Consider the following 463,810-nt stretch of genomic DNA (forward strand, 5'->3'; position numbering starts at 1 on the left):
TGTCAGGTGGGGTCTTGCCTGGGATCTAACTTCTTTTAACTTTATTGCTACACTTTCCCTGTTTGTTTTTGTTTGCTTTTTATCTATTTCAAATTGTTTCTGGAATTTGGGGCAGTGGAGTACCTTTTCACTGTGAGGCTTGGCAGTCAGCTCCTCTGGGGGACTCAACATATTTTGCTCCTAGCTTGTGAGCATGTTCTTGGCTATGAGAGGGTCACCATCTTCCTAGCTGCTCTGTGACTCCACTTCTGAGTGGAAAAGGACAGCCTCAAAACTAACTACAGAAAGAGTAGAAGTGAGACAAGTATCTAGATTTTGCTAGAGCATGGGGAAGTTTCCTGCTCACTAACACTCCAGATTTGAGGTTTGCAGTGAACTGTTTTGATAGAATGGTGCGATAATGTCTTCAAATGTGGAGAGTTTAATCAGACTCATTCTGTGTGTGTATTAGAGCATTCCACTAAGGAGCAGCTTCTGAAAGTTTCAGAGTATTTAATGACTGTAAGTATCTGGCAGGAAGTCTTAAAGTTTGCTAAATTATTTCAAGCACAATCTGTTAGAGGTTAGAGTGCTTTGTGGACAGCAACAGAAGAAAGCACTGGAGTTATAGCTAGAATTTAGAATAGCTGAGGCATAAAAAAAATAGGCATTATTTGAAACAATGCAAGTAAGCAGAGAAAACAATACAGTAGTATTACTTGGAGCAAGTAAAATGGGCAAGCAGGCTAGAGTTTGAGAGATGAAGAAAGAGCAGGTGCCAGAGGACGTGGACAGGTTAGTCTGTTCAACAGTCTTCATTTATTTCCTAAGCTTTGAGCAAAAAAAATCTAAATGAATGTCAAAAAATATTTCAAGGTAACAAGAAGCACGATTCCTTTACTTTCAGTCCACATTTACTTTGTTATATGTGACTTAAAACAAATAATAATAATAAAATTTTTATGTGTATTTTTTAATAGTGAATCAACACAAAACAGAGCATCTAACGTAGACAGATATATCTGGCATATGTACAGTGAAGCAAGCTTTACACCAGTGCATCCACCATGTGGGAATTCGACATTTTGCTTCTGTAAGAGATAAATGTAAAGTTGTCTTTTATGAGTAAAATAAATAAATGAAGAAGAGAGTAGCAGCTCATTGCTACAATGGTTAGCACCTTCTGGCTCACCCCTACAGGACTGACTGGGGCCATCCTCTGTGATGTTTGTATGTTTCCCCTGTTGCTGTGTCGGTACTCCAGTTTCCTCCTAAATATGCATGTTAGGTTAAGTGGTTAAGTGGTAATTCTAAATTGGCTGCAAGTGTGAATGTGAGCATGAATCATAGTCTGTCTCTAGCCTTGCCAGGGTGTACCCCCACCTTTTGCCCAGTGAGAGCTGGAATAATTGAGTAATGTTTAGTTATTTGACAGCATTTTGCTACAACCTATGACAAACATTAATAACTGGAACCAAAGCTGAAAAAGTCCCTGAAGACTATTGATACTTAAGTATTACTTTTTATAATATTCCTCTTATCTTAAATCATTAAATACAAGCAGACATCAAGACCAAAGGACTCAAAGGCAGTTGGCAAAAAGTAGAAAGTAAAAATATGATCATATATAGCAGAAGTGTATTTTGTTTTTTCCTGACCCCTCACATGGCTCAAGCACTCCCCAGACAGAGAACCACTACAACCGGAAGAAAATGGATGGATGGCTGGTAAACATGATCACATTATCAGATATTATTTTTAAAAAAATGCAGTTGTGTTTAGCCCTAGAACATGTATGATGCCATCCATTTAAAAAAATCTATTAAAAAAACTAAACAAAATAACTGAACTTTTGAAAACAAGATATGTCCTCATGTAAAACTTAATACAGTAAAACAGACCGAGCATCATTTAATTGCAGTAAACTGGAACACATCAGTATCTCAGAGGCTGAACAGTATTTTCCAGATGCGTATCTGTAAGAGTACTGTATTGCAAAGATACTCAAGTACACAAGTACAATAAAAAAAAAGTAGAAGTAGGGAAGTATCACAATAACAATTACTTTCAGAAACAAAAGCAATCCAGCATAATTATTATATTGTTAATGTATTTTCCTCTGTGAATTAGAAGTATGAAGTATAACAACATAGAAATACTCAAGTAAAGTACTAATCCATTTCAGTACTTAAGTAAATGTAGTTTTAGAGCTAATATGATCTGATGTTGGCAGATTTAATGTTGGAAGTGAGAATGGAATGGTAAGAGGCAGGGTAGGTACATCATCTGGGTCATCAGGTGGGAGCGACCCTTCTTTGATGCTTTGCTGATAAGCCCAGGACATGTTAAGAGGGATCAGCTGTGGTTCCTGGCATTCCTGGTGCACCTCCCTCAGTTCCATACCCTGTGATTTTCACCTTTTCTTTTAATCCAAATAAAATTGCTTCTAATGGCAAGGGCTCGATTGCTTGCTGGAGGAAGTGACCCCCTTACCCACATAACACAGAAGTGACACGCAACAAAATCCCCGCATCCCCACATCTACACTGAAAACTTTGGTCCACAATTCCAGTTTTCCATCCCTGTGCAGTCCAACAGGATTGAAGCACTGTGTGAGTTCAAGCCACTGCTTCACCAGTGTGCTGATCAGTCTTTCCAGCTGTTGCACTTCCTCATAGGTGATTTAATGTTAAACTGAAAGTACAACAGTTTGGGTTTTTCTAGCAACAACGTGGCAAACTATGCATGTGATTCTATTCTTTTTGAGCTCTTCAAACAGTACACATTTTTTATACTATATTTTGTACTCTTGCCTAATATAGATTGTAGTCCATCCATCCATCCATTCACTTCCGCTTTTCCTGTTCAGGGTCGCGGGGGGGGGGGGGGGGGGGGGGGGCTGGAGCCTATCCCAGTTGTCATAGGGCGAGAGGCAGGGTACACCCTGTACAGGTCGCCAACCTGTCGCAGGGCTAACACAGAGAGACAGACAAATCCACACTCACATTCACGCTCTCATCCACACCTATGGGCAATTTAGAGTGACCAATTAACCTAACCCCAGTAATTGCATGTCTTTGGACTGTGGGAGGAAACCGGAGTACCCGGAGAAAACCCACGCAGACACGGGGAGAACATGCAAACTCCACACAGACAGAGAGAGAGAGAGAGAGAGAGAGAGAGAGCGAGATGCCCGGGCAAAGGTGGAATCGAACCCAGGCCTCCCTGATGGTATTCAAGCTGTGAGGCAGCAGTGTTAACCACCGCCACCGTGCTGCCCCGTGCTGCCCCAGATTGTGTAGATTGTAGTGATAAATTAAAAAATATGTTTATTCCGAAGTGCCTGAATCTGTGTAAATGCATTCATGTTCATAATGTTGATTAGGTCAGAATTTTACTGTCCTCAAAATATTCATGTACAATCATAGCTGGGCCTCCTTTAATCTATAACATATACAAACTTTTATTTTCAGTTCTTGGGTCATTGGAGTTTACTATCTATAAACACCGTGGCCGCTAGATGGCGCAATAGCACACGTTATGATTTCGGAAACCCTCTCACTCCCGTCATGAAAGAAATATAACCAAAGGGTGAATTTCATTCCTTGGATGGAGAAAGCCTTTGAACCGCTAGGGGTCGTGTTTCCCTGAAAAACACAATGCTTTGCTTTTTGGAACCCCACGACTACGTTACTTTGAAGCTGTCGATTGGCTGCAGCAGTGTGGCTGCCCCTAGTGGCATCATATTGGCTTCGTCTTGTGACGCCATACCCCAGTATTTACTCAAAGGCTGTGTGGCAGGATCCAGCATGATCAAACATCATCATTCTTTCGAGCATATGGATTTTTAAACGTCTACAAAATAACTCCTGAAATTTCATGAGAATGTGAAGTGACAGGATAAATGATAAGGGGTGGAATAAAGGGTTATTATTAATTAGTGACCTCCTGTAGTTCACAGTTGAAAGCTGAAAGGAAGAAAAGACTCATGGGGTTCTCAGGACTTGACGTTTGACGTGAAATGGTGAAGCACACACATACAGCCCACTTTTTCTTTATGTTTTTTTTTCTGTCCTTCTACTTTAGCCTGTTTCCGGATAGAAGATAAATGAGGTGTAGACTAGTTATGGAAGAAAACAAAAGTTAGAGTAAGTTTTGAAAGAATAAAAGCATTCAGGGGAGCCAGAGACTGCAGGAGCAGGAGCAGGCAGTTATTACACCTCTAATCTGGCCACTTTAATAAAGCTAGAGTCAGCAGGGATTACCGGTTAGTGTTTTGGCACAAGACCACTGTTGATATTTAACAACGATAAATTTGCAACGTGGCCTGAACGCTATGCTGGTTTTGAATATACATCGCCCTAATTAAAGAACATGGAAGCTACAATTTATCATCTTAGATGTACTTAATAAATTCGTACAAATGCGAGTGCGGATGTTTTGCAAATAATTTGTGCAGTCCGGTATATTCATGTAAAATTTATATTGAGGTACATTTAATATTTTCTTATTGTCCTGGAGACCTTGAAAAAACAAAAGGGGGTATAAAATTTTTAATAACAACAGTAACTTTATTTTTTACTTTTTATTGCGCGCATTTTTATTTTTCACGTCTGAAGTTGCTCTGTTGATTATATCATACACCAATCAGTTCATAACTAACAACGTGAAGCCTCGGTAACAAAGGCTCGGTAGCCTCATACCCGGCACTTCAAAGTGTCCTCATTATGGTGAGGAATTAGTCGGAACATTTGAACTAATTGCCACTAATTGGCCGTAATAACCGTGTGCCAGAACAGGAAAAAGTACTGATTTAGATGATTAAGAATGTCTTGCGAAATTCCGTAATTAAGGAATGCATAAGCAAGATTTACCTTGGATGCAGAAAGATGCTGTAATTTTAATTGCCTCCGATTATGCATCCGCACCTCGGCTATCATCCGAACAATTTATTTTAGCTGTAACATTTAGTCTTGGACTATTTGACAATATTGCTTCATTAAAAATTGGATTGGATTGTTTTGATGTGTATATTGTGAGGGTTCTTTAAATTGGACTAGTGGGCTGTAAATAGAGCAGATTATCCTGCAAGGACATGCAGGCAGCCGTGAAATATTCAGAAGCCAGAAAAATAATAGAACTGGTGATTCCTGTGACAAACAGGCACTGATCTGTATGCCACTGCAGGCTCCACACTCAAGGTGCTGACCCTAGCTCCCGTTTGGCAAGTCTTTGCCTCGCGTGCACCATTATTGCTGTGAGAAAACAAGTAAATAATGGTTATTTAATGCAAAAAAAAAAAAAAAAAGAGAGAAAATTTAGAATCACAACGGAGTGAAGCAGATCACAGCGCTACAACCAAGCAGGGCTGCCACCAGAAGACGCTGTGTTTCCTTAATTCCTATAGGTCATATGGGTTGCATCTGCAGGCACAGACTTCTGCGGCATCTGGCACCTGACGTTAGACCGCCCCGCAAGACCTCAGCACTTATTCGCTATTTTATCTATTTTAATGTTTTCACAGGGTCGAGGCGTCCACAGATTGTGTAAGTAGAAGTTACTGCATCGATTTTTATTTGTCACTGCTTATTTATTTATTTATTTTTATACAGCCTGTAATTTTGTGAAATTACTAAAAAAAAAAGAAGAAGAAGAAAAAAACAGGACAGGACAGGATAAATTCGTAGGAGTTGTAGCTGCTTTATACTAAAATATTCCTCAATTATGATAGATAGATAGATAGATAGATAGATAGATAGATAGATAGATAGATAGATAGATAGATAGATAGATAGATAGATAGATAGATAGATGTGTGTGTGTGTGTGTGTGTGTGTGTGTGTGTGTGTGTGTGTGTGTGTGTGTGTGTGTGTGTGTGTGTGTGTGTGTGTGTGTGTGTGTGTGTGTGTGTGTGTGTGTGTGTTAAGGCCTGTTGTAGGTTTATTGATGATATGATTTCCAAGGGGCACAACAGAAACTGAAGGCAGATAATCAACTCTTTTTACTTTCAGATAGTAAAAAGAGTCTCATTTGTGAGGAGGAGAATCCGACCTAAAAAGTGAACACAAAAGCCCCAAAGGCTATGGAAAAATATTTTCTCGTGCTCCTGCGCAAACTTTTACAAATGAGATATGATTGGGTTAAACTGCGATGTCTCCTTAAGCATTACGGCAAGATGCTACTGAGGGCTACCTGGCGTTGTGCTGCAGAAGAGTAGCTATTTGAACGCCGTTAACTTCGCATGAGAGCCTCTCCTACTCCAGACTCTATTTTTTTTTCCACTGGGTCTCTTAGACGAGTGTGTGCATCTGAATTTAGGTAATGCGCTCCTTGCGTCCAATGATATCAAAAGAAAAAAAACGAGGGGGGTTAATCATTTACGCAGCCACTTAACACGCGGATGTGTATTTATTTACTTATCAGTATCAGTCATTTTCCCTCCCCGCAAGTGCACTTTTGCATGTCTGAGTACGATAAGGCATAACACAAACAATCCTGCAATCACTGGAGGCCTCTCATGGCCATTAAAAGTCAGTAGTTCAACTGAGGAGTGGTTCTCCAACTCTCAAGTCCATATAGGCCTCCTTTCATCAAGAGGCCCTCGTAAACATCACTACAGTTAATAAAGTGTATTGTGGTCACTGCAATCTCAAGGTGCAGCCACGTGTTCATCAGCAACATCAACAAGTCCTAAACTCCAAATGCAGCAGCTGCAGCGTGCTCGGCCACCGCCTGCAGCCTCCGGGATGAACATTTATGATCATGTACGACGCTTATGTTATTGTTTGAGGGAGGGGAGCACATGTCTTGTAAATGAAATTACGCTCGACGAAAGGAGGCTAGAGCTGTTTTGTATTGTTGGCGATGCCCCGCCTCTGATGGTAGCCTTAAACCTGGCACCCAGCTAAAACAAACCAAAGCCAGCACCGAGCTCCCACTCAATCCAATTAAGGCGGACTTGAGGCGCTCTCTTACGTGTTCATCTACCAGGATCGACGTTGAGACAACAGGAAGCAGAGGGGCTTTGGCCAAAAAAAAAAAAAAAAAAAAAAAAAAAAAAAAAAGGGAGAAGGAGAGATTGCCTTGCCTTCTAATTTCTCCCTCTCCAGCCCCAGAACAATGTCGATGAGCCCTAAGCATACGACTCCTTTTTCTGTTTCCGATATCTTGAGTCCCCTTGAGGAGAGCTATAAGAAAGTAAGTATGGAGAATAACAACTTGGGGGCACCTCTCACTTCTTACCGGCAGCCGCAAGTCTCACAGGCGGCGATGCAGCAACACCACATGGGCCATAATGGGACTGTGTCTGCGGCTTACCACATGACTGCGGCAGGTGTTTCTCAGCTGTCACACACGGCCATGGGGGGCTACTGTAACGGCAACCTGGGCAACATGGGCGACCTGCCGTCTTACCAAGATGGCATGAGGGGCAGCGCCACGGCCACCGGCTGGTATGGAGCCAACCCAGATCCGCGTTTTTCCACCAGTGAGTATCCTGCACCTGTCTTTTCATTCCAGCTTGGAGTTATCACAGTCAGCACAGAGCTGAAATCCAGATTTTTTTATTTTTTTTTGTGCATGTTCCGCGATGCTGCATTTTAGAAGTTGCTGTACAGTTTCTACAATATTTGCGGGTGTCCCCCCCCCTTTTTTTCCTTTTCGCACAAATCAGGCACTCTTTTAAGTTTCCGTACTTTATATGTTATCATTAAGGAGGACAAAAAATCACGCAAATTCTCAAGTTTTTAATCTACCGAACTGCAAAATTTGTGAAGATTCTCACGGCAGCAAACTACTCGAACAGATTTCTTTTGCATCCAGCAGTCATAGCTTTGCTGTCATTTATGAGCGGGTCCTTAAATCTAGTCGATATAGTTTGGCAGTTTATGAATATGTTTTGACTTTGACACGTTTTGAGCATTTGTTTTTGCAAATAAAGTCTCCGCTTCTTTGAGACTTATCGTGATACCTAATCAGATCTTACCATGATAATTGGGTAACATTTATTTTTATTTTCATGAACAAATATGATTAGCAGTTGGATTGATAAAACGATAAATTAACGTACAGCCAAGAGCTATGATTATATCTTACATAGTGTGGATTCAATTTCAGGAGTCCACGCTAATTTTGCAATTTTCCCTCCATATAATTGTTTGTCACTATGTAACACCTGTGAATTAAACCAGCGTTTAATTTGAATTATTTTATGTTTTCTCAGTTTCCCGCTTTATGGGCTCATCGTCGGGGATGAACATGGGCAGCATGGGCAGTCTCAGCTCCCTGGCAGACGTGGGTAAAAGCATGGGCTCTTTGTCAACCACCCCGAGGAGAAAGCGACGAGTGCTGTTCTCCCAGGCGCAGGTGTACGAGCTGGAGCGACGTTTCAAGCAGCAAAAATACCTGTCGGCGCCGGAGAGAGAACACCTGGCAAGTATGATCCACCTCACCCCTACCCAGGTGAAAATCTGGTTCCAGAATCACCGGTATAAGATGAAGAGGCAGGCAAAAGACAAAGCCTCTCAGCAGCAGATGCAGCAGGACAGCGGCTCCTGCCAGCAACAGCAGCAGCAGTCCCCTCGGAGAGTAGCTGTGCCGGTGCTGGTAAAGGATGGGAAGCCGTGCCAAGGCAGCGGCCACACGCCCACATCCTCCGCACAGACACACCACCAGCAAGGGGGCAATGTCATGATTATGTCCAACAACACGTCCGGCCTCGGTCAGCATCAGAGCCAGCAGGTGGGAAGCACAGGTCACTCTCCAGACTTGGCGCAGCACTCCTCCAGTCCGCCCTCACTTCAGAGCCAAGTGGCCGGCCTCTCCCACCTCAACTCCCCCGGCGCAGAGTACGGCTCGGCCCTGCAGTGTTCAGCCCTGTTATACGGCAGGACATGGTGACAAGAGGCGCCGGCTATGATTTAAATCTAATTTAATAAAGAAAGAAAAGACATTTTTATGTTAAGGCTCGGAAAGTTTCACTGTAAATGTGCGCACGTGAACAAGAATCGAGTGAACTCGAGCTCTTCTTGATTTTTTCCCCCCCATTTTGAAAGGAAGTGTGACTTTTGTGGAAGAACCACTTGTTCACAAACTGCGGATGTAAAAGTCTTGGGATTTATTTATGTAAATTATATTGACACAAAAGAAGAATCAGCAGTCAAATAGGCCCCATAGTTGGGAAAACTGAACCCGAACAGGGACGCAGATAGACTACAGGACTGCTGGGTGCTGTTAAATTTCCGTCCTCGAACACAAATGTGATGACTCTGATTTATAATAGAATTTAATGTAAGCCGTAGATCTAGCTTGTATATTTCAGTAAAAGGTTTGAATTTTAGCTATTTGTTGTACAAAGTTTTTGACGCTATTGCCGGTTTGTTGTCGTTTCATTGGTATTTGTACGTTTTATTTCTTTGTAACTTATATAGATATTTGACTTACAACAAAACAGTCCTATTAATAAATTATGGAAAGCAAACAGTTAAACTTTGTTGTGAAACTAAATGGCAGAAATTAATATTTAGATAAAGAAAGCAAAACAAAACGAAAAAGCTCATTATTATTATTATTATTATTATTATTATTATTATTATTATTATTATTATTATTATTATTATTATAAGGCATTCTATTAGTACGTTTTCCCCTTTCTTGAATGGAGAATTATTTTTTGTTTGTTTTTGTTTTTGTTTTGTTTTGGTTTGGTTTGTTTTGTTTTGTTTTTTACAGATTATTGGGTAAATTTGTAACATTACTAAAAAGGAAAGAACGAACAAGTCACTTCACTTTTGCGAAGCAAGTTCAGATTTGACAAAGTGAAAAAACTAAATGCTACATCAAGGGTCGGGCTCTTGTTCTGACATGACAGTAAATACTGGGCCCTATTTTCTTTCTTTTATTTCCTGACAAATCACACACCGCGCGGGCTTATCGTTTCAGGCTGCAGCCCACACAAGCATGCCCTGCAGAGTAAACTGAGCCTTTATGTGCTTTTTTTTCTTTTCTCTTTCTGTGCGCGTGTTTTCTCTCGGCGTGAGTCAGAAAGGTAAGGTCCCTCGGCTCCCAACATCAAACACAAGCGCTGCTCAAAGGGCAGCTTATCGATGAAATCCCTCACCAAACAGCGCCGTATTCTTCTCAAAGGACTGGTGAGGCAAACTGTCGGCGCGGGGCTATCTGCTGGTTTATCAATAATCAATCCGGGAATTGAAAGGAAACGGCGAAAGTTTGTTTGTGTCGGGCATCAATAACAAACTGCCTCCACAAGTTTATTTTTTATTATTATTTTATAAGATTACACTGTAGATTTTTTTTAATCCTCTGCGATTTTTGACACTTGGAGATATCTTTCTTTCTGAAATAAAGAACGCACCCTGTAATTTATTTTCCTTTAGTTGTAGGGTTCGGTAAATAAAAGGTATAATAATGATTAGAGACTATTCTCCTGCCACCTAACAGAGCTATAGGTCTTAAACAGTAAACAATGTGGTAGCTAAGCGACAGGGCTAGTGATGGGCGATTTTCGTTTATGGCTTGAACAGGGTAAGTTGTCAAATCAGCGCTGTCGTGTGTCATAAAGCTATAATTTCAGAGCCTTTCAGTCTGGATACCTACTGAAAATTATTTATCGCAAAGGCTTTTATTTTTTATCCTTTAGCCTCTTCTTGGTTTCTACTGCCTTTCATTTCTGACGCTGCCACGATTTAAGTGAAGTTTTAAAGCAGATTCTTTAATAAAACTTTTTCTGGATGTTTATCCGTTAACTTGAGATAAATGATCATTTCTGCGCGTGGTCCAACTGAAGTAAACCCTTTTTCCACTTGTAGGCGGTCTGGCCTTTGCGATCCTGCTCCACCTGTATTTCCAGCAATTCAATTGATTCGTGTTTTGGAAACTTCTTAAATTCTGGACCAACATGAGTTTAATCAGCCAGCCCACACGCTCGCTATTAAACCTTCCAAAAAAGGAAGTTACACTGTTACTGTTTAAAGCCACACAGCTATGCTGGCCTAGTTTGTATTTGACCCCTGTTTTATTGTATTGTCTATTTTCGTTCTATCCTCCCTCTTTAGAGTAAATTTACAGTATGCACTGTTAGCCACAGTATATGCAGCTCATGTTGTACAGTCACGGGTCTTAGTCCGCAATTAGACCACAAGTTGTCTATTTTTGTGTCATAGTCCCATTTTACTACAAATTCTGCAAATCCCTGACGACTTGGGTGCAGCAGTGCGTTTTGGTTCATTGAGGCTCCTGTTAATATCAATGCAAGAACATAATAAATAGATTTTCCACAATTTTTAACATCCAAAATTATTTGTATTTAGTCAACAGCTATCATCATATAAAAATGTGTTGTTCACAAAATTAGGCACTAAACTCACGCCTTTCGACTCACGCAGTGTGTCTGTCCCTTGAAGCCAGAGAAAGATACAGTTTAAGGCCACTAGGCAACCCCTAGAAAAGCAATTTCGGGGACTTTATGTGAAATCTTACCAGCATCAGAAACTATCTTCTATTAGGTATTTTGTAGAGCAGGTTTTGTTCGGGAGAGAAGTGAGAACTTTGGGATTACATTAACATGTCTTTGGCGCGGTGTGTGGTCTTTGTGTGCAGCTTGTAGCTGTTGAGAATGACTTGTTGGAAGCGTGTGTGCTCTCATCGCTCTCTTTTGTAGAAAACCACAGTGCAACTTCTCAAGTCCTCCTGGCTTTATTGTGGGGTGTCTTCATGAACCCCAAGCAATTAGTCTCTAATCTCAAGGTAATCATATTTGAGTTAGAGACTAGCTGGTGAATTTCATTCGCCTGTGTGACCCCCAGGAACCAGTGTGTGCGTAGTCAATACTCAATTTAAAGTTGAAGAGGACATCATATGCATGTATGTCTTAAAACTGGCGTTGCATTTCTTACACGGGAGACTAAAGCTGATTTAAATTATTATAATATTTTTAATTGCGTCGAAAGTGGAACAGAAGCAAAAGGTGTCGTTTTTAGGAATTTCATTTATATATATATATATCTATATATATATATCTATCTATCTATATATATATATATATATATATATATATATATATATATATATAGAGAGAGAGAGAGAGAGAGAGAGAGAGAGAGAGAGAGAGAGAGAGAGAGAATTTTAAGGGGGAAACAATCACGAATGTGTGAACAAACATATTTTCAGCTTTCTCTTAAAATTTATAAATTGTGTTATTTTCAGAAAACATTTACCGTTTTACTGGAAAAATTCTAAAGAGCCATTAAATATCGACGTTGCAGTGAAGATACCTAATAGTTAAATTGCATGTCCCCAAGATACAGTTTCCCCTTGCAAGACAGTTATCAGGATCTTGTTACAGCATTTGCTCCAAAACGAAACATTCACAGCTTTGACGATTAAACTTGTAAAACTCCCTTCAAAACTTGTTTATATTACAGAAAATTCAAAAACGAGTAATGCCCATTTAGATTAGCTATTAATATTAACAGACCTGCAGCCAATAAACAAAAACACGAGTCTTTGGTGATTTTGTTCATTGGTGTGTGATTCCTGACATAGACTCGAGCTGCTGAATATGTGAAGATGGAGCAGACTAAATCTTCTCGGCAGTAACACTTCTCTATTAATTGTTCGTAATAAACATTTTTTTTCAAAGCCCATAATAATAACGTGTGTGTGTGTGTGTGTGTGTGTGTGTGTGTGTGTGTGTGTGTGTGTGTGTGTGTGTGTGTGTGTGTGTGTGTGTGTGTGTGTGAAATAAGTATTGGTGCATTTTACTGTTTTTGTTCTAATGGAGATGCTAGGGGATGACATGGGTGCTGTCCACGGTGCTGAAGAGAATACGTCAACAGAAAAAGAGGACAAAGTCTGGATTTATTAAATAAAATAGGCTCATAAATGAATTTCCATAATAGTAGTTTTATAATCTTATATTAAAAATACACGTTCTTCTTTACAATACAGCCAACCTTGTTCTTCTGTCTTAAGTTCCTAAACATTTCATTGCAGCAGGCCCAAGCATTCATGAGGATTACAAATAGGACAATTACACAGCAAATGCAATCACCCCCCTTGGTAAATGTTATTGTGAGCTAGCAGCAAAAATCTTTAATTGTGCTACGTTTATCTGCTTCTTCGAGCCATTGTGCAAAGAGCGTAAACGAGGGTCATTTGTGAACTGAAATACTTTGCATGCAAAGCGGAACACAAGATGCTGTAATACTTGACCTTTCAGCATAATTGTTGAAGGCATGAAATGCGGCATTCAGAGCTCGCTGAGTGGAGTCTTTTCTTTATCCCTCCCTCTGATGAACAAAGCGCATTTTATACATCTTCGGTGTTCACTTGGCTTTGTTTCTTTTGAGGAAAATTTCTCTGAGACTGGCTGCAATTTAATCTTCATTTTAATAATACTGCTTAGGTGAAAAATGGCACAAATCACACGACTTTTCAATTCAGTACTTAATGGACTTCATACTCATCCGAAAAACCGAGGAAACTTGTAAATAGATGCTCTTGTATTTTTTGCATGAGTCAAAAAAAAAGTCTGTAAATTAATGATGTTGGACAGCTGGGGTTCAACAAATTCCTCAAAGGCACGCAGGTAAGGCAGAGACTTTCGCAGTGCCTCTCACGTTGGAAGTTGTTATGAACCCCACTAGGGCCACTGTAAAATTTCAAGAAGTTCCCTGGTACAAAATTCACAAAGCAATAAATAAAAATTCTCCAGATTTTCATTATTTAAATTATTCATTTATGTAAAATCATTATGACCACAATTATGTAAAACTCTCCCCTAAATTGATCAATCTATAATTATGACCTGCTTTAGAATATTTAAGGTAAGTAAAAGGAAAGCAATAAGAAAGGGTCCCAGGTATATTATGCTATTAACAGATTATAAGGAGAGTGTCATCTGCATAGACTTTAAAGTCACAGTGAAACAGGTGTATCAGATTTTTTTTTTAGCATCAGTAATGCATTTTGTTTTTTGTTATTAGTGTTGTTTTGTTTTTGTTTTGTTTTCTAAATGAAACATGAGGACGGGATCTCTAGTAAGTGGGTGCAGATTAGCAATCACCTTATGATAAACATGTCCTGAAGAGGCGTGTTGGCCTCTGTATCCACTTCCATTGCCTGAGTTAGCTCAGTAGAACAAGAGGTTAACAAAGTAGATCCCAACCACATTTTTTTTCCTTTTTCTTTCTTTCTTTCTTTCTTTCTTTCTTTCTTTCTTTCTTTCTTTCTTTCTTTCTTTCTTTCTTTCTTTCTTTCTTTCTTTCTTTCTTTCTTTCTTTCTTTTAAGCAATGTAAGCAAGATTTTGGCTACTTAAAATCTTTGGGTTGACCAGCTTTGTCATCATTTAAAATCACACTTGATATCCCTGATTTTAAATGATAGTAATGGTTGACACAAATCGCATTTGATTAAATTATTGTATTAACACACTGAATTTGTTGTTGTTTTATGTAAAGACGTAATAAAAAGAAGGACACGCAATAGAATGTAGAAAAATGTAACTACTTCAGATTTCTGGGCTTACGCAGACTCTCTGGGCTCACACTAAAACTGGTGACAAAAGGGAAACTGTGATATTGTATGTATTTATTTGTAGCAAAGTTGACTTATATCAACCAGTTTTTCAGCCCAACAAATTCTGAATGCAGAACCTAAATAATGTTAAATGAAGATTTCTAATAAAGCTACAAATGCATATTTAATAGAAGATGCATTTTTAATTTGGCCTGATTAGATAAATAAAGGGAAAGCAAATATAATCAATCACCAAAATAAATTTGGTCATTTTTCTTGAAAATATTTGAAATCAAATCTAGCCTCTGTGTTTTTATTATTTTTAACCTGGTGTATTGGTGTTTAAACATGAGTACTTACCACAACTTATTTATGTAGATTCACATTGAGTACATACTACAAACCAAACCAAAGAGAAACAGAAATCTGTTACAAAAAATTTATACATTAGTTATGTACAATAACATGTATGTACAATAACACGTATGTACACAACAATATCTGCTCTTTGAGGGCAGGCAATGAGGGCATCACACTTTAACCAGAGGCTCGCTTCTTCCAAACTAATGAAATAATTTCCTGCCTGTGTCCTTAGAAGACCCAGTTTGGGTTAAGTTCAAGATACATTTAGGAGTGCTTAATGTGAGTAGCATTATAATTAGAGTGGGCCTGTGGTAGGATGATAGTTAATAGGCTAGTGGTTTCAAGCTGTAGAAACTGGCTTTATGACTAGCACTGGGCACACAGATCTAGTAAATCTTGGATTTAACTTAAATAAAGAACATTGCACCTTATGTTCAATGACCATGTTCACCAGCGGTGTCACCTAACTTCCATTCAGTTATAACTTGATGACACATCATGTAAACCTGGATAATCTAGAAATCCCTAAATTTTTATAAAATATATTGATGAAATAAACATTTTTGTTTGTTGTCATTTTGTTGAGACTTTTAATTGACTGGAACTGTTTTTAGTTTAGTTTATTTATTCTGTGTCTTAACTTGAATTTATATAGCTAGTAAAGCTCTTTATAAATAAACTTTACTTACTTACTTACTTACTTTCTATTGTACAAACTGAGGAAAGAAACACTCAAAACACATTTTTAAATATGTGCACTCAAGACTTTTAAAAACAAAAGGGTAATGTTTTGGTCCGTATACAGTATAAAAAAAGACTGTCAATTTCCTTTCAACTTTCAACTTTTTCTTTTTTTTTTATACATCCCCCACCTCTCCACCCTCCAAAAAATATCTCTTTACAAGCATTGGTAAAAATCCTCCAAATAATATTTCAGCCATGGTCCATTAGTTTTTCTGTCCTTCAGAATAGTCACTAGCCTGCTTTAATGAATCTGTATGAGCTTATTTCAGAAGAGGCATCTATAAACACTGCAGGGCTACTCTGCCACCCTTAGTGACCTGAGTGGGTATAAACTTTTTATTCATTAAAAAGACAACTTCATTCATTTTCTTAATATTCCAAAAATACATATTAACCTCACACATAAGTATCATAACCCAACACAGTTTTGTATGTCACAAAACATAGATCTTTTCTCCAACTCTCGATCCTTTCAAAACTGCTCTTCTTTTGTGTTTACTGAAACTTTAAAACAGGAATGTGTCTGTTTTGTGCACTCACTAGAAATGTATCATACTTTCTCGCATGCTTTTCCACATAAATTCTAACAAACGTTTTGATATTTGATCAGAATAAGGCTGGATTAAGGCTTAAGCCTCTGCAAGGAACTGTGTGGAAGGTCCTCATCGGGATAGAAATTCAAGTAAACGTGTGAGTTGGTGCGCGCACCCACGCTGTGTGTGCTCCCGTTAAACATGCCAATTAAATGAGACCAGACTAAAGCAGAGTTGTCATGTCTGTGTACAGTAGCAGCAGGAGTCCTTTAGAAACCAACGAGCCATCACTAACCCCGTTAACACCAGACCCTCCAGACCGACCCGGGTGCCGCTGCTCGCTCTATAGGCCAGCAGCAATAACTTCTCAATTTAATGAAGGTTTCAATAGTCCAAGGCTATCCTTTTCAAATGGTGAGACCTAAAGTGAATTTAAATTGATTTGCATGCTATAAATAAGAGAGCACTTATAAATTTTAGGCTATAATAACATTTTTTAGAGGAATTAACACCAAAAAAGTGTGTTTAGATTTAAAAAGGATGTTAGGCAATATTAAGAGGCGTACTGGAAAGTAACCAAGTGCATTTACTCAATACAAGTACAAACTTAAAGATACTTGGGCTCACTCGGCGCTCTGGTTTTTATTACTTAGCTAAATTGATTTGAAAGCTAGACCACTTTGCAAATTAAGATTTTAGACATAAAACATATTTTATTTAGGAGACTACTCATCTTTAAAGTTACCATTATTTCCACCTTGACTACCTAAAACATTTAGGAGTACTTTATGCAACTAAATACTAATGATACTAATTCACAGCCGATAAGGATATTGAGCCTATGTACTTTTAACCACGCTTTATTTTTTACTATTTTAACTCATCCTAGGCTTGTTTTGAGTGTGATATTGTTATATATGGCATTGATATGAACACTTCTTCCAGAGCTCCATTTTCAGATAAGAAACCTTAAAAGTCTAAATCAGTAGTTACCCTATTTCTCTGTCTCTCTCTCTCTCTCTCTCTCTCTCTCTCTCTCTCGCTCTCTCTCTCTCTCTCTGTGTGTGTGTGTGTGTGTAAGAGTGTGCTTTTTTGTGGGGGGGAGTTCGGCTTAGTAAGTACCAAAGGCATCCTGCAAGTGCTTACGATAAAAACTTATTACATAAAATAAATAAAAACTTCCCATATGTTCTCAGGAAAAAGGGAAAACTTGATTAAACCGTACTGAATCCATGGATAGTCCTCCAGTCAGTCCATTCTGTGCGTGAATGAATGGTGGAGTAGGCTGCGTCTCTTTGCAGACTAAAAAAAAAAAAAAAAAAAAAAAAAAAAAAAAGACGAAGAAGAAAGAAAGAAATTCCTTGAATGTTGCTACACAATAAGCAATCAAGATCCCAAAGCCTGGACATTTGACAGCTTAATGAGTTCAGGCTGCAATCACTTTAAGAAAAGCCATGGTCCATTTTAACCAGAGCACAGTCTATATGAGCCGAGCTGAGAAAAGGCACGGCGTGTCCATTTAACTCACAGTAAAGACGTACATAACTACAGGTTAATAAAAACACGGGGTGGAGGTGGATGTAAATAGGTCCTGTATATTAGGACCTGTTGAGACTTGCATGTTTTGTTCGGCTACAGGAGGAGGGGTGATATTTGCCCCCCTAATGAAATATGTCATTACGAGGAATTCATGTGACACAAAAGGGGCGACAGTCAAAAATTGCCCCACTGCTGTTCAGTAATTATATAGTTTGCCCTGGCAGCGCCTTCAGGCAGGTGGCTGGTCCATCATGCAAATGGCTTGGCTGTGCCGACATAATTAGCCACTGCGAGCCGCTTAAATTAACAATTAGCTAACATGCAATTCTGTTCACAACGCGGTAGTTCTCCTTTTTGGCCAATTGTCACTGTATGTTATTCCGGTGGCTGAATTGCTCAGTAGGATATAGCCTATGTGGTTTCTTACTTGGTCAATTTACAGGCTAAATGAACGGAAATCGACAGAATAGGGGCTTATATCCTAATCCCCAAAGAGAAGCTGCATGGCAGCCCATTTGTGTTAAACACTTGGTCAAAAAAAGCCTATAACACACATTTCATGGATGTCAGACTGACAGGCAGCTCAATATAGGAGTGTCAGGTGTTGATAGTCAAATGGCAGTTTAACAGAAAACAGCAGTGTAAGTGAGAGTGAATCAGACTCAGAGGCCACATGCTGCGCTTCAGCCAGCCCTAAAGGTTCTGCTTTTTTAACCTCTCCACTGATCCCCTTGCAGCCGGCGTCCAAAACACTATTGCCTTACTGCAGGCCAATCACGGCCCACCCACTCTCTCATTATTCTCCCTGCCCTCCGACATGACACGGGAACAAAGTAGACATTAAGCAACATTAAACCCAGGGATGGGAGTAATCAGGAACCCGTTATCTCTTAATGAAGGAAAACACATGCGGAGCGATACACATAGCGGGTAATCAATAGAAAGGCCTGACAAAAGGAATCGGAGCGCCCAAAAAGGGAAAATGCAAATCAATTAGAATCGTTGTTTGCTTTGAAACCGTTCAGTCTATTTCCATTAATTACATGTTCATTAAAAGTAATTCGTCCAGGCTATACAGCAACAACAGTTGTCTCTCTCGTTCTCCCTTTTTTTAAGGAGTGATGGACAAGCCAATGGCTTGGGTCCAGCTCCTTTTTTAGTTAATCTCACTCAGGCTGGGACTTTTTTTTTTGTTTTTGTTTTGTTTTGTTTTTTTGTTTTTTTGTTTGTTTTTTTTTGGGGGGGGGGGGGGGTGAAGCTGCCCCAATAAGTCCATCTGCTAAACTATTTATACTGAGCTAAATTATATGAAAGTCATGCTTGAGTTCAATTTAAACAACTTACAACCTTCACGTTCATCATATTCATCAAAAAGCAATTTGCGCAACACTTATTTTCACACTCATTTAGTTTAGCCGGCCTATTTGCTTGGAAAACAGTGTTTTTTGTTTTGTTTTTTTAAACAGAGTATTATGTGGAAATGTCATGTTTCACTCTCACAATCAGTATGCTATCTTATCTCCTTTTTTTTCTCCACAATCTGAGTTGCTTTTACCAAAGGCCCACAGCCTCTTGTTGGTTGCTATAGCATTTTCAAGCACCATTCTGCTAAATCCCAACCCCCACATAGACCTGCTCTGCACACTTGTAATAAATTATCCTCAAGTGAAACGACTAAAAATGAGCTGGACCAAAGCTGGACAGGGCCACTTTACTGAATCACACCTCATAAACATTTTCATTTTTGTGTGACTTGACCCCCAAAGCTTTTATACAGTCAATGCATGTGTCTGGGTCTTTCATCACACATGGTCTAAACCTTGCCAACTCTATGGGGCTACTGTTATTGAAGCTCTTATCTGCCTGCTGATGACTGATGTTATGCAATCACATTTTGCAACCGCAGTAGACAAAACCTGTAGGCGGCTGGATGCATCTCTTGCGGAGCGTCCTCTTCATCCTACAGTGTGAAGTGCAAACATATGGGCCTGGAACGCTAGTGAGGAGAGTCCTGATTTGTTGATTAATTAAATATGCTCCCCCAAAAATGCCCCCTAAAATCACACATTCACAATGCTGTACCACCAAGTTCAGTGGTGAACAAGTGGAAATCTGAATCAGCCTCTTTATTCCATGAGCCCCATCTTTGCCAAATTGAATGCAGATTGAAAATAATTTTTCAGCTCTTGACTTCAGCTATTCACCACTCTGAATTGGTTTTGCTACTGTCACATTGCCACACAAATGTAAATAAACACATTTTAGTCTTCAAATGATTGTTCAGCTGTCATTTCAGAGATAATGTCTAATGTGCAGAAATGACTGTGCTAAGTTACTGTAAATATACTGTAATATTGATTAAATCCTCAAATTCCTGATTCATTTTCAGTTTTTCAGGAATCTATGTGATGTTTCAACATTATTTTTTATATGCATTAACATAACTGTTAATAAATGGAAGTGCACCTCCAGCCGTGCAAAAAAATGTGGCAGTTATAAGGATTTTATTAAAGGAATTGCTTAATATGCTTAATGCTTAATATATGTACATATAAATGTCTGCAACAACATCTTTAGCACTCACCTCTTCTTGTGGTTTCCCAGTACAGGACCAGTGCCTGCTGTGTTTTGGCAGGAAATCAATACAGGGGAAAATCTGTTCTAATCATCTGTACATTTACCATCACAATCAACAATCAAAGCCAAGACCTGAATCTTTATTTGTAGGCCTGAACTGAACAATTTTCCCACTGTGAAAGGCAAGCTAAATTAGAACCCTTGGTTCCTGTTAGTAGCTCTTAATGGCTCTGATTTGTGAACTGCTAAATGAGGTTATGTAAATTGATCCTGAATGTAGGCAGAGGCCCCCAGGTGACAGGTGCAGTCAGCTGAAGGTGGGGGCAGGGATGGTGTCATGCAATGGGGAATGAGGGGGTAATGTGGTAGGATGTATTTGCATGGCCACAGGGAGACAGATTCACAGGCTGAGATTAGCTAGATTACCTGGAAAAGTAACAAAAAAAAATTAGTTAAGTTTATTTTCAGTGTTACAATATTTTTTTCTCAAAGCTCTTCAGAGTCTCAGCAGGATACATCCAAACAAATAATAGCAATGGAAAGAAGCAAATATATTTGTTTAATCAAAAGTTTGGTACTTGTTTACTTTTCCATGTCTATTTCACTGCATTTTAGAGGCATTTTATTATTTCTTTTGGACCAATATTTAACATTTATAGATCAAAACACACAAAAAAATGTGCCTTATTTTAAACCAGTATATGGACCTTAGGTACCATTTCATGCATTTGTAAATACCTTTGAGCTTTCTTTGAAGCATCCATTACAGCATACAACATATGAACAGTTACAAAATAGCATTAACTATAATTCAGTAGAGGGCGAGCTACTTTATTGTTACATCTTGCAGGATGTATCGAGTTGGACCCCCTTTTGCCTTCAGAACTGCTTTAATTCTTCATGGCACAAATTCATCAAGGTGTTAGAAACATTCCCCAGAGATTTTGTCCCATATTGATGTGATAGCATCACACAGCTGCTGCACATCCATGATGCAAATCTCCCATTCCACCACATCCTAAAGATGTTTGCTGGATTGAGATCTGGTGACTGTGGAGGCCATTTGAGTACAGTGAACTCAATGTAGTGTTCAAGAAACCAGTTTGACATGATTTTGGGACATAGTGCGTTAAAGGGTTGGACATGGGCACTGACAACACTCAGGTAGGCTGTGGTGCTTAAACAATGTTCAGTTGGTACTAAGGGGCCCAAAGGGTGCCAAGAAAATATCTCCCACATCATTACATTACTACCAGCAGCCTGAACTGTCACTGATACTGAAAGCAGGATGGATCCATGCTTTCCTGTTGTTTTTTAAAACCCTGCCATCCAAATGTTGCATCAGTCAAAACTCATCAGACCAGGCTGCATTTTTCCAGACTTCTATTGTTCACTTTTGGTGAACCTGTGTGAATTTGCAGCCTCAGTTTCCTGTTCTTAGCTGAGAGGAGTGGCACTCGGTGTGCTCTTCTGCTGCTGTAGCCCATCTGCTTCAAAGTTAGACATGTGCATTCAGAGATGCTCTTCTGCATACCCTGGTTGGTTGCGCAACAGCTTGTTTGAGTTACTGTTCCCTTCCTATCAATGTGAAGTAGTCTGGCCATTCTCCTCTCACCCCTGACATCAACAAGGCATGTTCTCCTAGAGAACTGCTACTCACTGGATATTTTCTCCCTAGAGATGTCTGTGTGGTTAAATCCCAGTAGATCAGCAGTTTCTGAAATACTTAGACCAGCCTGTCTGGCATGAACAACCCATGCCACCTTCAAAGTCACTTAAATCATCTTTCTTCTCCATTTTGATGCTTGGATTGAACCTCAGCTGGTCATCTTGACCATGTCTACATCTAGTGAGTTGCTGCCATGTGATTGGCTGATTAGATATTTGGTTTAACAAGCAGTTGAACAGGTATACCTAACAAAGAGGCTAGTGAGTTTATATCAATCATATCTTCACATCAGAAATTCTTATTGTTGAAAATGCTGTACCTTAAGAAACACACCTATCTTATCTACATTTATGATTGGGCAGTTAGACTAATCAACTTAAAAAAAAAAAAAAAAAAGACATATTTGAACAAATCTTTATCCAACAGAGTAAAAACTCATAAAAATTAGCTCCACCTCAGTCAGTTAAAACATTAAAATGCTTAAACTGACTAAGTAAAGCAATAATGTATTAAAAAAATATTCCAAATTAATAATGCATAGTGACAAGAGTTATTCTGCTGCATAGTGACTCCTTTTAAATATGGCACTGTATGTATATATATATATATATACATATATGTATATATATATATATATACATATATGTATATATATATGTATATATATATATATTTTTTTTTTTGAATAAAATAGGTTTACAATGTTTTACTTCAGAACTGAAATACTTTCTCCACCAGCTGTACATTAACAGCTTCAACTAAAACTGCCAGGGATGCTCAGAAACATTTTGCATCCCCACTACATCACTTTTATTTATGCTTTCTTTATCATTATTCATGACAGATATCTCATGTTAAGTATTAAGGCACAGACAAACACGATTCAGACAGGTTTCCATAGCTGTAACTGAAGATGTAATAGCAAGTGAACTATCAACATACAGCCTCTCAGGGAAAGACTGCAGAGTGATTGAAGCACTCTGACTCACCACTCTTCACTTCAGCCATATAGGCTCTGCTGACTACTGTCTCAGCTGCATGAAGGACAATGTAGGTGGACTAAGTTGTCACTGGTGACTTGGCCATACTTTTATAAGTATGAAAGCTGACCAGTAGTGAAATGTAACTGGCTTCATTTACTTAAGTACAGTAGTTGTGCAATTTTATATTACACTACATTCATTTCATGGCGATAGTCATAGCTGTAGCTTTCACTCTGGCTGTAATAGTTCCAGTTTTCTTGTTACGATTACAATATATATATTCTCCAGTTTTACCTGTTTAGAAACTGCTACTGCAGTTACAGTTCTATGTAGGTTCATGACTAAAAATAACTAAATATAATTCAGCAGTTAAATGAAGGAAAGAAATGCTCTTCACTAAAGAAACATCTCTTGGGTGCCTATAGTTGCTCAAGACCCACCTAAACTTAAAGTAATTTAAAGCCAAAGTGGAAAACACAAACTGGGTTGTGTATCATCCTCCAGCCCTGTAGTCTGGTTTTTATTTGAAACACTAGTGCTTAGCATACATAAATTTTAGTTGGTGACTTTAACATTTGTGCAGATGACTCAGTTGGATTCATTCAAAATGTGAATAATCTCTCTCAGTTTTATGGATAATCTTAATTTTTTTCTGACATTTGAGTTGCATAGATTCCAGTTTGTAAAAGATAGTCAGAGTTCCACAGGAATCTGTACTAGAGCCAATACTTTTCACATTACACAAGGTCCATTAGGCATTTTTTTTTATCTATAAACACTGCATAAAACTTTATTGCCAAGCTGTCTTTATCTTATATGAATCCAGACAAAAAAAAATCCATTAAACCACAAGCACATTGTACAGACATAAAGTCCTAAATGACCTGTCATTTTATACTTATAAATCCAGATGTTTTTGGCCTTAAACTCTTGGAAACAGTTACTCTGGAAGGCATTACCATGGCCTCTGTCTCTATTGTGAGGAACCTAGGAGCCATTTGGCAGCCGAATATGTCCGTTAAATTGATTATTTAAAAATGTTTGCAGTTTGCAATACTGAAAAGTAATACTTTGCAGTATTGTCAAAATTAGGAACATCCTCTCTCAGAGTGATGCTGAAAAACTAGTCCATGCAAGTATTATTTGTAGGCTTTGTTATTCTAATTCCTTATCAGGATTTCTCGATTACTCCCTGCCACTGATCCAAAATCAGTATTGGTGGAAACCAGAAAAAGAGATCACATTCATCCTACAGAATATAAAAATAGACTTCAAATATGTTCTTTTTTCATACAAAAGCCTTAATGACCATCTTTAAACTCATCTCCTGTGGAACCAACCCCAGGTTCAATTCAGGAGTCAGAAACCTGCTTTTAAAGCAAAGTTTAGAGTTAGGGCTGGCAAAGAGCTCCATGATCCACTGAGCACTGCTGCTTCATTTAATTAATGTTATATTCTCTCTCTCCTGATGTTTGTGCTTATTTTCCCTCTTTGTTCTTACTCTCTCTGTGCCTTTCTAACTCTGCCTCTTTATCTGAATATTTCTGAGCTTACTGGTCCACCAAACAGCTTAGTGCTTGTTGTCTGTTTTCAATACTCATCTTTTCTCCTCTCATCCCATTGATTAGAGGGAAATAGTAGCCCTCCCTGTGTTTGGTTGTGCCACAGGTCTTGTTAAAGGAGTTCTTCCTCTGCACTGTCACCAAGTGCTTGCTCAGCTGGAATCACTGGATTTCATTTGATAAAGTGCCATGAAATAACTTAAGTTGATTTGGTGGTGTTTTAAAAACTGGATTAAAAATGAGTAATGGAACCATGTGAACATTGATCAAACACCAGACCTCTTGAATTGCCTCATGCATTCAAATGAACCTGTATTAAGCTGATTAAGCAAATGCACAAGGTAAGGGCTCGAGTGCTAGTATAGACTTGCATCTTCCTCTTGTGATTGTAGACTAAATGTGGCAGAAACAGCAGTGTGCAGCAGTAAAAGCCAGTTAATAACTTTATGAGGATCCTTAACACTTTGTCCATATTATTAATGCTCTTCACAGTCAGAAGTGCCTTAAAAAAATAACCTACCTGCCTACCCCTTGTGGCTAAGTTTCAGTTGAGCCTGCATTGCACATTAATTCCACAAGCGTTAGGAAGAGATGGATTTTCCTTAGTATAAGCAGAAAAAAAGAAGACTAAAGATATTTTTTGTATGTTTGGCTATGATTAGTGCTTATCCATTGTAGCAGCAATACAGCATTTTACTTAATATTGTAAAATCTTGTCTACTATCATGGCCTGTAAAGGACAAAATCTTTCTCAAAGAACACTACTGGAAATTGTGATTCTTTCCTGACTCCTTCACTGTTGGTTTGGAATTATCAGCAGAACAATTTTTGTTTTTCCAATACTCAGTTCCTGTGGGCAAACTAATGACACTCCAAATACCATACTCAGCTTTGTTTTTCATGCATGGTGAAGCTGGAGGACGTTCTGCTCTGCTGACCTCTGCCTTTGCCACCGTTGACCATCACATTATGCTTGACAGGCTGAGATACAGGGTGGGTGTATTGGGGTCTATTTTGGAGTGGTTCTCATCATATCCGTCCAAATGATCCTTTTCTGTGGCTGCTTTTAAGTATAGCTCCTCTCCCACTTCTCTTGCCTATTATGTGCCCCAAGGTACTGTTTTGGGGCTTTCACTGGTTCTGTTACATCTGCTCCCTCTTCAGCACATTTTGAGCACTTTTAAGGACATTTCTTATCACTGCTACGCAGATGACATTCACTTGTATATCTCTTTTAAGCCTCAAGACGTTTCTAAGTTACAGATCTAAGCTGGATGGCTGACAATTTTCTAGGAGAAAACAGAAGTCCTTGTTTGTACCCTTAACACATTTGTGTCTAAGGTAATGGAAATGTAATGTTCCTTTGCCACTTTCATCAGGAACCCTGGGGTGACCATTGATTCAGCTTTCACTCTGGATTCTCACATTATATCTCTGGTTCACTCTTGCTTTTATCACTTAAGAAATATTGCCAAGTTGAGTTCCACTGTGTCGTACTCTGAACTGGAGATTGTTATTCACCATTGCTAATTCAGTTGCACTGACTGTTAACTTGAGGGTCCACTTTAAATTTCTGGTTTTGACTTTTAGAGCCCTGTATGGACAAGCACCAGCATACATCGGTGAACCTTTACATCCATACATCCCCAGCAGGTCCCTGAGGTCATGTGATCAGGACCTGTTGGCTGTACAGCATACAAGGCTGAGAACTAAAGGGGGCAGAGCTTTTGCAACCGTCAACTCATTCCCTCTGAGCCTGAGATATGTGGACTCAATCTGTTTTACAGAGCAGCTGAAAACTCACCTTTTTAAGCTTGCTTTGCGTAACTGTTTGTTTTTATATTTTAGCATTTTCATGAGTTTTCAAATAAATCCAATTTTACTTACTTAATTTGGATTTATTACTAAGTAGTTTGTGTAATGTTAGGAAGCAAGCACAGAAAACTAGTAAAATCTGTGACTTACATCCTAAACTGTGACCATGAGCATAACCTTAAATCTGCTAAACGTATTACTATTGTCAGTGGTTAATATTTAATCATCCAACTCAGGGTCCCAGGGTGAGGGGGAGGAGAGGCAGGGAACATCCTGGGCAGGTCACTACTCCATCACAAGGCCAGCACAGACAGAGACAGACAACCACACACATTCTCACAGCCACACCAATTAACAGGTATATCTTTGGACTGTGGGAGGACTCCTAAGCACCCAAAAGCATAGGCAGATGACTAAGTGCAATTGTCTACAGTTAAAAAAAAAAATGGTTGTATATGTCTGTGTTATAAATAAAAATGTTTCTATCAACTGAATAGTTTTATTCTCCAAAATATCACAGCATTATTTCATTCTATAAGTCAAGTAGAAGTCAGTCTAATCTTATACAGATATAGATTTACAACAATTTTTGAACATGGAGGAGCCTGTTCAGACAAACCTTTTACTTGGGCAAAAACCTGTGCATGGTATATTAACAGGGGTAAGGATATGTGGCAGTGTAACAAGAAGAAGACAACAGCATATAAAAAGGGAATTGCAGGGGATGGTTCTGTCAAACAAAGCAGTTCTTCCTGTTATACTGCATAGGAGAGGGTTAGGTGCTCAATGAGAATCTTTGGCCAAGTGGACAAAAGTGGCAGTCCAGTGATTTCCAGCGCTGTTTTCTTTCTGTAATATATAGTTCCACATAAAAGACAACAGTTTTTAGAAAGCAATTTTTTTGTGTACACTTGTGTACTGTACTGTGTACTGTTTTCTGTAGTTATACACATATAAATGCTGATTGTTGTTTACATGCATCTTTAGAACTGAGAATTCCAAAAGTGTTGCAAGAAATGGACCAAAGCAGTTGAGAAAAATTGCGAAATGCTTTTGAAATCATTCTTGCAAACTCAGTAGCATGGCTATAGTCTTTTTTAAGTAAAAATTTCCATATAAACAAAAACATTTTTGCACACTTTTGCACATTTTTATTATTTAAAAGCGGCAATTCCACATAATGAGCTGATCTGTGGGAAGCTTGGTCCCAAACTCACAAGAAAGGAATACATTTAATTATTCCTCTCTCAGGAAAACGAGACAAAACCTTCTCACTGCAACCCACTTCGCTCTTTACATTGTGCTGCCTCTTTCTCCTGATCCTCATGTCTGGCCTTTACTCTGTCTCATGCTCTGTCAACATAATCTGCCACCGTGCAGCAGACAGGCTCAAAAGCGAACCTTTTTACTTTCCTGCAGGTGGCTGATGTGACTGAGGCAAGAGGCAGCAACAATCCCTCTTCACTCACTTCCCTCTAACACTAGGACCACCTTATTTCCTGTATAGCACAAATTCCCTCTGCCTGCCAAGAACACATTCTTGTAAACCAAAGAAAAAAATCTTATTAAATTGCACAAAGAAGGTATCCTCGTAACACTCTCCAGCAATTCTTGGTAATGGTTTTTAGTATTTGCAAGCAGTGCATAAATACTTCATGAATTGTTATAAATTGTCATTTTGTATGCTGAATCTACAATTAATATGATTTAATAATACCAAAAGAAAAAGAGGTGAAAATATTCTCTGGAAGCAAATTGCAGCATATAGATCAGGTTAACTCACCTTACTTTTAACCAATTACATAAATAAAGTTATGTTGCACTTATGTGGATGCATCAGTAATAATGACCCCACAATGTAAGAGAATGGTGACTAGGGCCAATTTGCATGCATGCTTTTACTGCAATTTTGAAAGTGAAACTTTTATTTGTAATGGAATATTTTTAGGTTTTACTGCTGATGTTTAACTTTTGGTTAATGATATAAATAGTTCTTCTACCACCGATCTTTTAATCATCAAAATTGTTGTAAAACTGTAAGAACATATTAGAATATAAAGTGACAGTCAAAGACTGTAAATATCTGTAATACTTAGTTTTGGTTTTAAAATGTCAATATAGCTAAATGCAAAACATTCAATTCAAGCAGGCTATCATGTTTTTTGGTTTTGGTTTTTTAATAGCTCATATAAATGCCTTAAATCACAACTCCTCCTAGTTAAAAGAATAAATGACTCTTTGGTCTGAAGCCAGAAAAATTAAATGAGCAGTTTTTCAATTTCTGAGCTCCTTGCTGTGTGGGAACATTCAGCAACAGCTCAGCATGTCAAACCATGTCAAGTGTTACAGTTCCTTCCTGTTTTGGAGGGGGGGAAATATCACCCCAGAGATGAATTAAAGTAAAAAGGCTTGTCTTCAGACCCCTTCCTAAAATGATTAACCCTCCTAAAGAGCATTATTGAGTTCTGAGTGGTTGTGGCTTCTCTTTGCCTGTAATTGTTCTTTTTCTGTTGTTTCCTTCATCAGTCTCTCTGCTCATTATATGAAAGAAGAGAAAAATGTCTGAATAGAGGAGGGAGATTTTCCCACAGTCACTCAACACAGAAAAATACGCCATTGTAACCAGGTTCCCATCCCAATGCCCTGCTGCACAGTCCACTGCGGTCAGAGGGACAATATCCTTATAATTGAGTGACCATTCTTTCTCCTGTTTGAAAAGTAAGTGACTGAGAATACAGTTAACTGTACATTTGAGTCAGTTCAGTAAACAGGGAGCCGTGTGTGTGTGTGTGTGTGTGTGTGTGTATACACACGCACAGGGGCATTCTGAACATAAATTGAAAATTAGAACAACATGGGTTTCAGCAGCTACACTGCTTTATCAGTTTATGTGTTAAACAGATAAATATGACATAAGACAAAAGAGAAAAAATAATTTTAAACATACTTTAAAAGGTGTCAAAAGGCAGAAGTGAGAGGCATTTGATCATATGTTCCAGGTGTGCCACTACTTACAAACTACTTTACAGGTAAGGAATACATGCAAGTCATAAAATTATTTCATTAAATGTGATTATTGCTTGTTAATGGAACTACTTACCTGTATATGAAGTTATATTAGCTTAACAAGTTGCAACAATAAAATGCTGCTTGTCTGCTAATAGATTACTGTATAAAAGCACAGGGTCTATAATGCATAAAGAGGGTTATTATGTTTGATGATAATCATTAATAGGCATATATGATTCATTACTGCACCAGGTTTGGATTTCAAAGGAAAGGACTGAAGAGGAGTAGAAACAGCTGGGTCAAAATCTCAAATAAATATAAATCTAAAATATTCATTCACTGTTTAGGGGGGTTTTACATATAGACAATCGTACCCACCCTGTCAAAGTACAGTTCATTTACTTCGAAATCTCACATTATTAGTAGTATTATTTGTTTGTTTGTTTGTTTGTTTGTTTTGGTTTATTTCTTTTTTTTTTTTTTTTCTTCTGACGCGCTAACAACGAGTCTCTGGTAATATTTAAAAGTTCTCTGCTTCCCTTAACTCCTGTTGTATTATTGCGATGTTTTATATTCATAAGTGTAGATTTTAATAAAAGTTGCTCCAACTTTTCTTGCATTTAAAAAAGTTGTAAACAATTTATTTCATTCGGATAAAAGATTGAAAAAGAGAAATGTCCTAAAGCTTTCAAAAGCATTTGCAGTAGATATGGGAAAAGGCCCAGTAAAAAAAGTAGTAATTAGTAGTTAATTAGTTCATTTGAGGTACTTATTTCATTCATTCATGAAACATACATTTGTTATGATTTTTTTATTTTTATTTTTTATTTAAAAATCCGGTGTTGTGTGTGTGTGTGTGTGTGTGTGTGTGTGTGTGTGTGCGCGCGCGCGCGCGTGCGTGCGTGCGTGCGTGCCCGCATGCGTGTGTGCAGCCTCGTCAAGCGCATACACAGATGACTGCACTCGAACCAATCAGTGTACAGTATTCTGCAGCTCGTCGAACAGCAATGGCGGAAACAATGAAGCTAAGTAAAAATCATGCTCCTCCCAGTGCTTCCAGTAAAATGTCCAGCTACAGAGACTGCATGGACACGTTACTGCAGCTGTTAGCAGTCTTCGGAAAAGAGGTTTGTTTGGGTTGTTCAAACTGCCTGGTTCCGGATATCGGTCCTTTAAGTCCGGGTTGTTAGCTGGCTGCATGCTAATGTTTTTAGCAATGTGGTGCGTTAGCAGGGCGGCTTAGCCGACCCACACTTCATTCATTGTCACTCACCCAGCGTTCAGACGACAATCAGGTTGTAGCAAAGTAACGATGTTTGCGGTTCTGCTAGCTTTAAATTGTTAAATGTTATTTTTAAACACTTGTGTTTTAATTAGACATCAGTTTAAGCAAAATCTTAGTTTTGCGTCGTTATCCCCCGCCCTGGCTCTTTTCTAGCTCATGTTGTATTGAATAAAACTCTAAATAAACCTCTCTATTATTCCATACATGTAGTAAGGGATCTCGGGTGCTGGCGTTTGTGTGGTAAAGCAGAAATCAAATATGCAATGGGTAAAAAAAGTAAAAACATCGTGAGCATTAGCACTGTTCATACCGTAACATGGATATATCTCAGCAATAAGTTAGTTATTTTTCATAGGCTGGGATTATCTTATTTTTACTTAACACCATTGCAAAACAGCTGAAAACTAGGGGGGAAATTATACTTAATACTACATTAAAATGAAGCTGGTACCAGTAAAGGGTTTTTCCTGAACCATAACTAATCAAATTTGCCTTTGTTAATTATGTAAATAGCTGATATATTTTCATGTCATTGACTAATCAATAGTAACATACATATATGTGATAAATCTGTATATTCTTTTGATAGCATGCGATTGTATGTTAAATGTTGATTTATGCTAATGTTCACACTTTGTCTTGAAATTAAGCTGAAATTAGGGGATGCTGCTTTGAAAATAGATGTCAACCCCAGCGCTGTGAATCTTCCATCATCTCCACCTACTCATGTTTACAGCTGTTTAAAAGGACATATCACTAAACTACAGGTAAATACAACAGAGGCTTTTCAAGAGTTTATATAATACTGACATTGGTTATAAGGCACCTTTTAATTGTGTTATTGTTAAAAGTAAAAAAGGGGTTAGAATTAATTACATGAATTTTAAATTGTGATAGTGCATCATAAACCATGTTTTTCTTTTTGATTATCATGAGCTTTAAATAATTGCATTTAATATTCTTCTTTCTGGCCCACTGTTTAAATAGGCTCTTTCAGAAAGCCTACAGGCATTGGTGGATGCTGAGGGTGATAGATCCTCTTTAAAGAACACATCAGAAGATGTTGTCACGTCATCTTCAGGCAGAACACAAGCGGCTACACAGTCTGAGCACCATTCACACAGCTCGGGGGCTGCGGAGAGCAAGACGGCGGCTGATGACGTCATGATTCAGATCAGAGCCGGGAAGTCAGAGGTTGGTCTCTGTCAGCAGATCTGTCAGCTGTTCTGGCAGTGAAATTTTAGAGCCCTCTTTACACTCTGTCAAGCAAATGAATAATCATAAGTAATTGCTCCAGAGAATGTGCACATGACGTGCCGCAGCAAAGCAAATGCTTCATGGAGAACTGATAAGCTGGGTTCGGCAGAGAATAAGGGGTCCTTTAGTGCTGCGGTGGGGTAGAACAGACCACATTGCTGGAGGGTTTTGAGAGAGGGCCAGGTCCTTGATGGATTATGAAGTGGATGCTCATTACTCTGAGATTGCATGTGGATGAAGGACAAGAGGCCCCATTCTGTTGTGCATTTATTTTGGTAGCCAAGCAAACAGTATTCATATTTCATCATGTGATGGTGGCAAGCAGTTCAACTTTTTTGGCTACCTGGAATTTTATGAAATGTAAATTGCCGCACCCTATTTATCCCAGATCATTACCATTAAATAGGCAAAAACATAGCATTCTTGACACCTCATCAGTCCATTGTATCTTATTATGTTGTCTTCATTGTAACCCTAGATTGAGCGAAGAATATCTGCATTTATGGAACGCAAGCAGATGGAGATCAATGAAAACAATGTACGCGAGTTTTGCAACGTGATCGACTGCAATCAGGGTGAGAATGGGAGAGAGGTGGGGGGCAGGGTGGAGAGGGTGCCTGCACACAGATTGCCAATGTTTGGGAGAGAGCTGATTTCCACAGGCGAGAGGTCAGGCTGAACTGCTCCAAGAGTGGGGCTGAAGTAGCTAACACACTCGGCCTCAAAACACAACCCGCTTAGTCCAGAAAAACACGAGACAGAAGAACCTTTTTTAAATTCAAAGCCTGTGTGAGACAGCAGTAACAGAAATCAGGAGTAGTTGTTATTCAGGTGTGATATACATATACAGCTTTTGGTAATCATGTTTAATTGCATTTGGTAATTCTAATTGCAATTTATATTAAATGTGATCATCTGTAGAAAACAGCTGTGCCAGAACAGATGCAGTATTCACTCCGTACCCAGGATTTAAAAGCCACGTAAAAGGTAAGAAAATGTCACAATTCTTAACAGCTTAATTTTTTAACCATCATTTGTGTAATTAACAAAAACACGTTGTTTACTAGACTCTGGTTAAAACCAAGTTGTGTCTTCTGTCTTTGTTCCTTGGCTGGGCAGTCACACGGGTGGTAAACACTTACGGACCACAGACCCGTAGTGGGGGAGACCAAGGAGAGGCTGGGGAGCAACAGAGGGGGCTAGTGATGAGAGACTGTGGAAATGCAGCCATAGAGGAACGACTTAACAACATCGAGGCTCACCTGAAACTTCCAGCAGGTGAGAGACAGGAAGTTCTTGCAATATTCAAATACTTTTTTGTCTTGTATGTAACTTTATATATTATATGTAACTCAGAAATTAAATGATACCTCTTATTGGCGTTGTATTGTTTACTTATGTAAGCCTTTGGTAGATTCTTTGTTTTAGCTACGTGACACATGATTTATTTTCTCTAAACCAGTATTTATTATCAATCCTTCTTCTTTTGTTTAACTTGTTTTCTTTTAATCTCCCCACTCTAAATTTGAAGTTTTGTGCAATTATAAATTTTCAAACTGTTCAACAAGTGTTTCGCTCGTCAGTGGGTCCAGTCCCATTGAGTGTCTACCACAGACTCAAGAAGCTGGAGGATCGAATCCTCGAGTTGGAGGGACTCTCGCCTGAGTACTTTCAATCCTCAGTAAGTCCTTTGGCTTAAAAATACAAACACAGATATACAAAATGTGATAATAATTATTTATTACACAGGTCGTACATGTTTGGAAAAGGAACTTTAATTTTTTTTTAAGGTGCTGATTGTATTCAACGAGCAATGTTTGCATTTCACAACATTTTTATGTTTTCCTTCTGAGTTATTTAAGCATTTCTTCAGTCGAGCAGGTTTCTCCAGAATCTGCTCTGCATTATACTGTTGTTACCACACATCTTAGAAATACTATAAGTTTCTGCGTGATTCCTGCCTCTCTGTTTTAGCCAGTTCATTTCCAGCTATTGGCGATTGCCAGCCTGTCTCCTCCAATTCAAACAGTAAGCAGGTGCTGCATTTCACCTGAGGAGTTTGACTGAAAGAAACTAAACACATACCTCCCTGTTCACACAAAAGCCTCTCTGGACCCTCGTGAGCCTGAAGTTTACAAGCATGTTAATGTGGCGCATATAATTCGTGTATCCTGCTCTGATTCCATGTTTTTTGTTTTTGTTTTGTTTGGTTTGGGTTGTTATGTGTTGTCAGTGTTTTTTGTTCTTTTTTTTTTTCCAAATCATAATAATCATAAAGAATTTGGAAATTGCTGAACATGACAGTCGGCTCCTTCTCCATCTTCTTTTGAAGTGCTTTTATGTTGTCGAGTTGTAACTGAAAACAACTTTGCTTCTATTTCCAAATGGAATTGCAACTAGTTTGCACTTCTTAATGACTTTTGAGTATTGAGGCTCTGGATGTTATCAGGATGCTAGTTTGAGGTTCAGTTCACAACCGATGGCACGCTTTTTTGTATCAGAGAAAGACAAAGATACACACTGTATTGGTGAGAAGGCTTTCAAGAGTATTTTTAGTTTGTCCATCTCACACACTGTCAGCTCAGATGTGTATGATGCCTAAATTGGCATGGAGAGTATTGGTTTGCTGTAGGAAAAATCATTTCAGAGTGAAATCTACTTACTGAAAGGAGTTGTGGGTTATGAGAATGAAATTTCCTCTGGTATGCCTTGATACTTCAACACGTTTCACTCCTCAAGTAACACTTAAGCTGATTTAAATCAGAAATGCATTGCCTTTGGTTAGAATTACGTTAATGTTTAGTTGAGGGCGGATGACAAATTTCAGAATTGACAACTTTTCATTGCTTTTAAGAGAAGTGCTGACTCAAAAGATGACAGTAGGTAATTTAGTGGACTTCCTATTCAACCTGTCAGACATCAGCAGAATCACACAGACTTTGATTTCCCAAGCTGAAGGAGTCTGTCCAGTGTGTTAGTTATCTAAGTGTACTTGAGATGCTGCATGTCTCTTCATCCTGGTATTTCTCAGCACAGCATGCTGCTTCTGTGAGTATGCTGCTCTCCATCTGCTTTTGACTCACTGCATGTTTGTGTGAGCCGAGCAAGAGATGTTGAGTGTCTTTGAATAAACTGATGAGGATGGGGGTCTTTTATATTCGAAGTTCGCCCCCACTCCTCCACCCCAGACCTTTTTTATTTTTTCTTTCTGAAAAGCTGTACACAGTTGGACCACGATTTCAGGAACAGCATTTTAATACTTAACATTTATGGAGGCTTGTTAACAAAATTAGAGAGCAACTTGAAAATAAACAATTCGACCATGTTTTAAAGTTAAATTTGAAGGTACAGCAGCTCACAAAGTCTTACACACATGAAGTCTTCTATTCAGTTTTGATCAAGGTTACCGCCTTTATCTGTCTCCCCATGTTTTCTGTCTAACTATTGTCAAAACGTCCAATAAAGTCACAAAAAAGGGTTTTAGATTAAAATTGAGTTTTTCCTAATCTTCAGCTTTGTGCATTCCTCTTTTCTGCTGCACTGTATCCCTATCAGGATAATACTTGAGAGAGTAAAGTAGGAAGGAGAACAGATGAGCACCTCAGTATGCTTCTCAATGCTCAAGCCATGTTTAAAAATTGCCCTAATTAAGAAGGTCTTATGTGTACTCATGTGCTTGTTTTGTAGAGTCACCTGCACAAGCGACAAAAGACATCCCCTGCTCAGTCCTGCAGCCTGACAGAGCTGGATGAGAAGATAAGCGCAGTGAAAGCGGCTCTGCTGAAGAGGGCGACTGAGTTTGGGCCTGGATATGGAACAGATTGTTCATTGTGATACATACATAAGCACAAATAGTCCCAATTCATCTGCTCAAGCATTCACCTTGTATCATCATTCTTTTTCTCCAGCTCTCAGCAACGTTTTAGCATCATTTTCACATTATTACAAGAATCTCCCAAAAAAATATACTACTGTAAACTGTTTTCAGGTTAAATGAAATATTATTCTTCTGTAAATAAAGCTATATTTTACTCCATGAAAACTTTGACTTGTCCTTTAATCATGACTTTAATATATTAATTTTTAAATGTAATGTACTGTATAATCTAAATGCAATTAGTCACTTTAATTGGTAGAAATTAATAGTGCTGATAGATTTTTTCTGTTAATCATTTGGTTTATAAAATGTAAGCAAATGTCCAAATCCTTTCAAATATCCTGTTTCATCTGATCAGCGTAGTATCAAGCCTTAAAAGACTTTACATAAAAAGCTGCAGTCAGTGCGTATTTTTTTATAATTTAATGAATTATCAGTAGTTTCAAATTTCAGCTCAAATAGATAACACAACAAACTGAACCACTCCTTTAAATTCAACTTTGTATAATACATTTATATTGGATCTTTGACATTTTCATTTTCACACCCTAATGACAGGAAGGCAAGTGTGTGCGTTTGTTTATGTCAGTGTGTGTGTGTGTAGCGGAGATGAATCAGAGAGAGGAGGGAGAGTGCACCTGATTTATCTGCCTGACTGCTGTGTGACGATGATCACCCCTAATGGTTGTCATTATAACAAATGACCTGATTACTGCATCTCTGTTTGGGAAACATATTGGAGACCCAACAAACCAGCATTAAATGGGGCGCTGCTGCGTTTGACACTGTGACATGTTCATAAAAGGCTTTTGCATAGAGCTTTAACTTGGCGAGTGAGTGAAGCTGTAATTATGATTTTTTTTCCCCCCAGTTATGAGTAAATCTGAAGGGCTGTTGCTTTATCGTGAGACTGCTTCAGTAGAAAAGAATGTATATAAAAGCTTAAGTAAAAATACTAACACAGGATTTCTAAAATACTTTGTTACACACAAGTTCTGCATTTGCAAATGTACCCCAAGGAAAACTTCCTTAAATTCCCCCCATCCCTATGTAATTATTAGTAGATATTAAAAAATGACGCATTTGCTAACACATTATGATCATAGTTGGTGGAGATGATTTTTCTGATGTCATGTTGAATATTTTTCTGATGTCATGTTGAATATTTGTAGGGATAATGTGACTTGTGGCAAACTTGTAACAATTCATGGATACTTGTGCCAAAAACATTAGAAATTATTGATTTAATAGAGTTTAACCATATATATATATATATATATATATATATATATATATATATATATATATATATATATATATATATATGGTTATATATATATATGGCCGTACCTTTTGGAGCCACAGGACAGAAGTTCTGTAGCAATGTCATTTTCAAAATAATTTTTGTAGCAGGTGTGACAAACTCACGAGTCCAGAAAAATACAACTTTCTCACGTCTTGGGAAATTACTGTAACTCCCCTTCCTTTTATCTTCGGTTGCTCTTTGTACATCTTGTCAAGATTTATTTCAGAGTTGATTGATGGAGTGACCTGAATACAACAGGACACGTTGCTTTGTGTTTTTCGGAAGATATTTCATTCTAACGCAGAAATGGGGAAATTTCTTTTCACCCCTTCTTTCAGGTGAACCCTGCTTGTTGAGGTCTGTCCATCTCTTGCTCATAGACTGGAACCTTCTAGGCAACAAGGGGCCACAATGTGCTGGGAAGGGGAGCACTTGAGCTGTGGCGATGTGGATGTGGGGAGGCCGGGGGTATTCTCATTGTTCCCCAGGAGCTTTTGTCTCAAACACAGTCCCCTTATAAGGGTTAATGAGGACAAATTGGTCTGAGTGTAACAAATGGATTATTGAGTTGGACAAAAGCTTGTATTTTGTGGGCTGCTTTTGCTGGGATCCACCCATCATCTGCCCATTGAGCTGAATGTGCTATCTAGCGTCTGCGTGAAGTGGCTTCCTAAATATCTCATTATCTTTATCCTGTCTGATTTATTCATTGGCATATTATGCATGCAGCTACCTACAGTGGATTTAACAAAAATGTAAAGTTTATATTACAATAATGCAGTTTGCATGGCAATTACTTCACTTCTTTCCTATTGCTTATGTCAAGAACATAAAGTCAATATGTCAACATTAGTGTCAGTGGTTGGTGCTCTATGGCTATGTGGGCATAGTGTACCTGTACCCTTCCAAATGAACAAAGAGCCACTTCCTTTTTGACTCTATGTAATTCCTGGCTGTCAATCAGTCCTTCCTCTGCCAGCTGTCTTGAAATGTCCTTGGGAACCTCAGTAAAAAGACACAGAGGTGTTCCTTGTCTTCCGTGGGTCCAGTATTTTTTGTGGGGTCGAAGGAGAGGATTCATATCCATTCATATCTCACAAACTCCTAATGGGCTCCAAGCCCTCCAAAAAGAAAGCTCTTTCCTGTGACTAGTCAGCTCCAGTCTTTATTCATCTGTGGCTCAGTGTCAAAAAAGACTGTTGCTCGTTTGTGCCCTGAACAATGAGGAACAAGGCTGAATCTCTAGCTGGGAACAAAAGACAGAAAACAGGCTTTTCACTCTGCAGAACATTAGATTCTGACACATTTTGCCATGGCAGTTTTTTCCCCATCCTGAGTGCTGTGGCTCTGGTCTTTTAAAGAGACCACCTGTTGGCAACAAGCCTGTTCTTCATTACAGACAGGCCTATTATCACAGGATGAGGAGCGCCACAGGCTAACTTTTTTAAGTTAACCCTGCTGCAGTTTCCAAAGCAGATTACGTATTACCACTGGAAAATCTATTTTTTCTTGTAATTTTGTATGTTGTGTTTGAATATGGGCTTTTGTCGACATAAGGGGGAAGTACTTTATCCAGTGTCACAAAAGGGGCTCAAATGTTGGCAACTTCAGTGTTCTATAACTACAGATTTGCAGCCAAATTCAAATGCATTTTAGGAGGAAACCCAAATGCACTTTAATGTAACACCGTTGACAGTGGTCTGCTTTTTTCATTTCACTGTTTCTGACATCTGAAGGGGTTTCTTGTAAAGGGAGATTTGAGTGATTTTCAACCCACAAAACATTAGCATAACTACAGTATGCAGCTTCACAACTGTGTGTAAAATAAAAATATTGTGGGTGGCAATATGAAGCAATCAAGTGTATACTTTGGTTTCGAATTGGACATGATAAACACGGGCTGACAGGAACAGGGAGTGTTATTTTCCCTGGTTTGATTGTGTGGAAATTTTAAAGATAATGTTAAATAATTTATGGTTTTCATGGCTCTGAAAACACATGGATAAACCACTGAATTGTAAAGACAACTTCAAATTTCATGACTAGTTTTTGCTGCAGGCACACATTTTGCATGGACTGGAGAAGTGTTTGGTGGCCCCGGGACAGCTAGGGGCAAATTTTCATTCTCCTTAAGCAACATAAAAAACAGCAAATACCATCACTCTCAGGGTATATCAAATCCAGCCACATTTGTTTCATGTTCATAAACATCCCGATAAAGGGAGAGCATGCACCTGTGACCCTCCCCCACAAAGCAGACAGCACAAGAGAGGATCCCCCTGCAGCCCACAGGCTTCAACAAGAGGCAGTCAGCTGCTCTCTGTGGCCCTGCTGCACAGTCCCCAGGCTCTCTGGAGTTAAATGTGCCTGTGATATTGCCAGGAGGGAGCAGCGGGAGTTGAATTCAGGCAATTACAATCAAGTCAGGGCATAGTTAGTGCGTGGGTCCTGGCAGCACCTGAGCTGGATGCTGATGAGACACTTAGCCACAAACCCTCATGCATTGGCCCAGGCACTGCATAGAGCAAGCCCTCCTCCCCCCACCTTCCCGCTCTTCCCACAGCAGCAGACCCCCTACTGGACACTTCCACTTCCCTTTGCCCCATTTAGGCCTCTAGAGCTCTCTCACACTCTCTCTCTCTGGCCCTCACATTGCAATACTTCTGCTTTATATAGGTGGCGTGGAGTACTGCACTCAATCACTCTTCATTCATTCACACTGTACAATAATAGACTACTACTCCGATATTGTCCTTCAAGCACCTGTGCATAGCAGAGCTTTAAACCTGAGATGTGTCATGCCAAGTTCTTGAGAAATGTGTGAAGAGTTATTTCTCTTAAATGCACAAAAAAAAAAACACCACACAGATAAGTGTGGATAAGACGCTTTTGATCATTTCTGTTGCACCATAATGTGCAGAAGAAAGCACTTTCAGAAGAGTCTTCCAGCCTGTCCCCATCTTTATTAAACATGAAACCATCATGCTCAAGCCCCGTCGCACTGCCATCTCTGCACAGACATTCATTTGCAGGTGGCTGAGTATAGGACTACATGTCCTGACTGATGTGCTATGGCAAAAGGAAGAGAGAATGGAAAGGGAGGAGTGGTTCTTGAATATCTATGACCCAAGAATATGGAGTCAGGCATCACAACAACAACACTCTTAGCCCCTTTTCCCAATAAGATGCTCTCAGCTCTTTCTGAGGGAAAGCCTCCCGGCTCCCGCCCTCTCTCAGCCACCACACTTTGCTGAAGTGTCATTAGGATTGTAAAGGGCAGGTTGCCATAGAACTCAGATTGCTGCAGATGTATGGACTCAAAGATAAAACCACCATATTTTAAATATAAAGATCTGAGTGTGGTATCTAATGTAAGGGGCCATACTGCAGGCTACACTTGCTGCTTCTTCATCTGTAGTCTCTGTACATGCATTTTTCATGTGTCGCTTTAGTGCTGTGTTTTGTGAGATTGCTAGCTTTGCGCTTCAATCCACTTTCATTGTCTATCTGTAGCTGTGCTTGTTAGTTAGAGCTGGGCATAGTATTTGGCAGAACCAAGGAGAAAGGTGGGACACCTCTTTCACAGTTTTTGCCATAATGGTTGTCTTTTGATTTTTCCTGGGCTTTGGAGACTACCAAGGATTGTCTCTTTGAAATTATTCCATTTTGGCCGTGAAAAAGAAAATGGATTGTGCTGATCCTGTTTTGTTCCTGGGGGGACGGCTGCAGTATTATCCTGGGCTGACACCGGTGGCGAAGAGGCAATCACTGTGGCCCTCGCTCTGACAAAAACACTCCATCTGCAAGAAGAGGAGGAAATCACACCACAATGATGTCTGACTCTTCTGCCTCACTCTGGCAGCTGGGCCCTGGAACCTATGAACTGCTACACAACCGCTACCTCAACGGCTTCTATACAAACGCACAAACACCACACTACAAATCAGCAGCTGTAACACACAAAGGCAATGCACCTGCCATCACACAACGACAAGAACAGGGCCAGTTTGTTCAAAAAGTTTCTTTGGCTCCTCAAGGCTATTTAGGATACTCTCTGTTTTATTTCATTTGTGCTTATATTATTTTTACTACCATATACCTAATGCCACTATTAGAATTAATAATGTAGGTCGTACTATCTGTCACTTAAAAATCCTATTTTATTGTTTCTGTTTCTCTTGTTTTTTTCATGTTGGTGTGGTTCATATGAAACAAGTTCATATTTCAACCTTTACACCCACTAATCCCTTTGCAAACCACATACCATTAGGACATCAAACACACACGCTCACACATGCATTAGACAAAACATAAGCAGGCGTGTAGCACAACCTGTTAGTATTCAGTAGTGTCATCTCCTTCCCTCTGTGTCCCATACCTGGGGATCAAACGCACCTCTTTGTGAGTGAGGCCTGACCCCCTGCTATTAGCAAACAGAAGAGAGCCCAGCTGACACCACTCTTGAGATGTGCCATGTAGACGGAGGCCTGTGATTACAGCACAATCCTGAAGAGACAACCCTCCACCTTGCTCCAGCCCCAACCTCCTGCAACTCCCCACTCACACACAATCCGCCTGCGACTACCCCCACCCCCACCCACCTCTCCTCCACTACAAATTCACCTATCTCTGAAATAGATGTTAATCTCTCACCCAACTGGCTTCCTCTGAGACCTCGTTGACACATTTATAGCCATCCCTGAACCATGAATAATCAATAGGGCACTATTTTCCTGATCATATGTACAAGAACAGGTCATTTCTCATGACTATTACTATAGAAGATTAGAATCAGAGATTGGACTTTCACATTTGTCATGCAGGTGTGTGTGTGTGTGTATGTTTTTGTCCTACGTGTGTGTTCATGTGTATGGATGGAGAAGCTCTTTCTAGAATACACTGTAACACAGAGGGATATGTTCTGTCTAGTGCCTTCATAGCGCCACATGAAAACCAATGAAGGTAACGCAAGAGGGGGGGATTAATTTGTTGTGTGAGAGGTAGAGGCTCAAGTGGGTCTTCCAATAGCAAATTAGCAAACCCTCATTTCAAAAACCCTCATACATACTGAAGAGAGAGTAATGCACAAACACACACAACATGCACATGCACCCAGTATATTCACGCAAGGCTGCAGTCTAAAAGATCCAGGCTTTCTCTTAAAAAAAAAAAATCTTTCCTGCTCTTATTTTTCTTTTTTCAGTCTCCATCCCTCGTTGACACATGCGCACACACACGCACATGTGCTCATGTGCACACACATGAAGAAAACTTCAATTTTATCTGCAGGGGCAGAAATCAATCTCACATCTCTTTAGTTAATCCGCAATGACTCTCTACAGATCCAGACACTAATAAGGTATTGAGCAGGTGAGGCCAGGGGCTGAGGAGGAGAACAGAGAGAGAGGAGAGGCCTGCAGTCTGGGGCCTGACTGGCGGCTGGCACCGTTCCAGTGCAATTATGGGGCTTGTGTATGGGAGAGAAGGGTGGAGGAAAGAAGCAGCAGAGATAGAAGGGCGAGAGAGAGCGAGCAAGGCAACAAGACAGAGAGAGAGAGAGGGAGGCATAGAGAAAGGGTGAGATAGAGGGGGTGGAGGAGGGAAAAAATCGATCCCATCTGTGGTATGATGGTTAATTAAAGCAGCTCTTGAGCAGCCCAAGGATGAGAGGCTTGGCTGGGCTCCTGGAGGCACAGCTCTGATTACTCACACAGAATGGATGGTTTCTTAGCAATGAAAGGAGGAGGCCAAGAGCTGCCTGGTGGGGTGCACAGACAACGTCAAGGAGGAGAGACATGTGCATGCTGCACACTTACACATGTGCATGCACACATGTGCAAATGGGCTCGCATATGCTTGCATGTATACATTTACATATGTAAACACCTGTTCACACCCATAGACATCACGAACAAACATCCCTAAATTAATTGAAAATAAATATAGCAGGACACTAATCAAATACAGTGTGATTCCATGAAAATGAAAATTTTTCAAATAAGATGGGCTCAAGAGGTTAATAACAACTTAATTTACTCTAATCAGCTCTGCGCATACTATGTCACATGATGGTTACAATTCACATGTAGCACTTGCTATTTATAGTCCTGCATGACATTTCGCAGGATGAAAGCTCTACTTTTTTTAGCATTACAAGTTAATACTGAACACTATGATTATTCTGTCCTAACACACTCATCTCCATCATATGCCTGAATAAGAAAACACTGAATCTGCCTCCTGGTTTCTGATAGTTATTAAAATGTCATATTATGAATCTAACCATTACATTTAGATAACCCTGAAACCAATTACACCCTCCCTTTTGACATTCATGGCTCTCTCATTTTGAGAGGGCATGGGTGACAGCACTAGGACTTTGGTATGACCCCACCCCCCTATGGTGAGATTTGGTATTGCATAACATATCCAGACAAAATATTATTTTTAAGAGCACACACATTAACATTTGCTGTCACTAGTGTGTAATAACCAGTGATGCAGAAATTACAAAAATGACTTCATATAACAACATGTAACTCAATGCAAAATGATAGCATGGAGATGGAAGAGAAAGACAGCCCTTTTCTCCTATTTTTATAAAGTTGAAGCTGACGTATAATCATACCCTCAGAGTAAAAGAGGGGTTATAATAAACCTCTAAATCTGAGGTGTATGAATTATGTATATAGCAATGATTTGATGGCTGCAAAATAGAAAAGAGGGTGCAAGTGGCTGATTGAGGCGCGCCACGTGGTGCGTTGTTGAGCGCCATGTCTCCTGGTACAGACATCCGAGGTCAGGGCCCTGTGCTAATTGGTGTCGGGCCAAACGCTTGTGAGCTAAATGAGAAAATTACACGTTCGGGGAGGAATCAGCTGCAGTTGTTGTGGTGCTTTTTACAGTAAGGCTGCAGACGTATCTGGGTGGAAGAGACAGCCGTCTGGCTCTGTTTGTTTCAGAGGAAGCAAATTAGACAGTAAAGTTCAGTGCTTTAATGGTGTGGGAACTTCAGTTAACCTTTACAGCCAAACCTTTTAGATATACATACACTGCTTCAACATGTGGCTCAAATTAGGAATGTTTTTAATCAATCACTGAGATTGGGCATCAAGCAAAAAATAGTTGGTTGTTTTTTTTTTGTTTGATTGTTAATTTCATTTTCCTTGCATGCACATTTCCTCTGAAACACCTGTGAAGTTTAAAGTCATATAGTGATTATTTTTGTGTATGGAAATGCCTACATTTTTGGCTAGGCCTTTTGTTTGGTTTGTTTTTTGCAGCAACACAACTATTTTCTGCAATGTTTTGCAATGTTCAGCTGTATGAAGGTACTGAGTAGCTTACAGATGGACAATTTGTTACCAGTCCCCAAATAGAACTGGTTCTTGATTCCCAACACTAGTTTTAACATACTAAAATTTAGTATGACTCCACAGGAATGCCACTGTTACCTTCTCACTGTGTAAATGAGTAACAGTTTTGCTATAAAAGTCTTCATAGCTTATGTAGATGTCCATGTTGTGTTTAAAACTTGTTTCCAAGAGAGGACACAAAAAAATTCTGCATTAGCACATTTAAAAGTTTTTTTTTTTTTGGGGGGGGGGGGGGGTTACATTCACCTTACCTCTATAAATACATGTTTGTCTGTCTATTCAGTCTGTGATTTTTTTTTTTTTTTTTTTTTTTAGTGAACTGACCCCGCAGAAGGGGGCATAGATTATTTAAGTATGATGTTTAGGCTCTGGAAAAACAAGTCTACCTAAAGTAACATAATTTTTCTGTTATTTACTCTCAGCCCAAGACTTCAACCGATGTTTGTTCTCTGAATGCAATCAGCATGTTCCAAGTAAGTATTCTCTGGTTTCACATTGATTTATTTCATTACATGATGAGTGATACTGTTTGAGAAATTTTCATTCTACTTAAATTATGATTTATTCATGAAATGCTTTTATCACATGCTTTTGTGTGTAGTCAGAGTTGTGCCTGGGCCTGGGCAAATTATTCACTTCTAAACACTGCATTCCTCCACTCCTCTGGCACACCCAACAAACAGACAATGTAGGCTAAATGACTGAAGCATTGAATTGCCTTCCTTTTGTTTTTTCACATATTTCTCTTTTCTGCTGGTTCTTTCTCTTTCCAAGACAGACTTCTTTGGTGGTGAGCCCCGTGTAATCTTGAGTAAACGTCATTAACTGTTTGCTCATATCGCTCACAGAAAGTATGCTGCAGCCTCCTTTGTCTCACTATCAGTTGTTTAAAAAGCTTTGTGCTGTAATGGCGTGGTCTGTCAGTGCCAGGGACTTTGAAGCGCCGTCTCGACTGGAGAATTAACGTCACCAGTTACTGAAAGCTGACCCTAAAGTTGCATTTTCAGGTCACATGGCAAAACAGCTCGTGAAACCCCTTTTTTTTTTTTTCAGTGTACACAGTCTCTACAGCTTTCTAATAGGGCATCCTTTTCAAAGCAATCACTTAATGGATGTTAATAAGTAATTTGCTAATGCTTTGATTTTATTCCCAGCTACCATAGGGCAAGAGGCAGGGTGTTGCACAGCTAACACAGAAAGACAGACAACCATTCACACTTATGGACAGTTTAGAATCACCAGTTAACCTAACCCCACTAACTGCATGTCTTTGGACTGTGGCCACGCAAACTACAAGGTGGATTTGAACCCAGGACCTTCTTGTTGTGAGGCAGCAGCGCTAACCACTATGCCAGTTAATTAAAAATGCACCTCCAAAAGTACTGTAGTCTCAAGCAAAGTAGACAGACGAAAAACATGCCACCATGCATTAATATCTATATTAGCATAAATTTTAGTTTTTTAAAGCAACTATAACCTATATTTTTGTTGTAATAATATAACAATTGATAGAATTAACTGAAAACAATGTAAAGGTTTATTGTGAAAGTGAACCCACAAAAACGTGTCAACTAAATCTGTCCTTTCAGTTCTACAGTGTTCCTGATTCAAACCTGCTAGTCAGCTGGGAGCTCTCTGAGGTGTATGAATTATGTATACGGCAATGATTTGAAAACCCAGACAACATGCAAACTGTGTGTGGAGTTGGCATGTTCTCTCTGTGTTCTTTGGGTTCTATAGTTTCCTCCCACAGACCAAAGAAATCTAAATTAGGTTAACTGGTGATTCTAAATTGGATGTGGGTCTGAATGTGAATGATTGTCTGTCTCTTTGTGGGGCTCCTTGGATGGACTGGCAGCCTGTCCACATTGTACCCCACCTCTCACCTTATGACAGCTGGAATAGGTTCCAACCCCTGTGACCCTAAGTTATAGGCAGTTTTTGGTTGGATGGATGGATGAAAACATGTATAACTACAAATATTATGGCTTATTAAAACTGCTTATTAAACCTGTTACTTACTTTATTGTATTCACTTGATTTTTTATGAACATTGACATTATGAATATTAACTTTCACAGACTAAAATAAAAAAGAGTTTTGTTTTTTAAAAACTTCAGTTAACAAGATGTAAAAAGTTGTTTAGAAATAATGATAGGTTTACAAAATATGATATTTTTATGAATAGCTCACATTTAGAACTGTATAGCTATTAGGGTTTGGGCTTCTCACACAGTGACAAAGGTTGAGAGGTTGTTTCAATATGATAATCCATCTAGTACAGACTGTAGATTGTAAATAAATTCCACGGGCAGCAATGTTTTGCTGGAAATCATCAGTTTGCCCTATATTATCCAATGAGTAACTGAGGTCATAAAAAGACAAACCAAGTTGAGCTGGTTGCTCATATACACCAACAGTAGTAGAGAGTACACCTGTTAAGCACTTTAAATTATTAATTTCATTTTTTTTGCCCCAATTCATAAAGAGTGTTTACATAAATGGATGCAAAATATAATCAAAAATCATTTTGTATTATTCAGACACCTACTCCATCACTAAAAGAAAAATTCAATGAAGATTTTCACAAGCAAAAGGTTTTAATTTAGAAAGAAATTTAATCTGTCAGGTAGCTCAGCTATTATTTATTAAGCTTTGTGTTTCCTTATTGTCTTCCATACACTGACTGACCACTTCACTGGGTACACCTGTTCAACTGTTCAACCACTTCTTACAACCAAGGTATGCAGAAGAGTATCTCTGAATTTTCTTTTTATTATTGTTATTAATATCCATCACCACATATTCAAAAATTACAAATATACACATACAGAAAGAGAAACCCGTTGAACTTTGAAGCAGATGGTCTTCAGCAGCAGAAGACCACACTGGATGCCTCTCCTCTCAGCTAAGAACAGGAAACCAAGGCTACAGTTCACACAGGTTTAACAAAATTGGACAACAGAAGGCTGGACAAATATTGTCTGGACTTATCAGTCTCATTTTCTGCTGCAGCATTTAGATGGTGGAGTGAGAATTTGATATAAACAACATAAAAGCATGGCTCCAGCCTGCGTTGTATCAGCAATTCAGGCACCAACGGTGGTGGTGGTGGTATAATGGTGTGGGGAGTATTTTCTTGGTGCACTTAGTACCAACTGAGCATCATTAAAACACCACAACCTACCTGAGTATTGTTGCTGACCATCTCCATCCATTTATGTCCATGGTGTACCCGTCTTCTGATGTCTGATTTCTGCATGATAATGTGCCATGTCACAAAGCTCAAATATCTCAAACTGGTTTCTTAAATATCACAATGAGTTCACTTTACTCAGACGGCCTTCATCAGATCACCAGATCTCCATCCAATAGAGCATCTCTGGGATGTGGAGGGGGATGTGGAACAGAAGATTTGCATCATGGATACACAGCTGGCACCAACTGTGTGATGCCATCATCTTTCCAGCACCATGATGAATCTATAAATTAATGCAGTTCTGAGGGCAAAAAGGGTCCAACCTAACCTGACGTCTTAGACACGTTGCCTCTGATCTGTTGAATTTTTGGCTTGTGGGGAATAGCCAATCAGAAGAAAGTTGCCTGATTAAAGTGACAGGGAACCATCTAAAACAGCTTGCAACAAACAGTGGGTAAATTGAGGGGCTGTGCAGCAGTCCAAAAGTAACAAATAATAAAATTGTGTGTAGCTGAAAATTAGCACAGTAGATCAACTTTACAGAGGAAATACTATAATATGTATTAAAAAACTGAAAAACTTTCTATGTCACTCCTTTTATTTTACTCGAACTTTGAGCTTCTCCTCACATGCAAAATCTTGAATGATCAGGCTCTGTCATATCTTAAAGACATCAAGGTACCTTATTGGCCTAGCAGAGCATTTCACTCTCAGATGGCAGGCTTGCTTGTGGTTCCTGGGGTATTTAAAATTGGAATGGGAGGCAGAGCTATCAGGCCCCTCTGCTATAGAACCAAGTCCCAGTTTGGATTTGGGAGACAGACACCCTCTCTACTTTTAAGATTAGGCTTAAAACTTTCCTTTTTGATAAAGCTTATAGTTAGGGCTAGATCAGGTGGAGTTTCTTTCTAATGTTGTTTGGTCTTTGCCTTAGAATATAAAGCACCTTGAGGTAATTGTTGTTCTGAATTGGTGCTATATAAATAAATTTGAATTGAATTGAATTGAATTGATCCCTTTAATTTAATATTTCTGTATCATAGTGTTGTTATTTCTGATATGGTACACCAATCCCATTTAATTTTATTTATACAGCACCAAATCACAACAAACAGTTGCCTCAAGGTGCTTTATATTGTAAGGTAAAGACCCTACAATAATTACTCCCCAGCAGGGTGCAACCAGGAAATTTGTCTAAGTATTAATAAAAATTGTATTAACCATTAAATATCTATTTATCAAAACTGAAGGATGTCCTTTTAAGAAGGTTTGATGTCCATTTTCTTAAAATAGCACTAACTTAGTGCTTTATCAGACCCATTATCAGAGAGATTTTGGCACTGGCAGGACCTGGGTGAGTAATGGCAGCAGTGCATTAGGAAAGAGAGGGAGAGAGATGTGTGATAGCCTGAGTTGTGAGTCAACATCAGAGGCCGCAGGCTGACCCCACAGGGGATTACACACTCTGATTTAAGAGCATCTCTCCAGCTCCCCTCCTCTCCTCTCTGTACCACTCGGGTCCTTGGTGCATACAACACCCACATGATGCAACATAATGTCCAGAAATACAGACACAAGCTCACATGCACGCTCATACACACACATTTGTATGCGGGATCATTCTCGTTATGCCCTTATTCTTAGCCCTGCTCCATCTTCTGTTATAGGGTTGGGGCAGAGTAGAATCATATCAGGGATTGTATCCAGAGAAAGAGGGAGAGAGAGATCTGAGCCCCTGCAGTGGTAAGTAAATACAGCCTAATGGCCTCTGATTAATTCTGCATTGCTCTCATCGGGCCAGTAAAAAGAGATGTAATGACCTGCATCTCTCTCCCTCTCTTTCCTTCTCTCTTGCTCCCTCCCACCCCACAGTCTTTCTCAATTTCTCCCTCATTTGCTCAGATTTTGATTATGAATTAAAAGGGATTGCAAATGGTATGCTGTTGGTTGGGTCCCTGATTGCCATATTTGATTAAGAAATGTCAGCGTGCATGTTTCACATGTCTGTCTTTTCTTAGCCTCTCGGTTCACGGTAACATTCTCACATCCACGAGGAACACAATGGTGAACTTGAGCTTGAGCAAACTTGCGCTAATCAAACACATTCTTCCATCTCCCCTTTCTCTTTTTCTCAGCCTCTTTTCTCATTTTTTGCCTTTTCAAGGCTCTGTGGGGTTTTGTATCTGCAGCAAGACACACCAACAAGAGAGAAATCACAGACAATTAAAGAGCATTGAAAAGACAGGTAAAAGCTGAGAATAAAGGCAGAACAAGTGATGGAGATGCGTGTTCTCTTGTGGGGAATGAAATCAGAGGAGACAGGACTAGTCTTCTTTCTGCAGACAGACAGATCAAGATTAAAATGAAAGGTGAACCTTTTTCTCCCCCAGTGCATTTAATGTAAATTGTGATAATGCAACACAGTAGAGTTACCATTTACTTGAAGTGAAGGACTACAGTACAGCCAATACTGTATACTCATTCACATTTCCTAGCCAGAAAGTTACTTGCATACTGAAGTTGTCAGCAGTTGCCTGCACTTGTGGATGGCATAACGAACTGTGTTCACAGAGAATTATTTCTAGAAGTGTTCCTGAGCCCGTGCAGTGATTTCCATGACACAATCTTGCCTGGTTTTAATGCAGTGCCAGCTGAGGGCCCAAAGATCATGGATATCCAGTTCTGATTTTCATCCTTGTCCCTTGCGCACAGAGATTTCTCCTCATTCCCAGAAACTTTTGATGATATTATGAACTGTAGATGATGACATATTCAAATTCTTCACAATTTTACACTGAAGACCATTATTCTTAAATTGTTCTACAATTTGTAGATGCTGTTTTTTTTAGAGATTGGTGAACCTCTACCCATCTTTACATCTCAGAAACTCTCTAAGCCTCTCTAAGCTGCTCTTTTTACACCTAATAATGTTACTGACCAATTAACCTAATTAGTTGCAAAATGCTCCTTTAGCTGTTTCATTTAAGTACTTACTCGTGCAGCCTCTTGGTGCTTCCATACCATTTTTTTCATCCTCACTGAAAACTTTTATGAAAAAAAATATTTCTTGGATATTTGCAAACCAACTAATATGTGTTTTCCAGGAAGGTACAATGTCATAATAATTATCAAATGTTTCCTTCTAACATATCCTTTCTGTGTTTTTATGGACACAAGTGTGCTGATTGATCAGTGATTAAGCTTGTTAGAAATTCATTAACAAAAGTCAAAGAAACAGGTGTGACATTTTAACCTCCAAGGACTAAAGTTGGGATAGCAGGCAATGACTGTGTAAAGCAACAGTAAGGGACTTTTAGCCACTTCACAGATAGCCCAGTAGTCCAGTATTGACCACTGGAGGTGTCTTCCTTCCACAGCATCCTTCAAAACACCTCTGCACTCAGTGTTAGCTCAGAACTAACACTGCCTTTGTTTACATTGTGTAAAGACTGACAGAAGCTTATAAAGCTAATGCACAAACATGATCTCTACAGGGAGAATTCAGTGTAGACAACATCCACCCCACTGGCGATCACTAAAATATCCATCAATTGTATTTTTTTACATACTTACAGTTTGATATGTTGTCCAATGAAATGGAACTGGAGTAACAATCCACCACTTAGTAACCATTAGTCCAAGCCAGCCAGCTGCCATATGGTAGTTGCTGAATCTGAGTGAAATCCAGAGACTAGGACAAAAAAAATTAATCATATGCACTAGTGTCAGTTGTTTCCTTCCTTCCTTCCACCACAGCAACAACAGAAATACTTTCTCATGTTCTTATGGACCATGCATCAGTGGTTTTGTAGTTCCTGACTTGTAAAGCATACCCAAGTTGGATTTGAAATGCCCTACAAGCAGTATAATTTTTTTATTTAAACAAATTACATGACCGCACAGTGTGTTGTCTTTATCTGCTGCTTTGCTTGGGTTTATGGAGCTAAATAGTTGTTTAGCTCCTTGTTTAGTTGTCCTGCCTGTAATTTTACTGTTTTTTTGGTTCTCTCTCTGTTCTCATAGCATAATTTTGCCTCCATTTGGCAGCTGTTTTCAGCAATATGTTTTAAAAAACAAAAGCTCTAAAAACCTGTTGTGCTCTATTTTTTTCAGCACAATCAAGTAGAAAACAATCTGTTGAGCACTGTTAAAACCCAGAATTTGGTGTTTTGCAAGATGAGCAGCTTTTTTTTTACACTAAAAAGTGATGATATGTCAATGTTTTGTTCACAACTTGTTCCCTGCTAAAGTAACTGGTCATAAAATCATTAGTGTTGCAATATTTTTTTTATATTGCTACACCCAGCTATCAACCAGCTGCACATTTACCTGCAGCTGGTTGGTGCCCATAAATAACCTCAAATTTTAGCTTTGGTGAAATCAGACTCATCTCATTTTTCTTCACAATTTATCTTCAGTTTTGAACATTTCTGCCTTGTGACCTCTTCAACCCTTTCAGTGCTCCTGTCAAAGCCATTAGTTTGTGCTCAGCACCACATACCTGATGAATTCTCAATCACAGGCAGCCTTTACCGGTATTCTCTGCACATCATCTCAAAGGCCACACTCACCAAGACTATGTGAGTCTGTATGTGTCTGAGGTTGTTTGCATGCAAGTGGCATGTATACTCGGTGCAGCATGTCAATGAATCCATACTTGTGTGAATGTGGACATGCGTCTGCATGCATGGACATGTGAACAAATGCCCTTTTTGTAAGTGTCCATGAGTGTGTGCTTGCACTTGTATGTGATAATGGGCTGCGTCCATCAGCACACAGAACACGAGCCCTCTGTATCAGGCAGAAGACACACTTAATGCCTGTCACAGGGTCAGATCAAGTGTGTACAAAGGAGAATTGATTCCTTTGAAAAACAGAATCCAACCAAGGACAGTTTTCCCATTTGCCAAGGAGTAAGAATGAGAGAGGTGTATAGAACGAAAGGAGAGGGAGAAAATGGGAGAGAGAAATGGTGTAGGTGCCTGCAGGAGAGAAATGTGTTGATCTTTTGAGATGAAAAGCCCTACTCTCATAGGCTGCAAAATGGAATGGTGGGCTTCAGGGCCAAGGCTATAAGAAGAGGAGTTTCTTTCCCCTCTAGGTTCTTTTGTTATTCGCCCATCAGCCCATCACAGAAGAGGTGGAAGTATAGTGTTCGGGGCTGGGAGGAGGTGACTGTGTCAACTCTCTGCCGAACTAGCAAGAAATGGGCTCCCTCCCTGGCCCTCAGGGGGGTAGATACACAAGCTACCTTACACTGGAGATGAAGATAGGCGCAAAGAAGGAGGTGTGATTGAAGTTTGAAGCGGGCACAGAGCAGAGGAGGCTGTTAATGAGGGGACAGCACAAGTAGAAAAGGTTCCACTGGGCTCTTTTTTAGAAGTTGGCCCCTCTCGCATTATATTCTTGACTCCCCTCCAGGAGGGCCTAATGACACTCTCCCAGGATGGTGGAAGAGGGGTGTGGGGGTGGGGGTTGGGCAGCTGACACACTGGGAAGAAGCACCCAGAACGCCACAGAGGAGGTAGCCAAGAAAGGGGAGAGAGAATGGTGTCCCCACTAGAGAGACGAATGAGAAGGAGCTCTTTTCTTCAAGACTCTTCATGTGCCCATCTTCCTCTCATTTCAACCTCTCTCTTCTTCTCCAGCTCACCTCTCCACCTCCACCATCATCCCTTTTCTTGCTGCTCTGTCCTCATGAGCAGGTTGGTAATTGTCTTCACAGAGCATCACTACTTTCCATTTACTTAAGCGTGTACAAGGAGCTAATGTCTAACTGAGCTAAATGTGGGCTTCATTGTGATTTCAAGCTCCATCACAGGCAGAAGGACCAACCATGGCGTACACTTTAATATATAACATTTTCTGAGAATTTCTCATCTTTCTTAATGTTTTTTTTTCTTGCAATTTTAGAAACAAATTTATAACTCACACCCATCCACCCACAACCCCTTCTTTTCCCCAAGAATGTCAGAGTATCCATAAACAAAATCAGAGGGTACAGTAAGGTCTCTAATCAAGGCAATCAGTACTGTTTTCAGAGGTGTACAGCACAGCAGCAGCGCTGGTCTCATCTTTGTCTGTGCTTTAATTACTTGCTTTTGCATTTTGATGGAGGGGGTGATGGGGGTGATTGTGCCTTATCACCTATCTCCAAGGATAAAAGACAACCCAATTACTTTGTTTGGATGCTAATGATTGCATTTCATTAGTAGCCGCTCTTAGCCCTCCTCACCCAGTAAATGAATGAATATGCCGTAATTTCAATTATTGGAATTATGAAAATTGCTTTTAAAAAGACGGCACGCGTATCATCAGCTTTCCACTGTGACATAATGCCATTTTAATTTCTATAATAGTTTTAATTGTCAGTGGCCCCGCTGTGCATTAATCATTTAATTGTATTGTCTTTTTCCTGCTGCAAACACCTACACCCCCTTAACACCCACCCACACGCTTTCCCGCCCCAGCTTTGAAAATACAAATCACAATCAGCACTATCATCTTGAGAGTGATGAGACACGATGAAAACAAAACCAAGTTAGAGGCATGATTCAAAGTTCTGAGATAGAGGGAGACTGTTTTTCTTGGAGATTTTTATAGAGTACATGCACAACATGTGACCTTGGATTTAGCCAATATTTTAGTTGGGTTATTAGTCAAAAAAAAAAATGGAAACAGACTGAAGTTGGAAACATAACTTTATTTTAGTTCTACACTGAAGGTTTTAATAGTATTAAGGTTTCATGCCACTGAATTTCAGCTGAAATTATGCAGTCCTTAATAAAACAAATGATAATATTAAGACATACTTTTTCATAATCTGCTCTAATCTAATCTAATTTGTCATAACTTTGCTATATTTTAAAATCCTGCATGTTTTTTGCAAATATATGCAAAGGTCAAAAGCCGGGGACATCACACAGCCACCCAATGACAAGAACAATGTCTTTGCTGCAAGAGTGACTTCCAATAACTCCACCACCCCAACCCACCCAAAAGAAGGAAACCCATGATCCTGAACTTTCTGTGTTGTTTTGTACACTGAGGAAAGTGTACAGCAAAGTGAACTTTGCAAAGAACTGAGGCATGTTATATTATACTTAAGAAACAGCTATAAAGAGCAGATCAGTTAATCAAAATTTCATAATGTTCCATTGCCTGTTTTATAATCCATTATTTGTGCGAGTGTCTAAATGTTTTTTATTAAAATTGGAGACATTTCACATCACTTCCCAGGACCTACAAAGGCTATAAGATATTTAAAAAGGTTAAAACCACAAATAATTCTCATATTTAAACACAACAAGCCAAAAAGGCAGTAATTTGTTGAAAAATAGGTGTAACGTCAAACACTCAACGTGACAATTTATTCGCTGCGTTTTCATTGTGGAGGTGTGAGCTGAGACATACAGCAGCAGCCACACCACGAGAGGATAAAGTCTGACTGACAGCCCTGAGAAGCTCTCCACTGTCTCCTCCATTGCTCCTCGAGAGGGAGGAGGTCAAGTGCACCCCCTCAAACAAACACACTCGGATGCCCATGTAGAATACCTTGCCAAGCCTTTTAGCCGCAGCTATTTTTCTTAAACTCCTGTCATCAGGAGTACCAGGAGGCATCTCTCAGGCTTGAACTTCAGGTTGTGCGAAGTGGGCCAACGAACGGCCAGGAAAATACAGGAGGAGTGTGAGTAGGATCAGAAAGTGTGCTCCCCTGTGAATACATTCAATGCCTCTGCCTCCAAATGTTTTCTTTCTATAGTGTTTTGAAAATAAAATAAAAAAAATTCTGCAAGGATACCGTGTACATGTGCAGTTGCATTCAACTTAGTTTGAAGTGCTGCGCAAGCTTTCTTTTTCTATTATATCTTTGAAAATATTTAAAAAGTCATGTAACATCATGCAAGAAAGTCATAAAGAGTTAATGCATGAACTAATCCAAAGGGGTATCATTCATTCTTTGGATTGCGATTAGGGAACGATCAAGACTTTGTAACTTTACACATTGATGAACACTTGATGGATAGCAAGTGAATCAATTTTAACTCACAGTTATTTCAAATATTCTGTTATATACCACCATATCAGAAAGATAAGAGCACTTCAGAACCTCTTAAAATCAGACGTGTTCAAAGCAGGAGCATTCCCATTGAATGCTCACTGCAAATATCTACAAGTAGCTGTATTGCTTTGTTTCCATCCATCAAAATTACATGCAAAGGCTTATTATATAAATTTTGCTCTCTTTTTTAGCTATCATTCAAAAAAAGAGGCCTGTACCATAAAACACACTGGTGCACAGAAACCTGATTTATGTATATATCCCCAGTGGCCACTTTATTAGTTATATCTGCACAATCTAATACAGTCCAATACAACAAACCTGCCTTAAAATATCTCTTTGCAAAGCTCATAATGTTAAGTTCTCTATCAATAAGTTTAATCATATGTTTATTATTCATAGGTAATAGTTCACAGTGGTGGTCTACTGGGCATTTTATTGAAAGACAATTTTTATGGTCATAATAGCAGAAAGACTTCTAAATATAAATAATTTAAACAATTTCTCTCTGGGATTAATAAAGTATTCTTATTCTGATAATGTCGTCCAGTAGAACACAATGACCTCAATGTAAAAAGATTTTATAAAATTAACAACGTTATGATAGTATCAACTAAATTGAACATTATGTGAAGCATGAACATAGACTTTATGGCAGGGCACTTGTGTAGAATTGTAGTAGACTCTGCATGCGTAATAAAGTGAACACTGAGTGCGTGTCCAACATTTGAACTGTGTTAAGTAGACAATACTTTTGGCGTGGATGACTGAATTATGCACTAGCATGTAGATTTTGCATTTTACATTTGAGCAGTTTGTTTAAAATAGCTTTGTGTTTCTATGAGAACTGGTCTGAAATCATTAGGAATTAACTAATAGCATAAATCCAACTCTCTTCTTCATGTTATTTATTTAAAAAGTAAGATTTGTACATTATTGTACCCTTATTTAAAAATAAATAAATAAGGTAAGTAAGTCAAGTTCATAACAGAGTTATTTTTCTGTTTTTGGTTGTGTACTGATTCAGATCAGTCCTGTTATGTCATTAAATGTTTAATGTTTAATATCCCATGAAATTTCAGTAAAACTGCTCATTCTTAAAGTTTTTGAAGCGTTATGCTTGTTAAGATGAAGAAATCCAAAATGTAGCCTTCTTGGTGGAGGTCATAATTAATGTGCACATCTTCTCAAAGTAGGATGATGCTGAATGTATTTTAAAGACATTTCTGCCAATGTCTTTAAAATTCCAAAATTTAAGGATAAAAAAGCCTTGGCATAAAATTCCTGTGGCTCAGAAATCTTTTCACATAAAACAGAAGTTTTACCTTCGATGAGGATATCGAACTTCTTCTTTTTTTGACACTTAAGAATTTTCAAGTGCTGTTCTTTTTATAAAGGTTAGGTTGCTATCTTCTTGAATTGTTTTGATCCAGCGATTATCCCATAAGCTGCAGAACTCCGGGAACCAGTGAGTCTGTTTCTGCTGGTGTTTTATTCCAGCTAAAATTGACAGCCATTAAAATTGTTGAGGACCAGACACTGTCACTCAAGAGAAGGACAGAGACAGAGGAAAAAACACTATAGTGTGTGTGTGTGTGTGTGTGTGTGTGTGTGTGTGTGAGAGAGAGAGAGAGAGAGAGAGAGAGAGAGAGAGAGAGAGAGAGAGACAGAGCGTGGAGAGAGAATTTAAAAAAAGTGAGAGAGTGAGCAGAAGACAGGAAAGTACACTCGACTAAGGGGAGGATTTACAAAAGACTTGCCCTTGGTGGGTTTGAATTATATGATTCTGTGGAAAGGCTACATACTCTTCATCTGATGCTTTCTTTTCACCCAACTTTTTTTTTTTTTTTGCAAAAGAGAAAGACCGTGACATTTTGGCAACTTGTTAACACTGTCTTCAGGGCAAAGGGTCAAGAGTTCTCTTATCATACAGTGAACAAAGATAGAGATACTGTTTTCTATGACTGTCTAAGGAACAAGACCTCGGTGACAGGCTTTTTATATTGCATCAATGGCACTATGATGAATGCCAAGCTTGTGACCAGTTCCTACACAATTGTGCCACCTTCTGGAATAAATGGGAAAATCTATGAAGGACATGGAGGAATTCAACAGGGACTGAGTTCAAGAATAATCTTTTTGGGTACAGTAAAACATGGGAAAACTACATACTACGGTATGTATATATTTCTTTAGCTCTGGTTCTGTGCCTTTCCTGCATCTCTGAGAGGCTGCTTTATTTCTGCTTCTTGTGAGTTTAACAACTCACTGAATTCCAACAAAATACTACAATCACTTTCATTGCTAAGTCAGAGAAACTTTATTTAACTTCAAAGGTCAGAACAGTTATTAAAAGTGCTTTAAATACATGTACTTATTTTAAATGAACTTCTCAAGTTTTTACATTGAACATGAGTTGCTGCACACTGTGAAAAAAATACATTTTATTTTTTGAGGCAAGAATGCATTTCAGCATGAATTTCCAACTCTAATTAGCAACACACTGGAAGGTTCTTTTTAAGAAACTTACTTTAATAACAAATTAGTTGAAATTCATCTATATGGAAATAAATCATCTACAATAAATTCAACAGTAAGTAGCAGAAATATCAATCTGTTTTAGACCATCTAAATTGAATTTTATAGATTAAGGTGGACACACTGTATCTCTATTTTATATTTCTATGTCATCAGATTTAGGGGTTGTAGAGCTGTCAGACAGGCTCGGGGAGGATGGGGTTGCAGGGACACTCATGAAAGCATGGGTGTATGGATGTGTATTTGGGGTGTGGGGGCCAGGGGATGAAAAGAGAAGATTGGGGAGTGATTCAATCGCTACACAAATGGATTTGGCTAATAGAACGAGCCTCTGATCCTGACTGGTACACAGCTGGAGCTCCCCTAATTGGAGAGGGTGAAGAGTGGAGAAGAGAGTGGAGAGAAAAGAGAAAGAGAGAATATGGCCCCCAGAGAAAATGCACCTCTGCTGTAACAGTACTGACTCGACATGGACCATGACAAATGTTAATACTGGCGGAAAATGACCTATACCTGGAAAACAGGTCATGTGGAAGCACATCGTACCTCGGTGTTCATATTCTCAACTTGAATAGCAGCTTTGTGTAATCATTTCCAGTGTTTTTAATATCTGATGAAGTGTGCCATTGGAGCAAAAAGTGGACCACTTTATATCAGCAAGTACCATTAGAGAAATATCTTGTTCTGATAGGTGAAAACAGGAGCCTCATAACCATGCAGCAGTACTAAGTACTCCCCACTTTTTGTGAATGGCAAGACAAAGCCTGGGATTCACTAGTATTGATGACCTTTGTTATTAGCTCTGCCTCTGAAATAGCTGAAAGCAACAAATGTTAGGCTAGTATGAAATGATTTTGCTCTTAAATTCCCGAATAGATTAAAATAAGTGAAAATCACTTCAAGGTACATTTCCAATTTGCTATTGCCTTTGTGAAAGTCTGAATAGTTGAGAGTGTGTGCAAAACATCCAAAAAGGAGCAAGGCTCATCATTTTGACAGCAGTAGCCCAGCAATGGCAGATTATATGAGCCCATTATCCTTTAATATTCCAACCACCAGGCTATAGATAATAGAAAAATGGAGGAAAACTAAGAAGAATTTCTGTATTTTTTTTTATATCTAAGCAAAAATGAAGACATGCAGTGTGCATAAACCTTGTTTACTAGCTCATCCATTATCACCACAGCACACAGGTCCAAAAGGTGCACAATACATTCGTTTTGAAGAGAAATGAGATATAACTCTTATTTTGTAAGTTAAAGCTGTGGTAGTCAACATATTTGAGACAACAACAACAACAACAACAAAATCCATGACCATTTTTGGCCAATTACAGGTCAATTTCAGAGATCTTCAGCTGGCTCGTATAAAGAGTAAAAAAGCCCGCATGAGAAGTGAAAGTGCTGGTTCAGCAGATTAAGCAGAGGACTTTCACCTGGGCGAGCAGAGTTTAACCTTCACTGTGAAGCCATGAGTAGACACTGACTTATTTTTAGCTTGTACTTGTCTTGCAGGAGGGGCTTAGAACAATGATGGAACAGGGGAGAGCTGGAGAAGGAGGGCTGCCTATTTTAAATCCTTTTACATATTTATTTACATTTATATTTCCAGATTCCTTTCTGCACTTTTAAGTCAAGTAAACAAATTTAGCTTTTTCTTTGCTTTTTTTAAATGTACACTGGGGGTAAATGGCTGTAGTTGCTGTCGTTTTGTCATTTTATCATAAGAAGGAAGTGATACTACTGTTTTTCTTGAAAGCTCTCCCAACATCTCAACCTACAGCCAGAAGTTTGGAGCATTAGGACTAGAATATGAGCTATTGCTGGAAATGTGTGTGTGTGTGTGTGTGTGTGTGTGTGTGTGTGTGTGTGTGTGTGTGTGTGTGTGTGTGTGTGTGTGTGTGTGTGTGTGTGTGTGTGTGTGTGTGTGTGTGTGAGAGAGAGCGCGTGCATCCCTGAAGCACAGAGAGAAGCAGAGTGGGAGAGCTCTTGTGTGCATTCTAAAAGAAGGGGGTTCTTCCCAATCACCAAAAATACAAAGAGCTGCTGAGCATGAACTCACCAGGGGGGCTCTTAGGAAACCCATCAGCTCACATAAGGGCAGAGGAAAGGCTGACATATAGGAAACATGCTCAAAAGGAGGAGCACACAAAAACGTTTGTACTTTCATCTCTGTGAGGACCCTCAGAGACATAGCAACTTCTTAACTCTTGAGCTGAACCAGAGTATTAACCCTAGACTACACATTTGAACGTCTGTAGCACAGTGAGAAAAAGCCAAAGTTCCCCAAATTTCCCAACACCTAAGACTTAAATCTGAAGTAGTTCCCCACAAAGATAGAAATACAAGTAGACACATTGTCTCAAATCCTGTCTGATGTTCCAATTCATGACACAGAAGTAGGAGAAAGACCGATGCGTCTGCTAAGCACACCTTTACATATCACTGTTAAAAATGAAGAAAATATTTGTACAGCATGTGTCAAAACTGCAAAGCAAAAGCATGTGTCCCCTTCTCTTCCAAGAAGGTAAACTTTTTGGGCTACTTGAAGGGGTGGTCCTACAACACAAATTACCCATTTGATAATCCACAATCAAGATCAACATATTAATGAACAAACACAGACATAGTGACAGATATTGCGGGAACCCGTACACACAGAGGCAGTCCGGCCAACCCTCCCACCGTGTTTCTTTTGTAGCAGCCATTGTAACAGTTTTGTCTGAGCCATATGGGCTGATTTAGGGATGTGGACCCCCGGCAGCTGAGGCTTTGTCCCCATGTCACAAAGGTCGCTGGGATTGTGTTCCCAGCTAATTCCCTCTTTCAGGGACTGCAGATCAGAGTCTATAATGATCTGGGCGGCCTAGAACAGGGATTACTGCTACTGCCTGACATCAACAGGCTTGTGTGTGTGTGTGTGTGTGTGTGTGTGTGTGTGTGTGTGTGTGTGTGTGTGTGTGTGTGTGTGTGTGTGTGTGTGTGTGTGTGTGAGCAAGGGAGATGGAAAGAGATGGCATCTTAGGATGAAACATTGTTGCTACTCCTTTGGCAGGAATCAATTGATTCCCTCCTCACAGCAAAACCACCCCCACACAGAAATAGATCCACCCCCACCTCCCAAACACACACACACACACAAGCACGCTCCAAGTTTTCCACCTCATTTCCCTCAATCCTGCTTAGGCAAACATTATTAGCAGAAAAAGTGAAGGCAGTGGAGGAAAAGTAATAGCTTCTTGTGTTTTGACTTTCCTCCACTGTTATCATGTGGTCCATAAATTAAAGACTACTGTTTGGCTACTTTGGTAAAATCTTACACTTCTAATGTAGCTCCTTCAGAATAACTAATTAGTGCAGTATGCATTGTGAGATATTTTATGTAACAGTTGTAATAAAAAAATAAGCTGCCTTTACCCAGTTCAGCTAAAACGAATGTAGTCTAATACAAGAGTCCCACAACCTTAATTAAGATTGTTAACTTTAGAGTTTCTTGAAAGTGCTTTTATGGAGGTATTGATTCAACTGTATAAATGTTTTAGAGGACATCGTTATGGTGGTGCTGAAAGTCTGACTGACACAAATAAGATGGATACAGCATTAATCCTAAATATAACCTTCATGAAGCATGGATTTATTGTTTTAGACTGCATTAGCTCTGGCTGGGTATACCTAACACACTAAACAGCTGTTTCCAGAATCCTCCAAATACATGGATAAACTCATGAAACTCATGAAAAGTTTTTGGATCAGAGCTCTTCTTATAGTATCTTATATCAGAGCAGAAAATCATTATAGGCAAGAAATCAATTAACTGATCACAATCATTTTTTTTTTCATTTCAATAAATACATTTTTAAGCAAAAATGTCTTAATAAGGCCATACCTGAGTGTACGCTATGGATTTGTTTTGATATATATATGTTTTTGGTTGTACTTTCTATTACAGGTCAGTACTAATGTGGTAATAGTGGGGTAATAAAGTTGAAACATGAAGGTAATATATGAAACTAGCATGTTAAGCATAATATTTACGCTGTTACCTTCAACCAAGAATGCTGGTAACATACGGTAGTGTTAATTCTAGCATTAAAATATGATAATACCATCCTAATTTGTTAATGCATCAACCAATATTTCTTTATTATTATAATATGGTTAAAGTCAGAATATAAACATTCTAATGCATAGATGTTGCTATTTTATTTTATTAATATATTACTACACTTTAACTAATTGGTTTTGCCTCATAGACATACTTTTGCGTCCACATTATTGCCCCAATTTACCAAATTACATAAATTTCAGTGTAATATTGCTCAGCTAAAACCATTGTTGATAAACATATTACTTGATTATTACTTTGGTAATTAAGTTGTAATAATTTTCCATTGCCATATTTCTACCTTCCTGTTTCTACCCTATTACCCCACTATTACCAAATTATTACAATTTGTATTAGAAAGTGCTACCTTGACTTCTTTTTCTTTTTACTGTCAGAAAAATATATCATATACCATTAACTGTCACTATTCTTTTTGATGTAAACTGGTGACACTGTATCTAAATTACATCTTGGTATGACACAGAATGGTTATGTACTGTACTTGTTGAAATATTTTTAGCGTGCAAGTGGCATTACATCCAAGTTTTTTCAGTGACGTGTACTACTTATACTTTGTGACTTTTCATCCCTGGTTACCTGTAACTTCAGTGATATTTGTTGAGTATGTTTTTCCTTTTTTTAACAAAAGTAATTATGTAAACACAAAGAAAATAAAAGTCAGTTAAACTATGGCTCCACCACAAGCTGGAACTGTCAGGTACATCACAAACAGGAAATACAGGGTTTAAATGAAAGGCCCATTGCTACAAGTGCATTTCAATTACTCCCCCAAAAAATACAATGCTGTTGTTGCTGTATTATACTGTTGTAAGCAATCCTGGCCAGACAGACTTTCAGGAAATAAAAAAAAACAACCTGACTAATCAGATATATGTGTTCTCAAGAAAAGACACATCTACATACTGAATGAAGAGCCCTCACACGCATACATGCTCAGGATGACGCACCTTACTTTTATGAAACCTTCCATTGTTTAATGGAGAGTACTTTCAACAAGGTAGCTGAAAATAAAACTTGTTTGCTTTCCTTCAGGCCTCTTTTAATTTTCTGCTCTCAATTGTTTCTCTCGGCATTTTTCCAGTATTTTATTCTCTTTCTTCTTACCCCCAATGAAAAGAGGCTTTCATTGAAATTCATTCTCTCAAGGACCGGCACCCATGCAAGGCCAGAAGATAATAGGCCAACCTATTTATCCAGCAGTTTTATTTATCTTTTTTTTTTCTTCCTTCCCCCCACCTTTTCCCCCTGGCTTTGGATTGATCATGGTGGCAGCAAGATGACAGCTGTCTCCTGCACATTAGCAATGCAAATGAATCTGAAGAAAAAGAAGTGGGGCTTCTGTGTGCTGGGCCACAGGCCTGCAGTCTGGGCTGAGACAGAGTAGATCAGCATCCTGACCAGGTGCTACCAGGACTCTGTGGGGCAAGGAGCAGCTAATAGTAGGTCATTGAGATCGTAATGACACGGTTTTCTTTAACGTCTCATATTATTCTTAATGAAAAATGGCTGCGTAGAAGTTTATATTTTGCTTTTTGTCCTTTTTCTCTCCATTATTTTGGTACTGTGGGCAGCAGATTGGGGGAATGGGGAAGTCAGGGGTGCTGTGTATGTATATTGGGTCTGTAACAGCAATAGAAATACAGTAGTGATGCAAATGGGTACAGTCATTGTTTATAAGTTTTCTTTATGCACCATAACCTAAATTTGGTTGCAATTAAAGGTCATATAAAGGCTTAGGTTCACATTTGTTCTACTACCTTCTATTAGTTGGAGCGATTTCTCATGTATTGTTTCTTTTTATGAAAAAAATAAACATTACTTTCCATATTGTATCATATAAATCATAATTTATATGATACACAGCAATTACTGTGTCATTGTAGTAAATGATACATGACTTGGTTTTTCCACGTTCGTAAGAATTCACCAGCAAGCTTTCCAAGAGTCCTTTGTACCATTATAGCTATAATCTCTTAAGTCTAACAACTTCTAGCTCTTCTTTCTGGCTTTTATTTCTGGAATTTATTTGCAAACATCTACATCTTGTGTTAAGTGGTGTCTGCTAAAAGCCACCAACAGCATCTGAAATATTTGATCATTTTTAAAAACAATACCTGAGTATGAGGAGTGTGCTGCTCAGTATGAGAAGCAGGCCTGTGTGATTACATAACACTGTAGTTACATATTATAGTCCTTACATGCTGTAGTCTGCATGCTTTTTTGACATGCATGTTAACTTGCTTACATCCATTTTCATAAAATGAATGTAACAAAGTCTTTTCCACTTTTTGCAGCCCTGAATGCTTTATGTCCTCCTACAAATCTTTTAGCTAGTCTTTAAGATCATATGTCTGCTAACATTTATGACTTAATCAAAAGGGGGTTCATTACAAGGCTCTAAAGAAGCACTGCAAAACAGAATTTAAAAAAAAGATCGTTTACAAGTAGAAAGACATAGCGTAGTGCTTAAGAGAGGCTGTTCTCAAAAGCTGGGAATGAATGGAGTATCATATTTCTGCAATAGAACTGAAGCTTTGGTGGGTTAACCAGCTTTGGTAACTAGTTGAGGTAAAATTTTAAAGAATATAAAAAAACAAATATGACAGTGGGATAGGCTGCAGTTCCCACCACAACCCTGAATTGGATACAATCTAAAGACCAAAAAGTAAAATCTGTGTCATTTAAGTTTTCACATATGATCACAAATTGGTGATTCTCAATATTTAAAAATGTCTGTTTCATTGTATCACAATTATGAGATTTTTCTCCCGTGGTCATCAAGACATTTTTAGTTCACAGTTTTTTAGGGACAACATACATAGCACTTCTTTTACCCAGCATTTTGTTAGCTTCAGGGCCAATCAATGCAGGATTATTGATTTTATTAATATAAATTAACAGTTACAAGGATGTTGTACATACTGTGTTGAAAGAGTAGAGGTAATAAGCATTTACTTTGAACATGTAATGAATGGACCTTTGTGAAGCCAGAATCGATGAACAGTTTATTCATACACTCATGTATGTTGGGATGGAAGGACAACACATATTAATATCATTTGTACATTGAAGAAATACAAGCAATACAGGTAGGTGATTGTTCCAAACCTTTATAAAGAAGTATTGTCATGGTAACCAGTAGGCAGTAGACTTCATGTATCCTTGTGACTAAGAACTGGAAAGCACACATGCACATAAATAAGCATAAATAAATCAGAGAGAAACAAGTAAAGATGTTGTTGTGAAACCTGCTTAAAAAATGGATGTTTATAATTTGTTGCATACATAATTTGTTCCCATTCCTTTAAAATGCAGAGAAAAAAAAGCACAGTTTGACAGGCATAAAATAGTACTTTTGCTCCAACGAGGTGATTCCCAAAGAGCTATTAGCTGAAACTTGGTATATCTCAACATAATGTGTCCTAAAAAACTGGAGGAAAAGTGGAGGACACAAGAAGAATTAGCAGGCCTAATAAACTACTTCTACATCTATATCAGATGATCAACATCTGAAGAAATAGGAAAAAACATTTGGGCCTTCAGTGGATCCATCTACTTTTAACTGACATCTCATCAGAAATGGTCTAAGTGGAAGGGTGGCTGTCAAGAAACCATTCTTAAGGAAGGGAAACAGGGGAAAAGGCTGAGGTATGCCAAATTATACTAGAACTGGACTGAAAATCAGTAATAACAGGTCTGATGGAGTGATGAGGATGTCTGGAGAGAGGTACAACAGTGAGTGTCAACAGCCATCTGTAAAACACAGTGGAGTCTCTGTCATGGGTTGTGGATGCATTTCAGCCAGTGGTGTTGGAGATCTTGTCAAATCTGATGGAACTATGAACACAGAAAAGTACCATTAGATTTTGATACACCATGCAATACCATCTGGAAAGTGTCTGATTGGCAACAGCTTCATTTTTCAGTCTTACAATGATCCCAAACATATCAGCATACCTGGACAGATAAACACACAGTGGAACACTATCCGTCACGGATTGGCCTCCCCGGAGCCTGGACCTCAACATTACTGAAGCGGTGTGGGATCATCTTAACAGAGAGTTCAGGCTGTGTTATTTTGTATGACCATAAAGATGGTCATACAAAATATTGGCTTTCAAGCTCATTCGAACTGTATAACTGTTCTGTTTTTGCCTTATATGCTGTATGTCCATTTGTGTTTGCACATGTTTCATTAAATTGCAACAATTTCCCATTTTACTAGCAAATATAAAGAAATGAGGGGTTGGTTAGTCAAGACTTTTACACAGTATTATACTACACTCCTAATCCACTACATTTTTTAAACTCCATTACATCGATTGTCTGTAAGACTTTGCCTTTTTACTTCTGACATTGAAATTTTACATACGAAAAAGAGCTTATCAAAGCACAACTCTCCCCTTGTGCAGCATTCATCTAGACTGTTGTTTCCAGAGTTTGACACTATTGTCATATTCATCTATGCTCACCTTGTCTTGGTAGTTTTGCAAATGTAAAAGCAAAGTTTTCTTACATCACAACTGATTAAAAAGCAAATTTTGGACCCGGAAAGCCAAAGGTCTTAATTTGTCAGTGGGTCCACAATCTTTTTGCACAGTTGGCCCCCAAAAAGTTGCATTTAATTGGATTTCTTGTCAACTTTCATGTGTTTGATTTGGATGCTACAATACTTCTATGGCAAGAGAGGTAAAATAATAAAATATTTTTCAAAAAGGATTTTTTATGCTTTTCTTTGCCCAGTCACTTCACAAAACCAATTCTTTCAGGGCTTGTACTCTTACGCTGCCATAAAGGAACTCACCTCAGTAAATGTATGCGTTCCATCACTGTTAATAAGAGTTACCTGAGAAAGATCATCTGCTTGAGCCCCCTCAGGTTTCATGGGGCCAAAGAGAGGCACAGAGGATGGACAGGCAAACTGCCCGAGTCCTTTACAAACTTAGAGTGTCCATCCTCCTACTGTCAGTCCTCACACAGGGCCACAATTAAATTCTTCGCCCACTTATTCTTCTCCTCTCTTTTTGTCTCTTGAGAAGACACCTCACTTGAAAAACCACTGAGGCTGCTTTTTAAAGGTCCCTGTGTGGCAGGGTGACAGAGGACACCACTCTCTGCCTTTTCTCTAATTTGGAAAGACCGGGTGAAATTGAAAGGGGGGTTCTCAGCTCCCTCCCCACAGACCCTCTCTACTCCTGCCCCCAGCCCAACACTACCCCCACATCCCCAGCATGGCCTGGGTGGACTCCCCTGGTCGGTTCTCAGACCTCCCCTGTCTGTGTGATACCAGCGGTATTGTGAAAGACTGACAAAGAACAGGAAGCCCGGGGGTCGGCAGGGCAGGCCTGAAGGTCAGCTCAATCAGTCTCTGCATGATGGATGCAGCATGGGGGCCAGGTCACCTGAAAATGCACCAAGCAAGATGGCTAAATGCACACTCTGCCCTGTTCATTTTGCCTGTCCAACTTTATCTCTTTCCACAATATGTGTGGAAATGTGTGCTTTCCACACATCTACTGTACAAGACTCTTGAAAAATAAATTCCACTTCAGACATTGTGATAGGTTGAGCAGATCTAACAAATTTTTGTGCCCAAACTTTTTAAAATTAAAACAAAAAAGTTCTATTGCACTTTATTAATGCAACACATTTTTTAAGTATTGTCACAAACCTCAAAACAAGGGCTTTTGGACTTTACAGTACAGTACTTAGTAAAACAGACCAAATAATGTACTTAAAGATTAATTAATAATTGTGATTTATTGAATTTCATCATGCACATCTTTGACTGCACTTCAAAGCATCAGCTCAGTAACAAATATGGATTGAATGTATCCATTTATTTTTACATTTAATGAATCCAAAATGACGTGTGTGTGTGTGTGTGTGTGTGTGTGTGTGAGAGAGAGAGAGAGAGAGAGAGAGAGAGAGAGTGGTCCACCGTTGTCATGGAGACCTCTGACTGTGGGAAGCAGTCCAAACATGACAGGGCTGAGTTTACTGACTCAAGGTGACTGGGCCGAGGGCACAACAGCACACAACGTGGGGACAATGGCCACTCCATTAGTGCTAATGGGGGACACATGTAACAGAATTAGGGTGAGAACACCTGGAGGGAGACCACATGGGGAGATGGTACACCCCCAGCCCCCAAAACAGCCCCTCCCCGTTCTGTCCCACTCCATCAAACTTGCACAAAAACACAAGTCCGCTGCCAAAGGGTCACTGCCTGCCTGCGATGATGTTTGACATTTTTCAACATATTAGCATCAACAGAAAACTGTGGCTATACTCAGATTTATGATGTAACTTGTTAAACAAATTTAAAAGTTAAGCCAAACAAGTTTTCACCTGATATCTTGTTGAATAGTTATAGTTATATGTAGAACCCTCATTTAAAGAGTAATTAGTCAAGTCAAATGTAAAATAAAATGATGAGTAGAAGTACAGTAGTATGAAATGGAACTGGTAATGTTTCTTCCTCTTTTTTTTAAGAAGAAAAACGTGTTATTTTGTCAAAATAACTCGCAGAACAGTCACCTCCACATTGCCACCTCTCTCGCCCTCCTAGCAGCAGTGTAAATCAAATGGAAATAAATCTCAGACAGAGGTCAATGAATCTCCACTGGTGGACTATGAATCTTCCCCAGTCAACCTGCCCCTCCATCAATCCCCCTTCTGCAAATTCCTGCACTCTGCCCAAGACGCCCAGTCAATTAATAAGACATTGTCTCCACCCCTTGGAGCCTGTGCACAAGAGGCCACCCAGGAGCGAGCAGGCCTTCCCTCTAAAAGCTGCTTCACTGGTGGCCCCCAGGAATGCCAGTCGCTTTGGGAACAGGCAGAGCAGGGTAGGGTGGGGGGGGGTGAGATGGAGGGAAGGGTCTGGGAAGCTGGATAATAGGAACAGCCCCATCATGCTCAAATGCTGGGGCAAGCCAGTCAAAAATTGGAGGGCAACAAAAGGAAATGCGCTCCACTCCCAAGGATCGAAGGCACTTCACCTCTCAGCGGTCCAGCTTAAACCCCACCCTGTGGAGCACAAACGCACACACTCACTGAAACACACGCATTATTTTGCCCATACTCGAGAGAGCAGTGCCTGGGCTTACATTTACTTTTTTCCAAACTTCATCTTATTATGATTTTAAATCTAAATCGGTGAATCTGGTGTTATAATGGAGCTACACACATGGATTCTGGCATTATTTGACAAATTTTGACCAATGGCACACCCACTCCCCAGGGCTGTCCATTTCACTGCAACATCTCCCAGTGTGAGTCAGCGAGGAAGCACTCAGCTCTCTCAAAAACCTTAATAAAAAAGAACTGGTTGTGCAAAACTATCTCACATATTCACATCAAAACCACACTCCAAGTTCAAACTCCTCCCTCATGTTCTGCCCCATTTTGCATTCATCTCTCAAACTCACCCCCCCCCCCCCCCCCCCCCCCCCCCCCCCCCCACGCCCCCGTCCCCCTTTTGAGGACATGCCTGTAAGGAGCTGCAACTAAATCTGAACCTGTTCAAAACCTTTTGCACTTCCTGGTATATTTTATTTTTATCTTAACTTATGCAGTTAAAATATGTTTGACATTTATAGGGTGTAGCTTGTGTTATGTATTTATAATAACTCTCTGTGCTATTGCTTTTAAAAGCAGCTTTTCTGTTATTTCTTCTTGATTATGATTATTTTTAATTAATCTGTTTTGCCATTTGGTCTATAAAACCTCTACTCAAACTGCAAAAGATGTGCGGAAATCAGACTGTTCATTGTACTGTGACAGTGGGGCCCACAGCCAAGAGGTGTGAGAAATAATTTCCTACAAATTATAAAATTGCAATGTAATGTTGTAAAGTGAAGTGCTAAATGACTATTAAGGACACAACAAAACAATAATATTACATCCATAACTCCCCACTCACATTCATTTTTGGACAGTAGACATTCTAGTACACACATCATGCCACTGAAGCATTTAGGGGAAAAAGTTTGAGCTCACAAATAGTTCTAATGGCATCAAAAATGGTGGTAAAATTGTTGTTTATTGTGGTTAATTTAAGAGGTTGACTTTTTAACATTTGGAACAGTTTCTCCAGGTCCCTGGCTCCAAAAATTTTGAAAACCTTTCTTCTGAGATCAAGTAAAACAACACATTTTCTCATTTTAAAAATCAAAGGCCTGGAACTATTAAATATTTTGCATTTCTCCTTAAATTGCTGACTAATTGATAAACTGGAAAATTATAGCAACTTTTTCTTGTAGGAATTATTACCCATTTAGTCTTGTTAAATTTTATTTGGAATTTTGAGTAGTTTGTTCCTAATCTGACAAATTATTTCAGCATGCCAATCCATAAAATAAGCCACGAGCCTAACTGCATCAATCATCTAAAATGTCTGTAATTGTTTTAGCATTTGTATCTCCAACACTTCATCTCCAGCTAGCATTTAAACATTTTGTGTAGTGCTCAGTACTGGCAGATGAGGAGAGACAAAACATGGACACAGACAAAAGTAACATTGTTTCAGGTTGTGCGCTTTGATGGTGAACAAAAAAGGCTTTGCATAAATTGTGCTGTATCACACAACGGTTCGCATTGGTTTCACTTTACTACAGTTACTTGAATTCCTGGTGCTTTGCATTTTAATCACTGTGCCATTGCATATCTACTATAAACCATGATTATAAGATGTTTTGCTTTCTGTTTGTTTTTGTTTTTTTTTTTTTTTCCTATTTTTCTTTTTTTCTTTTTTTTTTTTTGGTGTATTGGCAAATAGTTCTCAGTTATGGGTTTTAGAGCACAGATCTTCCATATGAATACTTACCCACTGTATACCACGCATTGTTTAGTAATGGATAGCATGTTAGTGGAGAGAGAGATTTCAAAGAAAAGAGATATCACATTCATGCACACACACAGAGATGCACACACAGATGCACACACACTGTATAATGAGTTTCTCCTGCAGAGCGTCCATGTTGCAAAATTAGCCAGGCAAAAGTGCTCTGTAAGTGCACCATCTGTATTGTTGCATATAGTAGCAAGTGGGGTGAAACCACAATAAGTGGATTGAAAGCCATGAATAGGAAAAAATCTGCTTTGTTTTTTAAATATTATGCAGGAGTACTGTATCAGTCTGTGTCCTGCAGATACCAGCTTACACTCAAAAACATGACCCGCCTGCTGGCTTATATTAAAATGGCATTTGATTTGGTGGTGGAAAAAGTGGAAGTAAAAAAAGGGGAGACTATCTTTTAAATCCCTGCAAACTAAACATTAAAAAAAAAAAAAAAACTTTTCCTGTAGAATTTCTGCTGCCATGCTCTTCTAAAAACAATTCTAAAGCTTTAACATATTTTATCATAATATGTATTATATATATTTACTGTATACATTTTGTATTTTGTTTTATACTGATGTAAAAAAAAATTTGCAGTTTGTTTTGTATGTTCCTTTGTTCCTCTGTTTTATGTTTTTATATATGTATGTGTTTATACTCCTTTACTTTTCTGGGACTTTTTCAGAAGATGTAGATGAATTAGACTGGAGTGTACGTCCTGCTGACTGAGAAATAAAGAGCATCCTCTCCTGGTGACACGTGATACTACACAGTTCAATAACCTCTGGCTTCACACTTTTTAAACCAATAGCAAACTGGCAGAAAACAGTTTCAAAACCTATTTTAATATTCATACTTCAGTGATTCACTAAACACAAACAGTATTCATTTTGTCATTGCTTTATAAATAATCTGTAAGAACCCTTTTTACAAATATTTCCAGATGTTTAAATTGCTATATTTATCATACATCTTTAAATATCACCCTGCTTGAGGCTTAATGTAACTATTTAAATGAAGACAAAAATATATATATAACTTGCATTGGAGTATTTACGAAGACAATAGTCTTAGTTTGGACATATGGTGCTTAATAAATTTATTAGACTACCACTCATAAAAGCAAGAAAACACAAATACTTTAGAACTCTGTCAGAATTTTGTTTAAAACTAAAATGATAAATTTTTATCCCCAAATTTGACCTGGCACAATGGACTTCTCTGAGAAGTTAATATCTGTAATTTGATCTTAATCAAAAAAATAACAAGCTTGACTATTTTTATGCTTTTTTTTTTTTTTGTAAAACAGTAGATTTGAAATTTCATGAAGAACAAAAATAATTATATTTTAGCATTATAAATATCATTTTGATTAAAGAGAGTCCACATACTGGTGGATTAACCATTACAGAAACATACAAATTGAAGTTAGTAATACTGTTAATTTAGGGCAGCTGTGGAATAAACCTTACACTGGGTGGTGGTCTGTTAAATCTGCTAAGCACTGTAAGTACTGATTTACTCTACCTGGTATATATAAATGTATTTCTAGTCCTGGTAAGCACCATTAAAAATTATAGTAATTCATTTTTTAAAAATATACTAACCATAACCTTCTATTTGACTCGTTTGGATAATTACTGAACAGTAAACTTTTCTTCTGGTTAAACTTTATTAAACACTGCCATCTAGAGGCCACCCTCTGACATATTCTTAAAACCCTTTTCAACATGACATGTTCATACCTAATTTATTAGTCAAAATCACCAAATGAACAGGAAATCTTACGATTATTGTCCTTCTGACAATTCATACACACAAATCCTGGTATCACAAAATATCTTCATTAATGATGTAAACACTTAAAAATACAATGAAGCAAGAGGATCTATTAAAAGACTTGTTACTGCTTTCAGGTTATCAAATGTACACAAGTATTCAGCTAGCAGGTAAAGCATTTATTGAAGCAAATCGGTTTTTTTTTTTTTCCTCACACTATCAATGGTGTGCCCAAAGTCCTGAAGGATGATTTTCACAGTGCCTTAAGAAGCAGGTATGCACATGGTGTCTCCTTGCCATATCTAAAAAGTACTACTGTTGAGGTTTATTTTATCTTAGGATTATCTGACAACAACCATCAAGAGAAATACAAAGACAAGAAACATTTAAACCTGCACAAAGGTAAAGAGGACATTTTTCCTGCAACATATGCATGACTAAATCAACACGTAAGTGCAAAGTTTTGCCCTTAAAGCTTGATTGCGTGTTTTAAAACAGTTTAGTATTGACCAATTTCAAAGGGATCACTGCTACAGTACGTTTGGACAAGTTTTGGTGACAACAGAAAGACTGATGGGAATCAAGCAGCATCAGCACATGCATGATGGCTGCACTGGTGATGATGATGATGATGATGACAATATTGACAATGATGATGCCTTACATGCCTTACAACCTGCATTTGCAGAAGCATTAAAATCTGTCACCAACTTTACTTAGAGCAACACTGGACCAAGTCAAACAAATTAACACAAGAGAACGCGTGCCCATGCTGGCAGGTATCTAAACTGCTGAAGTGTTGTAAAGGCAAGAGTACCATACAAATCTGTTGACATATTTTATTGGCTGGCTAAGATGAATCTGGATGTTATGTAATACTATTAACTATATAAATGTGTATAATTTGTACTCAAAGTGGAAATTTTATGCTAACTTCCAGCTCAGTACTTCTATTTGTGGACTAGAGCTTTGCATGATTCACAATTCAAAATAATCTTTTTTTTTAACTTATACTGAGCCCTCAGTTCATCCACTAGGTGAAGCAAGCTTTTCTCCCTTCCCTCTATCTGTAAGCCAACTTTCTTTTGATTGGCTGCCCCTTCCAAATAGGTTTGAACACCAGGTGGGTGGGGCTGTTATGCTCACAGCCAGAGTTCTGTGCTAGGGATGGCCATATTTGGGATATCTGCACTCACTGACATCATACAAAATCAGGATTAAAAAGATTAAAAAGAAAAAAAAAAAGTCTGAAATCAAGTATTTGGAGCAGTCTGAAGTCTGAGTTCTTGCCTTACAGAGAGGACATGTTCAGACACTGAACTAATTATTTGAGACTTTGATATTAAACAGTCACAACTGTAACAAAAAAACATAATAATGTCCCAAAAGCTGAACACTCACTCTTTTTCCTCGTGCTTGATCAAAGCAGTTCCACAACGGACTCATGACTGATGAAAGTGCCACCTTATTTGGAGATCACTCTAAATTGTATCAATAGATAAACTTAACATTAGCCCTAGTGGGGGGTTTTTTTGTTTGTTTTTTAAGCACATATTCTTTTTTTTTTCCAGATTAGTTGAGCCACCTAACATTCAAGTACTCTTGGTTGGGGGATTGCTTCTTTAAAGTATCACACTGTTACAGGTCTTTGAAATAACTGATAGTTTGAGCACTTCAGCACCTTGGACAGCTCCGCATATACAGTCCTGTCCAAAAATCTTGAGTCTCTTATTTCTTATTTCTCCCTTATTTCTTTATATTTTGCTTCCAGGGAGCCAGACTTTCTTATAATTTTTAAACTTGTCATGAGCAATAGTTCTCTAATCTTTCTGAAGGTCTTTCAAAGTTTGTCTTTGAACATTGGCTGCTTCTTCATTCATTTCAATACAGTCCTTTTTACCTGACCATTTTCAGAGGAATTTTTTTTGCTTGTTGAATCGCTTCACACTGACTTATGACTCATTTAAAAATAACAAAGGCAAAAAACTCAAGGGATGAACCAGTATTGTGTCTACACATAACACACAACTTCTCAAGGAAACAATTTTGAATTGTATCTTTAGGCACTTCGTTACTAGCACCCTGTTGCAAAAGCACATCATCTGCTCCCGTATCTTTAGTTGAGTCTGTGAAAAATCCCAATGATAACACAGCTTGACAGGAATAAAATAGTAATTTTGTAGTAATGAGGTGATTTTCAAAGAGCTATTAACTGAAAATTTGGCATATCTTGGCACAGTGTGCAGTGTGTTGAAGAAAGTGGACAAGTTGAGGACAGGAAATAAGAAAAAAATCCAGCAAAGATGTGACAATAGGACCTGAGAGATGCATCTGGCCCTTTAGTTGATCATCAGAAATGGTCTCAGTAGAAGGATGGGTGTCAAGAAGGCATTCTTAAGGAAGGGAAACAGGGAGAGAAGGCTGACATATGCCGAATTACACAAGAAGTGGACTGAAAATCAGTGGCAACAGGACTTATGTGGTGATGAATTCAAATTTGAAAATTTTGGTCGGTCAGGTTAAGAGAAAGGTATAAGAGAGAGCCTCTACAGCCATCTGTAAAAGACAGATGGCTGTAGAGGCTCTGTTATGACTTGGGGCTGCATTTCAGCCAGTGGTGTTGGGAATCTTGTCAAAACTGATGGATTTAAGAATTCAGAAATGTAGCATCAGATTTTGATCTACCAAGCAATAGCATCTGAAAGAGTCTGATTTGCAGGGGCTTCATTTTTCAGCAATTATTTACACTGTGAGATTTTCTGTGTAAGCCTAGACCAAAAAAACACAGTGTGGGATCATCTTGTGGGATCAAAGAAGAACTCTGAATGTCCTTCAAGAAGCCTGGAGAACTATTCCTGAAATTACAAGAAAGCTTGCCTAAGAGAGTTCTGGCTGTAAAAAATAATACAAACAGAATACCAAATATTGACCTTGAAACTTGTTAGAAATGCATAAACTCTGTTTTTGCCTTACATACTGTGTTATATACTGTAAGACTGCAGATATCTCAATAAATCACTGCACCTATTTCCCATTTTCCTGGCAAAATATTTTTACAAATGAAGGCTGATGAAAGACTTTTGCACAGTATTGTACCCATCCTAAATGCTGACAAAAAGGAACCACACTAGCTGCAATATCTGTCCAAAATGTTTGAGTTTCACAAACAACACATGCACATAAGCACCATACTAAGAAGCAGTACAAGATGTCACTCAATTTCACTTTGTGTCCGTCTCTTAATCCCATGCATGACGGGAGCACAGAAACACACCACAACATCCTAAACCAATTTCATTGACTAAAATGTACAACAACAGTCACTGTTTTTTACAAAATAATTCAAACTACCAGTACCAGCTCTCTAATTAATGTTTCAAAATGGTAAAAAGGTTTAGCTTATTAGGTGCAATGCTTTCAGCCTTAGAAAAACAGGAAGCGCTGAAGGCAGAAAAGGAACTTTCATTGAAATTTCAGGGAACCAACAACAAAATGTATCAAAGACAACAGGGCCTAAAATAAGAACCGACCTCCCTGTGTCTTTCTTCCTTATGGTGGCACAATGAACAAGATGTTTATCAAAGGGAGGAAAGCCTAGTTTGGAAATCAGCCCCAAGAGACACTGATAATAAACCAACCCTTTCCTATGGTGGTTATTTTCCCTACAAAGAAAGTGAGCTGGGTCCCACAGAGGCAGTGAGTAGAGTATGGTATTTTCTTTGGAACAAACAGCACTGCAGCACATCAGCTAATAGAGCCTGGCTCCCAGAGGGGAACTCAATATAGGACACTCTTCCTCTTCCTCCACTTGAGCTATTAATACACCCAAACAAAAGAAAAGAGGCTTAATGAGGCAGCAACGGGGAACTCATGCGAACTAAGTTAGACAAGAGCTTTGTAGTGCTTAGCTCCAAGGATTCCATCTTTTTTATGCAGGGAATTGATCATACTTTCCATTTCTACAGTGGCTGATGCTATGGGAGTAAAAGTACAGTACACACCGATCAGCCAGAACATTAAAACCACTCTATATAATGTTCTGCTGGGAAACCTTGGAACCTGCCATTCATGACACTCACTTCCCCCCAGAATAGCTGCTTCCCCCAGTAGGACTGCACTCTGCCACAACCAGAAAAATTGCACAGAAACACGACAAAGAGCCCAAGGCATTAATCTGGCTGATCCCAGTCCAGCCCCCCTGTACCAGACACCACCAACATCTTATATCTATTCTCCAACATCAGAGCTGTTTTTGCTGGCCCAAGGTGGACCTAACACAATATTAGGCAGGCGCTTTTAGTGTTGTGGCCGATCAATGTATGAGCATTTTGTTACACCCTTTTAAGTACTGTGTTTAACCCATTCAATGAGGTCTCTGTGAAATGGCAAAAGAAGCAACACAAAAGTGCAAAAGAGATGCATAGATTTAAGCATGATAATGTGCTGGGTATTGATATTATTGATTCCATAAAGAATCTCTGAAGAAAACATATTGTTTGCTGTTACAAAATCATCTGTGCTAAAAAAATATCTGTGCAAGCACATTTCACTAAATGGACTAATAAACAAACAAACAGAAAATGTGATATATGAAGCATTTCTTTGCATATTTGCATGAAAGGTAATGTCTCATGCAGCTTAAAGCAGCTACCTTGAAGTTAATGCTTTGGTTCTGATTCAGAGTGCATTAAAATGGAAGAGGATGATGGAGTGTGTTTAAATGCACACAGTAGTCCAACTGAAAACCTGTAGGATCTGTTTCTAGGCAGCTTCACATAGTGATCACCAAGTACCCCTGTACACAACAGCAAAACACAGTATTTCAATTACAATGGAAACAAAGACATAATTTAAAAAAAAAAAACTGTTAACAAAGCATGGCATTTTTCCCCTAACTATCCCAACTAACACCAGAATTGTAACACTGGGATATTACAATATTTAGGCTATTGTAACAAGGGATTTTGGTACACCCATCGTAATTTTAAACAGCAAAAGTCCCGAATTGAAAATCGGGGATATTCAGTTAAGCAAGTAAACAAACTCACATTGAATCAAGTAAGAATCTGCCCACAAAGCCCACAAAGGCAAATAAATAAGTGGTTGATGTTTCAGGTCATGTCATGCACTGGGGACCTAATACTAACAGGATGTCTGCCTCAAAGTGAGAGTGCTGTCACACAGTGCAAAGATCACCTTTTCATGCAGTACAATATGGTAAACAGATCAAGGACGGCATCAATAGTAAAAAGAAGCTTGTAGTAGGGATGCACCAATTGTTAAATTCTGGACCAACAAGATGTTTTGGGGTTTTTTCCATACTTATTCCTTTTTTCTACTTTCCAGGGAAGTAAAGATATCTTCACTATAAACAAAATAAGTAAAAACAATTTTCAATTCTTCATCAATATTTGATTTTCACTGGTATATGATTCACACATCAGACATTTTTATTTCCCACACTCAGTCAACAAGGCCTTTAACAGCCAATACTGACATTTTGCTGATATATCAGTGCATCCCTAGTTTACACTCAACAATTGTGTTTATGGAGGGTGGGTATTTTGCAGTAGTTTTAAGACTAAAGATAAAAATGGGCAACTTTTTGCACTATATTGCCTCCAAATGTCCTAGTGTCTGACCATTTTTAAACTCAAATGTCTCACTCAAATGCAGTTTTGGCACATATCCCTTCCTAATTAATTATATTGTAACTAAAAAAAGGGGTCACTTGAAACTGTCCACAGACATCCTGGATCCAAGAAGACTCAAATCTCAAACTACTTGACGCATTCAACCCTTACGCTAAGCTGATCTTCATTTTCCATTTGGAACATTCTGCTCAATCCAATTGGTCGTCGTGATAATGAGACAATTAGGTCTCCAATGCTGGGCTAAACACATTTAGCCCAGCAGTGCTGATTTAGCGCTGATTTCAGGATCAAACCACATGGAACAGCAGCAGTGCTAAGTCTGGAAGTAGCCACACTCCCACATCAGAGACAAAAATAAGTCTAAATATAGCTGTTCTAGTCAGGTCGCACTGCTTCAGGCAGCAGTAGTCGCCACACAATAATAAAATGACAGCTATGGCTGCACATACTACATCCTAATTTGGTTAATACAAAAAGATGCTCACACATTTTCTTCTTTTATCAATGTGAATCAGGAAATGTATCTTTTTTAAGCCACTAAATAAATATCAATCTCTTAAAATAATTTGAAATACCTATAAAGCACTCTGGTTTCATGAATTTGACTCTTACAATGTATACAAAACAAACTAAAACTGACCTACTAGACTCTTTGATGTGTTTAACTACAAAGAGATATGAAAGACTATCTGACTATATGGAAAGTTTTTTGAGCTGATAGGGAAACACACAAATACACACACACACACAATATCTTTTTTAGACTCACTGTGTCCGTTATTTCTTTTCAGATCATAATGAACCATAAATAAGTTAACAATATAGCTTATCATAAATAAATTTCAGTCTGCAAAATTCACATATAAATAAGCTGCTCCATATAGCAGAGACTTCCCAGAAAAGAGAAGTGGACCCACATGTTATCCTGCAGTACGTTGCCCTTTGTTTCTCTCTCCATTTGACAGAAATTGCAAAGTATCCATGGTGTAAACACTGACTTTCCCTTTAAATCTCAGAAAACAGGGACAAAGACAGAAATGGGAGGACAGAGATTGTGATTTGATGAGGAGACTGAATATATCTCTCCACTGTCTGGACCGGGGGCAGTAGGGCAGCCCTTTTCTTTTAGGACATTGGTGACACTTCTTCCTGGTCCAGTCCCTGATTGACAGAGTCTGTATGTGAAAGTCAGAAAGAAAGGATAGGCTATTGCTAGTGATGATTGATTGACTGACTGATTGATATAGAGGTGACAGTGCTGCTCCTGCTGCATGCTTGGTTCTGGAGACGTGCTGACATCCATGCAATTGAGCCAGAGGCAGAGAGAAAGAAGAAGGATGTCTCGATGCTGGTCCAAGCCATCCTTCGGTTAACTAAACTGTCCGAATCAGGATTCTCCTCACTGTCCTTCTGAGAAGGGAAAGGCTGGAGGTGCTGGTTGGTGCCCAGAATCTGTTCCGGAGGGCACCGGTGTGTTGACAGGGGTGGTGACAGGAGTGATGTTGGAGTGCTGTGGATTGGGGTCTCCCTCTTGAAAAGTCTTCTCCTGTGACTGATAGGAGGAGGAGGAGGAATGGGTGCTCTCGCTGGAACTGCTGCGGGTCTCTGTGCTGGTACTTGTTTTTTTCATCTTCCTCCTCTTGGCTAGTGGTGCCTTGTCCACTGTTTGGAGGCGGAAACCTTCCCGCTTACATTTGTTAAATGCCTGTTATTAAAAAAAAAAAAAAGTTTGGTTAGAGTTTCTGTAGATTGTAGTTTCCAAAAAAATCCACTCATCTCATCTCTTTCCTTCACATCCTTCATATACTGCTGTGAGAGTGAAAACTGTACGAATGAAAAAAATGACACAAAAGTTTAGTTTCAGGCCACTTCAGTATTTGGCCAATACCCAGTTAATATAATTATGTCATTATTCACATTAATATCATTCACATCTTTTCTGCACTATTACATCCTAATAACCACACAAATCTAACCTCAAATAAGACAAAAACTAGAAAATCTTTAATTACTAACACTTTTAGCTGTAGCTTGAACTAACCCACAGTACAGTTAATATAATGTGGTCTTCATCTCTATTAATAGGAGCCGGTTCACAGTTTGAGCAGAAGCTACACAACCCAAATTTTACACTAGGTTGGTACATTCTGACCTACTATCTAACATTAGCATGCGTCTGATCATTTCATACATTAAAAGTAGCTTTGACACAAGTGTGGACAGAGGCAGTGGAGGAGCCGAGAATGTCTGGGGTCATGAGTGGGTTGGAGGACAGCTGGCTGTCGTCCTGGAGCCAGGCGTTGTAACGGAGGCCACACATCTTAATCCTCTTGTTAGGGTCGACCGTCAGCAGCTCTGCAGGGACAAGATGCAGATAATTACCTTTAACGCTCTTAATACAGGTGAGAAAAGGTGAGCCACAGACAGGAAGTGATTTCCTCTTTAGGAAACTTGATCTCTGAAAGCTACTTTGTGTCTAGAAGGTTCATCCAAAACATTATTGGATTTTTGACACACCACAACTTACTGCCATTGCGCTAATATATCTGGAGAGCTGCTTTTGCATTTGTGTCTCATGCTATTTCTCCTTCCACATTCTACCAGTTCCCTCAAAACATGGTTCAGAATGTTTGCATATGTCTCATTTTATTTATTTAACTCATTTATAATGTCCCAAAAACACTCAGCCTTTATGCTTTGCACTTGCTACTACTTTATTTGGAAAACCAATGCCTTATTTTGAAAGTCTGACCTGAAACAACAAGAGACTGGCACATGCTTGCAGATGTATCACCAAAAGACTGAGGGAGGAATTTGTGACATTCATCTTGCAGATGTGTTGTGATGCACTCAAACACTAGAAAATGCTTGACTTCTGTGCTGCTTTTCAGTGTTGTAACAACATATATACAAATCCTAACAGGCGACAAGAAAGAGGCATGTGTAAAGCAAATTTCCGTAAGTAAGCCAAACTATAACATATATAATTAGTCCTGTTATTGGCTCAGTTAGCCTTACACTACACACTACACACTCAAAGCACATTACGGGCTTGTGCCACACCCTCACTTTTATGGCCATATTCTAAATATTGTAGTACTATTTAAGTGACATTTTATAAATTTAGTGCACTACACTGCAAACTGCAACGTGACTTAGATCTTTACAACAGCCTGTGAGCAAAATGAAGCAACATGTAATCTTGTATTTTCTAAGGGGTTAAAAAAAAACAATCAAATCTCAAGTAAATTTTTGTTCTCACCTTGTATGAGGTCCTTAGCCTGCTGGGACACATTTCTCCAGGCCTCTCCTTCAAAAGAGAAGTCTCCCTGTTTGATTTTCCGCATAATCTCTTCAGCACTGGTGTGGGTCAGGGTCTTCTCCTGACATTGAAAAGGCACCTGGCCAGACAGCATGGTGTACTGAAAACAAAGGAAGAGCGTGTAATCTGCTATAAAAAAGATTATTTAATGATGTTGTCATTGCAATTTTTACAGTACGGTCACGTTTAGACTCGCTTTCCAGATTATAGCCGCTCTCTCCCCTAAGAGACTTTCACTTTTTTCACTCGTTGTGGCTTGCTAAACTAAGTTAACTACAGCTACTTCTCTTACACACTACAAAAAAAAAGTAATTCTCACAACAACCCCACTAAGTCTGCGTTTCTTAGTGAGGTGCAGTTAGGTTGTTGTTACACTGTTGAGAGAACTCAGAGTATTTACCCCCCTTCCTAATTTTTTCCTCTCTTTTTTTGTATCTCTGTCACACTTACAGGTTTCAGATCATCAAACTATTTTTTTAAGCTTGTCTTGTCTGGCAGGTTTTGCAATCAGAATTATGATCTGAATGCACTGTTGTGCCAAACATATTTGCTCTTCCAAGATGAGCTCCATAAATTGTCAATAGGCTCCTCTTCTTAGTGTTTTTCCTTTTATTTTATTTATTTAATTATGTTATTTTTCACATAAATGTATATGTATTGTATCAGTGCCAGAGTTGACAGGCAGGGAAAAAAGCAAGAAAGAAAAAAGAAAAAGGGGGGAGAAAATAGGAAGGAAAACATAAGAAAACAGAGAGGACAGAGCACAAGTAGAAAACCACAATGGTTCACCAACTGCTGCACCTGTTAAAAAAGAAGAAAAAAATACAAAAAACAAACAGCACGAGGAAAAAAATATATACATATGAAAAAAAAAAAAACATGGCTACACAAACCAACAATCTTGCTGTGTTTGTGTGTCTGTGTCTCTGTCACTAAATGTACTTAATAATGTATCTAATAATGAGGGTGGAAAACCGCAACAATGTAATAAGGACAGTTTTCTTAGCGATGCATTAGGCGGTAAGAACTATGTGATATGTTTGCCTCATAACTAATTCACTGACGTCACCTACTGTACAATGCACAGTCTGGGTGAAGGAACAACTAATCAACTGATGGAGAACTCAAGCTCCCATTTTGCAATTGGGAGGGAAATTGAACCATCAATTTTTAATAATAATTTATGCCATTTTGATAACAATTTAGGGGTACAGAGATTTACAAATTCTGCTACCCCTGTAGGTATTCCTAAATTCAGTTGATTGAGGTTAAATCTTTATTGCAGGATGGACTTCAATTGCTGATATTCAAGAAATTTACTGTTGCTGATTCCATATTTTGGTACAAGTTCTTGGAATGTAATAAAGTTTCCATCTTGAATAACATGTTCTAGATTTTTTTATACTATTATTATGCTATGATGGAAAATTCAGTATTTTCTTTTTCTGACAAATATCTGGATTATTCCAAATGCTGGGATGCTGTGTCAAATGTTATAAAACCAGAATGTAATGATCAAATAAAGCCTATATTAAACTGAAAAGACAATGCGTATATCAAATGTTGAAAGAGAAATGTGATTGTTGTTGGGAAAATATCTGCATATTTTTATTACAGTCAGCAACATGTTTTAAAAAAAATGGGAAAGTCGAGAAAAGTGTTATACTAAAAATCCCTGGTGGAGCAGGTTTAAATAGTAACATATCTAGGAATTAAAAGAGCATGCCTAAAAGGGGTAAGCTTCAGTTCTCTGTGAAAAACTGCATGAGCAAAAATTTAAAGAATTTAAGAGTAATGTTTTTTAATGTAACAATGCAATGAATTTGGGGATTTCATCATCTATGGTGCATAATTCACTGGTCCTTAGTTCAATTAAGACTAGAGGGAAAATTAAATCTGTCCTGCTGTCTGATCAAAATAATGGATGCTGTGTCCCATGGATTAAAGAATAAAGGGAATATCTAGTTTGTTATTAGCATACAGACCAGTATTCATGATGATGGAGACCATTAGTACATGCGATATTAGTTCCTGATTACATATAGTTTTAGAAGCAACGTACGCTGCCATCAAGAAAACGCCTTTTTCAGGGAAGATCTTGCTTATTTTAGCAATACAGCACCAAACCCCATTCTGCATAGAACAGCATGACTCTCTAGTAAAAGATTCCAGGATCGTTAAAAGTGTTACTGACATTAAATTAAAAATCAACATTTTTTTTAAAAATCTATTTTAATTTCTGTTTTTTATTTATATGTGCTTTAAATATTTTGTTACTAACTTGATTATGTTTTTAACTTCTAATTTCTAAAGCATCACAACATTTTGGAAACAGCTGTACTGACAGTATAGACATATGATTACAGGAATGGTTGTATCTTTTTACGCCATTAAAATCGGTATCTGCTTGTTTTGGTCAGCGCCACACTGCCTTCAATAAGCTGGTTAAGTAACTAGGCATAAGTGTTTAAACACATCTACTGTTAAAATAACATGTTTTAAAAAGCGCCCTTGACCGATCATGGCTGTCCACATTTTTCCATTGTTATGCTGCAAGTTGTTGACCGTGGCTGAACTAGCACTCAAGAGAAGAGTGGTTTGTGCTTAGCTCAATGAACAGGATTCTCTCACCTTGGCCTGCATGCATCTGCCCTCATATTTCTCATTAAAATGACAGCAGTTGGGAACAACCCTTTTGGCAGCAGAGGCTCTGTTGTGTTGTGATCTCTCTCTCTTTCTCTCTCTCTCTCTCTCTCTCTCTCTCCCTTTATATCTCAACTCAGTTGGCTTCCAGGGCATTGTGCACAAAGCATGTCAGTAGCCATTTCATCAGAACTCCAAGAGGCACAGTACTCCCATATCCCCCCAGGGGGCGACGGTGGAAAGCAGCACTCAAACATAGAGCCCTGACTCTGTACGGATGACTGGCCAAGTACAAATCTCCCTCTCAACTATCTGCCCCCTGTGTGTCCTCTCCTTATCCTCTCTACCTCTCCTTTTATTTTTCCTCCTCTATGCAGAAAGTTGAATGGGGATGACATATCCGCTGCCATGGAGCAACATCTCATTTCACCACAGCCTATACCAGGTCTCAGAGTGAGGCAGGTTGCTCTTCTTTCCATGGTAAGCACTAAACTGTGTCAGTTCACCACAGGATGCTGAAGTTTGTAGCACTGAACAAGAGATGAATATCATGCAAAACAGATTAGCCTAAACTACTACCAAAATCAGTTAAAATAACAGTTGATTGCTTAGTGGCCTGCATCAAATGTTTAATCCTTAAACTGGATAAGACGTACAAATCAAGAGTATATGGAGCTTCTGATTAAACGTTTATTTAGTTATAGAAACACTTCAGTCAAAAGCATTTTGAAACAAGCTTTAAAGTGGGGACTGGAGCTGTGGATTCTGAAAAGATCTGTATAAATTATAAATTTATATAATCAGGTCACTTTCCTGGAGTATTGTGGAAAGTGATGGAGTTAAGTCACAAAGAAGGATGCTCCTGAATAGGGCTAATCAATGATCTGTTATTTAGTTATATTACAACCTGTGAGAGGCATGAGAGTCATCAAAAAAATCTATGTTTCATGTAGAGCATAACACTCTCATAGTATCTTTGACTTTACTAGACTGCTATATGAAATTTTGCTTCCCGAGGATTTAATTTATTTTTAATTATTATATTTTTGGACAAGCAAACTGATTTGGCCACCCTACTAACATTTCATTCACAAATACACTCTATTATTAACGTTTTTATGAAAAATCACAATGCCTATGAATAGCCAACCATGCTTTGGAGAATAGCCACTACTGATGATTAAAGGTTTGGCATGGATCTTTTGAAGTGGAAGTGCATGAGGAACTGATCCATGACAGACACCCCCCCAGCACGCAAGCTATGCAATGTCATGCTCTTGACAAGGCCATTAAAATGTACCATGACCTAAAAAAAAAGCCCATTGATTTATTAATTAATTAATTAAAAAACTATTAGTTCTGTATTTGTAATACTTGCAGTGCTAACCTAAACCACCTGGATTATTAAGTCCAAATTAAAGTGTTAGGTTTAAGTAGCGTAAAGATCCAATACCCTTCAATTCCCAGCCAACACACCTCCACCAGCAATGCAACAAGTTCGCACTCACTACATGGACATTAATAACTCAGTGTCTCTTAATGCACTGCAATCTATTATTTTAACATAAATTGTTTTTTTCACTTTATTTACAATTTGACTAAACTGTTGCTGTTCAGTCTTTTTTCTTAAGACTGTGTGGTGTTGTAATATATTTAAATTTTATTGTTCTGTTGCTGATATGCATATCTACGGAACCAATAACAATTCTGAACTTGAACTTTTGTTCAAATAACTTACTTTTCAACTAATAATGTGAGATGAATTTGGATCATCTATTTCCTCTGATTGAAAAATCTTTCCTGTTATTGTGTATAAAGATATTTGTTCAAATACCTTTAAAAATATGCAATATTTAAACGCATTAGAAAACTGAGATAATGGTTTGCTAGTTTTTCTCACCCTGACTGATGAATAATCAATGATCCTCAGTAAAATTAATAGTGCTTTGATTTAACCTGAGCGTGGCTCCTCCACTCACCAGAATGACCCCTAGACTCCACAGGTCACAGGACTCATCATAGCCATCATATTTGAGTATCTCTGGTGCAGCATACTGCAGGGTGAAGCAGGGAGTCTTCAGGAGCTGATTGTCTGGTGGTTTCAGACGAGCAAAGCCAAAGTCTATGATTTTTATCTCAGAGTTCTCGTTCTCATCTGTGAAGAGCAGGTTCTACAAAGCAATTTGAGACACGTACAGCAATCATTTTTCTCTGCTCAGCAAAACTGGTCCACTTAAGAGAGCAGTAAATTGTACATCATGACTGACCAGGTACTTCTGACCCACGTTAGGGTCAAACAATTTTACTCTTGTTTTGTAGAAAATAGCACATTCAGAATGACAGAAAGACAGACCATACAAAGTTCAGAAAAACACAGCAATTCTGTTTTAAAAGCATACGATCCAGTCACCCTGCATTCATCACAAAGACACATACAGAAAGAAATCTCTAGCAGTAGCTCTGCTGAGCAGATGTCCAATACCTCCGGTTTAAGATCCCTGTGCACAACTCCAACATCATGCATGTGACTGACAGCAGACACCAGTTTGCGCATGATCCGGCTAGCCTCTGTTTCACTGAAATGTTGCTTCCGGCGGATTCTCTCCAGCAACTCCCCTCCACCAAGCAGCTCCAGAACCACGTACGTATGGAGCTACAGCAAACACATATAGAATGAATTTACATCTGCAACACCCATTCTTAACCTGTATTCTTTGACAACCTTCACATATATTGAAAAGTTTGTCTTTCCTAAAGTATCAACATCAATATCATGAACACGAGGTGAAAACAACTGAATGCTGATGTGCGAAATATTAAACAGTAATTTTTCTGTTGCGTAACAAACAAAAAAACTAAAAAAAAAAAAAAACAGCTCATCCTTGCTCTCATGATGGTGACATTAAACCACATTGGTATTAAGTAAAAATGAAAGGGGCCAAACAAAGTGGGAAGAGAATGATGTGACTGAGCAGTGGGGTTGAGTTTCTCATTAGCGCTGGATCTAGGGAACAAAGGCAGGGCTCAGTTGAGGCGGATGAGGCAGCGCTGCTTTGATCTGGGTCACAGACCTGTGAGGTACAGTAATAACCCCACTGAGCTCATCAGCACTAAAGTGGTGCTCCTGGGCATGAAGGACCGGGGCTAATGAACCTGTGCACAGTCACACACAAGGTCACACCTTCCATATAACTGAGGTAAGCTACATTTAGAACATATGCGCACACACTTTGGGTTAAGTGTGCCGCTCGATTAGCAAAACAAGTGAATCTAGGTTGTTACTATTCAGTGAAAATGGGTGTTTGTGCAGCTGCAGTTTAGAAATAAATCTGAGGTGAAATATTGAGCACACTGTGAAATGTTCATGGGACAATATGCAAAGAGATAAAGAAACACCCAGAGGGCTACCAGCATCCCCATTAATCTCCCTTGTTCCATTTCCTGGACTTAATAAGGCTGCAGTCCCCACAGGCTCCATAGAGAGCTATGGAAAACAGAATTTATGGAGGCAAATGTAACAGCCACAATTAACTTTACCTGATCGTGATAAATTTCATGTAACTTGACAATGTTAGGGTGACCATCGCAGAGCTTCAAGGCTGCGATTTCCCGCTGAGTCTGGGCCTCCATCCTACAGCAAAGAAAGTCACAAAATACAACATAAATAGCGGGGCTTGAAATTTTACTGAATTATGAACAGGTGCCTTTGCATTACATGTTTGTCAGCACAATATGCCAAGATTTTCTTTAAACAAAAACTAGCTTTAGAAATGAAGACACGACATTTGGACACGCTCTATGATTCTTTTGACAGTGCTGTTTTGTTGTACTGTGTTAGCATTTTGTTATGATAAGCACTACACAGTATAAAAGAAGCTTCATTTTATAACTCAAGAGCATACTAGAAAGAATCACTGAGCATATCACCACAAATCACTAACAGCAGACTACACTGAATCAGGTTTCAATTTTTGTTTTTGTTTTTTACTTTAGGGGAATTTCCACAATATTTTTAAGCCAGTTTTGCTCTCAACTCCACTCCGATTACATTTAACAGTAAGCTCACCAATGAAGCTAGACAACACTGGGTGTGATAAATAAAGGGTGGTGTACACTGATCCAAACTGAACACTGACATGGGTTTGCCTTGCAAATGTCAATGTCACTATTGTGAGAACTGTAACATTTGGTGCCATATTGTGGAGGAGCGCAGTGTAAAACAGCTGTCAACACACATGAGATTTTGTAGGACTCACTAGTCCTACAAAGTGAGCAGAGATGTATTTATTTAACCTGCATTTGTGATAGGGAAAATCAGAAAAATATGTAATCAGGTTGAATTATGACATAATTTCACCTTCATCAGTTTAATATAATCCTAATTTATTAGTCTTATAAGATTTAGTTTAGAGATGGCCAAGCAGGGGAGTGGAGGAGGGTGGCTGTCTGACTTATGCAGTGAATCTATAAACATCACACAGAGCCAAAGCATCTGAGTTAACAAACACATCCGAGCAGCCTGTGAGCTTGTACCTCTTGCTAACAATCTTGACTGCATATTTCTGTCCAGTCTTCTTGTGTGTGCACCGTCTGCAGATGGAGAAGCTACCCTCCCCCAGAGCACTTTCCTTTAGGTCCATCTCATAACTCATATAGAAAGGTGAGTCCTGCAAATACAAATAATATCTGAGAATCATCACAAAAAGTAAAAATGATATGTATATTTTAGTATCACTCAAATAAAATTGACTTAAATATTTTAGTGTGATATATGCTGGTTATTGGTAATAAGAAAGTACAGATTTTACAAGTTCCTATATTGCTTATGATCAAACTGATTTGCCAATTATCTGAGTATGATCTCAGGGCCTTGGTTGCTTTCATTTTTCTACAGAGAATATTTTGCCAGTCATTTGGTGCACTTGACATTCTTTCTGCCTTTTATTCAAGTCTGGAAGCCTGATTCAATTACCACACACAAAAGCCAGAATCCCTAAAGCTACCCCTCTTTGCACACATAACAATAATAATAATAATACTCTCATTCTAGTTTTATGCTTACAAAGAATTGTTTTTAAGTATATGACTATACAGTTAGATATAAATGAAAAAAAAATTAAGGAACCCTGCAAACTTCACATGTAGAATTGAAAAGAAGAAACACAAAAGTGACAAAGGTACATAAAAAAAACTTGACAGAAAGTCTCAACTGTAGATCTGGACTAAAATAGTAAAGATCGCCACATGATAAGACAAAAATACTTTTAACTGGATTCCTCTTTGCTAGAGAAACTAGTCTAAAATCTATAAAGTACACAGAGTAGAAACTTTAGAAAGGAAAAGCCAAGTAGTTACACCAGCAATTTCCTTCATTGTTTACATACAAGTCAAAACATCCAGTTTCTTTTTTTCACAGCCTTTTCGTTGGATTATTGAAACAGCAAACTGAAAAGTATTGAGATAAATCATCACAGTAGCTTTTACCATTATGACTAATCTCATAATAAATAGAAAATGCTAAGGTTTGCAAAACAGCTCAGCTTCCCGGATGTTGATGAGAAAGCTTTAAACTAAACGAGTGCACAAAAAGTAATGCACTGCTACCTTTTCAAAAAGCATTATGTTGCAGAGACATGCAAGTGTATTCATGAACAAACACCATTAAATAAACAGGATTAAACCTGAAACTGAGTGCGAGTGCAGTAAAACAAGCACAGTACAAAAATAAAGTTCAAGTGGAACGGAACGGAAAGGAAGGAAAAAAAAATCTCATCTGTCTGTGACAGCAGCCATTAGCTTAAGTGTGTTTGTGCTGGGGGAACCAAGTCCATTCATTTTACCTTCATCATGGCGCTGCGGGCCACCGCAGCTGAGCCTGGCTTTTCAGAACCCCCACACAGCTGGACAGGGTCATCCATCACCACATTCCTCTTGAACAGGATGGAGGGGGCCATGAAAGAGTATCCCTGCACACAAAAACACAAGAGTTCAAGGTGTTTAGATTTTACTAAGACATAAAGCGAGGGATTACTGAGACAGAAGAACAGGAAATTTCCTTCACTGCCTGAGAAAAAAAAAACTGTTGTGTAGTTTTCTGTAAATGTATCAAACCAGCCTGTCAGCTCAACAATAAGCCCAATTCTGTTCATGTGTGACTGACAGTGGCTGTCCAGCTGTTCCTATTGTTAGGCCTGTCATTGTGGAGCGCTGCCTGCTTAATTCCAGCTGTGGGGAGCCCAGAGCTTTGAGCTGGCATTAATCTCTCCCTCTCTCTTTTTCACCGGCACACACACAGCTGTGTGGTATGTAGTGACAGCAATGGATGGACGGAAGGATGGGTGTTGAATGAATGAGATGCCCTAAATTGCCGGGCTTGAATATTTGATTGCTCTGCTGTGAAATTACATCTTGGCGCTCTTAATGCAATTTTAATTTTGTTTTGTGCGGCACGGCGGGGGAGCAAGTGCACAGTTTAAAACTGGGATTGCTGTCGTTATCTCAGAGATTGCTAGGCTTGCAAATTATAAAGACCACAAAATTTCAGACTACATGAATGGCAGCTGAGAGCGAAAAAAGCCAAGATGAAGTTGGCAATCAAAGACTGAAGGCGTAACCGAGACAGACGTGGTGATGCTCTCAAAGTGTAACCTTTTATTCCATGAGAGAAGCCCGTTAATGGATCTATTGATCTACCATGCTCAAGGATCCAGAAGGCAATCAGAGTTGAAATTTCATGCAATACATCAGACAGCCATCAGCTGGCATGGAGTTGTGGGCCATATTATGGTTCAAAGCTACATCAAAAATAGTCATTCACATCTGTTACTTCAATAAGAGCTGCATATGGCAGCAATTACTTCAATAAAAGACCCTTTAGTCAATTTGAATACCAATGCACACAGACAGACTCATGTTGACTTACAGCAACCTTTTGAGGACATTCAAAACTTCACTTGATTACTTCAATTGCTGTGAAGTATGTCAAATATAGTCACAGACAAAAAGTGGATAATGTATAATGCGATTTTTCATCCGTGTCAACATTTCACACTGCCTGCAACCAAAGCCCAGACAAATATGAGCACTAAACAAATGCAGATAAACGGTGTCCTGTGCAATGACCTGCAAGGAGCACAAAGAAATATTCCTGTCTGCAAACAACAGCAGCATGAGTCACAACAAAACACAGTCTGGTTGTCTAAGATGCCTTCCTTCCCTCCCACCTGGAAGATGCGGTCACAGTTCTGAGGCAGAGCTGCAGGAGAGTAGGTGGGGTCCATCTCTGTGAACTCATCTGCAAAGTTGCTGACGTCCAGCTCGTCCCGAATCACTGGCTTGAACGGTGCAGGCACCTTCTTAGCTGCCAAATCCTCCCAGTTAATTTTCTAATGTAAGTTCAAAGAAAAATACATATAAATACTCAATCCAATACAGTAACATCTTACTCCATTAGTTTTTATAAATATTGTGAATATTTCGAGAGAGGCAATGACATCCACCTGGTAAAATGGGTGTTTCTTTACATTCTCTGCTCCACTGGGTCCTGACCCTAATCTCTTCTTTGGATCTTTGATGAGGAGTCGCTGAATTAGGTCTTTGGCCAGTGGTCCCATGTCTTTAGGGAAAGGAGGATCCTTTTTGGCAATTCTCCTGTGACGTGCAAGACAGATAATGGTCAGCATTATAGAGTGAATATAACTGAAATACAGTTAAAAACTGAGGCTGATGATCAGGGAGAATCCATACTTGGCAATGTCTGTGTGTGAGTTCTCATCTCCATCAACAGTGAAGGGTGAGCCACCAGTCAAAAGCTCATACATCAACACACCGAGGCTCCACCAGTCCACCGCCTGGAATGCATGAAAGCACCTAACAATGACTTCTCACTAGAGTGTGCAACTTGATTTGATGAAACAGGTGATGACATTACCTTGTCATGCCCAGACTCTCCTCCTTCCACTATTTCCGGAGCCATATATTCAATGGTGCCACAGACAGAGAAAGCCCTTTCAACCTGTTTTAAAAAACAAATGCAAATATTCCAGGAGGCAAGTATGACACAGACACTGCATCCTAATATTTATTAGGATTAGTTATTTCTCTACATTGATGACAAAATCAAAAATGTCTCTAATGTGAAATGCCAAAACCCATTGTAACAAATCTGATTTCACAGTTAGGTTTTTTTGAGGGCATTAAAGGAAAAGCAAAATACGTTTTTTGTTCTTATTACCTAAAATATAATATGAGAACAGACAATGGTTTGACAGGTTTAAACACATCATTAAGACAAACTGTACCTGATCAAATTCTTTACTAAGGCCGAAATCTGTGAGAACTATATGACCATTTGAATCTAGTAGAATATTCTCAAGTTTCAGGTCCCGATAGACAATCCCAAGCTGCAACAAGAAAATGAAACATGGGTAAAACATAAAGCACATAAGAAGAACTGCTACTTGATTGCGCTAAATATGGGGGTTACCTTGTGTAGATGTTCTAGTGCCAAGACAATCTCTCCACTATACAGAGCTACTTCTTGCTCCTTAAACCGCACCCTTTGCACCAAGTGTGTGAAGAGCTCCCCACCATTTACATAATCTACAATGGAAGACATCATGTTTGCCATGTAAGTTGTTTAATGTCCCTACAAGGAAAGACAAATTTTTAACCTCTGTTCACACTAATACACTTAGCTGGTGAAAACTAGGTTCTTCCACTGGGTTAAGACAGTCACCATAAGCCCTAAAATTTACATGTAACAACATGAAATTTTAAATCTCCAGAAAATGAAAAACTTTCATATCAAATATCCTCACCAAGAATGAGGTGCAGCTTGGTTTCTGTCTGGAAGGCATAGTGAAGTGTGACAAGAAATGGAGACTGGCGGATGTGCTCCAACACCTGCCGCTCTGTGCGTGTGTGTTCTGCAGTCTTTGCCTTCTGTACAATAGTGGCCTTCTTCAAAACCTTCATGGCATACAGCTTCCCAGCATCGTGGCCGCTGACTTTTCTCACAAGGAACACCTTTCCATATGCTGGCAGTAAAATATCACAGACAGAGGCCAAGGTTCAGTGCAGGTGCATATACAGAAAAGACTAGTACAACATGCTTAGCATTCCACACTCTTGTCAGATGAAAGACTGGCATGCAAATGTTTTTCTGAATGTTTAGTTTCGTAACAGGGGAAATTAACAGTGCACTTACCTCCAGTGCCCAGCACCTTTAACAACTCGAAGTTTTCAATCCCCACCCTCTCTACATGGCCCGTCAGGTTGGCTGAAGACAAAGTTAAAAATTAAAAAAAAAATAAAAATTTTAGTAAATATTTGAAATAATAAAGATGGCTTGATTGTCAATATATACATACACTTTAAAACATATTCAGATTGTATATTTGGCCTTACAAATTTCTGTGTGAAATTATATATTTTTACATTACTGCAAAACAATTCAATCACTGATAATCACAAAAGTCTGTATTCTACATTAGGTACCGTGTATTACCACTGAAAGACCAACTTAGGATTACTAGAAGAAAAAGGGATATATCAAGGGATGCTCTGAAATTCTGGGCAAAAAGCCTAAGTGGATTTTTTTTCTTTTTTTTTATTATTTATTCTCTATGTTTTAGGGAAACAAAGAAATATTTATTGTAAAAAAAATGTTCCTGCTCTTCAGCCAGTGCAAGATTGAACACGTAAATATCGGCACTGATACATGAAATTTACTAACATGCCAATGCCAATTAACAAGCCAATGTTCAGCTAACGTATCACTACTTCCATAGTGCATTCCTGTTTATAGTTACTACACTCACAGCCTGACTATATGCAGAAACTCTCACCTGGCATTTTCTAGTACCTAGGAACAACTAATAATGGCTAAGCACTACGTACTAAAACAAGATACCCAAGGTTCAAGGAAGCATAAGATCTGGACACAGATTATAATAAATCTTTAAATCTAACCTTTAGACTACTGCCCTTGGTAGAGCTGTTCCCACTCTTAAACAATAAAGGCTAAAGATAGTAAGCCCATAAGCAGAAATTTTGGTGATCAAATAAATAGCTGTGAGCTACTCTTCAATACTGTTAATAAATAAAGCCAAGCTGTAAAAAGAATATTGAGACCGATAAGCCATTTTAACTATTGTTGAGTTGTGAACATTGCATGGCTACCAGACAGCATTTCTATGGTACGTTTGTTTTGTAAATAGAGGTCAAGTTTTGAATAATGTATTCTTGTATTTTGATGCACTGTACTATGTGACTTAACAGAGACTCAATGAAAGGCTAAAAGACTGGAGAAGTGAGCTTTAAAATGAAGACTCAGCAACTTAAAACAAGTGACAACAAAAAGCCCGCATTGTTTTGGTGATTTCACTTCACCATTACAGTTCTAAAAATGCAAAAAACAAACAAACAAAAAAAAAAACACAGATAACGCATGCATGATTACTAAACTTCCTCCAGTAAACAAGTGTTGCAAAAACAAATTTGCGCTTCCCAAACGTCTCTTAAATATGCAACACTACAAAATAATCCTCCCTGCCAGTGCAAGCAAACTCGCTACATTAACCAGCAAAAGGTCATTATCTTCCATTAAAGATCTTCAGTGAATTCTACACACACTGTCTGTGACTTCCCCTGTCTCTCTAAATCACAGTCTCCCAGTACAGCTGACTGAGCATAGCACGCTCTTAGACATGCATGTCCATTGTAGTGAACACATTCCTTCTGTCTCACACTCTGAAAATAGGGTACTGAGCAATTAAACGGCTGATTTAATCTTTTCCTCTGCTTCTCCAGTTACACACGAGATGAAATGCTGCAACTGTTAGGCAATTTGAGTGCATAGTGTATCATTTCAAACAACAAAGCTGTCCTTCAAATTTAAGGTCAGAGATTCAGGTTGCATAACACCCTTGTCAGGCTTACCCTGCCAAGGCCCAGTCTGATTTTGGTGTTTATTAATAGACTAACAGAGGTGTCCTAGGAACCTCTTTACTTTATTGGAGGGAAATGATGTTTCCTTAAAATGATATGTTAAATTTTGTGTTTGGTTGTTTCCTGAGTGATTGTAGTTAAAGACCCAACATCTGATAAAAACTGAATTTCAACAGATCATTAGCTCCTGACAAGAAAGGGCATTCTTGTATTGTGCAAGCGCCAGCAAAAGCATGATTAAGATTACTCACTTTATGAAAATACAGCCAGTTCAGCATGTTTAGCACGATCCTGCCTCCATCTCCAATGAAAGGGGGGGGGGGGGGGGGGGGGGGGGGGGGGTTACAATGATAAATTGTGCACTGATATTTTTTTTTTTTTATTTAGCACACTAAGTCTTGTCTCAACTAAATGGGCCTGGAGAACAGTGTGGTTGTTTTGAACAAATGTGTCTCCATGGAAAATGCTACAGCATGGATGCAAAGTAACAGAAAGTTAATACAACATCTATAACTGTGTGAAATGAAACACACACACACACACACGCACACGCACGCACAGACACACACACACACACACACACACACACAAATTAAAATCCAATGACAACTAGACAGACTGCATATTTAGGGCAGGGCAGAAATGGGGGTGCAGCATAGTCATGTTGCAGCCTGAAAAGCAGCAGTGTGTCATTATAAACTAGTTGCCCAGTGTCCAATTTCACTAGGCAGCCTTCTGCACCGAGACCCTCTATTGAACACTAACACTAAAATCTAAGTCATATATATTTGTGAATCCTGCCTAGATTTACTGTAGCTTCTTAGTGAACTCACCCTATACTGTCCTTCAGTAAAATGAGGCTTGGGGTGTAAAGTTAACCAGGCTGGGCAGGAGATGAATATATTTCATTACCTGTACTGTTAGAAGGACCAGCTGTACCTAAGGTTACAGGTAATCTAAACTGCTGTGCAATATGCAGAATAAATTAGGCTAACATTAGCATTTAGGACTTGACATCACTGCAGCTGACTCTCCTTTCCTTTGACAGAGGAGAAGTTAGCTGTGACAGCAATAACAGTGACATAGAGGCAATGACAGGAAATCCCAGCAAAATAAGTTAAGGTGTTGATAACGGCATGAACTTAATGAAATCTTCGTCGATGCACTGTTTTAACATAGTTACACGTTAACAACTAGCTTAAGCTAATGTTATTATCCGGGTTGAGCTCGGTTAATAAGAGACGTTAGCCGCTAGCTCACCGTAATAACGTGATTAGATAACATTAGTTTGTGTGAGTTAGCGGTGACGTTAAAAGTAGTAATGACAGTCGGATGTTAGCCTTCCTCTGCCATGTTTGAACTTGAGTAACGTTGATGTTAGCGCGTACAATCACTGACAGTGACAGTTGGCACCTCTAAGCTAGCCCAGCTAATATTTTTACCACTCCGACACGTGTCTCCAAAAGATAAATCCAAATGAAATGCACAGCACTGAGTTTCACCGGATACCAGCTAACTTACCGTTTTTCAGCTCGTGTTTCACAGTAAACAGGTCACCTTCTCTGGAAGATCCCTCCATCGGGGATGGCATCGTAATTTCGTGTCCTTATTATGCTCAAATATGCTTTTCAAAGATTTAGATCCACCTCCCAAGGCAGTTTTGCTAAATTAACATGCAGAAACCAAATAATGCATAACAAAAGCATCAAACGCACGTAAGTTCGGCGCCTAACTTAACAGATATACGGGAAAAATGTTGTTACTAAACCTTGCAGCAAGCAAGCCCAGAGGAAACACTTGCTTCTTCCAGTACACCACCACGACCACTACCTTCGCAACCAGCCAGTCCCTATTCGCTGATTGGAGTTACTATGTGAAAAGCTGGCCACTGATTGGATCCTTTCGTGGCAGCGACACATAATCCCGCCTCCTTCAAAAGATTGGTGCTGCCTTCAAATGTCCCTGTTAACACACCGGTGTCAAAGGTCAGAAGTATAATAAATATTCTATATCAGTTTAGGCAGACTATACATATACACAAAAATAATCTACATGTCTTAATGTAATGAATTTTTATAGGCCTACAATGTTAGGTGCCAATTAGTACTTCAGTTTTGTGATTAAACCTCTTCAGTCCTATCCTACTTATTATCACTAAGATAATAGAATGAAGACCATTTTTTTCAGAATTAACAATATGACCATGATATAGAATATGATGCGTTTAAGAGTTTATTATACTAACCCAGTAATAAAGCTGATATGACACTTTTGCCTAAAGATAGTAATACTTCATTCTTTCATTGTTATTCGCAGAATACATATCTAGAATTAATTGTACTTATTTGACTTTTAGATTTCCTTTTATCCCCCATCTCATTTTGCCACCAAACAGCATATCATGAAAGTGATCAGTTCCTGTTAATTGAGGTGGAGCAGTTCCTCAGCAGCACAAACCACCTTATCTAAACTGATCACACTTCTGAAAGTTAATCTCTCTAAAATGGATTCATCAAAAAAGTGAACATTATAACCATAATAAAGATGGAATTATAATAGCAAACCTGTTCGACTAGTATGTTAACTTTACTTACATGGATGTAATTTCCTGAAAAGATATCAATCTGATGTAGTTCAGTTAACTGTACACAGGGTGTCGTTCTTGTGCTGTTACTGCATATGTCTACTCTAGAGCAGTGGTTCCCAAAATGTGGGCCGGGGCCCCCTGGTGGGCCGCCAAGGTACTGCAGGGGGCCGCAGTAATAACAGAATTTCAGTTTGAAATTACTCACAAGCATACATAGTTACATATTTATATAAATGTATTTATTTATATAAAAAGTTAATTCAAACTGGTAATAGAAGGTAGTTTGTGATATTACTGATTACTCTGACCTAAATTTACTGCTCTTGTATTGAAGTTTTTATCCCAGTGGCAAGTGGGTCACATATTTGCATTAGCACTTTACATATGATTGGGTAGCATTAGCAATTTATGGCCAACAGCCTGTGTTGTTTTTGTTTTTTTTAATCAAATTTTAAAGGAAATACGTCAATTTCTCTTGTATTTTGATGAGAGTGAAAACAGGCTTCTAGGCAAGAAAATTTCATAGGCTGGCACAATTGGACAACTGGGGGCCCCATGGGATTCTCTGGTTTTTAAGTGGGCCGCAGCAGTCTTGACTTTGGGGACCACTGCTCTAGAGGATTCCATCTTGTGCAGTGACAATTAATACTCCAAAAATATGTATATAGTGATGGTAACTCTTTGTTTTGGAGATATCCCATATGTCAGCTGATTTACAGGCATATTTTCAATTTGCAATAAATAATATCTTGCATGCAAATGTTTCTTAATCTAAAAATATATTTTTCTTAGAGCAAATGTGCACTGATCATTCATGTAGGCTATCACAAAACTGTCAACCACCTGAAGAAATGTGCTTATTTTATTTCAAAAATGATCAATACTAAGATTTCAGTTGTGCGCTAAAACTTTTTAGCACACAACTGAAAAAAATATTTTACTATGGAGCAATCAAAATGTTTTTAAAGATTAATTTCAGTGCTCCTAAACCAGTAATTGTGCCTTGCAATCAGAATGTATGCAATGATTCATTACAAGCAACAGGACCAAATTTTACACTTTGGCAAACAACAGGTATTGTTAACCTCTGGGAGAATGGTAAATTTAAAACATTTGATTCACTGAAAGCTCACTTTGCTCATATGTGTAATAGTTAATGATGGGAGGGATGAGATTTTGCTATTGCTTACTGCAGGTTTCAGCAGTCAACGTCTATGTCTGGGTCTGAGATAATCCTGTTTCTATTTACATGTGGAACTCTCTGATCTCAGAGCTTGTGAATATGGAAAATCTTGGACACTGTTAATGGAATCTGACTGTGATACGCAGTCATCCAGGTCATGGTAGTTTCAAGAGCTTGAAAAAAAGGTGACTGGACTAGAATTCTTGCTCTTGAGACTGTATTAATGGAAATGGGGGAGCTTCTGGAGTTGATTACATGGACAGTTGCCACATTTTTGGGCTAAATCACATGGATTGGATTCATATATTACATGCTGGATTTCACCATATTAAAAAAATATTGTGCAAGTGCAAATGCAGGATATTTTCTCACTACTTTACTGATGTCACAAACTTTTTTTGTCTTACATACCAGTCTACCATTTTGTTTGTTAATGTATCTTTAAAACAATCAGTAAACAGAATTTAATTTTAAAAAATAATCTTTTCAAACTTGTTTTCTATATGACTCTTATTGCCTTGCAACTATTTGTCTACCAAATGTAAAGGATCTTCAAACAGCATCTTAGAATAACATGTTTATAGTTTGTGGCATACAACTAACATGAGTTACAAGGACCTAATATACATGTGCAATTATTGCAAGTAAAAGCCATCTAGTTTTACATTAAATGTGCATAATTTGACTCAGTTTTATTGACTTTTAAATAAATTTACTCAATAAATAGCCTTTTTTTTAATGGCCCGGTTTAGTGTTAACATTACTTGCTAGGAGATAACAGCCACATCTAATAATCACATGTCCTATAATCTGCGAATGAACATTGTGACCATTGATTATTGTGGCCACACACTCACAATAATCAACGTTTAAACGCAATATAAGTTAAATAAGTATCGCACAGATATGATGACTAAATTGTACATTTGAACAGTCCAGAAACTCTGCCTATACTCAGTAACATCACAGTTTTGAAATCAACTAAGTGTGCAGGCAAAAGATACAGAACACTAGAAGAGTGCAAGTAAAATGATCTTTGTGTGTCTTAATTTAAAGCAATGTGTTAAAGATTAAAAGAAAGCTGCCAGCACTTCTCCAAAATCTGCGGCTAAATGACATATCATTCATATGCATAAATGCATTTACATACGTAAGTACAGTATCAGTCAAAGTTTGACCACGCGTGTGTGTCCAGACTTTTGACTGGTACTGTATGTCAGTAAATTACCCAGTGATTATAAACAGTCAGACTGTGTTTGTATACACTGATTTCTGCCTCTACCTTGTGGTAGCATGCTGCGATTGCATTCTGATGAGTGCAGTCTGACTGTTAGCTTTAATATTGAACATTTTGAACATTTTCACTGTGTACAAAATAGCAATAACAATAGTAGTAACAGTTGTTTGGAGAAAAAAAGAGTGATAAATGAATTAAAAAAAAAAAAAGTTTATCTGGATGACAGTGTGAATGAAATCCAGCCCTAAATTAAGAGGCGGTTTCTAGTCTTTGGGCGTCCAATTAGCTGCGAGTTCACAGAGTCAACCAATGCTGTGGGAGCTTGTTCAAAGACAACCAATCAGCATCTTGTCCGATTGATCACTTTCAGGAAGTAGCACAAGTCTTGCATTTCACTTCACGCCACCGCAGACTGACCTACGCTCCCAAGATGGCTGGTGTACGAGCAGTTGGTGTTCTTTCCAGGCTAACATCAAGAAGATACGCTGTTTTCACGGGTAGAATATATACGTGTTTCATTTGGACATTTTAAGGAAAGCCTGAACGGAGAATGCTAGTGAGATTCTGGAGGCTGTTAAGTGTCGTAAAAGTCTAATTAGCATACGACTAGCAGTGATCGCTAATGAATGCCCTGCAGAAAAGGGTGGTAGTGCACCTTAAATGATAATAATTTTGTTTCATCAAAAAAGATTTCTCAGTTAAAGTTTAACCAGAATTTCAACGTGTGTGGAGCTCCTAAATTTTTCTTTGTGTAGTGAGCAAGCTTTCAAGTGCTTGCTAGCCTACTGCAACAGTGTGCCATAAGTCAAAGTGGGGAGTGGATTGAAATTACAGTTGTTAATCGATTTGTTTCCGTTTTAGGCTTTAGGTTTTCCCGGTTAAGATAGTTTAGACTGATATTTGAAGGCTTTTGCAGTTTATTCACCATTGTGATGGCCGCGGTTTCTGTCCTGCTGGTGAGCAGAGAATGTAGGTGAAAGGTCGCTGTGCACTGAGGTCACGGGAATGTTGTGTGGATGCCCCATATCGTTAGCCTAATAGCATAATTGCCTAAGTCATATTTGAACATTTTCGGAAAACAAGAAAAAAAACTATTTATTTACTATTTAACTATATTAAAAAACTACAGTGATTTTAGACTTTAACAAGCGGTCTGATAGGCTGAGGACATAGGGAATAAGGCAGGGTGACGCAGCAGTGGTAGAACAGTAAAGTTAGGCAGAAATCACAATTTGGCCAAAAAATGACTTAGGCAATTATGCTGTTATTATGCATTTCATGTATTTAAGTATGTGGACGTTTGGTTGGCACAGTTTAACGATGATATTAAATCTTAAAACTTTACCAAAGCTAATTAAAAAATAAATAAATAAAACATTTAAAAGATGGCTTTCAAACTGGTTCATTCCATTTGAGATCATCACATTTTTAGAACTTTTTTTTGCTCTGATTTGATTTAAGATTTTATGGATGGAAAGTTTGGACAAGTACATATATACAATGATTGCTGCAAAATTATTATATGAAATACATCTCGAAATGGGAGGTAGAGTAGGCATAAAATATAAAAAAATATTTACCAAAATATTTTTTTCAGTGCCGTCTGGAAACTCCAGAATGTTGCTCTACTCAGATATTTTTGTGGTACAACTTGTCATATTTGCTCAATCTAGCATGAAAGTTAAATGACACATGGCACATTTTTCACTTTTGTGACTAAAAATTTGAAGTTAAAAAGTATTCTGTGTTTTATTTTGGATTATTGTGAAATATAACTATATTCCATTCAGAAATTGTCACTAGTGGGCTTCTATGGTGTGAAGTTTTTTTTATTAGTGAGTTCTGAAATGTGTGACTTTACAGGACTGCTTGAATTTATTTTCATAGAGAGGCTAGTAAAAACCTAAGACTTGTATCTTTAATAGTTTTTGAGCTAGATGTGTTTAAACAAGGTCAAAAAAAAAAAAAAAAAGACCTGAAAGTGGGTACATGGGCCTTTTTTGGGGGGGGGGGGGGGGGGGGGGGTGTTTATTTTAAAACAAAACAAATATATCTTGAAAATTATTTGTTATGAACCTAAAGTTTCCCAGAAATCATTATATATCCTAACTTTGGCCCAATAAACATTTACGCAACTCAGAGATGATTGAACAGAAAGCCCACAGTGATTTGAGATGGAATGACCTAATAGAAATAAATTAGTGAGACAGATAAACTGTAATAATGTACTTTAATATTTTTCACCTTGGTTTTTACAGGCACCACTTTTCGTTCCTTCTCAGTATCTTCAGCTATGCTAGGTAATTTCAAAATAACCAAATATGTATAAAACAAATATGTCTATGGACCTAATTACACTCTTTTCTTTCTGAATTTGTAGCCCGAACACATGTGAACTATGAAGTCAACGGAGATGTTGCTGTTATACGGATCAATGACCCAAACTCAAAGGTGAGCTCAGAAGTAACAAATGGCTAGTTTAATTTGCACTCTTGGATTGTGCAGATTAAATTTGACTATAATCATAATGTCTCCCTCCAGGTCAACACGCTGTCACTTCAAATGCAAAAAGAGATGAAAGAGGTGATGAACGAAGTATGGGAAGACAATACTGTTAAAAGTGCTGTCCTTATCTCATCAAAACCGGGGTGTTTCATTGCAGGAGCTGATATCAAGTAAGCACAAACTGCTTAAATGCATTCCTCATGTGATACTTAAGTCACAAAGTGGGACTCTGGAATAAAATTTTCCACTGTCTCTGAATGAGTCCAAGTGGCTTGTCATATCCTGGGTCTTGTCATTTTATTTAAAATACTATGCATCTGATTCAGTATGATCCAGGGCTGCAAAACCGCAGAAGATGTTACCAGACTTTCTCAGGAAGGACAGAAAATGTTTGAGCAGATTGAAAAATCTCCAAAGCCCATTGTCGCTGCCATCAATGGCTCTTGCTTAGGAGGAGGCTTAGAGGTAAATAAGTGTTATTTTTAGCAGCTAGCTGTGTTTAACAGAGGTATGACAATAATGTGTTCTCCACACTGCTCTTTTTGTTGTATTTCAGTTTGCTGTTGCCTGCCAATACAGAGTTGCAACAAAAAGCAAAAAAACAGTCCTGGGTACTCCTGAAGTAATGCTGGGTCTTCTACCTGGAGCTGGTGGTACGCAGAGACTCCCCAAAATGGTTGGTGTTGAATTAAATTCCCTACATTCTCTTTGATTTGCTTGAACTTTATTCATATAAAAAATAAAAAAAAAAGTAACATAAAGTCAGATGCTTGTGAAATAGTAACTGCAGTATAGCATCTTGGCTCGGCTCTAATGCTAAATAGTCAGGCTAATTCTTGTAATAGGTTTAAGCTGTTTGAGCCCTGGCAGACAGATTATCACCCCAGCCCATCATTTCATGTTTTCTAGTGTGTTTTTACAAACACGGGACCACATTATTACCTCTATAAAAATTTTATAAGTGTATCTTTTTCTCTCAACACATACACACATTAAATAGTAATGATTATTCAGTGTGCAAATGTCTCTTTTCATTACCTGTAGGTTGGTCTTCCCAGTGCCTTTGACATGATGCTGACAGGACGAAATATCCGAGCAGATAAAGCCAAGAAGATGGGGCTTGTTGACCAACTCGTAGACCCTCTAGGTAAAGTTATCCTTACCCAAATATGATTGAAAATAGTGAACTGTTTCATATTGGCAATTTAATCTGTGCAGTTTGCTAAGTATTTGAGAGTGCATTGTTCAATCTGAGGATGTATTTCTGCTTGTATTATAGGACCTGGACTGAAGAGTCCAGAGGAAAGAACTATAGACTACCTTGAGGAAGTTGCCATTGAATGTGCCAGAGGGATCGCCGATAAAAAGATTTCTCTTCGCAAAGAAAAAGGCACAATGCAGAGTAAGATGTTTTGCATTTTTTTATCGTTTGATTCTGAAGTCTCTTGTACTTGATTTTTCACAAGTAAAATTTGTGTTCTCTTTTTCCAAAGAAATTCAAGACTATGTTATGAGCTTCCCTTTTGTACGGAATCAGATTTACAAAACGGTTCATGGCAAAGTTATGAAGCAGAGCAAAGGGCTTTACCCAGCACCCCTGAAAATTATTGAAGTAAGTAAAGGCTCATTCTAAACAGTAAGCTTTAGCAAATCTAATAAAAGGGACGGTATAGAGAAGTCGAAGTCACAGGATCACTTTTTGGGTAAATTTCTGTAACAGTGTGAACCTTTGGATCTCTATCGTGGGAAATTTTAAGAAAATAACAATGTTGCTATTAAAAAAGGAAGATGTTCCGTGTTGTGTGTCCAAAACCTCATATGTAATAGTTTAGAGAGTTTTGTACAAGGCTAGCAGTCTCTTTGCTGAGTAAGTTTTTTAATTATTTTTATTCTTTCCTCCTCTGAGTCTGTGAAAACTGGAATTGAACAAGGACCTGCTGCTGGATACCTGGCAGAGTCTCAGGTAAGGTTTATTTGCTAACATTATTGGCGCCTTAAATATTTACAGGAACAAATTTTGTTAATAAACATCATCCATATCCATGTTTATCACAGAATTTTGGTCAGTTGGCTAAAACCGCAGAATCGGCAGCCCTGATTGGGCTGTACCATGGTCAGGTTGCATGCAAGAAGAATCGCTTTGGAACTCCTGAAAGAGAAGTGAAGTAAGTGTAATGCTGATGGGGAGCAGGCAGTTAACATTTGGCCATCGGGCATTTAAAATTTTACTTACTTTTAAATTAAACATTTGCCCTCGTGTCAACCGGCAGATTGACATCTAGATTGTCTTTCTTGTTTACAACCAGGACTCTTGCCATCTTGGGAGCTGGTCTTATGGGGGCAGGTATCGCCCAGGTGAGTGTGGACAAAGGTATCCATACAATCCTGAAAGACACCACAGTGGAAGGACTGGCCAGAGGCGAACAGCAGGTTTACAAAGGGTGAGTCGATTTCCATGTTAGACAGCATTGAATCCACCTTCAGGTGACCTGTGGTAATTTTATAACTTAATTACTGATTCATGTGAGTACACTTTTTTTTTTTTTTTTTTTTAAACAAGGCTCAATGACAAGACAAAAAAGAAGCGTATTACGTCGTTTGAGAGAGACTCCATACTGTCCAACTTAACTGGCCAGTTAGACTATACAGGCTTTGAAAAGACAGACATGGTTATCGAAGCTGTGTTTGAAGACATCAACATCAAGCATAAAGTATTGAAGGAAATGGAGGCTGTGAGTATGAACAAATGGCACAGAAGACTTTTTTTATACTTGTCTTGTAAGCATTTGAAGCACTGAATCCAGGACGGTATTGCTGTGAAATGGTTACTTTGAGCTTTGTTCTTGCATTTGTCCTCAGGTGATCCCCCCTCACTGCATATTTGCCAGCAACACATCTGGCCTGCCCATAAAGGACATCGCTGCTGCCAGCAAAAGACCAGACAAGGTCTGTACTCTCAGCTGTTCTTGAGAACAACTGAGACCCCTAACCTTTCAAATTATGCTTCATACATTAATTTTGGTCTGCTGGCTAGTTCTTCTGTTATGGCCAAAAAACAAACAAATCCATAAAAAGGGGTGGATATTGACCTAACCTGAACCCAAGAATGCAATTATGTTTTTTTTTTTTTCCATTTATAGGTGATTGGAATGCACTACTTCTCCCCTGTGGACAAGATGCAGCTCCTCGAGATTATAACCACTGATAAGACATCAAAGGACACTACTGCCTCTGCTGTGGCAGTTGGCCTGAAACAAGGCAAAATCATCATAGTTGTTGGGGTGAGATCTGGTGTTGCGTGCGTCCTCTCTCCCCTTGTATAGCAGAAATGTTTAAACCTTTAACTAAAATGGTTTAACTTAAACACTTCTTTGCAGGATGGACCAGGATTCTACACAACAAGGTGTCTGAGTACCATGTTGTATGAGGCAGTTCGAATACTTCAGGTTAGTAATGTTACAATAACAAATTCCAGCTCTGAATTAAGTGATAATTGCTGTAAATACTGTAACGGTCATTGTTTCATAGAAAACCTATTCATTTATTCTTGCATGTTTACAGGAAGGTGTTGATCCAAAGAAGCTGGATGGATTAACCACAAGTATTGGGTTCCCTGTGGGTTTGGCCACACTGGCTGATGAAGTTGGCATTGACGTTGCAGTCCATGTGGCCACTGACCTCCAAAATGCTTTTGGCTCCCGCTTCAGTGGTGGAAATGTGGACCTGTTGAAGACCATGGTGAACATGGGATTCAAGGGTATGCGCAGTCATAATGAAATATGGTACCCAGTTTGAATGAACTAAGTACTTCAGTTTTAATTTATCTGAATCTCAAGTGTATTAGTGTTTTTTATTATTATCAAGGCCGCAAATCAGGGAAGGGTTGCTACGTCTACCAGCCAGGACGTGAAGTCAAAGACGTGAACCCAGAGATTGGAGACCTCCTTGAGAAATATAAGCTGACACCAAACCCTGCTGTGTAAGTTGACAGTAGTAGAAGTAGTGAAAAGGCAATTCAGATCATCCTTTTCTAAAAATAAATAAATGAATGAAATTAATGCTGTCATTGCAAGTCTAAAAGTTCATACTAGCCTCTTAAAGCTGATGTAGCAGCTCTGAATCGGTCGCTAATGAGACGAGGACACTTGCTCTGGTCACCACAGCTTTTATTTGAATCCCCCCTTTAAAATGGGGAACGAGGGGCATTAGTTTGGTGTACACAGCCAGGCTACACTCTCATCACAAGCTGCTTGTCTCCTCTGAGCGAGAAACGCAGCAGCCAACAGTGTACATAGAAAAACAAAACATGGGTAGTCCAATAAAAATATATACACTCAAAGAGAATTGACAACATAAAATTACTGAGTGACCAAATATGTTACAAAAATAAAATGAATAAAACAGATAATCAAAACGCACCTTTAAAATGGGGAACGAGGGGCATTAGTTTGGTGTACACAGCCAGGCTACACTCTCTGTAAGACGTGGATGAAAGAAACACAGATGATTTAAAATCTATTATTTCACAGGCTGGAAACAGATACAACCCTATTAACATCATCTTTATAATGCTTATTGCAGTAATTACATATTTTCAAAGTCTATTAACACAGTCTTTTCAGCTGCTAGCTTAGTTTACCAGCAGTGAGTGGAGGAACACATCTTACCATCACAAGCTGCTTGTCTCCTCTGAGCGAGACAGGGCAGCTGTGAAACATGTAGCTGGGGTGTGTCACGCCATTTAATGTCCCCAAGCAACAGGTGGCGATAAGGAACCACAATAAGGAACCACAGTAAAAAGCCAAGACAACATTAACGGCTTGATACAAAGAAATATATTTACTTAAAAAAAACATATATATATATATATATATAAACATGAACTGACTTTCACTGTGGAGTTTTGAGAACGTTCATCTAAATTAACTTGCTACACTGACACGATTAACCATGCCATTCTTTCTTTAAAAAAATGTTTTTACAGCTCATCCGACTCTGATATGCAGTACAGACTTGTCTCTCGATTTGTCAACGAATCTGCGATGTGTTTGCAAGAAGGTATTTTGAACAGCCCCTTGGAAGGAGACATAGGAGCTGTGTTTGGTTTGGGATTCCCCCCGTACCTTGGAGGTCAGATTTCAGCCTGTGTACCTTGTCTTGCATTTACAGAGTGGCTCCTCATGGACCACTTTTCTTTAATGTTTATATTACTAACATTTCTAACATATCTTGCTGCTTCCAGGACCATTCCGTTATTTGGACAACTTCGGTGCTGACAAACTGGTGGACAAGATGAGACGATACGAGGCCGTCTATGGGAATAATTTCACACCATGCCAACTTCTACTGGATCATGCAAAAGATTCCAGCAAGAAATTTTACAAGTGACTGATCCACCATGCGTGCCAGTAGCTGATAGTAAAACTCCAGCCTGCCATTTGAATGTGCCTAACGTTTGTATCGGGTATAGGTGGATAATAAACTGAGTATACGCCTTGACCTAACCTTAAGTAATGCTGTTTGATGTAATAGTTCTACTGTAAATTCTGCCTTCATGAAACTTGTAATGTTCTGCTTTTATTGGTGCTGTTTTAAAGTGGTGTAGATTTAACTTGATTATTTCATAGGATGCATTCCGAGGTGTGTTAAATCATTTACCCACTGTTTTTTTTTAATCAAATTGAATCTCCACTTTCTGGTTTAAAAAAAAAAAAGTGTGCACAAAAGCATCGAAAATTATGTTGAATCAATACTTCTGAAACTGTGTCAACAAAAGTGGAACATTTCCATCTTCATGGAGCTCAGACTGCATTGGTTTTTGTTAGGTCTACCAAATAAACTGGCGATGGGCGATTTTAAATGGAAGCTTTTTTTTTTATGTTAACTTAGGCTTTATTGACCGGATGTATAGGTGTGTGGAGGTTAATCATTTACACAATACATATGTAAAAACTAAACTGTAGATGTAAAAGAAAATCCAGCTGGTAACAATGAATGTCTACGAGTATGGCTCAGTGAATGCCGTTTTTTGTTTTTTTTTCCTACGTTGAAGATTTTCTGGTTTGATCTGGACAATATGATGTGAAATAAAAGCTTGACTCAATTAAACCTGCGTTTTCTTTTGCGAGGTGCGTTCACGTGCAGCTTAGATGGGGAAATGAGCACAAAATTTGCTGAAATCTAATTCGTTGCCCAGGTCACATGTCTTATTTCCATTGTCCGCAGAACAGGGTGTGTACCGGGGACGCTGTGTGGGCTGGCTGGATGGATGTTTTTTGGGTTTTTTTCCCTCTTCATCGGCATCCTCTAATATCTTGTGACATCGCCTCCTTTCTGAGAGATGCTCAGGGCGGAGGAGACGCAGCGGTCATCGGGGTAATGAAAGCGGCCCATGTGAGGTGTGTCTGACTTGTTTTGCTGCACTCACTAAATAAAATGGGAGTTGCTGCACCTGCACGGGGGAGAGAAATTGTGTGGACTCGGCGCGAGATGATGGCTTTTTTAACGTGGTGAGGAAAGGTTTCCTTTTTTTTATTTTTAATTTAAAAAAAAAATGTCTAAAACCAAACATTGTGAGGCGGTCAGGGTGGTGGTCCGCTGCCGGCCGTTCAGCAGGAGAGAAGAGATAGCGGGGTGTGAAAATATTTTAGAGATTGATGACAAACTGGGGCAGATCACCATCAGGAATCCGAAGGCACCACCTGATGAGCCAATGAAAGTATTCACGTTTGATTCTGTCTACGGCTGGAATTCAAAGCAAAGCGACATTTATGATGATGCGGTGAGACCTTTGGTGGACTCCGTGCTCCAAGGCTTCAACGGGACTATATTTGCTTACGGACAAACTGGGACAGGTAAAACGTACACCATGCAAGGGGTTTCAAACGACCCAGAAAGGAGAGGTGTCATACCTAATTCATTTCAGCACATTTTCACACAAATATCCAGAACTCAGAATCAGAAATACCTGGTGAGGTCATCATATCTCGAGATCTACCAGGAGGAAATCAGAGACCTGCTGTGTAAAGATAACAACAGGAAACTGGAACTTAAAGAAAACCCAGACACTGGTGTTTATGTTAAAGACCTGTCTTCAGTGGTGACCAAGAATGCCACTGAGATTGAACATGTGATGAACATAGGCAACCAGTCCAGGTCTGTGGGGTTCACCAACATGAATGAACGCAGCTCTAGGTCTCATGCAATTTTTGTCATCACTGTGGAGTGCAGTGAAATAGGGCCAGATGGAGAAGACCACATCCGAGTTGGGAAGCTGAACATGGTTGACCTGGCTGGCAGTGAGCGCCAGAGCAAGACAGGTGCTAAAGGGAAGCGTCTAAAGGAAGCTGCCAAAATCAACCTGTCCCTTTCAGCCCTGGGGAATGTCATTTCCGCTCTGGTGGACGGGAAGAGCACCCATGTCCCGTACAGAGACTCCAAACTGACTCGCTTGCTTCAGGACTCTCTGGGTGGCAATGCAAAGACTGTCATGATAGCAACAGTGGGGCCTTCGCACAAGAATTTTGATGAATCCCTGGCCACGATGAGATACGCCAGCAGGGCCAAGAACATAAAGAACAAACCACGGATTAATGAGGACCCCAAAGATGCCCTGCTGAGGGAGTTTCAGGAGGAGATTGCACGCTTGAAAGCTCAGCTAGAGGAGCGAGGGATGCTCGCAAAAGAGAGGAGAAGGCGGAGGAATAGCAAAAGACTGAGTAAAGGTTTGGCTGGTATGGAGGAGGATATCCTGAGAGAGAGGGATGCTGATGTGTGGAAGACTGTTGAGGAGGAACCAGATGTGAACATGAAAGAGGGAGGTGACATAACAAAGGTTCTGACTTGCCAGGGAAGCGGTGAAAAGTTAAAGCACCTGAATGAAAACAGAAGAAGTGTGGAGGATATGCAGTGGGATCAAGAGGCTGTGGAGAAGATCATAGAGAAATATAAGGTATTGTAAGTGTAAAGATAGTGTATTAATCAGTACAAGTTCTCATTAATGAGACACTGGTGGAACAAAAGAAATTGTCATTAATAATTTATTGTGTCTTTGTTCACAGGCCATGGAGAGCAAGCTGTTAGTTGGGGGAAAGACTATCATAGATCACACCAATGAACAACAAAAAATGCTTGAGCAGAAGAGACAAGAAATTGCAGAACAGGTCATTAGTAGTGTAAAAAATCAAATAATTAACAAAGAAATTATTTTATTGTTTGTATTCAGACTTGATTGTCTGATTTGCAGATAAGACAAGAGCGAGAGATCCAGCAGCAGATGATGTTTCAGGATGAGGAGACTTTAGAAATGAAAGAAACCTTCTCCTCCCTACAGCAGGAGATCGAACTGAAGACAAAGAAGCTGAAAAGAGTAAGATGACTCACCCACTAATGTGTCTCAATGGGTTTATTGCAAAACCAATTAACTGTTAGTCCTATTTACTATAAAGGATACTTTTACACAAGAGATAATAAAAGTAAGTTACTAAAAAATTGTACAGGTTAGCCACTGTATACTGTGCTTATTATTTGGTGTTTTAAATTTTGATTGTTAATGACTTTTTCTTTTTTCTATTTCATATTTACATAGACCATCACTGTTTTCAGGTAAACATTTTGCTCGTCCAGCTTTAATAACACAGGCCTTTATTTGACCCATTCTGTACAGCTGTTTGCCAAACTACAGGTGCTGAAGGGAGAGATGAGAGACATCATTGATGAGCACATCACAACCAGGCAGGAACTTGAACAGACACAAAATGAACTCACTCGAGAGCTCAAGTACAAGTAAGTATCACACACACACACACACATATATGATTTCTCTTTTTTGTGGTTTTATCTCAAAACAAAAATATAGAAAATGCAGTTAATGCGCTTTACATAACCACACATCTATTTTAAAAATTACTTCATTGTTAATTGTATATAAAACAGAGAGAGGTTTCCAAATCTTAACAAGAGTGCCATGGTAAGATAAAACTGATTATACAGTGGATGCTACAGGCCTCAGTACATTTTAGTATTTCGTGAATAATATTAGCTCATTTTGAATTTGATGTAGCAACACACTTCAGAGGTTGGAAAAATAAGTGGTACTAAAAAGAAATAGCTGGAGGAATATTTTACAACTAATTTGGTCAACTGGCAACAGGTCAGTAACATGATTGGGTATAAAGAGCATCTTGGAGAGGCAGAGTTTCTCAGAAGTAAAGAAGGACAAAGGTTAATCAATCTTCAAAAAACTGCAGCTACAAATTGTGGAACAATTTCAGAATAAGGTTTTTCACCATAAAATGGCAAAGACTTTCAATATCTTATCATCTACAGTCCTTAATATTATGAAAAGATTCTGGGAATGAGGGGAAATCTCTGTGGGGAAGGAACATGACCAAAAATCAATATTAGATGCCTGTGATCTTCAGTTCCTCAGGCAGGACCGCAGTAAAAACAGGCACGATTCTGTGATGGAAATCACTGCATGGGCTCAGGAACACTTCCACAAATCACTGTCTGTGAACACAGTTCACTGTGTCCACAAATCCCACTTAAAACCCTTTCATCCAAAGAAGAAGCCATATGTGAAAAATGATCTTGCCATCTTCTCTGGGCCAAAGCTTGTTTAAAATGGACTGAGGCAAAGTGGAAAACTGTTCTGTGGTTTGAAACTTTCAATTCTTTTTGTAAAACATGTATGCTGCATCCTCAGGATTAAAGAGGAGAGGGACCATCCAGTTTGTTATCAGCACTCGGCTCAAAAGCCTGCATCTCTGATGGTATGGGGCTGCATTAGTACTTATAGAATTGGCAGCTTGCAGATCTGGAAAGGCACCATCAATAGTGAAAGGTATATACAGGTTTTAGAGCAACATATGAGATCCTGTCTTTTTCAGGGAAGGCCTGCATATATCAGCAAGATAATTGCATACTGCATCTATTATAACAGCATGCCTCTGTAGTAGAAGAGTTCAAATGCTGTCTCTTCAAATAAATCATTCCTCTGCAGATGATCAGTTAGCTGTTCTATAACTATTTTTTCAAGAACATTTAGTTTAAAGGAAGGTTGGACTTGGCCTATAATTACCTATGACAGCTGGTCAAGTGATGGCTTTTTAAGTAATGGTTTAATAATTACTGCCACCTTGAAGGCCTGTGGAACGTAGCCTTTTAATAGAGACAGATTGATCATATTTAAGATCGAAACATTAAATAATGGTAGGACTTCTTTGAGCTGTCTTGTAGGAATGGGGTCTAATAGACATATTGATGGTTTGGAGGAAGTAACCAAGATCAATCGGAGAGAAAGATTCTAAATAAATATCAGTAGTCCTGAAAGTACCTGTACGTAATGATGTGTCTGTGATATGGTTATGAATATTTTTTTCTCTAATGGTTCAAATTTTATTTGTGAAGGAAGTCATGAAGTCATTACTAATTAAGCTTAAAAGAATATTTGGATCAACAGAGCTCTGACTCTTTGTCAGGCTGGCTACAGTGCTGGAAAGAAACCTGGGGTTGTTCTTCAATCAGTGATGAATAGGAAGCTGTCCTAGCTTTACAGAGGGCTTTTTTATAGAGCAACAAACTCTTTTTCCAGCTTAAATAAAGATCTTCTAAATTACGGAGATGCCATTTCCTCTCCAGCTTATGGGTTATCTGCTTTAAGGTGTGCTTTTGTGAGTTATATCAGGGAGTCAGACACTTCTGACATGAGGCTTTCTTTTTCAGAGGAGCAACAGTATCCAGAGTCGTATGGAGTGAGGATGTAACACTATTAACGAGATAATTGACCTTTGTGGGAGTAGAGTTTAAATAGCTGCTCTGGTGCCAGATGACACTGAAGGAAATAACAGTGGAGGAATTATATCCTTAAATTTTGTTACAGCACTTTCAGAAAGACATCTACTGTAATGAAATTTATTCCCCACCGCTGTGTAATTCATTATTGTAAATTTATCAGACAAGATTGAGACAAGTCTCTCCCAAAAGTCCACCAACTGGCCTCCTCAGTTCCCAGATGTTCACAGATTGTTGTTAAAAGAAGAGGGGATGCTACACAGTAGTAAACATGTCCCAGCTGTCCCAACTTTTTTGAGATGTCTTGATGCCATTAAATTCAAAATGACCTAATACTTTTCTTAAAATGGTACATTTTCACAATTAAAGCATTTTGTGTATTTTCTCTGTTTTTTCTTTTCAAATCATTGCATTCTGTTTTTATTTATATTTTATACAGCATCACAACTTTTTTGCAGTTGAGTTTATATCATTTTGGTTGAACTCAATTTGCACCAACTTGTCTTGCATATTACAGATATCTCTTGATTGAGAATTTTATACCTCCTGCGGAAAAGAACAAGATTATAAACAGGCTGCACTTTGACAGTGAAGAGGACCAGTGGAGACTCCGGCCAGTCATTCCATCAGAGAGGTCAGTAAATGAAACTCATACTGTATCTGTAAGTGGTACATTAAAGAACGAAAATCTCTCATAAATTGTAAATCAGCATGCAAGCGCTCTCTAGGGTGAAATCCATTGCTGAAACAGAAAAAAAAACACCAGTTACCATGTACAGTACCTGCAGTGTGTGAGGCTTTAAGTAAGGGACATGTACTTTTTTTTTTTTATGTAGCTATATTAGTTCTCTGGACCTGTACATTTTACAGCTGAAAGCAGTCACACATTTCTTTTCTATGGGTTGTCAAGCAACACACTGGGAAATGCAGAAACAGAAGCAGAAAAGTGGATGTGGCCAAAAGATACTTCAGCACTTCATATACTGGTAGAATCTTTTTCAGACACAATAATTTCAGCTACCACTGGGAGTCACCAAAGTAAAGAAATGGACAATCCTACACATAAGAATGACTCAAATCTTATGGGTTATAGATCATAATATATTATGAATTCTTATAAATATAATATTTTTGTAACAATTTGATATTTTTTCATTTTTTTATCCTGAGAAATTTGCCATGCTGAGAAATTCTGTTCTAAGTTAATCAGCCGACCATATACGGAGCACATTGTTCTCAAAAACATCTCAGCTGACATCAAACCTGAAGGTATTTAACAGCATCTAAATCCATCCTTTCCCATGTTCTTTTTTTTTTTTCCCAGTACACCCACTCAGGTCAAGAGAAGACCTCTCTCAGCTGTGGGTTACAAGAGGCCAATCAGCCAATATGCACAGATGGCTGTTGCCACAGCTACTGGGGCCCCATCTAGATACCAGGTCAGTGCTCAGAAATTTACGAGGCCAGTTGGCACAAACAGCAGAGAAAGAGAAAAGTTGTGATCTAATTTCCATTTCCATGTTCACAACCATCTTCCTTGCTGAAGGATGTGAAGATGGTTGTAGCCATGGAAACTATTCACAGATTTAACTTTTGCATCTTTAGCCAGTGAACCATCATTGTAAGAAAGCAGACAGTATAAATTTCAGAAAATTCACCCATCACTCTTATTTTTCCATGTTTTGTCAGTGTTTTAAAACTGTTAATAAGACTTGAAATAACAGTAGCTTTGCTACAGAATACTTTATTTGGAAGGGAATAGATTATGTACCTAAAACAATGGAAGGTTTTTAGTGTGCAACCCTTGCAGAGTGTTTTTGAATTGTAAGTACCAGCACAGATCTTGCCCGGGTCCAGACCTTTAACTCAGTTTACTCAATTATGTTGACTGATCTGCCTGGTATCGTGACCAACCAGCAGCATCTGAGGCCAAAGAGCAAAAGAACTGCAGTTCCTTAAATAGCCATTTGAGGCTGGCTCCAAAAACGAGTCCTGTCCCCATAGATGCCCGTGTTAAAATGTCCAGCTTTACAGCAGAAAAACAGCCTGTTGCACAAAGCACGTTTGGTCTCTTTGGCTAATTTCCTGTTCATAACCACTCTGCAGGTGTGATTAGTTTTTATAACGCACCCTTTTTCTTTTTATTAAGGTATATAGTCATGCATTATCGGGGGAAGGGCCAATTTGAGTGACAGGTACATGCTGCTAGGTATCACTTCAGCTAATTCAGACCTCTGTCTGGCCCAACATCATACTTTGCTTTTAATTGGCTCTGCTCCATTCATTACTATTATTGTTATATTATTTTCAGTGTGAATGTAGCTCAGCTTTAGACTAACCTGAGATATCTTGGTATTTTGTAATTGTTTAGGGAAAATCTTATGCCCTTCTCCTTGGAAATTGGTTAGAGTTAGAATTAATGAATTAATTAAATTAATTTGCATGTAATTGTGTTTTTAATACTGTAATCTGTTCTTACAGGCTGAGAACATCATGCTTTTGGAGTTAGACATGTCTCCACCAACCATGTTCACCTTAAATCTTGATGGCACTCACCTGGAGAGAGCCTTTACACCCAGACTAATGCACGATGCCTTGGTAAATATTCCCCTTAGAGAAAGGACTGCATCACCAAGGGTCAGGAAATCGAAGTCCTGGTAAGAAAACAGCAAGGTGAAATAGCATTCACCTTTATTTATGGCTCTGACTCAGGGTAATTCTGAACTTTGTTCCAGCAAGTTTTAGAACAATTGTTTTATTTGTCTTCAGTTTTCCCCTTCAATAAATCCTAATTCCCAAGAATGCATATATGCATTTTGTGAAATGTATCAAAGCATTATACATTGCATGTTTTGCTTTAAGTACAAGCCACTTTTTTTGTTTTGTTTTATATATCTTACCCATTAAATCTTGTGCATTTCTGTAATGTTAAAGATTAAAATATAGTAAGTTGTTTTTGCAATGGTTTGCAGGTATCAGGCACCACAAGCAGCATCTATCACATCATCTTCTTCATCCACCACTCTGACATCAGAACCTCAGAACTTCTCTCCGTCTCAGAGACCAAGACCGTCCTCTGCTGCCTATCTTCCACTGGGAAGTCCAGTTCAGACAAGCCCCTGATTTATGTCAATTACACCTGTATAGCAGGGCTGGCCTTAATTCATGCTGGCACTAGTGACATCTGGTAGAGGTGGGGGAGCTGTATATCTTGGCTTTAGATGGCTTTAATTTTTGTAACCCCTTCGGTCATGATACACAGAAATTTGGTGGAAAAAAATTCATCTTCTGCCTATATAATCTTTTTAGGTAGGAGATGTCAGAAAATGAGTATTACAATAAAATTTATAACTGCAGAAAGTGATGTACACAATTGCGTACATGGTGACCGAAGGGGTTACGCAAAGCAGTTAAGTAAGCATGTACTCAGCTTAGCCCAGAAGATATCCTTGATTGATTTAAAAAAAAAAAAAAAGCTTAACTCTTAAAAGTGATGGTTTGCTGTCTGATTTAATGAGATTTGGCTTTATTCTCTGTTGCTTAAGCCATGCCATTTTTTTTCTTGGCTTGAACTGCCCTACCAAAATAGCACAGGCAAAGGCTTCCAGGTTTCACTTATTTTTGAACTAATTGGGGTGTATTTCAATCCTGGTTTTATTTTATTTACACACACACACACACACACACACACACACACACACACACACACACACACACACACACACACACACACACACACACACACACACACACCCCAAATAGCAACACCTAAATACTTATTTCTTCCCTCTCTTTAGACTTGCATTATATCTTTGGCAAAATACTGAAGGGTGATGGAGCGGGTGGGTACTGAGGGACCACCCTGGTTTAGTCTGTATGCTTGATGAAATGTTGCTTTACTTTGTAGCCAGTGTAATTGTAAGCCAAAGCAAATATGAAGAAAGCTTGCAGTGCTCTCTAAATCAGCTGCCTTATTTTTTCATAGTTGTGAAATTGTGTAACGTCCATTTGCTTATACATGAAAATAAACAGACTGAAACAATCTTAAACTCCCTAGTGTATGTTCCCGGGAGCCGCAGTTTACGTTTCAGCCTTCTTTGTCATAATTGCAGTTGACAGATGTATAAATACATGTGGGAAAGTTGAGGACTTGGAATGACAGCTATATACAGTAAGATGACGTTTCCTTTAGAGTCACATGACTCTTTACAGTAAGTCCAACATGGCAGACGGAGTGGCTCTTACGCGGTAACTAAAGCAACATTTTAACTGAATCAGAGAAATTCAAGACTACTCTGCAACAGGACATTCACAATGAGGGAGAGACAGAAGAAGAAGAAGGGAAGGACGTGGGCGGAAGCCGCGAAAACGGTATTCTGGATGTTTTATGTAGCGTTTGTTGTGGTTGTTTTCCTTGAACGCTCCCACTTGTACAACTGTGTTTATGAGTTCATGACCTGCTGGTGAAGATGAAATGTTGCGCTCACCGCGCAAGGCCTGTGTTGACGGTTAGACATTTGGAAAGACCGCTGTCACTACTAGCCTTGTAGCTTTCATCATGTTGCACTTCAGAGCATAAATACAGCGAAATAAATGTCAGTTGTGTGCACCCAAGCATGCATCGCAACCCGCCGTGTGTGTTTTGTGGGGACAACACGGCTGACAGGTCTTGTAAGATATTAAGTCCAATGAAGTAACCGTGAAGTATCACGCCAGTGTGGCGTGCTAGCCCGGCTAGCATGGGCTAGCTCCTCCTAACGCAACTCTCTCCGTCAACAAGTTTGTTTGATATTATTTGCAAATAAAACGCTATAAAACCTCCAGTTTCCACAGCAGACTACTTTGCTCTTGGGCTATTTTAACTACAAAATCGATGACACAGTCAATCTAGCCATGCCAGCGTTTTGCGAGAGTATAGTATGCCTGTTGTTAGCATTGAGCTAGCTGTCCAGCGTAGCATGCTAATGAGTACAAAATGACCAAAACGTTCAATACAAATTGCATACTTTAAACAAATTTAATGAGCTGCAACGTATTGCGTTAGTTCCATACAGGTATTTGCAGTTAATAGTTTGCGCACAGAACGTAGTAAGCTAACTGCATGGAAAATAAATTGCCATAACGTTTCATAAAGCACTCAAAGTTATGTTGCATTGCGGTGCTCAAAGTCCTAGTTAAAGTAATGCAAGGATTTTTGGGAAACCCCTAAAAATGCTGAAGGTTTGAGCAAAATTGAAGCAAAATCTCTTCAGCTCAGCCCCAGGAGTTTGTTTATTAAATTACGGATTGAAGGTTGCTGTAATAATATAGTATTCCGAGATGCCTTTATTGACACGAATTTCTTTCAGCCAATATTAACTTTGTGAGATGTTATAATATCTCTGACAACTGTTAATTTACCAGTTTACCTGATTAAAAACTGAACAAACAAACATACCACATGAATATTTATAGCAGTTATACTTACATAAGGGAACTCTGTACCTCCTACCACAGTTCATCAACACAACCACAGAGAACAACACATGTGAGGGGTCAGATAAACTCCTGTAGCATGCTGAACAGTAATACCTTGTGCAGTAAGGAGTGTTGTTCCTATGATTTCTGCTATATGAAAAGCATATGAAATCTTTCATGAAGTAACCTTGGGACTGCCTCTTAATTTCTGAATTTTTTCCTAGATGTGGTTAGGTTAACTGGTTATTCTAAATTGCCCATAGGTGTGAACGTGAGTGCAAATGGTTGTTTGTCTCTCTGTGTTAGCCCTGCGACAGGCTGGCAGCCTGTCCTTGCCTGTCACTCTATGACAGGTGGGATAGGCTCCAGCCCACTGAAAAGGATAAGCAGAAGAAAATGGATGGATGGATGGATTAAATTTATCTGTAAAATGTAATTACTTATATGGATTTTTTTTTTTTCATCATCTGCATTTTAATTTTGTAGGTTTTGGAGAAGTACCCTAATACACCTATGAGCCATAAGGAGATCTTGCAAGTGATCCAAAGAGAAAGACTTAAGGAAATAAGGTACACATGTCCCTGGTATCAAAGCTTTACAACTGCAGATACTATTCATATAGGAGAAATTTCCATGAGAGAGGTTGCACTACAGCTTTCTGTCACTTCTCACCTGCTCACGTCATGTACACTACACTTGTTCACATAGTTGCAGTTATTTTACTCAATTATTAATTGTTTCATTTCTTTTTGTTTCATTGTCACTGTTCTCATCCAGAAGGTAAGAAAAAGTTAGCCCCCACCCCTTATCTTAACAAACTCACTGCAATGCAATTTTGTTTGGTTTTGCCTTTTTTGCATGTTAATAATAATAACATGTAAAATTGCATAAAAATGCAGTTATTTTAATAGTTTGAGTTTCTGCAGCCACCTGTTGCATAAAAATGATGTTTTCCTTGTATTTTCCAGTAATGATGTTAATGAGACAAGATATTAGGAAAACAATTGGCAACATTTAAGCGTAACTGGAGTGATTTCCTGAAAAATGAATAACAGATTTGTTTTTCCTACTACTCACTGAATTTTACTGTTTGCACTTTGCCTGAGGTACTCAAAGTTATACGTGGTGTACTGTGTGAAACAGCACAAATACAATTTGGCAAACAAAAAAAAAAGTAACATTTGGTTCACCTAGTCGATCTGGATTTGTGCATGACTAAAGCTAAGCTTGACTGATTTTTATGCAACAGTTTTATGTTTTGTTTTTTTTTTAATTTCAGACTCATTTAATCTGTCCGTGTCAGTCAATGACAGTGATTAGATTAGCACTGAATCGGTTTTAAAGCACAGAGCAAATTCCCGTTCTAACTGCACTGATGTAAATCTGACCTGAACTCACACATGTTCTCCTGATGCATGATAGCAACTTCTCCCAAGTTACCAGACCAACCTTTTTCCTTCCTTCGTCTTTTCCCAGCCATCCGGTTTATGGGGGAATAGATGTGTAAACTGTGTTTTTCCTCTTGTGATCCAGTGGAACGTCACCGCTGGCATGTCTGAATGCAATGCTGCACACAAACTCCCGTGGTGAGGAGGGAATCTTCTACAAAGTTCCAGGCAGAATGGGAGTCTACACATTAAAGGTTGGTTAGATACAAATTAAATTATTACCCAGCCAGTACAGGAAAAAAAATGACAAATTTCGTTAACTAGGAAGTTCATTGCTAATTGTAGCTTTTTGGGTACAGATTATGTTACGAATGTACACACCATAGTAGGTTATTTTTGTTTTTGTACTTCTGCTTGACTGTTCCTCTGCTCTATCTGCTGCATAAAAATAACATGCAGTTTTGTGCTCTGTTTTTCATGCAGAAGGACATCTCAGATGTGGTGAAGGAGCTGTCGGAAGAGGGCTCTGAGGACAGCAGTGACAATCTTTCTGACTCTCAAAGCACAGAAAACAGCAATAGTGCTAACAGTCAAGAGGGCAGGAGAGGAAGGTGGATGCGAAGAGGTATTGTGCCCTGCATACAGATGCATTAATTAAGTTACACATGACCATAAATCTTAAAGTCACTTGTTTTGGACTGGTTTGCAGACCACTGTTTACAAATTATACATTTCTTAGTTGCAGGATTATTTGGTTCTGTTTTACCACTTTATTTTGGCTGGACTTTATTCACTTACCCGAGGTTGATCAAGATTCTAGCTGTAACTGTTTATTAAAACCACTCAGGCAAAGCAGGAAATTACATTAAGATAACTGTTAGTTGCACTTGATGTCTCAAATACAGTTTTGGTAGGTGTTTTAATAGTTCTCTCTGAGAAGTGTTATGTAAACCAGGCACTCTTAGAGGGTATAAAAATCATATTCACTTCATATCTGATGATATACAGCACCAATCAAAAGTTTGGACACCTCATTCAGTGTTTTTCTGTTTTTCTTTTTTTTCCCCCTACATTGTAAATAAATACTGAAGTCATCCAGACTATGAAGGAACACATAAGGAATCATGTAGTAAACTTAAAAGTGTTAAACAAACCAAAATACGTTTTAGATTTTAGATTCTCCAAAGTAGACACTTTTTGCTTTGATTACAGCTCTGCACACTCTTGGCATTCTCTCAGTCAGCTTCATGAAGTAATCACCTGAAATGGTTTTCCAACAGTCTTGAAGGAGTTCCCTGAGGTGCTGAGCACTTGTTGGCTGCTTTGCCTTCACTCTACGGTCCAACTCATCCCAAACCATCTCAACTAGGTTTAGATCAGGTGATTGTGGAGACCAGGTCATCTGATGCAACGCTCCATCACCCTCTTTCTTTGTCAAATAGCCCTTACATAGCCTGGAGGTGTGTTTGGGGTCATTGTCCTGTTGAAAAACAAATGATGGTCCCACTAAGCATAAACCAGATGGGATGGCATGTCACTGCAGAATGCTGTGGCAGCCATGTTGGTTAAGTGTGCCTTGGATTTTGAATACATTGCCAACAGTGTCACCAGCAAATCACCCTTCATCACACTTCCTCCTCCATACTTCACAGTGGGAACTACACATGGAGGAACCGTCTGCTCACCTTTCCTGCATCTTACAAAGACACAGCGTTTGGAATCAAAAATCTCAAATTTGGACCCATCAGACCAAAGGACAGATTTCCACTGGTCTAATGTCCATTCTTTGTGTTCCTTGGTCCAAGTCATTCTCTCCCTTTTGTTGTTCTTCCTTAGAAGTGGCTTCTTTGCAGTAATTTGACCATAAAGTCCAGATTCATGCAGTCTTCTCTGAACAGTTGATGTTCAGGTATGTGTGTGTGCTACTTGAACACTGTGAAGCATTTAGGTGGGCACTCATCTGAGGTGCTGTTAACTTGCAGCTTGCGGCTGGTAACTCTGAACTTCTCCTGTGCAACAGAGATAACTCTTAGTCTTCCTTTCCTGTAGTGGTCCTGATGAGAGCCATTTTCATCATAAAGTTTGATGGTCTTTGTGACTGCACTTGAGGATACTTTCAAAGTTCTTAAAAATTTTTCAGAATGACTGTCCTTCATTTCCTAAAGTAATGATGGACTGTCATTTTACTTTACTTAGTTGAATATTTCTTGCCATAATATGGATTAGAACATTACTCAAATAGGGCTATCCACTGTATACCAACTCGACCTGTTCACAACACAACTGATGGGCAAGAAATTCAAGAAATTAACTCTTGACATAGCTGTTAACTGAAAGCCATTTCAGGTGACTACCTCATGAAGCTGACTGAGAAAATGCCAAGATGTGCGAAGCTGTCATCTAAGCAAGAGGTGCCTACTTTGAAGAATCTAAACTATAAAACATATTCTGGATTGGTTAACGCTTTATTGTTTGCTAAATAATTCATATGTATTTCTGGATGACCTTAGTATTTAGGTACTATCTATCTATCTATCTATCTATCTATCTATCTATCTATCTATCTATCTATCTATCTATCTATCTATCTATCTATCTATCTATCTTACTAGTATGTTCATAGTTAATGGATGAATTGTAAAACTTCTATACACTTGTAGTGGATGGAATTTTTTGCAATATTGAATAGTAGACTACAGAGTGAATGATTGGACAATTTCAACATTCAGATTGTCTGCCATTAAAAAAAAAAAGGGAATCATCATTCTTAATAGCTTAATTACTTAAATACTTAATTACTTTAGCTTATATTTCAGATTTGCAGATTTCAAACAGAATGATCTCATCCATCTTCTTCAGCTTATCCAACTCAGGGTCACAGTGAGGCTGGAGTGGATCCCAGCTTATATTGGCAAAAGGCGGGGTATACCATGGACATGCAGACTTCACACACAGAAAGCTTCAGTGTTGAATGCTGCAGTATTGCGCTGCCCCATATAATTTTTATTTCATAGTATTTACATAGTGAAGTGGTTTACACATTCGTCTAACAAGTGGAAGATCCCTGATTTGATCCCGGAAAGAGACATAAATCTCTTTGGGGTTGTGTCAGGAAAGGAAACCTGTGGCAGCTCCTTGTCAATAAGGGAGCAGCTTGAAGTAGTTTACTCTAATTATAGCTTTGAAACACCATTATTTAAATAATTAACTTTAAGGCCATTTTTGTATCCTAAAAGTGAATACCACTTAATAAGCCAATTAAAAAAATATTAAAATGTGTTTTTACTACTTTCCTAAGCACCTTTAAATGCGATGCCTTTTAACAGTATTAAAGAATAAGGTCATATTTCTTGAAGTGTTATCACTGTTCATCAGTCAGCAGAGAAGAAAAAAACAGCAACAGATCATAACGCAATGTGTGTTTTTTGTTTTTTTTTTAGTTGATGATAGCTGATTGGTTATGGCAGTTAGAGTTAACAACCACTCAGCTGATGCTGAAAGTTATTGCGGAAACACCGGAAGCTAGCTGAAGTAGCACTAGACATGCCAAGCTTGAGGAAAGTGGCCTCACCACAAACTTAAACTCTACCACCGCATCAAAAACATTTCCTGGAATACACGCAGCATCGAACATGATGATAGCAAAAGGTGGGTTTTATCTCAGAGCTTCGCATTGTCCTTAACGTGGTCCGATGATCGTTCGCCGAGAACCTGTAGGCACCACATAACAGACACATTACAAAGGTTTCTGCTCTTTTGTCTGTCAGTGGGGTTAAAAAACTGCTTTATTGTGAAATGAACACCTGATTGTGCCTGATTGGAATGCAACTTAAGAGAGGGAGCTTTTCATCAAGTGCCAATTATTTTGTTTTCCTCAGGCTGTGCTCTTGCTGACTCTCATTATTTCTCACTGCCACTTGAATAATTTAAGTGACGGTTAAAACAGGAAACTGAATTTTCTCAGTATGACCCGTGACCACTTCCTCATTATGCACAACTTAGAGGTATCAAGCAAATAACCTTGGTTTACAACTGAGTAGGAGGGCTCTGGTATTGTTTTATTTTTGAAATAATCGATGCAAAGGACTGCAAAGTCAAATGCAAATGAAGCCGCAATGGAAAAGAAACAAGTGGAACTGCTGCAGTATGTAGAAAGATGCTCTGTAAGAAACAGAAGGCAGATGATGGGATAATAATCTTTTCTGAACTACAGTCCTAATGGAAAGTTAAGCCCATTTTTAATAATGTGATATTTTAGTAAGGTAATATAATTATCTTCTTTGTGCACAGAATTGGTTTCGGTTTCATCAAAACAAAGGCACAATGTGATAAAGTCTATACACCGCCCTCAGGAAACGTATTTGGTAACATCTGTTTTGTGCTTCTGTGTTACACAGTTCCCTCCAAGCTGCAGTCACAGCCGTCGTCTCCACAGCCTCGATGTTCGTCGCCGTCTGTCCCCACCAGTAAGCTCATCTCTCCCTCGCAGAAACACAGCAAGAAAGCTTTGAAACAGGTACAGCAAACGAAATCTTCTTTTTTTTTTAAACATGCAGTTAAGTTAACTTATCCTCACTATTTAGATGTAACACGAGTTCCTGCCACACCCCTCTCCTGTATAAATCCCTCTGTTCTTCAACATGCAAATACATCCTTTTTTTCTTCCATCAGCATACAGAATGTGGAGTGTAAGACTTAGGGTGTTTTTGTTTTTTGTGGCAGAATAACCCTCAATTTATCTGATTATATTCATATCCGCTTTCTCATATATATATATATATATATATATATATATATATATATATATATATATATATATATATTTTTTTTTTTTTATTCTCTTTCTGACATCCTGCTGATTATTTAAAACAATGAGGCATCAGGTAAAAAAAGCCAATAGTTGTTCTTAGAGTATTAATGTTCTCAAAGAACCCATTCTTATTTTAACACATTTTCTTATTGGCTGTCTTGTGCCTTTTGTGTTCCAGCTAATTAAATTTAATTTGACTGCATACATTGTAATTCACTCCGTCTGTGCTGGTGTGGAATTTGTATTAATTTTTGAGCGTAGGTAACATTACAAGATGGCGATTTGGCTGAAATTTTACTGGACAGATTATATATTTCCCATTTTCTATCTTCTGTATGTTTGAATCAGCTAAAGCCAAAGGAAAGAATGGGCGAACCTCCTATCTTTGCTTCTTTAATCTGTTGACAAGTTTGATTGGACTTGTTCTCAGATTTACAACAAGGCAATCATTTACACTTCTGTTATGCAACCTATGTTCCACTGTTCTGCTGTTATTTAGCTGTTATTTAACCAGACAAGTGGCCCTTGGGGAGCAGTTGCAGGGAAGCAGAGGTTACATATATTCACACTCTCTTTTTCTCATACTGCTGGTTTTTTACTCATCGCTGTGTTTAAGGCCCTGAAGCAGCAACAGCAGAGAAACCAGCGTAGACAGGGTGGAATGCCAACCTCCTCCAGTCCAAGACTGCTTCTGAAAACCATTAAAGACATGGCTGATAACATTACAACAAAGACTGGTAGGTGGCGACTGTTACATTGTCAAATTGTTGGATAGTTTACTGATGTTAATTGTGTGATATTACTCAGTTTTGTAGATAAATGATGGATATTGATGCAGTTCTTGGTGTTTATTATTACAGGTTTTTATAACTAGACTACAAAAGGCTATGTATCATCATCAGCCAAACATGACTCATCTAATTGGCAGCTTTAAATGTGGAAACTGAAGCAGCCAGATCTCTGGCTTTCATTTCTGAGAGCTTTTCCTTTAGCTCCTTTTCTTCTTTCCAAACAGATCTATGTCACCCAGTCGTACCAAGAAAGGTTTCCCAGAGGTCTGGTCGCCTCAGTGCAGGTAATTCAGACAGTTGCTCTCAGTTAAACAAGTTGTGTGGAAATGTTAATGAATGAATTATGATGTTTAACAGAAAAGATCAAAATCAGCAATGAATTGATCACTCTAACAAGAATTGAGTTTATTAAAAAAAGCTTAATATAGTGAACTCCTTCCCCCCATAGTCTTCCTTTTGTTGATTTTTAGAAACAAATAAAACACTGAGTATTTAAACTGTGTATTTTGACCTTTTACGGTTTCTAAATATTTACATCCTCACAATAAAAATACATGTTTTGGCGTTTCTTTTTTGGGTACTGACGCAGTAGGGAAAAGGTAGTTAGACATGACTAACACATTTTTTTCTTTTTCTTTTTTAATACGTTTACAGTAAGAAAACTTGGAGGCTTTTCTTTTAAAATGTTCAAAATAATCTGTCAGTTGGGTGTAAATTTATATTGTCAGTATCTACTTGTAATGTAGAAGTAATTGAATGTATAGTTATTTATTTTCCTCTAAGAGTAAGTGAAATGGTCCCTCACTCAGAAATAATTACTAAAACAAATTATATGACTATATTTAAAAGTGAACTACTCAAGATGTGGCAAAATTCACAGTTGCTTCTTTGTATTGTGGAATCTCTCTCGGCTTACATGCACTTCCTGTTTTGTATTGCAGGGCAGATAAAACGTGCCAAGTATAAAATAGATGTGGAGACACCAGACTCTATTTTGGTTAACACCAACCTGCGAGCAATCATCAACAAGCACACCTTCTCTGTCTTGCCTCCAGACTGCCAACAGAGACTGGTCAAACTTCTGCCAGAAGTAGACCGCCAGGTGGCCATAAAATTATACATATCTTATTAACTCTGCTACTTATTTTACATTAAATGTAAATGTGCAAGTAAAATTATTACTGCATGCAGTATCTGTCAGCTAAGTATATCAAATAATGACTATCTCATAAAATATCTTTTTAGTCTTAAGAAAATCTGTGTAAAACCTTGATTTGTCTGATTCTTGGTGCAAAATGTCACTGGCAGAGTCCAAATCAAGTCCATGTATTGATGCAGTGATGGTTATTATCATGATGTTAGTCATAACACTGAATTCTCTCCCCAGGCTTGCATGGACGGGCTTCTCAAGGTCACTAGCTCTGCCTTAAACAATGAGTTTTTCACATCAGCAGCACAGTCTTGGAAGGAGAGGCTAGCTGAAGGTCAGTTCAAACGCTCTCAGTTCATAATAGCAAAATGCATTTCACATTCAAAGAAAAAGTACATCACCAAGGTTTACATAACCAGATGAAGTATAGGGCTATTTTCTTAAAGTTTGTAATTTTTTACCTTTTTAGGGGAATTCACTCCTGAGTTGCAACTCCGAATGCGCCAAGAAATTGAGAAGGAAAAGAAAGTTGAACATTGGAAGGAAGCCTTCTTCGAAAACTATTATGGGGAGAAGTAGGTTCTCTACATCATTTATAATTTCTTGGTCCACTAATCCTACTCAGTTTAGGTGAACTTGGATGGCATACAGTATCTTACTAATCTGTGTATCTGTTCTTTGAGTATCTTTAAACCTCTAATCCACTTCAGTAGGCATGTTCGTGTGGCTTTTTTTTTTGTGAGGACATTAACTGGCATTATTGAAAAACATGAGTCAGTTCACTTAAAATAAACAACACCTTCAAAAATAAAATACTATAAAGAATAAAACAATACCAGTGAATTTCAAAGCTCTTATGTATTTTTAAAAATTCCTTTAAATGCTCAGTGTTATAAATCTTTATTCTTTCAAGAAAGAAAACACTTGATTCATTGATTTTTTTTTTTTTTTTTTTTTTTTGGATGTGTCTTTCTTTGTCTCTCTTTCTACTGTACAGTTCTGGGCTCAGCTATGAGAAATCCAAAGAGCTGACAAAGGCTGATTTGAATCAGGAATCTGCCAGGCCCCAGTCCCCCTCTCATCAGACAGGACCTGTCGCTCAAGCACTAGAGGAATCTAAGTGCACCAAGGACAGCAGCCTGACTGATGCTCCCGCAGAAGACGTGAAGCCAGCACAGACGTCGCAGGAGCCTCTGAAGGCACTGCCTGTTCAAAAAGAGCCTGTCTCTACCACAGAACCCATGAAGACACGGCGCTCACAGTATGCTGAGGATCGGAAGTTGAGTACAACCACACAATCTGGACTGATGGCTGCAGCGAGAGCACCACAGGTTGAGAAACAGAGTGAATGGAGTACAGCATCTGCACTGGCTGAAAAGGAGCACAAGGAAGATGCGAAGGAAGAGAAAACAGAATGCTCTCAGTTGTCTCTGAACTACAGCCCTCCAACAAAGGCTAGTTCAGAGTTAAAAGAGGATCAGTCGATGTCTGTGGTTAAGCCTACTGTGGAGAGCGAGGAGGTCATCTCTGAGCCCAGTGGCTCGTCAGAACCATTGAAGAGGAAATCTCTCAGTGAGATAGAGGGTGAATTAACACCAGAGAAAAGACCCCGTATGTCTTCCGTTTCTTCAGTGTCTTCATTCTCCTCTGTGTCTCCCTCTGCATCATCCATATCCAGCCCTGCTACACCAACTTCGGCAACAAATCAGAGGGTTCCACCACTAAAGGTAGGAATAAATTTGAGAGCTCAAAGTCTGCTCAGGTCACTCTATCTTCTAAGCAGCTCTGAAAAGTCTGTAGCTTTATCTTTTTAGAGGAAAGCATCTATCTATATTTGCCTCAGTATATTCTCAATTTCAGTGTGCTCGAAACAGTTAAAGCTTTCCTAGTAAATCCCGGAGTTTGCTAATGTTTTTTACATGTGAGGAAGTTATAACAGGCTACAGAAGCAGTATTTTTTTTCCAGTTTATTTCGATATGCATGTCTGAAAATTATCTCAGTTTTTGTTTGTTTTCACTTTACAGATCCCGGTGTCACGAATTCTTCCTGTGCCTGTGTCACCTAGTCAGATCTCACCGAGGACTCCCCTCCCAAGTCCACTTAGTAGCCCAGGACGTACTGGTGCTCGCACTTTGGCAGATATCAAAGCCAAAGCCCAGCTTGCCCGAGCACAGCGAGCAGCAGCAGTATCATCTGCTTTAAAGGGAGTGGTGCCACCTGGCCCTGGGCCAGGTGGAGGCAGTAGTGAGCAGATGCACCCCTTATCCAACCCAAGCCCGACATCCCCACAAGGATCAGCTAGGTTACCGGCCAGCCAATTTAGTATATCTTCTCCTTGCCAAGTGGACTCTTTTGGTCCACGTAGCCCAAACCAGTCTCAAAAATACTCAAACAAAACTGAAGAAAAACATAGAGGTCTTTCTGCTGGTGATGTCAGTGCAGGATCCCATAGCACCCAAAAGAGTTCAAGTGTATCAGCACAACCTTCATCTGTGCATGCTCCAAAGGAACAGGAAATCCCATTAACTGCTGGATCATCTACCAGGACCAGCTCCTGCATCCCTGCAAACAACCCCCTGGTCACTCAGCTTCTGCAGGGCAAAGAGGTTCCATTGGAGCAGATCCTCCCAAAACCATTATCCAAGGTGGAAGTGAAGATGTCAAATTTCCCCTTTGTTAGTAAGGGGAAGACATCTGTTGAGCACAGAGCTGACAAGTTCAATACATCAGGCCGAGCTGGTGTTTTCTCAGAAAGCACAAAACATCACAGGGAACTTCCTGACAAGGAGACTCAGGAGCAGATCCTACAGGCTCTTATGCAGAGGAAAGGCCAACAAAGTCAGACATTCGGAGGGGGTGTAGGGCCTCAGCCACCTCAGTACAAAGTGCACCAACTGATACACGCAGAAGAGCGTCAAGACCGATCCAGGATTTCTGTTGGCTTTTTGGGTCGGAAGAGGATGCCTAGGCCTGCCATGACAGGACATTACCTGCTCAATGTGTCCACGTATGGGAGAGGACCAGAGAGCAGGAGACTTCACTTGTCTGTCATCCCAAACACCAGCTCAAAAAGGGAAACCACAGAAGCAGAGGAAGCAGCTAAGGAGGACCAACCAGCCAGGAAAGTTTTTCTGTCTCCTTCTGGGGTCAAAACAGAGCAGCAAAGATGCTCAGTAAGCAAGTCTGATGAAGCGGCGGGCTTTCAGCATTACTCTAATGTAAAGACTGAGCCTGGATCAGAGTATAATGAAGCTAGTGGTGATAACAACAATGCCAGTACAACAGCCAAAGACACCAGCCCTTTCTCTCAGTCACACCGAAGGCACCTCGAATTCTGCAATAGTAATCAAGGAAACTCAGAGCCATATCTTACCCACGTGGACCCCAGTCACCAGCGGCCGACTACCTTTCAGTCCCAGAGAACACTCGATAATCAGGAAGCCCCGGTAGCATCGTGCTACGGCGGCACTATCAGCATGTCCGTACCTCACACTTTGAACCACAGCACTGCAGGCACTGGCTCTTCCACATCCTCATCAGAGGCTGATGGTGGTGGTATGCATGGGAGCGTCATGTCCTTCTCAGTGACTGTCACCACCATACCTGCTGGTCATTCGTTAGACCATGGCAACCAGGGCGAGCCCTCACCTGAACAGTCGTTCATTGAAGGCTCCAACATGGAGGATGTCCAGTCTAAATGCTACTGCCGACTGAAGGCAATGATCATGTGCAAGGGGTGTGGAGCCTTTTGCCATGATGACTGTATAGGCCCCTCGAAACTGTGCGTCTCATGTTTAGTGGTACGATGATATTAAATTCACAGTAACAACCGAATGGTTAGAGTTGTATTTTCTCCACACAAAGCAGAAGCAGATGTTAGAGAATCAATACAGAATGGACTGAAAGGTGTTACGTCATGCTCCGGACAAAACAGCTGGCATCCGTTGTCTGTTGGAAAGGCAAGGATTTACACTGGATGGTCTTGTTTTTCCACTAACATCTAAGAAAAGTTGTTTTGTGCAATTGTGTCATAGAAATGCCAATCCATGTTCAATCAAATTTTGTCAGATATGTGAGAAATGAAAATTCTGGCAGTGTTTGCACTTGGCTAGAGTAGTGTGATATATTTTTTTAAATATATGTATGTGTAGTTTTTTTTGGTTAAAAAAAAAAAAAAGGAGGGAAAATGAATGTTGCTATTTTTTTAGAACATAATGACTGTTGTGCTTTAGACTGACACTTTTTATTATTATTGGTCCTAATCAGTTACAGTTTAAAGGCAAAAAAAGGGCGCTAATGATAATCATTTGATGTAGAGTACCTCCTATTTGGCATTTATGCACATATGGCAGGGAAGTGCAACTTACAGTAACTATTTTATATAAAACTGTACTTTTATTACTGAACACACTCAGATTTAAGAACTAGAAAGAACATGTATAGTTTTAGTAAGAAAATATAGAATGATTTTTGAATTGTACTTTATATAAATCAACTTGACTTAGTTCCAGGGCAGAGCAGTTGAAAACCACCTGAATATAAAGTAGTAACTGTGTACAGCACTTAAAATCAAACCTAAAGAAAAGAAGATTCTTATATATATTAAAATGCCTATATATTCCGTTTGGGGAATTGAGATCTTTATCACTTTCGGTGAAGGTCTTAAGTCACTTCCTACTGTGTAAATCAGCATTTTTCTCCCCAAAAATCAGGTTTGTGGATATGATCTCCCTTGATGTGGGGTTTCTAATGCTTGTGTGTCTTTATAGATAAATCAGCAGTGGCAAACTTTAAAAAAAAAACAAACAAAAACACTCGAGACAGGGGGGAGAGAATGCTGACAATTTTGATATTTCGCTGTACATACTTGCTCATGTATGGTATTTGCCTAGCTGTAGAAAAAATGTTATTTTGTTTGTACTGCACACGTTGCTTGAGCATAACTGGCTCTTTAATTCAAAAAATATTTTTTACTGTGGAAAGAAAATGGAGAACAGTAAAATATGCTAAAAACAGGTACAATATGTCACCAATATCTCAATAAGTGAGCGTAACACTTCACTTTAACATGACCTTTTTCCAGGAAATTAAGAGAGTTATCCTCCATAATACTGCGGTTGGAAGTATTGTAAGCCCAAAATGATACTGTATCATATTTATATAATGTACAGTAATTTGTGTGATGTGATGCACAACACATTTGTGGAGTCAACACTGTTGTTATAACTTTTGCAAGTCTGTTATGATGATGTTAACATTAGTGCTTAGTTCAGACTGACTTGTAAAAAGGCCAATGTGTGTGAAGTGTTACCTCAACAAGTTTTGTGTTTATGCTGGTTACAAATATTGACACATCTATTATATTTTAGTCTCCTGGAGGTCTGAAACGTGGCCTCTTTTATAGCAATTATTTCCAAGGTAGTATGCCAGAGTCACTTAAAGAAAACAAAAAATAATCAGAAGTTGTTTTTAAATGTCTGACTAGTTAATCAAAGTAATATATTTTAATTAATATATTTTAATATAAAAGATCTATTTGCTAATTGTTTTTGACAAATCAACAGGGTATTTACTATATTAATATATTGGCTGTCCATTTTTTTTCCTATAGTTATGTTTAGGCTGGACAGACCACCGTACAGAATAATTTGACTTTTCAAATAGCCCAGGTATCTGATATTCTGTATGGTCCAGCTTTTTCAGTGAATCCATTGGTCTTTATTTTCCATGAAGACTTTGTCTAAAGTGTGGATCCTTTTAGTTGTCTATTTGTGTCATTACTTTATGAAAAGAAAATGTTTTTAGTGCACCATTTATAAGTCGTAGTTTTGTCTTGTGGAACAACATAACATAAAATTATTTTTGAGGGCTAGAATCTAGCAGTTTTCACATGGCATAGAAATTTCACTTATTAACTGGTGTTTGATTTAGTCATACAAATATCTTTTTTTTTTTTTTCCCCCTCATCAAATATTTAAGTCATATTTCATTGAATGTGACGTTAGAGTCCTGCTGGACTGAATTGCACTGCAAAAAATATTAAAAAAAACAATCAATCTCAACCCTAAAGGCAGCTGAAATCTTTGTTAATGACGACTGAAACATGAGTCAGACAGCAGTCCCAATCATTGCTAAGGCTTTCTGTTGTCATTTGTAAGAGTAAAGCACTTCACATAGAAAATAGCTGGAAGAAGTGGGAGTGGGAAGGGTGGGGATGGGGATGGGGAATTGCCACATATTTCTTTTAATGTCATGTTTGACACTAGGTGAATTTCTTTAATGTTAGTACTTTGTCTCCATTTAAACTCCAGGTGAATGTAATATAGTAATCAGAACTTGTAAACAAAGTGTATTTTATCAAAGTAATAGAATATTATGAATAAATAATAATGGAAATTTTTTGTGTGTGTCTTGAGGTACTGTTTAAAATCACATGAAAGAAGCACAGTAAGTACCAGCCAGAAATAAAAAGTCAGATTGCTTCAGCAGAGTTATCGCTGACTGTCTTTGAAAAAGAAAAATCTGGTGGTGGGGAGTTTTAAAGAGCTCTGCATTTAGGAAGGATATATGTTTTATAGGCGGGCTGGAGCTGGAGCTTTTTTAAAAACTGATATTTTAAAACATCTGGAGTCAGTATATTATCCAGAAGAACCCTGTGTTACTAATTAGTCCAGCTGTTGAACATAGAATAGGAAATCTTTCATATGCTGTTGAGTTGCATTATGGGAAATGTAGGCTACGTGATTTATGGAGCTCGGCTCACCAGACACTAAAAGTCATGATACTTTTTTCCCGTCTTTTCCGATATATCCCTTTCCCCTCTCTTTGAAGTTCCCCGGCTTGTATTAATGCAGTGCTAAACTGCTGCAGTAGTCCTTTAAATTAGTCTAAATGAATTCTGAGTATTTTTTCTGTTGAGTATATTATATTGGGGATTATAATTCAGAGTAACAGCAGTATTAATAATAGTAGTGCGCCTTTAACTAGCGTGCGTGCGCACATGCGTAAAGTGTACTAGTAGGTGGTCGCGCATGGCATCTCCGTGCCTGCTTGTATCTGCCGTCCTCTGCCGCTGGGTCGCTGACGATGCCGAGCGGAGCGGAGCGGGGCGACTCTACGTTTCTGTGTGCGGCTACAACCGCAGTTGCCAAGACTGAAGTCGAATGAGAAGGGAGAGGAGCTTGAAATACGATGATGGATGGTCCGAGCTGTTTCTCATCGCCCGGACAGCTTTAACATCAGGGAAACGCGTGGATTTATCAAAGGTGAGAAGTACGGCTCTCCAGCACAGAGGAAATATCCCCCTTATTCACCCAGTGCCACTTATATCCTCCCTATCTGATGCTGCTGCTGCTGCCGATGATGATGATGCTCTAAACGCAACCTGCGCGATATTCCTCCGGTAAAGGCCAATTCCCCGCCATGCATCTTACTTGACTGTCGAGAAACCAGTTGGGTTTGAAGATGCAGAATTGCCGTTGTTTGGTAAACCAAAAATGTTTTTAAAAAATAAATAAAAAAATAAAAATGTATGGGCATCACGACACACATTTCTCACTGCGGAAATAAGGTAAATAGGCAGTTAAATCAGCAATATGGCTGCGTTGATGCTCTGCCGACGCTTCAGAAGTGATTTTTGAGAGTTGCGGTACTGCTGAGCGTGAGAATTAAGGCTTGGAGAAAGGGAGAAGTGAATGATATCAGCGGCGGAGAGATACTGCAGTAACCGAGTCCTTATGTTGACTCGCGTCAAAGGATGTTGTCATTACCTTGGAGCTGAAGGTGCGGTTACAGTAAAATGCACCTTTCCAGGCCTGTAATAATTACTACACATTCTGACTTCACTGGAAGCATCTGACATCCAAATTATTACGAGTCTGTGATTGTTTGTGTGAAAATGAAGAAACGGCATTTGCTAGAAATCCAATTGATCCGGACCTGTGAAACAGTGCTCACACCGATTGTGATCTGAATGTGCTGGATTCATTTTTGGCATAAATTATTAAAAAACTTCCATCAAATAATCAACTTAACCATTAAACTGTCATCTGCTTTCAGGCTGTGCTTACATTTTTTGTGAATACTGGCTGCCAGTGTGCAGGGTGCTACCCTTGTTGCGTATTCATGAATTTTAGCAGTTACTTCATAGGGTGAATATTTACAATGAACCATTGTGAAATTTTGCTGACATGTGCCTGCTGGGTTTCCCACTGCATAGCAAATGTTTTTTAATAATTTTTGCCAAAGGGCAGCAGTGCCTCTCTGACATATCTGCCCTAAAAATTCCCCCAAAGCTTTATTTTTTTCTTTCTATTTAGGATCCCATTTGTGATATATAACTGAGCTGACTTTAAACATACTGTCTCCAAGTGGCATCATCACCCTCAAAGGCAGGTAACTGCCACACTTTGCCAGCTCCAAAGACATGTGATAGTGTTTATAAGTACTGCTGTTTGACTATTGTACAAAGTGTTTTATTGCTGCCTGTGAAATAAGTGTTCATTGTCGAAGAGCTGAAGATGAGTCATTCAGATGCTCAAAAAAAAATGAAATTATTTGGAAAAATCAGTCATTTCAATTGGTTTTCAAGTAAGCATGACAAACACTCTCTGGTTTGAGGTTCTTAATATTTGATTTTCTGCTTGACTCATCCCCAATATTTAGGGAGTGTGAAGATATGCTTGCAAGAAAGCCAGGCGGTAGTTAAAGATGTCACCTTGAGCTTTTGGATGGCATAAAATTAACTGAATATTTGAGAAAACTAAGAGCAAATTATTTGATACTGAGAATAATCTTTAGGTGTGACCCACATAATATTAAAATCTAGTATTTTTAATTATATTTAAAACTGAACTTCAATGAAAGGGCCCCTTTAAAAGTCTTTGATGGCGCTTGTAACCAGCACAAAGAAGTGTTCAAGACAAGGCAGAGTTGCAAGTTTGTGACTGGAAAGGGGCTCTGTCATAACAGTAGATATCACTCTGCCTAAAACAAAATCTGATAGAAGTGAAAGCAAAAAAAAGGCATGGGCATGGGGGGGGGGGGCTTCTTCTTGCTTCTGTGCTTTCCTGATCAGCTGGCTAACCTCATTCGCCATGAGAACAACCATATAGTCTAAACATGTTTGGAACACTCCTGAGTCCTTGGTCCCAGGGACAGCGAGTGCTCATCACTTATTGGCTAGCCCTAATGTGCTCTGTGTCCGTCATCATTAAGGGGTTCCTTTGCAGCTCAGTTGGTGTCATTAGCCCACAGGATGCAGTCACTGCTGAGCGGGATGTCATGGAGAATTATCATTTGCACAGACCACAGGCACTGGAGTGCTCCCTAGCTGGCTCACCAGTATCTCTACAGGAGGAGATGGAGGGGGCGGTGGTGGTGGTGTGTGTGTGGGGGGGGATAATGAAAGCACAAAGTCAGAGTTAATAAGTCCTTGAAGGAGGTAGAGAGGAGGTGTTAATTACTTATTTAAAAGTCTACTACATTTTGTCAGCATTGAACAGCTTATCTCTCGTAGTAATGGTGGTGTCGCATCACCATCGAGACACCCTCGCTGACCTTTCTCAATTTGTTTTTCTTTGCAGGGTCAACGTTTTGTGCTTCACTTTTTTGGCATTCAGTCTGCGGCAGGTAAGTAGTTTTAAAATTAATGTGAAAAGTATGATAAGTATAAATAATCTGCCACATATAATGCACATAAGAAGAAGAAAAATTAGATGTCATATAAAGTCTTGGTAAACAGGAAAGGATATGGTGTCTGTGTGAAAATTGTCTCTACAGTAAATAATTTTCACCAGATAAGAAAACATATTCAAAACAACTGATGGTAACGGGAAATTTAAATGTCCTTTGTTTGAGAAAAATGACAGTGTAAAGAAATTACTGGAATCACAACATGAAAAGCCATGGAGACGCTTTTGAAAAATAGTGCAGAGGAAAAAGTGAATGAAGTGATGAAGCCTGTGTTGTTTCAAAGGGGATTTTTCTTTCATGACTGAGCCGAGGCGAAAACACGCACCAACAGCGAGTCCTTTATGAAAATGCATAAGAGTCAACATTAAAGTTGAATCAGGCAATAACTGTTAAAGCTGTTAAATGAACGTCAGTTCTGTGGTATCAGATAATTAGTTAGTGGCATTAATAAAAAAAAGTGTCTTTGATTTTAGTTATCCGCTCATTAGTTCAGATATAAATATATTTTGTCAACACATTTTAAAAGAATGCTTTTTCATTTTAGGCATTATTTGTCCAGGTGTAATTTTCTTGGCTGATTTCCGATTTTCCTCAAAGTGTGATCTGCTGATTCTGATTTTCTTTCTAAGATCTGCAGTAGACAGCATATAGCAACAAAAATCAACTTTTCTTCAATGCAAAATATTTTCATAATAAAAGAAATTATTAAACTTCACAATATTCCCCAAACTGCAGTAAGTTGCAGGATCTCCTCTCACATAAACAACTGGCAATAAAGCCCTCTGCTACTGAAAAGAGGTTCATTTAATTAACTGAAAATGAGTTGCTGTACACCCACCTTTACCTTTCATGTTTTACCTCATCAAGCAAAAGCAGGTGCAGCAGATTTATACAGCAAAACAAATGTCAGGTACTTATGTCATTTTACAGTATGTTTATAACTTCACCAGATAACAGGACATCAACCGTCTTCTCTTTTTCACTCATCTCCTTAATTTTCTTCCTGCTTTGGTCTTTTCACTGCTCATACCGAGGCTCATACTGAGGCTACTGGCTTATGGTTGGCTCTGAGCTCTGGATAGCTTTAGCTTTAGCCACTTTGGTCTTGCTGGCTTTTTTAAACTCTCCGTGTTCAACTGGGTGAGGGTGATTTAAGTGTCTGATTACGGTTGTTGTTACAAACATTTTTATGGTGCTCCCCCTCCAGGTTACTTTGATGAACTTGGTGTCTTCACTCACATTAGCTTCCACACTAATGATATGTTAGTGTGTGGCTGTTTTCCTAAGCCACTAGGCGCCCTGTCGTGCATGCATGAAATGCTCCAGCTCATAATTGGACATACACGATGCTGACTGGCCGGTCACCGGTCCGGGCCAGGAGCCCTGTGTATCTGTGTGTCTCTAGTTATTTTCATTTCCACCAAGAATTAGATGACATAAGAGTGAGCTTTACCAGTCTCACATCAGCCAGGTAGTATAGCCAGAACCTGGTTAAATTGGCTTGGCCAACATTAAAAATAAATATCCCCTATGTAACCCACCCTAAATCACAGCCAATCATGTTAATCATGTGAGTTTTAGAGGCTGCAGAGCCAGCTATTTCCCCAGTTTCAAATCGAATGGGTTGCTGACTGCGGCTTCATATTAAGCATACAAATATGATGTTTTTTTCTTATAATCCTCAGAAGAAGTAACAGCATTTTCAACAGTGTTGGCCTCCTTCTTTTAATAAAGGTCACAGTTCTGACACGGCTATTCTTTTACCATGCACACTCTCAGTATAATGAATATATAATTTCTTTTCAGTCCATTCTCAGTAATAGAGAATAGACAAGTAATAAACAAGTGAAATTTCAAAGCCAAATCATCTATATATTTCACCAAGGTTATATTGATGATTAACACTGTCCTTGGTGTAAAATGGAAATTGTAAAGATCCTATTAGTACACCCATATTCAAGAGTTCACTTGAATATTTCAATAATTCATTATAACCACATAACAGATCACTCATTTTGTGTCCTCAATTGGTAAAAGTAATTTAGACATGAACACAAGTTCCGTTTTATCCACAAAAACATCACCCACATATCTGATATATGTATCTCCATTGTCTTTAGTTGTATGCAAGACATGTACTTGACTCAAATCCTTCTCACTCATATCTCCCTGACTTTAGACACTGAAAGGAGCTGTGTGTTGCATTTATTACCATGCTGCTGTGCTAACAGTAAGTGCTGCATGTTCTGGTGTTTGATGTGCCACAGAATGATCGAGGAAGGCAGTAAACGAGGCAAGGCCATGGTGGAGAAGAGACAGCTCTTCATGGAAATGAGTGAGTGGAGTGGACTGAGAGAAATCTCTTTTCACTGTCTTGTGTAATTAAATTACCTTCGGCAGGTATAGATGATTTTTTTTTTAGATTGCTTTTCTGGGGTTATTTTTCAGGAGCTCAAAACTTTGATGTCATCAGACTATCAACATATAGGACTGCCTGCAAACTTCGGTTTGTGCAGAAGAGATGCAACCGTAAGAAATATTTTCACTTCTTTTCGGGCATTACAACACCAGCAGAAACATTTGCTTGGACATGAATACAGACTTGATTGATTGCATTCTGTCTGTTTGCCAACCCCCCTCGCAGTTCATCTGGTGGATGTCTGGAACATGATCGAAGCCTTTCGTGACAACGGGCTCAACACATTGGACCACAACGCTGAGATCAATGTATCACGGCTGGAGACTATTCTGTCTTCCATCTACTACCAGCTCAACAAGCGGCTGCCCACCACCCACCAGATCAATGTGGAGCAGTCCATTGGGCTCCTGCTCAACTTCATGGTGGCCACATATGACAGGTATGGAACAGGTACACAATACAGAGGAGTACTATAGTCTATAGGTGGTGTTGTTTGGATAGAAACCTTAACAAGCAAGAGTAATAAGGTTGTTTTATAGCTTATATTTACCAAAAGGGGGTGGCACAATGAAGCAGTGGTTAGCACTGTTGCTTTATAGCAAGAAGGTTCGTGGTCTGAATTTGCTGGCTAATAGCAAATTTAAGATGCAACATAATATCAAATTCAAGATGATAGCTGCAACAGAAAAGATACAAGAAAAGAAAAGATACAATTTGTAGTAAAATGTAGTCTAACAAAACAAAAAGTAAAGCTTAATCCACCAGTAGTTTTCAAGAAATTATTATTTTTTTAAATAAAAAAGTGGCTTCAGGTTATTGGACCAAGTCCAATAATGTAAAAATTCCACATTCTCACAAAAGAGTTGCTGAAGCCATCAAATGTTTGACATTGTTGCTTAAAATCAGTTATTAAATAATAACCAGTTCTTAATCACTCTCATTTCTTTAGTTGAATCTGCCAAAAATTCCAAAGATAACACCCCCAACTGGTTGTGGTAGATGGCTGCCTCCTCCTTAAGCCTGGTTCTGCCGAAGGTTTCTTCCTGTTAAAAGGGACATTTTTCTTCCCACTGTCACCAAGTGCTTGCTCATAGGGGATCATCTGATTGTTGGGATTGTCTCTGTATTATTGTAGGGTCTTTACTTTACAATATAAAGCACCTTAAGGCAACTGTTGTTGTTATTTGGAGCTATATAAATAAACCTGAACTGAAAGGTAATTTTAGTGACTTTGAAAATGGCGTGGTTGTTGGTGCCAGACGGGCATACAGTGCCAGACAATTTGACAGACATAAACTAGTGTTTTTGCACCAACAGTGTGATTCCCAAAGAGTAATTAGCTAAAAACCATGGTGTGCAGTGTGGTCTTAAAAAAATTAAGACAACTGGACAAGTGGAGGTCCAGAAAGGAAGTGACAAGTCTAAAAGGTCTGTAGAAGATGAACAGTACCTAAAATTAATGTCCTTAAGAAATAGCAAAAAATAAATAAATAAATGAAGTGAAAAGCTGACGCAGGACCTGAAAGATGCATTTGGCCCTTTAGATAATCCATCTACTGCTTGCCAAAGCCTCAAAAGAAATGGTAGGGTGGCTGTCAGGGAAAGGAAGCTGGGAGAAAAAGCTGAGGTGTACCAAATTACACAAGAACTGGACTGAAAAGCAGTTGCAACAGGTCTTATGGAGTAATCACCAGCATGCAATAGCATATGGAAAGAATCTGATTGACAACAGCTTCATTTTTCAGCGTGACAGTGATCACAAACACACTGCCAATGACATAAAACATACCTGGATAGAAAAACACACTATGGACCACTATTAGTCATGGATTGGCCTCCCCAGAGCCTGGACCTCAATATTATTGAAACTTTGTGCGACCACCTCAACAGAGAATCGAACAAAAGGCAGCCAACATCCAAAGAAGAGCTTTGAATGTCCTTCAAGAAGCCTGGAGAACTATTGCTAAAGACTACTTAAAGAAAATACAAGAAAGCTGCCTCACAGAGTTCAGGCTGTGTTGAAGAATAAAGGCGGACATACACAAATATTGACTTTCAAGCTCATTAATAAATCAACAAATCGCTGCAACTTTTCCCATTTTTCTAGCAAAATATAAAGAAATCAGAGGTGGCTCTAGACTTTTACACGGTACTGTATATTTTTTAAACCTTTCTACCTCATCTAACTGGTCTGCAGAGAACCTTGTAACCCCTATTGGGTTCTAAACCCCCAGGTTTGGAGATGGTATTCAAGAGGCTCATAAATGCTAATTAACAAACAAATGTAGTTCAGTTTAATTATGATATTTATTTTTTCCTATGAGGAAATTAAAACAACTGTGATATTTTGGGTTTTGTATTCATCATACGGAACTGAATTAAAAAAAAACATTTTGATATAATAGGGTCAACATAATAAAGTGTCTGTATTTGTAGGTTTTTTTAATCAAGTGCACAGTTTGAACATGAAAGCAACAAAAAAAAAATCAACCCATATGTCTTTATAAATCTGCATATGTGACTAGAGGATGAGGATTCATGAGGCTTGTCCCAATGGATTTTTCCTTCTGTGTGATTTGTCACACTGACAGAAAGACTGTTGCCCCCCCCCCCCCCCCCCCCCCCCCCCCCAAAGATTTGTCTGGGCAGCTCAAAGTGTTCTTCTGCTGGTTTCTGTTATATTATCTGATGATTAATATTAACAGGGGAGTACATTTCCTGTGGCTGCTTCACCTTCAGGATGTCAAATATCCATTGATACATGGCTGAGTTCTTTCCAAACATAATTAAAATAAAGTAATGCCATTACTGACACTTAGACGGTCCGGGGAAATACAGACTGGAACAGAAGACAGAGTGTCAAAGAGTATGAAACGAGTAAAGGAAATTGCCACACTACATGAGTACCAAATTGCATTCTTCTTTCTTGGAAACAATTTTAAAGAAAGTTTTAAAATACATCTAAAATACAATGTTAGTGTTCCTTGCCAGGAATAAAATATTGAATCTCCCAAAATACTGGGCCTAAAGATATTGCAATCAGCTGTAAAAATACTCATATTCTTCATGTCTATATGTAGAATGCTATTTTGGCAGCAGAAGTGTTTTAGGGCACAGAAATCCTGGCAATAAGCTTTTACCGGTCGAGAAAGTCCCTGTCAGCTGGTAACCCTGGAGATGTTTTACTGTACATCCCTTCTCTTACTATGTGCTCAGTCCTCAAGGATCCAGACACAGTGCATCCCGGATCAGAGAGGTTTATTATTGACCGTAAAGCGCTCTCTCATTATTGTACCTTGTGTACTCAAATTGATTGGCCGCTTGCCCTCTCCATTCATGGATCCATTCAATTGGTTTACTTTTATCTGTAAGGCCATTCTGGTCCAACTCTGTTGTTATTCATGCCACCGTATCGCTGTGGAACTTTGTGGAAATGACTGGCTGCAATCACAGGAAGCAGTTTCCCTATCTGTCCCTTAGGTCCAAACTGAATTAGGCAGGAGAGCTTTCATCTACTCTGTTACCTCTGCTCGGAAGCAGGAGCTAAATGAATCTCAAATGAAACAAGCTGGTCTTGCTTGGCAAGTTAAAACGATTTATAAGAAGAGTAGCAACCTAAGAAAGCAGCCTAATAATCGTTTGTACATTCATGATCATCTGTAATATAATGTTTTGTTAAGGATTCTTGACATTTTGTAACATCAACAGTGCAGTGATATGTTTCGATTTTATTTTTAGTCATAGGAATTGTTGAATATTATGTTTGTCTGGAGGTTTCCTTCTTAAATCATGAATTTTCAGGTTAAATGAAAAAAAATAATCTAATGGTCATAATCTTATACTATTTTATACTTATACTATTTTTTATATAGTGAATATGAGTAGACATAGTTTTAGTTCAAGAAACTGTGATCATACCAGAAAAAGTAAGACTATAGGAGCAGAATTCATAAGCTAATGTATATTTTATTAACTATGAATGCAACATCTTATTTTTTGGATTGTTATTTTTATTTCATGGTATTTAGTGTACTGAAAATTTTCCACTTGCAGTGAAAGCCACGGGAAGCTGACAGTTTTCTCAATGAAAGCCATGCTGGCAACAATGTGTGGAGGAAAGATTGTGGACAAACTACGCTGTAAGTACAATTTTGACTGCTTTATTTTAAAAATGTCTTCAAATTTAGAAATAATTGCCTTTTTTAAAAGCTGATGTCCTGAAGTCTGCATGTAGTTGCTCGAATTTAACACAGTGGGGCGCTGTTGGAACGTATGTGCAATATTCATTAACTTTAAATGCGGTAACTTTATGCTGAGTCTGTGTACCTAGGATCAATAGTTTCCATTCACATAAATGTCAAGTGTCGGTTTGCACCCTGTTTTTGCTCACAAGTAAAATCTGACATTTGCTTTCCCAGATATTTTCTCACAGATCTCCGACTCAAGTGGCGTCATGGTGTTTGCAAAGTTTGATCAGTTCCTTCGGGAGGTCCTGAAGCTCCCCACAGCCGTGTTCGAGGGCCCATCATTCGGCTACACGGAGCACTCTGTGCGGACGTGCTTCCCTCAGCAGGTACGGAGAGAATACAAAATCTCCCATTTTGTCCTTTACTCTTCAGTACTTCACACTTCTTGTTCAATGCATGCATGTCTGTGTTTGTATCTAGAAGAAGATCATGCTGAACACATTTTTGGATGTGTTGATGGCAGATCCTCCCCCGCAGTGTCTTGTGTGGCTGCCGCTCATGCACCGACTTGCTAATGTTGAAAATGGTAAGTTTTCCCAGTCCAAATCTGAAGGATACTGAGATGAGATCCTTAAGAAAAGAATAATAATTCTCTGTTTTCAGTGCAGTAGTATTTATTTTAACCCTGTTATTTAAAATGAATAAATCAAAAATGCATTCAGTGCTGTACAAAAATCTTGAGCCACCCCTCATTTCTTTGCTTATTTCTTTATTTTGCTTACAAGTAGTGAGACTAACTTATACATTTTAAAAAATGGTCTTGAGCACTAGTTCTCCAGGCTTTCTGAAGGCCATGAGCAGCTTTTCTTTGGACATTGGCTGTGTCCTCATACCTGACCATTTTCAGAGGTCAATGTTTTTTTGTTTGCTAAGGCGCTCAACACTGACCTACAAATCATTGAAGGGTAAAAAAAAAGGCACTTAACTCAAGGGAAGAAGCAGTGTTGTGTCTACACATAACAGACAACTCAGCTAAGAACCAGTTTTAAATTGTATCTTTAGGCACTTTGTTACGAGCAGCCTGTTGGAAAAACACATAACTTGTTCCAGACTCATTCAATATATTCAGACTTTACTCCCATATATTCAAGTTTCACTCCATATATATCATTTTAATTGTCCTTTAACTGTAAAGCGGCATTTAATTTGTCAAATGAGTGCAATTGAGTAAAAAGGAGCAATATTTCCATCTAATCTGTAGTGGGGTTAGAGTATAAAATAACATAAAATGGATATATGTAAAGTCCAAATATCTGAATCTTTTAATTATGTCACACAAACCAAGTACAGAGGTTTTTGCTAGTAGCCCTGAGAGTAGAGATGTCACTGCTCTGACAGGAAAGTGCCTTTGTTTTTGTGTTTATCCACTCAGTCTTCCATCCGGTGGAATGTTCTTATTGCCGGAGCGAGAGCATGATGGGTTTCCGGTACCGGTGCCAACAGTGCCATGGCTACCAGCTCTGTCAAAGCTGCTTCTGGCGTGGCCATGCTAATGGTCCCCATAGCAACCAGCACCAGATGAAGGAGCACTCATCTTGGGTAAGGAAAAGGCTCCGGTTATTTCTCAGTGTTACATTATGCTGTTCCCTTTTCCAAACAATTCAAAAGTCAATATCTCTTGAGTCTCCTCTTGACTGATTTTATGACCTAGCAGCCGTGTCCCTACATTTCTCATCCTTTCAGACAAATCCAACGGGGATTGGATTTTATGGAGTTTTATTCATTTTGGCAAATAAAAATTGTATTGATTGAATTTGCTGTGTTGCTGCATTCCCCCAAAGCTCAATCATTATGTTATAAATTGAAACATGGGAAGTCATAGGCGCTGGATCCCAAATCCATTTCCCTTCCCACTCGGATTTTGCACGGAGAAGAATGACTGCTCTTGTAGCCCGAGGACTGGAATGACATGCTGGAGAAATACAAAAACACTTTCTCTGGTATCAGAAATTTCTAACTTAGGGTAGGTGCACACATCTGCCCTGGATGTTGTCCTGCTTTTCTGATAAATTTGCATCATTTGTATGTCTGTGAAGCACATCAATGAAATTATTTGCTGCATGCTGTTTGGTTTGCTCTTGGCATTTGGACGCTTTTTCTGCTCACTTCTATGTCGATTACCTGGCAGCATTGCCAGCTATGTTCATTCCTGAGACAAGAAAAAAAATGGCTACTTGTCCAATTTTCAATTGCTTTGTAGCTCTCTATCTGCCTCCAAGTGCAGTGTATATATTTTTCTTCTTTTATTTCTGTGTTAAATTACTAGTGTGAAATGCATGCACTGTACAGGCAAGGGCATGCATTTTTATTCCTGCACCACATCTCACTGCAAGGACAGCAAATTCATTGTGCCAACAGATTTGTACCAAAGAGCAGGAGCAGTGTTTACTACAGCTCCGCACATCACCCCGATTTTCAAGAACACGGGTGATGTGCGGAGCTGTAGTAGCTCCAGAGGGATAAATCTGATCAGTCATATTATGAAGATATGGGAAAGAACTTGAACTTTATCATTTTTTTTATGCACAGCATAAAAACAAAATAGCATTTGAGCTTGCTCTAGGCAATCTAAACATTTAAATCAACATATAAATGCCATAATAAATATTAATAGAATAAATTTGGGTCATGTAAAACATAATTAAGAGGCAGTGTAGAATAAAATGCAGAATAACATCTTGAGCTTAATAAAAAGCATTTCACATCCAGCAATTAGTCACATGTTCTGGTTTAGCAGTCTGATTGCAGTGGGAAAGAAGTTATCTGGCAGTCTTGTGGTCCTGGAGTGAATGCTTCTGTACCTTCTCTCTGACTGCAGGTGAGAGAACAGGATGGGAGGGCTCATTTATGATGCGGTGACCTCTGCTAATGCAGCACTGGTTGCAGACATCACACAGAAATGGAAGCAAGGCACCAATAATCCTTTCTGCTGTTTTCACGGTCCTGTTCAGTTTTATGTCTTTCCTCAGACTTTCTGTTTATAACGCAGCGAGTGACGTGGGATGTAATTATGCTCTTCAGTGGTTCCTCTGCAAAAGACTGTCAGTGCTGGAGTGGGATGTATGCTGTCTTCAGGTTACAGAGGATGTGGAGACACTGTTGTACTTTTTTTAACGATGGCTGTCTTGTTGTCTCTAGAAGTCAAACTGTCATTCAATTACACTCCCAAAAACCTGCACTTTACCCTCTTTACTACAGATCCGCTGATGTTCAGTGGTGGGAGATAACTGGATGCAGTCCTACTGAAGTCCATGATCATTTCCTTTAGTTTTGTCTGTGTTCAGAGAGGTCAGAATGCCAGCCGCTCCAGCTCAATTCTGTATGCTTTCCCATCCCGATTGCTGATGGGGCTGTAACTGTGGTTTCATCAGCAAACTTCATTATATGGTTGGCATTAAATTGTGCAGAACAGTCATGCATCAGTAATGTGAACAGTAGTGGGATCAATACACAGCCCCGTGGCGATCCTGTGCTCACTGTAGTGGGCTTTGAGGCAGTGGTACCAATTCTCTCTGACAGTGGTCCAGTTGCAAGTGTTCATGCCTAGCAATTGCAGCTTCTCCACCAGCTGCGGTGGCAGGATTGTATGGAATGCCAAGCTGAAATCAATTAGAATAGCTTAGCTGTTTTTCTCTTCCAGGTGAGGTGGAGCAGTGTGGATGTAACATCCACTGTTGATTGTTTTGCTCTATATTGTAGGGGATCAAATTAAGTAGGGAGGCATGACTTGAGATGTTGCATAACAAGTCATTCAAAGCATTTCATGGCTGTTGGAGTCAGTGCAACCAGGTGATATTCATTCAGACAAGTTTCTTGGGCACTGGTATTATGAGACTGGTGGGTACTCTGGCTTGACTGAGTGAGGTTAAATATGTCTGAAAAAAACTCCTTTATTTGTTCTGCACAGTTTTTCAGTACACAGGTTGGTACATTGCTTGGTCCAGCAGCTTTTCAAGGGTTAATTCTGGAAAAGACCCTCCTGACACTGTCAGCACACAGCTGAAGTACTTTGTCAGTGGGGAAAGCCTGTGTAATCCCCTGTTGCCTGTGTAATCCCCTGTTGTTGGTGGCCTCAAACCAGGGGTAAAACATGTTGAGGTTATCTGGTAGTTGGGGTCTGTAAGGCCTGATGGTACAGTGGGCTTACAGCCTTTTACTGTCTGAAAGCCTTGCCACAAGCGTTGCATGTCCTTGTTGACCGTAAAATGACTAGACATTTTTTCCCGTACAGTCTCTTAGCCATCCTAATGCCTCTTTTTAAGTTGCTCTTTGCCATGCTATAGGCTGAGATGTCACCGGATGGAAAGGCAACATCTGATCCTCACTAGTGAATGGACCTCACTTGTCAGCTGTGGCTTGTCACTAGCAAGTGTCTTGACAATTTTGATAACAGTCACATCATCTATGCATTTCTTCACAAATTCAGTGACACTGTCTGTGTACTCCTGGAGGTCTACACGAGTCCCCTAATGTAGCTACATCCCTAAAAGTGCTCCACTGTGTGTACTCAAAAGGGATGGAATAGCCTTCCGAGGCCGCACTCTGACATCATTCCAAGCTGGAGGCTATTGCTTCAGTCTGGAACTGCAAGCAGGTGTCAGCATGATAGTCAGGTAATCAGAGATACCAGTGAAATAGTTGGCGAAGGTAGTCAATGAACATTTCTTTCAGCGGAGCTTTCACCAACATGTTTAAATATTTAAAAAGATAATTAAAAAGGAAGAATAGCTGGCACTTTCAGTCCCCTTTTAAGTAGTCTGCTCACCAAAAAAACTGTGTGTGTGTGTGTGTGTGTGTGTGTGTGTGTGTGTGTGTGTGTGTACATCCAATCCAATCTGTAGAAAGACACACCTAAAACAGATATAGCAATAAAAGGTTAGACATATACCACATATAATTCAGAATCTCCTAAAGAGAGAAATATGAGCATTTCAAATCTTCCTAATCTATTGTTCAAGGTAGCCAAACTTAAGTGTATTTTTTTATATTGTTAATGCACAAGTTTTGAAGCCTCATCCCTTATTTCCCCTGAACGAAGCCTTGTTGTCAAGTTGCATTGCATTTTTCAAGCCACGTGGATTACAGCATCCACTGAAACTGCTCGATAGAAAACTTTACTGAGTATGCACAAACTACACAGTAAACAAAGTCTTGACCTAGTTATGTAAATGACTTCTGACAGCTTAAAACTGTTTCCACTACTTCAGCTGTCGATGGAACTGGAAAGGTAACTCGTGCTCTGTTTGTCCTGCCCAACTCACAGAAGTCTCCAGCTAAAAAGCTGAGCCACGCCATCAGTAAATCTCTAGGCTGTGTCCCCATCGGAGAGCCGCCGCATCCCGTGTTCCCCGAGCAGGCCGAGAGACCGCAGGAGCTCACCCATACTGTGTAAGTACTCTTCCCAATGCATTTGTTCCTGCTCTCTCGATTAATATTGAGGGAACCCCAGCTGATTTGTTGATTAATAGCACAGCAAGACTCAGTATGCTCATGATCTATAGTCTGCTACCATCATGTAACTGCCTCCATTTTGCTGTCACCACATGACTGATAGCGTGCCATCTCGCTAAGACATCTCGCCCCTGATTATTTGCTACCGTGGAAATGCTGATATACTACATAGATTCAGCCACTGCTGCCGTTAAGCGCAGTCATCCTCATCAGTCTGTTGGCAATGAAACATGGACGATGGTATAAATTGCAGATTCTAGGCTTTGAGGCTTCTGGAAGTCATTATAGGAAATGCATTATATTCTGCTGGTGTCCTAAACCCTGAAGATTCATTTACATTTCAGCTGAAAAATAGTAGTGTTTCCATAATCAATTCCACCACCGAGATACATCCACATAGTCCATAAAACTAAGGTCACCATCATTGTCGCTCTGAAACTCTGATGCTTTTTGGTCTCCACCAAGATGACATCTAATCATGTTTCAGGTATAAAAGCAGTGATCCGTGCTTGTTCTCGTTCACGGCATTAACGCGATCACAGGAAAATCTCTCAACTTTCTTATTGGAGCTTTCAGCATTTCCCATAGCACATTTCACAACAAAGTCCTGCTTCATATTCCAGTCACGACCATAAATCTAAGCTGTCTGTATATCCTTTTGCTGCTGGCAAGTGTCAGTGAGTAATTGATCGTGAGCTGCATCACAGGGGAGAAAGTAGCTTGGTGAATACCAAGAAAATTGACACAACGTAAATACATTCTCATGATTTCCTGTTGCATCGCGTAAAACTATCATCTCCAAATCAGTTTTTCTATCCGGGCTCTGCCCAGTGGCAGGAAGGTTTTTCTGCATTGTGCCCAAACTTATGCATTTAAGATGAAGTTTACATTTGCATAAATTTACAATTCATCACAACATGGAGACTCAACTGTCGACCCGGATGTTTTCCTCCCACTGAGAGATGAGGCGATTGGATTAGCCCGCACACTATAGGCTGCGTAGCATGAAATTACTTCACTCAAGTAGATTAATATTGATAAAAATAAAATTTGTGGTTAAAACTGTTTTGAATTATGCCCAGGGGAAGCAGCAATCCGTGTCATTTCTCTGTTTTTGTTTTTTTTTGATGATGTTGATTATTTCAGATGATGGAGGCACTGAGAATATTGAGTTCTGTCATAGAGAAACCAGCTGGGGCTTTTGTTTGTTTGGGATTTTATAACCCTAAAGCCTTCTGTTCGAATTCCTGAGTATTTTCTAATGGAAAATGAGATTTACATTGAGAAAGAGGGCATTTAATAAATAATCCTGAATATAATATTGTTTGGAGGAAGTTGTACTTTAATTATTTTATTTATTTGTTATTTTATTCGTTTACTTGTTACCAAGTATTTTTAGATTGTTGCACTTTAATAAAATGATATTTGGGATTCCTCTATAATGGAAGTCTTTGGTTTGAAATTCCAGGAACCTATCGTTATGATCTCCTTTAAGAATTTTATACACAAAGTGCATTCTCATGCTCTTGCAGATGGCATTTTAAGGTTGGTGACACTCTGCATGCGTGTTCACTGACTTTTAGGATAATGGATGTGACTGTTGACCCCTTTTACTTGTTTTTATGTCTTTTGGTCTCTATTGTTATGTCTGAGAGGGTATTTACCAAAAGTTCCTGCATTTTATGATGGAAAAAAAAAACATCTATTTTTGGTCCCAGAAATGTTTTTATGTTTTGATTTGTGTGGTGATGAAGTAGCGCCTCTCATCAACCGTACAATGAAAAGAAGCTTTTAAACCTGACAACCCTTCAAAATATGTATTCATCAGTGACTGCCATTCTCAATTTTGGTACATATGAAATGCTTCCAATTTTAGCTGTGCAGGTCTTCATACACATTTGCAAATCAGCATGTAGAGGAAAATACAGACACAGGGTAAAGTAACAGACTTTTTTTTTTTAGTAGTCTGGAATATTACCATCAATATCAGCAGATTAGTCAGGAGAAAAGTATTAACATGGCTCTATCTAACTGTAACAAAATCCAGCACCTCATTATCATGTTACAGTATGTTATGCACTCACTGGACACTTATTAGGTGCATCCTGCTAGTAGCAGGTTGGACCCATTTTTGCCTTTTGAACTGCCTTAATTCTTTTTGATTTGATTCAACAAGGTGCTGGAAGCTTTCCTCAGAGATTTTGGTCCATATTGACATGATAGCATCACACAGTTGCTCCAGATTTGTTGAATGTGAATCTCCTGTTCCACGACATCCCAAAAGTGCTCAGCTGGATTGAGATCTGGTTACTGTGGAGACCATTTAAGTACACTGAATTCATGTTCAAGAAAGCAGTCTAAGGTGATTTGAGTTTTGTAACATGGTGCAGTATCCTGCTTGGAAGCAGCCAGAAGCAGAAGATGGGTACACTATGGTCATAAAGGGATGGTCAGCAACAATACTGTTTTGTATTGTTAAGTAGGCTGTGGTACTTAAATGATGCACAGTTAGTACCAAGGGGCTCAAGGTGTGCCAAGAAATGTCCTTCACACCATTACACCACCATCAGCCTGAACATTGATACAAGGCAGGATGGATCCATGCGTTCATGTTGTTTACACTCCAAACGCTGCAGCTGAAATCAAGACTTATCAGACCAGGCAACATTTTTCCAGTCTTCTAATGCCTGATTTTGGTGAGGCCATGTGAATTGTAGCCTCAGTTTCCTGTTCTTAGCCAGCCTGTTTGGCACCAACATTTTCAAAGTCACTTAAATCATGTTTGAATTCATGTTTATTTATACATTGCCAAATCACAACAACAGTTGCATCAAGGCGCTTTATACTGTAAGGTAAAGATCCTACACTATTCAGGAGAAAACCCCAACAATCAAGTGACCCCCTATGATCAACCACTTCGTGACAGTGGGAAACAAAAACTCCCTTTCAACACAAACAAACCTCCTCGGGGAGGGCAGCCATCTTTCACAACTGGTTAGGATTTGAAGGGAAAGAGAGGGAAAAAAGGAGAGCACAGGGAGACAGGACAAAACAGGGAGAGAAACAAAAATATGATGACATGTTGCAGTGGTATATAAACACACGGGGAGTGAAAAGAGGTGAGTGGAAAAGAAGTGCTCGGAGTGTAAAAATATCAGTTAGTGGCTATGAATAGAGTAACACTTCAGCAACGTTTCTTCCCGTAATTATGAAGATGCTGCTTTAAAACCTAGCTTAGCATCAATACCAGAAAAGGGGGCGCTAACTAGCCTGGCTCCAAACAACAGCTACACTTTGTTATATGATGTTTGTTGTTTGGCTGAGACAAAGACAAAATTAAACTGAACTATAACATTAAATCCAACATCAAATTGTTAATCTTATGCTCTCCTTGTGGCCGTGAGCCATTGATTCTGGCACTAATGGAATAATTCCTATTTTTTAATGGGCAGTTTAATAAAAACACAGCAATTATCTGCATACCATTCCAAGTTCCCTGCTGGCTACAGAAATGGATCCCTCAGATAATTAGTCACAGGAAAACTGCCAGACTTCTAGTTTTATTCTACACTGACTTCATTTTATTGGTGATGCATAAGAGTGAGAGAAGTGCAGTGTTGGAATACTAAAACTCGTTCAGCTGCTTGCCAATCCTGATGAATGTTATTTGTGAAGAGATGGTATTTCATATGGTAAAAGCAGGGGGCATCCATCAGCGTGATCTCTTAGGTGTGTGTGTGTGTGTGTGTGTGTGTGTGTCGGTGATGGCTGACGGAGCTTCTGTGAGTGACTAATAATGGCAGAATCAGGCTAGAGCGTCAAGTTTGATCAAAACGCCCAAATCGAACGGACATGAGTCTCCCAGTTGTCCAAACTCTCATATCATCTTCAGACAAAGTGCAGCTATTCTGAAACTATTCTGAAATATTTACTGGCATCTGAAAGCAAAGACTAACAGTGAGCTGAGCTGTGAATTTCCTCTCTCCACTCAAACTGTCAGCGAGATTCTTGGGGATTTGTGTTTTTAGAGAGGAGTTATAGGTTTGGGATGCACTGTCTGTCTCAGAAACTTTAAATCTAGGATGCAGCTTCTTACCTTCAGACTTAGCACCGCTTCTGCCAAAAGACTTTAAGCACCAAAACAGACTAAGAGTCAAAAATAGGCATCTTACCATACTTTGCATTTAATGTGGAATACACACTGTAGCATCATATTCTCTCTTCCGATGTTTAATATAGTAACCAATTTTCCACTCTCTATATAATCCCTAGAAATCCATTAACATCATAACATAAAATGCTTTCCTCTGTTTTATGCCTCTTCTTTATTTATATATATATATATATATATATATATATATATATATATATATATATATATATATATATATTCTCCAGGTCAATAAAAATTCCATCAATGTCATTAAAATGTTGAGAACAGGGACATAATTCACTTCACTGAGAGCGTGATCCATTGGGTTTTTATGGCCGAGGTACTGACAGCCTCGCGGGAAGCACAGCAGGAGAGGATGCTTCGCGCTTGCTTATTATTTTTAGCAGACTGAGGACGATTGAAGGCAGCCGTGCCTCCGTCGTTTTCATAAATAAGGTGAATGAGTGTGCATGAGGTGCCACCAGACTTAATTATCCCTGTACCCCCTCCAATGCCAAGTACAAGTAGCACATGGTACATTGTCATTCACTGCACGCAGGTAACACGAGGCTTAGCGCATTGCAGACTTTGATCTCTTAGTGCCTAAATGTTGTGTCAATTCACTGCTGGTTGACCTCTGAGGTGCCGCCCGAATGTCTGGGCTGTGTGTCCTTAATCAGCATTTAGTGAGTCAGTGAACCACAGCGCTGCAGACGCTGATGTGAACGAGTCAGTCAGCCCGTTAGAGTTAATTTTAACATTTAGAGGAAAATGAAATACTGCTTTACATCAAAGGAAGCTCTTTTTATTGCACCCTGCTGTTCCACAGGAGTTATATTGGTATGCTCAGAAAGGACTGATGATTATTTATAGAAGGCTTTCTGTGAAGAGCTTTGACTTATGTAACTGACTGAAGGTAAGGGGAAGAGTTAAGATATGTAAATGCAATTATAGTGGAGACCGTAAAGAGGCCCAGTTCATTGTGCACTTCTCTGTTGAGGGGATGATAAAAGATTTGTGCTTTTTCTTTTTTTTTTTCTTTTAGAGGTTGTGATGGAGGTATTTTGAGCAAAAGGCATTTCCCCATAATTTCCTCAGTGTTAGAGAGAGGTGAAAAGACAGAGTCAGAGCAGAGAGCTTCAGAGAGGAGAGCGAGCGCATGTGAGACACAGAGAGAGGGAGAGAGAAAATCTACGTCGTCACAAAGTCATGTGACCACTGAGTTTCCTTGGAGACAACAGCAGTGTAATAGTGAGATGCTCGCCTGCTCAGTTGAGGGCAGATTAGGCATCTGGCAACAGCAGCAGCAGTTGGATGTATTTTGCCAGCCAGACAGGTGCTTTCTCTCCTCATAGAGGTAAGTGTGGCGCCCCCGCTTCCTGTCCTCAGTCTGGAGCTCACCTTCAGGGTGGATTCTTGTAATGTGATTAAAAAGAGAGGTAAACATTTTTCACATGGACTGGGATTTTCGCCGGAGTGTTTGTGAGGGAGACTGGAACGCAGCATGTGCCTGTTTAAGTAGTGACACTTTTGTTTTCCTGTTTATCTTATTGCATGACACAGAAATTAGCAGTGATGTGTTTGTTGCAAATGGGCTCAGAAACAAATCCTTGGACTTGCATTCTTTTGACCCCGTTAGGGTAATCTTGAGGGACATAAATGTCTGAATGAATAAATAATCGCAGTGTGTCTTCAAAAAAAGAACACGCATGACCCCCTTGAGCATCCACGTTAATGCTGGGAATACGTATTTAGAAATAATGCTTCATTATTTTAGTATATTTTGCGCTGATTTCTATTTTTGTTTTTAGTAGCTCAGTAATATACAGAACTGGCTGTGCTGTTGATGCACTTTGTGGCAACAAAAAAATGTGGCTCTTAGTGGCTCAACATTTTTGCACAATGAAAATATAAATAGTTTGGTTTGGCCAAAAAAAAAAAAAAAAAATGCTGATTGGACAAATAGGCTTAATAGGACACAGCGCTCTACACTGCACCGCCTTTTATGTGATAATGAGTGTTTTAAATAAAATGGTTACAATAGAATCAAAGCTGATACCTACACAGAGATACTATGTACAGATTGAGGGGATGCATCTGCAGAGACATGGAAATCAAATGCTTTCTTCTGCTGTTTTCTGTGCCGGATGTGAAGCTGAGAGGACCTGAGATGTGCAGAGTGATATTTCGGTGCGTTAATGAGACCCTGTGGTCCGGGGGTTTGGACTCCGATGAGTTTGCCACTGATTCAGCCGCCAGATGGACCCCATTGCTTTGTTTACTCTCACAAATTACCTCCCACAATGTCACCTTTGCTAGTTTTTCACAGACTTCCAGTTTAATTAGATTTCTTGTCTGCTGCTGTTGCTCTTGCTCATGTTAATTAGGTTTAAGCTAATAGCCTAAAAACATCTAAATCGCTGTTCCCGGAAAAGTCAATTATTTCGCAGCAATTTTAAGTTAACTGGGGTACAGCATGTTGCTTTTTTTTTTTTGGTTTGTTTTTTTGTTTTTTTGTGCAACACATTCAGTGGTTTATAATGATCCCCTGCCTCCCTCCTCACCCTCTTGGTACAGTTGGATTAAATTGAAGCCAGGATCGCTGATTCATGATTATTAATAAAATGCAAATGCCCTCTCCTCCATTCCCTGGTGACAAGCACCACAGGCCTGTGCAGCACAGCATTAAAGACCTCTAATCTTGTCTTTTAGTCAGCCAAAACCAGTGGCCAACAACATGAACGACACAATGCTCATGTCCTCTGGGGCACCTACTCCCACTAAAAGGTAAGCAACCCTCAGGCCTGATGTCATTTTTAAGGTGCTATTCATGTAGCAGCTTTAAAGATGACCAGATGTCACTTGCAGTTACACATGCTGAATGTCAGTTCTTCTAATCACAGGATTCACAGTTGATGTCAGATTCTCTCTCATCAGTGGAAATAACATGACTAGTCAGTAAATCATACTACAGATGTTATTTGTTCTCTCACACTTGACACACATTCTTTTTTGGTATCCGAGCAGCATTGCCTTGTGCGTATTTTTAGAGGAGAATTTGTTCCGCTGTCGTGAAGAATATGTGAGCACTCCTACTTAAAGGGCTGATTTGACAAATAGATTATGATAGAACTGGAGCCTTATCATGTAAGCAGATAGCAGGCGAGGGCCCCGTGAAAGCAGACTAATTGTCCTCTCATTTCTGCCCCTCTCAGTTAAAGGCCACCTCAATTATTATTTACTCACAGTGGTAATGAACCATTGTGGTTATGAATTCAATAATGGAGAGCACTCTGAGGGAGCTGTAATGTATCTGCACTCTTTCCCGCAGGTCTGTGCTGGCTAAATTTTCTTTTTGTGTACACTATCTCTTCATCAAATCTTTCCAGCAATTTGTGTTTGCGAGACAGGGACTTTCCACAGCACATTAGCAGAGAAGCTACAGTCTGCAGTCTGGTGCACAGAATGAATAGAAGCGTGCATATGAGCCTTATTTAACATGGGGTGTTTGATTGAACTCTAAAGAATTTATTTAAGAATTCAGTATGCAATTTAATGAAGTCTTGTGGATGCTTTTTAGATACTTGTTCTCCTCCAGGCTGAGTTATCATACAGTACTATGCCAAGGGCCCTGGCAGATGAAGGGCAGCTTGTGCACTGCAAAAGGGTCCAGCAATGTGCAACAAGACTGAGCTGTACACTGTGTATTTTTAATCATTAAATCCTCCAACTGTAAAGAGACATGTTAATATAAGCCTGTTTATCTGTTTTAAAGATTATTCACTCCACCTGGTAGCAAAGTATAATCATTTAACTTTGCTAAAAGCAAGGTAGCAGTCAATACCAGATTCATTTTTTTTGCAAGATCAACATTTTGTGCAGTGCAGTCTTGTCTCCGGGGCCTGACAGTATCAAGATTACAGTTGGTTTGAGGGAAGCCGACAAAACAGGGTCACCCGAGGCTGTAAGCAATACCTTGCATCCAGACTCGTGGAGGTCAGTGGAAAACATTGTGTCTTGCAGGATGTGCAGGTGGAAGGCGATGCTCTCCTGAGATTTGCTTCACATTGAAGAAACCCGATAACCTTTGTCTTGACATTTTGCTCTGTGAGTCATAGCTGCTATGGGAAGGTGTCATGCACTGAGGATGCTGTTGCCTTGGAGGGGTCATAACAACCACAAAGCTGCCATTTTTAGGGCAGGAATTGTGCATTAAGCCACTGTGGCACTACCAAAATAGGTTGTGTTGAGTGGCTGTGAGGACCAGTGGATTGGCAGGTCATAGCTGGTTCATACGATCCTCTTATTCGGTTTTTAAATATTAATTTATTTGATAATTACCCGGCACTAGCCTTGCCTGCTTTCTTACAAAAGATCCGCGAGTCAAAGATGTGACTGTTGAATAATTCAAATCTCCTCGTGGATCTGCTTCAGTTCAAGAGCCTCAAACTGTAAAGCAGCATCAGTACAGTATTTGTTTGTTGACTTTCAGATTTTTTTTTTATTACAGGAAAAAAAAAAACACAAACAGAACAATAAGATGTCAGAAGAAACTGAATCCGCTATGAAAAAACAGTGCGTGTTGTGCTCCTAGCCTCCACAACAGTCTGTCTCTCTGATACTGTCTGCTCTGCTGACATGGCATCTGTTCTCTTCCACATCGCTCACACAACAATATCTCACCATAAGCAAATAAGCAGCACCCCTCAATTTAGGACTTATTAGCCATATAGCAGCGTGGTGGAAGAGGAGAACTTTAAAAAAAAAAAAAAAACAGAAGAAGAAAATGCTGTCTCAGACTTAAAGAGGATTAACTCAGAGTGAACTCACTACTGATCAGATGTCAATGTGAAAACACTACTGACAAATTAGCAGTCATTACATGTGAATTATGACTTGCAATTGCTTGCATAGCATTAAAGTGGAGAATAGTTTTCATCAAGCAGTCATAATGGTAATATTCTGGCTTAGATTGGCCTTTGGGTTCTTATCTGAGAATTTACTGAGTAATTTAAACAAAATGTTCAGTACAGTTAGGTTCATAAGTGTTTAGACAATGACACAATCCTTGTAATTTTACCTCTGTATACCACCACAGTGGACTTTGAGTCAAACAGTTTTTTACATATGTGATGGAAGTGCAGACTTCTTGAAGTCTGGAACCCAGAGATGTCACCAAATGCTGCATTCTCTCTCTTGAGATGCTCTGCTAGCCCTTTACTGCAGCCACCTTCAGTTGCTGCTTGTTTGCGGGTCTCTCTGCCTTCAGTTTTGTATTTAATAACTAAAAAGCATGCTCTGTTGGGTTGAGATAAGTTGACTGACTCTTGGGCTGCTTTTGCACTATGCTTTGGGTCATTATCAGTTTGCACTGAGAAGAGCTGTCCCGTCAGTTTTTCAGCATTTGGCTGAATCTGAGCAGAGAGTATATCCCACGTCACAATTCAACCTGCTACTTCTGTCAGCATTCATCAATAAACACTAGTAACCTGGTTTTTTGGGTTTGTCGAGCTGGCCGGGGCATTCCTTCTTTGTACTAGATCATTGATTTAGTCACACCTAAAGTTTTTTTTTTCCCTTGTCTGTGATAGATTTTGGTTTTCAGCTAATGATGGCCTCCTTCACTTGCATCAACATATCTTTGGACCTGATACTGAGAGTTTCAGTGTAAGGCTACTAAATGTTCAAGACTTGGAATCAACTTCAGATCTTATCTGGTCATCAAACTGCTTGTCAGTCTCTGAGTCTCTGAAAAGAGGCTCAAAAGACTGTGTATGAAAATGGCTGTAGCTGTAATTCTTAAAAAGTTGATGCAATGATTTTGTTAATCCCCTTGAAAGTCTACATTTCAATCACATATTTATTGTTTGATTTAAATTCTCTTTGATGGTTGACCGAGGCAACACTAAAAAAACAGTGTGTAATATATATATATAATATATGTTATTCAAATTTGGTCATTAAAAAAATGTCATTCAGACTTTATTTATAGCAGCATCGAGGGAATGAAAATTCAGTGTTAAAAACCCTGAGCCTGCCCACGCTGAGCTGAAATAAGTAAACATGAGAGGCACAGTAGTGTCTGAGAAATTGGGTTTGAGTAACAATGCTTACAACTAAAATAAGTATCTGGGAAAGATGCCAGTTCAAGAGGGCTTAGAGGCAGTCTATGCATCTCCATCTAAAACCTGGTTCAGGCCATCAGGTGGTGCCAAGAAACTCCCCGAAGAGCAAAAGACTGGAGCTGCTTCTAGACTGATAGCCCGAAGATTCTCCCCAAACAGCTCCCTGATGTATGTTAATGCATTACTTTAATTCTACAAGAAAGCTCAGTCTCTGCCTGTGCTTTGGCCTGAGGACAAGAAGGTAAATTATTTAGAAAGTACCCCCACTTAACAGGACATTTTCAGACACCTTGCTCAAAATGAATGCTTTGACGTGTTGGTGGAGTGATTTTTCTTTTTTGTGGACTCAGATTCACATTGAGTCAGGTGACATTATCTAGAAGTGAAAATCCCTTGCAGTGTCACCGTATGTCAAGTCATATGGTGACTAAGATTTAATCACTGAAATTAGAAAAAAAAAAAACACAAAAAAGTGAAGTGGGATACAAAGTAGCTGAAATTATCTCATTGCACCAGCAGCTTCATCTGTGTAGATAAGATTGGAATATAAATGTTGATTAAGAGGCTGCTTATCAGTGTTTTTGAGGCTGTGTGGTTGTTGATGCAGTGGGTTTGAAGCCAGATTGGGTTTAATGGTCTTAATCATCACTTACTCTCCAGTCAGATAGCTCCCAACTCCATATCGGCTCTCCTTCACTCCTCACTGCAGACTGCCTGCTGAGAAAGAGGAGCATATGTCCTGTCATCTGTCTGCACCATATGCCACACCCATGGTCATTTAAAGTCTTGCGCCTTATTTGACATTTCCAGTCAGTGATGAAATGGCCAGAATGGGCATTGGCACAGTCACAAATGCATTTGGCATGCTGCATTCTCTCTTATCCATCATAGTTCATTGTTATAACCAATTACCTCAGACTGTCTATCAACACTGGAGTCAAAGCCAAATGTCCTTTGCTAAGGTCACCTTAATTATGAAGTTTTATTTTCATGCAAATTATTTTATATAATCACTTTGGCCATGCAATTTTTTTTTCCTACTTACATAAGAGCTTTTGACATTTGAGTCTGTGTTGCTGTCTATGTGTGTGTACGTGTGTGTGCACGTGCGTGATGTGTCTTTCCATCTTTGACTTTGGGCAGTGTCTTGGAGAGTCCCAGCCGGCTAGATGAAGAGCACCGCCTCATCGCTCGATACGCTGCCCGCCTGGCAGCTGAGGCGGGCAATTCCACAGTGAGTATGAGGCCCCATGGTGGGCATCAGTCAGCCTGTATTTCAGATTTGATGCTTTGAAGTTATTGTTTTATTTTTCAGCACGGAAAACTTGTATTTTGAAACTGTTATTTTGTGAAATGTGAGCTTAAATTTTGTTTTGTTTTTTTGACAGAGCACTGCAGAGAAATAGATAGGACATGTGGGGAAGTGAAATGAATTGAAGGTCAGGCATGCTGGGAGTTGAACCAGGGACTTTGCTGCTAAAGGCATTTTAACCCCTTCTATTAAACACCCTGACCAGTGAATCACCGGGCAATGTGGGCTTTACTGATGAATTTTCTCAAAATATATTCAAGCAAGCAACACGCCATCTGATTAAAAGCTATAATCCTTTCTGTTCTGGTAACATGGTAACAGCAAAGTGTGGTTTAAATATACAACAAACACTCCTCAAGCAAATCCTTATCACAAAGACACCAACTGGTGTCTGTTTACTCTGCAGCCAAACAAAATCAGGTGCTCTTAATAAGAACTGCTTTTTGATTTTATGCTTCACTAGGCGTGAGTTGGAGGAGCACAGCTCACTGTGGCTACTCCTTATTCCATTCCTCCCTTGCAGAAATTTAATTCTAAACTGCTTCAAAAATGGAAAAATAGTTTTGCACAAACATTTTGATGAACTAGGATGACATCTGCATGCTTCAAAATAAAAGCCACCCTGCTTTTGCCAGCTGAACTCCTTTGTTGTGAAGCAACAGCAGGAGTTTTCTTTTTAGCAGTTATATATGGAGGGATAAAGGGAAGCTGTGGTTCCAGTTTATGCAGAAACATAATAAAGCTCCAGCAGAGAATCATTACTGCTCGCTGTGGTCAGACGATAGCTGTTTGCATTTAACACCCCACACACACTATTTTTAATGCAATTTTATGATAATTTTGTTTTTCAGCAACAATGTCCTCCAACAGATCTCAGTTTCAACTTCGACGCCAATAAGCAACAGAGGCAGCTGATTGCAGAGCTGGAGAACAAAAACAGGTGGAATTTATCATGCAGCCATACTTACACATGTGTGAAAGATACATAATTGATCTGATTGTTTGGCTTGCTGGTTGGAAATGGCTGGAAGGTATCTCTCTCAGCTTAAACATCACTTTTTTTTTTAACCATCACCATCATCTTTACCTTGGTGCATAGTTAGAAAACCAAAATAATTAAAGCAGTAATGCAAAATTTTCTGCTAGAGCATTAGTTGAGACGATGAACGCGGCTATTATATATGTATGCTAAAAATATGACAACAGTGCACAGCCTGGCTAATCAAGCTGCTCCTTTGAAAGTTGCTCAGCCATCTGTAATATTAAAATGCTGCTAAGATGTGATGGATCAGCAATAAGCTGTTCAAAACCAGGACTTATTAATAATTTTTAAGCTGTTGTCCTTTGTCTTTTTTTTAAGTGCAGTGTGCCAGCAATATTTATGTGCTTTTCCTTTCACATTTTAAATAATTTCAAATGGACCTCCAGTATTGGTCAGAAGTTTGAACTCTGCCAAAGAGTGTGGTCAAATATCCTACAGACCTATGCCAGAAGCTTGTTGATGGCTACCAAATGTTTCTGGTTCAGGTGCAACTTGCTAAGGCACATTTAACCAAATATTAGTTGGGATGTATGTATATATTTGTGTACTTTTGATCCTGTGTGGATTTGAGGAAATCCAAAATAAATTCAAACTTGGTTTTTACAGTCATTAGAGATGTATCCTGTAAAATCCCCAAATTACCATGACATTCATGTGCATGATGAGTGCATGTAAACTTCTGACCACAACTGTATATTTGACATGTGACAACTTTAACACGAGTAATAAACCACACATTTCATCAACGTTGTCTGGTGTATTCAGAGAGATCCTTCAAGAGATCCAGAGGCTGCGTTTGGAGCACGAACAGGCCTCTCAGCCAACACCAGAAAAAGCCCAGCAGAATCCCACACTCCTGACTGAACTGCGTCTCCTCAGGTATCAAGCTGCTGACACCATTACATCAGATTTAACATCATCGTCAAGTGGCAAAGAAAACCAAACTTCAGGGCTTTTTTGGACTGCACTCATTCTTTAAGTAGAATTAATGTGATACTAATTAGGGAGCATTAGCTTCAGCAGCAGCATGGGCATTTGTCATGCTGGCAGGCCACTGAGACCCTAGGGTTCAGTTGTTGGAAGAGAGTCACCCTGAGAGGACATGCTAAAGCACTTTTTGCCCTGAAGGACTTCTTGTTTGTCTGCATCAAATACTGCATCAGAGTCAATGCTGGAAGTCAACAGTTGTGGCAGAGGTTCAAATTTTATCTTCTTTTAATGATTTACAAAATATATGATCCACTACCAGTGAAACCTGGGTAATGATTAATAATTTTCATTCAGGAATATCGTTAATATTTTTTTCAGTTTTACTACCACATAGTCACTCTTTGGCTAGTATTTATATTAGTCTAATAACATAGTCATTATGAGATAATTTAGCTCTTATATCATGTAACGACATTATTTGTCACAGTTAAACAAGTTTTTTTCAAAATGTAGTTACACACTATGAACAGCAGGGAGCGATAAAAAGCCAGAAGCATCATTGAAAAGAGGTGGGGTCCCAGTCCCAAAGAGCTTTAGGACAGGTTTCTTGCATCTTAGAGTGATATTTGAATGCTAAAGACATGCAAAAACTGTTTCGTAGGCAGTTTAAATAACTATACTGTCTCTATAACTTTGCTGCAGGTTTGATAGCGTCATATTCCTGTAAAACAGCAGATGAGATATGTGAAAGCTGTTCTGAAAGTATCAGCTCTCCAGGTCAACATTTTCTGCTCAAAAGTATAAATATTTAAACTGGACAGTAGTTTAGCTGGTTAAAGTTAGAAATATACAGTGTTTAACAAATTTATTAGACCACCTTTCATAAAAGACCACCTCATATACAAGAAAACACAAATATTTTAGAAATCTGTCAAACACTTGTTAAAACAAAAAATTGTTATATTACAGCAGGCATATCACAAACTAAATTCACCTTTTTATTCCCAAATTTGAACCAGCACACTGGACGTCTCTGAGAAGAAGAAGAAGACTTGCAAGAACATGTTTTAAAATAAACAAAAATTCTGATAGCAAAGGGTTATTGTTAGGGTCATCACTGATGACAGGGTTAAAGCCTGGATTTGACCTCCACAGCAGTAGTTTGATACACCTGCTTTAAGAAGACCAGGTGTGGCATAAATGTCATTTTTCAGTATTGAGGGGACACGTGTTTATAAGAGTGGTACTGGTGTGCATACAAATACTAGAGAAACATTATTATAGCTGAGCAAGAGGAGCTTGATGCAAATGGCGTGTGACTCTACATAAATTAGAGGCTGCCTATTGGACTGGCTCTAATTGATCCAAGGATTATTGGACCTAAAGTCTGTCTCCCAGGCACAAAAATAACCCCCTCACACACAGCAACTGCCAAAATCTTTGGGAAATGCATATATGTATGAAATCATTTGCTAACACACTTTTTTGCCTCTGGGCCCCAAAATAGACTTTATCTGAAATGCTTTAGTTTCCACTGACATCATCATCTTTATAGAATACAGTTTTGGCTGCATTTTGGAGTACAAAGCAAAGCACTTGTGTAAGATTGTGCCCTAAAAATAAAACAGGTATGCATAAATCTCCTGTTCCCCTCTTTCCTCCACAGGCACAGGAAGGATGAGCTGGAGAGGCGCATGTCAGCCTTGCAAGAGAGCAGACGGGAGCTGATGGTGCAGCTGGAGGGTCTCATGAGGCTGCTAAAGGTAAAACCTTCACCTGCTTTGAGAAGATTTATCTCCAAGTGGGGAAATATAATAACCCAGTACAGAGCGTAGACATTAACTGTCCTGAATCTGCTGTTCTTTTGTATTTTACAGGTTTTGTCAGCGATGTTCTGCCTTAAATAATTAGGCTTTATTTGATGAACTGAAATGTCTTCAAAACCAAGACTGCAGTGATTTTATGTTAATGTGCCATGTGGTGCATGCAGAAATCCCTTTCTTCTTCTTTCATTGCTTTAATTCTGTTGCTCTCACTCTCCTTGCTCTCTCACTCTCTGCTTACCTTTGCTGGCTGATAGGATGAGGAGCAGAAGCAGGCTGTAAGTTGCCCTTAATTCAGTTTGCAAGGCTTAATACCTGCTCTAGTCACATCACTTAGGCCAGTGCTCCCCTCTCCACACAGATGTGATTGAAAAAAGTGTTTATAATAGATTTTAAGATGGCTGTTAGGAAAGTTGATAGGATTCCACTGCCTAACATGGTTACACTTATGTAGTTGTCAAACTGATGCTGCTCCACCACTTCCTTGTTAGTTCCATGCCAGAGTGGTAGAAACACTATCTTTAAAATGAGTTTTTTAAACCGAGCATGTTGAGAGAACTGTGTTTTTCTTAGTCCAAATGTCAGGGACCTGTTCCTTTCATTGGTGCTAACAAACTCGCTTCTAATGTGGCTGCAGTCTGGCTGGCCATCTGCTGCCTGGCTCTGAGCCATCAACCCGGGCCTGCAACAGTCCCAGAGACACACACTGATCCTTTCTCTATGAGATGTAGCTCCCTGCTCAGCACAAGCTCCACACGTACACCTACAAATGGTTGTCATTAACCCTGTGAATGCAGTAAAGATGTACTAGACAGATAATGTATAGCCAGCCAGTATAGGATTACCAGAAGTCTTTTTTTTTTGTTGTTGTTGTTTTGTTTTTTTTGTTTATGTGTGTGTGCCTTTTGGACATTATTTTTATCTGATCTCCCAATAGGGATTAAGTTCTTTTGGTCACATCTGTGTCAGTATTTATTTTATTTAAAGTCACCTTTACAAGCAAAAAGGTCATCCAAAGCTGCAATCTGTGACTGCAATCGAGCATCATCCATTTAAACCTGGTTGTTCCAGAAGTGGCTTAGTTGATATAGACATTAATGAGATTTAGGTTTGGGGTTGTCTTGTTTTTTTTTTTTTTTTGTCTTTTTTCCATCTCTCTGTAGATTCACTAAAGGTTAGCAAGCAGAGGATTTTCCAATTTGTTGCGCACCAAACAAAATGTTCTATGTTTTTTTTCATTTATTACACTTCTGCAAGAGGATGATCTACAGTACTGTGCAAAAGTCTTGAGCCACTCCTCATTTCTTTATAGTTTGCTAGGAAAATGGGAAATCTGTGCAGCAATTTATTGAAATGTGCATGAAAGATGACCCCACACTGCTTCAATAATGCTGAGGTCCAGGCTCTTCCTTTGAGACCATTTCTGATGAGGCTTCTTTGAACAGTAGCTAGATCAGATGAACGGCCAGATGCATCTCTTAGGTCCTGTGTCAGGTTTTTGCAGGACACGACTCATCTGCTGCAGATAATGTTTTAGGCCTGACGCTTCTTTTTTGTCCTCCACTTGACCAGTTTCCTTAATTTTTTTTTTTTAAGGACACACTGCACACCATGGTGAGATATGCCAACTTTTTTGGATGGTAGCTCTTTGAGAATCACCTTGTTGGTGCAAAAATACTATTTTATGCATGTCAGACTGTGTTATTGTTGGCATTTTTCATAGATTCAAATAAAGAAATGGGAACAAATTGTTTTTGCGACAGGCTGGTAGGAACAAAGTGCCTAAAGATACAATTTAAAGTCGTTGCTTTGCTAAGGTGTTTGTTATCTGTAGGCACAACACTGGTTCATCTCTTGAATTAGGTGCTGTTTATATGCTTGAATGATTCATTGGTCAGTGTTAAGTGGTTCAACAAACAAACAAATCATTCCTCTGAAAATGTTTAGGTTCAAGGACTGGAATTAAAAAAAAAGCCTATTGTTCAAGAACACTTTAAAATATATGCGAGTCTGGCTTGGAAACAAAATATAAAGAATTAAGGATGCTCAAGACTTGTGTACAGTACTGTATATAGTCATGCAAATCAGAAATCATTCCTGTTGTAATTATAGCCAGTCTTCTCTTTAAGATCACCCTGCTGGGCCATTTTCAGCTGTGCTGTTATTTTTAGATCGCTCCCTGGAAGCTCTGTTCTAACCTCTTGCATGTGAACTTTCAGCATGTGCCTGCTAGGTTCGGAGGTTAAGTTATTTGCTGATGATACCTGTACCTATCACAAATGTTTTTATCCACTGCAGTCACAGTCTGGAGGTTCCCCTCATTCTTCTCCCAGCCACGGTGCGGGCTGTTCAATGCCTATGCCCATACGCTCCACCTCGGCTGGGTCCACCCCAACTCACACACCACAGGACTGCCTGGCAGGTGTGGGAGGGGACGTGCTGGAGGCCTTTGCTCAGGGTGTGTCTAAAACAACGCGTAAAACAAAGAGCATTTGAAGCACATCATTCTTGTGCAAAATACACTCCAAGACAGGTCACTGGATGTGTTCTCCATTCTCTGTTCACCAGGTGTACCTAGGAATCTTCGGAATGATCTTTTAGTTGCTGCTGATTCAATCACAAACACCATGTCGTCACTGGTGAAAGAGCTTCACTCAGGTTAGTGTAGAACACAGTCCAAATTTTGGTGACTTCTATCGCTTTTGCATTTGCTGCTAGTGTAGCTTTTTATGCCCAAGCCTTTGCACGATGACAAAAAAAAACACGCATCACTGAAATGTTGTTTTTATTTTTAAAGTGGACGATGGGGCAGACGATGAAGAGACCAACATGAGGAACGGTGGAGACAGAGGTAAGTCTAGTAATAGTAATATAAGATTTTCCCTATTGAAGCTTTCAGAGCCAGTCAGTGTAAAGTATGCCACTCAAAAACATTTCTATTAATATAAATATATGTGTTGATTATAACGATTGGGCAGGACCTAAACATGCAATATTTGCTTTCTTTTTTCAGCTGAAGCAGAGTGAAGACCAAAAGTAGGAATTATAATTAATTAATATTATTTAATACATATATATCACAGAAGCCCAGAACAGAAGTGGTTGCAATAATTTAATTTTATCATGTCAACGTGCATTTTAAGAATAACAATGCAGTGTATTCATGCGGAACAATAGAATAATTTTTAACTTTTTTTTTTTTTAACAAATGAAACGCTTACTCATTTACCTTGTGTTTCATAGTTAACAAGAAAATAACTCATGTTCGATGAGATAAAACAGTTGTTAGCAGTTAATTGGTGTTAACTGTCCAATTACTTTTAAGAAATCTGTACTGTTGCATCATAAAATAAATAATCTGCTATAAGAAAAAAAAAAAAACCTCCTAATTAAAATTTGACAGGATAATATAAAATTACTGCAAACACAACTGCTCCTTACTCCTTAACAGTTGCAGTCAACTTGAGAAACACGTTTCCTGAAGTACAAGTGCGCCATACAAATGGAGAAACAGCAGCTTTTGCTGACAGTCACTGTGTTGTTTCTTTGTTTGTGGGATTGGAATGATTGACTCTGGTTAAATATTTGCATGGCACCTTTATCAGCCAACAATAATATACTTGTTTGGTTCTTTGAAGTGGGCTCCTTCTGCCACACTCCATCTAAAAGCATCGACGCACTGTGGCACATTGCCACAATCTTTTTTTTTTTTAACTAATTCATCTAGACTTTGCTGTCAACACGCTCTTCTGTTTGTGTATCTAGGCACAGTGAGATTACAGAAGCACTGAGGGAAAGAGAATACCATCCCATCCTGTAAGGACATACAGTCATCAACTGGGAAGAATCAGCAACAACAAGAACCCCCCTGGCATTAGCACGTAGAGTAATGCATGCTGTAATCTAACAGGATTTCACTATGTGAAAAAAAAAAAATTTCTTCACACCTTGCTGGTAGCAAGATGTGTATAATTAGCAAGTATGTATGTTGTCCTGTAAACAAAAACTGCTGTAATTACCCAATGATTTCCCTAATGACTGCTAAGGAATGGCTTGCTGTGCTTTCTCTCCCAATGATCTCCACTACAGCAGATCATTCTGTATATAAGATTCTGTACACACATGACTTTGGGAATGCCCCGACATGAAGGCGACCTGCTGTCACCACGTTCCCTGTCATTGCTTTTTGTATGATTAGCGCTAGCATTTCTTCTTTCTTTTCTTTTTTTTCCCCGTTTTGATATTTTTGCATGACGTTGCACTCGTGTCTTGATAAAGGTACTGTACCACACTATGCCAGCTCTTTTTGGGTTTATGAAGACAGCTGGAGTGTCAGAAGTGTCCTGCCTCAGAATTCATGCTGAGTGTGTTTACCTGCACATCTGTATTCTGGAACTGTGGTCTCTAATAGCAAAGACATTGTGCTCTGGTCTCAGCCCAAGGAAAAGTTTTGTGTTAGGGAACATTTCATTTTCTTGCCAAGTGTTTTATGAAAAGATCAAGTTGGGACATAGTTAGATTAACCTAGCATAAAGCAACATAGCTGGTCTGTCAGTAGACATAAAGGCCTGGCAATCAAAGGTCACAAAAACTGGCCAAGAAATAATCCAGCACAAAATCTTGCAGGGAAATTACTAATTTAGCTCTATCTACGAAAAAAAAAACCAAACAATATAAAATCTGCATGTTGTTTCGTACCCAGTTTATTGTTTTCTTAATTTATTCTCTGGGGGGAAAAAAAGGCAAGTGTAACCAGGTTGGCTGCAAAGCTAAGCTAACTGTTTTAGGCCTTGATTACACAGACCAGTTGGTGAACCCCTGGTTGCTGGCTGTCGCCAGGTGAAACTGGTCACAAAGAGGGTGGTGCACCAGAAACCTTCTTGGAATTGCTTTGGCTGCTAGCAGATTCCTGCGGTCGCCCGTAGTGTGCATTTAAGACGCTGACTTATCTGCAGACGCTTACTAACTAACCACCAAGCAATAGTGAAACTGTGAAAGGTGCCAAACCTTTTGAAATGTGTTGGTTGCAGCCGGTAAGGCACAACTTTTACTTTGAAGGCGAACATTCTTTTTCTGGTTTGTGTCACACGTTTTGCAGTTTTACTACCACTTGGTAAATAGTTTGCAGACAAGTCTTCCAAACAAACTGCTTGGTGACCATTGCAATCCGCTAGCGATCAAAGACATCGCAAGGAGGTGCCTCTTTGCAATCACAATAGCAACTGCCAGCAACCACTTGCAGTCAGTTTAGGAATGCACATTTTTCCATGGCGACTGGTGTTTGCCAGATGGTCACCGACAGGTCTCTAGGCTTGACTGAAGCCTTAAGGCTGTTGTCCTACATTTACCTTCCAGACCAGAGTTCACACCTGACAGTGGTTTTGATCTTCCTTGTGGCAAGAAAGCAAATAGGTGCAGTTCCCGAAAGGTTGAAATTTTCCTTTTAATCATTAAAGAAAAAAAAAATTCAGATTACATACTAATGAAGAAATTCATAGTTGAGGACAATGCCGAGTGAACCAGGAATAGCACGAAATTATTACTTCCGTTGTATCCAGAATATCACGAGCATGCAAACACACTCGCTGAGTCTCATACTATTCTGCTGCTAATGTGCTCTCAGTGAGCAACCCTTGCAAATAAGAGGGCTGTGCACTTAGAAACCGAGGGGCTGCTCCGTACACAATAATGAGCCAAGTCTCGTTGTTTCCTCCCAGTGAAAACTGAACCACCTGAAGGGCATTGTAACGCTCAGCACAGCATGGTGCCTCCTTGCAAATGACACTGACTAGCTGGTAGCCTCAGTATTTATTGTTTAAAATGTAGGGAAGCACCTCAGGATGTTAAACAGTAATGAATTAGGCACTGAGTTTTAGTCGTGAGTTACAAAATGAACACTTAGATGTGTTGATGTGAGGACGTAAGGTTGTAGTGAGCAAGTAGGTAATGTTTTAATAGCTTTATTTAGTTCTTTCAAGAGTATTGACAATGTGTATGTGCAATGAAGGTAGGTGCTCAGGGACTGCAGAGGTACTTTTGGTGAAATACGGTGGTAACATATTCTTAAATGCAAGAAACCTTTTGCCACAAACTAAGATCAGTATTCATTAAAAATGGATTGTTTAATTTCAAAACAGTACACATTATATCCACTGTTTATTTAATTTCTTCGACTTACTTGTGGTCACTGATTTTGTTGAAACTTCCCAAACTGGTTTCACTTTTTACCTGTCAGTTTGTTTTATTTAAGAATGAAACTCAAGTAATTAGTGAAGAATAACACACAGTGATTAATCGTGCTGTAAAGAATTTGGATTAGAAGAAGAGATTTTGGTGAAGCATGTCGTGGAATATAGTTTGTCTATGTGTGAATTAGTATTTTTTGTGGGAAAGCCGAGCAATTTGCCTGTTAAGGAGGCATAGTAGCTGTTAACATGAAAGGAAGCTTACTGTAAGTCACAAGGAGAGCCGATCGCTTGTTACCTTTATATTTTTGTCTGATTTACTATTTTGTCCTTTGGGGAAGCCATTCATCTCCAATGAAAATAAGCAATGTCTGGGTTTTAGTAAATGTTGTTTGGTAAAGGTTGGGGAGCAGTTTCAGAGGGATGTGTTCAGTTCCTGAAAGAAGCGCCGGGTAAAGTCTGCCTCAGTTCAACCACAGAAAGTGTGATCTATTTATTTTTGATTTGTTTTGAGATTTGTACATTTAAGCCTGTCCTATAAGCTAAGTATAGGGTTTGAATAACCTGTTACACTGTGTCAAGAAAAAGAACAAAAAGATGCTCCTCTGTTATTGTTGTTCTTAATGTGATGTTTTCATTAAGTTCTCTGTTCTGGTCTGTTATCATTACTGTTATTATGGTTTACAGTATTTAGTGGAGTATAGTTATTGTAATGAGTTTGTCAAAGTAAAGATTTGCTTACATACATGCATAATTGCCCAAATATAATATATAGCAGGTGCTGTGAATTAAAATTTCTGGGACCCCTGCTGTCAAAAAGCTCAGCCAGCTTCGAAAGGTAAAAATTTTGCGAGTTACTGTCTTCCCCTTCATTTTGACCATGGATTCCAATGCAAAACTGAGCTTTCTGTTTGTTCTTTCAGTTCGTGCCTGTAGCTGTTTTGTAGAGTGCTGTACAAAGTAACCATTCAGCAAATACTATCAGCCTTTATGTCACAGTTTTAGCTTTTGATTTGATTTATTTGTTGTGTTCTGGGGGAAACTTACTTATGCTCAGCCTTTACATTTGTGCCAAACTGTTTGCAGACATTGTGTGTCAAAAGTCCAGGTATATATCAAAGTATATCTGCATTAGTATGTTGTTGCTCATAGTTTATTCACAGAATGCCTGAAGATGTTCGTATTTAATAATTTCATCCGCTGGAAAAACTCACATTAAATATTTGAAAAAATAATTAAAAACACACATTCCAGATCAACTGATAGAGAGACTCTGATGTCATTTTAACCAACACAGAGGCAATACTGTACGTATACCCTGTTAGACCAAACTTGAGGTAATACAAATAAAGCATAGCTGGTCACACAGAGGTGCAAAAATCGTGATCCTTTTGTTTGCAGAGAGACAATGTGTAACGAGGCCAACCTCGACGACGACAACGCTCCCCTGATGTTATTTATCTATGTATGTGTTCTGTATGGTTACGCTTCTGGTACCCATTCGTTTCTCATGTTGATTTTACAAAACATAGTTTTATGTCACAAAGCCACTGTCTTTTGTAAATAAATCAAATGTGAGATATATTAAAAAGATTTAAAATATGGCTACGACTGGTCACGTGATGTGATTTTTTTTTTTTTTCCAATCATCACTGGATACAGAGTACATCATCTATCAGCGGTGGCAAGTAACATATACTGGCTGGGTACATTATTGGGTAGGATAACTTATTGTTAAACGCAAATATCTAATCAGCCAATCACATGGCAGCAACTCGCTGCATTTAGGCGTGTAGACATGGTCAAGATGACCTCCTGAAGTTCAAACTGAGTATCAGAATGGGGAAAGAAAGGTGATTTAAGTGAATTTGAATCTGGCATGGTTGTTGGTGCCAGATGGGGTGGTCTGAGTAGGATTTTTCCAAACAACCAGCTTTAGGGTTGACAGAGGGTGATGTGAAAAAAATAAAATATGATGATGATACTTTATTGATCCCACAATGGGGAAATTACAGTTAATATCCAGTGAGCAACAGTTCTCTGGGTGAAAATGCCTTGTTGATGTCAGAGGAAACTCAGTGACTGCTTTGAGCTGATGGTAAGGAAACGTTAATTCAAATAACCACTTATAACCCAGGTATGCAGAAGAGCAGATGGCTACAGCAGCAGAAGACCACACCAGATCCCACTCCTGTCAGCTAAGAACAATAAACTGAGGCTACAGTTTGCATGGGCTCACCAAAACTGGACAATAGAAGACTGGAAAAATGTTGCTCAAACTGATGAGTCTGCATTTTTGCTGCTATATAAATAGATGGTTGGCACAGAATTTGAAAGCATGGATCCATCCTGCCTAGTATAAACAGCTCAGGCTGGTGATGGTGGTGTAATGGTGAAGGGGATATTTTCTTGGCACAGTTTGGGCCCCTTAGTGCCAACTGAGCATTGTTTAAACGGCACAGTCTACCTGAACAGTGTTGATGATCATGTCCATCCCTTTATGGCCATTGTGTTCCCATCTTCTGATGACTGCTTCCAGCAGGATAATGCGCCATGTCACAAACCTCAAATCATCTCAAACTGGTTTCTTGAACATGACAGTGAGTTCACTGTACTCAAACATACTTCTAACTAAACTGCATGATTAAACTAAAACGGTAGAGATTCTGCTTCCACCATCTACAACATTAAAGTGTTACTTACTCATAAATGCGACGGTAATAATTCAGTATTTAAGACTTTAATAATTCAGTATTAAAGTGGCATAATTGAGATAATATGAGCATTATTCAAAGAAACTGTCATCACTAAAGTTTTTACTCAAATCACATGCAGTAATTTTAAGTTTTCATTTTATGGTGTACTTTACCATAAAAGAACTGCGATTGTTAATAAGAATAGTTCTTCCACAGCTACTATTAATGCTAGAACTCCCAAGGGGGGGAATTTTTGACCTTTTTTCAATTTTGCAGTTTAATATCTTTGTTGCTATAAACCCCATGTAACTGTAGGCCCCTAATATAAATAATATGTAAAATCTGATTGAAAAATACTAAAATACTCTACAACAAAAATCTCTAAACATTTATATACACTAGTAAAAATGAATGACTATTGCACATGAACATTATTGTACTTGTCTAGTATAGATGAATGAATAAATAACATAAATTATAAATTTAAGCAAATAATGTATAGTGGTCAGAATGACAGCTTATAGGAGTTCTAGTAGTTCTACTTCAAAGGGGGGGAGGGGTGTGTTTGTCATTGTGTTTCATTGTAACAAAGAAACATTAAGATCACTGCTTATAAATCTTATGTCTTAATGCATATTTACAGGTTTGTCAAACTGCAAATGCTGAGATGGAGTTCTTTGATTTTTATTTAACTCTAGAAACATAAGAAAATAAGATCATTATTACATATCACAAATATCACTTTCTGTATTTTAACATCTTAGTCATTTGGCCAAGACCCATTTTATGATATTTCTTTTTTAGGAATTATAGATTTCAAGAAAACTGAGAAACTTCACAACTAATGTTTATGGTATACTTTTTGTTTAACATGCACTGCTTTTATGGAAAGTGAGAACATGTATTTAAGGACAAATTACATTAGTTTTTCTTTGTACTTCTTTACAATGTCCATATACATTGCTACACTACACTATCTGCTACATTATGAGTACTTTTTCTTTTGGTAATTTGGGTAAGTTTACATTGTAATATATTCAAAGATTTCAAAGTATTTTTAAATTGTCTTATTACCATCTTTATTAATTTGAAAGACTATTTTTTTACTACTCGGTCACTGCTTGTTTTTCCATACAGATCTTTCCAACTTTTCTCTTTGTCATTTAGTCATGCTAACAAAACAAAGAAACTAAAAAACCCAGCAAAAAAAACAAAAACAAAAACATGTTAAGCCCACCAAAATCTAAATCAAAAACCATGTGACCTTTTTCCTGATGCTTCAGGCACAGATCATATTGAAAACAACCATGTGGCTGAGATGAGGTCAGGACACTGTGACCTCTCAGCATCCTCCTCTGGGGGTTTCCACGAATAGACAGAGGATATCCACCAGCCAGCAGCACACTGCCTATGTCTGTAGGTCATGTGCCATCGTCTTGCTGCTGGTGTCCTCAGATGAACCACAGTGCCACTGACTTTATGAGAAAGAGGAGCCACTGTTGCTTCCAGCTCAGCGAACCACAACCAACCAATATGCACACATTTCCTCTCTTCCCAACTGCCCCTGAAAAGCCTTCAACCTGCCCCACAGGGATTTGTCTGGTGAGCATTTAGCCTTCCAATCTGGCATCAGGTGTCTCCGTCTAGTGGGCATGCATGGGATAGATGTTGATTGTACTAGTGAGGTAATAAAATGCGGGCTATAGTCCCACAAAAAGTTTGATATACTGTATTTGCATATTTAAATCCAAATAAATGCTTAATTAAGTAAATCCAGAACCATTTTGGGTTTGGCTGACACATTTGCTTGATGAACATCACAGTTTTTTTTTTTTGGATTTTTTTTTAAAATCTTGACTCAGACCTTTGTTCAGCTCCTCTTTTATGTTTTGGTTTGCCATCTTAATAAATCTGACTAATGGACTCTTTACTGCCATATAAAGGATGCTAACTGTTCCCAGAGGGCAAATTAAAAAAGGACTTAGAAGTTACTGAGTAAGAGTGGGAAAACAGCTTAGATACAGGACTTCTATATAATGTTAATCTTTTTAATATTGTGCACTGTTTTTGGTCGAGCCTTAAAAGCTCATCATGAATCATCCTGCTCTTACATCTCTAAACTTCTTTTTATTTCTTTTTGTTTTAATGTTCTGGGGGTTTTTTTATTTGCATTTAGAAGCTTTTAAAAAGTCTACATTAATGCATAATGTAGACGACTTTAAATTGCCTTTGTGTAAGTAAACTTTCTTTGCTTGTATTGTTCCCAAATGAAGGAAACTTACCAAATCTTTTTCACAGCATATAGTTTTGATTTGTCATAGCCCCCACTCCAGCACTTACTGGATCACAGTGAAACTTTAAACATTATTATTAGTCCCAACTGTGTTTGGCATGTTGAACTGTCTGTTCTATAAAACCGTCAATTGGAAAAAGATGGGAGGACACTGTATCTGTCCCTGATTAGATACTTAAGGTGTCACAGGAACCAATTAATACACAGAAGAAAAAATCTAGGACAAAAAAATAATGACAAAGAAATCATAAGTGTATAAATTTAACTAACACATCTGCACCTACACAAACTACATGAGCTAAATGGTAATTTTACACTGTATAAATATGTGACAAGGTGAGGCATAAAAAAGAGTCTGCATCAGCGTCATGAAGTAAAATGCATATTGCAGTGTAATTAAAATAAGTATAGATGTGACAGGTTTTACTTCACCAGGCCCCAAATCTGGCCTGAGGAATTGACTAATTACATGGCTGCTTGAGGCCCCACAGCCACCAGGGGGCCCATAAATGAATCAAAATAAAAACTAGGAAGTCTTTTCAGGGTCCTGTGTGTGTGCTGGTCATTATTTTGCATTACATGGATATTTAAACACATTTGAACAGGTTAAAGTTTTACTGAATAGACTAAGGTTTAATCTAATAATTCGCTTTGTGTGTTTCAACTGTTCTAATTGTAGGTAATAGCAATTCCACCAATGCAATGATCATTTTTAAACAGAAATGTTATGACTGTGATTAAAATACCTTATATGCTTGGTTGTGTCACATGTTTTAACTTAGTATCTGTGCATTTTGACACATTTCAGAACTTATCTTGCAAATTTTGTTAGTGCCTCACTTTAAATGCTACTGATGGTATCTTTTAATCATCAGCTTCAGTTTTTCACATGTGGGATTTGGACGGTCGTTTGACTGCAATGCACAGAATGAGATGGGACTATATATATATATATATATATATATATATATATAAAGGCCCAAAACTGCCCAGGACTGGTTGTGCCTGCAAGTGCATGTAATCATTTGGCACAGGCACACAGACACTCTCTAAGGGGCAGTTGTGAAAATGTGGTTTGGTTTACTGCTTATTTTTACCCTAAGGTCACATCAGTAGGGCCAACCAGAGCAGCACTTAGGGGACATCTGGGCCATTAAAATGTCTCTGGTGTAAAATCAGTTTTGAAACTAAGCATAGCATTGTTCCAACTGTGCATCAATGTGTAGAACAGTAAATAAAATTATAGAGGTATCCCTGCAGCTTTGTGGTCTGAGATGCATACAGCCCCCAGCCTGAGATCTGTTTTGCTTCTCGGGATTCCCCCTTCACCTGTCTCATGTACAAGTATAGGGTAAAAGTCAGAGTTATTAGAGTTTTGCATTTCCTATTTAGCTTTTATTTTTAAGTCCGTTTAGGAGGTTTGCACGTTTTAGTTTAGTTTTTATTCTTTGAAAATATTCAGTTTTACTCTAGTGTTTATTAGTTTCAGTGTTCAGCTTTAACAACACTTTCTAAAAACACTTGACTCTCAGTCATGCAGATATCACGACTCTCAATAAAGGCATTCACCAAATTGTTGTTTACTTAACTATAATAACCTTAAAGTAAAGGCTCAAAATAAATCAATAAATGCATCCTAAATGTTTTGGGGAAACATATCAAATAACATGTAGATATGGTGGTGATAGGACTGTCTCTAGGACCCAGTGGAAGCAGGCCGCCCGTATGCACTCTGTAGGCCCCTGCAGAAATCGGCGCATCTGGAAGCGAACTGGCCGGCTGGGGAGGTGGAGGACGGGGAGAGAAGAGGAAGGAGGCTCCGGGAGCAAGCGAGACAAAAAGGGTCAGGCCTGGGACTTGGGAAAACCGGGTAACGAACACACAGCGATTCAGGCATGTAAATTCGTTTAACCCGCCACTAGCAACCGCGCAGGAAGGGTAACCTTTATGTGAACAAAAACGTGAAGGCGGAAGGCACTCGATGGAAATGGGGAAATAGCGATTTAGGGTTCGCTTTTTTTTTGCAGATGTGCTGATTGGACATCGAGATGTGAACTTGACCGGATTTACAGCACGGAACCAGCATCGCGGCTCTTCAAAGCACTGGCCTCATTAAAGGAAATAACGGGGGGGTTATCCTTCAGTGTCTGTGGCCTGTAAAAGATTCACAATCCCCAGGGTCATATTGCAGACTTCCCCTCATGCAAAAGACGTATAAAACTTTGCCATTTTTTAACGCATAGCCAGTTGAATAATATATGCACATCAGTCGATCGCAGTAGTGTAAGCGTGTGGCCTGATTGCAGGCTGATGGCATGGAAATGCGCTGACACTGAATGCCTGTGTGGCCTTATAATAAATTATTTTTCAACATTAACACGTTCTGGTTGTTGCCTGCATTTATTATTTTTTTTTTCACGAGCGAGGACTTAAATCCGGCAGCCCCGTTAAATGTTTTAAATGAATCACAACTGAGTGTCATCAGTGTCGTTTTAACGCTTAGAGGAAATTTAACACATTCTGAATGAATATAGATTTATGGGGGGTTTTGTTGTAAATTTCCACGAGTGCAACATTGTAACTGAGGCTTCGCTTTGCGCGCATGGCAGACCGCTGGAGTAACTTTAACCCAGACTCTCACGATGAACATGAAATATTAATGATTTATTTATTTTTAATGTGCCCACAAAAATACAAGCATCTCTGTATTTATTTTTGGAATATTTTTCAGGCTGTTGGTCGCACAGTAGCACTCAGTTCATATCGACTGCTGCGCAACACACATGTGGTGTAAAGGGGCCTTTAGGCTATAGTGGCCATACGTATCTATAGAAGCCTGTGCGGGTCCTATAGCTACATGACGTGCGCTCAGTATAAAGAAAGCTGATACTCGGGAGCAAGCAACTAAATTTTTAGGAAAAATACACATAACATGTCACGAAATTACGTAGTTTGCGTGAAAATCTGCTTAACCATAAAGAATCAGAACAGTAAAGAAAAACTTGGTGAACAATCTTACCGTTGCTTTTCTTTTCTTTTTTCCTTCCTAATTTCTAGGAGAGCAGGAAGAAGAGGAAGGGATCATCTCTCATTTGTTTATTTTTTTTTAACCCTTTGAGTTCATTTTAACTTGAAACGGCCCTCATCTACATTACCCATCATCAGACATTACCCATAAGCCCATAAGACTCTTAATGATGCCGTCCAACACTGTAAGCAACACCACCACTGCATTCAAAGACTTTGCTGATTCACCTGGAAACACAATGGTAAGAAACACGTGTGTGTAATATTAACAAAAATGCTTCACTTGACATATTGCTGAACTTCACTCATGATTTAGCGATTTCATAGAGCTCAGAAGGGTTTTTGAATCACTTGATTTGAGCTCAAGATTGATTTGGATTTGGTCGTCCATCACTGCAAAGTGCTTTTTTTTTTTTTAAATGTCCTCAGGAGGACTGATTTAAAAGGAGATTATTCACTCCTGAGCTCATCCTGCAGTGATGTAGTACACTCTCCCTGTTTGTATTTTCATATGATCTGGGCAAGGAGTATGTGCATATGTGAACTACATTTTTTATGGTTTTATGACTATGCTGTTACACAGTTAAAACCTTAAAAATGAGAGGAATTTGGTTGGATTGGTTTGTACAGTCGCTTCAGGCCAAAAGCGAATTCAGATCTTCCTCAATTTTATGATTAGCGTTAAACATTAAGCCACACTCACTGATCTGTGCAATCCAAATGATTGCTGGAGTAGACTTGACTGCAATGAATACCTCTGTTCACTGAAGAAACTGTCAAATTTTCACTCTAGAATTCAACAGCACTTGACGTGCCTTGTCACCTTTCACGATGCAGGCACACTCATAATGTGTATCTGCAGCATCACCTCTGTGGCAGTGATAGTAGCATCACTGAAGAGGCTGTTGCAAGGTGCAGCTGTATTCTGTGACATTTACTGTTGTAATGGTGCTTGGTGACGTGGGCGTTGGCTGGTGTAGGTTGAGTTGGAGCTGGAATGGCTCGACAGCTCTTTTGCTGGGGGGATCTGTCCTCTTCTTCTGTGTTCCCATTACACAGTACTGCCCTTAGTCTTGTTGCCTGGCAACAGACATTGCCTTAAATAACTGGCTACCCAGACGGAAATAGTGCAGAGATATTGACAATGTAGTAGGGTTCACTCCAGGCAACAACAAATTATATTTCAGGCTTTTCTGTTGTTTTTCTCAGAAAATATTAGGGTGAAGCTGAGTGTGAAAATGGTGTGTTGTTCTCACTCGGTGTGCCTGAGCTCTCTAACAGAGAACTGGAGGAGTGGTGTGGTGTGGTGTGGGCTGTCCCTGCAGAGATAGCCAGGCACCACTGAATTGTGTCATCCATGTAAGTGGTTCCCAAATGAGCCTGCACACCAGGCTGCACTCAAAATGTGCTATTATCTATGCAAATTCTGCCGCCTTGGTAGGGAAAAACCGAAGCACCACGCACTCTATTAGTGATCGCACAATGGACTGGAACCATCAGCAAAACACATTCTTGCACAAAAAGGTTTCAAATCTACACGTAAAAGAGTCATTTAAATGCTTATCTCCAACAAGAATGCTATAATTTTCACTTATTTTTGAATCATTTCTACCAGTTATAACCCTCTGCCAATCAATCAGAGCATCATTTACCCTGATTATATCTATTTCTTTATGCAAATTAGTTCATCTCCCAGGAGCATTGACGGCTGTGGTAAACATTTCGAGGGCGCAACGTGGCCAGACAGTTGAAATTACTGCCTATATTTATTAAAACCCTTGACCTTAAATTATTCAGTAGCCCTTGAAAGATTTTTTTCCATGTCAGTATTTCTTCAGCACAGAATCTGATGAGTCAGAGTGTAACACTAGACTCAAACCCAGAATGTCACAACTACCGGGTTCCTCGTTAAAGATGCTCAATCACAAGGGCTCCTGCAAAATCTCACTTTGCCAGTCTGCAAGTGTTTCTAATTGTCAAAGGGCAGAACAGCTGACATAAAATTGTTTCCTTTTTTCATCATTTAAAATTTCTGAGAAATTTAAGGACATCTTGTTCATTTTGGTTCAACGTGTGAGGTTAATTCTGGACTTTTGAGACAGCACTTGAAAGAATAATTAACCTCAAGGCCCAGTTAGTAGCTTGTAATCTTTTCCCTTAAATCAAGAACCCTCGGCCCCTAAGTGTTTAAATTTGAACATTTAATTGACTGTTGACCCCCCCCCTAGTGCTGATTTAAAAAAAAAAAAAAATTAATTGGACCTGGTGCTGAATGAACCCTGTGTCCTCATTTCCTGTTTTAAAAGTCCAGAATAAATTTGGAGACTAGACTGTAATCTAAAACATAAATGTAGCCCCAGAGTGCAAAGCTAGATAAAATCATGCAGTATATATAAAAGATGTGCATATGCAGTGTGAATGATCAAGTGAAGGGTAAGTGGACTGCTATTTATATGATGCTTTTCTACTCAAGTTAAGCATTCAAAGTGCTTTCTTACTACAAGCCTCATTCACCCCTTTACTCACACATTCACACAAGTGCTTTTTCTTTGCCTACGCACTTATAACCTAATGTTCACACACTTACACTCCAATGAATGCAACTGAGGGTTCAATATCTTGCCCAAGGATACTTCACCATGCAGGTTGGAGGAGCCATGGATCGAACCTTCCAATTAGTAGGCGGCCCGCTCTGCCTCCAGAGCCACAGCCACCACCCCCTCCCAAATATAGGACACTATACAGTTACAACTTGTCAGCGGCAAATCCAAAGGATTTGTGAGTCACTAAACAAACCATACACAGAGCCGACCAGGCTCTATCCGAGAACGTGCTGCAGTGGTGTTTTCAAGTGCAGAAAAGCAGGCATTGCATTGCACTCCTGGTATTGCTAATGATGGCGCTACGTTGTTGATGGAACGTGGTCAATGTGGGTATGACATCATTTTTGACATCATATGTGCAGTTTGATAGTTAAAGGGATATAAATACATCACAATGAGTTCAGAACCTGCATAGCGCAGTAATTCTGTATCAAATTGAAATAAACTAAATCAAACGTAGTTTTAAGTTGCACTTTTGATTTATTTCCAGATTATTTTGAAAGAAATGTCTTTAAGACGACAAATTAACTGCATGTGTGCACTGGACAGTGGTGTTACTCTAGTTTGCTTCCTGTTGAAATTGTTAAAAAATATTCTGTCCTACTTTACCTCCATAATTCAGTCACTGTTATTGCTAGATCTAACTCCACCCATCATATAAAGACAAAGGCATGTACTATCTCATAGTAATGTTTTCCTATCTTGTACTGCACCACCTCACCAGAGCTTAAAATAAATACACTTACCAACATGTCAGTAGAGGGACTTAGTTGCAGAATGTCTACAGTGCAGAGACCCCATTTATCTTTGAGGGAATCTCACATTCAATACTGAAGGAATTTAATAAGGACCCAGCCCTCCACCCCCTACTGCAGCTGTCAGGAATGGCCTTGCAGTCTCATTTGCATTCAAACCTGGTGCTGGTGGTTCTATTCAGTCAATATTGAAGCTCAAAGCATCTACATTAGGATCATCTTTTCTCCCATCAACCCCAGGGGTACATGGTGATGGCAGACATGGGGCTTTGTTCACGGGGGTAGACAGTTTTATTAATCAAAGGGAAATTGCAGCAGGGGGAGGTGGGGGCCGGTCTATGTCTTTGTAACAGTGTCAAGAGGGAATTGTCTGAGGAAGGTCAGCGCTGCATCCACAGAGCTTTCACTTCAGCCTAGTTCAAAGGAATGTGTCATTCAATTTCTATCTGTCTCATTGTCCACTCAGCCAAAGACACTGGAGGACCTGCTGCAGTCCTCCCAAATGTTCAAGTGTTTCACTCTAGTGCAGTTTTGTGTGTGTCCTGCAGATCTAGTATCACTTCTCCTTCATCTCTGGTGGACGTGAAACTGCCATCTAAATTATTGTCCACAAATATCCACAAATTTAATCCTTCACTGCAATGTGTGACATGTATCTTTACCCAAACACCTGCAGATACTTTGTCTAAATCATGGCGTGCTCTTTTTCTTGACAGGGTGAGAGAACAATACCGGACCGAGAACTGATGGAGGAGAAGTCACCTAAAAGTAGTGCCTCTTGCAAAGCTGGCAAGCCTGGAAGAAAACGCAAGCAGTTTCCAGTGAGTGTTGACTTAACATGTCTACACAAATTACATTTGTCCATCCCTGCATACTTGTTTTGCAGTGATTAGTTCTGATTCAGCAAACCTAAAAATGGGATTAGAAAAATATTTGCAGATGATGTGCCAGAGGGTTTATGTCCGTATGTTTAAGGCAGCCTAGAGGTAGTATTAATATAGTAACGCTCTACTCAGAATCAAGGCACCTTAGAAAGTGTTTTCACAGCTGTGGGGAGTTGACCACATGTGCCAAATGCTCAAATGTTCACCGTTGCTGTTGTTGTAATTCATCTCTGAGCGAGACAGCCACTCCACTTTGTCGCATATCGGGCGCCTCGCTGACTTACATCATTTCCTGTCTTCAGTGTCAACTGTCAAAAGAAAAAAAAATCGCAAAGAAATAAATTTAGAACTCAAAAGAGGTACTTTAAACTCCCAAGTTGTCCAAACATGTCTGAAGGCTGCAGTTTTGAAATAATCAGCCACAGAACTGAAACCACTGCACTGAAACCCTTTTCTGAACAGGAGAAGGAAAGATATTTGCCTTCTCACCTCTACATACTGTAGCTGGCCAATCATTGATCACAGATCGTTGGTTTCAGAAAATTCAGCCCCGTTTGACGTTCTGACCTGCTAAAAATAATTACGTGTGCGATTCCCACTTGGCGATATTCAGTCTCATTCACTGGTATAAGCTGATGTACCATGTGAATCTCATCAGCGCTCTCAAGCTCCAGAAAGAGTATAATGGTGTAAATGCCTGTGAGGAAAGCTCATCTAAAAATGTCATGTTACTTTGTTCCTATTATCCTAGTTTGAATCATTATCACATCTTCCCCTCGCAGGGTTTTTTGCCCCATCGTCAGGTAATCATTTTTCTGTATGCCACATTGTTTTAGGCATGTACTAGCCATGCACTACAGCCCATGTAGGCTATAATACAAGTTCCGAGACCGTGAATGGTAAAAGCTCATGTTTGGTCTTCAAGAAATATATCTATCTTCCCACATGGCACTTAAAAGCAGTTTCAGTAGAAAAACAAGTGTTTTTTTAGCCTTCAGAAATCTGTTAACCTGTAAGACAAATCATGTACTTCTTTGTACTCATGAATAAATATTGCATAGTCTTGAGCCTTGTTTCTAAGATACACACATGCACTACACTAACACCATTTGCAATCTGTTTGTGATGTTTTCTGTAGTTAAAAGCCCTGATTTAATAATGACTCTTGGGCCAACATGTTTCTGGGTATTTTTTTTTTCCCTGAGATGTTTATCATTTGCATAAGCTTCTGTTTAAAATCATCTTAATTAACTCTAACAGTGCAGTTCAACAAACCAAAAAAAAAAAAAAGGGGATTAGACAAATATTTACAGATAATATATTGTTAGAAGGGATGTGCCGGAGGGTTTTGTCTTCCTGTATTTAAAGCATTTGAGGGGTAGCGTCAATAACTGATTAAGAAAATCTGTACTCAGAATCAGGGCAGCTCTGTGAGTGTTTTCATAGCTGTGGGGGATCACATGTACCAGGCGCTCTGTTCAAAAAGATGTTTCACAGTTGTTGCTATTCTCTGAATAAGAGAAACACTCCCAATGTCTAATCGGGCAACTCTTTTAAAAAGAGGCTGACGTGGAACATTGGTCTAACATTTTATTTTACGTGCAGATGATCAAAAGTCAAGTAAAAACAGAAGGTAAATGATGGAAAAGCTAGTATAACCAAGCCTCCACCCCTCTTTGTATGTTGCTTTAACCCGCATGGACAAAGGCAATCAAGCACCTAGCCATGTTTACACACATTTGTGAAACGAATATGTCGTTCTAAAGAGCTCAGTGAACTCGAGCACGGTGCTGTAATAGGATGCAGTTGGTGAAATTTCTTCCCTCTGAGATATTCCAGAGTTCTGTCATTAACAACAGTTTCATTTAAGAGATAATTTACATATATTTGCTTTTTTCCAGGAGTTTAGTGACATTACCAATAAACTACATAAAGTAAATATGAAACTAGATTCATCAGCCTGTTAGCTTAGCATAGGAGTAGCTGTACACAAAGAACCATTTATATTTAGACTGTAGTTTATGTATGGATTAAGCGAGGCATGAGAGAGTGATCAATCTTCTCATCTACTGTAACACTTGGCAGGAACATGAATGAACAGGTTTAATCCTTTAGAAAACCTGTCTGAACAAAGTAACATGACTAAGCTCTTTTTTCAGGGCACTCAGCTTCTTTATTACTGCACCGCACTATTTTCAGTTAAGTCGATTGTGTTCCGTTGTTTTAGGCTTACACACACAAAAACAGCCTGCAAAAATTTGCCTGTTGCTTGTTTAAGCTGTTGACTGTTGAAAAATGCCCATAAACATTTTAAAAATTTCCATATAGCCAACTTTCTAGAAACAAAAGATGTTCAGTTAATGGTAATAACACAAAGAAAAGCGGCAAATCCATTTAGTCTGGTAACATTTTCAGTTGAAGTTACTAATAACTTTTCAGCCAGTGTAATGATTTATCAGCTCATATTTTCAGTATTTAATTTCAATTTCGATGTGTTTGTAGGAAACGCTTTTAATAATGATATTATTCATGCACATGGTTACACGAGGGTGTGTAAATGTAATGTTGTAGCAGTAAGCTGGATTAGTTAGTTAGTGTTTTGTTTTTGACCTCTGTCTGAGCTGCCTGATTTACCAGCTTTGACCTTTGACCTTTGACATGTAGTTCACTGTGTCACTAATCTGTTGCATAATTCTTTCACTGTCAGTTGTGTGCTGCTAGTATGCATGTGTGTCTGAGGATACTGCTGAGTTTTTTTTGGGTGTTTGGCTTTCTGTTTGCTTGCTTTTTGTGCGTGTGTGTGTGTATGTTTTTGTTTACCTAGACCCCCCCCACACACACACACACACAGACACACACACACACTGCAGCCTCTTTCTGTAGTAGTGAACTGAGTCAGAATATTAATAATGTCTGAGCTCTGGGTTGTTTTCATTCATCGTGTCAAGCAGATTTACTGGAGAGCTGTTCTTTGTAGGAGTGCAATTGTTCAGTTTACAGTTAATTTGTTCTCAGTTACTACAATGATGAAGTCATTTAGAGCTCTGCGGCCTCTGAAGAATGCTTTGAAACCAACTTTGGCTTGCTGTAGATTTGTTTTATGATTCACAGCAACTTCCACACTAGCATTTTTTTTTCTTTTGGCATGTCTGCTACTCAGAGTTTGCATTGCATCCATTACACATTACACATTAAAACTTGATTTAAGTTTTGTTTGCTTATTCAGTTGGTAAGAATCAGATCAGAGATTTGATCCTTTGGCTCCCTGCACAGGATCTTTGTTAAATATCATCAGATGACAGACATATGCCTCCTGAGGCATTGCTGTCAGCCTTCCTTAAATGCAACCTACCTGCAGAAAACTGCTTCAGAGTTGCTCTCGCAACTGCTGACAGTCTGATCTCACAAGACATGCTCCACTTTCTGCTCTCAGTGACCCTGTTGTGGGATTGTCTCATTAACTGTGTTTTTACAGCTATTTTTAGGTAGCAGCAGAGACACTTTCACATTTCTTCTAACACTTAGAAGTTTTCTAGGTCTTCTAAGACAGTCTGTGCGGTTTTTTTTAAGGATTAACAACTGAATTCCTGCCACTGATACTTTAGGTCAGCTCTCTTTGAATTTAGTCCTCTTTAGAGAATGAAATACTTGACTGGGCGTTCCAAACTGGCCAGAGAGAAAGCCCTCCCATTGTCAAACAGCCAACATTCTCAACATATTTCCATGGTGCTGTAATGATGAATACATGACTATAAAAAGTGCACTAGTGTACCTGATGAACTGTAATGCAATCCCTTCCCTTCTTGCATGTCAGTGGCTGTACGGCAAATTTCCTGGTACTGAACGGAGCTGAATGGGAAATACCATAATTCACTGATTAATACGTGCAGAGTTGAGCTTCATGTTTGATTCTGTCCAGATAGAGCTGAGGAAATTTAATTAGGCTTGTCTAATATGAAAGAGATGAATGCTTTAATTCACATTCTCTTTGAAAAAGCCCATTTAGCCAATCCTGAAAAGTGCTTATCCTCACACTGTTAGTGCCAACTGTTTTATTGTGGTTTGTTCAGGTGACCTTTTTTTCAAGCGCACTGGATGATTTGTTGTAAATCCTGAAAGGTTTTGTTTATCTCACAGCCAGCTATCTAGTCATATTTCATGACTGCTGAGGCACAACCCTGTTGTACACTTCAAAACATCAATTTGTAGCATACTGCTACAGCTGTAAGAATCCTTAAGGATGATCGATCATCAGGATGTTAACATTTCAACCTCCTCCTTCCCTTCCTGCAGGTTGAGAGCTGCGGCTCTTTTAAAGACAGTGTGAGTGTGGGCCACAATTATGCTGTGGTAGGTAGGTCGTCCATGGCACAGGTCCTCAATGGAGACGTGATGCCCGATGCCTGCTTCCCAAAACAGGAGAAGAGGGAAGTGGAGAACGGGATTCCCAGAGACCCTTCCTCCTGCTGGGCGGAGGACAGCTCCCAGAGTCTGAGTCCTTCCCAAGAGAACGGATTCCTGCCCAGCCGGGAAGAGCAGGACTTGGAGAAAGACAGGGATGACAGCCTGATGACGCCACGCAAAAAACGAGGGAGGCGGAAACTGGAGCGCCCAACGAAATGTAAGGTTTTTTCACTATCTTTTGATCAGCTCCGTGTGGCTCCGGAAGGAAAGTCATGTGCGTGTGACAAGTACAAGATGTTGAGTAATGAACTGTAAATGGATGTCAGACTAAGTGGGTCAGCTCCACACATGGAGTAATGGAACTGATGCTGCCAGGATTAGTAACACTAGGCTGGAAGAGTTGCCTTCATGCTGCTGCACAGTCTGCAAACCAAATCAGTGATCATGTTTGTACTGTTACCATTTATGCTAGACACAGTATACAGAATGTTATGCTTGTGTACTTATTTTGTCTCAGCATGGGCCACCAAATGCTTTCAGTATGCACAAGCAGTTGACATTTAAAAGCTCATCATGCACCATATGACCAATATGAAACTGGAGCTGTAATAAAAAAGAAAGGAAGAATTACCAAATAATGTAGTGAAAATGAAAGTGGATCATTTTACATTTATTACGTTATCCTGTAAGTTAATTACAGCGTGCCATTTTAGTAGGATACAAAAGAATACAAATTTAATTTAAAAGGATTTGATTCATCGAGCAGTGCGTCAAAACATCAGAATGCAGACTGCATGTACCAGCAGCTCTGACGGTATGAATTCACAAAAAAGAAAACACCTTATTAAAAATTTAGGGAAAATGTCCAGATGTTTAGCTTTTTAATAAGACAAGAACAGGCTCTGATCCCAGTGTGCAGTTTTAGATTAAGGGAGCAATTAATTATTAATCATTTTTTCTAATCATTTTTCCATGCACAAAACGTTTCTGCTTCCAGCTCCACGAGTGTGAATGTTTGCTGTGTTTACTGGACTTTGGGAGGTACCACTTAGCAGACAAAACGATTAGGGCGTGTAATTTATTACCCTAATTATGTTCATTTTCCAAATAAGGTCACATTAACAGTTAAAATGACAGGGATTAAATCATTTTCAATGGGGAGATGCAAGGAAATTAGGACAAAAAGAAATACCATTTATGTCATACTGCAGAGTGCCTCAAATATTTATTTTTCCTGAAATAATTATGAGAAATACAATGTGTTTTGCAGCCTTATAATAAATCTGCATAGATACGATTTTAGTTTTGTTCCACTAAATCAACACCAGTTGCAGTACAGCAGGAGATAACACAAGCATTAAAGGTGATGTGAATCAGTAGGGCATTGTTGTGAGAAAATACTGCTGACGGGTAGGTTTTAGGCCAAGATGGAGATTAACCATATCACTTAGCCCCCCAACACACAGCACGCATGCACTCCATTTTTTGTCCTATCGCTCACTCAGCCACGTGCCTCTCCTGCCCCGCTCTCAGCCACAGACACACTGGCTATGACCTTGATGAGGAGTGCAATAAATAAATCAAGGGGAGGAGCAACTTCTCTCCTGGCAACGGGCCTCCGTTGGGAGCTGGCGGGTCTCTGTTGTGGCCACCTCCCCGTCGGGGGTCCTGCCAGGTGGATGGCGTTGTGCCCAGAGCTCTTTACAAACTAAGTCTGCACTCTGTATACACCTGATCTGTGCTTCTAGGATCTGTTATTTCACTTCCAAGCAAAAGACAGGAATATCAATGTTGGCTGCAGGTGTAAAAGGCTGAGTTCTTAAGGCTGGCTCTAGTGCTGCTCACTATTAGCATGGGACACAGATGGCATGGAAATCTGAATTCCACATTTCTACCTTGATGATGGTAATTTTGTGATAAATAATAAAAGTGTTTAAAGCCATCCATCCTTTTTCTTCCTCTTATTCAATTCACGGTCATGGGACCTGGAGCCTGTCCCATCTGCCATAGGGCAAGAGGCAGGGTACACCCTGGACAGGTCCCCAATTTGCTGCAGGGCTAACACAGAGAGACAATTCAATTCAATTCCATTTTATTTGTATGGTGCCAAATCACGACAACAGTCGCCTCAAGGCGCTTTATATTTTAAGGTATAGACCCTACATTAAGACCCTACATTAATAGAGAGCAAACCCCAAAAATCAGACGACTCCCCTATAAGCAAGCACTTGGCGACTGTGGGAAGGAAAAACCCTCTTTTAACAGGAAGAAATCTCCAGCGGAACCAGACTCAGGGAGGGGCAGCCATCTGCTGCAACCGGTTGGGGGTGAGAGGAAAGAAAAAACAGCAGAGGGAAATAGAACAAAAGACTCACTGAGGAAGAGACAGACAACCACTCACATCCACAGCTGATTTAGTATCACCAATTAACCCAGAACGTGCAAACTCCACATAGAAAGGTCTCGGCCTGGATTCAAACCCAGGACCATCTTGCTGTGAGGTGACAGTGCTAACCACTGCGCCACTGTGTCACCTAAGATGATCATTTTTGCTACAAAAAAAAAACAGGTTTAAAAAGTGTTACATTTAACAAGAAAAATTTGAGCAACAACATCTTAGGTTTTAAAAGTGAAGAAGAAAAACAGCATCCACTTAACATTCAAATAAGCCAATTTAATCAAGTGACTTTAAAAAAAATTAATTGACTGTAGCTAATTTTTTTCTAACAAAGTGTGAACATGTTAATTTTTTCTGTAAGGGTGGGAAGTTTAACATTTTATGGCAAATTTATGGTACTCGGGTTGTGTCCGTTTGTGTAGATATTTGCCTATGCAGAGGGGTATGGAAGCTAAGTAAACATGCTGGCCTGCAGTCCTCCAAAAAACCCGTAAAGCTGCAAACGTCAAATGCTGCTTGGTTGCAAAGTGGGCCAAAACACAAGAAAGAGAGTGACAGCTAAGTTCACAATATATAAAAATATCAACGATTAAAAATACAGCACGAAAAGCTCATATGGTGGCTGCAGCGGACTATTTTCATTGTTTTTAACACTCATTTTCCCTTTAACTCGTTGTATGATATAACTTTGCTCTTCTCAGCAGCTGGCTGAAGGTGCAACAGTGGCATGAGCAGTAGTAACCTGCAGACTGTTTTTTTTATACTGCCCCCTGGTGACAATAAAAAGCTACAAGGGGCCTGACTGCAAAGCTATTCGTAGGCTCTGCGTAGCACCACTGCAGAACCATATTTTCCCCTTTAGTCTTTAGTGATCAACACAGTCTACACCTTTGCTTCATGTTTCAGCCCTGGCAGCGCCTAATTTTTACAAGGAGGCAGGCTATGTAAAGATAAAGTTAATAGGGAGCAAATTAAAAGTAATTAAAGGAGCACTCAACCAGTCCAGCACAAGAAGAATTTTACTGTCAGAGGAAATATTGCTCATGTGCAGTTACTCAAGAAATGATGAACTTGAACTTGAAACCAGTGGAAAGTGTAAATTTAAAACAGTGGTAAGATACACATCGCTACAAAGATTAGTCAAATAATCAGTAATCTATCTATGCGCTACCTCAGAAAATGATCACCAGTTTTGTAAATTCTGCTGCTGACAAATATGCTTGGCATTATTTTTTGAACATGACCACATAAAGAATTAAAGAATCTCTAAAAATTTTAAATGATCGTCAGCACTCTCTGCCATGCTGACCACTTTTAATGAGCCCTCTGCAGTCGTGATCTAGAGTGAAGTGCTAAATGTGTAATAAAAAAAAAAAAAAGGTCACAGCAAAGTTTCACTCACAAGATAAGGCCAACATGTCACCCGCTTTTTCAGACAGAGGAACTAGGTTGTCTGATTAAGCACTGTTAGCCACAAAGTCAAACAAACAGCTTCCATGTTCAGATACTCAGATTAGACGTTTGCAAGCACTCTGCAAGCTCTTCAAAATCTGCACTAGATGGGACATGGCTGCAGGTGTGCATCAGCAGCTACATGTGAGGATACTGCAAAAAGTTTCCTTTAGATGTTAAGAGGGATTTTTTTTGTGCAACATGGAGAAAGGACAGTTACATTAAAAATACATGCAAGGGCATATTAACGCTGTAACTAAACATTTGAAAAGCGTTGCTATATCCTTCTTGGAGAGGAGAGACCTTGGTGGGGGCACTGTGGTCGATCGATAGTCAGCTAAACAGGGTTTCTGTTATCCATCTGGAGGGTACAGGAAGGACTTTAGTTCCAGCAGGAGTTGAACTGAGCTCCAGCAATACTAGAGCTGGAACCCACTCAAACTGGCAAGGTATACTCTCTGTGGGCAACATTAGCCAGCTCCTCATGCAAACCCAGTGACCTTGGCAGTCTGCATGCCTCACCGATTTGTTATATAGTCACTTATTCCTGATGAGGACAAGGAGACGGCTGGGGTGAGGGGGTAGCAAGCTCAGCCACACATGGAACCAACTTGAAGAGGCTGCTAAGAGAGCAGACTATTGTTTGGACAGGTTTGTAGGGTACTTCACTAACAAGCCAGTTTTGGCTGTGCAGAAAACATGCCATCAAAAGTCGTCCTTAACCTCTTAGGACTCAAGTGTTATGATAGTGTTTTGGCTTTAAAACAGCAGATGGTTATGTGTACTCAGGCTGTGTCATCATGCTAATTCAGGCCACAGCTGCTGTAATGATGTGTGTGTACGCTGAGCTGCTGTAATATCACTGAGCCGGGACACTTTTAGAAACACGTGCTTTCATTCAAATTAAACATAGTGAAAGTAATACCTGAGATGTTGGTTTGAGCTTCTGTGATGAAGCTGATTTTGGCTTGCTTATCAATGTTTCTGCTGCCGCTGTGGCTGCAAAACATTTCATAAATCATGAATCAGCGCGGCCAGTCTAGTGTTTCAGTTGGGTGATATCCATGCTCGCAGGCTAACCTCTCACTGCTCTGTTGAACACAGGCAAACAATGCCTTTTAAGAATGAATGACATGCTGTTGTTGGTGTGCACCCCCCCTAGACTTTAAATCATGGCCAAGTTAATGGGAAATCCCAACTGGAGCTTTTACTGTGTTTGAAACATTTTTATTAGACTGCGGTTTCAGTACACATTTCAGCAAATATTTTCAGTACCATTTTTGACAGCTTTACCCTGCTGCTGTACCGCTCACTTATCGTTTCACAACTTCCTCTGTAGAGAGAGGCATTTTCTTTCCTGTGCAAAACACTGGCCTTTCTGGTAGTCTTTAAGAGGTTTGAACTGCAATAATATACCAGTGGTGGATGTAGCATGATGATTTCATGTAATCATCAATATTTTTATAGATTTTTTAAAAGAAGACTAGAATTTACCAATATTAATGTGGGGCTTTGTTGCAATTGTTTTTTTTTTTAATCAAAGGGCCATAAATACACTGGTTAGAGCTTTTCCAATACGAATATTTGCTAATTTGTTGGCAGAAATAGCATCCTAAAAACATTTTTATTAATATATTAGAAACTGGACAGTTAATAGATACTGGGAAAAATGGTTTCTTAGACTGAGTTGCTGACCAGTGAAAACACATCTATCCATGTTTAGTTCTCTGTTTATTAATATGGAAGGACTGCAGTTGTTAGATTGACTCAACCATTTAAAATCTAAAAAAAAATGCTTGAAAGTTTTCTTGGTTACATAGATCTTTATTACTATATTATTACTGTACCTGGTTACAGTGAAGCACATTTGTATAGTTTAACTCTAATATCTTTAACTGCTGCATGAATGTAGACTAGTAAAACTACACTAATAACCTGGAGGAAGCCCCTCTGAATTATTATGTCAAAAATGGTTAATGCTCATTTTTCATCAGCAGTTAGTTGCTGTGGTTGCATTAGGGACTTATTGTCCATGTAATTGGAAGTGTTCAAGCCAAGTACATGGCTTGAAATTTTAGGCTGCCCCAGACACTTGTTATCCCAAAATAGTGGTCTTCTATTGTACGGTGAGAGACGTTCTAAGTTGTCTGTCGTACAAGTCTTGACACCAAAGACAATCTGGCACAAAAAATTCTGACAGTGTCTAAAATTTAGGAAATTTCTGGTATAACTTCACCAGCTTTCAAAGTGCATGGAAAAGAGCAATAGTGTAAAGAGGTTGAAACTCCAGCAAGACTTGCAGTATGAAGAACGACTCCATTGCACATTGGTCAAGTAACAAAGTCGTTCTTCATACCACAAGTGTTGCTAGAGCTTCAACCTCTCCCGTGTCTAATTTAGAAAAACCTTCTCAAAAGGCATCTGCTGCTATAACCTATGTCTTCCAACCAACCAGCAGGAATGCACCGTGAAATGATGGGCCTGAATGGCATCAGTGGCAATAAAATGCGCTAAGCCAAATGATTCCACCAACCAAGAAGAAAAAATTGTTGCATTGTGACAGCAGAAGCTTATTTGTATGAAGTGTCCCCCTTTCTCAAAATTGTACTTAGCTAGGGTGCTTGGATGAATTAATCACTCCTCAGCTCTGTAGTAAACAAAGTAGGAGACTATTTTCTCTTCCAAGTAATGTAGACAAGTACTGGCTTTTGAATCTCTTCACTACATACCTCTATCTCCATCTACAAAAGACAACTGCAGCAAGATGAGACTCATGTGTTGATCCAGTTCAGGCTTTGGAGATTGGCAGGGAGATTATATGCAGCCCCAGAGTCACAGACGTGAAGCAGTGTGCTGTTGCCTTTAAAGCTCGCTGTCAGCAGTGAGGGAGGGGCAATGTTAATGGTAGCCAGCTGTGTTTCTCATGAAGGGGGGATATCAGGTCAGAAACACAACATTTGCAAGTAATCCTGGCCACCCTCCATCCTCATCATAATCTGGGCAGCCACTCCAAACCCTCTGGGTTGCATCAAACACTCGCATGGCACCTGAGCACACAAGCTCCTGTGATTCCAGACAATTGTGAACTCTGAGCACGCATAAGGACTTTCCCTGAGCTAGTATCTTTCAGCAGTTTATTAACTTGATTTAATTTGATCAAACACATAATTTATGGGGTGAAATGGAGGGTCAGATTAATAAATGTGTAATATGGTTTATTGATGGATGAGAGATCACTTAAGCTCAACACTGATGCAAGGAAAACTGATGCCAGCTCCCTCTCTCTTATGAATGATTCAGGCCATCCATTGTGTCACTGTCTTTTCTCTAGATGTGGAGCACAAGGAGGAGGACGGGAGTGATGCAGTCAAGACCGAGGTAAGATTTCTGCCCTGTCGTGTCTTTATTCTTTGGCTGATGTGACTCTTCAGGTGTCTATCACACTGCAGAAGTATAGCTTTCTTGTTGGGGGGGGCAGGTGAATTACTTTTCCTTTCTCAAACCAGAAATCAAATCGGTTGGCGTCTAGATTGAACGTGGCATGGCAATGTTTTTTTGCTGAAAAATGTGAGACTTTAAGTTTATCCATAAACCTTTTGCCCTCCCATAAATGTAGCAAAGAAGCCTGCACTGTATCAGTACTATTGCACAACTGGAGGCTAGTAGTTCTCCTGCCTTTGGACTTATGAAAGAAATGGTACCTAATGGTGTATAAATTTGAAATATCAAATACACTTGGGAGCTTCTTGTATTAGTCAGTACTGTTGGCCTTGAGTCTATTACCAGAGAGTTGTGATTAGACATGGTTACATCACTTCTTCCTGCCTGACCAATCACCAGCATGTGAGACATCGTTTTTTTTTAGCAATGTAGATAACCCCATCATTTTAATTTTATTATTACCCAATTGTTACCTAAACTCTTAATTTGCAGGTTGTAGCAACAGATCATAACTTTTACTACAAATCTGGATGCTTCCTTATGAGAGAAACTCTCAGAAGGAGAATCAAAAACAAATAGCTAACTTTTTTTTTTTTTAACACCTTAAACAGGGAGGTCGAGGCAGGCTGCGAGGGGGAGTTGGTTGGGAGATCAGCCTTCGTCAGAGGCCCATGCCCAGAATAACCTTCCAGGCTGGTGACCCTTATTACATTAGCAAGCGGACCAGAGAGGAGTGGCTGGCCAAGTGGAAGATGGAGGTGAGTACCCCAGCTCTGTCCCAGCCACCACAGACAGCAGGATGAGTGACAGGCGTTGAGTAAAGCTGCCAGGGTAAAAGGTAGAGCTCGTAGTGCATTCAAAGCCAAGTGTATTTGATGGGTCATTTGATATCTCATGAAGGTACCATTTATTTCAGTGAATTTCCAGGGTATACTGGCTCAGTAGGCTTCTGTGTCTCCTGGCTTAGTTCTTGTCTCTTGTGTTGGCAGAGAAGAAATCACACACAGCTGTGTAAATCACATCAGTTTGATGCCTTGATATGATTCATACTTTCTGGATGAAAATGAGTTAAATTTAGATTTGTATCACTCTGACTGCTTTTGGTGTGTTGATGCTGAGCTGAAAAAAAATCAAATTTAACAATGCAGACTCCTAAAGAGCAGATTTTCTCTGACTTTGTTAATATGGAGTGTACCTTAATTATTTAGATTAGATTTAAGTTTAGATTAAAAGAATGGACTTCAAAATTAAGAAAGTCCAGTCTGATCCAATAAGAGTAAGATTTTGACAGTTTTCTCAGATGCTTATATACAGCGCAGAGAGGTTTATAATTTAGATAATATAATAATTATAATTTTATAATTTAAGAAAGGATTCTGGATTCATTGTCAGCATATTAACCTACTGTGTAATAACTGTGTATTCATTCATATATAAACAAATAGTGTATTAGAGATATACTGAAATTTGGTAAGTTTTCTAGCAGTGTAATTACAGAGTTGTAACAACTTGATGTGAAGACATTGCCTGACTACCCACCATCTGCTTAGGTGCGCTGTGTACTCTGCTATATGTGCTACATCGTAGGCAATGGAGTCAGAGCTCAACCGCTGGACAAACACCAGCCGGCCGTACTGCTTTGAAAAGTAATGAGAGTAGCAATCATTTCATCTTTCAGCCCAACAGTCGCAGAGCAAACTTAATTTTATTTATATGGCACTAAAATATAACAGCAGTCGCCTCAAGGTGCATTATATTTTAAAGTAAAGCGCCAACAATGTTGCCTTATGAGCAAGCACTTGGTGATGGTGGAGAGGGAGGGGCAGCCATCTACTACAATGGGATGGGCGTGAGGGGAAAGAGAAGAGAAAAAAAATGAAAACAGAGAGAAAGGGACAAAATACAAACTATGGGAGGAAGAAATTTAATTTGCACATTTACAAAATTTAATAGTGTAGTAAAAGATATGATGGGGGCTGATCATTCAGGGCTTTGTACGTCAGAATAAGGATTTCAAATTCGATTCTGGATTTAACAGGGAGCCAATAAAGAGAAGTTAAAATATGATCTCTTTTTGTGGTCCCTGATAGTACTCTTGCTGGAGCAAAGAGCATTTGCAAACCAGGAACTTGGACATGTTTATTTTGCTGTTAAATGATGTTGCATTATGGTACAGTTGGCCTTTTTTTGTTGTTGTTTTTTTCTTATTTTTGCCAGAACTTGAAGTGGCTACTTCCAAATAAATGAGGGGATTTTTACACAGATATCATGAAGGCCTGAATGCTACCTTTATGTCAACAGATTTAAGACTTTATATTTAGAATATCTATCATCTATGAATTCATCCATTCTTCACATTGTTTACTTACTCCTGATAGTAATGTGGTGGTGTGCACCTTCATCTGTTACATAATGAGGAGTCTTCCATTCCTTCTGCTTCAGTGTCTGGCTCTCCTCTCCTCGGGGCCATAAAAGTGTCTCCAGAGAGAAAATATTACCAAATTAGCAGAACATACCGGGGTCCTGCAAGTGAAATGTCATAAAACACAAAGCAAGTGGGTAGTTCACTTTTTCAAAACAGAGGTGGGTTCTCCTGAAGAAGTAGCTGTACAAGTAAGGGATTTAAGGGGATTTGCAAGATGCAAATTTTGAATGTACCTGCCCCCCACCCCTTTTTTCTTATCTGGCTTATTGCAAGCTTTGAACTCATTTGCATAAAGGGTATTTTGTTTTGACACGAAAGCCCGATATGATTCATATCCCTCAATTTTGGTTCTGCTCTTGCTACAAAGACCTTTGCTGTTGCATACTTGTGCAGCACGGACGATATGGTGTTGAAAGGCTGTCTTGCACTTTCTCCTGGATCTCTGTTTGTTTCATTTGCCGTGTGTTACAGTGGACTTCTCCTCTCTCCCTCTCCTTTTTCCCTCCTCCATTCTTCCACGGACCCCTCCCCCAGCTATGGAAATGAACTCTGTGCTATGGATATGAGGGTGAAGATGAGGTTTGCAGCAAATTTCCAACCCTGCTTGCAAGACAGCCTCTTGGCTCGTTGCCAACATTTTGCAAGTCCTCTCTAGCCAACCAGAGTTCCTGTCGGCAATCACCTGACCCTGAATTCCCAGACAAAGAAATGTTCATGCTTTCTTTTTTTAAGCGATCTCTCCTACCCCAAGAGTGGGGGTGGAAAAAAAACTCTAGCCCCACACTGGATTATGAGGGTTGCACGCTGGCGTGTATGGGTATGTGCACTGCATTGTTTGTTTGATAACACTGGGGGATAGTATGCATGTCTGATTAGCCTGCTTACAGCGAGGGGAATATGCTGACTTCAGGTATTTCCACGAGAATTGTTGTGGACCATCTGCTCTGCACGGCTTAAAGGGAAATGTCTCTTTAAAAAGGGAGAGGGAGCAGGCAGCCTTAGCCGTGTTTGGGAAAAAAGTTACTTGCATGAAAAAAGTTTTTCCCGTGGGGTGAATACTTGCTCAAACTATTTCCTGCTTCAGAGCAGCAGCTAGAAATGTCAGAATAGCATTGTTTTTAGAGGTGAAGTATATTTAACTGAAAAAAAAATGCTGTTTTTTTCAGAGCCGGTATACTTCACCTTACATAACATGCAACTAGGAAAAGGGTGAAGTTGTTGGTTAGGCCTCAAAGCCCTTTTCCTTCCTATCTTTGTGCACTTTGTTCTGTTTGACTCCTAAAATAGATTATTGTAACAACAGTAACTCCATTAAGTAGAAAGATTTTTAAAGGCTTTAGAGACTCTTTGGGGAGCTTTTTTAATAACTCCACTTTTGTATTAATGGAGAACTCTCTAATATTCCTAATTAGCTCTTAAAAGGATGCAATACAATGAAAAACAGATGGTCTTTTTTTTTTTTTTTTTTTGGTGTGACCCCCCACCCCCACCCCATCTGGAAGGCCACTCATGAAATACCCAGCCTTTGTAGGGATCTGTGCTAAAATCAACCTAATGAATGCAGTAGCCACAGAACCTGACACTTGTGCATTTCTGCACAGTAGTTCCACCTTAAAAGATTCCTCAAGGTTTAGGATCAGATTATTCTGCACTTGGAGTTAACTACACCTGTTGTGACTTAAGGTTTTATTAGTTCTTCACAGTTCTACTCAGCAGATAAGCTCAGGTCTTTCGCACTGAAGACACATCGCATTACATTATCCATCACACAGTCACACAAATGAGTCCCCGCTGCGCCTCCCCTGCCTGTTGTGCATGACAGACTACTCCATTCAAAGGTCAAACTCTTTTGTGTTGTTTTAAAAGGCTCAGTGTCATCTTTGTGACAGTGTATTTCGTCTAATGTTTAGCAGACCTGACTGTTTTGATTAAATGGCATCCCTCCTGAAGCTTCAACACATTTCTCTCTGATATCAGATTTGACTTTTTGTCTTTGTAGCTGGATCATATTCGTTTTTATGTGCACAACTGTATTTGATCTCTGCAGCTGCACTTCTAAGTGTTTGGCCCTTTAATACTGAGACAACTCTAACTTGTAAAGTTAACAACCATATAATAGACAGTTGTTGACTGCAGCTACACAGTAAAAGTGACCTTTTTGCTAGCAAGTGCAGCCAGATTTGATAGTAAAGTATCATCTGGACACCCCAGAGACCCATATCCCTTCTCTTTTTTTCCCTCCCTCCCAGTGCACTCTGTCACCCCTTGAGCCCTCAGGGTATCATGCTGCACAGCCTCTAAGTCAGATTATCCCTTATTGTGCGCCCAACATGTCTCCACAGTCTGCCAGAGGCTTGTAGAGCTTCTGTTTTCTCTCTGTTTATAACAAAGTACTATCACTGGAAGCCTAGTCTTCCATTGTATTTATATTTAACATCGTTTTTTGGGGGGTGGGGGCTTGTGTATATGTTTTCAGCACATTTATTTTGCAGTGTTTTTACAACTACAGCATGTCTGCCGTCATTTTTGGTATTTGTGTTCAGCACGGCGTGACAGCGGATATAAAGTGGTGGTATTTCTGAGCTGTCAGTGACGGGCAGGCGTGTGTAAGTGATAAAGACCGCATTGTGTCTCTGCTACCTCCTTTCGTATTTTCCCCTTTAGACTCTGAGGGCCTGTCTTGCTGGTGGAGCTGCACACACACTGTGAGGCCCCCAAAAGGGGGCATTTACAACTGGGAAGAAGTCCAAAGACAAATATCTGGTTCTTATAGCCACTGTACTTTCTCTCCTCCCCCCACTGGCATTTTTAGCGTCACTTTCTCATTGGCTCCGAGGAGAAGGAGCCCTGGAGACAGTCGTGTCCTAAAAACACAAAAAAGAATGCAGAAAAAGCTGCTTTATTGGCTTTTAAAGATAACTCAGTATACCTGCAGTTACCAGCCACCAAATATGAAGAAGCTCACTCTGGATTTAATTCATAAAACCTCTCAGTCAGCTCATTTCTTCCTGCCTGCACCAGCGACTGCTCTCCTCGCTTGCCCATTACATTGCAGATTGTTCCTCCACATAATGTAGCAGTTTAAATGACATTTGTTAGTTTTTGCAGTTCACCAACTGGAACCGCACTTCCACGCAGGCTCTCGAACACTAACTTCAGTGTTCTTTTGCTTGAGCCTAACACATATGGCCTAAGGCTTTGAACCATCCATCCCGCACTACAGTACAGATATTTATAAACCACAGCAGAGCCTCTTGATTGAAGAGCACATGTTTCTACTCTTATGCGCCGAAACCCCTCCCCACGTTCGGCACTACCTCCCCTTAAAGGCGCTATTGTTTACTAGTCACACTGAGGGAGAGGAGGGAGGGTTGTGCTGTACTCTCTCTTAGCCTCTCTGCTGTTTGACTTTTTTCTCCTCTTCCCACACGCACTATGTGTGAGATATGAGAACCTGAGAAACACTTGAGCAAAAGTAAGCACAGCTGTGCAGCACCGCTCTCACGTGGAGCCTATAGTATGACCAGCACGTGTTTACATATGGGACTTCACATATTCTGTGCGTGAAAAGGAAAAAGAAGGAAAGGAAGAAGAAGAAAGTAAGCATGTGTTTGCAGTCCTACCGTGTATGTGTTTGAGTGAGAGAGACATCAGAATGAGTGCAGCTGTTGGGGATTTACTCTGAGAGGCTTAAGTCCCAGCTGTGTCTCGTCCTCTCTGATCGACCTAGTGGTTTAGTGTCAGGTACCACAAACCAAGTGAACTCGTCACTGCAGATCTGGACACTATAGAATTACTGTATACAGGGCTGTGTGTGAATATGCCTTACAGTCAGAGACAAAGACATGTTTGCAAAGGCTTCCACTCTGCATTCACGCAGCAGAGAGAGGTGTACCACTTTTGTTCTACATATAAACGGCTGCTAATTATATCAGCCTCTGATATAATAACGATATGTGGGAGTCAGAGTTATAATAGTTTTGGATTTTACATTATAGTTTAGTTTTAGTTAGTTTTTACTTTTTTTTCTCTAATTCAGTTAGTTTTAATTCATTTTCAGAGTGGTTTTTCTCGTTTTTATTAGTTTTTATTTTTGGTTTCATGCTTAGTTTTAGTTAGTTTCAGTTAGTTTCAGTATTAGTTTTAGTATTTTCATACCTGATCAGGTGCAAGATTCAAGGCGCAAAAGTGACTATTGTGTAATGAAAACTTGACAAAAGATACAGTTTACAGAAATATAGTCAACAACCAACTGTTCACAAGACATGCTAAATTTGTGTATTATTAAGGACACACATGAACATCAACAGGGAGAAACAAAGAAAAACATGAACTCCCAAACTCAATAAATTCTACAATAAACTCCACAATAAACTTCAGCATCAGTGCAGCAGATTAATAACACCTACATGTGGTGTTAAACAAAAACAAACTCTTTGAAGGAGTCAAAGCTCAAATCCAGCTGCATCCTGATGTTCTCACCACCTGAAGCTGCTTCTGTTTTAGAGCTAGCTTGGTTAGATGCTCGCTAATTAAACCTGCAGGGTCTTTGCGGCCTCTGTACACAACCTACAGAAGTTGCCGACCTCATGTCCACATTTATGCTTGTGTAGCTGGATTGTGTGTGTTAATTACCTTGTGGTCGTGTGCAGGTGTTTGTACTCAAAGAACCTCCATACGGGACTCTGCCGCTTTCTCGGCAGACCGCAGCCATTACTTTGCGGACCTGCGCGGTGAGCGCACGCACATGCGCACTCACACAGTTGTCCTGTGGCGCTCCCAGCTTAAACTCCGAGAGCGGAAACAATGATTTCATATCAATCCACAAGGCTTAAAATGAAAGTCAGTTTATCGATAATTTCAGTTAGTTTTAGTTAGTTTTGTAAACTCACAATTCAGTTTTAATTAGTTATCGTTTTTTCCTTTTAATTATAGTTTTTATTTATTTCAGTTAACGACAATGTTTTTTCAATTTCAGTTTTCGTTATTTCGTTCGTTTTCGTTAACTATAATAACCCTGGTGGGAGTAAAACATTTCATGCATGTTCAGATTTATGGAAGATTGAGCTGCGTAACAGAATTTCATTCTTGTGAGTAAAAAGCTGTCAGATTTGTTGGCAGTTTTACATCTTTCTTACTTTTGTGAAATATTCCTTCATTTTCTTCCATGAGGTCAACATTAACCATATGCAATGCAGTATGTGAAAATGCAGCTCAAAGTCCAAAATTATTTTGAAAAAATATTTCTTATAATTTCAAAACTTTTACATAAACAAGCAAGCAAAAAAAAAAAAAAGGATTTCATTCATGTCTTTGTTTATTTTCTATGAATAATTGTGAATTATTGCGGTTTAGTAACAATGCAAATACATTACTCAGTTGAAGGATGTTCATAAATGATTAAACTTATGCTCAATACTCCAGTAGGTTTACAAGAAACTGTTGATCAAACACAGTCCACACAGTATCATCAACACAGACTAAAGAAGGAAAAGTTGCCAGCATTACTGAAGGGTCACACACCCAGGTGTGTGTGACTGCACTGAGCAGGGATTTCTCCCCTTACAGCCAAGATGTTTGCCGGACGAGGATTTGGTGCAAAAAAGTTTATCTGCAATTTATGCATCAGAAACTGTTTAATACACTAAATTTTTAAGACAGTTTTGAGAGATATTACAGAGCGAAGATAAGCTAACAAGCATGGGAAATATTGGTATTGTCATTGCTTGGCTGTTTTTTGTGCAAAGCTGTCTTTGGTTAGGTTTTCCTGTGCTTTATTGCATATTTTGACAAGAGGGTGGCATATTAAGTTATTAGCTAATGCTTGGGTAGAAAGGGGGACACATTGACTCTCTGGGTACATTGCACTGATAAAGATGGCTGCTAATTAGTGCTAAGTAACATTTAAATAAAATGCTAGAATATCACTCACCAAAGCTGGAGCACAGACTTCTTGGAAAGGTAGTTTTTTTTTGCACAGTGAGTCAGGTAGTTGCTCCTAAAGACACAGTGACTAGAATTAGCTAAGTCTACCACACAGATAGCTGTTAGGGCTGCTTGTATCTGCATCCATCTGTCAGTCAAACTGGCCACACCCCCAACTTTAAGGCTGAATAATGTTTAAACTGGGGTGTAAAAAAAAAACCAACAAAACAGATCCTGCACAGCTGCATGAAGGGGTAATTTTTCTACAAATAGCAAAACTATTTTTTTTTAACATGGGAGTATATGGTTATTGAGTCACTTTTTGAGCCAGCCTCAAGTGGCCAATCCAGGAACTGCAATTTTGTACACTTAGAACGTGGCTTCATGTCCCTTCTTTTTCCATTTAAATTACACTGTTATTTTTCAGATTTTTTTGCGTTAAGACATGTAGGTCTGATTTGGTTGCATTTATATAGTTTTTCGTAAATAATTTTGTTAAATCTTATGCGAGTATAAAGTCTTGATATCTTGATATCCAGCTTAAACCTGCTTAAACTCAGTGACTGCACACGTGATGCGAAAACATATGTCCTCACCTCTATTATCTCTGGGCTTTGTTTCAGGCAGAGAAAAAGGCCAAACAGATGTCAGCAATGAACGCGATGAAGGATCACGAGGAGAATGAAACAGAGACCTGTAACGAAGAAGTCTCAATAATCAAACACCCACAGCCTTCAAAGCAGCAGCAGCAGCAGCAGCAGCAGCCACAGTCGCACACTAAGTCTCAGTCACAGCCTCAGTATCAACAGCAATCACCGCTGTTGCTGCCGCAGCAACAGCAACAACTGCAACATCAGCAGCCACCTCAGCAGCAGCAACAGCCCACTGACCCAGCTTCCCCTACTGTGGCCATGACCCCTGAGCCTGTCGCCATTGGAGAAGAAGACAAGACATCCCCCAAGACTCCAGACACTGAGTCTGAGTATGAGGTAAGATTATATTCGGCATGACTGCCACTGACTCGTGTCTGGTTGTAAGCTAACAGGAAGTCTCTGTTGGATAAATGATTCAGTTTAAGGTGAGGGTTAGTCCTTGTAGTGCAAGTGACTTCTTCAGTCTCAGCTAACTGCTGGTTTCTCCAAACTTATAAACAGTACATTTGCATAATGACTCAAAATAGCACCAATGACTAATGGGCTGTGAGTTCAGTTTCCCTGATCGTTAGTATGCAAATATTCAGACCATTGATCTGTGGCCATGAGTGCCATTCGCAGAGAGTTTCTGTGATCTGTTTATCTGGGTGATTGAGTGTGCATCAGGACAACTTTCACATATGCCACTCTGCAAACCCATAAACCAGCTGCAATCTGCAAACTTGTCTAAAGGGGGAAGTATTCAAATAAACAACAGGTTTTTAATGATGCATAAGTTTAGGGGCTATTTATAGTAGATCTGTATAAATCAGTTAGTTAATTCATTGAATATTTGACCTATTTTCAACTTTTTCTGTAGTTTTTTCCCAAATAAAAATGACAGCAATTATTCAGATATTTTATGGGAGAGTGAGAGTTTAGCTTGTTTAGGAAAAAAAGTGATTTGTGATGTTGTTATGGTCACTATTTTCATGTAAACTTTTTTTTTTATCTAAGGGATCTAACTGTCCCAAAGTAAAAAATATCCTTAGACACACTGTTGAAAAAAAGGTTTCACAACTCTGCCCTCAAGCCAAAGCAGAGGGGATGATTTGTCTTTTATTTCGGCTGCAGGACGGTCGTGGTTTTGGCATCGGGGAGCTGGTTTGGGGGAAGCTCCGAGGATTCTCTTGGTGGCCAGGCCGCATCGTATCCTGGTGGATGACGGGACGCAGCAGAGCTGCTGAGGGAACCAGATGGGTCATGTGGTTTGGAGATGGAAAATTCTCAGTGGTGAGGATTCAGAGCCAACATTAATATTGCTGTTAGGTCTTTTTTTTTTTCTTTTTCAAGGAAAACAGACTTCTGTTTATAGTGACAGCCACAGACTTTATAATGAGCTTTTTGGTTTTATTTACTCAGCTAGATGATCCTTTAGAGTATAAACATCAAACTCAATCTCCAGACAATTTTTACTTCAACATGATTTCATTTGGCGTAACGTGGTGTAAACAATATTTTATTTTCTGTGTATTTTCACAGGTTTGTGTAGAGAAACTAATGCCTTTAAGTTCCTTTAACAATGCCTTTCACCAACCAACTTACAACAAGCAGCCCATGTACAGGAAAGCCATCTATGAAGTCTTACAGGTGAGCTCAAGAGCAAATTTTATGGTACAGCTGCCTTTCTAGTTAATGCTCCCTTAATCTTATACACAGAATATGGCTGATATTTCACATCTGTAAAGTAATTGTTTGTTTTCAAAATCTGCTGCATTATTAAACCAAAGCCTACTGACAGTTGGCTTGGCTTGTCATGTCATGTTTATTTCATTCAAAAATGTGTGGTTTACAGTATAAGTAATAACTGTACGCTATGCTTCCCAGTCTTTTCTGAGCATCTTCAGGAAGAAGCTGTTTGAAAAGCTTGTAGAAACATTCCTGTAATTACCATAATTTGCAAAGGCAAATGCAAAAAAAAAAAAAAAGAAAAAAAAAAAAGTCATTTAAAAATAAGTGCTCTCAATGAGAAATTCAAGAGCAAAATTATCCAAGACACCCCGCAGACAGAGCCCTCTCAAATTATCCTCCCGGTATTTAACTGAAGGCGACAAAGTACCAACTCTGAATCACTCGAAGATCTTGACTGTAAATATCATATGATAAGGATAAATTTTTGGTCAAAAATGTTTTGAATATCTTTGCAGGTGGCTAGCAGCCGGGCAGGAAAAGCCTTCATGGCCTGCCCTGAGAGTGACGAGACAGAGACCTCAAAATCAGTGGAAATGTTAAACAAGCAGATGATTGACTGGGCTATGACAGGATTTCAGCCCACTGGACCCAAAGGCTTAGAGCCACCAGAGGGTAAGAGAACATCACTATTGTGAAGCTCTAATTGTTGACCCTGTTTATGACCCAGCTGGAAGAGTTAATACTTGCCATGCCTAATGGCATAGAAGATGTAATCTACTAGTCTTATCAAGGATTATGACTGAGTAATTCATAACATCCACCCATAACATTTCCTGCAATATGAATTGTTGCTTATGTTGTGCACTCCAGAGGAGCGTAACCCATACAAAGAAGTTTACCCTGAGATATGGGTAGAGCCAGAAGCAGCAGCCTATACACCACCTCCGGCCAAAAAGCCTCGCAAGAGCACAGCAGAGAAACCCAAGGTCAAGGATATCATTGATGAGAGGACACGAGGTAAGGTGGCTCATTTATTGGGTTATGTTGGAGCTGTGAACTCTGTGCCCCGCTCCTTGGGAAGGTCCCAGTAGTGTTTTACATCACTGTAGTGGTCTGAGAGGTAAGGTATGGACAAGAGATCCATTAGTGGGTGACATGAGAAGGCAAAAAAGGCTCCGGTTGCGCTAAAGATAATGAGTAGAAGCTCTATCTAGATACACAGTACTCTGTCTTTATTAATGGATTTCTAGAATTTACTCATCCTCTGTCCATCATCTCGTCCACATGAAAAAAGAGAAAAAGAATTGCAACTAATAACACAACCAGAGCTGTTATTTTGACTGACCCATCAAAAAATCTTTTAGTTACATTATTTCTTTAACTCATGGAAGCATTTACACTGCTGGGCAGTCAAACAATTCAATGAGATTTCTTTTAATTAAACTTTTTGGTAGCTTAGAGGAACATGTAATTTGATAATTTAAACAGTATACATTATTTTATACTGCTTATTGTGTAGTTTTCATATGGTTTATTATATTTGAAGTATTTCAGCATATTTAGCACCCTTCAGGGATATCAAAATAAAATGCTTAGGTTTGAATTTTTATTCAGCGATATCGTCATCACTAATTAATTTCCTCAAGGAAATACATTCATGTATTTATTCATGTACAAATACAGATGTTCAGAGCATTTTTATTAATACAGTAAATTCAGTGTTCACGTTATTGGTATCATTTTTATCAATTTGTAGTTATTGTGAGTGGTTTCTGACTTTATTATTTGGATTGCACTCTCTTAAATATGAAATCTTTGCTGATAGTTTGTAAACTTATGTTTTTATAAATCTACTTAAAAAAAAAACTAGAAATGGAAAGAGCTTATACAGACTCTGTTAACCTTCAATTCTCTTTGTCAGAGCGGCTTGTTTATGAAGTGAGACAAAAGTGCCGCAGCATAGAGGGTAAGTGAGGCATTCTCTGTGTGTTTTTGCTTGTAGCAGCACCGAGGGGCCTCTCAGGAGGCACCAATACACCTCTCAGTTGTCCCTGTTGTTGACAGGCAAAGCAGCCGAAATGCATGCACCCATGTTCACAAAATGATGAAAAGTAAAAATAAAGAAATAAGTTTTCCATGATTTCTACTGCATTACTGGCTGCTTTGTGTGTTCTCTCCAAATATACTAGCTGAACTCATCGTGGGCATGAATGTCATGGTAATTCTGGCTTTTAAGGATTCTTTTGAGCTATTCTTTTTCCAGGGTGGAATGATTGTACAGCATACATCTTTAATGAATTAAAAGAACAAGAACTGGATGCACAAGTTTGAATTTATTTTGAATTTTCCCTAATTTCCTATCTATGCATACACCACCACTAATATTTGGTTAAATGTCCCTTTAGCAAGTTCCTCAACTTCATGCTTTTGGTAGCCATCATCAAGCTTCTGGCATAATTCTGGCTGGATATTTGACCACTCTTCTTGGCAGAACAGTAGAATTAATTTAAATTGGTTGGTTTCCTGCCATGGATGTGACTGAATTGTGTCCAAAATTCAAACATCTAATTGTTGATTTGAGGTGAAGTTGAAGAATTTGGAGGTAGTCTTACTTCTTCGTTATTCCATCCACTTTCATCCACTGGCAGCAAAACAGCCTTAGAACATGATGCTGCCACCACCATGCTTGGCAGTTGGTAAAGTGCGCTTAGGTTTGAAAGCCTCTATTCATTGTGGCCAAATAGCTCAATCTTTGTCTCATCTAACTATAAAAATGTTCTCCAGAAGGCATTTGGCTTGTCCATGTGGACAGTTGCAAATTTCAGCGAGCTTGAAGGTGTTGATTTTGGAGGAGGGGCTTCTTTCTTGGTCAGCACCTTCTCTCTCCTGGGTGATGTAAGACTCACTTCACTGTGGACAGTAACACTGGTGTTCCAGCAGTTTCCAGTTCATGGGAAGCTTGAGCCTTGGTTGGTTGGAGGGTGACAGTTTGGGTCTTCTTCCAGACCTTTGCAAAGTGGTGACACATCTGAGTAACTTGTGCTTAGATATAATTATTTGAACTGATGATCTTGGAATCAGCACTTGTTTAGAAATGGGTCAAAGAGACCGTCAACTTGTGTAAATCTACAGTTCTCCTTCTTAGATCTTCACTGAGTTCTTTGGCCTTTCCTATTGTTGTGAGTATTGTTCAATCCAATGAGTGCTGCCAAACAAATTGTTTTTATGTTGGCAAAGAGAAACTACCAGTTGTGGTTAATCATGATCACCGATGAGACGTTAATAAGCCTTGGCCTTGTCAAGGTAGCCCCTTAACTGGCAAGGGCCCGGTGACGGGCCGTTTGTAGTCCCTTTTATATGGCAGGCTAGACCCTCCCATTTTTAATTGACACGTCATTCGGCCAATCATGTAACTGGCTGCACCAAATCACCTGACAAAGCTACGTGACGCCCTCTGAGTATTATTGGCTCTGGGAAACCCATTTCTTAACATGATTGGCCGAATGAGGTGTCAGTCAAAATGGGCGGGTCTAGCCTGCCATATAAATGCACTTCATTCGGCCCGCGGACCAGACGCAGCCGATTAATAGGCTATGAAATGGGTTGTTCAGAGCCAATAATAACCAGAGGGTGTTATGTAGTTGTTTCAGGTGATTTTATTTGCTGCCAGTTAAGGGGTTAAAAGACATTGTAGAACCTTCAGCACCACTTATTAAAATATTTAAGTGAGTGTATGCATCGATTTAAGCATGCGTGTATAATTTTGACTCTGTGTGGAATAGAAATAAATTAAAAATAAATTCAAACTTGTGCACCCAATTCTAGTTTTTTAAAGTTATTAAAGATGTACTCCATAAAAGTATTCCACCCTGGAAAAAGAATCATTAAAAACCTCAAATTACATTCATGCCTATGATGAATGTATGTAAACTCCTAACCACAACTGTATGTCACAGCTGTTCAGATAGTTTCACAAGAGGTGTGAGTTCTGTGTGCTAACACCTCTCTGACCACTGCCTGTTAAATACTGAGAGTGCTTCTCTTATGGCAGACATCTGTATCTCCTGTGGAAGTCTGAATGTTAGCCTTGAGCACCCTCTGTTTGGTGGAGGAATGTGTCAGAGCTGTAAGGTAAGCTGTGATAAGGGCCAAGACTGGGACTTGACTAGTGTATTGTAGAAAAATAACAAAGTCAAATAAATAAACTACTGTTATTTTAAGCAACAGCTGATGTGACCCCATGTCTCACCATATATTTTGGATTTTCCCATTCTTTTGCAGAACTGCTTCCTAGAATGTGCGTATCAATATGACGACGATGGCTACCAGTCGTACTGCACCATCTGCTGCGGGGGACGAGAGGTGCTCATGTGTGGAAACAACAATTGTTGTCGGTAAGGTTTCTGTGTTACAGTTGCGTGCATGAGCATGGATCGAGTCCGGTGGAACTAGCTTTAACCTACAGCTACAGCTCACATAGTACATTCTGTAGAAAGTAAATATTTTGAGCACGACTTGAGCACAGCACAGCCAAAGCAGCTTCTCTGTTTTTCAGAGTTTCTCCTTTTTAAAAAAAATAAAAATTATGTTTATCTGCTAAGCAGTTAAGAAATGGTTAGGTTTTTTTTAAATCCTAATTAAATCCCTAGCTATAAGATAGGGTTTTACTAAAATCCTGGAAAAGTATTAAGATCTAATTTATGTCACTGTAACACATTTTTGGGGTTGTAGAATGGTGTAACTTCTGTTGTTTGCATTGAGTTTGTGATATGGAAATCGTTCTTACAGTAAATTAACCAAAGCCAAAGGTAAACAAACAGGCAGTGCAGTGTTTGTATGAACTAGGGGAAAGGGGAAGTTACATTAACCATTTCATTAGGTGCACCTGTTCAACTGCTCTTTAGTGGAAATGTCCAATCATGTGGTATTGTTGTTGGTGCCAGACAGGCTGGTTTGATTATTTCAGAGACCATCGATCTACTGGGATGTTCTTGTACAGCCATCATTAGGGTTTACAGAGAATGGTCCAAAAAAGAGAAAATATCCAGCTTTTTAGGCTAACATGCCTTGCTTAATGTTGGTTTTTAATTTTAGAAAAATCCAAAAGAACTTGATTTTACTTTGAATTGATGTTTGTGGGTGTTTAAGTTATGGACAAAGACTGCTTCAAGCTGATAGGAAGACAACAGTAACTCAAATAGCCACTCATTACAAGCAAGGTATTCAGAAGTATTCAAGGTATTCCAGCAGGAAATGTGCCACGTCACACAGTTCAAAACATCTCAAACTGGTCACCAAGCTAATATCAATCTAATAGAGCAATTTTGAGATGAATGTGCATCATGAATGTGCAGCTGACAAACTGCAGCAACTGTGTGATCCTAACATGTCAATATGGAGCAACATATCTGAGGAATGTTTTCAGCACCTTGTTGAATCTGTGCCACAAAGAATTAAGATAATGCTGGAGGCAAAAGGGTTTCCAACCCGGTACTATATTGCATAACCAATGAAGTGGTCGGAGAGTGTATAAATAAAAGCCAACCTCAAATATAAGACTGCTCTCTGGCTCTTTGTTTTAAGTATTTGTAAATTTCAGAGAAGTGATTGGATTGTGGTAATGAAGAGGATCCATAATGGAATGGACAGTGTCATTCTGTATAAAACCAGCCACATCTGAATTAAGCTGGCTTTTTCTAAATCCAAGACCTTCAACATATTTATTTCAGAGTTATGAGCCCTTAAAGTCCATAAGGGTGGGTTGAAATTTTGTGCTTTTTAATTCACCCTATTATTTCCAGCATTTCTGAACCCTCATAACTTCAGAAGTAGAGAAGATAGCCAGATAATCTTTGAGACCAAAAAAAAATCATGTTAACGCTGTTAGAAACTGCAACTAAATCATCATTGGTATCTTAGGATATACTTCAATAGCAAAACTTTACCACATTAATGTCTATGATGTAGAGTAGCAGAAACAAGCACTGCTGCCCTGGTTATTTGATCTGTTTTCAGGTAATTCACCAGAAAACTGTGAAGTCTGTATTTTAGAGAAACCTTCAAAGGTCATATAGCCATGTATAAAAATCGCTGTATCACCGAAAGAAAAGCTCATCCTGAACTGTAAAACTGACTTGGTTGCATTACTGTACAAAAAGGTTTGCTGATTCTGCAGGGGTTCTGAATGATTTTTCATGAAATGACCCCACTATTAAAAGACATGGCAATAAGGAAATATAATGGGAATAGCTGTAGTAATAGCTATTAAAGCTACGGACTATAGACTACTCTAATGGGAATCTAATGGGAAAATTTACTGAAACAAAACATTCACTCCGCACTTCTGTAACTTGACCTAATGTCAGCAAGTTCCCATTTCTAGTGTTAATTGTCGTGAAAATGCCTTTGTTAAATCTTAAATTTTTTAAACTGCTTCCTTTTCATACTTATGGCGCAGGATGTTCAGCCACTCCACGTTCTCAAGTCTCTTTGCCTTTAAAATTCCTCACAAAATTATTGCTTAATGTAGAACATTGTAAAGCTGTGTAGCAAATAAAAGCAATATTTTTTATTTGTGAATAGGACCCAAATATACAGTCTTTACACAGATCAGTGGTTAATATGTACTCGCATCTAAATTTATGCTTGTTTTTCCAACACAGATAGTAGGATTGTGCCTTCACTGCTCATATTGGATATACAATAGAGGCTTTGTAGTGTATCACAAATCTCATAGCAGTGATGTCAGGCACCATCATGGAGGTCCAGTGGAGAAGTGGCTGATCACAAATATTTTACAAAGTGTGGGTGCACTGTATGTCTGCTGAATAGGGCATTATTAACTATAAAGAAGTAGTCTGATAAAGTATTCTCACACAGTGAGATTGAAATCTCGAAAATTACCATTGAGAATAGATCGAGCTTTGTCAGAGACATGCTGAACTGATCAGAAACAATGCTGTGTCTAGAATGTGGCATTTGACACTTGGATGACATTGTTAATGATAACTCGCTGCCTCTCAAAACCCACAAACCTCATTCAAAACCATTTAATCTAGACCTTGTAAATGGAAAACAAAGAATGATACTGAAACTGTGCACCATTTCTGACCCTATGACTGATAAACAAACTGATTTAGGAGAGAAATGTCAGTCATGTATTGCACAGCTTTATTTAAAGAATAAGAGTGCAGATATTCTGTGGTTTCAGTACTGTCAACAAGAAACAGCCAAAGATCAGGTTGCCAGTGGTAGCCAATAGTCATTACCACGTTATGTCACACAAGTCCTTGGTACTCATTGGTCGATCTTCTGTTTTATCTCAGCCTGTAGATTTTTGGGATTGTATCTTGCACACTTGCTGAAGTATTCAAAACCAACTTTGTGGTTCTTCTTGCTACAGCAGGTGTCTTCATTTTTTATTACTCTAAAGAATGAGATATATCAGGCCTTGGCTTCACAGATATTCCTTAGTAAGATTAATTAATTTCTTAGAAAGTGCAAATTTGACATAAGAAAATGACATGCTGTATGGATATTTACACTCAGTGGACATTTCATCAGCTAGAACATATTGCTAGTGTTGGGTTGGACCCCTTTTGCATTCAGAACTGCCTTGATTCTTCGTGGAACAGATTCAACAAGTAGCTAGAAACGTTCCTCGGAGATTTTGTTCCATATTGACACGACAACATCACGCGGAATTGTTGGCTGCAGTTTGAAGTGACTGGAGCTTTGTATACTGTGGTCATGAAGAGATGGACATGGTCAGCAACAATACTCAGATAGGCTGTGGGCTTTTTTTAAACAATGCTCATTTGGTACTAAGGGGCCAAAAGTGTGCCAAAAAATGTCCCCCATACCATTACACCACCGTCAGCCTGAACTGCTGGATCCATGCTTTCATGTTGTGTATGCCAGATTCTGACCCTACAACCTCAATGTTGCTGGAGAAATTGAGACTCATCAGACCAGGCAATATTTTTCTAGTTATTTGATGTCCAGTTTTGGTGAGCCTATGTGAAGTGTAGGCTCAGTTTCCTGTTCTTAGCTGACAGGAGTGGCATCCAGTGTGCTCTTCCGCTGCTGAAGCCTTTCAAGATTTGATGCTTTGCCTTCCAGTCAGCTCGAAGGAATCTGGCCATTCTCCTCTGACCTCTGGGATCAACAAGGCATTTTCACCCGGAGAACTGCCACTCACTGGATAGTTTCATTTTTTCAGATCATTCTCTGTAAACCCTAGAGATGTTGTGAGGGAAAATCCCAGCAGATCAGCAGTTTCTAAAATACTCCAGCCCATCTGGCGCCAACAACCATACTACATCCAAATTCACTTAAATCAGCTTTTTTTTTTGTTACCATCCCAGTGCTCGGTTTGAACTTCAGCAGGTCGTCTTGACCATGTCTACATGCCTAAATGCACTGAGTTGGCTTATTATGCATTGATTGGTTTATTAGACATTTGCGCTAACAAGCAGTTGAACAAAATGCTTTGGGTGTGTATGTTTTCAAAGCAAGAAGAGAGGAAAAACTCCAGCACCCCCCAGTATTCTTTTATAATCTGTTAACCAACTATGCCAGATGCGTCTGGCTTTGCTTTTTGGCTAATAATTACCTTGGCAATCACATTTTAAACACAAGCATTGTGCCACTCTGTGTAGTGTGTGTGTGTGTGTGTGTGTGTGTGTGTGTGTGTGTGTGTGTGTGTGTGTTGGGGGTGGGGGCTCTTCCAATTACAATTTCCAGTTCCTCTTCTAGTTGAGCCATTACTGCCAGACCAGACATTTCTCCTGAAAGTCCTACTGGCACGAAGGATTTGTCGCCTAATAGACATATTTGTTGGAATTGGAGGTTGCTGAGTTTTTTTTTAGTACTTTCTCCTAAAAAGGCAGTAACGTGGGTGAACCCCACAGAACATGTATTAGTGTTTTCACTTACTTGTTACATTTCCAACATTTATTTTCTTAGATCAAGCCTATTTTAAACAGTATCTTTTTTTGGTCTTCTAATGGAAAATGGAAAATATGTCATATACCACATTTAATGACACATCGTGAAACTAAAGAATCGCTATTAGGTATTTGTGAAGAAAATATATGCTTCTGTTAGTCTGCCTAATGTGCTTAACACTATGACTGCTTTTAACAGGTAGATTTAGCAGTCGTTATAGAAATAAATGTTCTTGTCTTTGGTTCAGGTGCTTCTGTGTTGAGTGCGTGGACCTCCTTGTTGGTCAAGGAGCTGCCCACGCTGCCATCAAAGAAGACCCGTGGAACTGCTACATGTGTGGTCAGAAGAGTGTGTTTGGGCTGTTAGAGCGTCGTACTGACTGGCCCAGCCGTCTCCAGCACTTCTTTGCAAATAATCATGACCAAGATTTTGTAAGTAATTGACCTTTAGGCCGTGAATCTCCATAGCTGTCTCACTGATGAGTCACTGTTGCCCCCTTTGCTGATGTTGTGTTTCAGGATCCACCAAAGCTTTACCCCCCAGTCATGGCGGAGAAGAGAAAACCCATTCGTGTCCTGTCGCTATTCGACGGCATTGCCACAGGTTAGACAGTTTTCTGTTTGTCTTATCAAAGTCTGTGTGACTCTATTTTCTTTCCTTTTCATATTAATGGTGGCAACTTTGCCACCTATCAATCCACTGCAGATCAATCCACTGTTTTTTGGTTTTGTTTTTTTGATCTTTAACTACACCCTGCCCAGGGCTGCTGGTGCTCAAAGAACTTGGCATCCAAGTGGATCGCTACGTAGCCTCCGAAGTGTGTGAAGACTCCATTACTGTGGGTATTGTCCGGCATCAGGGTCGCATCATGTACGTTGGAGACGTGCGGAACGTCACACGCAAACATGTGGGTTTATCTTCCTGTTGTGTCTGAGTGTGCATTTTTGCTTTCATGTGTTTCATGTGTTGCATTTTTCTTATAATGTCAAATGCAAAAAAATTTCATATAACTATAGTCAGAATTTTAGGTTTATAGTTTTCTGGGGTATTTTTTTGACATGGCTCTGTTCTAGGGCCTCCTTACCCCACCACACACACATAAATGGCAGGGAGGTTTTCCTGATTATACCAAAATGCTGTGAACTTAAAATAACCCTAACAAAACACCAGCAGCATCAATTGACAACCAGCTTGAAATAATAATAATAATAATACTTATGCATAAAGTCAGAAACTGAAATGCATAAACATTTTTATACATATAAATTACAAATCACATGCATTTTTATCAAAAATGATCTACCTGTTGTACCAAAAATATAAGCACATTCATTCAGATCCATGTTGGCATGCAGATCTCAGACCTACAGCATTAACTTAATACTAGCTGAATGTTACAAAGACTGCTCATAGCATACATTTGTGGTTAAAGAGCACAGATCCCATGAATAAATGAATAGAAACTCCAAACAGATGATTACAGATACTAGCAAAACCCATGCTACAGGTGATTTTTGCCAGGCCTGCTGTGCTTTTTCAAATTTTTCATTCTGTGTTTACTGATAAAGAAAATTCCACTGCAGATACAAACTTTGGTGAATGCTCAGATACACTATATTGCCAAAAGTATTTGCTCGTCTGCCTTCACACACATATAAACTTGAGTGACATCCCATTCTTAATCCATAGGGTTTATGTCAGCCCACCCTTTGCAGCTATAAGAGCTTCAACTCTTCTGGGAAGGCTTTCCACAAGGTTTAGGAGTGTGCAGGCTTGTCAAATTCTTCCACACCAAACTTGCTCATCCATGTCTTTATGGACTTTGCTTTGTGCACTCCAGTCATGTTGGAACAGGAAGGGGCCATCCCCAAACTGTTCCTACAAAGTTGAGAGCATGAAATTGTCCCAAATGTCTTGGTATGCTGAAGCATTAAGAGTTCCTTTCACTGGAACTAAGGGGTCGAGCCCAACTCCTGAAAAACAACCCCACACCATAACCCCCCTCCACCAAACTTTACACTTGGCACAATGCAGTCAGACAACTACCATTCTCCTGGGAAGTGCCAAACCCAGACTCGTCCATTGGATTGCCAGATGGAGGTGCATGATTTGTAACTCCAGAGAACACATCTCCATTACTCTAGAGTCCAGTGGTCACTGTATCTGATGCATTGCATTGCGCTCGGTGAGGTTTGGATGCAGCTGCTCGGCTGTGGAAACCCATTCCACAAAGCTCTCTACACACTGTTCTTGAGCTAATCTGAAGATCACATGAAGTTTGGAGGTCCTGTAGGATTGACTCTGAAGAAAGTTGGTGACCTCTGTCCACTTGAGTGTGGAATATTTAGTAGTGAGGAAATTTCATGTTGCACAGGTGCCATCTTATCACAGTACCACACTAGAATTCACTGAGCTCCTGAGAGCGACCCATTCTTTCACAAATGTTTGTAGAAGCAGTCTGTATGCCTAGCTGCCTGGTTTTATACACCAGGAAGTGATTGGAACACCTGAATTCAATAATTTGGATGGGTGAGTGAGTACTTTTGGCAACATAGCATAAGTACAGGTGACGTATGTTAAACACGATACGTGACACTAACAGAAATGGAAAATGCAACATTGCATTCTCAGGGGGATGGTGAATACAAAAGAATTAGAATTTACAATAAATGTTTTTTTAAATGCTAATAATCACTGTATGTGTGACAATATTCATACAATGTTTTGTTCAGATTGGCCCAACTGTTAAGGAGGAGGCTACATACAGAGATATGTACATACATACATGCATACATACATACATGCATACACACATACGCTACAGTCATTCTAGTAAGATGTAATTACTTGCATGCACTAAGTAGCATTGGATATTATTTTCTCACAATTTGATCCAAATTCTCCCAAACATAATATTTGAATTTTCTTTCATGCCTTAGCATCAGGTTGCTTACCAGATATACAACTGACTGACACTGGACACAACAGTGGAGACTAGAGGACAATAAAGACATTATAAAGCATCTGCATTACTTTTTTTTTTGTTGTTGTTGTATTTATTCCACACTATAAATAAAGGTCAGAGTATTTATTTCATACTATAAATAAAGGTCAGAGTAGTGCATTGCTGGTTCACTTCATACAAAGTACTGTCTCTAATTCACTAATCCTGACTTTGTCTCTTCTCTCCATACAGATACAGGAATGGGGTCCTTTTGATCTCATTATAGGTGGCAGCCCATGCAATGACCTCTCGATAGTCAATCCTGCTAGGAAGGGTCTTTATGGTGGGTTTAAATGACTTCACTCTCCTTTTGCTTTGCTCCTATATTAGTTTGGAAATTCATGTCACCACAGTTAAATAAAGCTACTGAGCTAAAGAAAGTCACCAGAATATAAGCAAGTTGTGTCTTTTGCTTTGCTGCAGCACCTTGTTTAACACCACTTTCTGTCTCACAGAGGGCACCGGGCGCCTGTTCTTTGAGTTTTACCGGCTGCTCCATGAGGCTCGGCCGAAGGAGGGGGACGATAGGCCCTTCTTCTGGCTCTTTGAAAATGTGGTTGCCATGGGTGTCAGTGACAAGAGGGACATATCTCGCTTTTTAGAGGTTAGTTTCTTCACTCATATCTGCCCTCTCTACCTAACACCAAATAACTGGTTACCTTTTGGGCTGTAGATGCAGTATAATGGCATGAGTTACATGGGAATTGTTAGGTTATGAATGCCCCCTTGTGGTAATAATTCATAATCTTTAGACAGTTTATTAGAAGGGAGCTCTGACCCTCTTGATCTTGATTTATCGCTTTAATATGCCATCTTTAATGTGTTTTAATCTAATCGTACATAGTGTCTTTCTGGTTATCTACTAGGTGAAGCCCTCATTAGCTGTTAGATTAAAAATACTCTCCCCTTAAAATGATTGGCCGCTGAGGAAGCTGACGATTTGGAAATTTATGAGTGGCAATAATTTAGACAGCAATTTGTTTTTAATTATAGTAATATACAGATAAAATACAGTACCATTACCATTCTGTATGCAATCATGAGCTTCTTACCTTGGTTCCTTTCTGACTGGTGTTTTTTTTTCCTTGTCTCTGCTTTTAGTGTAACCCAGTGATGATCGATGCCAAGGAGGTGTCCGCTGCCCACCGTGCCCGTTACTTCTGGGGTAACCTTCCTGGCATGAACAGGTTGGTGCATGAATGGTGAGAAAAACTAGTATTTAACAGAGTCAATGGGCAAAAAGTAACACAATACAATAAAGGGACTGCATATGTAGAATTGTCCATCCTACAGTCACGTAAAATATTTTTTAAAAAAGGCCTTCTGTCAATTCTAAGGTTGAAGATATCAGGACATAATATACAACTATTTAGTCCTTCTCAGGTCTTAAAATTAGGTAAATACAACCTGAGATAAACAACAACACATGACATATTGCACTGTGCCAAAATGAAAAAGTAGTGCGTTGAAAACTAAGTGATGATTCATTACCTTATAGAACCACCTTTAGTACCAATAACTTGAAGTAATTTTTTTCTGTATGACTTTATTAGTCTTTCACATCATTGTGGAGGAACTTTGTCGCACTCTTCGTTATAATGTTGCTTCAGTTCATTCAGGTTTGTAGCATTTGTTTATGCACAAATCTCTTAAGGTCCTGCCACAACATTTCAGTCAGGTTCAGTCAAGGTGAGGCAATGTCTGGCAGTTTCTCTGAGCATTGAATGCTCTGACTTTGGGATGAATTTGCTGGGATATCCACTCCTGGGAAGCTTGGCAGCTGTCTTGAATGTTTTCCACTTGTGAATAATCTTTCTCACTGTGGCCTTATAACCCTTCCTACACTAACGGGCAGCAACAGCTTCTTTAAAATAATTGCTGATGTCGTTCCTCTGTAGCATTGTGTTAACACACAGCTGAATGCTCCAGATCAGCAAAGCTTCTTGCTTTTTATGGAGGTGCTCACACTTGCTGATGATCAATTAATCAAGTGAATTTGATTTGCAGCACCTGGTTGCTACTTACCCTCTTAATTCCTATGGAAGCAGTAAGGGTGTGCTCACAGTTCTTTTGCATTTTGGATTAAGTTTTGTAAAATAAATAATGACAGTGTAATACATGGTGTTTTGTAGGTCATCTGAGGTTGTATTTACCTCGTTTTAAGACTTGCTAAGGACCAGATTATTTTTATGTCCTCATATGTAAAACCTGAGAATTTTAAGAGGGTTTACTTTCTTTTTACCATGACTGTAGATAAGATAGTGGCTATAGCAGTCATACCTAAATCAAATAAACCAATAGCAATAAACCTATTTGATTTGGCTTTGGCTTAGATTTTTTTTTTTGTTGTGGTTTTTTAAGACTATATGTAGCCTTGTACTCACAGAGGAAACATCACTATATGATACTGTATGTAATGCATAAAACAGTAAATTACATTATCTCCAGTATCAGTGAATCAAAATGAAGTACCATTCTGGTCTGGTGTGAAACTGATTTCAGTGCCTAGATTAGAAGTAATTTCAGACTTTTAGCACCAATTTTTTTTTCTAGTTTGAAATTGTAGATAAAGAGAATTATAGTATAGCAGATCCAATTCATTCTAATATGTCCTACTTTCACATTTGTGAAAAGGACCTATTACTACCTCCAGCTCCATATTTTTATTCTTGGACTCTATTAGTGTAGCTTTGCATGATTCATAGTTCAAAATAAAAATTTAATATGTTTTACTGGGCCCTAGTTCATCTCTTGGCCCAATCCCAATGTCCACATCTACAGACTCAGTGGATTAAGGCTATTCCACTGTCACATCATCAAGTGCATGAGGGATCTCTCTGCCTGATATTATGACCCCTTTATGCACGCTTTTTACAAGTATGCATTTCTGCAGACTTTACCCAAGGGGATTACCCAGAGTTCATTGCACTGTGATGTTAAAGGCAAGGTTGCAGGGGAGGGCCTTAGAAAAAAGGTAAATGTACCAGGGCAATGCAGCATGTGCTGTATTGCACACCTAAAATGGGTAAATAGATTTTTTTGAGTTAAATCTCGTCCACTCTGTAAGGCATAAGCCTACAACATGTTCAAATCAGACAGCTGGTCTAGCTCCAAGTATAGAAAAACTATCTAAAACCTTATAATTTAGAGCAGTGTAATGTCTGAGCTTTTGGCTCACGGGGGTTGTTTCTGTTGCAGGGCTAACACACACTATTAATTCATATTCACACCAATGGGCAATTTAGAATCACCAGTTAGCCTAACATGCATGTCTTAGCCAGAGTACCTGCAAAGACCACAGAGAGGCATAGGGAGAAGATGTAAACTGCACACAGAAAGGCCTCAGGCCGGACAGCTGATGGATTTCAGCCCAGGACCTTCTTGCTGTGAGGCGACGGTGCTAACAACCGTGCCTCCATACATGGACTTGCTATCTCATCATTTGAAACTTTATCCATGTTTAATCTGAGCATCCACCATTGTGAGTGTATATACACAGTAGAAAAAAAGGAAATGCATATTAGGTCCACTTTAAATGAGGTGTTAAAATTGTGGCTCATGTTCATTCTCCCTTTCAGGCCTTTGACTGCCATGTGCACTGATAGGCTGGAACTCCAGGACTGTTTAGAACATGGCAGAACAGCCAAGGTACTTACAGTATGTCTTTCAGTACACATCATGCTGGCACACAAGTGCGTGCAAAAACTCATGAGTCTGCCAGCTGATGTAATCACAGACACAAAGTATCATAATTTTTCTCTGTGATGCATCTGACATCTTCAATTTAAATACAGTAGAATTATCATAGCTGATAATGTGTGTTCATTTGATTCAGGAGTGTACAACTTTGCACACTGGTGGCTCCATGTGGCAGCTAGATGTAATAGTTTGAAAATCCATTGATCAGATCTGAAAAATCATGATACATCATGTTGATAGTCTTCACATGGGATCCTGTTTACCAGCCCATCTGATCAGAAATGCAACATAGGTATGAAGATACCTGAAAATTTTAGAAACGGTATCTCAGTTTTTGTAGGTTTTTTTACCCAGCAAGGAAATTAAAATGTCATAAACAATTTTTTTCCTTTAATTCTTCTCTAGTTTGGCAAGGTGAGGACTATCACTACTAGGTCTAACTCCATCAAGCAGGGCAAGGACCAGCACTTCCCAGTCTACATGAACGAGAAGGAGGACATACTGTGGTGCACTGAGATGGAGAGGTATGTAAAAAAAAAAAAAAAAAAAGATCATCCTACCTCACCCTACTTCGTACGCTTTTTCAGAGGTCAGAGATTCAAGATTGTCTTTCTTTGTCTCCCCTCATTTGCTCGGCGGTTGCATTTGTGGTGTGGATGCTTGCTCGTGTCAGGGTCTTTGGCTTTCCGGTCCACTATACGGACGTGTCCAACATGAGCCGACTGGCGAGGCAGAGGCTGCTGGGCAGATCATGGAGCGTCCCAGTTATCCGCCACCTGTTCGCACCACTCAAAGATTACTTTGCCTGTGATTGAGCAGTCAAAAAAACTAGCTCAGAACCATTTAGGAACCGCAACTGTATGTTGTGACTAGAAACAAGAGCCTTGATCCTCAAATTATACTCTGGTATAATTTGTGAGCAAAACATTGACATAGATTTCACATTATTTCTTGTATTTGAATTGTAATTCTTATTCTATTTAATTTTATATGTCATTTTACCTTTTAGCAGTGTTATCAAGTATTGTTGATTTGTTTGTGCAAGCTATACTTGAGACTATGCTTTCTTCTCAAGACACGGAGACAGAACAGTGCTAGATATGTCTTATAAAAGAGGGACGGGAATGCATTGGGAAACATCAGAAAGACAGGAAATATTTTTTTTTTTTTCTTCAAGATATGTGAAATGTTTCTGCTGTGTGAGCGTACTGCGAGATTATCACCTGCAGTGCAGCCATGCTTCCAGCTACTGAGCCTCACAGGGATGTTTTCTTCAGTGTCAAGAGAGCTGTGTCTCTGAGAATCCAAAACACCAGATCACATATACCTCTTTGTTTACAGTTTCTATACACAACTGAAGGTAATAAAGGTACTACTGTAATATGGTTACAATACCATGGTGCTCCAAGGTGATATGAAACATCATAGCCCATGTGGCACTGCATTTTTAGACAATACGGAGCGCTTTAACCTGTTGCTGGAAAAAACTTTTGTTTGACGTTTTTACATTTAATGAAAAAAGAAATAAATACTGTTGTGTGCCGTTCGGTTCGCTTCACAGGAAATGGGAGCGACCGACGTTTTGACTGCAAAATAGAGCTTATCCTCTTTTCTGCATTTTTACAGCTATTACACAGTTTGTATTGGTGCTCTTTTAAATCTCTCGGCCTTGCCACACTCAGGCTCACTGTCTGGAGCTGCACAAACAGAAAGTGAAGCTAGCCACATGGGAGATGATGTTTTCTGTCATTAAAAAAAAACAAAAAACAAAAAAAAAACAAAAAAAACTTAAGATCAAAGTCTGTGGTGAGCTACTTTTTTCTAGTTTCATCCTGACCAATGACATTACTGTACAACTGTTAGTAAGCGTGGTCGCTGGAAGGAGGGAGAGCGACCAGGCCGGGTAGCTCTCCTCCCCAGCTTCCACCTCTCTAAACTGAATAACTGTCAGGTGCAAATCCTCAACAATATGGTGCCGCTTCACAAAGTTCTTCTACCTTTTTATAGCAATTTTGTGCTGTTTTATCAACATTATCAAGCACTTTTATATGTACACTTTCATTTTCTTTTTTTTTTTTAATATTTCTTGTGAATTGTTTTTTTTTTTTTTCGTTTAGTTTTATGATGTGAACTGATCTACCCTCGTGTAATACTTTTTGTATACAGTAGGGCTGTGCCAATAGAAGTGAAAGAATGGATTTTGATATGTGAAACCCATGTTATTTGACTCGGTGTACAGTAGATGGATTGTCATTTGTAACCTCCAAACCCTTTTCCCACCTTCCATTGTCCATATTGTTCTCTGTTTTGAAACAGCGATACAGTATGTTACCACATAAATTCAAGGAATGTCTATTTCTATTAAGATTGTAAAATGTAAGACAGAGTCAAAGAGCTGTGTTTTTTGCTTTGTAAAATATTTTGTCCCTTGTGAAGGACAGTAGGGCCGCCGCCATTTGCTTGATAAATTCCAGTCGTCAAGTTGGCAAATTGTATGTGCCAATCCGAATTTGGATTACACGCGCAAACTAAATTCTCTTGATTGTAACCTTTAAGCTAAACATAGAGGATTTAGGCTGCAGTTTGTCGAAACAAAAACCTGACACAGTGTTTGACACAGATGTCAGCACTCAAAGAGTAAAGAATAAGAGCAGATGTTATCACTTATCTAAATCATATTTAAGAGTTGAAATTTAATTTCTTAATGTAATTAATTTCTTAAGTGACCTTATTGCCATCATTTTTGTCCACGCACGAGGCTCATTATGAGCTGCCGTGCTTTGTATTTTATCAGATGTTATCGCCCCTCCTTCTCCTCCTTTAATACCTAACATCCCTTCGGTGGTTGTACATTCTGTACATAGAGTTTTCTGGTTGCTGTTTTTCAATTTGTTTTTCTTTTTTTTTTAATTACGTATGAGATGTACAAATATAATTCTTTGCTAATATATATCATCAAACTAGAAAGAAAATCTTAGGTCGAAAATAAAAATCAAGTGACAAATTTGATTCGAAGCTTAAAGCATTAGATGTAGGGAGACTCCAAGTCAGCTTTTTTTTTTTTTTTCTTATTTCAAGTGAATCCAGATTGGATGTTTTGCGATCTTAACATTGGCCTAAGGACAGCTTTAAGATGAACGGTCTCAACTTCACTGCACAGCCCTACACGGTGGTGTTTTTTTTTGTTTTATTTTTTTAACTTGTGTTTCCTTTTATAAGACTTTAAAAAGAGGGATTGTAGGCGTTTCCGATGGTGCTAAACATTTTATCTAATCAAGAAAAATCTATTTGATTGGAAGACAAATAAACGTGTCTTGACAATGACTGTTTTAAGTTCCTTGTAGTAATGAAAAATAACTATTATTTCACTCATATAAATATATTAACAAAGGCATTTATCTTTGTACTTGAAAAAAATAAGGATAACAAATAATGAAAGGTTTGCTATATTGTTTTAGACTAGAGATTGCTGTAGTCGGTGCTTATCTGTGGGAAAATCGTGAGAAAAAAAAACGGTAATAACTTTTACTGTAGCATAATGTACGCTTAATGCGCATTGCTTCTTTATCCTACATTCCATGCCACAATATTCTCCATGTCTGCTTTCCGAATGTTGTTTTGAACTGATGCTTATTTGTTTGTTTTTGGGTTTTTTTGTTGTGTTTTTTTTTAAAAATCAGAAACAGCATTTCATTTTACTGGTCAAGGCAGGTCAATACTTCAGTGATACTGTTGACGCTCTGTGTTACTTTCTTTCTGTCATAACTGTTTTTTGGGGTTTTTTTGGCCTATATTCTTTTTTTCAAGACCAGTTCATACAGCAAATGTAGCAGTCATTCTCCACTTTGACCCCCTCCCCCTCCCCCATACTTATGTTTAGTGTTCAGAGAGAAGATAAAGGCTCCGTATGTACTTGTGCTGGAGAACACTTGAATAAATGTATTGTTTTTGTGCAAAAAAAAAAAAAAATGTCACCATGTGTCTTTCTTTTCTTTCTTTTTTTATTAATATCTTGTAAAATGTACCCAAACTCTTTACACTAAGGCCAAAGAAAGTAGTTTTAGATCTTCAGCATGAGAATCATGCCACAATTGAAACTGACCATGACTAATTAATGGCAAATTTACCATCAGCAATCAATATATCACATAAAGTACGGCGTGTTGCTAACACTCAAAGCGTAAAATAATCTCAGCATCGAATGTTACAATTAAAGCAATAGACAAGTTTAATAGAGAAGACTTTTGACACGTCCAAGTAAGTAAGTAGTCTGTTTTAGGAGTATTTTCTCAGTGCGAACACTTAACACTTCTGAAGTCTATGCAGGATAAACAGTATGGATGTGAGAAACTATCATGACATGGGAGAAATAAAAAGAGACATTGACAAAATTATTAGTAAGATGCATTAACAAAAAAGCCTTTTGCACATATGAAAACCCAAGTCATACAAAAGTATCAATGATTTGCACTCGCCAGACACTATTAGATGCAAGTGCTCATTAATGTAAATATCTAAGCAACCAGTCACGTGGCAACAACTCAATGCATTTAGGCATGTAGACATGGTCAAGATGACCTGCTAAAGTTCAAACTGAGCATCAGGATGAGAAAGAAAGATGATTTAAGTGACTTTGAACATGGTGTGGTTGTTGTTGCCAGACGGGCTGGTCTGAGTATTTCAGAAATTGCTGAGCCACTGGGATTTTCCCACACAACCATCTCAAGGGTTTACAGAGAATGATCTGGAAAAAGATAAAATATCCAGTTAGCGGCAGTTCTCTGGATGAAAATGCCTTGTTGATGCAAGAGGTCAGAGGAGAAGGGCTAGACTGAGTCGAGCTGATTGCAACAGTAATGCAAATAACACCAGCTGTCACTCCTGTCAGCTAAAAACTGAAAAATGAGGCTACAATTCACACGGACTCACTAAATTGGACAACAGAAGTCTTGATTTCTGCTGCGGCATGGGGCAGACTTTGACTTAGACAACCTGAAAGCTTGGATCCATCCTGCCTTGTATCAACACTTCAAGCTGCTTCTGGCGGTGTAATGTTGAGAGGGATATTTTCCTTGGCATACTTTGGGTCAAGAAATAAACTGAGCTTAATTTAAATAGCCACATGTCACAAAACTCAAATCATTTCAAACTGATTGGAAGTGGTGAAAGGGGAGAGTGGCATCATGAGTGCAACTGTGTGATGCTATCGTGCCAATATAGAGCAAAATCTATGAGGAATGTTTCCAGCACCTTATTGACTCTTTCTGTTCTGAAGACAAAAGGAGGTCCAACCCGGTACTAGTACCTAATAAAGGGGCAGGTGAGTGCATCTAACTAATAGTCATATAACACCAGACATATAATAGTATATATAATTTCAACTTCCCTTTTCACAGGAGGTCAAAACAACCTACAAATACAAAAATAAAAACTTCCTGATATTAGTTTGGTTAGTAATAGGTTAACAATTTGGGCGGGGGTGGGGCTTAAGCACTGAATAAACTTTTATCTTTTGAGCTTCTCCAGCCATAATTACCAAGCTGTTTAAGTCTGTTACTGTCAGGAGCCTTTTACCCCGTGAACATTGATATTCAGCTCCAGTTTCCATGCTCCTCCAGCAGAGGATCTGTGCCTCAGTGTCTTGGCACCTGAGCGTTCACTACTTGCACTGCTTTAAATACAGGTGATAGCCTGCAGCTGTCGTTTGATCACATCAAACCTGAACATCTCACCATTCTCCAGCTTCCAATTCAGCCATCAATCAGAACTGATGAGTCGCCTGCAGTTACACTTTCTGCTACTGCCATATTATTGCTTGCAATATTGTTTCTTATTCTTCTTTTTCTTCCCTTTAGTTCATTTATAGCTGTTGATTGATTTGAAGTCGTTGCAAGATAACGCACAAGGTGAAAACGGCTATTTATGCCTCAAACTGAAGCTCATAAAGACACATAAGCCATTAAATCCGTGACATTAGCAGTAACTGTAAATTATAATAGTATTTTAGGCAGCCTCACTGTACTGGTGTCTTCATAATCACCCTCTTCCTCTGATAGTGGTACAGCCTCCTCGGAGTGAACACGCCCTAAGTCCAAATTAATTGGGCGCTTGAGCGACCAAGCCTTCACTGAACGCAGCTGATTGGAGCGTCACACCGTCGCACGGCTTGGATGCTGCGAGCTACGTCAAGGTAACCAAAGAAACACAGACTGTCACCAGAAGATGATAATTTGGCTACACAATAAAAGACAAAAAAAAAAAAAAGCATCTGAATTTAGCGGGAGACATGCAGATCTGGTGAACAGGGGTCTTCAAATCATCCATCCATTTCATTGAGTTATTTCTTGTTTCTTTTTATGTGGCAGTTGATTAATGATGTGAAGACAGCTCTGGGTATGTGAAATAATTAGTGTGCTTTTATTTTGAAATCCACCATCGGAAGTCTTACTTGTATCTCCTTGCTGACTTCACGGTGATGATGCTGCGTCTGCTGGTCCCGGACCGGCCAGGAAGGTATCCATCTGGTGTATGTGTGTGTGCGTGTGTGTGTGTATCTCCTTGGGAAGTGCCATCCACGGATTGTGTTGTATTCTGTTTCTGTCAGAAAGTAACCAGTGAGCCGAGTGGAGTAGCAGCAGCAACAGGCCCATAGAGGAGGTATGTGGTCCACGTTGTCAGAATTATTAGGACTGCTAGGCTGCCGTGGCTGTGCCTGGGGAGCAAATCCTCTCCTGGAGCAAGGAGACTTTGTTTCCATGCCTCTTGGCTAAACGTCTGGTCCCTGCCTGCCTGCTGTTTCTGCCATCCTCCCCAGAATCTATACACAGCCTAGAAGTACAATTGCATCTCTTCACCAGGCGCGAGGCCACTTAGACAGCATGTTTATTGTGGAGGAGAGGAGGGCGGACTGATTGTTGGGAAGACGGTTTCTAGGTCGGTAATGAACGCTGTGCAGCCGATCATGCCGGATGGAGACCGGTTTCTTTGTGTCAAGTGGCACAAGTGGAAATGTCATCATTTCACTGTGTTCACAGTTAATCAGCAAAATAGCCATAATTACTGGAATAAGCATTATGACTGGCGCTAATTTCAAACCACTTTTTTAGGAGGGATTTATTAGTTTATTTTATGGACGAACAAGAAAAATATAATATTAAGGGCATTTGAGCAATATACCATGAACTGAAGCCTTGATTTATAAGTCTGCAATTACGCTTATTTGATATTTTATTTGTAGTTATTTAGGGTGCAACTCTTTCATCTAACTCAAGCTCATATGTTTAATAATAGCTAACCTCCGACAACTTCCGTACTGGTAACTGAGCTATAGGCCCTGTGATAGAATAATAACTTTATTATGCCTGTAGCTGCCCCCCAGGCTTTAGGAGATAAATAACTGCGTGGTTTAACATGCGGCCTTTAGGTATCAGTGGATGTATATTTAATAATGGGACATTCAGCACATTATCAGCCATCAGATCTGGATGTGTGAGGAGCCCATGCCTTGCAGTAAAGTTGCCGCACCCTCATACGCACGCATCCTGCAAGCACACATATACGCAAGCACGCAAGGATGGAAACACACTCACACATCACAACATTAATACAGTGCTGTGGAGGGGATGGAGGGTGTAGTTCTGAGAGGAACTACACGTTTCTTTGTTACTGATGAGTAGTTAACCACTGACAGTAATTACATCTGTACTACCCAAGAACTGATTTCAAGAAAATATTTCGTGTGTGTGTGTGTGCGTGTGTGTGTGTGTGTGTGTGCGTGTGTGTGTGTGTGTGTGTGTGTGTGTTTCTTTTACTTAGTTCAAAAAATGCTTAGGACAGAGTAGATAAGAGTAGAGCAGTCTTTAGGGCTTAGCATCCGAAACTATCCGGTTTACAAAGTGAGGATCTGACACTGACAAGCTCTGAAAGCCTTACACAAACCGTACAAATCTGCTATCTGAAACAAGTCCATAAAATAGTGAGTAGAGTGTCTATGGTGTATTGATTTGTTATTTTACTATAAACTGATTAACCTTTACATGAGAAATGTCTGAATGCTTTTGAAATTCATCACACTGCCAGGAATAAAAGTGCGGATGTCCCTTTTTGGTCCAAAAATATCCCTGTTTAAGCATTCAAAACTGGACTTAGCTATTAAAACGTGACAGGTTGATATACAATTTCCTAATTATGTGTCAAGTCAAGTCAAGTCAAGTCAAGTTTATTTATAAAGCACATTTAAAACAACGACGTTGACCAAAGTGCTGTACAAGATCTGTAACCCCAAGGACTATACTAAATAAAAATAAAAATATATAAATAAATAAATAAAATAATAAAATAAAAATAAATAAATAAAAACATTAAGAACAATAAATAACATAAGAAAATTAAAAATTTAAACGTTTAAAACAAGTACCATAAAATACCATAAAACAATCATCTAAAAGGAGGTAGCACTGCAGCCAAATGCCAAGGAAAAGAAATGTGTTTTTAATAGAGATTTAAATGTGTGTATCGTCTGAGCTGTGCGGATATGGAGAGGTAGATCGTTCCATAGCTTTGGTGCTGCTGCTGCAAAAGCTCGATCACCTCTCTGTTTTAGTCTAGTTTTAGGCCTCTGTAAGAGCAGCTGGTTCGATGACCTCAGAGCTCTTACAGGGGTGTGACAGTGAAGCAGCTCAGACAGATACAAAGGTGCCAGTCCGTTTAAGGCTTTAAAAGTAAGCAATAAAATCTTAAAATCGATTCTAAAACGGACAGGGAGCCAGTGAAGGGATGACAGGACTGGGGTAATGTGTTCATGCTTTTTTAAAACCGGTTAAAAGACGAGCTGCCGCATTCTGGACTACCTGCAGGTGGCGCACAGATGATTGATCTATGCCAAAGTACAGAGAATTACAGTAGTCCAGGCGGGAAGTAATAAAAGCATGAATAACTTTTTCCAGGTCCTGCTGTGGGAGATAAGGTTTTACCTTGGCAATGACTCTGAGTTGGTAAAAACTGATTTTGGTAACAGCACTTACTTGCTTCTCCATTTTAAAACTACTATCTAAAATGACACCCAGATTTTTCACAGCATCACGACAGTGAGGAGCCAAATGACTCGGAGTGCCAGAGGAGTAGCTTGAGGGGTCAAATTTACCAAAGCATATGACCTTGGTTTTGCTTTCATTAAGATTTAGGAAATTGTTTCTCATCCAGGACTTGATGTCACTTAGACAGTTCAGCAGGGGTTCCCATGGATCTCTGCTGTTCAGTTTGATGGGCATATACACCTGGATGTCGTCAGCAAAACAGTGGAAACAAATATTATGTTTCCTAAAAATCGACCCTAGAGGCAACATATACAATGAGAAAAGAATTGGGCCCAGAATGGACCCCTGAGGCACTCCACAAGAAAGCTTTGCTGTGGTAGAAAAACAGTTTCCTAGATGGACAGAGAAACTTCTATCAGTAAGATAAGATCTGAACCAAGTCAGAACCGTGCCTTTAATGCCAATTTCATGTTCTAGGCGGGATAGAAGGATCTCGTGGTCCACAGTGTCAAAGGCAGCTGACAGGTCTAGAAGTACTAAAACTGCAGGACTACCAGAGTCCACAGTTAAAAGCAGATCGTTAAAAACTCTTAAAAGAGCCGTCTCTGTGCTGTGACGCATTCTAAAACCTGACTGAAACTTTTCCCACATTCCATGTTCACTTAAAAATGCTTGAAGTTGCTTAAAAACAACTTTTTCAAGAACCTTTGTGTATGTTTATCACAGCATGCATGTCTGTGAGCAGTTTAAATCCAAAGCTGACTATTTCAAATCTTAAAATGACTTTAGATGATGTAAGAGCAAAACTGTGCACTTCTGATATGCACATACTGACCATCAGTTTAGGAAGTGGAGTAGAATCACTTGAAACCAACCTCAATTTATTCTAATCCTATTTTTCTATCCAATAAGATTCTTACAGTATAGCCACATATTGAGTAAACACCACTGTACGCAGTATTATGCTTCTTCAGTCCTTTCAAAATAATAGTCTCATTGACCCTTGCTTGCCCTGTTGTGACCTCCAACTGGACTCAGCTTTTTTTCTAGTTACCATGATGTCACTGTGCACTGAGCTGTCAGGTCTCAGGCGGTGACTGACACAGCCTACTCAGCCTTGTAGCCGATGTTAGTCACAGTGTGACGGACTGGTCACAGAGCAGCATCGCTGACCCTTCTCTCTCCTCCTTAGTCTTATTCTACTGTAAAAATGAGGTGTTGTAACACGTTTTTCCCTAGAAATGCTGCAGATTGTTTGTTCTCTGGTTTATTTCCTCTGTTGGTTGTAACTTTTCATTTGTTGTGATGGTCGCTTTGAATCAGATCGCCACCCTTTAATCTCGACAGTAAGCAAAAAGCATTCAGTTGTATTTTCTCTCTTTCTCGCAGATCAATAGCCATGTCTTCCAGCTCAGCGAATGTGCGGATCCTGATAAAGGGCGGCAAAGTGGTGAACGACGACTGCACCCAGGAGGCCGATGTCTACATCGAGAATGGCATCATCCAGCAGGTGGGGAAGGAGCTGATGATCCCAGGTGGGGCCAAAGTGATTGACGCCTCGGGGAAACTGGTGCTTCCTGGGGGTATCGACACCAGTGTCCACCTGGAGGAGAGCTTCATGAATGCCACCACGGCAGATGATTTCTATAGCGGCACCAAGGTAAGAGCCTTTTCAAAATGGAATGAAAAATGGTCTCGTTTGTAAGTAAAGCAACTTATGCTGTTCAATTGTGAAGAAGCAAAAAAGCTAATTTAATGCTTTAGCACCTTTATCAAAACAGGACAGGTTAAGATTCAGAAGCCACTGAATTATTTTCTTTTTTAAAGGCTTCCCACTGATGTTAATTTTAGCCACAGTGTCAGTGAGGCTTTATTATTCTGTTTTGATGCTTCTTAATATTTGGGGATCAAGTATGTTGGTTATTTTAGGCAGAGGTACTTTTGCTGTCAAAGTTAAGAACAAAGAAGTGGAAAATAATATAAAAGAATAATAGATATAAAGCAAAACAGAATGAAAACAGCACATTAAAAGTGATTTAAATGAAGCAGATGAAGATGTCATCTTAGATACAGATTTAAAGTCCACTCCTCCTTCCCTTAAGAGAGCCAGAAGTGATCTATCCATTACTTTGCAGATAAGCAGAGCACAGAAATTCCTTTGAAAAAAATGGCAGATAAAATAGTGACGAAGCATTTAGCTGAAAAACAGTAAGTGCCAACCAGACACAGCTTGTGATGGGCATTATTGACATCAAAAACAGCTGGTTATTAAGGAAATAAGAAGTGTATATATAAATGTAAATCTCACAAGGTTGCAGAGTTTATTTCTCCAAAATCACACTGAGATGTTTTGGCACTTTGCTCTGGGCTTGGGTGCCTGCCAGGAAATTTTGGAGGCTGATACGACTGGGATACTCCACTCTGGTTCAGGGCACAATGATGACTCATCACTCTGGAGCACTTTCAGTTAATGGGAGCTAAGAGGTGACGGATGCTGCAAGCGGACGGGCCCGTAGATGCTGGTGACAGACACAATTCTTCGCCGTTCTCTGTCTCCGCTGCTCATTCCTCTCCTCTGTCTCCCTCCTGGCCCCTCCCTGCCTGCTCCACCGCTGCCATACTCCAGAATAAGTCCAGAGACAAATGCAGATCAGTATCTGTTTCCATGGATACCGGGGGGCTGCTGCAAAGATTGCCGCAAAGCCTTTTCACTCACGCTATTGTGCAAGGAGACAATGGTTCTCAGACCCACGCCCCCCTCACACCCGTCCTCCGTACACACTACTCGACTCTCTGGGGTCAGCTGACAGATGCTCGGTGAAGCATGCACTTATACACAAAACACACCCTGTCTTCACTTGTTTGGATTATTGAGATTTTCTGTAGCTTGTGTTTGAAACATCTAAATCTGCTTTTAGGGAGTTGAAAAGTAGGAAATGCTGATTCTGAAAAGAAATTATATAGTTTATAGGTTTCAATACCACATGATTACACTGTACAGAGCACTTGATCCTGTGCTTTAACTATTGAAGTATTTATAGTTCCCATAGCAGTAATGTGAAGATAACCATAAGCGTTAATGGTAATTGAAGCTATTATTTTTATGCTAAGACCTGGGGCTGTGCTGATTAGTAGATTAAAGTTCTTTTAGTATTTATGGGCTTCATAAATCAATGCCTTCTGCATTAAGGTTCATTTCAGTTAAGGTCGTTTCATTAAATCTCAGATTATTTAAGTCTTAAACTGCAGCTGAGGATACTAAACACACACAGTTTTTACACTGAAAAATCATAAATGAAAGAATGGCAGAGCAGTGAATACACCACGTCATTTTTGCAAATTATTCTACAGCATTACAGCAGACTTTATAAGTAACTTGAGAGCTACTCTTTGGTTTTCTTCCAGGCTGCTTTGGCTGGTGGCACAACCATGGTGATCGGACATGTTCTGCCTGAGAAGAACGAGTCTTTGCTGGAAGCCTACGAGAAGTGCCGCAGCTCAGCCGACTCCAAGTCCTGCTGTGACTACGCTCTGCATGTGGGAGTTACTTGGTGGGGACCCAAGGTACTTCAACGCAATCGCTCTTTGTCATTTTAATGCCCCCCCCCCCCCCCCCCCCCCCCCCCCCCCGCGCGATCACTTCTTTTAAAGGAAAAAACTCTCTAGTCTAAGGTTTTACAGCTCACAACATAATAATAACGTAATAATAACATAATCATACGCCATCATAAATTACTTGATCAGAAAGACAAGAAATTTATTTTATTGACTTTTAAAAACTGTAAAATGCAATTTTAGATTTTTATTTAAACAATGAGATCCACATTAACAGATAATAGCATATATCCTCTGGATATATTTTATCCAGTTTATGTACCATAATAGTATCCTTTAAAAAAAACTAAATGAGAAAAAATAAGAATGAAAAATTCCCTGAGATATGAATTTTACATTTTTGACCATTATGAGAGACGGGGATTTATAACTCTTGGAAAGATAAGAAATCAACTACGATTCCACTTACTCACAGGAATAAATGATGGAAAACAAATAATGGCATTAAACAAAAAGATTTAACTACATGTTTGCCATGTTTGAGCTCATGTCATCCTTCCTCTTGTGCAGGTTCGAGCTGAGATGGAGAAGCTGGTGAGAGACAAAGGAGTGAACTCCTTTCAGATGTTCATGGCTTATAAGGACATGTTCATGCTACGGGATAGTGAACTATTCCAGGTCCTGCAGCACTGTAAGGACATCGGAGCCATAGCGAGGGTCCATGCTGAGAACGGCGAGCTTGTGGCAGAGGTAAGGGATATTTATTCAAATTTCTGGGAATTATAATGCGTACACACAAATGAAATTATCATAAAAGTTTATTTAATTGCATTTTCCTTTATTTTGTTTTTGATCAACATTTGCTTTTTTTTTTTTTCTCAGGGCGCCAAGGAAGCATTGGATCTGGGCATCACTGGCCCAGAAGGGATTGAAATCAGCAGGCCTGAAGAGGTACAAAAATTCATTCAAATTATAACTAACAATACTCTTCATGATATTCAAACTCTTGTCAAGAGTATAAAATACTTTTTTCTATGACTGAATTACTGCATTACTTTGATTTACTGTAATTTCCTTTCAGTTGGAAGCAGAGGCAACCCACAGGGCAATTACCATCGCCAACAGGGTGAGTAGGAGGTCAGAAAAATATACAATATAGAAATAAAGATAAGGTCATTATAAACTCCAGGAATGTTAAACTTAAGACATTTTAATCACCATTGTTAGCAATGCTGATATTACCGTTTAACTCCAAAGATAATCTGTTACATCCTCATAGAACTACTATGGCTGTCTTTAAATTCTTACAGATTTTATATCCAACTTTCAAGATATGATTGAAGTCCAGACTTTCAGCTTTAATTCAAGGGGTTTAGTGAAAGTATTGTATTAACTGTTTAGGAATTACAGCCATTTTCATACACAGCTTCCCCATTGTCAGAGGCTCAAGTGTAATTGTACAGTTGACTGATAAGCAGTTTCATGGCCAAGTAGATTAAGCAGAACAAAAAGATGTAGAATTGAGTTCAAGTACTAATCTTGCATTCATTAGCTTTTCACTGGATCTCTTAATATGATGTCCAAAGAGATCTTAATGTCTGTGAAGGAGGCCATCATTAGGCTGAAAAAAATAAAACTATCAGTGAGATAGCAAAAACTTTAGGAGTGGCCAAATCAAGAATCTGGTACATTCTTGTAGAAGACAACTAAAGTGGATGATTGCACAGTTCTTTTCTTGGTTAAGAAAAATTCCTTTGCAATATCTGGCCAAGTCAAGAACACTCGAGGAGGTAGGTGTATCATTGCCAAAGTCTACAATCACGAGGGTTTACAACAAGTTGCAAACCAGTGTTTACACGCAAGAACGGGAAAGTATGTAGAAGGAAAGGACCAGTTTGAGGGAGAAAGTTTGTTTGTCCCATTACTTTTGAGATTCTGAAAATTGGGAATCGTGTATAAAAATGGTTGTAATTCCTAAACAGCTAATGCAATACTTTTGTTAAACCTCTTGTATTAAAGCATCTGTACAAAAACCTATGGACATAACTGTATAACCTGTGTTTTCTGTTAGGCCCACTGCCCAATCTATCTCGTGAATGTCTCCAGTATGTCTGCTGGAGATGTAGTGGCTACAGCCAAGATGCAAGGTGAGGCTTTTTATCTTTTACATTCAGTGTTGCTATCGTTTGAGCAAGTAATAATGTATTCATTTGATGAGATTTGATCTACACTTACAAAATAAAAATACTTAAATGTTACTTAAGTGTCTGCTTTAATCGTCAGCATAGTGTCCCAAAGTAAACTCAAAATCACTGTTTGTTTGTCTTACTTACACTATTATTTGAGCTAATATGTGTCTTTATTGAACTGTCTGACCACAGGCAAGGTGGTCCATGGAGAAACTACCACAGCCAATGCTGTCCTGAATGGGATGCAGTACTATCATCATGACTGGTGTCATGCAGCTGCCCATGTGACTGTGCCTCCTCTCCGCCTGGACCCCAATACTCCAAATTTCCTAATGAGCCTGCTGGGAAAGTGAGAGAAAAAAAAAGACTGTAAAATCTGTCATTAAGTTCAATTTAAAATGAGTGTTTCTGGTTTCTTCCACTGATTAAGTAATGAATGTGACTAAATATGACTTCCTTTGTCCTACTTCAGCGACACTCTGAATGTTTTGGGATCTGACCATCGTCCGTTCACCATCAAGCAGAAAGCCATGGGCAAGGATGATTTCACAAAGATCCCTCATGGACTTCCTGGCATTCAAGACCGTATGAGTGTCATCTGGGAAAAAGGGGTGGTATGTATGGCTCTTTTGTTCTTGTCTGGCTACCAGAGAACTTCCACAAATGAGACATCTGTTTTGATGGTTATGAATGTGAACTTTTAAGAAACATGTACAGGCAGAAGAGACACAAAAACATCTTGGCCTTCTTTTGATAGGTCAGATGATTTAGTAGCATTTTGTGTTTATCCATACTATTAGAAATGCATTTAAATTTGTGTACTTGTTCTAATTCACAGATTGGAGGTAAAATGGATGAGAATCGCTTTGTAGCAGTCACAAGCTCAAATGCAGCTAAGATCTACAACCTCTACCCAAGGAAAGGCAGGATCATCCCAGGAGCAGATGCTGATGTGGTAGTCTGGGACCCAGAGGGATCCAAGTATGAAACTCAATCCATCCATTTATCGACCAGCTCGTCTCAGTGCAGCTTTTATCTCGAAGCTGTAAGGCTGATCCAGCTTTTGCCTAGCTAAACTGGGTCACTTCTGTTTTTTCATCTCTCTACAGGATCATTTCTGTGGAGAGCCAGGTCCAGGGAGGGGATATAAACCTGTATGAAGGTCTGCGGTGTCATGGTGTACCCCTGGTCACCATCAGCCGTGGACGTCTGGTCTATGAAAATGGCATGTTCACATGTGCTGAGGGCTCTGGAAAGTTTTGCCCACTGAGGACTTTCCCAGATTACCTCTACAAGAAGATGGTTCAGAGAGAAAAGGTATCAGACTGACCTGAAATACACTTTAAGTAAACATAGACATGCTTAGCATTTGGTTAAGGGTTCAGAAACTCTGATTTTATGATAGGATGATACAGCAAAGTTGTTTTGCATATTCTTCTCTAACACTGGTGCTGCTTTCCCTACACTGTTAAAAAAAATCTTGTCAAATGAACATTCAAACATTCTGGCAGCTGGGGAAGTAGAAAAATTCCTTAAAAAAAAGAGGAAATTTTCTTTTCCCTATAAAATAAAGTAAAAAAAAAAATTAATCTGGCCCACTGTTGCGGGCAGGGCTCGAACTACCAACTTTCTGACCAGTAGGTGATGTGCTCCACCCCCTGAGATACAGTCAGGCCAAACGGCACCTGTTGTGCCCTGTTGGTCTCCCATTCAATACTATCCAGGCCCGACCGCACTTAGCTTGCAAGCTCAGAGGAGATCAGACATGATCAGGCTGTAAACTGTTTTGACAGCTTACTAGTACTTGCAGATGTTATATACTCCATCCCTCCATTTTCTTCTGCTTATCCGGGGCTGGGTTGCAGGGGCAGCAGCCTAAGCAGAGAAGCCCAGACCTCGATGTGGAGGGGGGCTTACTCCTCCACATCAAAAAGAGCCAGTTGAGGTGGTTCGGGCATCTGACTAGGATGCCTCCTGGGTGAGGTGCTACCGGAAGGAGGCCCTGGGGCAGACCCAGGACACGCTGGAGAGATTATATCTTTCGGCTGGCCTGGGGTTCCCCCAGATAAGTTTGAGGAGGTAGCTGAAGAAAGAGTGGTCTGGGCTTCTCTGTTTAGGCTGCTGCTCCTGCACCCAGATAGTGGTTAAATGGAAGAAAATGGATGGATGGATGGATGGATGGAATAATAAAAATGAAAATTTTTCCCCTCGATTTTTCTGGTGAAAACTTCCATGATGACACAGCATATCTGTTATTTAATGAACAAATTTATGTGAAATTACAGACATTTTTTGTCTCATTATGCACTCAATGCATCATATTGTGGATATGCATTTACATCAATAAACTAGAATTTAGCAGTTTTATCTTTAAACTAAACATGACAAATTATGTTACACTTGTGACTGCATTTTTAAAGTCCTTTTATCAGGAAAAATAATTGATTTCCTGTAAAAAAATTTTTTAAAAAAATCACGTTTATTCACAGGTCATTTTTTTCACATTATTTTACATGTTAATTCACAGTCTATTTTTGTAATTTTATTGATATTTCACATATTTCAAAATAAAATTCTGTAAAGTTTATAGAATAAATTCTGTTAAATTACAGGTTTTTTTTACAGTGTACTGTGCTGATTACACTGCATATACTTCATAAAAATCTTTTGAGATAGCAGTACTAAAAAGGTAAAGGCCACAGTAAAGGTCAAAGGTTGGTTGGTTGGTTGGTTAAAAGTAAATCAGAGCTGCAGTCATTTTAATTAATTATTTCGAAATCATTTTAATGCATGAATCTTTCTTATGCTATATTTCTGTATTTTCTGTCTGTTACATGCATTTATTGTAGTTTTGTATTTATAGTTTATTATGGTTTTATGAAATGATGCATTGTCGAGGTTAAAGCCCAACTATAGGGACAAAGGTTGGAAATTAGCAATAGCTATAAACTCTCTGTGCAGGACATCAGTCTCATGCTCATTTGTGAGAGGGAAGTGCTTCCAGAGCTGTGGAGCTGCCAACACAAAGCACAGTTCCCCTCACTGATTAACCTTGATTACCATTTCAAAGCAGTTGTTCTTAGAGTCTAAGAAATTATGGGGTGGAGTTGAGAAATATGGGGGCCTTTTTTTTAGATTCTGAAAAGGGGACATGTCCGACAAGATTAAGTAACCAAAGTAGGTACTACTTCAACTGTCATTCTCTACAAAGCATTGTTTTTAAGGGATATTTGTTGGTGTATGTGTTTGCCAGTGCCAGGCAGTGAAAGCTGTGGAGCGGGAGCCCTACACAGGTGAAGTCGTTGCTGTGGTAAATTCTGGAAAGAGGGACACCGGCTCTTCAGATCTGGACACTCCGACACGCCCCTGCACCCGTCATGGGGGCATGAGGGACCTCCATGAGTCCAGCTTCAGCCTGTCTGGTGAGGATCAGCTGATTCATTGTAGCAACGTTGTGCATTTTATAATTAATACATTATAGGTATATAAAAATAGGGATTTCCATGTTAATGGAAACAAAGGAATATTGGTAACTTGTGTTGCTGCTGCTGTTGATGCTGCTGGTGGTCTTAAAAAACTATATAAAGGCTGGCCTGATGAGGGTGCTATAGTCAAAGTAACTTGGAATAACAGTGCTGTTGGCTCATGTTTGGGATTCAATTTGTTTGCATGTTATTTTAAGCTTTTTTTGTGATAGGTCTGTACATTTGTACCACTTTTCAAATAAATGTTTTGGCAACTTTAGATACAGAAACCAGACACCATAATATTCAGTTATATTCTTCACATAGGCATCCATAATCAGAGCAGCACTTACTGATTAACTGCTGACATGGAAATGAGGAGTGACAGGCAGCAGAAGTTAGGTTAGAAACAGGGTAGAGGTTTCTGGCACAACCTCACCTGTTTCCAAGGTGCATGCAGAAGAACATAAAGTCTTAAAGCTTCATAAAGCTCCAGAAACACTTGTAGTATGAAGAACTTTCAGCAAAAGTTTCTGGCCAGACTGAAAACCAGGGAATAAACTGAGGCAGAGTTGGCACCTCTAATCTGTAACGTAACTTTTTGCTTGGGGAGTCGCTTTACCTGGGAAGGCAATAGTTATAGTGTGGCTGTAGTTATGATAAACATTTATGCTGAAAGAATCATTGCATTTTACCTTACATCCAATTACTTACCAATAATTTAATTAAAACCAAATGATTTTATTAAATGGAATGCAAAGAAATCCTTTTAACTATGCTCCATTTCCTAAATCTCCCTGGAACTTAACATAAGCTGTTTAGAGACGCCTTTGCTATATTACTACAAAGTATGACTGAGCTGCATGTAGGTTCTTCAAGGAAATAGCAGTTCTTTGTTTCTCACTGTTCACAGTGATTCTGTCCACTGTTTCTCCAGGTGCTCAAATTGATGACAACATTCCAAAGAGATCCTCGGCCAGGATCCTTGCTCCTCCTGGTGGGAGATCCAGCGGGATCTGGTAACCAATCAGATGGCCGCTACATAAAGCAGAAGAACAAGATCGGAGGAAAATGTATGGCCAAGCAAGAAGACCTGTTTTTACTTTCTGGAATCTTAGAACATGTGTGGAGTAATGAAGTCATGTTTTCATTTTGAACTCAGTGCTGTTATTTAGAATTGTAAAATTGTATGACATGGCTGTAATAATACTGCAATATGGCCAGGGGAAGTGTTTGCTAAGCGGTTATTGCTACCAAATTCCAGTGAAACGTTAACCAAATATAAGCAGCAGATAAAAAAAAATGAGTTGCCGTTGAGTTACTTTGGTTATTGGATCCTGGTAGGGGAAAAATGTTGAGTCTTATTAACAGGTTTAGAAATATGAAGGTGAGTCAAGGTTTTTATGATGCGATTGTGTTACCTCACTGTATAATACGATTTTGCACTTGTATCATGTACTATTTAGATGCCTTTTTACATGATTTAATGTCACAGATGTCACAAAATGTCTTTTTACCGCGAGCCATGATGAATGAAGTGTGACAAATTATTACGAGGATGTCGACACAACATAAATATGTCAGTTGTGGAAGAGTTGCCACTGATCAAATGATGAAAAATATCATAGTTCAAGCTTACTGTTCTTATTTTATTTTTTTTTTAATATATATATTGTATTATTTGTTATTTTTCTTTGATGCTACTATGTTGGAATAATTTCACAAGTAAGAATGAAGTCTTTGTTCAGTGGTTCATCAAGTTAACAGCCTTATAGCAGAATAGACTTCTGTTCCACCTCCACCAAATGTGAATGAAGCTATGCTGTGAGTACTGTGCATGTTATCATAGCTAGAACTACATTAACAAGCACTGATGTTGAACATGTTACGTAGCATCTTTTGTGATCATATTTATATCCACAGAGAGCAAAAAGTCTCACCCAAATTGCCTTTTTCTCACCTGAGAACACTGATACCCTGAAACACATCATTCAATACCGCTGGTGCAGATCATGACATGGTGATCGCTGTAATTTTTTTTTTATTTTTTTTTTTAAGAGTAGGCACTTTTGACAACTTTGGTTCATTGTGGTCTGAAATGACAGGGTGTTAATGGTCATCTGACTGAGACTTTTAATGTAGCATACCACTGTGAAGCATATGCAATGCTTAACAAATATATTAGACCACCTTTGATGCTACTATGTGTAAGTTTTATGCCACAGCTGCCCTAAATTAACTGTATTGCTAATTATCAAAATGATTTTTTTGTTTCCGTAATGGTTAATCCACCAGTATTTATACAAAAAAACTGAAAGCATACAAAAGCACACGATTAAATTTTGATTAAGGTGACAAATTACAGTTATTTTACTTGCCTTCTGGAACAGAAAAAATTGTTTTACTGGTTGAATGTTATGCTTGAATAATTTAGAACTCAAAATTTGTGCGGGCTCAAATTTTGGGTGTAAAAATGTGAATTTGGTTTGTTATTTGCCTAATAAATAACACTATAAATTTGAATTTTAAACAAGGTTTTGACAGATTTCTTAAATATTTGTGTTTTCTTGTTTTTATAACAGGCAGTCTAATAATTATTTTAGCATTCACAAAGTTGAAGTGTGTCTTCAGAGGATCAGATGCCTTCTTATGACACTGAAAGTTTGTATGTTTGCATAGCAACTCCAGAAAATCACTGATACTTTTTCAAGTTCTCGTCTACTGTAGTTTTACTGTTCATTATTTAGTTACTACATTTTGCTTGTGAATGTTTGTCTTGATAACTGATTTGTTTTTGCATTGTTTTGTTTTTGTTTGGTTTTTTGTATTTTGGTCATGTGTACAGGATTTAGCTCATTTTAGGTGCATCTATGTTTACAAGATCCTCAGTCGTGCTACAGTAAGAGTCCTCCATTATTGTTTCTTGGACAGATTTCACTTTTTTGCGCCAGTGCATCTTGCTGTGTCTTTTCCCTCCCTAACGTACACTGGTGCTGAACAATGTGTCGTCACATTGAATCCTTTTATCTCTCTCTCTCTCTCTCTTTTTTTCTTTTCTTTGCAGCTCTCTATCACATGATGTGAGTGCAAATAAACCACACTGAAATTAAATCCTGTGTCTGATTGCTGTCTATACTAGCCGATATATTAAACATTTTTTCACTTGAAGATTTCCATTTTATGCTGTTTTATATTTTTACATCCCAGTTTGAGGAAAAGACTTTGCAGTGTTTATCCTTCTGAATTTAGTGGACATTTGTCATTGCTTGTTCTTTTATCCAACTCTTTTGGCTTAGGTTGTCTTGGGGGGGCCTTTGTCTGACCACTTGATTGGAAATTATCAGACTGGACTTACATTTATAGATACAATAGATACTGGCAACAGTATTAACACTTTAATGATGTTTGAAAATTAGATCAGTCGGCAGAAATTCTCCTTGTAACAGAGTATTTTAAATTGTGGCACTAACAGTTATCTGTAGAAAATTATCACTGTACTTTGCCCATCATTGACATATCTTATCCAGCAGCAGATAAAACAACAGCATGACCCCACAAAAACCTTAGTCACTTGCAGGCCTAAGATCCAACCAGACTCATCATGTGTCTCTTAGCTGGAACAGGCCAAAGTCCTATTTATAATGAACCTTTAACAGCATGGAGTCGGGCGCACGCGCAGTAGAGGCTGGATTGTTGCAGCCCCAGACAGGGCGGCCCGTTACCAAGCACTGCACCGCGCAGGGTCTGACAACGACGACAGCAACGGGCATTGACATAAGGAATACTGCCAGCGTGATAACAACACAGACGCTCCTGAATACAGTGAGTATCACCGCATTTACGCCCCGCTGACCCACCCTGCCTTTTAAATCTCTCCTTTCTTTCTGCGCGTAAAGGTGTTTAACCAGGGAGCTGTGCTTTATTCCCATGCAGCGAGGATATTTCCCGTGTGCTGACAGTCCTGAGGTATTCTGGGAGGCCTGTAGAGGGGGCCGCTATGAGAGCAGCACCCAGCGTTGCGGCTTTTAAAAAAATAAAAAAACAAAAAAACAAAAGCACCCAGCAAACGGGCACATTTATTGTCCTCAGCTCGGGTTTGAAATGTCAGATCCCCGCCCATTTGCTTTCGCTTGACTTCAGCGATTTTTGCTGCAGTCATTATGGGAGCTTTTTCCAAGGCCCGGCAGATTTTTGGAGAATAGATTGACTTCCCTTCGTGCGCTGCTCTCGATACAATTGCCCTTATTTAAAAATTTTTTTACCCCCGCTGCGTGGTCTTTGGCTGTTCATGTAGCTGAAGCAGTACGGGTTTATCTCATCCTGCCTATTGATAGGTGCTTATAAGGTTATAGGCTACAAGCATGTAATTGCAGTAAAGCCAATAGCCCGTGGGAGAATGCATTGCTGAAGGTGCATTCACAATAGAAGTATTATCAACAGAAATGCCCGATTCAGCTGTTAATACAGTAAAACTGAGAGACATGGTTTCATTAGCCTTTGGCTGTCAGGTGCAGGCGCGGAGCGGCGTGTTACCTTGAAAGCATAATTTTAAAATCACCACCTTACCCGTGTTAATATGCATATTAGTGCAGGAGAGGTCTGAGGTGTTACAAGATCATTTGGACCACACCGCTGGAAGGCATTAACAGGCAAGCAAAGTGAGCACAGAGAAGGCTGGAGCTGCCAGATGTGTAAAGCTGCTCACAAATACTCAGGATTATTTTTTTCTGTTTAATCAGGGAGGATTATGCTTGAAACACATCTGTAGATTAAAACTGAAAGCAAAGATGCTTCTCAGGGACTGTGTTTATGGCTGAAAATCAAATGTACTCCCCTAAGGTTGATATCACCATTCTTAGTGGGCTTTATGGAACAACAACCGCAACAGCTTGTGGCCCAGCCCCAAGGTTTATAATCTGAGGAGGTGACAAAATAATACCTAAAAGTGGCAGAAACCTTAAGATAGCAGGCGGTGCAGTTGCAAAAAGTATTTGTATAGATTATAGGGTTTAATATTAACATGGTCCAACTAAGAAATCCAGGACAGTGCAGCAAAAAGTGGGTTGAGTGAAAGTAGCGCAGTGATGTAGATTCGGGAATTAGTGGAGTCAGCTGATGCGGGAAATTTAACAGTTTTAAGAAGTGATTTTAACATTTCCTAATTCCAGCCTTGAATGTTAGGATTTAACTGAGATGGTAATTCAGTTCATATCAGTTCACTTTCAATATTTATATAGCACCAAATCACAACAACTTTCATCTCACGGTGCTTTATATTGTAAGGTAAAGACCCTGTAGTGTTAGAGAGAAAACTCCAACAATCAGACAACCCCTGTGAGAGAGAGCACTTGGCAACAGTGGGAAGAAAAAAAAACTCCCTTTCAAAAGTAGGAAACCTCCAGCAGAACCAGGCTCAGGGAGGGGCAGCCATATGCAGTAGTGGTGTATAGTAAGTAATGGTATAGTAATTGTGTGGATATATTTTGGGTTTTGTAGTCTTCATATGGGAAAAAAAGGACATTGTCTTTAACAAATAATTAATTGGAATAATAATCATTAGTTGAAGGCTTAAATAAGTCCAGTTTCATTCTTTTAAGCCCAGTATCATAAGCTTCATAAACATTGCATACAGTAGTTGGCAGCTTGGTTAAGGGGCAGGTAGGATGCACGGTTCATCTACACTGTATAATAAAGATAGTCCTCACATTTTAATGTTCATAACTTGTGCTGATCAATCAGAAATATTATGATTCAGTTTAAGTGATTCTTTGATCAATAGTCCTTAAATTCTTGCAAATAGAAAATCTAGCTGAATGGTTACTCCTCTCTTTTTATCCCAGGGATGGCAGTGAATGTCTACGCAACATCTGTGTCCATTGACAACCTCAGCCGACATGACATGCTGGCATGGGTCAACGACTCTTTGCATCTCACTTATACCAAGATTGAACAGCTCTGTTCAGGTGAGGCCTGAAACTGTTGTTGTTTTTTTCCCACCAGATATACTGCTGGGGCCATTCTGGGCAACTCCTGTCTAAAACAACAAAAACAAATTGTTGTGTCTTTGTGTTTTCTAGGAGCGGCATATTGCCAGTTCATGGACATGTTGTTTCCAGGGTGCATTCTTCTGAAGAAGGTCAAATTTCAAGCCAAGCTGGAGCATGAATTTATACACAACTTCAAAGTTCTTCAGGCAGCTTTTAAACGGATGAGTGTTGACAAAGTCAGAATCCATTTATTATCATATTATTATGTATTTCATTCATGATACCTGAGATAATTCATGTTTTTACCTTTTATACTGTTCATGTGTGTATCAGGTGGGACTTTTCAACCATTTCTTGTTTCCATTGTCCAGATAATTCCTGTAGAAAAGCTTGTAAAAGGGAAATTCCAGGACAACTTTGAATTTGTGCAGTGGTTCAAGAAGTTCTTTGATGCCAACTATGATGGCAAGGAGTACGACCCTTTACTAGCCAGACAGGGGCAGGACGTGGCCCCTCCCCCCAATCCAGGTGATCACTTTATCCACAAACCAAAGAGAAACCCAGGTAAAGCCAAAAGTTTTGCCTTTGCTGCACGGTCTTGCTGAGCTTTGGATGGCTCAAAAGCGCTCCCTGCAAGCAAGTGGTGTGAGCAGCACGATTCACAGAATGACTTATTTGATCCATCTCACTGCCCAGCATTTGCAAAACCATGACCCTTTAGGTATAAGTGAGTCACTGGTCATAGTGGGATGCATAGTGTGGCAGAAAATCCACATTTGTTCTGATCAGTCATGATCAATAATGCCCAAACACCTATAGAAACATCAAATATAGTTATTTCCCCCAGTGTCCTGCATCGAGTGACTGATGCAACACTGTTGCAGCTTTGTGTCTCTGAAAGCTGGTTCGATAAACAACAAATTTTTTCCATTCTACTAACAAGAGTAATGTCAGCCTGAACAGCCTTGCTCTGTCTCTGTGAAAGCTTATTGCTTCAAGATCATGGCATACAATCTAATTTGAATAGTAGTGTGTCACAAGGCTGCTTTGTGCCTTTGTCACTAGTAAGTAGTGTGTTATAAATGGGCAGAATGATTGCATTTATTTTTGTAGCGGAAAATGACATAGACTGTATATAAAAGATGGATGTCACCCATTGTGTTGTGGACTGTTGTTGCAAAGATTCAAGTCTGGCATTTTGGCTACTGATGGCTTGTTGTTTTTTTGTTTTTTTTAACATTATAATGCTGAACGTGTCATCTGTGACATAGCATACTTCAAAAGTGCTGCCGTTCGCAGATTTCCAGCAACAAATACCATAATAACCCTATATTGAATGTGAAGCGCAATTTCTCAGCTTTCAGAAACTGTTAAAATTTTTCCGATAGGACAAACGGTCGCGTAATAATGGTAATTCAAAGTTCCTTTGATCAGCCCCCTCAGCAGTGATACACGCTGTCTTAATCAGCCGTTACCTGCTAGTAGGGGCAGGTAACGGGTGCTTCAGCGGCAATTGCCTGGCATTATAGGCTTAACCCAATGTAACCATATTTGAACAAGCGGGTTGAGCTGATCGGCTAATTCTTCCACTAGTTAGCGATCTTGGTTAGCCAGGTGCTGATAATAACAGGATGCTAGTTTTAGTAACTCAGAACAGGCTTAAAAAATTTACTGAACAGCCAGCTATTTTACCATTACTAGGACCAGTAATTTACAAAATGAACATCATTTTGTAATATATTGAAGCAACTGAGACCATAACCCCATTAGGAAACCTCATAATTAGTAAGTAGTAAGAGCATTTTTTATTTACTGATGCCTATACAGTTGAAAATCTATTTGCAGCCAGGAAGGTCACCCTTTCCTGGTCAGTACAAAGAAAAGAATAAATAAAAATAAAGGTTTAAAGCATTACTGGATTGTCTTCACTTTTTAGACCTGGAAACCACTTGCATCTTTTATATACAGCCTATAGATAATGTGTTCGCATGTTTTGTCTTTTGAGTTTATCTGAAACACCTTTGCTTTAGCACTTATAGAGGTTTAGTAGGACACAGGGTCTTTCCTTTTTAAGATCTTGAGTCTAATTAACACAAACTTTTGACATTTTATAATTAAATTGATAACTTGGCTGTTTAACATCAGCTGTCTAAATATCTATTATTTATATCAGTTCAGTTGTAAAACAATTTGGAAACCTTTCATCAGTTACATTCAAAGGCCTAAAGTTATGCTACAAGATGATTGCATCAGCGCTCTATAATGTGCTATATCCATCGCCACAACTGCTAACAAGCCACAATAAGGGCAGTAAATCTGTTTTAAGTGAAACGCTGAACAACTCTCACCATCTCTGACCACCCCAGGACCACAGAGGACATCCCCAACAGTTCCCAAAAACATGCCAACACCACAGCGGGTCCAGCATAACACTCCAGCCCTGAGGAAGAATCCGACTTTGTCAAGAAATGGGGGCAGTGATGCTGAGATCATGGAGCTAAATCAACAGGTAGAGTTGAATGGCAAGGACAGAAGGCTGTGCTATTAAACTGCTGTTACACTGTTCTTTGTTGATTAACTTTGACTGAGACCATATTATGCATTGCATTAATAGATATTTTTCCTCATAACAGACATTTTGACCTATCATAATAGATATAGTATAGGTGTAGAAAATTAAAATAGTGATATTGTGCATGCTGGCTAACTGTCACAATTTTAGGGCTTGGATCCAGGCAGTGGTGCAAAAAGTGGGTATGCACTACATGCAATGCATAGGGGCACCGCACAAGGGGAGGCCCCTATGCATTGCTAAAAATGTGTCCGCATACACCTCACAAAGTATATAGCTGCGCCCCTGGATCCAGGGAGTGCTTATTCACGTTATTAGTAGCACCTGTACTATTCCTACTGTGAGCATACCTTTTTCTTTCTTTCTAAGTTGATGGAGTTGAAGTTGACTGTAGATGGCTTAGAGAAGGAAAGAGACTTCTACTTCAGCAAACTACGGGATATCGAGCTGATCTGCCAGGAGCACGAGAGTGAAAACAACCCCATCCTCAGCAGGATAATTGACATTCTCTACGCAACAGAGGTATCTACCCATTATGACTGATAGTTGAATGTATGACGATTGTTTGACCATGTTGCAGAGATCTTAGACACTTTGGAGGGAGTTAATCACAGCTCCTCTCCAAATGAGGGGGGTCCATGGGGAGGTTGAAGGGCTGTTCTTTACTGCAGTGCAAAAGGAACAGAGACCTGTAGATGTCTTCCAGCACTCCTACATGTGACTTCATGTGTCATGTCAGCATATTATGTGGCTGTAGCTCAGGAGGTATAGCAGGTCACCTTCTAATTGGAAGGTTGGTGATTCAGTCCCAGGCTGCTCCAGTCTGCATGCCAAAGTATCCGTGGGCAAAATACTCTAGTGCTTATATGAGGGAAGCATGTTGTATGAAGTGCTTTGAGTGCTCAAGTACAGCAGAAAAGTGCTGTATAAGAATCTGTCTATTTATTTAATGTTTAAACTTTTCCTGTGGCATCTAATCCCATTTAGTCATCATTGACTTTTCAGAAATCTGAGAAAATACATATTTATGCATTTCTGAAGTGCCTGCATTGGTGTTGTCACAATGTCTCTCCATTGTTAATGGTTAAATCAGAAAACCTGATAATATATTTTTTTTCTGTATCTCAGGAAGGCTTTGCACCTCCAGATGATGATGACCTCGATGAGCAAGCTCACCTGGACCAGGATGAATACTGAAACAGTCATGTCCCCTCCCCTTAATCATCTCCATCTTTTCTTCCCTCTTCTTTTTTGCCCTCATTTATGTTCTCCTCTTTGCACGCTTTCTATAAATACTCACCATTATTCCAGCTCTCTGTCTGTGTTTTCCTTTATTTCTCATGTGTATATCCCCTTCCATCCTCTGGCCGTCTACACACTCTTCACAACTTCTATGTATCATCATTTGCTGCTCCTCCCTGCCTCCATTTACACAGTAACAATAATAGTAATGTATGACATATCCCAGTTATTTCAGCATGAGTAATGCAGAAAATAGAGCTGAGAGCTGGCTGGCATGGAGGTTGTTATGGCGAACAGTTGAGTTTAAGTCTGTAAATATTACCAACATTTTGATTACTGAAGGAACAACGTCTTTGCTCATTATGGAGTAACTTTTCTGCCTTTGGTGCGCTGTTAATACTACTGTTCGAGCACAGAACAACACTGCTCCAATGTGCCATCAGGACACTCCCTGAGCTACTAAAACTGTAACAAAAGTGACTTTTTATTAACAGTTTATTATTTATTATTTATAGTTCATTTAACTTTCTGTAGCAAAATTGGTGCAGACCTACTGTACGTGAACTGAAAGCTGAGGCCATGTGTGTTACTCATATTGTTTTTGCTTGAGTCAAGCTTTTGGTTTCTGTGATGGTGGGGTCCATGGCATGTAGAAATGCTGAAGGAAATTCTTCGGTGTAATGACTCAAGTCTTAGGATAAGTGCTCTGCAGTTATTCATTATTGATCAGCAACATATCTGAGCATGAGAATGTTACACATTGACTGTGAATGAGTGATATTTTGTTTGTGTATTTTGTGTGCAGATTTTGTTGGATGTCGCACGACCATGGTTAATTACCATTGTATCTTTTGGGCTGACACACCGCAGTCTGTTTAGGTGTAAAATTTAAAGGCGGAAAGGCACCTGGAGACCGGCAACTTGGTTATCGAGTGTAGCAGATCTAAAGGTTTAACTCTACAATATGAATGAGCCTGACACTGAATTAATACAGAGTCATTTTCATGTTTTACTGCTAATCATACTGTGTTTATACTTAAAATTTGCTGTAAAAGGGTCGCCCAGGGTTTATGAGTTGTTGTCTGAAAGAAAGTCATTATTTAGAGCTCTATGACCAGTTGACTGGTCATCAAACAAGGAAATATCCTTGTCCTTCCCTTGCTATTTTTACTTTGCAAACTGGCTGTTATTCTGGAACTTGCATCCATCGACCATATAAACACCTACAGAACACTCATCTTTTGAGTTTTGAATAAATAAACAGTTGTGAAACAAATGGCTGTGGTGTATTAGGGATGACAGTTTGTGATGAAAGAATGGGATTGTATTAGGAAAGTTCAAATATGTTAACGTCTATAGATTAAACCTTGCGAGCTATAAGTTAAAAAAAAAAAAAAACTATACTGAAAAGGCCTATTTTGTGAGTAAACACGATCCATTAGGCTTCTGAGGAATATAGGTCTCCCCCTGTTCGAGGGACCCGGTGTTCGTTGATGTGTTTTCTAAATTGCGCCTTTAGTTTGGGTTTATTTTTGTGGGTTTTGTTTTGGAGCGAATAAAAAAAGCTGATGTGCATGTACTTGCCAGCAGGGGGATTAGCTCAAATGGTAGAGCGCTCGCTTAGCATGCGAGAGGTAGCGGGATCGATGCCCGCATCCTCCAAATATTTACATTTTTTTTCTTTTCTTTAAAAGTTGATTTTTCATATTCTTTTGAACTACATGTAAGTCCTTATCAATATCTAAGTCAAATGTTCGGCTAATTAGGTCAATTCGGAGCAGCTGTTTGAAAAACATACATGCATGCATGGCGCTGTTAATGTTAATTCCACGGAGAACCAGCAGATGACAGCAAAGTACCGTAAATCTGCCAGGATTGAATTAATCATAGACTGAATCAAAGGAGTTAATTTTCATGACCACACCTTGAAAATCTTTGCATGACCAAAAATGGCCAAAGCATTAAAAAAAATAAAAAATAAAAAAATAAGACGAAGCTTAATCAATTAGGATCTCTATACAAAGAAATATAGAAATGAAGCCTGAAATTTAAACAAAACAAAACAAAACACCCCCCCCCCAAACCCTAAAAGCACAGGAATTCACAATAATTACCATTAGAGGAATATGTCATAGACCAGAACAGCTCATAAGCATGCAGGTCAGTGTGTTTAGTAAGAGAAAAATGCTGAAAATTCAAGAGTCTTCTAGAAAGACCCTCGAATCACACATATCCTCCAGGAAAAGAAATGCCTTTTATCTTGAAATAATGTCTGCAAACAAATGAGGATGGAAACATTTATTGTTGTCTCTTAATTCACAAGTTACCGCACACTTTAACAAACTGTTCAGCTTACAATAACTCAGAACAAATGTGAGAGTCTTACCCTGGGGCAGCAGCAATCACAACAATAATACTAATGATAATCATTTCAGCAAAATGAACCTAGCCATCACTGTGAAACAATAACTTTTTGCAGTAATAGATTAGATTATATAATATGAGAATAATCTTTTGCAAACTGGAGTCATATATGCTTGTAATCTACAACTTTATATTGGGTTTTGTCAAATGGCAAAAAAAAAAAACTCTTTCAAAAGCACAAGTGAAATGATTTATTTGCAGTGTAAGAACAGCCAAGCTTCAGCTGTTTCTTTTAAACTCCCAGCATCTTCTTCACCATGTATCCTGGCGTGTTGTACAGGAAAAGTGCCAAGATGGCAAGCACCAGGAGAGCAGTGACAATCTTGATGGTCAGCCACCTGTACTGGTCACAAACCAGGTGTTTCACAGCTTTCAGAGGGATGAGGAACCAGAGGAGGGCAACATCTGGACGGCTGGTGGAGTACAGAGTTATAAACACTGTTTTAGGCAAATGACACAAAATAATAATAATAACTGACAAACCAATTTTCTGTCTGAGCCTCTAGAGGGTGTCACCACTTTGAAGGACAAGAGAAATAAGTACTTTTATTAGATTTTATCAGATGAAATGCATAGATTAGGAAAAAAACGTATTCGAGCCCCATGATCATTGATGACAAAACAATACGGCACACACTCACTTTTCTAATAAATAAGCAAACTCACTGATACAACACAAAGAAAGGCATTTATACAGAGATACAGCCACCTGACAAACAGATTGTCCAGAGCTCTGTTTATTCACAAATTTAAAATATCATACATAGACACCAAAGCAAAAAAAAAAAAAACTGAATTCAAACACAACATACTCACTTTTAAAGCAGTGCAACTTATGAAGGTGACTAATGGTCACTTATTTTAAAAACAAGCACAGGAGAGCACAGGAAATACAGAAAACACTATTTCAAGAAACAAGGACAACTGCAAATTTGTAACAGCAAAAAAAAAACAACACTGTGATTTGTACACATTAATAAACAATAGCAAACACACTCAATAAGTATGATAAGTATGATTGTGATAGCGCTCTTTTAACAATGCAGCGGTTAATTTATGATATTGTAAACTTGAAAAACATTCACAACAGAAAACAAGTCATCACTGAACACACAGTCTTTGGGAAGGTAAAAACTTCAGCTGTTTCTTTTAGGCTCCCAGCATCTTCTTCACCATGTATCCAGGCATATTGTAGATGAAAAGAGCAAAGATGGCCAGCAGGAGAAGAGCAGTGACAATCTTGATGGTCAGCCACCTGTACTGGTCACAAATCAGGTGTTTCGCCGCTTTGAAGGGGATCAGGAACCAGAGGAGGGCAACATCTGGACGGCTGGTGGAGTACAGAGATGTAAAAAGATGTTAAAGAAGCCAAAGCCATTATGGCCCACAAATAAACAAAATAACTGATTACTTGAAATTCCCGCATAATGTAACATGCAGAGGTAAGACCTACTTACCTCTGCACTATTCATATTAGTGCAGAGGTGGCACAAAGAAGAAACATTTTAGAGCCAAGTGCTGGAGCCCTGAAATTCCAGACTATCTCCATAAGTCAGTGTCAAAAACTAAATGACCTGTATGAGTTACTAAATGTAACTCATACAGTGCAGGTAATCACTGGTTTAACTGGGTCAATAAAATGTTGTACACAGCACCTTCATATAAAAAAAGCACAAATAGCTGATTCCTAATGGCAGTAATATATTAAAATCAGTGCTGTTGCTGAATACAGCAAAAAAAGCATGAACTCCATAACCCAAGGGCAAATTTGTATTCATTTTATATACAGCCAGCATATTTACAGTCCTATGAAAAACTAAGCACATCATAACTACTTCTATAGGAATTAAGAATTAAGTAGCAGTCAGGTGATGCCAAACAAATGCACCTGATTAACTGATTATCAGCAAGTGTGAGCACCTCTATCCCAGAATAATTTTGGCAGTTTGCCAGTCTGGTGTATTTAGTTGCTTGTTAACACAATGCCACAAGTGCACAGAGAACCTGCAAAAAAATCCGAGAGCTACATCTCAGATTCTACAGGTCATAAGATTTAGCATGTAAATTAGCAGTAAATCCTAAATCTTTTGACAGTAAAAATACTTGTTTGTAACGGTGTCCAGGAGAAAACCTCTTCTCTCTCTCTAAAAAAAAAAAAAAAAAAAAAAAAGAGCATGGCAGCACGGCTTAGGTCTGCAAAGTTAGATCTGAACAAACCACAAGACTTCTGGAACAATGTCCTTCAGACAGACAAAACCAAAATGGAGATGTTTGACCATAATGCAGAGCGCCACATTTGGTAAAAACTAAACACAACATATCAGCATTAACGCCTCATGTCAACTGTCAAGCACAGTATGAACATGAGGGCTCATCTAATCCACCAGCATACTGAGATAATACTAGCCAGGGATAGCAAAGCTAATGTTAAACTGGCTCAACCAAAAAAGCCAGCCAAGCAAACAACTCTGGACACTCTCAGCTTGACAAAGCTACCTCTCAGTTCAGAGCAAGCTAAGAAAATAACACCATGCATCGCCTCCTTTTTGTGCAAAGACCTGTGCCCACACAATGTTGTGGAAAATTAAGACATTTGTTGCATGATCGACATGCAACAAAAGGTATGTAACATGTAACAATACCTGGAACCCAGATATGTGACATTGCCTGTTCTTTTTTTTCGTGGGCACAGCTGTACCCAGGATCTACACAGAAGTGAAGAGTAAATCTGAGAAAACTTTTAATACAGCAGAAAGGGTTGCATTAACTTGCGTTGTTTTGAAAAAAAAAAAGGTGGTAAATCATAATTGCAGTACACACCATACGTCAAAACATTTATAATAACAATAATGTTGTATCGTATCGTGACTTAAGTATTGTGATAATATCATATCATGATATATCGTGATTAGGTTCAAAACTTGTGCTTGCTGTTGTTGGTTGAGGTTTTCTTTTCTCTTATTTCCACCTGAACAATAGAAACACTGATGAGTGGGACACCCACCTGCTCCTCTGTGGCCATATTTCTCCCATTTTAAAATCATACTTTTAGTTTCATGAGTTTTGGGGCATTTCCTTTTTACAATCCTTCTGCCTTCATGATTTTGCACGAAGCAAACTTTTTCTTTGCACTTTCCTCAGGGTAAAATGTGCATCAGCAACTGCTGTAGGTTGAACAACCTGCTTTTTGCCCTCCATTTAATTTTGTGACAATAACATTTAAATCCACAAAAGTTGATTTACACATACCTAGCAACCACCTGACAACGTAGGCTTAAATGACCAATTATAAGCATATAAACAACATATAACACACTTATTTTTTCCCCTGGCTTTTCTGAATGTGGTTAACTATTTCAGTTTATCAACAGTATGATAAAATACTGTAGCATGGACATACAACAGTTAGTTTAATAATGTATTTTTTAATAAGAATATGCTTTTCTAAATCCATTCTTAGTGCATGTTGTTTTCTTGTTATATTTAAGTTTATTGCTTCACTGCTTTTATTTAGTTTTAAAAGTATTGACTGAACAGAACGAGTGCACGGAAAGTTTGGAGGACAGAAAGTCAGAAGTTATGTGATTAGTCTGCTGGAACCATGTGCAGAACATCTTAAGCTGCCAGCTTTTTCTTGACTATGTAATCAGGCATGCTGTGGAGGAAAAGAGCCAGTATAGCTAGCAGCAGAAGACCAGTGACAATCTTGATGACCAGCCACTTCTACTGGGTGCAGACCAAGTGTTTTATGGCCTTATAGGGAGTGAGGAAGCACAGAAGGCTGGTGTTTGGATGGCTGGAAGGAGAGAAATGTGCATGTTCAGTATTACAAATTTGAATGAATGCTGTGAAAGTAAATGGAATCACTGAAACAACCATAAAGGAGGAAGGAGGATGTGAAAAAAACGATACTAGTTACTGTAGAAATCGACATAAGAAACAGCAACTTACCATGTAAAGAAAGAAGATCCTAGGTTTAAGTCCAGAGCTTGACAGAAGTAAATTCCTTCAAATGTCTTTCTTCACTTCATGAAATTGTTTAGTGCTTTTCTTGCATGCTTTTTATGATTGTTTAAGAGGTGTTTTTTATAAGCTATTTAACAATTCAGTTAGTAATTTGCCATTACATCTGTGATGTTCTCTTTAAACTGTTTTTATTTCTTTCTTTTTTTTATTCTGTTGAATGATGTTTGCTTGGACTGTCAACATTTAAACCTAAATGTGTTTGTGCAGGTAGAGTATGTGTACATGGACACAACATTTAGTATGTGACCACTTCTGTTTATAGGAGGGGTTTATGTAGAAGCTAAAGAATATATTGGTTTATGTGGCTGAAACCATGAGATCAAAAGAAAAGCATAGACAGTGACAGGAAATCATACTTGGGTTTCTCCAGTGGCTCTGGCTCATTTCGTCCTTCACCAACTGGGCTTTTCTCTGCTTCCTCTCCTGTCAGAAGGTGCAGCTCTGCTTCCACTTTTCCCTGCAAAGACAAAACAGTCTCAGTCATGCGGATTCACGTTAAAGATTATAACGTAAAGTATCACAACTTGTTAAATAATACCACTGTGTGAGCAAGACAGATTTCAACTTGAGGTAATTACTTTTAAATCATTCAATCAAGAACAGCAATTTCTGTCAAATGTCCAAATTAAGAATCTCGACAACTATTAGACCGTTTCTATTTATAAATTCTGGTCCCCAGAAAAGATGGTGGATATGGTAAATATTATATGGTAACACTGTGAGCGTGCTGTGTCGGTTACATTACATGAATAAGTACATTACAGCACTTAGTCATGCAGTCAACATTTCATGTGGCTCTTTGCCGTGACCCACCGTAAGTTCAAACTCATCTTCTTCATTCCTGGCCACAAAGGGCCACCAGCCTTTGATCCTCTTCTGTTTGAAGATGGAGACCATGGGCATTTCTGCCTCCTTTGTCACCATCTCAATGGTGCACTGCTTGGCAGTCTTTGCGCCACGTGGGAAACGGTTCAAATCCAGCTCAACTGCACCTGTGAAGACATTTTTTTATTAGAGTAAATGTTAAATTAGTGGGAAGACTGAACTGTCCTTAATGTCACTAAGCCTGAATTTCAAATGCTGCATTCATGTTGCGTGCTGTGCTGGTGGTATTTGACAAAGAAACTCCCATGAATAGTGATTTTTGGAACTTTTTTTGACAGTACCCAGGAAATCATCTGCCGAGAAATGGTCAGCATCCCACACTTGCAGGTTAAGACGAGCGGGGATCTTGTACTCAGTCTCATCCCAGGCAAACATGGACTCTTTTTTTGAGATGACAATCTTCTCCTCAGCCATGAGGTAGTCGAATGGGTAGACGAAGCGCCAGTTGAAGTTTCCCTCCCCAGTGATGGAGTGGTAGTGGACATCGGTGTCCTGTTTGTCCTCCTGCTGCCCTTTCAACCAACTGTAAGAGAAGAGGGAGAATGGATTTGTAGATCAGTCCAAGATTTTATTTGTGTGTGTGTGTGTGTGTGTGTGTCTTTCTGTATTGTGCATTTGCTTTTTTTTGCTCAAGCAAGCAAAAAATCAAGCACATTATTACCCTCGCACAAATATATCACTTGATTTCTCGCCAGTGAAGATGTCGTCATCCTCTAGAACGACTTCATCTGTGTTCCAAACAATGACCCTCAGTTCAAACCTGTACACACACAAAACAGTGTCCACTCCCTGGTCAATAATGACTGGTAAAAACTCCAAATTGAACTGTATAGTTTATTCAAATAAACTCTCATGGTTTTTATCATTATACTGTGTGTTAAAGGTGCACGATGACTGCTGAAACCATACTTCTTTGGTTTCCTTGGTGAAATGTCCAGAGCAGGGCCAGGTGCTGTCATATCCTTAGGGAACATATCCACCCACATCTCAATTCTTCCCTAAATACAGTACAAGACAAAAAAGAGCTTTGCTTTTCAATATGCAAATAATCTATAGAAGATATATATATCTGTTTTACTAAAATTTATTGCACATTAATACATTCACACACTTGCTCAATTCCTGGTTTATCAGGGTGGAGCAGCGGTCTGGTCTCAACGTGTTCTGGGACGAGTTTGCAGCCGGCTCGTGGAATTTCTTCCCAGTGGTTCAGCACAGTCAGGGCAAGGTGTTCATCTGTCTGCTTCTTCAGACCTCACAAACATCATCACAAAAGTGTGTTTATTTAAAAAAAACAAAACTAACTAACACTTGATCAAACAAAATTGCATTTTTCTTTTAACCGCACAAGAATTTATCGGACTGCTCCAGAGCCAGTTTTTCAGCAGTACCAGGATGAAATCGTGCACTACCAACCTCTCAAGCAAACACATAAGTATTAGGGAAAGTGTTTCCTTTATAGTAATATTACTTTTCCTTAGTACGTTATTACATTAATGAAATGGGAGAAACAAAAAGTCAAAAAATACCATTTTCATCCTCTATCTCAGTTGGTGCCATGAAGACACGGTTCTCCACCTTCACTCTTCCTCCGGGGCCATAGTGAGGCCCGTCCAGTTTGCCATCCTTACACAGCTTAGTCAGGATGTGGGTGGGTTTCATCGGGTCACGCCACACATTGTAACCATGGCTACAGAAAAGCATGAATAGATATATGACAAACAATACGAACTCCAAATTTTACTGTGAGCAGTTTTATGTAGGAACTGTTCTCTTCTGGCTACCTGTGAAGAGCCTAGTCACAGACTAACGGGATATAAATATTAATGGTTTCTGTGAGCCACACCCTTTTGTTTGACTGAATTTGTGGTTAATTTTCCCTTTAAGGACGTGCATCTATAAAAATGAACAAATGAAAGAACCCTTTATGCTAATTTTGTTATCATGTTGGCTAATGCGACTTAAACAGACTGTGATTCTTACATGGCATAGGCACGCGCAACACCACACGTGGCTCTGTGTTTGCTGTAGAAGCGGTTCTCAAGGTCAATTTTGGTTTCTCCAATGAGATCATCGGTTCCCACCAGGTCCCAGTCATAAATTGACACTGTTAATGTGGAATCCATTGGGAATGTGGCCTCCACATCAAAAGATCTGATAAGAGATAGGGTTTTTTTATATTTGCTTTCAGTCAAATTTCATTTCATTTAAATTAAAAGTATACAAAAAACTGTAAAAACAACTACTATGCTCTGAAATGTCACCTGCAGCCTTTCACTTACTTGCCGAACAGTGGGTTCAGCTGTTTTGAGATGTAGTTCTCTTTGTCTTTTATCTCAGTTTTTCCCAGTTTGATTGCGATGTAGGGGTCGGCTTTACCATTTATGTCTGCTGGATGCAGATCAGACGCCTGCCAAAGAATTGTAAAAATTTAAGTGTGACGTTAATAATCACAGTAAACAGAGATGCACTGATTGACCAACCAAGGAAAGGAACTGGCCGATTTCCAGCATTCTCAGTCAGAGCCAACCACAAACTTGCAGCCTTGCTCTGAGCCTCGGTATGAGCATTCAAAGGAGTTAAAACAGTTACGAGGAAAATTATGGAAAGAGGGAAAAGGGGATGAGGGTCGATATCCTGTTATATAATGTAAGTATCTGTACCTCTTTTTTTAGTAGCACAGCACTTTATTTTGAGTTTTTTGAGGAGGAGGAGATCCTGTAACTTACTGCAGTTTGGACGAAAGTCTAATAATTTCTTTTATTATGAGAATAAAATTTTTGTTTCTGCTGTCAATTATAGGTCTCAGAAAGAAGGCCACACTTTAAAAAAAAAAAAAAAAAGGAAATTGGAATTGGCCAAGAAAACTGCAATCAGTGCATCTCTAACAATAAATATCCCTGTAGAATCTGATCTCTTGGTTATCTAAATAAACGTTTACATGCAGAGCAGATAGCTTACCCTGATGACATAGATCCTGACAAGGACGTTGATGGGATCATTGCTAGGAATGTTATGAAACATTCCCATGTTGGAGTCATGGTTCATGTCTCTTGGCATATCATCTGACACTTTGTACATGCACAGTGAACCCTAAATTGACACAGCAAAACAAATGAAATGGTACTCAGAAGAAACAATACCGTTAATATTACCTAAGAATTATTATTAGGCAACACAAACATTCCATTTTCTCTGTTTTATGTTAGCTAAAACATGGCTAAAGAGCGTTGAGTTTTACTTTCACTGAAAAATAAGAGGCAATTTCTATTTCTTACTTTGAATTTTCCAACAATCCTGTCTTCATCGGTCACATTTTGATCATCATCATCACCAGCCTTTCCCCTGTACAGGTTAAAACTGTGCAGCCAGTCCTCAAAGTTATCGAACTCACTCTCCAGTTCCTTAGGATACACCTAAAAAAATAAAAAAAAAACAAAACAAAAAAAAATTAAAACCGCAAGCGGTGATATCGGGCCCTCGCACTCCGCGCGCGTCGACCTGTGGCGCTCGTCGACCCGTGCCGCACTCGGAGGTTTTGTGATCGTGATGGGTCTCTAGAAAGTTGAATTCTTTTATAGGAAAAGGTATCTTTTGCTCTCGGCATAGACGCAATGGAATATTTGGGGGTGTGGTCACGGCTCCAGCATGCAAAATAGGGCATGGGTCTGATTGACTTTTTTGATGGGCTGTTTGTCTAGATGATGTGGAGCCAATTTGGTCTCACTGGGTGAAATGCCCTAGGAGGAGTTCATTCAAATAGCAGGCCTGAAAATGGCAAAAATTGACACTTTCAATTGAAGATGCTGGACTTCCTGTAGGGTTTGGAGTATGGCTGCAAGAGACTTTTTTGTATGTCTTAGGATGTTACATGAGTGTGCAAAATTTCAGAGCTGTAGATAAAATGTAACTCAGGGGCTAGCTAAAAAACATGGTATATTATGATATTTAAAGCTGCCAGTAGGGGGCGCTCTAACGTTTATGGACTTTATGCATATCAATGTGTTCAGGGCAGGAGGCTTATCAAATAGATGAGGATTTTGTAAGGAATGGTGAAAGATATTTCATGTATTTCAGAGCAAAACTAATTCTGTGGACGGTCATACAAATTTTCATTTGCTTCTGTAGGGGGCGCTATTGCGCCTACAGTCTTGAATCTGTAGTTATGGATTCAGCCTGGGTGTGTACATGAGTGATTAAATTTTCAGCCTGATCAGACAAAGCATGTGCGAACAAGTGCACAAACAATTTTGGTGGTGAGGGAGAAAAACAAAGGCCAAATTTAATGGCCTGGTGTGACAAGGCCGTTTAATATTTTTTAAAGATTTCCACAATATTTGATGGGCTACTTGTGTAGATGATCTGGAGCCAATTTGGTGTCAGTGGGTGAAATGCCCTAGGACGAGTTCGTTCAAATAGCAGGCGTGGAAATCGCAAAAATTGACACCTTCAATTGAAGATGGCCGACTTCCTGTAGGGTTTGGGGTATGGGTCCAAGAGACTTTTTTGTACGTCTTAGGATGTTACATGAGCCTGTATATTTTCATACATGTAGATAAAACGTAGCTCCGGGGCTACTCAAAAAACATGCTATTTTAAGATATTCCGAGCTGCCACTAGGCGGCGCTCTAACGTTTATGGACTTTATGCATATGAGTGTGTTCAGGGCAGCATGCTTCTCACACCACTGAAGTTTGAGCCAGATTGGGCAAGTTGGCTTTGAGTTACAGCCATTTTTGTGTTCATGGCGAATCATCGAACTTTGCCGTCCCATAAGGGTCACGCCCTTTTGTCAAAAACTCACAGTTTTGAAAACACAGTAAGTCCAAGTTCTTAAGGCTTTCCAGGTGAAATTTGAGATGGTTCTGCTAAACCACCTTGGAGCTGGACCTCCAAGTGTAAAATATGACATTTCCTGTTCCCACTAGGTGGCGCTGCGACTGATATTAAATATTGTCATATGTATGTATTCAGGGGGGCACCCTTATCCTACTGGAGAAGTTTGATGCACATTGGATCATGTAGGTATGAATGAGAGGCAATCAAAATTTCATGGCGAATGATCAAAGTTCAAAGGGGCATAAGGACCCCTCCCCCTTGGCGAAAACTCACCATTTTCGAGATTTAGATTCCCCTGGGGGTGTAGGTTAGACAAACCAAATATGAAGATGATAACGTCTAAAACCTCTGAGTTATTAGAAAAAGTGTGAGGGCTGCAAATCGCCAAATTTGCATAATTAATTCAAAATGGCGGACTTCCTGTTGGGTTTAGGGCATGGCTCCAAGAGGATTTTTTGTGCGCCTGGACATGATATATATGTGTATGAAGTTTCATTCATGTACGTGAAACACAGCGGTGGGGCTCCAGTTTAGGGGGCGCTAGCGAGCCATTTGGGCGCGCCCTTGCCCGAGCCCATTAAAATACTTAAATTTTCACCCGGTGTGACGCATGTGCCAAGTTTCATGAGTTTTTGAATATGATAAAGCCCCCAAAAAGCCAATTCATTTGCCTGAATAATAAAAAAAAAAAAAAAAAAAAAAAAAAAAAATAATAATAATTAAAACCGCAAGCGGTGATATCGGGCCCTCGCACTCCGCGCGCGTCGACCTGTGGCGCTCGTCGACCCGTGCCGCACTCGGAGGTTTTGTGATCGTGATGGGTCTCTAGAAAGTTGAATTCTTTTATAGGAAAAGGTATCTTTTGCTCTCGGCATAGACGCAATGGAATATTTGGGGGTGTGGTCACGGCTCCAGCATGCAAAATAGGGCATGGGTCTGATTGACTTTTTTGATGGGCTGTTTGTCTAGATGATGTGGAGCCAATTTGGTCTCACTGGGTGAAATGCCCTAGGAGGAGTTCATTCAAATAGCAGGCCTGAAAATGGCAAAAATTGACACTTTCAATTGAAGATGCTGGACTTCCTGTAGGGTTTGGAGTATGGCTCCAAGAGACTTTTTTGTATGTCTTAGGATGTTACATGAGTGTGCAAAATTTCAGAGCTGTAGATAAAATGTAACTCAGGGGCTAGCTAAAAAACATGGTATATTATGATATTTAAAGCTGCCAGTAGGGGGCGCTCTAACGTTTATGGACTTTATGCATATCAATGTGTTCAGGGCAGGAGGCTTATCAAATAGATGAGGATTTTGTAAGGAATGGTGAAAGATATTTCATGTATTTCAGAGCAAAACTAATTCTGTGGACGGTCATACAAATTTTCATTTGCTTCTGTAGGGGGCGCTATTGCGCCTACAGTCTTGAATCTGTAGTTATGGATTCAGCCTGGGTGTGTACATGAGTGATTAAATTTTCAGCCTGATCAGACAAAGCATGTGCGAACAAGTGCACAAACAATTTTGGTGGTGAGGGAGAAAAACGAAGGCCAACTTCAATGGCCTGGTGTGATAAGGCCATTTAATATTTTGTAAAGATTTCCACAATATTTGATGGGCTCCTTGTCTAGATGATGTGGAGCAAATTTGGTCTCACTGGGTCAAATGCCCTAGGACAAGTTCGTTCAAATAGCAGGCGTGGAAATCGCAAAAATTGACACCTTCAATTGAAGATGGCCGACTTCCTGTAGGGTTTGGGGTATGGGTCCAAGAGACTTTTTTGTACGTCTTAGGATGTTACATGAGCCTGTACATTTTCATACATGTAGATAAAACGTAGCTCCGGGGCTACTCAAAAAACATGCTATTTTAAGATATTCGGAGCTGCCACTAGGCGGCGCTCTACCGTTTATGGACTTTATGCATATGAGTGTGTTCAGGGCAGCATGCTTATCACACCACAGAAGTTTGAGCCAGATTGGGCAAGTTGGCTTGGAGTTACAGCCATTTTTGTGTTCATGGCGAATCATCGAACTTTGCCGTCCCATAAGGGTCACGCCCTTTTGTCAAAAAGTCACAGTTTTGAAAACACAGTAAGTCGAACTTCTTAAGGCTTTCCAGGTGAAATTTGAGATGGTTCTGCTAAACCACCTTGGAGCTGGACCTCCAAGTGTAAAATATGACATTTCCTGTTCCCACTAGGTGGCGCTGCGACTGATATTAAATATTGTCATATGTATGTGTTCAGGGGGGCACCCTCATCCTACTGGAGAAGTTTGATGCACATTGGATCATGTAGGTATGAATGAGAGGCAATCAAAATTTCATGGTGAATGATCAAAGTTCAAAGGGGCATAAGGACCCCTCCCCCTTGGCAAAAACTCACCATTTTCGAGATTTAGATTCCCCTGGGGGTGTAGGTTAGACAAACCAAATATGAAGATGATAACGTCTAAAACCTCTGAGTTATTAGAAAAAGTGTGAGGGCTGCAAATCGCCAAATTTGCATAATTAATTCAAAATGGCTGACTTCCTGTTGGGTTTAGGGCATGGCTCCAAGAGGATTTTTTGTGCGCCTGGACATGATATACATGTGTATGAAGTTTCATTCATGTACGTGAAACACAGCGGTGGGGCTCCAGTTTAGGGGGCGCTAGCGAGCCATTTGGGCGCGCCCTTGCCCGAGCCCATTAAAATACTTAAATTTTCACCAGGTGTGACGCATGTGCAAAGTTTCATGAGTTTTTGAATATGATAAAGCCCCCAAAAAGCCAATTCATTTGCCTGAATAATAAAAAAAAAAAAAAAAAAAAAAAAAATAATAATAATAAACGAAGCAATTACAATAGGGCCTTCGCACAGTTCGTGCTCGGGCCCTAATTAAAGCCGCAAGCGGCGATGAGCGGGCCCTCGCACCCGGCGCGCGTCGACCCCTGGCGCGCTCCAGCCAAGCCGCGCGTCGACCCGTGGCACGCTCCAGCCGAACCGCGCTCGGAGGTTCTCGCAGACGAGAGAGTAGCTGGCTCACCCGGCTGCTGACAGCTCAGCAGGCTAGCCGTACTTCGCGTCGATCGTGTCCCGCTTCCAGTAGGTGGCGTCGGTGAGTGCCCACTAATTAATATGTCACAATGCTCTATGTAATGCCTGCAGCCATCAATGAAACTGTAATGACCATAGGATGATGAGTATCAGTGTCCTACTGATTTCCTTTTGCCACTAGGTGGCGTTATGAGTGTGAAACAAAGCTGATAGAGGGGTGTGTCCAGTCTCCCTTACCCTCCCATTAAGCCTGTGAAGTTTGAGGCAGATCGGACAATGTATGTCAGAGATGTAACAATTTGGTGCACTGTGGTATATGAGTAAAATCCCACATTTAGAGGGTTGCTACGGCAACACCGTTCAATATTCTACAAAACCATGAATATCTTTTGATGGGCTACTTGTGTAGATGATCTGGAGCCATTTTGGTGTGACTGGATGAAAAGCTGTAGTAGAAGATGATTCAAATAGCAGGGCTGAAAAATGTGAAAAATGCTGCAAAAATGACACCTTAATTAGAACATGTCAGGCTTCCTGTTGGATTTCGGCTATCGGTCCAAGAGACTTTTTTGTACGTCTTAGGATGTTACTTCAGCATGCACGATTTCAGGTACACAGACCAAGCACTGCCCTGGGGCTGATGTTTAGAACCTATCTGGGCCGGAAATGGAAAAAAAGTCCAAATTCAGAGGGTTGCTACGGCAACACCGTTCAATATTCTACAAAACCATGAATATCTTTTGATGGGCTACTTGTGTGGATGATCTGGAGCCATTTTGGTCTCACTGGGTCAAATGCCCTAGGAGGAGTTGAGGCAAAAAGGCCCGAAAAAGGCGAAAAATGCTGCAAAAATGACACTTTAAAGTGAACGTGGCTGACTTCCTGTTGGGTTTCGGCTATCGGTCCAAGAGACTTTTGTAGATGTTAGCATCTTACAGCAGCAGGCACATTTTCAGATACACAGAGAAAGCACAGCCCAGGGGCTGATGTTTAGAATCTCTGTGAATTTGAAATTGAAAAAAGTCCAAATTCAGAGGGTTGCCATGGCAACACCGTTCAATAATCTACAAAACCCTGAATAACTTTTGATGGGCTACTTGTGTAGATGATCTGGAGCCAATTTGGTGTCACTGGGTGAAATGCCCTAGGACAAGTTCGTTCAAATAGCAGGCGTGGAAATCGCAAAAATTGACACCTTCAATTGAAGATGGCCGACTTCCTGTAGGGTTTAGGGTATGGGTCCAAGAGACTTTTTTGTACGTCTTAGGATGTTACATGAGCATGTACATTTTCATACATGTAGATAAAACGTAGCTCCGGGGCTACTCAAAAAACTTGCTATTTTAAGATATTCCGAGCTGCCACTAGGCGGCGCTCTAACGTTTATGGACTTTATGCATATGAGTGTGTTCAGGGCAGCATGCTTATCACACCACTGAAGTTTGAGCCAGATTGGGCAAGTTGGCTTTGAGTTACAGCCATTTTTGTGTTCATGGCGAATCATCGAACTTTGCCGTCCCATAAGGGTCACGCCCTTTTGTCAAAAACTCACAGTTTTGAAAACACAGTAAGTCCAAGTTCTTAAGGCTTTCCAGGTGAAATTTGAGATGGTTCTGCTAAACCACCTTGGAGCTGGACCTCCAAGTGTAAAATATGACATTTCCTGTTCCCACTAGGTGGCGCTGCGACTGATATTAAATATTGTCATATGTATGTGTTCAGGGGGGCACCCTCATCCTACTGGAGAAGTTTGATGCACATTGGATCATGTAGGTATGAATGAGAGGCAATCAAAATTTCATGGCGAATGATCAAAGTTCAAAGGGGCATAAGGACCCCTCCCCCTTGGCAAAAACTCACCATTTTCGAGATTTAGATTCCCCTGGGGGTGTAGGTTAGACAAACCAAATATGAAGATGATAACGTCTAAAACCTCTGAGTTATTAGAAAAAGTGTGAGGGCTGCAAATCGCCAAATTTGCATAATTAATTCAAAATGGCGGACTTCCTGTTGGGTTTAGGGCATGGCTCCAAGAGGATTTTTTGTGCGCCTGGACATGATATACATGTGTATGAAGTTTCATTCATGTACGTGAAACACAGCGGTGGGGCTCCAGTTTAGGGGGCGCTAGCGAGCCATTTGGGCGCGCCCTTGCCCGAGCCCATTAAAATACTTAAATTTTCACCAGGTGTGATGCATGTGCAAAGTTTCATGAGTTTTTGAATATGATAAAGCCCCCAAAAAGCCAATTCATTTGCCTGAATAAAAAAAAAAAAAAAAAAAAAAATAATAATAATAAACGAAGCAATTACAATAGGGCCTTCGCACAGTTCGTGCTCGGGCCCTAATTAAAACCGCAAGCGGTGATATCGGGCCCTCGCACTCCGCGCGCGTCGACCTGTGGCGCTCGTCGACCCGTGCCGCACTCGGAGGTTTTGTGATCGTGATGGGTCTCTAGAAAGTTGAATTCTTTTATAGGAAAAGGTATCTTTTGCTCTCGGCATAGACGCAATGGAATATTTGGGGGTGTGGGCACGGCTCCAGCATGCAAAATAGGGCATGGGTCTGATTGACTTTTTTGATGGGCTGTTTGTCTAGATGATGTGGAGCCAATTTGGTCTCACTGGGTGAAATGCCCTAGGAGGAGTTCATTCAAATAGCAGGCCTGAAAATGGCAAAAATTGACACTTTCAATTGAAGATGCTGGACTTCCTGTAGCGTTTGGAGTATGGCTCCAAGAGACTTTTTTGTATGTCTTAGGATGTTACATGAGTGTGCAAAATTTCAGAGCTGTAGATAAAATGTAACTCAGGGGCTAGCTAAAAAACATGGTATATTATGATATTTAAAGCTGCCAGTAGGGGGCGCTCTAACGTTTATGGACTTTATGCATATCAATGTGTTCAGGGCAGGAGGCTTATCAAATAGATGAGGATTTTGTAAGGAATGGTGAAAGATATTTCATGTATTTCAGAGCAAAACTAATTCTGTGGACGGTCATACAAATTTTCATTTGCTTCTGTAGGGGGCGCTATTGCGCCTACAGTCTTGAATCTGTAGTTATGGATTCAGCCTGGGTGTGTACATGAGTGATTAAATTTTCAGCCTGATCAGACAAAGCATGTGCGAACAAGTGCACAAACAATTTTGGTGGTGAGGGAGAAAAACAAAGGCCAAATTTAATGGCCTGGTGTGACAAGGCCGTTTAATATTTTGTAAAGATTTCCACAATATTTGATGGGCTACTTGTGTAGATGATCTGGAGCCAATTTGGTGTCAGTGGGTGAAATGCCCTAGGACGAGTTCGTTCAAATAGCAGGCGTGGAAATCGCAAAAATTGACACCTTCAATTGAAGATGGCCGACTTCCTGTAGGGTTTGGGGTATGGGTCCAAGAGACTTTTTTGTACGTCTTAGTATGCTACACGAGCCTCTACATTTTCATACATGTAGATAAAACGTAGCTCCGGGGCTACTCAAAAAACATGCTATTTTAAGATATTCCGAGCTGCCACTAGGCGGCGCTCTAACGTTTATGGACTTTATGCATATGAATGTGTTCAGGGCAGCATGCTTATCACACCACTGAAGTTTGAGCCAGATTGGGCAAGTTGGCTTTGAGTTACAGCCATTTTTGTGTTCATGGCGAATCATCGAACTTTGCCGTCCCATAAGGGTCACGCCCTTTTGTCAAAAAGTCACAGTTTTGAAAACACAGTAAGTCCAACTTCTTAAGGCTTTCCAGGTGAAATTTGAGATGGTTCTGCTAAACCACCTTGGAGCTGGACCTCCAAGTGTAAAATATGACATTTCCTGTTCCCACTAGGTGGCGCTGCGACTGATATTAAATATTGTCATATGTATGTGTTCAGGGGGGCACCCTCATCCTACTGGAGAAGTTTGATGCACATTGGATCATGTAGGTATGAATGAGAGGCAATCAAAATTTCATGGCGAATGATCAAAGTTCAAAGGGGCATAAGGACCCCTCCCCCTTGGCAAAAACTCACCATTTTCGAGATTTAGATTCCCCTGGGGGTTTAGGTTAGACAAACCAAATATGAAGATGATAACATCTAAAACCTCTGAGTTATTAGAGAAAGTGTGAGGGCTGCAAATCGCCAAATTTGCATAATTAATTCAAAATAGCGGACTTCCTGTTGGGTTTAGGGCATGGCTCCAAGAGGATTTTTTGTGCGCCTGGACATGATATACATGTGTATGAAGTTGCATTCATGTACGTGAAACACAGCGGTGGGGCTCCAGTTTAGGGGGCGCTAGCGAGCCATTTGGGCGCGCCCTTGCCCGAGCCCATTAAAATACTTAAATTTTCACCAGGTGTGACGCATGTGCAAAGTTTCATGAGTTTTTGAATATGATAAAGCCCCCAAAAAGCCAATTCATTTGCCTGAATAATAAAAATAATAATAATAAACGAAGCAATTACAATAGGGCCTTCGCACAGTTCGTGCTCGGGCCCTAATAATAAACGAAGCAATTACAATAGGGCCTTCGCACAGTTCGTGCTCGGGCCCTAAATATATATATATATATATGAGCACATAAATTAGGCTTGGAATGACATTTTTCTAAGAATGTGGCTGTGTGATATGACTGTATGTGGCTGTAGAACATGAACTGCTTTCAGCTGCCCAATACCTTCAGCTCATCCAGCTTTGGCTTTTTCTTCTCATAAGGATCAACTGCTGGCTTCTTCTTTTCCTTCTTTCCTTTTCCTTTCTTTGTGCCTTTCATAGGAGAGTCATCAGGTTTGATGTCTGAGTACAGGTTAGCAGTGAGGACAGATTGAAGAGGAGGAACAGGAGCAGAGGACTCGAGACATGAATTCCCCATGAAAGTTGCCAAAACTAGCATTTACTGTACAAAACAAGCATGACATTGAACTACTGAAGCACAGGGTTCAGTGGGAATGCTTGGTTTTGCTTTTTTTTTTTTAAGTTGTAGGTAATAGCTGATTCTGTATTGCGTGTCATATTCCATCATCTTTGTGTTTTTATTCACTGTCTTGTCATTGACAACTTTCATGGCCAGCATATGGCAAATATGCATTTATGGGAGAGGAAAAAAAAACGATTGTCCTACGAATGGAAATTTGGATTCATGTCAGCGTTTACATGGAGGCATTCTTCGGCTATGAAGGCTATGAGACTCACTATTGTACTGTAGAACAAAACAACAGAGTTAGTGAGCTCATAAAGGATAAACATGCATGGATTTAAAATATCAAATAAAACCTAATCAGACATAAACACCAGTATCATGGCTCTCTGAGTTCTAACTGTAAGAAAGAAGTTAGAAGTGTAGATAATCAAGGATAGTCAATATAGATGTTTTTCTATCTGATTTTCACAGATTTTACTGAAACACACAAAAACACTGTTAAACACTGACACAAAGACACATGGAGCCATAATGAGCGAACTTTAAAACTGATGAGAAAAAAACCCCAAACCAACATAATTTGAGGTCTCATTGAGTTTTACCTCCACCACCTGCAACGTCCATGTCATCTTTGTCCTCTGAGTCTGAGAGAGCTGCCTCTTGAGCCCTGAGTGACTGAAAGAGAAAAGGTCTATTTCATAACTGTATATATCAAGACCAAAATATGACCTCCTATTTTACCTAAGACATCAAAGTTAAGATCCAGTGTGACTAAGTCTTGAAGAAAAATGTAATCTACAGTGCTGTGCAAAAATCTGTTTGCTATTTTGCTAAGAAAGGAATTTATTGAAACATGAAAAATAGAAATACGGCAATCATATATTGTTCATCTGATGTAGATAGTTTTTTAAGCAAAATATTTAAAAAATGAGGTACAGCTCAAGACTTTTTCTTAGTACTGCATCACCATACTTTGTAACATTGAATGAATATTTCTTTTTACCATGTTCAGCTTTATTCAATTATATAATTAGTCAAAAGGCTTGTTACCTCTGTCAAAGTTTCAATGGAGGCAAAATATTTGGACCACCAGTCCAGCATGCTCTCGTCAAGTTCCTCCTCCTCGATCTCGTCCCCCTTCTTCCTCTTCTTCTTCTTCCCTTTTCCATCCTTGTCATCATCCTTTTTATATGAGTAATACAGATCTTGTCACTGAAGCCTGGAGACATCTTGAGGCAATATGAAATCTTACAATCAAACACAGGTCTCTGCTTACCTCAACTTTGACCACAGCATCGGAGCCCTACAGAGGAGCACCAGAATGTGAAATGTAAAACTAAGCAACAACATTTTCTTATACAAATACAGATTAGCCAGTATTTCATCTGCCATTGTTTACTTTGTCTTTTTTAGCTTAGTAATTTTCAAATTATGTTAGCCAATAGCTGTGTGCATTAATTATAATAACCATTATGTCTATTTATTTTTACACTGGCACATCCATGGAGATTTAATCAAATTTTAAAAAAGTCACACTTACACAGTCAAGTTTGACCACAGTTTCCACTTTCTTAAAAGAAGACTCAGACTCCATGCTGACAACAATAATTTCCTCTAAAAGACAAAATAAATAAATAACATGATTGTGCTATTCACTGTATGGGGCAAACACATGCTCTGTTTTTCAATTGATTTGATACCTGTGGTGGACCAGTTGTTGGCCTGCTTGTCAGCTCCCCTGTAGATGAACCTCCGCAGGGTGGTGACAGCGTTAGAGCCGACCAAAGTGTACCGACCAAAAGCTCTACAGTCCACCACTCGGATGTTCAGCGGCGGGTGAAGCAACTCATTCTCAGGCAAGTCCTGACACACAAAATTCAGAGTTAGTGGGTGGGTGACACCCCATGATTCTTTTCCATGCTTGAACATAAATATAGTGATGGAAAACCATATATCAACAGTACCACTTCAAACCACTTGACAAGAGTGCTGAAGTTAGGGTTTTTCCTGTAGTTGGAGATGAGGGAAGACTGAACTCCCTTTCCAGCACATTCAATGTCCACACGAGGCCGGTCCACCTGGGCGAGATTCACCCTCTTCAGGTCCCTCAAGCCCCAGAACAAAACCTAAAAAAAAAAAAAAAAAAAAAAGAAAGGTTAGCTGATTTTACAGGTGTTTTACTTTCTTGAAATGCATTTTATTCAATTGACAGCTGATGTCAAAGTTGTTCTGAAGTTGTTTTTTACCTCAATCCTGTACTTGCTAAGCACCGGTCTGATCCCCAGTGGTACTGGGAGGATGGGGCCACGGTCCATATCTGTAGGACCATCTATGGGGGGAAGGTCAGCTTTTCCATTGGGGCCAATCTAACAGATGATGCAAAAAATTATGAAACAAACGCAGTGAATGAAGAATAAGCTCACAGGTGGTTGGTGTCTATACTTTCACAAACTAACCTGCAGCAGCTCAAAGGCTGCCAGCATTTCTCCAGCGGTGCAGTTCCCACGGTAGATCTGATAGTACTCCAGTTGGGGAGGGAAACGTGGGGGACCGTAGTGCTCATCAGCCATTTTGACCACAGGTTTGGCAAAGGTTCTGCCCATGAAGTCAGCTTTACCCTGAAAGCAAAGGACAGGACACAGTAAAAAATTATGTCTGGTCTGAATGTTTAAAAAAAAAAGCTCTTTTTGGCCTACCATATTAGAGTTTATATTACAATGAGTGTACTAAAAAGTAATTAGATAGCTGATTATGAAGTAATTAGTCCCTTTAGCAGGAAGAAACATGGCTCAAGGTGCACATGTTTCTAGATTAAAAGCACTGAAGATAAAAGACAAAATAAACAAACACAAGATCCCTAAAATAACCAGTGAACTGCAAAACAGATATATTTATGTAGACTCACAAAGATCAATGAATACTTAACCAGGGTTTCTAAAACAAAAAAGCAACTAAATCTTTCTTGCAGTTAGTGGTTATAAAAAGTCAAAAATCCTGCTGGTCACATACAAAAGCACAAGTTTCACTTAAAGGAATGCAACAGGGATAAGTTAATCGCGATGGTCCATCAAGTCCTCGTGGACATATCTTATTCCTCTTGCATGCCTTTCAAAGGAATCTACTCTGCACACATAACAGTGCTGCTACAGTACATCAAGCCAATCCACACTCTACTTATCCAAAGGGTCATCCAAAACAATGGTGTTTTTGTCAGGAGCAAATATGAAATTGACAGTCAGCAAACACATACTTTCAGATATAATTCATGTCAGGTTGCTATGGACACAAAGAAAAACTCAGTGAAATTAACCCAACCACTTCACATGTAAAATGTTATCATAAAAAATAAAAAATATCGAGGGAATATACCACATGCTGGTTTTAGTCACTTGGGGTGACATGGTTAGCCATACATTTCAAATGAAAGACACAAAGACAGACTGCTGTTGAAGTTTTGCTCCCATTAATACGAAAGAAAACAGAGAGGCCAACCCTTACCACTGTGTCTTGATCATAGAGTTCAATGACAATAATAGGAGGGTCATCTCTCAGTTCACTGGCCTCCCCAAACAACTCCACATTCTCAAAAACCAGCAACTGGTCCCATGTGGGGCAGAGGGTCTCAGCCAGCACCTGCAAGAAAATAAAACCTTTAAGGAGAGCCATGTCTGGTTTGATCTCAAGTAAATAAAATTCTATGCTGACAGGTGATCTGGTGAAAAGCTTTTTGAGCATGCCCACCTCAGTGACTTGGCTTTGTGATGAGAAGAAAACTCTTGCAAATGGATCGGACAGACCTGTGCTGTCAGCAGCAAACAGGCTGCGGGCCTGGTACATGTGGACCCTGAGCTGGAAGATTTGTTTCACTGCAGAGATGAAAATTCTCATATGTGAATTAGGAACTTTATATTACATGTACTGAGCATTTAGAGATTTTTTTTAAGGATTTATAGTATAGTTTTTGTTTTGTTTTGTTTTGTTTGGATGACAGACACCATATTTGTAAGGGACTTATGCGTTTAATTAATTTTTTTCCTTATTCATTTCCATCATTTTAAAGATGGCTAAAATTTTAAATAATGAGGTCAGAAAATGCATAAGGATGTTTTGTTTTTGTTTAGTTTTTTCACTCTTGCTTCTCTATAATGTTACTATAAATGGCTATCTTCATATGTCATCTCAGACACACAGCTCCGGCTGTGAGCCATAGACTGTAAAAAAGATCGGAGGGAAACCAAGTGGAAGAGCATTAAACTTGCGTTCTTTCTAATGGCCAGCAGGAGGTGCCCCAGTGGCTTCAAATGTAAGTATGATTGTTCATCCTCATTAATCTCCAGAAAGACAGCAAAAGCCACCCTAAATAAAACTTTATGATTGATGAGTTTCTATTGAATGTGCAGGTAATGTCTCTCAGATTTCTTAGTCGCTCATGAAGACCAGTTCCACTACACCAAGATACAAATGCTCAATCCAAGGCTTCATAACATCAGCTCACTAACCAGTGGGTGACAGTATAGTGGCCTATCCTCATCTTTTAAATAGAGTCTATGCTGTGAGCACAGCAGACCCACCCACCTGCAGCCAATCAGAAGAAAGTTGCCCCAACCTCACCCCCACCACTGGCTTAAAGTGGGGGAGGCCATAAAAAGAGGAACGAAAACAGCTTTTTTTCAGAAAGTAGATGAACTGAGGTCCAGTATACAGTAAAGAATCATTTTGAACTGTGACTCACGCAAAGCTAATGTAGTAGCTGTAAATGGGCATAATTGGCCCCTTTAACCATACTATCAATGGTAGATATCTATTGTATTGGGAAAGCCTGTGTAAAAAGTGTGCGAGCTGCAAAATTGTCTTACTCATGTAGGTGAGGCTGATGGGTGGTGAGGCTGGCAAACCAGGTCCTCTGGACAACTTATTTTCCTCAAATCCATTGGGTAAGCCACTCAGGTAGTCTTTGCGCTGCCTGCTCAGACCCAGCCACAGATAAATCTCTATCTTGGACTGCACTGTCCATCCAGCAGGCCCAAAGCCTTTTTTTCCAGGGATCTTTATATGAGAAAAATGCAAAACACTTTAGTTACTCCAGCACAACATGAATACAAATAATGACAAGTTTAATTATGGACCAGAAGTTTTTATCGGAATACATTATGTACTCACCCTGAGAAAGATTGTTTTGACTTTCCCACAGTCCTTTCCCTTCTCCTCATCTATGCTGGAATAAAGGATGTCCTTGGAAGGGACACGTGCATAAGCGATACGCTTTGCATTACTTATCATCCATATGAAAACATCAGGAACGCTGTGTTGAGGCTGCAATAAGAATGAGACCTCATATTAAACATGTTATTGAAACAACCACTATAGTACATACAAATGCACCAAAAAAGATCATTCATAAATGAAGATGATTATTGCAGATCTCACTTCTTCAGCCAGAAAGCGCAGCTTCGACAGGAAGTTCTGAGCCAGCTTGAGCTTATCTCTCACTGTGCTTTTTTTCACCTGTGACCTCATGCTTTTAGCTTGCTGACCAATGGCCTCCTGAAACCGGAAAGAAATTCAGCAGTTAGCACAGTACAAATATAATCAGCTGGTGGAAAAAATAAACATTACTCTTTTGAGTTGACATACCACTTCAGACAAGCACAGCTTCAGTCTCTCCTTGTCAAGTTTGGTTCTGCCTGACTGATTCTGGTCCTTGTTTGCCAACGAAATAAACTGACTGAAAGATTTAAGGCTTGGTCAGTGCAAATGCTTGTAATTGTTAAGTACAGTTAATGTACAGCTGAAGTTTGTAACTACAGACCTGCATCCTTGGCTGAGTTCCTCAAGAACGCCTCTAAGCCGGCGCTCAGGATAGGCCTTCTCTGTTTTGATGATCTCTTGTACATCATTAAGTCCATCCTCCTGTAAAAGCAACATGATGATAATGATTTAAATTGTTTGTGTGTTGACTTACACCAACTTGGCTTTAAGTAAAACATATGACTTGCCAGGTTATCAGCAATGTTGTCTATAATGTTGGCATTGTACAGCCTCCTCCTCTGATCTTGCCACCAACTCTTAATGTAAATACATGGCTTCCTCTCAAAATATGGCAGATGGAAATAGTTTCTGTGGATTAAAATGAGAGCATATCTATTATGGTATCTCTAATACATATAAACCATTTTTACAGTCTTTTAAAACAAATTTAGTAGTAAAGATTATCACTTTGGAAATGTATGATGATATTATTGCTCTGACCGGTCAGTGATGACAGGTTTCATGGGTGGGGTGGTTGCCACTGACGCCAAATCTCCATCATCGTCCATCTCCTCCTCACTGGAGTTGTGGATCAGTTCAGTTTCCTCTTCGTCTCCATCACCCTTCTTCCCCTTTGGTTTTGGATTGACAGCTCCATCAATTTCATTTCCATAGTAACCTGGCAACAACAATGATGTTAACAGTTAAACCATAACAGGTGCTGCACTTACTGTATATCAATAATAACTGTATGTATTTGTTTTCTTCAAATTAAACTACAGCAACAAAACTATCATTCTAATAAAAAAAAATGATGAAACTCTGTAAAAATGTGTCATCAAGGCCATTTTAGCATTAGGCATGTTTATTCCTCAAAAAAGGGCTAAAATAGGGCACCAGGGTGGCTCAGAGGTTGAGCAGGCGACCGCATACATATGCCTCATAGAGGCACGGGTGGTGCAGGCTTGAGTTCCAGCCTATCGCCATTTCCTACATGTCCTCCCCCGTGTCCCTCCTCCCAATTTCCTGTCACTCTCCACTGTTAATAAAAGCTGCTGTGGTTTAAAAAAAAAAAAAAAGTGCTAAAACCTAAGGCTGACAATGAGTTAATGGAAAATACCTATGGTGACCTCAAAGTTTATGGGTTTATCACCAATCTTCCTGTCAATCATTGTGGCCTCCAGGAAAGACCCAAACAGGAAAAATTCCTCAACCTTTCCAGCAGCAGTCTGTAAAAACAATAAAATGAACAAGTTTGAATATCTCAATATGAGCACTCATACGAAGGTGGTGTACATTTTTTTTTAAATTTTCAAAACGCTATAATTTTTCACATGTTATGAGGGGTACCACTCTGCTTAGTTAAATATGAGCAGAACTTATATATTGTCTAACAACAAAAAGAAGTCAAATTAACACGAACGGCTATTTTAAAAAAAAATGGTCCATGTAGGCTAAATTAAGACTATTTATTATTCACAGTAACTGCAGGACCATAACCTGTCAGCAGGAGAAACACTTGGCATCATCTGCATGGCTGCTCATCCAGGCAGGCACCCACCTCTGAGATTTTGGGTATTCCCTCCACCTGCACCTCTGTGGAGCTGGTAATCTCAGGTGAGGAGGTGTCCAGGAGCTCCATGCCAATGCTGATGAGCAGTCGGGCTCTGAAGGACACACCCTCTCCAAGTCCATCGTTTAACTCCTGGTACTCGTCCATCAGGGTGTAGGTACGAGTGGAGCCATACATGTTCACCCAAGCAGGTCCCAGAGTAGGAAGGAAGCCTGAAAAATAACGAGGAAAAAAAAGGATTTTAATCTAATAATTTCTAAATGTGTAACAGAAAAAAAACACATTGTTTACTAAAACTAAACTTATCCCAAATCAAAAGCAGTAAAGTTAATCTGTGGAGAGGATGATTTACAGATAAAGAATTTTGCAGAGAGACATTTCTTTAAAGAATTCAAGATGCGTCACCTTTGTCTCCATCGTTAGCAATCCTGCGCAGGTCTAAGAAGTGTGTTCCTATCGCAACATCATTCACTTTATCTGAGTCGCGGATTTGAATTTTCATACGGTTGCAGAGTGGTGGAAACATCTCAGTGAAAATAATTTGCTCATTCCAGATAGGCTCATAGCAGCTCTTTTGAACTGATGTTTTCCCCTGTAGTGATCATACATTATAACCATATGATATGTCAGTAGGACTGATGTTTTGAGCTGGCTGACTAAAAAAAGGTACATAGAGCAGTGAACATGTGGCATCTTTGTTAGTCCTCACCTTCTGCCCAGCAAATTGTACTTGGACATAAGGATCAACTAGGTCCTTATTTTCTCCTATGAATGCCTTTTTCACATTGGCCATGATGCTGGTGTTCATCCTGGGGAGTCCCTCAGCTCTGTAGATCTTCAGGTAATAACGAGCCCACTGCCTCTCTGCAGGCACCCCCTCGGGCAATAAGAGATTCCTGCAAGAGAGGGTCCGTATGTTTTCTTCAGTAGTTTCAAATAAAAAATGTGGCTCTCATAATAATTAGTGCTTTGTTTACCCCTCTATGTCATCTTCTTCAGATTCATTTGACTTGTGTGGAGTTTTTATAGTGTCCCCTTTAGCCACAACTGCAACATCACATTTAACGTAGCCTTTACACCCAGCAGTGATGTCATCAGGGTCAGACAAGAGAGCCCATTTGTGGTAAAACTGATGATCTAGAAGTCAAAAATGACATATTTATTAATATGTTTGTATCATTAATGTAGTGACATTTTTAAAAAAATCTGATTTTCACTGATTCTTTACCGGGCTGAGAGTAGATTGTGCCGACATCTATTTTAAAACTTCCAACCAGCGTCCCACTACGCAGAAGATTTTTGGAGTGGATTACCTGTAGGTTCGTTCAGGGAAATAAACATGGCAGCATTTAGTACACTTCTGTCATGGGAAAAAAGAACTGCTATCAGTGACTTTTAGGTTTAACTATAGAAGGAAAGAAACGACTCACAGACACTTTCAGGATTTTGTCAAACATAACATCCGGAGGGACGTGGAAGTCGAACACAAAATACTGGAGATGCAAAAAAAAGTTTGTGATGAAAATGATGCACAGTTGCCCTTTTATTAAACATAGATTAATAAATATGCTGTAATAAAAGACTCACTTCGTTGTAATATGGGCAGTTGGTTGATTCTTTCATTGAGGTGTACTTTTTATCATCTCCTATCTCCACACAGACCATTGGATCCATGTTTAGTCCCACCAGCTGTCTGGCTTCGATCACTGTTACACTGATCTGGAATTAAATAATCAGTTGATTGTCTGCTAATGTACAAATAACACTGCATCAAGTATAAGAACATCAACAAACTCAATAATGACTTTCCCTTACCTGATAATCTACTGGTCTTCCAGAGCTAGGCTCCATCTTGATGTCTGGTTTTGACCTGCATGGTAATGTGGAGTGAGAAAACCATGCAAATCTTCAGACAGATGCAAAAAAATTTATATGCACTACAGAACTATGCTTGCCTCTTATTGGACACATTGGTGGTGACAGCTGTGACTGAGGCCAGAGAGACGGTGTCAGGGTCTTGGCCTCTTCCCATGAACATGTCCTGGTGATCTAAGTCCTGTGTCTCCAAAATAGCTGGCTCATCTGCAGATCAAATAAAAGACACAAACTGAGGAAAACTTATTTCAGTAATCAACTCCAAAAAGGTTTATTAAAAGACAAGACCCCAAAATACCTTCACCCCTCCCAGCAGAGACAAAAGAGAATACAGCAGGTGGCCTGAGTGCTGTGAGAGAATTTCTAGCATCCCTCTTGTGGGAAATCTTTCAGTTCCTTTTAACAGGCAGGCTTGTTACTTGTTCTAATAAAGACAAAATGCCACCCTGCCCAGAGTAATGCCAGTGCCTTACAGCAATAATAGTGTATAAGGCCAAGATCAGGTTGACTCCACAAGGAGGAGACAGAGATGAAACTATAGACCATAATGTGAAATGCCTGAATATTTAATGAACAACATGCATCAATAATAATCTGATTATTTCTCAGACTAGGGGACAGGATTATCTAAAATCCTTCCTGTGACCTTTTGATATGCTATATTTACATATACATATACATAAGCAAAGGTGCAACATTGCTAATAACAAATGTATTTTAGTCTACTGCAGGATTAGTTATTTAATATCCAAATGGCTACAAGGCAATTTAAAAGTTAAAAAAAGATCAAAACACAAAAGCTGGTACTTTTTTATTTTTCAGGATACTAATAAATTTAGGGGGGAAAAAAAATCTGCTTTTTTTGTTTGTTTGTTGGATTTTGAGCCATTGGGACTTGTGTACTCAGCAAGGATTTCCCCACTCCTTTGACCTAATCATTCATGTTAGCCGATACCTCCACTTTTGTCCTCCTTTTGTCCACGGTTCTTACTGCGCTTCATGGTTCAAAACAATCCTCGAGTGCTCTGTGATAGAGAATTAAACAAAAAATTTAAAATTTTATGCTCAACAGTTTTGTCCTTTTAATGCAGAGAGCATTAGTAATTTACTTTTTTGTCAACATTACTAATTCCAACCATCCATCCATTTTCTTCCACTTATTCATTTAATCAAAAACAAGTCAACTAATTGTCTCTGCATGTTTTTATATATTTGCTATACATCTGCCAGAAACAGCAACAAAACCCATTGTTCAATAACACACCTGCAAAACCTCAGCAGGATAAACCATGCCAGTATACGCCAACTGGAAAAAGCTAAAATTATTAAGATTGTTTAAATTTAATACTAAAACATACAAAAAAATGAAACAAGTGTAAGAACAGAATACAGTACAGAAGGTATGCAAGAAGAAATGTGTCACCGTACTACCACACCCTGGATTAGCCTTTAAAAAGGCCCTTTCAATTATTTAGATCAGCTGACCTTAATACATGAATTGGAGAGGATACATTTCACATGCATTGTGAAAAATAATACACTTAAAATAATTAATTTGGTAAGTGGCCTCTGCATGCACACACAATATAGATCAAAAACATCTATCTATCCATCCAATCAATCCATTCTAAAGTAATTTACTATTTAATTTTTATATTTTTTAAAATTATGAAATATGCTAACCATTTCTGATTTATTAGAATTTACTGCCACATAAAGGCAACTAATAAGAGCCTAAAGCAGCAAAAAAAAAAAAAAATCTATGCAAACCCTTGCCACAATGTGGGGCAGATGCTGGTTCAAAAAATTCTATTAACAGCTTGCAAACTGCAGAACTCCAGTTTTTCTAATCTAAGATGCAGAAAATAAGGAAAACTGGAGTTCTGCAGCGTGCAAGTAATTAAAGAGGGCCCGCCACTTTTTCTGTGTGTTTTGAATTGCTTCTTTTCGTTTTCAGTTTTCACTAATATTCAAAAATAAAGCAAAACATGACAACACTTTGCACTGTATGTGTAAAACAAGCACCAATGCTTCAAACTGTTCAGACCAGTAGCAACATTGAAGCACTATTATGAGCTGCATGTTCAGGAAGTTTAGAATAGCTAAAAGCAGACAATTACACACACCTTCAAGAGACTTTAAATCCAAAGTATTAAATATTTCTGCAGCATCAAAACAAAGACTATTAAACTTAACCTAACGTAACAAGCTATGAGAAAGTTCCTCATCAAAGAAAAGCGGGCTTTCAAGTATACTACAAAACACAAAGGCCTAAAGTTGTTTGTCACAGTACAGCTGATCTTTCACTTAATGTGATGTTGTTAAGGAATTGAAATAATCTGATTATACATACCATACAGGAAGAAATGATTCCCCTGTGTCTTTCCTCCAAGCAGCCTGTTATTTTTCCCTCTTTTTTTCCTCTGGAAATTGCAGAAACACTACGTAAACATTTTAGACATTTGCACAGTGCAAAGAATAAGGCTACAAAGTAAAGTTTCACAGAAAAGAATTTGGTTTGTCCAAGTCTAAAGTTGGGCAGGTGTGATGTGATACACCAATGAATAGTGCATGAGTGTTGAACCCGAGACTGGTAACTATAACGAGGGACTGCTGAGACACGTCACTGTCTGCCAATCCACACAGGCTCTGAATGCTGCAAAGGATATGTGTATTAAGCATTTTTTGTTAACTTCTAAACCATTTAAAATGAATCAGATTGTTAATTGTCATTGTATGATACAGTGAATCTGCTTAACATAGCTTGAAAAGCTTCATTGCTTCTACTGGAATGGATGTAAGGACAGTTTAGGAAGTATGTTGCGTTTCAGAGCCATCAAAATAATCTGGCATGCTACAAGGTGGATGAACATAGATCATTTTAAGATTTGGACAGGGCAACCAAAAGTTAGGGTTGTATCAAAACAAATCTACAGGAATTGCTTCAAACTGTGTGAACACTGGGTAATCAGTATATTACCATGTCACAAGTGATAGAATTTCATTGAAGTAAACAAAATGTCAGCCCAGCCTAGCTGGAAGAATGCCCCCTTTTAATCATTAATAAGGTGCTGCGCCCCATTTGGTCCTGGGGCACACGCAGATTATCTTTAATCATCATCGTGCAATCATCAAATGATGTCAAAAAATGTTTGCTGCGCCTTGTGTTTCAAATCCATTTAAGTTTGAGCAATTTCAAAGATGACCTAAATTTTGAGTCACCGTTGTTGGCTGTTTAATTGAAAGATTAAGGAACGAGGGTGTGCCTTAAATGAGAGATATTGGCATGTGCTAAAAGCCTTGATTGTGTTGCATTATTTTGCTGATTTATGCTTTAGCAACTTCTATTCAATGCAACTTCTCTTGCATGCTGAAGTACAACTCATCATCTTATCAATTACACATGCAGCCAGTCTGTAAACTATACGTCGAAGTCTAAAGTTGCTGGTATCCGATGAAACACGGCCCTAAATTATTTAAGCGGCCCAGTCAGTGTTGCATGTTGCAACCTAATTATGAGGTGGTATCACTGTTCACAATAACAGAAATCGATTTTGCTCAGAAGGAATAACAGGAAAACATAGTATTTCTGTCTTAAAGGGAAACTGCCTGTGGTTGACCCACTTAATGAAATGATACAAAGACTATTTTCAAGGATGCATGTATGAACCAATTTGGGATAAAAATATATCAAACAAAACACTGAGTTTAGCTTTGTGCAACAGCTTCCTTGTTTTTACCTAGATCCGTAACAGATATATTCTTTTCCTGCCTGTTCATGGGAAGTGTGTGATCAGCTCAGTGACACCCGCCTGTGGTGTCACCGGTGTCTGTTGAGGGATTCTGCTGTTAATTACATGATTCAATACCGGCTAAGAGGGGTTGAGGAGATGTCCTGGTTCCTCCAGGACAGCCAGTAACCGTGTCACCAGTCGTGCAAAGTTACCAGTTGCCCCTGTTGTCTCATATACTAACCTCACTCTCTGATGGGTGTTGTCATCAAATTCAACTTTAAACACTGAAGTCAACATCAGCCATCAAACCAGTCTGCCACGGTTGGTGTTTCAGGTTTGGTAAAAAACAAAACTATAATAAAATAAGTATACGAAATACTTTTTTCCCATCATAGTTTGTGTTTTGTTCTATTCTCTCTGTGCTTTCCTTTTTAAAGTTTTTTTCTTTCCTTTCACCCCCCAGCTTGTTGCAGCAGATGGCCCCTCCCTGAGCCTGGTTCTGCTGGAGGTCTCTTCCTGTTAAAAGGAAGTTCTTCCTTCCCACTGTCCCCAAGTGCTGCCTCACGAGGGATCATATAATTGTTTGGGGTTTGTCACAAATACTGTAGGATCTTGACCTTGCAATATAAAGTGCCTTGAGGCGAATGTTGTGAATTGGTGCTATATAAATAAAACTGAAGTGAATTTCTATGCATTTGTCTTTTATTTGGAATTATACAACATAACTGCTTTAAAACATAATTATCTAATATCTGTGCAATAAAATAGAGTTATTAGCTGTTTTATAGATTAATATTAGGTAACACTTATGAATATGCATGAGAAAGCAACCAGGCCCTTAAACTGACACCTTTGACAATGTCATCTAGGATGAGTCACAGAATGACTTGATACCAACCATGCAACCTTATCTCATCTAGTGTCCAAAGACCTATTTTGGCTGTTGGTTGTAGACTGGTTATCAACATCTTATTCATGCTCCAGTGGCTGTGGGGACACCAGCTGACTGTGGTATAGTGTATCATTGTTGCACATTTCAGACTGTTTGGATGGGGAATCTGGCAAGCTTGACCAGTGAAATGCAGCCAGAGGGCATTGCTGGTGGTGTTGTCGAGGGTGCATTGTGCTAACCAGTGAGCACGTATTTCTCAGGTGGGTTTGACCTCATGTGACCCCCAGACGCTAAAGAAATATTCAGAATCTGAATGATTATTTGCAGCATTTATGAATTGAAATGTGTGCTATATATGATAATAATAATTTTAAAAAACACCCCATGTTAATTTAATGGACAAACAAAAGTCAGGTGAGAGTATTTGTGTAGTCAAACTATGTGAGCACGTCCTTGACAGTGCTTAGAGTGCCTAGGTGGAAATGTTCATATCTTCACATCTTTAGCTCTTTAAGGCTAAAGAAATGGATGGAAACACCATCTTGTGGCCAAAGTGCTGTCACTACAGTTGGTTGTACTGTTTTTGACTCTGGCCCAATACATAGCTGGGAAAAGAGGGCCAATAGTTGGAACGGAGCTAAAGAGAAGGAAGAAATACCTTTTCACTGCCCCCCACATACCTAACTTTAAAAAAAATTATAAGCCTTTTTGAGTAATAATCATCCATGTGCATCCTCTTGGTTTGCATCATATTGTACATGTTATCTTTGTAGTGAGTACAAACGACAGTTTATATGTTTTAGTTTCCAGAGGGGCACACACAGACACACATTCATTCAAATGTAAGTCAGGTTTGATTTCCTCTGATCTAAGAGAACTGCATGCATTTATGCACATAACACAACAGCGCCAACCTTGTTAGCAATTAGTAATTACTTCCTACAGACAGGATTGGTCAGGACCTGACACTAAATTACACTCTGTACTTTTCTACACCTGGGAGAGGTAAGTTGCCACACAGTTATTTATTTATTTAATTTAGTGTTATATGATTGTTAGCAAGTGAAAAATAATTTCTTTGTAAGATTATTATTTTTATTATTATTACTATCACTATTCTAATAACAATTCTGTAATTCAAATTCTAACCTAAGGCATCAAAACAGTTCAACTCAAACTGCAGTAGCACAATGTATCCTGATAGGAACAGACCTTTTAAGTTTACTCAAAGACATTATAGAATTTGTTTTAGCTAAAGCTAACAGTTAGCATATATAGGAGGCATATAATTACGTTTTTCAAGCAATTCGCATTAATAAGGATGTGGTTAGATGAAATAGCACGTGCCATTAAGCTTTCGTGTATTTGTGATTAAATGTAGAAATTGCAAATATTTTGTTCATAACTGTTTTCCTTGTTGTGCAGTCAAGTTGTTGAGCATTGTGTTTTATCAGATGAGTAAAATTTTTCAATTGGAGAAAAAAGAGAGCTAATATTACAATATACATTTGACATTTGAAAGCTTTAACCACTGAACTTTGCACTTAAATTATTCTGTAGTACTACAATCGAATATGCATGTGAAGTATACACATTTTTGTTGGAAATTTATTCAATGGTGCCATTATTTTTTTTTTTACTTTTCTAAAAAACATGGAAGTGATTGGCTAAGGTTAAAAGTAAGTGTACCACATGGACTATTTGTCAGCTACGTAAGTCCTAATGTACTGTTCCAAATTCATGTGGCTGATGGGTTGATAGTCATGTAAATAATTAACAATATTTAGATTAATTTTGTTTTACTTTACTTTACTTTGTCTGACTGTTTGTTAACTGCCTTGATTAAAAACATCAAATTTCTGTCAAAATAGGGTGGATGTAGCTGAAGCTGTCTGTAAAGAAAGCCCTCCATCTAGTGGTCAGACTATTTCATTCATTATGGACAAATCAGGTGGGGAAAAAAACAAAACATTTTTGCCTCATCTATTACGCACACTAACTCTATCACAGTGAATTAATGTCCAGGCAATATATGTCATTGGATATTGCAGCAGTGATGCTGTGGTAATTATACATGATGGTAGGTTCTGAGGTCTGCTTCTATTTTTTACAGCCTCCAGGAAATGCTGCATCGCCTTTGCCTGCTTCCATCTAGCAAGCAGGCAGTGAGGTGGGGGAATTAAAGTGACACAGCTATATTACGCGAAAGTAAAGCAGAGCAGCTCACAAGGGTGAAATCCTTAAAGTGGGAGTAGCCTTTTTATAGATGAGGCTCAGAATCTCTTCAGACCTTCATAAGCCCAAATTAGACTGGAGGAAATTTTTACTGTGAATAACCCTGTCTTAAACATTTCCAATCTATTGGAAACGGGTATAACTAAATGCTTTGTCTTCTTGCTTCTCTCTCTGTTTGTTTGTGAGGCACAGATGGGCAAGCAGCTGATGCAGGAGGCAGTTCCACACGCAGCACACTCAAGCGAGGACCCGGAGGCATCTTGAAATAGAAATTCAAAAGAGGAGGAGGAGGAGCAGGAGGAGAGAAAAGAAGGAGGTTTTGAGTGAGAGCATTGGTATGCCAAGCTCAGTACCTAGCATGGCTGTGCAGAAGAAACAGAGTGTCATTCCTCCATCGCAGGGACCTCTTTCTACACGTACCATTGAAAGCCAAAGGAAGGGAAACAGATTTGAGAGAACAGGAGGTTGGTTGCCTTTTTCTATGCTTGCGTAGATTATCTTATCAGAACTGGCAGACACTGTAGCTTACAACCACAGTATCATTTGACCATATTGATGATGTATTAATTGATCATACAGATTATAGACTCCTCTTGGGAAATCTTTGCACATGGCTGCAATGAGCATAAAAAAAATAACGGGGCATCTGTTTGTACAGATTACATACGTACATAGACCAACCACTCCAGATACTGTATAACCCTAAAGAAACACATTTTTGTATACCAGTTACTCTTCAGTCTCTGTCCTGACCATTTTCAGTGTTTTGATTCAGCTGTATTCATTAGGACTGATCAGGTGGCAGGCTTTTATATGTAGGCACTTCATAATGGCTCTTTCATGTAGAGCTGATCCTGAGGCTAAACAGTCCTGAACAGCCACTGTTCGGGACAGCGTCTTCGAGCTGATTTGATTTGGATTTATGTGCGAGAGCCACTTCAAACAATTCAGCTTTAGAATCTTGTATCTGTTTACAGCTAGAGACAAATCCAAGTATCTGGGTAATAACAGTATCAGTTCATTCGAAGTGAAACCTTGATGAGAGAATTTTTTCACTGAATAACATTCAGGGGTTTTTTTCCTCCCTGACAGAGAATGGCTCTCACCACAAACCAGTTTCAGTGACAAAAACAGCAACCTGTTCTGTCAACAAATCGGCCCAAATCTGCAACACGGTTACTCCACGGGCTGCCGCAGGTTTGTGAGAGCACCCTGTTTATCTGGGGCCACACTCACTCTCTGCTGTCATATTTTTAGGGTATCAGGCCACATTGTCTTACTTTTGTAGGCTACCTTTGTTAGGGTTTTGTGGCTTAATGGAATTAAACCTGCTATTATAATTTATCCTGACATTCTAGCAGGTAATGGATTAAATGTTGACGAGAGACTGAAAGCAGCACGAGAAAGAAGAGAAGAGCACCAGAAGCAACTTGGTATGTGGGCCCCTATATGATGGTGCTATTCACGTGACACTAATTTCTAACAATATTTACATACATAAAAATCTATTTATACTGCTTCATACATCCTTAGCCTCTCGGGAGCTGAGCAGGTTAGAGCGGGAGCAGCGGGCCAGGCGTTACTATGAACAACAACTGCAGGAACGCAAGAAGAAACTTCTGGAGCAGAGGCTCAAAGAGGAGAGGAGGCGTGCTGCTGTGGAAGAGAAGCGGAAGCAGAGGCTGAAAGAGGAGAGAGTGAGTTTTGATGGTGGATATCGAGCATTTTATTTCTAGTGATGCAGATGAATTTACTGTTCAGGCTCCGCAACTTGCATAAGTAAAATTAACTTGTGTATTTTCCGAATTAAGGAACGGTATGAATATGCAGTGCGTAGGACACTGGAGAAAAGCCAAAGGGCCCAACAGAACCTCGGTCAAAATGGAAGAGGAAGGAAGCTCACTAAAAATGGTAAGCTAGATGAACGCGCTCTCTCTTCTCTCGTGCTTTTTTTTTTTAGCATGCAGTAATCTTTCTAAACTCATAACAACTGCTCTGTTGTCGCTGTAAAATATCTTAACACAACCATTCTTGGCACGCCTTATCTTTTATTTTTGCTGCATTTAAAACTTCATACTGATCAATAGTTCCACGTCGCTTGCCACTGACAACATGGGAGAAGAATTTGGTCAGTCGCCTCCTTACCCCCACATGCTCTTATCTGGCCAGGAGCAAGAGTGCTGCTTGTCAGTCAGGAGAAGAAGGTACTCTCTCCCATGATACCAGAGTGTACTTATTTCCTTTAACATTAAGGCACTATTTCTGCTACAACTACTAACATTTCCAGGCCCAGTGATCTCTAACACTGCTCCTTTCCTCTCTGTTGATGTACTGTTTCATATTTCCATCCTCTTCACTGTTCCCACCATTTGTGCGCTGTTCTCCAATTTACCATAATTATGGCGCAAAACACTGGCTCAGTTGTCCATGTTTGTCGCCGTGCAGTTTCATTCCACTCCATGAATACCACCACCACCACCACCACTCACAAACCCCAGCACCACTCTGGTTCAGTCCACAACAGGCCATCTGCTTCCTCGAGTACCAACAACAGCCAGCACAGAAGCATCAGTGTGGCACAGGTATAGCTAGCTCTTTCTTTTCATTAAAAATCTTTACAATCAGTCAGCTGTCTCATTTTTCAGCCATATTTTTGGAGTGAAAAAAAATGTGGTTTTAATTTAGATTAAAGCAGCAAGGCGACAAGACATTAAGAGGAACTCAAGTAGTCAATCAAATGCCGTCAACACCAGTGTAAAATCAGCCACCGTGACACCAAGCAGAACATCCTCTCCCTCTGCAGAACGGTAGGTAAAAAAACAAGAGATGTACATCCACAACAGAGCAGCAGTAATGTGAACAAAGTGGGACATCTGCTCCCTTCTCCTTTATCTCAAAGGACCTCCCAAAGATCAGTGATCAGACATCCGACCCTGCTGCAGCTTGAGCTCCCATCAGTCCCTGAGGAAGCAGATGTTGCTGTTTGCAACTCTGCCCTCTCTCCTGGTAACTCCAGGCCTGTCAGGACATCAGCTGAAGGTCAGCAACAGAAACTGAAGGAGGAAAATCCACCAGAGCCTCCAAGTTCAAACCTACCTGACAAAGAGAAAGAGGGATTACCCAGAACAACAGGAGATGGAAGTAAGTTAGACAAATGTTTATAGCATAAAGCGTGTTAAATGTGTTTCAGGTATATTTATACTGAAGTGTAAATGATTTCTCTTTAGGTGTCTCCAAAATACCGCCTTGTTCAGCTCCACAGGCGCCTGAAGTCGTGTCCCGCCCCTCAGCTGGGACCACAGATCCAGAGGAGGCCTCACGTCTCCTGGCTGAAAAGAGGAGAGAGGCCCGACTACAGCGGGAGAAAGAAGAGCAGGAGCGTTTACAGAGAGAGGAGGCCGAAAGGTAAAAAAGCACATCCAAGTACAATGCAAAAATCCTGCACTAGCAAGCTTTTGAGAATGTCATTTTCACATCCAGGCGAAGCCGTGAAGAACTGGAGCGCAGGAGGGCAGAGGAGCGAGCACGACAGCAGGCTGAGGCTCAGCGTCTCATAGAGGAGAAGAGGAGACGGGAGCAAGAAGAACAGAGACGAGCTGAGGAAGAGAGAGCTCAGGCTATGAGGGAAGCAGCCCTCTTGCAGAAACAGGTGGGCAATAGAAACATGTCTTTTGTACTCATGCATTATACTGGGAAACAAACTTGGCTTTCTATTCCTGTTCACATTCTTACTAAATGTTTTTTACCTGTCTATGCAGAGAGAGGAGGAACTAGCCAAAGAACGAGAGCGAGCAGAGCAGTTGAAACAAGAGCGGGAAATGCTCGCACAGAAAGAGGAGGCAGAACGCCAAGCAAGGAAAAAGGTGACAAATTTGTCAGTTATCATGATTTAAAAGTAAGATTATCATTCTATAGAATATCATTTCACAACTTATGTGTTTAAGAAACACAATATGTATTTTAAAAAAAGCATCTCAGAGAAACTGAGACTTAAAGCTGTGTTAGGGTTCACCACTCTGTGAAAAACTGCATGGACAGAATATTTCAACCATTTAAGAATAACCTTTATAATTTTAAACATTTGATTCACTGTGATCCGTAAAATCTTTACAAATTTTAGAGAACCTGAAGAAATTTCTGTACACAAGGGATGAGGCTGAAAATCAGTATCCTTGTTCCTTGGAACATCAGGAGACACTAAGAATAAGAACCGCCATTTTTATACGCAGTCCCCCATTTTCAGAGGTTTAAAATTATTGAGACAGTTGATTGACGAGTATTTTCAGGGCCAGGTGAGATCTGCTTCCTTGTTATTTTATGACAAATGAAGCAGATATATTAGCTGAAGTTGAATCAAAATGTTGTATTTTATAGCTTTTTGCTGTAATTGTAATTTTAAATATGAGGCCCAAAAAGACGATAGTGCAAGTGAGGGAGGCCCTTGTTAGGCTGAAAACCCCAAATAAACCCTTCAGAGAGATAGCAAAAACTTTTAGAAAGTGGTCAAATCAACAGTCTGGTTCATTCTTAAAAAGAATGAATGCACTGACAAGCTCAGTAACACCAAAAGACCTGAAAGACCAGAGAAGACAAATGAAGTACATGATGACAGAATCATTTCCATGTCTAACCAAGTCAAGAACACTCTTGAGGAGTTGGTTGTATCACTGTCACAATCCACAATCAAGAGACGCCTTTGTGAATGGAGATACAGAGGGGTTTACAACAAAGTGCAAACTACTGATTATACTGTACTCGAGACCAGGAAGGTCAGATTAGACTAGATTAGACTGGCACAGTTCTGTAAAAAAAAAAAAAAATCTTTGGACAGATGAAACCAAGGTTGACTTGTACCAGAATGATGGGAAGAGAAAAGCATGGAGAAGGAGAAAAACTATTCATAATCCAAAGCATACCACATGATCTGTCCAACATGATGTTGGCAGCGATATGGCATGAGTTTGTATGGTCACCATTGGAACCGGGCCATTGACTATTTGATTTATAATCCACTGTGGTTGTGTGCAGAGGCAAAACTAAACATTATGGAGGGCACTGCATTGTAACAACTGATCTCCCAAGTGTTTGTAGAAGGATCTTGATGATGTTGATGGCATAAATATTAGAATTAGTCGATTTATTTTTTAATTAAAAAGTAGACTTTTACTAATTTCCTTTTAACTTGTCAGCATTTTCAAATTAATCATGGAAAAAAAAATCTGTTTTATTTTAGACACTGACTGTATTCTCTAAGTCTGCTGTGAAAGCATTTCAGTGAATGTTGTTTTCTTTGCCAGCGACTTGAGGAGATCATGCGGAGAACCAGAAGGACAGATTCTCCAGATACGGTGAGATTAAGTGCTCAGTTTTTTAAAAAAGTACATTGCCCTGGGTCTCTCATGACGCACATCCAGCATGAGCTATTAAGCAATCGTCCTCACTTCTAAAAGCCACACAACTTGTCCTTGACTAAAATGATTAATTTCTTTTATGACAGAAATCTGTTCCAGTGAGGATTCTGTCAAACGAAGCTCAACCAAAGGAAAACACACAGCCTGTGCACAATGGAATGATAGGAGATGCAGTCAAGATGCCAGTGGGAACTAAAACCACACAGCTGGGACTGAACAACCAGGAGGACATGCTACCTGTTGTGGCCTTCAAAGAACGCAGGTCTCTTAGAACGCTCACTGGCCTGGAGGAAATCCAGACCCACCAACGTGCAGGTGAGAAACAACCAACATATATTTTAAAGGCACTTGTCCTCAGAGTGGAAAAGCTAAACAAACTATGAGCTTTGAAAATTAGTATTCAAGTTGGTGAAGAGGTTTTCTAAACTAGTATTGCCTCTTTCAAAATAGCTATCAATGCATTGCAAATGTTGTATTCATTTCTTAAATTAATATTTTTAATTTATCATTTGTCTTATTTTGCTTGTTTTTTTGTTTTTTTTTTAGAGGTCATCTGAATGTCTGCAGCACGGTGTGACTTTAAAAAGCTTTGTTGGAGACCTGCGAGGCACAAGAGTTACTGCAGCACAGCTATCTTGCGCACCATCAGCACTTTGAAAGAGCATGTAAAATTACAGCCTTGCCTCCCAGAGAGGATGTCAGCATTCGGTCACTTGTCTGTGTGTAACCAGTGGCACAAACATAAAGCAAAAATCATATATGAGCTTTGTCAGTACAGCAGTTTTCTGATCTAGTCATGACTATCCAAAAAGCAGTAGATGTAGACTTGTGCAGGCAAATGCAGTGTATCAATTAAGGAGAGACTTCGCCTCTGTCGAAATATTAGGAATAGCAATTCTAAGTCACAATATGCCGTATGCTTTTTTGCTTATTCCTGGTATTTCTTGCCACCCTAGCACTTTTCCTTCCTCGGTTTTGTCACTGTGGAATTAGAATAGCTCAAGTGGCAGTTTGCACTGACAATACAAGAGTATAATGTGTTAGTGAAAGATGACTTCCTGCATTCCCACTGTACCTTAACCCTGGGTTTCGTAAAGTATAGCAAACATGTATTTGAAAGCTGCTAAGGAACATAGTTTCCAAAGATTCTGCTTCATTTTGTGTGTGTGTGTGTGTGTGTTTGCAGCAATTTAGAGAATACAATGCACAAAGCATTTCTTTCACTGACTGCTATGTTTGATATTGCATAATCACTTTACAAGCAAAGTCCAAGGCATAGAGTATAAAGAGTTTAATAATATAAAAGCATTAAAAAAAAAGCTGTATCTGATCTGCAATATTTGATCTTATAGTTTAAGTACTGCTTATGACTATCACGTTAGCCTATTATATGCCATATTTGATTAAAGTTGATACTATGCTACATCTCTGCCTCATTTTTCAGTTGTAAACATAAAATATGCATAAACTGTAAAACATAAAAAACTAGCAAGTAAAATATATACATTAAAACTCAACAGGCTTAAAAAAAATTAATATAAAAATGCAGCTTTTAGAGTGCATAAATGTAACAGCCTTGCAAAGGCAATATTGTGTGCATTCCTGTGTAATTGTACTAAAAAAAAATCAAGAGTTAACAGGAGATGGAGAAAGGGGCTGAATCATTTGAAGCAGCTGTCTGGTTTCCTCTGTCTGCTCATGTACCTTCCACAGCTGAACGTCCAGCTCACTGTTAGCCAACAGAGATGAAAAGTCTCCATCTGCAGAGGAAGACCGTACAAAGCACACAAATAACTCTTACAATGGCAGATTATTATAATTTTGCTTAGTGATAACAATATTGCTGCAGCATTTTCAGTTCCTAAATAAATGCACAACAAATGTAAACCTTTCTGGAGGTTTAATATGGTAGCTATGCCAAGTTGTTGGAATTTCACATCTTGTTTGAGAAATCTCAACAGGTAATTGGACATGGCAGTGTAGTGTGGCTTCAACAAACGGATGACCTCCTCTGTAATAAAAACAGAAACATTTAATACACCTAATGGTAAAAAAAAGGGCACTCTTTTCTCTTTACAGAACTGGCACATTGCATTACCTGTCATTTCTAATTTGCTTATGATAGCCGCAGAGTTGTACGACAACTGGGAATTTGTGATTTGTTCTGACAGCTTCACCAAGCCTGAAACTTCTCCTGATGTTACGGTCGCTGACAACTTTGCCCTGAGTAGATCTAAAAATAGTGAGAAATAATAGGTTATTAAAAAGTTAAACAGGCAAAAGTTTTTAGCCATTTTAAAATTACAATCAGCCAACATTCAGCATGAAAAGCCATATTATTTCAAGTCAAGGTCTCTTACCCCAGGCCATCAGGCGATGTAAGCATGATGTCACATGAAGCAGAGTCTCATCTGACAGGGCGTGAGACAGAAGTGCACAGACGAGTCCTGATAAGCACAGACTTTCCATCACAGCCTAGATTACATTGATGGAATTTAGTGTGACTTTAGTATCAGACAAAGCAGACGTGACACAAAACCATGAATTGCAGTCTTTGCGTACCTGCGCACCCACGTGGGAACTGCATAGATCAGTGATTATCTTGCAGCTGTGTGTGACTATAACAGAGTTTGATCTGGGATGATGAAGCAGCTGACCAATTTCTTCCAACAGTCCTTCACTTATCAGGATTTCCTGGAATCAAATTTAAAGACTATTGTCAATATTAGGATTTCAATAGAAAGTGTGTGCAATTGCTTAAGTGATAATTCAGTGGTGCCTAAAGCAAAGTAAATAAATATTTTCATAATACATAAATAAAAATCATACTTAACCACTTCACAGTGGTAAAATAGTTCCCAGCTTTATTGTTAGTCATTTATTTAGGTTAACATACAGTGTTTGATGGGTGTGCAGACAGTGTAGACAGTAGTGTTAGGGCTGATTCAATCCACAATGATGTAGAAGTTTTCAACAGTGCTTTCAGAGGCAGCACACAGTCAAGCTCCATCAGCTGGTCCTGGATGAGAACTACACATAAAAATAATAAACAGCACATGCCACTGGCATGATAAAATTTCTGGTTTTACTCATAATTACCATTCTTTGAAAGAGTCTGTAGGCACCGGCATGCTTGGGCTGAATTCTGAAAAGGAAGATTTTTTTTTTTCTTTAAACAGACATCTACTTTAAATTAAGTCATCGCCCACTCAGGTTAAGAATTACCTTTTTCACAGGTGAAGACATGAGAGTCAAAAGGCACCTTGATAAATAGTGACCCTCAATTCTGAGCAACCTTGGGTGATGCTCTTGCATAGCAGCAATGTTGCACAGAGCAGTGCAGCTGTAAAACTGAACCTCTGAATCTGAGGACTGAAGGAGAAGAAGCAAAACAGGAATCGCTCCCGCTTGGCATAACATTCTTGTTGACCAATCTGGAGAGTGAAAAGAAATAAATGCAACACTGGAAGGAATGGAGAAGTTTCTGGAAAATACAGTTGTGGTTAGGAGTCTATGTACCCTCATCATGGGCATGAATGTCATGGTAATTCTCGGCTTTTAATTATTTACTTGAACTGTTCTTTTTCCAGGGTGGAAAGACTACACAGCATGCATCTTTAATGACTTTTTAAATAAAAAAAAAAAACAGAATTGGGAGCACAAGTTTTAATTTATTTTGGATTTTCTCTAATCCACAGAGGGTCAAAAGTACACATACAGACTCAAACATAAACATACATCCTGACCAATATTTGGTTAAATGTCCCTTAGTAAGGTGCACCTTGACCTGATGCTATTGGTAGCAAAGAACAAGCTTTTATCATAATTCCAGCTGCATATTTGACTACTCTTCCTGGCAGAATTGTAGAGTTGACAAGGTCAAGACCAGTTAACTTCTTGTTAGTGATCATGATCGACAACAACCAGCAGTTTCTCTTTGCCAGCATAAAAGGGATTTGTTTGACAGCATTAATTGGACTGATCAAGACTCAGAACCATGGCAAAGTCCAAGGAACTCAGTGAAGATCTAAGAAGGAGAATTGCAGATTTACACAAGTTAAGAAAGGGCAGCACGGTGGCATGATGATTAGCACTGTTGCCTCATAGCAAGAAGTTTGAATGACAAGGTATGTTTTAGAGGAGTAAAGGTGAGGCTTTCAAATTTAAGAATACTGTAAGTGATAAGCATGGCGGTGGTAGCATCATGCTCTGAGGTTTTTTTGCTGTCAGTGATACTGGTACATTGCACAACGTGCATGGAATAATGAATTAGAAATACTATATCTTCTATTTCACCTCAAATCAACAGCTAGGTGGATGAGACTTGAACACAATTTGGTGTTCTAACAGCCCAATGATCCCAAACACACATCAAAACTGGTTTTGGAATGGATAAAGCATGCTAACATTAAGCTTCTGGAATGGCCTTCCCAAAGCCCAAACCTCAACTCTATTGGAAAGAACAAACAAACAAAAAAAAAGAAAAAATTCAGGGCCATGATGAGTGTATGTAACCCTCCAACCACAACTGTATGTGCACAGTGACATTCAAATGAAATGATCCCACCTGACCGTGTGAGGTGTAAAATAGCCCAAGTTGCATTCCGTTGAACCTTTGGATCAAAAGATTTCGCTAAAGCCAGCAGTGGTATGATTCCATCCACCATCAGAGCCTCTCGATTTGATTCTGAAAAAGAAAGATGAAATAGCAATCATACATACAAGAACAACTTTGGAGTGCTAGAAGTGCATGGAACAAAACAAAGGGTTTTCTTTTTCAAAAATAACTTTCTCATAAGGCTTCAATTCAGTTGCCATCCTCCAAGTCCTCCCATTTATTTTGCAGCACATAGTAAAGTTTTTGTAGCAGTGTGTAGGTTTACAGAAACGATGACAAACAATTATCCTCACTCCAACTGTAACAATACATAAATAGGAATTAAATAAACTATAGTGTTTGCGGTTTCAAAATAAAGTACTTCTAGTACTAGTTCTAGACAGTCTAGAAAAATACTTACAAAATGAAGGTCTATACGAACCTGAGGAGGCCAACATAGCAACACAGGCACAGGAGTGACACTGAGCAGTGGGATCACCTGACTGGAACAGCTCAAGTATGGGCACCAGCATCCCCATTTCAATCACCAATTCTTTACACACTGAAATCAAATTTTAAGGATGCAAATCATAAATAAGTCTTTTGATCCCAAAGAGTTTTCAAAAGGAAGCCATCATACTATTAAGATCACACCATTACAAAACAAAAGTTCAGGATTATTTAAAATAAACAACCGCAGTAAATTAAAAAAAAGAAAAAAAAACACACACAGAGAACTTAATATCTGAAATATCTTACTATTGTTATCACTTACCGTTATTCTTTAGTAACAGATTAACAAGGGAGAGAGAGATAGTCTTTTGAACATCAAGGTCAGATGATAAGAGCAGAGCCATGATGGGCTCCATGAAGTCATCTGGTAAAGGAAATTTCACTGCAACAAAGGAGGGCATTTAATATGTAATATGGCAGTCTTGCATGCAAAAGCTAAAAGGTTACAGTAGCTGATTACAAATTCAAGGACCAAAAAGAGATATCCCTCTTGTGTTCTGCTAACCTCAAACATCTAAACACAGCAATCTGTCAACTGCCACCTATACACAAAACAGGTGGTGACTCATTTACCTACTACAGGACACTGAAAAAAGCAGCCTTAACTAATATGTGCCATAGATCTCTTGGTTGGTAGATTAGTATAATAATAATAAATAAAACTCTATTATACTAATAAGTAATTAGTATAATAGAGTTTACTGTGGAATTTCACAGTTCAGTCCTCTTATCATGGGTGCAAAAGAGGGTGTTTTATCTGACAACCCTGGAAAAAAAAAAATACAGTTGGCAATTTGCATACTGGTCATACCCGTTAGAGAACATATCTCCGATATGCCTGATATAAACCTTATATCACTCACTGAAGAAAGTGCAAACAACAGCTGATCACCTGCAAGTCTCTGTTATCAAGAAAATTGATAAAACATAAAAACATGATATCTTTACTCACAATGATGACTGAGGTGTAGGTAATACATGGCTGCAGTCATTTGCAGATCAGTGTTTTCTGAGGCCAGTTTATTCAGTGTTTGTAGACTTTCCTGGCTGAGAAGCTGAGTTTCATTGTCTGGGAGGGGGGAAAAAATAAACTTACAAACTAAGGAGTTGATCAGTCTGGTATGATCTTGTGCACATTATTTGTATACATCTGAAGAATAATAATGCTGGCAGTATGAAACAAAGTTAAAGAATTTGCTGCCTTAACGTTCACTTTGATGCATAAAATTATATAAAGACAGTCTGCCACCGTTATTTCCTTACTACAAGGATGTCCACAAACAAAAACGCATGATTGCAATGTTCCTACCACAGATGAAGTGTAAGGAAGGCAAATCAAAAGCCGTCTTCCCCTCAGGTGGAATCCTAAAGCAGTTGCACTGTCCGACCTCTCTGAAAACTTCCTTTATTTTGAGCTCCAGCTCTCTCCAAACTCTCAGCAAATTATCAGCAAATTCCCTCAGCAACTTCGAGCAGTTGTCACAAAAACCTGAAGCCATGACTGCATCCTGCACAAGGCCCTGACACCTGTCTATTTTACACAGCCCGCACGTGGACACGCCTACTAGTGTGTCACGTGACTGTGCGGTAAATTGCGGTTCTTGCTAAGTTTTTGCATCTTTACACAATTTTAAAAGTAAAAGTCATTTTGACACTTTAAGATTTTAATTATAGAGTTATAGCTATTTAAATATATTAGGTATTTCAGAGCTGGGTGAGTCTGAGTCTTCATATTAGTTTAGTCGTATTTTGTTTGTGTTTCTTTTGTTCTAGGCTGCTTCTTTGTTGGCAAGCCTGTGAATTATAATTGTATGGTATTTTCTGTGAGCTGTGTAAATTACTGCTCAGCTTACACAAAGTGAAACGCAGATAGTACCTTAAAACGGCAATTAAAGTACTTGAATAAATGTATTTTAACATAAAATCCGATTCACCACACTTACATTCCAGATATCTGAAATTAATTTATGACTAGACGTATTAGTAAATTCAGATATCTCTAATTATGTTTTGACTAGACAAAATACCTATTTGAGATATCTCTAATTACATTCTGACTAGTCGAAATGACGGCAGATTTACCATTCATTTGTATGGCGGCTTCAATTCAAGATATCTTCAATGAATTACTGACTATCTGAAACTCACATTTCAGATATCTACAATTAAATTATGACTAGTCATAAAGTTAATTCAAGATATCTTGTTTTTTATTCTGACTAGTCATAATTCTAATGAAAGATATATTCTATATTGTTATATTTTATTACAATTTTGTCCATAACGGCCAGCGGCATTGCAGCCACCTGAAATTCTACACAGGCAATTGTTTGGACAGCTCAGTACAGCACAAGGGGGCCTTCACGCAATTGTTAAATTCAGATATCTAAAACGTAATTTCGACTGGTCATAATTACGTTTGAGATATCTTAAATTACGGTAATTACGGATGTGTGACCCGTCAAATGACGAAACCGGTGACGTCATTTGAGATATCTTGAAAGGAATTTTGACTTGTCAAAATGTAATTGAAGATATCATGAATTATTATTCTTACTAGTCAGAATGTATTCTGGATAGTCAAAATGTAGTTTTGTCTAGTCAAAATGCAGTTTTAGATATCTGAAATGTAATTACGGATAGTCAGACAAACGGATTTTATGTTAAAACGGCCTGCCATAAGAAATATACAAAAATAAGACATGTAATATAGTTCTATTACGAAATTCTGTCCTCAAATTTTATTGGTTAATTTGTTGTCGTGGATGGATGTCACATGTCTATGGGACGTCAGAATGCGTTTGTCAGGCTCCGCCCCTCTTTTTCAGTTTTGTTGACTTGGAAACCGTCGAAGCGTTGTTGTTGAAGATGGAGGACAGCACAATCACTGCATGGTAGATACGTGCGCTAACTCTCAGCTAACTCCTGTTCTTATTTTTATATACACTTATATGGACTGCTTCTGTGGAGCGAGGTTTGATTTAATACTCAGACTATGTGTTGAAACTCTTCAATATTATGGGACAAAATGTAATAAGCTAACAAAGTCAGTGGGCTATCAGAAGCATTTAGCAACCTAGCTGCTAAAGCGACTATAAACTGATAGCTACTTTAAGCAAATACCACGTAACACTTAATACGGTTTTGTTCTTGTTTGTTTGTTTGTTTTGTTTCGTTTACCGGGATGCTAAACCGTAATAAAGCGCGTGGCTAGCTAAACGTACCTTACCCAGTAAGATAAGGTTATGTTTTGACCAACTTTATCGTTGTCCTTGCCCTGTATTTTTAGAACGAGAGCCTTACTTCCTGGATTATTCTCTTTTTGCGCTCGGAATGAGAAACATCACGCTGCCTGAGGATGCCAACAGGTGAGTTTGCTGCTGGCCCCTCATCACACCAATAATAGAAGGGGATATTTGAAGTAAAAGCAGTAATGCCTTTTTCTTTCTGCTACTCCCTTTACGGGTCGCCATAGATGATAGTCTGTCTCCAACTCACCCTATCCCTAGCATCCTTCTCTATCACACCAACCCTCTGTATGTCCATGAATCTTTTCTGTAGTCTTCCTCTTTTACTCCTGCCTGGCAGCTCCACTTTGTACAATATATCCACTATCTGTCCTCTGCATTGTCCATTCTGCTCATTCCCAATGAAAATCTTTGGCCCTGCTACATACAGCACGGTCTCCTGTCTTTTTTGTTAGTGCCACCATCTCCAAGCCATACATCATAGGAGGTCTCGCTACCATCTTGTAAACCTTCCCTTTCACTCCTGCTGCTATCCTTCTGTCACAAATCACCCCTGACACTTGTCTCCACCCTGCCTGCCCTCTATTTTCAACCCTTTTGTGCACTATGTATTGCACTACTACTATTACTTTTTCCTACTAAGTAAAGGTAGTAAAGCAAAATGTAAAAGTGCAATTAAAAGTTTTGTAAAAAGATTTTAGAAATCTATGAGTGTTATCAACAACATATATCAGTGGATTACTCTTATTTATGTTGTAAAATCTAAGCAGCATTTTCATGTGATCTGTTGATGAAATGTTGCCTTTTTATAGGTGAGAGTGAAGACCGGGCAAAAACTCGGGAAAGATTCAATGAAGTGTTCAAGAAATACACGGAATCTGAGAAGAAAAAATTGAAAAAGAAAAGCACTGAAACACAGGAGACTATTGTGGTATGTGTTTAAATACGAGCAGTTCTGTTTTCAGTGGTGGAGAACTTTACATGAGACATCCAAGATCTAATAATTTTGTGTTAAAATGCTTGCAGAAGCATATGGGACTTGCAGGACATTTCATGACAATTCTAAACCATCCTTGTGGATTCTGCATTTTATATGAAAAAAGCTTTCATGATCCCCTTATTCCAAAACATACTGACTGAAAATGTTTTAATTGCTGAAGTTTTAGTGAATAACAAAATAAGTAGACTTTATGCACTGACACCTCTTTGCTTTGCCCTTTTCCTCTTTAGCTTCAGAATCTCAAAAAAAATCTCAACCTTGAGAAGGACGCAGAAGATGCTGAGACCATCCTCCAGAACACATATGACCCAGAACAGGGCAGCCCTCGCTACACCAAGAATAAAAGGAGGGAGAGAGAAATAGCAGAGAAGGTTAATTTTAACAACAATAGAAACCAAGAGGAGATTAAAACATCAAAATCTAAAAGGAAGAGTGGCCGGGACCTTCCCTCTCTCCCTGTGCCTGAGGACATCAGAAGTTACATCCAAGAGAATGTTGATGCTTCCAAGTCTGCAATTACATTGGACGCAGATAATGCTGGTGGTGGAAAGGTTCCAAAGCATAAAACTAAGAGGGGAAAAAGCAAAGGAGATACAGAAGCTAAAGAAGAGAGCCAGGTGGAGGACTCAGAAGATAAACTATTGCATGAATACCAGCAACAGATAGTACAGGAGGAGCAGAGGACTTCAAAGAAGACAAGGGTCAAGGGAGAAGAAAAGAGTGTTATTTCCCAAAGTGTTACACTGAATAATGATGTGGGGAAGAAGAAAAAGAAGAAGCTGAGATCTGTAGTCACAGAGTCAGATGCAGGGTGTGTAGAACTATCAATATGTTACTGAGGTGAACAGTGCCATTTTAGTAGCATCACAACATTTGATCGTTTTTTTTGGTTTGTTTGTTTGTTTATTTTTTGCCTCCAGGGATCAAGATGAAGATGAAGATGGAGATGCGTATGCCGATGTGGAAAATGAAACAGAATCCAAGGGAAAGAAGAAAAAGAAGAAGAAGCATGGTGATTGCACAATAATTGTCAGGATTCACCAAGTTCCAGTAAAAAGGGGTTGATGGTGATGCATTTCATATTTTATTTTCTCCACTTTTAGTTGTCAAAGAAGAGAGTGAAGCAGAACCAGAAGTGCCACAGAAACCAGTGTTTGATGACAGCCTTGTTCTTGGAGTGTACATCCACAGAACAGACCGCCTCAAGACAGACTTACTGATTTCACATCCCATGGTGAAGATCCATGTTGTTGATGAAATCACAGGGCAGTATGCCAAGAAAGAAGACTGGTGAGACATTCCTGCTATTCGGTTCAGTGTTTACATGGTTGTGCTTCAATTGCTGGGTACATTTTTTTATTTAGACACTTTATCTCAAATATTTGGACCACAGTCATTGGTTTTTGAATAAAATCTAGGCATCTACAGTTATTTATAAGCCACTTGCTGGTGATAAAACCTTTGAATTATGACACATTTTTTCAACTGTATGATTTTAGTTTCAGAATTTTTAGGTATTTGCTTAACTTTTTTTTTCTTTTTTGTAGCCATCGCCCCGTTTCCTCGTTTTATGAGCAGGAAAGCGTTGACCACATCCTCCCCATCATGACCCAGCCTTATGACTTCAAGAAGAACAAATCAGTCATCCCCGAGTGGCAGGAACAGATCATCTTCAATGAACGTTTTGGCTACTTTGTTCAACATGACGAAGGCCCCAGAGTCATACTGTTCTTTGAAGTAAGAGATATTTCATTAACAGTTACTGAACCATATTCTAACGTGCAGCAATAATTGTTTTTTATTGAAATGTTTCGCAAAGATCCTTGATTTTGTGACTATGGAAGAAGCAAGAGCCAACATTGATGTTGACAAGCACGAGCGAGGTTTCCGAAAGATTGCCTGGGGATTTCTTAAGGTAATGTCCATAGCTTGGTCATTTAGAAAGGAAAGTTCAGTCTGGTAGTGTTTTAATTGCTCCTGTTAATATTTATTTTTTGTTTTTCTCTATTCTTTAGCTTGTTGGCGCAAATGGCGTGCTGAATATTGACAGTAAACTTCGACTCCAGCTCTTTTGCCCCCCACATCGGGCAAAGAGACAGTCCAAAACAGTTGAGGTGGTTGAATGGTGGAGGAAGTATCCAAGAACCAAATACGCATCTACCCTTTACATTACTGTAAAAGGCATTAAACTCCCTGAGCATGTAAGTTAGCTGTTACTGTCTAGTTGTGGGAAGGTGAATAAGTCTGTGTTTGCATGTTTCTACTGTCATGTGGATGAAAACGAGTGCTTGACGTGCTGTGTATTAGTCACACTGTAGATAATACAATTTTAGATATTTTGGAGTAACGATAAAGTCAAGCTGCTTGTGGATTCAAGAGTATGTTTTAGTTGAGCTGGTTTTGTTTTTCAGGTGGACCCTAGTATTCGGTCTATGATGGCACTGCAGGAGGAGAGAGGTAGCACCTCCTACAGTGAACTGCAGAACGAGGTCACAAAAAGAAGCTTGACACAACCTCTAGACAGCAAGCCTCCAGTCTTGAGATGGAATAGGCTGCCTGGTCAGGTTAGTAGATGGGTTATAAACTGCTCTGATCAATAGTATTTACAAATAATTGATTTTTTTTTAGCCTGTACTCACAGTACAGCAGCAAAGAGTGGCTGCATTAACCAGGCAGTTCAACACCTAAAGAGAGTTTTATTGTTGCAGATCTGTCGGATTCCTAACAAGCCCATGTTGGCATTTCGCGGCGGTCAGATGGGCTGTTTCACAGTGCTCTTTTCTCACGCTGGAACCATACTGGCTGCTGCTTGTGCTGACAAAGATGCGTTCCCTGTTGTAGGTAGGTCACACCTCATTGGTGTAAAAGTCCCCCTCCTGATGCTTTGTTGGGTTCCCGCCAGCTACTTATTGTGCTGTTTATATGCCGTGAACACCTCTTTGATGACTTCTGGATTCTCCCATGTCTATGCACATAAAAAAGCAGGGGAAAAAATAACATGTTGTTGTCATTGTTTCAGTGTATGAGATTCCCTCTGGCAAAGTTTTGGCTGCCTTCAATGGTCATCTCAAAATAGTGTATGATCTCTGCTGGTCCAGAGATGATCGTAGCCTTTTATCTGCCTCCTCTGATGGAACTGTCAGGTAGGTTCCTCTTTGTGCCACATGAGATTAAATAGACAAACATCTTTTTTCTTCCTGAGCACTTGTGCTAAAGTCAGTTACAGAGAGCATGCTAACACAAAGTTAGCCAAGAATGGTGTTAAAGCTGAGTGCATGCCAACCCCAGCCCAGCACTCAGACCCTGTATTTCATCAGGTAGCAGAGGCAGCGATGAGCAGTCAGGCTTGCAGCACAGTAGCCTAACCTCCATTTCTGCCCGAGGATGTTTCTACAGTAGCATCACTGTGATGATTGTTTTGAAGGCTCTTTGGGCTGGTTTTCAAGTTTGCTTTGTTTTGTCAGTTTTATGTAAAAACTAAAAGGACACTGTTATGTGTGTCCTCATTAGGATGGGGATTTGAGTTGGTGTGTGGAACTGTAGCCTAAAGTTTATATTGTTACTTGATAATTATGTGACAATGAATTTCAGGTCATTCTATGGAGTCGTGTGAAAGTAATGTAACGAGTAGGGTAATGAATTACTTTAAAGAAAAGTAATGAGTAATTGTAATACATTACTTTTTGTTTGATTAATGGCCACAACACTGCTGGTTATGTTCGACACAAAAACTAACAAACACATTTTTCTTTATATAAAATAATTTGTATTTTTATGTTGTCTCCCTCAGAGAGTGGAATGTAGAGAGGCTTCAAGCAACAGCCCAGAAGGTGCTCCCTCATCCATCGTTTGTGTACTGTGCTCGGTACCATCCCACAGCCCAAAACCTGGTGATAACTGGGGGCTATGACAGTCTGATACGAGTGTGGAGACTTGATGTAGATGATGTGAATGGCCAGTTGCTGCAGGAGTTTGAGGGTCACAGCAGTTTTGTTAATGCAGTTTGCTTCGACTCTGAAGGTATTTACTTTTGCTGCTCTTTTGCTAATCACCATCTTTACTTTAAATCAAATTGTGGTACTTTGTGTACTGAGTATAAGGCTTGTACACCTTCTGTTATAGTTGATGTTGTTTTCGTTGTAAATAGGTAGGAGAATGTTTTCGGGAGACAACACGGGCCTCATCATTGTGTGGAAAACCTCAGTAAATGATGGCAGGCAGCGGCAGCAGCCATGTCATCACTGGTGTATAGAGAGGGTACAAGAGTTGATATTATTCATTCTGTTCTATAGATTTGTCAAATTTTATTTTTTGGTCATTTTAAAATCCAACATTTTCTATTGGCAGAAAATTGATGAGAGTGACCTCAGTGGTATCCCCATCAACTTGCTGCAGCTCCATCCGAATGGGCGGTGCCTGCTCATACATGCCAAAGACAGTGTACTGAGGATGATGGATTTGAGAATGTAAGACAAAACTATTATCATGTGAAATTTTAGGAAATAGAAATATAATAAAGCAAAGACTAATATAATATTATACCAATATGATGATTATTATATCAACCATATGTTCGGAAATGTGTTTGGGCTTATCCTCTTTAAGTCTGGCTGTAAAGAAGTATACTGGAGCCATTAACTACAGAGAGAGGATTTACAGCACTTTTACACCATGTGGGAACTTCATCTTTTCCGGGAGTGAGGATGGGATGGCGTATGTCTGGAATACTGATACAGGTGAGGATCATGTTTTCTGTAGTAAAGAAACTAGTTGGTTCTGAACGTTTTTCACAGTACTCTGCATAGTTGCTCTGGCTGTTTCTTTTCCCAGGTGATCAAGTTGCAGTATACTCTGAGCTTTGTTATCCCACTGCTCTCCATGGCATGTCATTTCACCCTCACGAGAACATGGTAGCTTTCTGTGCCTTTGGTCAGAGCCAGCCTGTCCATGTGTACCTATATGATCGCAAAGGTTAGTATTTTCATTGACAAAAAAAAAAAAAAAGGAACAAAGAGTTAGTAGTCAGACTTGCTCAGCTAGATCTTTACATTGCTTTTCTGTACTAGTTTCCCAGCTGGAGGTGCACAGTATAAAAGCAGCAAGCAGATCAGCTTCTGCAGACACCAAAACTGTCAGAAACACACCTGAGCCCTTAGCGTTGCAGGACACCTCTGTCTCTGCAGCTGTGGATCAGTTTGCTCAAGCAACAAGACTTGCTCTAAAAATGCAGTGTGTGAAGGAACAACTGGACTCAGTTCTGGTAAATGCTTGTTGTGTGTTCATTTTTAATTGCACTGTTAAATGACTTTTAATACTTAGAAAAGCATTTTACTAATTTTTTTAAGGAACCACGTCAAAGACCTTCTGCTTCTGGATTCGTTTATGATCAAGGTATGCAGTTGAGATGAGAAGAGCTTTATATAATTAGCATAATTAACTGTATTATATTTGTGTATTCTAAGTTACTTTTCTGGTTTCCAGATAAATTAGGCAATACTCACACAGGTCGGAGCTTCACATCAGATGTTGGCACAGTGAGTTTTTATCAATACCTTATTAACACACCTTTGTATACTGAAACACTGCTGAAGTCATAGATGGTGAGGAGGCTTTATGAGCTCTTTCTGTCAATATTGGTTTTATTTTCATCTCAAGTGTTATGTTTATTTATTTTTATTATTTACAGACAGGATTAAATGCACCACTCCCACCTCCATCTCTCCTGTCACCGCACTCCAGGCTGCAGCTCTCTGGTGCTCTGGCAGAGCAGCTTATCCCACAGGCATCTCTGAGCACTCAACACCGTAAGTGGCTTTTTCAGTTAATCACACAGTTATTAGCCTTTAATCAGTGAACGGCTTCACTGTAGCTGTGTAACGTGTGAATTCAAATGGTTACAGAGATTATAACTGCACCATATATAACATGGAGTGACTTGAGCTGAATCCTTGCAGCACTGAGTAGCATGTACACTATGAACAGAAATACAGATGGACTGCTTGCAACTGTTACCCATCTTTTTTACTACAAACTAAAGTCATTGGATTTTAATACTGCAGTAATATTTAATATATACCGTGGTAATACGTAAAATATTTATGTAGTTTTATTTCTTGTTTTTTCTTATCCTTTTAGGTGGGTTTAGTCCTGTTGGTCACCTAAAAGGTGCTTCGTCTTTTAGGCTACAGACGGTAAGATTTTGTGATGTTTCCTTTTCCTTTCTTTGTGCATTCCCTTACTACTGAGATAGCCAAGGACCGCAAAGTAGCATCTTAAATAATGTCCTTTTTTCCTTGTCAGAGTCTCCTTGACCAGATCTCTTCAGGCATCCACATGGAAACAGATTCTGCCCCCGTTCAGCAAGTAGTAAGTGTCCACTCTAACTTCATGCACAGTCACAGCCTTGCCTGTCACTTCAACTGTCCTACTTCTCTGCTGCTTTCCTAGGTCGTTTCTCTTTATGATTACAAAGCGAATCGCTCTGATGAATTGACCATTTGCCGTGGTGATGTCATCCAAGTACTGTACAAAGACAACGAGAACTGGTGGTTTGGACGCCTTGAAAATGGACAGCAGGGATATTTTCTTGCTTCTTATGTAGAAGATCAGAGTAAGTGGATTTATTTTCTTGTGGTAGATTTACTTTTGGAAAAAAATATATAAAAATGTTTAAAACATGTTATTGTTGTAGGAGATCTCAATGAAGAGGTGACTCACATGCCTTTGCCTAAAGGGACTGATGAGAGGTCAACACCTACCAGGGTAAGAACAATTTAGTGGGTCATTTTTCTCATTAATGTATTGGAGCTTTAATGTGAATGGGGTGGCGTTCACATTTCTTCCATGCCAAACAATCTGTGGTGTCTCTGCTTTTGTTTTTTTAAAGAGATGCTTGCATTAATTTATTTTTTTACACCCACTGCATGCCTTTTGTCAGAAAGTTGTCAGCTTGAGCTCATGTCACCAACTTAAAACAAAAAAAAAAAATTAAGACTGAAAAATATCTATGTCCTGCTCTGTGGTTCCCAGTTCTTTATACTGCATACTGCAGCTACAACAGCATTTTGAACAGCAGTGGTCTTTGTCATTCCACCTTTTGTGCTTGTGTCTACTTGAGTCACTCAAGAAAGATTATCTGGTCAAAAGATTGTCAGAAATATAAGAGCAGAGATTCTCTATTTTTCAGTCTTCTGATGTAAATTTAGCTCTGGCTACAACTTCCATTTTCTGTTGCATGGAGCTATTTTGGTGAAACTATGACAAATCATGAATCACTTTAAAGCCTACAGCATGCAGGTGTCACTTTCAGTGCTTTTCATTGCATAAATGCATGAATGTGGTCTGTTTGAATTTCCACCTGATTTTCCTGTTTCCATGGTTCATCATTTTTACTCATATTTCCAAGGTATCTGCTGCAATTAGTTCTTCTGGGGAACTTAGGTTTCTTTCTGAGCCGACGCTTTCTGACACCGAACCTGAGGTGGCAGATGCTAGGTAAGTGGCTCACTTTGCTTCGCTCCCATCTACAGGGGACGGGGTTACTGAAAGCATGAGGTTTTGCTTCTTTTAAGGAAAAGCAAAGGTACACAGGTTTATTGTGGTGTAGAACTGATACTGATTGTGAAACATGTTTTCCCCGCAGAACTAGAAGAAAAAAGAAGGTGAAAAAGCCAGGAATGCCTGCAGCTTCGTCTCAGGCCGCGTTTTCAGATGCAGACGCATCAGCGTCGATCAGCAGCAGGAGGAGAGGCCGACCTCTACCAAAGAGGCCGACGGCCCACACAAACAGTGCCTTTGAACCTGATCCATAAACTCACGGAAACAAACAGCAACAGTACATCTGCTTTATCATTATTATGATTTCTACTGCAGCTGTGATGTTTGTTTTTTTTTAACTTTCCTTTTTTTAGCTTTGAAAAGTCACTGTTTGTATTGCACTTAATACAGATTGAATTGGTAAAAACTGTTTATAAAAATATTTAAATTGTATAATGCTGATAACTGTATTTTTTGTACATTTAATATTTTGAATAACGTACCTAAGTTAGAAAACAGATCATATTGTGATCTTATATATTTAATTCTACTTGGTAATCCTGTAAGAGATTTTCAATGTTTATATGTTCTTTACTGCATTAAAAAATTATATATTTTTATTTTATACTGTATAAAATGTTTAATGAACATACCCATGGTCAACCTTAATAAGTGTTGTTACCTATAATTTTACATTACTTTGACTAGCTTGTAATAACTAAATTTACAAGAAATGTAAATGGCTTAGTTTTTAAAATGGATTTAGAACATGATAGATTTTAGTGTGAGAAACTTCAAAAATATACAGCTGATATTTTAAGATTTATTCCAGCACATATAGTATGCAACGTCTAAAATAAGCATTGCATTGTCATATTTTAATGCAAACGAGCAAACAGACCTCAATGTCAATGTTAAATAGTGAACATTTTCATTTAAATCTACAATGCCGGCAGAAAATAAGGCACAACATTCAACATCTGCATTGGATTTTAATTAAATTGTACAGTATGGAAAGGTTCATTATGACCTGTATAATTTTATCTTTTCAAAGATAACATTATATAACACAGTCTTCTTCATATTTCTATGAATGAGGTCAGTAGCTCTTGATATTGGTCAATGCAACATGAAATCCAAGTCGTGATGTAGAAAGAGCATTTCAACAAAAGGCACATTTGTGGTCTGCACCAGTTTGTGGCTGTCTTGTGAACTGCATTGTTTTAATCTAGTCAGTGCACTTTGAAGGTTACTCCACCGCATGAAACATTTACATTCTGATACACCAACCTAAAGTCAGTACACTTGTACCATTTTATCTTTAAGCTCTTAAAAACTTAGGAGCCATGCAGTCATGGCTGGTGTTATTGTGCGAGAGTCATTACGACGCTGCTGGAGAAACTATTACAAGTCAGTTTTAAGTACTTTGGCAGGTCTTTGCGTGTCTGTCTGTGGACAGATTTTGTCAATGTGACAGCACTGATACTCGTACAGTTAGGAAACTTTACAGGAGTGTAACTTCGATCACAATCACGTTTGTGTAGTCCAACTTACTGTCTCACTTTTGTTATGCGTGTTGCTCCCCATATAAATTATCTGGTGTATCTGGGAACTCATTGGCATTGCAGCTGGACCCATTCCATGACTGTCTCTGGTTTAAGCATTTCATGAAAACATAACACGATCAATCTAAGCGCTTACCTTGCACAGCACTGTTTCATTAACAACAGACATATAAACACCTGGCAAAGTACTTAAAACACCTTTTTAAGTAGTTCTAACTTTAGTATGTGCTATAGGTCCAAAAAAATAACCCATATAGTCACAACATTAAAACAATATCAGACAAAAAAAAAAAAAAAAATGGTTGATAACATGTTTTAAAAGTTGTGTAACTTGGAGCTGGAACATAGGATCATAGGAAAGGGGTTCTTTCATCTGTTTGTCGGCTGTCCTCTTGGACCCTTAAATTCAAGCATTCAAAAAAAAAAAAAGTGTTACACTTTTTTTGTTGTTGTTGCAGACTGCTCAAAAGTAAAATTGTTTTCTTTGTAGTAGACAATACATGTAAAACATCAGGCACTTAAATATAGGACAAATCTTGTGTTCATTTAACAGTTATGTCTACCTTTGTTGTGGCCGTTGACAGAGCGAATACACAGCAAGGAGAAATGCCTGAGGACAGAGTGGTCGTTGAGATGTGTATTGACATGAAATACCTAAACACTGCAGTAACTGATACTTACACCCAAAAACGCCAAGCCCCCTTGGACTGCAGCAGCCCATTCGAAGCTGAGATGTTGAACAAGAATTCCACCCACAATTGGACCATAAAACATCCTTAAAAACAAATTTCCATATTAGAATCCAAATCACAGCAGTAAAAACCAAAAGGCCAGGAAGTCTTAGGGACTTACCCAGTGGACCACACTGCACCAAATAACCCAGACACCATTCCAAGTGTACTCAGCCCCTCTTCAAATCCTTTTTCACTACAAAGAAAACAAGTGGTGCCGGGCACAGCAAACCCACCCCCGACAGACGTTTTAGTTGATTTGAACATTATCCATCTCACAAACATGTCACTCTCCAAACACTGAATCATCGAGATAACACATAGGTCCTATTGTCCATGCCCATAATTTTCCTGTGACTTTTACCTTGAGGTCAATATTGCCGAGATTCAAACTCATCTGAGATTTTTTAGTAGCTGCATCTATAGTGTGACATTGTGTCGAGTTATCGCATTCACAAGATTTTTTAAAACTTGACCTCTGACCAATTACAGCAAAAAATTTAATCGGGTGATCTAGGGGTCATTGGCCATCTTTTGCACAAATTTGGTATGAATTGGAGTGGTAGTTTTGCTGTAATATTGTTAACAGACAGACAGACATACCAAAAACAATACCCTGTTCCCCCCCTCTGGGGCCGGGGTAAAAAAGAGAATGTAGAACATTTGTTTCATCTTGCAGCATTTATGAAAAACCAAAACAGAACTACAGCTCATGAATGCTGAGCATTATGTGAAGCCACTCACTATGCACATGTGATGATCTCAGGAAACGGGGGGATTGCAGTCATTCCCAGAGAAAACCCAATTAGACCAAGCATGATGACCAGCAACCACAGCTGACTAAACACACAAAAATCAAAACAAAAATACAGAAAAACTACAGAAGTCAGGCTTATAAGCCACAGAGAATAATTTTGTTTATAAGCTCTTGAAGCAACACGTGTCCCACTAATATCCCTCCCTAGCAGTGTTGTAGAGTTTAATTAGAGTTTAAACATCCAAAGCCACAGACAGAGGTGAAGAAGAGAGCGCAGGCAAGGCAGAGTGGGTGGAGATGAGTGTTGGGGTGGTTTGAAATGGAAAGATAGAAGCAAGAGTGAAAGGGAAGGTTGACCAGATGGTAGTGAGACCTGCTGATGTGTGGTTTGGAGACAGTGGCACTAACAAAAATGAAGTGGCAGAGTTGAAGATAAGATTTTTGCTGGGAGTGACCAGAAGGGGCAGAATGAGAAATAAGAATATCAGAGGGCCAGCTCATGTTGAGAGATTTGGAAACAAAGTTAGAAAGGCAAGGATGAGATGGTTTAGACGTGCAGAAGCGGGATAGTGGATATACTAGACAATCGATGTTGAAGATGGAGCTGCCAGGCAAGAGTAAAAAAAGATGAATGAATGTCATGGTAATTTGGGGATTTTAATGATTTCTTCAGACTGTTCTTTTTACAGCATATATCTTTAATAACTTTTAGAAAACACCTCAGACATTATTGTAACAATGAAGCTGGGAAAGTCGAATAGCATCACTCCTCTAACATCACTCTTGGCTAAAAAGGGGATACACTTCTTAAAATGTCCATAATTTTGAAATAGAGAATTGTTACTTTCACCTGAAGCAGATGCTCACCTCGGGATGTGAAGAAAAGGGGCGGGACCAAGCAGACAGAAGCCAATTGCTGCGGCGAGGCTTCCTGTCACCATAAACCCCATCCTAGTGGCCTTGTGGACAACAAGATCAAATCTACATTAAAGACAAACTATTCACCCATATTTTATCATTTTGGTTGCTTTGATACATACTGGATATTTATCTGTGAAATACCCAATCAGCGGTGATGCCAGACAATACGGTAAAGAAACACCAAGCATTACGAGTCCCACGTAGCCGTTTGAGAGGCTGAACTAAGGATAACATATAGCAAAAAAGTTGTTCACACAATGCACAACAAATTCTACCAAAAGTAAGCTGACTTTATCATAAAGAATAACATTACCCTGTCAATAGCAAATAGTGATAAAGTAGCATCCAAAAAGCCCAGACCTGCGCTAAGAGTGAATATTACATAGCAGAGCAGGATTATTTTCACGTGGGTGAGTAGTCGAAAGAATGAATCCTTCGATGGGTCCGCCTCTGAGAGAAGGGAAGCACAAATATGGCTCAGTTATAATCTGAGAACTTTTTTAAGAATTAAAATGGCTTTTTCAAATGGACAAATAATACACTGAAATCTCAAGTGTTAACCTACCAATGGATGGCAGGATGTAAATGTTGAAAGGAGCCATAATGAACAGGAAGCATCCAAGAAACAAAAAAGGGACTTCGTATCCAAAAGACTGGTAGAGCCACCCTCCCACAGGTGGTCCCAGGATAAGGCCAAGTCCTGCAAAAATCTCCAAACTACCCTAACACAGTACAAAGATATCAAAATACTGTGGGAATTTCTTTTAGCTTAAATGCTCTTATATCATGGCATGTCAAGGGCTAGTTGTTTTCAGAGATATACACAACAACTCAAACCCATAATGCTTATTTTGTTTTCTCGTGATTCTAATGTCTAAACAGCATGCCAGGCTGACAAGTTTATCTGCTCTCACCAAAACAGTTGCCACATTGTTTGGGAATATTTTTGCTGTCATGGCAAACGTGGAGGTGATAGCAGCGGCAAAGCCCACAGCATCAAGTGACCTCACAACAAAGCACAGAGTAATGAATACAGGTCCTTCAGGAGCCCGATCAAGTAATCTGCAAAGGAAAGGAAGAGCCAATCAGCTACTATCAAATAAAATAGAAAGATTAAAAGAAATGCAGACAGACTAAACACATTATTAAGAAGAATATTAACTTTTAAGCCTTTTTATTAATAGTCATTAAAACCAACAATGCATCAGCTTTTCTTTTAAAACTTAACAACGTCAATAGTCTGTCTGTGGCTCACAGTCAGCATTCTTAAGTTATAAATGGATTTGTGTAGTTTAATATTTAATGAATTCCTGGACTTCTCTTAAGCAGTTTAGCAAAGTAGTTTTTAGCAGATTTGGCTACAGAATTTGGGAGTTATTTTCTGCTGTGGATTAATATTAATACAAACCTGTTGCAGTGATGAGTATTTAAAGCAGCATTACACATGTATGGAAATGACTCAAAATACACAGCTGTGTGTAAACATGGTGGTTAATGGATGTGTTTTCATTCAGTTCACTCAACACAAAGAACATCTGTTACATTGTTAGCTTGGTATTTTCAGGAGATTTGTGGGAAAGGAGAATAAGAAAATGTAGTTTGTTTTTTTTTTCAGCCTCATGCTCACCATAATTAATATGAAACACAGGTCACTTACCCAAATACAATAGTGCAGCCTGATGATACAAAAAGTCCAGCAATAAGCATGAACTTAGCACCAATCTGGACAATCTGATGCACAAAGAGTGAGTCAGTTGCACTCTTATAATGTCTCTGGTTACACGTGTAACACAGTGCATATATGGCATGAAATCAAAGACTATACTTACATATTTTCCCAGTATCAATGAACTAATTAAATTGCAGACAGCATAGCACCCAAATATGAGACCAACAACAGTCTGACTGGCTCCTTTCTTCACTGCCTAAATATTAAAACAGGACAAGAGATAATTAAGGTGACAGAAAAGTGAAAGGAGGACAGTGATCAAAAATAGACTCTTTAGAATTAAAACATGACCAATAACTTGTCAGACTTATTGTTCCACCCTCCTCCAACAATTGCATTTCTAACTCATGACATGCCTTACATTGACCAGATGATTAAAAGAGAGCCATTTGTTTACTGGCCTTCAGGGAGGCTGTCTGACGGCAGCACATGACTACTCATTCATTCCCTTCAGAAGATATTACTACGGAGTTCTTAAGGTAAACAGTAGTCTAATCTGTGCACTGTACAATTACAGGGGTGCACAAATACGTTTTACTAGATGGAGACACTTGGTCCTAGTTTGTTCTTGGAAGAAGAAGAATATATTTTATATATATATATATATAATATTTATTTAAATATATACATACATACATACATACATACATACACACACCTGCTCATTAACCTATGTTAATGCTGAGAGCATCACTGTTTTGGATTTTCAAATTAGTTTTTCTTTGGTGTTTCATTCAGCTTAATTTCAGTTAGTTTTCAAAGTGGATTTGCTTGTTTCAATTTAGTGTTCATTGCTTAAAAAAGATCTAGGTTTAGTTGTGCTTTTACTAGTTTTACTAGGCTTTTTAACTACTATAATTTAGGGGCTATAAGATTTCACAATTTCAGAACCGATATTAGAAAACAGTGTGGGAAATAATTATTTGAACCCCTGCTGAATCCGTAAGTTTTGTCACTTACAAATAAATGAATCTCTCATTTTTATGGTCGTTTTTAAATGGAGACAGACAGCGTATCAATCAAAAATCCTGAAAAAAACACATTGCATAAAAGTTATAAATTGACTTGCATGTTACTGAGTAAAATAAGTATTTCATATAAGAATTCTGGCTTCCATATATTGGCTGTGTGGAAATGTGGCACACAGATTACAATCAATCAATCAAGCAGTTACAGATACTCCCAATCTCATCTCAGTATGTATAAAGCACACCTGTCCATTCCAGCTTCACCACCACGGGCCAGACCAAAGAGCTGTTACAGGACATCAGTGACAAGATTGCAGACCTGCACAAGAACCTCCTTCTCTCAGCCAGAACACTGAAGATGGGTCATAGATGGGTGTGAGGATGAGGATGACCCAAGACATACAGCCAAGGCAACAAAGGAGTGGCTAAAGAAGAAGCACATTAAGGTCATAGAGTGGCCTAGCCAGTCTCCAGACTTCAGTCCTATAGAAAATCTTTGCATCTGAAGCTGAAAGCAGCAGCCTAAAGAAACCTAAAGGATTTGGAGAGTTTCTGTAAAGAGGCGTGCGCCAAAATCCCTCCTGAGATGTGTGCAAACCTGATGACCAACTCCAAGGAACATCTATGCTTACCAACAAGGGTTTCTCCACCAACTACTGACTCATGTTTTTGGGGGATCAGATACTTATTTCACTCACTGTCATACAAATCAATTTAAACTTTTATATAATGTGTATTTTCTGGATTTTTGGTTGATATTGTGTCTCTTGCCATTAAAATGAAACTAACATAAAAATGAAAGACCATTTATTTGTAAGTGAGCAAACTTACAAATTCAGCAGGGGACCAAATAATTATTTCCCCAACTGTACAAACACAACACACTGTGACTCATATTAATTTGAACCTAAGTCTTAATAAACAGATGCCCCAAAACCTCCTCAGGTTTTGACCAAATTTATAAAGACAAAAGACATTTCCTGTATAAATTTATTTAGTTTTAGTTTTGCAAGTTCACTGTCATTTCACTCAGGTTCCGTTTTAGTCAAAAGAGTCTCCTTTTTATTTGTTTTTTTTTCACACTTAGATTTATTTCACTAAAAAAAATCTTGGTATCACATATTCTACCCGAAAGCCAATTATTAGATATCTTTGTAAATATACATAAAAAGCACATACCAAAATGTTTCTCTTACTCATTTATATTTATAATTGGTAGATTTTTTTCCACTATCTGACAGTTTGAAAATAGTTCTTAAATAACTCTCTGTAACTGATCGCTACATTGATAAATTATTATCCATATTTCCAATTAAAGGTAGCCTCCACAGCAGCTACTGAGGTGGCAATTATATTATTTTATATTTAGAATTAAATGATCTTTCTGGCCACAATATCTAAGAGACACTTACAAAATAGAGCAAAAGTTGTAAAACAGAGTCAACAGCAGCAACAGCAAAGAAGCAGCCAATAAGATAGAGTATAACAACCACTAACTGTTATTTCTTCTATGAAAAGCTGCATTCATAAGCTCTTTCTTTTCTCTTTTACTTTTTATTACTGAACCTCTAACCTCTAATTCTGTAACATGTGATTTGTACCCCATGATGTGGGCTGCCTTCAGCTTACCTCAGTGGGGAAAAATGGCCCTAATATTGAGTAGCATATCATTGAGCTGAAGTTGACAGACGCCATTGATATTAAGGTGAGAACCTCTTTTCTTGTGAACCTCGGAGGAGATTCTGATGATTCAGCTGTGGCGCTGTTATCTGACATTTCTGAAGAGAAAAAGGAGCAGAAACAAGGATAATGAGATTCTGCCATATTGAATGTTGAAAAAGAGCATAAAGTTCGTGGTAAGATTTAGCGCAATGATAAGGAATAAAGTCAAGGTGAGTCAGCTGTGGAGCTGATTGACTGCCGGCAATTTCCCAGAGTTTATTTTATTCTTTTTTTTTTTACGCAGCGCATAAAAGGTCACAAACCTCTTGTCAGAAGATCCACGTCCTTAGTTTTTAATTTTCAGGGGTCTGTTTCCAGTGGTCCGAGTCAGAAATGCAGACGGTGCCAACCACACAGAGAGCAAAGGTTAATTTCTGACAACACCAGTCGCGAAATGAACACCTCCTTCTAGCCTCTTCCGCTACAAGTGGCTACAGTCATGGGCATGGCAGAGGCTACCCACCATAGACAAACATACGTAGACGCCGCATCGAGCGCTGAATCGTACGTCAACGTCGGCGCCATATTGGATGTGGCAAACGTAAACACAGACGCCTGCTTCTTGGCCCCTTTGTTTCTGTGTAATAATAATAATAATAATAATAATAATAACACATTTTTTTTACAAAGCACTTTACGAAAGTTGACAATAGCTCTTTTTTGGTTTCATTTTTACCATAAAATTATATTGTATGCAAGAAAACATGGATCCATAATGTTTGTATACAGTTTCATTGCTAAAAGAAAATGAAGTAGATCACTGTCTATTGCAGTGTCTTTTTTTAATTTTTTAAAACATTTTTATGTCTTAAGATTGCCATTAATAATACTTAACTGATAAACATCGCTGAATATAAAATTTTATATTCAGAAAACATGCAGGTGTTATATCTACATGTCTGGATCTGGTTATTATAAACATTTATCATCAGAGTAACAACGTTACAAACATTGGTAGCTGTAAACACATTAGAAATTCATACGCTGGTTTGATGCCTGCGCCCTAACATACGTGAAGTCAGGGGCGGGCTGGGGTTGAAATTCAGCCTGGGAGCTTGGTTTGGAGAGGCCTTTCATCCAATCGTACAACGGACAAACCATAATTTTAAAGCAAGAGAACTTTATTTGCATTATAAAAACACTGTTTTTTTCCCCGCAGCATTAAAACAACTGTTTGTGTGCAGCCTCATATATTTTAGCTTAACTTGGCAAATATGAATGTTTTGTAAGATAAATCCTTTTTGCATTCAGTGTTCCCTATATGAGAAGCCTTTGACTTGCTTGATTTTATGTATTTGTTCTATTACGAAAGCAGTCGTTCTTACTTTTGTATATTTTAATCAAAGCTTCACTTTTTATTTAACACAAAAATAAATGAACAAAACACTGCAAACAAATCTACCAAAAAGATAATAATAATGATAATTTGTTCTATATTTTTAAGCTGCAGTAGGATGCAGAGTGGAGCCACTGAGAGTGAAAGCTGAGCAGCAAAGCCTGTGGTGTGCTGGCTGGGCTGTTGTGTTTGTAGCCCCTCCTGATGAAAACGGCTCTCACAGTGAAGCTCCTGTCATTCACTTCAAAGATCCAGCTCTTAGAGCCAAAACGTTCGACCATTACTGCACCTGTGGCGCAAGCACTGCAGCTGTTATTTAAAAGAAAACAATTGCCATGGCAGCAACAATGTTTAGATCTATGTTTAATCTAATCTATGTCACAGTCCTCTGGAATGTCACCACAATTCAAACCTAAACAGTAATGTCATCACAAAGGCCTTGCTTTAATGTTTTGATTCTTTAATCCTTTGTTCTTAAATCCTTTAAATAGGCCTGAATCTTGATAATACATCCACAGAATCTCTCCTGTTTTGCACGGCGCACTCTTGTAAAGCGTAACCAAAGAATTCAATTGCAGATTTAGTGTTATATCATCTGGACTTGCTTGATATAAGATAAAATATAGTATTCTGTATAAAATAAATATTCTGATTCTGATATAATAAAAGATAAAAGATGCCACACAGGATTTTTAGAAGAGCTGCACAGTTCATCAGATCACACCGGGGAAAATCTCAGTCACCAGACCCTACGCAAGGTTTGGAGTCTCAGACTGAAATTCAGCAAAACACAGCTACACAACCCACCTCTGCGACTGAGAGAAATGCCTCTGAGTTATCGGCGCAGAGAAAATCTGATTCATCTCAAGCCAAGTCACTGAGTTTCTTTCAGTTGTTCAGTTGTTGTTTTAGAGGCTCACTAGAATCTGATACATCTGAAGACGAGTTAGATGATGATTTTCCTGAGCCCAGAAGCTTGGAACAACTGGTAGAAACTAAGAGCATGGCAGACCAACCCACCTCTGCGACTGAGGGAAATGTCTCTGAGTTGTCGGCGCTTGAATCTGATCCATCTGAAGCTGAGTTAGAAGATCATCATCCTGAGCCCAGAAGCTTGGAACAACTGCAAGAACCTCAGAACATGGCAGACCAACCCACCTCTGCGACTGAGGGAAATGTCTCTGAGTTGTCGGCGCTTGAATCTGATCCATCTGAAGCTGAGTTAGATGATCATCATCTTGATCCCAGAGGCTTAGAACAACTGGGAGGAACTCAGAACATGGCAGACCAACCCACCTCTGCAACTGAGGGAAATGTCTCTGAGTTGTCAACGCTTGAATCTGATCCACCTCAAGCCGAGTTAGATGACCATCATCCTGAGCCCAGAAGTTTGGAACAACTGGGAAAAACTAAGAACATGGCAGACCAACCCACCTCTGCGACTGAGGGAAATGTCTCTGAGTTGTCAACGCTTGAATCTGATCCACCTCAAGCCGAGTTAGATGATCATCATCCTGAGCCCAGAAGCTTAGAACAACTGGGAGAAACTCAGAACATGGCAGACCAACCCACCTCTGCAACTGAGGGAAAATGTCTCTGAGTTGTCAACGCTTGAATCTGAGCCACTCTAAGCCGAGTTAGATGATCATCATCCTGATCCCAGAGGCTTGGAACAACTGGGAGAAACTCAGAACATGGCAGACCAACCCACCTCTGCGACTGAGGGAAATGTCTCTGAGTTGTCGGCGCTTGAATCTGATCCATCTGAAGCTGAGTTAGATGACCATCATCCTGAGCCCAGAAGCTTGGAACAACTGGGAGAACCTCAGAACATGGCAGACCAACCCACCATTGCAACTGAGGGAAATGTCTCTGAGTTGTCGGTGTTTGAATCTGAGCCACCGCAGGCCGAGTTAGATGATCATCATCCTGATCCCAGAGGCTTGGAACAACTGGGAGAAACTCAGAACATGGCAGACCAACCCACCTCTGCGACTGAGGGAAATGTCTCTGAGTTGTCAATGCTTGAATCTGATCAATCTGAAGCTGAGTTAGATGATCATCATCCTGAGCCCAGAAGCTTGGAACAACTGGGAGAAACTCAGTACATGGCAGACCAACCCCCCTCTGCGACTGAGGGAAATGTCTCTGAGTTGTGGGCGCTTGAATCTGAGCCACCTCAAGCCGAGTTAGATGATCATCATCCTGAGCCCAGAAGCTTAGAACAACTGGGAGAACCTCAGAACATGGCAGACCAACCCACCTCTGCAACTGAGGAAAATGTCTCTGAGTTGTCAACGCTTGAATCTGATCCACCTCAAGCCGAGTTAGATGATCATCATCCTGATCCCAGAGGCTTGGAACAACTGGGAGAAACTCAGAACATGGCAGACCAACCCACCTCTGCGACTGAGGGAAATGTCTCTGAGTTGTCGGGGCTTGAATCTGATCAATCTGAAGCTGAGTTAGATGACCATCATCCTGAGCCCAGAAGCTTGGAACAACTGGGAGAAACTCAGAACATGGCAGACCAACCCACCTCTGCGACTGAGGGAAATGTCTCTGAGTTGTCGGCGCTTGAATCTGATCCATCTGAAGCCGAGTTAGATGATCATCATCCTGAGCCCAGAAGCTTGGAACAACTGGGAGAAACTCAGAACATGGCAGACCAACCCACCTCTGCGACTGAGGGAAATGTCTCTGAGTTGTCGGGGCTTGAATCTGATCCATCTGAAGCTGAGTTAGATGACCATCATCCTGAGCCCAGAAGCTTGGAACAACTGGGAGAAACTCAGAACATGGCAGACCAACCCACCTCTGCGACTGAGGGAAATGTCTCTGAGTTGTCAACGCTTGAATCTGATCCACCTCAAGCCGAGTTAGATGACCATCATCCTGAGCCCAGAAGCTTGGAACAACTGGGAGAAACTCAGAACATGGCAGACCAACCCACCTTTGCGACTGAGGGAAATGTCTCTGAGTTGTCGGCGCTTGAATCTGATCCACCTCAAGCCGAGTTAGATGATCATCATCCTGAGCCCAGAAGCTTGGAACAACTGGGAGAAACTCAGAACATGGCAGACCAACCCACCTTTGCAACTGAGGGAAATGTCTCTGAGTTGTCGGGGCTTGAATCTGATCCATCTGAAGCTGAGTTAGATGACCATCATCCTGAGCCCAGAAGCTTGGAACAACTGGGAGAAACTCAGAACATGGCAGACCAACCCACCTTTGCAACTGAGGGAAATGTCTCTGAGTTGTCGGTGTTTGAATCTGAGCCACCGCAAGCCGAGTTAGATGACCATCATCCTGAGCCCAGAAGCTTGGAACAACTGGGAGAAACTCAGAACATGGCAGACCAACCCACCTCTGCAACTGAGGAAAATGTCTCTGAGTTGTCAACGCTTGAATCTGATCCACCTCAAGCCGAGTTAGATGATCATCATCCTGATCCCAGAGGCTTGGAACAACTGGGAGAAACTCAGAACATGGCAGACCAACCCACCTCTGCGACTGAGGGAAATGTCTCTGAGTTGTCGGGGCTTGAATCTGATCCATCTGAAGCTGAGTTAGATGACCATCATCCTGAGCCCAGAAGCTTGGAACAACTGGGAGGAACTCAGAACATGGCAGACCAACCCACCTCTGCGACTGAGGGAAATGTCTCTGAGTTGTCGGCGCTTGAATCTGATCCATCTGAAGCTGAGTTAGATGATCATCATCCTGAGCCCAGAAGCTTGGAACAACTGGGAGAAACTCAGAACATGGCAGACCAACCCACCTCTGCGACTGAGGGAAATGTCTCTGAGTTGTCGGGGCTTGAATCTGATCCATCTGAAGCTGAGTTAGATGATCATCATCCTGAGCCCAGAAGCTTGGAACAACTGGGAGAAACTCAGAACATGGCAGACCAACCCCCTTCTGCAACTGAGGGAAATGTCTCTGAGTTGTCGGCGCTTGAATCTGATCCACCTCAAGCCGAGTTAGATGACCATCATCCTGAGCCCAGAAGCTTGGAACAACTGGGAGAAACTCAGAACATGGCAGACCAACCCACCTCTGCGACTGAGGGAAATGTCTCTGAGTTGTCGGCGCTTGAATCTGATCCATCTGAAGCCGAGTTAGATGATCATCATCCTGATCCCAGAAGCTTGGAACAACTGGGAGAACCTCAGAACATGGCAGACCAACCCACCTCTGCGACTGAGGGAAATGTCTCTGAGTTGTCGGGGCTTGAATCTGATCCATCTGAAGCTGAGTTAGATGACCATCATCCTGAGCCCAGAAGCTTGGAACAACTGGGAGAAACTCAGAACATGGCAGACCAACCCACCTCTGCGACTGAGGGAAATGTCTCTGAGTTGTCGGCGCTTGAATCTGATCCATCTGAAGCCGAGTTAGATGATCATCATCCTGAGCCCAGAAGCTTGGAACAACTGGGAGAAACTCAGAACATGGCAGACCAACCCACCTTTGCGACTGAGGGAAATGTCTCTGAGTTGTCGGCGCTTGAATCTGATCCACCTCAAGCTGAGTTAGATGACCATCATCCTGAGCCCAGAAGCTTGGAACAACTGGGAGAAACTCAGAACATGGCAGACCAACCCACCTATGCAACTGAGGGAAATGTCTCTGAGTTGTCGGTGATTGAATCTGAGCCACCGCAAGCCGAGTTAGATGACCATCATCCTGAGCCCAGAAGCTTGGAACAACTGGGAGAAACTAAGAACATGGCAGACCAACCCACCTCTGCGACTGAGGGAAATGTCTCTGAGTTGTCGGCGCTTGAATCTGATCCATCTGAAGCTGAGTTAGATGACCATCATCCTGAGCCCAGAAGCTTGGAACAACTGGGAGAAACTCAGAACATGGCAGACCAACCCACCTTTGCGACTGAGGGAAATGTCTCTGAGTTGTCGGTGTTTGAATCTGAGCCACCGCAAGCCGAGTTAGATGACCATCATCCTGATCCCAGAGGCTTGGAACAACTGGGAGAAACTCAGAACATGGCAGACCAACCCACCTCTGCAACTGAGGGAAATGTCTCTGAGTTGTCAGCGCTTGAATCTGATCCACCTCAAGCTGAGTTAGATGACCATAATCCTGAGCCCAGAAGTTTGGAACAACTGGGAAAAACTAAGAACATGGCAGACCAACCCACCTTTGCAACTGAGGGAAATGTCTCTGAGTTGTCGGCGTTTGAATCTGAGCCACCGCAAGCCGAGTTAGATGATCATCATCCTGATCCCAGAGGCTTGGAACAACTGGGAGAAACTCAGAACATGGCAGACCAACCCACCTCTGCGACTGAGGGAAATGTCTCTGAGTTGTCAATGTTTGAATCTGATCAATCTGAAGCTGAGTTAGATGATCATCATCCTGAGCCCAGAAGCTTGGAACAACTGGGAGAAACTCAGAACATGGCAGACCAACCCCCTTCTGCAACTGAGGGAAATGTCTCTGAGTTGTGGGCGCTTGAATCTGATCCACCTCAAGCCAAGTTAGATGATCATCATCCTGAGCCCAGAAGCTTAGAACAACTGGGAGAAACTCAGAACATGGCAGACCAACCCACCTCTGCAACTGAGGAAAATGTCTCTGAGTTGTCAACGCTTGAATCTGATCCACCTCAAGCCGAGTTAGATGATCATCATCCTGATCCCAGAGGCTTGGAACAACTGGGAGAAACTCAGAACATGGCAGACCAACCCACCTCTGCGACTGAGGGAAATGTCTCTGAGTTGTCGGCGCTTGAATCTGATCCATCTGAAGCTGAGTTAGATGACCATCATCCTGAGCCCAGAAGCTTGGAACAACTGGGAGAAACTCAGAACATGGCAGACCAACCCCCTTCTGCAACTGAGGGAAATGTCTCTGAGTTGTGGGCGCTTGAATCTGATCCACCTCAAGCCGAGTTAGATGATCATCATCCTGAGCCCAGAAGCTTAGAACAACTGGGAGAAACTCAGAACATGGCAGACCAACCCACCTCTGCGACTGAGGGAAATGTCTCTGAGTTGTCGGGGCTTGAATCTGATCCACCTCAAGCTGAGTTAGATGACCATCATCCTGAGCCCAGAAGCTTGGAACAACTGGGAGAAACTCAGAACATGGCAGACCAACCCACCTTTGCAACTGAGGGAAATGTCTCTGAGTTGTCGGTGTTTGAATCTGAGCCACCGCAAGCCGAGTTAGATGATCATCATCCTGATCCCAGAGGCTTGGAACAACTGGGAGAAACTCAGAACATGGCAGACCAACCCACCTCTGCGACTGAGGGAAATGTCTCTGAGTTGTCGGCGCTTGAATCTGATCCATCTGAAGCTGAGTTAGATGACGATCATCCTGAGCCCAGAAGCTTGGAACAACTGGGAGAACCTCAGAACATGGCAGACCAACCCACCTTTGCAACTGAGGGAAATGTCTCTGAGTTGTCGGTGTTTGAATCTGAGCCACCGCAAGCCGAGTTAGATGATCATCATCCTGATCCCAGAGGCTTGGAACAACTGGGAGAAACTCAGAACATGGCAGACCAACCCCCTTCTGCGACTGAGGGAAATGTCTCTGAGTTGTCAATGCTTGAATCTGATCAATCTGAAGCTGAGTTAGATGACCATCATCCTGAGCCCAGAAGCTTGGAACAACTGGGAGAAACTCAGAACATGGCAGACCAACCCCCTTCTGCAACTGAGGGAAATGTCTCTGAGTTGTGGGCGCTTCAATCTGATCCACCTCAAGCCAAGTTAGATGATCATCATCCTGAGCCCAGAAGCTTAGAACAACTGGGAGAACCTCAGAACATGGCAGACCAACCCACCTCTGCGACTGAGGGAAATGTCTCTGAGTTGTCGGGGCTTGAATCTGATCCATCTGAAGCTGAGTTAGATGACCATCATCCTGAGCCCAGAAGCTTGGAACAACTGGGAGGAACTCAGAACATGGCAGACCAACCCACCTCTGCGACTGAGGGAAATGTCTCTGAGTTGTCGGCGCTTGAATCTGATCCATCTGAAGCCGAGTTAGATGATCATCATCCTGAGCCCAGAAGCTTGGAACAACTGGGAGGAACTCAGAACATGGCAGACCAACCCCCCTCTGCAACTGAGGGAAATGTCTCTGAGTTGTCGGGGCTTGAATCTGATCCATCTGAAGCCGAGTTAGATGACCATCATCCTGAGCCCAGAAGCTTGGAACAACTGGGAGAAACTCAGAACATGGCAGACCAACCCACCTCTGCGACTGAGGGAAATGTCTCTGAGTTGTCGGGGCTTGAATCTGATCCATCTGAAGCTGAGTTAGATGACCATCATCCTGAGCCCAGAAGCTTGGAACAACTGGGAGAAACTCAGAACATGGCAGACCAACCCACCTCTGCGACTGACGGAAATGTCTCTGAGTTGTCGGGGCTTGAATCTGATCCATCTGAAGCTGAGTTAGATGACCATCATCCTGAGCCCAGAAGCTTGGAACAACTGGGAGAAACTCAGAACATGGCAGACCAACCCACCTTTGCGACTGAGGGAAATGTCTCTGAGTTGTCGGCGCTTGAATCTGATCCACCTCAAGCTGAGTTAGATGACCATCATCCTGAGCCCAGAAGCTTGGAACAACTGGGAGGAACTCAGAACATGGCAGACCAACCCACCTTTGCAACTGAGGGAAATGTCTCTGAGTTGTCGGGGTTTGAATCTGAGCCACCGCAAGCCGAGTTAGATGATCATCATCCTGATCCCAGAGGCTTGGAACAACTGGGAGAAACTCAGAACATGGCAGACCAACCCACCTCTGCGACTGAGGGAAATGTCTCTGAGTTGTCAACGCTTGAATCTGATCAATCTGAAGCTGAGTTAGATGATCATCATCCTGAGCCCAGAAGCTTGGAACAACTGGGAGAAACTCAGAACATGGCAGACCAACCCCCTTCTGCAACTGAGGGAAATGTCTCTGAGTTGTGGGCGCTTGAATCTGATCCACCTCAAGCCGAGTTAGATGATCATCATCCTGAGCCCAGAAGCTTTGAACAACTGGGAGAACCTCAGAACATGGCAGACCAACCCACGTCTGCATCTGAGAGAAATGTCTCTGAGTTGTCGGCGCTTGAATCTGATCCATCTGAAGCCGAGTTAGATGATCATCATCCTGAGCCCAGAAGCTTGGAACAACTGGGAGAAACTCAGAACATGGCAGACCAACCCACCTCTGCGACTGAGGGAAATGTCTCTGAGTTGTCGGGGCTTGAATCTGATCCATCTGAAGCTGAGTTAGATGACCATCATCCTGAGCCCAGAAGCTTGGAACAACTGGGAGAAACTCAGAACATGGCAGACCAACCCAACTATGCAACTGAGGGAAATGTCTCTGAGTTGTCGGTGTTTGAATCTGAGCCACCGCAAGCCGAGTTAGATGATCACCATCCTGATCCCAGAGGCTTGGAACAACTGGGAGAAACTCAGAACATGGCAGACCAACCCACCTCTGCAACTGAGGGAAATGCCTCTAAGACACAGGAGCTCTCTAGGAGTACATCCTTGGCCTCTCGAACAGTTGAAATTCAGAAAAAGAAAGCAGCCCAGGAACTCGGAACAAAAGGAAAAAAGGAAACAAAAGGAAAAAACAGAAAGAAGAAGGAAAGTAGACAGCCAGAAAAAACTAACCTTGAGGTCTTCAGATCACAACGGGGAAAATCTCAGGCAGCATATTCTATGTACGATCTGAAAAAGTCCCTGATGAAAACTGAGCAGAAGAGGGAAAACCAACTCATCTCTGAGACTGAAAGAAATGCCTGTGAGATACAGGAGCTTTCTAGGAGTACATCCTCTCTGACAGATGAAATTCAGAAGAGGAAAGAAGGAAAAAGAAAGAAGAAGCAAAGAAGAAGAGAGGAAGAAAATCCTGACCTCAGGCTTGTTCCCAGATGTTTTAGAGGAGATATTACAGTCTACAGTTTTCTAACTGAAACAGAAGCTCCTTAAAAAGTTTTTTCTGGAGCCAGAGCTGTTGTCCTGTGTGTTGGCTGAGGAACAATCTTTATCCTGAGGCCATGGATCAACTGAGGGACTGCAATTCTACAAAAATCTTCCATGGCCAGATTGTTGGCTCCAGAAGACCACAAAATAGCTGCTAAAATTTGTATTTATATTATTGGTAGCTGAAGAACTATTTCAATTGATTTGTATTCTAAATTTTAAGATGTAGTTTTTATATAACCAAAAACAGCAATTTCCCCAAGTACATTAACCCGACCAGTCACGACAGATGGCTGCCCCTCCCTGAGCCTGGTTCTGTCGAAGGTCTCTTCCTGTTAAATGGGAGTTTTTCCTTCCCACTGTCGCTAAGTGCTTGCTCATAGGGGATCACTGGATTGTTGGATTCCTCTATGATACTGCTGGAACTCCGCAGTATTATAGAGGCTTGGGGAAATTGCTGTTTTAAACTCAATTTGCATAAATAAACTAAAAAAAAAAAATGCAAGAGAGAACAGTTGTTGGGTTTTTTTTGTCTCACTCCTGCTGGAGATTGGCCACATGTATTGAAATCTTAGGAAATGGGAAATTTCTTTATACGTACACATTTATGGTGCAGAAGAACAAATGAAAGTGCACAAGAAACATGTTTTTGAAGGCAAACAGAGGAAGGGGAAAAAAAACCCTAAATAGTTTTGCCATGGTAACCAGAAAAAAAGAGGATGGAGGATGGAGCATGGAGCGCTGCTGCTTCTGCTTCTTTAGGATGGAACTTCAGACTACTAAAACATCCTCAGACTTTTAAATATTCCCCCAGCCATGTTTCACTGTGGTTTCATTCTCTCTCTCTCCTGTTGGTCTCCTTACCTACATTCATTGTGCTTCATCAGTAAAAGAATCAGTCACAGTGAAATGCTGGTTGAAGAATTTATAGAATTTATCCTTTGCTTATCTATGTTACAAAAACACAGGTGGGTCTGCAGAACTCCGCTTTTGGAGCCTGCCTCTCATAAAACTTCCTAAAATACAACATGAGGTTACAAAGTCATGTGACCAAAGATGTTCCTGCATCCAACCACCAAGGTCTCAAGCATGTATGAGTATTGGCTATAACAGGCCTTACCTTTACCCCAGTAACCTGTGTGTGTGTGTATATTATATATATATATATATATATATATATATTTTTTTTTTTTATCACAGCAAACTGTTTTCTGGTTTACTGTGGCTTTTCACATAATTAGTACCATATGGGTAGATTAATACACTAACAGATGAAGGAATTTAAAATAATAATAAGAAGAGTGTGCTGTTGCTGTTTAAGCCTTTAAGTTTCTGCGTGTTCGTTTCTCGAACAGGAATGACATACAAATAAACGGAATAAGGAGTCCAAATATTAAATTTAATAAAGCCATTTCCAAACAGTTTACAGATTAATCCGGGTCAGAACTGCATACCATACTCGTGTGAGATGGCATGAAGAACTGGCCCTTTCTAATTCAAGTTACAGTTGTCATATAGTCAGAGCATATCAGTGTTGATTACATCATTTACAAAACAGAATGTGGAAAACAGATAATTTCAACAACAGGGTGACCTCGAAGTCTCCATTTCTATCATTGTGTAGTCTTCATCAGTGTGGCTCATTGTACAGTCAGAACACAAAGTTCACAGAACATTATAAGCTTCTATATTTTTAATCAGTTAAGTTATTTTCCAGACAAATTTCTCAGGGAAGTAAACATACGTAAGTAAATGTATGTGGCATATACTATGAATATTCCAACACAGACCACAGGGACAAAACCCAACATTTTAACCTTGCTAGTGGCATTGCTGCAGGGTAATGAGAAAATGTCGTTGTTATGGTCATAGCCAGTGTTGCCCCCATGTGTTTTTAGTGTTTTTAGTCCCTTATATGTGTTTAGCCCTGTGACTCCAGTCCCAATCATTCTGCTCTCTGGCTGCACTTGCTGCTGACTGGAGAGGAGCTCAGTCTAGCCCACCCATTAGTATCTGTGCCTGGTTGCTGTCCTATTTAAGACCAGCATAAACATCACTCAATGTGAGCAGTCCACTTTCTGTGCCTCTTTAAAAACAGATTTACTTTGTGAGAGATACAAGCGGACACTTGGAGGATGTATTCTGTGGATAGTCTGCTAGATTGTACACAGATACTAGTTAATTGTGATTTCAAGTTACATATTACTGCCTGGGGCTCAGCAGGGTTTAGATTTATATCCAGATGCGCTGCACTTTTTCCTTTGTTCATTCACATTAGTGGCAAGGGTGCTGCGGCTCTGCATTTTGTTTTGGTCATGGAGTTGCCTTTATTTTATTTGTAGTCTTATATTCTCATGAATGGTGTTAGTCAACCTTTGGTTTTATTCCTTTCTTTCTTCACTCAATCCCCCTGCGGTCATCCCATTTGTTTCTAAGTCCTTTTATGTACTCAAATTGCAGGTTTATGAGAACTTCTTCAGAACCTACATTTCAAAAGAAGTCTTATAAGATAAATAAGACTTATTTATCACAGCATGTCTTTTGTCCTGTCTCTCTCCTCCAACCCCCAACTGGTCACAGCAGATGGCTGCCCCTCACCGAGCCTGGTTCTGCTGGAGGTTTGGTCCTGTTAAAAGGGAGTTTTTCCTTCCCACTGTCACCAAGTGCTTGTTCATAAGGGGTCATTTTGACGTTTTCTCTGTAATTATTGTATGGTCTTTACCTCACAATATAAAGCACCTCGAGGTGACTGCTGTGATTTGTGATAAAAATTTATTTTTGAACTCCTTTAAAACAATTAAAATATAGCTGAAAATAAGTCAAATAAGTATACTAATGAGATTATGTAGGAGATTATGTGGATGCTGCACAACCACAAGTGAATAGTCTATACAGCCAGCCACACTTCTTCTTCTTTTTAGGGATTTCCTCTGGACCCTCTAGTTTGTTAACACTGGACTCTTTCTCTTCTTGGGTGTCCAGAGTCTCCTGCAGTGTCTCACTTTGGATCTCTGGACCATCTAGGTTGTTAACATCGGCCTCTTTCTCTTCTTGGGTCTCCAGAGTCTCCTTCAGTGTCTCACTTTGGGCCTCAGGATCTTTCATGCTCTCCTGCTTCTCTACAAGTTCCATGTAGGAAGCTATGATGTTTTCCAGCTCTTGATTGAAGTTCTGTACCTTCAAATCATTCTCTTCAAGAAGGGCCTCACTGGTGCAGAGCTTAGCCTTCAGCTCTGCAATCTCACAGCGGGCTCACTCTTCTTCCTCTTTGCGTTTTTCAGCCTCCTCTTCAAGCTGTTTCTGAGCCCTGAGGAGCTGCTCCTGGAGCTGATTGATCTGCTCCTGCTGTTTCTCACACTGGGTTTCTAAGGCAGCTTCTCTGGTTGCCTTGAGCTCTACAGAGTCTGCGTGTGGAGCCTCCATGGTTTGTGTTGAGGCCTCCACACGCAACTCTGTAGCATGGTGGCTGCTCAGTTCCTCCAGTGTATCACAGGTCTCATCTGGTTCGCCAGTTATGGGACTCTTACCTGCAACATCCGTTGCATTAGCAGGACCTTCAGTAGGAGCTTCACTCAGCTGAGCTGTGAAGTTCTCCTCCGTGTCAGACTCGGGTCCGTTCCTGCGAGCCTCTTCCAGCTGTGCTTGGAGAACTTCAATTGCGTTCTGTGCATTTTTTCTGCAGCGGTCCAACTGCAGCTGAAGCCAATTCAGCTGCACCTTATTCTTAGCAGCTTTGTGGTTTGCAGCTACCATTTGCTGGTGAGTGGTTTGCTGCATGTGCAGAGCCTGCTGCAGTTGGGATCTCAGCATATCGATCTCCTCTTTCCCATTTTGTGGAGGTCTGCCATCATTGGGCCTGAAGTTGGGATTGCCCTGATGATGCCAAGTCCCTTTGCTGGGTCCAGGGTTTCTTTCTCTGGGATTTGGGTTTCGGTGCACATTTCTTAGGTTGGGTCTGACAGCCCCCAATGGAGTCCCCTCACCTGGTACAGGGTTTCTTTGTTTGGGGTTTGGGTTTTGCTGCTGATTTCTTATGTTGGGTCTGACAGTGCCTGATGGAGTCCCCTCATCTGGTCCAGGGTTAATTTCTCCAGGGTTGGAGTTGGGGTTTTGAAGCTTTTTGTACATGCTTCTGGTCATGAAGTATTTAACATTTATAATTATCAGAGAAAGTTAGGTTAGTTTATGTGCCTGTCAGTTTCCCTATATATGTTAATGCATGTCTGAATGTGTGAATGAGAAACATTAACTTAAACAACTTTGTAGAAAGGCACTTTATGAAGTTCAGTCCATTTCCTTGTATTAGTTTAGAGCGCAGATCATCCAATATGGCGGACTAGCTGAGTGACAGTACTATTACAGTACTAATAGTTATGGTAGTATTCGAGGGCTCTGGTATAAAAAAAAAAATTACATTTCCTATGGTTATATCAACGTTATAACACTAACTGCAATACAGATTTATTTCAAACATTTGCTTAGGGTATATGTATAGTATTGCATGTTCACACCGTTTTTTGGGGAGTTCCTCCCACAGTCCAAAGACATGCATGTTAGATTTATTGGTGATTCTGTGCAAATGGGTGTGTCTGTGTCTTCATGTTAGCCCTCACTCCATGAGCGCTGGAATGCTCCAGCCCAACCATGAGCCTGAATTGGATAACTGGAAGTAAAAGGGTGTGTGGGTGGAGCTTATCAGTGACCAAGATGCCTGGAACATATTTGTCAACAGGAAAAAGCTACATGTATAATAATAAAACTGTTTTTTCTATAATTACGGATAAATTACTCTTTTTTTTTTTATGAGAATATTTTCTTTTTTGACAGTAACATGCTTGCCTGAAATAAATAGCATTTTATGAACTACACTAACTACAGAACATCAGTATCACAAAGGTCTATTTAGAATATAAAAGTAACATTAAACATTTCCCCCACGTTTATTGAAAAACTGAAAGTGAAGAGGAAGCATTTTGCAATCACTTCTTTTGCATTAGAAAGTAAAAGAGCTAAAATGGAAAATAAAATAAAATCAAAACAAAAAAAACATTTGAACCATAGTTTTATTCCATTTTGGCCACCCTATAGGTCCTCAGAAACCTATAGTCATATAATTTTTTGTTTCCATCACACAAAAAAGAGAAAAAAAGCAAACTATTCAGTTATTAGGCAGTATTGCTTATAATAACTGACACGCACTGTTGCTAGAATCTCTAAAGCTGCGTTGAATAAAAAAAGCTGAAATGAAAACACCTGCTCTAAATTTTGCAAAATATTTTCCCAGTAAAATAAACTTCTAAAAACGAGTGACAAATTTCCAGGTATGATCACATTTGTTTCTTTATACAGTAGCACCAAATCTACATGAATCTCACTCCCACTAACGGTTCATCTCCAACAACTTATCAACACATTGTAGTTAATACTTTTGCATGTTTTATGTTCTCGTTCTTTTTTCTGTAACATCAATCAAAAAACCCCAAAAAACAAACAAACAAAAAAAATCAACTTCATATTAAAGCGAAGGTGAAGTACAAAATGATTCAAATTTGCAACATACACACATTTTTCTAAGCACATAATAATGTTAGGTCACTAAATATACAGAGCAAGCAGCATTGTGTTTTCTTTTGCAGGTACAACATTAAGTTCTGTGTCGGTAGCATTATTGCACACAAGCTCTATCTAAAGCAGCACTGATTTCCAAATAGGCAAACTACTGTACTTCACATTCAAATGCAGAATTCAAGTAGCATCTTAAACACCCAGTGGAAACAAAACCAAGTCAACCAATGAGACTGACTGAAAAGATCTTAATCATTACTGTGCAGGTTTATTCTGGGTGGGATGAGATCTACGTGACATCATTTTCTGCTAATTTCCTAGCAGACATACTTTCAGCCAAATACATTTGGCTGGATATGGCACCCATAGAGTTACTGTACACCATTACTGACAATTTTATCCACAACAATTGATTCTGAAATCAACAAGGAATAGAGAATGTTTATTAAAACAAAATGTGTTTAAATTTACAAGCGGAAAATGAACACGCCGTCAGGTTTTGACAGCTCCCGTATAATGTTTTGCACAGCGGCCAAAATAATATGATTTACTATGTTCATTGCAGCACTTCATGGAAGCAGCATGGAGAGAAAATATACAAACTATGATAAACTGTACTCAGCGTTTTATATTGCAGTTACCAAATTCATATATTCCTCTCTTGCATGTTCAGCAAATTGAACATAATGTTGAAGACATTCAACAGAAAAAAAAATCTAACTTTTACTTTGAAATGATATTACAAATAAGTGTAATTAAATACCTATAACATTAGGCGTGATATAAGAAAACTGTATAATATATTTACTTATTTCTTAATACTGATTTAAAATAGTGCAGCGTTATGGTATGGCTTAGCGAATGTGTATATAACTTTTGAACGCCACTGCAGATTTATATATTTGCTGTGCTTATGTCTTTATAAACACCACAAAGTTATTCATTTGCAATTCAAGAGCCGGATAATGTCTTTGTTTCTATAGGTGGCACTAAACCTCCAGACTGCTTTTAGAAGTCATTGCAATATGAGTTTGTCTTTTTTCTGTCCCAGAAGAAGGTTTGTTTTCTTTATTCTAATATATAGCATATCATGATAGTTATAATAGTTTGACTACATGACAACATTTAATATATGAACTAGAAATTATGGAACAACTTATATCTCTTTCATCAACACTGACCTGGAGTGACTTTGTCCTCAACACTCTGATTGTAAATTCTCTGCATGTGCAAGACTAACTTGTACATATATTTATCTCTTATTTTAAAAAAACAGTACATTTACTCCATCATAACTCCACACACTGGAGGGTAAGACCACTGGGCTCTCTTGAGCTAGTGTAAAGGAACACCAAAGGACCTGTTCACTTTAGTCTTTGAGTCACATTGGCCAAGGCAACAGCAAATGCCTGCACAGCTGAGAAAGGATACTGGAAATCCAAGATGTAAGCATTCCCATCTATTCGTCCAAACTGCATCACCTAAAAAACAAACACATAGAAGAAGACATTTCAGAAAGAATGCAGTAACCAAAACATCCAAAATCACTCATTTTTCTTATTATTACCTGTCTACCATCTAGTTCGATCTGAAAATTCTTTGCTGATTCCTGGGTGACTCGACCTCCAAAGTCAAGCTGGTACACCTGGGTGGCCTCATTCCACAGTGGCTGTTTATTGGCCATAACATAGACGAACCCTTGGCTGCCTAAACTACGGTCCTCTCTTTCATTTGCCTTGCGGCACTTTATCTCCTCCAGCTCACTTGCCATACGCATGCTCCGCTTGTTCTTCCAGCTTTTCTTATTACTCTGGTTCTGGTTCATTAGCTCGTCACCGCTAATAAACAGCTCTGGTTCACTCTCTGAGCTGTCCTGAAACTCATTTGTGGTCCTGCTCATTTTTTTTGTTTTATTAAGTTGTTCTCGTTGCCCCTTGGGCTTCTTTTTCTCTCTGCTACCAAGCCTTGGGCTGGCAATGAGAGTGTTGAAATCCGACAGCGCACGCCCTTCCTTTCTGGATTTGCCCTCAGACACAGTGGGCATGTTGGCCTCCTCTGCCCGGCTGTCAAGTCTTTTGCGGCTCTTCTTGTTGAAACGCTCTGATTCTTGAGGAACAGGGCTTTCATTCAGGGATGATGGCTCTGGAAAGTTGCTGGCAGATTCTGCAAGATCTTCTGTAGCACTTTTGGATGGCGGCAACTCAGTAGGTGGGGGAGGAGGGGGAAGAGGAGGTGGTGGAGGTGGTGCAGTAGGAGGAGGTGGGGACAGTATTGGCTTCTCTAAAATCTGGTGAGTTTTGGTAGGGAGGGGAGGCGCTGGAGGGTCTTGCATAGGTGGTGGGCAGGGGTAAGGATTCCAGGGGTGGAGGCTGACCGGGTGCAGCTGGAGTCCAGCACATGAGCTTGCTCCTGGGTATAGAGGAGGGAGAGGACAGCAGGCCAAGTTGGCCAGATTTGGAGGGTAGCCTGGTGGCAAAACCAAATTAGGATCCTGCTGAGCAAAAGGGACAGGAGCAACCACTTCATTTGGAGAACACTGTGGTGGAGGGTTTTGCAAGGTCTGAAGTGGGGGTCCACTGTGACCCACGCCTGGAGGAAAAGGTGATAGGGATATCTGGTAACCTGATGGAAAAGTTAGAGTGCTTGTGTTTGGACTAGTGGGAGGTTTAGTCGTTAAAACAAAAGGAAGCCGAGTCACATCCAGGTGCTGAGCTTGACTGATAATAAGTGGAGGTGGTTTATGAGGTGGGGGAGCTAATATTGTTTGTTCTGGGGTGAGCCAGAAATCCTCTGTGGTGGAGGTGTCCCACTGGTAAGGCGGAGGGCGTTTTACTGCCAAACTGACATCACCAAGTGTCAGCTGACGTACAGATTTCTCAAGGTGACACTGCTGATTTAAAGTCTCATCCTCAGTAAAAGCAGAGTTAACGTACACTGTTCTGTCCCGGCTGTTATCAACACCACCCAGCAGACTGTAAGATGACTGAGATGCCATTGATGAGGCATTTTTGGAGTGCACTATAATGGTACTGTGATGTGCACCTTTCCCTGGTGGGAAGTCCTGCCTCACCACTGTTCCACCTGCAATACCACTGCTGGTAGTTCCACCTCCACTAACACTGACACTGGTGCTGCTGCTGTTACTGCTGCACTGTGTGCATGTGTACAAGGCAGTGGGCACCCTCTGCTGGTAGGAAAGGGCTAATGCACTGTTCATTTTAGCTTTAGTGGGAAGTGTTCTTGAACTTTCCATCATCTGTGGCACTTTGAGGCCCACATCCCTGCGTTCACGACGTAGAGTGGCATGAATGAGGCTGCTATCAATTCTCTGGGGAGGAGGAAGTGTAGCTGTTACTTGATTGGCTGGATCAGGATAAGGAGGGGGGTCTCCACTTGGTATTGTGTATCGAGGGACAGAAAGACGACTTAATGTTGCTGAGCTGTATGGAAGTTGAATTTTTTTGTTCTCTGAGGAAGTGACTTTGAGTGTGGCTGAGCCCCCAATGCCATGGACAGCATATGCATTTTGGTTGCGAATGAGGCGCCTGCGAGGCCGACACACCTCCTCCACGTTGCCACTGCTGTCAAAGGTCGTGATCCTTTCATACCCCAGAGGTGTTGGGTACTGTATAGTGACAGGATGAAGCAAAAATTCATCTTTTTTCAGGCAGGGGTCTGGTGCCAGGACACTTGGGCTATCACAGTTTGTGACAAGAGTTTGAGGAGTAGCAGCAGCTGTAGCTGCTGCTGCAGACACTACAGTCCCTGGGTATGGAGGAGGAGGATTGACCTTCCTCATCTGAATCTCTATAGACCCATCTGTGTCATTAAAAGAGGGAGGTAATGTACGTGGTAGGCTTGGCTTCAGAGTGTGGCCGTGGTCTCCCCTGTCAAGCCCCGGTTCAGTGGTAGGAGGGGGGATTTGGGGCAGAAGATGAATCTGTTGTAAAGAAATGGTCGGATATCCAGTTGGAGGAGGGGGCAATGACATTTGCATCTTCAGTTGCTGCTGCATTTGTTGGTGCTGCCTCTGCATCTGTTGATGTTGCTGCTGGATCTGCTGATGCTGCTGCTGAAGCTGCTGCTGCTGCTGCCTCATCTCTTGGATCTGCTGTCGGATTTGTTGCTGCTGTTGTTGCATCTGCTGCTGCTGTTGCTGCATTTGCTCATGCTGCAGCTGCATCTGTTGCTGCTGCTGTTGGATTTGCTGTTGCTGAAAGTGTTGGTTTGTCACTTGGTGTTGAGTTTGTTGCATTTGTTGGTGTTGCTGAACTTGGTGTTGCTGATGTTGCTGTTGTTGATGCAACGTCTGCTGGTGGTGCAGCTGCTGTAACTGTTGATGTTGCTGCTGCTGTAGCTGTAGCTGTTGCTGCTGCTGTGACTGGGACTGATGATGGTGTTGCTGTAGCTGTTGCTGCTGCCCCAGCTGCTGTTGATGATGGTGCATTTTCTGCTGCTGCTGAGTCTGCATTTGTTGTGACTGTTTAGATGGCTGTTGGCGAGGCTGCTGTGAATGAGAACGCTGTGAATGAGGCTGCGGTGGGAGATGGTGAGGTGGAGGTGGGGGAGGTAGAGTACCAGGGAGAAGAGGACCCATCTCTAACCCATTGAAGATCACCTGACCCGGGCTGGTGTATCTAGTTGGCACGGGATATGGTGATGCAACAGCATCCTGGCCATGATCAGTGACAGGGACAGAGGCTGCTGCAGCTGCAGCTGCTGCTGCAGCAGTGGCGGTCGGGTTGGTCAGAACATCAAGCTGAATATTCTGATTGGCCAGAAGGGACTGAACCAGGCCAATACTCTGAGTGGGGGACATGGCCTGAGCCGGACTGTGGATGGGAGCAATGGGAATGTTGACAGTACAAGGAGGATTGTCTCCTGCCACTCCAGATGGACCCATCACTTTATAAGAACACAGAGAAGAACAGTATAGTGACTAAACATAGTAATAAACTGATGGACACATACACTAATTTATTATTTTTCTGGATTCAAAATATGTTGATTTCCTTCACACCTGGTAAATCATCCTCATCCTCACTGAACACATTGGGGTTGAATACAGGCAGGCTCATAAAGTCATGAGAAATCTTTCGCACTTCTGGCAGATAGATTGTCATCTGTCTTGGTTGCAAATGAAGCAAACTGGTCTTATAGATGACTGAAACAGAAGAAAAGACAGATGACTCAATAAGTAAAAGTAAAGTAACTGTTAAGTTATGTGAAGTACTGTGTATGTGTTGTTGTTGGGTTTTACCTGCACCAAGATTAGTGGGGAGGAAAGAAGCAAGTCCCACAATTTTGAACTTTGTCCCCCAAATGTTAGACGTCACTTGTGCAAGGTAATTGTGCTGTGAAGCAGAAAATGGAAGACAAAAGATGAATCATCAGTGTGACAGCATTGCTGCTAAGGACATGTGCATCACATGGTAGGGCATGGTAGGGCAATATTTAAGTCACTCATTTCCCTGTGATTTGTCCTGCCCTGTTGCCTGCTCATGATGGAAACACACACCTATGTGTAAGAGATAATCGAGTAAAGAAAGTAAAGAAAACTTTAATAGAAGCTAGTGTTTTTTCCTTACATCTGTTTGTAGGAGTTTAATCATCTGCAGCTTCATAGAGTTAACTACAGCAGAGTCCTTAAAGTGAGAAAGCTGCACACATCTACTCACTTGGCACAACAGAAACTAATATTGCCAGCTATAAATATTACTGAAGTAGAGACAAGATCAATCTGTACTTTTCGACACTTCTGACAGGTGAGCTCTCACAGCATATAATCTACTGTCAAATCATTTGTTACACAGTGGCCATCATCAGCTTGAGTGCTGAACTTCATTATGGCGACTGGCTACCTAAACTAAATATTTTTCTTGTCAAGTTTTATGTATTTATTTATTTTTCTGCTTAAATTGAAAGTCAGTATTTGCACTATGGTACTAATGATTACTGTATCATAAATATATATATATTGCAACATAAGCTGCTGTAAATTACACAGTGTCATTTTTTACATAAATAATGTAAGAAAACTATTTTGTGAACAACACAGTTATCTAGACTGTCGAGTATTAATTATTTTGAGTAACAATAGGTTGGGTGGATTTACAGAAGTTAAAATGTATGTAAATTTTGTTTGTTTTCATTTTGATTTTAAAGAATCAAACAGAATGAGGAAAATTAAAACACTTTACCTTGTAACTTCAGTGGGGGAAATTTGATACTTTTGTCAAATAAAACAAAAGAATAGTGCAGGTACTACAGTATTACTAGCTAATGAAAGCAACTGTGGTATACTTAGTAGTACATTGTACTTGGTAGCAGATCATTACCTCTGTAATTCCATCCATAGAAAACTCACGGCGTGTCAGGCTGGGGGACCGAACGGGAGGCTTCTTTGTCAGTAACCGCGGTGATCGTTGGCCTTCCTGATTGGCACGTGAAAGTTTGGGAGATTTTCTTGATTCCATGTTCAACCTTTGAAACAAAGATGAAACTAATTTTGAAAAAAAAAAGACATGCATAATAAATGAAAAATGTTCAGAAACTCCATTCAGACCTCTGTGATGTGTAAAAAAAACAAAACGAAGAATTCATTTATATAACTTCAGACGTGTTTTGGTGACCTGTTTCCCCGAGATAACTTTGGTGACTTCTTCCCGACCCACTCATCGCTCAGCTCAATGTCACTGGAGTCAGAGCAGTTACAGCTGTCAGTGTATGAGATCATCGGATTAACACAAACCTCCTCTGAAAGAAACACAATGAAGAAAAATAAGAAATAAAGGTGAGGCTGAACAGAATCTCTACAGTAAACCCACTAACGTGACGTTAAATTGCCCTCTGCATAAATTATTTTTAAATGCATAAATTATTATTAAATGCAACACCAGTGCAGCCAGGTCGTGACACGGGCTATTCCTGTATCAGGCCCCAGAACATGTTACATCAGAGAATAACACTCATCACCACACTCTGTACTTGTTCTTCCTCAAGGTGAATGATGGCTGCACAGCACAAATATGCACAGTAACAAGGTGCATACAAGATGACCCTGGGCAGGTCTATTTTCTGTTCCACCCGTAATGCATTTTGTGGTTACTTTGGTTCATGCACGTTCCACACTGTGTAAAGTTTTCAGTGCAGCTAAAAACTGAATGAACAGCCACTTTGAAAACATTTGTGTGAACTGATTTCTTTAAGGTCTAAACCCACCTGCCTTGCCGTCAGTTTTTGGATCCATAATAACAAACTCGGGTCGAAGTTTACTGATGCGCCTTCCTTTGAGAATAGGTACCAGTCCTCCTAAATATTCTAGGTAGAGCGTGTAGCAGGGTCCGCCTGCCTCAGGACTGTCCTCAGCTCGCTTCATGGTGCAGTGGAGCCTCTCGTTCCCTGCTGTGGGATAGCTGACAAAGTCACGGATGTTGTTGGGGTCAGGAATTGGGGGCTAGAACAAAGAAAGGAAAGAGCTGTAGGACTGCTGGACACTCAAGTGAAAACATGCTACCATCAGCGATTTTTCCCATTAGTTGCTGTGCAATAAAGTTGGTAAGAAATTGTCTCTGTCACTGCACAGTAATGAAGCAGGGATCAGTGGTGTATATGAAAAGCAGCCTTGAAAAGCATCACTATCATGTGACCATCTGCTGTACCAAAAAAGACCTGATGTGGCATTGCACATTAAACTTTAATACCTTGATGGTAGGGATAAAAGCAGTGGTGACATAAGAGCAGAGCAGTGAGGGCATGTTTAGTTTCCCAACGTCTTTTTCCTCTCGCAGGGCGCTGGCGATGCCTTGCTGGCATAAGAGTTGGAGGCTGGCCACCCTGTGCTCCACACGCACCACATAGAGAGCTGGTCCACATGCAAGGAACAGACGGGAGTCTCTGTGACCCCAACAAATGGTGGTGATGGGCCTCTGAAAAAAAAAAAGAGCCATTAACAATAAAAGAATTCCCTTAGGCATCAATACCAGATCCGCTTCACTAATTTCTGTTTTATGCTGCTTCCTATTTTGGAGTTGCAGCTGAAACAAAAGGTGACGCCCTTTAGGTTAGATAACAAAATAAACAGTCTACACCCTTTTATCTGGCAAAGTGTCAATCCTAATCTCTGCAGTAATTTACTTTCATGAAGAATGGCTAACAATTTAAAGACATTTCTACAGTTTGGTACTCACTTCTGTGAATTTCATGAAATGGGACACAAGGTTCATTGTGTTAATTTTTTTTGAGCGAGACTTCTATCATTTTATTTACGAAAGACTAACCTGTGCCGGTGTTTCCAGAGTGTAGATGTGTTCACCTTGGACATTATAAAACTTAACAAGGGCATTCCTCATGATGGATGCACAAGCTGAGTCAGAAGGGAGCCCATGTCTCTCCATACCAGCCACAGCCAGGAGGTCCCCCTGGGAGCACCACTGGGCCTCAACATCTTTGGTGTAAAGAAAAAGCACAATTGTCTCATGTGATTAACAGTACACATCACCAAAGTTGCAAATATAACATGAGATCATACTTATGCACAGAGTTCATACCTTTTAGCCCTGAGCGAATTATAGTAGGAGAAAGGTCATCATAGTTATTCATTAAACTGATATCTCCTGATAAGAAGGTGACCGTCAACAAAGGCTTAACTCGCCGCACTTGGATGAAGAAAGAAAAGTACACATAAGAGTCTTCCTCAGGCAACACTTTTAACTGAGCTATATGAGCTGAAGGGGAAATGGGTTTGTACCTAAAGGCAGAATATTCTCATCGGTGTCTGTGTCGCTCTCTGTGCTGTCCTCGACCAGGAAATCAGGGCAATTCCAAGACATGCTCACTATCCCATCAGACTCATGTAACAGAACGTGGGCAAGCATCCTTCCGTGACAGTCCATCACAATTACCTGACCATCTGCTGTACCAAACAAGACCTGAGGGGGCATTGCACATGAAACTTTAATAGTGGACAAGATGAACTTACTCTCACCAAACACTAAATAGGTACCTTGAATAAAAAGCTCAGCAAAAAAAACCCAATTTCACCCATTTCAAGATTATGAAATTAGTACATACCACCTTTACATTTTCTTATTATACATAAATCTTTTAAATAATACAAATTCAGCCAGACATTATGTACCTGCTGATCATCAGGAGTCCAGATGCCACAGGTGATCTGACTCTCCAAATTAATCTCAGAGGACCAGTGTCTTTGACCGCTCACCGAGCCAACTAACACAAAGCCATCTCTGTATGCAATGAGGGCTTGAGTGCCATCATGGGACCAAGTGAAGTCACTCACCTAACAAAAAGATTTCCAACATTTGTGTGCTTACAGGCCAGTGCCAAGACGATTGGGCCTTTTTGATATATATGAAGTATATATACACTAGTATAATACAATAAATGTGTGAAAAAAAATGTTAGTTTATGTTTGTAGAAAAAATTGTCTACCTGGGCTCCTCGGTCATTCACTAACTCCACGGACCATCTTCCTTCATACTGGATCCACACAAATATGCCTCCTTCCATATCACAAGTGGCCAGCTTCTGGAAGGGTTCATTCCAACGCACCAAGACTACCTGCAGATGCCCCAAACACTGTCACTTTTTTTCATCAGCAGAAGAACTTTCATTTCCAGCAAGAAGACAAAGCTAAAAATGCATTTTAGGCAGATTGTGATAGAAAAGGCTAAAGTAGTTCACAGAAAAATCAACAAAAAAAAATAATAATTTCAACAGCAGTAAATGTGTTTTCATATTAATGACACAGGCAGACAAAAATGAAAATGCACTTGTGTGACTTTTTCTATTCATATAGCATTTTAATTTATTTAAATTTAATCAAAATTTGCATTCAGTGAGATGAATCATTTTACAAAGTATGCTAATACACAACCTCTGTAACTATAGTGCACATTTGGTTCAATTTAGTTCTGTAATATGTAGGATTTTTTATTTTATTTTACTTATTCAAACAGTTCAAACATCTTGATTTTACTCTGCTGTTGCAGCAGTTCCGTAGCAGTATTTGTTATGAGTGGGATAGATCAGTAGGAAGAAGACAAAAATGAAAGCGCAAAGGTCAAATCCTTTGTTGCACATTTAACTGATTGCAAAAAAAAAAGGAGAAAATCACACCTCGCTGTTGTGTCCTCGCAGGTTAAAATTGATTCTCTGAGGTGTACTTCTATCCCTCCTGCAGTGACTCGATGTAAACGTTACCCCAACGACTCCTCTCCCATTCCCTGTGGCGAGCCAACCCTCCTCATAGTACCGTCTCCGGCACACCGGCTTGTCCTTCTCGCTCTTGGGAACCCGCCCTTTCCACGAGAGGCAGAGGATGTTGGAGTCGCTGCAGAGGATGGGACCATGTTCCACGGCGGCCAACATCCCTACTGATTGACCAGGCTTGAAAGCAAAGCAAAGAAAGAGAGTTAAACACCATGTTTTCAATTGTAATAAAGCTAAATAATGAACGGTTTCAGTTTATGCCAATGTGTGACTCTGCATTTACTTAAAACTGCCTTCTCAGTGAAGCTCAGGACATTCTGGTATGAACACTGTGATGGTCAACAGGAAGCTCGGCTGTGGTTACTAATATAAAATATGAAATACTTTAGATTAAAAGTTTATTGACCTTTGAAACACAAGATGACAAAACAATCTCAATACAAGATCCAAGCTTTCCCGATGCTTCTAGTCACATTACACAATCTTAATAAGCAGATGCTGTTTGCCCAGTACAAATTTCCTTCTTTCTGAGCACTTCTGGACTTTGGCAATTCATTCAAAGGCCTTTTGGGGGTGGAGTTTAGATGTTAGATTCAACTCATTGTCATTATGCACACAAGGCACACAACGAAATGATCGTTCCAGATCACTCATCCAGAGACGAGCATCTGGTTAATGTGGTTTAAGTGTCTTGCCCAAGGACACAACGCAACGCAGGGACAGGGGCTTGAACCTGCAACCTTCTGGCTGCAAGGCGAGCACCCACTGCGCCACTGCCACATCCAAGCAAAAGAGTGAACTTTCAACATCAGCTTTAAGGTCGATTTTGGAAAGAAGCCTTTAAAGTGAGAAGAAAAACAGGATTTTCACTATATACAAATATAACTAAAGGAATAATCACATATTCAAAAGATAGGGTGAGATTTTTTGGTTCAAAAATTAAAACATAGCTTTCCATTTATTGCTTTTAAACAAGGATCAGCAAGGTGAGTTACCTATGTTATCAAGTTATGAGCAGGGAGTTGGTTCAGCTTTAAAATTTTGCTTCCCCAAGGCAAAAAAATGTGCCTGTTAAAAGAAAACCCCTAAAACAATACCCAGTTAATACGTGGATTGTCAGTGGGGATCATGTTAATGAGCCAGTTTACAGGTACCGGATTAGTGAGTGAAGCCAGGTTCTAATACAACTTACATGTTCTTTGAGAAATTCCATCCTAATGAATTTCATTTGTGTGAACAGACTTTACACAAGTACAAGTGAATCACCAAATGTACTCTGACACCAGTAAAATCACGATGGCTGCTGCTCATAGTGTTCTAGCTGTTATTCTATTATTCACTGTCCATGGAGCGGCTCCAGGATTTGTCTTTAGATTACATCATCACGACAGTCTGTGATTTTTATTTCTTCATATTCACAAACTGAAAACGAGAGCAGCATAAATGAAACATATTTAGGGCACAAATATGCAAACCACAGTGTATTTTTAAATACTGAGTCCACAGCGTAGGTTAGACATTTTTCATTTCCAGCTTACCTACTCACATGATTTACATGAAAATGTCTGAAAGAGCTCACATCCAAATTTTAAAGCAGAACCCCCATATTTCCCACATCAGCACAGGAGCATCTTTAAAATGCAGTTATGCCCTTTTAAGTCCCCTGAACTAGATTTAAACAATCTTATTCTATAATATTAATTTCATTGAACATGGTGTTTTACAAGTAAGACAGACACATCTCTCTCAAATTGAGTCCAGTTTCTTTTTGGAATTTGTTTGTGTTTCCTCTACAATTTAAAATTAAGATCTGTGTCTGTACAGTTTATATCCATTGGGCACTGGCTAGTAGACTGCATAATAGGTAATAACATTTTATAAAATGGCTTAAATAAAGTGAAAAATTGCAGTTGCAGGATGACAGAAAATGAAAATACCTCATAGTTCCTGGACATGTTGAGTCAAAATTCTTCCATTGTAGGTGTCCATATTTCCATTCAGATGATGCACTGAAGGGTTGTGGCTGCTCTGCTCTCGATACTTACAATAAAATCTACGGGGAAGTAAAATGCATCATACAGCCAGATGGTGTCCAGCTCTACATTCATCCAAATCAAGCAGCTCTACAGTCCAGAGTTTGCCATTAAATGACTTGAGCCTTCTTTGCCAGTAGCCCATCCCATGTCTTCCTGATGTGGCTCCAGAGAGTTGTGCAATCCTGTTGCAGTGAAGAAAAAATAGGAAAAGAGGAATGCTTGTTATTCAACAAGTAAGGTAATCAGAGGGAGAGAGAGAGAGAGAAAGAGAGAGAGAGAAAGAGAGGTGGTTTTTGCTTTAAATAGCATCCTTGTCATTCAGTGCATCAACCTTGAAATTCACAGTGTTTCTCAGTCTCTATGCAACAGCAACACTGCATTGGAGACCAAGGCACTCGCAGTCTCCATGGGTACTGATACTGTCTGTTCATTTCCACCACCACCGCAGCAGCAGCAGCAGCCAGACAAGCATAAGAGCTAAAATGCCCAATATTTTACACGAAACAGACCTAAAACATATTACAGTGCAGCTAACACAGTTGCATTCTTTGATTCAAATCTTATCTTGTTTGAGACCTAAACACCCGATTAGAGTCGAAGTAAATTACCCACCATCTCCTTTATAAAGGTCTCCCACTAAATGACACATTACATCAAATGATTTTCCCATTCAAAGGCGTCTCACCGCATGCAGTAGTCTGAATGTCTGAGCGCTTACGAGACAGAAAAAAAAAATGCGGTGGCAAATTAATAAATTATTTTATAAAAGCGACCCTGTGAAGAAAAAACAAAAATCCTATATGTTGTACGTACCTGACACCGCTGTAATCACGTACTAATCCAGAGGTAGTCGGCGCACAGTGCGGTAGTGTTGCCAGGCACTTTTCCGCTGGCGCACTTAGGGGTTGTGGCTTTAAAACGGGTTGCCATGAGGCAGGTAGCACGTAAAATAGACCAAAAGAAAATTTAAAGTGCAGAGAAAACAAAAGCACAAACACCCATAATAGCCCCATAGTTAAGAAGCACTGGAGGTAACTACGTACGGTTCATTTAGATACATTATCATATGGAGTCTCGTCCACGGGTTATCAGCCTATAATGAACACTAGATTCAATGCTGCACTTCAAAAGGGTGTTTCTTTCACGATGGCAACCTCACAAGGCGCACCCCATCTTTGCAATGTAAGTTGAGGTGACATTTTTGACACAACACCTTGACGTAATACACGTGACGGTAACCCAGTGTCCTACCTTTCTGCCTCATGTTCAGCATCATAAATGAGAGATATGATTTTCATTAATTTCACATGTATGGATTCTATGCCAACAGATTCACACAAATAAAAATTTTATGTGTGTTTGTTTTTTTTCTTTATTGACTTTTATGGACACACACTCATGGAAAAATCTGCCCTCAGACTCGCTTTACCACCACTGGTAGTTTACAGATTATGAGAGGCCCTGTTACAATTAATCAGTTGAAAGAAAATCAATCAGTGACTATTTTTGATCATATTTTAATCAGTGGGCCGCTTCCAAGATAAAGCAAAACAGCTCCTCAGTGTGCAAGCATGCTTTATGTGTCCATTTATAGGTAATAATAAATGTATATATAGCATTCGCTGAACATGAAATAGGATGGCACTTACTATTTTGTCATTCTCTGATATTTTATAAAAAAAAATGTGAATGATCAAGAAAATGATGTGCAAATATGCCATTTATAAAAACTGCAATCATTATTCATATCTTTAAAAAAAAAATGCTGAGCTGGCACTTCGTGTCTCTAAAAGCATCCCCTTCACTTCATACTGCTACAAAGTGAATCATGCACAGACAGCTGCCCCTTTAAAGACAATACAAAGCCAGAAGGCCATTGTTATTCACTGAACTGTTTCAGCTCTTGTCATATTTATGTGGACATTTTCAAGTGCAAGTCTCATCAAAGGCATGGATTACAGTGTCATATGCAGGAGGGGGCATCTGAGAGGGTAGAAAGCCTTTAAGTCCGTTGCTGCCCAGCCAGAAGGAATGCCTCTTGCTTGACACAAGCGATGCTGAATCGGATGAGTTTGAAGGCGCTGCATCCTCAGACACCTGGGTGTCATCTCCCATATCTAGGCCAGGCCTGCTCTTTTTGGGCATTGGGCGAAATGTGGATGTGTCTGCACCTGGTTTACTCCCCAGGGGACCCACAGGCTCGAGAGAGGGCTGTCTGTAGACATTCAGAAAAGTGCTGCGGTACAGGCCCAGCTGGCTGCTCATGGGGTCATTCGTTTGTGAAGCGCCAGACTTCTTTTTGGAACGCCTGGTGATCCTGGCTGTAGCCCGGCGCCTGGACGCCCAGGTCAACAGAACGTAGATCAAAGCACCCAGCAGCAGGCCCACAAGCACAGATAAACAGAAGGCTAGAATCATATCATCTGGAAACAGAAAAATCAGTGCAGAGTCTCAGAAAAAAGGAAATGCAAAGGGAGCAAAAATAATGGTTGGAAATGTTTAGCAGAGAGGGAGCCAGGGTGTATTGTGTTGTTCTAAAAATGGGGAAATGATGTCCCCGAATGCTGGCTTCAACTGCATTTCAAGAGAGAAACAGCTAAAAATCTTATTAACATAAACAAGATTTCATATGTGCTAGAGTTGCCTGGAAATTTTGCTCTGCTGTATTGATTTATTGTTTTTGGGAAACGCTATACTGGGCACAATGTTACATAAAACATTACATCATACCTGGTGTGTGGGTTCTTAGTCTGTGTAGTATCATTGTGATGAAGCACAGACAGAACATTTCGTTAATGTGATGCATGAAAAAACTCTCATCATTTCATCATCATCATGCTCATCATGAAACAATGCAAACTTTTAAAATCACGTACTGAAAATGGACATTAATTATAAACTCTGTCAGGAAAAGATGTTTCCCGAGAGCCTGTTTGTAGTACTGCATATGCTTTAAGCACTATACTATGGTACATTTTCACATCAAAGCGGTTAAACACATTTTACATAAGACATCTAGACAGATATGGTAAACAAGGCATATTATAGATAGAATTTTCTACCACTGAAAAAAATATAATGCGCATCCAACTTAAAAAAAAAAACAAAAAAGACAAAAGGCAGAGGCAACTATAGAACTTGAAGGGTTTTTTTTATGTGTGCATATTAGCTGTTCTGACTTTCTCTATAGTAAGGCATTGTGTCCAAGATGCCTGAATAGTACTGAAGTAGCAGCAAGACCCTATTTTGGTCCCGAACTATTCGGTGCTTATTTCTTACATCAACAAAATTTGACACTGATCTGAAAATAATGTGCGTTTCAGTAGTTTCTAGTGATCTAATTTTGGATTGCAGTTTTTTTCATGTGAAAGTGCATGTGTTGAATCAAGTGAAGAACTGTCACATCTACACTGCACAATACAAAACTACTTTTACACAGTGTAGGCTAAAGCTTTGGGGCCCTGTACGAAATACAGATACACTCACCCAGATTAAATGATTTGAGTATTTCCAAAAAGGTATCCGTTTCATTTTGTGCCATTATTCCACCATGAGCTGGAGCTTGAGTCCACACAGACGGAGAAACACTGAGCTTTATCCAATACAGGCTTTTTTGCTTTTACCCCCCTACAGTGTTTGCTGTGGCGGAAACTTTGCTGTCATGCTTCCTTCCCTCGCTGTCTTTAAAATTAGCAAATGCATTGCTTATCTGTGTGGGACATAACACAGGGAAACAAGCTCATTTCCTTTTACATCATTTCCTTGGGATCAATACTTTTAAACAAATGATTATTAGCACTTGTTTTTTGTTTGTTTATAAAGCATGGTATATTCAAGACATGTATTACTTATTCAAAAATTATCTCCAGCACATTCAGTATGGTATAGAGAAGTTTTTCGTGGATTTTCAGGTAAGTAAGAATAAACAGCCTTTCGTCTTGTGCCTGAGAAATTTTTCAAGGGTCTTGACAATGTTCTGGATAATGAAAAACCTAACCATCCGCTTAAGAGTCTGCAGGGTATAAAGCACTGAGTCTCTGTGGGGATTTCCTTCAATTGTTGCTGTTCCCACTTCATTCCTGCCCTAAGAACTTTGAGGTAGCACAGTGCAACAGCACTGCCTAATCCACAGCCCTCTGCAACTCAACAGCTGATAAAACATACAAGTATTTAATTTCTTTGCATTTCTGTGAACGTCTGTCTTTAACAACATTAGAATAAAAGAGGGCTTTCATTTAGATACAAAAGTGTTTCTCTAGCTTATGGCGGTCACACTTGTCTTATAGACAGTAATGTCACAGATAAGTCCAGTAGGTGGCGCCAGAGAACGTGCAACCACTGCCATTTCAAGCACTTGATCTGCACATCGTAATCTTGAGGGAAAATATTACAGGGCCTGAAGTGATTCAAATTTGTTAAGCTGGTAGTACTACAGTTAAAGACAGCTCTAAAATGTATTTTTGGTACAAAATTGTTGGGTATAATGATGGCCAATAAACCCCACTAGTTTTGTATATACCTTAAAGTTTCGAAAGGCATTATATTATAAGGACTTGCTTCCTTGTGTCCTTCCCCCCTGTGGGGACACAAAGCAAGCAGAAGCACTTGGTCAGGACTTGGCAAACAATGGTTCATGCTAGTCTCCAGAGAATGAACATAAATCTATGTCATGAGGTCTGTGTGCGTTTGTGTGTGTATCAGGAACACATGATACATGCTCAGACTTTAAAGTATTAAGTCACTTGTAAATGTTAATCAGCAGTCCTTCTGCAGAAGATAAGCGATTAAACAGTCTACTGACTGAGGTCCTTCTAAAGAGCCAGCTTGAAGCAAAGTGTCATGCTGGAGGAGGACTTTCAACAATCTGGCAACCTGAAAATAGCTCTCAATGGCTTATAAAGCACGGTATATTAAATATTAATGAAGTAATTAATTACAGATTACAAAGGATCTTTAATAGCCTAGTTTTTTTATGTGCATGCATTGCATTAAGCCATCATAGTGTCGTTCTTTCTTTTATCCCCTGTACATATTAATACTTGCTAAACATTTTAAAATGTTATTTTTTTTACTACCAAAATGACTTTATATATTTATAGAGATAAATACCCGGGATTCTGTGTTCTGCGAAAGAATGGATCGGTACTTCCTAAATACATAAATAATAATAATAAAATAGGGGTGACGGAAACTTGACCACATATTCCCGAGCCCTGCCCCCCAGCGTGTGGTGCAGCTTGTTGCCACCAGTACGCGCTTCTTGCGGTTACGAAGTTATCGCCGCTGCAGCTCCGCGCGCCACCACGTTTCATTTTCGGGGTTGCCCATGGCAACCAGGCAACACACACGCGCGGCACACTTCCTCTGTGAAGTTATCACGCTCTTCAGTGCTCGTTGTGGTAAGATGAAATGTCAAGAAATAGCAGTGGGCTTCATTGATAGTTTATGTTTGCGCGGTGCATCCCTGTTTAATTTGCCTTTATGTCTTCGTGCTCGCTCGTGTGTGCTGGTTTTGTAATGTTTAGTTACTTCCTTTCGTGTCGAATTTAGGCTATCAGATAGCTCTGCAGCTCTACTTTGATACATACTAGTTTTAGTGTGAAGTAAAGTTACTGTAGTAGTAGCAGTATAATATGGGAGCCTTGATGCAAAGGTTGGTGTCCAGCTAAATTCAACATGTGCTTGAGCTAATTATCATTTACGTGTTCTCAGTCGACAGTTTAACTTCCTTTTTAAAAATTTGCTTTAAATAACTGACGGCATCAGCCAAGGAGAAACGGTTTCTGTCTATATTTTAACATAGCTTTGTTTTTTGTAGTTATACTACTCAGTCACCATTTTGTTGGTACATACATGATTGCTTCTTCTCTTAAAAAAAACCCCAAACTATATCTATATCTGTCTTTGTGACTTCCTGCCAGTTTCTAAGTATAGCCAAATTCAATGAAATGTCTTGAATGTTTCTTCTTATTCTGTAGAATATAGCTTACCTATCATACAAGCAAATATTTGACTGTTAGATACCTTCATTTATCCGGTGTCACCTTTTCCAAGTTTTAGTATATGTAGTCTCTTGAGTGTAGGAAAAGCACAGGTGTCACTAATAACATAAACCATGGCTCTGTTATACTTACACCTGTGCCTTCCTGGCTGTAACACATTAATTTGTTTAGTTATTTAAAAACAAAACAAAACAGGAAATGAAATGAAATCAAACAATAATTTGAAGGAGTTTGCCTGTCATGAAGGATATTTGAATAGTATTAAGGAGTAAGTAGTATTTGGACATGGAAACAGAAGACCAGAAACTAAAAGATAAAAACTAAAGTTAGATCTACAGTAAATACCAGTTACTGTTGATCACAATCTTTCATTGACTTATCTGTTGCAAATGTTATACTGTATTTTAGGCTACTAAGAACGTAAAAGGATCTAACTGTTGAGCTTCTTCTCAAAGAAGATACAGCAAAATAATTACCTGGCCTTCCATTCAAACCTGCTTAACATACTTCACTTTTTTTGCAGGTGATGAATGGAAGACGTGCCTCTATTGGACAGTAGACCTGCTTGTCCCTGCATGAAACCTGAGATTCAATTGGACTGGGTCCTGCAGTGAAATTAGAAAGAAGCAGAGAGGAGGTGGGAGGGGCAGAGGGGATGTCCCACACGGGACAGTTGTGAAGGATCTTTTGCTCTCAGCATCAGTGACCCTCTGTGCCATTACAGTTACAGGGAGATAACATGGCTTCTCTAAGGCAGTCAGGCCGATCGTCTGTGGACATAGCTAATGTGATGCAAAGACTGCAGGGTAAGTGGCACGCTTTTGCTCAGCTGGTTACGGACACAACATCCTCTGCTCCTGCGCTGCTGCACTGTAATATTGTGCTGATTCAAAGCCTGGCTGCACGCCCATCTGAAGTTTGCCAACATTTGCAATCCAGGATGCTTACACATGCAGGCTCACATTCATACATGCTCACACATTTAAAAAGTAGCATGTGAGCACGTATGCCTACAGTTAGTAGACTGTTAAAATAAATGCCTTGACATTCTGCAAACTGTGTTGCTGGTTGATGTAAATTGTTTTAAAGATGGCACTATAAAGCATGTGCTTCAATACTAATTTGAAACCCTACACTGCAGCTGACCTGTCCTCAAGCATTCGTAACCTTTGAAACCATAATAGATTCACACATTTAGCTAAGTTGGTGTAGTGTGCACATGGTCTCTTGTCAGGTAGGTCTTTGTCAGAAGGCTTTTCCCCAAAAAATTAGCACATAATTGTATTTAGAATATTAAGAAAAAATAATGTTAATGCCTGTGAATCTTGTGACCAACCTACAAGAAGACACAGTACGCTGTTTGGCGACCCAGATTGGGAAAATAAGAAGTTATTTGGAGGTTTGATATGGTATGATTTGATTTATTTTGTGAATAATGTGAAATGCAACACATGATTCAGAATATTTCTTTGATCAATTTGCCTTCACATCTTCATATTAGATTTTGTTTAGGTATTAGTAGGTCAAACTCTTAGCAAAGGGGCACGAATTTTTGCATCATGTCATTATCCAAGTAATATCAAGTCTTGTCAGCAGTGTAGATAACTACATGCTCCGTGAGTGGTTTCATGCTATGTAGTCAGAAAAGTTCTTTCAATCAACTGGCCAGTTTTTTTTTTTATTATTGCTGTTGTTTTCTTTTTTTAGGCAGGTTAATGATTGTAAATAACATTTAAGTCTTGACACGAGATACTGAGTCATAACAACAGTGCCTTCACAAGTGCACAGACAACGCACTGAACGAGACTAAAACCTGATACCCTTTCTGTCCTTGGTAAGAGGATAGGTCAATAATGGGAGTCTCTTCTTGTTGGCATCCCCCTTTTGCTACCAGCGCTTTAGGCCACAACCATCATTTCACAAGCCTTTAAAGGCTGGCTGGCATTGGTTTAGTTAGTTTTCAGATATACAGTATACCAGGAAATTTCACACCTTATGGTGTGTTACCATAGATACTGTTATGAAAGGTTTGCCTGTGGTTGTGCCAGTGCTGCCCAGTTCCTGCTGCAGAGAGGCATCATCATTTCCTGTGTGTTGCACAACTATTTCAATTTGCTTAATGATAATATCTTTTAACTAAATGGAGGTGGTTTATGCATGACAAAGAGCACCTCTTGTGTGGGTGTTTTGACATTTTTATATGTTCACATTGGCTGAAAGGTGCCCTAATGAGAAGGACTATGAGCTCACACAAAGTTTATTAAAACATACTTAGATTGTTTCTTTTTAATTCAGTATTGCAGAGTGATAAATATAAGCCAAATCTCTTACTAAAAAAAAGATAGAAATTCTATAAAATTTCACATGAGCAGTATACAGATGGCACAATCTGCAGTACACAGTGCCAGCCACTGTTGTGTTTCATGTCAGGAAGTGTATTTTAGTCACATCTGGAAGACATTAGCGTGCCAGCGATTTTAGGTGCTTTAGATGGCAAGCAGCAAGGTGCTCTCAGCTTTTAAACTGGAAATCATATGCAGCTTCCTGTCAATAAAAGTATCCTACAGAGAGCATTACTGCACACTCACTTTGATTTGAGCAACAGATGAATTATTGACAGCAAAGCCATTATGTAATAAGGTAGATTAAGAAAGTGTTGCTTCTCTCATGGTTTTTCATTGTTTGTCTCTTTGATTTAAAACCTTTACAATGGTGCACCTTGCAGCCTTAAATGCCCTCATGGCATAATTGATGTCTGTTGGTGGCTGGGTGGAGTGTTCGTGACAGGCGTGTTGATCTCAGTATATGCTCACTGACTTCTTGTGGGTTTCACTCTTGTTGAGACTGTGTGTCAAGCAGGATATGAGGAAACACAGCTGGTGAATTGCATGTGGTGAATTGTGTGCAGTGAATTGTGTGCGGTGATGTCTGGTATTTGTTTAAACTCTCTCTCCAATTGATCTTTTGGAGTTAACTTCAGTAGGTTACAGAGGAACGGTTTATATGAAGAGTTTCAGTCAGGATTTCAGAATTCATCACAGTACAGAAACAGCATTAGTGAAGGTTACAAATGATCTTCTTAGAGCCTCTGACAGTGGACTCATCTCTGTGCTTGTCCTGTTGGATCTCAGTGCAGCTTTTGATACTGTTGACCATAACATTTTATTACAGAAATTAGAACTTGCCATAGGTATTAAAGGTACTGCAATGCAGTGGTTTGAATCATATTTGTCTAATAGACAACAGTTTGTTCATGTAAATGGGGAGTCTCCTTCACACACTGAGGTTAATTATGGAGTTCCACAGGATTCTGTGCTAGGACCAATTCTATTTACATTATACATGCTTCCCTTAGGCAGTATTATTAGAAAGCATTGTTATACAGATGATACTCAGCTTTATCTATCGACGAAGCCAGATGGCACACATCAATTAGTTCAACTGTAGGAATGTCTTAAAGACATAAAGGCCTGGATGACCTCTAATTTCCTGCTTCTAAATTCAGATAAAACTGAAGTCATTGGACTCAGCCCCACAAATCTTAGAAACATGGTGTCTAACCAGATACTTATTCTGGATGGCATTACTTTGGCCTCCAGTAACACTGTGAGAAATCTTGGAGTAATTTTTGAGCAGGATATGTCCTTCATTGCACATATTAAACAAATATGTAGGACTGCTTTTTTGCATTTGTGCAATATTCTAAAATTAGAAACATCCTGTCTTAAAGTGATGCTGAAAAGCTAATTCATGCATTTATTACTTCTAGGCTGGACTGTTGTAGTTCATTATTATCAGGCTGTCCTAAAAGCTCCCTGAAAAGCCTTCAGCTGATCCAAAATGCTGCAGCTGGAGTACTGACAGGGACTAGAAAGAGAGAGCAGATTTCTCCCACACTGGCTTCTCTTCATTGGCTCCCTTTTAAATCCAGAATAGAATTTAAAATCCTTCTTCTCACCTACAAGGTCTTGAATAATAAGGCCTCATCTTATCTTAAAGACCTCATAGTACCATATCACCCCAACAGAGCACTTCGCTCTCAGACGGCTGGCTTACTTGTGGTTCCTCGGATACTTAAGAGTAGAATGGGAGGCAGAGCCTTAAGCTTTCAAGCCCCTCCTCTGTGGAACCAGCTCCCAGCTTGGATTCAGGAGACAGACACCCTCTCTATTTTTAAGATTAGGCTTAAAACTTTCCATTTTGTTAAAGCTTATAGTTAGGGCTGGATCAGGTGACTCTGAAACATCCCTTAGTTATGCTGCAATAGGCCTAGGCTGCTGGGGGGGGTTCCCATGCTGTCAATAATTCATTTGTTGCACTGAGTATTTCTTTTCATTCACTTCTTTTTACTCTGTTCATACACCACTCTGCATTTAATTATTTGTTATTATTAATCTCTACCTCTCTTCCACAATGTGTTTTTTGTACTGTCTCTCTCCCATCAGCTCCAACCGGTTGCGGCAGATAGCTGCCCCTCCCTGAGTATGGTTCTGCTGGAGATTTCTTCCTGTTAAAAGGGAGTTTTTCCTTCCCACTGTCGCCAAGTGCTTGCTCATAGGGGGTTGTTTTGATTGCTGGGTTTTCTCTGTGATTACTGTATGGTCTTTACCTTATAATACAGAGTGCCTTGAGGTGACTGTTTGTTGTGATTTGGCGGTATATAAATAAAATTTAATTGAATTGTGCAGTGATGTCTTGGACTTTAATGAATGGCTTCTCAGTTAGACAGAAATAAGCCTGTTAATGTGATTTAATGATTTAGTTATTTATATTTTTTAACTATGAGGTCTAGTACACCCTGACTGATACATTGTATTGCCAAAAGTAATCACTCATCCATCCAAATCAATTAATTCAGGTGTTCCAATCACTTCCAAGACCACAGGTGTATAAAACCAAGCACCTAGGCATACAGACTGCTTCTACAAACATTTGTGAAAGAATGGGTCGCTCTCAGGAGCTCAGTGAATTTCAGCGTAGTACAGTGATAGGATGCCACTTGTGCAACAAGTCCAGTTGTGAAATTTATCTCTACTAAATATTCCACAGTCAACTGTTAGTGGTATTAAAACAACGTGGAAGTGGTTGGGAATGACAGCAATTCAGCCATGAAGTGGTAGGCCATGTAAAATGACAGAGTGGGATCAGCAGATGCTGAGATGCATAGTGCACAGAGCTTGCCAATTTTCTGCAGTGTCAGTCGCTACAGGCCTCCAAACTTCATGTGGCCTTTAGATTAGCTCAAGAACAGTGCATAGAGAGCTTCATGGAATGGGTTTCCATAGCAAAGCAACTGCATCCAAGCCTTGCATCACCAAGTGCAATGTAAAGTGTTGGACGCAGTTGTGTAAAGCATGCTGCCACTGGACTCTAGAGCAGTAGAAATGTCTTCTCTGGAGTAATAAATCACACTTCTCCATCTGGCAAACCCAGACTTGATGGACAAGTCTGGGTTTGGCGGTTGCCAGGAGAATGATACTTGTCTGTCTGCACTGTGCCAAGTGTGAAGTTTGGTGGGGAGCGTTATGCTGTATGGTTGTTTTTCAGGAGTTGGGCTCGGACCCTTAGTTCCAGTGAAATGAACTCTTAATGCTTCAGCATGCAAGACATTTTGAATTTCATGCTCCCAACTTTGTGGGAACATTTTGGGGATGGCCGCTTCTTGTTCTAACATGACTGTGCACCAGTGCACAAAGCAGGTCCATAAAGACATGAATAAGCGAGTTTGGTGTTGACGTGAGATAGTTTGTCTGCAAAGGGCATTTTGCAACTTCCCTGTTAGCAGCATGTGTTTGAAATGCCACAAACACAACAACTAGCTGATCTGACCAGAGTCAGTAATCCATGACTTGTGACAATAAAACAAGATTTTTTAAAACTCCATTGTCACATTATCTTACTAAGGGCTCATAAATACACATATACACAAATACACATAACATAACATAACATATACATAAATACACATAACAAATGCTAGGGAGCTCTGTTTATGTTTTGTGTATCTGAAAGAAAAAAAAAGGCCCATATATCAGATCTATAAATAACAGAATATCAGTATTAGTCTTGGTTTTTAAAAATAGGTCATGCTCTCATTTCTAGTATTATTTTCTTACTGAATATAATGTAAGGAAGTCTTTGACGGGGGTGAAAAAAGTGAAACCTCACATGTGAATAACTGCAACCAGTGAGTGACACTAAAACAATATTTGGTTATTGTCTGTTGCTTTCAATAAATGTGCTTGAGCTGTAAAAATCATGCTGTTTGCTAAAACATATTCATAGCCTACATGCAGCCAGTAATACAAGCTTTGTTGAAAATGGTCACAAGCTAAAAACATTGATAGCCTCTGTGGAAGAGTGCACTCATTGTGTGTGCCACAGTGGATTGTTGTTACATCATCACTGGAGTGATGGCAAGTAAATGAAAGGGAAAGAAAGAGAAGCATGCAGATTGTCAGCTGTAAGAGATGCTTTTACTCTATTTTGTCACCGACAGCTGGTATAAACACACAGCCATCGCACTAATATTACCTCATGAACAGAGAATCTTATTATCACTCTACATGAAGTGTAGGTGCATCAGACTGTTTGAGATTCTTTAAATTGTAGAAGCTTCTTATTTAAAAAAAAGAGTGATATCTTCTCTGTGGTGCCATGTATTTTCTTTGTATGTATTTTTTTTTTTAATTAGATTACATTGTTGTCATATTACTATGAAGATAAGTAAGCCATTCTAAGTAATACATTCTCACTGTTATGCATTTCATATGGGGCTGGCTTGAGTCCAGCTGCAGAAGCATTTTTTGTCCTGCTTGATTGTTGTTGGCCTGTTGAAGCTCAATTAGATCTGCTGTCAACTAAATGGAAGAAAAGTGAGTTTTGACAATGCTCACAGGTGACCACCCTTTGCCACTGAAGCCAAGCACCTACTGTACAGTATTTTCAGTGGTATAATCTCACCTAAGATCACCTTAAATACCTTGTTACTCACATGAATTGCAGGTGCTTTAGTGGTTTGATATGTTGTGCGGTATTTCCATTTGAGGCTATTAGTATTATGTCATGCTTACTTAGGTAATTTGACACAAACGTAATGACTCATGATTAGGTGCTGTTTTACATAAGGATTTCAGTTCCAGTTAATACAGTCTGACCTATATACATCTATCTTATTACACAAAATGAGCCTTCTAAACAAAAGTTCAGGACTTTGGACAGCTCTCTAATAACATGCATCATTGAACAGAACACCTGGAACATCAGGAAAAGTTCGGTGAGTTTTAAGTTCATGTGGTATTTTTGTTCATTTTGATGTTCTTGTTATATTTTGGGGCAGGATATTGAACATCAATACTTTTGTTTCCCTTGTCCAGAGTACCAAGAATTTGCTATAGAATACAGTGTCACCTTTAACTTACTGGAGATAATTTATCTAAATGTCAGTAGCAGGACCACACCTCACATACTTCTCTTCTGGTTGTATGTCTGTACAAACCTTCCTGCCCAACAGGCTGTTTTTTTTCACCTCCTGTTGTTGGTCTACCCGGCCTGGGAGCTGCTGCCAAATTCTCACTAAGACCTTCCTCAAACCTCAGTCTCAGGCCCAAATCTTTGCTCACTCCATCTGCTGTTCTCTTTCACTAAATAATCATAGTTGAGGTGGGGTCCCTGCTAGTGTTTTTTTTTATTATATTGGTCACACATGGATACATGCTTAACAGGATGCAGCTGCTTTGTTTCAAGTTGATTTCATTTAAAAATTGTACTGTTGATTGACTTTTACTTAAGCAGGGGTTCATACACAGCACCTTAAAGCAACAAAAATTTAAGGGATTTTAGATGAATTCATATGTTGAGTTGCTTTTGATGCAAGAGCTCACATTTTTTTTTTTTTTTTAGATGATTCCTGCCACAGTCACCTCTGATGGAAACAAAAACTAATCACTTCCTTTGTAGCAGAGGTCTTTTCCTGGGTTGGACCTATCTGATATGGAGAGTTTGGGAAAGGAAAAATAAAAGATGTTATGATAGGGATGAAGGCTGATTTTGTTATTATGAACAAAGAAGCATAGCCTTTTAATATCACTAGCTCAATATAAACCTCTGATGCTTTAATAAAGTTGTTTCACTATAATAATTACATTCATAAATATTTATAGAAAAATAAAAACAAATAATAAAAATATGAATAAGAGGCAAAAGATCAACATCTCAGCTTTTATTTCCAGATATTTACATCTGGATCTGATACACAGTTCAGAAGATGGCACCTTTTGACTGAATCCACCCATTTTTCTTGTGAGCAAAAGTACTGGAACGTGACGGACAGGTGGGTTTTGTTGCCCAGGTGTGTCCTCTTACATTGATTATTCAAACAATAAATAGCGCTGAATCGCTACGCTCTGTTTCAGATTTGGGTTTTGCCTGTGAGACTTGTGCATTTATAGTTAGAGGAGTAACCAAATGAAAACCAGTGAGCTCTCTATGGGTGAAAAACAAGCAATTCCAAAGCTGAGAGAAGTTAGAAGATCAGTCAGAGCTACTGCACAAATATTAGCCATAGCCAGTGCAACCATTTAGAATGTCCTGAAGAAGAAAGTCGTTGCTGGTGTACTAGCAGGTAGACCAAGGAAAACAACAGCACTTGATGACAGAAACACTGTAAGTGCTGTAAAGACCCTAAAACAACTGTTAGTGACATCAGCAACAAGGTTGCAGGAGTGAAGGTATCACAGTCTACTGTTCACAGAAGACTTTGTGAACAAAAGTACAGATTCTTCACTAGAAGATGCAAAACACTAATTAGAAATAACAGTTGGAAGGCCAGGCTGGAATTTGCCAAGAGGTACAGAGATAAGCCTCAGAAATTCTGGGAGAAAGTTTTATGGACTGACGAGACAAAGATTAACCTTTACTAAAGTAATGGAAAGGCTGAAGTTTGGAGAAAGAAAGGGTCTGCTCATGATCCCAGACATACACGCTTATCTGTGAAACAGGTAATGTCATGGCTTGGGCTTGCATGGCTTCTTCTAGGATGGGCTCATTAATCTTCGTTGATGATGTCACGCATGATGGCAGCAGTACAATGAACTCAGAAGTCTACAGAAACATTTTGTCAGTTTAAATAAAGGTTCACCAAACTGATTGGGAAATCATTCATCATGCAGCAAGCTAATGACCTAAAACATACTGCCAGAACAACAAAGGAGTTTATCAGGGGCAGCAAGAGGAGGGTTTTTGACTGGCCTGGTCAATGTCCAGACTTAAACCCTATAGAGCATTTTACCTGCTAAAGAGGAGACTGAAGGAAGTAACAGCTGAAAGAGGCTGTGGTGAAAGCTTGGAAAAGCATCACAAAAGAAGAATGCAAAACTTTAGTGATGTCAGTGGGTCACAGGCTTGATTGCAATCAACGGACATGCAACTAATTTTTTAGGCTTATTCACTTGTATTTGTTTTAAGGTTATTTGTTCCAATACTTTTTCTCGCAAGAAAAATGGGTGGATTCAGACATCTTTTGTCTCATATTAGCCTTTTAATGTCAAACCCAAATGTTTTCAGTCTGGAGCAAAAATAAAGGGATTGGCCTCACTGCTCCTATACTTTTGGAGGGGAGTGTAACCTTTTTTTTTGTTAGCAACTTGCTTGTCATAAATAGCTGTGAGTAATATCGTCAGTATCTCTAAAAGTGTATTGTTTTCAGTGTGTATAGCTTTCAGTGTCATTGTAATGGTACTGATGACCTTTTGCTGTTTTGGTATAAAAGTGGGAAAACATTTTCACCCAAATAGCTTTTCTGGGCCGGTTCCACCAGCAGTCTATAGAGAGATAATAATAGAACGGCGACCTCAGGCCTATTTTTAACATGTCAGAAAGGCTTTTAGCATGCTGGTGGTCTTGAAAGAATGAAGAATGAATTTTTCAGCAGGAGATGAGAAGCTATAGTAACACACTTACTGACTGTTGTGTGCTATATGCAGAAGAGTTGAGTAGTACTCCTTTAGAAAAACAGACTGGTCAGAGGGGGTTCTTCTAGATCTTAATAGAACAATATAGACATGCTTTAGAGCTTCTTTTTGTACAAAGGGGATCCCGTTGTGGGTGTGTCTGCTTTGTCGTCACAACAGCATTGACAATGAGAGAGAGCAGGTGGTAGACATCACTCACCAGACTGCATTAATTATTAAGATTTGTTGCAGCATGGAGAGCTTTGTGAAGAAGTCTTTTAATTTTGTTCTTTAATAAATAAACCTAAGGGTACTTTCTTTATTTTTGCTGAAAAAAATAGTAAGTTTAAGTTTTTGTTTTTTTTTTCTTTGTATTGGACATTTTAATGCTTTTAAATGTGTCACTCTCATAGAAGATTAGGCAAATCTTATAGGCAAATACAGGCCAACACACTCACACACAAACACACACACCAAGCTTAAATCGGGATAATGCAGCCAGGGCTGTGACATCACCACCTCCCGCATGCTGATTGGTGGAGCCATGCTTCTAGCTGAGATCTCTACAGCCTCAGATGGCACGATGATACAGCGAGGCAGTACAGCGGGGGCTGTGCACATCCACACAGGCATGGCTCCTCTGGATGGGAAAAACACAGGAAGAAGGAAGGATGGGATTTTAAATCACCCTTTCTGTTAGTTTTCTGCTTTTCCGTTTGTGTGTGTGGGTGTGTGTGTGTGTGTGTGTGTGTGTGTGCGTGCGTGCGTGCGTGTGTATGTCAAGTTGAGGGTGTCAGGGAGGAGGGGACGTATTCATCACAGCCTCCAGCAGCTCTTTTGCTTTCACTGGGAAACCAGACAGCCTGATCTGTTTTGCTTCCTGCTGGAAAAAGGGTGCAAGGACATCTGGGTGTTTTTGTGTCAGTTTTTCCACTGTGGATTTTATTTTCACACACACGCACACATATATGTGCACTGGAACTCATGAAATGCACAGGGCGAGTGCTGGAGAGTGGGGTGTAGAATGGCTCACTATAAGGATGTATCTGTCAGGAAGACTTCTTTAAATCTGGTGACTGGATTTTTTCAGTATCTTCGTGGTAAGTAGGGCATCATCTCTCATCTGTGTGGACCTGTATGGCTTATATGGGGCATAACATATGCTAATGCTTTGTAGGTGAATCCCTGCTTTGAGAACTAGTTGTCATGCTGCACAAACACAGCTCTGTGTGTTGCATCCGTGTATGTTCACATCTGTATGTGCCTGCTATGCTTCAGTGGGCATCCCTGGTGCATTAGTGATGAAGCATTTGCCTGTGGGTTAACTTGATGTCTTTGCTCCCTGTATAGTGTTCGCATTGCCTACTTAAACACGTGATCACTGTCTATATCTCCAAGGGTGGATATTTAAAAATGGCCACTCTGTGGCATGCAGCATTAGCCAACTGACACGTTTGACAGGGTGTTAGAAATCACCGTGACAAAGCAAAGAAATGTATTGTTTTAGTATACATCCCGCATAATGCATGAGGCATTTTGAATGAATATATTAATAGACCACAAGAGAGGCTGGGGGTGACCTAAACAATCGCACATGTTAACACTGGAAACACAGGGGTTTGTCAGATGAGAAATTGGCTCTCTGCTAACCCTCTAATCTAGTATGACCTCTTTTGGAGTGCTCTTCCCAGGAGCATCTTTAATACTAGCACTGGTAATCATCTGCACACATTTAAATATTTCAGAAATTATCTAACATCTGCGGTGCAGGACTACTCCAATACTACTTGACATTATGTAGTGTGAGTTATGATAAAATAGTATTCTGACTGTGAAAGTCCTACAAAGGCTGTAACTGACAAAGGTTTTAGTGAGAGATTGTTATTTTATGTGTTTTATGTTTCTGTGGTAGCTGTAATCCACTAACAGTCACTTCTTTCATGAATAAATCTGATCACCAGGTTTTATTATGTGTGTTCTCTCCATTTGGTTGTGCGTTCTCTGTGAATATCACCAGTTTCTCTAGTACAGGGCTTAGTCGTGTATCAGAGCATGCGATTTGACTATCATGTGTTGACATGGACTGTGTTCCTTTAATTTTTAGATGAGCAAGAGGCAGTCCAGAAGAGAACCTTTACAAAATGGATCAATTCTCATTTAGCCAAGGTAAGTGTCAGTTTCCATCAGTGCAATCCACTGCTTACTTTACTTCACTAACCTAAATCACTTCTAAACAGTTGGAGATGAAATTTACAGGCTCATCAGCTGCACTTGAAACAAACTGTCAAACCTGTCATGATTTTGTAGCTTCTATTCTCAGGCTGCTGACCTGTCATGCCTGTAGAAAGTAGTGACTGCAAGAAGATTTTTGCCATGCAACAATACCAGCCTTGATAACACCTCACAAGATAATTTAATTTATCCAATTAACTGTAAATAATGACATCATTTACTATGATACTTAAGTACTCAAAATGAAATCATGTTTAATGACACTGGGCTGTTGTTTGTAATGGGATTTTGCTTAATCTAATGGAGGGGAAGGGACAGACTCCATACACTTGCAAACCTGTGCTTTTCAGGTCTCTTATTTCATGAATAGAATTATCAGAGGTCTTGACAAAGCTCGTAGGCAGTTCAGTTTTAAAGAATCGCACTTGGGGCATTTATAGTGAAAGTGGTGTGGAGTTTGTTCCTGTGTACATATGGTGGATTTAAGGATTAACTCAAAACTGGTGTTTGGGCTGTGAATTTGTTGTTTATTTAGTGTTTGTGTGTCTGGTGTTTACGAGTGCATAAGTATGTGTTTTGGCGTTCGGTTATTCATGTACTGTATGTGCACGTCGGCGTATGTGTGTGTTTGTGGAGAGGATTGGCAGGGACAGTGATGCAGTGTGCAGATGGAGAGCAAGACGGTGAGGACTGTTCCCTGCAGGCAGTTGTCTGCTTCTAAGGTTCATGCATGTAAATTACAAGGCACTAAGTGGACAACAATAACACATGCCCACATGCTGTGTTACGTCACAGTGGGACTCGAAAGCGTCAGGAACTGAATTAGATTGTGTCCGTTGATGTACTGCATACCAGAAAACTGCTCAAAATATAAATAACTTGCTGGGAATCTTTATGTAACTGCAGATGACACAGCAAAGTATACAACACAGGAAACACTACAGGGTTTCAGTCTGGGATCTGGCAAAGGATTTAGTTTAGAGGGGTCTTTTGTTGAGCCTGATCTGCCCACGATAGTTCAAAGCTTGGCTTCTAAAACTTTAGAAGAATCTGAGTAATGTGGTGGGCTAGAGTTGGGTCGCTCTGTTGGTCTATTCATCATTATTCATGCACTGCGCTCAAGCTCACTCACTGTGCATACCAATAGGACTAATGTAGCATAAGCCACATCATGAAAGACATTTCACACAGTCAGGTTTGCACTGCAAACAGCTTCTGAGTGACTACCTTATTTCACAGGAAAATTTCCAGTGCCAGCTTTTCTGTTTGTTGCTGTGATGCTGTGATGCTGTGATGAGAAAAATTCTATATAATATTTTTGTGTTTATGCATAAATATTAAATGTCAGTTTGAATGAAATTTATTTTTATAGCTGAAAGTTTATCAAAGTTTGAACTTCCTAAAGTTTTCACACTTCCCCTCAGCCTTTGTGTCCATTTCCTGTGATATTGCGCTACTAAGCAACTTTCCAGTGATTGTCACTGTGTTTCCACTGTTAAGTGTTTGCTGATAGCTCAGAATGTTATAAGTTTCCAGGGTTGGTGTAATTTTCCAAAGGACAAAGGCTGTTTTGTACTTATATTAGCATTTAAATAAAAATGCAGCCCTTCAGTTTTTCAATCTAACAGGAATAGAATAGATCACTACATGGAGATAAAATACATTATTTTACATTCCTAAAATTGTGCCTTAGCTGCACATTAATCTATGCACAGTCATACTTTAAAAGTGGAAGTTAAGCTGCAGTGTTGAAGGAACAATATGCATTTTAATTAAGCTGTAAAAACAGGTGAAGAATTAGAGGAAAAACCTGAATGCTGGTCTCCTACAATCAAGAGATCTGATGGCTCTGTTAAACCGTGGGTGTATTTACTAAACTTTTGCTTATTTCACCTGTATGAATCTGCATAGAGATCGCAGAACTGACCATACTAACAGATTATCTAATGTTATTATATGACAAAAAGACAAAAGAATATATGTATCTAATAACAAGATAGAAGCTTGCTTCTTCACGCTGCTCTGCCCCAAATAGGCAGCCAACAGCATCCTGTCATGGAATATGTTGAGTTGTGAAATGGCCTGTATACCGTGCCAAATAAAGAATTCCCATGGTGAGCTTTGCTTTTAATTACAGCTTCATTGTACTGCATAAATAAGCATGTGTTTCATTTATTTATTCTGAGCCGAATGTGTAAAACAGTACGTCATAACGCTGTCATTCATGTTGGGGATTCTGTAGCTCTGTAAATGTGTGGATATGATATCAGGAGACAGTATCCAGTTAGGGTTAAATGAGTACCATCGCCTCAGGACTGGGCACCAAGCCACTGCTGAGGAAAAGGCACCATCTTTTCAGCTGCAGGGAGGCTGTGTGGTTGTTACTAACAAGCCTGTTTCTCACAAACAGCATTTGGTTTCGTCTCTTTGTGCTAGTATATCAATATCCTTTGATACTGTAGAATTAACAATGTAAATACATTTCTTGTTGGTTTAGTTTCTAATTACTGCAGATTTTCTTGACATTTTGCTTCTGCACATTAAAGCTGTCTTTTATCCTCCAGCATAAACCACCACTAGAGGTAAATGACCTGTTTGAGGACATCAAAGATGGGGTGAAGCTCTTGGCACTGTTGGAGGTCCTGTCTGGCCAAAGACTAGTAAGTAGCACAGGATGTAGACATAAATTTACAGTCATGTGAAAATGAAAGTTTGCAAAGGACTCTGTGCAGTCCTGTGAAAAACAAATTACACCCCTCAGTTCAATAGCGTGTAGAACACCTTTAGCAGCAATGACTCAGCCTCTCACATTGTTGTGGAGAAATTTTGGCCCACTCTTCTTTATAATGTTTGTTCTGTTCACTGAGGTTTGTTGGCATTCATTTATGTACAGCTCTCTTAAGGTCCCACCACAGCATTTCAGTCAGGTTGAGGTCTGGACCATTGCAGCACCTTGATTCTTTTATTTTCGGCCATTCAGTTGTAGATTTGCTGATATGCTTGAAATCATTGTCCTTTTGTGCAACCCATTTTCAGTCAAGCTTTAATTGTTGGGCAGATGTCCTCACATCTGAAATACTTTACTATACCGAGGAGTTCATTGTCAGCACAGTAACTGCAAGGTGCCCCAGGTCTTGCAAAACAAGCCCAAATCATCACCCCTCCACCACCATGCTTAACAGTTGGTGCAGTATGAGGTGTTAGTGCTGATATGCTGTGTTTGCTTTTGTGCATTATGGCCAAACATCTCCACTTTGGTCTTGCCTGCCTAAAATACATTGTTTTAGAAGTCTTGTGGTTTATTCAGATGCAACTCTGCAAACCTAAGCTGTGCTGCCTTGTTCTCTTTAGTGAGAAGAGGTTTTTTCCTGGCAGCCCTTCCAAACAAGACATACATGTTTAGTTATTTTCTAATTGTACTGTCATGAACTTTAACATTTACTGCAACATGCTAATCGAGGCCTGCAGCATCAGAGATGTAACTCTTTGGTTTTTTGTAGTTTCTCTGAACCTTGAGGTGAATTTGTAGAGGTGTCCATAAGAATGGCAGCTGCCCTACATGTTTCCCACTTGTGAATAATCTTTATCACTGCGCAATGATGGACCTCAAATTGTTTCAAAATAGCCTTATAACACTTACCAGGCTGATGGGCAACAACAATTCTTTCTTTAACATCATTGCTAATGTTTTTCCTCCTTGACATTGTGTTAACACATACCTGAATGCTCCAGACTTGCAAACTGCCAAAACATCTGTTTTTACTGAGGTGGCCACACTTAATCAGTTAATAAAGTGCGTTTGAGTAGCAGCACATGGCTGTTATTTACCATCTTAATTAATGTGGAAGCACTACTTTTGTACTTAGTGGCATGTACTTAGTTTTTCACAGGACTGTATGTGGGGTTTTAATTTAGGGGGTCCATCCTCCTATATAATATTCACTTAAAATAATGATTATGCAGGTCAAGGCACATCTTTTCACCTTTAGATTACAATGCATTAACTTTTTCATGATGTACAGAAGGAAAAGTGCAGTTAGTACATTAGTTTTTGAAATACAGTCATTTGGCTTTTTAATTTACACATTTTTGAGCCATACTGACCAAATAACTGTTTCTATTCAGACATGGAGATGTTTAGTTTGTGTTTTCTGTACAATTTTTGGACCAAAATTTTTTTCTATTATTATCTATTATCTAGTCTATTTTATTAGTTTGTGGAGTGAAGATCCGAGCAAAACCTGCTCAGTGATTGTATTTTCTCCTGTTTAAAGCAACACGTAATTATGGTAGTATATACTATACTGTAAACTCAGAAAATAATTTTTTGTCAAAAATGTTGTAAACATTTAGTCATGGATTACTGTACATGGACTTAATTTTGATCTGAGCCTTCCTGCTGTGAGGAGCTGTTAGTACAACAGTGTCTCTATTTTACTCTCTTTCTCCTGACACACAAATACACACACACACACACACTGACCCAGATAATGTTTTGCAATTTCTGATTAGACCTGTCTTGATACAAACTTCCATGCCATCTGTAAAGCTGTTGGTTGCCAAATGAGTCATTTGCACTTCATGGCGAACACCGTTTCATGTTTTCACTTACTGCTTTCACAAGTGCACCCTTGCTGGTTCGTGTCAGCCAAAATTTTTAACATGGACAGATATGATTGGTTCCAGCTCGTGTTTTGTAGCACAGGATTGCAACTTTGGCACTCTGCTGTTAATTTATGTAAGAAAAGCCCAGCTAATTCTCTCAGACCACTCTGTGTGTTACAGTGCAGTTAGTAGCAACTATGATGATTTTTTTTTCCCAACTGGCAAAGTGGACAGTAGAAAAAATTTGCATCTGCAATTATATTCCTACTATTTTTCAAATCAGCAGATGGTTGTATGAAGATATCATTAACTTTCATGATATGGCTTCCACAGCTAGCTAATTTTTACTTTCTGCCCTTTCTATCTTAAGCCTTGTGAGCAAGGCCGCCAGCTGAAGAGGATCCACTGGGTTTCCAACATCGGCACTGCACTCAAATTCCTTGAAGGCAGGAAGGTAAGCGTGCAGTCATAATGACAGTTTGACCTTTCACTGTGAATGTTGTGAAGTATTTTTCTTCCACAACTGAATATAATACTTGAAAGAAGTGACATGTCTTCAAGAAGTCAAGGTATGATTAAGAATGCCTGAGAAAAAGCTTTTGATTGGCTATTTATTAGTATGCATACGGTAACTGTCTGTAGAACACTACATATAAAGAAGCAGGAAATGGGACTTCTTGATTACATAAGCCATCTCTAAATCTCTTGGCTCTATGAAGCCTGTGTCCCACTTTCATCTGAGTTCCCTGAGGACTGAGACTTACATTGTTGTGATCTCTTTTCCATCATGTGTGCCTTCAGTCTGTGTATCGAGGATCACCGGTCAGTCGCCAGTAAACGCCCTGTGTGATCATATACTGTATGCATCCTTTTCTTTTGATGCACGATGTAGACTATGCAATGCTTGGATACAGTCATTCGTTTTCTATAAATGTAGTCATTAAGCTTTTCTACTGAGGTGTGTTTAATGCATTTTGACTATAACACTGATTACTGGTGTGTCTGGCTCCCTAAATTCTGACTTCTTTAAAAACAGAGATGCGAACATGACAAATTGTAGCAGTTCTTCAGTGCAAGATCTGAAATGCTGTGTTGCATCTGCTTTTCTGTTAATGTTGAGTTGAACACTCTTATTTTTTTCATCTGGTTGACTTTCCATTGTGGCTGTTTGTGCCTTCTGCCAGTGATAATACTTAACTGCATCAAAGACTTGGCTTTGATGACTTTGAGCAAACAAGCTTGCACATATTTTGGACTGTGTGTTACTGCTAGGGCTCCTCTGAGTTAAACTTCTCACTTCTAGACTGCCTGAATATGACTTGGTTCTGATAATAATCTTTTGCTTGGCTTTTGTTTCAGATCAAACTTGTTAACATTCATGCGACTGACATCGCAGATGGCCGACCATCAATTGTCCTTGGGTTGATATGGACCATTATCCTCTACTTCCAGGTAATGCTTCATCTCTCTTTAAATCCCAAATGTTTGATTACATTCTCTCTCTCCAAGGTGAGTTGCAGCCCTGCAAGTAAACCTCCCTGCTCAAATATTTTTTTGCTCAAGATTTAATCCATTGTTAATCTGTGCTTTTTAACCTTTACAAAGGACAAAGTGTAAGTAAAGCATCAGCAGCTTAAAGGTGATGTTGGACATTAGCAATGTAGGTGAATGCCAAGAAATACTGCCACTTTCTCCTTATTTTCTTCTTGTCTCTCAACTAGATTGAAGAGTTAACCAGTAACCTGCTAGCCCTCCAGGCTCTGTCCAACAGCAACTCTTCTGTGGAGAGTATCACCAGCTCTGAAACAGGAAGCCCTCCGATGAAGAGGAAGGTGGTTAACAAATTCAAGGGGAATGCCAAGAAGGCCCTGCTCAAATGGGTGCAGTGTACAGCGGCCAAGTATGTCACTTTAATTGCCTTTTTAAATTATCATTGTGATAAGGTTTCTATCATAATACACATTTATGTATGCAAGTTCTGTAAAATGAAAAATGTTACATGCATGTTTTTCAGGGATTTTGGAATTGAGGTGAAGGACTTTGGTCCCAGCTGGCGCGATGGGGTTGCATTCCAGTCAGTGGTGCACGCAATCAGACCTGACCTGGTGGACATGGAGGTGGTACGGCGAAGAAGCAACAGGGAGAATTTAGAGGAGGCCTTTGCACTCGCAGAAAATGAATTGGGCATTCCTCGTCTGCTGGATCCAGAAGGTGTCCTTGACCATTTCAACAGCTTGCATTAATCATTCCAGTGCTGCAAGAAGTATTGAATATGTGTCCTAAACTGTTGAGTGTTTGGATATTTACTAGTTTTTTAGACATAAGCACAGGAAACGTTAATGAAATTGTGCTTCTGTGTCCATTCTACATCAGTTGTGTGCTGGAAGCAGCACCTTACAGAAGATTAAAATTCTGTGTTATTTGTAGCTCAGAGTTTCAGTCTGTGGAGAAGCAGTCTGCAGTGGCTCTGCAGTCCTGTCTTCTTTAGCAGAGTCGTGATGCTTTATTGCAGCTACACACTGAAATGCCATTGCTTTTACAGGAGTTTGACCCTGATTTCTAGAAACATCAGGTCAAGGATTGACGTGAAAAAAGACATGTATAATTAGCTGCAAAGCCTTGGGAGCGTTATCCCGAGGACACAAAGTATTTGTGTGTCATACTGACTTAATACCAAAAGTAATGGCTCTGTCAGTACTCTAATCACCTCTACAGGCATCATGGCATGTTTTACCTTTAATTCCAACAAGATTATAAAACGTCTTAATTTATTTGCACCCATTTTTTAAGATAATCTCATACTTGGTGTGAAATTTTTCATCAATTGCAGTGGGCAATGTTTATGTTGATCTGCAGATGTGGACGTAGACAAGCCAGATGAGAAATCCATCATGACGTATGTAGCTCAGTTTCTGAAGCACTATCCAAACCCCCAACATTCTGAGACCGACGGACAGCAGGATGAGGTACCTAACCTTAAATTTATTACTTATATTTCAAGTGCATGTAGGCAGGGATACTTGGGCAGTTTGGGGTAAAATGGGATTAGAATGACTATTTAACTGCATTTGTTATTATGTTTAAAGTTGCACATAATGTGTCTAGTTTTTCTAAAACCTGCCCACATGCAGAGAACAGTCTACACTTAATGAGAGTTGCTTTATCTTCTGCTGATCCAAACTTTTAATTATCTGTGCCTGCTATTATTCTTGATACTCTGTCATGTTAAGCTTAAATGAGAAAAAGCAATCATTGCATGATCACAGCAGAAATATAATCATCAACATAGTTTTCCATCATCACAGACTCTTTTAATTTCTTCATTTACTTATTTTTTTGGGCATATTAAGCTGCTTCTTGGCTCAATTCCAACTTTTGCACTGTCAGTGCCAGTACTCCAGGTGAGAGTTCAGGTCATAGTACTGCATGCTTTGTGTTTGGAGTGAATACCCATCTAGGTCTTGTTCCATTTTCTATCCACTTTACTTCTTTGTTTCCCCTTGCTGTTCTAATGCCTTTATCACATATTTGCATCTTTCTGCCTTCCTGGATAGTTTGGTCCCCAAGATATAGAGCAAATGCTTGAGGTATGTTTAACTTGACAGACTAAATCAGAGCTTTAAAGAAGATATTTTCAGTGTCTGTGCCATCTTCTTACCCATTTTTCTTCTACCTTAACTAATCAGTCCTTAAATGTAGAGGTTTTATTTGTGTGAATCTTTTAGCAAGTTGATTCTTTAATCTTTAACTTTATGTTTTTGGCATGTCATTTCTATTTGAGATTCCCATCGGGATGCTTATAATGAAAAAGAATTAGGTCTATTCCCAATGTAAGCTACATGTCTCCTAATTATGACAGAGAGAGGAACGGAAGATGCTGAGAGAACTAAAGGTGTTTTTAGATCAGCTGGAGAGAGATGTGCTGAGGGCCCAAGGAACAGAGGCAAGCCTCACTGACAAATATCAGGTTAGTTAAGTGTGGGAAACTCTAGCATTCTTCTTTGAAAAGATCATCTATCAACATGTATGTCCTTTTTTTTTTTGTAGGCATTTAAGAACTTCCGTGTGCAGTATGAAATGAAGAAAAAGCAGACAGATCCACTCTTACAGCCAGTCCAAAAGGATGGCAAGCTCTCTGTGGATCAAGCTCTGGTCAAGCAGGCCTGGGACCGTGTGTCTGCCAGGGTAATTGTACTGCATACTTCTGTACAACATGAATAATTCATTACCAACCACAAAGACAGCAGGATAAATTATGATAATTAATCATACATAAATTAAAGAAGGGCAGCATGGCGTGGTGGTTAGCACTGTTACCTCACAGCAAGCAGGTCCTGGATTTGAATCCATTATCTGTGGAGTTTGCATGTTCTTCCAGTATCTGTGTGGGTTCTCTGGCTTCCTCCCACAGTCCAAAGACATACAGTTAGTGGGGTTAGGTTAATTGGTGATTCTAAATTGTCCGTAGATGCGAATGTGTCTGTCTCTCTGTGTTAGCCCTGTGACAGACTGGTGACTTGTCCAGGGTGTACCCCGATTCTCAGCCTATGGCAGCTGGGATAGGCTACAGCCCCTCCTGCAACCCTGAATTAGATAAGTGGAAGAAAGTATATGGATGGATAAATGAAAGAAAATCTGTTGATTAATAATAATCTTAAAAAATTGCATTGATGCACTGGAAGCTCTGAGAAACACCAGTCAGGGTTCATCTATTTACTTGTTGCCAGTGAGAGTTCAGTGGGGTGTAAGCGTTTGAATCAGTTTATTCAGAGGGGGAGGAGATGGGAACAGAAGCGATGTTGTTCATGGGGCAGTCTACTCCTCGAGACCTCCACAGCTCGGCTAGACTTGCATAAAACTCTTTTGTAGCCTGATTACTTGTGACCATGTGGAAATGTTATCCTCAGCATAGCCTTTTCTTTGGTGGGATCTTCCTTTGGCAGAGTGGTTTTGTTTAATCAGTGTCAATTGCAGCTGCTGGACTGGCACATCCATCTGGACAAGTCCCTGCCTGGGCCTCTGGGAGTGATTGGTGCCTGGCTGCACAGAGCAGAGATGGCTCTGAGAGAGGACATTCCCATCCAACATGCTCATGAAGAGACAGCCAATGTTCTTCACAGAAAGCTAGAGCAACATAAGGTAGCATAGCATGGCTTTCAGTGTTTACCTGTCATGCTATTAGCTGTTTTGGACAGTATGAAGCACAGATAGTGTGTTTACTTTTGCAGGAGGTATTAAAAAGCTTGGAGTCTCACAGGCAAACCTTCCAGCAGATCCACAGGGACAGATCAGTGAATGGGGTTCCCGTCCCACCTGAGCAGCTCCAAGATATGGCAGAACGGTAAGATCTTTGTCAGGTAAAAATGTTTTGGCATATGATGATTTCTTTGTTTAGTCTTTTGGCCTTTTTGAGAAGATAATAGACCATTTATTTAATTTGCAGGTTCAACTTTGTGTCTACGTCATCACACGCTCACTTGATCAAACTGGAATTCTGGGAAATGAAGTATCGGCTGATGGCATTTCTTATGTTGGCTGAATCAAAGCTCAAGTCCTGGATCATTAAATATGGCCGACGGGATTCAGTTGAACTTCTATTACAAAGCTACCTTGTAAGTTGAAATCATAGGAATTGTACTCCAGGTATTTGAATGGCTCCACGTCTATCAAACCACTCTATGTTTGTCTTTCTTTTTCAGACATTTGTTGAAGGCCACAGATTTTTTGAGCAGTATGAGATAATCTTCACGGATCTCAAGCAAGCTGCAGAGGTTTATGTTAAGTCTGACAGTTCGAGTAAGTCTCTTTGCTCTTTTATTCCTAAGCTCTTTTTTATTTGTGCATACTATACACAAGTGTTCATGTGGGCTCCTAGTAAACAGTCTTACTGTTGATTTCATGTTACAGGGTCTAAGACCTGTAACAGAGGTAAGTCCAAAAACAGTCAAAACTTTGCTTGATCCCGAGCCATTTCTGTCTGTATATAGGGGGCTGCACTTCTCGTATTTAAAATCCCTAAAGAGCCAAATCATGTTGCATACTGCATGGAATAACAATAGTTTGAACGCTTTCTTAGCATGATTTTTCTGACCTAACCCACCAGCATCAACCATGAGGCCAAATCATCAGCAGACACAATCAAATGTCTTGTATACAGATGGTGTCCATTCTGATTTTGGTTAAACCAAACTACTATTCTCTGTTTAAAGTTGATGAAGCAGAGGGAGTGAGTAAATTCCTCAGTGATACGACAGCTCAGTGGAAGAACCTGGCTTTGGAGGTGCGCAGTGTACGCAGCATGCTGGAGGAGGTGATCACTAACTGGGAGAAGTATAGTAGCACAGTGGCAGCTCTGCAGGCCTGGCTGGAGGATGCCGAGCAGATGCTAAGTCAGTCAGAGAATGCCAAACGTGTAAGTGCATTCAGAGATAATAGAAAAATCAATATTAGCATATTTTATGTAAATCTTTTATGTGTGCTGATTAATTTTATGTTGATTTTTTTTTTTTAATAGTTGATTAAAAGTATATCTTTCTCTTTGGCCACAGAGTGTACAGTTAAAGTTGTGCGGTCTTTGTTATTCTTCCTTGTTTTAGGATTTTTTCAGAAATCTCTCTCACTGGATCCAGCAGCACATGGACATGAATGACGCTGGGAACTTTCTCATTGAGACATGCGATGAAACGGTCTCACGGGATCTAAAGCAGCAGCTTCTGCTGCTGAATGGGAGATGGAGGGAACTGTTTGTCAAAGTCAAACATGTAAATGCAACACACTTTTGAACAGTACATGCACCGCCAAAAAATATCTAATTATATTTTGCATGCAAACAGCAGCAATATTTTTTTTAATTTAAACAAAAATAATTTGATATCTTCCATTTCATTGGCAGTATGCAAGAGCAGATGAGGTTGATAAGCTGAGGCAAGACTACCAAGATGGGATTAATACGCTTAAGATGTTCATGGATGCAACCAATGAGAAGATGACAGCTCCTATCCAAGTTTCTTTTCTGAATGTCAGAGCCTTTGTCCAAGATGTTGAGGTAAATAGCCCATGCTCTGATCTGCTTCCTCAACTTAGACAAATCTTTACTATTTATCCTCTGTTAAGTCATTTTTCATATTTTTTTCAACGTTGCTTAGGAAATTAAGCACAAATTGCCAGCTATGGAAGCAGCCTGTAAGGCAGCAAGCCGCACAGCTCAGCTGTTAACCAAAGACACTTCACAAGAGGAAGTTTCACAGATGATGACTGTGATGGCTTCAATCAAAGAACAGCTGAGTAAGGTGTGTACAAGTCACCTTAATGTGTGAGTTTCTGATACTGATGTCCAGTGTGTGTGGGTGGTTTGAGGGTGGTTGAAACTTGTATTTCCTGATTTGTATTTGTTATTTGTTGTTTTTGGTACAAACTTTTTGTCTTAAAGCAGGTATAACAGGCTAGTTTTTACACACTTTTTCAAAGAATGCAGTCATTTTAAAATGCATAACCTATATTGAAAGTAAGACTAGTGAAGTTTGAGCACATCTGAAAAAAAATGGCATTTGTGATGCAATAACACATCACTTGCATTTTACTTTCATCAATACACTCCCCTCCTATTAGATAAGGGAGAGATGTTTGCCTCTGCTTCGGGAGTCTCAATCCCTTTTACCTCCACTGGAGGAAATGGAGAAGAATATCACCGGCTTCTACCAAGCTCTGGAGAAGGCTAGTCATATTACCAGCACCACTGACTCGGAGGGACCAGTAGACTTTAAACAGAAATGCCAGGTGACTAATTAAAAGGAGTTACTTTTAAATACACCGAGGTGTTTTTAATTTCTGACTTTGAGCAGATTTATGTATGTTTTAGCCTAAATCCACAAGATCGGATTAAATGGCTAAAACACTACCTGTCATTTAATGCTGCAGGAACTGGCAACCTTCACACATAGCTGTAAGAAGTGTCTGACAGTAATAGAGAAAGACCACCAGAACATCCAAAAAATAATGAACAGCAGTAAAACGCTTGAACATATGGATATGAGTCTTCTGCAGAAACGAGTAGCAGACCTGCAGACCTCGTCACAGGTAAACATCAAACTCTGCTACAGTTCTCCCTCCCAATCAATGATTTTATTATTTTTGTACTTAAAAATGTCTTCTTCTGTGCTTAGAACTTGATTAAGGAATCTACAGAGTGGAGAAAGCATGTGGAGGCTAACAGCAGTCTTATGAAGAGGTTTGACGAGTCACGGGTAGAGCTGGAGAAGGTTCTTAAAATGGCACAGAACTTTCTGACAGAAAGAGGCAACCCAGAGGAGCTGCTCAAGAAGCACACTGTGAGTGTACTTTGCAAGATTTTGATGTTTTTTCATCATACAGATTTATTTTTTGTGAAAATGCACACTAAAATGTACAGTAAGATGCACAGTAATGAAACGTAGCATGATCTGCCTAAAGTGTTAAACGTGATGAACAATTAATGTTTTTTTGCAGGAATTCTTTGGACAGCTGGATCAGCGGGTCTTGAACACTTTCCTGAAAGCTTGTGATGAGCTGACAGACATTTTGCCAGAGCGGGAGCAGCAGTCACTGCAGGAAACAGTTAGAAAGCTGCATAAACACTGGAAGGTTGGCGCCAACGATGTGTTTCATCAATTAATTTATAATGTTTTTAAATTAAATATGACTTTAATAAGATGGACAGAAATTCTTAAATGATTGACAATTTTTGCATCTTTCCAAAAAAGTTGTCAAAAACAAACTGTGCTGTTCTAACTCTGACTTGTTTGCTGATGTCTTTCTCCTTTTTCAGGATATACAGACCGATACCCCCTTTCATCTCCTGCACCTGAAGGTGGAGGTGGAAAGAAGCAAGCTGATGTTGTCATTGCAGGAGTGCCAGACAGAGTTGACCAGAGAAAACCGCCACCTGGCTAGCATGGGGAGCGAGAGGCTCATTAAAGAGCACAGGGTAAGCACAGTGTAGATGGATGCTGTCCTGGTTACATGTATTGATTAACTCAGTGTGAATCAGTTCGCTGCCTTGCACTGTAACAGTGTGGGGAGAACTGAATTGCTTTCTGTGTCTACCAAATATTGTGCTTAGCAGCATTTTAGATTTACACGCTTTTTCTGCTGTATATAAATGGCCTTCAGGCCTTCTTTAGGGAAAAGGGTCCCCAGTCCATATGTGAGAAAAGGCTGCAACTGATGGAGGAACATTGTCAAAAACTCCCCGAGGGTGACCCAGCTCACCAGACCTTGGAGACGGTGAGAAAGGACTTTGCTGAGGTCCGGGAGGAAATCGAGAACACTCACCACAAGCTAATGCAGCACCAAGATAAATGGAAGGAGTACAACAAAAGGTGCGATCATTTTATAACATTTGTCATTCTGGCAAAGTTCTTTCAGTGTAAACACTTTCTGTGAAGGTGTTGTAGTGGTTACATTCCACATAACAAGAAGGGGTCTGAGCTGTGTTTAGAATTTAACCTTGTGTGTTGTGGTGCTGCAGCAATAAAATTGTGTGTTGGTCATTGTCAGGCTGGGTTGCACATTCTTGGCATACCCAATATAATCATGTTAAAATTCTTTCATTCACTTGAAATAAAGAGCAACAGTTGTAGGAGTTGGAGTTATGAGCTGTTTCAGTTTTTGGGACAAATATTTTAAAGGATCGTGAATTTATGTCTATAGACATAATTTGAAAGTGTGAAGGTGTGAAAATGATAATGTTTTTAATTAGATTGTTCCACTTATCCTTTGTTTTTGGTGTGAAACAGGTATGCTGAACTTTCCTGCTGGCTTATATCTAAAGAAAGCCAACTGAGGCTGCTGAGAAACCGAGCTAACGACCCCAATAAATATGGCCAAGTGAAGGCAACCATCACGGTGAGTTATTCCCTTTCCTGAGCTCCAGACTGTTTACTGCCTTTCTCATTTCCCTCTCTTCTGTGGTGTGTCACACCTGATATCGAGTAGACTTCTCACTGCCACGTCTGAGGAGATGTCTGTAAAAACACTTCGAGTCAGGTGACTCTTGTCCACATGGGTCGTATCACACTCTATTGTTGTGTGCAGGAGCTGCGGAATGATGCTGAGCTACAAGAGGGGAATCTTGGCTGGCTGAAAAGCCGTATGGCTGTACTGATTGAAATCTGTGCTGACAGCGATGCCCAGAGGCAAGGAAGCGCACTGAGCAAGCTCTCTACTGATTTTAAGGGTCTTCTGGCTTCTCTGTTAGAGGTAAGTGATGTTATCACATTTTTTTAAGGTGCCAAAAACAATCCGGAGACCACACATTTTAAAGGAATTTGTCAATATGGATATATCAAGGGTGTGAAACTCATTTTAGTTAACTTGCTACAATTGGCCTAGTTTGAGCTCTCTTTGGCTGGATCATATTTTATTTCTTTATTTGATTCAGACAACTTGTAACTTAGAATGGGGAAAAATTACAACTGGAATTATTAATAACTTCCCTACAATTTTAGAAAATCAGAAATTACAGTCTAAGATATGAATGCATATTATTAAATATTATTACAGTTGTCATGCACAGCTGTTTGACATCATTTTCCAGACAACAGAAGTTTAGAGCAAAGAACTGCAATATCCAAGAGTAATTATTGTTTTTGATAGCTTTGCACTTTTCTCTGTCATCTCTTAAATCAGGCTGAGAAGATGGTGCTGGCTGTTGGTGATTGTGTACAGTTTAGGGAAGAGGTACAAACTACACTGGAAGACCTGGTTCAAGGGCAGAAAGAGGCTCAGGCTGAGGTTACCAAAATCTTGGACTGCTCAACTGCTAGAGAAGCCCAACAACTGCTACTTGTTCATCAGGTATTGTTAGACATAATTCCTCATTACTATTCTTTGTCCTTTTGTTTTGCTTGATTAAAATCAGCACATTACTATTAAATTTTTACTTTAATAACCAAACATTTCTAATATGTCCCCGTAGCAACTATTAAAACGCCTGAAACTAAAGAGAAAGGATGTTCAGCACCTATTCACCAGAGGCCAGCAACTCCAAGCTGAGGAGGGATTGGGAGAGACCCTGCAGCAGGACCTGCAGAGCTTAGAGAACACACTTAGCAAAATGGAACAGAATATGGATTCACAGGAGCAAAGCCTTGAGGTGAGTAATGTTAAGACTGATCTCATAGCTGTTGATACACTTGATACACTGGTAGTTAACATCTACACTGTTGCTTTGAATATTAACCTGCACTACCAAAGCTACAGTGATGAAAAAGTGATTTTGCTGCACAATGTTCCACCCACAGAAGTCATAAGGTTACCTTTTTTTGACTTTGTGCTCTGAATAAGTCTGGTGAAATGCACATATGGTGTGAAAAGTTACTGTGAGAATCTGAGCTTAAGCGATCAATTTAACAACTGTATTATTCAATTCAATTCAGTTCAATTCAATTTGTATAGCCCAGTGCCACATAGAGAGGTTCAAAGGGCTTTACTGGTGTAACATATTAAGAAACATTTGGGGGAGGAGGAGGAAGAGAAAAAAGGGCACTTAGATATTAAAACAGACATTTAAACAAACAAGCAGGCCATCAAAAATACACACTGTACATACACACCCAATCAGACATATAAAATACATCAAAATAAATCATACGTAAATTCCTGTAAAATTCAAACAGAAATATGAAAAAAGAACCAAACTCGGAAGTAGAAGAAGCAGAAGATGGATATGATATTGATGAAAAAGTGTGCATGTTTTCTACCCGATTACTAAATGTGACTGAACTCACTAGTAGGTATGGACGTCTGTCTTCTTCTTCTTCTTTCTGCTGCTCCCTTCAGGGGATTGCTGCAGCCAATCATCTGCCTCCATCCCTGTCACACCAACCCTCTGCATGTCCTCCTTCACTACATCCATGACTCTTGTCTTTTCCTCCTCCCTGGCAGCTCCAGTATATTCACTCTCCCTACTCTGTAGATGTCTAAACCATCCCTGCCTTGGCTTTCTAACTTTATCTCCAGATTACTCAAACAGAGCTGCCCTCTAATATAGTAATTTCTAATCTTGTCCCTCCTGGCCACTCCCAATGAAATTCTTAACATCCTCAGCTCTGTGACCTCCAGCTCGACCTCCTGTCTTTTTTGTGAGCACTACTGTCTCCAAACAATGCATCATAGCAGGTCTCACTACCATCTTGTAAACCTTCCCTTTCACTCTTGCTACTATCTTTCTGCACAAATCACCCCTCATAGTAGGTGTGGCTGTACAGAGGTATTGTTATTTTTAAGTGGAAGCACTAATTAAATGCCAGATTAAAAATGTGTGTTTTTTAAGTGTTTCTTAAAATTATCAGTAGAATTTGCTTCTCTGAGGTAGGCTGTTCCAGAGTTTGGAGGAATAAAGTGTAAAAGCTGCAACCCAATTTTTTTCTCTGTGAGGAGTAATGGTGATCTAACAATTTGGGAGAGAGTTTGAGCTGGGACGTAAAGTGACAGACTTTCAGAAATACAAGATGGTCCAAGACCATTTAGGATTTTCTATATAAGTAAGAAACTGGAAGCCAAAGTAGTTCTGCTAAAACTGGAGTCATGCACTCTCTGTTATTTGTTTTAGTTAATAACCTCATAGCAGAGTTCTGGATAAGTTGTAGCCGACTGAAAAATATTCTACTGGAAAAATGAATGCATGAGTCATGAAAAGGAAAGCTCCTAAGTTGGAAGAATGTTTTCTTTGTGATGAAACCAATTTGGGCTCAAATCAGAATCTAAAATAATGCCCAGAACTTTTCATTTGTGGCTGTACCCTGTCAGCTGATGTCTGTAACTTATGAAAAGGCTGATTGCATTTGGTTTTAGAGTTAATAAAATAATAATAATAATTGTCTTCATTCAATTTTTAAAAAGATTTCAGTCATGTGTTTGTTATTATCAGAATAAACACAGTGCTAGAGAGATCAGTAGATCATTATCATCTGGGTCTCTTAGAAACATATAGCTGTGTATCATCTGCCTAACTATAACAAATGTTATACTGTGTGATAAGGTTGCCAGGTGGCAGCATGTATTATTACACAACCCCTTTCCTCTCATATTATTTTGTTTAATTGTAAGAAGTTTTTTATGACATTAGCCAAAACTCTCTTCATTGCCTCTCTGCTGTAAAATATTCTCTATTGTTTTATGGTCCTGTGTGTTGTTCAGTATCTGTTGTTGTGAAGTTTGATGTTCTTTAATTTTTTTTTATTAAGCTTACTTTCTCCTTCATGTCTTTTTATACTGTGTTGCCTTCTTTTTGTATAGCTTGTTTGTATTTTTAACATCAGCCTCTCCAGTATGTGAGCTTTTTTGGCTAATTCTGACACAGTTACATTGCATTGACAAACTAATGTGTGTTGCTGCTTATAAATAAATGAATGATGTGAAGTAGTAAAGGAAAATGTTATGCATAGAGGACTGAAAGGTCTGAGTGATGTTTTCTAATGGAGTATCTTTCTTTGTGAAGCATTACAGCTGTAAGGATGCCTGACTGCAGTGAGTCAGATATCTTATTCTTAATGGTGCCAGTACAGGCTGTTGACAGTTGGGGGTAGTCTTGAAATGGAAATTTAAGTTCTTCCTTTTTTATGTTAGAGGTCATTAAAAGATCATAAGTAATGTGAGCACCAGTAAATATAATGTGTGTGTGCAGTTATTGACCTGTGTGGTGAGGCTGTTGGTATATTAGCTGTACTACCTCTGTGAGCAATGCCCTGATGATACGTGTTAACATTACAATGTCATTTGCATACAGCGAGCAGGTTTGGTATTGGTTCGTTCTTTTGTTATGGTCTTAATATGTTTCTTTTTCTGCCACTGGGTGATAATTATTTTCTTGCTCTAATATTTGTGCTCCATTTAAGTATGAAGGTTTGATATCAGCAATGAACAATATGGATTCTTGATAAAGAAACACAGAGCGCTGTGTACTGCTGTTGGCTTTTATATATATAAATGAATGGATATAAAAATAATGCTGATCTGGCCTTAATGAGTTTGACAATTGCCATCCCCAGGTCACACTGGCAGCCTGGCAGGAGTTTGACAGCCAACAGGAAGCAGTTCATGAGTTTGTTAACAAAGCCTGCTCGACTATGGAGAGAGACCTGAACTTCAGCAGCCCAGAAAGTCTGGCGGTTGAACTCGACCAGGCCAGAGTAAGTCATTTTCTTTTATTTTTCAGTTTTTCTTTTCTCAGGTTTACTTTAACAGAAAATATCTTTTAATTAGCTCTTAACATTTAGACTGAAAGGTGTGGATTAGATAAATACAGTGACCCTAAATTGGATAACTGAAAGAAAAGGGATGGATGGATGGCTGCATGGATGGATGGATGGACAGTACTAAATGTTGCCATATTGTGAACAGGTGCTGCTGAAGCAGTGTGAAGCAGAGGCCTTACATATGAACACATTGCTAAAGAGAGCAACAGAAATCCAGCTGGGTCCAAAAAACAAGACTCTGCTTGTTCAGCAGGCTCGTTCCCTCAGCGAACAAGTGGATAAAGCAGAGGCTGGACTGAAAAAAGAGTAAGAAGATGGATTAATTCATTTAATCTTTTATTTTGTTTGTAAACACACATACACTGGCGCATTTGAAAGTCAGTTGATTGATTTTTTTTTTTGTTATAAATAACTTAATTTTAAGGAAATACTTGTGCAGTAGTAAATTTAGGTATCTCGCACCTAACATGAATATCAGAGATTGCTTGCAACTAAAGCTTACATGATGTATCATTTTTTACTGCCCTAGTGTCAAGAGTCTAGAAGAAATGAAAGATCAGTGGGATCGATTTGGAGCTGGATTTGAAGGCTTTTCCTTATGGATATCTGAAAAGGAAAAACAGCTGGATGCAATGAAGTCTTCTACTTTGCCTCTTGAGGAACAGATTGATGCGGTCAAGGTACAGTAGTGTGTATTCTAAAGCTCCAACCCTCTTAAACCATGTTAAAGAGTAATATTAGCCAGCAAGCAATGACCACAAAGCCTAAACACTAAAGTTAAAATCAATAAGGCTGTATTAAGAAGTCTTTAAAACAAATGAGTGAAAGAGCTACTCATGGAGTGTGTGGTTTGTGTCTGGCTTCCTCAAGCTGTCACAGTTTTGACAAATTTGCCTCGAGTGTGAAACCTATATTTCCTGTAAAACTGCAAGAAGGCATTTAGGCAGAGAAACACAGAGAAAGTATTTGGCTGTTTGGATATATTAGGCAACAACGGATCAGTTTGTTCTCGAAGTTTAGTATTGGCTGAGGTTAAGGATCTTAACGACTTTGACAAGGGGCCAAAGTGTGATGGCAAGATGGGGTCAGAGTATCTACAAAGTGGCTTCTTAAAAAAAGTGGTCCATGGAATAAGAGTGTAACTCTGTGGTCTAATCCCATAGAAGAGCTACTGCATCCTAAAATGCAGAAAAATCTGATGCTTGCTATCATAGAAAGGTGTCACACACTGCATAACAGATTACTGCATATGAGGGGAAACGACTGCAAGTCATTGAGATAAAAAGGTAAAGGTAAAATCTGAACGATGGAGCAATAGAAAAAGATGGTTGGTGTGATGAATTACATTTTTTTAATAAAACATTCCTGGACATCATTAACCAGTCACTTATTAGCTTTAATATAAAAATGAATGCCTTATTCTGCTCGACCACTTTCTACAACTACTAGACCAACAAAGAATTTTCCCTCATTAACCACCTAATCAGTTCTTCCTGAAAAATAAACAGTAACTACTGGTGAGTTAATTGTGGGCAGGACCTCACTTTAGAATGGGGAATACAGACTGAGTAATGAAAACCTTATTTAGACTTTATTACAGTTTAATTGTTTTCTTTCTCAGGCTGTTGCGGCAGAACTTCAGTCTCGAGCTGAGGTTCTTTCTCAGCTGGAGACAGACTCCCAGGCCCTGGCTCAGTTTGTGTCTTCGGGGGAGGCAGCTCGCATCAAGGCTCGCTTGACCCAAATAGGCAGGTACTGGGAGGAGCTGAAGGAAAGTGTTCAGCAGCTTGATGGACAGCTGGAGGAAAGCTCTTCTCACCAGCAGAAGTTCAAAATGAGCCTGGAAGAGGTACATATACTGACTGATACAGCTGCACTATGGTATTTAGAAAAGATATGGGAATACAGTTCATTGGATCTTAATTTCCTCTCAGGTACAAGCATCTCTTAATGAGTTATATACAAAACTGGAACATCCTATCAAATCCTGTACCTCCTCATCAGAGACCTATAAAGCCCTTCAAAACCACATGGTATTCATTTCTTTCTACAAGTTCTCATTTTAGAAGTGAACCTCAAAATAATGGTACTATAGTGCAGGTTGATGCTTTGTTGGTCACTGCCATGTATTATTATTCTCCAGGATGTCTGCCAGTGTCTCGACCGGCTGAAAGGAACCTTGTTGGCGCTGTCAGCTGGTGCCCGGCGACTGAGTGACAAAGAGCAAGCAGAGCAGACTGTGACAAAGCTAAACACCACCTTTGACCAGCATGTACAGGAAGCAAAGGACAAACAGAGCACTTTGGAGAACCTGCTTTCTCTTTGGCAAAAGTATTAATTATTTAGCACACAATAATGTTAACAGGTTTAGGATGAAATTAAGAAAAGCTGCAGCAGTTCAATGGTCAGCTGAAGTTAAATTTGATATAAACAATAGAAAATGGAGAAGTTTCTCCACTTGAAGTAAAGTAAACAAATCTTACAGTTTGAGTGTCTCTGATGTCCTTCAGGTATGAGAAACAGCATTCAAACTTCGTTTCCTGCTTGGAAAGAAGTGAATCTGCATCCAAACCAGAAAGTCCGTTTCTGTCAGCTGACAAAGCCAAGCTCCGCAGTGAGATGCAGGATTTGCAGGTACACTTTATACAGACACTATTTATACCTCTTACCTATAGAAAAGCATTGAATTAATAATATATTATTATGAGAACATGGATGAATATTGTTTTCCTTACAGGCCCTGCATTCTGAGGTCCAGTCCCTTGAGAGGGCTCATACTGAATTGGTATCTGTGGGGACATCGTTGTATCCCACTGCACCCGAGGAGAGAGTTACTCAGCTGAAAGATGAGCTTGAGACCCTGCAGAGGCGATTGCATGTCCAAAATGAAGTTCTCCCTCAAAGGTATAGTAAAAGAGTCTAAGTGAAAATCATATTTTTAAAGCATGTCTTGCAGTAATTAAATTGTGGAGTTAAATCTGAGCTTCTTTCTACTGCAGAATCTCAGAGCTTCAGAGCCACATTTCATTGGTAGAGCAGTTTGATCAGGCCTTGCTTAAGTTCTGCCAGTGGAGTGAGAACATGCTCTCAAATCTGCACTCAGCTCCTCAAATCAAAATTGGCAACCTGCAGTCTGCTGCAATGCAAGTAAAGGTAAGAACTGCAAGAAAACGTTTTTCCTACATTTGCATGCCTAATAAGCTGACTTTGCCTAAACAAATATCCCTTTATATATATATATATATATATATATATATATATATATATATATATATATATGCACACACATCAGTGGAAATATAAATGTCAGTCAGATGCTTTCTTAAAAAAAAAAAAAAACCTGATTTTTAACCTTAATCTACTATTTAGATGTTCTTATTGACTCGGTGAATATAAATTATTGGTGATTTGTTGAAATGATCTTGGATTTAAGTCTTTGAAATAGCGGCATTTTGCTAAATTTACATGTAAAGGAACATCTTTTTAAAGACTATGACTGACAAAACCAACATCCAAGTATGTCTGGTGCTTGGAAGGGCTGCTTTTCTCCAGGATAATTTAAAGTAAATACACAGAGGAATTGAGCTTTCAGAGCAACAACTGATTCTCTAAAACTTGCATCTGACAGGAGATGCAGGCAGCCCTGCAGAAGCAATCCAGTGTGAGAGAGAGCTTGGAGCAGCAGACTGAAAAGCTCTGTCAGTTCTGTGAGCCCAGTGATGCCCAGCTCCTACGTAGCAGAGCAGATAGCTGTCTGCAGCCCTACATGGAGGCCCAAAACATAGCCGAGCTCCAGTTAGAGAGTCTGGAAAGGCTTGAGGCTTTTTTGCAGACCCACAGTGTGGTGGCTGGAGTGTTACGGGGTCTGAGACAGACAGTTGAAAGTGCTGGGAGCTGGGACCGTGGAAGAGTAGAGGAGCTGCAGCAAGAGCTGACCACTGTTGTTCCAGACATTAGTCAACTTGAGACTCTAGCCATCAATCTGGACAGCAGTCTATGCAAAAGTCATCTTCACATCGGGGCTGATGAGGGTTCTCCCAAATCATGTCGCATGCTGGCGGATTCACTTAGTGCTGAGCTGGATGCAGTGAGGAACTTGCTTGGTACTAAGCAGAGTGAAGCCGAAGCCCTCGGGGCTCTGTGGACTTCATTTAGACAGCGGAAAGAACAGCTTCTCAAAGCAGTGGAAGATATTGAAGAAAAAGCAGACCGCCAGAGTCTCAAAGAGCCTAGCCTCCATGCTTTACAGCAGCGGTAAAGTATTACAGCAATATTTGATATAATTCAGAAGTGGAGTTAGTGGGGCTATTGCAATTATGGGCTGATACCATAGATGGGTATAAGAACATATTCAGTAACTGCATACTGTCCCCTTGTTTGTCAGACTTCGGTTCTTTAATCAGCTTGAAGATGAGCTCCAGTCACACCAGCATGAGGAGCAGTGGCTGAGGGACAAGGGCAACCAGCTGGCCCAGAGAGATGCAGAGTTGGCTGGGGAGGTACTGAGGGAAATCAGCTTGCTAGAGACTACATGGGAGGACACCAAGAGGCTTATCACAGAGAGGTACTTCACTCTTTAACAAGTTAAATGTGTTTGAATGTCTTTAAATAGATTTTTTTTTGCAATTTGCTGCATTTTCCAATTAATTTACAGTAAAAATTAACAAATTTCCTTTGACAGGCAGGAGCAGTGCAGTGTTCTTGCTGAGCTTATGAGAGAATATCAAATCCTGAAAGCCTCTCTCAGCACCATTATTGAGAGTGCTGAACCTCTGCTTGAGATAGCCTCTGTTCTGAAGGACCATGAGGAAAGTAAGAGGTCACTAACCAAGGTTAGAACAAAAAATATTCTCACAATGTTACTTTTCTGCCTTTTCTGTTCAGAGATTTTTTCCCCTTTATTCATCAGATTACTTAAATACTTTGCTGCCTTTACTCCATTTGTAGCATGAAGCAGTGAAGGTGGATCTGGCTGCCAAGCAGCATGAACTAGATCAGTTTTCTAGCAAAGGAAAACAGCTGGTGACTGAACTGAAGAAGATCCCTGAGTGTGACTCTCAAATGATGAAAAAGGATATGGAGACACTTGTTGATCAGTGGTTGGATGTAAGCCTGACTAAGAATTTATTTCTGATGCATCAATATGATATGCTGTTGTTATCAATAAAGGGCACAGGCAATACTTGTTCATTTTTAGATTTTTTTTAATGGGAGAAGAAAAAGTTTGACATGAAGTCTAGACTAGACTTCTGTGTGTGCCAGTGTGGAGCCTTGCAAGCTATACTCTGCAAGTTATACAACAGAGAGTACATTTTAATCCTGTCTGGATTAAAGTTTACTGTCCGCACACTTCAACAATGGTAAAATGTATTCTACTTCCCAGGTGTCTGAGAGGATAGATGACAACATTGATCGCCTAAACCAGTGTTTGGGGCTGTGGGACAATGTGCGTAAAATCAATGAAAATATTGAGAGCTGGACTGGCACATGTGTGATTGAGCTAAATGAAAGCCTGAACAACCTAAACAACAGTCAGAAGATGTCAGCAAGGCTTTCAGAGTTGCAGGTATAGTAACATTTACGATGACTAGGAAAATTGGTAATCATTTGTTTTTATCTGAGTTTGGTGATTGAGACCAGGTGAGATTGTGGGTTTGTTATAAATGCTTTTCTCATTTGATATATCCGCAGTTGGAAATTGGAGAGAAGGAGGAGAAACTTGAAGCCCTGCAAAGTAAAGTGTCCGAATTAAAGAAGTGCAGTCAAAGTCAAGAGACTCCAGCTAAATTACAGGTACTAAATATGAGTCTAGTCATATTTGTGGATTTATGGTATGATTATTTTCATTGAACACAACAGGAGCTTACTTTGATTGCATTAGGTGTTGGAGAATGACCTGCGGAAAAAGATCAGCACTGTCCAGAAGCTACATGAGCAGGCCATGGGAAACCTCATGGACTTTAGTTCCCAACGGAAACAGCTAGAAGACTACATTTCACAGATGTCTGCATGGCTAAAAAGTATGGAAGATTCTCTAGTCTCTTCTCCAACTGGATCAGATCCTGAGGATATATGCAGAGTGAAGGTACAGTCTAAATACTTTTACCATACTAATTTTAGTCACTTTAAAATTAAAGCCCTTGCAAACGTGGCATGAAGAATGCAGTGTGTTTCTATAAATTTGAGAACAAATATTTTAAATAAAGTTTTATTTATGCTGTCAAAGGATTATGGGTTCTTTGCATTACAGACATGCAGTCCTTCTTTTCTCGCAGAAGGCAGAAAGGAGGCTGTATACTAATAACCAAAACTACATTTTAAACATGTTTTTAAGGACCTTCAGAAGGAGCTGCAAAATCAGCAGGGGAGTATTGACTCCACCAGAGAGAGCCTCAACACGTTGTGCAGAAAATATCCATCTGAGGAGCTGGCTGGTTTAGGTTCAGCTCTCACTGATCTTATCAAGACTTATGAGTCTGCAAATCAGCTTTCTGCCAGGACACTTGCCTCCCTACAGAACTGTCTTCAGCAGCAGTTCAATGGTAAGAAGACTGGCTGATTAAAAATGTACAAAAATATAGCTTTTCTATGCCTAATGTAATGACCAGAGTAAAAGACATGAAGAAAATTCTTAATTTTATTAGAAATGATTCTCTCTAAATCTACACCTGATATTAATTGTCTTTACCCATCTCTTCCTCAGACCTAGTTCAGGAGTTTCATCGCTGGCTTTCAGAGCAGAGGGAGATAGTGAAAGAATGCTCTGATCGATCAGGAGACACTCAGGTTGTGGAACGCAAACTGCAGAAACTAAAGGTATGGCTACTAGCTTAAATATTCAGCTGAAGTAGCTGAAGTTCAGTAAATGATTTTTTTTTTTTAAATGATTCATTAAATGATTTTAACTTTGTTGGAAGTAATAACTTTGAAGGAAGTGAGAGAAAATTCTTCAAGTCATTTCTTCTTAATCTTTGAAATGAAAAACTAACATTAACATGTAGTTGTGTCTACCTCCCATTTATATTGCTTTTTATATTGGTATTTCTCCAGACTAATGTAATTATATAGTGAAAACTTCAAAGGAACTAAATAGGTGAAAATCAAAGATGAGTGTTACCAATTCAATATGTGATCAAATGCAAAATATGGTCACAATCTCCACTTCTGTAATATAACACTTATGTTATGGTGTTGACTAACAGCCAGAGAGGTGTTTTTACAGGATGTTACAGTGATGTTTCCAGTAAAACTTTTGGACATAAACTGTGATCACTTCATCATTTAAACAGCATAGGTACAGCACCTGTGGTTAAAAACATAATGCCTTTCCTCTCGCTGTGGGTGTTGCCAGTGTGGAGGCATAATTGCATCACATGTAAAGCAGTACAAAACTAAAGTGATGTCGATTATCTGTCAGGGTGCCATGGATCGTGTGGAAGAAGGTGAGGTACGTCTGACTCAAGTCTGTGAGGAAGGAGAGAAGCTCCTACTTCATCTTCCCAAAGCCAGCGCTGGGCAGGTCCAGCAGCATCTTTCATCCATCCAGCAGGACTGGGACAGCTTTGTGGAGCAGTGCAGACAGAACCAACAGATCCTGGAGGACAGTGCATCCCTCATGAAAGGGTAAGTGGCTCTGCTGAACTGCTTCTGTCAAGCCCTTTGTAAGTCTTTTTTTTTTTTTTTTGCATTTTTGGCCACAGCAGCTTTTTGTGACAGTGGAGAGAGACAGGAAATGGGGGAAAGATACAGATACAAATTGGCAACAGGCTGGGACGTGAACCCGCGCCACCCGCAAGTCAACGCGGCGTGTGTATGTGGTCGCCGGCTTCAAGCCACTAAGCCACCCAGGCGCCAGCCCTTTGTAAGTCTACCATTTATAAGCAAGGCATTTTGATTTCTTTGTAGGTTTGAGAGTCGCCTTAAGAAGCTCAGATGGTGGTTGGAACATATGGAAAAGAAAATGACCACAGATCTCCTTGAAGCCCAACAGCGTGGTCCAGAAAAAGCTGTCCTGGAGCAAGTGGAGGAATATCAGCAGGAAGTGCTCAAAGAAAGGTACTAAATATATATGTTAATTTACCAAGAAATGAACTGTGTAGTTATTTTTATTGTTTCTGAATGTGGCCAAAAGATTCAAAGTACTTAAACATCTTACTTTCTTACATACAGGGATTCATTTGAGCGTCTCTGTCAGGAGGGGCAGGCACTTAATGAGGGTGGGCGAGGTGATGGAAGTGAAACAAGAGTTTCTGCTCAGCTTCAATCACAACACCAGGCCTTGCTAAGGCGTGTGAGAGAGAGGCTGCGCAGTTGCCAGCTCACTTTACAAGAGCAACAGGCCTTTGAAGAGACACTGCAGGCTACCTGGGCCTGGCTCAATGGTGTCCAGGAGCGCCTGGCTTCACTCAACAGCACAGTTGGCAATAAAGAGACTCTGGAAAAAAGACTAGGTCTTGTACAGGTCAGTAAATGTGCACTGAAAATGCAGTTATTTGGTTCACGGTGTTGTCTGGACACATTCTGAAGTGCGTAAGTGATCACAGAGTTGGCTCATAGATGTTGCTTACTGTTTTCTCTTCTGTTCAGGATATCCTGCTAATGAAAGGTGAAGGTGAGGTGAAACTCAACATGACAGTAGGAAAAGGTGAACAGGTTCTAAAGCACAACAGAATGGAGGGGCAAGAAGTAATTTGTTTGCGGCTCCAGAGCCTGAAGGATGCTTGGGCTAACATGTTGATGACTTCTATGAGCTGTCACAGGTAGGAAACGTGTCCTCTACAGGGGAGCTATCAGGTAGAGGGCTGATAAAAGTTACATCATAATTTTTAGTAGAAGATAATAAGAATTTGTTTGATTATGCACAAGTCTTCATTACTTAATAAGATTTTGTCATTGTTTGTAGTCGTCTGGAGTGGACAGTAGCCCAGTGGACCAGCTATCAGGAAAACAAGAGCCAGCTGCAGCAGTGGATGGAGTCAGTGGAGCAGGAGGTGGGGATTACTCTGCCTCAGCAGCCAGGCCTCAAAGAGAAGTCGGCTTTACTTGAGCGCCTCAGAGCCATCCAGGCTGATGTGGACGCTCATGCAGCAGTCCTGTCACGCCTAACAGACAAAGCGGTGGAGTTGCATGAAAAAACTGGCGACCAGACCTTTGGACCAGAGTCAAGGGCAGAGCTTAATGCACACTTTGCTGATATCTCGGCTGTTGTCAAGGTGATTTAACTTCAAGCATAGGTTGAATGGTGCTTACAAATAACTATTGAATTATTGATCATCAATACAGGAAAATGGGACAGCTAAACAGACAGTGCCGCATACATATCCAACATTAGGTGTTTATGTTGTCTTTTTTCTCCAAAGGGTAAAGTGCAGTCCATGCAAAACATTGTTTCTGAGCATGAGCAGTATCTCGATGCTGTGAGAGACTTCAACGACTGGCTAATTTCAGCAAAAGAGGAACTCCAGCGCTGGTCTGACCTGTCAGGAGACTCAGTCTCCATTAAAAGAAAGCTCTCCAAAGTGCAGGTGAGGAAGCTTAATAATCATAATAGGTTATATTTACAGCAAAAAATGTTTGAGGCTACCTGATGTCCCATCAGTTTCTTTTTTTCTGCTGTGGTGCATGTCTCCTTTTCCAGCTATAGCCTGAAAACTTCCACAAGGAGGCACTTAGTAGACAACCATAGGCATGTTTAAACCGATCAAACTGCCCCCCTCTGTTTTTTAAACCTAAGAAACTTACTTTTTCATTTATTTGTAAAAGCCTCTAATTGGCAAAAGTATGGAGTGGGGTTGTCAAACTGATAAAAAAAGGTCCCAAAGATTGTGTGGCAGAAAAAATATTTATACCAGAATCAAACAGAAGAATTTAGTACACTGTTCATTTTGTCAGACCATGAGTGCGACTGAGCATACAACTGGCACACTGTGCATGGATTTATCCTGAAAACTTAACAAATATCGAATGATAAATACAAAAGATGTTCAGTGTAGTGGGCTACATTAACTGAGTTTACAGGTTTTGCTAATATTCTTCTGGTTATATCCAGTGCTGCTGTTTACAAATTTATTTGGTAGAAATTTGCAATTAATTTGTTTGCCATTCCTTTGGCTCTTTCTAGGAGTTGCTTGACTCTAAACAGCGAGGCAGAGAGAGGCTGAGCCGAGTTCAAAGATGCGGAGCAGTGGCAAGAGACTATACTGGCTCAGGGGGATATGAGGCTATAGAGCGAGAAGAAGCAGCCCTCTTGTCATCATGGGAACAGTGGGAGCGGGCAGCACTGCAGACACGTGCAAGTCTAGAGACCACACTCTCACAGATAGCAAGCTCTGAACAGGAGTTCAACAGCCTGTCAGCACAGCTGGAGCAGGACCTGCAGGACTTTAGCCGCCAGCTACAGGACTGGCGACTAAGGCTGACCCAAGCAGAGAGAAAAATTGATGGAGAGGAAGCTGTTAAAGGCTGGCAGATAGCAAAGGCAAGTGTGGGCTTAGTTTGGTTCCAATGATGTTAATATTAATTAACAGTTATTTTGTGATGGTTCATCACTTCATATTTGTTTTCTATTTAGGACACTTTGGAGGAACTTGTCAAAGCTGAGCCCATGTCTGATAGTCTGAAGACTAAACTGAACGACCTGTGCCGATTCTCCAGAGAAATGGGCACACAGTCAGAGAGAGTGTCTGCTCTCATTAAGGAGTACAACAGGTGAGTCAAAGTAATCATGTTTTTTTTTTTCAATGAAAACTATTGTTTACATTGGAAAATGTGACATTTTAGTTTTTTCATGTATTAAAAAAATACAGACCAAGACACTCGCAAATGACAGTAAAACAATACGATTGACATTTTCAGAATTGACAGAAAACATTATACGATTAAAGAGAAATTTTTTAATGAAATTCTTCATGACATGTTTCTAGTCTGAGTCTCCAAGCCTCCAGGGAGTGCCAGAGCAAAGAGAAGCTGTTAGAACAAGGTTTCCGCTCCACCTTCAGAGAGTTCCAGCAATGGTTGGTCAATGCCAAAATCAACACGGCCAAGTGCTTTGACGTACCTCAAAATCTCAATGAGGCCTCGTCTAGTTTGCAGAAGATTCAGGTACAGCACTTACAGCCAAATGCCATGAAAATTCATTGTCTAGATGTAACATAGATGAAAGGAACTAAATGACCTACCATCTGTAGAGTTTTGGCAGATATGTCAGTCTAATAATTGATCACTAATTATTGCTCATCTCCTTTTTTTTCTTCACAGGAGTTTCTAAGTGATAGGGAACAAGGTCAGTCAAAGCTGAATGCTGTGGTTGTGAATGGTGAGCTTGTCTCTAGTGTTACAGCTAAAGATAAAGTTGATGCCATTCGGGCTAAAATGAACACTGCCAGAGAGGACTGGAAAAACATGATGTCCAATCTGCACAGCAGAGAGACATGTCTACAAGTGAGCATTCAAATGTCTCTTTTCATTAACCGGGACCATCTCATTCCCTAAAACCTTTAGTGTAGAAATCAGTTTAATGGCGTGGGATATTCTACAGCAGTCCATCTGTGTGTTTCAGAACCTTCTGTCACAGATGAAGGAATTTGAGGCAAGTGCAGAACCTCTTCAGGAGTTCCTAAATGCCACAGAGCTGGCTGTACAGGAGAGCAGCACAAGACTTCATGATCTCACAGCCAAGAAGTTGGAGCTTCATAAGCTACAGGTATTAATGTTCAAAATCAACCACACTTGGACCACCCACAGAAGCCACTCATGCTCAAGTTCAGCAACACTCAACACTCATAGTGTGAACCTGACTTCCATTCACACACGCTGTCCATTTCATCTAAGTTACAAAGTTGTAGTATTGCTGCTCTTCACTTTGGATGCATTGCGAAGAGCTTAAGCTAACTGCCAATGCTTTCTGCTCTTCTTTGCTACTCACACTTTTTAACTTTTGTCTTTAATATGAGTTAATACTCAACTTGCGTTTTAAAAAATTGCTTTTGAAATACTTTCTTTCTTTAACCCTGTCCACCAACTATTTTCTGAGGGCTTGACTGCATGTCATGACCAAGAGCGTTACTGAGAGTAACACTGGCAAGATATCTCTTTTGCTTTTCTTTTTGACATGTTCCCATTTGTAACTCCCTGCTGTGTGTCTGAATTAAACTGTCTTATATATCTGTGCATCAGCTTGCATGCGTCTTTGATAACCTGCTTGTGCTCTTCCAGTCTGTGCTTGAGGAGTTAGCCTCTCAGGAGGTTCAGCTGAGCAGGCTGAAAGAGAAGGCCCAGCTCTTGTGGGATGAACATGCTGCCGGCAAGGGTTTTGTGCACCATGTGTCGCAACTCTCTGCTCAGTACCTAGCTTTAACCAACCTGACCAAGGTAAAGTAATGCTTACCAAACTGCTTGTGCACTGGGGCATTTGTTGGGTAGATGTGGAGAGACGACAGAGGCACTAGACTGGACAGAGCTCGGACTTAATAATGTTTTACAGATAATAAACAGTGATGCTACTAACTCACCATGATTAAACACTGAGTCCTTTCTTTTGTTATTGTAGCTCTTTTAATGAGGAAATACAAACTAATTGCATTTATTTCTTATGTAATAAACCCTTACAAGACATCCAGATCTGCATGTACACTTCAGTTTGAAGCTGCTGTGGATTCATCGGTCAAACCTACGTGTATTGGTAACTTTCTGGTTGTGTTTCCTTAATGGTTCTGCAGGAAAAGGCTTCACGAATTGATCGGATAGTCACTGAACACCAGCTTTTCTCCCAAGGTTTAAAAGAGCTACAGAACTGGGTGGTTGATACCAGCCATATGTTGCAGACTTACTGTGCTCCTACAGCTGACAAAAATGTTCTTGACAGCAGGATGATCAAGCTGGAGGTATATAAAGTCACTATTAGTTTTCTAAAGTAAAACATATCAATACAGGATTCTAATAAATGCATATGGGTGAATTTTGCACAAGGCCTTGCTAACTGCACGCCAGGAGAAGGAGATCCAGCTAAAGATGCTGATCACAAGAGGAGAGTCAGTTCAGAGGAACACCTCAGCTGAGGGAGTACCTGCAGTCCAAAAACAAATACAGGACCTTAAAGATTCTTGGGATGCCCTGCTCTCTGCTTCTATTCAATGCAAAAGGTTTGTTCTTTACCAAAAGTAACAACAAATAACCTTTGGTTGCTTTATAGTTCATTCTTCAGTATGTATTTCTATGGAAAGCGTAGGCATCCTCTTCTGAGTCTGCTTCTGCTTTCTTGTATTGCTGCTGTTGCTATAAACACTGACTGACAGTATTTTCCTTTTTAACTTCAATAGTCAGCTGGAGGGTTCCCTGTCTCAGTGGACCAGTTACCAGGAAGATGTACGCCAATTTGTTGCTTGGATCGAGCGTGTTGAGGAGATTCTCGATCCTGCTGATAAACAGTGCCCAGAGATAAGAGATAAAACCGCTAATCTGAGCAAAGCTAAGGTCTTCTACTAATATGACTACTACATACTACATCCACTCTAATAGGCTTAGAAGCAGAGTTTTACAATTAACTGTTAATTCTGTTGTTTAGTTACTGTATGAGGAAGTCCTCAGCCACAATACCCTTCTGGACACCATAACAGCAAAGAGTGCCAGCATCACTGAGAACTATGTCACTCAACTGGAGCTCCAAGATCTGCAGGAGCGCTATAACACTGTCAAAGACAGTGCAATGGTAATAAACAATACATTTGAACAGCTCTAGAATCTTATGCAGGTTCATTTTCAGTATTACTACTTGTTACAAAAAAATTAACCAAATGATGTTTGCAAAAGAATACATTCTATAAAAATAAGAAGTGAGACTCATCTGTGGGTTAATTTAGGAAAAATAATATTACACTACTAACTCAAGCTGAATTTTTATCACTGTCCACTTCTTCAGAGGGCAGTTGGCAAAGCAGAGGAGCTGGTGAAAGCCCACCAAGAGTATCAACGGGGCCTTCATGCATTTGAGGAGTGGCTGGAACAGGAACAAGAGAAGCTTGGCTGCTACACCCAGCTGGAGGGTGATGTTGATATGCTGGAAGAGACTCTTCAAAAGCTGCAGGTCTGAAAATTATTACTGTGGAAATTATCACTCAATAAGCATGAAATGCTGTGAGAAAACACCATTACACAGTCATAAGTTGTAGTCAGTGAATATATTATGTGAAAGCATTTATATAATTGCAGGAACTGCAGCTTCACTGCACAGAGGGCCAGGCTTTGCTAAACACCCTACTGGTCAGTCGAGAACTTGTCATTCCCTGGGGCCTGCCTCAGCTAGAAGACAGAGCTCTAGAAACACTTCAGCAGGAGTGGCGGCTTTACCAGGCCCAGCTGTCTGACACCCGAGCCCAACTCAACAGTGCTCTAGCCAAACTTCGGCAGATGGAGCAAAAGTTCCAGCGTCTTGACAGCTGGCTAAAGGGCATGGAGACCAAAGCACAACTGCGCAATCATCGGCGATCTGACCGTGCCACTAAAGATGCTCAGCTGCAGCTTATAAAGGTTAGTTTAGTATGCACAAAGGGTATACTCATGAAAACATTTTCCAGGCTGTGCAAATCTGCACAGTGATTTGTAAGTAATTAGTTGCTGAATAATTTTGTCATATTACTGTGTCACCCATGAGTCTGTATTGTCTCTCTATCCAGTCATTTAGTTTTTTCAGTTTTCATGGCTCTATGTTGAAGGAATTAATTTGTTCTGTAGTTACGTAATGAATGTAATAAAATCTAATTATCCAGGTCTTGTCCTGACATTAATAGCATGCTTCTTTAATTAGAGCTGGCAGGAGGAAGTGCTGGTTTATCAAGACGAAATGGAGGGCCTTAGTCTTTTGGCTCAGCAGGTTCTTGATGAAACACATATTAGCAGCAGGATCAGTACCAGAGCCACCCAGATCACAGCCCGCTACCACGCCCTGCTTCTGCATTTACTGGTAACATGATCTTGAACACAGCATCACAGTAACCGCTACTGTAGCTGGAAACATTAAAATATGCCTATATCAATATTGTAAATCTATATTTTTTACTGGTAATTGTAAAGATTTGATCAGTTATGCTACCCTAAGCACCCTAACTTTCTTTTCTTTTGCTTTTTTTTTTTTTTTTTTTAATTTGCCTGTGTATTGCAGGAGACTATCAAACAGCTCCAGGAAGAGGTGTCTTGCATTGAAGAGGCACAGTGTGTTTTCACCACGTTCTCAGACTGGCTCAGCACAGCTCAGAATAACTTCAGTACTGTGGCTATAAGTGTTGATATAGTGGACCGCTTTGCCATGGAGAGAAAGATGAAGAAACTAGAGGTATAACATAGCATGCATATCTTATGCTTATAATGTCTGTAACGACATTCACAGGAATAGGCCTCATACAGATACAGATATGAAGGCCTAAACAATTAGCAATGTGCTTGTTCAGTGCTGAACTTATAAAGATAGGTTTTATCAAGAAAAATTCAATCATACTGACAAATCTGGTGTTTGCTCAGCATTTGATGGTGAGTTAAGAATATAGATGTGCTGTGCTGGCAAAGTTAAAATTGGTTAGTTTTCATATTATAATTCTTATTACTTACATAATAACTTAAGTTGTTTCTAAGCTATGTTCTGGCTGGAAATATTGTAACACAATAGTGAAATCAATAAGTCATACTAGTCCATTTCATTTCAGGCTCTTCAAGCTGACATGGAGCAGGGTCATGTTTACCTAAAAACAATGAGGGAGAAGACAGAGCGAGCAATGGCATTCCTGGAAGAACCTGAAGCTGAGCAGCTCAAAGAGGAGGTGGACATTCAACTCTTCCAACTTGAGGAACTTATGGCAGCTCTGCGCACAGAGCATAGCTCCCTTGAGAAGTGCATCTCACTCTCCAAAGACTTTATGGATAAGTACAAGGCCCAGGCACAGTGGGTGATGGAGACCAAGAACCTTTTAGCTTCAAATGTAGAACCTAAAGCTGAACTGTACCAGAAGAAGGCTCAGTTAGCAAAGTACAAGGTAACTTCATATTGCTAAATCTTTTTTGGCTTGGCAACAGTGAGACATTGACTTGAAAGTGAAAGAGACAGCTACTTGATTTATGCGCGATATATTTCCTCCTTGTTATGTATGCAGACCATCCAGCAGACGGTCCAGTCTCATGAGTCAGCAGTGAAATCTGTCATTGAGAAAGGAGAGGCCCTGCTTGATACAGTAAATGATCCCACAATCAGCAAAAACATGAAAAGGTTGCAGGCTGACCATCAAGACCTTTGTCTGGCGGCTAAGGTATTTTTGAACTGTTTTTCACTCAGATATAACTGGAGAGTCTGAAATAAGTCCAATACCATATTATTTTAATTGTTGCTTATGCTATTTTTATTATATTTAATGAGCAAACATAAAAAAAAATAGGTTAATTTTGGACCACAGCCTATCCTTTTTTATGGGGCTGTACAGGTTGAAAATCGTTTTTAATCACACAGATTTGCTTTTTTGTTTCAGACACAGGTCCAGAACCTTGTGGAGTGGGTGAAAGAACATGAGGATTACAACAGTGAGCTGCAGGAAGCTGAGAAATGGCTTTTGCAGATGTCCAGTAGGCTGGTGACCTCAGATTCCATGCAGACTAGCAGTATGGAGATAGCCACTCAACAACTTGCCAGACACAAGGTAACCAACTTCATATTTCTATTGAAAATGTAAAAGTTTTAACATAATATTAATAATATCACTCTCCAAAGTACAGCAGTCATCCACAGTTTAATAAAGTGCTTCCTTAACTCAACTGTTTTATTCTTATGTCATTATTTTCAGGCTATTATGGAGGAAATAGCCAGTTTTGAGGAGCGTCTTTCCAGCTTAAAGCAGAAGGGAGAAGGTCTTGTTGCCAGCTGTACAGACCAAGTTCAAACTAAGATCAGTCAGCAAGTCCAGGCTCATATACAGGGAACCAGAGATAGCTACTCTGCCATCTGCAGTACTGCCCAACGTGTGAGTAATAGAAGACAATGACCATACCTCTTTATTTTTTGTTTATATACAAAAAATAGAAGAAGAAGAGGAAGAAAAAGGAAAAAAATCAGAAGGACAAAGTATGTAATATTCACCTTGTTCAACAGGTTTACCAGAGTCTGGACCGGGAGCTGCAGAAACATGTTAATCATCAGGACACTCTCCAGCAGTGTCAAACATGGCTTTCTACTGTACAAGAGGAGCTTCAGCTCAATGATCAGGGACCATCCGGTCTGCAGGAAGCACTGAAGCAGGTAATTAGCACAGCACGGTTTTGCCAGGCTGTGGAATGGGACAGTTTGTTTCAGTTATTTTTCTGTAACTTCTTTTGATTATTACTTGTGCAAACACAGGTGAAGCACTACAGAGCACTTCAGGAGCAGGCCAGCACTTACCTAGACCTGGTTTGTTCTGTGTGTGACCTGTCTGATGATGCCGTAAGAGTGACAGCTGCTGAGGTCCAGCAGGTCAAACTCACAGTCAGTATCATTTTTAACCTCCTGCTGCAACATAAAAGATAAATTGTATGATTCTAGATTTGTTATAATATCATCATAATCAAAATCATAGTCACTCTATTTTGCAATAAAATGAATAAAACAGGATTTGTTGTAAAGTTTTGTTCTGTGTTGGCAGACCTTAACCAAGTGCAAAACAATGTGGTGTACTAGAGCACTGTTAATTAAGTAATAACTCAATATATGCTTTTAATAAGACATGCATTGTGCTAGTGCAGGTAGACGTATACTTTGAAATGAATGTATGAAATTATAATGTGTAAATATATCAACAAGGGTTTATTCATAATGCATGATTTTGCAAGTATTGACTGTAGAATTCTTTACCGTGTATTTGTGCAGATAGAGGAACGAATGTCCAGTGCACAAGAGCTTTCAGAGGGCTGGAGAGAGATCAAAGAACAGAAGCAGGACCTAACCAGCCTGTTCCAGGACATGGAGCAGCAGCTTCTCAGCCTCTCCAGAAGACCAGCAGAGCTGGAGACCAAGATAGCACAAAACATGCTGTCACAAGCCAAGGTAGGATACAATATCATAATCATATCAGTCCTTCAGCAGTACACACAAAGACTTAGTCTTCCTCAGTAATAACTATCAAATATCCTTTGCTTCTGTACATCTTTCTAAATGAGGTTATGTGTTATGTTTTTATTTGCTTTTTAATTGTACAGTATATTGAATCTTGATCTTTGCTTGTGATTTTGTCATTGTTAGCTAATGTAACATTTTTGGCCTGGGTTGTGATGGGATTAAAGTGAGATCTGCTTAGCATTTGGAAGCATTTCCGGTGACCATCCACTATACTTCTTATCACTCAGGAATGCAGCCAGCAACTTCAGTCCAAACAAAGTATCCTGACTAAAATGACTGAGACTGTGAGCAGATTAACAGGCGGCCAAGAGTCTCCAGAACATGCAGAGCTTGACCGTCTGAGCCATTCTTGGCTCGAGCTCTGTCACCAGGCCAACAAGCTTCAGAGCCAGAGAGAGGAAGATCTGCAGAGGTCTAAGGAATACCATGAGTGTATCGCTGCAGTGGAGGTGCTGTTTGAACAGGTGTCCAAAGAGTGGGACAATTTGGCCAGGTGTGTTTGTACATGACGTATAGATCAAAATCAGGCCGTGGCCGATGCTGAGGCAGTTGTTAAGATTGAAAAAACTTTTGACTTGGGAAAAAAATATCTGTCCCTGGGCACAAACTATCAAGAACATTTGTTAATCAAACATTGCTGTTTCTGAGATGTTCTCCTAGAGATGAAGTTCAGCTACATAAATCAAGAAAATGTCATATTTATGTGTCTTTGAAAGTCCTCCACAAATTTAAGTTTGTTTTTGTGTGTGTGTGTGTGTGTGTGTGTGTGTGTGTGTGTGTGTGTGTGTGTGTGTGTGTGTGTGGGTGTGTGTCACAGAACGGATGCTGAAAGTTCATCTCAACATTTGGAGGCCTTACGGAAGCTTGCAATAACTCTCGAAGAACAAAAAGGTGCTCTTGAGGACCTCAAGGATCAGAAACAGAAAGTCATCCAATATTTGAACTTGGATGACAAAGAGCTGGTTAAAGAGCAGATCAGCCACTTTGAGCAGCGGTGGTCTCAGATGCAAAGCCTAATTGAAAGAAAAATCCAAGACTCAGTGGTGACCCTAGAGGATATGCATCAAGTGGAGGCCCGTCTGAAAGAAGCTCGGGATTGGGCTGAAGAGCAGCAACCTGCTCTGTCTGAGGCCATGAAAATGAGTCCTCCTCCTGAGCTAGCTCAGAGCTTTCTGTTTGACCACCTGAGCATCTGCAGTGAGTTGGAGGCGAAGCAGCTCCTCCTGGCCCAGGCCATGGCCGATGCTGACAGGGTGTTAGCACGGCTGGGCCTCAGTGAACGACAGCATCTGCAGCAGCTGATTTCTGACACACAATCTGAGGTCGAATCTTTGAGTGTGAAGGTGATGCAGCGCAGAAAACACCTCAGCAAAGCTTTCACTGAGAGAACACATTTCCTTATGGCTGTAAGTCAGTCCATCTCCTGGGTCCAGCAAAATGAGAAGAAGGCCCAGGCAGAGGAGTACATTGCTCTGTTACCTGATGACCTAGCCAAGCAGGTCAGAACCTGTCGAAACATCCAGAGCAGTCTGAAGGCCTATCAGAGTGAGCTGACATCCTTGTGGTCTCAGGGGAGAGACCTGATGAGGGATGCAAGTGAGGAAGAAAGGAATGAGATTCTGACAAAGTTGCAGGAGTTGCAAAGTATCTTTGACAAAACCCTTCATAGATGTGGCCAGAAACTTCAAGAACTTGAAAAAGTACTTATCTCTAGGAAGTATTTCAAGACTGATTTAGAGAAAATATGCCAATGGTTAAAGCAAGCTGATATAGTTACATTTCCTGAAATAAACTTGATGGTTGGAGATGCTGAATTGGAAGCACAGTTGCTGAAGTATCAACAGATAGTTGAGCAGGCAATTGAATATGAGAACCTCCTCCTAATTGTACAGCGAGCTGGCCAGGAAATATTGCCAACTCTGAATGAAGTTGACCACTGCTATTTGGATGAAAAACTTAACACCCTTCCTCAGCAATATAACAGCATATTAGCACTAGCCAAAGAAAAACAGGAGAAAATCCAGCAGGCCATTATTACAAGGAACGAGTACAAGTCTTTCATAGACATCACTCACAAAGCACTGAAAGAACTTGAGGAACAGTTCAATAATTTGGGAACTCAGCCTGTAGGCTTGCAAACAGAAGAGGTTGTCAGCCTGCAGAGTGATTACAAAGCAATTCAGAAAGATCTGAGTAACCTGGGTCTTGCTGTGAGTGAACTGAACCAGAAGAAAGAGGGATTTCGTAGCACTGGCCAGCCGTGGCGCCCGGAGGAAATGACCCAGCTTGTGAGCCTGTACAACGGACTGAAGAGGTTGGTGGAACAGAAAGTGGAGCATCTGGATGAAACCTTGGAGTCATTTGAGGACCACAAGGCGATGGCTATGCAGGTTGACTCTGAGTTAAAGGCCACAAAAGAGCAGCTGGTTAAAGTTAATGCAGAGACGCAGTCCGCTGAGGAGAGGCTAAAGAACTACCATGCTCTGGCAGGCAGTCTCCAGAGTGCCAATTCTCACTTGTCAAGGCTCAGGGAGCAAATGGACACCCTTGCTCCTCGTGTGGACCAAGCAGCTCATGATGCCTCTAAAGAGCAAGTGGTTCTCTGGCAAGAGGAGCTGCGATCTTTACAAGCTGCAGTTGGGGAGCTGATCGAAGAATGTGAGAACAGGTTTATCCAAAGCAAAGACTTTGAGACAGAGATGAAAAGGACCCTGGACTGGCTGCAACAAGTCAGGGATGATCTTGACTGTGCTGTGATTGTGGATGTCAGAGTGGAGAAGGTCCAGGAGGAGATCAGGAAGCAGCAAATCATGCAAGAAGAAGTGCAGTCCAGACTGAGAATTGTGGCTGCTCTCAGCAGCAGGGAAAAACACGAGTATATCAGTGCCAATGAGCTTGTCCCAGCCCATGTAGATACAAGTCTTGAAGAAATGGCAAAGCTGCAGGCAGATGTTCAGAAAGCACTGACTGCCAAACAGGTGGGAAAATCTTTAGTGAATGTAAACTGTTCCATTTTTAAATGTGTTAAATGAATAAGATCAACAATTTATTTTTGTCTTTTTCTCGTGATTTCTTTTTGTGAAGATTACTCTGGAGGAAGCCTTGGTGTTGTGTCAGAAATACCACTTCAGGATGCAAGCAGCCTGTGAATGGCTGGAAGATGCTGTATCTTTCCTGCAGCAAGCTAGCTTGGGTGTGGATGTAGAGAACTATGAAGAATGTCTGAGGCAGCAGGCCAACATCTTGGCCACAGAGCAGGAGTTTCTCATCCACCTGGAGGAATTGCAAACCCTCCTTCCTCAGCTGGAGAACCTGGTCAACCCTATAGCTAAAGAGCAGCTACGGGTGAGTGTGGACTCAGCAAAGCAGAGAGGCGTGGAGGTTCGAGATCAGCTCCAGTGTCACCAGGATGTCCTTCACAGGTAATGAGAGGAGAGTCTGATAATGCAGTCTGCCCTCTATCTGCAGTTTATTATTGATGTTAATAGTGGTATTTTATACTCTTATATATTCTGCTTTTCTCAGCTGTGTAGCCCAATGGAAGTCGTACCAGGAGGCAAGGCAGACTGTCATTGAGCTTATGAATGAGGCTGAAAAGAAACTGACTGAATTTTCTACTGCAAAGGCAGCTACAAGCCAAGAAGCTGAAGATAAGCTGCGTAGTCACAGAGTATGATAGCCCATGACATTATTTCCTTATAAAATATGTAGTGCTTCTATGAATGCTGCGTGTTACTGATAGTCTCTCAATTTTTCAGTCCCTTGTATCTCTGGTGAATGGCTTCCAAGAGAAGCTGAGTGGTTTAGAGGAACAAGCTGCTCAGCTGGAGCTGGTGGGGAGTGATGCCAGCAAGGCCACCATCAGTCGCTCCATGACTACTGTGTGGCAGCGGTGGACACGATTACGTAGTGTAGCACGGGGACAGGAGAGAGTACTTGAGGACACTGCGCAGGAATGGAGGACTTTCAGAGAGAAGGTACACAGACAGTCAATGGGGAGAAATAATGTATTGCTAAATATATAAAAAAATTAAGCTTTGCAGTAGAAGACTTATATAAAAATCATTTTTTGTAGATGTTGAAGGTTAAAACAGTCTGCGATGAGCTCCAAAGTCGTTTCCCTGACAGTGCTGTGGAGAAAGCTCCCAAAGCCACTCTGCAGTCTCTGTTAGACCAGCATGACTTGTTGAGCCAGGACTTGGAGCGGGAACTGTCCTCCCTTACACTTCTGCGCCAGTATGCTCTCAGTCTGCTGCATGATGTAGAAGTGCCTTCACCAACCAATGGACAAGACGAGCTGCCCAGCCTGAAGGAGATCAGAGCTGTACAAGATCGAATGGAAAGGTAGAAAGATGATACATTTTAAACAAGTGCATCTGTAGTAATGATTTTGAAATACTGAAAAAATCTTATTTGCTGTTCAAAATTAAGTTAACTCCATGTTGCTGGTCAAAAATATAAGAGGAATTAATTTTATATTTGCCTCCAGCCTCTTGACACAGTCCAGGACCAAACGGGCTCAGGCAGCTCAGGAACTGAGGGATAGAGAGGAAGTGGAGAAGGAACTTAGTGTTGTAAAAGCCTGGATTCAAGAGACCAGGGAACTCCTTCTTAATCCAACTCCAGACATTGATTCTCTGTTGCAGGAGCTTGAGGTAAATCTGTCATCTAAATGGAGAAATATGAATATATTATATCAGGGAAGGACCCTGTTGGCATACATGTGTACACTTTTCCTGAACTAACACAGTCTTCTCTTTAATGTGCATAGGTTGTGCATGGAGATGTGATCACCTATCGTCAGAATGTGGATAAATTAGCAGAGCAACAACAGAGCAAGTACCTAGACCTCTACACCATACTCCCTTCAGAAATCTCCATGCAACTAGCAGAGGTCTCGCTTGCACTTGGTGCTATTGAGGATCAGGTACTCTATAATACAAATAGCTTTGAATGTAAATTAGACCTTGATGGGCCTGGTTTTTTGTGTTTGTTTGTTTTTTCACTTCTGTCACAGACTTTATCACGAGGCACTGGTTTGCTTTTCTCATCTATTTTCCAGGTTCTCTCTAAAGAGAGAGAAAATCAGAAAACTAGAGAAATAAAGGAGGACTTCAGCTCCAGAATCCATGACATGTCAGAAAAACTCAAAGCTATCTCCAATAAATTTAAGGAAAAATCTCCTGATGTTGACCATGCCAAAGAAGAGGTCAAGGTAGAATACCTACTTTTTGTTAGGTTTATTTTATGTGTGTACTGTTGTTGATACAAGAGACTTGAAATATTGCTTGTTCATCACTGAGAACAATGAATGATATAAACTTGTAGATATTGCTTTTTTTTCTCAGAGTCTTTTTGAGGACTTGGATTCCTGTGGTCGCACTCTTGCAGAGCTCGATGCAGCTGTACAAGAATTTGGCCGCAGAAACCCCCTGCTGGCCAAACAGCTAAGCGATGCCATCAGCAAGCTGTCGGAAATGCATCATCACACGTCGAGACTAGCAGACTGTAGGAACAACTGGCTCAAAAAGGTTTGTTTATTCATGTCTTTTCACACAGCACGACTAAAGCATTGATCCTTCTATAGCAATAAATAGTGTGACACAGTAACATAGGTAGAGATAGTTAAATGTTTCTTATCTTGGCTTTTCAGGCTGTCTGCTATTTAGATGAGTATAATGAGATGCTGGACTTCATTGTGAGGTGGTCGGAAAAAGCCAAAAGCCTAGTGAGGGCAAATATAATCTGGAACTCCTCTGTTCATCTGCAGGAACAGATACGGATGTATCAGGTGAGTCGGTGTGTTTTTAAGGAGCAGCTCAGTCCTTTGTCTAAGGAACAGTTAGCTGTCAGTTTGGACACCATACCACTGACCTTTTTCTCTGTGCTCAGGCTGTCTTGCGTGAGTCTAGAGAGCTACATGGGGACCTTGAATCCATGGCAGAGAAAGTAGAACTTTTGTCTGAGGTGCTGCAGGTCGAGTCTATGAGCCAGCAGGTTTGTGAGCTCAGTCGACATACCGAGGAGCTTCAGCAAAGCATCAAGACACGACTGCAGAGTCTGCAGGATGCAAACAAGGTACAGAGAAAATGAAAGATTTTGTATCCACTTAATTGTTTGTGATGTTTTTTATTTCAGTTTTGAATCATATTTTACTAGTAGAATTTCCACAAAAGAGTAATAATACTTGTAGCTCATACTTTGTGATAAATGTGTAACTGATTTCTGTCTTCAGAGTATGGAAGCCCTGGAGTATGAAGTGAAGGCTCTACATGTTGCTCTGGAGCAGGTCCAAGCGACTCTGACTTCACCAGAGTTGGCACGACAGAGCCTCAAAGAACAGCTGGCTCAGAGACAGGTAACCATAAGACATGAACACATTTTATTTTATTTTCTAGATTTTTTTTTTAAAGTACCTCGATTGCTTACTTTTCATCTCGTATATTGTAAAAATTTTCGCTCAATATTAACTGTACATTTTTTCAGCGTCTGCTGGCAGATATGGAGAGCTTCAAGCAGCAGGTTCAGGCCGTGCAGCTGTGTCAGAGTGCACTTCAGGTCCCAGAGGAGGTGATGCCTAACCTTGCCATCTGTCGCACAGCTCTGCGTCTGCAGCAAGAAGCCAGTCAGCTGCAGCATGTAGCCATTCAGCAGTGCAACATCTTACAGGTACAGGAGGGATACTACTGCTGCAGCACAGTAATGTCACCCCTGCTTTCAAAGGAAATGTGCAATAATACTGGATACTGGTAGAAAGCAACTTGAAACCTTGAAGATTTATTTTGAGCCCACAAAAAAATGACTGAAAATATCTCAAATGCAAGTTTTGTAACCAAAGTGTTTTTCAATTTTTAATATGCCGTGGACTCACATGGACCTTAACGTAATTTTAAAAGTTTACTATTTTTACATTCTGAGGTTTGAAATGACCATGTTATATTAACAAGTTATTTCACTTCACCTTTTTCAAGGAGGCAGTGGTGCAGTACGAGCAGTATGAACAGGAAGTGAGAGATCTGCAGGGCCTGATAGAGGAAGCACATCGGGTCATTCAGGACCGACCAATCCCCACAAACAACATCCAGGAGCTGCAAGCCCAGATCCTGCACCATGAAGTATATTACCTTAATTCTTTCACTTTACCACTCTTTCTTCCAAAGAGAAGGGAGTAGTTGAGGAGAAGGGTCTCTGGACATGTCATGAACTCAATACAGCATAAATATTGAGTGTAGTAATAAGTTTGAAGGAAATCAACATAAACAGGAGCTGTGTTTGTTCATCTGATGAATAAAATCCTGGTGTCTGCTTATGGAAATGTCAGTTCTGCATTATAAGTATTATATGTAACCCATAACTGCTCGATATATTCTGCATGTATTTTGTATTTTGGAATAGGAACTTGCCCAAAAGATCAAAGGTTACCAGGAGCAAATTGCCTCGCTCAACTCAAAATGCAAAATGCTGGCAGTGAAGGCCAAGCACGCCACCATGCTGCTAACAGTGACTGATGTAGAGGGTCTGCCTGAGGATCTCCAGGAGATGGATGGGGAGAAATCCAAGAAATCTGCCACACAAGCTGTTGTGGTAAGAGAACAACATAATATACCGATTGCTGTAAAGCTTGTGGTGAATAATAAACAAACCATTTGTCCTAGTCTACTGTTTATCGTTTTAGCTTAGCTTGGTTCTTTAATTTCATTAACCGAACCTGTTTGGCTGCCTTTTTGAAATAAAAATATGCTTCTGAAAGGTACACTGTGGCGCTTTTGCTTTTATCTACACCTTCTCTATGATTCATCTTTTTCAATTCACTTTGCATGTCTGCCCCTCTGTTTTCCTTCATGGCGTGCCAGATGACGGCTGGACGCTGTCACACCCTGCTGTCACCTGTAACTGAGGAGTCTGGTGAAGAGGGCACTAACAGCGAGATCTCTTCACCTCCTGTGTGTCGTTCTCCTTCTCCTATAACTCACACAGAAGCAACTGTAACCAAGGTTTCTGCCTTCTCGCTTCCTTTTGATTTTCTTTTCAGTTCTGCAGAACTGCAGTTTCTTGAGAAATTTGCTAATTCTGATTTAATCACAGGGATTTCTTTTTCAAAAGTCTTTCTCTAGTTTTGTGAAGCTATTTCTCAAGTTGTTAAGTTAACACTCTCCAGTGTTAATAACACTAGATTTGGGACTTTATAAAAGTATTTCTATCTGGCTACTACCCATTTAACAACTAACTGCTGATCACACCCTCTAAATATCTTTTTTAGATGGGGCGAGGGACACTCACAAGAGCTCCCATTCAAGAATTGTATGACCCAACATTTGAATCTGTGGCCAACTTAGATGACCTACAGCGCTCATGGGAGAGTTTAAAAAATGTGGTATGTGAAAGCCTTCGCCTTCATGCTTTTTTAATTAAAATATTTTTCATTAAAACACAGTTTTCAGCTACTAGTACCCATCTTATTCAGTTTAAGATAATTAAAACTTGTGTTATTCTAATATATTTTGGAAGAGTTCTCAAACAGCAAAGAATATCACTCTATAAATCAGATTTATCCTTATTAATGGTTATCATTACTAGTGGTATAAATGGTATTTCAAACTTACACCCTGATGTGTTCACTTACAGATCAGTGAGAAGCAGAGATCTTTGTACGAAGCTCTGGAGAAGCAGCAGCATTACCAGGGTTCACTCCAATCAATCTCTTCTAAAATGGAGGCTTTAGAGGCCAAACTCTGTGAGCCCCTGGAGGCAGATAAAAGTCCAGATAGCCACATAAAGGCACATGAGGTGAGTCCCATACAGGAAGGTGTTGAATAGTATGATGCATAGAGAGCTGAGATGCAGAAAGTGAAGTCTGTGGAAGATGTATTTTTGGCCACTTTTATCAGCTTAATTTGAATCTTTAATATCAGAGTAAAATGGTATTTTGTGTAAACATTACATTACTGTCTTGCTAGTCCCAGATTTTGTTTGTTGCATGAGCTGTATAGGCTTACCTTTGGTTATTGTCTGCAGGGTCTGATAGAAGATATTCAAAGTGTGCAGGAAGAAATAGACCGGCTTCAGACAAGCTTCACAGAAGATCTGGCCACTGACGCTGTGGACTCAGACATGGCTGACCATCTGGCCATGCAGTCCTCCCTCGCTGTGTTAGCTGAGAGGATGGCCACCATCCACATGAAGGCCTCAGGGAAACAACAAGTTCTGGAGGTATTTTTTTCTGTAAACTGTAAAAGTGCAAATGGTAGTTATATTTGTGTTATTTGTGTTATTAATGAATCAAGTTTTATTTCTTTATTGCCAAAAGTTATTGTACTAAGTAAAATGGGCTGTGGCATCCTCTAGGAACGTGTCAGTGACCGCCTGGAGGGTCAGCTTCAGGAACAGGTCGTACAGCTGTATCACACCCAGGCAGATGAACTGGACCGGTGGTTGGCCAAAATGCGCAGTGCTGTAACATCCCTCTTTCAACTTAAACCTGAAGAGGAGACAGATATGGAGAATCAACTGGCTGAATGTCAAGTAAGTGCTCCCCCTGCTGTTCTTTCAGAGTTCTGCATTTTCAAACACCACCTTACTTAAGTTTATTAATAGATTTGTGAATATGAATGTATGGTTACTTAATAATGCATGTCATAGTAGATTTTTGGGAATGACAGGCATATGTCTGGGACTGTTTCCTAGGCGTTCAGGGATTGTTTCTGAGCAGACTAAAGCAAATCAAATTTGGGATTGGATTATTTAAGTATGTCTTATCTTTCAATATTTTGTCCTTATTACACATGAATCATTTCAGGGGCCTTTCAGTGGGTAAACAAGCACATTAGTGGAGTAATAGGGGCCTTCACATGGCTGGACCTAAGTGTCTGTAGGACTAGTCTTAAGCAGATTATGCAGATGTCTCTGTGTGACAAGGGCGTGCTAGAAGCATAGGGCGGAGTAGTCAGAATTTGCTACCACGATTGGTGCTGGTGACAAAGCTGCTAGAATATCCAAGTAGGGGAATCCTAGAGTACAGTGAGAGTAGGATAGCAGGGTATGAAGGTATTCTCTGCCTTAGAATAACCTGCAGAAGCTAATGATGACAAAGGAATGTCAGTAATATCAAAAAACAAATGTTTCTTCAGACATTTGGACAATACTTACTGATGGGCATAACAACAGCTGGTCTGGACTTAGAATGGAGAAGTGGTTTGGAAGTTGAGTGAGAGCATGTCTGCCGAAGAGCACAGAGCCTGAAGGATTAGTGGTAATATGTTGCACAGAAGGCAAGGCCGAAGAGGTGGGCTAAGGATGAGAGCTGTCCCTGTCCTTTGGACAGGGAAAGCTGCTGGTGAAGGGGATTCATCCATACCTGGAGGGTCTGTTGTGTAGAAGGAGGAGCTCCTGTAGGTGGTGAGACACGATGTTTGACCTGGCCTCTCTCCTTCTACTCCTGCAGAACATGCTGCTGGAGATTGAAGAGAAGGTGCTGGCCCTCTCAGAGCTGTCAGTGCATAGTGAGAACTTGCTGCGGGGGGGCCGCACAGACACCAGAGAGGAAGCTGAACATTTGGCCAGGAAGTTACGTACACTGAAGGGTGGTTTGTTGGAGCTGCAGAGGATGCTACAAGACAAACAGGTTAACATCCAGGTGAGGTCGCTGCATGGTTTAAATTAGTGTGTGCATGCATGTAATGCATGCTTTAGTATTTGCTTACTAACAAAAGTAGATGTAAATTTATTTCTAATTATTGTGTATCTCTATGATCTTTCTGGTTCTACAGGGTTCTCTGCAGGAACAGGAAGACAGTGAATCAGAGTCCAGCCTCTCTCAGAGTCCCAGTGTGCAGGATTGGCTGGCCCTGGCTCGGACCACACGAACCCAACAGCATCAAGACAGCCTTCAGAGACAGAGGGTAATTTTCCCACTTTTTTTAACCTTGATTAAGTCCCTCTGTATTGCAAAGTACAAGCTTAAATGCCCTTTCTCATTCAATTTGCCATTATATTCCTTTTCCTATTACCCAGGGCTGCACAAAAAAGTTACAAAAAGTATTCTATTAATGTGGATGATAACCTTTAATTTTAAGATAAAGGAATCTCTTTTATACTTGGACCAGTCCTCATCTGCAAAAATAGATATTTACTATTAAGGTACTTCAGTAGGTTTTGAGGGCCGAAGTGAGTTACATGTAAAAATGAACGAGCGCAAGCCGACTGTCCCCACAGGATTAAAAAACTGTGTTTCACACCAAAATGTGTGTATCTTTAAGAGTCCAATAAACATGTTGAATGGGTTTCCTGTCTGTTAATGGTACTGGCAGTGCACTGCGATACTTATTAATATTTTATTAATATTGAACAAAGTGAAAGAACGTAAGATTTTTGGCCATATTTCTCAGCATCTCTTTTGATAATGAAACAAAACATGTTAGTACCATTATGTCACCAAAATTTTTGTAAATAACTATAAATGTTTCTTTATAATGTCAGATACTGTCTAACATGGTTGCTGTATTGCTTGTTTTCTCCTGAAGGAACTGGAGGAGCAGCTTGCAGAGCAGAAAAAGCTGCTTCAGTCTGTTGCTAGCAGAGGAGAGGAGATCCTCATCCAGCAGGCATCACCCAGCAGCGCCAGGTCTTTTAATAACAGTTATACCATACATGTATACAAATGCAAGTGAAAGTAAATAATAAAATGTCAGGTGGATGTATGAAATTTGTTTTTATAGCAGAGCATAAATGGAGCACTAATTTTTTTTCATTCTCCATCATCCTGCAGTACAACAGAGCCATTTTCTCCAGCAGCTTTGGCTGAGAGGGAAACTCAGGTTGGGCGGGAGCAGATGAGGCAGAGATGGGAGAGTCTAAGACTGGAGCTCAAAACTAAACTCCAGCTCCTGCAGAAAACCCTGGAGCAGGACCACAAGCAGCCAGTACAGATCCTTTTGTTTTTAATTAATGTTAGCATAAAGTCGATGGAGGAAAAAACCAAAGGATTTTTATGACTGTTTTCTGTCTTTTCTTGTTTTTTTTTTACCTTTAGGTTTATTCGAGAGCTTCTCGTGTGTCCACAGCTGGGCCACTCTTTAAAGGAGACACCCAGGCAGGGAGATCCTCTCTGAAGACTCTGTACGATAGCTTCAGACAGACAGTAGAAGACATGACCCCTCAGGTTTAGCATTTCTGTTATTATATTGTAATACAACGTTGGAAAATTAAACACTTTTAGTTAAGCATGTGGTCTCAATGAAAATGTCCATCTTTCCTGTGTATATGTGTATATAGCCTGGTGGTGGTGAGATACAGGTGGCGGAGATGGAGCAACAGCTCTACACAGCTGTGTCAAACACCTCCTCCTGGCTGGATAGTGTGGAGAACAACGTCTTCTCTGGCTCAGTGCTGCTTGCTGAAAATGCAGAGACCCAGCTACAAAAGCAAGAGGTACAATTGGCCTTATTTGTGCAGATTTAAATATTGCAGGAATTTTCAAATAATAAATCACATGAGTAGCGGCATATAGGTTAAATGATACTTACTACAGGAGTATGTGGCTAAAGTTCTGGATGGGATGCATGTTGCTGTTTCAGACAGAGCACAATGTCAAGGTGCAGGTCTTGCATCTCCTCATCTGTATGAAAATGTGCAGAGGTCCCAGAGCAGAGCCATACCACTGAATATAAATTATTGTTGATGAACAGACAATTTTCTTTTGACTACAGTTGTCCTGGCTGTGCAGTATAAAAAAAAGATAATTCTGTTATCTGACAACTGACAATCAAAATGCTTTCCCATTTTACAGATGTTACATTGTAATTATTTAGTATAAATCTAGCTAATGATTCTGACCTCCTCTGCAGACCTTGGAGAACGATGTAAGGAATGTGACAGAGGATGTGAAGCTCAGCCAAACTCTGCTTGCTTCATCTTCAGCGTTAAGAAATGAAGATCGAGTGCTTTTGGAAGACAACCTTAACTGCTTAAAAGAGAGATTAGGAGCTCTGGGTTGTGCTCTGGGACAACGTTGTGACCAAATGAGGAGCAGAGCGCATGAACTCACATCCTATCAGGTTTGCCTGATATGAGGAAATGTTTCTGTCTATTATGTCAAGCCACTGTTGAAGAAGACTATAGTAAAGCCTATAGTAAACAAAATTAAAATGTTTATATCTTTGCTTATTAATATACATTTTCTTTAAATTGTCTTCTGTCTATCACAGACTGAATTGCAACTTCTTCAGACTGCTTTGATTGAGACCAAATGCCAGATACTACAAGCGCTAGCTGGAGCAATGGATAGACCAGCCTCAAAACAACTTGAGGTAATGCAAGAGTTGACTAAGACATGCGCGCACACACACACACACACACACACACACACACACACACACACACACACACACACACACACACACACACACACACACATACATACATACATATAAATATATATATATAACATTACAGCGAATGCCTTTCATGCATGTAATTTGTTTCTCTCAGGTCATTGCCAGTGCAGAGGAGAGCCTGAAAGACTTTGAACAAAGAATCACAGAACTTAAAACCAGAGGAGCAGCACTACACGCAGATCAGATATCCGTAAACAAACTGCTCAAACTACAGGTAACAAGCATGACTCATGGCTCCTGCAGAAATCAAAAATTTGATTTCATTTCTTAGTGCACAGTAAAGAAATTACCATAAAATTTAAAAGATACACAGCCTGAAATTATTTTATTTTTTTTTTTAACCAAAACAGAAAAAATTAAAAGGTTTGTGTATCTTTCCAGGATTCATATGAGGAGCTGGTGATGACAGTGGGTTCCCGGCGCAGTGGGCTGAACCAGAACATGGCACTGAAGGAGCAGTATGAGCGTGCTCTGCAGGACCTGAAAGACCTGGTAGACACAGCTAAAGACAAGATGGCTGCTGATCAAAGAATTATTGCCAGCTCGGTGGAGGAAGTCCAAAATCATCTGGACAAACATAAGGTATGGCATCTTGAAACTCTGCTAAATCCTTAGGCTTAAAAAAGTAACAAGGTTGCACGTTGAACCTAATTTGTAATAATGCAGGTAACAAGTAGAGTTGATTATTTTTTTCTGGCCTGTTCAGGAGTTCTTCCAGGGTCTAGAGTCCCATATGATTCTAACAGAAACGTACTTCAGGAAGATCAGTGGCTTGATGCTTCCCAAAGAAAACCAAGCCTTGGAACAGACACTGGCTGAGGCTCAGAGTGTCCTCAAAGAGGCGCACAGTAAAGGAGTTGAACTGGAGTGTATCCTAGAGGTAAGAGAGAAGGCACAATTTATGCCAGTTGTGATATTTTTTTTTTTTTAAGGAGGTTAACATAGGCACAAAAATTCTAAAAAATGTCTTATGCTGGATAGTTTTGGGGGCAGCTCCAAGTGTGCAAAGTGGTTTGTTCAGAAGGTATTTTAAGGCTAACCAGTGGAGAAAAAAAAACAAGCAACTGTATTCTTATTACAGGTTTCTGGACAAGAATAATAACAAATAATAGATATGACATGTTCAAGAAAGCACAACATTTACAGAGTGTTTATATGTCATATATTAGAAAGACACAAACTATACAAATAAATCACTGCATTTTTAATCACTATAAAAAAAATTGCAGTATTAAAGTAGTTGCTAGTTGTGGGATGATGGTGGACATGTAGGTGGAGAAACAAGTTTGCAAGCATTTAGTACAAAATCTCTAAACAAAAAGAATCTCAAATAAAAAATGGTAAAATAAAAAAAATACTAGAAATAGTTACATAGGAACACGTGTGCTTATTAGAAAAGCAAAGGTTTACTAAATATTTATTTATTTTCAGACTTGGTGCCGTTTGGTGCAGGACTACCAGAGTCTGAACCGACATCTGGAGGCTGTTGAAGGAAGTATTCCTTCTGCTGGCCTGGTTGAAGAAACTGAAGAAAGGCTTATGGACAGAATATCACTGTATCAGGTAAAATGTCACATGAGTTTAGATGTTTGGAACTAACAAAATAATCTTTGATTTCTTGCATAGGACTAATTGTTTAGATGTGACAAAGGAACAAGCTGCTTGTTTTCACTTACATGCTAATTAGGATTTAAAGATTTGAAGTTCAGCTCAAAATGGACTTGCTGTCCTGGAGGAAACTATAGAGATACTCTTTTTTTCTTTCTTTCTTTTATTTATTTATTTTTTGCTACAACAAACTGCAAACCCACTTTCTTCTATTTTTCTGTAAAGGGTCTGAAGGGGAGACTAACAGAGCACCAGCACAAGCTCTACCAGGTATTGGATGAAGGTAAACATCTCTTACTGTCGGTATGCTGCCCCGCACTGGAGAATCAACTCACACTCTTGGGGGAACACTGGCTCAATAACACAGCAAAGGTCAACAAGGAGTTACAACGCCTTGAGGCTATCCTGAAACACTGGACCAGGTCAGAGAGAATTGAAATGAGGACATTTTAGGCTTTATATATAAAACTCATGTTTATAATTGCATGGTGTAATTTTAATTCTTTGTTTTTTCTATAGGTATCAAAGGGAGTGTGCTGAGATGAGTGAATGGCTGCAATCTGCTCTGGAGCGACTGGAGTTTTGGAACACGCAGGCGGTGTTAGTACCACAGGAGCTGGAAACTGTCAGAGACCATCTCTCTGCTTTCCTTGTGAGGCCAAGAACAATCACTTCTTTTCTTTTCTTTTCTTTTCTTTCTTTTCTTTTCTTTTCTTTTCTTTTCTTTTCTTTTCTTTTCTTTTCTTTTCTTTTCTTTTCTTTTCTTTTCCCAAGCAACTGCCTGAGATGTATGCCCATACTGTGTGGAAATACTTAATGTGTTTTTTTTGAGGCTGAGGCTCAACTTGTTGTTCCGTTTATCTGTAGCATATGCTGCAGTTTTTACATACCAGTTTTGTACATGCTTAATTTAAACTAAGTAAAGAAAATAGTGCTGGGCCTGTAATTCTGTATCATCTGCGTAGTGCTGTTGCTACAGTGTGGTCCACAGAGCTTTGATTGCATGATTTTCCACTCCTATCTGTCGTAGGAATTCTCAAAAGAAGTTGAGGGAAAGTCTAGCCTTAAGAGCTCAGTGGTTAATGAGGGGAACCAGCTGCTGCGGCTGAAGAAAGTGGACACGGTGGTATTGCGCTCTGACCTGGCACGGATTGACACTCAGTGGGCTGAGCTACTCACACGCATCCCAGTGGTCCAGGAGAAGCTGCATCAGGTATTGTCACATGCATCCAGACTAAAAGGGCTTACCTGCTTGGGGCCAAATAGGATTACCTCTTTCTACTGCTTCAGTTGTATACAGAAGTTTTCATTGCAGGTTATCCTTAAACTAGCAACATGTAGGTTTTTCTCTGTGATGTTTAATGTGCCAAGCCAATGGTTTGGATTTTTTTTTTTTTTTCCTTTTCAAGATCCAAATGGAAAAGTTGGCATCCCGTCATGCCATTTCTGAGCTGTTTAACTGGATAGCACTGATGGAGAATGTCATTGAGGAGGATGAAGAAAACCTCAAGAGTGCTGTGGGGTCAAGTGTGATTCAAGACTATTTGCAAAAATATAAGGTAGTGGAGCTTTTTTATTGATTTATGGCAGTTTTTGTTTACATGTATGATGTGAACTCTTGTTAAATGCAAAAGTATAACAATTTTGGAATTAGATGTGAATGGTTTGTTTTTATTTTTGTAGTTTGTCAGTACAAGTAAGTATTTTTCTAGGTAAATAAGAGCATATGTTTATATCTAAAATTCGGATTTTTAAACATGGAGTCTTAGTAACCTGATTATTGTGATGTAACTACTGGTTCTAATTACAAATCTTTTATCATGAAATCTCCTGTGGTTTCCTCACTTTAGGGTTTCAGGGTAGATTTAAGCTGTAAGCAGCTGACTGTGGACTTTGTTAACCAGTCAGTGCTGCAGCTCAGTGGTCAGGATGTGGAGAGCAAGCGCAGTGATAAAACAGACTTTGCTGAACGTCTGGGAGCCATGAACAGGCGGTGGCAGATCCTACAAGGCCGCATCAATGAGAGGGTGAGGCTGTAATCACTGATAATGTTACAATAAAACAAATGTGACATCGAAAGTTAACAGTTTATTTTGCATGAAACACTTGAAGATCCAGTTCCTGGAGAGCCTATTGGAGATGTGGTTGGAGTATGAGAGCAGCATTCAGGCCCTGAAGTCCTGGATGGCAACCCAAGAAGAAAGGCTAAAGAGGAAACATCGGATAGAGGATTTGACATCTGTACAGAATGCTCTAAAAGACTGCGAGGTACTATAGATCTGATTAAAATGTTCATACTGTCCAGTCATCTTGTTTTTTAATTTGCAAAATGAGAATTTTTTTTTTCAAAGGAAATGGAAGAGTTGGTGAAAGAAAAAGAGAAAGAACTGGAGAGAGTCGAAGAGCAGGGCTGTGCCCTTGTTCAAAACAAGACTGATGAGGCCTGTGCTATTGTCATGGAAACACTCCAAGGTGTCAATCATACCTGGGCTAACCTGGACCACTTGGTAATCTCCCCATTCTCTTTCTAACTTTTCATTATTTTACCTGGGTTAGACCCATTTGTTCTGTCCTCTTTTTCATCCCTCATGTGCTCTGATTTTGCAATTTACTGAATGTGCTTACATTTTCATTTCATCTTCAACAGATTGGGCAACTAAAGATCAGCTTGAAGTCAGTGCTGGACCAGTGGACTCTATACAAGCACGCTTCAGAAGAGATCAATGGCTACCTGATGGAGGGAAGGTACTCTGTGTCTCGTTTCCGCCTCCTCACAGGCTCCCTGGAGGCTGTTCATCTGCAAGTGCAAAGTCTGCAGGTATAGTAAGACAAAGGAGCATTCAGTCTATTCTACATGTTTGCTGGCTGAAACCTTTAACTGTATTGGTATGAGTTTCTGAAATCTTATAGCAATGCAGCTCACATTAGGGGACTGTTTTTTAATGTGATCATATAGCTGCTGGTGAATTAAGCACTGTATTTGCCACTGTGAAGGATTTGCAAGGGGAACTGGAAAAACAGGAGAGCAGCCTCAGAAAGTTTGGTGCTGTTACCCACCAACTGCTGAGGGAGTGTCACCCTTCGGTGTCAGATTCTCTCAACAATGCCCTGAAAGATGTCAATGCAAGGTGATCCTAATTAGCATGATATTATCATCATATTACTATTTATTACTGTTATTATTATTGGTCCTTCTTTAAATGATTTAAGATATTTATTGACAAAAATATTGTAGTGTTCATATCTTTAATCATCACCTTGGTCCATGTCATATTTGCACATAGATGGACTGGCTTACTGGAGGAGATTGGAGAGCGTCTCAGAAGCAGCAAAGCCCTGCTTCAGCTGTGGCAGCGCTACAAAGAGCTTTATGAGCAGAGCTGCAACAGCATCCAGCTGCAGGAGGAAAAAGCTAATCAGCTCCTCAAGACCACCTGCAGCAAAGACATTGCTGACGATGAGGTGTCTGACTGGATCCAAGAATGCAGCGTGAGTGAGGCTACAGCCTTGCAAATGGGACATCAGAACAGCTCTTCTAATGCCTTATAGTGAAAGCCACTGTTTAATCATTAAAAATGTCCTCACAAATGTGCCATCCAGTTGGATATTGTGTTTTAGTTATAATAATAAAGATACTTTGCCCTAAATCTATTGGGTGTTTTGTCTCAGGAGTTGCTCCGATCCCAAGCTCCAGTCCAGGCCACACTTCAGGTTCTCCAAGAACTGGGAGAGCAGCTTAAACAGCAGGTGGATACATCAGCAGCATCTGCTATCCAGTCAGATCACCTTTCTCTCACCCAGCGGCTGGCTGCGGTGGAACAGGCACTTACCAGGCAGCTCACCACTCTACAGGTAAAAAAAGATTTATGAGACTTTTTGTCCTTTTAAGTAGTCATTTACCAAGTCAGTATTATGACATTTGTGGGTGCTATTTCTTTTCTATACCAGACTGGAGTTCAAGACTATGAAATCTTCAATCATCAGCTGGAATCACTGGGGTCCTGGGTAGTTGAAGCTGAAGAGGCTCTGAAGGTGCAAGATCCTAATGGCTCTACTGACCTGACAGTCATCCAGGACCGCATGGATGAGCTCAAGGTTTGTTTTATTGTTTTCTTTCTGAATTTGGTGAACAAAATGACATCATGCCATATAGAGGTTCAGCAGCTGAGAAATCTTACCATTTTCTTTTGCCCATACAGAGGCTCATGTTGAAATTCAGCAGTATGGCCCCTGAGTTAGAGCGTCTTAATGAGCTTGGTTACCGGCTCCCTCTTAACGATTCAGAGATCAAGCGCATGCAGAACCTCAACAGAAGCTGGTCCACAGCCTCAGCACAGGCCACAGAGAGATTCAGGTAAGATATGAAAAGAAAATTACAAGCCAGTCCCAAAAGGTTTAAAGCCTTCCTAATGCAGGACACTGTTAAATAACAAGGTTAGATAAATCCAATAACAGGGCAAATGGCTGCTGTCCCCCATGTGACTGAGATAAGCTCACTTTTTCTTTCCTTGCAGCAAACTTCAGTCATTCCTGCTGCAGCAGCAGACCTTCCTTGAAAAGTGTGAAACGTGGATGGAGTTCTTGGTCCAAACAGAAGAGAATCTGGCAGTGGAAATTTCAGGGAACTACCAGAGTTTGATAGAACAGCAGAAAGCCCATGAGGTTAAGGTCCATTTGAAGAAGAATATCCTCAAATATCATCTTTTGATTATATTAACAAATAATTCATATTTTATCTTACAGTTATTCCAAGCTGAGATGTTCAGTCGGCAGCAGATCCTCCACTCTATCATTAGTGATGGACAGAGAATGTTAGAGCAGGGTCAGGTAGATGACAGGTAACAAAATCACAATTATTTATTTGACTAGACAAACTCTATTGTTCTTTGTTTACTACCAGACTCAATTTAAAACCTTTATTTGCCTGTTGTCTTTCTCAAATCTCCTGCAGAGATGAGTTCAACCTGAAGTTGGCTCTCCTGAGTAACCAGTGGCAGGGCGTAGTGCGACGCGCTCAGCAGAGGCGGGGCATCATTGATGGTCTCATCCGCCAGTGGCAGCGGTATAGAGAAATGGTGGACAAGCTGCGCAAATGGCTTTTGGAAGTGTTCCATCGTACAGAGGCACTTCAGGCAGGGAATACAGTTCCTCTGCAACAAGCTCGCGCTATGCTGGATGGTGTCCAGGTACACAGTAATAAACTTAATTGTAATACACAGTGGTACAGCAGCTACAGCAAAGAGTAGTTTAGATTAAGAACCTATGGCAGTGTGACATTTTTAATATAATAAGCCACAAATATAGTATCTGACAGTGTTAAACATGCAGCTGCATTTGTGGGTTGGGGATGATCTGTGTAAATTAACTGGGTTGTGTAGCTTGATAAGGATTCTTTCCTCCTGTTTCAGATGAAGGAAAAGGTCCTGCAGCGTCACCAGGGCAGCTATATCTTGACAGTGGAGGCTGGCAGACAACTGCTTTTGTCGGCCGATAGCCGAGCAGAGGCGGCCCTGCAGGCAGAGCTGACTGATATCCAGGAGCGATGGAAACAAACCAGCATACGCCTGGAAGAACAGAAGAAAGAACTTTACACTTTGTTAAAGGTAAAACAGACAAAATGCTAGCAGCTTATGTAGTCCAGGGAACCTCAGGATACCTTGATGGGCACCATAATTCTTGTATTTGTATGTACAATTGGCTTTGTACGTATAAATTGGTACATTTTTATTTTCTTTATAATAGTATTTCACCAAACCCTACTAGTTGTAGTTTAAATAAGGACAGCTGTTTTAGAGTAACTCGTAGTTTTCCAGCCATTGTTTGTGTCACACCTGTGTTTGTAATCTGTTGAATGCAGGACTGGGAGAGGTGTGAAAAAGGCATTTGTGGATCGCTGGAAAAGCTTCGAGCCTTCAAAAAGCAGCTTTCTCAGCCTATTCCCAATCATAATGAGGATCTGCAAGCTGAACAGATCCGCTGCAAGGTAACAGCTTGGACATTTTTTTAAATTCTTTCTTTATTTTTTAAAATTAACATTCCTTTGTGCAATTTGATGTAAGACATATACATAGAGTTATTTAAATGTCTGTTAAGCTGATTCTTTTTAACGTTGTTCAGGTGCTTGTTCAAATACAAATCAAAATTTAATATTAGTATTGTTTTATTTCCAGGATTTGGAGAATACGTTTGATGGCTGGACGGGTGATCTGGCCCACCTGACCGTACTGAGAGAGTCACTTTCTTGCTACATCAGTGCTGAGGACCTTTCTGTCCTGCAAGAGCGTATTGAGCTGCTGCATAGACAGTGGGATGAAATCTGCCACCAGGTACAACTCTTGGCACAGTACCTCCCTATTTTAGATTGTCTAAAAATACTGTGTACTGCAAGTCTGATGAGCTACTTGGCAATTATTGAAATCAAATAGAGAGTGGTTCGCAGAAATTGCTTTATAGGCACATTCTATATGTAACACAATATTAACTGTAACAGTTACAAATGTAAATTGCTCTTGTTACTGTATGTCCTTCAGTCCCAGCAGATCGTGTTGCTAGTGTCAGTCTTCATCATAAGACACAATGCGTACACTTACACGTATGGGTGGTTGATCAACATCAAATACAAATACTCCCTATATAAATCTACATCTTTAAGCTAGAAAACAGTTGGTATTCATGCAGTATTTTACTTTTGTTCTCGGATTGATTTGTGTCTTTATATAAAAGAGTGGGAGAAATAGTTTGATTTAGTGTAATGCGCCATTTTGCCACAATTTTGAGAAAGGAACAGTTAATGTGACAAGTTAATGTAATCAGTCCTGTGAGTGCAGAAAAGCTGAAACCTCAAGTTGATTTCGTTTTTTCAGTCGCATCCTGTGTGCAGCGGATAAAATGCACACACAGGAAATACAGAAGCAGACGCTCACTGCGTGAGGCAAATGAAACAGTGTCTACACTACTTCCTTTAGCGTTTCTTGATATTTATTAGCTTTTGTTTTAAATGACCATGTTTTTATTGACATTTTTTATGCGCTTTGCACAGAGGTGTAATTAACTTTTCACATATTGCTGTGCTTTTGCAGCTGTCACTGCGGAGGCAGCAGGTAGGCGAAAAACTGAATGAGTGGACTGTCTTTACCGAGAAGTACAAGGAGCTCTGCGAGTGGCTCACTAACATGGAGAGCAAGGTGTCCCAGAATGGTGACATCAGTATTGAGGAGATGATCGAGAAGCTCCGCAAGGTACATACACACCTCAGACTTCTCTGATATGCACTCTGTGCAAACCTTAGCTACGTATCTGTTTGTTTTCTTTATTTTTTAATTCCCCATTTAAATATTTGTTTTTACAACCTCTAGTGCATCTAGTGAAGTTTATATTTATCCTCCTTATCTGTTAGTGAAATCACAGTTAGTAGCTGAAATCATAATGATGTGTTGATTAAGGAAAACAGTATGTTTCTGTGAAGAAATCTTTTCTTCTAAATTAGCACTCAACATAAACCCTGCTACATCTGTATACTCTACGTGAGATCACATTTTTGTGCATTTTGCGTGTTCATTGCTTATAAGGAGACATGTTTATTACTGCTTTGTTGTATTTCTGTTATATTCTGTGTTACTAAACTGTTTCTTTAACAAATGTGGTTGAATTTTTTTCAAATTGCCTGTTTATATTACGTTGTGTCTAAGGACTACCAGGAGGAGATCACAGTGGCAGAGGAGAACAAGCTGCAGTTGCATCAGCTGGGAGAGCGCCTGGCCAGGGCCAGTCACCAGAGCAAAGCCACTGAAATTGAACAAAAACTCAACAAAGTCAGTGACCGCTGGCAGCATCTCCTTGACCTCATTGGAGCACGGTGAGGCAGCATGCACTCACAGCTGTGCAGCAAATCTGCTTTGCTGATTTTATCCCTTGCTGGGGTATTTTCTGTGTAATTAATCTGTTAAATTATGTTAACAGAGTGAAGAAACTAAGAGAAACTCTAGTGGCCGTGCAGCAGCTAGATAAAAACATGAACAGCCTGCGCTCTTGGCTTGCCCACATCGAAACGGAGCTGTCCAAACCTATCGCCTATGACACCTGCGACTTCCAAGAAATTCAGAGGAAGCTTGATCTGCAGCAGGTGACATAATATACTGTACAGTGCTTAAGATACATATGTGCGATCATTCAGTCTGCATCAAATGCAGACCCTTTAACAGCAGAGAGGCATCAGGGCTTTGTAATCATTCAGCTGAAATGCAATTTCAAAAAACTTTTAATGGAAAATAATTGAATATTTTTGTAATCCTGTAATGGAAAATTAACTATTTGTATTAATCCTGTGCAAGCAGGTTTTTGTAATTAACTAGTAAAAGCCATTGTTGTAAAGTTTCCAACCACTTGCATAAAATCATTCTTTAACTTTCTGTCCATCGTCTTCCTTCTCTTTGTCTGTCACTCCTTATTACCCACTCTGTCACTCTTTTCTTGCCCCTTAGGAGCTTCAGCGTGATATAGAGAAGCACAGTACAGGAGTGGCGTCTGTGCTGAATTTATGTGAGGTGCTTCTGCACGACTGTGACGCCTGTGCCACTGATGCAGAGTGCGACTCCATCCAGCAGGCAACGCGTAGCCTCGATCGCCGCTGGAGGAGCATCTGTGCCTTGTCTATGGAGAGGAGATTAAAGTAGGATATTAGATGTTGGATGAAAGTGAAAATAGCATAGAGTGCTATTATGGATAACAGGCTATTTTTGTTATTGTCTGAAAACACATTTTTATCACAAATTATTTCCTCTTTTAGGATTGAGGAGACATGGCGTTTATGGCAAAAATTCCTGGATGACTTTGCACGTTTTGAGGAGTGGCTGGCCACTTCAGAAAAGACTGCTGCTCTGCCCAACTCCTCTGGTGTACTGTACACTGTAGCCAAGGAGGAACTAAAGAAATTTGAGGTATTGCAAAATGTTATAATTATGTAAAGAATTAAAATGACCACTCTTTTGACTAGTAGGATAGCGCTGATCGTTAGTTCTAAATAAGAATATTCTATATCTCAGATGCAAACATATAAACTACATGAAGCTAAAAGACAAAAGTGTTATTTCCTGAGATAAATGTATGCATGTGTTTCTGTAGACCTTCCAGAGACAAGTTCATGAGAGTCTGACCCAGCTGGAGTTAATCAATAAGCAATACCGCCGCCTGGCCAGAGAAAACCGCACTGACTCTTCTTGCCAACTGAGAGAGATGGCACATGATGCCAATCAGCGATGGGACAACCTGCAGAAGAGGGTGGCATCCATCCTTCGCAGGCTTAAGGTACAGTGTTTCTACTACTTATATATTATTGCTATTTCATTTTTTAAAATTTGATTTCAATTTCAGTCTTCACATGCATTTCTGGATTTTTTAACATCTTAACTTTTATGATCAATATGATGTATATTGATTGTGAGGGTTCACCATAATAAAATAAAAGCTCAGGAAAGGCTTTGTTGAGATCAATATATACAACATGCATTACATTTACACAGCGTGGAAGCATAGATGACTCAAACAGCATTGTCTCTAATTTGAATATGCAGCACTTTATTAGTCAGAGAGAGGAGTTTGAGACAGCCAGAGATGGCATTTTGGTTTGGCTGACAGAGATGGACCTTCAGCTGACCAACATTGAGCACTTCTCTGAATGTGACATTCAAGCCAAGATCAAACAACTCAGGGTAAGCTTGTTGCTGTACTTCAGACCATAAAATCCACTGTACATTTTCAAACACTTGCATATGTCTCTGCTTTTTACTGACTGTTATATATGTTCATAAACTGTGTGTGCAACCCTCTGGATTCACAGTCATTCCAGCAGGAAATTTCTCTAACAACAGCCAAGATCGAGCACATCTTCCACCAGGGCGAGGCTCTGATAGAGAAGAGTGAGCCTCTGGATGCTGCTGTCATCGAGGAAGAGCTGGAGGAGCTGCAGCGCTACTGTCAGGAGGTGTTTGGTCGAGTGGAGCGCTACTACAAGAAACTCATTCGTCTTCCTGTAAGACCTCAGATCAAGAGAATCTCACCGATGTGTGGCTTGGGTCCAAATGTCATCTTTCCAGTCCTAAAAAACTTTATCTTTAGCTTGCAGATGATGATACTGAAGTGTCATTCTCGGATCGTGAGCTGGAGCTAGATGAGCACTGTGATTTGTCCAGTCTGCCATGGAGTGAACGTTTGGGGGATGGCTTCCTGTCACCTCTGCCCTCCTCCGGCCGCTCAGCCTCCTTGGCTGCCCAGTTCCGGAACGAGCGTTCAGGCAGGGACACACCAGCAAGCGTGGACTCCATTCCCCTGGAGTGGGACCACGACTACGACTTAAGCCGTGGGCTTGAGAGCGCAAGCAGGGCACTCAGAGAGCAGCAGAGTGAAGAGGGAGAATTCCTTCAGCGCCCTTCCTCAGGGTTATCAGGTACGTTTCCATGCCAGTCCAATTTTCTGTTTGCAATTGAAGACATTTTTTCAGATTAATAAACTCTTCTTTATTACAATTAGCTGTTAGAAGAAGTTAGACGAGAGAAATCTTTAACCTGAGTTCAATTTCCTGTTATCATGCATGAGTCAGTTGATGTGTACATGAGTTGTGCATCTTTTGCAAAGCCCAAAAAAAGAATTAAAAAAGCAGAAAAGGAATAATCACGGAAAAAATGCACAAGAAAGTTTTTCTTGTGACTGATTACTTAACAGTCAGCAAGTCATTTCTTGGTGCAGATGAGTACCAAGCTAATCAGTTCACTGAGTCAGTGTGAAGCCCACTGCTGAATGTATGTACTGTATAATGTTTCTTCCAGATGTAGTGATCCCAGAGAGCCCCGAGGCCTATGTTAAACTAACAGAACAAACACTGAGGTCTTCCACTGGTAGGCAACAGCAGACCCCAGCATGTGACATGTGTTTGGGGCCAGAAGTAACAGACACACTCTGAGTGATAAAACACTAGTAGTCTATTCACCAGCTTGGAATTTGATTTGTGTTAATTTCCTCACTTGTTAACACTTTGGGCACACACTGCACAAAAGGCAACACTTTCTAACACTGGGGAATAGGGTCAATTCCATTTTTATTTCTTCAGTTCACTTGTTCTGCTTTGGGCTCTAATTCAGTGGAACAGAAATGGAATTCAGCCTAACCCTTCTTTCTAACTGGCTTTCTTCATTTTTTATTTATTTTTACTTGGAGTGTTCTGTGTAGCTAACCTGTTTGGATTTTTTGATGCGCACGTTTTGTTTTGGGGTTGGTTTTTGTGTTACAGCAAACAAGAAGTGTTCTGATTCTTACAGAAGGGATTGCAGATTTGTTTAGACATCACATCACCTAAAAAAGTTTTTAAACGTACTTATTTCAAATAAAGGATGCAGCTCGCGATGCAAAGGGTGCAAAGGGCACTCTGTGATTTGCTAGACTGTGACAGGCACCACAGGAGAAAAGTGGTCAGGAAAACCAATCTGCATTCCTGTCTACTTCTCATTTTTTGCTCTCCACATCTTATTTTCCTCTAAATGGGAGCCTTACCTTCTTTTCTGGTGTTAAGCATATTTCAAAAATACGTTATGAGTGAATACTTGATTGAACATTATGGAAATATAACCAGATAATATTGTGTCAACAGGGGAGGTTTCAGCTGCAGACTCTCATATTCACCCTCTGGATGTCAGCCGTTTACACCTGCAGCAAACAGACAGCAGCCGCAGCCGCACTTCTACAAGCACAGAAATGGATGGCTCATACATGGGATACGTATGTGTTACGCTTATAGCTAACTGTGGGTTCAGAACACCCTGTTCATAAAAATGTTCCTGCACTGGACTGAATGTTAAAGCACAGTTAATAATGCTTTGTCTATTTGGATGCAGTTGTTGTTTATTTTTGCTCATATTTTTTAGTAATCTTGTATTTTCATTTTTAGCGCATTACTCACTTGGCTCCAGAGTTTCACAATATTTTTGCTATCCTGAAATAATCAGCATAATCTCATTACATTGCTTGGAGTAATCAGCCTTATAACTATTCTGTAGCTGCGACTGATGGGCGAGTGTCGTGGCAGTATTGACACAGTAAAGAGGATAGGCTCTGAGCTGAAGGAGGAAGAGGATACAGTGTCTGGACTGGCAGATCCCAGTAGCTCAGAGTCCCAAACGTCAGGTAATATTATACCTAAAACTATCCTCCATGTTGTATTAGTATTTATTTTAATTTATCCATCCATTTTTATTTTTGATTTATGCTTGGTAGAGAAAAAATGTGAACATTTCCAGACTTTTATTCAGTGGTAAATTCAGGTTACACAATCTTTTTTTGTCTCACCTTTTTTTTATGCCTTCTTTTGCCTTAAATCCTTCAATCTAGGAGTGATTGAGCGCTGGGAGCTCCTGCAGGCTCAGGACCTCAGCAAGGAGATGAGAACAAAGCAAAATGAGCAGCAGTGGCAGCAGCTGAACTCTGACCTGAACAAAATTTGGATTTGGCTGGGAGAGACGGAGGAAGAGCTGGAGCAACAGCGGAAACTGGACCTCGGCACGGACATCCAGACGATTGAGCTGCGCATCAAAAAGCTCAAGGTGCTGTGTTATTGTTTCTTTTTTTTTTTTTTAGAAGTGTAAGACTGCAGAAATAATGCATTTTAAATGTAATAAAGAATTTGTGCTGAGCTTTCGACGCATGTACTGAAAGTTCTGCAGGGGCCTAGGCTCGAATTTGCCCCAGAATATTTCCTGCATGTTGTTCCCCCACTCTCTCCCCACTTTCCTGTCTGCTCTTTGAACTGTTCTGTCAAGTAAATGCTAAAAATGCCCAAAAATCTAAAAAATATATAAATAAATAACATAAACTGACTAACAAACCTTCATAGGCTTGTTATTTCTAACAAAATGGTCTACTGGGAATCCAGGGAGTAAAATTATGTATGATCTCCAAATTCTATGATGTTAGTTCTTGTCAGTTATTTATTGACGTGTGCATGTTTGTCTACAGGAGCTGCAGAAGGCATATGATAAGCGCAAGGCTATAGTGCTTTCCATCAACTTGTGCAGTGTTGAGTTTCTGCAGTCAGAGACAGACGAGTCCCGAGAGCTACAAGGCAAACTGAAAGACATGAACAACCACTGGGATAAACTAGGCAGCGCGTTGGAGGAATGGAGGTCTTTGTTACAGGAAGCTCTCATGCAATGCCAAGTGAGTGCTGGTCAAGTCCAACTGTTTGAATAGATCGACTGGCTTATTATTAGGAATTTCCTCCTATGATACAATAGTTGGGTCTTTACCTTCTTGAATTACATCTAATCAATAGGAATTTCATGAGATGAGTCATGGTCTGCTGCTCTGGTTGGAAAACATCGATCGGAGGAGGAACGAGGTGGTTCCTATTGATCCAATCCAGGACAGTGACACTCTCCACGAGCATCACAAAACACTTACGGTACTGAACTGCAGCAACCTTAAACTGCAGTTTTGTTTTTCCATCTATAAATGATCAAATCACAAATCTCTACATGTTTTATTTTAAGAATTAAAATTGATTTAGATCAAATCCAGAGAAAGAGGAAAATGTAAATATTTCTAATTCTTCTACTGTTTTTGAGTTTATGTCTTAAATTAATATTCCCTTCAGCAAATCCGCCAGGAGCTGCTAGACTCACAGCTTAAAGTTGCTTCACTACAAGACATGTCCCTCCAGTTGCTGGTCAACTCGCAGGGCAGTGACTGCTTGGAGGCCAAGGAGAAGGTTCATGTTATTGGGAACCGTCTCAAACTGCTGCTAAAGGAAGTAACCCGAGACCTCAGAGAGCTGGCCAAGATTCTGGACATCACAAGCAGTCAACAGGTAGAGCCTCAGTCACTTATGTACCAGTCCAGTGTTACCTGAACACCCCCTTTTTGAGATTTTAAAAGCAGCCTTTCATGTTTATTATGTATTTTACGTCCACCTACATTTGAAAAGTATCATTGCAAAGACTCTGCAAAAAAAAAAAAAAAGTCTTTTTTTTAATTAATTTTCTTTTTGTGTCAGAAACCTTTTCCACCTCGTCTAATTTTCAAGATTAGTGGATAGAATGGATAAAATGCCCACATTTTTATCATAAATTTGCAACTATATTCTCAAAGAATACATTTTTTTCTCATAAATGCGAGTTCTGTGTCAGGCAGTGTTCCAAGACACTGACGGGCTGAAAAATTCCCAAGTTCATCCATCTCCACTGGTACTTCAGTAATGTCACAGATGTGTTACTTACACTATTAATGTGCAGTATTAACAAAGGTGGGGATTTGTCTTGTGGAGGTGCAGATTGCCAGAATCTTGTAAGACCATATTTATTTTATGTTTTTAGTTATTAGGTGACCCCTGGCTGCACATGAGAGGAGGGCAGGACAAAGAGGCTAAAATGTGTTTAGATTTAATGGATACTTGTTTGATGTAAAATAGAGTGCATTATATTGTTTGCTTGTGTTAGTACTAATCACCTGTCAAGCACTACTTTGTGTAGTCTCAGTGAGCATGTCTTTCTTCTCTCAGTGGCAGCATTAAATGCTACAAGTTTATATTTCCTGTGATTTCATGTGGTCACCGGCTTTGTCTCTCTTTGTGTCTGTGATTTTTTTCTAATGCAAGGATCTGTCTTCTTGGTCTTCTGCTGATGAGCTGGACACGTCTGGCTCCCTCAGTCCTGTATCAGGAAGGAGTACTCCTAGTCACAGACGATCGGTAATGTTTATCCCTACCTGTACATGCTGCTCTGTGAGAACCAGGTGTTTGGTATCCCTTAAGACACGTAAAGTAAATGCCCCAAATGCCCCAATGAAGGCCAGATTCACCCCTGTCATTCCAAGATCTCTCCTCCCACTCCTCAAATCTTTCTCCACCTCCACAACTTGCATTATCTTCCCTCCCTCTGGAGTTTGAACTTTTTTTCCAACCTTTTACTCTTCTTGCATGTTGTCAGTGTCCAGACAGTCTCCTGAGATTCCCCTCTTTCTAACTTTTCGATTTCTTACTTCCTTTTCTTGGCAGGCTTTTCAGCTCTGCCCATTTTGTTTCTTTTTCTCTTCCAGTATTTCTGAAAACTTTTTACTTTCCTTATATTTCTTCTCACTTTAGATAAGTTTCTATCGTTGTAGTGTTATATCTAGGATTACTGGCTATTATGCAGCTGCTAAATTTGAAATGTAGCATAGAACTTGTTGTTGGTTTAATGAGCAAGCATGGCATCAACAACAAGAATGAGAAAGCATTATTTTCTCATTACTCAACTGTACATCAGTCCAAATAAGCATGTCCCTGCTTATACTGTGTATGCATCACATTGCATAATTGTAGCATCCTATTTGCAGTCCCTTTATTGCGCTCCCAAGCTGAAGCAATTCAAAGTAGTTGTGCACTTTGAAGAGCCAGATTCTTTGTTATTACAAGTTACAAAATCAATCACTTTCACATATGATTTTGTTGCTGCTCTTCTTTCATTTTGGGTTTTCTTTTCATCAATAGCTTTGTCTTGATTTGCCTGGACTTAAACATACTTTCTTTCTTTTACCTCCCCCCCCCTGTTCATTGCAAACAGCAACGGGGCAAATGTAGTCTGTCACAGCCTGGACCCTCTGTGAGCAGTCCACACCACAGGTACCTTTCTGTTGGTTTCTAGCACACCCAGAAGATAATGGAACTCAGCAGCCCATGATGCACTTGGAGACCAGTTGATACTTTGAAATAAAAAATTTAAAGGACAAAGATTCCGAATTTCAGCTTTTAATGCTTGTGCCAGACTAGCAGCTCATGATAGTGAATTCCATCATCTTCTGTAAGTCTAGATGCTCTGTGTAGGCTAGGTGATCAGGTGAGTGGCAGCCCACGCATCCTAGATAAGAGTTTCACAAGGAAAGGTGCAAGGCCTCTTCTCTGCCAACGTCCTTGGCTGCTTAATATCGCTAACCAGAGGGCATTTCTTATGTATAACACAAATATTTCTCTACATCTAACTCCTTCGCTGATACTGAGCATACACACACACCCCTTTGCTCTCAAATTGCTGAGCCAGTAAATGTCTGCAATGAACAATGCAAAGGCCGCAGTTTCTCTTTCTCTCTTGCGCTGTTTCTCTCTCTTGTGCGTGACATTTCTTCTTCCTCTGCTGCTGCTATCTCACCGAGTATCCGCCATCTCCTACCCCCCCCTCAGTCTGTCATCTGTCAGTCTTGCCTCTCAGGTCTCCATTCGTGAAATGGTAACGGGGCACTTTTGGTAAAAAGACAGCAGAACTTGTGTCAGTTTGCTCTTGCATTCTCAGATCGAGGAAAAAATATGTTTAGAGAGCAAAGCAGGCCTGATTTGTCTCAATTTAAATACATTCTGAATACATTTTTTTACAGTAGGTACATATGTAAGCCTCTGTGTAACTGCTTTTAACTGACCATGTCTTCTAACTTTTGAGGCTATAAGAAGACAGTTTCACTGAGGGCGATGGTGACTAAAAATGACACTGCTACTTATAGTATGACATTTTGGGAATTTGCTTATTTATTTTTCTTTTGTACACCTGGAAGCAGTTGGAAACAGTGTCTGGCTCTTTCCTCCTCCTCCCAGTGTTTATGCTAAACTAGGCTCTCTCCTGACTCCAGCTTCATATTAACATCTTAGTTCACAAAGTGGTGTCAATCATCTCATCTAACTCTAATTGAGAGAGTGAATTGGCTTTCCCAAACTGTTCCTTTAAGAAGATGCAGCTAACTACCTGGTCAGAGAAGCTGTTTCTAATTGCCGTGCTCTTCCTGCCTCAATATGCTTTGCATTTTTTAACAGGACACAAACTTTCAAAGAGTGCATTGTTATATAAATAAAAGAGTATTCTCAAATTCAGCTGTTACTTGCAGCATGCCTTTTGTCTTTTACTCTTCACACCTTTTGCAAAGGAATGCAAGCTCTCGTATTAAATGTTTTTGTCTGGCACAGGATTGCAGAATGTATGCCATGAAAATTGTTTTGTGACTGTCTTTGTACTTGTGTTTATCCACCCAGTCTCAGTCAGCATGTAGATCACATGTAGAAACATTGTCTAACATTGCTTTACACTGTGTTGGCAATGTCTTTCAAACACAGCATGGTGATTACATTAACACACTGCCATGCAGTTCCACTGTCGCTGAACTGAGATCTTATTTGGATTGAAAATATGCAAAGAACATTAAAACAATGAAGAGTATGGAGGGAAGGATATTAAATTAGGATGATTTTTAAATGGAAGTTTGTTTATTGGATTAGATTAATTTAATTTGTAAGTAATTTTTACTATTTCTGTAGCAAAGAGAAACAGTTTTGTACATGTAAGACTGGTGGTGTAATGTGATTATGTAGCTGTGAAAGTACAACCATGTTTCCAACAAAGAAAGGAGTATGAGTAAAATGTAAATAAAATAAAAATAAAAATGCAATGATCATTTTAACTCAGTTATATTCAGTTAAATTTTTTAATATATATTTTATTTAAATATAGGGTTCAACTGATTTGCAATCCATTGCATTCTGGTTTTATTTACATACATGCCACAGTCTTTTTGGAAACAGGTTTGTAGTAGCGCAGGTGAGAACGATGTTTTGAATGTCTTTATTCATAGATGTGTTGAACTAATCCTCAGTGTGTACTGCGCTGTGAATGCTTGTGTGTGTGTGTGAGCAGACCTCACAGCGACGCTGGATCCGCTTCCTTCCCTTCTGACTTGGAGACGCGGTCGGCTCGTAGGTCCTCGTTTCTGCGGCGCGTCTTCTGGGTCGCACTGCCTCTCCAGCTCTTCCTGCTCCTGTTAGTGGTCTTTGCCTTTCTGCTGCCAATGTCCGAGGAGTACTACTGTGCTCAGTCCAACAACTTCGCGAATTCCTTCTACCCGATGCTGAGCTACACCAACGGACCGCCTCCAGTGTAGAAGGACATAAAAACATTTGAGTTCAGTATTCTTGAGCCAGTATGATCTCACTGGGAATCATGTTGATATCCTTGAAATGGTTAATCATGTTGGGAGCAAAAACTAATCCTGGTCATCCATTGTTACTGCAGAATAACAGCTTCCATCTAAAGTTAATATCTTTGTGTGTAGCACATAGGATCAAGCATCTCACTATGTTACTCTGTGTAATGCTGTATCAGTTAATTTGCATTTTTTGGTGTAACAAAACTGGAGAATCCGGTGGTTTCTGCCCACAGCGGATGTCTGCTGGATAAACGACGTGTCGGCTCAGTGGTGTGAACACGTCGCAGCTTCTCTGAAGCGAACTGTCAGCGGATCGCACCAAAGTTAAATGCTGAAATATAGCCTGTGAATTTGCTTGTAACTAAAAGTTTGTAAACAACAAAAACGTTTAATATATCTTACATTGCAATTATTTTTTTACCTGTATTTTGGCATGCAGTTTTATTCTTCGCTTTTATTTACTTACAAACATCGTTGTGTCTGTGGTAATCAGTCCATTCTTAACTTGAACTACATTGATTCATGCAAGAGTCATTTCAGCCAAGTCAAGTGATTTAATATCAAAGTCAGACACAATGCAGGAGTTTAACCTTTAACATTCACCCATGGTCTTTATACATTTTGCTGTTTTATTTTTTCAAGATATTAAATATGTCTTTAAGATTGAGAAATATGACATAGAACTATTGCATATTTTGTATGACTGTGAGTTCAATATCAAATGTATAACAGTCCAGGATTATTTAACATGTATATAATGCAAAAGAAAATATGAGAAATGTATGTATATGCGATCCTCAAAAACAATGAATGCCAAACCTTCATTCTAATATTTGTCATTTGATTTGTGAGTCTGCATTTTTAATATTTCACCAGTTGTGTGTCATAGTTAAATTGATGAAAACAAATATAAAAGCACAGTTTTTAAACTGTTATTTTATACCTCAGAATATGTATTTCTCAACATTTCAACTTATCTTTGGTAGAGTGAATAGATTTTAAGTTTCATGGGGAACTGCACCCTCTGGACAAACAGATTTGGAAGTGGAGCCGTCGGGTAGGTTTTGGATTTGTTGCAGATGAGGCCTTTGGTGAGTAGAGCAGTGCCAGGGCGTATTAATGTGATGGTGAAGGTGGTGATGGTGACAGTGACTGTGAAGAAGGGTCTCAAGTAATTTGATGATTTCATCATTTGGAAGAGCCAAAGCTGTGGCGTCCAGGCCCAGCATCTGAGAAACCACCATGTGGAAATCCATCAACTTAAAAAAAAGAAAAAATATATTTAAAAAAAATTCAAATGAGGCATTTTAGACACTAATGAGCACATAAGCATTAATTGAAAAATTGAAGGAAGCAGAAACAAGCTGCCCACATGAGACTCACACCTTCACCTATGATGAGATCCAGAAAAAAAATACCTTTATTTGTGGTGAGTAGAATTAAATTAGCAGAACCATTACAAAAAAATATCAACACAAGGGTTGTCTTATCTGGCTCAAAAGTTTTCAAAAAAAATCTTGTGACCTTCCTTTTATTTGTGGCAACAAACATTAAATACAACCACTAACCAAGATCTCCTGTGGAAGGTCACGAGATGCAGATGAAAGCATGGTGAACAAGTTTTCCTTTTATCATTCGACTCTTACCTCTCTCTGCCTCTCAGACAGCTGAGCCAGGCCCTGTCTGAGGGTAAGGAGTTCCTGTTGGGCCTCACATGTCGTCTTCGCTTGGCTTTGCAGGTCTGAGCTAACTGTGTTCAGCTTTTTCTCCACCTTTGCCTTCTCATCCACCAGCTGATCCAGCTTCTTTTTCTGCTCCTGCATGGTCCGATTCTGTTCCGTGACTTTCAGCTTGGCATTTTAGGCACAGCAGAGACCCAAGTTTAGTGTAGTGTGTTGTTTAGTGAAACAGACTTTATTTAATTATGTCAGATTATTGCACTAAGAAAGGATGCATGTTGAACAAATTGCATAACTACATAACTGATTCAATGTCCCGCCAACCTATACCCCCAAATTAGCACACATACACAAAACATTATGAGGTGCAATTCCCTCTGGAGTGTATTTGAGTTCAAATCCTTCTCCCCTCTACCTTGAGCTCACTAGTATGAGAGAGCTGGGCCTTGAGCTCGGTGTTAGAAAGTTTGATGGCTTTCAGTTCGTTCTGAAGACGCTCCAGTTTTTTCTGCAGCCTCCTGGTCTGTAGACGTGCATCATCTTGTTCCACGGCCAGTGCTGACTGGCTCCTCTTCTCCTCCTCCAGCTCTGAAATCTTTTTCCTCAGGAGCTGGATGTGGAGTCCTTTGCTCTCTATTTGGTCCTTCTGTGACTTCAGCTATTAGGAATGAGAGTATTTTAATCAGATGTATGTCACTTTTCAAGCAACACAGTGTTTGTTTGTGCATTTAGATTTAGGTGAAAATATCTGCATTTGTATAAACGTGATTGATCACAAAAAAAACTTCCAATGATTATTTTCCGGATGCCAATACTTGCAGATGTTAGATTAGGCTACCTTCCGTTGTAAGGTGTAAGTCAGACTTTTACTCTCCACCAAAGCAGTTCCCTCTTGTCTGACAAGTTGTTCAGCACGTGACAAAATGAGTTTTAGCTTCATGTCGAAGCCGAGCTCAATATCAGTGTCCTCAGCCTTCATTGTCTTGGACAGCTGTTCCAAGAATTCGTCATACTGTTAAAGAAAAAAACAAAACAAAAGAGACAAATGATAGGAATGTGTCACTGAACTGACCTACCTGTAACTTATTTGCTTCCTCACAGGACTTTACTCACATGATGTTTGTTGTGTTGCAGCCGGTCATGATGCATGTCTGCTGTCAGCAGTTCGGCCTCTAGACATTGCAGTCTTCCTCTCAGGTCCTGGACTTGCTGCTCTGCAAGCTGAGCCCTCTGTTGTGTGCTGTGGTAAAGCTCTGTCTGCTCACTCAGCTTATCAGAGACACAACACAGCCTCGCTTCCATCTCTGGCAACCCCTGCAGGGCCAGAACAGTGAAAATGTGTAGTAACAAAAACTGCTGTGTGGAGTTCACCTTTGGCAGGTGGAAATGCAAGAGTTGAGAGAAAGATACAACTGAGTAAATCAAGTGCTGTGCTTTAGAACTTCTGGTTTGGTTGAGTAAAAATTATTTGCTACTTTACACACTTATTCAACAGTTGTAGTTTCTTTGCAGATAAAAATTTAAAAATATTTAGCTGCACTGCAAGTAGCAGGAGGAGGCCCCGTGGTAGACCCAGGACACGCTGGAGAGATTGTGTATCTCGGCTGGCCTGGGAACGCCTTGGGGTCCCTCCGGATGGGCTGGAGGAGGTGGCTGGGGAGAGGGAAGCTTGGGCTTCTCTGCTTAGGCTTCTGCCCCCGCGACCCGGCCCCGGATAAGCGGAAGAAAATGGATGGATGGATGGATGGATGCAAGTAGCAATATTCAAAGGTTACTTGCATGTTTAGGTTTTGCATAAAAAGGAGAAAGCCAGTGAAGGGAGGCCAGAACAGGCGAGATATGCTCCATCTTGCGGGTTCTGGTAAGAAGGGGAGCAACAGCATATGCCCATTTGCATTGGAAATCACCACTCTTATTCCTCACCTTATTGCAGAGGTTATCCAGTGTCTGTAGAACATCGCTCTCTGTGGGTAGGGTGATGTCCTCAGACTTCTCCTGCAGGAGGCCAACCATCTTTTCCAAGAATGCCTGCAGTTTGCCCTCAGCTGCTTGGGTCCTTCTTTCAAGCTCCTCCACTTGTTTCTCGAGGCAGTGCGACTCTCGCCTGGCTGCCTCTATCACTCTCTTACTGGCCTCAAGCCTTTCAGTTAGTGTCTGCTTCTCCATCTCGACACTTCTTCTCCCCACCACCAGGCCATCAAACTCCTAAAAGACACACAAACATCACAACAATGTCAAATATTTGGAATAAAGTCAGATTTTTATTTATTATTTATTTCCATGCAAGATTTTTAGCGCAGTTCATTATAGAGGATGAGGCTGTATCATGAATAAGTATTTTATAGACCAATTTTAGTATTTAATACTAAGATAATAAGATCACACTATCTTGAAACTAATAATTTGATGCAGAAATCATTACTTTTTACACACCACTAGTAAATTCCTTATGGTGTGGGTCAAGCATTTGAAGTCTTGTCCTGTAAAGTACCTGCTCTGTCGTATAAGTTAAGAGGCTTTTAAGTTGTGTATATACCACTCTGAGTGAATCAAGTGCTGCTGCACTGCTGGCAGCCTTCCTCCTCTCTTGGTCCAGCTCTGCCACCAGCCTCAGCACCATCTCTCTGCTGGCTTTGCACTCCACCTCACTGGACTTCACACTCTCTTCCAAAACAGCAATCCTCATCTTCAGCCTCTCCTTCTCATTAGACTGTTAATTACAGAGGTGAAAATTTGTATTACACACACACACCAGTGAAAAGTTAGATTTTTGAGCCATATATATATATATATATATATATATATATATATATATATATATATATATATATATATATATATATATATATATATATATATATATATATATATATATATATATATGTGTGTGTGTGTGTGTGTGTGTGTGTGTGTGTGTGTGTGTGTGTGTGTGTGTGTGTGTGTTAAACCTTAAAAAAAGTTGCAATAAGAATCAGTTTTTGCCCATTATGACTTAAGTCATTAGACATTTGAAATTATTTATTATTATTATTTTAAAGCATACCTCAGTAGAGTTTTCCATAACTCCCAGTCCCGATATGAGAGGTGAGAAGTGAACTTGAAGCAGATAGTTGCCTCTGTTTTAAGAAGTCTCCTGGCAACAGCAAACACAGGGTATTCCAGGCTCAATCAGCGGGGGGCGCTGTAGCTGAGCGTGTCAGGCATCTGAAACTATCCAGTTGGTGGAATTTTATTTTATTTATTTATTTATTTTTTATCTAATGTAGAATATTAAAATATGAACAAGTCAATCAAATGTATACAATAACATAAAAAAACAAACAACATCCAAAGTCGCGCTGTACGGACGCTCTACGTGGGAAAGTCAATAAGTATCTTAGCCCTGAGTTTCGGCTTTCAGGTAGCCCTTCCGCTCAGTCCCAGCGTGAGCTTTACCACTTGCATTGTTCACTCGTAAATTGATTGAGTTATTTTTAATAAAAAGCAGTCAACATTTGTCAAAGCCCTCCCTATTATATGATGAAGTGTCTAATAAGTAAGAAAGTTCAGCTTGGAGCTGAAAGGTTCAACCTGCAAGTCGGGACTTGGGATAAAACATGGCCGTTCTAGTTGCGTCACCTCGAGTAGGAAACAAGCGGCGAGGAACAAACACACCGCCTTTGACCGTGTGCTACACTGTAAACACTAAAGACAGGTGTAGTTTGCTGACGCAGAGAATTTTTCTTTCTGGTAAGCTAAGAAAAAGCTACTTTATCTACTTCACTGCTTTGTGTACAGAAGAAGCTCCAGGCATGCAATCCGCAGTACTGCCGAGTGTGTTGTTCTTACACTTCATTCATGATAAACCGGTCTGCAGGATATGAGAGGGTTTTGCTTGCTGATATGTGTAAAACTAGTTCTCTGCGTCTTCAAGTCACTTAAACGTTCGCATTCCTTTCCTTTCCAGCTTACCTATAGACGTGTGTATGGAAGATGCTTCTCCGGACTTTGTGGTCCAGACTGGGAACCCAGCTGCATGTAGAGAGCAGACCAGGCTGCATTTTGGCCTCGGCCAGGACTCCCTTTTCCAGAACCTGCTATTTAAACTCTCTTCATCAGCAGCACGAGCAGAAGAGAAATGATCTTTTGCCTGCTTTGGGTGGATTTAAAAGTGTTAGCAGTGGGTGTTTGACTGACCCCGGGAGACTTACTAACTGTAAAAGTGGACAGGCATGTTTTTATTCAACTAACCTCGTGACGTCAGTGTTAAAATCTGGTTTAAAACCAGCAACAGTGCCTGGGAAAAGGGCACCCAAGGGACCACGGACGAAGCAGCCTTCCAGAGCCAACCAGCCTTCCCTCAGTGAAGACAAGGTGATTTACCCTTCAGTTTATTGAAATGTTTTTTTGTTTTTTTTTGCCTTGGTTGGTATTGTTTTATCTGTTTGATGGTTTGTCTTTGTAGGATATGATGCAGTGCATTGCCTTTGCAACAGCAGATCAGTATCATCTGCCAACGCTTTCTCACGACTTGATAAACCACGGCTTCCATGAGATAGATTTGCCCAGAGGTATGATTGAAAAGATATTACAGCTGTGCAGTAGAGTCATTGTGATCACTTTTTATGACAGTCACGTTTTATTTTCAGATGCCTCGAATGTGCTGGTGATAAGCACAGACATGGCTGCAAAACCAGATGACAATGCTCAAATCTTCTTCTTCAGGTAGTAATGAAGTGCTTTGGTTTAGACTTTGTCTCCAATATTAATGATCTCTTTTTTTTTTTTGTTGGAAGGTCTGGTCAGCCTTTTCAAACATTTTTCAGAAATGGGGCTTATCAGTACCTGCACTGCTCAAAAAATGAAGGGAACACTCAAATTATATATCGGCATTTGAAAATCTTTATTAACGTGTTGTGCAGTTTGTAAACTGTAAGGATTAACCCTTTGTGGTTCTAAAAATCTAAGTTAAAATTTTGATACATAGGCTCATCCAGCTTGCATCATAATGTGGCTCAGTGGTGTGTATGACATCTCTGCATGCACTCCCAGCATCAGTGGGCCTGCTCCTGATGAGATGGCAAATGTTATCTGCTCCATCATTTAGATCAGGGCAACAATGATCTACTGGACATTCTGTGCCACCATCTCTCAGACTGACTAGTACCAGTCCAAAGGTTCTTGATTGGATTCAGATCTGGAGGAATGTGAGGGCCAATCACAGCCAGACCATCACTGACCTGCTGCCATGTTGGACGATGTTTCAGAGAGAGTATCATTCATCACAGCACCTCCAGAGTCTCAGCTCTCAAATGTGCTCAGTGTGAATTTGCTCTCACCTGTGGGGGAAATGAGGCATCTCTGATGGATATTCTGGTTCTGTTGGTCTTGGGTCAGTACCATTTGATCTGCATAGTGCTGGACTGTGAGCACAGGTCTCACTGAAGGATGTCAGACCTTCATGCCGCCCTCATGGAGTCAGTTTTTGACAGTTTGGTCAGAAACATACACGTTAGTAGCCCACTCGAGGCCATTTCTGTAGGGCTCTGGCAGTGCTCCTCCTGTTGTTCACACAGAGGAACAGATACTGGTCCTGCTGCTGGGTTGATTCCATTCTGCAGCCCTGTCCAGCTCTTCTTGTCTAACAGCCCATCTCCTGGTATTTCCTCCACAGTCTTAAGACTGTGCTGGGAGACACAAACCTTGCAACGCCATGTATAGATGTGCCATCCTGGAGGAGCTGGACTATCTGTGCAACCTGGATGGGCTGCAGGTACCTTCTCATGTTACCAATATTGACGACAGATAAAAAGATAAAACTTGAGAAAAATCAGTCAAGAGGGATAAGGAGAGAACAATGGTCTGTGGCAGCTACATGCAAATCCATCTGCTTTTTTGGGGGTTGTCTTCTTATTGCCTCTCCAGTGCACCTTGGTTATGCTTCGTGGCTGGACAGCAGGGCTGGCCCAAGCCTTGAAGGGGCCCTAGGCAAAATTTGATTTGGGTGTTTGACCTGCTTTGCAAATTGCTCCTATTTACAGTGTTGTAAATAAGCCATTTGTAATACATGAATAATTATGCAGCATACAGAATTGCTTAGCATCAATGGAATAAAATCAAATACAAGTGGTCAGCAGTTGGGCCCAGTGCCAAAGGAAGTGCCGTAAATATGTTAATACGCTGCTATACCACAAAATGTTGTGGTGCCACCCCAAGGCCACAAATGAGGCATGAAAGCAAGGTCTACTGGTCTATCCATGCAACCTGAGCACAATGTGAAAACAACAAAATGCTGTCACCACAGGAATTGTGAGTAAATCAGTCAAATTAAACCACCACCGCTCATAAATACACAGTTATGTCTGAACATGTGTGCATGAATAAAGCTAAGATATGCCCAGTTAGCATGTCTGCTGAAGCTTGTAAATATTCAACAGCCCTGACTTATAAGCGTCACAATTCTGCAAAGTAAACAGCCAAGAACAGAACTTGGATAACTAAACCAAGAAGCCTGAGGAGATAAAGAAAGAAACCGAGCAGGAATTACCAGAAACAAGGCACAAAATTCAAAACTCTAAAAACACAGTAAACTAGGAATCAAACAGTAAGTAACCTTAAACAACTGAAAACTGAAAGTCCAAAAACTAAAAACACTGTGCCACAAACCCAGGACCACAACCATAAGCTCCAAGCAAAACGTTTATTAACTCACTGAGGTCAGTGACACAGGTTAAAAGTTTGTGCTTTTTTGATAGAGATCTGGAGACATGATAAAGACCATACCTAGCCAGCTAGTGAACTGAACAACCATTTGGCGTTGTTTGCCAACCAAACATATAGTAATTGCTTGGGGGTGAACTTGAGGTTCCCCTTGTGGTCAGGGGGCCCTATGCATCACCGTATCTTGCCTATACCTCGGGCCGGCCCTGCTGGACAGATTGATATCACAGGAGGTTAGCTGACTTTGTGTCATACTGTGAAAATCAAGTGTTCCCTTATTTTTTTCAGCATTGTAGTTGGTAATACTTTTTCTTAGGTACAGCTTCTTCTTCTTTTGCCACATACTGCCTGAAAACTGTTTGTTTTGTAACATGAGAGGTTGGGAAGCTGAGTACTGACTTGTCCCACTTTCTAAATTTCAGGGAAGGCTCAGTAGCTTTCTGGAACGTTGAGGAGAAAACGGTAAGCAAACATTACCATAATGCAAATCATTTCACTTCTATTTCTCTTCTGTACTGTAGCATTGTTAAACCATGTCATTTTCCTTCTGTCTTTACAGATGAAAAACATTTTGAGAATACTGGAACGCCATGAGATCCAGCCTTATGAAGTAGCATTAGTCCACTGGGAAAATGAGGAGATTAACTACACTGTGGGAGAGTATGATGAGCTTCACTCTTTGTTTTGTTAGCATTTTCATACTCTCTGTGACTTTTCTAAAGAGACAAATTTTCCACCTCAGGGGAAATACAAAGCTTGAGCGTGGCAACTTTATTCTGAGTGACAAGATGGATCAAGAGGAAGCAGTTTTGGAGAAATTTGCATTTTCAAATGCACTATGCTTGTCTGGTGAGAAGCTGCACTTTAAGACTAAATCATAAAAAAATGATTTGATCCTGTGCACGCTGCTTACCTTCTTCCTCTCTTTTTCAGTGAAGTTGGCAATATGGGAGGTAGCATTAGACAACTTTGTAGAGTCAATTCAATCAATTCCAGAGGTACAGTGGACACTTAATAGCAAGAATGAAAAATGTATTTGTAATGGTTGTGTGTTCAGAGATGCCTTTTAGAATAATAGGATTTTTTTTTTACTTTCCCCAGACACTGAAGTCTGGGAAAAGAGTCCAGTTGTCTTCTGCAGAGGTTATGCAGAAGATAGGAGAGCTTTTCACATTAAGGTAAATTCACTTTTCACTAATTGTTGGCTCGGTCACAGGAAGGCACGGCTTTTCTATTTTTGCATTCACTATTTAATAGCAAGGTAAAACTTTCCAGTTACACAGCTTTATTTAGGTTTGTGTAATTATACAGGGGGTTTCATAACTGCAAGAATTACTGTTGGTCTGCTCTTCTATTGTTACTGTACTGCAGTATTTTTATTTACACTCTGCTTTGACAGGCACTGTATAAACCTGAGATCTGACCTTCTCCTCACACCTGATTTCTACTGGGACCGAGAAAACCTGGAAAAACTCTACGATAAGACGTGTCAGTTCCTCAGCATCAACCGCAGAGTCAACGTAAAGGAAAAAAGCTGCTCTAAAAAATAGTTTTGAGTCAAGAGTGACTTGTTTTTTTTTTCCTCACATCACTTCATAATATGTCTAATTTTAGGTTGTGAATGAAAAGCTGGAGCATTGCACACAGCTGACGGACCTGATGAGGAGCCACCTGAGTGAGAAGCACAGCTTGAGGTTGGAGTGGATGATTGTCATTCTGATTACGATTGAGGTAAAAGAGGCCAAGCAAGAGGTCTCCAAGAATGCAGCTTTTTGTTTAACCTTTATTCATCATAAAAACCTGGTAAATGTTTAATGATACATATCTCTTATTTGTTTTTTCTTGTAGGTTATGTTTGAACTTGCAAAAATGATCTTCTGAAGTGCTCCTCTGATGCTGCAACAAATCTAAAAAAAAAAAAAAAAAAAAAAGGGGCACAAGCAGCTATGAAAGAAGAATGCTGCATTGTGCAAAGGCACTGAATTGTGAAGGGGACCTAGAGCATGTTGAATGTGTTTTACGCTTCATGTGTTACATCAGCAAATTACAGAAAAATGTTAATTATTTTTAAATGTAGTTGTTGTTAAGGGTCATTGCTGGAGGGTTGAGCCAGATTTTATGCATATTTGTTGTTTACTACTGTAAAAAAAAATCACCATGATCTGACTGTTATGTTTTTGGACTTTAGATTCTTGTCTTTATGTTCTCACATGCATTCATATAATAGAAAAAAATGTATTCAGGTCAGTGTGAAAGCTGAATTTTTAATAGGCCTTATTTGAATGGGAAGGCAGGAACTCCCATCCTGTGACACCAATTGTAGGACTACATCCAGTTTTACTAAGGCCCAAACTGTAACTCTGTTATTGAAGATGGAATAAAGTATTTATGTTAAATATTTTCCAGTTTGTGTTTTTTTTTTTTTCTGCAATAAATGAATAAGTGATTAGATCTTTTAATTTACAGGTTCAATTCAAGAGGTTCAATTCAAATAAGTCTTTTTTTTAATTAAACACAGATAGATATATCAGTAAATATATAAATACACATAAATCATCATTAGTGACGTCAGACAAGCAAGTATTGTCCATAAAAGACAGTAAAAGAAAGAAATATTTAAAACAAGAACATACAGCTAACCTACCCTGTCACAAGCTTATTTCTCTCATTCTGCCACAGCTTGCTTACTGAGCTTTAGGTATCAGTGGTGCTTCAAGCTCAATAAGACACTCGAACTATGGAAGCTTGTTACAGCCATGGAAGAAATGTTTCTTTTGCTGTCCATAAGTCAAAATTTTGAGTTAGGATCTTGAATTTTAAGTTTAATAACTTGAAATTTAGACTTGTTCTGAAATATTTCAAGATTTTGAGACACTTAGTAAGCTGAAATTCTGACTTAGCACTGCCTGGCAGGAACAAGCTTCCATACTTAAACAGCTGGAGGAAAAAAAAAAAAAGGATGAGTAAACATGATTTTTTTAAGGCACTGAAGATTAAGATTAAATATGCATCTGATTAATTTAAGCTTAAATGAAACATTGTGTCAAATCTTGCTTCGTGCCATGCTCTCTCCATGCTCTTATTTTCAATCTGCTCACAGTAAAAATTCTAAACACTAAAACAGTCAATATGTACAAGATTGCGTATAATAATACTACATATATATATCCTCAGTATGTTCAGGTCTGTTTTCAAATTCTGTAGGAACATGTATGTAAGTGAAATACTGAATGGAGAAAAAAATAGTATGTGTTGTGGAAGCTGTGAAATATCTACATTTACTAATGTATATAAAAAGACATTAATATGTGCTGTCACCGGTTAAGTTATGATTTAATGTGGTTTGTGAATAACACCAGTACAGTGTTTGTTAAGCTTTTTTTTTTAACCATAAAAGATGAAAAGATTTAACAAATATATTATCATATTCTTATTGACGTATACATTCTATTCAAAAACAATAATGTTGTGAAAGACCTGACATAATTAGTAATTAAATTGCACTACATGACACACAGGTAGTTAAATTTGCTGAGGCCCCTGCATGGTGGATGTAGCTCACTGTCACACTTCTAAAATCACATTTCATGCCCCCTGAGAAGATTAACATTTTTTTTCAATCCACTCTTCACTTTCCATAACGCTCTCTTAAATCACACACTTTATAATAATAAAATAATCTTACAAATTAAGGCTTGTTTCTCTAATAAATATCAGAATATTTTGGTGCAACATAATGTGAAATAAAAGGCTTTGATGGCTTTGTGAAACTTTCTTTTTGCTTTTTGATTGTCCGACCTACAAAAAGAAAGACAAAAAGAGAAAAGAATTAGGACATTATTTGAATTTGATTATAAAAATGCAAAGAATAAGAGAAGAGGCTTACCACTCAATAACATGTGACTCGGGATAAGTTAGTCCCATTCTACTGGAGGGACACTTATCGTGGTTTCTGGATACTCCAATGCAACAGCAAAATCTTCACCTTCACTCTCAAGTTCACATGTTCTTCCTGTTTTGCGCACTCTTTGGTGACTTTCTCCATCCTCTGTCTTAGAATCAGGTGCCATTTCAAACTCAGGTTCACTTTCTGCTTGAGGCTCTGTAGGTTCCTCCACCTTGAGACGGGACACCTCTGTTTCCTCTTGAGTGTAAATGTCTTCCTCAGCATCCAGCCATACATCATCATTTTCCTCATCTGTTTGTTTAATGGGCTCCTCTGCTTTTTTGCCTTTGTGATGAGCCTCAAAGAAAGGCTCAAAGACTGCAGGATGACTGAGCAACACTCCTCTTTTCTCTTTTGGCCTCACAGGTTCTATTATTTCTGCTGCCTGAATAATTGGGATTATTGATTGCTCTGATTGGATTTGTTCTACTGGTTCTATTGTTTCCATTGCCTGGATGCCAATGTCCTGTGGTACTGGCTGATATGACATCACGGCTCTTTCAGTTAAATCTGCTTTTTCTGCTGGTTCTGTGATCTGCTTCACTGGTTCTGCGGTTTCTGCTTCCCGATTTCTTGGGATTATTGGTTCAATTTGTTTTACCGGTTGTGTTGTTTCTATTTTTTGGACAGCACCATCCTGAAGTTTAGGCTGATATGAAATCACAGCTCCTGGCTCAGTGATTTCTGTTGTCTGAACAGCGGCCTCCATTAGTTCAATTTGTTTCTCGCTCTCAACTCTTTGCATTGCATTTATTACATTTGTAGGGTCGTCTGCTTCTGCAGCCTGAACAGCAACTGCAGACATGTCAGGTTGTTTCATAGGTTCTTTAGGAGGTGGTGGGGATGCTGGTGCCTTTGGCTGCCCAAACTGTATGTTAAGTTTGAATTCCAAAGAAAGGCTAGACGGAGACTCCACATTGCCTATTGACGAGATCATACCAGTGTTCTGGGGGGCTACTAATCCCGTGTTACTTGGTGTAACAATCTGGCTTTGGGTGCTCTGTGGTCTTTGTGCTTCTGTGGTGTTTTCGGCATCTTTCTTGTTAGATAATTCTTCAGATGATGCTGTTGCAGCTTCTGTTGTCACACATACCTCAGATTTTTGAAGCTCAGCTTTAGTTTCTTCCAGATCCTCTTTGCGATCCTGGGTAGAGATTTCTAAGCTTAAATCTGATCTTTGCAATTGAGCCTCAGACACTTTCTGCTCAGCTGGGATCACATGCTCTTCATCCTTTTCTTCCATGTGTGCCCCAGCGCTATCCTTCATCATTTTTTGATCCTCTAGTTCACTTGATCCACTTTGAACTAGCTCACTCACATCTGCTTGTTTCATAACTTCTTGTTCCAAAAGATCAGGTTCAGGAGACTCGGGAGTTGTCTCTGGTAAATTCTCCTTCACATGCTGAATAACTTCTTGAATGGTTAAATTGTTTTCCTCGTTATTCACTTCCTCTTCTAATGCAGGAGAAGCAGAGAGAGTTTCTACTTTTTCAAGAGTTTCATGACAAACATCAATAACTTCTCTGGCCTCTGTAACTCCTACCTCAATCATTGTGTCAACAATATTCTCTGCTGATTTGATAGCAATATCCACCACTTGCACTTGGATCCTGTGATTGTCATCAAACTCTACTGATGGAACATGCATCATCACAACCATGCTGCCTTCTCCTGCAGTATTATTTACATTATCCTTCTCTAATGGTGTTGTAGTCTCAACTGGGGCCTTTACCTCCATCTCATTTGCGTTCCTTTCTATTGAGCGTTCTTGAATTTCAGGTGTTTCCTCGATCAAAACATCAGGTATTGCTGCTGAAACATCTTTGAGATTACATGTGATTACTTGCATCTCTACAGCATGCTCAGCAGCAGCAGTGTTCATCTCAGTGCCCTGAAGCTCATCAGCTTTTTCTCCCTCAACACTGACTTGGTCTATGCTAAGATCCTCTTCATGTTTGGGTTCCTCTGAAACTTCAGCACTTTCAGCACAAGGTGCTAGGATTTCTTCACAAAATACAGTCTTTTCAAGGACCTGATCATGACTGGCTTCTGCTCCAGAAGGCACATGAGCAGCTGTTACTGTTTTTTCCACAGCTTCAGCTTTTCTGTCTTCATGCTCAGCCCGAACACCTTGTGGAATGCTTTCGGTTTTCTTATCTTTGTTTATTTCTAAATCCTGGTCCGGTTGTGCCTCAACTTTTTTTTCAGTTTCATCTGTAACACTGTCAGTGTCTAGTTTTGGAACATCTTCTAACAGTGTTTCTGTTTCAAGTTCCTGAGTGCAAATTTCCTCAATACTTTGAGCAAATACATTTGCCTTAGATATTTTGTCATCAGTTTCGGGAACAATATCAGGTAGTGATATTTCTGCTTCCACCAGTTCTACTTTTTCTAGCTCAACTGTTTCCTGTCTGGGTTCATTTGTAACTGTTTCTGCTACCACCATATCCTTGGATATTACCTCCTCTTCAATTACTTGAGAACTACCTGCCTCTGAATCTGTGATGGCTTGCACCACTGCTGGTTCTTTAACATCCTCGGTTTTGGAATCATCCACTGCTTCAACTTTATCTTCAGTGAGAGGTACCATTTCTGCCTCTTTGGGCTGATCTGTTTTTGGTGGTGGAATATCCTCTTCTTCTTCTTTGTCCAATGATTGAATGCTCCTCTCTTCTGAATCAAATGTGGCTGCTTGTACAACTTCCATTTCTTCTGGAACTTCAACCTGTGGCTCTTTGTTTTGAATCTCATCAATCACTGTTGTGAGATGCTCTGCTGTCTGTTTGGATTCATCTATACTTTCTGCTGGTGGAATGTCCTCTGAGGATTTAATTTCTTTTTGAACACTGTCCTCTTCTGAATCTAATGTGAAGGCTTGCACCACTGCTGGTTCTTGAACATCCTCGGTTTTGGAGTCATCCACTGCTTCAACTTTATCTTCAGTGAGAGGTACCATTTCTGTCTCTTTGGGCTGATCTGTTTCTGCTGGTGGAATATCCTCTGATATAACTTCTTTGTCCAATGACTGAATGCTCCTCTCTTCTGGATATAATGTGGCTGCTTGTACGTCTATTTCTTCTGGAACTTCAACCTGTGGCTCTTTGTTTTGAAACTCATCAGTCACTTCAGGGAGATGCTCTGCTGTCTGTTTGGATTCATCTGTTATTGGTTCAGCAGAATGAATGTCCTCTGAGGATTGAATTTCTTTTTGAACATGGTCTCCTTCTGATTCTAATGTGGCTTGAACAACCTCTGATACGTCTGTAACCTCAGAAATGTCAGGGTGTGGCTCTTTGGTTTCTGGCTCATCGGTCACTTCAGTGAGATACTCTGCTCTCTGTTTGGATTCATCTGTACTTTCTACTGGTGGAATGTCCTCTGAGGATCGTACTTCCTCTTTAGGTAACTGACCACTATCCTCTTCTGTATCTACTGTGGCTTTTTGCTCAACTTCTAATACATCTGTCACTTCATAATGGTCTATTTGAGGAGCTTCAGTCTGTGTTTCTGTGTTTTCTGGCTCAACAGTCACTTCATTGAGATGCTCTCTCTGCTTGGATTCATCTGTGACTACGTCTGCTGGTGGAATATCCTCCGAGGATGGTGTTTCCTTTTCAAGTGATTGAACAGAATCATTTTCTGATGCTATAGCATCCTTTTCTACATTTGTCGGTGCTTCCAACTCATCCACCACCACCACAGAAGCATGATCTTCAACTTGACTTTCCTCAGTGACAATTTGAATGATCTGATCCCTCTTTTCTGCCGGAGTTTGGGCTTCCTGCTCCATGCTTCCGTTTTTATTTTCATCTGCCTCAAAAGAAGCTGACTCTGCTTCTTGAGTCTCAGTTTTTAAGGTATCTTCTTCCACTTGATCTGCCCCAACTAGAGAACCTGCATCTGGGACAACTTCTTTACCTTCAGGTGATGTCTCTTGAGGTAACTCTTCCTTTTCCTCAGATACACTTTCTGGCACATGTTGGCTGTCATCAGTAGCTTCTAGTTCTTTAATGTTTTCTTGACCCTGTATAACACTGACCTCATGAGCTTCATCTATAGTGATTTCTGCATTGTCAAACTCCTCAGTATGAACCTGAGATACAATTTCTGTTGAAATAGCTTTGTTAACATCAGGCACGCTCTCTGTTTGGACTGTTGCTGCAAGTTCATTGATTACATCGATTGGTTCAGTATTTAGATCTGTGTTTATCACTGCTTCATCTGATCCTTTGTGTATTTCCAGAATTTTTGGCTGTTCTTTTTCAAATGTTTCAAGTATCTGAGGTAAGGCAGAACTAACTATTCTTTCAGAACTTGGCTCCTCTGAAGTCACTGTGACTGTGTGTGGACTTGCAGAAATGTTTTCAGCAACCTGCTCTAGTAACAACTCTGTGTCCTTGACACTGTATTCAGCAGGGACAGGTGTTATGTTGCCAGATGTTTTTGAAGAATCTGATAACTGGGAAACTGCAGAGATCATCTCAGTTTCATCTGTTGCAGTAGCATCAACAGGCTCTGGAGCTGTTATGGCTTCAGATGTGATCTCTACCAGGTCCTCTGCTATAGTGTCATCTCTTGCTGCCTCTTCAATGACTGAAGCTGGAGTGGCCATGGTCTCTGTAAGTATTCCCTCCTCTGGAATATCACTGAGCTGTTGGTATTTACTGATTAATTCTGTAAGATCATCTGGTTCTTCTACTGTGTTCTCTTCAACTGGTGTTGTAGAAGCCTCATTTTCTAAAGCATCCTCATTGTCTAGGACCTTCTGTGTTTCAATTTGGAGACTATCACAAGGTGGGGCAGACTCCTGCCGGAGTTCACTGTCTGTTTCTTCTGGTACGTAACTTTCTACACCTGTCTTAGTTTGTGTGTGAACCTCTGTCTCATCTGCATCAAACTCTGACAGTGGAATCACAGCTGGAGTCTCAGAGTCTTCATCACCTGAAGCTACATCCTTGTCAGCCTCATCTGAAGATACTTGGTCTGGCTTTTCAGCAGGCTTTCTCTTTTTTCGTCCTGGCAGGAGTTTCTTTATGGAAAAGGTGGAATCAGCCTGAGTAACTTGATCATCAGAAGGCGAGGTATCTTTACTTTCATCCTCATCCTTGGCTTTTGTTTTGGGGGTGACGAGTTTTTTAAATGATTTCCATGTTGACTCTCCATCGCCTTCTGAAGGACTTCCTTCTTGAATCTTTTGGACCTCAATAGATCTTTCTAGTGGTGATTCTGCACCTTGTTTAAGTCCACTGTCTTGTTTGCTATCACCAGCACTGGTTTGGGGTGTTTCTTCCTCAGAATCTGATGATTTACGGCTTCTTCTCCTTCCAGATCCACACAAAACAGCTTCCCATGACACAGATGAATCTTTCCTTTTTTTCCCTTCATCGGTGCTGTGATCTGATATTTGCTGTTCTTCACTTAGTTTTGCCTCATCTACCGAACCTGAGATTTGTCCCTGTTCATTGCTCAGTGAAGACTTCTTGATACGCTTTTTCGGAGTCACAAGTTTTTTGAAGGTGGCCCATGCACCGTCCTCGTCTTCTGCTGCCGGTGCTGAGGGTTGTGTAGGACTTTCTTCTTTCTGATATTCAGCTGAATCTGTCGATGACAGGAGCTGATCAGAGATTTGCTGTTGAGGGTCAGAGATCTTTGCGTCACTTGATTTCTTTCCTTTCTGTTTTTTGGAAAGATTCTTGAAACTAGACCCTGACATGAGCTTCTTCAGGGGACTGGCCTGAACTTTTTCTTTTTCTTGAGAGTTTAGTATTTCAGCCTCATTCACAATACTGTCTGATGTATCCATGGAAGGTGATTTAACTTCATCCTTCACCTGAATGGATACTGCAGGCAGGAGCTCAGCTTCCCGAAGTCCTTTCGCAGTTGTAATTGCCTCAGTATCAAGAGTAATCTCCTCCTTATCCTGTTGTTCTTCTTCGAATGCTTGCTCTGCTATTTCTGCAGGTTCATTTTCCCCCATATCCACCAGTTCTTTCTCAATTGCCTCATCTTCTGCAAGCTTCTTTTTCTTCCTTAGACTAGAAAAGATTCCTGTTGTAAAAAACCTTTTGAATGGAGATTCAACCACAATTTCATCAGTGATCAATGGGGACTTTGGACGTGGTTCCTCTTCAGGTATGGTATCCTGGTGTGCATCTTCACTTACAGCAGGTGAAGTTGTTCCTGCATCTGCACTGTCAGACTCAGCTTCCTCTGTGGTTTCTGTTGTTTTTGTCTCTGCATTTCCCAGAAAATTCTCTGAGGTGCCATCTGTCATAGTAGGACATGTTGTTGAATCATAATCATTAGCTTCCTGTGCTGCATTTAAAGCCACATTCTGTTCCTCATTCTCGCTTTTGACTTCTTGTACATTATCTGTGACCTCCTCTGGTATGTTGGGTCCTTCCTTAGGCACATCTGTTTCACCGTTTTCACCAGAGCCTTTCTTAACTGTCAATTTCAAACCAATGTTGCTGAAAAATTTTCTAAAACTTTCATTGATGTCATTCTGCTTCTCTTCCATTTCGATAATTTCCGCTGGTTCGACTTCATTTGCATCAACTTCATCTGGTAATTTGTTTTGACTGATTTCAACATTTTTCAGTGGGGTTTCTTCTTCTTCTTTAAGTAGCTTTTCTGTCTCTGCAACATTGCCTGGAGAAAGGACAGTTGAACCAAAAATTAAATTAATCATTTAAAACACTTTTGATTGCAAGAAGCTGCAACAAGATTGGCACATATGAAATTATTTCACCTCAAACTTGTGCTTCTATTACAAAATATACAAATTATGAGTACCCACCCTCTGCAGGTATCTTATCCTCGCAATGACCATTCAGTGCTGCTATAGAGCCATCTGCTTTTCCATTGATCTCAGAGATCTGCCCATTGTTTTTGAGAGGCTAAAAAAAAAAAAAAAAGCACAAAACTAAATGTACAAAAAAAAAAAACCTCTGCTTGTGTGTGTGTGGCAGGAGAACAATTTAACAAGTCCAGCTTGAACCTCTATGAAAGGAAAGAAGGAATTTCCATCTGTGATTAAAGGGGCTCCAAAATCCTATAGAAACAGTATAGTCCAGCGACTGTTGGCTGGGTGTTGTGGCAGCCTTAGAGTTAACACGCCTGATTTTACCAATCCTAAATCCGTGAGTCAGATTAGTCGGGAATGTCTGAGCAGGATTTAGGAAATAACAAACTTAAGTCCACCTGCTAGTGTGGAAATGACACCCAAATAAATAACTATAAAGATATTATTTCCAAACCAAGTTTTGTTTCAACATTTTTAACCAATTTATTAGATGTACAGAGTTTGGCCTTTCTTTATAATTCATGTAATAATGTTGCCTTATTTTAAGACTGATCTGATCTAAATTCACCAAAAGCCAGAAAGCAATAGTAACCAAAGAGAAAACACTCTAATTTTAAACATAACATAGCATAAACATAATAATCATAAATGATTTTTCAGATGGTGATTATTCACCATTTTACATGCACACAACTGACCCATTATCACAGTCTAAACACAACATGATGGTAGTGTTTTGGGGATAAATGCTTTTGCTTTGTAACACCTTATTTCAAAACTTAAGTATATGATTTCTTCTAGCAGTGACATGTCTCTTAACATTCACCCTCCCAAGGTTTAATATATCATTGATTCAACACAATATCTCCAATAGAAGTGCATTAATTTATATCCTCACTCTTACAGGACAGTGCTAATTGACATGAGCTGTAATGATGTTGTACACAAATAATCAGTGTTGCCTTCTGCTGAGTCCAGCAGGAGGGAAATTCCAACTCTCCCATGGGATTTATTTGGTTCGCTCCAAGAATGAAAGGTCATCATTCCTCCATGCTGTTTCCTTTTCCATCTACACTTTATGAGTAGCTCTGCAACATCAATGAAACAGTAAAAAAGGGGTCTGCAGAAGAGTCATCAGGTAGCCTCAAGAGAAGAAGAGGTATTGCACACATTTAGCAACTTTTTTGTGGTTCTTTCTATATGGAAAGGAAATAGAAAAAATACATTAAATTGTTTGTTTTCTTTTCAACGTCTCACGCTATGATTTATTCTTGAATTCTTCACATGTTGCTCTTTTAGGATATTTATAAGAAATATTAAGAATTAATCAACCAAATAACATTGTTGAATGCGTAAAAAAAAAGTGACCAAAATGGAGTCAATCATAGTGTGGGACATATAAATATGAAATGCCTTACATATAAGACTTAAATATAAAGTAAAATTAATTTCTTTCCAGTTTTCCTTATGTTTAGGAAGAAACTGGCATTAGGCTGCTGCACCCAGCACTACAGATAAATGAATTATTGGTTCCTGTTACAACAAAGGTTAAGAAGAAAACGTATATATGTATATTTTCCTTTACTTTACTCGCCAGTGTTACTGTCCCAGTGTTGGTGGATGCACTCATCTACTTTAAATGGACATGGACTTTTTCCTTTTTTCTGGCGTTAATGGATGTGCTGGCATGCAGCATGCGGACTGTCCTGACAACAAGAAAACCCAGCCTCAGCATTTTTACAGCTTCAAAGCACTAACTGGTTTTGTACATCTTTATAATCGTTATAATATAGCTTTATAATATAAAAAACGAATTTGTCACCATAATTCATCCTTTTAAGAGCATTAAAGGGGTACACAATTACTGCAAAGTTAGCACACCAAGGAAGGATTTGCGGGCTCTTATATACATAATGACTTAGAAAAAATAAATAAAATAAGGAGATGTTACCTCGTCTTCTGTATTCTGCACAGTTTGACCATCATTCACTTTTTCGCTCTCCTCCTCCGCCGCTGCATCTTTGCCCGCACGTTGCGCAGACTGAGTGTCTCCCATTATCTGAACTGCAGCGGGTCACTATCCGGAATGAGCCACACAAGTGATACAAATATCCCCAGGAAAAACAGGCCGGTGGCTCAGCTGAGCGACGGAAGGCGGTCGGCTCTCAAATGGTGCAGCCTCGATGTTGGAAAAACTCTTTCTTCTTAGATTAACACCTCCCCGCAGAATCACATGAAGCCATTTGAGCCAGCTGCCCCGACCCGGCCCGGCCCGGCTCGGCCCGCCTCTCTCTGCATAAAAAAAAAAAAAAAAAAAAGCTGCAGAGAAAACAGCCTGCTCTCAGATGACCTAAGAGAATATCCCGGCAACAAGCATAAACCTGCACGGGTGAGGATTCACCGGCTTACTGATGCTGCACTGAGCAATGAGTGGCTATGTTAAAGGTTTAAAAAGACATTCTCATGGGAAACAATGCAAATGCATGCTGCATCAGATAAGAATGAACAAGGGTACCCAAACCCGTCTGTTTTTGCTGTTTAATGCTGTGGTCATTTTATTATCGAGAAATTAAGAATTTTCTTTGTTTCAACTCTGCAAAAGTTCAGAAAAAAATTTAATAGAATTAAAAAAAAAACAGTTAAGTTAAAATTAACTTCTGCCTGTGGCTAATAAATAAGACTTAAGCAGAACCAGCATTTGTTTCATTACTTAATAGGCACACGCCTATGTAAAGTGCTTGCCCAACCGAGTAAAACAACCTGCAAGTCATTGCTAAACACATTCAGTCTAACAAATGAGCAAACAAATTTTGTTATGGCAAATGTCATACACACTTATGAGAGTTAAAACTGGTTTATAAAGTTGCTCCTGAACATTGTAGGTCAGTGTCTGGGGAAAAGGAGGGAAAAGAGGTGCGTTTGTGCAACTGTATCAATGATTATTACAAAAACCCTCTGTTGCATTTATAACTGCAACTGACTCTCACATCTGGACCCAGGAAAACACAAAAGAGGACAGAAGGAAACATCATCCCTTTAAATGTCTCAACGGGGTGTGAGAGTCTCCTCACATAACACTCGACAGCCACTTTGTTAAGAACACCTGTTAAGTGCTTATTAAATCAAATATCTATCAGCCAATCAGTGCATTTAGGCATGTGGACATGGCCTAGATGACCTGCTGAAGTTCAAACTGAGCATCAGAATGAGGAAGAAATGGATGTAAGTGACTTTGAGGTGACATGGTTGCTGGTGTCAGACAGGCTGGTCTGAGTATTTCAGAAACTGCTGATCTACATACTATGACTTTCCCACACAACTATCTACAAGGTTTACAGAAAATGGTCTGAAAAAGAGAAAATATTCAGTGAACTCATTACAACCAAGATAGAAGAGCATCTGTGAACGCACAACATGTCAATTCTTGAAGCAGCAACAGCCCACACCAGGTGCCACTCCTGTCAACTAAGAACAGGAAACTGTTGCTATAGTTCACACAGGCCCACCAAAATTGGATGACAGAAGACTGGAAAAACATCTGATCTGATGAGTAGGGTCAGAATTGTATGTAAACAACATGAAAGCAGGGATCCCCAGCACCACGGCCTATCTGAGTATTGTTGCCGACCATGCCCGCTCTATGTGACCTATGTGTGCCCGTCTTTTGATGGCTGCTTCCAGCAGGATAACGTGCCATGTCAAAATGTTTTCTTGACCATAACAGTTTACTGTAGGTCGAGGTAAGATTGCAGCAACTGTGTGATGCAACATGTCAACATGGACGAAAATCTCTGAGGAATGCTTCCAGCATCTTGTTGAATCTATAACAAAGAATTGAGGCAGTTCTGAATAAAAAAGATAAAAGTGAGTCAAACTCAGTACTAGCAAGGTGTATCTAATAAAGTATCCAGTGAGTGTACATTCCCCTATATGTTGAAAATTTACCTGATGCTTCATTTTTGTGTTTTCCGTTACACAACTAAAGATACTGAAAACACATATTGATGCCAAGAAGATGCAAACTTGAAACAGCCTGCTGGTGATTAAGTGTCTGATGCTCAAATTTTCCACGCTAATTGTGTCCCCCTGATGCTCAAACAAAACTTAAGGTCAAGACAGCAAAGTTAACCCTGAAGTGCTGAGTAACTAAAATCCCATCCTAAGAACCCTAAAAATGGGGAAGTCTTCTTTCAAAACTACAGCAATTACTGTAGTCCCTCCAGTCTGACAACACAAAGCGTTATTAAAAGAATAACACTTTGCCTGCCCTGAAAATCAATTCACCATTTCTTTACCAATCATGTGCACCAATACTATTATAAGAAATGTTCAAACACAGTTTTATGTTTTATATAATTCAAGTTGTGAGTCTGTGGGATAACTGGTTGATTTAATTTCAGCAGAGTAACAGAAAGCTTGATGCACAAGACATCAGGAGGCTTCGTGTGTGATACACTTGCAGTAAAGCGTTTCAGCCGACATCTGTCAGTTTTAATGGTTTTATGGTGTTCAGTGTTTATTAGCTGATTTGTCACTTAAAGGGGCCAACAGGAACAATGTTTCATAACAGAGCATAGAGCTTATGGAAATGATCAAATATTTTAAAATGAAGCAAAAACCCTTCTTGAAAATGAAAATCAGCTGACTGCTCAAATGTGCCTCTTGAGCAAAACAGACTTAATTTGATTTGGTGTTTAAACTGAGACGTGTCAGCAGGGCAGATAGACACACAACAGTCTGTCTGAAGTCCAAGACTCATTTTAAAGACTTCAGGCTGTTTAAAAGGCTCGACCCCCTTCACTCTGACTTCAGATAGTGAAGGATAAACTAATAATAGCTTTATCTGTTAGGCTACATTTTCTTTCATTAAAGCATTTTGTTCAAACTCCTTTCAGGAGCAGCAGCGCTGTGGTGTCTGGCCTAACATGATATAACCTGTTTAGGAAAGCTAGTTGGTGATTCATTGTGGTTTTTAATTTTGTTGTTTGTTTTTGTTTGTTCTGCTTAGATTAATATCTTCTGATTTCAGTATTATACATAAATGCATTTTATGAAGCTGAATCCTACCGATGGCCATGCCTGTATTTTTGCTGCAGACTGAGATACTAAAGTAATGTCAGGCCAATCTGAGAATGCTAAGCTACCATCATTGAGAAAGTGAACGGGTGTATTTACACTCACTGCCCACTTTGCTACATATAACTGTTGAGGTCAAGACGACCTACTGAACTTCAAACTGAGCATCAGAATGGGGAAGAAAGGTGATTTAAGTGGCTTTGAACGTGGCATGGTGCCAGTTGGGCTGGTCAGAGTGTTTCAGAAACTGCTGATCTACTTCCCACACAGCAATTTCTAGGATTTACAAAGAATGGTCAGAGAAAAGAGAAAATATCCAGTGAACAGCAGTTCTTTGGGTGAAAATACCTTGTTGATGCCAGAGGCCAGAGAAGAAGGGTCAGGCTGGTTTGAGCTGATGGGAAGGCAACAGAAACTCAAATAACCACTTGTTACACCCATAGAATGTGGAAGACCATTTCAGATGGGCTACTGCAGCAGAAGACCATGCCGGGTGACACTCCTGTCAGCGAAGGGTAGGCCACTGAAGCCACAGTTTGCACAGGCTCACTATTTTTGAACAATAGAAGACTGAAAAAATTTTTCCTGGTCTGACAAGCCTTGATTTCTCGATTTGGATAGTTGAGTCAGAATTTGGCATGAACAACAACAAAGCATGGATCCGATACCATAACCTGCTTAAGTATTGCTGCTGACCACTTTGTGACCACAGCGCGCTCACCTTCTGATGGCTGCTTCCAGCAGGATACCGCACCATGTCACAAAGTTCAAACAATCTCAAACTGGTTTATTGAACATAATAATGAGATCACTGTACTTCAATGGCCTCCACAGTCACCAGATCTCAATCCAACAGAGTAACTTTGGGATGTGGTAAGATTGCATCATGGAGGTAAGATTGCAGAAACTGTGTGATATGCCAATGTGGGCCAAAATCTCAGAAGAAGAGCACCTTGTTGAATGTATGGCAGTTCTGAAGGCAAAAGCGGGCCCAACCCAGTGATAGCAAGGTATACCTAATGAGGTGTCTGGTGAGTGCATTTAGGAAAGCCTTCAGAAAAGCTTTTGTACCACATTGTATACACTGAGGGTAAAGTTATTCCTCAACCAAATGCATAAGCATTGTCTCCACTCACTCAGGTTTTTAGCTTACTTTCTCACCAACCTTTTGTGTACGTGTTGTGGTGTTTCCAGAATATATTTTGCTAAGCAGATTTTCTTGGAGACACAGGGTTGCTCACTCAAAAGAAAACATCCTTATAAGCACTATTATAGTATTATAGTACCCAGCTTGGATTTGGGAGACAGACACTCTCTCTATTTTTAAGATTAGGCTTAAAACTTTCCTTTATGATAAAGCTTATAGTTAGAGCTGGATCAGGTGACCCTGAACCATCCCTTAGATATGCTGCTATAGGTCTAGGCTACTGGGGGGGGGGGGGGGGGTGGGTCTGGGGGGGGGGGGGTTCCCATAATGCACTGTTTTTTTTCATTCACCTTATTTTCTCTGTTTATATTTCACTCTGTATTTTATCATTAATTATTATTAATCTCTGGCTCTCTTCCACAGCATGTCTTTTGTCCTGTCTCTCTCCCCTCAGCCCCAACCGGTCACAGCAGATGACTGCCCCTCCCTGAGCCTGACTGCTGGAGGTTTCTTCCTGTTAAAAGGGAGTTTTTTCCTTCCCACTGTCACCAAGTGCTGCTCATAGGGGGTCGTTTTGACTGTTGGGTTTTCTCTGTATTATTGTAGGGTCTTTACCTACAATACAAAACACCTTGAGGCGACTGTTGTGATTTGGTGCTATATAAATAAAATTGAATTGAATTATTAATTATATAAGTCCTATAATGTTTCTGGGTTTTACAATTGTGAATATTATTGCTAGAAATGCAGATGCAAGATAAGTGCAAAACACAGAGAGTGGTAAAGGACAATGCAGACATAAAGAAATCAGCTGACTCATATACATGGGGCAATCTTTTTCTATAAGGTATATTCGACCCCTCTGAAACAAACTGAAGTGTGTCTGTTTATTTTGACAGAGGTGTTTACATGGAGTGTTTTTATTGCTTGGGGCTTTTAATCAGATTAGAATCAGGATATTGGGCCATACCCCCCACCCCACCCCTGTTTATTTTAACTTTCATGAAAAGAACAAACTTGTTTATACTTTTCTGAAGGAGCAGACTGATTGGTCTGATTGGCCTCCTGAGCACTGAATCCCAGGACAGACATGGTTTACATTGTTGTATTTGGCAAACAGTCCAACAGTTTCAATATCTTTTCAGCTAAAAAGTTCATCTGGCCTGGTTTATCAGTATTTTTATATTTGATCTATTTAGTTTGAATATCAAAGACAACTTTCATAATGTCTTTTTATGATGTGATATCATAAGTAGATTTTTTTTTGTCTCTAGCTGATTAGTTTATGAAAACCCATCATTCACATGTTTGCTGTTTTTTTTTTTAAACAGGTCCAATTTTATTTTCATCTTAAAAGAACTGATTATTTTGGACATAAAATATCTTAACTCACAATAATGAAGTGTGTTTTTATGAGTCTAGTAGCTCAGTTTTATACAGCTTCATACCAGCACTATGTGCTGGATATCAAATAAATGCACTCTTTTTTTTTCCCTTTACACTTCTAAACCTAAAAGGCATTAAATAATGTGTGCACTATTTTTGCTTCGTATTGTAATAGGAGTATTAATGTCCTCTCTTTACTTCAGTGAAAAAGTAGGTTAACCTAAAACAAGAATGATGTGTCACTGAGTGGGACAAAGTGAGACCTCGGGAAAGCTCAGAGCAACGAAACTCCTGCAAACTCATGACAGGCATTCATGTTGATCTGATCAGATGCTCCGAGACACTGGTGCTGTTATGTGAACCTTGGTACAAAGTTAATAAGCTGACTTAATTAGAGTCACAACTTTGGCTAAGTGAAAACAGCTGATGTTTTTTTTCTACTGATTACAGGAACCAAACTGTTGAGGCCTAATGCTGCATAATGTAATAAAAGCGCAGGGGGTCTCAGTGAGTCAGCCTGCAGTGCGTGCATGTGCTCTTCCTCTATCTGTGCATTTATGGTATCAAATATAAGCGTATGTATGAAATTCAGATCAAACGACTGCAGTTTTTTGTTTTTTTTTAATGCCTGATCAAAATTTCTTGTTCTCCAAATTAAATCAATGATAAAAAGAAAAAGTTTTAAGATAGCTATTTTTTTTTCTGTCTTTGTAGTTAGAGAACTACTTAAAATGTGATTAACTATAGATTACACTATAGGCATGGCTGCAACTGTAATATATCACGAGCATGTTGTGTTGCAGAGGTAATCATCTCATCACAGTTACATAAATGTTTGATTCATCTGACATTAATTTTGTACTTGAAGCACGATGTTCAAATATATTTTAAGACTATAGTTACTGGATCTTATCACCAAAAGCTAAAATTTAGAGGAGACCTTTATTTTAGTCTTCTGACCCATTTGAATATAATTCTGTTATGTAATAAAATGTTATGTAGGAAAAACTCTTATCCCAAAAAAAGAAAAAAAAAAAAAGGAAACGTGCAAAGAAATGTGGCATCGTGTCATTGTGGTGCCTGAGGGAAAACTGGTTTATTCAACTGTCCGAGAGCACAAAGTACACCTTTGTCAATGAGTTTAGCAGATTTACAGATTTTAATTACGAATAAGAATTCTTGGCTAGTTCACAGTGAACACTTTCCCAGTGTTTCTTTACCTCAGTCTGGTAGTTCTGGACCTCAGAGAAACAGTGCAGAGTGTGAGCGTTAGAGTCCAAAGTTAAAAGTTAGTTTGTTGATCACATGTTCAGATTGCAACTTGTGACCAGGGAAATGTACATGTGAAACTCATACACAGTTTATTTATTAGTAGCTGCTTGAATTAGAACCAGATGACCAAAAACAGATTACATGATTTGAACTGGAACCCTTATCTTGCATTTTTTTTTTTTTTTAAGCTGAGTTTGGGGCTGGAAATCAGTTAAGCACTGCGATCTATAAAAAGCCAGAGCATCTGTGAAAAAATATATAAAACAAAAACAACCTTTCAGCAAAAATAAAGACCCATAAGTCTAATAAGCTTGTTTTTATGATATTATACATTAGCAATTATTATGCTTATCAACATCATTGTCTATCTCAAAATATAATAAGAGAAATGTATTAAAAACAATTATGATATTAGATAAACTAGTTAAAGCTTAGAGACTTTAATCAATTGCCCTCCTCCTATTAGTTATGGATACAGTTTTTTTTAATAAAATTTACTTTTTAAACAAGACTTAATGAGCTTCGGTGGGACAGATGAAAGTACTGTTGCGTCCAGCCATCATGCTGGGTTGTTGTATCACTGACATCTAGTGGACAAAATAAATACTCCAATAGATTATGCAGACCTCAGACAAACAAACAAAAAAACAAACAAACAAAAAAAACAAAAAAATAATGTGTCAAAAGTAATTCTATTCCTTTAAAGGGACAGTTCACCTCTAATCTAATTTACATGTTTTCCTCCAGCCTGTATACTTCCAACCTCAAGAAACATGCAGCTCAACCATCAGCGGCATGTCTCTCCTCACGGTTATGTGCACACTTCTCTTTGCATTGTGATACACGTGTCTAGAGTTCAATAGAAACAAAAGTAGTTCCTACACGAAACTGCCCACAATGTGGTCCTAATTTCTGGAAAGCGATATTGCTGCAGAGGTTTTCAGATGTATTTTTTTTTTCTGGTGTTTTGAGCACCACATAAGGCAATTATCAATACCAGAATCAAGATTACACAGACAACATCTTCAAAACTCGGAAACTCACACCAGAACCATCTAGATGAATAAATAACACGACAGGCCAGAGGAAAACATGTTTAATTTTAGGGTGAAGCCTCTTTTACATCTAAAAGACATTAAAAAAAAAAAAAAGGTCCTGAATGTGAAACTTATTGTTATGCAGAAAATGGCACCTCAGTATGACATTATCAGTCTCTGCATTCATGGATCAGTTCAAAATTAGCATTTACGCCTTACATCAGACAAGAAATATAATCTCTCCATGGGGTCTGGTTCTACCCCTGGGTCTCTTCCTAGTTAGGAAGGCATCAGGAGGCATTCTAACCAGATGTCCAAACAGCCTCAGCTGGCTCCTTTCGACACGATGTCTGATGTCTTTACCCAATCACTAAGACTGCAGATCTGTTTTAATTATATTTGTTTAGTCCAGGTAATTCCCAAACTGCAATTAGCAGCCAGTGGATCACAGGGTGCATTTGAGGGGTTGTGTGATGTTTAACGGGTGAGTAAAGAGGTCCAACGCAGCTGTCACAAATAAAGATGGGTGACAAATTAAAAGAAAAAGCATCATAAGGCGTTTTACTAAGGTGGTGAGCCACTATACTGTCCAGTTGATAAATAAAATGAGATGAACAAAGTGGAGGAAATAATATAAAATAATAACATCACAGTACAAGTTACTTAAAACTGCGGTTAACAGTTACACTGGAAAAATAAAATTCAGCTTCAAAATTTGAGATCTTCCGATTGCGAGAGTCGCATTTTTGCTGCCATCTGGTGGTCAGTCTTTTGGTCGTCTGCTTTATTGTGAGATTCGTGGTTTTCAGGATTTTGTGTTAAGGTTTAATTTTGGATTTCTGGTGTCTTTATCATTCTAGTGATGTTGAGCTTTAGTTATTGATGCATTAATTGAGTTCTGGTTCCTGTGTAGTTTTTAGAAAGTTCTTGTTTTTCTAGTTTTCAGTGTTTCCCTGTCTGTGTTTCCTCTCTATGTGCTTGTACTGCTATCATGATTAGTGTGAGTCATGTATCTAGGGTTAGATGTCTTTTCCTTAGATTTAATGGTTTTCCATCATGTCTTGCATTACTTTTTACTTCCTGTGTCTTTTCCTTTTCCCATTTGTCACTCCCCAGTTAGTCCACAGGCGATATATATAGTCCAGTACCCCGCCGTGCTTTGTTAGTCATCTTTTTGTGGCCTTTGTTTGGCCTTTTTTTTTTTAAACTTTATATTAGCCAGTAAACAGTTTGCCTGCATTTGTTTCCTCTTCCTATTAGCCCATCTGACCAGGTGACTGAGAAATGCACTGAACAGAGAAACAGTGAAAAGAAACGCTGCTGTTTGTTGTGGTTTAGCGGGGAATTTTTAACCTCAGACAGTTTCATTTATTCTTTTGTCTCAAGAGTAAAGTGTCAGTTACGCTTCAGAGTAGCATGCATATATAGCCGAATGGCTATATTAAAAAAAAAATCCCCCTTGAGAAACATCCCAGTGACTCAAAGTTAGTAGGCTGATGGAAATTACTGTTCACGTACATGCCACTTCTGCCTGTGGAAATTACAAAATTATACAGCTGCCTATGCACCAACTGATCTCTCTAACATGAGCTTCTTTTTCTGGCTGCATGACTGATAATCACTTGATGGTTGGTGGTTACACACAGTGTGGACAACCAGCTTCCACTTAAATTTCCTGTCATGAAACAGGAAAAACTGTTGAGGTCAAGGCACACTCTGACTTTTGTAAGAGTTTTGTTATCAAATGAGAACATTTTGGTCACACCCCTCTGAAAGATAGCATAGCTTAAATGTTTCCTCTTTATTTTTTGTAACAGGCTGTGTGTCCAGAGTCAATGACCTCTATCTTTGATGTTATCTTATAAATGTGCTATTTTTTTCAAGGCTTCAGCACAACCATTTACCCCAATCAATATTCATTTGTGTTGACATAAAAAAAAAAAAAAAACCAACCTAGAAAACTATGTTTTTAAAGTTGTATTTGGGTATGAGCACTGATAATCGAGATAAAATGTAAACACAGGTGCTGTCTTTATGATGACAGGTTTGGATTCGTCCTACCATACAACACCACATGCCTCCATGTGACACAAAAGGAATGCAGAAAGTTTTGTTTTTAAAAACCTTTCCTCATTGGCAGGTGTATCAGAGATAATAGTTAACAGTTTTCAAAAATCACTTGTTCTTTTAGCAGCCGTCACACTGCACATTGGACTGAACTCCCGTTTACATGATCAGCTTTAACTACAGAGGACAAGGAAATCTCTGAAAATCATCTACAGGTATAACAATCAAATGTCATTTTAGTTTTACAGGTTTTATGTTCTTTGGGTTTGACTGAGGGGCTTTTTTAGCGTAAATGTTGCCAGTACTGAACCCCTAAAAACTGAGCACAGCATCAGGCTACAAAACATTAAAACTGGTGCAGTACAAACAGGTGAGTTTACACTGCACCCCATAGAAAAGAAAGATTCTTCTGAATCATATCATGTGTTACTTAATACTG

At 39.7% G+C, this 463,810-nt stretch overlaps 22 protein-coding genes, 2 long non-coding RNA genes and 1 other non-coding gene across 38 annotated transcripts; 16 read left to right on the plus strand and 9 right to left on the minus strand.

The window, feature by feature from the left end:
- Nucleotides 1-7,085: 7,085 nt before the first annotated feature.
- Nucleotides 7,086-9,347, plus strand: nkx2.1 (NK2 homeobox 1). Its single transcript, XM_030719268.1, has 2 exons — nucleotides 7,086-7,465; nucleotides 8,201-9,347. Exons 1-2 carry the CDS (start codon nucleotides 7,099-7,101, stop codon nucleotides 8,875-8,877), a joined length of 1,044 nt encoding a protein of 347 aa, XP_030575128.1. The 5' UTR covers nucleotides 7,086-7,098; the 3' UTR covers nucleotides 8,878-9,347.
- A 20,949-nt stretch (nucleotides 9,348-30,296) lies between these two features.
- Nucleotides 30,297-35,882, plus strand: mbip (MAP3K12 binding inhibitory protein 1). Its single transcript, XM_030718910.1, has 8 exons — nucleotides 30,297-30,436; nucleotides 31,245-31,361; nucleotides 31,582-31,788; nucleotides 32,330-32,426; nucleotides 32,773-32,838; nucleotides 32,971-33,129; nucleotides 33,435-33,532; nucleotides 35,539-35,882. The coding sequence occupies exons 1-8, from the start codon at nucleotides 30,317-30,319 to the stop codon at nucleotides 35,683-35,685; spliced, it is 1,011 nt and encodes a 336-aa protein (XP_030574770.1). The 5' UTR covers nucleotides 30,297-30,316; the 3' UTR covers nucleotides 35,686-35,882.
- A 37,030-nt stretch (nucleotides 35,883-72,912) lies between these two features.
- On the minus strand, nucleotides 72,913-97,369 carry rps6ka5 (ribosomal protein S6 kinase, polypeptide 5). 3 transcript variants are annotated; one of them, XM_030719649.1, is made up of 18 exons: nucleotides 97,296-97,369; nucleotides 97,049-97,190; nucleotides 93,786-93,857; nucleotides 93,397-93,615; nucleotides 93,063-93,178; nucleotides 92,878-92,979; nucleotides 92,508-92,591; nucleotides 92,324-92,427; nucleotides 92,077-92,227; nucleotides 91,801-91,962; nucleotides 90,418-90,543; nucleotides 89,111-89,244; nucleotides 88,115-88,208; nucleotides 87,060-87,230; nucleotides 86,557-86,748; nucleotides 81,875-82,034; nucleotides 80,804-80,967; nucleotides 72,913-80,317 (listed from the first exon to the last, which is right to left on the minus strand). In XM_030719649.1, the coding sequence occupies exons 2-18, from the start codon at nucleotides 97,116-97,118 to the stop codon at nucleotides 80,012-80,014; spliced, it is 2,427 nt and encodes an 808-aa protein (XP_030575509.1). In that variant the 5' UTR covers nucleotides 97,119-97,190; nucleotides 97,296-97,369; the 3' UTR covers nucleotides 72,913-80,011. The 3 variants fall into 3 exon arrangements, 1 of the variants encoding a protein (XP_030575509.1); XR_004019073.1 differs by lacking the exons at nucleotides 72,913-80,317; nucleotides 80,804-80,967 and adding an exon at nucleotides 84,925-85,107 and having other exon boundaries at nucleotides 81,905-82,034; nucleotides 97,049-97,341; XR_004019072.1 differs by lacking the exons at nucleotides 72,913-80,317; nucleotides 80,804-80,967 and adding an exon at nucleotides 84,566-85,107 and having other exon boundaries at nucleotides 81,909-82,034; nucleotides 97,049-97,341.
- A 3,546-nt stretch (nucleotides 97,370-100,915) lies between these two features.
- Nucleotides 100,916-109,147, plus strand: hadhab (hydroxyacyl-CoA dehydrogenase trifunctional multienzyme complex subunit alpha b). Its single transcript, XM_030718155.1, has 20 exons — nucleotides 100,916-101,031; nucleotides 102,793-102,834; nucleotides 102,915-102,985; nucleotides 103,076-103,209; nucleotides 103,366-103,504; nucleotides 103,596-103,715; nucleotides 104,084-104,186; nucleotides 104,319-104,441; nucleotides 104,533-104,651; nucleotides 104,946-105,002; nucleotides 105,095-105,204; nucleotides 105,346-105,480; nucleotides 105,600-105,771; nucleotides 105,899-105,985; nucleotides 106,180-106,320; nucleotides 106,417-106,485; nucleotides 106,601-106,796; nucleotides 106,904-107,018; nucleotides 108,024-108,169; nucleotides 108,282-109,147. The coding sequence occupies exons 1-20, from the start codon at nucleotides 100,965-100,967 to the stop codon at nucleotides 108,425-108,427; spliced, it is 2,292 nt and encodes a 763-aa protein (XP_030574015.1). The 5' UTR covers nucleotides 100,916-100,964; the 3' UTR covers nucleotides 108,428-109,147.
- Nucleotides 109,148-109,266: 119 nt separating this feature from the next.
- Nucleotides 109,267-117,832, plus strand: LOC115772164 (kinesin-like protein KIF3B). Its single transcript, XM_030718154.1, has 8 exons — nucleotides 109,267-110,990; nucleotides 111,100-111,201; nucleotides 111,285-111,407; nucleotides 111,705-111,823; nucleotides 114,351-114,467; nucleotides 115,158-115,272; nucleotides 116,315-116,490; nucleotides 116,806-117,832. Exons 1-8 carry the CDS (start codon nucleotides 109,593-109,595, stop codon nucleotides 116,954-116,956), a joined length of 2,301 nt encoding a protein of 766 aa, XP_030574014.1. The 5' UTR covers nucleotides 109,267-109,592; the 3' UTR covers nucleotides 116,957-117,832.
- A 217-nt stretch (nucleotides 117,833-118,049) lies between these two features.
- Nucleotides 118,050-133,829, plus strand: asxl2 (ASXL transcriptional regulator 2). Of its 3 annotated transcripts, XM_030718147.1 has the most exons (13): nucleotides 118,050-118,204; nucleotides 119,777-119,859; nucleotides 120,068-120,070; nucleotides 120,824-120,932; nucleotides 121,162-121,303; nucleotides 125,076-125,194; nucleotides 126,105-126,225; nucleotides 126,504-126,563; nucleotides 127,221-127,381; nucleotides 127,667-127,763; nucleotides 127,899-128,004; nucleotides 128,427-129,156; nucleotides 129,455-133,829. In XM_030718147.1, the coding sequence occupies exons 1-13, from the start codon at nucleotides 118,148-118,150 to the stop codon at nucleotides 131,237-131,239; spliced, it is 3,573 nt and encodes a 1,190-aa protein (XP_030574007.1). In that variant the 5' UTR covers nucleotides 118,050-118,147; the 3' UTR covers nucleotides 131,240-133,829. The 3 variants fall into 3 exon arrangements, with proteins under 3 accessions (XP_030574007.1, XP_030574008.1, XP_030574009.1); XM_030718148.1 differs by lacking the exon at nucleotides 120,068-120,070; XM_030718149.1 differs by lacking the exons at nucleotides 118,050-118,204; nucleotides 119,777-119,859; nucleotides 120,068-120,070; nucleotides 120,824-120,932; nucleotides 121,162-121,303 and adding an exon at nucleotides 124,223-124,326.
- A 675-nt stretch (nucleotides 133,830-134,504) lies between these two features.
- dtnbb (dystrobrevin, beta b) lies at nucleotides 134,505-172,403 on the plus strand. The gene is made up of 21 exons (XM_030718156.1): nucleotides 134,505-134,695; nucleotides 137,015-137,060; nucleotides 139,391-139,458; nucleotides 139,572-139,652; nucleotides 139,768-139,981; nucleotides 143,596-143,681; nucleotides 143,961-144,115; nucleotides 144,210-144,315; nucleotides 145,162-145,328; nucleotides 149,053-149,177; nucleotides 156,106-156,180; nucleotides 160,662-160,752; nucleotides 161,682-161,770; nucleotides 162,638-162,751; nucleotides 164,469-164,565; nucleotides 164,883-164,903; nucleotides 166,924-167,083; nucleotides 167,194-167,283; nucleotides 167,423-167,476; nucleotides 167,639-167,661; nucleotides 168,391-172,403. Exons 1-20 carry the CDS (start codon nucleotides 134,629-134,631, stop codon nucleotides 167,650-167,652), a joined length of 1,920 nt encoding a protein of 639 aa, XP_030574016.1. The 5' UTR covers nucleotides 134,505-134,628; the 3' UTR covers nucleotides 167,653-167,661; nucleotides 168,391-172,403.
- Nucleotides 172,404-177,538: 5,135 nt separating this feature from the next.
- LOC115772162 (DNA (cytosine-5)-methyltransferase 3A-like) lies at nucleotides 177,539-222,867 on the plus strand. 4 transcript variants are annotated; one of them, XM_030718150.1, is made up of 23 exons: nucleotides 177,539-177,669; nucleotides 178,857-179,068; nucleotides 182,901-183,005; nucleotides 187,362-187,689; nucleotides 194,654-194,700; nucleotides 195,375-195,521; nucleotides 203,737-204,102; nucleotides 204,880-205,038; nucleotides 205,288-205,395; nucleotides 205,953-206,109; nucleotides 206,308-206,454; nucleotides 207,359-207,403; nucleotides 209,489-209,568; nucleotides 209,719-209,831; nucleotides 214,634-214,817; nucleotides 214,905-214,989; nucleotides 215,148-215,293; nucleotides 217,583-217,673; nucleotides 217,846-217,994; nucleotides 218,492-218,592; nucleotides 220,969-221,038; nucleotides 221,495-221,613; nucleotides 221,763-222,867. In XM_030718150.1, the coding sequence occupies exons 2-23, from the start codon at nucleotides 178,994-178,996 to the stop codon at nucleotides 221,902-221,904; spliced, it is 2,964 nt and encodes a 987-aa protein (XP_030574010.1). In that variant the 5' UTR covers nucleotides 177,539-177,669; nucleotides 178,857-178,993; the 3' UTR covers nucleotides 221,905-222,867. The 4 variants fall into 4 exon arrangements, with proteins under 4 accessions (XP_030574010.1, XP_030574011.1, XP_030574012.1 ...); XM_030718151.1 differs by having other exon boundaries at nucleotides 218,492-218,577; XM_030718152.1 differs by lacking the exon at nucleotides 195,375-195,521.
- Nucleotides 222,868-227,592: 4,725 nt separating this feature from the next.
- On the plus strand, nucleotides 227,593-242,427 carry dpysl5a (dihydropyrimidinase like 5a). Of its 2 annotated transcripts, none has more exons than XM_030719220.1 (13): nucleotides 227,593-227,746; nucleotides 231,514-231,784; nucleotides 233,530-233,688; nucleotides 234,250-234,429; nucleotides 234,562-234,630; nucleotides 234,761-234,805; nucleotides 235,751-235,826; nucleotides 236,061-236,217; nucleotides 236,341-236,482; nucleotides 236,707-236,849; nucleotides 236,978-237,185; nucleotides 239,122-239,290; nucleotides 240,270-242,427. In XM_030719220.1, exons 2-13 carry the CDS (start codon nucleotides 231,524-231,526, stop codon nucleotides 240,353-240,355), a joined length of 1,695 nt encoding a protein of 564 aa, XP_030575080.1. In that variant the 5' UTR covers nucleotides 227,593-227,746; nucleotides 231,514-231,523; the 3' UTR covers nucleotides 240,356-242,427. The 2 variants fall into 2 exon arrangements, with proteins under 2 accessions (XP_030575080.1, XP_030575079.1); XM_030719219.1 differs by lacking the exon at nucleotides 227,593-227,746 and adding an exon at nucleotides 231,259-231,339.
- Nucleotides 242,428-243,003: 576 nt separating this feature from the next.
- On the plus strand, nucleotides 243,004-250,409 carry mapre3a (microtubule-associated protein, RP/EB family, member 3a). Its single transcript, XM_030719291.1, has 7 exons — nucleotides 243,004-243,154; nucleotides 245,173-245,295; nucleotides 245,410-245,555; nucleotides 245,691-245,847; nucleotides 247,686-247,828; nucleotides 248,261-248,413; nucleotides 249,020-250,409. The coding sequence occupies exons 2-7, from the start codon at nucleotides 245,175-245,177 to the stop codon at nucleotides 249,086-249,088; spliced, it is 789 nt and encodes a 262-aa protein (XP_030575151.1). The 5' UTR covers nucleotides 243,004-243,154; nucleotides 245,173-245,174; the 3' UTR covers nucleotides 249,089-250,409.
- Nucleotides 250,410-250,722: 313 nt separating this feature from the next.
- On the plus strand, nucleotides 250,723-250,795 carry trnaa-agc (transfer RNA alanine (anticodon AGC)). The gene has a single exon. It is a non-coding gene; the product is annotated as a tRNA-Ala (tRNA).
- A 1,594-nt stretch (nucleotides 250,796-252,389) lies between these two features.
- On the minus strand, nucleotides 252,390-278,636 carry LOC115772333 (otoferlin). Of its 2 annotated transcripts, XM_030718512.1 has the most exons (40): nucleotides 278,518-278,636; nucleotides 278,378-278,432; nucleotides 278,150-278,281; nucleotides 277,993-278,055; nucleotides 277,791-277,875; nucleotides 277,540-277,699; nucleotides 277,272-277,458; nucleotides 276,968-277,154; nucleotides 276,551-276,774; nucleotides 276,110-276,218; nucleotides 275,491-275,668; nucleotides 275,238-275,358; nucleotides 275,051-275,151; nucleotides 274,876-274,966; nucleotides 274,669-274,785; nucleotides 274,402-274,554; nucleotides 274,098-274,287; nucleotides 272,983-273,107; nucleotides 272,740-272,874; nucleotides 271,698-271,859; nucleotides 271,488-271,607; nucleotides 271,206-271,367; nucleotides 270,942-271,104; nucleotides 270,782-270,855; nucleotides 270,494-270,544; nucleotides 270,292-270,411; nucleotides 269,844-269,916; nucleotides 268,999-269,117; nucleotides 259,747-259,884; nucleotides 259,430-259,561; nucleotides 258,751-258,878; nucleotides 258,452-258,622; nucleotides 257,998-258,158; nucleotides 257,580-257,722; nucleotides 257,378-257,466; nucleotides 257,130-257,228; nucleotides 256,750-256,991; nucleotides 256,397-256,575; nucleotides 255,940-256,040; nucleotides 252,707-252,887 (listed from the first exon to the last, which is right to left on the minus strand). In XM_030718512.1, the coding sequence occupies exons 1-40, from the start codon at nucleotides 278,598-278,600 to the stop codon at nucleotides 252,707-252,709; spliced, it is 5,304 nt and encodes a 1,767-aa protein (XP_030574372.1). In that variant the 5' UTR covers nucleotides 278,601-278,636. The 2 variants fall into 2 exon arrangements, with proteins under 2 accessions (XP_030574373.1, XP_030574372.1); XM_030718513.1 differs by lacking the exon at nucleotides 278,518-278,636 and having other exon boundaries at nucleotides 252,390-252,887; nucleotides 270,292-270,423; nucleotides 270,518-270,544; nucleotides 278,378-278,409.
- Nucleotides 278,637-285,340: 6,704 nt separating this feature from the next.
- On the plus strand, nucleotides 285,341-292,095 carry map7a (microtubule-associated protein 7a). Of its 3 annotated transcripts, none has more exons than XM_030718514.1 (15): nucleotides 285,341-285,762; nucleotides 286,391-286,495; nucleotides 286,657-286,731; nucleotides 286,832-286,995; nucleotides 287,110-287,209; nucleotides 287,386-287,502; nucleotides 287,720-287,880; nucleotides 287,984-288,105; nucleotides 288,198-288,439; nucleotides 288,526-288,703; nucleotides 288,779-288,947; nucleotides 289,057-289,161; nucleotides 290,596-290,646; nucleotides 290,796-291,024; nucleotides 291,256-292,095. In XM_030718514.1, the coding sequence occupies exons 1-15, from the start codon at nucleotides 285,636-285,638 to the stop codon at nucleotides 291,264-291,266; spliced, it is 1,956 nt and encodes a 651-aa protein (XP_030574374.1). In that variant the 5' UTR covers nucleotides 285,341-285,635; the 3' UTR covers nucleotides 291,267-292,095. The 3 variants fall into 3 exon arrangements, with proteins under 3 accessions (XP_030574374.1, XP_030574375.1, XP_030574377.1); XM_030718515.1 differs by having other exon boundaries at nucleotides 286,660-286,731; XM_030718517.1 differs by lacking the exon at nucleotides 287,386-287,502 and having other exon boundaries at nucleotides 287,744-287,880.
- Nucleotides 292,096-292,243: 148 nt separating this feature from the next.
- On the minus strand, nucleotides 292,244-297,318 carry LOC115773024 (vacuolar protein 8-like). Its single transcript, XM_030719517.1, has 13 exons — nucleotides 297,129-297,318; nucleotides 296,772-296,888; nucleotides 296,082-296,201; nucleotides 295,749-295,868; nucleotides 295,277-295,396; nucleotides 293,935-294,143; nucleotides 293,809-293,854; nucleotides 293,606-293,739; nucleotides 293,272-293,403; nucleotides 293,070-293,184; nucleotides 292,808-292,942; nucleotides 292,598-292,720; nucleotides 292,244-292,469 (listed from the first exon to the last, which is right to left on the minus strand). Exons 1-13 carry the CDS (start codon nucleotides 297,316-297,318, stop codon nucleotides 292,336-292,338), a joined length of 1,695 nt encoding a protein of 564 aa, XP_030575377.1. The 3' UTR covers nucleotides 292,244-292,335.
- A 1,329-nt stretch (nucleotides 297,319-298,647) lies between these two features.
- On the plus strand, nucleotides 298,648-308,195 carry ahi1 (Abelson helper integration site 1). Of its 2 annotated transcripts, XM_030718700.1 has the most exons (27): nucleotides 298,648-298,713; nucleotides 299,109-299,187; nucleotides 299,880-299,998; nucleotides 300,298-300,878; nucleotides 300,988-301,079; nucleotides 301,171-301,357; nucleotides 301,615-301,804; nucleotides 301,887-301,982; nucleotides 302,083-302,268; nucleotides 302,479-302,631; nucleotides 302,776-302,908; nucleotides 303,087-303,210; nucleotides 303,858-304,087; nucleotides 304,215-304,324; nucleotides 304,415-304,533; nucleotides 304,673-304,803; nucleotides 304,898-305,038; nucleotides 305,134-305,327; nucleotides 305,413-305,458; nucleotides 305,549-305,601; nucleotides 305,754-305,871; nucleotides 306,203-306,258; nucleotides 306,368-306,433; nucleotides 306,515-306,677; nucleotides 306,759-306,829; nucleotides 307,473-307,561; nucleotides 307,710-308,195. In XM_030718700.1, exons 2-27 carry the CDS (start codon nucleotides 299,178-299,180, stop codon nucleotides 307,876-307,878), a joined length of 3,627 nt encoding a protein of 1,208 aa, XP_030574560.1. In that variant the 5' UTR covers nucleotides 298,648-298,713; nucleotides 299,109-299,177; the 3' UTR covers nucleotides 307,879-308,195. The 2 variants fall into 2 exon arrangements, with proteins under 2 accessions (XP_030574560.1, XP_030574561.1); XM_030718701.1 differs by lacking the exon at nucleotides 307,473-307,561 and having other exon boundaries at nucleotides 307,710-307,834.
- A 362-nt stretch (nucleotides 308,196-308,557) lies between these two features.
- slc18b1 (solute carrier family 18 member B1) lies at nucleotides 308,558-316,525 on the minus strand. The gene is made up of 14 exons (XM_030719096.1): nucleotides 316,260-316,525; nucleotides 315,904-316,052; nucleotides 313,407-313,502; nucleotides 313,235-313,308; nucleotides 312,492-312,639; nucleotides 312,143-312,299; nucleotides 311,891-312,027; nucleotides 311,697-311,798; nucleotides 311,524-311,615; nucleotides 310,644-310,739; nucleotides 310,021-310,095; nucleotides 309,850-309,943; nucleotides 309,732-309,778; nucleotides 308,558-309,567 (listed from the first exon to the last, which is right to left on the minus strand). The coding sequence occupies exons 2-14, from the start codon at nucleotides 316,048-316,050 to the stop codon at nucleotides 309,519-309,521; spliced, it is 1,314 nt and encodes a 437-aa protein (XP_030574956.1). The 5' UTR covers nucleotides 316,051-316,052; nucleotides 316,260-316,525; the 3' UTR covers nucleotides 308,558-309,518.
- Nucleotides 316,526-331,620: 15,095 nt separating this feature from the next.
- Nucleotides 331,621-345,029, minus strand: tulp4b (TUB like protein 4b). Its single transcript, XM_030719552.1, has 16 exons — nucleotides 344,946-345,029; nucleotides 344,034-344,314; nucleotides 342,004-342,273; nucleotides 341,317-341,445; nucleotides 341,003-341,164; nucleotides 340,613-340,793; nucleotides 340,413-340,520; nucleotides 340,143-340,309; nucleotides 339,567-339,791; nucleotides 339,085-339,319; nucleotides 338,496-338,619; nucleotides 338,202-338,346; nucleotides 337,124-337,217; nucleotides 336,884-337,027; nucleotides 333,431-336,768; nucleotides 331,621-333,344 (listed from the first exon to the last, which is right to left on the minus strand). The coding sequence occupies exons 2-16, from the start codon at nucleotides 344,049-344,051 to the stop codon at nucleotides 333,228-333,230; spliced, it is 5,457 nt and encodes a 1,818-aa protein (XP_030575412.1). The 5' UTR covers nucleotides 344,052-344,314; nucleotides 344,946-345,029; the 3' UTR covers nucleotides 331,621-333,227.
- Nucleotides 345,030-345,495: 466 nt separating this feature from the next.
- Nucleotides 345,496-347,719, minus strand: myct1b (myc target 1b). Its single transcript, XM_030719553.1, has 2 exons — nucleotides 347,619-347,719; nucleotides 345,496-346,555 (listed from the first exon to the last, which is right to left on the minus strand). Exons 1-2 carry the CDS (start codon nucleotides 347,671-347,673, stop codon nucleotides 346,059-346,061), a joined length of 552 nt encoding a protein of 183 aa, XP_030575413.1. The 5' UTR covers nucleotides 347,674-347,719; the 3' UTR covers nucleotides 345,496-346,058.
- A 1,739-nt stretch (nucleotides 347,720-349,458) lies between these two features.
- On the plus strand, nucleotides 349,459-358,165 carry LOC115773051 (uncharacterized). Its single transcript, XR_004019063.1, has 3 exons — nucleotides 349,459-349,531; nucleotides 350,658-350,940; nucleotides 358,037-358,165. It is a non-coding gene; the product is annotated as an uncharacterized LOC115773051 (long non-coding RNA).
- Nucleotides 358,166-361,108: 2,943 nt separating this feature from the next.
- LOC115772754 (nesprin-1-like) lies at nucleotides 361,109-391,662 on the plus strand. The gene is made up of 54 exons (XM_030719135.1): nucleotides 361,109-361,184; nucleotides 362,189-362,250; nucleotides 364,881-364,976; nucleotides 367,292-367,375; nucleotides 368,281-368,373; nucleotides 368,643-368,821; nucleotides 368,936-369,132; nucleotides 369,778-369,887; nucleotides 370,781-370,888; nucleotides 370,969-371,106; nucleotides 371,896-372,060; nucleotides 372,150-372,262; nucleotides 372,365-372,533; nucleotides 372,621-372,717; nucleotides 372,829-372,849; nucleotides 373,131-373,333; nucleotides 373,518-373,682; nucleotides 373,814-373,966; nucleotides 374,067-374,210; nucleotides 374,530-374,697; nucleotides 374,839-374,997; nucleotides 375,084-375,248; nucleotides 375,406-375,540; nucleotides 375,725-375,883; nucleotides 376,069-376,277; nucleotides 376,695-376,803; nucleotides 376,993-377,157; nucleotides 377,587-377,754; nucleotides 377,876-378,052; nucleotides 380,949-381,089; nucleotides 381,301-381,461; nucleotides 381,685-381,835; nucleotides 382,777-383,004; nucleotides 383,090-383,188; nucleotides 383,299-383,486; nucleotides 383,666-383,789; nucleotides 383,893-384,059; nucleotides 384,155-384,308; nucleotides 384,784-385,409; nucleotides 385,540-385,719; nucleotides 385,837-385,987; nucleotides 386,103-386,261; nucleotides 386,539-386,721; nucleotides 386,847-386,948; nucleotides 387,037-387,240; nucleotides 387,490-387,697; nucleotides 387,859-387,971; nucleotides 388,573-388,778; nucleotides 389,061-389,210; nucleotides 389,325-389,616; nucleotides 389,742-389,914; nucleotides 390,058-390,367; nucleotides 390,515-390,679; nucleotides 391,276-391,662. The coding sequence occupies exons 1-54, from the start codon at nucleotides 361,109-361,111 to the stop codon at nucleotides 391,660-391,662; spliced, it is 9,009 nt and encodes a 3,002-aa protein (XP_030574995.1).
- Nucleotides 391,663-391,781: 119 nt separating this feature from the next.
- On the plus strand, nucleotides 391,782-432,146 carry LOC115772248 (nesprin-1-like). Its single transcript, XM_030718328.1, has 89 exons — nucleotides 391,782-391,862; nucleotides 392,078-392,255; nucleotides 392,412-392,594; nucleotides 392,713-392,856; nucleotides 393,369-393,524; nucleotides 393,872-394,036; nucleotides 394,122-394,294; nucleotides 394,472-394,625; nucleotides 394,717-394,860; nucleotides 395,071-395,235; nucleotides 395,361-395,678; nucleotides 395,956-396,111; nucleotides 396,310-396,480; nucleotides 396,848-397,174; nucleotides 397,292-397,444; nucleotides 397,661-397,828; nucleotides 397,973-398,149; nucleotides 398,278-398,424; nucleotides 398,524-398,649; nucleotides 399,031-399,207; nucleotides 399,507-399,772; nucleotides 400,097-402,257; nucleotides 402,364-402,701; nucleotides 402,805-402,949; nucleotides 403,038-403,256; nucleotides 403,355-403,623; nucleotides 403,769-403,934; nucleotides 404,051-404,206; nucleotides 404,342-404,494; nucleotides 404,628-404,810; nucleotides 404,933-405,070; nucleotides 405,172-405,357; nucleotides 405,515-405,637; nucleotides 405,766-405,948; nucleotides 406,251-406,394; nucleotides 406,675-406,863; nucleotides 407,133-407,273; nucleotides 407,540-407,653; nucleotides 407,905-408,066; nucleotides 408,295-408,489; nucleotides 408,625-408,801; nucleotides 409,721-409,912; nucleotides 410,046-410,177; nucleotides 410,799-410,899; nucleotides 411,044-411,197; nucleotides 411,308-411,436; nucleotides 411,550-411,705; nucleotides 412,122-412,331; nucleotides 412,482-412,583; nucleotides 412,765-412,884; nucleotides 413,052-413,252; nucleotides 413,377-413,550; nucleotides 414,102-414,233; nucleotides 414,504-414,700; nucleotides 414,798-414,930; nucleotides 415,309-415,491; nucleotides 415,688-415,837; nucleotides 416,129-416,305; nucleotides 416,391-416,546; nucleotides 416,630-416,785; nucleotides 416,926-417,096; nucleotides 417,273-417,406; nucleotides 417,563-417,767; nucleotides 417,948-418,130; nucleotides 418,227-418,373; nucleotides 418,478-418,632; nucleotides 418,793-418,940; nucleotides 419,022-419,116; nucleotides 419,230-419,464; nucleotides 419,687-419,881; nucleotides 420,136-420,261; nucleotides 420,449-420,604; nucleotides 421,358-421,516; nucleotides 421,967-422,133; nucleotides 422,238-422,400; nucleotides 422,759-422,946; nucleotides 423,064-423,214; nucleotides 423,399-423,581; nucleotides 423,848-423,985; nucleotides 424,114-424,305; nucleotides 424,392-424,719; nucleotides 425,917-426,044; nucleotides 426,323-426,449; nucleotides 426,654-426,865; nucleotides 427,278-427,478; nucleotides 427,594-427,722; nucleotides 427,915-428,127; nucleotides 428,914-429,006; nucleotides 431,969-432,146. Exons 1-89 carry the CDS (start codon nucleotides 391,813-391,815, stop codon nucleotides 432,005-432,007), a joined length of 16,956 nt encoding a protein of 5,651 aa, XP_030574188.1. The 5' UTR covers nucleotides 391,782-391,812; the 3' UTR covers nucleotides 432,008-432,146.
- LOC115772252 (uncharacterized) lies at nucleotides 408,610-411,404 on the minus strand. Its single transcript, XR_004019026.1, has 4 exons — nucleotides 411,302-411,404; nucleotides 409,634-409,885; nucleotides 409,426-409,495; nucleotides 408,610-408,757 (listed from the first exon to the last, which is right to left on the minus strand). It is a non-coding gene; the product is annotated as an uncharacterized LOC115772252 (long non-coding RNA).
- Nucleotides 432,147-433,099: 953 nt separating the features above from the next.
- ccdc170 (coiled-coil domain containing 170) lies at nucleotides 433,100-438,126 on the minus strand. The gene is made up of 9 exons (XM_030718333.1): nucleotides 437,888-438,126; nucleotides 436,980-437,146; nucleotides 436,473-436,646; nucleotides 435,860-436,141; nucleotides 435,050-435,250; nucleotides 434,775-434,948; nucleotides 434,352-434,594; nucleotides 433,904-434,107; nucleotides 433,100-433,516 (listed from the first exon to the last, which is right to left on the minus strand). The coding sequence occupies exons 2-9, from the start codon at nucleotides 436,995-436,997 to the stop codon at nucleotides 433,256-433,258; spliced, it is 1,557 nt and encodes a 518-aa protein (XP_030574193.1). The 5' UTR covers nucleotides 436,998-437,146; nucleotides 437,888-438,126; the 3' UTR covers nucleotides 433,100-433,255.
- rmnd1 (required for meiotic nuclear division 1 homolog) lies at nucleotides 437,534-443,036 on the plus strand. The gene is made up of 12 exons (XM_030718334.1): nucleotides 437,534-437,665; nucleotides 437,883-438,289; nucleotides 438,381-438,486; nucleotides 438,565-438,640; nucleotides 441,058-441,097; nucleotides 441,195-441,295; nucleotides 441,378-441,484; nucleotides 441,569-441,633; nucleotides 441,737-441,813; nucleotides 442,035-442,155; nucleotides 442,250-442,366; nucleotides 442,484-443,036. The coding sequence occupies exons 2-12, from the start codon at nucleotides 437,909-437,911 to the stop codon at nucleotides 442,514-442,516; spliced, it is 1,224 nt and encodes a 407-aa protein (XP_030574194.1). The 5' UTR covers nucleotides 437,534-437,665; nucleotides 437,883-437,908; the 3' UTR covers nucleotides 442,517-443,036.
- An 85-nt stretch (nucleotides 443,037-443,121) lies between these two features.
- Nucleotides 443,122-453,544, minus strand: akap12a (A kinase (PRKA) anchor protein 12a). 2 transcript variants are annotated; one of them, XM_030718330.1, is made up of 5 exons: nucleotides 453,338-453,544; nucleotides 451,381-451,480; nucleotides 446,265-451,232; nucleotides 444,522-445,331; nucleotides 443,122-444,433 (listed from the first exon to the last, which is right to left on the minus strand). In XM_030718330.1, exons 1-4 carry the CDS (start codon nucleotides 453,440-453,442, stop codon nucleotides 444,550-444,552), a joined length of 5,955 nt encoding a protein of 1,984 aa, XP_030574190.1. In that variant the 5' UTR covers nucleotides 453,443-453,544; the 3' UTR covers nucleotides 443,122-444,433; nucleotides 444,522-444,549. The 2 variants fall into 2 exon arrangements, with proteins under 2 accessions (XP_030574190.1, XP_030574189.1); XM_030718329.1 differs by having other exon boundaries at nucleotides 444,522-451,232.
- Between the last annotated feature and the right edge of the window lie 10,266 nt (nucleotides 453,545-463,810).

The sequence above is a fragment of the Archocentrus centrarchus genome, chromosome 22 (genome assembly GCF_007364275.1).
Source record: "Archocentrus centrarchus isolate MPI-CPG fArcCen1 chromosome 22, fArcCen1, whole genome shotgun sequence".
Taxonomy (NCBI): Eukaryota; Metazoa; Chordata; class Actinopteri; order Cichliformes; family Cichlidae; genus Archocentrus; species Archocentrus centrarchus.

Excerpts from the sequence above, each read along its gene's own strand:
- nkx2.1 (XM_030719268.1), top strand. The coding sequence starts at position 7,099 with ATGTCGATGAGCCCTAAGCATACGACTCCTTTTTCTGTTTCCGATATC. Across the intron at positions 7,466-8,200 it reads AGATCCGCGTTTTTCCACCA|TTTCCCGCTTTATGGGCTCA; the intron begins GTGAGTATCCTG and ends ATGTTTTCTCAG.
- mbip (XM_030718910.1), top strand. The coding sequence starts at position 30,317 with ATGGCGGAAACAATGAAGCTAAGTAAAAATCATGCTCCTCCCAGTGCT. Across the intron at positions 33,130-33,434 it reads TCACCTGAAACTTCCAGCAG|TGGGTCCAGTCCCATTGAGT; the intron begins GTGAGAGACAGG and ends TTCGCTCGTCAG. Across the intron at positions 33,533-35,538 it reads CTGAGTACTTTCAATCCTCA|AGTCACCTGCACAAGCGACA; the intron begins GTAAGTCCTTTG and ends CTTGTTTTGTAG.
- rps6ka5 (XM_030719649.1), bottom strand. The coding sequence starts at position 97,118 with ATGCCATCCCCGATGGAGGGATCTTCCAGAGAAGGTGACCTGTTTACT. Across the intron at positions 92,428-92,507 it reads GAGAGTCTGGGCATGACAAG|GCGGTGGACTGGTGGAGCCT; the intron begins GTAATGTCATCA and ends CATGCATTCCAG. Across the intron at positions 82,035-86,556 it reads GGAGTCTAGGGGTCATTCTG|TACACCATGCTGTCTGGCCA; the intron begins GTGAGTGGAGGA and ends CTTTGTTTTCAG.
- hadhab (XM_030718155.1), top strand. The coding sequence starts at position 100,965 with ATGGCTGGTGTACGAGCAGTTGGTGTTCTTTCCAGGCTAACATCAAGA. Across the intron at positions 104,187-104,318 it reads CCAACTCGTAGACCCTCTAG|GACCTGGACTGAAGAGTCCA; the intron begins GTAAAGTTATCC and ends CTTGTATTATAG. Across the intron at positions 104,442-104,532 it reads AGAAAAAGGCACAATGCAGA|AAATTCAAGACTATGTTATG; the intron begins GTAAGATGTTTT and ends CTTTTTCCAAAG.
- LOC115772164 (XM_030718154.1), top strand. The coding sequence starts at position 109,593 with ATGTCTAAAACCAAACATTGTGAGGCGGTCAGGGTGGTGGTCCGCTGC. Across the intron at positions 114,468-115,157 it reads CCAGTCATTCCATCAGAGAG|TACACCCACTCAGGTCAAGA; the intron begins GTCAGTAAATGA and ends TTTTTTTCCCAG. Across the intron at positions 116,491-116,805 it reads GTCAGGAAATCGAAGTCCTG|GTATCAGGCACCACAAGCAG; the intron begins GTAAGAAAACAG and ends AATGGTTTGCAG.
- asxl2 (XM_030718147.1), top strand. The coding sequence starts at position 118,148 with ATGAGGGAGAGACAGAAGAAGAAGAAGGGAAGGACGTGGGCGGAAGCC. Across the intron at positions 127,382-127,666 it reads TGCCAGAAGTAGACCGCCAG|GCTTGCATGGACGGGCTTCT; the intron begins GTGGCCATAAAA and ends TTCTCTCCCCAG. Across the intron at positions 128,005-128,426 it reads GAAAACTATTATGGGGAGAA|TTCTGGGCTCAGCTATGAGA; the intron begins GTAGGTTCTCTA and ends TCTACTGTACAG.
- dtnbb (XM_030718156.1), top strand. The coding sequence starts at position 134,629 with ATGGTCCGAGCTGTTTCTCATCGCCCGGACAGCTTTAACATCAGGGAA. Across the intron at positions 139,982-143,595 it reads ATGGTGGCCACATATGACAG|TGAAAGCCACGGGAAGCTGA; the intron begins GTATGGAACAGG and ends TTCCACTTGCAG. Across the intron at positions 164,566-164,882 it reads GTCTCATGAGGCTGCTAAAG|GATGAGGAGCAGAAGCAGGC; the intron begins GTAAAACCTTCA and ends GCTGGCTGATAG.
- LOC115772162 (XM_030718150.1), top strand. The coding sequence starts at position 178,994 with ATGATGCCGTCCAACACTGTAAGCAACACCACCACTGCATTCAAAGAC. Across the intron at positions 195,522-203,736 it reads TGGCCAAGTGGAAGATGGAG|GCAGAGAAAAAGGCCAAACA; the intron begins GTGAGTACCCCA and ends GCTTTGTTTCAG. Across the intron at positions 206,110-206,307 it reads AGGCTTAGAGCCACCAGAGG|AGGAGCGTAACCCATACAAA; the intron begins GTAAGAGAACAT and ends TGTGCACTCCAG.
- dpysl5a (XM_030719219.1), top strand. Across the intron at positions 234,430-234,561 it reads ACGGCGAGCTTGTGGCAGAG|GGCGCCAAGGAAGCATTGGA; the intron begins GTAAGGGATATT and ends TTTTTTTCTCAG. Across the intron at positions 236,218-236,340 it reads CTAATGAGCCTGCTGGGAAA|CGACACTCTGAATGTTTTGG; the intron begins GTGAGAGAAAAA and ends GTCCTACTTCAG.
- mapre3a (XM_030719291.1), top strand. The coding sequence starts at position 245,175 with ATGGCAGTGAATGTCTACGCAACATCTGTGTCCATTGACAACCTCAGC. Across the intron at positions 245,848-247,685 it reads GGCCCCTCCCCCCAATCCAG|GACCACAGAGGACATCCCCA; the intron begins GTGATCACTTTA and ends TGACCACCCCAG. Across the intron at positions 248,414-249,019 it reads ACATTCTCTACGCAACAGAG|GAAGGCTTTGCACCTCCAGA; the intron begins GTATCTACCCAT and ends TCTGTATCTCAG.
- LOC115772333 (XM_030718512.1), bottom strand. The coding sequence starts at position 278,600 with ATGTTCATGGGAAGAGGCCAAGACCCTGACACCGTCTCTCTGGCCTCA. Across the intron at positions 277,459-277,539 it reads GAAGAAGATGACATAGAGGG|GAATCTCTTATTGCCCGAGG; the intron begins GTAAACAAAGCA and ends CCTCTCTTGCAG. Across the intron at positions 258,623-258,750 it reads CTGAACCCACTGTTCGGCAA|ATCTTTTGATGTGGAGGCCA; the intron begins GTAAGTGAAAGG and ends ATCTCTTATCAG.
- map7a (XM_030718514.1), top strand. The coding sequence starts at position 285,636 with ATGCCAAGCTCAGTACCTAGCATGGCTGTGCAGAAGAAACAGAGTGTC. Across the intron at positions 286,996-287,109 it reads AGAGGCTGAAAGAGGAGAGA|GAACGGTATGAATATGCAGT; the intron begins GTGAGTTTTGAT and ends TTCCGAATTAAG. Across the intron at positions 287,503-287,719 it reads TTGTCAGTCAGGAGAAGAAG|TTGTCCATGTTTGTCGCCGT; the intron begins GTACTCTCTCCC and ends ACACTGGCTCAG.
- LOC115773024 (XM_030719517.1), bottom strand. The coding sequence starts at position 297,318 with ATGGCTTCAGGTTTTTGTGACAACTGCTCGAAGTTGCTGAGGGAATTT. Across the intron at positions 292,943-293,069 it reads ACATCGCCTGATGGCCTGGG|ATCTACTCAGGGCAAAGTTG; the intron begins GTAAGAGACCTT and ends CACTATTTTTAG. Across the intron at positions 292,470-292,597 it reads CATATTAAACCTCCAGAAAG|ATGGAGACTTTTCATCTCTG; the intron begins GTTTACATTTGT and ends CTTCCTCTGCAG.
- ahi1 (XM_030718700.1), top strand. Across the intron at positions 301,358-301,614 it reads TATGCCAAGAAAGAAGACTG|CCATCGCCCCGTTTCCTCGT; the intron begins GTGAGACATTCC and ends TCTTTTTTGTAG. Across the intron at positions 305,328-305,412 it reads AACAACTGGACTCAGTTCTG|GAACCACGTCAAAGACCTTC; the intron begins GTAAATGCTTGT and ends AATTTTTTTAAG.
- slc18b1 (XM_030719096.1), bottom strand. The coding sequence starts at position 316,050 with ATGTCAGATAACAGCGCCACAGCTGAATCATCAGAATCTCCTCCGAGG. Across the intron at positions 313,309-313,406 it reads CATTGATACTGGGAAAATAT|ATTGTCCAGATTGGTGCTAA; the intron begins GTAAGTATAGTC and ends TTTGTGCATCAG. Across the intron at positions 311,799-311,890 it reads CACTATTTGCTATTGACAGG|TTCAGCCTCTCAAACGGCTA; the intron begins GTAATGTTATTC and ends TGTTATCCTTAG.
- tulp4b (XM_030719552.1), bottom strand. Across the intron at positions 341,446-342,003 it reads TGCGAGGACACAACAGCGAG|GTAGTCTTGGTGCGTTGGAA; the intron begins GTGTGATTTTCT and ends GGGCATCTGCAG. Across the intron at positions 337,218-338,201 it reads CTATGGATGGAATTACAGAG|CACAATTACCTTGCACAAGT; the intron begins GTAATGATCTGC and ends TCTGCTTCACAG.
- myct1b (XM_030719553.1), bottom strand. The coding sequence starts at position 347,673 with ATGGCACAAAATGAAACGGATACCTTTTTGGAAATACTCAAATCATTT. Across the intron at positions 346,556-347,618 it reads ACTCAAATCATTTAATCTGG|ATGATATGATTCTAGCCTTC; the intron begins GTGAGTGTATCT and ends TTCTGTTTCCAG.
- LOC115772754 (XM_030719135.1), top strand. The coding sequence starts at position 361,109 with ATGGCTCACTATAAGGATGTATCTGTCAGGAAGACTTCTTTAAATCTG. Across the intron at positions 381,090-381,300 it reads TTGAACTCGACCAGGCCAGA|GTGCTGCTGAAGCAGTGTGA; the intron begins GTAAGTCATTTT and ends TATTGTGAACAG. Across the intron at positions 383,189-383,298 it reads AAGCCCTTCAAAACCACATG|GATGTCTGCCAGTGTCTCGA; the intron begins GTATTCATTTCT and ends ATTATTCTCCAG.
- LOC115772248 (XM_030718328.1), top strand. The coding sequence starts at position 391,813 with ATGGGCACACAGTCAGAGAGAGTGTCTGCTCTCATTAAGGAGTACAAC. Across the intron at positions 402,950-403,037 it reads ATAAGCTGCGTAGTCACAGA|TCCCTTGTATCTCTGGTGAA; the intron begins GTATGATAGCCC and ends TCAATTTTTCAG. Across the intron at positions 419,465-419,686 it reads CTATGCTGGATGGTGTCCAG|ATGAAGGAAAAGGTCCTGCA; the intron begins GTACACAGTAAT and ends CTCCTGTTTCAG.
- ccdc170 (XM_030718333.1), bottom strand. Across the intron at positions 436,142-436,472 it reads CACTTGATTCACTCAGAGTG|GAGTTTGATGGCCTGGTGGT; the intron begins GTATATACACAA and ends TGTGTCTTTTAG. Across the intron at positions 434,949-435,049 it reads TGCAACACAACAAACATCAT|TATGACGAATTCTTGGAACA; the intron begins GTGAGTAAAGTC and ends TTTCTTTAACAG.
- rmnd1 (XM_030718334.1), top strand. The coding sequence starts at position 437,909 with ATGCTTCTCCGGACTTTGTGGTCCAGACTGGGAACCCAGCTGCATGTA. Across the intron at positions 441,296-441,377 it reads ATTAACTACACTGTGGGAGA|GGGAAATACAAAGCTTGAGC; the intron begins GTATGATGAGCT and ends TTTCCACCTCAG. Across the intron at positions 442,367-442,483 it reads TCATTCTGATTACGATTGAG|GTTATGTTTGAACTTGCAAA; the intron begins GTAAAAGAGGCC and ends TTTTTCTTGTAG.
- akap12a (XM_030718329.1), bottom strand. The coding sequence starts at position 453,442 with ATGGGAGACACTCAGTCTGCGCAACGTGCGGGCAAAGATGCAGCGGCG. Across the intron at positions 451,481-453,337 it reads TGCAGAATACAGAAGACGAG|CCTCTCAAAAACAATGGGCA; the intron begins GTAACATCTCCT and ends TTTTTTTTTTAG. Across the intron at positions 451,233-451,380 it reads GGATAAGATACCTGCAGAGG|GCAATGTTGCAGAGACAGAA; the intron begins GTGGGTACTCAT and ends TCCTTTCTCCAG.